Source organism: Microtus pennsylvanicus, chromosome 6 (genome assembly GCF_037038515.1).
Source record: "Microtus pennsylvanicus isolate mMicPen1 chromosome 6, mMicPen1.hap1, whole genome shotgun sequence".
Lineage (NCBI taxonomy): Eukaryota > Metazoa > Chordata > Mammalia > Rodentia > Cricetidae > Microtus > Microtus pennsylvanicus.
In genome coordinates, this window is record NC_134584.1 from 75,699,366 (window position 1) to 76,153,573 (window position 454,208).

Below are 454,208 nucleotides of genomic sequence, written 5' to 3' on the forward strand. Positions count from 1 at the left end.
TAATAAATAAATAAATAAATAAATAAATAAATAAATAAAAAAAGAAACCTATGCTCAATGGTTCTCATGGTGGAGACTGCTCACCAGCAGGTTGCCAAAAGGGGACACTTGTCCCTATGACACCTAAATCAACTTCTAAAGCACCCATCCCCTGTGCTTGCTTTCTCTATGATCAGACTAGAGAGTACTGTTGACGTTGGCCAGAGACTATGGAGGCTGTCACTGGTCCTGTAGGAGACAGAGCACATACTCAGGAAGGTCTCCTTGTATGCATACTAGGCTTTGATATTCTAACTAATGACCCATGGCACCCCAGATGGGAGATGAGGATCACCAGTGAACTTTACGTCTGGTAAATATTTATCATAGCTACCTGTCAGACACAATCAAAATAAAGAGGGTACCTATCACAGTTTCTCAAACTCTAGGTATAGGCATCTGGTAGAAGCTCCCCAATGGTCCTTACATTCCTAACATCACCCCTTTTAGACAATATTGATCGCACCTCCCTGTCACACCATCTCAGACCTTAACCTCTGCATGTGCTGGGACTAAAGGCATGTGCTACCACGCCTGTCAATGAGAGCCTTCTTGCTGCATCACTCCATGGTTGACAGAGAAAGAGAGAGGAGGGGGGGAGAGACTTCAGTGCCCAGCTCTTGCTGAATTAACAAGATCAGAAACAAAAAGGGGGACATAACCACAGGTGTCGAGGGAATCCAAAGAATCTTTAGGTCATATTTCAAAAGCCTGTACTCCACAAAATTGAAAAATCTAAAAGAAACAGACAATTTTCTCACTAGATACCACCTACCAAGTTAAATCAAGAGCAGAGAAACAATTTAAATAGACCAATATCACCTAAGGAAATAGAAACAGTTATTAAAAGGCTCCCAACCAAACCATCCCAGGACCAGGTAGTTTCAGTGCATAATTCTACCAGACTTTCAAATAAGAACTAATGCCAATACTCCTCAAATTATTTCACAAAATAGAAACAGAAAGAATATTGCCAAATTTATTTTATGAGGTCACAGACATCCTGATACCCAAACCACACAAAGACTCAACAAAGAAAGAGAATTACAAACCAATTTCCTGCATGAACATTGACACAAAAATACTCAATAAAACACTTGCAAACCAAATTCAAGAACACATCCAAAAGATCATCCTCCATGATCAAGTTGGCTTCATCCCAGAGATGTAGGAATGATTCAACACACAAAAATCTGTCAGTGTAATCTGCCATATAAACAAACTGAAAGAAAAAAGCCATATGATCATCTCATTAGATGCTGAGAAAGCCTTTTACAAAATCTAACACCCCTTCATGATAAAACTCTTGGGGAGAACAGGGTTTAAGGAATATACATAAGCCTAATAAAGGCTTTTTACCACAAGCCAAAAGCCAACATCAAATTAAAGGGAAACTAAAGCAATTCCATTAAAATCAGGGATAAAACAAGGCTGTCCACTCTCTCCATATCTATTCAATATAGTATTCAAAGTCCTAATTAGAGCAATAAGTCAACAAAAGGAGATCAGTGCTCTTGTACCCTGTAAAGATCTGTCACTTGTGTTGGTTTAATAAAACACTGATTGGCCAGTAGCTAGGCAGGAAGTATAGGCGGGGTGACCAGACTAGGAGAATTCTGGGAAGAAGAAAAGGTCAGTCTGCAGTCACTACCCAGACGCAGAAGAAGCAAGATGAAAATGCTCCACTGAGAAAAGGTACCAAGCTACGTGGATAACATAGACAAGAATTATGGGTTAATTTAAGTTGTAAAAGATAGCTAATTATAAGCCTAAGTTAATAGGCCAACCAGTTTATAATTAATATAAGCCTCTGTGTGTTTTGATGGGACTGAACAGCTGCAGGACCAGGCAGAACAGAAACTTCTATCTATAGATCAAGACAACACAAACTGGAAAGAAAGAAGTCAAGGTACCACTATTTGCAGATGTTATGATAGTATACATTAAGCAACCTCCAAAATTCTATGAGGGAACTCCTTCAATAAAGTGGCTGGACAAAAAAATAAAGTAAAAAAGAAAATCAGTAGTCCTCCTATATACAAAGGATAAATGGACTCAGAAAGAAACCAGGGAAACAACCCCTCCACAATAGCCACACATAATATAAAATAGCTTGGTGTAACTCTAACCAAGCAAGTGAAAGACTTTTATGACAACTTCAAGTCTTTGAAAAAATAAATTGTAGAAGACATCAGGAAATGGAAAGATCCCCCATGCTCATGGATCAGTAGGATTAACATAATAAAATTGGCCATCTTACCAAAAGCAATCTATACATTCAATGCAGATACCATTAAAATCCCAACATGATTCTTTACAGACCTTGAAAGAAAAAATGCTCAACTTTTTATGGAAAAACCAAAAAATCTAGGATAGCAAAAACAATCCTTGTACAATAAATGAACTTCCAGTTGTATCATCATCCATAATTTCAAGCTGTACTACAGAGCAATAGTAATAAAAACCACATGGTATTGGGGAAAAAAAGACAGGTTGATCAGTGGAACTGAATCGAAACACAGGTGTTAATTCACATACCTACGATCACCTGACTTTTGATAAAGAAACCAGAAATATACAATGGAAAAAATAAACTTTCTTCAACAAATGGTGCTGGTCTAACTGGATGTCTGCATGTAGAAGAATGCAAATAAATCCATATCTATAACTCTGCATGAAACACAAGTCCAAGTGGATCAAAGACTTCAGCATAAATCCACAAACACTGAACGTGATAGAAGAAAAAGCAGAGGATAGCCTTGAATGCATTGGCACAGGAGACAACTTTCTGAATAGAATACCAGTAGACCAGGCACTAAGATCAATAATTAATAAATAGGACCTTACAGAAGTTACTGTAAGGCAAAGACACCATCAATAGGACAAAACGGCAGCCTACAGAATGGGAAAATATTTTTGCCAACTCCACATCTGTCAGAGGACTGATTTCCAAAATATATAAAAAACTCAAAAAGCTAGACATCAACAAACCAACTAATCCAATTTAAAAATAGTGTACAGATCTAACCAGAAAATCCTCAACAGAGGAATCTCAATTGGCTGAGAAGCGCTTAAAGAAATGTCAACCTACCTCAGGATCCACCAATACCACTCTTGGGAATATACCCAAAAGATGCTCAATCATACTACAAAAGCATTTGTTCAACTATGTTCATAGCAACATTATTGGTGATAGTCAGAATCTGGAAACAACCTAGATGCCCCTCAATGGAAGAATGGATAAAGAAAGTATGGAATATATACACATTAGAGTACTACTCAGCGGGCAAAAAAAAAAAATGACATCTTGAATTTCGCATGCAAATGGATGGAATTAGAAAACACTACCCTGAGTAAGATAACTCAGACCCAAAAATAAGAATATGGTATGTACTCACTCATTAGTGGATACTAACCATAAACAAAGGACGTTGAGCCTATAGTTCATGCTCCTAGAGAAGCTAAGTAATAAGGTGAATCCAAAGAAAAACATATATAGATCCACCTGGAAATTTGAAGCAGACAAGATCACCTGACAAAATTTGGGAGCATGGGGCCGGGGGATAGAAGGAAGGGGAGAATGGGAAGAGGACTGGAGAAGGGGAGGGTTGGGAGAACTTGAGGGAGTGGGATAGTGGAGATGGAGGAAGGATAGATATGAGAGCAAGGAAAGAGATATCTTGATTGAGGGAGTCATTTGGGAGTTAGCAAGAAACCTGACTCTAGAAAAATTCCCAGGAATCCACAAGGATGACCCCAGCTAAGACCCTAAGAAAATAGAGGACAGGGTGCCTGAACTAGCCTTGCCCTGTAGTCAGACTGATGATTATCTTAAATATTACCATAGAACCTTCTTCCAAAAACAGATGGAAACAGAGACAGAGACCCACATCGGAACACTGGACTGAGCTCCCAAGGTCCAGTTGAAGAGTGGAAGGAGGGAGAGTATGAGCAAGGAATTCAAGACCATGAGGGGTTCATCCACTGAGACAGATTGCCTGAATTAATGGGAGCTCACCAACTACAACTGGACTGGAAGTGAATGAGCATGGGATCAAACTAGTCCCTCTGAATGTAGCTGACAGTTGGGGTAGACTGAGGGGCCAATGACAATGGCTCTGGGATCTATCTCTACTGCATGTACTGGCTTTTTGGGCTCCTATTCTCTTTGAATGTATACCTTGCTCAACCTGGATGTAGTGGGGAGGGCCTTGGACTCTCCACAGGGCAGGGTGCCTTGCCCTCTCTTAAGATTGGAGGGGGGGTGAGGGAAGGGTGTGTGGAGGGAATGGGAGGAGGGGAGGATGTGGGAATTTGGGTTGGTATTTTTTTTTAAGTAATGAAAAAAGAAATGTTCAATATCCTTAGTCATCAGGGAAATGCAAATCAAAATGACTCTGAGATTCCATCTTACACCTGTCAGAATGGCTAAGCTCAAAAACACAAGAGACAGCTCACGCTGGCGAGGATGTGGAGAAAGAGAAACACTCCTCTACTGGTAGTGAGAGTGCCAGCTTATACAACCAATTGGAAATCAATATGGCAATCTCTCAGAAAACTGAAAATTGGCCTACCTCAAGACACAGCTATACCACTCCTGGGCATACATTCAAAGGATGCTCCACCATACCACAAGGGTACTTGCTCAACTATGTTCATAACAGCTTCATTCATAATAGCAAGGAACTGAAACAACCTAGATGTCCATCAATCAAAAAATGGACAAAGAAAATGTGGTATATTTACACAATGGAGTATTACTTAGCTGTTAAAAACAATAACAACATGAAATCTTCTGGCAAATGGATTAAACTAGAAAGGATCATCCTAAGTGAGGTAACCTAGACCCAGAAAGACAAGCATGGTGTGCATTCACTTATAGGTGGATATTAGCCATGAAGTAGAGGATAATCATGCCACAATCCACAGACCCAAAGAAGTTAAGTAACAAGGAGGGCTGGGGTGGAGAGACCGTGGATCTCACTGGGAAGGGAAATAGAATAGATATCACAGATGGAGGGGGAAGGTCTGGATGGGTGGGTGGGCGTGGAAACAGGAGGGATCGTGTGGGGGGAGATGGAAGGAGAGAATACTGGAAAGGCAGCTGGAATCAGTGGGCATCTCTGGGATGAACTAGAAACCTAATGCAGTGGAAACTCTCAGGACTTTGTGAGGGTGACCCCAGCTAAGACTCCTAGCAATGGAGAGTACAGAGCCTGAATCAGCCATCTCCTGTAACCAGGAAAGACTTGCAGTGAAGGGGTTAGAACACCAACCCAGCCACATAACCTCCGACCTACAATTTGCCCTGCCTACAAGATGTGCTGGGGTAAAGATGGTGCAGAAATTATGGGAGTGACCAACCATGATTGGTCCAGCTTGAGACCCATGCCACGAGAGCGAGTCCACCCCTGTCACTGCCTGGAGGGCCAGGACCTAGAGGCTAGATAACCCAGAGACCTAAGATTCAAACATGCCTAGCAATTGCAAAAGAGTAAATAAAATGATTCCTAATGACATTCTACTATACTCATAGATTGCTGCCTAGCTAATTGCCTTCAGAGAGGTTCACCCAACAACTGATGGAAACAAATACAGAGACCCACAGCCAAACATTAGGTGAATCTCAGGGAAATCCTGCGGAAGAGCAGGAGGGAGGATTGTGGGAGCCGGAGGGGCCAAGGATATCACACAAAACAAAACAAAACAAAACAAAAACATAGCATCCACTAACCTGGGCTCATAGGAGCTCACAGAGTCTGAACCACCAACCAGAGATCTTGCACGTGACTGACCTATGGCCCTCTGCATATATGTTATAGTTGTGTAGCTTGGTCTTCTTATGGGACTCATAACAGTGGGAGAAAGGGGTAGCTCTGACCTGGTGCCAGCTTTTGGGACCTTTTCCTCCTGCTTAGTTGCTTCATCCAGCCTTAATAGAAGTGGGGATGCCTAGTCTTACTACAACTTGATATGCGTGGGAGGCTTGGCCTTTTCTGTAGAGAAAGAATGAGTAGATGGTGGAGCAAGCACAGGGGTTGGGGAAAGGACTGGGAGGAGAGGAGGGAAGGAGAGGAAACTGTGATAAAGTTGAAAATTAATTAATTTATTAATTAATTAAAAGATATGTACTAAAAATTTTTAAGAATAAAATTGACTTGTTTTGTTTTGTTTTTTGAAACAGCGTTTCTCTGTGTAGCCCTGTGCCCTGGCTTGTCCTGGAACTCACTCTGTAGACCAGGCTGGCCTCAAACTCATGGAAATCCACCTGTCTCTGCCTCCCAAGTGCTGGAATTAAAAGCGTACACCACCACCACTGACAAAAATTGACTGTTTAGCAGATGACCAGCAGGTAGGACCGTACCACAGTGCACAAGGGAGTTGCTGACAAGAGAAGTTTCTAGAAGGCCCTGGAAGCCCATTCTGTCCTTACGTTGTGACTTGACCATAACTTCCCACTGCTGCGCAGTGGTGGCAGGCTCAGTTCAGCCACTATGCAGCCAATATAACAACAACCTTGTCTCATGGGAGGGAGGGAGGGAGGGAGAGAGGGAGGGAGGGAGGGAGGGAGGGAGGGAGGGAGGGAGGGAGGGAAGGAGGGAGGAAAGAGAGACAAAAGAAAGAAAGAAAAAGAAAGGAAGGAAGAAGGGAAGGAGGGAGGGAGGAAAGGAGGGAGGGAGGCAAAGAGATCTAGATAGCAGTCATTTAGTACATGGAAAGCAAATTGTTACTAAATGAAGAAAAGCAGACCTTCCCGGTAATTCAGTAGAGCCAAGCACCCTAAGGATGTAATCCAGTCACCCCTCAGATGGATCAAAGGGGTGTCAACCCCAGGTTTAATGTTCCTGGCCAGCATAGGTTCTGTGACCAATCCCTCTAGTCCCAAGCAGGCAGACTGAGAACCAGTGTGAATCCCCTGGCAGGGAAACCTGCTAGTTCTTTTTTGTTGTTCACCATGTTGCTTGGGGAATTGATATCATTACCAGCTGTTAGATCCTCAGGAGACACCTTCCATGAGGGAAGCAGATAAATATAAACTCTCAGGTCCTCTGGGAGCCCAGAGGCTCTCTGTTCCTCTGGGCAGGACATTAGGAAGACCTAATCATCATTTGATGATAAGTAGAAGAGGCAGTTGCAGGACATACCTGCCCGGAGCTCAGTGCCCATGGATACAAAGAGCCTGTGGGTGGAAATATCACAGAGTGCATGGCAGAAGCCAGCCTGTTGCGGGGACGGTGCCTAGGGTGCCAGCTACTTAACAGGCTGAGGATTGCTTAAGGGGGAGGAAGGAGAGATGAAGAAACGGAAGAGAAGATAAAAGAGGAGGGGAGAGAGAAGGTGGAGGGGAGATGAGGAAAAGAGGAGGGAGAGAAGGAAGGAGGAGAGAAGAAAGGATAGAAAAAAGAGGGAGGAGAACAGAAAAGAAAAACCAATGTGGGCTTCATATAGACAGACGCTGTGGGAGTCAGGGGACAGAAGGACAGCTTCCCAGGTGTCTATCTCCTGCTCAGGGAGCCTGAGGAAGCTTCTTTCTGGTCCACCATGATATGAACAAGCTGCTCCCTCCTGCTGCCAGACACTGAGCTCAGCAGTCTTGTGGATTGTGTTTCCAGACCCCATGATCCCCAAATCCCTTCCATTGGGCATTTTGTCACAGACAGACAGACACACACACACAGCAACTAACCAATTTTATAGACAAACACTGAGGGCAGGCCTTCACATTGTGCACAAACCAAGCTTCTGGTGGACACCCCTCAGTCTATAAAACTTTCCTGCCCTGGTACGGGTGCACAACTTCCCTGACCCCGATCTGAGACTGAGAAACCGCCTGGAAGTTGCTTTGTTCAATAGACCTGTTGTTATTCTTTTTCAGTTCGACTTGATCTGGCTTCCTCCTGTGTCAGTGGAGAAACTTATTATGGGGAAGTAGAAAATCTATTAATAATCTCTAGTAATTGGGGATCTGCAAATGAAAACAACTTGGAGATTTTATCTTCCACCAGTCAGTATAACAAACTCAGCAGAACAACTGAACAGATGACGGAGGGGTGGGGGAAAAGGGAACTTTCCTCACTGTTGGTGGGACAGAAAACTGGTACAGCTACTATGGAAATCCGTGGGGGGAATTCCCCAAAAGCTAAAAATAATTCTACCACGTGATTCAGCCATGTCCCAAAGGATGCGACGTCCTACTCCACAGATGCACACTTGCTCAGCCGTGTCCATTGCTGCTCTGCTCACAATAGCTAGGAAATGGAAACAACCTGGATGTCCTGTGACTGAGGCAGGGATGATGAAAATGTGGTCCATGCGCACCATGGGATGCTCTCCGGCTGTAAGAAAAAGTGAGATCATGAACTTCCACAGGTAAGAGGACAGAACTAAGATCATATTGAGTGAGGTAACCCAGACCCAGAAACATATGGTGCTTGTTCTCTCTTACTGGGGACTCCTAGCTCCAAATCCTGAGATCTGAGTACATGGCCTGTAGTAACTACAGGAAAGTAAGACAGGATCATTGCCAGGATAGGAAGGTTAGGGAGCAATAGAGAAGGGAACAGCAGGGTACCAGTGATTTGATCAGGGAAACGGCAAAGGAGGTGCTTCTTAGGTAGGGAGAGGAAGGTAAACACAGAAGAAGGGAGGTGGGTAAAATAACAATAAAGGTGTCTGAAAAGGCCACAAAAAATTTTACTGTTAACTATTTACCTTAAAGACTATTAATACAAAAAATTCAGTGTATAAATATGCATATATAGTTTTAATGAACTTTTCTCATCTGGGCCAAGGACCCCCGATATTAAACATAAGAAGCCCTCTTCTCCCCCTTTATCCTTTTTGAGTTGCTGTCCAAGAGACTCCCAAAACATATAGCTTATTGTACGGCCCTGGTTCTCCCCCACTGAGAAGTGGAAGGTTAGTCACTGTTGCTGAGGATACCGTACTTCAGACACAGGGCCCAGAGGTCCCTGGGCAGAAACTAACCTGAGTGCCACCTGCCTGAGAGCTAGCCTCCCTGATACTATCTTTTCTGGTACCAGAGACACCATGCACGCTTCCCAAGTCCTACTCAGCCATGACACCATGAACCATGTCCGAGGATGAGACCTTGCCACGTGGATGGCTCTATAATTTGTGACCCAGCAAGAGACAATAAATATAAGAAACTCTGTGGGCCTGACAGGGATAACTTACAGACACAAGCTGGACTGGGGTGTGATTCAGAAGTAGAATACTTGCCTAGCATGCACAAGGTCATGGCTGGCCCACCACCAGTAACTAAGGCACAATGGATAGAATGTTAGTGTAAATTGTTATCTAGAAGACAGGCCTCTGTGCACACCTGGGGTGAGGGTGGGGTAACCTTTTATCTTGACTTTGTAATTGATGTTGAAAGACCCATCCTAGCTGCAAGTGAGCCCATTCTCAGGACAGGGGTCCTGCCCTGTGCCAGGCAGAGAAGATGAGCCAAGCCATAGGCTCATCCCTCTGTTTTCTGCCTGGATGGGAAGTAGCTAGTGTTTCATGCTCCTCCGCTCCTCTTTCATGATGCTGCCTCTTAGCTAGGAGCCGGAATAAACTGCCCCTCTTACGTTGCTTTTGCAGAGTGTTGTACCCCAGCAATGGAAAATAAACTAAAGCAATGGCGTGAGCCTGTTGCTCGGCACGCGGGAGAACAGGCTTGAGTCTGGCCAGGGCAATGTAACACAGTCCTTTGTGAGGCGTTCACCAGAGAAGTCTGCTTGGACACAGGTTTAAGCCAATAGAAAGTCTTTATTAGCTGGTCGGTGACCATACCTGGGTGTTCGCGATCCCAGTGTAGCACCCAGACTTTCTCAGGATGAACTTTCAAACATAAGAATCATGTTCTGGACTGACATACTGCAGTTGACAAGAACAGTTAGCCGGAAGCGGAAATACAGAAGCCAAAGTGCTACATCAGTTCATTTAGAGGCGTTCCCCAAACTATGGACTTTGATGGGTTAGGCCTCTGTGTTAGTTTTGGCAGGCAGTGCTGTCTACATGCTGAGTTCTGTGTCCTGGATGGTACTTCCATCATGGAGTCAGTTGTGCTAAGGATTGGGGGCCTCTTACATTCCCCACTAGTCTTAGGAAATGAGTCAGTTCATGGACTCATCCTGCTCTGAAGAGGTGTAGTTGGTCCTAAGGACTGTCAGTTTACCAAACTGATATATATTTGGCCATATAGTTTAAAATGCAGGGCCCCACTCTTAGTCCAATCAGAATGAGAAGTAAAGGCCCAGCCAGTGCTAATAGCACAGTAGCTAGTCAGGGGGACCAAGAGAACAACCGGTGTTTTTATCTCTTTATCTTTTGGGGGTTTCCCAATCTAATTACTCCTGTTCAGTTAGCATGGAAAGAGCAGGTTTCTCCCACCGCCATGCATAGCTTCCTTTATCTCACGAGAAGTCAGTCTAAGCCTTTTCAGTTTTGTAGGATCATTTCTGTAAGGGAATCTAATTGTTGTTACAATTCAGAAATGGAAATTTTTAATACCTCCAGGTCCTTGATCATCTGGTCTGCTTTGTTTGGAAAGCATCAGAAGAGGCACGTTTAGTCAAATCATTGGAACATGCCCACCAAGTAGTCTCCGCGGCTCGGTAATATAGCTGTTATCTAGATGAACTAACTATTTCAGAATGAACTATTACCCAGATGAACTAACTAACTAACTAACTATGAACTAACTATGGCCATCAGGCAGAATAGCAGGCATCAGAATAAGGGGAAGGGCCTAGGTTAAAGGCTTTGGATACTGGACAAGTTTCAGCCCCTTATGAGTCCTCTAGTGTTGATTGCTCTGCCCCCAGTCATGTGGATTTGTCAGTCAGTGGGCTGGCTGGTTAGTTCCTATCCCTACGTTGTACAGGGCTGGTGTCTAGGAATAACCAGCAATCCTAATCAATTTCTGGTTAGAAATGATTGGGCTCCTTATCAAGAGTGGAAAATGAGCACGGGGAACCCTCAGCTTCCTGGACATCAGGCGGTAACTCTGGACCTGGGTGTATTTAGGACACAAAGGTCTAGGGATGGGGTTGGGAGGGGTGAAGTTTCTAGTACCTCTATCCCCATGGTCCCTGTCTGTGGCATAGAGTCTGATTCCCCAGGTTTTCTCTGTTCCCAAAGGCCAGAATATTTTTTAAGGAATTTTCCAAAAAGCTTCAGTTTCATAACCCTATTTTTTTACAATAGAAATTCCCGTGTTTCTGGCAAGTAGGGGCCCAGCCACAGGAATTGTGAACTCTGTATTCCTATCAGAAAAGATAAACTCCCACGGCTTTCCTTCCTCCAGTACAACCAAACATTTAAAGTGGGTATCAGTGAGCCAAGTGGTATAGGAGGTTCTTCTGTCTATGTGTTGCTTTCATTGATTAAATAAAGAAACTGCCTTGGCCTTTTGATAGGGCAGAACTTAGATAGGTGGGAAACACAGAACTGGATTCTGGGAAGAAGGAAGTGTGGCAGATGCCATGAATCTCCTGCCTGAGACTGACACTGGTTAGAATCTTTTCCGGTAAGCCATGACCTCGTGGTGTTACACAGACTGGTAGAAATGGGTTAGATCAGGATGTGAGAGCTGGCCGAGAAGAGGCTAGATATAATGGGCTAGGCAGTAATTTAATTAATACAGTTTCTGTGTGGTTATTTCAGGGGTTAAGCTAGCTGGGTGGTGGGACGCAGGCCACTTCTCATACAACAGCCAAAGTCAAGATGAATACAAAGTCTCTTAATCCCACCAGAAGAGAAAAAGACCACCACCATGATTTTGAGCCAAATTGGAAGCAAACTTGATTCTACTGGGGTCCACCCAACAGCTGGCCAGTGGCTGCCTCCTACTTCAGGTAAAGAGAGCAGCCCCGAGTCCATCTCTGGGCCCCCTTTATGGATTAAAAGCACAAGCAGCTGCATAGCAGGTTTACAGAAGAGAGACGATGGGGCAATAAGGAAACACAGAAAAGTCTCCAAACAAACAAACAAACAAAACCCATGAGTATTCTCAAAAACAAGTCAGGGTCATGGGTAGGGCAGGTCAGGCTCCAGGAAACAGACTTAAAGACAGTGACAGCTCTTTCAGTAAATGGAAACTTGTTTTCAACAACACAGCAGAATGGGCTGGAAAGATGGCTCAGTGGCTAAGAACACTGACTGGCTGCTTTTCCAGCAGTCCTGAGTTTAGTTCCTAGCGACCACATGGTGGCTCACAATCTATGAGATCTGGTGCCCTCTTCTGGCATACAGGTGTACAAGCAGGTAGAACACTGTATACATAATAAATAAATCTTGAAAAAAAGAAAAAGAAAACAATACAGCATAATGGCTCCTGCTTTCAAAATGGAATCAGGCAGGCTCCTCTGACAGAGAAGGAGTTTTCTCCTTGACTTTTTAATGCTAGATGGATTCAGAGATTATTCCCATATTATTATTACACACAGGGTTATTCTAGGTATGTTAAGTTCAACTGAAGTGATTAATGAATCTTTCCTTCCCCTTCTTACTTTTGCAAGCTGTAATTTCCATGATCAGAGTAAGCCCCTGTGTTTATATATCTGTCCGCGAACGTGAGTTCTACATTGCAAAAGCAGAGCAGCTGTCTATGTGGATGTTCATTTTTTTCCCCTTCAGCTCACATTAAAGCCTGGGTCAGAGCAATTATTTCTGCTCTCTGAGTGGATGTGCCCCCAGGACAAGGCTTTGCCCAAACGACTTCCTTCTGGCCCGTGACCACCGCTACCACCTAGTTCCTTCTTGAATGCTGCTGCCATCTGTGTAGAAATCCGCATCTCTGGTGGCTAGAGGAACATCTGTCAGGTCAGGTTGCATACCTTGGATGATGTCCAGAATTTCCAGGAAGTCATGGGTGGGCTCCTCAGGGTCACGTCAGCCAGCCGCAGGGTGGTGGGATTGATGGCCAAGGAATTATCGAAGGTTAGTCTGTCCTTATCTAAAGACAGGGCTTGGTACTGAGTCAGATGGGCATTTAGCATCTGCCAGTTGGTGGCATCCCTCAGCAGGGTTTCCACAGTATGTGGAGCTGTTACAGTTCGTCTGCTCCAGTGTGAGCTTGCCAGCTCCTCTTATAAGAAGTGCAGTGGCTGCCATGCTCTTAAACAAGGCCGTCCTTCAGATGCTCCAGGATCTAGTCTCTCTGAGATGTCAACTATCTGTTGGCCTTTTCCGGGGACCCAGAGTCTAAGTCAGCACTCCCTTGGCAATGTCCTTTCTTTCATGGAGGTAAAGATGAGAGGGTTTGGAGACACCAGGGAGAGTTAAAGCAGAGGCTGTACCAGGGCCTCTTTTTAGCTCTGAAACACCTGTTCATGTCCCCTAGCCCATTCCAAATGGGCATTGCTCCTGGCCATAGTGGAGTACGAGGGTTTGGCAATTTCAGCAAACCCAGGTATCCAAAGGCGGCAATATCCAAGAGCTCTCGGACATTCCCTAACTTGTTTCCTGGCGGATGGATTTGGAGTTTGCAGTGTGGCTGCTATGCGGGCCTTGACAACAGTCTTTTCCCTTCTCTCAGTTCATATCCCAAATAGATAACCTGAGGTGAGCACATTGGGGCTTTCTTTTTAGAAACTCTGTAGGCTAACTGGGCTAAAGTTTCCAACAGGCCTCTGTGGCTCTCAAACAGTCCTCGGCATCTTTATCAGTCAATAATCAATCATCTACACATTGGAGCAAGGCCACCTCAGGACACCTACTACAGAAGAGACAAAAATCCTGCTTGAATGTTTTATCCGAGATGGTGGGAGAGTTTTTTGAACCCTTGAGGTAGTCTCGTCCAGGCTAGTTGTCCTGATAGCCTCAGTTCAGAGTCAGCCCTTCTAACCGGGAAGATGGGCTGGCTCAGTTTTGACAAAGGGTTGGAGAAGAATGCATCTTCTGAGTCCAGTTCAGTGTAAGCTTTATGCTCTGTTGGTAATGACCTGATCAATGCATAGGGATTTGGACAGTTGGGCAAATGGAGTCTACCCTCTTGTTTGCTTCCCTCAAGCCTTGTACTGGTCTACGGTCTCGAGTTCCAGGCTTCTGGATGGGCAACAAGGGGGTGCTCCAGGCTGACTGGAATAAGCACGAATAACAAGGAATAAGGATGCCTGCTTCAAGGAGGCGCCCCTGGCTTCGATGAGGGTACTGCTTGACTCGAATGAGCACTGCCCCAGATGTTGGTTGCACTGTGATGGTGGCACATATTTTGCCAAGCCAGGAGGATTGTCCTTTGCCTAAACTGTAGGACTTTTCTGGATCCGCAACTTTTCCATTACCCCTGCAGAGAATGGACTGGATTTTGGAGGAGCGGATGTTCCTCACTTTTTGGGTGGTTACAGTTAAAGCCTTAGCAGGGCTTTCCCAATCACAACCTAGAAGAGTCTTCTGAGAATGACACTGTTGCCTGGGGCTTGCTCAAGAGGTTCTGTCCCAGTAAAGGGTAGGGACATTCAGGGATTACAATAAAAGAATGAGTCACAGTCCCTAGTCCCAGGTTAGCAATCTGGTCAGTGGTCCATCTGTGTTCTTTGACGTCCCCTGATGTCCCCTGAACTTCCATTGTTTGGTTGGTAAAGGATCTGGGGACTCCCATGATACTGAATGAGTAGTCCCTGTTTCCACTAGAAATTTTACAGGTTGGCCTTCTATGGTGCCCAGTTTGAAAGAGCCTTGGCCTCACTAATACTCCATAACTAGGATTGGCTTAGTTTGGGGTGGGAGCTACCTACATCTGTTGTGGGTGTTCATTTTTCCAGAGACCCAATTCTTTGCAACTGGTTCTTTTGTAAAGTCTCTTCTTTTTATCATGGGGTTCATGGGGCTTATAATCATAGTGTCATGCCCCATCATCTTTATCAGAAGATCATCTTTGCTGTCTCTGCTGTCAAACACTTTCTGGGCTGTTTCTAGCTGTTCTGACCTGTTCTTTCCTGTAGCCCCACCCAGTTTTTAAATCTTTCTACACGTGTCAGGGGCTGACTGAGTAACAAAGTCCAGGCTAATCACCTTGAGATTTGCCAGGTCCTCTGGGTCTGTAGAAGTGTATAACTGATAGGTACCCAGGAGGTAAGCTGAAGGCGATTCATCTGGCCCTGTTTCACATCTGTGACCTAAATAAGTTAGTGGACTTCCAGACTGCCCGTTTCATCCCTTCTAGCAGAGCCTGGTGTTACTGAGTGACCTCCTACCTCTCTCTGGGTTGCGGTCCCATTGGAGTCTCCATCTTGGCAGAGCACGGTCAGTCATCTCTGCCCTCTGAACATCAGCCATTGAAGCTGCTCCAGGAGTGCTCCAGTTGCTTCCATGAGAATCCGTTCCCCTTCTTCAGAGTGACGAGGGCGAAGAGAATCTGCTGACGGTCATCCATGGGGAGATCATTGGAAAACAGAGTCAGGTAGAGAAATTAAGGAATCGGGGCTAAGGGCTGAAAGGGGAGGTTCTGGTTCTTCCAGTTGTAGAGCTATGTGGTAGAGAAAGGGCTGTACGGGTACCGATTGTCAGGAAATGACCATAAGGGAGCAAGGACTGAAGGAGGTGGCACCCAGAACCAGAATCGGAGGAGAAATTGGGACTCCCTGGTAAGTCTGGGGAGGAGAAAAGACAGGGGGAGGTAGGGAGGAGCTGTGGGGAGAAGATACACGGAGGTAGGGAGGAGCCGTGGGGAGAAGATACAAGGAGGTAGGGAGGAGCCGTGGGGAGAAGATACACGGAGGTGGGGAGGAGCCGTGGGGAGAAGATACACGGAGGTGGGGAGGAGCCGTGGGGAGAAGATACACGGAGGTGGGGAGGAGCCGTGGGGAGGAGATACACGGAGGTGGGGAGGAGCCGTGGGGAGGAGATACACGGAGGTGGGGAGGAGCCGTGGGGAGAAGACACACGGAGGTGGGGAGGAGCCGTGGGGAGAAGATACACGGAGGTGGGGAGGAGCCGTGGGGAGAAGATACACGGAGGTAGGGAGGAGCCGTGGGGAGAAGACGCACGGAGGTGGGGAGGAGCCGTGGGGAGAAGACACACGGAGGTAGGGAGGAGCTGTGGGGAGAAGATACACGGAGGTAAGGAGGAGCCGTGGGGAGAAGATACACGGAGGTGGGGAGGAGCCGTGGGGAAAAGATACACGGAGGTGGGGAGGAGCTAGATGGTTGGGTAGGGGAGGTGCAAATAGGACAGAGTGAGACCATGGTGGTGAGAATGGTGTGGCAAAGATGGGGGCTGAGGTAGCGGGTAAAGATGATTATACGGAGGAAGAAGGATTCTTCCTCCTGGGAGTCCTGTGGGATGGTTTTCAGAGGGGTCTCTTTGGTCCCTGCTCCAGGCTCTCGCAGGGTCCATCTGCTGACAACCAAGGCTTGGTCCCCTTGTCTGTTGCAGACCATATAGACCTTCATCTAGGAGATGGGTTAGAAGTTGCTTCAGCCCAAGGCACGATGTACCCAATCTGATCTGGGTGGCCGGGCTTACCGAGGGTATCTGAGAATCCAAAGCACCTCAGGAGGGCCAGTTAACCCCGATGTGGGTTCACAGAATGTGCATTCAGCTTCACGGAATGTTTGGAAGTGACTGTTGATGGCAGGGTATTCATAATCCTCCTTAGCTATAGGGGTAAGGTGCATCAAAACTCTGAGAACACAGACTAGAGGGCAGTTAGGCTTGCTCGTCCTATCACCCACACTGTCAATCAGTTTAGTCACCCTAAGTCCAAAAGAAGCCAATTAACACAGAAAGTACAAGAGACAGAAGGAGACAGTAAAAATGAAGCCAAAGACAGGATAATCGGGACATAAAACAAACCAAGAACCTGAGATGGGCGGTGTGACATCTCATTGTATGCCCTGGATGGGAGAATATTGGGTACCACCAAACGCCCTCACATCCCAGATGGGAATCCCACACAACAGAACCAGACTATGACTCCCCAGGAGGTCTCCACGGATGCTTGCTGCTTTTCCCAGCACAGTAGTGCTGAGGATTTTTACTCTTTTGATCTTTTGACTCTTTGGGGGGCCCACCACCCAACTCCCAAATAAATCACTTGGAGGCTTCTTCTTTCTTATAAATGCCCAGACTTAATTGGCTTGTTTCTAGTCAGCTTTTCTTTACTAACTATCTACCTTTTGCTTCCAGGCTTCTTCCTTTTCTTACTTCTGTATTTCTTTCTTCCACTCTTACTCTGTGGCTGGCTGTGTGGCTGGTTGACCCCCAGAGTCCTCCTCCTTCTTTTCTCTTTCCTTCTATTTATTCTCTCCACCTGCCATCCCCACCTATCCTGTCTCCTGCCTTGCTATTGGCCGTTCAGCTCTTTATTAGACCATCAGGTGTTTTAGACAGGCAAAGTAACACAGCTTCACAGAGTTAAAAAAATGTAACAAAAAGGAATGCAGCACATATTTGCATCATTACACGAATGTTCCACAATATAAGCAAATGTAACGCATCTTAAATTAATGTTCCACCACACAGCAGTTCACCTTGACAGTCTGCGAACAGAAGGAGCCTTGGGACCTGGGAGCATCTCAAGGCACATGCTCCTGAAGCCGCCCCGCAACCTCAGTGTGTGCTCTGAATCTCACTGGGGCCTCCAGAAAATATTAATCTCACTGGCCAAGAATAAGACCACCACCACAATTTTGAGCCAAATTTGAAGCAAGCTTGATTTTATTGGGGTGCACTGAACAGCTGCTCAATGACTGCCTCCTAAGTTGAATTAAAGAGAGCAGCCCCGAATCCATCTTTTGTGCCTCTTTAAAGGAGTAAAATCACAAGTAGCTGCAAAGCAGGACTGCAGAAGACAGACGATGGAACAATAAGGAAATGTAGAAAAATCTCCCCCAAAAAAACCCCACCATGTGATCGCCATGTGATTAGAAAGGTGACTAGGAAGGGCACACTCAAAAACAAGCTGAGGCCATCAGCTGGGGCAGGTGAGGATCCGGAAAACAGACTTAAAAACAGTAACTCAGCTCTTACAGTAAATGGAAACTTGTTTTTAACAATACAGCACAACGGCCCCTGCCTTCAAAATGGAGTCAGGCAGGTTCTTCAGCTGCTGGTCTGTAGTCACACAAGAATTCCTTCCCTGTGTCTGTCTTCCTCAGTTCCCACGTCCAGGCCTGAGGGCCATCAGGGTTGGACCATATCCTGTATTCACATCAAACACGAGTCTCAGGAGGAGGCAGAGAAGCAGGGAGTGGAAGGGCCTTAATTTCAAGGGTTCATAGTTCAGAGACAGTCCCCTTGGCAGCATCTGCGGCTCCCACTGTTTTGACCTGGGTGAGGTGGATCCACGGTGTAATGCCAGCTACCTTCCTAGCCTAGGAGTGGATGGAGTCACCAGGTAGGGTCCTTTCCAGGTTGCTTTAGGGCCTCTTTGACTAGGAGCCTGACTCAGTGTCCCTGGACTGGAACGTGGGGAAACTGGTGGGTCTCTCAGATAGTCCAGTGATTGGTCTTTGTGGAGGACTGGGGTGCCTATAGTGACCCGAGAAAGCAATGGTTATAGAGTTCTGCCAGCTGCTGCTCTCTGAGCCTCAGAAGCAGTGAGGAAGCCTTCCAAGCACAATCTCAGAGTGGAGCAAATCACTCCCTATAAGGGGTGTAGCAGACCAAAGCAAAGGAAGGAGGCCGATCCGTCCTTCTCTGGATGATGTGAAAGTTTTGTTAGAGTTTCTTTTAACACCATGTTTATTCTTCTTACCTGCCAGGAACTCTGAGGTCTATATGCACAATGCAGTTTTCAATCTATGCCTAAAGCACTGCCTTAGTTGAGAGATTTTAGCTATGAAAGCCAAGCCAATGTCAGACCCCATTGTTAGGGGGAGGCTAAATTAGAGGAGCAGTTCTTTTTTTGGTTTTTCAAGACACGGTTTCTCTGTAGCTTTGGAGCTTGTCCTGGAAACTAGTTCTTGTAGACTAGGCTGGCCTTGAACTCACAGAGATCTGCCTGCCTCTGCCTCTCGAGTGCTGGGATTAAAGGCATGTGCCACCACCGCCTGACAAGGACCAGTTCTTTAGAAGAGATTTTTATCTATTTGGGCAGTTTCAGTCCAGGTGAAGAATTTTTCTACCCACTCAGAGAAGGCATCCTTTTCTTTTATTACTATTATTATTTATTTATTTACTAAAGATTTCTGTCTCCTCACCGCCTCCCATTTCCCTTCCCCTCTCCTCACCAACTCCCCCTCTCTCGTCAGCCCTAAGAGCAGTCAGGGTTCCCTTCCCTGTGGGGAGTCCAAGGACCTCTCACTTCAAGAAGGCATCTTTTAAAACTAACAAGTACTTTTATCCTCCTGGAGCAAGCAGGGTCTCAGCTAGGTCAGTCCTCCCAGAGTTTGCTGGGGTGTTGACGTCTCTTTGGACACTGCCTACATAAGGGCTCTCTGTTTCGGATTTAATTGAGCACAAACCTGGCATCTGGCGGAGACATCCCATGCTAGTCCAATTAAAACACACAGAGCAGCTCGGAACTTTCTGTGGGCCCACCTGCGCAGTCTGGTGAAGGTCGGTCACCAGCCTTCCTGCCAGCTTTTCCTGGGACAATGACCTTTCCCTCTGGTGTCCGTCATCAGCCAGTGGCCTGAGCTGTCCACTTCTTCATTACTTTAGAGTACCAAGCAGCACCGGGTTGGGGTCCCTAGTCAGAATACCGATAGGCCCCACTAGTTTACAACTGTGTATTACTAGCCAGCTCAGTGGCTCAGCAGTGGAGGGCACTTCCTGCATTCTGCTTAGATGGCAGGAGGCCCTGGATGAGAGACCCAGCCCCTGGATTAAATAAAGTCATTCATAGGTCAAGAGGTGGAGGAAGCAACCAGTTGACAGGAAAAAAACCACAGAAAGACAGAGAGAGTCAGGAGGATGGATAGAGAGACACACAGGAAGTAGAAGTAGAAGGGCGGTTCTTTCTGTTTGAGGAGTTTTGTTTGAGATGGTGTAGGAAAAAGGTCTATTTCTGGGACATCAGGAGAGGAGGAAGGTCAGTCAGGTGTTTTTCTACCACTCTGAGCTAGCAGGTTTTCAAACCAGAATCTGGCTCTTGAGTCTTTATTGGTAAAATTGAATGATTGGAATTTTGTTTAAAACCACACCTAATATGAGTTCTGGGACCCAAAGTCCAGTCCTTGCTAGAGCAGTGTGCACTCTTGATTGCTGAGCCACCTGTGTGTGTGCAGACATCCATCAACACAACCACCCACCTACCTACCGATCCATCCCCCACCCATTCATCTAGCCATGTACTCATCCATCCACACAACCACCCACTACCCATCCATCCCCCACCCATTCATCTAGCCATGTACTCATCCATCCACACAACCACCCACCTACCTATCCATCCCCCACCCATTCATCTAGCCATGTACTCATCCATCCACACAACCACCTACCTACCCATCCATCCCCCACCCATTCATCTAGCCATGTACTCATCCATCCACACAACCACCCACTACCCATCCATCCCCCACCCATTCATCTAGCCATGTACTCATCCATCCACACAACCACCCACCTACCCATCCATCCCCCACCCATTCATCTAGCTATGCACACATCCATCCACACAACCGCCCACTACCCATCCATCCCCCACCCATTCATCTAGCTATGCACACATCCATCCACACAACCACCCACTACCCATCCATCCCCCACCCATTCATCTAGCCATGTACTCATCCATCCACACAACCACCCACTACCCATCCATCCCCCACCCATTCATCTAGCCATGTACTCATCCATCCACACAACCACCCACCTACCCATCCATCCCCCACCCATTCATCTAGCCATGCACACATCCATCCACACAACCACCCACCTACCCATCCATCCCCCACCCATTCATCTAGCCATGTACTCATCCATCCACACAACCACCCACCCACCTACCCATCCATCCCCCACACATTCATCTAGCCATGTACTCATCCATCCACACAACCACCCACCTACCCATCCATCCCCCACCCATTCATCTAGCCATGCACACATCCATCCACACAACCACCCACTACCCATCCATCCCCCACCCATTTATCTAGCCATGCACACATCCATCCACACAACCACCCACCTACCCACCAATGCATCTACCCATCAGTGCATTCATTCCTCCATCCATCCACTGATTCACTTGTCCATGGCTCTGCAGTCACCCATCTATCCACCTCCCAGCCACCTAACAGTACATCCACCCACTCCTTCATCCATTTACACACATGCACACACAGACACACACACAAACGCCACCCGACCAGCCAGCTGCTCTAAAATAACCGCATCCTAAAAATGAGCAAAAACACCTCAGGGTTTCCTTGTTCAGAAACACAAGAAAGCCATGTGTGCTGACACTGGTGTCATCAGCGGTGCAGGAACCGCTTCTGTTGTTCTTGTTTTTCCTCTGCTGGTTAAAGACTTAAGGGCAAGGAAGAAATGCACTGAGCATCTTAGGGAGCCCCGAAGACATGATGTGATGCTGGACAAATCAGGGCTCCTCTTGGTCTCATTAACAAAGTAATTTAATAACAGACACAACGAGAGGAGCAAAGACAACAGACTTCAGCCGGATCTTGGGGGCAATGTGTTGGGGTTTTAAAGGAAAGGAAGAGAGCTGCCTCTCTCACCTTCCTGGAAGGGAGGAGGAGAACAGAGAAGAGAAGAAGCAGAAGCCATGCAGCTGCAGATGAAGCTGGAGGTCAGAGGTCAGCCACCTGGTGACAAGCAGCCACATGGCAGAGAGGGGCGCTTCAGAAAGAGTTAGTGGGAGATTTAAAACATACTTGGACTCTGGTCAACAAAAGGAAGAAAAGGACAGAAAAGGAAAAATAAGTAGCTATGCTTTTCTGAGGCAAGGCAAGCACACTGAGCTGGACCTCATGGTAGCTGCTAGGGACCATGCCACAGGCTGAGGAATCTGGAGGGGAAGGCTGGTGAGCATCATCTTTAGGTGACTGCCTTCCTAGGGGTGGCCCCCCAGTCAGGTCCCTGACCTGCCCCGCTGCATTTACCCTTAGGGAGGAGGAGAGGAGGGCCTCTCTCCACTGGAGAAAGACCCCATTCTTTAGGTCACATCAGCAAGGGGAAGATGGAGGATGAGGATTGATGATTGAGACCCTAAGCAACAGAGTAGAGCCCTGTCAAGGGAAGGGTGGAACAAAGGAGGAGAAGTGGGTGTGTGGAGGGGACAGGTGAGGAAGGAGAGAGGAGAGTTCTAGACACTGACTGGAGGGTTTTGTGGGAAGTTACACGGATGCTAGTTTGTGGGACTTCCATTGTGGGGATGAGGAGAGTCACACTGCATGCTGATGCTCTCCGGCAAAACCATTATTGCATTGCTGACTGATGCTGTATGCAATCCCTTGCAGGTCTAATCAGGGCGATTAACGAAACAGGCTGTAGAGGAGTTTTGCATAGTGAGAATAAGTAGGCATATGGGGGGACATCTGAGAAGTAGTTCAGTACGTCATTTCCCCTGTGCTGGTCTTGCTGAATTAATGCGAACAGAGCACAGAACACTACCAAGTATCCAAAGATGACCTCTATTATCCTAGAAAAGGCAACTGAGCATCCAGCTTCTGGAACTCACATCCTGTCGGGGTGGTAGGGTGGTGCGGAGGAACAGAACAAGGTCAAAGGGGATGGAAAGAACTGGAGGGGCATGCCTTAGTGATAGCCCCTCCCTCCTTTTGTGGGTAAATCTCAGTTGGCATTCACTTCTTCTCTGTAGAGTGGACACTCTGTGTGACAGTGACTTAAGCAGAGTGAACGTTCCTCTCAGTGCTGGTGAAAACATTCACCCAGTCAGGGTGATGCCATCAAGGTCAGTGCTTTCTAACTCTCTGGGAGTCTGTGGTCCTTTACTTTGTTTCTAACTCTCTGGGAGTCTCTAGACCTTTGTTTTGTTTCTAACTCTCTGGGAGTCTCTAGATCTTTGTTTTGTTTCTAACTCTCTGGGGGTCTGTGGTCCTTTACTTTGTTTCTAACTCTCTGGGAGTCTTTAGACCTTTGTTTTGTTTCTAACTCTCTGGGTGTCTGTGATCCTTTACTTTGTTTCTAACTCTCTGGGAGTCTCTAGTCTTTGTTTTGTTTCTAACTCTCTGGGAGTCTCTAGTTTTTTGTTTTGTTTTGCATTTCATTCTGCCGGTCAGTTTTATTTTCAGACAAAATGCCTACGTTGTTCATCGTGCCTATATCTGCCTACTTATGCCAGCGATGCACAACTCTAGAGCCTGTGTATTTAACTTATATATAAATATATGATAGTGTCGAGTTTTCCAAATACCTTTGAAAGACCCTCAGAGAGGACCTTTTCCTCCAATGAAGTCCCCAGAACGAGGACACTCCGAGTCCAGACCACAGGATGCAATTAGCAAGAGGTTTATTGAGTAAACACAGGTACCTGTGGGCAGCAAAGTCTTTCGGAGGACTTGCACGCCTGCAGACTGGGGGGAGGTCTTTTTATAGGGAAGAGCAAAAAGCAAGTTTACAGAAGCAAAAGTGTGGTTATCAGTTGATCGGAATGAGGCGGGGGCATGAATGGTTTCCTCTCTCACCATGGATGCCTGGCCTATCTTATAGATATCCTGTTTTGCTGTCAACCTGCTTTGTTGATGCCCTATCTTATTGACACCCTGCCTTGCAGTCTTCCTGTCTCATAGACATCCTGCTCTCTCAAGCACATGGGATGTTCTTATGAGAGCAGGCTGGCTGCTGATCCCGAGAATTTTTTTTTTAAAGCAAACAGGACATTCCCCCGGGAGCATGCTAGCTGCGGGTTTTGAGGAGGGGGTCTGTAGGGTCTTTCACCTTTAGCAGATTAAGGAAAGGCTCACCTTGTGGGTTTGCACTGCTAAATTTCTTCCACTTTCATTTGTTGTTTTTAACTTTCTTCCAGCTGCATTTGCCGTGTCCTCCGAATGCTTCCTTAGATTAAATCTCCCAAAGTCAGGAAGGAGTGACATAAAGTAGCCCACAATGGTTGCTTTGGCTTGAAAGCTTCAGAATTGACGAGTGAACTGAAAAATGATCCCAAAACATTGAAGATGAGAGCTAGCATGGATCAAGAAAGTTCTCCAAGAAGGACAGTGATGGCTCCCTGAAGTACTTCTAGGTTGTAATGTTGCTGGCAATCCGGCTGACTTCTACCATTCATAAACTCCCAGGAAACGGAAGGAAAAACTGTTGTGGAAGACCTGCTGGCTGGATCCGTGAGTCTTGATTTCCACCTTCAAGTTTGCCACAAAGCCACAAAATAGCTGCTATAACCATCGTGTCCATGTTCCAGACAGTGGGAAGAGGAAAGGACTTAAAACACATCCCTCCGAACAGAATGTCACTGTTAAAGGACTTACTAGAAACTGTGGGGCCCAGGGCAGCCTGGACACACATGGCGCCCAGGCCGCACAGCTGCCATAGCAGGCAGCACCAGGTTCCAGGAAAAGCCAGAAGGTGGCACCACCAGGAACAGACCATCCCAAGGAAATTCCTAACATCCCAACCTTTGCAGATAGGATCACCCGCTAGCACACACCTATCACTTTTCACCAGGACACCTCTAGACAAATGTCAGCCAATCAGGGGTCCTGCACCTTAGAAGTCCCTCACCCCTACCTTTGCTACTCTAAAAACCAAACCCCAACTGAGCTCGGGGCTCTCAGATCACTCGGATACTTTGGACACATGGGGAGTCCGAGTCTGCAAACTTATGTAAGAATGAAGGCTCTTTGCTTTTACACACAGGACTCGGTCTCCTGGCTGGTTTTGGGGGGACTCTGTCGTCTGGGCATAACAGAAACTTCCTTCTGTCACCTCCCACATGTATTTCATTAGATACCAGGCATCTAGTGTTTTCTTTTTCTGTCTCAGACTTAATTTTATTATGTGTGTGTGTGTGTGTGTGTGTGCGCGCGCGCGCACATGTGTGTTTGGTGCCCTCATGGGTCAGAAGATGATGTCGGATCCCCTAGGAATAGAGTTATTTACAACCACGTGGGTTCTGGAAGCCAAACTCATGCCCTCTAGGAAGAGCAGGGAGAGCTCTTGGCTGCTGAGTCATCTCTCCAGCCTCCCCAGCTTGTTTACTGAGAGTTTCTCATTGGCTGAGAACTTGCCAAGTTGGTTAAACTGCCTGTTCAGAAAGCCCCAGGCACCCACCTGCCACAGCCCCCCCTCCACCCCACCCCAGCGCTTTAGGGCTGGCTTTTCATGTAAGTTCTGGGGGACTGAACTCAGGCCTCGCGTTTGCACAACTAGTGCTCTAAAGTCTGACCCCTCTCCTCTGCCCATCAGCACCATCTTTGACAGCCCATTGGCCAGAAGAGTCACATGGACCTTGAAAATGTAGAGGAGGATAAAGGTTTATTCTCACTCCGAACATGCCAGATGTCTTCTGATTTTGTAAATGTGGAGAGCTCTGGAAAATGTGAACTGAACACCGAGGCACTCATTGTCTGAACTGGAGAACAGGAAGAGAGAGACACTGAAATCTCAAAGTGCTGCCCCAGTGACACACTTCTCCCAACAAGGCCACACCCCTAAATTCTAAGTAGTGTCGCTCACTGATGACAAAACACTCAAATAAATGAGCCTATGGGAGCCATTCCTGTTCAAACTACCACATCTTGCGAATAAAATATTACAATCATTGCCTTATTTACAATGTGCAGGAGGATTTTATCATACAAACAGGAGATCCTACAGAGACTGGCTATAGAGGACAGTCTATATTTGGAGGGCTGCATGGTGATCGAGCGACCTGTTGTGAGGCCAACATAAAAAAAAATCTAGGATTAAACAAAAGAAGGGTACCGTTTCACATCTACATGGATCTCAATTTCTTATTACAAAAGACGGATATGTAGATTACCCTGATGGTGTTCATGCTGTGTTTGCAAGGTGACAGAGGCTTGGACATAGTTTAAAAAAACAGAGTTTCGATGACAGGGATTTTGTACCATATCAGAATAATTCATACAATGACTTTAGAGGATCAGTTTCATGGCCCTCCTGATTTATTAATTCATGATCAGCTGTCATAGACCTCACGTTACAGAAAATCAAAGAGAAGCCCACATAAAAAGGCCGGCTGAACTACAGCAAATACTCAAGTCCCAGCCTCAGAGAGTGTCTGCAGTTAGGCAAGGGCATGAATTGGTAAAGTATGGGATCCTGGGACTAGAGATGCGGATGTGTGGGAGGACTCTATTAGGGCTGAGAACTGTGAGCTCTCAGGTTCTCAAGGGTTAATCTCACCTGGGGGGTAATCACTCCACCCTCACCCCCTCCCCCTTGAAATGTTATCATAGTCACCTGTGACTGAGGAAGTTCATTCTTCATTGTCTTCTAAACCAGCTGTGGAGGAAATGCCAGGCAACACAATACTGATGCCCCTCAGGGCCACCAATAGCTGCCTCTAGACCTATAACCAGACTTAAGGCACAGTAGGCTGGTAAGGGGAGGTAGAAAGTGTAGTTCATGACAGTGGGCCCATGATCACGGAATCCACTGGTCTCACCCTGTTCTCTGCTATCCCGAAGGAGCTGACCTGATGAAAGATGGGATGGTCTTCTGAAGACATAGTTCCAGTGTCCATTAGATGGCAGCAGCGTGGAGGGCAGGGGCAGGGTTCTCCAGAAGGTGCTATATGCTTTGAATCAGCATCCAGTATATGGTACAGTTTCTCCCATAGCCAGGATCCGTGGGTCCAGGAGTCAAGGCAGGATGGAAAAGGCAATATGTACTCATTACACCCTAGTGACTCCCTAGAAAAAAATTTCCTTCCTGTTCCCACAACCTTAAGTTTTGCTGGCCTGGAAGTGTTGGCATCATATTGGGGAGCACTCCTGCCAGGAGCCACAGCAAACCTTCAATTGAGCTGGAAGATCAGGATTCCCCCGGCCACTATGGACTTCTACTGACCTTAAAACAACAGGCTATAACTGTTTTTTTGCCCAGAAAGGTGAGAACAGATGTGTTTAACAGCCTGGTGACCTTTGGGCTACCTATGTGGCCGAGACTACACCCAGACCCTCATCTCGAACTTGTTTTCTCAATTAATCTATAGAATCCATCTTTATAGAAGATGGCATTTGTACTTAACACAGAGTTTTGATGTGGTCATGTCTTTAGCTTTGCTGTGCACATGAGATTGAATTATCAGGAAACTTCACCAAATTGTGCTGTGCTTAAAAATGTCTCAAATAAACTACTTGGCATCAGACTTGAAGTTTGAACCACCATTGGACTGTTACCCTGCTGCCCGTGGTGTTTGCAGAGACCCACACAACTTGGCTGCATTTAAATCATATCAGGTAGATTAGGCCCAAAGACATACCAGACACTCCAGGTTGTGGAAAGGGCACAACTCCCTCACATGGGCTTCATAAAATGTTGTCTCCTCACACTGCAGTGGCAGGAGGAGGCACAGCTTAGTGGTGGAGCCCTCGCCTGGCATGTGTGAGAACTTGGGTTCGATTCCTCATGATCCAAAACAGTAAAACCCTTTGACAGCAAACAAAAACGCTGCCATGGCATGACTGCACACCACCCTACCATCTGATGCTGTGTGTGCAAGGACTGAGGACCCCTGTTCTGCTCTTTCCCTCACTACTGAGAGAGCTTACTTGATGGACCTGGACCTGACCCACTACTGTTCCATGCTCCTGACCCATTTCTTGCTGTGGACTTGGTTCAGACTTTTCATCTCACAGATGAATTCTGCATCTTCATTCTGAAACCTGATTCCAGGAGCAGTAACACCGTATTCCTTCCTGACATGGGCCTCGTTCCTTATCTCTGTGGATCACGTTCCCAGCACACCGTTGAAACCCGTGCACTCTGCAGTCAGTGGCTTTCTTTCCTTAACCTGCCTGTATGTGGAGAGATATGCAGCCACATTTACAGTGTGATGTCTGATGTGAATTAATATTAGCATTTCAAATGGAAATAAAGCCAGGTAGTGGGGTGCACACCTTTAATCCCAGCACTTGGGTGCCAGTGGCAGGCAGAGCTCTGGGAGTTTGAGTCCAGCCTGGTCCACATAGCTAGTTCCACAATAGCCAGGGCTGCATAGAGAGACTCTGTCTCAAAGTAAATAAATAAAAAAAAGCAAAAAGGTTTGGAATCAAGAACCAAAATTTGCCTTGGCCAAACTGCTAAGATAGGCAGACTTATACTAACAGCCATCATAAAAACTGCTCAGCCTTACAGCTTTAGTGTTAACACATTCTGACATGGAGGAAAGATGTGAGCATATTCTTCTGTGAGAGGTTACAGGCCAGGGGCTGATGGATCTCAGTGGATTCTCCTCTTGGCCAGTGCAAAGCCAAAATGAAAACACCTAGAGGGAAGCGAGGGAAGAAGGACCTATCAGCTGCAGCAGGAAGGAGAAGCGGGGCATCGTCTCTACAGCCGGGCTCTCCCAAACCAAAGAACAAGTGTGAATTTATAGGAAGGCCACACTTGTTCCTGTGGGGAGGGCGCATTCCTGCACATGCCCAGTGTGTGCTGCAAAGCTTTATCTGGAAATAAAAGATCACCTGTCATTGACACAAAGACTACCCTTGAAAGTGCAGCTCTGCGTGGCTACTAACAGTGTGAAGCCAGTGAAGCTACATGAGACCTTGTTTCCAAACCAAAATATAGGAGCTGGGGCTAAATCTCCATCTGGAGAGGACCTTTGCTTCCTGACTGTGGATGCATTGTGAGAGGCCGCCTTCAGCTCCCACGGCCACAGCAGACTCTACCCTCCAACCTCCTCAAGTCACTGTTGTCTCAGCAACAGGAAAAAAACCAACGCACCACATTACTGTGTTGAACACGGGGTTTCCGATGTTTCTGAAGATTTGGTGGCTGAGGCCAACGCCTTGTGTTATCGATCTCCCAGGTATAAAGAAATGCCAACATTAGCACCTCAGCTCTCATCCTAAAGGGAATAAGAGATGGTTTATTCTGGAGTCATTTAGAGTGAGCACGGCCCAGGAACACAAATTTAGGTTACCCCAAAATTCCATGTTCCAATGTGGAAGCCTTTCACAGGATTTGCACAGTTTTACACAACAAAGACAATTGTAAGTCAAGGCAGCTTTACCATACATTTGTGGGCACACCAGAGCAGCAGGTACATCGAGAAGCGGGGAGTGCTATTCTACAGGCGAACAGGCCATCTGATGACATTCTTAGAGCTCTCGGTTTGCAGAAGCTAACGTTCTGCTAAGTTAATAGCTTCAGGAGGTTTTTATTTATTATCATGAGGTGCTAGTTTCGATAGAGTGACAGCTGGGTGGTGGCACACACCTTTAATCCGAGCATTCAGGAAGCAGAGGAAGGTGGATCTACAGAGTTCCAGTCCAGCCTGGTCTACAGAGTGAATTCCATGACAGCCCAAACTAGACAACCAAACCCTGTGTGTGTTGAAATGTCAAAAAAAAAAAAAAAGAGGGAAGGAAGACAGGAAGAAACTCAGATACTGAGTGCGGCAAGGAGCTAGAACTAGCACAAGGTAAAGTAATTAGCCGCTGGACCTATCAAATTCAAACCTCTGCACAGTATTGAAATTCTGCCTAGTCTGTCTGTCTCCCTAGACACAACACAGACTCCTTCCAGGAGCTTTGTTATTGTTGTTGTTCACAGCCAGACAGCTTCTTTTCAGACAGTTTTGTTCACACAAACTAAGTAAACTATTTTTTTCATAATGCAAAGTTAATTAAACCAGGTATGGGGGAGTACCCTGGAATACCAACAGCACACAGGAGGTAGCGGCAGGAGGATTCCTATGAGTTTAGTGCCTGCTTTGGATATGATATATAGCAAGTACTTCTGATAGCCACATGCTGCGAATACATACACACATAGGAATTCACACACATACACATAGGAACACACACATACACATAGGAACAAACACCCATGCACATAGGAACACACATACACATAGGAACATACATACACTAGGAACACATGCAAAAAGAACTAAAAATAATAATTAAGAGAATTTTGAAAGCAGTGCCAGGCATGGAATCGTGCCTACAGTTCAAGGAGTTGGGAGACAAAGGCAGGAGGATCAAAGGTTCCAGGCTATTTTTGTCTACATAGTAAATCTGACGCCAGCCTGAGCTACATAAAACCCAGAACCCTACCATTTTGTGGGGAGCAGAGTCGATGTTGACCTTTTTCCATGACTCAGATTGCAACAAGGGGTCTATCTTCCACCTTCTGAGTTTTTGGACATAAGATGCTCTTCTTCCCCTGGGAGCGCCCAGGTCTGTCTGTTCCGGGTTCTCCCTTAACAGCCTTCTCTCACCTGGTGTGTGCTTATGCTGCTGGGATAAGAAAGCATTGCTGAATCCAAAGCTGTGAAAATGTATTAAAATGTTTTCATTTCCTTTTTTAGAAAGGGTCTCATGTAGCTCGTGTTGTTCTTAATAGTCTAGAGATGACCTTGAACTTCTGATCCTCCTGCCTTCACCCCCATATGGTAAGATTACCATGTGTGCCAACATGCCTGGCGTCCCATCCAAGGGCTAACTGGGCCCAGCCCTGCTGAGCTGATGGGATGAGGCTGTATGGTCAGAGTCCAGGATACCTGGAGTATGATAAAAGTTAGAGAGCAGAGCTCCCAGCTTATAGAAAAGATAAGTACCAAGCAGTCACATGATCTGCTTATTATATATTTCTCATTCTATATAGGAATGATGCAGAAGGTAAACCTAGGCCACCAGGCAACACAGTCAGCTCTCTGCCCTGCTGATTTGGCATAAACCCCCAGAAATGTCAGTCATTGATGTGACAGAAAACAAACTTTGAACTGTCACCCTCAGCAGTTTGAGCTTTTAGGGATCTTGACTCAGGAGAAACCGGGATTTGTGGTTTTGACACTGAAAAGAATTTTAGGAGTGGCCTAGATGGCAAGGATATTTCACTAGGCTTGAGGGTGAGGAGATGTCTATGCAGTGAAAGCCCTTGCCCGAGGCCCTGCTGCCAGTGCCACCAGCTGAGCCCACCACCGTGTTGGTCTGATCCTCTGCAAGCCTGAGCCAAATAACCTCTGTCTCCCTTACACTGAGTCTTGGTAGCAATGTGGGAGGAGCCATGAGCAAAGAACTCTAAAGCTATGCTGGCTTCTGGTCAACTGTGATTGGTGCATGGCTCCATGACCTCACAAGGAACCATTGTGATGAATGAGAGAGGCCCGCCTATATTAGGCACCAGCTGGGCCTAGACCTTGTTCTTAGGCTGCGGTGAAACCATTCGTTAACTGCGAAGAACTTGCTGTAGACTGTGATTTTTATAGATTTTGATTTTTAGTGTGCGTCTTAACATCTGTGATCGCAACTGACCTGAATATCGTGAGTGTGCTTCCCAGTGGGGTCGGGTTTGTGTCTGAATTTTGACTGATTTGGCTTAGATTAGGTTAGTTTGTGCCTTGCTTCAGTTAATTTTATCATCAACCATTTTCTATTATTCTCTACCCATTCATCTTTGACATTTCATACATTGGTTTATTTCTTTACCTTAACTTTTGTTAACACACATACACATAGGAACATACATACACTAGGAACACACGCAAAAAGAACTAAAAATAATAATTAAGAGAATTTTGAAGGCAGTGCCAGGCATGGAATCGTGCCTACAGTTCAAGGAGTTGGGAGACAAAGGCAGGAGGATCAAAGGTTCCAGGCTATTTTTGTCTACATAGTAAATCTGACGCCAGCCTGGGCTACATAAAACCCAGAACCCTACCATTTTGTGGGGAGCAGAGTCGATGTTGACCTTTTTCCATGACTCAGATTGCAACAAGGGGTCTATCTTCCACCTTCTGAGTTTTTGGACATAAGCTGCTCTTCTTCCCCTGGGAGCGCCCAGGTCTGTCTGTTCCGGGTTCTCCCTTAACAGCCTTCTCTCACCTGGTGTGTGCCTATGCTGCTGGGATAAGAAACCATAGCTGAATCCAAAGCTGTGAAAATGCATTAAAATGTTTTCATTTCCTTTTGTAGGAAAGGTCTCATGGAGCTCAGGTTGTTCTTAACACATGACCTTGAACTTATGACCCTCCTGCCTTCACCCCCATATCATAAGATTACCATGTGTGCCAACATGCCTGGCGTCCCATCCAAGGGCTAACTGGGCCCAGCCCTGCTGAGCTGATGGGATGAGGCTGTATGGTCAGAGTCCAGGATACCTGGAGTATGATAAAAGTCAGAGAGCAGAGCTCCCAGCTTATAGAAAAGATAAGTACCAAGCAGTCACATGATCTGCTTATTATATATTTCTCATTCTATATAGGAATGATGCAGAAGGTAAACCTAGGTCACCAGGCAACACAGTCAGCTCTCTGCCCTACTGATTTGGCATAAACCCCCAGAAATGTCAGTCATTGATGTGACAGAAAACAAACTTTGAACTGTCACCCTCAGCAGTTTGAGCTTTTAGGGATCTTGACTCAGGAGAAACCGGGATTTGTGGTTTTGACACTGAAAAGAATTTTAGGAGTGGCCTAGATGGCAAGGATATTTCACTAGGCTTGAGGGTGAGGAGATGTCTATGCAGTGAAAGCCCTTGCCCGAGGCCCTGCTGCCAGTGCCACCAGCTGAGCCCACCACCGTGTTGGTCTGATCCTCTGCAAGCCTGAGCCAAATAACCTCTGTCTCCCTTACACTGAGTCTTGGTAGCGATGTGGGAGGAGCCATGAGCAAAGAACTCTAAAGCTATGCTGGCTTCTGGTCAACTGTGATTGGTGCATGGCTCCATGACCTCACAAGGAACCATTGTGATGAATGAGAGAGGCCCGCCTATATTAGGCACCAGCTGGGCCTAGACCTTGTTCTTAGGCTGCGGTGAAACCATTCGTTAACTGCGAAGAACTTGCTGTAGACTGTGATTTTTATAGATTTTGATTTTTAGTGTGCGTCTTAACATCTGTGATCGCAACTGACCTGAATATCGTGAGTGTGCTTCCCAGTGGGGTCGGGTTTGTGTCTGAATTTTGACTGATTTGGCTTAAATTAGGTTAGTTTGTGCCTTGCTTCAGTTAATTTTATCATCAACCATTTTCTATTATTCTCTACCCATTCATCTTTGACATTTCATACATTGGTTTATTTCTTTACCTTAACTTTTGTTAAGTTACCTGTAAAAGATAAGGGATTTGATTTGGTTGTGCACTTGGAGCATACCCTTGTTACTTCCCCTGGCATTTCCCTGTGGTTATAAATCCCCTGACCACGTAGAGACTCTTCTCCTGGCCACCATGCCACTCACTAAACAGAACACGCTCTGGAAAGTCTTGAGGGACGACAGTTTCCTCGTGGCCTCGCAGTGTCACAGACAGGCCATCACCCTTTTGGTGCCCATAACTACGAGTTTAAGGGAAAGGAGCTGAGTGTCCTGAGGGTGGAGAGGAAGAGGGCTGCAGTAGTTGGAGTCATCACAGAGTTTGAGGGCCTGAGTGAAAAGGACTTTGAAGAAACCTGTGTGTTCACTGTCTAGTCCATAGCCCTGTCTCTAACCCAGGCTAGCCCAAAGCTGGCTGAGTCCATTCTTGTTGTTACTGCTGCTGTTATTAAAGTCCAAATGTCCTCAAGGTTGTGAGAGAGAGGTTTCACAGCATCTTAATTCTCTGGATTTCCGGTCTCTAACTGGGGGTGCTGTTCAGGACATTGTAATGCCCCGTGGTGGTGGAACCCAGCAGGGGGAATTGAGTCATTAGAGGCAACAGGACATGACAAAGCCATGTAAGCAGCTGCTTCAGACCCATCTTCTCAAGTCCCCAGACATGGATTCCCTGTCCTCTGAGAGTCTGAGACATAGCACAACCCATGGAACAAATGTTGCTGTTTCTCAGGGAATTGGTCATGACAGTAAGAAAACCAATGCAGTTTTAGGAGACAGAAGGTGAAGAGTTTTTATTTCTTGGTTGTGAATAGCTGTGATTGGTTCATTTCCTCCTATGACCTCACTGGAGTCATTGTGAGGAGTTGCAGACTCCGCCCACATGAGGCCCTGGCTGGGGCTTCTCTGCAGAGAAGCTGTAGCTTGGTTGTTTGCAGAGTTGTTGAGCTCAGACTTTGATTAACATAAACCTTGATATTACTGATGTACGAAAACAGACGCTGTTCATTTGCTTTGACATTTGCTTCCAAGGTTGTTGGTTTTGATTTATGTCTCTGAGGTGGTTCTTGACTTAATTTGTGCTTTTCATTCAGTTTCTTCTGACTAGTCCCATATTTCTATTCTTAAACATGGTTCCTTGATAGTTTTAAATTTAATTTTTCTGGTTTTCAAAGTTTATTAGTATGGACAAGCTGTAAAAAGCCATCTATTTCATCACCATGTGAATGTTTATCATATCTACCTGTGCCCTCTATTATCTCATAAATCCTTTGAAGCACTTAAATGTTCATCCACCCTGGTAACTATCTTCCACACTTGCTATGTTGCACCCCAATGCCCTGCAAAAAAGACCAAAAACTGTCATGTGTACCATGAGGTACAGTCCATTTCATTACAGCATCCCAGTGTCGGGGAAGGCTAGCATCCTTTAGATGACCATCTATATGAGTTTTAGATAAAGGAATGGAATATGCGAAATGTGGAGACAATGTCTGTAGTCGTCAGAATACTTAGAGAACTTTAGCATCCTAGTGCAAAGGGCGTTGGGACAGACCATGGGTTCATTCTCTAACTAGTCCATACCCGTGTCCCTAACAAAGGTCAGCACAGAGTTGCTGAGTCTGTCCACCTTGTTACTATGGCACTTGTTACCTTGTTACCATGTTACCTGCTTACTATGTTCTTAAAGTCAAAGTGTCCTGCTCATGTTCAATAGGAATGGTCTCACACCTTCTCATATGTCTGAATGCCTTGTCTAGCAGGAGGTGCATTTTGGGGAAATCATAAAAGCTCAGGGGCTCAGGAGAAATTGAGTGACTGGATGCACCATGGACCTGCCAAAGGCATGCACCCAACTGCTTCAGACTTATCTTCCCAAGTCCCCAGCTCCTCGTCTGCCATCCCTCCCTGTCCCCTGAGAGCCTGAGAGGAGGGTTACCCTTTGCTGTTTAAGCTATATCTTGTTGGGGATTTGCTCACAGCCTTGACAAAAGTTATGCAGTCCCTGGAGCAGGGTAGAGAATCATCTTTTGGGCTCTTTGCTGTTACTGGTCCATTCCTTACTATGACATCACAAAAAGCCTTTGTGAGAAGTTATTGAAATCTCTTCCTATAAGGCCCCACAACTGACTGCAGTTTGTCTTGATGCTGCAGAGAAACTCTTGTTGGATAGAGAGCACCGGACTTCTACACTTGACCTGATAAACTGGAATCTCCTAATCTCTTGGACCTTGACATTGGGAGATTTCCTCTTTGTTGGCTGGATTTTGTGTTCAGTTGTTCTTTTTGATACATACACTCAATGCTTTTTGTTGAGGCACAGATTTCTGCTTATGTGTTCATTTTATTTAATTGTTCCATTTAAATTTTTTTGCCATGTTTTACTTTGGTTTCATTTTTCTTATTTTAAACCATATCTGTATGAAATAAAAAATCCTTTGTAACACTTCTATAGATGTAAACAGTGACCTGGGATAATTTTCATCTGCTCTGTGACATTACAGCTGCCCCTTGTGTGTGCCCCAAAGTCCCCCATTTCAATTAAAGCCTGAGCTACTGATCCATAGCTCTAGTCACCATTTCTCTGGAACTGGGAGGGGGGAGGGCATTGCAGTACGAAGCTCATGTCTATTTCTTCTTCAGAGAATGACAAAAGTTGATGTTTTTATGGCCAAGTGTGGACCTCTTCACTTGATCTCCTTACATGCTTGTTAGTTTCCCCATAGAATTGTCCTAGGATTCCCTGTTGAACTCTCTGTGAACAGGAAACATCCTAGCTGTCATGTATTGTTTGAACTTGTGTGAAGAAGCAAGGAATCTGATAACAGATGTACAAGTGGATATTCCTCAAGAACATAGGAGTATACTCAAGCCTGTGTGTGTGTGTGTGTCTTGTGGTTGTTGTTGTTGTGATGGGTTAAGCCTCAGGGTTATACTGGTTTTCAAGACTGTGTTTGCAATGATCGTTCCTAGTATCTTTTTGAAGCTTCCTGAGGAACACTGGTCTCCGCTATACAGAAAGACCCATCATGCACTCTGTTGGTCCTGGGATGTCCTTGCTAGCAGAAGTTGTGTTTCTCTTTCCATATCATCCCTAAATTGATCACACTGTATGTTTTGTAACATCCGGAATTGATCCTCATGCCCAGGGTGGAGTATCTAGAAGGCAGCAAGTGCTATGTAGGTTTAATAACATCTTATCAATGTGAGTGTCTCTTTTATGACTCAAGAAATCTCTTGCTTACAGGGTTACCAACTCTGTAGAGTCAGTTCACACCACACACACGCAGGGCTCCCTAGGTCCTACTTGTCCTTTCATACTTCATGTCTTGTCTCACATTTCAAGAATTTGAATCTTCTCTCTGGGTGACGCAGGTCAAGGGTTTGTCAGACTTCATCCTTTCAAATCACCAGATCTTGGTTTCTTTGGTCTTTGATTCAAACTCTAAGGAACCACTTATTTCATCTCTAATATTTCTTATGCTTTCTCATCACTGCTTTGGGGTTTGGGTTGGTATTTATTTTCTTTTTAACCTCTGACCACAATATGTATCATAAGGAGGTTAGAGATAGCTAATTTTTTTTGATGGTTTTCATGATGTAGACATTGAGAGCCACAAACTTCTTTTCTAGACCTGGTTTTGTCTTTTACATTCTAGATTCGTGTGGTGGTCCCATCCCCCACCTGTCAGGGTGGGGGCCATGGAGGAGAAAACGGAAAACCTGTGGCATGAGAGCTGGCCAGGTTTTTCGGCCCCACAGATTCATTCTGAGGAGATGGAGAGTACTTCATCCTATGAAACTGTCCTTGACAGTGATTCTGAGGACTATTTCTCCTGCATAGAGGATTTAGATATGGAGGATGACAGCGGAGAGGCTGAGATCGAGGAGAAGTGCAACATCACCATCCACTCAGGCCTCCATCTACTGTGTGCCCTGAGCCCAATCCAAAGCACAGGCTTTGAATACACCATTGGTGCTCCCCTCAGCCAGACTACAGTCGCTGAGATCAGTACGGGCACTGGACCCAGCAGTGAGACTGAGTCCACCATAGGCCATGGCCCAGGCCACGACATAGAAATTGATAAAACCTATCGTGCTCCCGAGAGCCAGAAAACAGTCGCTGATGTCTTCATGGGCACTGGCACCAGCAGGGAGAGTGAGTCCACCATAGGCCATGGCCCAGGCGACGACATAGAAATTGATAAAACCTATTGTGCTCCCGAGAGCCAGAATAAAGTTGCTGAGTTCAGCACGGGCACTGGCCCCAGCAGCGATACTGAGTCTACCATAGGCCATGGCTCAGGCCACGACATAGAAATTGATAAAACCTATTGTGCTCCCGAGAGCCAGAATACAGTCGCTCATGTCAGCACGGGCACTGGCCCCAGCAGGGAGAGTGAGTCCACCATAGGCCATGACCCAGGCCCAGACATAGAAATTGATAAAACCTATTGTGCTCCTGAGAGCCAGAATACAATCGCTGATGTCAGCACGGGCACTGGCCCCAGCAGGGAGAGCGAGTCCACCATAGGCCATGGCCCAGGCCACGACATAGAAATTGATAAAACCTATTGTGCTCCCGAGAGCCAGAATACAATCGCTGATGTCAGCACGGGCACTGGCCCCAGCGAGGAGAGTGAGTCCGCCATAGGCCATGGCCCAGGCCACGACATAGAAATTGATAAAACCTATCATGTTCCCGAGAGCCAGAATAAAGTCGCTGATGTCTGCACGGGCACTGGCCCCAGCAGGGATACTGAGTATACCATAGGCCATGGCCCAGGCCACGACATAGAAATTGATAAAACCTATTGTGCTCCCGAGAGCCAGAATACAGTCGCTGATGTCAGCACGGGCACTGTCCCCAGCAGAGAGAGTGAGTCCACCATAGGCCATGGCCCAGGCCAAGACATAGAAATTGATGAACCCTCTTGTGCTCCCGAGAGCCAGAATACAGTCGCTCGTGTCAGCAAGGGCACTGGCCCCAGCAGGGAGAGTGAGTCCACCATAGGCCATGGCCCAGGCCACGACATAGAAATTGATAAAACCTATCATGCTCCCGAGAGCCAGAATAAAGTCGCTGATGTAAGCACGGGCAATGGCCCCAGCAGGGAGAGTGAGTCCACCATAGGCCATGCCCCAAGCCATGACATAGAAATTGATAAAACCTATTGTGCTTCCGAGAGCCAGAATACAATCGCTGCTGTCAGCACGGGCACTGGCCCCAGCAGGGAGAGTGAGTCCACCATAGGCCATGGCCCAGGCCACGACATAGAAATTGATGAAAACTATTGTGTTCCAGAGAGCCAGAATAAAGTAGCTGATGTCAGCACGCGCACTGGCCCCAGCAAGGAGAGTGAGTCCACCATAGGCCATGGCCCAGGCCACAACATAGAAATTGATAAAACCTATCATGCTCCCGAGAGCAAGAATAAAGTCACTGATGTCTGCACGGGCACTGGCCCCAGCAGGGATACTGAGTATACCATAGGCCATGGCCCAGGCCACGACATAGAAATTGATAAAACCTATTGTGCTCCCGAGAGCCAGAATAAAGTCGCTGATGTCTGCACGGACACTGGCCACAACAGGGATACTGAGTCTACCATATGCCATGGCCCAGGCCACGACATAGAAATTGATAAAACCTATCATGCTCCCGAGAGCCAGAATAAAGTCGCTGATGTCTGCACGGACACTGGCCACAACAGGGATACTGAGTCTACAATATGCCATGGCCCAGGCCACGACATAGAAATTGATAAAACCTATCATGCTCCCGAGAGCCAGAATACAATCGCTGATGTCTGCACGGGCACTGGCCCCAGCAGGGAGAGTGAGTCCACCATAGGCCAATGCCCAGGCCACAACATAAAAATTGATAAAACCTATCATGCTCCCGAGAGCCAGAATAAAGTCGCTGATGTCTGCATGGACACTGGCCCCAGCAGGGATACTGAGTATACCATAGGCCATGGCCCAGGCCACGACATAGAAATTGATAAAACCTATTGTGCTCCCGAGAGCCAGAATAAAATCGCTGATGTCAGCACGGGCAATGGCCCCAGTAGGGAGAGTGAGTCCACCATAGGCCATGGCCCAGGCCACGACATAGAAATTGATAAAACCTATCGTGCTCCCGAGAGCCAGAATACAGTCCTTGATGTCAGTACGGGCACTGGCCACAACAAGGATACTGAGTCTACCATAGGCAATGGTCCAGGCCACGACATAGAAATTGATAAAACCTATTGTGCTCCCGAGAGCCAGAATACAGTCGCTCATGTCAGCACGGGCACTGGCCCCAGCAGGGAGAGTGAGTCCACCATAGGCCATGGCCCAGGCCACGACATAGAAATTGATAAAAACAATTGTGCTCCCGAGAGCCAGAATAAAATCGCTGATGTCAGCACGGGCACTGGCGCCAGCAGGGAGAGTGAGTCCACCATAGGCCATGGCCCACCCCCAGACATAGAAATTGATAAAACCTATTGTGCTCCCGAGAGCCAGAACACAGTCCCTCATGTCAGCACGGGCACTGGCCCCAGCAGGGAGAGTGAGTCCACCATAGGCCATGGCCCAGGCCACGACATAGAAATTGATAAAACCTATTGTGCTCCCGAGAGCCAGAAAACAGTCGCTGATGTCTTCACGGGCACTGGCCCCAGCAGGGAGAGTGAGTCCACCATAGGCCATGGTCCAGGCCACGACATAGAAATTGATAAAACCTATTGTGCTCCCGAGAGCCAGAATACAGTCGCTCATGTCAGCACGGGCACTGGCCCCAGCACGGAGAGTGAGTCCACCATAGGCCATGGCCCAGGCCACGACATAGAAATTGATAAAAACAATTGTGCTCCCGAGAGCCAGAATAAAATCGCTGATGTCAGCACGGGCACTGGCGCCAGCAGGGAGAGTGAGTCCACCATAGGCCATGGCCCACGCCCAGACATAGAAATTGATAAAACCTATTGTGCTCCCGAGAGCCAGAACACAGTCCCTCATGTCAGCACGGGCACTGGCCCCAGCAGGGAGAGTGAGTCCACCATAGGCCATGGCCCAGGCCACGACATAGAAATTGATAAAACCTATTGTGCTCCCGAGAGCCAGAAAACAGTCGCTGATGTCTTCACGGGCACTGGCCCCAGCAGGGAGAGTGATTCCACCATAGGCCATGGTCCAGGCCACGACATAGAAATTGATAAAACCTATTGTGCTCCCGAGAGCCAGAATAAAGTAGCTGATGTCAGCACGGGCACTGGCCCCAGCGAGGAGAGTGAGTCCGCCATAGGCCATGGCCCAGGCCACGACATAGAAATTGATAAAACCTATTGTGCTCCCGAGAGCCAGAAAACAGTCGCTGATGTCTTCACGGGCACTGGCCCCAGCAGGGAGAGTGATTCCACCATAGGCCATGACCCAGGCCCAGACATAGAAATTGATAAAACCTATTGTGTTCCTGAGAGCCAGAATAAAGTAGCTGATGTCAGCACGGGCACTGGCCCCAGCAGGGAGAGTGAGTCCACCATAGGCCATGGCCCAGGCCACGACATAGAAATTGATAAAACCTATTGTGCTCCCGAGAGCCAGAAAACAGTCGCTGATGTCTTCACGGGCACTGGCCCCAGCAGGGAGAGTGATTCCACCATAGGCCATGACCCAGGCCCAGACATAGAAATTGATAAAACCTATTGTGTTCCTGAGAGCCAGAATAAAGTAGCTGATGTCAGCACGGGCACTGGCCCCAGCGAGGAGAGTGAGTCCGCCATAGGCCATGGCCCAGGCCACGACATAGAAATTGATAAAACCTATCATGTTCCCGAGAGCCAGAATAAAGTCGCTGATGTCTGCACGGGCAATGGCCCCAGCAGGGATACTGAGTATACCATAGGCCATGGCCCAGGCCACGACATAGAAATTGATAAAACCTATTGTGCTCCCGAGAGCCAGAATACAGTCGCTGATGTCAGCACGGGCACTGTCCCCAGCAGAGAGAGTGAGTCCACCATAGGCCATGGCACAGGCCAAGACATAGAAATTGATGAACCCTCTTTTGCTCCCGAGAGCCAGAATACAGTCGCTCGTGTCAGCAAGGGCACTGGCCCCAGTAGGGAGAGTGAGTCCACCATAGGCCATGGCCCAGGCCACGACATAGAAATTGATAAAACCTATTGTGCTCCCGAGAGCCAGAATAAAGTCGCTGATGTAAGCACGGGCAATGGCCCCAGCAGGGAGAGTGAGTCCACCATAGGCCATGCCCCAGGCCATGACATAGAAATTGATAAAACCTATTGTGCTCCGGAGAGCCAGAATACAATCGCTGATGTCTTCATGGGCACTGGCCCCAGCAGGGAGAGTGAGTCCACCATAGGCCATGGCCCAGGCCACGACATAGAAATTGATGAAAGCTATTGTGTTCCAGAGAGCCAGAATAAAGTCGCTGATGTCAGCACGCGCACTGGCCCCAGCAAAGAGAGTGAGTCCACCATAGGCCATGGCCCAGGCCACAACATAGAAATTGATAAAACCTATCATGCTCCCGAGAGCAAGAATAAAGTCGCTGATGTCTGCACGGGCACTGGCCCCAGCAGGGATACTGAGTATACTATAGGCCATGGCCCAGGCCACGACATAGAAATTGATAAAACCTATTGTGCTCCCGAGAGCCAGAATAAAGTCGCTGATGTCTGCACGGACACTGGCCACAACAGGGATACTGAGTCTACCATATGCCATGGCCCAGGCCACGACATAGAAATTGATAAAACCTATCATGCTCCCGACAGCCAGAATACAGTTGCTCATGTCAGCACGGGCACTGGCCCCAGCAGGGAGAGTGAGTCCACCATAGGCCATGGCCCAGGCCACAACATAGAAATTGATAAAACCTATCATGCTCCCGACAGCCAGAATACAGTTGCTCATGTCAGCACGGGCACTGGCCCCAGCAGGGAGAGTGAGTCCACCATAGGCCATGGCCCAGGCCACGACATAGAAATTGATAAAACCTATTGTGCTCCCGAGAGCAAGAATACAGTCGCTCATGTCAGCACGGGCACTGGCCCCAGCAGGGAGAGTGAGTCCACCATAGGCCATGGCCCAGGCCACGACATAGAAATTGATGAACCCTCTTGTGCTCCCGAGAGCCAGAATATAGTTGCTGATGTCAGCACGGGCACTGGCTCCAGCAGGGAGAGTGAGTCCACCATAGGCCATGGCCCAGGCCACGACATAGAAATTGATAAAACCTATCATGCTCCCGAGAGCCAGAATAAAGTCGCTGATGTCTGCACGGGCACTGGCCCCAGCAGGGAGAGTGAGTCCACCATAGGCCATGGCCCAGGCCACGACATAGAAATTGATAAAACCTATCATGCTCCCGAGAGCCAGAATAAAGTCGCTGATGTCTGCACGGGCACTGGCCCCAGCAGGGATACTGAGTACACCTTAGGCCATGGCCCAGGCCACGACATAGAAATTGATAAAACCTATCGTGCTCCCGAGAACCAGAATACAGTCCTTGATGTCAGTACGGGCACTGGCCACAACAAGGATACTGAGTCTACCATATGCCATGGCCCAGGCCACGATATAGAAATTGATAAAACCTATTGTGCTCCCGAGAGCCAGAATAGAGTCCTTGATGTCAGCACAGGCACTGGCGCCAGCAGGGATAGTGAGTCCACCATAGGCCATGGCCCAGGCCACGACATAGAAATTGATGAACCCTCTTGTGCTCCCGAGAGCCAGAATATAGTCGCTGATGTCTGCACCGGCACTGGCCCCAGCAGGGAGAGTGAGTCCACCATAGGCCAATGCCCAGGCCACAACATAAAAATTGATAAAACCTATCATGCTCCCGAGAGCCAGAATAAAATCGCTGATGTCAGCACGGGCAATGGCCCCAGCAGGGAGAGTGAGTCCACCATAGGCCATGGCCCAGGCCATGACATAGAAATTGATAAAACCTATCATGCTCCCGAGAGCCAGAATAAAATCGCTGATGTCAGCACGGGCACTGGCCCCAGCAGGGAGAGTGAGTCCACCATAGGCCATGGCCCAGGCCACGACATAGAAATTGATAAAACCTATTGTGCTCCCCAGAGCCAGAACACAGTCCCTCATGTCAGCACGGGCACTGGCCCCAGCAGGGAGAGTGAGTCCACCATAGGCCATGGCCCAGGCCATGACATAGAAATTGATAAAACCTATTGTGCTCCTGAGAGCCAGAATAAAGTCGCTGAAGTCAGCACGGGCACTGGCCCCAGCAGGGAGAGTGAGTCCACCATAGGCCATGGCCCAGGCCACGACATAGAAATTGATAAAACCTATTGTGCTCCCGAGAGCCAGAATAAAATCGCTGATGTCTGCACGGACACTGGTCCCAGCAGGGATACTGAGTATACCATAATCCATGGCCCAGGCCACGGCATAGAAATTGATAAAACCTATTGTGCTCCCAAGAGCCAGAATACAGTCGCTCATGTCAGCATGGGCACTGGCCCCAGCAGGGAGAGTGAGTCCACCATAGGCCATGGCCCAGGCCACGACATAGAAATTGATGAACCCTCTTGTGCTCCCGAGAGCCAGAATATAGTCGCTGATGTCTGCACGGGCACTGGCCCCAGCAGCGAGAGTGAGGGCACCATCGGTGATGGCCCAAGCCAGGACACAGAATGTGATGTAATCTTTGGTGGTCCTGTGCCTCCTTGTCTGTACCCTGAAGTCATCATTATCCCTGGCCCCCCCTGGGAGAGTGAGGAGTCCCTGAACGTTCTCCCGAGCTGGAGGGAAGAACGCGAAGAATCCGAGGGCGTTCTGCCCTGCCCAAATGAAGACAACTTGCATACTGAGAATAACCAGAACCCTGACAGGAGGAAGAAGAGATGGCGCCTTAAAGGGCTGCGGAGGCAAATACATCGCCTCTGCTGCTGTTTCTTCTGTTGCCTCCTCCCCCCAATGGAAGAAGCCCCAACCCCCAGGTGAGGGACAGGGAGAGGTGGGAAATGGAGTCCCAGTGAGACCAGGTAGACAAGCCCAGTGACTTTTTATGTATTTCATATTTGATTTTGCCATGGATACGCGGCACCATTTAGAGGACACGAACCCTAATGTCTGTAACCCTAGAAGGGGCTTTCCCATTCTGCCCGTTTATATGGATTCTGGGAAAGTTGAGCCTGAAGCAGACAAGCAGAGGATGCGACCAGGGGCAGTGGAGGAAAGGAGAGGGGTTTGGGCTTGGGGAAGGGAGATCAGGTTAGGCAAGAGGAATCACGTAGAGCGCTGTGGGACAACAGGCTAGCCCAGTGGTGAGTCCTGCCTATGTCAGAGTCACTAACAGAGTCCTTTGCTTGTGTCTCCTTTCAAGGTCTGAAGAACAGGCCTGGGGCCATGGTTATTAAACCATGGGTCTCGTTCGGCCTGGTGTGGCCTACCAGCCACAAGAGGGGGCCAGGCCAGAACATTTTAGAGCTATGTACCTGAAATCATCACGCCCTGTGACACGCTGTGACACATGAGGACAAGCTCTGTACCCCTCCTCTCCCTGCAGTGGGAGCTATTAGCTCCCGCAAGGTAAGCTGATACTTGTCCCAGCACTATGGCTGGACAGAAAAGTCGGACACACGGCCACCCCATTTTAAAGAAGCCTTCCAACTTCTGCAATCCACGTTATGCAACTTCATGTTCCACACAACATGGGGTCTTCACCAAGACGTCCCCTAATTTTTGAAGATCCTTATCGATGACCAGCTGTAAAGAAGTCCACGTACAGGGCAGAGGGGAGGAGAGGGGTGTGTGGAACAAGGCAAGAGAGAAGAAAATCAGTAAGACACTAGGGAAGGAGAGGAGTCTGCCCATAGGAAATTACAGTTCCAGCCAGGCAGCTGAGAAGAAAGAGATGAGCATGTAGGGCAGGGACAGGGGCCTTGGGCGAGCTGATCGGGAGAAACTCCCTGGAGAAGAGATATATAGGGTTCAGGGCATGGGTTCCCGGGAACAGAAGACCATGCCTCCCTAGGGGGTTCAAACCAACCCCTCCCCAGGATCCTCCTCCTCTTTCTGCTCTAACCAACCTCAGGCTGATCTGGAAGAATCTGCGTCCTTTTCTTCACAGCCTCCTGCCACCAGGGTCCACGCTGCCCTTCCCATGTTCCAGCAGTTCAGAAACTGTGGTAGTATTTTTATCCCAGTGAATGATTCTTTCACTTTGACAAAAATTACAGGACTTTTCTGGCTACTGTGAAAAGGTAACTAGGACTTGAGGGGGCTGTGGAACATCACCGCTGGACAAGGTGCTGGCATCCTTGGACGGCTTTGTGTCCAGTGGTGACATCCGGGGTCTAGATTGGGGGAACAGTCACTGTCATGGAGCTACAAGGTGTCAGCCAGTGTTATTGTGTACATTCTTGCTGAGTGAGGTGTCTGCAGAATCCTCATGGTCACCATGCAGGTTGTGAACAGCTCTCTGTGTCAGCGAGAGCTTCCCAGCTGTCAGGGAATCCAGGGTTCTTGTCTGAGGGGATTATTTGGATCAGTGGTTCTCAATATTCCTAATGCTGCAACCTTTTAATATGGTTCCTCATGTTGTGGAACCCCCCCAAAAAAAGAAACAGTTACCTTTGCTCCTGTTTCTGATCTTAGGTGAGCCTGTGAAAGGCTCTCGATCCCCAAAGAGGTTGAGACCCACAGGTTGAGAAGCACTGAAGTGATGAATTAGTTTGAGTCCTCTGAGTGTCTCTGTATGAAAGATGAGTTTCTGAAGCCTGGTCTTGATGGAATCCACCAATGAATTGGGCTTTCTTATGACTGCTGAGAATGCTGGCATTGGTCTTTCTGAATATGGGTGTTGTGTCAGCTTAGCAAATAGCAGTCTACTCCCTCGGCCACCGCTGAGCACAGCTTGCACACACAAGTCTCTGTGGCAGCCTACAGTGCCGAACTCTACTGGTATTGATGGCGCAATGGGTCAGCAGGTCATCCTGAGGAGGGCTTGACACGTGTCTCCCTGTGTCATGAATCTTTTGCCAGATACCCTAGGGCCTTTGAGATAGGAACTTGGTGCAGACAGATACCTATTCTAGCATTCACTTACTGAATTTGCCCATTCTGCTGACAAAACACTGTGGCCAAGGCCACTTAAGTGAGAAAGCATGTTACTTAGGGGTCCACAGTTGCAGAGGAGGACAGCACATAAACATCCTGATGGGAATCTAGCAATAGGTAGACAGTCATGGCATTGGAGCTGGCGGTGATAGCTGACACTGATTCTCAAGCAACAGGGAGAGAGAGAGAGAGAGAGAGAGAGAGAGAGAGAGAGAGAGAGAGAGATTAGAGATAATATATATGGAGTAGAGGAAGAGAGAGATTAGAGAGAGGGATATATATATGTATATACACATAAACAGACATATATATACATATATATATGTATATATATATATAGAAAGAAAGGGAGGGAGAAAGAGAGAGAGTTATTTGGAATGGGATTGGCTCTAGAATCCTTAAAGCTCTGTGACCCCCTACTGACACTTCCTCCTTCCAGGCCACACCTCCTGTTTCATATCCAAACATGTTCATCCATGGGGGCCATTCTCATTCAAACTAAGCCACATACTAACCAGGATGGGGAGAGGAAACTCTTGAGTAACATCGCCCTGAGCTCTGACTGCAGCTGTCCCCACCCTTCCGTTCTCCTTGCACTCTCAGAGAGCAGATGACACCACTGTCTCTCTTGAAACTTGCAAACCTGCACTTCCATTAAGATGTCTGGAAGACAGAAGAGACCCTTACACTCAGTTTTATCCACAACAAAGTTTCTTTTGTGGAACTCCTCGCCTAGAGGAGCCCTTTTTGCCTCTCTGCACCCAATTGGATGTTTGTGACCACCTCACACGGTCAGAATGGGCTAGATAGCCTCAGAAAAAGAACAAATAACAGGCACACCCCTCAATCCTCATTGGAAGACACAACATACAAAACCATCAGTGGTCTGCCTTATGTGACAATGGAAGCCTGACCACAGTGGCAGCCCGTCAACTAACCCATGCCACAGCCTCTCTGCCAACTTGCTGAAAGAGGTGGGGCATTCTGTGTTACTGTCTTCCTGCCCCTGACTATCAGACACAGTAGTCAATGTGAACATAAGTCCTGGACCAGCGCAGGGCACCATGGAGTTTAGGGAGTGCCCTGCCAATCAGCTCCTTGTGTTGGGAAAGCCATCTAAGCAAGCAAAGGGCGATTTTCTCGGTTTTCTCATGAGACTTTGGAAAGCAGGGGGATTAGTAAACTCTGTGTGACTCTGACATCATGATCTGTCTCCTGTCATGGAGAAGCTGAATGGGAGGCAGGTGGGCAGGTGGCCAGAGAATTCAGGCTGAGCACCATGGACGGTTAGAATGAGATACACATGTCTGGTCAGCTCTCCCCAAGCAAAGGCTGTCTAGCCAGGGCCAAGGTGAAAGAAATCTGTCCCTGACAGACAAGGTTACAGAATCCATTAGGGACACTATCCAGTAAAGCCAGGCCACTTCCTTTCAAAGACTTGAAGGAACCAGCCTCATGTGCCCTTCGGTCTTACCTCAGGAAAGCGTGTGGTCGCCTCTCTGCCCCTTTCAGACAGCAAATCCACACTGCTCATCTTCACACAAGTCGAGAAACCATGTGATTTGTTTGTTTTTTTTGGCCAAACTTCCTGATCCCCAGGCTGCTCACCATGGCAGGAAATGGACAACTTTTGTTGTCCTTAGCTTGCAGGTACTCATGAACACATTCAGCCACAAGCTTTTCTTGCTTCCCATCCAGAGCTCCAACAGGGGATTGACCACCACACAGGGTCAATTATTCATTTGTTCTGTTGACAACACTTGGCTTCTGAGAGATATCATAAGATGAGAATGTAGCCATGAAATTGCTCTCCTAGTGACAGGAGTAACTCACTCCAAGTGCTCGGTCTTCAAACGTGAGGGCGTGAGCTCAGAACCAGCTGCCACATAAAAGCCTTGAAGGCCAGTGTGAGCATATCATCCTACCTCTATGGAGGTGGAAGAGAGAAGTCCCCTTTTCATCCTTGTACAGGTGGTCTAGAGTTACTGACAAGTCACAGGTTTAAGGAGAGTGTCTCAGGAAGCAAGGTAAGTGCTCCAGAAGACACATATGAACCCACACACACACACACAAGTTGGGAGACATGAAGAAAAGGGAATAGAAAGAAACATGGGTGAAGGCTTCATCTTTCATAAATGATTGTTCTTATGTGCGGGATCTATTTCTCAACCTGCGTTAACTGTGATTTTGTCCACAGCATTCTAGTGAAAAGCCTTTTCCACGATGTCATGGTCATATGGAACCCACTGCTGTTTTTCATTTGATTTTGGCACATCAGGACTATGTTCTACTCTTAAAGAACATATGCCAGGCTCTTTCCATTCCCAGCGCAGCCATGGCTCCTGGTCCCAAGAAACATCTGAAGCGTGTAGCAGCTCCAAAGCATTGGATGCTGGATAAACTAACCGGCGTGTTTGCGCCTCGTCTACCCACTGGCCCTCACAAGCTGAGGGAATGTCTGCCTCTGATCATTTTCCTGAGGAACAGGCTTAAGTATGCCCTGACTGGCGATGAAGTGAAGAAGATCTGCATGCAGTGCTTCATTAAGATTGATGGCAAAGTCAGGACCGATATAACCTACCCTGATAGGTTTATAGATGTCATCAACATTGACAAGACTGGAGAGAACTTCCGTCTGATCTATAACACCAAGGGTCGCTTTGCCCTTCATCATATTACACCTGAGGAGGCCAAGTACAAGTTGTGCAAAGTGAGAAAGATCTTTGTGGGCACAAAAGGAATCCCACATCTGGTGACCCATGATGCTCGCACTATTCGCTACCCTGATCCCCTCATCAAGGTGAATGACACCATTCAGATTGATTTGGATACGGGTAAAATAACCGACTTCATCAAGTTTGACACTGGTAACCTGTGTATGGTGACTGGGGGTGCTAACTTGGGAAGAATTGGTGTGATCACCAACAGAGAGAGACATCCCGGCTCTTTTGATGTGGTCCATGTGAAAGATGCCAACGGCAACAGCTTTGCCACCCGGCTTTCCAACATTTTTGTTATTGGCAAGGGCAACAAACCATGGATTTCTCTTCCCCGAGGAAAAGGAATCCGCCTCACAGTTGCTGAAGAGAGAGACAAGAGGCTAGCGGCCACACAGAGCAGTGGGTGGACGGGTCTCTAAGAGACATGCTGGAGACGTTTTTGTACTCTTGAGAGACATGCTGGAGACGTATTTGTACTCTTGAGAGACATGCTGGAGACGTATTTGTACTCTTGAGAGACATGCTGGAGACGTATTTATACTCTTGTTAACAAGCCTTTCTAGGCAACGTGCTAGATTAAACAGCATGTATTTGTACTCTTGAGAGACATGCTGGAGACGTATTTGTACTCTTGAGAGACATGCTGGAGACGTATTTGTACTCTTGTTAACAAGCCTTTCTAGGCAACGTGCTAGATTAAACAGCATGTATTTGTACTCTTGAGAGACATGCTGGAGACGTATTTGTACTCTTGAGAGACACGCTGGAGACGTATTTGTACTCTAGAGAGACACGCTGAAGACGTATTTGTACTCTTGAGAGACACGCTGGAGACGTATTTGTACTCTTGAGAGACATGCTGGAGACGTATTTGTACTCTTGAGAGACATGCTGGAGACGTATTTTTACTCTTGAGAGATACGTTGGAGACGTATTTGTACTCTTGAGAGACATGCTGGAGACGAATTTGTACTCTTGAGAGACATGCTGGAGACGTATTTATACTCTTGAGAGACATGCTGGAGACATATTTATACTCTTGTTAACAAGCCTTTCTAGGCAACGTGCTAGATTAAACAGCATGTATTGTACTCTTGAGAGACATGCTGGAGACGTATTTGTACTCTTGAGAGACATGCTGGAGACGTATTTGTACTCTTGAGAGACATGCTGGAGACGTATTTGTACTCTTGAGAGACACGCTGGAGACGTATTTGTACTCTTGAGAGACACGCTGGAGACGTATTTGTACTCTTGAGAGACACGCTGGAGACGTATTTGTACTCTTGAGAGACACGCTGGAGACGTATTTGTACTCTTGAGAGACATGCTGGAGACGTATTTGTACTCTTGAGAGACATGCTGGAGACGTATTTGTACTCTTGAGAGACACGCTGGAGACGTATTTGTACTCTTGAGAGACATGCTGGAGACGTATTTGTACTCTTTTTAACAAGCCTTTCTAGGCAACGTGCTAGATTAAACAGCATGTATTTGTCCTCTTGAGAGACATGCTGGAGACGTATTTGTACTCTTGAGAGACATGCTGGAGACGTATTTGTACTCTTGAGAGACATGCTGGAGACGTATTTGTACTCCTGTTAACAAGCCTTTCTAGGCAACGTGCTAGATTAAACAGCATGTATTTGTACTCTTGAGAGACATGCTGGAGACGTATTTGTACTCTTGAGAGACATGCTGGAGACGTATTTGTACTCTTGTTAACAAGCCTTTCTAGGCAACGTGCTAGATTAAACAGCATGTATTTGTACTCTTGAGAGACACGCTGAAGACGTATTTGTACTCTTGAGAGACACGCTGGAGACGTATTTGTACTCTTGAGAGACATGCTGGAGACGTATTTGTACTCTTGAGAGACACGCTGGAGACGTATTTGTACTCTTGAGAGACACGCTGGAGACGTATTTGTACTCTTGAGAGACACGCTGGAGACGTATTTGTACTCTTGAGAGACATGCTGGAGACGTATTTGTAATCTTGAGAGACATGCTGGAGACGTATTTGTACTCTTGAGAGACATGCTGGAGACGTATTTGTACTCTTGAGAGACATGCTGGAGACGTATTTGTACTCTTGTTAACAAGCCTTTCTAGGCAACGTGATAGATTAAACAGCATGATGAAAACTAAAAAAAAAAAAAAATATGCCAGGCCTGAAAGAAAAATTTCTGTTTATTATTTCATTATTCAATAAAGAAATTCCTGTTTTTTACCTTATTAAATGTTGACTTGATTTTTATCCTGACCCGTGGGGCAATATTATACAAGCCCTACATTGTATGGCAGCCAAACTTATAGGCCAGCTCATACCTGGCCACACGGAAGGTGGTCACATGACTTCCAGACAGGATGTCGCCATCCTAAAAAGATTAGGATATGCTAATATTGTTCTGATTCTTTCTTTGCCATTATGGAGATCACCTGGAAAGTGTTAATCCAGCTACCTGACAGAGCAACCATACTTGTAGCAACTCGTGTGTCAAGATACCTATGTCTTATTGGTAGCTGTTTCTGACACCCACAGACATGTCAAGTCTACAGCATGGCCACAGGGACACCCGATGCCGGTTTTTTTGTTTTGTTTTGTTTTTATTGTGGTTGTTGTTGTAGTGGTGGTGGTTGTTGTTGTTTTGCGAGAGACAATATTTCTCTGTACCTTTAGAAACTTGCTCTGTAGAGCAGGCTGGCCTGCCTCTGCCTCACGAGTACTGCATTAAAGGCATGTGGCGCCACCACCACTCAGCAAACTGATGTTCTGATTGCATTGACATGAGCAGTCCAGGAAAAAGCTAGGAAGGCCTTCTGGGCTCAGGGTCACATGGTCACAGGGCTCTCATTTGTGGGAACAAAACAAACACTTTCTGTGATGGGCAAACAAAAAGAAGACATCAAGGGATGTAGAGCTGCCAACTACAGAGGAAAACATTTATAGGTCAATTAAACTAAAAGAGGCAGAGAACGTGCCTCAATTCAGATGCCCCTGCTCAGCTGTCCAGCCATCAGCATAGGTCTTGCCTTAGGAAATTCAGAGACACAAATGACATCAGAACAACTGGGGAAAACATAAAAACCAAAGCTAAGGAAGCACACTCAGGAGGCAGAGGCAGGAGGATCTCTGTGAGTTCACGATCAGCCATGTTCACAAAGGGAGTTCCAGGACATCAAAGCTGTTACATAGAGAAATCTTTTCTTGAAGAATCAGAACTCCCCCCTGCCCCCCGAAAAAGCAAAGGAAGCTTGAGTCTGTACACAGCTTGTTAGGCAAGCATGAGGCCTGACTTCCATGTCCCTCCGTGACAAACAGGAATGATGACATGTGCTTGGAATCCCACCACCGGCAAGGCAGCCATCTGCTGATTACTGGGTCTCACTGTCAAGTGACCCTGTATCAAAAAAACAAAACAAAACAAAAAAACCAGTGACTGTGTCTGAGGAACAAACACTGAGGTTCCCCTGTGGCTTCCACATGCACATACCCCAAATGAATGTATGTGTACACACAGACACAAGTGCATGCGTATATGTGTAAGAAGAAACACAGATACACACACATGGGGGGGAGAGGAGAGAGAGGAGAGAGAATAATAGATCAATTAAACTTTTGTGGACTGATTGGTGTGTCTCAAAGTATTTTGATTTTTGATTCTTTGAGACAGGGCTAGCGGCTCATTCTGCAGTTCAGTGAAGGCCCTATGTATCTCTAATGGTGACCTCAAACATCTGCGTGTTCTGCTCTACTGCCAAGTGTAGACATTACAGGTATTGGCCTCCCTCTTCATCTGTCCAGTGCTACAAATCTGTACCAGATACTGAAGCGTGCTGGAGCAACCTCTGTGACTAAGGTGATCCTGAAACCATTTTACAAATTTTATGGAGGGTTTGTAAACAGAGGTCTCTCTGGACTGAACCATCCAGCAGCGGCTTTGAAATAAATCCTCATTATATTCTTATATTGAGTACAGAATTTTGGCCTATAGTTCAGGCTTATTACTAAATATCTCTTACTTTTTTTTTTTTTGTTATTTTGAGACAGGGTTTCTCTGTGGTTTTGGAGCCTGTCCTGGAACTAGCTCTTGTAGACCAGGCTGGTCTCGAACTCACAGAGATCCGCCTGCCTCTGCCTCCCGAGTGCTGGGATTAAAGGCGTGTGCCACCACCGCCCGGCTCTCTCTTACATTTAAATTAATCTGTTTCTATTAATCTATGTACTGCCATGTGGCTGTGGCTTTACCAGTTCCCTGTTGTCTTGTTTCTCAGGCAGCTGGCTCCTGTCTTTGGACTCTGCCCTTTTTTCTCCCTGTACCTCTGTTTGGCTTTCCCAAATCTGTACCCTTATTCCGCCTTGCTGTAGGCAAAATCAGCTTTATTACCAACAAATGAAAAGAATACATATTCACAGTGTACAGAAGGGTTATTCCATGGAAAGACCTGGCGTCAGGAAATGGAAGAAGAAGGATCTCTGGACTCAGAATTAGTGTGGATTCTCTGAACTCATGTTGTATAGCTTGGGTCCCTCTTAGCAGATATTCACACCGAGAAAGGTGTCAGAAACTAAAGAACTGGTATCACAGGATGAGAAGTGTCAGTGGATACCATAGTCACTTCCCAAAGCTCAGAGAGACTAGGGACAGAGCCCCTGAAAGCCTCAGAAGAGACAGTCCCTGGTAGAAATGAGAAGGCTAGGAGATGGGCTGACTCTACACAGCCAAACCTCTAGGACCTGATGACAATTCTGACCAACAGGCAGAAAACTTCTTAGTGTTCTTCATCTTGGGTCACCATCTTTTGTCAGGGCACAGGCAAAAGTCACAACACAGATGAACAGATACCATATAACCTTTGTCCTGGGGAATGGGATATTGGCTTTCACATTCTGAGGAACATCTGGCTCGTGAGAGCCACACAGAGTGACACTCATGGTGAGCATGGGGACTAAGAAACCAGAACTAGGGATTGTGTTGGGGGGATTCCTTGGTTGGCAGAGTACTTGTCAGACAACAGTGGGGACCTACATTTGTGTCCCAGCACCCACATATAATGTCAGTGGCACTAGCACGCAGTGGTAATCCTTACTCTTGAGAGTACCCAAACCACACAAAGACACAACTAAGAAAGATAATTACAGACCAATCTTCCTCATGAACATTAATTCAAAAATAATCAAGTACTGGTAAACCAAATCCAAGAACACATCAGAAAAATCATCCACCATGACCAAGTAGGCTTCATCCCATAGATGCAGGCAGGGTGGTTCAACATACAAAAATGTGTCAATGTAATCCACCATGAAAACAAACTGAAAGAAAAAAGCCACATAATTATGTCATTAGATGCTGAAAAAGCCTCCAACAAAATACAACATCCCTTCATGATGAAGGTCTTGGAGAGAGCAGGGATACAAGGAACATACCTAAACATAATAAAGGCAATATACAGCAAGCCAACACTCAACCTCAAACTAAATGGAGAGTAACTCCCAGTGATTCCCCTGAAATCAGGAACAAGACAAGGCTGTCTACTCTCTCCATATCTATTCAATATAGTTCTTGAGGTCCTAGCTATAGCAATAAGACAACAAAAGGAGATCAAGGGGATACAAATCAGAAGTCAAACTCTCACTATATGTTGATGATATGGTAGTTTACATAAGCGGCCCCAAAAATTCTGGCATAGGCAGAAAGCTGGAGAACCGCTTAACAACTGTGGGGCCATATTATCTATGATTCTGTGCCCAACCCATTTTTGGGACCCCCAATCATTCTCCACCACCACCATCATCTAGCTCTGGTCCCTGCAGCCTGTGCCAGCTCTGGCTGAATAACCCAGTGGTAAGACAGTCTGAGCATGTCACTCACCAGCAGCTCTGGTGACCCAGGACTGAGTCCTTAAAGAATGATCTATCTGTGCTGGCATACAGAGGACCAGCTAGGGGGCAGAGAAAGGAGATGTCTCATTCAGCGTGGCCTGGGAAATGACACTTTCCTCCAATCCCTGGAGGTGGCTGTACCCCTGGGATAAAACCCGCTAGAAAGAAGCCATTTGTCAAATTTCCTGCAAGGTGTCTGGAGAAAAACCTGGGGTGACTGCTAAGGATGAGGAGACTGTCAGCATCACAGAAAGAAAAAGTTTCATATCCCATCACAGGACCTGCAGACAACCTGGATGCTGGTGCTACCAGATAAGGCCCCAGGGTATGGACAGGGAGTCTGAGGCCTCGACCAGGACCATATCTCCCTGAGTTAACCACTCTTTGGGACTCAGGATGTGTGCTGGCTATCACTGCCACCTCCTGGTTGTCAGTTTCCAACTCCTGCAGAATAAGGGGTGATTCAGTTGTCCTCTGATTCTATGGTTCTCAACTGCTCACCCAAATCGAAGGATTGTCTGCAGGGAGCAGCAGAGGGGCTAAATCAGGCCATCTGCTGCTCCTACCCAGCAGGAAGTGGCCTAGGATTCTTGGGAGAGCACAGGACTAGAATTCAGGCCTGAGCAGAGCCACAGAGTACATTTGTTCAAGTTCTGCACTGCACAAAAGTAGTCATCCAGAGACACGCTGCAGTCTCCATAAACAGGCTGATGCTCCTCTAATGTGCACTCAGGTGCCCCACGAGCAAGCGACAACTCTGAACTCACAGTCAAAACCACTTCTCATTCTGTGACTTCCAGCATCAGGGAGAACCTGTCCTTCAACATCTTCTTATCAGAAATGGGGCTCACCGTTGCTTCCCAGGAGAAATGATCCATGGCGTCACTGAGACAGTCCATTTCTGGGAGAGTGCAGAGATATAACTAACAGCAAGGTCCCGGCGAGAGTTTCCTCCCACCTCCCCCAGTCCAAGATTCATTGCTGAGCATGACCGCCTGTCACCCAGGAATTCTGCTCTTAAAACCATCTATGGGCTGGGCAGGAGCCTCCCACAGCCCCTAATGAGATGGCCACAGTATCACATTTTCACCATAGATTCCTCGTTCTGGGCAGGACTTTTGACCACCCATAGACTGAACAGTGAGGACCAGGTGAGAGTCTAGGTGAATAGTCACAGGATAGCTGCATGTGCGGGTTTTCACCTTTTTTATGTTTTCCTTCTTTATTCTTTTTTATTGTTTTTATTGAGAAATATATTTTTCTCTGCTCCCCTCCCTTTCTCCCACCCCCCCTTCTACCTTCTCCCATGATCTCCCCACTCCCAATTTATTCAGGAGATCTTGTCTTTTTTAATTCTCATGTAGATTAGATCCATGTATGTCTTTCTTAAGGTCTTCTTTGTTGTCTGTGTTCTCTTGGATTGTGAATTGAAGACTGATTCTTCTTTGCTTTATGTCTAAAAGCCACTTATGAGTGAGTACATATTGTATTTGTCTTTCTGGGTCTGGATTACATCACTCAATATGATGCTTTCTAGATCCATCCATTTGCCTGCAAATTTCAAGACCTTATTTTTTTTTCTTCTGTGTAGTACTTCATTGTGTAAATGTACTACATTTTCTTTATCTATTCTTCAGTTGACAGGCATTTAGGTTGTATCCAGGTTCTGGCTATGACAAATAATGCTGCTGTGAACATAGTTGAGCACATTTTGGATATATACCCAAAAGTGGTATTGCTGGGTCTTGAGGTAGGCTGTTTTCTAATTTTCTGAGAAATCACCATCCTGATTGCCAAAGCAGTGGTTGTACCAGTTTGCTCACCCACCAGCAATGCAGGAGTGTTCTCTTTACCCCACATCCTCTCCAGCATAAGTTGTCATCAGTGATTATTATTTTGGCCATTCTGACAAGTGTAAGGTGAAATCTCAGAGTTGTTTTTTTTTCTTGCATTTCTCTGATGTCTAAGGATGTTGAATAATTCCTTAAGTGTCTTTCAGCCATTTTAGATTCCTCTGTTGAGAGTTCTCGGTTTAAGTATATATACCATTTTTTATTAGATTATTTGTTCTTTTGATGACCAATTTCTTGAGTTCTTTGTATATTTTGGAGATTAGCCCTCTGTCCAATGTAGGCTTAGTGAAGATCTCTTCCCATTCTGTAAGCTGTTGTTTTGTCTTGTTGACCATGTCTTTTGCTTTACAGAAGCTTCTCAGTTTCAGGAGGCCCCATTTATTGATTGTTTCTCTCCATGTTTGTGCTACTGGGGTTATATTTAGGAAGTGGTCTCCTGTGCCAATGTGTTCAAATGGTACTTCCCACTTTCTCTTCTTTGAGGTTCAGTATGGTTGGTTTCATATTGAGGTCTTTGGTCCATTGAGTTTAGTGCATGGTGACAGATATGGATGTATTTTTATTCTTGTACATGTTGATATCCAGTTATGCCAGCACCATTTGTTGAATATGCTTTTTTTTCCATTTTATATCTTTTGCTTCTTTGTCAAAAAATCTGGTGTTTGTAGGTGTGTGGGTTGATACCCGGGTCTTAAATTTGGTTCCATTGGTCCTCCTGTCTGTTTTTATGCCAATACCAGGCTGTTTTCAGTACTATAGCTCTGTAGTAGTTTGTAGTCAGGGGTTCTGATGCCTCCAGAAGTTCCTTTGTTGTACGTGATATCTGGGTGTTTTGTTTTTCCATATGAAGTTGAGTATTGTTTTTTTTTTGAACAATGTGAAGAATTTGCTGGGATTATAATGGGCATTGCATTGAATCTGTAGATTGCTTTTGGTAAGATTGCCATTTTTCCTATGTTACTTCTACCGACCCAGGAGCGCAAGAGATCTTTCCACTTTCTGGTGTCTTCTTCAATTTCTTTCTTCAAAGATTTAACGTTCTTGTCATACAGGAATTCCACTTGTTTGGTTAGAGCTTCTCTGAGATATTTTATGCTATTTGTGGCTATTGTAAAGGGTGATGTTTCTCTGATTTTTTTCTCAGCCCAGTTATCATCTGTGTAAAGGAGGGCTATTGATTCTTTAGAGTTAATTTTGTATCCTGCTAGATTCCTGGAAGTGTTTATGAGTTGTAGAAGTTCATTGGTGTAATTTTTGGAATTGCTTATGTAAACTATCATATCATCAGCAAATGGTAAGAATTAGACTTCATCTTTTCTGATTTTTTTCTTGATCTCCTTTTGTTGTCTTATTGCTCTGGCTAGAACCTCAAATACTATATTGAATAGATATGGAGAGAGTGGACAACCTTGTCTTGTTCCTGATTTCAATGGGATCACTGGGAATTTCTCTCCATTTAGTTTGAGGTTGGCTGTTGGCTTTCTGTATATTGCTTTTGCTATGTTTAGGTATGTTCCTTGTATCCCTGCTGTCTCCAAGACCTTCATCATGAAGGGGTGTTGTATTTAGTCAAAGGCTTTTCAACATCTAATGAGATAATCATGTGGTGGTTTCTTTTTTCAGTTTGTTTATATGGTGGATTACATTGAGAGATCTTTCGCATGTGGAACCATTACTGCATCTCTGGAATGAAGCCTACTTGGTCATGGTGGATGATTTTTCTGATGTGTTCTTGGATTCGATTTGCCAGTATTTTATTGAGTATTTTTGCATCAATGTTCTTGAGTGAGATTTGTCTGTAATTCTCATTCTTAGTAATGTCTTTATGGGTATCAGAGTAATTGTAGCCTCATAAAGAGTTTGGCAGTGTTCCTTCTGTTTCTATTGTGTGAAACAATTTGAGGAGTATTGGTATTAGTTCTGATTTTCACTTGTGAACTCAGATCAACAGACTCCTGTCTGCTGGTCCACATTGTCTCTCTCTCCTTGGTTCTTCCATATCCTATTGAGAAACAACCTAACTAGAGAGTAAACAAGGGTCCTACATGATCTTCTTATCCCCCTACTTGCCATCAGGGATCAAATAAGCATTCTTCACATCCCTTTGAACCACGAGCTCTCTTGAACTCTCTGGTTGGGGCTGAGAATAGAGGATAGCAGCTTTCTCAATGAGGAAATCCATCTAGCATCGGGACTGGAGGCACTGAAAGCTAACAGGAGTCAGAGACACATAGGTAGCAGTACTGGATTTGAGTACACTCTTCTGGAATGCTCTGAGATGGTCTTTTGGTTGGTGGGTGGGTTAACTGGTTCGTTGAAACAGGATCTTATTCTCTGGTTCAAGCTATACTGAAACTTACCATGTAGTTCAAGCCGGCTTGAAACTTGTGACAATCCTCTTGCCTCAGCCTCCCAAATATAACTACAGGTGCAAGTCACCACACCCAGCTCAGTGAGTCTTTTTGTATTAGTCATTCCCGTGTTGCTTTCAAATTTTCACTATCACAAGCTTTTGCCCATGAGAATTTAGAAAATAGGAGTCATTCTAGAAACATCTGTGGCTGTTTTGTCTGGAAACTCCATGCCTCTCTATCTAGAAGACTAATTCACACTTTAACTGACAAGTTTCTATGTATTGTAGGACAGCGAGGTGAAAGATGGTGATCACCCTGTTGAGCAACTCAGGTTCTGCTCGGCAGTGACATGTGAGTATAGTGGAGGCTGAGGAGTAAGTCAGAAATAAATATAACAGCATCCAAAACCTGGGCAGCAAGGGGAATGAGCCTGGAGCTTAGAGCTGGAGGAAAATTTAGGCTGTCAGCTTATAGTTTAAATATGAAACTAGAAGGCTGGGGAGACAGCTCAATAGTGGTTGGCTTGCCTTGAGAGCAAGAAAACCTAAGTTTAAGCCCCAGAACCCACGTACTAAAACCAAGAGTGCGTGTAATCCCAACATAGGGGAAGTAGAGACAAGAGAATCCTCGGACCTATTGAACTGGCGAGCTCCACATGCATTGAAAGGCCTGCCTCAAAAATAGGGTGAAAATTGAATGAAGAAGGCCCCCAGTCGTTGACATATGGTACACACAAAAGCATGCATGCTTGCGCGCGCATACACACACACACACACACCTAGAGAGGGAGAATTCATGGTGACGGGATGGGAGGGGCAACCAATGACAACCAAAGCCCAGGCTGAGACTACAACAGTAGCAGGGACAGAGAAAACTGCCAGCAACAAACCAGAGTAGGCTCAAAAATTCTGGAACACAAGCTATTCTGTTGTGCCCTTCTGACAGCCAAGTGCCCACTTCCCTACAATCAACCTGGCAGCAAGGGATGAAGCCACCAACCTGATTGGAAACTTCCTCTTTGGCACCTCTCCTCTCTGGAGGTTTGCCATGTTGTCTTCCAATCATCTTCATTGTCTTCTCATTACACACTAGACTCATTGGACTCCCGTGGAGGAGCTCCACAGACTCACCTGAGACCCGCTGCTGGCACTTTGGGCGCACTCCTGCACTCTGAGACTCACAGGCTCTGTCACTCACATCAGCCGTCTGCTCCTGAACAACAGACTAGCTCTCCAGAAGACTGCTTTTGGCTCCCTGTCCCCCATAATGCAGCAAGGGGTCGTGGAGAAGGACAGTATTAGCCTGGGCTGAAAACACAGGTCTGGAGGTGTGAAGATGAGAATGGATGAGCAGAAGGCATAGAGGGGGCAGATGAATACAAGAAGAGGATGTTTCTCATGATCCCTGGCAAAGAAACTTAAGGGAGAAAGTGCCCCTTTGGATTCATAAACATTCCAGCGTGCCAGGAAAGGCATGGAGGCAAATGGGTCCGCTGTGGTATGAACGTAGGAAGCGGGGGACAGAAGCAGAACTGATAAGCACCTTAGAAAAGGTGAAAGCAAGGGCAATGGAAGGCTGCACAGGCCTTGAATCTCTGTACTTGGGAGGCTGTGGCAGATGGAGGCCCTATAGCGAGACCTTGGCAAAAAGAAGAAGAAAGGAAGAAAAGAAAAGGTGATTTGGCTGTCGAGTCAGCAGCTGCTGCGGCCGATCAGCGCATGCAGCACCGGAAGGGGAGGGGTTTTCAATCAGCCCAGGTCTTACTGGGGGAATCTCCCTGTGTACTCTGCAGCCCCCATGATCAACCCCTGGTCTTACTGGAGACATCATCCCCCCACCTCCCACCTCCCATGCATGCTGCATCCCCTGTGTAAGGCTTAGTTTTCTTATCTGCAGATAGAGTAGACCTGACTCAAATGCTGTGGGAGGGACCCAGCGGGGTGAGCAGTACCCAAGCAGCTGTGAGGCAGATAATGTGTCTCTGGGAACATTTCAGTGGCCAAACATCAAGGCCCACAACTCACAAATTCACTTCTGAACTGCCCCGACCGGCGAAGGGATCTTGTCACAAACTGCAGCGGGGGCTGCCAGGGCATGTGAGACCTGCAGCAGTGAGTGGACTTTCTCAAGCCATGGGCCTCGTTTTCTCCCTTTCTCAAGCTTAGCCCTGCCCCTCCACTCCTGCACATTCAGAGTACACATGAATTGAACTGCATTTATTGTTAAAGCACGTCACGCCCATAGAGCAGAGGAAGGAGGGGAAACTGTGACCGAGATGTAAAAAGATAATAATAAAGCATATCACATTGAGTCATGGATGTCTCTCCTTGGAGGCCCTGTGATTCTGGGAAATCGGCACTCACCCTCTTCAGACACTGTACCTTGAGTACTGGGGACATGGGGGAAAGTCAGTCACACTTCTGCCCCTATGAGCCCTGTGAGAATCCGAAGGGAAGAAGGCAGATAAGAGAGAAAACAGCCTGAAGCATGATCAACCCCAGAGCAGGATCTCCACGGTTCACAAACCACACTGAGACACAGAGAGGGTGGCAGGGCTCCTGAGTCAAATATTCAGAGGAGCAACAGCATCAGATAGGAAAAGTACATCTCAAGTGGGGGAGAGCCAGGGGCTGCCCACCACCCATGACATCATAGCCAGCTAGGCCTCGGGGTCAGCTTGGGTCCCTTGAGTCCCTTGAGTCCCTTGAGTCCAGGGGCCACATGGGTCAACCAGTTTCTCCCAACCCAACCCACTCACACCTGCCAATCAACCTGCCCTTCCTAGCAGGTGAGCCCAAGGGTCATCTCCCATGGAAAGTGCCTTGTGCTCTGGAAACAGAGCTCTATGGGATCCTGGGGTACACGTGTATGCACCTGTGAACTGTTCAAGGCAAACACTGCACATTAGAAGGTACATGACTCATAACAGTCACGTGACTAGAATGACAGTTATAGAGCATGTCCGAGTGCCGCACATCATGCTTAGGGGCAGACTGTAAGTAATCTCCATCACACTCATTAGGACGTAGAAGATCTGAAGGACCAGGCTAGCTGGTAGCTTTGCAAAGAGGGGACTAAGGAAAAGACAGAGGCTCTGTGAAGATGTCCCATGGAAGAGGAGACTTCAGGCTTCTCAGTCTGCTCACAGGTCCATGGAGCATGGTTTGGGGTGGATAAGCAAGACGTTCACCTGAGAGAATTGGAACTGAACCTCGTGGGGCCACTGCACTGATGGAAGCACAGAGTTCCCTCTGAACATTCCTTGCATTCTGGATGTAAAAATAAAAATAGGTAGGTAGATGATAGATAGATAGATAGATAGATAGATAGCCCATGTGACGGGCCCAGGACTACACTGGCGTAGTTTCATGATCACTGGTGTGTTATGAAGAGCTTTCTTCAGTCATTCTAAGCCCCACCCCAGGGTCCATGGCCAGCCAAAGCCACAGCAACGTCAGTCTGGAAGACCCACAAGGGCCACTGGCCCCTTCTTCCGTTTCAGGAGACTCTGATCTCCTCTCTCCTCCTGACACTCCTCCTCTGGTCCAGATGAGACTCGGTTCTGGACAGTAGAAGGTTCCTATGGGCCCAGGCAGCATTCCTTCCCCGAGGTGACCTGTGACTCGGCTGTCACGGTGCTGCCGGCATTCACTTAGGATCATAAGCTGTTCAGACGAGCATAGACTACAAATATCTGCCCCAGCTTCCAAATACCTTTGAAGCAGCCTGGGCACATACATAAATTTCTTATACTCGGAGGCAGGATGGAATGGGGAAAGAAGGCCCACATTCATCCAGTCACAGTTAGATGGGCGCAGGAAGCCCTGGCTTGTGGCGGCACAGGTGGGGATGGTGGGACCACAGTGTCCTCTAGGTTTCCAAACACTGTATGAATCTAGAGGGCATTCACAGAGAAGAAATTGTCAAAACAAATTGGAACCAGGAAGATGGCTCAGCAAGTAAAGTTGCTTGCTGCCTACCCTGAAGACCTGAGTTCCATCCCTAGAACCCACAAAGCAGAGGAAGAGAACCAACCCCCAACACAGACACACACACACACACACACACACACACACACACACTTCTCTGAGTTCTAAGTATATGTCATGACATGTATTTATTCATACTTGTACATATTAAATATATAAATAAATGTAAATTTAAAGAAAGTATCAATGTTCACGAAGACAAACATATTTAGCTGTGTTTTAACATTACAGTGTGTATATACATTAAGTACTCTACAACATGCAGTTTTATGCTTTTTGTGACAAAAATAAATTTAGGGGCTAGGGAAATGAAAGTGTTTGCCAGGATCCATCACCGAGAACTCACATAAAAATGTCCAGAAGAAGCTGCAACACTCAGAAAAGAAGTCCCGCGCCTCACCTGGGCAGAGCAATAGAGCCAACCCTGTTGGCAGAGATATGGGTGAGCAGCCCTGAAGTTGTGAGCATGGAAGAGCTGTCCCCACTACTCATTTGCCATGTGGCAGCATGGGTGGGGGAGAGATGTCCCCCACCCCTTCCCACCCCGCAAGGCCTAAAGCAGGTGGAAGAGAGGACCCTGAGGTCATAAGAGTGGGAGAGCTGTCCAATGCCCCTCATCTGCTGCAGCACTCCGGAGAGCGGCCCCAACACCTCGCCTGGGTAGCAGAGTAGAGCTGGCCCTGAAGTGTAGGTGGAAAAGAACTGATCCGAGGATGTGAAAGCAGGAAAACTGGTCCCATCCCTTGCTCATCATGTAAGGGTTGAAGTAGCCAGGGCAATGCTGGAGAGCTCACTCTGGTGGTGAAGACGGAAGAGCTGGCGGGCTGACCAACACTGCAACTACCCAGGCCCAGAACCAGGGTTATGTCTTGGCCCACCCCAATATCCATGCATCTGTGATCTGCTGGAGCATGGGAGGATGGGGGTCAGTTCTGTAGACCCATGGCTGCAGGATCTAAACGACACAGGTAGCAACAAGATGTCTAGGAGAAGTCCCAGTGAGGGCCCAGGGTCAGACCAAACCAATGATTCCTTGCAATGAACATCTGCCTATAAAAATGGACAGATAAAGGGTCACTGTGTGACTCACTGTGCCACACTGCAGCTTCCATGATGAGATTTTCCCTTTCTTCCTTTTTATCCCTTTTTTCTCTTAAATTCTATTTTATTTCATTTTAGGGGAAGGGAGATGGGGGGGCTGTCCAGCCTCTGGGTTCTGACCCTCCAGGCAGTGTCAGAGGTGGGCTTCCTCTCATGGTCTGGGTCTCAAACTGGACCAGTCATTGGCTGGCCACTCCCACTGACTCTGTTACCTGCTTCTGGGACCCTTTCCTCCTACTGGGTTACCTCATCCAGCCTTAATAGGAGAGGGGGAGACAAGGTTCCTGTAACTTGATATGTCATAGCTGGTTGATATTCATGGGAGGCCTGCCCTTTTCTGAAGGGGGAATGGGGGAGTGAGAAGATGGGGGCACAAACTGGGAAGAGGTGGGGAGGAGGATTGCAGTCTGGATGTAAAAGCAAAATAGGTAGGTAGATAGATAGATAGATAGATAGATAGATAGATAGATAGATAGATGATAGACAGATTGATAGATAACTTAAATAAATACAAATTAAAAAATACATTCTATGGCCTCACATGCACATATGGGAATCCATGATCATACACAGGCAAGCTTGATATAGACCCCTACAGCTACTTGGCACCTGTCTGAGCTGTAGGGTACCCCCCCAGAATGGTCCACCCCTGACAGTAATGACAAGGGAAGGGATGCTTGTGCTAGAAGTAGCCTCAATAGCACTTGACCAGAAAGTTCCAAGGTGCTCAGTAGCCCGAGCCTGACTAAATGAGAGGAATAGTGCTGGCGTTGTTCAGATTCCCTAGGAGAAGGAACACAACTGAAGGAGAACCAGAAAGACTCTTTCAAAGGTGGGCTTCTCTCACCAGGTTTCAGGGTGCTATTTCCTAGACACAGGGAAAAGCAGGTCCCAGGCTCCTGAGAGGAGTCTCTATTTCTCCTGCCTTCTAGGAGAGTTTGTGCTTCCCACCTGCACCAAGGCAGGTTAGGTAAAGGGTGTGGTATCTGCTTATCTAGCATCATAGGAGAGAGGCAGGACTTAGGACAGGTCAGTGCTCAGTGGTGACACGTTTGTCCAACAATCCAACGTTCTGTGCACTTTTTATCTAGGGGTCTATTGAGAGTGTAATTACTATGTCCACTGCAGTACCAACCAGAACCCTGTCCTTGATGATCCCATTTGGATCCAGGTAGGAAAAGATGACAGAACCATCTAGAGAAATTCCTGTCTGTCCTTCCATTCCCTCTTGCTGGCTGCAACTGATGCAGGTTCTGAATGAGGTGAAAAGTACACACGTCAGGAGAATGTCTGGTATTCACCACCCTTGAAGAGGACTCCGACACAGCCCAGTGGACAGAAGGGAGGGGCTTGAGAGAGCGGAGGGGGATTTTGTCTTGGTTTTGAGCTAAGCGCTTAGACGATATTATGATGTTGATAACGACAGTGCAAACAGGAGCTGGGAGGTTGTGTTGACTCTTGACAGAAAGAAACTCACTGTTGGACTATGGGGTTGGGGGCAGAGGGCTACTTGCTAAAGAAAAGAACAGCTGACACTCAGCACCTTCCAGTCCCTTCCTGTCCTCCATCTCCTGCTCTCAGCTTCATCTTCTCCCACTGCAGACCCCAGACACAAGCACCATACCCACATGCATATACACACCACACACATGTATATATATACGTATATACACATACACCAACACGTGCACAACACATGCACACACCACACACATGTACACATACACTACACATACACATTAACACACCACAAGCACACATGTACACACGCACATGCACACCCACATACATATCACAAATGCACACACATGACATACACACCACACATGCATACACACATATACACATGCACACAGATTGTACATGCACATCCAACACCATGCACAAACATGCGAGCTTGTACACACATGTACATAAACGCACATGCACACACTAGGTGCTCCTGAGTGTGGCCTTGTAACTAAGTGAAATATTCTGTAACACACCTGTCTAACGAGGATGGATTTTCCCCTGTAGAGGGGTTGTCACAAGCATAAAAGGTCGAAGGATAGGTGTGTGCTTACGGGTCAGCCCTGCTTCCCTGACAGTTCTTCACTGCCTGCACCACCCCACTCATGCCTGCCATGTCTGCCTGAGCCCATGAGAGAAGTAAGCCACTAAGCCTGAAGCTTCCTTTGCCTACTCTTCCGAGGCCTGCCGGGAATTGCTTTCTTATCAGTTTTAAGATGGAGCTGTCAGGTCAAAGGAGCTTAAATAACTCGGCTGTGAGAGGTCACCAGGGAAAATGGAGGCCAGTGCCATCTGAGCTGCTGCCTCTGCAGAGGGCTCGTTGAGGGCTTAGCCAATCACATCAGCTCAATGACCCTCCTCAGGGTCTCCCGAGGAAATGATGTTTGTGAATTTGGCACTCCGTCTAAGGGCGACAGCATCTGAAGGAGGGTAAGGACACTAAGCCCCATGGTTACCCTGCTATGTTTAACATGAAGTGTCCCGTTATGGTTTGAATCTAGAATATCCTTCACTGATTCATATTCTGGGCAATTGGTCTTCAGCTGGTGGTGCCATTTTAGAAGGCTGTGGAGCCTTTGGATGGGGCAGAGCGAGTACTGAAGGCAGGCCTTTCAGTGTTAGATCACAGCCTCTGCTTCCACCCACTCTCTGGTCCTCCTTGGTATGAAGACCCTCTGCTATACACTCTTGGCAGTATGAAATCTCTTTGAAACAATGATTCAAAACAGTGTCCTCTGCCCTAAGCTGGTCTGTTACACAGACGATTGCACCTGAGACATGCATTGGGGGCTTTGTACCCAGCGCTGATACTGTTTGGAGGATGTTCTAGAAACAGGAGGCAGGACCTAGCTGGAAGAAGTAGGTCACTGGGGTGGTCCAGGGGAATATCTGGTTCCTGGGCCCTTAGTCTATCACTCTGCTTCCTGGTGGCCACTCACTTCAAAATCTCCTCCATACATCCCCCTCTCCACACATCCCCCCCTCCACACATCCCCCCTCCACACATCCCCCTCCACACATGCCCCTCCACACATCCCCCTCCTCCACACATCTCCCTCCTCCACACATCCCCCTCCTCCACACATCTCCCTCCTCCACACATCCCCCCCTCCACACATCCCCCTCCTTCTCACATCCCCCTCCTCCACACATCCCCCTCCTCCACACATCCCCCTCCACACATCCCCCTCCTCCACACATCCCCCTCCTCCACACATCCCCCTCCTCCACACATCCCCCCTCCATACATTCCCCTCCTTCTCACATCCCCCTCCTACACACATCCCCCTCCACACATCCCCCTCCTCCACACATCCCCCTCACACATCCCCCTCCACACATCCCCCTCACACATCCCCCTCCACACATCCCCCTCACACATCCCCCTCACACATCCCCCCTCCACACATCCCCCTCCTACACACATCCCCCTCCACACATCCCCCTCCACACATCCCCCTCCTACACACATCCCCCTCCACACATCCCCCTCCACACATCCCCCTCACACATCCCCCTCCACACATCCCCCTCACACATCCCTCTCTACACATCCCCCTCCTCCACACATACCCCTCCTCCACACATCCCCCTCCACACATACCCCTCCTCCACACATACCCCTCCTCCACACATCTCCACACATCCTCCCCACAGTGTGCTGCCTCAGCACAGGCCCTGAACCTGAAGTCAGATGACCACAACTTAACTCTCTCAAACCCTGAGACAAAGAGATCTCTGCTTCCTTAAGTGGCTTTGTCTTCCAGAACAATCTGACCATTTAGCCAGTGTTTCCCTGACTTCTTTAAAGCAACTAAAGGTAAATACTTTTAGTCAATGTGTTAAATTGTCCAGACTCTAAACACAAATGGTGTCAGACCACACTGGTTTTCACAAAGACCACAACAAATGTGAACTCCAACAATGTCTTGGTAACCTCACATTCAAACTGGCAGAGCCTCAAGTACTTTCACCCTGTAGTAGTGTGAGAGACAGGTAGCCAGGGGTGCTGCCTACTAAGAAAGCCCTAAGAAAGCTGTGGAAGTGCCCATCACTGAAAGTGGTTTTCTTGGCATTGGTACTATGCAAATAGCTTTAGCCATTGAACTGTCCTAGAGATCTTTCTGATTAATACTTTTGATCAATTTTTTTCAAAATTATTATTTGTATGTTAGTGTGTTCATGTATGTATACATGCATGTGTGTATGATGTGTATCTATGAGTGTGTAGACCATGTGTATCTATGGGTATGTATCCATGTGAAATTCGGAGAACAGCTTTGTGGGATTGATTCTCTCCTTTTACTTTTACTTGGGTTCTGAGAATTGAGTTCAGGACATTAGATTTGTATCACTGGGCAAAAAGTGCTGTTGCCTGCTGAGCCATGTCACTGGCCCTCCATTGATTTTCTTACCTGTTGTATAGTATTCTGTATCATAGATTTCTATCATTAATCTAGCTATTTCCCTTTTGATGTGAATTTAGGTTGTTTCCACATTTTAATTTGTATAAACAATGTTACCTTAAACACTCCCATGCTGCATGCACTACTCTCTCATTAGATGCTCAGAATAACTATAAGATAGATGAGTATTGGCTAGCTCTTAAACTAGGAAACTGAGACCAGTCTAGTCATGAAGCCGGGCCAGGGGTGATAAAGAAGGCTCTGCATTAAAACACTAGCTGTGCAAGCAAGAGGATCAGAGTTCAGATCTCTGGTACCCATATAAATGGCATGTGGGTGTGGTATCCCACCTGCACTCCCAGTCCAGAAGGCAGACACAGGGGATCCCCAAAGCTAGCTGGCTAGCAAGAGCAACCATATGAGCAAGCTCTGAGTTTGACTGAGAGATCATGCGTCAAAGAATAAGGGGGAGAGTGACTGGGGAGACCCTTGACATCATCATCCAGCCTCTACGCATACACACATACATGTTCACATGCACCAAACCAACACTCATGTTCCCGCACACATGCATACCACAAACACACACACACACACACACAAGGAGAAGGAAAGGTACAGGTTATTATGCCCAGATCATGGAGTCCCCCCAAAACCAACTAGGAGACCAAGTCCTGTAAGTAAAAGCAAATAGCCTTATTTTTACACAAGTTTGCGAACTCGGTCTCTTCATGTGTCCAAAGTATTGGAGTAATCAGAGAGTCCCGAGGTCAGTTAGAGCTGGGCTTTTATCGTAGATGGGGGTGAGGGATTTCTAAGGTCCAGGACCCCTGATTGGCTGACATTTGTCTAGGGGTGTCCTGGTGAAAAACTACCAGTGTGTGCTGGAAGGTGCTCCTATCTACAATGATAGGAATTTCCTTTGGATGATCTGTTCCTGGGTGGTCTCAGTTTGTGGTCTTTTTTGGAACCAGGTAATGCCTTAGGGTAAACTACTGAGACTCAGGACTCTATTGAGCTTGTCGTGGCTGGTCCTACATGGGTATCACCTAACAAACTAAAAAGGAGACTAAATGAAGATAAAAGCAGGTGATGAAAAGGGTGAAGGGCAGCCAAAAGGACACACGACAAATGGAAAAGGGTGAGGCTGCAAAGGGTGGTGAGGTCACAAGGGAGCCCGCGGTAGCAGGGTTGGGGGAAAGGGAAGGAGGACCACTGATCACACTTTGCTCAAAAAATGCAGGGTGACATCTAAGACCCCCTATGCTGATGAAAGGGAAGGGGGGGGGGGGGGGAAGGGAGGAAAGGAGGGGGAGGGGAGGAGGAGTAGGGAGGAAGAGAAGAAAGGGACCAAGGACATTTTTAGGAAGAAATCAGGCTAGCGTGCAGCCAGGCTGGCCAGCCTTCAGAACTCATGTTCCCCCCTCCACCCATTTCCTCTCTCTCCAAAGGTCCTGACTTCTTAGCTCTTCCTCTACAATAGAGTATGAGTCTTCCCCATCATCTAGGCATGAACACAGCCTTGTGCCTTTCTTACCCTCTGCCTGCCTGTGGACTCCTTCCAAGGAGGGGAAGCTTCAGAAGGAGCAAGTCCTTCCACAGCCATGGATGTCACAATCTAGTATCCTGTTAACCCCTCCAGGGTCTGTTCTGGAATCCAGTCTGTCATTGAGAGGGAAGTCATGAGACCAGACATGTAAAGGCAATGGGGCCACTGTCATTCTCCAGGAACAGCAGGTCCAGGGAGTATGAGTAAGGGAACTGGATGAAGCCTCTAGAGGCCCCGGGACAACTCAGCAGCTTCCTAGGAGCTCTCTGGACCCCTGCCTCCATTGCCTGAAGCAAGGCCTCTGGGAAGGTGAACATCCTCAGTTGTCATGGCAGCTCTCCAACCTCTGACCCCCCAGGTCAGGTATCACAGGAAACCCTGCTTTGTATGAAACCTGGGTCACACACAGCTTTCTATGTCCCTGCAATCTGTGACCTACATAAAGTTTATGCCAAAAGAGAACAGTGGCTTTTACCTGGGTTATTTATAAAAAATGATGAAATGTCAGAAAGATTCCTTTATGTTCCATTAATTTCCCAAAGGGCTATCTAGAAATTAGGTGTGCACAGCGAAGTAGGGGCTGGGCTGTGGACACAGAGTCGAAAGTGACTTTGATGGCCTTCAGACTACTCTGTCCACAGCATTCACTTCGGTGACAGGAGAGAGACACAGCCTGGCTCTCCCTTAAAGCAGTTAAGGAAGATGAATTCTCCTAGGTCAGACAGAAAGGCTCCATCAGGGCTGTACCCTGAGCACAGCTACAACAGCAAGCCCGCATAAGCTGGCCAAAGCTGGGGGTGGGGTGGAGGGGAGCCCCCTCCGCACTACCACCACAGGGTGTGGGGCAGAGGCAGGTGCTGATCTCCATCATCCCCTCAGCAGGATAGCAGGAGCTTAAGAAACTGCACAAGTGCCAGGAGGCCCTTCCTTCATTAAGAATTACCAGATAATCCTGATCCTATCTGGGACTCATACCCCAGCTTTGAGGAAGGGGGAAAAAAAGCCCCATGAATAGAAAGCAAGGAGGGCACACAGGAAGCCCTGGCCACTGCTTCATTCCTAACAGCTGGAGCCTAGGGACAGATGTGGGGCTCTGCACACAGTCCTGCCCCCAATGGCAGAGGTGGACGGTGGCTGGAGAATGAAGAGGCTCAGAACACCCACCACGCTGGATGGCCTCTGTAAAGTCCATGCTGAGTTTGAATTACCATCGTGACAGTCTTAAGAGGTGGGACCCTGCTGGGTGCACACCTTTACTCCCAACACTTGAGGCAGAGGTAGGTATCTTTGAGTTTGAGGCCCACCTGATCTAAAGAGTGAATTTCAGGACAGCCAGGGCTACACAGAGAAACCCTGTTTCAAAAAGGAAAAAAAAAAAAGAGGCGGAACCTCTAAGAGGTGATTGACACCATTATTCTGGTGGTAATTACAGGAGTGAGTTACTGAGCCTGGATTGCTGGAGCAGCGAGCCCTCCCTTGAGTGTCTGCCTCTCTGTGCCCTTCTGTCCCTTTGTGACAAAGCACAGAGGCTTCATCAGACTAGCACCATGCCTTCAGACCTTCCAGCCTCCAGAGCTGTGGGCCAAACAATCTTCTTTTGTTTATAAAATTCCTAGACTGTGGCATTCTGTTACAGCAGAGAAAAGAATTAAATCCTCCCTCATCCGGGACTTGCAATGCACAGGCCAGATAGATCTTTTTATACCATTCTGTTGGCTCCCAGGCTGTAGTCTCTATCTGAGGCTAGTGGCAGATAGGACTGGACAGGACAGAGCAGCTTCCTGCAATAGAGCAGGTGGAGCTCCTGCTAGGCGCTCTGTCTCCCCCTCGTGGCAAGATCAGAGATATTTCCAGGATGATTGCTTAGCGTCAAAGAAGTGCCTAAAAAGGCCAAGGATCATCCCCAGAGGAGGAAGCATACAACCTCTTGGCCCACTTTCTATCCGCTAGAGTGGTAACAGAAAGTGCCTTCTGTTCCATTATGGACTCAATTGTGTCCCCATTAAAAATTTTTTCTGAAACCTCTAACATACTATGTGGAAGCCCTGACCCCTGTTTGTACATAGTTATCACAGAGACAATGGAGATTAAGCAAGGTTATTAGAGGAGCCCTTACAAGAGGTGAAGACACACACAGGCACAGGGGAAGACCTGGTGAAGCATAGGGCAAAGATGGCCACCTGGGAGCCAAGTAGGTTGGATCGGGAGACACTTCCCCTGCACCTCAGCCTCTAGAACAATGTGACAGTACGTTTTTGCTCTGAGCATGCTCCAACCCAAGGTAGTCCTTACACAGGCTGAGCTAGCAAAACAGGCTCCAGCCCTCCTCCATCTTCTGCCTCTACCCCGCTCCTCTGCTGTGCCCGAAAGATGGCTTCTTATGCGTTCATTCTATAAAACAGCACTGCACTGACCTAGCTCTTGTAGACACAGGAATGAGTCAGAGCATTTGGCCATCTGATATTTATTGAACAACTCCAGACTCTGTCCTCGGGCCAGGTTCTGATGAGGTATGAGACCAGCACGACCCTCAGGGCACACAGTCTAGTGACAAAGTAGTCAGTTAGAAGCTACTTTTAGGACCAGTAGAATGGCTCTGCCGGCTCTTCTCACCATCAAGTCTTAAGACCTGAGTTGGATCCTTGGAATCCACATGGTGGAAGTTCCCATGAGCTGCCCTCTGACCTCCATACATGTGTGGTGGCACTCATATGATTACATACGGGCCACATAGATAAGTAAATAATTCAATAGACTTTCAAAAAAAATCTTTTAAAACCTGCTTTTATGCCGGGTGGTAGTGCTGTACACCTTTAAACCCAGCACTTGGGAGGCAGAGGCAGGCGGATCTCTATGAGTTTAAGACCAGCCTGGTCTACAGAGCGAGTTCCAGGACTGACTCCATAGCTACTGAGAAACCCTGTCTCAAAAAACCAAAAAGAAAAGAAAAAAAACTGCTCTTACTAGAAAACATTGAGTCCTCCCTAGGGCCCACAGAGCAACTAAAACAAGATGGAAGTCCACACCTTCTAGTCTTCACTTGGACTGGCGGTAGAGATGTAAGTCACTGTCCTTAACTTTCCCTCCGGTGTCACCTGGTCCTGAGAATAGCAGATCCTCAAAGGACATCCTGTCCTCTCAGACAAGGGGAGTTAACCATGATGACGAGGCTGGTCCCTGGAGCAGAAGCAGTCACCTCCTAGGACCAATGGACTCCTTCATGCAGTAACAGTGAGAAGGATTTCTCTGGACCACTTGGTGGAACCAGAACAGTAATTGTGACAAACCAGACTTAAAGATGGAGATCTCTTATATGCCCTTTGCCCCAGTTCTATCTGTATTTAAAACTAAAGCTCATATCAGGACGCCAAAGACAGACTTGGGGTCACTGGACTCCTTTCCCTGTCCCTAGTTCTTTCTCTGATCACTATAGCTGGCCTTTTCTGCTGAAAATGAAATGAAATTCATGCCCTGCAATGCTGAAGCACACATGGGCAGTCCATATATAGCGGTTCTGCTCAACTGGTCCATATTGGGTTTTATGGTCTAAGTTGATGAGGATGACTAATCAGTTCTCTTCCTCAAGAGGGCACCAGATCTCATTACAGACTGTTGTGAATCACCATGTGGTTGCTCAGAATTGAACTCAGCACCTTTGGAAGAGCAGGCAGTGCTCTTAACCATTGAACCAAATGATATCCTATAAGGGGTACAAAGCCCAGATTTTTTTTTACGCTAAAAATGTCAGTCACAGGGTAGGGGAAGGGTACAAATATGCATATCTCCCATTTACACACACCTTCATGGCCTCCAGTAAGTGTGAGGTTCACCAGGTGCGCCCAGTTCCCACCAGAGAGGAGAAGAGAGGAAGAATCCCTAAGCCTGGAGCTGAGGTGACGCTGCAGTGACTCTGAAGGATGCACAGGGGTTCTCCCTCCCTCTCCCTCCCCATCACTAAGTGGTGCTCAATGAGACCCATCCCTAGAGGCTGCTCCTTTAGATAGCCAGAGTGTGCAGGGTGAACGAGTATCATGACGCTCAGAGGAGAGAAAGAAACTTGCCCCAGAGGTGTTGGACCTTCCGAGCTGACATCAGTTCTAATGCAAAAGTTAATTACAGCACTGGGAAGCTTTATTTTCTATCCTGTTCAACAATTATAACAGATCCCTGAGTGTGCAACAACATCACATCATATAAAATGGGATTTAATTATTCTCCCAGCTCAGAGCAGTTAACCAGCTTTGGAGGAAACGCAGGCTTTAATGTGGTCATTTGGCAGGTGTCGCCTTCCTACCGCCTCCAGTCCCTCTAGGTGGGCTATGAAGAGCTGGAGCAAAAGCACATGATCCAAACCGCATGTGGCATCGTGTGCCTGGAACCCTCCTTGGGGCTCCAGCATCAGCACTGCAGAGCTTTGTTCAGATGCTCACTGCCCAACAGAAACATATGGTGTACATACAACAAGGCTGGCGTGGCTCCTTCTAAACCGTGGGGAACAAGGTGAACTCAGAGGCAAGTGTCTCCTATGGATGCTGGCTTTACTCTAGCCAGGGAGACACCCTGCACTCTGGCAGCAGTCTGGAAAACAGATGGTGGTGAGACAGGAGAATTCACCACGCTTGAAAGACAGCTTATTGAGATACATGGCCAGGACAGACGTCAGATCCCAGAAAAGAGGGCACAGCCCTGAGAGGAAGTGGAGTTTTTTAATCAGTTGTGAAGAAGTCACTTGCTCTTATCCCACAGCGTCTTTATGGGCTATGTAGGGTGGATAGAAGGGTCAGGCAGCCCACTATCTTGTTTAGTAAGATTATAGGATAAACTGTCTTTCCAGAGACTGGCCACTTACACAGGGGACCATAGCAGTTAGGCTCCAGGTAACTGTACAGGGCCTCCTAAGTCATGGGGCAGGCTCCTAGGAGGCATAGTCTAGCTGCTAACTCTGACAGTTAGACATGGGGAGTGTGGCCGTTAGCTCTGGCTGTTAGACATGGGGGTTTGCTCTTGTGTTGCTCTTCTGTCTCTACACAAACGAGACTCACAGACAAGTGAGATGTCAGATAGTTCAAAGAGTGCTGTACAGGGAAGTTAATATACAGAGCTGTGCTACCAGAGGGCTTGATGGCTGCTAGACTGTCTCTGCCTCCCAAGTGCTGGGATTAAAGGCGTGCACTACCACGGCCTGGCAGGCCTCAAACTCACAGAGATCCGTCTGCCTCTGCTTCCCAAGTGCTGGGATTAAAGGCGTGTGCTACCACTGCCTGGCAGGCCTCAAACTCACAGAGATCCGCCTGCCCTTGCCTCCCAAGTGCTCCACCACTGCCCTGCCAAGTCACTTTGTGTCAGACCAAATCTGCCGCTGTGGCAGCTTTTGTTGCAAAACCGCAGGTACTTGAGCTTCCGCTAATTCAGGCAGTGGGGTTCCGCTGTAAAACTTAGCCAAGGCAGGCAGAATGGGCCTGTGTGGCCGAGTATGTCTCGGACTCGGCACTGGGGCCGGAGTCACGAACTGAAAAACAGCACCGGGGAGGGTGCTGTGTTAGCTAGCAGGCTACCCGCTTGAGTCGGGGGCAAAATAGCCCGACGTTGGACGCCAAAATGTAGCTGCGTAAACGAATGCAGACAGTTTGTAAAAATTTATATAGTTTTAATGTAGAAATAGACTCACAGAACCACCATTCCCGCGGAGACCAGGAAAGTAGAAGCAACAGCTCTGAGCACGCAGACTTAAACAGGCAGCCAGCCTCAGCAGGCAGACCAAGGCCACTCCTGCTCCTGGAGATTGTTTCCCTCCTGCACGCCATGAACTGTCCCTTACGGTAACACCCTGGAGTTAAGGATCCACGTTTTCCTTTCCCTTGCTGATGGTGACAGGTCCCACTGGCCAAGGATATTAAAGGAGCCAATAGGGCACTTGGCTCATTCTCCTGCTTCGAGTCTGACTTCAGCACTCTTACCTCTAACCAGCAGCTCCTAACACTCTCATTCCATGCTAAAACCCCAGGGGAAAAGAATCATGGAAAAACTGAGGGAGGGGGCATTTTATTTTATTTAAGCCTTTCCCTAACACCTCTTAAAAATATAGCTTCATTCCTTTTCTGAAAGATTTCCAGTATTCCCCACCTCTAAACTTGCCATAGCTAATGATGTCATAAGCAAACAAAGTGACAAAACAGTTAATTCCTCCAGATAGCAGAACCCTCTCAAAAAATTAAACTGGGTTCCAGAGGAGAACTGGGGGAGACTCCCCAGCCTCTCTGAACCTGCAGAAGGAGGGCAATGCCAAGGTAAGGTCACTACTTCAGGCAGGCTTAGGAGGCACTTGCGGTCCCTGTATCACATTTACCCACCAGACTTGCCCTGTTAAGAATATGAACTGTGGACTGGAGGGTGTCTCAGTGTTAAGAGCACAGGCTGCTTCTCCAGAAGGCCCAGGTTCAATTCTCAGTACTCACATGTCAGCTCACAACTGTGTAACTTCAGTTCCAGGGGGATCTGACGCCCTCATACAGACCCACATGCAAGTGAGATATCAATACAGATAAAATAAAATAAATAAATCTTTTTCTCTCTTCTTAAAAATATTTTATTTAATTTTTTAAATTTATTTTATATACCTGCCCGTTTCCCCTCCTCCAGTTCTTTCCTCCCACCTCGCGTCTACCCTCCCCCTATCCACTCCTCCTCCATCTCCACTCAGAAAGGGTAAGGCCCTCCATAGGAGTTAGCAAAGCATGGCCTATCAACTTGAGGTAGGACCAAGTTCCTTCCTCCTGTATCAAGGCTGAACAAGACATCCCACCATAGAAAATAAGTTCCAAAAAACCAGCTCATGTATCAGGGTCAGGTCCTGGTCCCACTGCTAGGAATCCTACAAACAGACAAAGCTATACTACTGTCACCCACATGCAGGGTATCTCGGTGGGTCCCATGCAGGCTTTCTAACTGTCAATCTAGAGTCTGTAAGCTCCCACGAGCTCAGGACAGCTGTCTTCATGGTTTTCCCAAAGATTATCTTGACTCTTGACCCCTGTTGCTCATATAATCCCTCTTCCCTCTTTTCAACTGGACTCATGGATCTCGGCCCAGGGCTTGACTGTGTGGATCTCCGCGTCTGCTTCTGTCAGTTACTGGATGAAGGTTCTATGGTGACAATTAGAGTGGTCTCCAATGTGATTACAGGAGGCACCCTCTCCACTATTGCTTAGTCTTAGCTGGGGTCATCCTTGTGGATTCCTAGGAGCTTCCCTAACTCCAGGTTTTTCCCTAACCCTATAATGGCCCCCTCTATCAAGATATCTCTTTCATTGTTCTCCCTCCCCATCCCTCCCCCAATTTGATCATCCTAATCTCTCATGTTCCCATTCCCCCATCCCCTCCCCTATAACCCCTTTATCCCCAATTTACCCAGGAGATTTCATCTATTTCCCCTTCCCAGGGAGACCCATGTGTCCCTCTTAGGTTCCTTCTTGCTACCTAGCTTCTCTGGGGCTGTGGATTGTAGCTTGGTTATCATTTGCTTTACATCTAATATCCACTTATGAGTGAGTATATATTGTATTTGTCTTTCTGGGTCTGGGTGACCTCCCTCAGGATGATTTTTTTTCTAGTTCCTTTCATTTGCCTGCAAATTTCATGATGTCATTTTTTATCACTGAGTAATATTCTGTTGTGTATATGTACCACATTTTCTTTATCCATTCTTTGGTTGAGGGACATCTAGGATGTTTCCAGGTTCTGGCTATGACAAATAATGCTGCTACGAGCAGGTATCCTTGTGGTATGATTGAGCACCCTTTTGATATATGCCCAAGAGTGGTATCACTGGGTCTTGAGGTAGATTGATTCCCAATTTTTTGAGACACCGCCATACTGATTTCCAAAGTGGTTATACAAGTTTTCACTCCCACCAGCAGTGGAGGAGTGTTTTCCTTACTCCACATCCTTCCAACATAGGCTGTCATTCGTGTTTTTGATCTTAGCCTTTCTGACAGGTGTAAGATGGTTATCACAGAGTCATTGTGATTTTCATTTTCCTGATAGTTAAGGATGTTGAATAATTCTTTAAGTTTATCTCAGCCATTTGAGATTCTTCTATTGAGAATTCTCCATTTAACCCTGTACCCCATTTTTTAATTGGATTATTTGATGTCAAGCTTTTTGAGTTCTTTATATATTTTGGAGATCAGACTTCTATCAGATGTGGAGTTGGTGATGATCTTTACCCATTCTATAGGCTGCTCTTTTGTCTCATTGAAGGTGTTCTTTGCCTTACAGAAGCAAAAATAAATAAATCTTAAAATAAACAAGAAAATTTTTAAAAAGACAGGTGTAATAGTGCACGTCTTTAATCTCAGATCTTGGGAGGCAGAAACAAGAGGATCTCTATGAGTTTGAGGCCAACCTGGTCTACAAAGGTGTTCCAAGACAGTTCCAGGACTATCCAGGGAAACCCTGTCTTGAAAAATAAATAAAAAGGAATATAAACTGTCCACTATAAAAATCAACATGGCAGTTACTCAGAAAATCGAGAATCTGTCTACCTCAAGACTCGGTTATACTATTCTTGGACATGTACCCAAAGGATACTCCATCATATCACAAGGACACTTGCACAACCATGTTCATTGCTGCTTTATTCATAATAGCCAGAAAGTGGAAACAATCTGGATATTCCTCAGCTGAAGAATTGATAAAGAAAATGTGGTACATTTATACAATAAAGTATTACTCAGTTGTAAAATTCAATGACAACATGAAATTTGCAGACAAATTGATTGAACTAGAAAAAAAAATTATCCTAAGTGAGGTAACCCAGGCCCAGAAAGACAAAGGTATGTGCTCACTCTTAAGTGGATATTAGCTGATAAGTAAAGGATAATCATGTTATGGTCCACAGGCTCAAAGAAGCTAAGTCACAAAGAGGGTTCGAGGGTGACACAAGGAACTCCCTGAGAAGATTCCACAGGTGGACTGGGGATGGGCAGGAATGTGAACAGGGGGAACCAGGTAGGGGTGAGGAGAGAGACTACTGGGAGAGACAACTGGAGTTGTGTTGGGGGTGTGAATTTGGGGGTAAGATAGGAACCTAGTGCAATGGAAACTCCCTAGAATTTATTAGGGTAAGCTTAGCTAAGAATCCTAGTAATGGAGGATCCAGAGACTGAACTGGCCATCTTCTATAACCAGGCAAATCTTCCAGTGGAGGGATTGGAAAAAAAAATTTTTTTGGCCCTTGGCTTTAGAAAATGAGAGAGAGGTCTGAAAAGTGCCAACTAGTGCAAGTGTTTGAATCTGAGTTCAACCCCCAGCACCTACTTGAAAGCCCAGCATGATAGAGCTCTCTATGATCCCAGTGCTTAGCAGAGTGAGTGGAGGCAGGTGGATTCCTGAAACTCATTGCCTGGCCAACGTAGCCAAATAGATGAATGCCAGGTTCAGTGAGAGATCCTGCCTCAAAAAATAAGTTGGAAAGAGATCAGGAAAAACACTTGATATTGACCTCTGTCTAAACCACACACACACACACACACACACACACACACACACACACATATATATACCACACACACATGTACATGTATACACACTATGCACACATACAGACACACCACACACATCCACACGAACATACAGCACACACATATATGCACATGTCCATACAGCACACACACATGTACATATACCACACACACGAAAACAAAAATAGGAGACCTGAACTAGCACACTTGCTCTGTCTTATTCCATGACTCTGGCTGGATCATGGGGAGGTAACGGGGGTCTCCACTGTTTACCATGTAGCTCTTCACAGATTGTTTGAACTTCCTCAGAACAAGGTCACTAGATTTCTCTGAAAGGATGACCCAAGAGAGCAAACAGTGCCTTCCATGTTCTGATTTCAGAAACCCACACCAGCTGTCCTACTGGTTTTGGGTCATTCTGCATGAACACACAGCAAATGGAAGGAGAATGAAATCCACGTTTTCAGGTGAAGAATACCAAAAACTTTGTATGTGTAGCATAGATATCCTAAAGACACCACAATCCACTTCCCAAGCACAAATTGTCCTTTCATCCCACACAATTCCATTCATGGAAAGTGAGTACAGGGACCCCAAACTTGTATCTAGGTACTGATGCCTCGGCACAGTCTCTATTGAACCGATGACCCCTGAACTAAGTAGTGAGTCACCTGCCCCTCTGTTCACCCCATCAGATAAGGCTGTTGTCACTGTGTTCTAAGTGGGGGAGACTTAGTTCTTAGTGGGGGAGACTCTGAGCCACCACAGCACTTACTTCACTGGGCCATAAGTCAAAGCCATCCTTTCCTTAATAAAAAACAAAACAGCCCTGGGGCTGGCTATCTGATTTGATTCTGCCCTCTGTGTCACTTCCACAAGGCTAATCTTGTTCTCACCCAATTCTACAGAAAAAAACACAAAGGGTTAGAGTACAACCATGGAAACCAAGTGCAATATACAAAGTAGATGTGGGGCCTTGACAGACAGAAGGCCTGGGTGGTTCACTGATATCAGGGACACTGGGAACAAGAAAGGTGAACCTAGGAAACCATCTTCTGGAAGGGAAAGCAGGGCATGCCTCTCCAAGCCAGGCCTGCATTGTCCCGCTAATTAAAGTCATTAAATGAAATGTATTATCAAAGCAACAAGTTTGGTAAGTATTCGACTGCTTACAACATGCCAGGTACCACTGTAAGTGCTGCTTCAAAACCAATCCAGAGACTGTGTAGGTAGTGTCTTAGTGTGATAGATTCCATACCATCCTCATCTCCAGTGTTTGATGCCAATGGGGAGACCAGATACTCCCTTCCCCTTCTCCAGGCTGTGATAGAAGTATATTTATTTATTTATTTATTTATTTATTTATTTATTTATTTATTATTTGTTTTTTTGAGACAGAGTTTCTCTATGTAGTACTGGTTGTCCTAAAACTCATTCTGTAGAAAAGGCTGGTCTCAAACTCAGAGATCTACTTGTCTCTGCCTCCAAGTGTTAGGATTAAAGGTATGCACTACCACCACTCAGAATGATAGAAGCTTTTTTTTTTTTGATAGAAGCATCTTAACCACTGTTATGAGCCAGTATCCTGGCAATCCCAGAAATAAGTTATTAGCAAGGGCCTTCAAATTTTGATGTTTGGCTACTATAGGAAAAGCAGCAGCATCTGGGTTTGGACCTAGGCCACCTGCAGTATGGGAGTGAGAAGCCAGGTCAGACCACTCTTAGCTGAGAGGGATAAATGTCACTTCAGCTACAGACTCTGTAAAGAGTAATTACAGGAAGCCTTTATGGAATGGGAGCTTCCCTGGAGGCTCTGGCAATGTTTCTGAGGCAGTAGCATAGCCTTGGTCCCAAGGGTGGCAAGTTCATGGCCATGTTTGGCTCCCATTCTACATAGTCTTGCAGCTCACAGTCAGTGTGGAAGACAGCCTTGTCACTTGTCCACTGTGGTGAAGTCTGGTTGGAGGAAGGGCTATCTCATGAAGCCAGGTGTCTTGGCCCACAGGGAAGCATGCCAGCTGCTGAATAATGGTCATTCTTGCTCTAGACCAAGAAATAGAGAAGGAAGCACAGTCTGTCCTTGGATGCATTGTGGGTAAATCTGAGTCTTTTCAACTTGGCTACTGAAAAAACAAATTAGAGAAAGTTCTTCTTGGACTGATAAAAGTTACCATGTCTAAGCAGTTGGGACCCCCAAAATCCAGCAGAATTAGAAAGTTTTTCAGTTGCTAATACACTGTCAGGAAGCCCCTAAGCAAAGAAGGCAAGAAGCCCAAGACCAAAATGCCCAAATCGGTATCTGTTACTCCAGGTTCCCTGCAACACAAATGCCAACATATTCTCTGAAGAAACAATGCACACACAAAGACAAGGAGGAGCTTGTGGAGTAGGTTAAACTTCAGGCCTAGAGACTGAAGGAAGCCAAATAAAAAAATGCCAGGAACAGATTGCCAAGGGATGTAGGCTGTATTCACTGAAAGTTTCTACTTCTGAGTCCAGTCAAAAATGAGTCTTGAATGGTAAGAAATAAATGACCAGACCTTGAAAAAGAAAGAATTGCATAGATCATCAGCATTTATCTTAACTGTAGACAGTATGCCCAGTCGCACATGCTGCTGCCTCTATGCCTACTCACCATGACAGGCTGTTTCCTTTCTGAAGTTGTGAACTAAAATAAACCCTACATTAAGTTGCTTCTTACCAGGAGTTTGGTCACAGAAGTAAAAGAAGTAATGAATACACGGCACTTTTACCTGTATCTCATAAAGACACATTTGTACTCCGTGTTGCAGAGAGGAATAGGCAGGCAGACATTGTACAATGGCATCAATGGCTTGCTTTGTCCTGAGTTAACACTTGCTCCACCCAGACTCCTAGAAGGATGCAGGAACAACAGTAGCAGCACCTAAGCATACTCAGTGTTCCTGGAAGTACCTGGAACTTAGCTGTCAGAGAGAAGATAATGAGGAAGAAGTACAGGAGATGCAAGGAAAGAGACACTGACACCATGAATACCAGGACCAAGACTGAACTCTGTGATGACTGTTGTAACTGGGTTGCCCTGCAGCCGGCTGGCTTGAGATGAGACTGAAGGCAGTTTTCTGCTTCCTTCCTCTTCTCCTGCTGCTAGCCTTCTGAGTGAAGTATAGCTTAAAGATTCAACCCTCTGCTACCCGAAGTTGTGAGTGACAGGTGACACCAGTGTTCCAGTAACACCACCAACCTCCCTCCTCTGCTCCAGGGCTGAATCCACTCCATGCAGCTCTCAGAGTGGTCCCTGATCTGGTCTCATGGTGTTTATTCGACCTCTGCGTGCCCGGTGGTTTGGCAGCACGCTGTCTGCTCAAGAGGAATGATAAATGAATGAGTCACTCACCGTAGAGAGCTAGGAGGAGCATAAAATAAGACACTGGAAAACATTAAGTTTTTGTTTAGTGTGGAAATGCCTCCTCATGACAAACCCAGGAAAAACAGAATTCAGCAGTTGTACAGCCAATAGCAAGAGAACTAAGGGAGATGGGGAATGGGGAGGTGGTTCACAGGGATGACCAGTCAGGAGCACTGAGTGCAGGCTTAGAGACACCTCATCTGCTGGGGAGAAGTCCCTGCTGGAGTGCTTCTGCCCTGCCTACACTCGAGAGGGTTGTGTAGTTCAGAGATAAAGCTTGGCTCTCACCCAGGAGTGCTGGAGACATCTTGCAGCCCTCTCCTATGCCTCACCTCTTGCAGAGAGAAATAGGTGCCCATTCCCACCCAAATCTCAACAAGAGGGAGGGGCAGTAATGTGACCGACCTTGCCTGCCACATGGCAAGAGCATCCTCAAGCCTCTAGCTGCCCTTCCAACACAGTTCATAGCCTTGGGCCTGCACCACTGATGCCAGGGGCGAAAAAGAGAGCATGGACTAGGGAACTGTGGTATAAAATGTGCGAGGATAAAGCTTCATCCTCCTGTACCCAGAAAATAAAGTGAAAAGAATAGTCAGCCTGTAACCTCAGCACATGGGAGGGAGAGGCAGGAGGATCATCAGGAGTTCAAGATCAAGGTCACCCTGGGTTATATAAAACCCTGTTGGAAAAAATACAAGACACAAAACTAATATGTAATAGCATCCATAGGTAAATATGTAATTTTAGAATGCATGGGTATACATGTAGAAGAGAACATGGAGGGAATCAAACTGCTAGTACAGGAAGCTGTGATCTTAGAAACACAACTGGGCATGATGGCACATGCCTGAATTCCAAACCTTGAAGCGGTAAGATCTTAAGGTCAATGACTGCCTTGGCTACATAATAAGACTCTGTCTAAATAAATAAATAAGATACAAAAGGTTGGAGCATCAAGATGGCTCAGCGAGTGGAAGAGCCTGTCCCAAGCCTGGGGACTTGAACTATATCCCGAAGGTGTCTGTGGTAGAAGAGAGAGCCACCTCTTGCAATCTGTCCTCTGAGAGATAGTGAGAGAGAGAGAGAGAGAGAGAGAGAGAGAGAGAATAAATAAATGTATTCATTCTGAGCATCTTTTTGTATAAAACTTGGAATACTTTGACAGTGGTCAGATTTCCTTTCCTTTTCAGGTACATAAGCTTTAAATTCCATTCTTGATAAATGCCTTAGTTAGGGTTTCTATTGCTGTCAAGAGACACTGTGACCACAGCAACTCTTATAAGGAAAATGTTTCTCTTTGGGACTGACTTGTTCGGAGATTTAGTCCATTATCACCCTGGTGGGGAGCATGATTGCACACAGGCAGACATGGTGCTGGACAAGGAGCAGAGAGTTCTACAATTGAATCAGCAGGCAGCAGGAAGAGAGAAAGCCACTGGGCCTGGCTTGGATATTTGAAACCCCAAAGCTCAACCCCAGAAATGCATTTCTTCCAGCAAGAACACACCTACTCCAACAAGGCCACATGGCCTAATTCTTTCAAATAATTCCACTGCCTATGAGCTTATGGAGGCTATTTTCATTCCAACCACCACAATAAATAAAACCCTGTAAGATTTTTTTTTAAACCTTCACTATTCATCCCACAAACACAGAGAATGTCTATAACCAAAATTATGGTAGATTTTAAGAATACATAAACGAGTAAGGGACCCTGACTCCAAAGACTTGTAGTCTGCTGGAAAACAAACACGTGTATTGATAATTGTGGTAGAATGTTGGTGTCCCACGTAAGATGGAGACAACTGCCCCCAAGAGTTGCAGAAATATTTTTTGGTAAGTATGGAGAAAGCAGGTCTCACATAACTGTGTCCCTGATGGCCCCACCAATATTCTTGTCCTACAATGGGGCTTCTCAGCACCACTGCGGACACAGTAGATAATTCCTCATTAGGATGGGGGAAGTGGCTTCCCTAGCCATTTCTCACAGCCGGAAAAGCCTCCAGAAATTAGCAACCCCTTAAAAGCAGTAAATTACCCTGGCAGAACCACTGCCCCAGTAGGTTAGGCCTTCTGCAGTCCAGCCCCTGCCTGGTCAAGGTTGAGCTCCTACCCTTGGAGCTGGTGTGAGAACATGAGCTTCATCCATCAAGTCACAAGTTAGTTCAACACAACACCTAACCCAGAGGAAGCAATTGATACATGCATCCACTGGCATCAGTGCCCACCTGGAGAGGAAATCAGCTCATGAAATAAAATACCTATGGTCACACAATAGGGATCCCTCCTTAGATCTGTATAATTCCAAAACCTCAGATCCAGGTCACATTGGATTCCATCATCCACCAAGCAATGTGCAGAGGACATCCAGTTCCACACCTACAGGATGGGCATCTCCTGCCTACCAGGATGATCCCAGACAGGACAGCCCAAGCACAAAAAATACAACCCATCAATCCATCATGGCCAAGTCCTAAAGTCAGGGTGGAGTGGCAATGAAGGGCTCCCATGACCAGAAGGAAAACCAGGGTCTCATCATCTCTGATTCTTCCATGGGGTGTACATCCTTGGGGTGCACATCCCTCTCTACAAGCCTGGAAAGGAGAGGACTTTATCTAAACTGATCTTTTTCAGGGCCTTGAGTGTGAGAAGTACTGAGAAACAGAGACTACAAAGAGAGGCTAATGGATGATAGACAAGCAGCTCGGGTTTACAGGAAGAACAATCTTGAAGAAGACAGAAACCCATGACTGAGACATAAAATTAGCACACCCACAGTAGACACAGAACGAGGATGTGACTTGGGATCCTGAATTTGTGCAATCCTGGAGAAAACTGGTCCCAGACAGAGAGCCTTCCAGTCAAGTGCCACAAGTGTGGCCAGCTGGCACAGAGCTGCGAGACGCATATCACAGCCACTGATGTCCCTGACTGCTGGGCCAGGCTCTGGTGCCTTTGAGGTCTCCTAAATGCAGCCAATGTCAGCAGCTTTAGTGAGTGGCATTTTGTTCTCTGGACCCACAAAGATTTGAGCACTGTGGCAGAAGGTGACTCCTTTTTCCTTCCCTCATGGCCCGTGAGGCTAATCATAAAATACTCTCTGTTTCAAGTCTATAGGAGAAAATGCTCCTAAATCCATTAAGTTGCTAATGCATGCATCCCAAGACCAGAAAAAAGGTGCAGGATTGATGGATGGACCTGTCATATTTATGGTTGATAGCTGAGTGACTAATGGGCTTTGCAGTTTATAACACAATGCTCACTTCACTCTCCTCGTCCAGCTTGGGGTGATGTATAGGCGTGGGTACGGGCACTGCACTGCGATGATGCGGCAGTGATGGCGCTCTATCACCCTAGATTATCAACGGGTTTCCTGTGAGAAAGAATGTGCCAGGTTCCATGTAAAAGCAGGGTAGAGGGAGAACATTTGTGCCCAGCCACCTGAAATTCACAGCCTTCTTTCCTGAGGCCATCCCCCTGTTCCTGCTAGGGGTGCAGGTGGTTAGAGACAAGAAAGCTGGGTATCTTCCACCCCCAGACTCTGGCTGCACCTTCCCTGAGCTATGCAATGGCTCCCCTTTGCTGTCTTTATTCATGCCCCATCTCTCTGATCCAGCTTCAACCAGCAGCCTCTCAATGGAGAAGGGAGGCACATAAGACATGGGAAGGATGTGAAGGAAACAAGGCTCAAAAAGTAGACTTTACAAGTGTACGGAAGCCCTGAAGGTCAGCCCGCTCTCTCTCTCTCTCTCTCTCTCTCTCTCTCTCTCTCTCTCTCTCTCTCGCTCTTGCCCCCCCTCTCTGTCTCTCTCTGTCTCTCTGTCTCTCTCTCTCTCTCTCGCCCTCTCCCTCTCCCTCTCTCTCTCGCCCGCCCCCCTCTCTCTGTCTCTCTCTCTCCCTCTCTCTGTCTCTCTCTGTCTCTCTCTCTCTGTCTCTCTGTCTCTCTCTCTCTCTCTCGCCCTCTCCCTCTCCCTCTCTCTCTCGCCCGCCCCCCCTCTCTGTCTCTCTCTCTCTCTCTCTCTCTCTCTCTGTCTCTCTCTGTCTCTCTCTCTCTCTCTGTCTCTCTCTTTCTCTCTCCTTTCTCTCTAGGTCAGAGAAACAGTGACTGCTGTAGGGAAGATGCCCTCAGACAGACAAGCTCCTGCAAGTCATGAAGAGAGCTCCAGGAATGTCATTTCCATTGCCTATGTTGGGAGTGAGCTTTGAGTCACCCACAACCTATTTTCCTGACATAACCCTAGCAAACTCTCTGGTTCATGAAGCCACACTCAAGTAAACTAGTTTCATTTGGTGCTCTATCAAGGGGGAATAGGCATTTGTTCCCATCTCTCTGGGGGAAAAAAAATCACACATTATCATATCAGTAATCATTTCAGCCACAATAAGGCTGATATTTCCGGGTTCTAGGAGCCATGCATGTGCAGACAAACCCTCAGGCAGAAGTGCCTGAATGTTAAAGAGCCCCACATGACATAAGTGCAGTATAGATTACGTCATCCACATATGACTCAGCTAAGCCCATGTGCACATGTGTGGTCACACATGGCTCAGCTAAGCCCTTGCACACATGTGTGAGCCCTGTCATCTGTGTATGACACAGTCATGTCAACCCCCTGTGCACATGTGCTAGGCAGCTTTTAAAATCTGGACTCCATCTCTCTCTCTCTGCACACTGACTTCCCAGGCCTGTACACGCGCCCTCTAATAAACTCCTAAGCGGGTTTGTTGCGTGATCCTCTGTGTTTCCTTCTCACTCACACCAGGTAATTTCAACATGGATTGAATGTAAAATGGCACCATAGGCTTAAGTGTATGAACTGTAGATGATACTATTATAGAAGACTGTGGATAACTGAATTTTTGGGAGAGGTAGGAAAAGGGGCCTGAATGGAGTAGATTCCCATCAATTAAGAGAAGAGAACATATGAGCAACCAAATAAATATTGCAGCCTCTAAAAAAAAAAGATTGCAATAAAGAGGAAGGGAGGGATGGGGGATCAAGGAGATTAGAATATGCTACCGTGCTGTGAGAGGGATCTAGGACTATTAAGAGAAAATTGGCATGAGATGAAAGCAAGTAGAGGGGATGGGTCTCACAGGTGGAGTGCACAGGGATGGCTCATCCATTGGCCAGGAAGGAAATAAAATAAGTAGACAGGTCCACCCCTCAATCAGTGGGATCTTCAGGATCCATGACATGACCCATGTGTCCCCTAAGTGGTTCTCATCTGTCCTTTTCCCCACCTCCCCAACCTGTGGGTGCCTGACCTGGTGCCTCTGCCTGCTTTTCCTCACTGCCTCTTTAAGGAAAGAAAGGAGAGGAGGTGGGTTCAAGAGCGAGGCTCTAAGACAAACTGTCATTCGGTGAGAGATTTATAAAAGAGTTATCAATGCAGCAGGCAGGCATCACCATTTGGCAGGACTCCAAAGCAAGACAGGCTTCTGTTCTACCCGACAAAGCTAGGTATCCAGTTTTAAAGGGTTTAGAGGGATGGGACTGGAGAGATGGCTTTGCAGTTAAGAGCACTGATTGCTCTTTCCAAAGACCCAGGTTCAACTCCCAGCACCCACATGGCAGCTCACAACTGTCTGTAACTCCAGTTTCAGGGGACTTGCCACTCACATAGACATACATGCAAGCAAACCAATGCACATGAAACAAAATAAGCAAATTAGGGACTGAGAGATGGCTCAGAGGTTAAGAGCACTGACTGTTCTTCCCAAGGTCCTGAGTTCAATTCCCAGCAACCACATGGTGGCTCACAACCATCTATGATAAAATCTAATGCCCTCTTCTGGCCTGCAGAGATACATGCATGCAGACGCTGTATACATAATTAATAAATAAATCTTTAAAAAAAATAAGCAAATTATTTTTAAAAGAAAATGGTTTTAGAGGGGAAGAGGGGTCCTATACCACACGGCAGCAGCTTGATTGATAAATAGTCTATGGTATGGAACATATGTGACTTAGATGCTAAGAATCATGGAGCTGCTGGATAGTGGAGAGAAACTGGTTAATGCATGGTTGCCTCAGACACAGATGGCAGGGGCCTGGGGATTCAGCCTGCAGTAACTTTATCTGTGTGAGGTCAGGCTTCCCTAGAAGGCCAGGTATCCTGGCCATGCCACTGTTGGTCTCCACCCTCAGTGCTTCCATCCATACAACACTCCATTAAATAGCCACCCGAAGGTTCCCTATGCTCTCAGCAACCCTGGTGGAGCCCCAGAAAGGCAGCAGCATGGAGCCTGGACTGTCTGCACAGCTGCAGTCAGACACTCCACTATCCAAGGAGAATTTGCTCTCTGTATCCTCTCCCACTGCAGCTACCTCAGCTAGGCTGGAAATGAAAGTCGCGTGTCCACCACAGGGCAGCCTTGATTGAGCAAGGAGGTTGGAGAACACTGGAAGTCTCTGAGTCCAAGTGAAGAAGAGACACTAAGTCTCTGAGGCCCTGGATCAGGGCATCCACCTGAGTAGAGCTAAGTAATGGGAACTGTGACCAAAAGGCAAAATGGTTGGCTAAGTGGAAGGTTGGACACGGGCTCCAAGTGCTTGGGCTCGTAGCCTGCTGCTCTTCATGAAATGGATGCATGCACACATCAAAGGGACATCAATGCTGGTCACTGCCATCATGATCCAATTGTCCACTGTGCTAGATGCTTTAAGTAGTAACACATTTCATACAATAACCCTGAACCTGAAGCACATACCACTGCACACATTAGGAACACACACATACACACTAAATAATTATTTGAAAGAACTGTATTGAAGGCCATAAAAACAGCTCAACAGATAAAGGTGTTTGCCATTCAAGCCTGGAAAACCTGAGTTTTGTCCCCAAAATCCACATAAAGTTCAAGGAGAGAACAGACTCCACAAAGCTGTCCCCTGACCACCAGACAGGCTCTGTGGCATATGTGCCCTCTGGCACACATTCACATCACATATACGGCAGCAATAAGGAAGTTCTAAAAAGAATTATAATAAATATTTTGCACAATGAATTTGAAGTAATAGGATTTTAAAGTATGAAAAAAATGACATCTGCTGTAATTTGGGGCCCAGAAGACATGGACACGCTACATTTTCTTCTCTGACAGCTTGCTTCATTCTCTGTAACCCATTATAGACAGCCTTGGAAAACATTTTCTCCCTGTGGATCCTCCAAATTTCTTCTCTTCAGATGCTTCAGTCAATGGAGTGTATTTCTAACTGAAATTGCAGGACAGCTGCCATTCTTTGCTCCTGGAAATTCCCAGTGGTGAACCTCTTAACCAACATATTTTGATTATTCACCATGAGTCTGAAGTGAAGGGTTCTCCAAAAGCTCACAGTCTGGGAGAAGAGATAAAGCCAAGCTATTAACTCTCAGCAAACGTAAGAATGTGCTGGAGTTTAGGATCGGAACAGGGGAGTACAACAATAGGAAGCTGGAGCAGCCAGACCCTAAAAGTCATCACGGGAGATGCATAGTAGGGGTGTCTGAGCACTTGCAGAGTCCTAGCCACCTGTGTCTCAGCAGCACTACTTGGAGCCCAAGCAGACTTGAGAACAGGCCTCACTTGCTGCTCTGAGGGTCTTCCACTACTGCTAGTGTCTGTGTGATCAGTCAATCCATACAAGGGAATTAGCCTCACCGAACATGAGAAGTGCTGGTGTACAAAAGAGTCGCACAACAGCCTGGAGTGGAGCATAACAAAGGTTTGTTTACCTGGGGATAAACTCACAGAAAGAGTAGTGATCTGCGGTCCTTTGCTTGCACTGGGAACTGGAACCAAATACAACAGCCAAGAGGTTCCCAAGAAACCCATGCATGCCTTTTGTCTGCATTTATAGTACATGAGACTATGCCCAAAGGGGGCTGGTACCTGAAACACTACTGACTGAAGGTATTCCCGCTGTAAAGAAGAATTTTTTTAATGTAGGTTTTTAAAATATTTTTATTTTGTTGTTTTTCAAGAACTCACTATGTAGTCAAGGCTGGCCTCAAACTTACAAAGATACGTCTCCCTCTACCTCTAAGTGCTAGAATTAAAAGTATGCACCATCGTGCTTGGCCAAATAAATTCATTTTCTAATTTGTTTATTTATTTATTTTGTTTGTTTGTAGATTATTAGCTGCTCAGAAGCCCAGTCTTCATTCAACCGTGGCTTATGAAGCTTTCCCTAGGTCTAAAACTCCCCATGTCATTCCACTGCGGTCCTGACCAACTCAGGAACTAGGCATTGATCTTCCAACTCTACTCCGAATCACTATTCTAGCCCGTATCTTTGTTCCAAGACATGCGTGTTCACAGAAAAGACACACAGGTGCATATGCAGGTGCACCCACATAAACATACACACTCACACACACAACAACAGTGTACTAAGTAACAGATACTGAATATTAACCTTCATCAGGCGATGAAAGGAGACAGAGACAGAGTCCCACATTGGAGCACCAGACTGAAATCCCAAGGTCCAAATCAGGAGCAGAAGGAGAGAAAGCACGAGCAAGGAACTCAGGACCGCTAGGGGCGCACCCACACACTGAGACAATGGGGATGTTCTATCGGGAACTCACCAAGGCCAGCTGCATTGGGTCTGAAAAAGCATGGGATAAAACCGGACTCGCTGAACATAGTGGACAATGAGAACTACTGAGAACTCAAGAACAATGGCACTGGGTTTTTGATCCTTCTGCACGTACTCGCTTTGTGGGAGCCTAGGCAGTTTGGATGCTCACCTTACTAGACCTGGATGGAGGTGGATGGTTCTTGGACTTCCCACAGGGCAGGGAACCTTGATTGCTCTTTGGGCTGACGAGTGAGGGAGACTTGATTGGGGAAGGGAGAGGAAAATGGGAAGCGGTGGCGGGGAGGAGGTAAAAATCTTTAATAAATAAATAAATAAACATATATAACATAAGGCAGTAGCTAAAGAGACTTTGGGGGGGTCGAGACAGGGTTCTTCTGTAGCTTTGGAGCTTGTCCTGGGACTAGCTCTTGTAGACCAGGTTGGCCTTGAACCTCACAGAGATCCATCTCTGCCTCCCAAGTGCTGGGATTAAAGGTATGCACCACCACCACCCCTGAAATAATTTTTGAAAAAAAATTTGAGCCCCCATCTTTGTTTCATAAACTATATCATATGATACAATTTACTGGAATTCATAGAACATTTTTGGTCATTTTTCTTTAAAATAGTTTATAATATCATTTCTACAGTTATCACGCATTAAAATAACATCATTTTAAGACATATTTTGAAGTACCTTCAGATTTATATAGTCATTTTCATTGCTAGAGTCTAGCTTCTTTAATGTTTGTCCAGCTTACCCTAATTTGGGGTGATTTGAACGGGAAAGAATCTGGTGTGCTTCGCTGGTGTAATTTTCACTGAAATACCTGAACAAGGAAGACAATGAAATGAAAATGTTACACTCATGAGTAGCGTGAAAACCTCAGCACAAGCAAATGCTACCATCTAAACAACAGCCTTGCTCCCACAGCCACCCCTCTTTCAGGCCCCCTCAATAGTTCACAGAGGTCTCAGAGTCCAAATTTAATCCTAAGGAATCAGGCCTCTCAATAAGGAACACAGGTAGATGGCAAGACTATCTTAACAGAGAACTCAGGTACAAAGGGATTTCCTATTTACTTACAAAAGAAAAAGTCCTCGTTTTGAAACTTGCTAATTTCCGGCCTGTACAATACTCAGAGGGTACCTGCGGGGCCGCCCATCTCTGTCTCTTCTCTGACACAGCTGGAGTGCGCATTTCTATCCCACTGCTCACAAGCAGACATCACAGTCCTGTGTGAGTCCTGGCCTTCTTCACATCAGCTCAGGGAAGAGCCCTGTACTCCATCTAGAGGTCTGAGACCCTCAACACAGTCAAGAGTCAGACTGCTAAATGACTAAAGCCCCAGGCTCAGGGGGGGGGTGGGGTGGGGAAGTTGCTCATCTTCCTTAAAGATTACTGTCTGATTTATCCTAAGGAAGAAGAATTATATAGAACTTTTAAGATTTTAGAAATTACCAAAGCATACATGCTTTTATAATTTAAAATAGCATACATCTTGAAGTCTCATTATGACATATCTTTCCCCCAATAGCTTTATCCATATTGGCCTAAATATTTTTTCTCAGTATTAACTTAGTTTAGTTCAATTTCAGATTTTTTTTCACAGTAAGAATTATCCAAAGAGCCAGGCAGTGGTGATGCATGCCTTAAATCCCAGCACTCTGGAGAGGCAGGCAGAACTCAGTGAGTTCGAGGCAAGCCTATTCTACAGAGCAAGTTCCAGGATAGCCAGGCCTATACAGAGAAACCATCTCTCAAAAGTAAAAAAAAAAAAAAAAACAAAGCAATTATTGGCTTCTCATTCTCTAAATGATTTATAGTGTATAAATCATAATTCACAGGTAAACTGAAAGACTGCAGTCTAAACACATGCATATTTATAAAAGAACTCTATCTCAACCTTCCTTATGTTGCAACCCTTTAACACAGTTCCTCATGTTGTGGTGACTCCAACCATAAAATTATTTTGTTGCTGCTTTATAGCAGTAACTTTGCTATTGTTATGAATCATGGAACTTTCCTCACGGGGCCGTGACCCACACGTTGAGAACCACTGGTAAAGAGCTGGGTCTTCCAGTGTACTAGAATAGTGCTGGCGATCGGCTGTGACGTATTTTAGGGTTCCATGCGCATGGCCCAAGTACTAAGGGAAAAGGCAAGTTGTTACAGCCATGATAAACAGACCTGGGTCCAGGTCAACTGCCAGACATAGTGAGGGGCATGTCACCTAACCTGATTGTTTTCCCAAATGCAGTCAGAGCCACACAGTGGAAACAGGAGGGCAGAAACAGAAAGGAGGAGGAAGGCACTGCAAACGCTGGTGAGTCATCACGGACACAGGTGCGCACAGGGGATGCGCGGATGCGCATGCGCGCACACTATGTTTCTGGTTGCTGTCAGCACCCTAGCAAACATGTGGACTATAGTTAAGAAAACTCAGAGTCAATATGAAACAACAGGTCCGCTCTCACTAGATTTGAAAGAGACGGGAAATAATAAGGAATTGCATTCACCCAAGGAAAGGAAACTTACTTCACTTACACAAGATTGATCAGTCCTAGTACGCCCATGCCTCTGAAGTCTGTTTTGAGATCATGACCTTGGAAACCAATGTCCACCCACTGCTTGGAGATCTGGGCCTTCAACTTTTTCGTAGGCATCAGAAGACTCCAAAGCCGTGCAAACATGCTTTTGTGTTACAAATGATAATGATGTTCCTGGTTTACTGGGACGTTTTCCTTTTCTTAGTTAAGTAACTCATAATTGAATATTTGAGCTCAACAACTTTTAGACAAATTCTAAGACCAACAAGAGTTGTATTAAAAACATGGTGTACTATTCCAACCAGAAAGACTGTTGTAAAGAATCATTTCCTTAAATCAAAATCACAGACATCTGGAGCAATGACCTGCCTATGTTTACATATATATAATTATTGGTTTCTTATTCTCTATATGATTTATAGTCTATAAGTCATAATTCACAATATATGGCAACATGAAATGCCAGGAAATCTCTAATGAGAGAAGGGAGGAGGGAGTGAAGCACAGAGGATGAGGGAGAGAAGAGAGGGGGAGAGAGAGAGGAAGGCCAAAAGTATGAAGGAAAGCAAGCATATGAAAAGCACCCCTTTAGCCCTCCTGAAGGCAGTGTGAACTGGAGCACAGATGAGCAGGAAGCAGCTCTCCCCAAGCTCTAGGACTTTAGCACCAGCAGCAGGCCAGCCCATCCCCCAGAGCCCTATAATCCCCTTCCCCACAGGAAGAGCCAGACTGGATGGGCTACAGCACTCTCTACCACAGCGGTGTCACTGCCTGCACACCAGGAGCAGGTGATAGGAAGCCAACCTTTCTTACAGTTGCAGTCTACTCTGCCAGTTTTGTTGACTGATGTCCCAATGCTGTTGTGCAAAGGGAGCATCTATTTTCATAGCTTCTGTGCTGCTGAGGGAAAGCCCAACCTCCACAAAAAAAAATTGGATAAACGGAAGCTCTGGGGCCCAGGCACCCCTGCCTAGAGGCAGAAGAAACCCCCTTTTATGAATGGATAACTTATCTTAGAAGCTCTATTTACTTGAATATATTCTAAAAAAATGCTTATCAAGTAAGAGTTATTGATCAGGGGGCTGGAGACATCGCTCAGTGGTTAAGAGCACTGGCTGTTCTTCCAAAGGACCTGGGTTCAATTCCCAGCATCCACTTGGCAGCTCACAACTGTATGTACCTCCTGTTCCAGGAGATCCAACAAACACACAAACACACATGCAAAACACCAATGTACATGAAATTTAAAAAAATATTTTTAAAAAGTTATTGATCTCCAGTCTTTCCCTATCAATGAAATCTATCACACATTCTCCAAGAGGCAAACAAATGGGTGGACTGAATGAGCTTCTAGAACCCACACAGTGCTCACAGTTGAAGCTGCCTGTCTGCTGGAACACTAAAGCCAGCGCTTGCCTTGAGGAGCAGTTTCTCATGCTGCGCATTGCCAGAATCGTAGGGTTTTTTCCTCACTTTTTCCACAGCCTGGTAGAGCTGCTTATAGCTGGATATCTGCAGTAAGCACGTCCTCATGCATATCTGAAAACTGAAAGGATAACATCGTTAGATTAACTCAAACCTCTTATCACAACAAAGCGAGGCCTGTTTTTCCTTCACACATCTCTGAGCACTCCACCACACAGCAACGAAACTCTGAAGTGTACACAGAACAACCCACAAGTTACCTGTTCCCTACCCCAGTCCACCCGAGCAGGGCTTTGCACAACACGCTACAGAGCCCCACGCTGTCACAGAGGGAACGGTGCACCTGGTGTCTTTCTCCGGACAGATGTTCTTCTCCTTCATTATGTCCGCTACACATCTGTCCAGCTCACTCTCGGCAACTCGTGTAGAGACACAGCTGAATGAGAGAAGTCCCTGAGAGTTGACGTAGAAGTCTGTTTTGAGACATTTAATCAGCTTTACCAAGAACATATTAAAATGCAAAAAGAAACCACACTTCCTTCAGATCTCTGAGAGCTGGAATTATGCAAACATTTACGGTTTTCTAAAAGCCTCCTAGTCACACTTATAAAAGAAACCCTAATTAAATTCAGTGGGTAAAAAAAAATAAGTCATGAAAATGGAAAGAATATGGTTATGAACTATTACATATTTATAAAAATTGTCAAAAAGATGCACAGTTTTAAAATCAATGTTAAAGAGGAGCAGCAATAGGCTCTAAGAGCTGTCTTACTGTCCGCAGCCTGGGCTCCCCACCCAGCACCCAGTTCTCTAGCACCTCTTGCTGGCAGCTTCTTTTCCCACGAAGTACTGTGTCAACATATTAAAAGGTAGCCATTCTGTGGGGTCTACATCTGGTCTGCCTGAAAACTTCCTTGTCTAGAAAGCCCTGGTAGGTCCTTTAATCTGGTCTCTTAGAGGACCATTTGAGCTACCCGGGCCCCTCCCTCTATTTCTGCATAAGTCTGCAGATGAGCATGTCAGTTTCTTCAAAACATACTCAATGAGATTCTAATTAAAATTTTGCAAACTCACCGGATGGTCGGGGCAGATGCCTTTAATCCCAGCACTTGGGAGGCTGGGGGAACTGTGAGTTCAAGGCCGCCTGATCTACACAGTGAGTTCTAGAACAGGCTCCAAAGCTACACACAGAAACCCTGTCTTGAAAAACAAAATAAAACAAAAAAATAACTTCACAAACTTATAGGTCAATTTGGAACTTATATTTTAACAATAATGAGTCTTATAATTGATGAATACCAGGCTTCGTTTTATTCTTTTTTTTCTGAACAATTTCTCCACAAGTTTTAGGGCTGAAGACAGTGTTTACTAAACTCCCCGGTTTGTGCTCTTCTGGCTGCTGTGGTAGGTAGCACTGCTCTCTCATGGTCCGGAAGCTCACTGCTAACACAGACAGCAGTGAGCTACCTGCTGCCAGACTGTTCAGTTTGCTTGTTAGTACATTTGGGGATTTGAACTCTGGTTCTCAGGATTGGACAGCAGGCACCATTACCACTAATGAATCTCCTAAACTCTGAAGGCATTTAATTTTAGTCCTAAAACTTTAATGTTTTATTGAGTTGACTTTGGCACCTCTCTGGACTTCAATAATTGTCACTGGTAAAATGTGTCATCTAGTAAAAGAAAAACAGCCTCTTTATCTTTGAGATTACATTTCTTCTATATATTTCTTATTGATATAGTGTATCTCTGTATACTGAAAGTACTATTTAAATCCATGCATGTATTGATATGCATATATTAAATCAAGGTCTTATTACGTAGGAAAGTATTTATTGAAGAGTCTTGTAATTTTTAAATGAAATAAGGCATAGATTTTTGAGACTGGTAAACCACAAGCCAAATTAAAATAGAATCATTCTCAATTTTTACCCACTAAACAGACCACATAACCAGTGTGCAAAATTTTACATTTTGAGCCAACATTTTCTGTAAGCTCAAAGCTGGCTGGTTAGCTTTGGTTTTCTTCTGAAAACACAACGTTTTCAAGCTACAGTGTTATCTTGTGTTTCCTTTGTTTTCTCGTTACTGGGTCAGACTCGTGGTTGACTAAGACTCCCCAAACATCTCACCATATTTCCAGACAGTCTAGTTCCAGTGGCATTTGAGGACAGCAGAGCTTCCTCTTGCCATCTTCTCATGAGTGTCTCTTCCTTTTTTTTTTTTGAGTTACTGTTGCTTTGGCACACAAAGATTAGCTTGCGCTGCTGTTGTGTCCAAGGGTTACCAAAACTGTTGGTCTGAAGAGGACAATGGTGATAGTATAAGCTGGTATCATTTTACTTTTTACCAGGAGGTTCAAGAACACCGTGAGCTTTTGAATACATTCCTATTAAATTTTAATCCCGTGCAAATGAAACTCTAAAGCGGTGACCCCTCCTATCATTTTTTAGTTATATCGTGCTTAGCAGTAGTGGAATTAATCTCTATCACTTCCTGATTCACAACATTTTTTCTTTGAAATTGTTATTAAAATTTATAATTCAAAGAAAATGAACTAAATGGGAAATTTCTTTGAATATTATAGTAAAACAGAAATGAATTTTGCATCACTTTGCTTTTCCTTAGCAAGTAGTTTAACTGTATGTTTTATCTCTAGAGTTCTTGACATGTTGTCTATATATGATGTTCAGGAGGCTAGGCTTTAGTTTCTGTGACTTCATCTCTTATCTTCCTTAACAATTGCTTTTCTCCAAGGCAATTCTTTCCCTGTCCTTGGGCTCCTAGCTGAGTCAAGTTAGTCATTCAACAAGCTCCTTTCCCACTGCCCTCGCCAGTCCTCTTCTGATGGTTTGGTTATCTCAGAAGCTCACCTACTTGGTTTTTATCTTCGTCTCTCCTTGGTTGCAAAAGCATTCATATTTATGTTTCTGTGGCTTTCTTTAAAAGATTTTTTTTTGAAAAGAAGTTCCCTCTGAACTGGGCTGGTCTCTTGGGATGCTATCTATTTCTTTCTATGTTCGTACCAGACTGGACTTTATAGGCTTAGGCATTGTTGCTGACACTGAAATTCTATAATTCTAATATGAAGCCAAGTCAATCAATATTGATTGCTTGACTCTCCAACCCTTGAAACCAGGCTAGCAGCCAGCAAGCCCCACCCACCCTCGCGTCTGGGCCTCTCCAAAGTATCTCAGCCACAGAACAAGCTGGCTGGGGGAATCTAACTTAAGCCCTGTTTTCATAGCTGCTCCATCTTGGGCACTGTAGAACCGTTGTTCAGACAGCATAAAGCAAGGTGGGAGGGGAAAAAATCAAATCAAATTGGGGTCAATGAGCACTCTCATGGCTTGGGGCAAAAGTCCCATGAGGGCAGAGCTAAACAAACTGCCAGACCAGATGGCAAAGGTTGAATGCCAGGCTGAGACCGACAGGTGGGCATCAGCCAAAGTGTGGGCCCTAGTGAGGAGAAACCTGGTCACCGCTGGTACACTTTCCATCCGTGCCCGTCCCCAGCCAGATGGCGTGATCTCAGTGTGCCTAGGACAGGCACACACATAGGTGGGCTCAGGGCATTGGCATGGACTTCAGGGCAGAGTGGGGGAGACCCCAGACTGTTGCCTAGTGGTCATGGGGCGTATGGTCCCTGAGTCCCAGCATACCACCAGCTCCGCTCTCCTCCCGCATCCGCCCAGCGGCCATGCATGCTGAGCACCCGCTGGGCGCTGGGCTGAAACTATCTCCTCATTCTCCTGCTTGGCACAAACCAGCCTTCACTTCCCTGAAGGTCCTCTCTCCTCTTCACCCTTCCATCTAGCTCGACATGCTTCCATTCCCCATGCTGCAGAAGATGCTGGCCACATCCCTGCCTGCCTGTGCATCTGCATCTCCCTTTCTGTGCCTCTTCTAAGCACAGACGCCAGGTCCAGTTGCAGGTCACAGGGCAGAGGAGATGAAGGAACACACACACCTGGGATAGCCTCAGCCTCTGGTGGGCAGAGCAGACAGATGATGTCTCCTTCCCAGAATGCCTGGGCGCCTTGCCAAAGTCTGCCACTCACTGCTGTGTGACTTTGGTAAACAATTGCACTTCTCTGAGCCTATTTTCTTATCAGTAGAGACAGAAATACTTTATAGAGTCACACACAAGAATGAAACACAGTCCCCTTTGTATCCTCGGGTTCCTCACTCAAGCATGGGTTAAAAATGCTTTCTTTAAAATTGCTTGTGAGGCTCAAAAGTACTTGCTGCACAGGCATGAAGACCAGAGTTCAGATACCCGTAACCCATGTCAAAGCTGTGCGGATGCAGAGGCCGCCTGCAACCCCAGCCCTGGGAGGTGGAACAGGGAGATGGTGAGCAAGTGGACAAGGAGAAGAGCTGAGCAGTGAGTTCCAGGTTCAGCAAGGAAGAGAGCAACCGAGGGCCTGCACATGCATGTAAACACATGTACATCCGCACCTTCACATGCCAAGACATGACCAGCGTGCACATATGCATGCACACCCCCATACAATAAATAAAAATAAACAGACAAACAATACATTTTAATTGCATTTGAGGACTGAGGAGACAGCATAGGAGTAAGTACCTGCCAGAAGGTCATTAGAACTTGCGTTTCATACCCAGCAACCACGGAAAAGCCAGGCCTAGTGGCACACACAGCCAGTGACATGGAGGTGGGGGGACACATGAGGGCCACTGACCTGCTGGCCTAGATGGGTGGGGGGCCTCTGATTTCAGTGACAGACTGTCCCATAAAACCAGGTGACGCTGTCTCAGGAACAACACCCACGGCCGGCATCTGGGCTCCTTACACACACACACACACACACACACACACACACACACACACACACGTGTGTGTGTCCCAAGCCAGGCACGATGACTGCACCTGTAAGCCCAGCTCTAGGCTGCAGCAAGGAGCCAGCTGGTCTACAGAGTCAGGTGTTTCTTCCTGTTCCTCCAGGAAGCTGCTGTCAGTCGCCCCAGGTAGCAGCAGGAGGCACCTTTGCTAATAGCATGTCTTTGTCTTTCAAATTCCTTCTGCTGGCTCTGCCTCTGAATCCTCGGAGTTTGGCATTGGCAGATGTCTGCCAACCGCTTCGCTCTTGCTGCCCCTTTGGCTAGATGGCATGGCGTCTCTGTGCCACTGAAGTGTTGATGAATCAACCTGCCAATTTGTTAAGGTGGCCACGAGGATTGGTGGCTCCTTTGTTGAACAAATATTGTTACGTTATCAATTTTAAGGTAGAGTCTCAGTATGTAGACCATGATGGCCTCGAATTCACAGCAATCCACCTGCCTCTACCTCCCAAGTGAGTAAACCTCGTGCATCACAGTGTCCAGCCTTGAGCAAGCATTTACTGATGGCTGCTATGGTTTGGATCTGAGTCATCTCCAAGAGTCATGTGTTGTAGGATTGGTCCCCAGTGAACTAAGAGCAGAGCTGGGCCTGGGGGGGGGTGTGTGCTTTGTGAGGCTATGATGTCATCAGTGAGTAATCCATTGGTAAGGGCTACTTAGAGGGGTAGGTTTAGTAAGAGGAAGTCAGGCCATTATGGGTGTACCCTTGAAACGGCTCCTAGAGCCCCAGTTCTTTCCCTTCTCCTCTCTGTTGCCAAAATTTGGGATCATATAACTTATATCAAGATGCAGTATACAGGGCTGGTGAGACGGCTCAGTGGATGAAGACATTTGCCACCAAAACTGATCATCTTGAAGTCCACCCTACAAACCCACACAGTAGAAGGAGAGAACTGACTCCCATAAATTGCCCTCTGACCTCCACAGCACATGGCAGCAGTTGCCTGTGACTGCGTGTACACAGGACATACAAGATAAAGATCAGAATTAAAAATATATAAATTAAAAGATATGTTGTATAAATTATCAAAGAATAAATTTAAGATATTTTTTTTAACCCAAGGCTTTTAAAAAGCTTTGACTTCTGATGAAAAGCTGCATTTGATCACTGGTTTACACACACATATGCACACACATGCACGTGAATACAAACACACAAATGGTCTTGGGGAGAATTAGGAGTGTGCATAGTCCAGCCACCCCTTCTTTTTCGTTGTTGTTCTATTGAGTCAGGGTCTCATGTAGCCCAGGCTGGCCTTGTAGCTAAGGCTTATATTCAACTCCCAATCCTCCTGCCTCCATTTCCTGAGTGCAAGGATAACAGGCATGCACCAAAGTGCCTGAGCCAGAACATGGTCCTGTTTTGAATGTCTGCCTTGGTCTGTGTAGGGAAAGGGGCAGTCACGAGAAAAGAGGAAGAAAGAAACGTGAGCTGTGAGATGAGTAAGAGCGTCTCCCATGCTTGTCCTGGCTTTAAGTCTGCTGTTAACAAAAGCAATGTACGGGAGAGAAGGTTCATTTCTAGCTCACAGCTGAGGACCAGTTCAGCACAGTAGGAGAGTCAAAGCAGGAACTTGAAGCAGCCAGTCACATAACAGTCCAGAGAGCATAAACGTGCCCACTCATGCTCAGCCTCCTCTAAGTATATACAGTCCAAGGTGCCCTGCTTAGGGAACAACGCCATCCATGGTGGGTTGGGTCTTCACACATCAATTAGTGTAATCCACAAAGAGGCTGACCAGATCCAGACAGCCTCCGACTGGGACTCTTCCCAGGTGATTCTAGATTGCAGGATGAAAACCACCATCAACCGCACAGCTCATGTGTGTGCAGTTAACACCCAAAATCTGTAAAGATGCATTTAGGAAGAAATCCATCAGAAGTGAGAGGATCCAGACACAAAGGCCACTCACTATGAGGTTCCATGTATGAAAACAGAGCGCACATGACTCCCAGGATCAATGGCAGACAGTGGTTGCTGCTGCAGCCGGGGTGGGGACAGGAGGGACCCAGATTGGTCTCTGCTTCCTGTCTGGGTGGTGGGAGATTCCCAAGGCTACGGAGACTGACAGCTGCAGCACCTCACGGGTGTCCTGAGTACTGTAACAAGTAGAAATCAAGGAGAAATCAAGCCAGGTGTAGTGGCTCAGAGGAAGGAAGGAGAGGGACGTCGGAGATGGTCCGACTGGTAAAGCGCTCGCCAAGCAAGCATGAGGAGCTGAGTCTAATTCCTCAGAATTTCTACAAAAGTAGTCAGGCACAGTGGCATCTGTAATCCCAACCTGAGCTGACAGAGACGCATGGATCCCTAGAACTCAGAGGCCACCAGCCTGGCAGAATCTGCAAGCTCTCAGCAAGAGGCCTTTCAAGAAACAAGGCAGACAGTGACTGAGGAAGCCTCTGGCCTCCACACGCATGGGCACACGTGTGCACATGCAGCTTCATACATTGCAAATACTCCTGCACTATGTGGAAAGAAGGAAGAGGAAGGAAGCCACATATTCTCCTGGGAGTAAATTCAAAAGTCGCCTGTGTTTATGGAGCTTGGGTAGCCCACCCCCAGCCTCCCAGGTGCCCTGTTACTGTCCCCAACAGAGAACCCTGACGCATAGGTGGGTGACTGTGAGGCCTCCAGGGTCCCCCATTCCAGCGAGACTACTCGGTATCTTAGCAATCCTGGCGGTTCTCACCCTGGCCTGGTAGAATCCAAGAATCCTCAAGAAACCCCACCCACCCACCAACAATCTCCCAGCCTGGGCTGCTGTCCAAGGTCTGCCTTCCAGGGCAGTGTTTGGGGACTGGGGGAGGGTGGCTCCACCCACTGGTTAGAGCAACCCTTTCACCACCAAGATGAACTTGGCATTGCCTGAGGGGTCAGAGTGAGCTGCCTGGCAGCTCTGAACTGCCTAGTACTGTGAGGACAGCCTGGATTGAAAGATCCCAGAATAGAACCTTCCTCTTTGGCCCTTCCTGGGGCCTCCTTGGAGCCTATAAGCTACCACCACCCCCACCACCAACAACGTAGCCAGGAGGACTAGCACACATCCACATCCTAACTCAGGAGGCTACACAGAAACCCAGTCTCAGAAAAAAAAAAATAAAAATAAATAAATAAATTAAGCAAAAAAAAACTAAATAATTCAACCCCTATGCTAGCGCCTAAAGTGGCCACAGACAATGCAGAACAGCCCTTTGCTGGACACTGCCCCATCATTTCTTTCAATGTCAAATTCACCCTCTTCCTCCTGCCCCCAAGGACCACTTATATGGACTCTCTGGGAGAAGATGACATTGAACTAACCCGTCTTACATGGAGGGAAAGTGGCGCCTGCTCAGGGTGGCATCTTTATGATCCTCTGTAGGTTCTTGCGTCTTAAGGGAAAACAGAACAACAGAGATAAATTCAAGCATTCCGGAAGGGGGGATCTCCCTGCAGCCATGGGTGAGGTGTTGAGGAGGGGAGAGACTTGAGGCCACATAATTAGGGAGCATAGATATCACAGCTAAGCATACCTAATGACCTGAGATCACCCTAGAAATAAGTTGCAAGGGACATAAGGAAGCCATGTGAAACCGCTAACCCCAAACCAGACCAGGTTCTGGGCAGGGTTTATTCAGATGTGCCCATGGCCTTGGGCTAAGAGCAGAGGGTTCAGGGTGTGCTGGCTATTCCTGCTCCCCCAAGCTGCTGTGCTCCAGTCCTATTCTGGTTTGGCTTCTTGGGCCAGGTCTCAGGGACACATCCCATGCCCCTACCCTGCAACAAAGACATGAGATTGCTGGGGGAATGTGCATCCCAGTCCCAAGGGGCCTAGCCCAGGGTCCTGCAGGGGATGTGTGTGAGGCTGTCAGCATGGAGAAACTCGGAGGAGAAAAAAATTCACAGGTAAAGAGAAAAGGAAAGAGAGGAGAATCAGAGACAGACAGGAGAGCTATAAAGAGAAAAAACAGAGGAGAGGGACAGAGAGGGAAAAAAAAGACAGAGTAAAGACCAGAAACAGAGAAACAGAGAGAGGGAGGGAAGGAAAGAAAGAGAGGAGAGAGGAGAGAGGAGAGAGGAGAGAGGAGAGAGGAGAGAGAGAGAGAGAGAGAGAGAGAGAGAGAGAGAGAGAGAGAGAGAGAAGGCCATTCAGAGTTGTTCTTGTCCAAAGTCCCAAGGACCTCCGACCCAGCAGCACCAGAGACCATGTGGAACCGGTGTGGTGAGGGCGCCTGAGCCGGGGACCCCCAAACCCCAACCACGGGGACGCCCTGGGAGCTACCAGGCTGAGAAAGGACAGGCTGCCTTCTGGACTTGGGCCAGTAACTCTCACAGCTCAGTCACGTGTGCCCAGCAGGTGGCAAAGACACTGGTCGCCAGGGGCTGCAGACCCAGAGCTGAGAATAGTTAGAAGAAAACGGATTTGGGGGCTGGGGATGCGACTGAATGGCAGAATTCTTTTCATGTGCGAGGCCCTGGGTCCCAACGCCCCCCCCCCATAAAACCATTTTAAAGAGAGAAATAAGTCTATTCACTTACACACACTTCAAGAGAAACTCTTCAGAGAAAGACGTGGTTTGGTTTGTTTTTCAGAGAATCAAATAAAATTTGGAAATCAACTCAAAAGAAAACTTATTCACAGAGAGGGCTGAAGATCTATTGCAATATAAAGGAAAACCGAGCTCCTAGTCGAACGCCAGGTCCTACCCCAGGCACCCCACTCTGAGGAGCCCTGCTCACCTGCATCGGATCTGGTGGGTGCCTAGGCCAGTTCTCCCGGAGTCGCGAGGATCCCACCTGGTCAAAGCCGAGGCTTGCAAGCAGCGTGTGGTACACCGACCCATGGACCAGTCCGAGGGGTGCATAAAAGAGCTGCGTGGGTCGCGGAGACCTGCGCAGCGAAGCCAGTGTGGAACAGGGCAGCTGCTCCAGCTGTGGCGCGAAGGAGAGGGAGGCTTCTCCGAAGCTAGGGGGAAGGCTGGACAGACCGAGCCCTGTGATCATTCGCAGCCAAGTGACCTTCCAACCAGAAGCTGAGAGCAAGCATCCCCCATCGCTCCTTGCAATGGGCTTTTCTTGGTTTTCTGTGTCCCTTAAGGTGACTTCTCAATGCGGAACAGAACTAAGGAAGGGAGGGCTTCGAGGGGCTGGCATTTTGAGAAGCAGAGCTGTGGAACCCCAGTTCCACCTACCTGTTCCTGCCGAGGCGGTAGGAAGGCAGGAGGCTGCCAGGAATTTCAGCCACGCCCCCTTTGCCGATGGCGACCTAAATAATTCATGCTCTTAGAAAAACAGTATTTAGGGTGCAACTGCTAATCCATGCTCTGGAAACTGGTTTCTTCTGCCCCCCCCCCCAAGAGCGACGTTGCCGCAGCAGGACAGAGAGAGGGGGAAGCGGCTCGGGGGCTCAGGGTCATGTACTGCGTGCATCGCGCTTGTCTGCAACTGAGCAGTGAGACTAAAGATCTTTTTCTCCTCTTTAAGGAATGGAACCCAGGATTTAGAAAATGCTTGGAAATGCTAGGCAAGGGGTGTACCACACCCCAACCAACGCTCCCTGCGATTTACTTTACTTACTCACTGAGTGGTTATTTGTTTGATTGATTGATTGATTGATTGATTGATTGATTGATTGATTGAGGCAGGATCTCACTACAGAACCCTGGCTGTGCTGGAACCCGACCAGACTGGCCTCGAACTCTCAATGATTCGCCTGCCTCTGCCTCCCGAGTGCTGGGATTAAAGGCGTGTGCTATCACTGCTAGATCCTACTTACCTCTTTTTGAGGCAGGGTCTCACTATGTAGTCCAGGCTAGCTTAGGATTCTACATCCTGCCTCAGCGCGCCGCAGTACTGGGATCACAGACTTCCGCTGCCACACTGGACACCTGCGTTTCTTTTTAGAGTTGATAGTGTTGTTTTTCCCATAAGAAGCAGCAAGGGGCCAGCAAGATGGCTCCCTGGGTAAAGGTGCCGGCTTCCAAGTCTAACAACTTCAACCCTGGGACCACATGGTAAATCTGTGACTAATATTTAACAGGGCCACCCCAGCCCTCGATTCTGTAAGACATTCTCTAACCTCTTCACATGCACGTGTGCACGCACACACACACACACACACACACACGCTGGTGCACACACACACTCACACGCGCACACACCCTTTAAGCGAATGCCAGTCTCTATAATTAAGAGCAAACACTGCTATCACAAAGGACCAGTGCTCACTTCCCAACAACCCAGCCAGGTGGTTCACAGCTTCTGTTAACTGTGGCTGCAGGGGATGTAACACCCTCTTCTGGCCTCTGAGGGCAGCTGCACTTGTGTGTGCATGCACATATATAGAAACAAAAGTGCACCTTTTTAAATAATATCCCACACACAAAAGAAGGGAGGGACAATCACAGACAAGGCAACAAAGCTCGCTGAAGATGTTGGGAACACCCCCACACCAGGGTTGTTGCACTCTTTGCTTCTGTTTGGGGGCCCTCAAGATGGTGCCAGATAAAGAGCTTGCTGCCAAGCCTGACACCTGAGTTCCATCCCTGAGACACTATGGTGGGAGGGAAGAAGCTTTTCTGACAGTTACAAAGGAAGGTCTCCTAAGATTGACCTGTGACCTCCATGCCCACCATGCAATGATGCACACAGTTACACACACACACACACACACACACACACACACACACACGTCTTTACCAACAACAAAAACTGTTTCTATCTGAAGAAGTGTGGAGGTCTGCGGAGTGAGAAGAGTACAGCCCCAGGCTGGTGGGCTCCGGCCAACTGCTGAGGGAGAGGGAAGGAGGGAAGGAGCCCCTCTGTGCCTTGGTCCAGGGCTGACTCAGCAGCAAAGTGAGAAGGTGGATGAGGTTGCTGAAGCAGAGGCAGCTTCTTCACTTCTACTCTTTTTGCCCCGTGGAAGCAGCCAGGGTCTGTGAATGAATAGGCATTGACTGTACAAAGCGATCTCTGGGTGTATGTGTGTATGTGTGTGGGGGGGGTGTCTTTCTGTGCACGCGCATGCTCCTAGAGCCCAAAGAACACCCCCAGTTATTGGCCTGGAGTTCACTGTTTAGCTTAGACTAGCTGGCCAATGCACCCCAAGGATCTACCTGCCTCCCCACCTCAGCCCAGGGTGGCAGGCTGTTGCTACCCCACCACCCCTCCAGTTTACACGCGGCTTCTGGGGTACTCAGGCCTGCATAGCAAGCGCTTTACCAACTGGGGAATACAAACATTTACACCCATCAAGTGTGTTACCTTGAACAAGTCCCTTCCGCCTGTGTTCCCTCCTGGGTTAAGACCTGAGAAGGGCTGTTTTGACTGTGAAGTCAGATGCTACGGTTGGAGGTGCTGTGAGCTGGAAAAGGCCAAACAACACAAGATGTTATTACTGTTAGGCAGGGAGCCCTGGGGCTGCACAATTAGCATTGAATTTTCCTATTTCATGCCATGTGACTCCTGTGAGTCACTCTGTGAACATAAATAGCCACCCCAGCTTCCTCAGAAGTCCTTTGGAAATGTCAAAAAGTTCTGATTTTCCTTCACACGAATGAGATCAGCCCCAGTCAGCTCTCTTCTAACTCCTGTGGCTTTTTAGGTTGAACAATTGTTCGGTTATTCTCTCCTTCCTGTTTACAGAGCCTTGCTGCATTTTCAGTGGGGCAACACTGCTCTCCCACCCCTTGGGCTTGGACATGGCCCTATGAATTGCTTTAGTTGATGGCACATAGCCAACCTGAAGTGTGGGTATGGCCTGTCCTCTTGCACTTACCCTCAGAACAAGTGTTCCCAGAAAAGAATGAAAGACACCTGAGTTGTCACCCAGCTAAGCTCCACCCAACTGGATATATGCCAAGCAACCAACACAGTCTCACTAAGAAACCCAGTCTCGCCTTGAACGGGTGATTCCCCCTGCCTCCGATTCCTGACTGCAGGGATGAACGGCACATGTGACCATGCCCAGCTCAAGTCACTGCATTCTGGAGTAGTTTAGAATATGGCTGTAATGGCTCATTCCAGGTGTCAGCTTGACTGGGCTTAGAGATACCCACATAGTTGGCAAGACCTGATTGTTAGGTGTGTCTGTGAAGGGATTTTTCAGAATAGCACCATGTCTCAGGTGGGATGTTGTGTTCCAAGGCCTTGGTTGGGTCGTTCAAAGGCATCATGAGAGATCATTTACTTGTATATTGCTGAGTTTTATTCAACCAGAGAGCTTCTGTGGGTCCTGTCCAAATGCAACACAGTCATCACTGTGTCTGCCACCACCACAACCACTATCAACACCACCACCACAGTCACTATCATCACCACTATCACTGCTACCACCATCGTCAGTATTACATCAGCACTTCAACCTTTACCACCACTATAACCACCACCATCGTCATCGCCACTATAATCACCATTATCACCACCATATCCACCACTGTAACCGCTACCACCATCATCACCATTATCATCAGCACTTCAACCTTTACCACCACTATAACCACCACCATCATCATCGCCACTATAACCACCATTATCACCACCATATCCACCACTGTAACTGCTACCACCATCATCACCATTATCATCAGCACTTCAACCTTTACCACCACTATAACCACCACCATCGTCATCGCCACTATAACCACCATTATCACCACCATATCCACCACTGTAACCGCTACCACCATCATCACCATTATCATCAGCACTTCAACCTTAACCACCATTATCACCACCACCATCGTCATCGCCACTATAATCACCATTATCACCACCACCTCCATCTTCGCCACCATCGCAATCACCATCACCATGGTCTTAGTTTGCTTCCTATTGCTGTGATAAAGACCATAACCAAGAATACCTTGAGAAGGGAAGAGTTTATTTCTCCTTACAGCTTAGTCCTTCACTGAGAGAAGCCAGAGCAGGAACCAGGAGTCAGGAACTGAAGCACGGGCCATGGAGGAATGCTGCTTACTGGCTTGTTCCCCCTGTTTTCTCAGCTGCTTCCTTTACACACTCCAGACCACCTGTGTAGGGATGGCACCATACATAGTGGGCTAGGCTCTCCCACATCAATCATTAATCAAGAAAATGCCCCACAGTCATGTCTACAGATCAGTCTTATGGAAGCATTTTCTCAAATTGAGAGTCCTTATCCCAAACAATTCTAGCTTGTGTTAAGTTGTGATAAAACTAACCAACTAACCAACACGACCATCATTACCACAACCATCATCTCCACCATGACCACCATCACTACATCAACACCATCCCTACCAGCATCACCATGGCCATCTTCTCCACCATGACCATCATCACTACATCAGCACCATCCCTACCAGCATCACCATGGCCATCTTCTCCACCATGACATCACTACCATGACAATCACCATCGTCACCTCTATCGCTACAGTCATCACCACCATGACCCTCATCTCACCATGGCCAACATTACCACATCACCATCACGGTGATCTTCATTGTCCCCATTATCTCCACCATCACCATTATTTCTTAGGAAAGTTCAGAGCAACAAGAATGGTTAAAGCCTGAACCCAGAAAACCTGCATTAGACACTTTGTGCCTATGTTTCTACCAGCTCTGAGACTTTCGGGAACCCACGAAGCTCTCCATGGCTCAGCTCTGCAGTCAGCAACATGTCCATGATAAAGCCCACATTTCCATCTCAGGCTTATGGAGAAGCAGCACACGTGTGTTTGCTGTGTATGCTGCTGTGCAGCCTTAGCCAGAGTGGGATCCTCTTTCCACCACAGTTCACAGAAAGCAGACCACACCCGAAAGTGATGATGCCTTCAAAGCACTTAAATTAACAACAAGCATAGTGCTAGCTGGGTGACGTGATGTCCACAGAAGGCAACTGCTGCAAAATTTGAAAGAGCAATGAGACATCTCCAGAACATGCAGACAGAAGGAGAAGGAGGCATGGCCCCCAGCAGAAGGATACATGAGGCTCTCGGCAACCAGGGCAGCAGGAGGAAGCACCTTAGATCTGCTCACCTTCTCTCTCTTTTTGTCTGTAAGAGACTCCTGTTGGATGAGCTGAATGGTAGGCAGGGAGCAACAGAGCCTGATTTGGCTTAGCTTTCCAGGAACTGAGCAAGTGAGGCACCAGGTCCAGGGAACAGCAACCTTTTTCTCCCCAGCTTCCTGATACTGCAGGTCAGGCAGGCTTTCTCACTAGCTGGCTATAGACTCATCTCATTATCTTACTCTCTTCTTGCTACCAAAGGATACAGGATGAGAAAAAAAGCAGATCCCGGAGAAGCCTGTGTGATGACTCTCCAGGAGAAACCCCTACGACACATCTCCATTCCTGGCACCATCATCCTGAGCTACCCACCAGAGAAAGGAGAGCATGCATGTTGTTTGGCCAAGGGACAGGGCAGCTGTGCTTATAACAGCCCGCACAGAGGGAGAGTGCTTGCTCCAAGTTTGACAGCTTCACACACAGGCCCTGGCTGGGAACTGTGCCACCTGGCAGCCATCACTCTGAGGACACCTTTTCTGTTTGTCCAGGTGAGCAAACAGCTACTTCCGCGTTCTGGACAGAGTTCACTTCATCACACGGCGATCATGACGATGAAAGGAAACAAAACTCGGACGCAGGAAAGCCAGGTAGAGTAGTACACATCTGCTATCCCAGCACTCAGGAGTCCAAGACACGGGGGTGGCCAGCCGGGGCTGCAGAATGAATTCTAGGGCAGTCTCAGAAGCCTTGTCTCAAATAAAATAAGTAAACTGGGCGGTGGTGGCGCACACCTTTAATTCCAGCACTCGGGAGTTAGAGGCAGGGGGATCTGTCTGAGTTCAAGGCCAGCCTGTTCTACAGAGTGAGTTCCAGGACAGCCAGAGCTACACAGAAACCCTATCTCAAAAATCAGAAAAAAGTAAACAAATAAATAGATAACTAAATTCTCCTTTGAACACGGTGGATCTGGTCGTTTTTGTGGTGAAGCAGATACAGCCCTCGCCATCTGTCCGCTTCGCATGCAGTGGGAGCACTGGCATCATAAGACTATACCACACTGACTAGCTGTTTCACTTGGGTTCTGGTACTTGGATTGAGGTTCTTGTGTTTCCAAAGCAGGCTCTTTAACCTCCTCTCCCAGTCCTAATTTGACTTTATGTATTTTATTTTTATACAACCCCCCCCAAGTGCTAAGATTAAAGGCATATGACACCATCCCCCTCTACTGAATCTTAAATGTTTAAAAATTACCTTTGTTTATTTATTTCTGCGGAGAAGTTGCTTATGCCACAATGTACATATGAGATCAGAGGAGAGCCGGCAGGAGTCAGCTCTCTGCAGCTACCATGCACCTCAGGCCATCAGGGCTGGCAGCTTAGCACAACCTACGCATACCTGGAAGAGGAAGCTCAGTTGAGATAGTTGCCTGTAGGTGGGTCTGTAGGACAATTTTTGATCAATGATTGATATGGAAAGGCCCAGATCAGCTTCTCTTCAGGGACCTTCCATTTCTCTGCTCTAGACCCCAAGGATGCCTTATTTTTCATACCTCTTGATCCCCAATCGCAAAATACCCCTTGCCTTAACTTGGACTGACCCGGATACTTATCTTCCCCTCAACTCTTCTGGACTGTCTTACCCCAGGGGTTCCGGAACATTCCACATCTCTTTGGCCAGCCCTATCTGCTGACTTACTCTTCCTAAATCCAAGATTATACAGTACATTACCAATCTTCTTCGTAGTCCATGCCTGAAAATTAGCCAGACAGACACCTCTGCCTTTTTAAACTTTCTGTCCAGCTGGGGATGTAAGGTCTCACCCTCTCGGGTCCAGCAGTCAACTCCCCAGGTGACTTATCTGGGGTTAACTATTGCTCTAACGCACAAGGCCTTTACCCTAGATAGAAAACACTTAATTCAGTCACTGACAGCCGCCACCACCAAGAATGAAATCCTGTCCTTCCGAGGGATGGCCTGCTTCTCGTGCTCTTGGATCCCTTCTCTCTTCTTGCCATATGCTTTCGAGGCGGCCCTTGGCCCCTTGCATGAACTCCTCTTGCACCCACTGCTAAGCCACTTCATAGGCTTCAGCAGGCCCCCTCCAGGCTCCAGCCTGGCATCTTCTGGACCTAACTTGCCCTTTGTCTCTCCAGGTTACAGGAAAGGAGGATATGCCCTCGGGTTCCTGGTCACTAACTGGGACACCTGTTGATTACTTATCAAAAACTTAGGACATGTTGTCCAAGGATGGCACCTTGCCTATGCGCTCTGGCCACAGCTGAACTTCTTATACGTGAATAAAAGGGTTACCCTTCGGGTCACCCACTACTGTCGTCATTTTCACCACTGTCCCATCCCCTAAATTATGGGGTCTCCAAGCACCACCCCCTTCCAGAGTTCCCTCTCTTTGGGTAGCACTGGCAGAAAATGCTACGTGGACCTTTCTGCCATGCCCTCGTCTCCACGTTTCAAACTGACTCAAGCTGCTGGGCTGACTCCCCCGAGGAATGTACAAATACTTCGCTTCTGCCGGCTCCTGCCAACCACCAAATTCGATTCTGGAGTCCGCCTCTTCAGCCACTTCTGTTCACCTTAACAACCATCCATCTCTCCCTTGCCTGCTCAGTAAGCGTCCTCTCTCCCTGCTGTGCCCTTTTGACCCTTGGGCTTCTCCAGCTGTTTCTCCCCTGCCTGCTCTAACCACTTGTCTCTCCCCTTCTACAGGATGGGTGTCACTATGGAGGTCTCCGCTTCGTCTACTTTTACTACAAAAGCCTCACCTGGGTGCCAGGAAGCTTCCTCTCCCCTACTGGGCCTCCATCCCGTGAAAAGGAATGACTCTTCTTTATGATTTAGGACATTTCTCTCTGACGAGTCCCTCAGTCTGCTTGGAGAGGCCCCAAATTGAAATTCTTGTAACCACGACACTAACCCCCTCTGCTCCCTCGTGGTTCCTCTCAGCTCTTTCTGGAACTTCCTCACTGTAGTGATATTTTGTGTTTTAACAAAAGCTCACCTGAAGATCAGAGTGCAGAGTTAAGCCCCTAGAGGTCAGAGTATGGTGGCTCACATCTTTAATTCCAGCACAGAGAGCACAGGAGTGATACGGCTGGGCAGAGAGAGGAATATAGGGCAGGACAAGTCTGAAGAGCAGTGCAGCCTGAGGTTTGCTGGAGACAGAGGGAGTCTGGAGATGCAGTCTGAGGACAGGATCGCCCCTTCAGTCTGGGCATTGGTAGAGGTAACTCCAGTGGCTGGCACTCTGCTTTTCTGACCTTCAGCATTAACCCCCATATCGACTCTGGTTTTTATTATTAAGACCAACTAGAATTTGTGCTACTTCTCCCCTCCCCCGAGGAGCTGCCTGCATGTCCCAGGTTCGGCGACTTTCCTTGCCCTCCTAGGCCTCTATGTTGTCATTTTCCTTGCCTCCCAGGAGCTACCTGCTAAGTTCCACAGCTTCCTTAAGCCCTCTGTGACCTTGTACCTCCTGTTTCTCCGCTGTGTCCTGGAAGTCTCACAGCTTCTCCATGCCCTCCCGGGCTTCCTTCTTGCTTCTCAACTCCCACTTGGAGCTTGCAGAAACTTTCTCCAGTGGAGTTCATTCCGTGACCCCTCCTCTCTCCTGCCACTGCCGTGAATTTTATGAAAGCCTCACCCTGTTGTTACAAACAGCATGGCCTCAGTACATTCCGATGGCCTAATTAGCATGCTCAGTTTTTAATGGTGGCAACTTCTGCGATTGCACAAATGATCTGAAAATCTTTAGAGCTAAACTAGCTCTCTCCCCCTGTTTCCAACCACAGCTGTCCAGGGTAGCGCTTACATATGGAGATCCCCAGCTCTAACAACAACCTGTCCAGGGTACCTGTTACATATGGAGACCCCACAGCTCTAACAACAGCCTGTCCAGGGTACCTGTTACAGATGGAGATCCCCAGCTCTAACAACAGCCTGTCCAGGGTACCTGTTACAGATGGAGACCCCCCACAAGCTCTAATAACAGCCTGTCCAGGGTACCTGTTACATATGGAGACCCCCCAGCTCTAACAACAGCCTGTCCAGGGTACCTGTTACATATGGAGACCCTCCATAAGCTCTAACAACAGCCTGTCCAGGGTACCTGTTACATATGGAGACACCCCAGCTCTAACAACAGCCTGTCCAGGGTACCTGTTACATAGGGAGACCCCCCCCAGCTCTAACATCAGCCTGTCCAGGGTACCTGTTACATATGGAGACCCTCCCCCAGCTCTAACAACAGCCTGTCCAGGGTACCTGTTACATATGGAGACCCCCCAGCTCTAACAACAGCCTGTCCAGGGTACCTGTTACATATGGAGACCCTCCACAAGCTCTAACAACAGCCTGTCCAGGGTACCTGTTACATTTGGAGACCCTCCACAAGCTCTAACCAACAGCTTGTCTGGGGGTACCTCTTACATATAGAGACCCCCCACCTCTAACCAGCAGCCTGTCCTAATAGAGTAAGGGAATTGTTCTACGTCAGGCTGTCAAAGGTCATTGTAGCTCTCTCTAACTCCCTTGTCCATCTCTCCTTCACTGGGCCTTACCCCATGCCAGTTTTTTCTTTTTTCTTTCTTTTTTTGGATTTTTCGAGACAGGGTTTCTCTGTAGCTTTTGGTTCTTGTCCTGGAACTAGCTCTTGTAGACCAGGCTGGCCTCGAACTCACAGAGATCCGCCTGCCTCTGCCTGCTGAATGCTGGGATTAAAGGTGTGTGCCACCACCACCTGGCCAGTTTTTTCTATTTTTGTAAGATAATTCCTGTCCTGAAAACAAAAACCATAAAGACAAGGTCGTGGTAAGATTTAAGAGAAACTGCATGTTTAACAAGGAATTAAAGCTGCACCCCCTTCCATGTGCTCATACAGGAAGTGCCTCGTGCTGGTAGCTGAACTTGGTAACATAAGGGACACATAGGTGGATTTGTTTTAAAGAGACACGAAGGGGTCATGGAGAGAAGCTGAGACTTGGCTCTGTGTGACAGGACTGACTTCCCTAGAGAGTCCAGGAGAGGCTATCGGTGAAAACGCAGCCCAGTGGCAATGGGGTCTGAGAATGTGAAAGCTTTAAGTTCTGAGGGTCCAAGAAAGTGGTGTGTGAATGAAGGTTCTGGAGGTAGAAGAGAGTGATTTGGGGTGATGAGAAACGTTCAGGTTGCTTTCCCCCTCTATGCTACTGTTATATTAGGATTTCAAAGATTCAAGAAACCTATGCTCAATGGTTCTCATGGTGGAGACTGCTCACCAGCAGGTTGCCAAAAGGGGACACTTGTCCCTATGACACCTAAATCAACTTCTAAAGCACCCATCCCCTGTGCTTGCTTTCTCTATGATCAGACTAGAGAGTACTGTTGACGTTGGCCAGAGACTATGGAGGCTGTCACTGGTCCTGTAGGAGACACGGCACATACTCAGGAAGGTCTCCTTGTATGCATACCAGGCTTTGATATTCTAACTAATGACCCATGGCACCCCAGATGGGAGATGAGGATCACCAGTGAACTTTACGTCTGGTAAATATTTATCATAGCTACCTGTCAGACACAATCAAAATAAAGAGGGTACCTATCACAGTTTCTCAAACTCTAGGTATAGGCATCTGGTAGAAGCTCCCCAATGGTCCTTACATTCCTAACATCACCCCTTTTAGACAATATTGATCGCACCTCCCTGTCACACCATCTCAGACCTTAACCTCTGCATGTGCTGGGACTAAAGGCATGTGCTACCACGCCTGTCAATGAGAGCCTTCTTGCTGCATCACTCCATGGTTGACAGAGAAAGAGAGAGGAGGGGGGGAGAGACTTCAGTGCCCAGCTCTTGCTGAATTAACAAGATCAGAAACAAAAAGGGGGACATAACCACAGGTGTCGAGGGAATCCAAAGAATCTTTAGGTCATATTTCAAAAGCCTGTACTCCACAAAATTGAAAAATCTAAAAGAAACAGACAATTTTCTCACTAGATACCACCTACCAAGTTAAATCAAGAGCAGAGAAACAATTTAAATAGACCAATATCACCTAAGGAAATAGAAACAGTTATTAAAAGGCTCCCAACCAAACCATCCCAGGACCAGGTAGTTTCAGTGCATAATTCTACCAGACTTTCAAATAAGAACTAACGCCAATACTCCTCAAATTATTTCACAAAATAGAAACAGAAAGAATATTGCCAAATTTATTTTATGAGGTCACAGACATCCTGATACCCAAACCACACAAAGACTCAACAAAGAAAGAGAATTACAAACCAATTTCCTGCATGAACATTGACACAAAAATACTCAATAAAACACTTGCAAACCAAATTCAAGAACACATCCAAAAGATCATCCTCCATGATCAAGTTGGCTTCATCCCAGAGATGTAGGAATGATTCAACATACAAAAATCTGTCAGTGTAATCTGCCATATAAACAAACTGAAAGAAAAAAGCCATATGATCATCTCATTAGATGCTGAGAAAGCCTTTTACAAAATCTAACACCCCTTCATGATAAAACTCTTGGGGAGAACAGGGTTTAAGGAATATACATAAGCCTAATAAAGGCTTTTTACCGCAAGCCAAAAGCCAACATCAAATTAAAGGGAAACTAAAGCAATTCCATTAAAATCAGGGATAAAACAAGGCTGTCCACTCTCTCCATATCTATTCAATATAGTATTCAAAGTCCTAATTAGAGCAATAAGTCAACAAAAGGAGATCAGTGCTCTTGTACCCTGTAAAGATCTGTCACTTGTGTTGGTTTAATAAAACACTGATTGGCCAGTAGCTAGGCAGGAAGTATAGGCGGGGTGACCAGACTAGGAGAATTCTGGGAAGAAGAAAAGGTCAGTCTGCAGTCACTACCCAGACGCAGAAGAAGCAAGATGAAAATGCTCCACTGAGAAAAGGTACCAAGCTACGTGGATAACATAGACAAGAATTATGGGTTAATTTAAGTTGTAAAAGATAGCTAATTATAAGCCTAAGTTAATAGGCCAACCAGTTTATAATTAATATAAGCCTCTGTGTGTTTTGATGGGACTGAACAGCTACAGGACCAGGCAGAACAGAAACTTCTATCTATAGATCAAGACAACACAAACTGGAAAGAAAGAAGTCAAGGTATCACTATTTGCAGATGTTATGATAGTATACATTAAGAAACCTCCAAAATTCTACAAGGGAACTCCTTCAATAAAGTGGCTGGACAAAAAAAAATAAAGTAAAAAAGAAAATCAGTAGTCCTCCTATATACAAATGATAAATGGACTCAGAAAGAAACCAGGGAAACAACCCCTCCACAATAGCCACACATAATATAAAATAGCTTGGTGTAACTCTAACCAAGCAAGTGAAAGACTTTTATGACAACTTCAAGTCTTTGAAAAAATAAATTGTAGAAGACATCAGGAGATGGAAAGATCCCCCATGCTCATGGATCAGTAGGATTAACATAATAAAATTGGCCATCTTACCAAAAGCAATCTATACATTCAATGCAGATACCATTAAAATCCCAACATGATTCTTTACAGACCTTGAAAGAAAAAATGCTCAACTTTTTATGGAAAAACCAAAAAATCTAGGATAGCAAAAACAATCCTTGTACAATAAACGAACTTCCAGTTGTATCATCATCCATAATTTCAAGCTGTACTACAGAGCAATAGTAATAAAAACCACATGGTATTAGGGAAAAAAAGACAGGTTGATCAGTGGAACTGAATCGAAACACAGGTGTTAATTCACATACCTACGATCACCTGACTTTTGATAAAGAAACCAGAAATATACAATGGAAAAAATAAACTTTCTTCAACAAATGGTGCTGGTCTAACTGGATGTCTGCATGTAGAAGAATGCAAATAAATCCATATCTATAACTCTGCATGAAACACAAGTCCAAGTGGATCAAAGAATTCACCATAAATCCACAAACACTGAACGTGATAGAAGAAAAAGCAGAGGATAGCCTTGAATGCATTGGCACAGGAGACAACTTTCTGAATAGAATACCAGTAGACCAGGCACTAAGATCAATAATTAATAAATAGGACCTTACAGAAGTTACTGTAAGGCAAAGACACCATCAATAGGACAAAACGGCAGCCTACAGAATGGGAAAATACTTTTGCCAACTCCACATCTGTCAGAGGACTGATTTCCAAAATATATAAAAAACTCAAAAAGCTAGACATCAACAAACCAACTAATCCAATTTAAAAATAGTGTACAGATCTAACCAGAAAATCCTCAACAGAGGAATCTCAATTGGCTGAGAAGCGCTTAAAGAAATGTCAACCTACCTCAGGATCCACCAATACCACTCTTGGGAATATACCCAAAAGATGCTCAATCATACTACAAAAGCATTTGTTCAACTATGTTCATAGCAACATTATTTGTGATAGTCAGAATCTGGAAACAACCTAGATGCCCCTCAATGGAAGAATGGATAAAGAAAGTATGGAATATCTACACATTAGAGTACTACTCAGCGGGCAAAAAAAAATGACATCTTGAATTTCGCATGCAAATGGATGGAATTAGAAAACACTACCCTGAGTAAGATAACTCAGACCCAAAAATAAGAATATGGTATGTACTCACACATTAGTGGATACTAACCATAAACAAAGGACGTTGAGCCTATAATTCATGCTCCTAGAGAAGCTAAGTAATAAGGTGAATCCAAAGAAAAACATATATAGATTCACCTGGAAATTTGAAGCAGACAAGATCACCTGACAAAATTTGGGAGCATGGGGCCGGGGGATAGAAGGAAGGGGAGAATGGGAAGAGGACTGGAGAAGGGGAGGGTTGGGAGAACTTGAGGGAGTGGGATAGTGGAGATGGAGGAAGGATAGATATGAGAGCAAGGAAAGAGATATCTTGATTGAGGGAGTCATTTGGGAGTTAGCAAGAAACCTGACTCTAGAAAAATTCCCAGGAATCCACAAGGATGACCCCAGCTAAGACCCTAAGAAAATAGAGGAGAGGGTGCCTGAACTAGCCTTGCCCTGTAGTCAGACTGATGATTATCTTAAATATCACCATAGAACCTTCTTCCAAAAACATATGGAAACAGAGACAGAGACCCACATCGGAACACTGGACTGAGCTCCCAAGGTCCAGTTGAAGAGTGGAAGGAGGGAGAGTATGAGCAAGGAATTCAAGACCATGAGGGGTTCATCCACTGAGACAGATTGCCTGAATTAATGGGAGCTCACCAACTACAACTGGACTGGAAGTGAATGAGCATGGGATCAAACTAGTCCCTCTGAATGTAGCTGACAGTTGGGGTAGACTGAGGGGCCAATGACAATGGCTCTGGGATCTATCTCTACTGCATGTACTGGCTTTTTGGGCTCCTATACTCTTTGAATGTATACCTTGCTCAACCTGGATGTAGTGGGGAGGGCCTTGGACTCTCCACAGGGCAGGGTGCCTTGCCCTCTCTTAAGATTGGAGGGGGGGTGAGGGAAGGGTGTGTGGAGGGAATGGGAGGAGGGGAGGATGTGGAAACTTGGATTGGTATTTTTTTTAAGTAATGAAAAAAGAAATGTTCAATATCCTTAGTCATCAGGGAAATGCAAATCAAAATGACTCTGAGATTCCATCTTACACCTGTCAGAATGGCTAAGCTCAAAAACACAAGAGACAGCTCACGCTGGCGAGGATGTGGAGAAAGAGAAACACTCCTCTACTGGTAGTGAGAGTGCCAGCTTATACAGCCAATTGGAAATCAATATGGCAATCTCTCAGAAAACTGAAAATTGGCCTACCTCAAGACACAGCTATACCACTCCTGGGCATACATTCAAAGGATGCTCCACCATACCACAAGGGTACTTGCTCAACTGTGTTCATAACAGCTTCATTCATAATAGCAAGGAACTGAAACAACCTAGATGTCCATCAATCAAAAAATGGACTAAGAAAATGTGGTATATTTACACAATGGAGTATTACTTAGCTGTTAAAAACAATAACAACATGAAATCTTCTGGCAAATGGATTAAACTAGAAAGGATCATCCTAAGTGAGGTAACCCAGACCCAGAAAGACAAGCATGGTGTGCATTCACTTATAAGTGGATATTAGCCATGAAGTAGAGGATAATCATGCCACAATCCACAGACCCAAAGAAGTTAAGTAACAAGGAGGGCTGGGGTGGAGAGACCGTGGATCTCACTGGGAGGGGAAATAGAATAGATATCACAGATGGAGGGGGAAGGTCTGGATGGGTGAGTGGGCGTGGAAACAGGAGGGATCGTGTGGGAGGAGATGGAAGGAGAGAATACTGGAAAGGCAGCTGGAATCAGTGGGCATCTCTGGGATGAACTAGAAACCTAATGCAGTGGAAACTCTCAGGACTCTGTGAGGGTGACCCCAGCTAAGACTCCTAGCAATGGGGAGTACAGAGCCTGAATCAGCCATCTCCTGTAACCAGGAAAGACTTGCAGTGAAGGGGTTGGAACACCAACCCAGCCACATAACCTCCGACCTACAATTTGCCCTGCCTACAAGATGTGCTGGGGTAAAGATGGTGCAGAAATTATGGGGGTGACCAACCATGATTGGTCCAGCTTGAGACCCATGCCACGAGAGCGAGTCCACCCCTGTCACTGCCTGGAGGGCCAGGACCTAGAGGCTAGATAACCCAGAGACCTAAGATTCAAACATGCCTAGCAATTGCAAAAGAGTAAATAAAATGATTCCTAATGACATTCTACTATACTCATAGATTGCTGCCTAGCTAATTGCCTTCAGAGAGGTTCACCCAACAACTGATGGAAACAAATACAGAGACCCACAGCCAAACATTAGGTGAATCTCAGGGAAATCCTGCGGAAGAGCAGGAGGGAGGATTGTGGGAGCCGGAGGGGCCAAGGATATCACACAAAACAAACAAAACAAAACAAAAACATAGCATCCACTAACCTGGGCTCATAGGAGCTCACAGAGTCTGAACCACCAACCAGAGATGTTGCACGTGACTGACCTATGGCCCTCTGCATATATGTTATAGTTGTGTAGCTTGGTCTTCTTATGGGACTCATAACAGTGGGAGAAAGGGGTAGCTCTGACCTGGTGCCAGCTTTTGGGACCTTTTCCTCCTGCTTAGTTGCTTCATCCAGCCTTAATAGAAGTGGGGATGCCTAGTCTTACTACAACTTGATATGCGTGGGAGGCTTGGCCTTTTCTGTAGAGAAAGAATGAGTAGATGGTGGAGCAAGCACAGGGGTTGGGGAAAGGACTGGGAGGAGAGGAGGGAAGGAGAGGAAACTGTGATAAAGTTGAAAATTAATTAATTTATTAATTAATTAAAAGATATGTACTAAAAATTTTTAAGAATAAAATTGACTTGTTTTGTTTTGTTTTTTGAAACAGCGTTTCTCTGTGTAGCCCTGTGCCCTGGCTTGTCCTGGAACTCACTCTGTAGACCAGGCTGGCCTCAAACTCATGGAAATCCACCTGTCTCTGCCTCCCAAGTGCTGGAATTAAAGGCGTACACCACCACCACTGACAAAAATTGACTGTTTAGCAGATGACCAGCAGGTAGGACCGTACCACAGTGCACAAGGGAGTTGCTGACAAGAGAAGTTTCTAGAAGGCCCTGGAAGCCCATTCTGTCCTTACGTTGTGACTTGACCATAACTTCCCACTGCTGCGCAGTGGTGGCAGGCTCAGTTTAGCCACTATGCAGCCAATATAACAACAACCTTGTCTCATGGGAGGGAGGGAGGGAGGGAGGGAGGGAGGGAGGGAGGGAGGGAGGGAGGGAGGGAGGGAAGGAGGGAGGAAAGAGAGACAAAAGAAAGAAAGAAAAAGAAAGGAAGGAAGGAAGAAGGGAAGGAGGGAGGGAGGAAAGGAGGGAGGGAGGCAAAGAGATCTAGATAGCAGTCATTTAGTACATGGAAAGCAAATTGTTACTAAATGAAGAAAAGCAGACCTTCCCGGTAATTCAGTAGAGCCAAGCACCCTAAAGATGTAATCCAGTCACCCCTCAGATGGATCAAAGGGGTGTCAACCCCAGGTTTAATGTTCCTGGCCAGCATAGGTTCTGTGACCAATCCCTCTAGTCCCAAGCAGGCAGACTGAGAACCAGTGTGAATCCCCTGGCAGGGAAACCTGCTAGTTCTTTTTTGTTGTTCACCATGTTGCTTGGGGAATTGATATCATTACCAGCTGTTAGATCCTCAGGAGACACCTTCCATGAGGGAAGCAGATAAATATAAACTCTCAGGTCCTCTGGGAGCCCAGAGGCTCTCTGTTCCTCTGGGCAGGACATTAGGAAGACCTAATCATCATTTGATGATAAGTAGAAGAGGCAGTTGCAGGACATACCTGCCCGGAGCTCAGTGCCCATGGATACAAAGAGACTGTGGGTGGAAATATCATAGAGTGCATGGCAGAAGCCAGCCTGTTGCGGGGACGGTGCCTAGGGTGCCAGCTACTTAACAGGCTGAGGATTGCTTAAGGGGGAGGAAGGAGAGATGAAGAAACGGAAGAGAAGATAAAAGAGGAGGGGAGAGAGAAGGTGGAGGGGAGATGAGGAAAAGAGGAGGGAGAGAAGGAAGGAGGAGAGAAGAAAGGATAGAAAAAAGAGGGAGGAGAACAGAAAAGAAAAACCAATGTGGGCTTCATATAGACAGACGCTGTGGGAGTCAGGGGACAGAAGGACAGCTTCCCAGGTGTCTATCTCCTGCTCAGGGAGCCTGAGAAAGCTTCTTTCTGGTCCACCATGATATGAACAAGCTGCTCCCTCCTGCTGCCAGACACTGAGCTCAGCAGTCTTGTGGATTGTGTTTCCAGACCCCATGATCCCCAAATCCCTTCCATTGGGCATTTTGTCACAGACAGACAGACACACACACACAGCAACTAACCAATTTTATAGACAAACACTGAGGGCAGGCCTTCACATTGTGCACAAACCAAGCTTCTGGTGGACACCCCTCAGTCTATAAAACTTTCCTGCCCTGGTACGGGTGCACAACTTCCCTGACCCCGATCTGAGACTGAGAAACCGCCTGGAAGTTGCTTTGTTCAATAGACCTGTTGTTATTCTTTTTCAGTTCGACTTGATCTGGCTTCCTCCTGTGTCAGTGGAGAAACTTATTACGGGGAAGTAGAAAATCTATTAATAATCTCTAGTAATTGGGGATCTGCAAATGAAAACAACTTGGAGATTTTATCTTCCACCAGTCAGTATAACAAACTCAGCAGAACAACTGAACAGATGACGGAGGGGTGGGGGAAAAGGGAACTTTCCTCACTGTTGGTGGGACAGAAAACTGGTACAGCTACTATGGAAATCCGTGGGGGGAATTCCCCAAAAGCTAAAAATAATTCTACCACGTGATTCAGCCATGTCCCAAAGGATGCGACGTCCTACTCCACAGATGCACACTTGCTCAGCCGTGTCCATTGCTGCTCTGCTCACAATAGCTAGGAAATGGAAACAACCTGGATGTCCTGTGACTGAGGCAGGGATGATGAACATGTGGTCCATGCGCACCATGGGATGCTCTCCGGCTGTAAGAAAAAGTGAGATCATGAACTTCCACAGGTAAGAGGACAGAACTAAGATCATATTGAGTGAGGTAACCCAGACCCAGAAACATATGGTGCTTGTTCTCTCTTACTGGGGACTCCTAGCTCCAAATCCTGAGATCTGAGTACATGGCCTGTAGTAACTACAGGAAAGTAAGACAGGATCATTGCCAGGATAGGAAGGTTAGGGAGCAATAGAGAAGGGAACAGCAGGGTACCAGTGATTTGATCAGGGAAACGGCAAAGGAGGTGCTTCTTAGGTAGGGAGAGGAAGGTAAACACAGAAGAAGGGAGGTGGGTAAAATAACAATAAAGGTGTCTGAAAAGGCCACAAAAAATTTTACTGTTAACTATTTACCTTAAAGACTATTAATACAAAAAATTCAGTGTATAAATATGCATATATAGTTTTAATGAACTTTTCTCATCTGGGCCAAGGACCCCCGATATTAAACATAAGAAGCCCTCTTCTCCCCCTTTATCCTTTTTGAGTTGCTGTCCAAGAGACTCCCAAAACATATAGCTTATTGTACGGCCCTGGTTCTCCCCCACTGAGAAGTGGAAGGTTAGTCACTGTTGCTGAGGATACCGTACTTCAGACACAGGGCCCAGAGGTCCCTGGGCAGAAACTAACCTGAGTGCCACCTGCCTGAGAGCTAGCCTCCCTGATACTATCTTTTCTGGTACCAGAGACACCATGCACGCTTCCCAAGTCCTACTCAGCCATGACACCATGAACCATGTCTGAGGATGAGACCTTGCCACGTGGATGGCTCTATAATTTGTGACCCAGCAAGAGACAATAAATATAAGAAACTCTGTGGGCCTGACAGGGATAACTTACAGACACAAGCTGGACTGGGGTGTGATTCAGAAGTAGAATACTTGCCTAGCATGCACAAGGTCATGGCTGGCCCACCACCAGTAACTAAGGCACAATGGATAGAATGTTAGTGTAAATTGTTATCTAGAAGACAGGCCTCTGTGCACACCTGGGGTGAGGGTGGGGTAACCTTTTATCTTGACTTTGTAATTGATGTTGAAAGACCCATCCTAGCTGCAAGTGAGCCCATTCTCAGGACAGGGGTCCTGCCCTGTGCAAGGCAGAGAAGATGAGCCAAGCCATAGGCTCATCCCTCTGTTTTCTGCCTGGATGGGAAGTAGCTAGTGTTTCATGCTCCTCCGCTCCTCTTTCATGATGCTGCCTCTTAGCTAGGAGCCGGAATAAACTGCCCCTCTTATGTTGCTTTTGCAGAGTGTTGTACCCCAGCAATGGAAAAGAAACTAAAGCAATGGCGTGAGCCTGTTGCTCGGCATGCGGGAGAACAGGCTTGAGTCTGGCCAGGGCAATGTAACACAGTCCTTTGTGAGGCGTTCACCAGAGAAGTCTGCTTGGACACAGGTTTAAGCCAATAGAAAGTCTTTATTAGCTGGTCGGTGACCATACCTGGGTGTTCGCGATCCCAGTGTAGCACCCAGACTTTCTCAGGATGAACTTTCAAACATAAGAATCATGTTCTGGACTGACATACTGCAGTTGACAAGAACAGTTAGCCGGAAGCGGAAATACAGAAGCCAAAGTGCTACATCAGTTCATTTAGAGGCGTTCCCCAAACTATGGACTTTGATGGGTTAGGCCTCTGTGTTAGTTTTGGCAGGCAGTGCTGTCTACATGCTGAGTTCTGTGTCCTGGATGGTACTTCCATCATGGAGTCAGTTGTGCTAAGGATTGGGGGCCTCTTACATTCCCCACTAGTCTTAGGAAATGAGTCAGTTCATGGACTCATCCTGCTCTGAAGAGGTGTAGTTGGTCCTAAGGACTGTCAGTTTACCAAACTGATATATATTTGGCCATATAGTTTAAAATGCAGGGCCCCACTCTTAGTCCAATCAGAATGAGAAGTAAAGGCCCAGCCAGTGCTAATAGCACAGTAGCTAGTCAGGGGGACCAAGAGAACAACCGGTGTTTTTATCTCTTTATCTTTTGGGGGTTTCCCAATCTAATTACTCCTGTTCAGTTAGCATGTAAAGAGCAGGTTTCTCCCACCGCCATGCATAGCTTCCTTTATCTCACGAGAAGTCAGTCTAAGCCTTTTCAGTTTTGTAGGATCATTTCTGTAAGGGAATCTAATTGTTGTTACAATTCAGAAATGGAAATTTTTAATACCTCCAGGTCCTTGATCATCTGGTCTGCTTAGTTTGGAAAGCATCAGAAGAGGCACGTTTAGTCAAATCATTGGAACATGCCCACCAAGTAGTCTCCGCGGCTCGGTAATATAGCTGTTATCTAGATGAACTAACTATTTCAGAATGAACTATTACCCAGATGAACTAACTAACTAACTAACTATGAACTAACTATGGCCATCAGGCAGAATAGCAGGCATCAGAATAAGGGGAAGGGCCTAGGTTAAAGGCTTTGGATACTGGACAAGTTTCAGCCCCTTATGAGTCCTCTAGTGTTGATTGCTCTGCCCCCAGTCATGTGGATTTGTCAGTCAGTGGGCTGGCTGGTTAGTTCCTATCCCTACGTTGTACAGGGCTGGTGTCTAGGAATAACCAGCAATCCTAATCAATTTCTGGTTAGAAATGATTGGGCTCCTTATCAAGAGTGGAAAATGAGCACGGGGAACCCTCAGCTTCCTGGACATCAGGCGGTGACTCTGGACCTGGGTGTATTTAGGACACAAAGGTCTAGGGATGGGGTTGGGAGGGGTGAAGTTTCTAGTACCTCTATCCCCATGGTCCCTGTCTGTGGCATAGAGTCTGATTCCCCAGGTTTTCTCTGTTCCCAAAGGCCAGAATATTTTTTAAGGAATTTTCCAAAAAGCTTCAGTTTCATAACCCTATTTTTTTACAATAGAAATTCCCGTGTTTCTGGCAAGTAGGGGCCCAGCCACAGGAATTGTGAACTCTGTATTCCTATCAGAAAAGATAAACTCCCACGGCTTTCCTTCCTCCAGTACAACCAGACATTTAAAGTGGGTATCAGTGAGCCAAGTGGTATAGGAGGTTCTTCTGTCTATGTGTTGCTTTCATTGATTAAATAAAGAAACTGCCTTGGCCTTTTGATAGGGCAGAACTTAGATAGGTGGGAAACACAGAACTGGATTCTGGGAAGAAGGAAGTGTGGCAGATGCCATGAATCTCCTGCCTGAGACTGACACTGGTTAGAATCTTTTCCGGTAAGCCATGACCTCGTGGTGTTACACAGACTGGTAGAAATGGGTTAGATCAGGATGTGAGAGCTGGCCGAGAAGAGGCTAGATATAATGGGCTAGGCAGTAATTTAATTAATACAGTTTCTGTGTGGTTATTTCAGGGGTTAAGCTAGCTGGGTGGTGGGACGCAGGCCACTTCTCATACAACAGCCAAAGTCAAGATGAATACAAAGTCTCTTAATCCCACCAGAAGAGAAAAAGACCACCACCATGATTTTGAGCCAAATTGGAAGCAAACTTGATTCTACTGGGGTGCACCCAACAGCTGGCCAGTGGCTGCCTCCTACTTCAGGTAAAGAGAGCAGCCCCGAGTCCATCTCTGGACCCCCTTTATGGAGTAAAAGCACAAGCAGCTGCATAGCAGGTTTACAGAAGAGAGACGATGGGGCAATAAGGAAACACAGAAAAGTCTCCAAACAAACAAAACCCATGTGGTTGCCATGAATAAGGAGGGTAAGAGTATTCTCAAAAACAAGTCAGGGTCATGGATCGGGCAGGTCAGGCTCCAGGAAACAGACTTAAAGACAGTGACAGCTCTTTCAGTAAATGGAAACTTGTTTTCAACAATACAGCAGAATGGGCTGGAAAGATGGCTCAGTGGCTAAGAACACTGACTGGCTGCTTTTCCAGCAGTCCTGAGTTTAGTTCCCAGCGACCACATGGTGGCTCACAATCTATGAGATCTGGTGCCCTCTTCTGGCATACAGGTGTACAAGCAGGCAGAACACTGTATACATAATAAATAAATCTTGAAAAAAAGAAAAAGAAAACAATACAGCATAATGGCTCCTGCTTTCAAAATGGAATCAGGCAGGCTCCTCTGACAGAGAAGGAGTTTTCTCCTTGACTTTTTAATGCTAGATGGATTCAGAGATTATTCCCAAATTATTATTACACACAGGGTTATTCTAGGTATGTTAAGTTCAACTGAAGTGATTAATGAATCTTTCCTTCCCCTTCTTACTTTTGCAAGCTGTAATTTCCATGATCAGAGTAAGCCCCTGTGTTTATATATCTGTCCGCGAACGTGAGTTGTACATTGCAAAAGCAGAGCAGCTGTCTATGTGGATGTTCATTTTTTTCCCCTTCAGCTCACATTAAAGCCTGGGTCAGAGCAATTATTTCTGCTCTCTGAGTGGATGTGCCCCCAGGACAAGGCTTTGCCCAAACGACCTCCTTCTGGCCCATGACCACCGCTACCACCTAGTTCCTTCTTGAATGCTGCTGCCATCTGTGTAGAAGTCCGCATCTCTGGTGGCTAGAGGAATATCTGTCAGGTCAGGTTGCATACCTTGGATGATGTCCAGAATTTCCAGGAAGTCATGGGTGAACTCCTCAGGGTCACGTCACCAGCCGCAGGGTGGTGGGATTGATGGCCAAGGAATTATCGAAGGTTAGTCTGTCCTCATCTAAAGACAGGGCTTGGTACTGAGTCAGATGGGCATTTAGCATCTCCAGTTGGTGGCATCCCTCAACAGGGTTTCCACAGTATGTGGAGCTGTTACAGTTAGTCTGCTCCAGGGTGAGCTTGCCAGCTCCTCTTATAAGAATTGCAGTGGCTGCCATGCTCTTAAACAAGGCCGTCCTTCAGATGCTCCAGGATCTAGTCTCTCTGAGATGTAAACTATCTGTTGGCCTTTTCCGGGGACCCAGAGTCTAAGTCAGCACTCCCTTGGCAATGTCCTTTCTTTCATGGAGGTAAAGATGAGAGCGTTTGGAGACACCAAGGAGAGTTAAAGCAGAGGCTGTACCAGGGCCTCTTTTTAGCTCTGAAACACCTGTTCATGTCCCCTAGCCCATTCCAAATGGGCATTGCTCCTGGCCATAGTGGAGTACGAGGGTTTGGCAATTTCAGCAAACCCAGGTATCCAAAGGCGGCAATATCCAAGAGCTCTTGGACATTCCCTAACTTGTTTCCTGGCGGATGGAGTTGGAGTTTGCAGTGTGGCTGCTATGCGGGCCTTGACAACAGTCTTTTCCCTTCTCTCAGTTCATATCCCAAGTAGATAACCTGGGGTGAGCACATTGGGGCTTTCTTTTTAGAAACTCTGTAGGCTAACTGGGCTAAAGTTTCCAACAGGCCTCTGTGGCTCTCAAACAGTCCTCAGCATCTTTATCAGTCAATAATCAATCATCTACACATTGGAGCAAGGCCACCTCAGGACACCTACTACAGAAGAGACAAAAATCCTGCTTGAATGTTTTATCCGAGATGGTGGGAGAGTTTTTTGAACCCTTGAGGTAGTCTCGTCCAGGCTAGTTGTCCTGATAGCCTCAGTTCAGAGTCAGCCCTTCTAACCGGGAAGATGGGCTGGCTCAGTTTTGACAAAGGGTTGGAAAAGAATGCATCTTCTGAGTCCAGTTCAGTGTAAGCTTTATGCTCTGTTGGTAATGACCTGATCAATGCATAGGGATTTGGACAGTTGGGCAAATGGAGTCTACCCTCTTGTTTGCTTCCCTCAAGCCTTGTACTGGTCTACGGTCTCGAGTTCCAGGCTTCTGGATGGGCAACAAGGGGGTGCTCCAGGCTGACTGGAATAAGCACGAATAACAAGGAATAAGGATGCCTGCTTCAAGGAGGCGCCCCTGGCTTCGATGAGGGTACTGCTTGACTCGAATGAGCACTGCCCCAGATGTTGGTTGCACTGTGATGGTGGCACATATTTTGCCAAGCCAGGAGGATTGTCCTTTGCCTAAACTGTAGGACTTTTCTGGATCAGCAACTTTTCCATTACCCCTGCAGAGAATGGACTGGATTTTGGAGGAGCGGATGTTCCTCACTTTTTGGGTGGTTACAGTTAAAGCCTTAGCAGGGCTTTCCCAATCACAACCTAGAAGAGTCTTCTGAGAATGACACTGTTGCCTGGGGCTTGCTCAAGAGGTTCTGTCCCAGTAAAGGGTAGGGACATTCAGGGATTTCAATTAAAGAATGAGTCACAGTCCCTAGTCCCAGGTTAGCAATCTGGTCAGTGGTCCATCTGTGTTCTTTGACGTCCCCTGATGTCCCCTGAACTTCCATTGTTTGGTTGGTAAAGGGTCTGGGGACTCCCATGATACTGAATGAGTAGTCCCTGTTTCCACTAGAAATTTTACAGGTTGGCCTTCTATGGTGCCCAGTTTGAAAGAGCCTTGGCCTCACTAATACTCCATAACTAGGATTGGCTTAGTTTGGGGTGGGAGCTACCTGCATCTGTTGTGGGTGTTCATTTTTCCAGAGACTCAATTCTTTGCAACTGGGTCTTTTGTAAAGTCTCTTCTTTTTATCGTGGGGTTCATGGGGCTTATAATCATAGTGTCATGCCCCATCTTCTTTATCGGAAGATCATCTTTGCTGTCTCTGCTGTCAAACACTTTCTGGGCTGTTTCTAACCATTCTGACCTGTTCTTTCCTGTAGCCTCACCCAGTTTTTAAATCTTTCTACACGTGTCAGGGGCTGACTGAGTAACAAAGTCCAGGCTAATCACCTTGAGATTTGCCAGGTCCTCTGGCTCTGTAGAAGTGTATAACTGATAGGTACCCAGGAGGTAAGCTGAAGGCGATTCATCTGGCCCTGTTTCACATCTGTGACCTTAGATAAGTTAGTGGACTTCCAGACTGCCCGTTTCATCCCTTCTAGCAGAGCCTGGTGTTACTGAGTGACCTCCTACCTCTCTCCGGGTTGCGGTCCCATTGGAGTCTCCATCTTGGCAGAGCACGGTCAGTCACCACTGCCCTCTGAACATCAGCCATTGAAGCTGCTCCAGGAGTGCTCCAGTTGCTTTCATGAGAATCCGTTCCCCTTCTTCAGAGTGACGAGGGCAAAGAGAATCTGCTGACGGTCATCCATGGGGAGATCATTGGAAAACAGAATCAGGTAGAGAAATTAAGGAATCGGGGCTAAGGGCTGAAAGGGGAGGTTCTGGTTCTTCCAGTTGTAGAGCTATGTGGTGGAGAAAGGGCTGTACGGGTACCGATTGTCAGGAAATGACCATAAGGGAGCAAGGACTGAAGGAGGTGGCACCCAGAACCAGAATCGGAGGAGAAATTGGGACTCCCTGGTAAGTCTGGGGAGGAGAAAAGACAGGGGGAGGTAGGGAGGAGCTGTGGGGAGAAGATACACGGAGGTAGGAAGGAGCCGTGGGGAGAAGATACACGGAGGTGGGGAGGAGCTGTTGGGAGAAGATACACGGAGGTAGGGAGGAGCCGTGGGGAGAAGATACACGGAGGTAGGGAGGAGCTGTTGGGAGAAGATATACGGAGGTGGGGAGGAGCCGTGGGGAGAAGATACACGGAGGTAGGGAGGAGCTGTGGGGAGAAGATACACGGAGGTAGGGAGGAGCCGTGGGGAGAAGATACACGGAGGTGGGGAGGAGCCGTGGGGAGAAGATACATGGAGGTAGGGAGGAGCTGTGGGGAGAAGATACAGGGAGTAGGGAGGAGCTGTGGGGAGAAGATACACGGAGGTGGGGAGGAGCCGTGGGGAGAAGATACACGGAGGTGGGGAGGAGCTGTGGGGAGAAGATACACGGAGGTGGGGAGGAGCTAGATGGTTGGGCAGGGGAGGTGCAAATAGGACAGAGTGAGACCATGGTGGTGAGAATGGTGTGGCAAAGATGGGGGCTGAGGTAGCGGGTAGAGATGATTATATGGAGGAAGAAGGATTCTTCCTCCTGGGAGTCCTGTGGGATGGTTTTCAGAGGGGTCTCTTTGGTCCCTGCTCCAGGCTCTCGCAGGGTCCATCTGCTGACAACCAAGGCTTGGTCCCCTTGTCTGTTGCAGACCATATAGACCTTCATCTAGGAGATGGGTTAGAAGTTGCTTCAGCCAAGGCACGATGTACCCAATCTGATCTGGGTGGCCGGGCTTACCGAGGGTATCTGAGAATCCAAAGCACCTCAGGAGGGCCAGTTAACCCCGATGTGGGTTCACAGAATGTGCATTCAGCTTCACGGAATGTTTGGAAGTGACTCTGGATGACAGGGTAATCATAATCCTGCTTAGCTATAGGGGTAAGGCGCATCAAAACTCTGAGAACACAGACTAGAGGGCGGTTAGGCTTGCTCGTCCTATCACCCACACTGTCAATCAGTTTAGTCACCCTAAGTCCAAAAGAAGCCAATTAACACAGAAAGTACAAGAGACAGAAGGAGACAGTAAAAATGAAGCCAAAGACAGGATAATCGGGACATAAAACAAACCAAGAACCTGAGATGGGCGGTGTGACATCTCATTGTATGCCCTGGATGGGAGAATATTGGGTACCACCAAACGCCCTCACATCCCAGATGGGAATCCCACACAACAGAACCAGACTATGACTCCCCAGGAGGTCTCCACGGATGCTTGCTGCTTTTCCCAGCACAGTAGTGCTGAGGATTTTTACTCTTTTGATCTTTTGACTCTTTGGGGGGCCCACCACCCAACTCCCAAATAAATCACTTGGAGGCTTCTTCTTTCTTATAAATGCCCAGACTTAATTGGCTTGTTTCTAGTCAGCTTTTCTTTACTAACTATCTGCCTTTTGCTTCCAGGCTTCTTCCTTTTCTTACTTCTGTATTTCTTTCTTCCACTCTTACTCTGTGGCTGGCTGTGTGGCTGGTTGACCCCCAGAGTCCTCCTCCTTCTTTTCTCTTTCCTTCTATTTATTCTCTCCACCTGCCATCCCCACCTATCCTGTCTCCTGCCTTGCTATTGGCCGTTCAGCTCTTTATTAGACCATCAGGTGTTTTAGACAGGCAAGGTAACACAGCTTCACAGAGTTAAAAAAAATGCAACAAAAAGGAATGCAGCACATATTTGCATCATTACACGAATGTTCCACAATATAAGCAAATGTAACGCATCTTAAATTAATGTTCCACCACACAGCAGTTCACCTTGACAGTCTGCGAACAGAAGGAGCCTTGGGACCTGGGAGCATCTCAAGGCACATGCTCGTGAAGCGGCCCCGCAACCTCAGTGTGTGCTCTGAATTTCACTGGGGCCTCCAGAAAATATTAATCTCACTGGCCAAGAATAAGACCACCACAACAATTTTGAGCCAAATTTGAAGCAAGCTTGATTTTATTGGGGTGCACTGAACAGCTGCTCAATGACTGCCTCCTAAGTTGAATTAAAGAGAGCAGCCCCGAATCCATCTTTTGTGCCTCTTTAAAGGAGTAAAATCACAAGTAGCTGCAAAGCAGGACTGCAGAAGACAGACGATGGAACAATAAGGAAATGTAGAAAAATCTCCCCCAAAAAAACCCCACCATGTGATCGCCATGTGATTAGAAAGGTGACTAGGAAGGGCACACTCAAAAACAAGCTGAGGCCATCAGCTGGGGCAGGTGAGGATCCAGGAAACAGACTTAAAAACAGTAACTCAGCTCTTACAGTAAATGGAAACTTGTTTTTAACAATACAGCACAACGGCCCCTGCCTTCAAAATGGAGTCAGGCAGGTTCTTCAGCTGCTGGTCTGTAGTCACACAAGAATTCCTTCCCTGTGTCTGTCTTCCTCAGTTCCCACGTCCAGGCCTGAGGGCCATCAGGGTTGGACCATATCCTGTATTCACATCAAACACGAGTCTCAGGATGAGGCAGAGAAGCAGGGAGTGGAAGGGCCTTAATTTCAAGGGTTCATAGTTTAGAGACAGTCCCCTTGGCAGCATCTGCGGCTCCCACTGTCTTGACCTGGGTGAGGTGGATCCACGGTGTAATGCCAGCTACCTTCCTAGCCTAGGAGTGGATGGAGTCACCAGGTAGGGTCCTTTCCAGGTTGCTTTAGGGCCTCTTTGACTAGGAGCCTGACTCAGTGTCCCTGGACTGGAACATGGGGAAACTGGTGGGTCTCTCAGATAGTCCAGTGATTGGTCTTTGTGGAGGACTGGGGTGCCTGTAGTGACCCGAGAAAGCAATGGTTATAGAGTTCTGCCAGCTGCTGCTCTCTGAGCCTCAGAAGCAGTGAGGAAGCCTTCCAAGCACAATCTCAGAGTGGAGCAAATCACTCCCTATAAGGGGTGTAGCAGACCAAAGCAAAGGAAGGAGGCCGATCCGTCCTTCTCTGGATGATGTGAAAGTTTTGTTAGAGTTTCTTTTAACACCATGTTTATTCTTCTTACCTGCCAGGAACTCTGAGGTCTATATGCACAATGCAGTTTTCAATCTATGCCTAAAGCACTGCCTCTTAGTGAGAGATTTTAGCTATGAAAGCCAAGCCAATGTCAGACCCCATTGTTAGGGGGAGGCTAAATTAGAGGAGCAGTTCTTTTTTTGGTTTTTCAAGACACGATTTCTCTGTAGCTTTGGAGCTTGTCCTGGAAACTAGTTCTTGTAGACTAGGCTGGCCTCGAACTCACAGAGATCTGCCTGCCTCTGCCTCTCGAGTGCTGGGATTAAAGGCATGTGCCACCACCGCCTGACAAGGACCAGTTCTTTAGAAGAGATTTTTATCTATTTGGGCAGTTTCAGTCCAGGTGAGGAATTTTTCTACCCACTCAGAGAAGGCATCCTTTTCTTTTATTACTATTATTATTTATTTATTTACTAAAGATTTCTGTCTCCTCACCACCTCCCATTTCCCTTCCCCTCTCCTCACCAACTCCCCCTCTCTCGTCAGCCCTAAGAGCAGTCAGGGTTCCCTTCCCTGTGGGGAGTCCAAGGACCTCTCACTTCAAGAAGGCATCTTTTAAAACTAACAAGTACTTTTATCCTCCTGGAGCAAGCAGGGTCTCAGCTAGGTCAGTCCTCCCAGAGTTTGCTGGGGTGTTGACGTCTCTTTGGACACTGCCTACATAAGGGCTCTCTGTTTCGGATTTAATTGAGCACAAACCTGGCATCTGGCGGAGACATCCCATGCTAGTCCAATTAAAACACACAGAGCAGCTCGGAACTTTCTGTGGGCCCACCTGCGCAGTCTGGTGAAGGTCGGTCACCAGCCTTCCTGCCAGCTTTTCCTGGGACAATGACCTTTCCCTCTGGTGTCCGTCATCAGCCAGTGGCCTGAGCTGTCCACTTCTTCATTACTTTAGAGTACCAAGCAGCACCGGGTTGGGGTCCCTAGTCAGAATACCGATAGGCCCCACTAGTTTACAACTGTGTATTACTAGCCAGCTCAGTGGCTCAGCAGTGGAGGGCACTTCCTGCATTCTGCTTAGATGGCAGGAGGCCCTGGATGACAGACCCAGCCCCTGGATTAAATAAAGTCATTCATAGGTCAAGAGGTGGAGGAAGCAACCAGTTGACAGGAAAAAAAACACAGAGAGACAGAGAGAGTCAGGAGGATGGATAGAGAGACACACAGGAAGTAGGAAGTAGAAGGGCGGTTCTTTCTGTTTGAGGAGTTTTGTTTGAGACGGTGTAGGAGAAAGGTCTATTTCTGGGACATCAGCAGAGGAGGAAGGTCAGTCAGGTGTTTTTCTACCACTCTGAGCTAGCAGGTTTTCAAACCAGAATCTGGCTCTTGAGTCTTTATTGGTAAAATTGAATGATTGGAATTTTGTTTAAAACCACACCTAATATGAGTTCTGGGACCCAAAGTCCAGTCCTTGCTAGAGCAGTGTGCACTCTTGATTGCTGAGCCACCTGTGTGTGTGCAGACATCCATCAACACAACCACCCACCTACCTACCCATCCATCCCCCACCCATTCATCTAGCCATGTACTCATCCATCCACACAACCACCCACTACCCATCCATCCCCCACCCATTCATCTAGCCATGTACTCATCCATCTTCACAACCACCCACCTACCCATCCATCCCCCACCCATTCATCTAGCCATGCACACATCCATCCACACAACCACCCACTACCCATCCATCCCCCACCCATTCATCTAGCCATGTACTCATCCATCCACACAACCACCCACCTACCCATCCATCACCCACCCATTCATCTAGCCATGCACACATCCATCCACACAACCACCCACCTACCCGTCCATCCCCCACCCATTCATCTAGCCATGTACACATCCATCCACACAACCACCCACTACCCATCCATCCCCCACCCATTCATCTAGCCATGTACTCATCCATCCACACAACCACCCACCTACCTACCCATCCATCCCCCACCTATTCATCTAGCCATGCACTCATCCATCCACACAACCACCCACCTACCCACCAATGCATCTACCCATCAGTGCATTCATTCCTCCATCCATCCACTGATTCACTTGTCCATGGCTCTGCAGTCACCCATCTATCCACCTCCCAGCCACCTAACAGTACATCCACCCACTCCACTCCTTCATCCATTTACACACATGCACACACAGACACACACAGACACACACGCCACCCGACCAGCCAGCTGCTCTAAAATAACCGCATCCTAAAAATGAGCAAAAACACCTCAGGGTTTCCTTGTTCAGAAACACAAGAAAGCCATGTGTGCTGACACTGGTGTCATCAGCGGTGCAGGAACCGCTTCTGTTGTTCTTGTTTTTCCTCTGCTGGTTAAAGACTTAAGGGCAAGGAAGAAATGCACTGAGCATCTTAGGGAGTCCCGAAGACATGATGTGATGCTGGACAAATCAGGGCTCCTCTTGGTCTCATTAACAAAGTAATTTAATAACAGACACAACGAGAGGAGCAAAGACAACAGACTTCAGCCGGATCTTGGGGGCAATGTGTTGGGGTTTTAAAGGAAAGGAAGAGAGCTGCCTCTCTCACCTTCCTGGAAGGGAGGAGGAGAACAGAGAAGAGAAGAAGCAGAAGCCATGCAGCTGCAGATGAAGCTGGAGGTCAGAGGTCAGCCACCTGGTGACAATCAGCCACATGGCAGAGAGGGGCGCTTCAGAAAGAGTTAGTGGGAGATTTAAAACATACTTGGACTCTGGTCAACAAAAGGAAGAAAAGGACAGAAAAGGAAAAATAAGTAGCTATGCTTTTCTGAGGCAAGGCAAGCACACTGAGCTGGACCTCATGGTAGCTGCTAGGGACCATGCCACAGGCTGAGGAATCTGGAGGGGAAGGCTGGTGAGCATCATCTTTAGGTGACTGCCTTCCTAGGGGTGGCCCCCCAGTCAGGTCCCTGACCTGCCCCGCTGCATTTACCCTTAGGGAGGAGGAGAGGAGGGCCTCTCTCCACTGGAGAAAGACCCCATTCTTTAGGTCACATCAGCAAGGGGAAGATGGAGGATGAGGATTGATGATTGAGACCCTAAGCAACAGAGTAGAGCCCTGTCAAGGGAAGGGTGGAACAAAGGAGGAGAAGTGGGTGTGTGGAGGGGACAGGTGAGGAAGGAGAGAGGAGAGTTCTAGACACTGACTGGAGGGTTTTGTGGGAAGTTACACGGATGCTAGTTTGTGGGACTTCCATTGTGGGGATGAGGAGAGTCACACTGCATGCTGATGCTCTCCGGCAAAACCATTATTGCATTGCTGACTGATGCTGTATGCAATCCCTTGCAGGTCTAATCAGGGCGATTAACGAAACAGGCTGTAGAGGAGTTTTGCATAGTGAGAATAAGTAGGCATATGCGGGGACATCTGAGTAGTGGTTCAGTATGTCATTTCCCCTCTGCTGGTCTTGCTGAATTAATGCAAACAGAGCACAGAACACTACCAAGTATCCACAGATGACCTCTATTATCCTAGAAAAGGCAACTGAGCATCCAGCTTCTGGAACTCACATCCTGTCGGGGTAGTAGGGTGGTGCGGAGGAACAGAACAAGGTCAAAGGGGATGGAAAGAACTGGAGGGGCATGCCTTAGTGATAGCCCCTCCCTCCTTTTGTGGGTAAATCTCAGTTGGCATTCACTTCTTCTCTGTAGAGTGGACACTCTGCGTGACAGTGACTTAAGCAGAGTGAACGTTCCTCTCAGTGCTGGTGAAAATATTCACCCAGTCAGGGTGATGCCATCAAGGTCAGTGCTTTCTAACTCTCTGGGAGTCTGTGGTCCTTTACTTTGTTTCTAACTCTCTGGGAGTCTCTAGACCTTTGTTTTGTTTCTAACTCTCTGGGAGTCTCTAGACCTTTGTTTTGTTTCTAACTCTCTGGGGGTCTTGGTCCTTTACTTTGTTTCTAACTCTCTGGGAGTCTTTAGACCTTTGTTTTGTTTCTAACTCTCTGGGTGTCTGTGATCCTTTACTTTGTTTCTAACTCTCTGGGAGTCTCTAGTCTTTGTTTTGTTTCTAACTCTCTGGGAGTCTCTAGTTTTTTGTTTTGTTTTGCATTTCATTCTGCCGGTCAGTTTTATTTTCAGACAAAATGCCTACGTTGTTCATCGTGCCTATATCTGCCTACTTATGCCAGCGATGCACAACTCTAGAGCCTGTGTATTTAACTTATATATAAATATATGATAGTGTCGAGTTTTCCAAATACCTTTGAAAGACCCTCAGAGAGGACCTTTTCCTCCAATGAAGTCCCCAGAACCAGGACACTCCGAGTCCAGACCACAGGATGCAATTAGCAAGAGGTTTATTGAGTAAACACAGGTACCTGTGGGCAGCAAAGTCTTTTGGAGGACTTGCACGCCTGCAGACTGGGGGGAGGTCTTTTTATAGGGAAGAGCAAAAAGCAAGTTTACAGAAGCAAAAGTGTGGTTATCAGTTGATCGGAATGAGGCAGGGGCATGAATGGTTTCCTCTCTCAGCATGGATGCCTGGCCTATCTTATAGACATCCTGTTTTGCAGTCAACCTGCTTTGTTGATGTCCTATCTTATTGATATCCTGCCTTGCAGTCTTCCTGTCTCATAGACATCCTGCTCTCTCAAGCACATGGGATGTTCTTATGAGAGCAGGCTGGCTGCTGATCCGGAGAATTTTTTTTTTAAAGCAAACAGGACATTCCCCCAGGAGCATGCTAGCTGCGGGTTTTGAGGAGGGGGTCTGTAGGGTCTTTCACCTTTAGCAGATTAAGGAAAGGCTCACCTTGTGGGTTTGCACTGCTAAATTTCTTCCCCTTTCATTTGTTGTTTTTAACTTTCTTCCAGCTGCATTTGCCGTGCCCTCCGAATGCTTCCTTAGATTAAATCTCCCAAAGTCAGGAAGGAGTGACATAAAGTAGCCCACAATGGTTGCTTTGGCTTGAAAGCTTCAGAATTGACGAGTGAACTGAAAAATGATCCCAAAACATTGAAGATGAGAGCTAGCATGGACCAAGAAAGTTCTCCAAGAAGGACAGTGATGGCTCCCTGAAGTACTTCTAGGTTGTAATGTTGCTGGCAATCCGGCTGACTTCTACCATTCATAAACTCCCAGGAAACGGAAGGAAAAACTGTTGTGGAAGACCTGCTGGCTGGATCCGTGAGTCTTGATTTCCACCTTCAAGTTTGCCACAAAGCCACAAAATAGCTGCTATAACCATCGTGTCCATGTTCCAGACAGTGGGAAGAGGAAAGGACTTAAAACACATCCCTCCGAACAGAATGTCACTGTTAAAGGACTTACTAGAAACTGTGGGGCCCAGGGCAGCCTGGACACACATGGCGCCCAGGCCGCACAGCTGCCATAGCAGGCAGCACCAGGTTCCAGGAAAAGCCAGAAGGTGGCACCACCAGGAACAGACCATCCCAAGGAAATTCCTAACATCCCAACCTTTGCAGATAGGATCACCCGCTAGCACACACCTATCACTTTTCACCAGGACACCTCTAGACAAATGTCAGCCAATCAGGGGTCCTGAACCTTAGAAGTCCCTCACCCCTACCTTTGCTACTCTAAAAACCAAACCCCAACTGAGCTCGGGGCTCTCAGATCACTCGGATACTTTGGACACATGGGGAGTCCGAGTCTGCAAACTTATGTAAGAACGAAGGCTCTTTGCTTTTACACACAGGACTCGGTCTCCTGGCTGGTTTTGGGGGGACTCTGTCGTCTGGGCATAACAGAAACTTCCTTCTGTCACCTCCCACATGTATTTCATTAGATCCCAGGCATCTAGTGTTTTCTTTTTCTGTCTCAGACTTAATTTTATTATGTGTGTGTGTGTGTGTGTGTGTGTGTGTGTGTGCGCGTGCGCGCACGCACATGTGTGTTTGGTGCCCTCATGGGTCAGAAGATGATGTCGGATCCCCTAGGAATAGAGTTATTTACAACCACGTGGGGTCTGGAAGTCAAACTCATGCCCTCTAGGAAGAGCAGGGAGAGCTCTTGGCTGCTGAGTCATCTCTCCAGCCTCCCCAGCTTGTTTACTGAGAGTTTCTCATTGGCTGAGAACTTGCCAAGTTGGTTAAACTGCCTGTTCAGAAAGCCCCAGGAACCTACCTGCCACAGCCCCCCCTCCACCCCACCCCAGCGCTTTAGGGCTGGCTTTTCATGTAAGTTCTGGGGGACTGAACTCAGGCCTTGCATTTGCACAACTAGTGCTCTAAAATCTGACCCCTCTCCTCTGCCCATCAGCACCATCTTTGACAGCCCATTGGCCAGAAGAGTCACATGGACCTTGAAAACGTAGAGGAGGATAAAGGTTTATTCTCACTCCGAACATGCCAGATGTCTTCTGATTTTGTAAATGTGGAGAACTCTGGAAAATGTGAACTGAACACCGAGGCACTCATTGTCTGAACTGGAGAACAGGAAGAGAGAGACACTGAAATCTCAAAGTGCTGCCCCAGTGACACACTTCTCCCAACAAGGCCACACCCCTAAATTCTAAGTAGTGTCGCTCACTGATGACAAAACACTCAAATAAATGAGCCTATGGGAGCCATTCCTGTTCAAACTACCACATCTTGTGAATAAAATATTACAATCATTGCCTTATTTACAATGTACAGGAGGATTTTATCATACAAACAGGAGATCCTACAGAGACTGGCTATAGAGGACAGTCTATATTTGGAGGGCTGCATGGTGATCGAGCGACCTGTTGTGAGGCCAACATAAAAAAAAATCTAGGATTAAACAAAAGAAGGGTACCGTTTCACATCTACATGGATCTCAATTGCTTATTACAAAAGACGGATATGTAGATTACCCTGATGGTGTTCATGCTGTGTTTGCAAGGTGACAGAGGCTTGGACATAGTTTTAAAAAACAGAGTTTCGATGACAGGGATTTTGTACCATATCAGAATAATTCATACAATGACTTTAGAGGATCAGTTTCGTGGCCCTCCTGATTTATTAATTCATGATCAGCTGTCATAGACCTCACGTTACAGAAAATCAAAGAGAAGCCCACATAAAAAGGCCGGCTGAACTACAGCAAATACTCAAGTCCCAGCCTCAGAGAGTGTCTGCAGTTAGGCAAGGGCATGAATTGGTAAAGTACGGGATCCTGGGACTAGAGATGGGGATGTGTGGGAGGACTCTATTAGGGCTGAGAACTGTGAGCTCTCAGGTTCTCAAGGGTTAATCTCACCTAAGGGGTAATCACTCCACCCTCATTCCCCCCCCCCTTGAAATGTTATCATTGTCACCTGTGACTGAGGAAGTTCATTCTTCATTGTCTTCTAAACCAGCTGTGGAGGAAATGCCAGGCAACACAATACTGATGCCCCTCAGGGCCACCAATAGTTGCCTCTAGACCTATAACCAGACTTAAGGCACAGTAGGCTGGTAAGGGGAGGTAGAAAGTGTAGTTCATGACAGTGGGCCCATGATCACGGAATCCACTGGTCTCACCCTGTTCTCTGCTATCCCGAAGGAGCTGATCTGATGAAAGATGGGATGGTCTTCTGAAGACATAGTTCCAGTGTCCACTAGATGGCAGCAGCGTGGAGGGCAGGGGCAGGGTTCTCCAGAAGGTGCTATATGCTTTGAATCAGCATCCAGTATATGGTACAGTTTCTCCCATAGCCAGGATCCGTGGGTCCAGGAGTCAAGGCAGGATGGAAAAGGCAATATGTACAATCATTACACCCTAGTGACTCCCTAGAAAAAAATTTCCTTCCTGTTCCCACAACCTTATGTTTTGCTGGCCTGGAAGTGTTGGCATCATATTGGGGAGCACTCCTGCCAGGAGCCACAGCAAACCTTCAATTGAGCTGGAAGATCAGGATTCCCCCAGCCACTATGGACTTCTACTGACCTTAAAACAACAGGCTATAACTGTTTGTTTGCCCAGAAAGGTGACAACAGATGTGTTTAACAGCCTGGTGACCTTTGGGCTACCTATGTGGCCGAGACTACACCCAGACCCTCATCTCGAACTTGTTTTCTCAATTAATCTATAGAATCCATCTTTATAGAAGATGGCATTTGTACTTAACACAGAGTTTTGATGTGGTCATGTCTTTAGCTTTGCTGTGCACATGAGATTGAATTATCAGGAAACTTCACCAAATTGTGCTGTGCTTAAAAATGTCTCAAATAAACTACTTGGCATCAGACTTGAAGTTTGAACCACCATTGGACTGTTACCCTGCTGCCCGTGGTGTTTGCAGAGACCCACACAACTTGGCTGCATTTAAATCATATCAGGTAGATTAGGCCCAAAGACATACCAGACACTCCAGGTTGTGGAAAGGGCACAACTCCCTCACATGGGCTTCATAAAATGCTGTCCCCTCACACTGCAGTGGCAGGAGGAGGCACAGCTTAGTGGTGGAGCCCTCGCCTGGCATGTGTGAGAACTTGGGTTCGATTCCTCATGATCCAAGACAGTAAAACCCTTTGACAGCAAACAAAAACGCTGCCATGGCATGACTGGACACCACCCTACCATCTGATGCTGTGTGTGCAAGGACTGAGGACACCTGTTCTTCTCTTTCCCTCACTACTGAGAGAGCTTACTTGATGGACCTGGACCTGACCCACTACTGTTCCATGCTCCTGACCCATTTCTTGCTGTGGACTTGGTTCAGACTTTTCATCTCACAGATGAATTCTGCATCTTCATTCTGAAACCTGATTCCAGGAGCAGTAACACCGTATTCCTTCCTGACATTGGGCCTCGTTCCTTATCTCTGTGGATCACGTTCCCAGCACACTGTTGAAACCCGTGCACTCTGCAGTGGCTTTCTTTCCTTAACCTGCCTGTATGTGGAGAGATATGCAGCCACATTTACAGTGTGATGTCTGATGTGAATTAATATTAGCATTTCAAATGGAAATAAAGCCAGGTAGTGGGGTGCACACCTTTAATCCCAGCACTTGGGTGCCAGTGGAAGGCAGAGCTCTGTGAGTTTGAGTCCAGCCTGGTCCACATAGCTAGTTCCACAATAGCCAGGGCTGCATAGAGAGACTCTGTCTCAAAGTAAATAAATAAAAAAAACCAAAAAGGTTTAGAATCAAGAACCAAAATTTGCCTTGGCCAAACTGCTAAGATAGGCAGACTTATACTAACAGCCATCATAAAAACTGCTCAGCCTTACAGCTTTAGTGTTAATACATTCTGACATGGAGGAAAGATGTGAGCATATTCTTCTGTGAGAGGTTACAGGCCAGTGGCTGATGGATCTCAGTGGATTCTCCTCTTGGCCAGTGCAAAGCCAAAATGAAAACACCTAGAGGGAAGCGAGGGAAGAAGGACCTATCAGCTGCAGCAGGAAGGAGAAGCGGGGCATCGTCCCTACAGCCGGGCTCTCCCAAACCAAAGAACAAGTGTGAATTTATAGGAAGGCCACACTTGTTCCTGTGGGGAGGGCGCATTCCTGCACATGCCCAGTGTGTGCTGCAAAGCTTTATCTGGAAATAAAAGATCACCTGTCATTGACACAGCGACTACCCTTGAAGGTGCAGCTCTGCGTGGCTACTAACAGTGTGAAGCCAGTGAAGCTACATGAGACCTTGTTTCCAAACCAAAATATAGGAGCTGGGGCTAAAGCTCCATCTGGAGAGGACCTCTGCTTCCTGACTGTGGATGCCATGTGAGAGGCCGCCTTCAGCTCCCACGGCCACAGCAGACTCTACCCTCCAACCTCCTCAAGTCACTGTTGTCTCAGCAACAGGAAAAAAACCAACACACCACCCTACTGTGTTGAACACGGGGTTTCCGATGTTTCTGAAGATTTGGTGGCTGAGGCCAACGCCTTGTGTTATCGATCTCCCAGGTATAAAGAAATGCCAACATTAGCACCTCAGCTCTCATCCTAAAGGGAATAAGAGATGGTTTATTCTGGAGTCATTTAGAGTGAGCACGGCCCAGGAACACAAATTTAGGTTACCCCAAAATTCCATGTTCCAATGTGGAAGCCTTTCACAGGATTTGCACAGTTTTACACAACAAAGACAATTGTAAGTCAAGGCAGCTTTACCATACATTTGTGGGCACACCAGAGCAGCAGGTACATCGAGAAGCGGGGAGTGCTATTCTACAGGCGAACAGGCCATCTGATGACATTCTTAGAGCTCTCGGTTTGCAGAAGCTAACGTTCTGCTAAGTTAATAGCTTCAGGAGGTTTTTATTTATTATCATGAGGTGCTAGTTTCGATAGAGTGACAGCTGGGTGGTGGCACACACCTTTAATCCGAGCATCCAGGAAGCAGAGGAAGGTGGATCTACAGAGTTCCAGTCCAGCCTGGTCTACAGAGTGAATTCCATGACAGCCCAAACTAGACAACCAAACCCTGTGTGTGTTGAAATGTCAAAAAAAAAAAAAAAAAGAGGGAAGGAAGACAGGAAGAAACTCAGATACTGAGTGCGGCAAGGAGCTAGAACTAGCACAAGGTAAAGTAATTAGCCGCTGGACCTATCAAATTCAAACCTCTGCACAGTATTGAAATTCTGCCTAGTCTGTCTGTCTCTCTAGACACAACACAGACTCCTTCCAGGAGCTTTGTTATTGTTGTTGTTCACAGCCAGACAGCGTCTTTTCAGACAGTTTTGTTCACACAAACTAAGTAAACTATTTTTTTCATAATGCAAAGTAAATTAAACCAGGTATGGGGGAGTACACCTGGAATACCAACAGCACACAGGAGGTAGATGCAGGAGGATTCCTATGAGTTTAGTGCCTGCTTTGGATATGATATATAGCAAGTACTTCTGATAGCCACATGCTGCGAATACATACACACATAGGAATTCACACACACATACACATAGGAACACACACATACACATAGGAACAAACACCCATGCACATAGGAACACACATACACATAGGAACATACATACACTAGGAACACACGCAAAAAGAACTAAAAATAATAATTAAGAGAATTTTGAAGGCAGTGCCAGGCATGGAATCGTGCCTACAGTTCAAGGAGTTGGGAGACAAAGGCAGGAGGATCAAAGGTTCCAGGCTATTTTTGTCTACATAGTAAATCTGACGCCAGCCTGAGCTACATAAAACCCAGAACCCTACCATTTTGTGGGGAGCAGAGTCGATGTTGACCTTTTTCCATGACTCAGATTGCAACAAGGGGTCTATCTTCCACCTTCTGAGTTTTTGGACATAAGCTGCTCTTCTTCCCCTGGGAGCGCCCAGGTCTGTCTGTTCCGGGTTCTCCCTTAACAGCCTTCTCTCACCTGGTGTGTGCTTATGCTGCTGGGATAAGAAAGCATTGCTGAATCCAAAGCTGTGAAAATGTATTAAAATGTTTTCATTTCCTTTTTTAGAAAGGGTCTCATGTAGCTCGTGTTGTTCTTAATAGTCTAGAGATGACCTTGAACTTCTGATCCTCCTGCCTTCACCCCCATATGGTAAGATTACCATGTGCCAACATGCCTGGCGTCCCATCCAAGGGCTAACTGGGCCCAGCCCTGCTGAGCTGATGGGATGAGGCTGTATGGTCAGAGTCCAGGATACCTGGAGTATGATAAAAGTTAGAGAGCACAGCTCCCAGCTTATAGAAAAGATAAGTACCAAGCAGTCACATTATCTGCTTATTATATATTTCTCATTCTATATAGGAATGATGCAGAAGGTAAACCTAGGCCACCAGGCAACACAGTCAGCTCTCTGCCCTGCTGATTTGGCATAAACCCCCAGAAATGTCAGTCATTGATGTGACAGAAAACAAACTTTGAACTGTCACCCTCAGCAGTTTGAGCTTTTAGGGATCTTGACTCAGGAGAAACCGGGATTTGTGGTTTTGACACTGAAAAGAATTTTAGGAGTGGCCTAGATGGCAAGGCTATTTCACTAGGCTTGAGGGTGAGGAGATGTCTATGCAGTGAAAGCCCTTGCCCGAGGCCCTGCTGCCAGTGCCACCAGCTGAGCCCACCACCGTGTTGGTCTGATCCTCTGCAAGCCTGAGCCAAATAACCTCTGTCTCCCTTACACTGAGTCTTGGTAGCGATGTGGGAGGAGCCATGAGCAAAGAACTCTAAAGCTATGCTGGCTTCTGGTCAACTGTGATTGGTGCATGGCTCCATGACCTCACAAGGAACCATTGTGATGAATGAGAGAGGCCCGCCTATATTAGGCACCAGCTGGGCCTAGACCTTGTTTTTAGGCTGTGGTGAAACCATTCGTTAACTGCGAAGAACTTGCTGTAGACTGTGATTTTTATAGATTTTGATTTTTAGTGTGCGTCTTAACATCTGTGATCGCAACTGACCTGAATATCGTGAGTGTGCTTCCCAGTGGGGTCGGGTTTGTGTCTGAATTTTGACTGATTTGGCTTAGATTAGGTTAGTTTGTGCCTTGCTTCAGTTAATTTTATCATCAACCATTTTCTATTATTCTCTACCCATTCATCTTTGACATTTCATACATTGGTTTATTTCTTTACCTTAACTTTTGTTAAGTTACCTGTAAAAGATAAGGGATTTGATTTGGTTGTGCACTTGGAGCATACCCTTGTTACTTCCCCTGGCATTTCCCTGTGGTTATAAATCCCCTGACCACGTAGAGACTCTTCTCCTGGCCACCATGCCACTCACTAAACAGAACACGCTCTGGAAAGTCTTGAGGGACGACAGTTTCCTCGTGGCCTCGCAGTGTCACAGACAGGCCATCACCCTTTTGGTGCCCATAACTATGAGTTTAAGGGAAAGGAGCTGAGTGTCCTGAGGGTGGAGAGGAAGAGGGCTGCAGTAGTTGGAGTCATCACAGAGTTTGAGGGCCTGAGTGAAAAGGACTTTGAAGAAACCTGTGTGTTCACTGTCTAGTCCATAGCCCTGTCTCTAACCCAGGCTAGCCCAAAGCTGGCTGAGTCCATTCTTGTTGTTACTGCTGCTGTTATTAAAGTCCAAATGTCCTCAAGGTTGTGAGAGAGAGGTTTCACAGCATCTTAATTCTCTGGATTTCCGGTCTCTAACTGGGGGTGCTGTTCAGGACATTGTAATGCCCCGTGGTGGTGGAACCCAGCAGGGGGAATTGAGTCATTAGAGGCAACAGGACATGACAAAGCCATGTAAGCAGCTGCTTCAGACCCATCCTCTCAAGTCCCCAGACATGGATTCCCTGTCCTCTGAGAGTCTGAGACATAGCATAACCCATGGAACAAATGTTGCTGTTTCTCAGGGAATTGGTCATGACAGTAAGAAAACCAATGCAGTTTGAGGAGACAGAAGGTGAAGGGTTTTTATTTCTTGGTTGTGAATAGCTGTGATTGGTTCATTTCCTCCTATGACCTCACTGGAGCCATTGTGAGGAGTTGCAGACTCCGCCCACATGAGGCCCTGGCTGGGGCTTCTCTGCAGAGAAGCTGTAGCTTGGTTGTTTGCAGAGTTGTTGAGCTCAGACTTTGATTAACATAAATCTTGATATTACTGATGTACGAAAACAGACGCTGTTCATTTGCTTTGACATTTGCTTCCCAGGTTGTTGGTTTTGATTTATGTCTCTGAGGTGGTTCTTGACTTAATTTGTGCTTTTCATTCAGTTTCTTCTGACTAGTCCCATATTTCTATTCTTAAACATGGTTCCTTGATAGTTTTAAATTTAATTTTTCTGGTTTTCAAAGTTTATTAGTATGGACAAGCTGTAAAAAGCCATCTATTTCATCACCATGTGAATGTTTATCACATCTACCTGTGCCCTCTATTATCTCATAAATCCTTTGAAGCACTTAAATGTTCATCCACCCTGGTAACTATCTTCCACACTTGCTATGTTGCACCCCAATGCCCTGCAAAAAAGACCAAAAACTGTCATGTGTACCATGAGGTACAGTCCATTTCATTACAGCATCCCAGTGTCGGGGAAGGCTAGCATCCTTTAGATGACCATCTATATGAGTTTTAGATAAAGGAATGGAATATGCGAAATGTGGAGACAATGTCTGTAGTCGTCAGAATACTTAGAGAACTTTAGCATCCTAGTGCAAAGGGCGTTGGGACAGACCATGGGTTCATTCTCTAACTAGTCCATACCCGTGTCCCTAACAAAGGTCAGCACAGAGTTGCTGAGTCTGTCCACCTTGTTACTATGGCACTTGTTACCTTGTTACCATGTTACCTGCTTACTATGTTCTTAAAGTCAAAGTGTCCTGCTCATGTTCAATAGAAATGGTCTCACACCTTCTCATATGTCTGAATGCCTTGTCTAGCAGGAGGTGCATTTTGGGGAAATCATAAAAGCTCAGGGGCTCAGGAGAAATTGAGTGACTGGATGCACCATGGACCTGCCAAAGGCATGCACCCAACTGCTTCAGACTTATCTTCCCAAGTCCCCAGCTCCTCGTCTGCCATCCCTCCCTGTCCCCTGAGAGCCTGAGAGGAGGGTTACCCTTTGCTGTTTAAGCTATATCTTGTTGGGGATTTGCTCACAGCCTTGACAAAAGTTATGCAGTCCCTGGAGCAGGGTAGAGAATCATCTTTTGGGCTCTTTGCTGTTACTGGTCCATTCCTTACTATGACATCACAAAAAGCCTTTGTGAGAAGTTATTGAAATCTCTTCCTATAAGGCCCCACAACTGACTGCAGTTTGTCTTGATGCTGCAGAGAAACTCTTGTTGGATAGAGAGCACCGGACTTCTACACTTGACCTGATAAACTGGAATCTCCTAATCTCTTGGACCTTGACATTGGGAGATTTCCTCTTTGTTGGCTGGATTTTGTGTTCAGTTGTTCTTTTTGATACATACACTCAATGCTTTTTGTTGAGGCACAGATTTCTGCTTATGTGTTCATTTTATTTAATTGTTCCATTTAAATTTTTTTGCCATGTTTTACTTTGGTTTCATTTTTCTTATTTTAAACCATATCTGTATGAAATAAAAAATCCTTTGTAACACTTCTATAGATGTAAACAGTGACCTGGGATCATTTTCATCTGCTCTGTGACATTACAGCTGCCCCTTGTGTGTGCCCCAAAGTCCCCCATTTCAATTAAAGCCTGAGCTACTGATCCATAGCTCTAGTCACCATTTCTCTGGAACTGGGAGGGGGGAGGGCATTGCAGTACGAAGCTCATGTCTATTTCTTCTTCAGAGAATGACAAAAGTTGATGTTTTTGTGGCCAAGTGTGGACCTCTTCACTTGATCTCCTTACATGCTTGTTAGTTTCCCCATAGAATTGTCCTAGGATTCCCTGTTGAACTCTCTGTGAACAGGAAACATCCTAGCTGTCATGTATTGTTTGAACTTGTGTGAAGAAGCAAGGAATCTGATAACAGATGTACAAGTGGATATTCCTCAAGAACATAGGAGTATACTCAAGCCTGTGTGTGTGTGTGTGTGTGTCTTGTGGTTGTTGTTGTTGTGATGGGTTAAGCCTCAGGGTTATACTGGTTTTCAAGACTGTGTTTGCAATGATCGTTCCTAGTATCTTTTTGAAGCTTCCTGAGGAACACTGGTCTCCGCTATACAGAAAGACCCATCATGCACTCTGTTGGTCCTGGGATGTCCTTGCTAGCAGAAGTTGTGTTTCTCTTTCCATATCATCCCTAAATTGATCACACTGTATGTTTTGTAACATTCGGAATTGATCCTCATGCCCAGGGTGGAGTATCTAGAAGGGAGCAAGTGCTATGTAGGTTTAATAACATCTTATCAATGTGAGTGTCTCTTTTATGACTCAAGAAATCTCTTGCTTACAGGGTTACCAACTCTGTAGAGTCAGTTCACACCACACACACGCAGGGCTCCCTAGGTCCTACTTGTCCTTTCATACTTCATGTCTTGTCTCACATTTCAAGAATTTGAATCTTCTCTCTGGGTGACGCAGGTCAAGGGTTTGTCAGACTTCATCCTTTCAAATCACCAGATCTTGGTTTCTTTGGTCTTTGATTCAAACTCTAAGGAACCACTTATTTCATCTTTAATATTTCTTATGCTTTCTCATAACTGCTTTGGGGTTTGGGTTGGTATTTATTTTCTTTTTAACCTCTGACCCCAATATGTATCATAAGGAGGTTAGAGATAGCTAATTTTTTTTGATAGTTTTCATGATCTAGACATTGAGAGCCACAAACTTCTTTTCTAGACCTGGTTTTGTCTTTTACATTCTAGATTTTGTGGTGGTCCCATCCCCCACCTGTCAGGGTGGGGGCCATGGAAGAGAAAACGGAAAACCTGTGGCATGAGAGCTGGCCAGGTTTTTCGGCCCCACAGATTCATTCTGAGGAGATGGAGAGTACTTCATCCTATGAAACTGTCCTTGACAGTGATTCTGAGGACTATTTCTCCTGCATGGAGGATTTAGATATGGAGGATGACAGCGGAGAGGCTGAGATCGAGGAGAAGGGCAACATCACCATCCACTCAGGCCTCCATCTACTGTGTGCCCTGAGCCCAATCCAAAGCACAGGCTTTGAATACACCATTGGTGCTCCCCTCAGCCAGACTACAGTCACTGAGATCAGTACAGGCACTGGACCCAGCAGGGAGACTGAGTCCACCATAGGCCATGGCCCAGGCCACGACATAGAAATTGATAAAACCTATTGTGCTCCCGAGAGCCAGAATACAGTCGCTCATGTCAGCACGGGCACTGGCCCCAGCAGGGAGAGTGAGTCCACCATAGGCCATGGCCCAGGCCACGACATAGAAATTGATAAAACCTATCATGCTCCCGAGAGCCAGAATAAAGTTGCTGAGTTCAGCACGGGCACTGGCGCCAGCAGCGATACTGAGTCTACCATAGGACATGGCTCAGGCCACGACATAGAAATTGGTAAAACCTATTGTGCTCCCGAGAGGGAGAATACAGTCGCTCATGTCAGCACGGGCACTGGCCCCAGCAGGGAGAGTGAGTCCACCATAGGCCATGGCCCAGGCCCCGACATAGAAATTGATAAAACCTATTGTGCTCCTGAGAGCCAGAATAAAGTCGCTGATGTCAGCACGGGCACTGGCCCCAGCAGGGAGAGTGAGTCCACCATAGGCCATGGCCCAGGCCATGACATAGAAATTGATAAAACCTATCATGCTCCCGAGAGCCAGAATAAAGTCGCTGATGTCTGCATGGACACTGGCCCCAGCAGGGATACTGAGTCTACCATATGCCATGGCCCAGGCCACGACATAGAAATTGATAAAACCTATTGTGCTCCCGAGAGCCAGAATAAAATCGCTGATGTCAGCACGGGCAATGGCCCCAGCAGGGAGAGTGAGTCCACCATAGTCCATGGCCCAGGCCACGACATAGAAATTGATAAAACCTATCATGCTCCCGAGAGCCAGAATACAGTCCTTGATGTCAGTACGGGCACAGGCCACAACAAGGATACTGAGTCTACCATAGGCAATGGCCCAGGCCACGACATAGAAATTGATAAAACCTATTGTGCTCCCGAGAGCCAGAATACAGTCGTTCATGTCAGCACGGGCACTGGCCCCAGCAGGGAGAGTGAGTCCACCATAGGCCATGGCCCAGGCCACGACATAGAAATTGATAAAACCTATTGTGCTCCCGAGAGCCAGAATACAATCGCTGATGTCAGCACGGGCACTGGCCCCAGCAGGGAGAGTGAGTCTACCATAGGCCATGGCCCAGGCCACGACATAGAAATTGATAAAACCTATTGTGCTCCCGAGAGCCAGAACACAGTCGCTCATGTCAGCACGGGCACTGGCCCCAGCAGGGAGAGTGAGTCCACCATAGGCCATGGCCCAGGCCACGACATAGAAATTGATAAAACCTATCATGCTCCCGAGAGCCAGAATACAGTCCTTGATGTCAGTACGGGCACTGGCCACAACAAGGATACTGAGTCTACCATAGGCAATGGCCCAGGCCACGACATAGAAATTGATAAAACCTATTGTGCTCCCGAGAGCCAGAATACAGTCGCTCATGTCAGCACGGGCACTGGCCCCAGCAGGGAGAGTGAGTCCACCATAGGCCATGGCCCAGGACACGACATAGAAATTGATAAAACCTACTGTGCTCCCGAGAGCCAGAATAAAATCGCTGATGTCAGCACGGGCAATGGCCACAGCAGCGAGAGTGAGTCCACCATAGGCCATGGCCCAGGCCACGACATAGAAATTGATAAAACCTATCGTGCTCCCGAGAGCCAGAATACAGTCCTTGATGTCAGTACGGGCACTGGCCACAACAAGGATACTGAGTCTACCATAGGCAATGGCCCAGGCCACGACATAGAAATTGATAAAACCTATTGTGCTCCCGAGAGCCAAAATAAAATCGCTGATGTCAGCACAGGCACTGGCGCCAGCAGGGAGAGTGAGTCCACCATAGGCCATGGCCCAGGCCACGACATAGAAATTGATAAAACCTATTGTGCTCCCGAGAGCCAGAATACAATCGCTGATGTCAGCACGGGCACTGGCCCCAGCAGGGAGAGTGAGTCCACCATAGGCCATGGCCCAGGCCACGACATAGAAATTGATAAAACCTATTGTGCTCCCGAGAGCCAGAACACAGTCCCTCATGTCAGCACGGGCACTGGCCCCAGCAGGGAGAGTGAGTCCACCATAGGCCATGGCCCAGGCCACGACATAGAAATTGATAAAACCTATCATGCTCCCGAGAGCCAGAATAAAGTCGCTGATGTCTGCACGGGCACTGGCCCCAGCAGGGATACTGAGTATACCATAGGCCATGGCCCAGGCCACGACATAGAAATTGATAAAACCTATTGTGCTCCCGAGAGCCAGAATAAAGTCGCTGATGTCTGCATGGACACTGGCCCCAGCAGGGATACTGAGTCTACCATAGGCCATGGCCCAGGCCACGACATAGAAATTGATAAAACCTATCATGCTCCCGAGAGCCAGAATACAATCGCTGATGTCAGCACGGACACTGGCCCCAGCAGGGAGAGTGACTCCACCATAGGCCATGGCCCAGGCCACGACATAGAAACTGATGAACCCTCTTGTGCTCCCGAGAGCCAGAATACAGTCGCTAATGTCAGCACGGGCACTGGCCCCAGCTGGGAGAGTGAGTCCACCATTGGCCAATGCCCAGGCCACAACATAAAAATTGATAAAACCTATCATGCTCCCGAGAGCCATAATAAAGTCGCTGATGTCTGCATGGACACTGGCCCCAGCAGGGATACTGAGTATACCATAGGCCATGGCCCAGGCCACGACATAGAAATTGATAAAACCTATCGTGCTCCCGAGAGCCAGAATACAGTCCTTGATGTCAGTACGGGCACTGGCCACAACAAGGATACTGAGTCTACCATAGGCAATGGCCCAGGCCACGACATAGAAATTGATAAAACCTATTGTGCTCCCGAGAGCCAGAATACAGTCGCTCATGTCAGCACGGGCACTGGCCCCAGCAGGGAGAGTGAGTCCACCATAGGCCATGGCCCAGGCCACGACATAGAAATTGATAAAACCTATTGTGCTCCCGAGAGCCAGAATAAAATCGCTGATGTAAGCACAGGCACTGGCGCCAGCAGGGAGAGTGAGTCCACCATAGGCCATGGCCCAGGCCACGACATAGAAATTGATAAAACCTATTGTGCTCCCGAGAGCCAGAATACAATCGCTGATGTCAGCATGGGCACTGGCCCCAGCAGGGAGAGTGAGTCCACCATAGGCCATGGCCCAGGCCACGACATAGAAATTGATAAAACCTATTGTGCTCCCGAGAGCCAGGACACAGTCCCTCATGTCAGCACGGGCACTGGCCCCAGCAGGGAGAGTGAGTCCACCATAGGCCATGGCCCAGGCCACGACATAGAAATTGATAAAACCTATCATGCTCCCGAGAGCCAGAATAAAGTCGCTGATGTCTGCACGGGCACTGGCCCCAGCAGGGATACTGAGTATACCATAGGCCATGGCCCAGGCCACGACATAGAAATTGATAAAACCTATTGTGCTCCCGAGAGCCAGAATAAAGTCGCAGATGTCTGCACGGACACTGGCCACAACAGGGATACTGAGTCTACCATATGCCATGGCCCAGGGCACGACATAGAAATTGATAAAACCTATCATGCTCCCGAGAGCCAGAATACAATCGCTGATGTCAGCACGGGCACTGGCCCCAGCTGGGAGAGTGAGTCCACCATAGGCCAATGCCCAGGCCACAACATAAAAATTGATAAAACCTATCATGCTCCCGAGAGCCAGAATAAAGTCGCTGATGTCTGCATGGACACTGGCCCCAGCAGGGATACAGAGTATACCATAGGCCATGGCCCAGGCCACGACATAGAAATTGATAAAACCTATTGTGCTCCCGAGAGCCAGAATAAAATCGCTGATGTCTGCACGGACACTGGTCCCAGCAGGGATACTGAGTATACCATAGGCCATGGCCCAGGCCACGGCATAGAAATTGATAAAACCTATCGTGCTCCCGAGAGCCAGAATACAGTCGCTCATGTCAGCATGGGCACTGGCCCCAACAGGGAGAGTGAGTCCACCATAGGCCATGGCCCAGGCCAAGACATAGAAATTGATGAACCCTCTTGTGCTCCCGAGAGCCAGAATATAGTCGCTGATGTCTGCACGGGCACTGGCCCCAGCAGCGAGAGTGAGGGCACCATCGGTGATGGCCCAAGCCAGGACACAGAATGTGATGTAATCTTTGGTGGTCCTGTGCCTCCTTGTCTGTACCCTGAAGTCATCATTATCCCTGGCCCCCCCTGGGAGAGTGAGGAGTCCCTGAACGTTCTCCCGAGCTGGAGGGAAGAACGCGAAGAATCCGAGGGCGTTCTGCCCTGCCCAAATGAAGACAACTTGCATACTGAGAATAACCAGAACCCTGACAGGAGGAAGAAGATATGGCGCCTTAAAGGGCTGCGGAGGCAAATACATCGCCTCTGCTGCTGTTTCTTCTGTTGCCTCCTCCCCCCAATGGAAGAAGCCCCAACCCCCAGGTGAGGGACAGGGAGAGGTGGGAAATGGAGTCCCAGTGAGACCAGGTAGACAAGCCCAGTGACTTTTTATGTATTTCATATTTGATTTTGCCATGGATACGCGGCACCATTTAGAGGACACGAACCCTAATGTCTGTAACCCTAGAAGGAGCTTTCCCATTCTGCCCCTTTATATGGATTCTGGGAAAGTTGAGCCCGAAGCAGACAAGCAGAGGATGCAACCAGGGGCATTGGAGGAAAGGAGAGGGGTTTGGGCTTGGGGAAGGGAGATCAGGTTAGGCAAGAGGAATCACGTAGAGCGCTGTGGGACAACAGGCTAGCCCAGTGGTGAGTCCTGCCTATGTCAGAGTCACTAACAGAGTCCTTTGCTTGTGTCTCCTTTCAAGGTCTGAAGAACAGGCCTGGGGCCATGGTTATTAAACCATGGGTCTCGTTCGGCCTGGTGTGGCCTACCAGCCACAAGAGGGGGCCAGGCCAGAACATTTTAGAGCTATGTACCTGAAATCATCACGCCCTGTGACACGCTGTGACACATGAGGACAAGCTCTGTACCCCTCCTCTCCCTGCAGTGGGAGCTATTAGCTCCCGCAAGGTAAGCTGATACTTGTCCCAGCACTATGGCTGGACAGAAAAGTCGGACACACGGCCACCCCATTTTAAAGAAGCCTTCCAACTTCTGCAATCCACGTTATGCAACTTCATGTTCCACACAACATGGGGTCTTCACCAAGTCGTCCCCTAATTTTTGAAGATCCTTATCGATGACCAGCTGTAAAGAAGTCCACGTACAGGGCAGAGGGGAGGAGAGGGGTGTGTGGAACAAGGCAAGAGAGAAGAAAATCAGTAAGACACTAGGGAAGGAGAGGAGTCTGCCCATAGGAAATTACAGTTCCAGCCAGGCAGCTGAGAAGAAAGAGATGAGCATGTAGGGCAGGGACAGGGGCCTTGGGCGGGCTGATCGGGAGAAACTCCCTAGAGAAGAGATATATAGGGTTCAGGGCATGGGTTCCCGGGAACAGAAGACCATGCCTCCCTAGGGGGTTCAAACCAACCCCTCCTCAGGATCCTCCTCCTCTTTCTGCTCTAACCAACCTCAGGCTGATCTGGAAGAATCTGCGTCCTTTTCTTCACAGCCTCCTGCCACCAGGGTCCACGCTGCCCTTCCCATGTTCCAGCAGTTCAGAAACTGTGGTAGTATTTTTATCCCAGTGAATGATTCTTTCACTTTGACAAAAATTACAGGACTTTTCTGGCTACTGTGAAAAGGTAACTAGGACTTGAGGGGGCTGTGGAACATCACCGCTGGACAAGGTGCTGGCATCCTTGGACGGCTTTGTGTCCAGTGGTGACATCCGGGGTCTAGATTGGGGGAACAGTCACTGTCATGGAGCTACAAGGTGTCAGCCAGTGTTATTGTGTACATTCTTGCTGAGTGAGGTGTCTGCAGAATCCTCATGGTCACCATGCAGGTTGTGAACAGCTCTCTGTGTCAGCGAGAGCTTCCCAGCTGTCAGGGAATCCAGGGTTCTTGTCTGAGGGGATTATTTGGATCAGTGGTTCTCAATATTCCTAATGCTGCAACCTTTTAATATGGTTCCTCATGTTGTGGAACCCCCCCAAAAAAAGAAACAGTTACCTTTGCTCCTGTTTCTGATCTTAGGTGAGCCTGTGAAAGGCTCATTCGATCCCCAAAGAGGTTGAGACCCACAGGTTGAGAAGCACTGAAGTGATGAATTAGTTTGAGTCCTCTGAGTGTCTCTGTATGAAAGATGAGTTTCTGAAGCCTGGTCTTGATGGAATCCACCAATGAATTGGGCTTTCTTATGACTGCTGAGAATGCTGGCATTGGTCTTTCTGAATATGGGTGTTGTGTCAGCTTAGCAAATAGCAGTCTACTCCCTCGGCCACCGCTGAGCACAGCTTGCACACACAAGTCTCTGTGGCAGCCTACAGTGCCGAACTCTACTGGTATTGATGGCGCAATGGGTCAGCAGGTCATCCTGAGGAGGGCTTGACACGTGTCTCCCTGTGTCATGAATCTTTTGCCAGATACCCTAGGGCCTTTGAGATAGGAACTTGGTGCAGACAGATACTTATTCTAGCATTCACTTACTGAATTTGCCCATTCTGCTGACAAAACACTGTGGCCAAGGCCACTTAAGTGAGAAAGCATGTTACTTAGGGGTCCACAGTTACAGAGGGGGACAGCACATAAACATCCTGATGGGAATCTAGCAATAGGTAGACAGTCATGGCATTGGAGCTGGCGGTGATAGCTGACACTGATTCTCAAGCAACAGGGAGAGAGAGAGAGAGAGAGAGATTAGAGATAATATATATGGAGTAGAGGGAGAGAGAGATTAGAGAGAGGGATATATATATGTATATACACATAAACAGACATATATATATATACATGTATATATATATAGAAAGAAAGGGAGGGAGAAAGAGAGAGAGTTATTTGGAATGGGATTGGCTCTAGAATCCTTAAAGCTCTGTGACCCCCTACTGACACTTCCTCCTTCCAGGCCACACGTCCTGTTTCATATCCAAACATGTTCATCCATGGGGGCCATTCTCATTCAAACTAAGCCACATACTAACCAGGATGGGGAGAGGAAACTCTTGAGTAACATCGCCCTGAGCTCTGACTGCAGCTGTCCCCACCCTTCCGTTCTCCTTGCACTCTCAGAGAGCAGATGACACCACTGTCTCTCTTGAAACTTGCAAACCTGCACTTCCATTAAGATGTCTGGAAGACAGAAGAGACCCTTACACTCAGTTTTATCCACAACAAAGTTTCTTTTGTGGAACTCCTCACCTAGAGGAGCCCTTTTTGCCTCTCTGCACCCAATTGGATGTTTGTGACCACCTCACACGGTCAGAATGGGCTAGATAGCCTCAGAAAAAGAACAAATAACAGGCACACCCCTCAATCCTCATTGGAAGACACAACATACAAAACCATCAGTGGTTTGCCTTATGTGACAATGGAAGCCTGACCACAGTGGCAGCCCGTCAACTAACCCATGCCACAGCTTCTCTGCCAACTTGCTGAAAGAGGTGGGGCATTCTGTGTTACTGTCTTCCTGCCCCTGACTATCAGACACAGTAGTCAACGTGAACATAAGTCCTGGACCAGCGCAGGGCACCATGGAGTTTAGGGAGTGCCCTGCCAATCAGCTCCTTGTGTTGGGAAAGCCATCTAAGCAAGCAAAGGGCGATTTTCTCGGTTTTCTCATGAGACTTTGGAAAGCAGGGGGATTAGTAAACTCTGTGTGACTCTGACATCATGATCTGTCTCCTGTCATGGAGAAGCTGAATGGGAGGCAGGTGGGCAGGTGGCCAGAGAATTCAGGCTGAGCACCATGGACGGTTAGAATGAGATACACATGTCTGGTCAGCTCTCCCCAAGCAAAGGCTGTCTAGCCAGGGCCAAGGTGAAAGAAATCTGTCCCTGACAGACAAGGTTACAGAATCCATTAGGGACACTATCCAGTAAAGCCAGGCCACTTCCTTTCAAAGACTTGAAGGCACCAGCCTCATGTGCCCTTCGGTCTTACCTCAGGAAAGCGTGTGGTCGCCTCTCTGCCCCTTTCAGACAGCAAATCCACACTGCTCATCTTCACACAAGTCGAGAAACCATGTGATTTGTTTGTTTTTTTTTGGCCAAACTTCCTGATCCCCAGGCTGCTCACCATGGCAGGAAATGGACAACTTTTGTTGTCCTTAGCTTGCAGGTACTCATGAACACATTCAGCCACAAGCTTTTCTTGCTTCCCATCCAGAGCTCCAACAGGGGATTGACCACCACACAGGGTCAATTATTCATTTGTTCTGTTGACAACACTTGGCTTCTGAGAGATATCATAAGATGAGAATGTAGCCATGAAATTGCTCTCCTAGTGACAGGAGTAACTCACTCCAAGTGCTCGGTCTTCAAACGTGAGGGCGTGAGCTCAGAACCAGCTGCCACATAAAAGCCTTGAAGGCCAGTGTGAGCATATCATCCTACCTCTATGGAGGTGGAAAAGAGAAGTCCCCTTTTCATCCTTGTACAGGTGGTCTAGAGTTACTGAAAGTCACAGGTTTAAGGAGCGTGTCTCAGGAAGCAAGGTAAGTGCTCCAGAAGACACATATGAACCCACACACACACACACAAGTTGGGAGACATGAAGAAAAGGGAATAGAAAGAAACATGGGTGAAGGCTTCATCTTTCATAAATGATTGTTCTTATGTGCGGGATCTATTTCTCAACCTGCGTTAACTGTGATTTTGTCCACAGCATTCTAGTGAAAAGCCTTTTCCACGATGTCATGGTCATATGGAACCCACTGCTGTTTTTCATTTGATTTTGGCACATCAGGACTATGTTCTACTCTTAAAGAACATATGCCAGGCTCTTTCCATTCCCAGCGCAGCCATGGCTCCTGGTCCCAAGAAACATCTGAAGCGTGTAGCAGCTCCAAAGCATTGGATGCTGGATAAACTAACCGGCGTGTTTGCGCCTCGTCCACCCACTGGCCCTCACAAGCTGAGGGAATGTCTGCCTCTGATCATTTTCCTGAGGAACAGGCTTAAGTATGCCCTGACTGGCGATGAAGTGAAGAAGATCTGCATGCAGCGCTTCATTAAGATTGATGGCAAAGTCAGGACCGATATAACCTACCCTGATAGGTTTATAGATGTCTTCAACATTGACAAGACTGGAGAGAACTTCCGTCTGATCTATGACACCAAGGGTCGCTTTGCCCTTCATCATATTACACCTGAGGAGGCCAAGTACAAGTTGTGCAAAGTGAGAAAGATCTTTGTGGGCACAAAAGGAATCCCACATCTGGTGACCCATGATGCTCGCACTATTCGCTACCCTGATCCCCTCATCAAGGTGAATGACACCATTCAGATTGATTTGGATACGGGTAAAATAACCGACTTCATCAAGTTTGACACTGGTAACCTATGTATGGTGACTGGGGGTGCTAACTTGGGAAGAATTGGTGTGATCACCAACAGAGAGAGACATCCCGGCTCTTTTGATGTGGTCCATGTGAAAGATGCCAATGGCAACAGATTTGCCACCCGGCTTTCCAACATTTTTGTTATTGGCAAGGGCAACAAACCATGGATTTCCCTTCCCCGAGGAAAAGGAATCCGCCTCACAGTTGCTGAAGAGAGAGACAAGAGGCTAGCGGCCACACAGAGCAGTGGGTGGACGGGTCTCTAAGAGACATGCTGGAGACGTATTTGTACTCTTGAGAGACATGCTGGAGACGTATTTGTACTCTTGAGAGACATGCTGGAGACGTATTTGTACTCTTGAGAGACATGCTGGAGACGTATTTGTACTCTTGAGAGACATGCTGGAGACGTATTTGTACTCTTGAGAGACATGCTGGAGACGTATTTGTACTCTTGAGAGACATGCTGGAGACGTATTTGTACTCTTGTTAAGACTTTCTAGGCAACGTGCTAGATTAAACAGCATGTATTTGTACTCTTGAGAGACATGCTGGAGACGTATTTGTACTCTTGAGAGACATGCTGGAGATGTATTTGTACTCTTGTTAACAAGCCTTTCTAGGCAACGTGCTAGATTAAACAGCATGTATTTGTACTCTTGAGAGACATGCTGGAGACGTATTTGTACTCTTGAGAGACACGCTGGAGACGTATTTGTACTCTTGAGAGACATGCTGGAGACGTATTTGTACTCTTGAGAGACACACTGGAGACGTATTTGTACTCTTGAGAGACATGCTGGAGACGTATTTGTACTCTTGAGAGACACGCTGGAGACGTATTTGTACTCTTGAGAGACACGCTGGAGACGTATTTGTACTCTTGAGAGACACGCTGGAGACGTATTTGTACTCTTGAGAGACACGCTGGAGATGTATTTGTACTCTTGAGAGACATGCTGGAGACGTATTTGTACTCTTGAGAGACATGCTGGAGACGTATTTGTACTCTTGTTAACAAGCCTTTCTAGGCAACGTGCTAGATTAAACAGCATGTATTTGTCCTCTTGAGAGACATGCTGGAGACGTATTTGTACTCTTGAGAGACATGCTGGAGACGTATTTGTACTCTTGAGAGACATGCTGGAGACGTATTTGTACTCTTGTTAACAAGCCTTTCTAGGCAACGTGCTAGATTAAACAGCATGTATTTGTACTCTTGAGAGACATGCTGGAGACGTATTTGTACTCTTGAGAGACATGCTGGAGACGTATTTGTACTCTTGTTAACAAGCCTTTCTAGGCAACGTGCTAGATTAAACAGCATGTATTTGTACTCTTGAGAGACACGCTGAAGACGTATTTGTACTCTTGAGAGACACGCTGGAGACGTATTTGTACTCTTGAGAGACACGCTGGAGACGTATTTGTACTCTTGAGAGACATGCTGGAGACGTATTTGTACTCTTGAGAGACATGCTGGAGACGTATTTGTACACTTGCTAACAAGCCTTTCTAGGCAACGTGCTAGATTAAACAGCATGTATTTGTACTCTTGAGAGACACGCTGGAGACGTATTTGTACTCTTGAGAGACACGCTGGAGACGTATTTGTACTCTTGAGAGACATGCTGGAGACGTATTTGTACTCTTGAGAGACATGCTGGAGACATATTTGTACTCTTGAGAGACATGCTGGAGACGTATTTGTACTCTTGAGAGACATGCTGGAGACGTATTTGTACTCTTGTTAACAAGCCTTTCTAGGCAACATGCTAGATTAAACAGCATGATGAAAACTAAAAAAAAAAAATATGCCAGGCCTGAAATAGAAATTTCTGTTTATTATTTCATTATTCAATAAAGAAATTCCTGTTTTTTACCTTATTAAATGTTGACTTGATTTTTATCCTGACCCGTGGGGCAATATTATTCAAGCCCTACATTGTATGGCAGCCAAACTTACAGGCCAGCTCATACCTGGCCACACGGAAGGTGGTCACATGACTTCCAGACAGGATGTCGCCATCCTAAAAAGATTAGGATATGCTAATATTGTTCTGATTCTTTCTTTGCCATTATGGAGATCACCTGGAAAGTGTTAATCCAGGCTACCTGACAGAGCAACCATACTTGTAGCAACTCGTGTGTCAAGATACCTATGTCTTATTGGTAGCTGTTTCTGACACCCACAGACATGTCAAGTCTACAGCATGGCCACAGGGACACCCGATGCCGGTTTTTTTGTTTTGTTTTTATTGTGGTTGTTGTTGTAGTGGTGGTGGTTGTTGTTGTTTTGGGAGAGACAATATTTCTCTGTACCTTTAGAAACTTGCTCTGTAGAGCAGGCTGGCCTGCCTCTGCCTCACGAGTACTGCATTAAAGGCATGTGGCGCCACCACCACTCAGCAAACTGATGTTCTGATTGCATTGACATGAGCAGTCCAGGAAAAAGCTAGGAAGGCCTTCTGGGCTCAGGGTCACATGGTCACAGGGCTCTCATTTGTGGGAACAAAACAAACACTTTCTGTGATGGGCAAACAAAAAGAAGACATCAAGGGATGTAGAGCTGCCAACTACAGAGGAAAACATTTATAGGTCAATTAAACTAAAAGAGGCAGAGAACGTGCCTCAATTCAGATGCCCCTGCTCAGCTGTCCAGCCATCAGCATAGGTCTTGCCTTAGGAAATTCAGAGACACAAATGACATCAGAACAACTGGGGAAAACATGAAAACCAAAGCTAAGGAAGCACACTCAGGAGGCAGAGGCAGGAGGATCTCTGTGAGTTCAAGATCAGCCATGTTCACAAAGGGAGTTCCAGGACATCAAAGCTGTTACATAGAGAAATCTTTTCTTGAAGAATCAGAACTCCCCCCTGCCCCCCGAAAAAGCAAAGGAAGCTTGAGTCTGTACACAGCTTGGTAGGCAAGCATGAGGCCTGACTTCCATGTCCCTCCGTGACAAACAGGAATGATGACATGTGCTTGGAATCCCACCACCGGCAAGGCAGCCATCTGCTGATTACTGGGTCTCACTGTCAAGTGACCCTGTATCAAAAAAACAAAACAAAACAAAAAAACCAGTGACTGTGTCTGAGCAACAAACACTGAGGTTCCCCTGTGGCTTCCACATGCACATACCCCAAATGAATGTATGTGTACACACAGACACAAGTGCATGCGTATATGTGTAAGAAGAAACACAGATACACACACATGGGGGGGGGAAGAGGAGAGAGAGGAGAGAGAATAATAGATCAATTAAACTTTTGTGGACTGATTGGTGTGTCTCAAAGTATTTTGATTTTTGATTCTTTGAGACAGGGCTAGCGGCTCATTCTACAGTTCAGTGAAGGCCCTATGTATCTCTAATGGTGACCTCAAACATCTGCTTGTTCTGCTCTACTGCCAAGTGTAGACATTACAGGTATTGGCCTCCCTCTTCATCTGTCCAGTGCTACAAATCTGTACCAGATACTGAAGCGTGCTGGAGCAACCTCTGTGACTAAGGTGATCCTGAAACCATTTTACAAATTTTATGGAGGGTTTGTAAACAGAGGTCTCTCTGGACTGAACCATCCAGCAGCGGCTTTGAAATAAATCCTCATTATATTGTTATATTGAGTACAGAATTTTGGCCTATAGTTCAGGCTTATTACTAAATATCTCTTACTTTTTTTTTTGTTTTTTTGAGACAGGGTTTTTCTGTGGTTTTGGAGCCTGTCCTGGAACTAGCTCTTGTAGACCAGGCTGGTCTCGAACTCACAGAGATCCGCCTGCCTCTGCCTCCCGAGTGCTGGGATTAAAGGCGTTTGCCACCACCGCCCGGCTCTCTCTTACATTTAAATTAATCTGTTTCTATTAATCTATGTATTGCCATGTGGCTGTGGCTTTACCAGTTCCCTGTTGTCTTGTTTCTCAGGCAGCTGGCTCCTGTCTTTGGACTCTGCCCTTTTTTCTCCCTGTACCTCTGTTTGGCTTTCCCAAATCTGTACCCTTATTCCGCCTTGCTGTAGGCCAAATCAGCTTTATTACCAACAAATGAAAAGAATACATATTCACAGTGTACAGAAGGGTTATTCCATGGAAAGACCTGGCGTCAGGAAATGGAAGAAGAAGGATCTCTGGACTCAGAATTAGTGTGGATTCTCTGAACTCATGTTGTATAGCTTGGGTCCCTCTTAGCAGATATTCACACCGAGAAAGGTGTCAGAAACTAAAGAACTGGTATCACAGGATGAGAAGTGTCAGTGGATACCATAGTCACTTCCCAAAGCTCAGAGAGACTAGGGACAGAGCCCCTGAAAGCCTCAGAAGAGACAGTCCCTGGTAGAAATGAGAAGGCTAGGAGATGGGCTGACTCTACACAGCTAAACCTCTAGGACCTGATGACAATTCTGACCAACAGGCAGAAAACTTCTTAGTGTTCTTCATCTTGGGTCACCATCTTTTGTCAGGGCACAGGCAAAAGTCACATCAACACAGATGAACAGACACCACATAACCTTTGTCCTGGGGAATGGGATATTGGCTTTCACATTCTGAGGAACATCCGGCTCGTGAGAGCTACACAGAGTGACACTCATGGTGAACATGGGGACTAAGAAACCAGAACTAGGGATTGTGTTGGGGGGATTCCTTGGTTGGCAGAGTACTTGTCAGACAACAGTGGGGACCTACATTTGTGTCCCAGCACCCACATATAATGTCAGTGACACTAGCACACAGTGGTAATCCTTACTCTTGAGAGTACCCAAACCACACAAAGACACAACTAAGAAAGATAATTACAGACCAATCTTCCTCATGAGCATTAATTCAAAAATACTCAATCAAGTACTGGTAAACCAAATCCAAGAACACATCAGAAAAACCATCCACCATGACCAAGTAGGCTTCATCCCATAGATGCAGGCAGGGATGGTTCAACATACAAAAATGTGTCAATGTAATCCACCATGAAAACAAACTGAAAGAAAAAAAACACATGATTATCTCATTAGATGCTGAAAAAGCCTCCAACAAAATACAACATCCCTTCATGATGAAGGTCTTGGAGAGAGCAGGGATACAAGGAACATACCTAAACATAATAAAGACAATATACAGCAAGCCAACACTCAACCTCAAACTAAATGGAGAGAAACTCCCAGTGATTCCCCTGAAATCAGGAACAAGACAAGGCTGTCTACTCTCTCCATATCTATTCAATATAGTTCTTGAGGTCCTAGCTATAGCAATAAGACAACAAAAGGAGATCAAGGGGATACAAATCAGAAGTCAAACTCTCACTATATGTTGATGATATGGTAGTTTACATAAGCGGCCCCAAAAATTCTACCAAGGAACTTCTAAAACTCATAAACACTTCAGTAATGTAACAGGATTACAACTCAAAAAATCCGTAGCCCTCCTGTACATAGATGTTAAATGGGCTAAGAAAGAAATCAGAGAAACATCACCCTTCACAATAGCCACAAATAACAAAATACCTTGGAGTAATTCTAAGCAAACAAGTGCAAGACCTGTATGACAGGAACTTTAAATCTTTGAAGAAAGCAATTGAAGACACCAGAAAGTGGAAAGATCTCCCATGCTCTTGGGTAGGTAGAATTAACATAATAAAAACGGCAATCTTTCCAAAATCAAATGCAATGCCCACCAAAATCCCAGCAAAATTCTTCACAGACCTTGAAAGAACAATACTCAATTTCATATGGAAAAGCAGAAAACCCAGGATAGTAAAAACAATCCTGTACAATAACGAAGCTTCTAGACGCATCACAATCCCTGACTTCAAACTCTACTATATATCTATAGTACTGAAAACAGCCTGCTACTGGCATAAAAACAGACAAGAGGACCAATGGAACCGAATTGAAGACCCAGATATCAATCCACACACCTATGAACACCTGATTTTAGAAAAAGAAGCAAAAAATATCAAATGGAAAAAGGAAAGTATATTCAACAAATGGTGTTGGCATAATTGAATATCAACATGTAAAAGAATGCAAATAGATCCATAGCTATCACTATGCACAAAACTCAATTCCAAATGGATCAAAGACCTCAACATAAAACCAAGCACACTGACCCTCATAGAAAAGAAAGTGGGAAGTACACGGAATGCAATGGCTCAAGAGATCACTCTCTAAATACAACCCCAGTAGCACAGACACTCAGCGAAACAATAAGTGGAACCTCCGGAAACTGAGAAACTTCTGTAAAGCAAAGGACACAGTCAACAAGACAAAATAGCAGCCTACTGAATAGGAAAAGATCTTCACTAACCCCACATCGGACAGAGGGTTGATCTCCAAAATATACAAAGAACTCAAGAAATTGGTCATCAAAAGAACAAATAATCCAATAAAAAAATGGAGTACAGACCTAGACAAAGAACTCTCAACAGAGAAATAAAATGACTGAAAGACACTTAAGGAAATGGTCAACATCCTTAGCCATCAGAGAAATGCAAATCAAAACAACTCTGAGATTACAATTTACATCCGTAAGAATGGCCAGGATCAAAACCACTGAGAACTTATGCTGGAGAGGATGTGGGGTAAAGGGAACACTCCTTCATTGCTGGTGGGAGTGCAAACTGGTAAAGTCTCTTTGAATATCAGTATGGCGATTTCTCAGAAAAATCAGGAAACAATCTACATCAAGACCCAGCAATACCACTTTTGGGTATATACCCAAAGGATGCTCAATCATACCACAAGGACATGTGCTCAACATGTTCAGAGCAGCACTGTTTGTCATAGCCAGAACCTGGAAACAATCTAAATAGCTCTTGACTGAAGAATGGATAAGGAAAATGTGGTACATTTATGTAATGGAGCACTACACAGCAGAAAAAAATCATGACATCTCTAAATTTGCAGGCAAATTGATGGAGCTAGAAAACATCATACTGAGTGAGGTAACCCAGACCCAGAAAGAGAAATATCATATGTACTCACTCCTAAATGGCTTTTAGACATAAAGCAAAGAAAACCAGCCTACAATTCACAATCTTGGAGAACCTAGACAACCTTGAAGACCCTAAGAGAGACATACATGGATCTAATCTACATGGGAAGTAAAAAAGACAAGATCTCCTAAGTAAATTGGGAGCATGGGGACTATGGGAGAGGGTAGAAAGGAAGGGGAAAGGAAGGGGAGCAGAAAAAAATACATCGCTCAATAAAAACAATTTAAAAAAAAGAAAAAAGAAAAGGCAGACAGGTTTGCCTTGCTAACAGGCTTCACAGTAAAGCCTAAACAGGCTGCAGGTGCAGCTTTCCATTAAAGAAACATACTCTGCTCTGACTGTTCCCATAATAACTATTCGTGTCTCTGCTAAATGATTAGAGGGAAAGAGTGTGTTCTAAGATATGGGAAGGTCTGAAGACATAAAAACTTAACTTAAAATTTGTAACTTCAAATTGGAGCTGTTCTGGGAAACAGCACATAGTTCACCATCATCTTAATGAAGTGCAGCCAGGTGGGAAGTCACTGTTTTGACTAGGGATGGAAGAGAGGAATGTCATGTAACTTTACCAGCATTTTGACCACCTAGGAGGAGCGAGCCTACCTAGGAGGTAACAATAGATTTCCAGGATTTTTTGGATTAGGATGGATTTTTGTATAATTCCTGTCTGTCCTGGAAACATGGTTTATGAAGAGAAAGGGTAATCCACTTGGTATAGGTTTTAGAGACAATGAACTGTTTACACTGTTGAAAATTGGTTTTGCCTTCTACAAATTGGTTGTGCCTTGTTATCATTCTTGTAATAAAAAGGTACTTTAGTTGCATATTAGCAGAACACACAGTTGAGAGATCTTAAACTTCTTAACAAGAAATTTTAAAGTTTTATAGAAAGTTTAAATAAACTGGATATTTTTAAGAAACAGTTTCTCAATTGTTTTTATTGAGCTATATATTTTTCTCCACTCCTCTCCTGCCTCTCTCCTCCCCTTCTACCCTCTCCCATGGTCCCCCCCAAAAACAGTTTTTTTAAAGCTTAAATTTTTAAAGCTATAGGACATTTTAAAATTTTTAAGATCTTTTATTATGATACCTTTGCTAATATATGATCTTAATAAATAGATAAATAAAAACTAAAACTTAGGACCACAGCTAAACCCAGAGACTGTGTTCCTAGCTTATGATGCAGTAAGATGTTGACCTATGCAGTCTGGCAAACGGTCTCTCCTTAACTAAGGTCTATTCAGCTAACAGAGATTGATTTAGGAATATAGTCTAACATCCTTGCTTTTACTAACATTGTTAAGCTGTAGCTAATTTGATAAACTAAGTCATAGAGAAAACTATTGTGTTCTATAACGGTGTACTATAAAAGGATCAGGAAATTTCACAGTCTCTTTGTAGACAGTGTTTATGAGTTAAAAGACTTATCTTGAGCCGATGGTGGTGGTGGTGGTGGCACGCGCCTTTAATCCCAGCACTCGGGAGGCAGAGGCGGGCGGATCTCTGTGAGTTCAAGGCCAGCCTGGTCTACAAGAGCTAGTTCCAGGACAGGCTCCAAAGCTACAGAGAAACCTGTCTTGAAAAACAAAACAACAACAACAACAACAAAAAAGACTTATCTTGATATTAAAGGACCTTCACTTTAGAAACTGCTATTTATTTTGGGCTGAAGAGATTGCTCAGCAGTTAAGAGTATTGACTGCTCTTCCGAGGACCTGGGTTCAATTCCCAACACCCACGAGGCAGCTCACAACTGTCTGGAAATTCAGTTCCAGGAGATCTGACACCTTCACACTCACATAAAGTTAAAATTAAACCATAATAAAAAGAAACTGGGCCGGGCTTTGGTGGCGCACGCCTTTAATCCCAGCACTCAGGAGGCAGAGGCAGGCGGATCTCTGTGAGTTCGAGACCAGCCTGGTCTACAGAGCTAGTTCCAGGACAGGCTCCAAAGCCACAGAGAAACCCTGTCTCGAAAAAAAAAAAAAAAAAAAAAAAAAAAGAAAAGAAACTGCTATTTTTTTACAGCTAAACCTAGCTGGGATAAGGCCTTAAAATCTCAGTCTTATAAGACATACAAGTTAATAGCCATATACTTCCGAAAGGATCAAATTTTTTGATATGTTCAGCTTTGTATGTTTTCAAAGTTAAGCCTAAAACAAATAACTAGAAACCAAGTTTCTCTAGTTTAGATAAACCTAACAGATAATGGTCCTCAAACACTTCAGAGATCTGAGAGTATGGCATTTAAAATGTTTGACAAAAGCTTTTTATGGTAGAGAGACACGCTAGCTCTCAACAGCTTCCCTATCTCCTCCAAAGAAGATGTTGGGTGCAGAAGTCCCTCCATGTCCATGTCCATGTGGCCATGGGGCAGAAACAGCTGCCAAGACACTGTCCAGACTGTGGACAAACAGGACACTGGGGAGTCGATTCCCCTGCTTTGCCTAGACAAGGTAGGCCAGTCCTTCCCAAGTTCCTACTGCACAGGAAAGTCTGTCAGATCTTCTGGGCCTGGCAGCCATAGACTGATGCTGCCCTGGGACCTCTTTCACCAATGACCATGGGGAAATTGGGGTAGCTGTCTAGGTAGCCAGACAGTTCCTGTCTTTTTTGTTTGTTTGTTTGTTTGTTTTGTTTTTTGAGACAGGGTTTCTCTGTAGCTTTGGAGCTTGTCCTGGAACTAGCCCTATAGACCAGGCTGGCCTTGAACTCACAAAGAACCACCTGCCTCGGAGTGCTGGGATTAAAGGTGTGCACCACCTTTGCCCAGCCCCTGTCATTTTTAATAGATTCGGAAACTGCTTGGTCCGGGCTTCTGCTTACTCAGGTAACATGTATCCTTCTCTGGCTAGAGGGATGGCTCAGAGGTTAAGAGCACCGCCTGTTCTTGCAGAGGTTCTGAGTTCAATTTCCAGCAACCACATTGAGCCTCATAAGCATCTGTAATGGGATCTGGCGCCTCTTCTGCCCTACAGGCATGCATGCAGACAGAACACTGTATACATAATAAATAAATAAATCTTTTAAAAAATGTATCCTTCTCAGATTTGATGGTGTTTGACAACTAGGCTAGCCTTTTGCTCTGAAACCAAGGTGTAACTCTGTTCAGCCGTTTCACAGACACCTGCACGTTCCTAGGGAGAGATTGCTGCCCTATATCAATGAATCTGGCCTACGGGAAACTGATATTGAGTCATTCCACAAATTATCTGAAGAACTTTGCCGCTATAGTCAGGACACATCTCCATTCCATTCTTTCTGGCAGTCTTCACTCTGCCCATGGCCACTTTCATTCAAAGGGCTGGTGGTAATAACTACAGCCCTGTGTCTACTCCATAGAGAAGTCTCCAGGATGGCAGACCTCCTGCTGAGCACAAGACCACTGGCTGTCCTCCTTGCCATCCCATGCCAACAGGTGTAGCACGAATAATAAAAAACCAGAGACAGAAATTGGGGTTCAGCCTGAAAACCAGAAAAGCAAAGCAACCAAGCCACTAGACAAGTTTTACCTCTACCGAGGCTGGGCGACCACAGACTAAGCCGACTGAGCAGACTAAGCATGCAGCCTCTGTCTTCCCATTGTATATTCCCTCTAGTGCTGGGGTTAAAGGTGTGTGACTCCCTAGTACTGGGATTAAAAGTATGAGGTATGGATCATACCACCTGGATTTGTTTCTGCATTAATCTTGTGTAACCCAGGGTAGCCTTGAACTCACAGAAGTTCACCTGCCTCTGTCTCCCAGCTCCTGGGATTAAAGCTGTGTGCCACCACTTCCTGACCTCTAGTGGCTTAGTTTTGCCCTTATGATCTTTAGGCAAGCTTTATTTACTAAAACATAAATAAAATATCATTATAAACAGGAAGTAGCCAGATTAGAACTGGTGCCAACATATCCCAAAAGCTCTGGGTGTTCCGTTGGAACCTTCAGCTTACTCCTGCATGATCTGAGAAGCCCATTCCTGTCTCTCCAAACAAAGGGAAGGCACCAGAAAGCCCAGTTCTGAATTCTGGGCAGCTGCAACAGCTTCCTCCCCTGAACCTGCTAGCCTCCCACCTAAAGCACTCAGCTTTTGACCATACTTGGGCACAAACTCAGCTTGTGGCAGACATGTCATCACCCCTGGCCTGCAACTTCTGTAATCTACCTGCTTCAGTTTGGGCGTGCTTCTCTAGCCTTGATCTCTGGGACTGGAGAATCTGCCCAGGAGCTGCTTTGCTCAAACAAACCTGTTGACATACTTTTTTTAGTTCGATTTGATCTGGCTTAGTGCATCGGTGGAGAAACCTATTACTGGGGGAACAGAAATCCTATTAAAGTATACTTGCATAGTGTACACCATACCTTGGCTTTGACTCCCAGCACCTCAAAAACTACATTGTAGTGGTACAAACCTATACACCCACCATTCAGGGGGTAGATGCAAAAGGATCTATTCAAGATCATAGTAAATTTTTATGTCACCCTGGGATACATGAGACCCTTTTTCAAAATAAATAAACATACTGACACAATGATTTTTGTTTCCTTTCCCCTTCATTCTTTTCTTCCTCTTCTTCCTTCCTTCCTTCTTTTCTTTCTCTCTCTCTCTCTTTATTTCTTTCTCAAGAATGTGGTGGAGCACGCCTTTAATCCCAGAACTTGGGAGGCAGATGGATCTCTGTGAGTTTGAGGTCAGCCTGGTCTACAGTGAGTTACAACCAAGAGTACACAGAGAAAATCTGTCTCAAAAACAAAAAAACAAAAGAAGGAGGAGTAGGAGAAGAAGGAGTGAAGAACAGGGACACATGCATGCTGACTGTTTTATGTCAACTTCACTGACATAGGCAACAATCACCTGAAGGGAGGGAACCTCAATTGAGAAAATGGCTCCATGAGATGAGGAAAGGGTCACTTCCTAGACTGGACCTCCAGGAAGGACCACCGTGGTCTGTGCTGCCACCAGAAGCCAGGTTGGTGTTTGTGGGTCTTGCTGCTGCCGCAGGCTATGATGAAGTTTGAGATCCATGTGGCTGTAAGTGGTCTGTGCCACTGACTGGTGACTTGGTGATGTCCTTGAGATTTCCTCCCCGAGGTGAGAGTGGAGCGTATGACTGTAAGCAGACCATAAGGAGGCCTGAGGTCTGTGTGGGCCTCTGCAGCCACTGAGGGCCACAAGTGGGTCAGTAGACCTGATACAGACAGAGGTTATGTTGGTATCTATGGCCTGTGTCACCATTAAAGATCATTAGGGGATGTCTGTGGTCTGTGGTGCTGCCCAAAGTCATGTTGATGCCATGTTGATGTTGGAGGGTGTAACATGAGGGCCGGCTTGTTGGGGTTTCTGTCCTGCCTGATACCCCACAGCCAGAAAGCCCCCAAAGAAAATCACACAGAGATCTCCATAAGTTATAAAACTGATTGGCCCATTAGCTCAGGCTAATTATTAGCTCTTATAGGATGAGCAGCAGGCTATATCCCGCCACCCAGCTAGCTTAGCCCTGAAATAATTACACAGAAATGGTATTCATTTAAACACTGCCTGGCCCATTAGTTCTAACCTTTTATTGGCTAACTCTTACATATTCGTTTAACCCATCTCCATTAATGTGTATTGCCACTTGACTGTGGCTTACCCATGTGAGTCTAACCAGCGTCCATCTCGGGCAGGAGAAGCATGGCATCTGCCACACTTCCCTTCTTCCCAGAATTCTGTTCTGTCTGCTCCGCCCACCTAAGGGCTACCCTATCAAAAGGCCAAGGCAGTTTTTTTTTTTCAACTAATGAAAGCAACACATAGAAAGAAGAACCTCCTATACCAGGAGGGCTCTGTTGAGCTGACCCCATGTATCATGGGTGCTGGAGAACTGTCCCTGTCCCTTGATGGCTGCCACACTAGCAGCATGGCCTGGCTACTACCCAGGCCCACCCCATATCTCCCGCATCTGTGACTTTCTGGAGCACCTGAAGGGAGTCATCCTGTGGAAGCACAGCTGCAGGATCTGCAGGACTCAGGGCGGCAGTGGGATGTCCAGGAGGAATCTAGGCAAGGGGGCAGTTTTGATGGTGTAGCAGAAGCCAGAGACTTGAACCAGACCAACAGCTCATTGCAATGAACCTTTGCAAGGAAAGCTGTTTGTACAAAAGGGTACCGTGTGTGACTCGCTGCAGCTTCCAGTGCCACTGCCACAAATGAGTATGTGACAGAGACGTGGGAAAGACAGAGGAGCAAAATGATTCATGAAAGGCAGAACTGGAGAGAAGCCGCAGCTGAGAGAGAAGCAGGCTGTTGCCCAGAGGGATTGGCAAGATTTTTATTATTGTTGTTAATTTTTATTTATACTTTTTTCTGGGGATGTTACAAGGGTGGAAGCAGATATGGAAGGACTGGGAAATGAGTGGGATTTGGGTACGTGATGTGAAATTCCCAAAAGAACCGACAAAAAATATTATGTTATAAAAAAGGAAAAGAAAGAAAACGCCTCCATAAGATCCGACTGTATGCAAGCCTGTAGGGCATTTTTTAAATTAATGATTTATGTGGGTGGTCCCAGCCTATTGTGGGTGGGGCCATCCCTGAACTGGTGGTCCTGGGTTCTATAAGAAAGTAGGCTGAGCAAGCCATGAAGAGCAAATCAGTAAGCAACACTCTTCCATGGCCTTTGCATCAGCTCCTGCCTCCAGATTCCTGCCCTGCTTGAGTTCCTGCCCTGACTTCCTTCAGTGATGAACATCAAGCTGAAGAGTAAGCCAAATAAATTCTTTCCTCCCCGACTTGTTTTGGCCATGCTGTTTCATCCCAGGACAGCAACCCTAACTAAGAGAGCATGCTTTGGCTCAGTTCTTTGTCCTTTTCTAAATCCAAAACCACAGCCAGGGAATGGTGACATCCACAGAGGGGATCTTTCCATCTCAAGGAAACCATGATGACCCCTATAGGTATGCCAGAGGCCCTTCTCCCAGGTGATTCTAGAGTCTGTCAGCTGACAAGTGAGACACCACCAAACCACTTCATCTCACAGTTTACTCTCTTGGCTTTAACAGAAAACCGCAAGTAATGGATTTGTATTTTTTTTCTATAGGATTTCATGTCTTCCCCCCAGAAATTGTAATTCCTATCAATAACATCATTTTCTTCTTTATAAAACTGAAAAATTGGAGACCAATAGAAAAAAAACATAAATTTTAAAATTTAGTGTTAGCATATACTTCAGTTAAAAAAGAAAACAGTTCAGTGGAAATAGGAGGGGGACAGGAAGATGTAACAAGAATTAAAATACATTATCTGCATTTATGAAATTGTCAAGAGTTAATTAAAAGAAATTCCAGATGACTCTTTGTAGCTAATGGAAACATAAAGAGAAATGCCATCAGCAGAGGTAGAAACATGCATGCATACAGCATATAAATAAACCTTTGTGATACTCCATTCTGGGCTATTGTGGAACTCTTTCATACGTCAACAGCCATTTGAGAGCAAAGCTTTGTCCTTTGGTGTTATGTGATAGATATTATACGACATCAGAAATTTTTCCTGTGTATTCAGACAGTAACTGAGTAAAATAATAAAATAATATAAACATACAATTAGAATTGTAAACTCGACGGTGGTGACGCATGCCTTTAATCCCAGCACTTGGCAGGCAGATTCTGAGTTTAATGCCAGCCTGATCTATAAGGAGAGTTCTAAGACAGCCAGGGCTACACAGAGAAACCCTTTCTCAAAAAGAAAAAAGACACCCTGATGGTTTGGTAATGCATCCTATCCCATTCTCCTCTAAAGTAAAATATTAACAAGTATGAGAAGTCATTTATTTGGTAACTTTTGTTCAAGATCAGCCTCAGACTCTGCGTGTAGCAGAGTATTTTATGTGTAGCTTGAGTTTTGCCACCTAGGGTATCAGAACAACGTGCACTAAAGACGCAGACAATAGAGGCAGCAACTTCTGTGCTTCTTTAGTGGCATCTGGAATGCTGTCCAGCCTTTATTCCCTGGCAGGTGTGTGCGGGTGACGAGCACAGCGCACAGCCGCCTGGATTCACACTAGCGCACCAGTCCAGATGTGAATCAGTGAAGACGTCAAATACTGCCCAATCTTGTAATTAAGATGGTGTTGACCTCAGCCTCTGAGATGCTTTCTAGGTCCTTCAGAAGCTGAAGGACCACACGTGAGAACTGACTCCTGGGACGTGAGCTCTCGGAGAACGGTGCTGCTTTCGCTTCGTCCATCTATGAACGCCACTGTTGTTCCTCTCACAAACGATCTGCGCTAGGTAGATCCAGGGCCATGGCGACTCAATCTCATCCCGTGGGCTTTTAGAAGAGAGCAAATAAGGCCTGGGACAGCACTGTACAGTAGCAAGGATGGGACCAGAGACTAGGAACACCCCAGGAGAGAAGAATGCTGCTGGGACTCTTGCCAGGATCCAGCCCAAGCCACTGGCATTTTTTATGGAAGTGTTCTGCATACAGGAGGCTGTTTACCACCACCCCTGTGCTCCAAAACGAAGGCCCTGCCATTTGACAACTGAAAATGTCTTGCATATCTTTCAGTGTCCACCAGAGGGCGCGTATTACCGCATCTCACACGTTTGCTAACAAGCACCTTCAGAGAAGTAGTGGAATTCAATACAGAGATCAGGATTGTGGAGTTTATGGTTAGACTCCCCTATCGAATATAGGCTAATAGAACCGGCTGGCTCTGGATAAGGGTGATAAGCCGAGAACAGATAACTGCATTTCTCAGTGAAATGCTACATTTGGAGTTTCTAATCACATGAATACTCTGTGACTCATTTGTACCCCACAAAAGAGGTGACTGCTTAAGCCGTCACTGTAGAACATTGCAGCAAGTGCACATTAGAATTTGCAACTGTGCTCTGAACACGTTACTAGCAAGTAGCCTGGCTCTTCTATGAGGGATCAGCCTTAAGGTATGTTACTTATGTGTGATTCCTACCTGGCAGCTGCTGTTTGTATTTCTAAGGGTTTCCTCTATCTATATAGATTTGACATTTGCAAAGTCAATCTTGTAGTGTACTTGCTATTTCTTGTTTTTTTCATTAATAGAGGCAGGTGGATCTCTATTAGTTCAAGGCCATCCTGGTCTACAGAGTTCCAGGACAACCAAGGCTACACAAAGAAGCCCTGTCTCAAAAAACCAAAGCCAAAACAAAACCAGTATGTAATTATTTAAAAAAAAAAATTTAACTTTGTAAACTTATACACAGTCTAGCTATAACATAATTTCTTAGTTTTTTTCTTACACATTGAGACTGTTTCCAATGTTTTGTTTTGATTCTTAAAGGATTTATTTCATCATCTTCATAATGGCCACCACCACCACCACCACCACCAGAATTGAGACAGAAGCTGACTCTATAACTGACAGCCCTAGAGCTGCTAGGTCAACCAAGCTTGCCTCATGAGCACATAGTTCTGTCTGCTCCTGACCCCTGAGTTCCGAGATCAAAGGTATGTGTCACCATGCCTGGCTCAGTTTATTTTATTTTCAATTATGTGTCTGTGTCTGTGTGTAGGTATGTGTTTATGAGTGCAGGAGCCCAAGGAGGCCAGAAGAGGGCATTAGATCCCCTGGAGCTGGAGTGACAGGTTGTTGTGAGCCACCTTTTGTGCATGCTAAGATCTTGGGTCCTCTGCAAGAACAGAATGCACTCGAATTCTCTTACCTGCAGAGTCACTTATTCAGTCCCTTGTTTTTGTTTTAAAAAAAACATTTATTTGCCTTTTGGGGACAGGGTTTTACTAGGTAGTTCTTCCATAATTTCTTGGGTCAAAAGTCAATCTTTTTAATCATGACTTGTAATAGTATCACTCTCAGGTAAGAGGAAACAATTAGGGGCTTGTTTTCACACCTTAAAATTTTTAGTATGTACATCTACGAATACATATCTATATAACTATTTAGAAAGTGTTTGCATGTTCTACGTTGTGGCATATGCCTGTAACTCCAGGATTCAATAGGCGGAATCTGAACTCGGTGTGTTCACAGCCAGCTTGGCCTGTGTCTATATAGTGATTTACAGGCCATCCACGTCTACGAATGAGATTGTCTCAAAACAAAACAAAAAACTATGGTACAAATGGGAGGCATATCAAAAAATTTTAAGCAAAGGAATGATAAGGTTTCCTACAGAATGCTCACACTGGCTTCTTTATTCTAAGATATAAAGAGGGAATCAAGAATCTATTTCAGTATCTAAGCTAGAGATAAATAGTGGCTCGAGGCAGGGGATTGCAGTGGAAGAAGTGGAAGCAGGGGCAGGAGGGAAATGAAGGTCAGATTCCTGCTCTATTTTCATAGGAAGACAATTGACTATGGAGTATGAGAGAAGGAGAAGACTGAAGATTAATTCCAAGTTGTGGAGACCTTCACAGTTGGAAAGTTAATGTTGACATTAGTAACAGGAAAGGGGCTGGATGTGGGACAGGCTTAGAACCAGGAGTGGGGATTGGGTCTGTAGAAGGCAACACTGCTAAGTATCCACTGAATGTGATTCCAGAGGTCTAGAGTACAGCAAAAATTTATTTGGGGTTATTAGCATATAAGTGGTCTTTACATCCAGGAGACTGTCTTACATTCCAACATGATGAACACTATGCACCAGGCATGTTCTGTGTGTTCTGTGTTACTTGTAGATTGACTCATTTAACCCTCAAAATATTTTGTCAAAGCAGGGCAATTTTGTTTTTGTTTTGTTTTTCAAGTCAGGACTTCTCTGTGTAGTCCTGGCTGTCTTAGAACTCATTTTGTAGACCAGACTGGCCTTGAACTCAGAGAGCCGCCTGCCTCTGACTCCTGAGTGCTAGGATTAAAGGCGTGCATCACCACTGTCCAGCCCTGGTAGTGTATAACTTTAATCCCAGCACTTGAGAGGCAGAGGTAGATAGATATCTATGAATTCAAGGTCAGCCAAGTCTATGTAAAGAGTTCCAGGTAGGCAGAACTCAAATAACCCTATCTCAAGAAAGAAATAAAGAAAGAAAGAAAGAAAGAAAGAAAGAAAGAAAGAAAGAAAGAAAGAAAGAAAGAAAGAAAGAATCAAAACTGTTTCAAAGGTACACCTCTTTTCCAACTAACAACATATTCTAGGAATATCAGGGAGATTGAAAAATATTTTCGTTCAAACCAAGAGAGCAGGGGAGTTCATTTCTAGTTACATATCCTCTTCTTCCTTTTCTTCTCTTTTTGGTGGCACTGGCTGCTCAGTCCTAGGCTTTACATGTGCTGGGCCAACACTCTGCCACTGAGATTCTTCCAGCATTGTTATTTGCTTTTGTGTGAGCCCTCCTGAAGAACAGGCACTGGGCCAGCACTAGGCTCAGCGGTAAAGCATGTGTGCAAGCCCAGCAACCTGAACTTGATCCTGTAGAAGGAGCTGTGGGCTGCGTTCCTGCTGCCCAGTTCCTGGCCACCTAGCTAGCTTATGCCCCAAAATAACAACACACAAATTGTGTTCATTTAAACACTGCTTGGCCCATTAGCTCTAGCCTCTTGCTGGCTAACTCTCATATCTTGCTTTAGCCCATATCTAATAATCTGTGTAGCACCACGAGGTGTTGTCTTACCAGGAAGATTCTAGTGTACGTCTATCTTGGGCTGGAGCTTCATCGTGTCTGGCCTGGAGAGGAGAGGCATGGTGTCTGGCTCACTTCCCTTCTTCCCAGCATTCTGTTCTGTCTACTCCATCCACCTATGTTCTGACCTATCAGACCAAACAGTTTCTTTATTAATTAACCAATGAAAGCAACAGATAGACATATGACCTTCCCACATCATGATCCCAGTGACCTACATGCTTGAAGTACATACCTGACCTCCACAGGTACCCTGGGACACATGTGTGTGCACGTATGCATAATAATAAAAATTAAAAATGTTATTTAGGAAAAGGAAGTTGTTACCACACTAAATGAAGAACTCAGTGGGATTGGTCCTAGGCCTGTGTACTACCCTTTACAGACATGCACGTGAGACAGTGAAGGACGGAAGGACCACGTGAACTACTCCTGAACGTGTCCAGAAAGAGAATTCAAACTGTCCTACTGGCACCAAGGGGTCTCAACAATAAGCTTGGGACAAAGATTCATATAAGCAGATACAGAGCGCCTTTCAGCCTCCTCTCTACTGTGGGGCGAAGATGATCCGAAAGAAGAGGGAGGAAGGAAGGAAGAATTGTCAAAACGCTTTTCCACGCTGATCAAGCTTTGAAGGAAGGAGCTGGAAACAGCATCACCCTTATCAACGGCGCTCCTTCCAGAGTTTCACAAGAGTTCTGGCAACTCCAGTCAATCATGGTTTCTTAAATAATCCCACCAGGGAAGGAAAAACAGGTGGGCATCTACATAAGCGAGGTGTGACTACGTAGGCTCTCCTCTACGGCACACAGGAGCCAGTCCCAGCTGCTTGCGCCACCTCAGGACCAGAGAGCAGCAAGGCCCTCAAGTGCTCAAGTGACAGCACAGGAAAGAGAATCCAGAAAATATCCCGTTAAGGTCACTTTCATAGCATGAAAAAAAATTTTTCTTTTGGGGGAAGATGAAGTAATGCTAAAACAAAACAAACAAACACTTAAAAGAAAGGAAAGACAGCCGTAACTAACCAAAAGCCCCTTTTAGCCTGTTTTTTTGTTTTGTTGTTTTTGAAGACAAGGTTACTCTATGTCGTCCTGGCTGGAACTTGGTATGTAAGTCAGGCTGGCCTGGAACCCACAGAGATTCTCCTGTCTCTGCCTCCCAAGTTCTAGGATTAAAGACATCGCGCTGGGTGGTGGTGTCACACATGTCTATGAGGCCAGCCTGGTCTACAAAGGGAGTTCAGGACAGCCAGAATTGTTACACAGAGAAATGCTTTCTCAAAAAATCAAAAAAAAAAAAAAAAGATGTGGAGGGGAGGCCACCATCCCTGCCCCTGGCTTCTCTTTAGCTATTCTTTTCTCGATAACCTTCTTTAAGTGGAAGAGGATCAAGAGAAATGGTCAGGAGGAAATTTAAATGCAAGAAATGTGAGAAATAGAAGATTTGTACTAAAAATAAAAATGGAGACATAAGAACAGCTTTGCTATTTTAATGAGTTTGATTCTGGACAGAGATAAATGGCACCTTAAAAATACTTAAAAGCTTGAGTAGCAGTCATAAAATAGTAATAATAATTTCAGGAAACATTTGTCTTTATTTCGGTTTTTCAAGACAGGGTTTCTCTGTGTAACAGGTCTGGCTGTCCTGGAACTCACTCTGTAGATCAGGCTGGCCTTGAACACACAGAGATCCAGCTGTGTGATCCACCTCCCTGAGCAATGGTATTAAAGACGTGAGCCACTACCACCCAGCTTCAGGAAACATTTTATGGGCAAAATGTCAGGCTGAATTGATCAAGAATTACTGCTGTCAAAGTAACCTTATATATATTTAAAAAAATTAATAAACTCAACACCTAAAAACCCAGCACTCAGCCTGGCTAAACTCCATGTCTTTTTCACTAGCATTATATTGAAACACTTCAATATCATTAAATATTCTTCTACACTGTAATTTTAAATACCTTCATAGCACTTGGTTATGTGAATATATAATAAATTACTTCACAAATCAGCTATGGTCAAGTTCAAACTTTAAAGCTTTGGCTTTTAAAAATCATACTAGAATTCAGGTGTGGCAACACACTCCTGGAATCTCACACTTCTGAGGCTGGAGCGGGATGGTTTCAAGTTGTAGGGCAGCCTTGATGTGAGCGACAGCTGTCTTTGAAACTAAGAGAAGCTGCAGAATGTTGAAGTCATGCTGGAACTATGGTCATTTTTACAAAATTTTTATTAGAAAATTCCCTAGAAGAGGAATAAAGAGTGCAATGTTGCACATCTTCAGATAAATGCCATCCAATTCTTTTCAGAAAGAAGTGGCTTATGTATGTTTTTGCAACATTCAACTGTTTTCTCAAGCTCTGAGTGCTACTGGATTTCATCAGAAAGCTTAGAAAATTATTATGATAAAGTAGGTGAAATACAACATGTATCAGTTTAAATACATCTTAGCACAGCTCATAGCTCTTAGAGGCATTAATAGAATCTCAATTCTGTGCAACCATCACCGTTTCTGCTTCTAGAACTGTTTCATTGTGCCACACAGGAACTCTAGTCCACAAAACAAAGAGAAAGATGAAATTTTTTTTCGAGTTTTTTCAAGCTCAACTCACCAGTTCTTTCTCTTTGGATTATTCTCTTTTTGTTGCCATGTTTTGTTTTTGAATGCTTTTAAAGACTTGTTTGTTTTTATTTATGTTATTTTTGTGTGTATTCATGTGTGTGTGTGTGTGTGTGTGTGTGTGTGTGTGTGTGTGTGTGTGTCAACAGGGGTCAAAGAAAGTCTTACAGGTAGTTATGAAACCATCTGTGTAAGAGAAGCAAGGGTTCTTAATTGCTGATCCATCTCTCTAGACCCTTGTTTTGGAATGTTTGAAACAGTGTTTCCTGTAGCTCAGGCTGGCCTGATCTTGCTATGTAGCTGAGGCTGGCCTTGAAATCCTTATCCTCCATCCACTCCTGGAGTGCTGTGATTGTAGACACGTGACACTTTGTGTGGCCTTTATGTTGTTCTTGGAAGTATGTGGTGTTCCCATTGGTTCTCAGAAGGGAGGCCATGCAGAGATGAGTCATTCTTGGTTATGTTTCTGGTCCTCTGTGCCAAAGAACTCTGTTCACTGTACTTGTATCTCATATACTACCAGACAAGTTGGAAATTCAGACTAGGGGTCAAGCAAACTCACCCAAGCCTATTCTTATTTTATTTCTGTTTATGCGTATGGGTGTTTTGCTTCCGTATACATCTGCTACACCACACATGCATGCAGTGCTTTTGGAGGCCAGAAGAGGGTGTTCGATGCCTGGGTCTGCAGTTCCAGTTGGTTGTGAGCCATCAAGTGGGTTCTGAGAATCAAACTTTGTTTCCTCTGGAAGAGCAGCCAGGGTTGTTGACTGCTGAGCCATCTCTCCAGTCTAGAAGTCTTTTCAAAACAACCGTTATGGTGACATTGATTTAAAATGAGAGTCCCATAGGAAAATGACAAAGAATACTGGTCTAAAGCAGGTCAGTTAGCTCCCAACAAAGAGGAATTAAGATCTGGTCGCTGGAATTAAGATCCAGGTTTAGCTGGAGCCTTGTTTCTACACTATACGCTAGAGATAACGAGGTTTCCCTTTTGCGATGTAGACAGAATGCTGCTGTATTTTACTCTATTTATGGCAAATAGCCAATTGTAAATACCCTAGGATTTTTCCTGAACGTACTGAATGTCTGCTAATATGCTTTGGTTGCAAGGATTCTGGCCACTAAAGCAGAAAGACATTTTATTTAGTGAGGTGTTAGAGAAGCTGGCAGAGCCTGCCTGGAAGAAGGCAGGTAGCCTGCGAAGAAGCAGGTCTTTCTATTTCCACATGCTTGGCTGGACTACGTGAACTTTGCCTCTCCCTGTCTGTGTTTATTAGGTTCAGAAGTCTAAGTCTTGAGGGCACAAGGCTTGTTCTTGAAGTTATGTCATATGCTTGGACCTTGACTGTGGCAGGATCCACGGGAAGGCTTACAGCCAAAGTCTCCAGAGGGCTTTTAGATCCTCTGGCTGGAAGAGGCTCAGGAGTTTTACCAAGAAGGCAAGGGCATGGTATCTGAGGAAGTGGATACCAGGTAGAAATCAGGCTGCTGTTGGAAAGTGGAAACGAAGTGGAGCCCAGCAAATGCCGGCATTCAGCACCTAAGAGCAAAGAACAGGAATTCAGTGGCATTCAGGCTCCTGAATCTTGTGTGTGTTGGTCAGTTGCTATATGGTGGTTTAGTATTTTTCAAATTCTTAAAATGGGAGCAGCCACTTCCTTCTGTCTTTTCCCCTTTTGCCCCCCTTTATTTCTCCCACCACAAATAATATTGCTTTGCAGAGATTGCATGTCTGAAGCCAATGATCAGAGTACACAAGCTCCTAACTTTTCACCTTGTATTGACTGGGGTGCCAACAGACTCTGTGAGCATGCCTCAGCTGCTGTTGGTTGACTTTCCAGTGGCTGGAACTTGGCCCAGCTGAAGGTCACGCTGTAGAAACTTCTCTAGGCCATACTGTGGGTAATCTGGGTGCTGGGAAAAGCATTCTTTGCAGGTGCTTTCTTTGTGCTGATATGCATATGTATATATTGTTACATATATATATTACTATCCGGATGAAACAAATTCCAAGGTCACTTATTAAGCTAGTTCATCCACATGTCACAGGAAAGAGGGCAGCGTTTGCCTGGGGGTGATCTGTGGGCATTGGGGAATACGGATTTATTTGGACAGACGTTTTCATGACCTGCTTAGCAAGTGCCCTCTCCTCTCTGCCATGTCTTTCTGGCTGGGGATGGGTGGAGCAGCAATAACTATACTAATGATAGAGGAGTCCGCCCGGGGAAGGTACTCGTGCGTGCCACAACCTACATCTCCTTAGCCAGGTTCCAGTTCTCCAGATTTGAATAGGACAGAGCCCCAGACTACTTCAGAGGCTATGAATTTAAATGTGGGTGGGGTACAAATCCGGGTCCCCTCAGACTCGTTTCCCCACATGTCCCCTGGCTTCAATAGAAGCGCTCACTTTGTAGCCAGGCTGCTGGGCTGGTAGAGCAAGCATCAGTGTGCTGCTTACCACATGTCAGCTTGCTCCTTCTGGCTCAAGGGGACCAGATGGCATCTCCAGACTGGGGACTTTGCAGTGCTATATAATGCCTTGCCTGCTCCATGTCCTTAGCATCTGCTGGCCTAGTGTCCCCAGATAAGTGCAATAGAAGTTTCTCAGGGTGTCAAGCTCTTGTAAGCTGTGATGTAGGAGTCCTGGGAAAGGCACCCTCCTGCTAGAGGCCCACGCTCCACATTCCCATGGGAAGCGACAAGCTTGATGCATAGCACGTGGATGGACCATTCCCTCTTTGTCCCACCTGAGTCCCCCGTGCTCCAGCCACACAGTCCTTTCCAAAGCTGATCCCCCTCGGTGAGTGTTTCTCTCCACACAACACCTGCATCTCTGCCCGCTAACCCTAACACTTAAGCCTCCCGAGACTCATCTGCCACATCCTGACATCTCAGTAGAGTCTAAGTCCCCTTGGCAGCACCATGTTGATTCCCAGTCCTGCTCAGAGGTTTCTCTTCAGGTTTGTGCTCATACGCACTCTTTGTGTCATGGAGGTGACAGGCATGCTTGCTTGGCTCACTGTTGTCACAGAGAACTCCCTCAGGATCTGCCAGGGACTGGGTTCTCAGTAACTTCTGGCAGCAAGAGTGGCAGAGCTGCCTGTCACTCACACCTGCCATCCCGGAAGGTGCAGAGTCGTAGGAGGGACTCGCAATAGCACTGACCCAGCACAATGCTCCCAGCACAATCGTTCTCAAGCTGAGGCCTCAAGTTCTAAGACTTCTAGAGGAAATGACGATGTAACGGGTGTATCAGACATGTGGAGAGTTATTCAGCGAGAAATTGTTTCTAAGGAAAGGCACGTGACGGACTGCTATCAGTCGTTATGAGTGGGGAAGAGGGAGGGGTCTCTCAGTCCCTTCACTGTGCTCTTCTTTATGGTGATGAGATACACCTAATAAAGCAGACCACTCCAATGGTTTTAGGTCTGCACTTGACCATAATGACATCCCTGTGGGAGCATCACCATTGTTCTTCTCATTGGATACTCTTAACAATTTGCTGACCCACCGGGAAGCTGCTTTACGTGTGTCTGAGTTATGCTGTCCTTTGGTCACTCAATGGCCTCTGAGTGATCTGGGATGCTTGACGTTACCCACCTGTTTCCATAGTAATTGAGTGAAGGGCAACCGTCTTCAGTGTAAGGGCGCGTTGTTCTCCAAACTGGTTTGATTAGAAATAGAATGAGTTGTAGCAGGATCATCCTTCTGGCTTAGGAATTGTATGGCTCATGGGTGTCTGGAAGTGATGAAGCCATTTTGGTTCTGTGAAGGAAGCTGGCTGGAGGTTGAAGTCAGCACAGCTGCTGGGTGGTGGTGAGAGCCGCAGGAGGAGGAAGCTGGGGAGCAACACTGGCATAGAGCCTGCGTGCTCAGCAGTATGGTCCACTCGCTCGCTCACGAAGCCACTTGGGCATTTTCTTCATTGCTGTCGTTTGCTTTGTGAGAAGCAAGCCTCAGGTAGTTTGAAAGATGCACGAAGATCACTCCTTCTTTTCTTCCCATTCTGGCACTTACTGGCATAGTTGTAGTTTAAATTCCTCACTCATAAAAGTGTTAGCCTGTAAGCTGGGCAGTGGTGGCGCACGCCTTTAAACCCAGCACTTGAGAGTCAGAGGCAGCGGATCTCTGTGAGTTCAAGGGCAGCCTGGCCTACAGAGTGAGTTCCACAACAGTCCGGGCTGTCTCAGAGAAAAACCCTGTCTCGAACCTCCCCCCCCAAACAACAACAACAACAAAAAGGTGTTAGCCTGTGATAGAGACTGTCTATCTTGGGATCACTTCAGGGGAAGGACTTCCTCCCAGTTAACCTATTTCATTTAGGCAGAAACTTGATCAGGACACACCGGGATTGCGTCCGTAACTAACCCAAAGCATAACAAGTGTGTTTCTGACATGCTGATATTCAGGAAAGTTCCCAGACACCTCCAATTCACAAATCACACTCTCAGACTGGCTCTGTCCGTCACAGTACAGCTTGGACTAGCACATTGGCTTCTTTCCATCCGCCTAGTTTACCATTATGCCAGGATCGTGGGTTCAACTATTTTTGAACTTTTATTGACTCTCTGAGGACTTCACATCGTGCTTGCTGACCCCACTCATCCCTGTCCCCTTCTATTCACCCTCTGCCCTTGCAACCTCTCCGCAAAACAAAACCAAACAAAACAGATAACCAAAACCAAGACAAGTCAAACCAAAACAAAAAAAAGAATCTTGCCATGGAAGCTGTAGTGTGGCCTGGTGAGTCACACAGTGCACCCTTTAGTCCACACAGCTTGAGTTGTAAGTGTTCACGCTGTGAGTCATTGGTCCGGTCCGAGGCCTCTGATTTCTGCTACACTATTGATTCTGGGCTCTCACGGGGCTCCTCTTGGAGACCCTGCTGTCCTGTGCATGGAGATCCTGCTGCTCTGGACCTTCACTTGCTCCAACAGTTCACAGATGGGGTGGATGTTGTGATGGGCTAACTCACAGCCCTGGTTCTGGGCCTGGGCAGCAAGTGGATTGGTCAGCTGCCTAGCTTTCCCTCCTGGTCACCACCCAGATGAGCTCTCCAGCACTGCAGCTAGCTCACCCAACACAGCCTACTTCAAGGAGCTGCAACAGCTGTCCTGCTTTGGGACCCTCAGACCCAGGTCGCGCTCACTCATATTGCCAGGGCCAGCTCTACTGTTTTGCCCAGGCAACCTGCAGGCCCTCTGTCCCAACTGCTGTATGGGGAATATAGGGGGAGTCGGAGGGTCAGTTCTGCTGCTCTCCTGCCCGCAGGGCTGGCTCACCTGCATCCCCACAGTAGGGTATGTGTGGCCCTTTCTCATGTACTGCAGCTGGTGAGTGTCTGAGCTAGCTCTCCTACACTTGTGACCCAGGGCCAGCTCTCTCACCTGCTGCAGATGGTAATGGGAGGAGTGGGGGGGGCGGGAGTCATCTTTCCCTCATCCATGCCACCACAAGATGGGAGGAGGCCGGTCAACTCTCCTGCATTCATGGCCTCAGGGATGGCTCACCTGTGTCCCTGATCACAGGTCCAGCTCTAGTGTGCTGCCCAGGTGAGGTCCACACGGATGTATGGTGGGGGGGGGTGAGCGCTCCCCTGAGGGGTAGGGCCAGTTTGCTTGCTGCAATATCCAGAGAAGGGCAGGGCCAGTGAGAGGTGGGCTGGCTCAGCACAGCATGATTCCAATGGTTCCTTGCAAACACCAACCATGGACATCATCACAGACCCCAGCTGCTGTTTGACCACAGACGCAAGTGTGGTCCTCAGCAGCAGATTGGGCCTAGACGTCATCATGGCCCTGGCAACTGCATGGTCCCAGGTGGTGGGCTAGACTCCGAGCATCCACAAAGCCCTTGGTGGCATCTAGACCCATGGAAACTTCCCCAGACCCTGGCCTCTACAGGGCCATGGACCCAGACATGGCCCTAGGCAGCGGCTGGTACCCGGAAATCTCCACGGCTCCAGGTGGCAGCACTGTCCGTGGTTTATTTGGACGCTTTTCTCATTTCCAATATTTAGACAATTTTGAAGTCCCAGGAACTTCCTGTAAGATACAGTTCTGTCTCCAGTGTCACCTTGAAGAATTAAGTTCTGCCATTTCCTTCCTAATAGCTTTCCTACAGGACTCTCATCCTCCAGACAGTTGCTCGACAGAAATCTCACACTAGATCATATTACGAACATACTTCAGAAGCCTGCAATAGTGTGGGGATGGCACCTACAATCCAAGCAGGGCCTACGAGGCTCTTTCCATCTGGGCCCTGTCCATTCCATAACCGCGAGCACACTTCCCATCTCTATGGACTCTCCTGCTCTGGTATCGCATGTGGCCTTCGTGTCTGTCCTCCTGGGAGCGTGAGTTCTGTAGCGCATGCTGGGCTGCGCCCTTTTTCATGGTGGATTAATTCTGCATTGTGTAGACACATGCCCTGTGTGTACTTCCCAACAGCTGGTGGCTGTCTGGGTTGACTCCACGTGGGACTGCCATAGGGAATGCTGCTAGGGACACTCATGCACACGCATGTCTGTGGATGGATATCCTCATCCCCTATTTACCTTCTCTCGGAAGTGCTCATCAGGTATCCGAATCATCTGTTGAACTCTTTGGCAAAGCCTCAGCGACCTCTATTTGGAGGGTGTGTTCAGTTGACTTTTATACTATTCAGTGTGAGTGTGCAAATAGGCATGAGTGTGCATGAAGGGTTGAGCACAACTTGCAGGAATGGTTTGCCTCTTTCTCCCTTGTGGGGCCTAGCTCATCAGGTTTGGAGGCAGACACTATTATCCACCAAGCAATCTAGCTGGTTTAGTTATGATTCCATTGCTGTGATACACTGACCAAGGCAACTTATAAAAGAACATTTACCTGGAGGCGTGTCTACAGGTTCAGAGGGTTAATCCATCATCACGGCATTTAGTATGGAGGCAGACAGGCAGGCAGGTGGGCAGGGCACTAGGGCAGGAGATGAGAGTTTACATCTCAATTCACAAACGTGTGTGTGTGTGTGTGTGTGTGTGTGTGTGTGTGTGTGTGAGAGAGAGAGAGAGAGAGAGAGAGAGAGAGAGAGAGAGAGAGAGAGAAAGAGAGAGAGAGAGACTGGGACTGGTTTGAGCTTTTGAAACCTCAAAGCCCACCTCCAGTAAGGCCTCGCCTCTTAATTCTTCCCACCCCACCCCCACCAGTTCCACACTAGTAACCAGGCATTCAAATATAGGAATATATGTAGAGGTCATTCTTATTCAAGTCAGTACACGGGCCTTGTTCTGCTTATGAGACAGGCTCTTGCTACCGCCTGGCCTCATATCATGTAATCCAGGTTGGCTTTAGACTCTCAATCCTCTTGCCTCAGTGTATGGGATTCGGGAATTCTGGGGCCTCCCACACTATGCCTGGCTAGGTTTAGTCTTTTTGTGCATTAGGCTCTTTTGCAGGGCCACAATTCACTCTCCGGACTTTCCTCCCCTTTGCCTCTTTCTCTTTGGCAGATTCCCTTGCTGATTTTGGTAGGAAATGAACCTTTCAAACTGTCTAGACATTATTTATAAAGTATTTTGGGCCAGGAGGATGGACATTGAAATAATGCTTATCTGTGGGCTAGGCTCTCAAAGGGCCCGTTTTTCTATCAGAAGTTATTGGATAGGCCTATTTAGCTGCTTGCAAAGGGTTAAGACTCCTACAGCTGCTGGCCAAACAGACTCTTAATTACTGCACTCAGGTTGAAGCTTTTAAAGAATCATTTTGAAGTTTCCTGGTACTATTACCACCATTACACACTCACATGGAAACGTGTTGTGAAAAGCCTATGTCATATGTGCACCTGGAACATTGCAATCCTTAAAGAACTGTTGGTTGATAAAGTGTCTCCAGTGAATGATTTGGTATACACATTTCTTGGAGGGGAGGTAGTGAGCTCTGTTTTACAAAGCACGCGATAGGAAGGGATTTTCGTGGGCGCACTGACACGAATTCGCACTTGTCTATGCTACCTCTCATCAGGTAAAAAACCAGAGTCAGGCATTTACTTTCGGCGGGCTATCTTTGGAATAAAGATCGCCTCTCCTACTCGTGTAAATTTAATCTGCCGAACAGGACAGAAAAAGTGTCAATGCGGTTTAGCCACACGCTCCCTCGCCCTGAGTCCTACGGAGTGGGCACGAATGCTGTAGAAGCTGCAAAGAGGACGCCAAGGTGGGGATGTTAAGCACTCCCGCGCAGGCTGCCGAGCGGAAGAAGAGAGCGAGCGCCCGCGGGCGAGCCCCTGCACACTGCCCGGGTATACAGATAATGAGCCAATCATTTCCGCCCTCTCGCGCGCGCCGAGATAAGTCGTCTGACCGCGGGGACCCAGGCCTGCTATTACGAAGACTCCACTTCGGGCGCCCACTTCGGGGATCTGCCTGAGTCACCTGAAGCGCGCGAGTCCAGACGAGGGAGGCTCAGGCGCCGGAGGGTGGAGGGCGCGGACTGCGAGCGCCACGGCAGCTGCCTGTGGAGGAAGAGGAGGGGCGACTGCGCGTGGGGAAGAAAAGGAAGAGGCGTCCGCGAAAGGGCAGGGAGGAGAGCCGAAGGCGCCGGGGAGGGAGAGCAGGGGCGTGGGGGCGGGGGCGGGGCGGGCACGCCCGGGGTAGGGCGGGGCGGGGCGGGGCGGGGCGCGGGCTGTGCAGCCGGGGGCTGCCGGGATTGGGGAGCCGAGCAGTTCGCTTGCCAGAGTAGCTGGGTTAGGCGGGACGTGAGGGCGCTGCGCTCCCTGCGCGCTCCAGCCTGCTAGCTCCAGCCTGCTAGCGCTCTCTCCCGTACCTGGCCGCCGCCGCCTCGGAGCCCAGCTGGGCCTGCGCTCGCCCGCCCGCCGGCTCGCACCGCTGCAGTCATGGGGCTGCAGCCCCTGGAGTTCAGCGACTGCTACCTCGACAGCCCGTGGTTCCGGGAGCGGATCCGCGCGCACGAAGCGGAGCTCGAGAGGACCAACAAGTTCATCAAAGAGCTCATCAAAGATGGGAAGAACCTCATCGCCGCCACCAAAAGTAAGTGGGGCCCGCTGGCGTTCGAGCTGCGGCGTGGCGTGGAAGGCGGGAGGAGCGTCTTCCCTCCCAAGTGCGATGGCTCTGTGCCCCTGAACAGGGCTGGAGGAATAGGCGATTCCTTAGGGGATAGGCTCCAGGACATTCTTCCAGGCGGTTCGGGCGCGTCTCCCGGCCCGCCCCAGCTCCTCCGTGGCGCGGGAGCTGCCCCGGGGCTCCCGCCTTTCCCAGCGGAGTTCGTCTCGGCTCCGGCCAGACGGAATCTAGACTCGGTCCCGCAGTCAGTCAGGTTTTACTGCGCCCTAACGCTCTTTCCAGTCTCCGGCAAAACACCGACTCGGTTAGACAGTTTTGTCTCTTAACCTTTCCAAGGAACTTTCTTGGAGATTCTTTGAGACCCTCCCTGTAGTTGAGTTCTTCAAAAGTCCCTTAAGTACGTATTTTTATTGATTAAGTAAGCATCTTTTGTGTATTTTTTTTTCTGTCTTCCGAGACAGTCGCGACCTACGTCTCTCATGTGCTAAACCAGAAAGTCTACCTGGCTTTGTGCTGCCTTCTGCACATTCCTGCTGACTTGTGCTGAGCTGAGACGGGTTCAAAGATTGGGGTTTGAAAGGGTCAGTGGGCAGACTGCCCCCTGGTTCTGGCCTGCAGTGCCAGTGTGTAGGGGCTTGTTGCCGTCCGCCTTGGTCCGATCCAGTATTCAAGCAAACAGCAGACAAACAAACAAACAAAGAAAGAAACAGTCAAACAATGCAACCCTCAAGCCACCTCTGAGGACGACAGAAAGAGAAGTGTATTGGAGCTGTAGTGAGTTAGGAGTAGAGGCGGGTTGAAATCTGTGCAGAAACAGTTGCAATGCTCTACAAATAGAACGAAGTTCTCCAGGGCCAGGGGCTGGCATCCAGGCCACACTGAAACCCCCAGTCCCTTCCCTGAGTTACCGTGAGCACCCCTTTCCCTCTTAAAAAGACTCGGCCGCGCAGGAACCAAACACAGGCTCAGTGCCCAGCCTCTTGGTTTGGTGTTTATTAGGTTCCCTGGCTTAATAATTGCCATCCCTGGGAGTTGATTCCATGTGTTTGTAGACCTCGCCTCTGGAGCAATATCCCGGATCCACTCTCACCCCATTGTTTTGCATCCAGGATGATTAAGACATCCTGCGCGTTCCTTCTCTACTTTCCGTCCAAGGCCTGGCCAGTTAATGTTCACTTAATGAATGAGTTGAAATAGTTTTTAATGGGAAGAATTTAGTGCTGCCATCCCTATAATTTGGGAAGCAAGACACTCAACTTCTCTGGACCATCTCCAAGGTTCCAGTGGTTCTCTGACCTCTTTGGTGTTGCAGAGTTGGGGTTGGGAATCATTTTGTGATGAGTGGGTTATCTGCTGGGTGGCTGTCCAGGCCTTTAGCTCTGAGCTTTTTGGCTAGGTGGAAAGCAGGGTCTGCAAATGTAGAGGAATGACCATGGGCAGTGAGAGGTGTGGGGAGCATGAGTGGCCCTGAAGTGTATGTGCTAGGGTTTTCACGGCCCAGCGTTAAGGAGCGTCAATCACGGATGGGACATGTGGGCACCTTCTCGTTGTGCATTACTCTCGTGCCACTGTGTAGAGGACGGCTTTGTGGAGTTGGATCTTTCTTTCCGTCTTTATGTGGGCTACGGGAATCCCAGTTGATGCTTCTCCAGCCTGTTTTGTTGGGAAGCTAGGGAGATGAGGAGGGGGCAGATGGCAAAGTCAGTCTGGCCATGGGTAGGAAGCTATTTCTGTGACTGCGTGCTGGTTGCTCTGCTGGCAGTGAGAACCCTCCTGTTCCTGAGGCAGCCAGTGTAGGGGGTGGGGAGGGGATGTAGTGGTTGCTAGCCTTCCTCCTCAGAAGGTAGTTTCTGGAATTTGTGATTAGGTGTCTTAATCCTTGTTTATCTGGTTAAAGATAAACACAGAATGGGTAATCTTACTTACGAGAGCAACTAGACGGTATCTTTTCTAGCCGCATCCTTAACTGTGGGCTTTCCACAATAATAAAGGCTTAGGCTATGTCCTTTTGGCAAGTTGGGTGGACATTGGCCATTTCCCACTTGGCCAGTTAAAGTTGTCTTCTAGTTTGTAGCAGAGATTAAGAGGGCTGGGCTTAACGACGGAGATGTGGGTTATTTCTGCTGTGGGGTCTGGCTTGGTTGGGCGGGCGGGGTGCGGAGATGTGGGTTATTTCTGCTGTGGGGTCTGGCTTGGTTGGGCGGGGTGCGCAGTTCTTACCATGTTTTGCCTGATGCACTTGTTGCCAGCATCTGTCAAGTCCCCAGCATTGGAAACAGGCTGATGAGGTCACCCAACCAGTTGTCTTTCCATAACTTTGGGTTCTAGAGATTCAAGAAAGGACGTTAGGGAAGTATTTGCAGAAAAAAACAATAACCAAGCTGGTCAGGTTGCCAAATTGCTTCTATTTCTTGGTATTTTATACTTTGGTTGGCAGAACAAGGCCTTTTGTGTTCCTTGGATTGTGTGTTTAAATGATTTCTGTTCTTTGTTGTCCTGCAAGACACCCCCTACTTGTTTGAATGTCTTGAAATGTTTTTGAATTCTTCATGAATGTCTACATAAGTCGGAGGCCCGTGGGGCCTGCAGGCTTGCTGCGGTGTTCTGTCCTGTGGCAGCGGTAAGTACCGACAGTCTGATGCTGTGCTGGCAGCAGAGAAGTCTTAGCCTTGCCGATGGTTTCTGCAGTGAATTCACTTCTATCTCATCACTGTTTTGAACTATCTGTACTATGCTAAGTTCTTGAAATAAAGGATGTGAAATGTATAATACACGTCAAGCCTGGCTCTATGGTGCACTGCTGTGAGCCTAGGAGTCTGGAGGCTGCTGCAGCAGCTGTGAGGTGCACTGCTGTGAGCTTGGGAGTCTGGAGGCTGCTGCAGCAGCTGTGAGGTGCACTGCTGTGAGCCTAGGAGTCTGGAGGCTGCTGCAGCAGCTGTGAGGTGCACTGCTGTGAGCCTAGGAGTCTGGAGGCTGCTGCAGCAGGATGCAAGTGTTACACAGTAAGAGCCTGTATTAAGAACCTAAACTGTGGGGGCTGGAGAGATGGCTCAGCAGTTAAGAGCACTGACTGTTCTTCCAGAGGACCTGGGTTTAATCCCCAGCACCCATATGGCAGCTCACAACTGTCTGCAGCTCCAGTTCTGACACCCTTACACAGACATACATGTGGGCCAAACACCAATGCACATACAATAAAAATAAATAAATTAAACAAAACAAAACAACAACAATAGTAACAATAAAAGAATCTAAACCGTGGAGGGGCTGGAGATCTGGGTCACCTCTTAAGCACATACTGCTCTCCCAGAGGATCAGAGTTCAATTCCTAGCACCCCTATCAGGTGGCCTCACAACCACCCATAATTCCAGCTTCACAGGGATCCGACCCTTTTGAATTTGCACAAACATACCCACACACACTACACACACATAATACAAATAATACACAGTACAAATATAAGTAATAAATACAAAAATAAAACAAAAAAAGGAAGCCAAAGGGAGTAAAAGACTCAGTGATAGTAAACCTTCGATTTGGGCGGGCGCGAGTTTGTCTAGAGTAGAGCAGCGAAAGATGGCTGGGAACTCTAGCACTCACTGGTGTTTTCTCTAAGGAAGGGAACCTTGTCAGATTGGAAACAGCTGAGATTGGAAACAGCTGCGAAGGACCTGGAGCACTTGAAGTGCTGGGGGAAGAAGGAGGTGACCAGTTTGCCTGGAAGGAAGATTTCACATCCTAGCACACTGCCAGGAATGGGAAGGTCAGCTTCAGATTATGGCTGTGTCCTAACCATGGGAACCACTCCTTGGTATAGGAGGGGCTCTGTAGTAAACTTGTGTTGTCTGGTTTTGTGTGAACCAAAGGCCTCGGAATGGCCCCTCCCTGCTCCCATCACGTACAAATAAAAAGTCTTTGCTTGTTCTAAGCCTGGTCTAGATCAGGTCTGCCCAAACTCAGTTTTGATATTTCCAGGCCTGTGTGATTTAGTGGCTTGTACTTTGTTTTGTAGGAAACAGTGAAAGACCCCTTTCTTCCAGTGTCCGGCTCAGAGGTGTTCTTTTGGGGAATTTTCTTAAGGTGCCCTCACGTTACACCAAGATCGGGAAGATTGACAGTGATTTCATTTCTCTGTAAACCTGAGTGGGAGTGTTCTTTCTGATAGCAGTGGATCAGTGCAGACCGACGGAAATGGCTCAGGAGGTTCCGAGACACCTGGAAGCAAGCGCTTTGCATCCACTCTCAAAGCCGGAGAGACTTCCCCCTTTCACTGATCCAGATTTTGTTCCGGTAACTCAGGGGGAAGCACGTAGGGGTAATTCTGATTGCTGTAACTTGCTTCTAGCTCAGTCCATACTGTGCCTGAGAAGACTTAAGAAAGATTTGATGGGCAGAGCTGAGGAACCCGTGAGCAAGCTAAGAATCACACATCACTAGACTTGAGCCCTATTTGAGTACATCCATTTTCTGGTCAGGCAGATTTATTTATTTATTAGTTTATTTATTATATATACTGTATTCTGTACCAGATCTCATTACAGATGGTTATGAGCCACCATGTGGTTGCTGGGAATTGAACTCAGGACCTTCTGAAGAACAGGCAGTGCTCCTAACCTCTGAGCCATCTCTCCAGCCCCGATTTTTTTTTTTTTTTTTTACCATTGAGGATTTCAAGGGTTTAGCTTGTGTGAGGTTTAATCCCAAAGAACCATAAACCATGCTTGGAATGGCATAGGCTGTAATCCCAGCACTCAAATGATACAGATGGGTGGATCAAAAGTTCTCAGTCATTCGCTGATACATAGCAGGTTTTAGGGCAGTCTAAGATGTGTGAAAATAATGAAGATTCCAGTACTGGTGAAACAGACTGACGGGAAACCTGCTGGAGACGTGGGGGTAAGGTTGCCTTTTGCTAAGGGGGACAGAGAAAAAGACCTTTGGTCTGGGTTGTGCTGTGTGATACTGCTCCCCACCGTTTTGGACCTTGAGTGGAGGGTGTTGTTCTTTTAAAAATGCTGCAACATCCCTGGCGGCAGTAGGCAGCAGAAGTGCTGTAGGTCCCAAATGGTGGTGGCGGGCCATGTGGTGGCAGGTAGCGGGCTCTGGGAGCAGCCAGTCCCAGACAGAGATGGCTGTTGGTCCCAGAGAGGTGGCCCGAGCCATGGTGGTGGGCCATGTGGCGGCAGGCAGTGGGCTCTAGGAGCAGCCAGAGATGGCTGCCGATCCATGAGCAGTGGCTGGTCCCAGGCAGGTAGACACATGGCAGGCGGTCAGGAAACAGAGACATGGATAGACATGACTTGCAGAGTGAGGTTGAATATTTATTCAGGGGGTAATGGAGGAGGAAGGGTGAAGGGGGGGGACAGAGAGAGAGGGAGAGAGAGAGAGAGAGAGAGAGAGAGAGAGAGAGAAGAGGAGAAAGAGACAGAGAAGGGGGGAAGCAGAGAAGTAGAGAGGCAGAAGCGAAGCTTCCTCTCCGAGAGGAAGATGGAAAAGAGAGCAAGCTCAGGCAGGAAGCTGAAGATCAGCCTGCCTCAGTGGATGGGGAGGGGAGTGGGTGTGGCTTGTCTCTTAAAGAGACAGAAAACCATAACAGAGGGTCTGAGAGTAATGAGCTAATTCATCTGTGTTCATGGTGCCGTGAGCCATGGATTGTTCTAGGCCTGAGGCCACATCTGAATATTTGTTACATCACATGCAGATGGTTTGGGTCAGTGTTCTCTTACTTCCTTTGTTGGAATAGGTGTTGTAGATTTGTGCCGATGTAGCTACTAAATGGGAATTAGAGCAGTATAGAAAATAAAATATCTGAAGAAGCTCACAAAATTATACATTAATATTTTCCTGAACAGAAAGAGGTGTATGCGTTCCCTTGTCCTGAAGAGCTCCCCAGGGACCCCCTTTGTTTGAGGGCTTGAAATGCTTTGCCCACCGCGGGTGATTCCTTTTAGAGTGGGTTGGGTATCAGAAGCCACCTGCAACACGGTGTTGCTCCTTTCTCTGTTCAGTGAGCTGATGTCCTTGGGTCTTTGGGAATCTCAGTGAGTCGTCCTCCCTCCTTCCCATCCCCTTAGCCTTTTGTTCGTCTGTTGTGAGACACAGGCCAAGCTGTGTAGCCCACCTGGCCTCTTACTGATGACCTTTCTTCTGTCTCATTGCTGGGTCCAACACAGCTGTCTCCTCATGGACTATTTTCTAAGTTCTTCAGGCTTTTGCAGGATGACTGTGATAGAGAGAATGCTTTGCACTTTGTGTTTGAAACAGCTGAGCGGCCAGGTGTGGTGGCCTGCGGTGCTTTTTAATCCCAGCACCCAGGAGGCAGGAGTAGGTGACTCTGAGTTTGAAGCCAGCCTGGTCTTCAAGGGAGTTCTGATCAGTCAGCCCCTGTCTCAGACAAAACAAAAAATGTAACCAAAGACTGATGAACGAAGATAAGAATGAACAGTCCCTGTTCAAATGAGTCTCTGTTCAAATGAAGCCACCTGGGTCCAGCTCAGTGACCTTTCTGTATCTGCTCGTAGTAGTAAACTGGAATTTATAGAATGTGCCTCATTAGGTCACTACATGAACCGAGTTGATCTATGCAAAGCCTTTCAAATAAACTCAAAGGCAATGATTATGATATATCATCTATAAGGCCCCTTTCTTGGGGGTAAAGAGGCTGTTGTGGCTTATAGACCAATATCTAACTTTTGGTACTCACTGCTCCTAAACAATGTGTCTGCCCAGAGTATCAAAAGTGAGTGAGAGAGAACAGACTTCTCAGACTCTAGAAAGAGCCATGTGGTGATATTTTGTTTGTGATCTAACAGATAAAGCTTGCCTGAAGATCAGAGTGCAGAGCTAAGCCACTAGTTAGCCACAGAGGCCGGGCAGTGTTGGCACTCACCTTTAATCCCCGGCACTTAGGAGATGGATCTCTGTGAGTTCAAGGCCATCCTGGACTATATGAGATTGAATCTGTCTAAAAGTGAAACAGAGCTCATATATGATCCCAGCACTTTGAATCCCAACATCAGGGAGGTGGAGACAGAAGTGATATGGCTGGGTGGAGGGAGAAATATAAGGCAGGAGGAGACAGGAGCTCAGTGTAGTCTGAGGATTCAGTCTGAGATGCAGTCTGAATTCGTAGGGATAGGAGGGCCCCTTTGGTCTGAGCACTGGTAGAGGTAAGAGCTCTAGTGGCTGCTGCTCTGCTTCTCTGATCTACAACTTTCACCCCGATAGCTGACTCTGAGTTTTTATTACTGAGATCGATTATAATTCGTACTGCAGAGCCACATTCTGGCAGTGCTGGCAAAGTTCTAGGAATAAAATTAAAAGGAAAGCTCGTTGATACCTTGGGGATCCTGATTGACAGAGATGTGAGTGTCAAGGACAAGATGTTACCAAGGCTGTTAGAACTCCTGTGGCCACGTGTGGGCACGCAGCCAGGCAGGGGCGTGTTCAGTTGCCCAAGGTTGAAATGGTGACACCAGTGACCAGAAATTTTAGACACTTAGCATCACTGGGATGTTCTTGGGGACATTAAATCATGCTGGAAAACCATAGTCTGTTAATGTCAGTGTTTGCTCTAATAAGTTCATAGTGAGAAAAGATGAAACTTCAGGGAGAGGTAGAGTCCTGAGAGCTTCTAGACAATCTGCCCTGTACCGGGGGTGCCCCAAGCCACTGTAAATTGTGTTTTGAATGAGTTTTGAGTACATGTGGCATTGTATGGATAAATAAACTACATCTGACCACATGGGATAGTGATGTCTTTTGTCATGTGTGAGGTCTGCTGTTAGAAATGAAGACTTTGTCTCCTGGTATTCAGTGTCCTCTAAAGACCTTTGATTTTCTAGAAGTATTTTTTAAAGACAACTTGTCAAATTAGCTTTATTTCCAATTTTGGAGGCGAGTGTTGAGCTTTGCAGGTTATTCTGTGTCTTGAATGTCTTACTAGATTCCTTAAAAGTTAAACCTCAGAGACAGGTTTATTTAAATGTGCATTTAAGTTATTTCTTAATAACTATTATATATAATAATATAATAATTATATGACTCAGTGTTTTAGAGTACATGATACTCATGCAGAGGACACAAGTTTGATTCCCCAGCACCCACATGGTATCTCACAACCATCTGAAACTCCAGTTCCAAGGGATCCAACACCCTTTTCTGACCTATGTGCACACCAGACATGCAGATTATACGCATAGACATGAAGACAAAACATATACATATTTAAAATCTATTTAAAAATCTAAAAAATTAAGCATTTCCTATTTAAAATGTATGTGATAGTAGTTAACTTTAGTTGGATTATCTGCTTTACTTGATGCTAAACTCATGACTGTCATATAGTAAGACTTACTTCATGGTGTTTTGTTTTTGTGCTTAAAGATTAGGTTTTCAGAGGTTTAATGCATGTCCAAATGACAGTTTGGTGGGGTTGGAACGCAAGCTTGGATTTGCCTGATTCCCCAGCCTGTAACCACAGTAACAAGCCATCCCAGAATAAGGGTGTACTGTGGTTTTCTGAGGGCTGTTACAGTGATAAATCCTGGTCATCTGAAGGTGTGTATTTGACGAGCTATAGAATATTTTTTTTCATCTCAGCACAGTGGCAGTGATGTACAATTTGAATTGTGACCATTGTGGTTATTGTTATAAGTAAAATTGGCAGTTTAAGTTTAAGATATTCAGAATTTATTTTTGCTTATGATCCAGTATAAGGCATAAACCTCCACTCAAAATTCTTTTTCCTTCATTCTTATCTGACTTTAACTGCGCCTTTCCCCTTTCCTTCTTCCCTTTTCTTATTTCTCCTCCTCCTCCTTTCTTCTTTCTTCTTGACAGAGTGTCTTAGGTAGCCCAGGCTGTCCTGGAATTCTCTGTAGACCAGGGCTGACCATAAACTCCCAGAGGTCTGCTTGCTTCTGCCTCCCAAGTGGTGGGACTAACAGTGTGTGCCACCATGATCAGCCCCTCCCCATTCCTTCTTTTACCTTTTACTTGAAAAAAATTTAGTAGACTTTTTTTTTTTAACTTTAAAATTTCAAACTAGGCCCAAGGATGTGGCTTATTGACAAAGCGCTCTGTAGTATGAATGAGATTCTGGGTTTTATCCCCAGCACTGGAAATAAAAGTTCAAAATATTTCAGAAATATAAAAAGACAAAGAACTTTATAATTACTATCATGTATTTCTTCTCCAGCTTCAAAAGAAATAAAAGCTGGTTGCTTCGCTCATTCTCCCTGAAAAGCGGAAACTATCCATGCCTTTTCTCATTGTTAACTAGACATTTGTTTGTTTGTTTGCCGTTTTTTCAGACAGGGACTCTGCAGGTCTGGATGGTCTGCAGACTAGGCTGGCATTGAACTCACAGACATCCTCCTGTTTCTTCTCCCGAGTGCTGGGAATACAAACGTATGCCACCATGCCAGCTACGTGCTAGACATTTAAAAGCTTGGCACATAGCAGTTTCTGTATGCTTCTAGACCGCATATGGTGGTTTATACATAGAGTCCCCCACCACATGGTATTTGTGAGATTTAGACTTACTGATAAATAGTTCTGCTGCCTTTTGTTCAGCCTTCATGAAATGAGTGACATTCATGCACTTTAATTGGTGTTTTTTGCACCTTATATCTGTGTTTATATTTGTACAACTAGTCCCCAGCTTTTATTTTGGTAGTGAACCTGTAAGTATAACTTGAGAATGTTCATTACCAGAGCCTGAATATGAGAAACCGAAATGACTGCCTTTGAAAATGATCTCCAGTTACTGAATCCAGGCGTCTCTGAAGACCTTCTGAGGTGCTGAGCCGAGCTCTGGGCCTGGGAGTGCAGCCCTTACTAGCTGTGTCCTCTCCCCAGCTCCGCGCCATAATCAGAGGAAGCCAGTGTACGTTTCAGACCTTCAAGAAATGAGTGACTGGTCTGATCAGCAATAAAAAACCTTGAGAGCTTTTAAAAATTTAATTGAAATCGGACTTTCAGTGTAAGGATGTAAAGGAAAAATGATAATTGTGTTTCTAAACACCACATACCTGAAAAGCTTTGCTAAGTGTGAGCTGCTCGGGCGGAAGACTCTTGAGTATGAGGCAGGGTTGTTTAGCGTCCCGTGATAAGTTGGAAATACAAGTGCAAGCGGAGGCCAGAGAGAAAGACAGGGAAATGGTGGGGACACAAGAAGGAAAAAGGAGCCCTTCACCTGGAATCCAGTCCGAGTCTCTTGCTAGCAGTGAGGCATGAAGTTCATGGAGCTGTCAGCCTGCAGGTGGTTTCTGCTTCAAGACACCCCTCATTTGCCCATTTATCAAAGAGGAAAGGGAGAAAAAGGTTTTCCTTTTGAGATGCAACTTGAGAGCCCCGACGTGGTACAGATCAGTGGCTACAGCTGAGAGAATTGATTGATTAATTGCCCCTTCTCCTGCCTGCAGCTCTGACTGGGCATGTCTTGTTTTCTGCAGTTCTCTTGGAGAAGCCCAGAGCCTTGCTTTTGGGTGTAACTTTCCTGAATATGTCTTAAAGTTTGCTCTCCATTAAGCTAGTTTTCTTAAATCTCACTTCTGCTTTATAAACTGTCGAGTCCTGAAATTCTTTTCTGTGTTGAAGTCATGAGTCAACGTCACTGACCGATTGGGGAAACTCCTCGTGCTGCAGGAGGTAGCTACTTGGAGCGCTGTCCCTTAGAGTTGACAGAACCATGGCCTGGTTTACTTAGTTCTCCAAATATGGAAGCATTCTTCCTAGACTGGCCGGAGGACCGCCTCTGCATTGACACCCTTCCTAAACAGCCAGACGGAACGTTCCCACGCCGACCTTCTGCGAGTAGGGAGGCAAACCATGTCAGCTGCCTCTGATCCAACTGGGCTGGCCTCTTGGTTCAACTAGAATGTCTTCTGTTTCCTGAGGAAGATGTTAAGCCTGTGCCACTTAATATTTCATCACTGAGGTGATTTCTCCTCACGTGTTGATTTGCTCACCCACAGGTACCTCTGCCCGTGGGTGCTGAGGCAGTGTGGCCAGGGAGCAAGTGGTGGTGAGGTACCCCATTAGCTGGAGCAGCGTCCCCTCAGGCCTGCATGTTGGATGTGTCATGGCTTCTAGACAACTCTCTGCTCCACTGACTGTAAAGTTGGCATCATCACATAGAGTCTGGATGATGTTGGGGAAGTTATTTAAGCCCTCAGTGCCTAAGGTTTCTTTATTTGTCAAAACTGTCGTTGAGTGATCTTACGTGCCCGCACACACACATATGTATATATACACACACATATACATACACACACATATACATGTATTTATTTTTTGAGTCAGAGTCACACTTTGTTTCCTTTGCTGCCCGGAACTCAATATGTAGACCTGGCTGGCCTCAAACTCTTAGAGATCCACCTGCCTTTGCTTCCCTCGTGTTTGTTGTTTTTTTTAAAAAAGAGGTAGTCTTTCTGTATTTAAGCTTACTGACTCCAAATTTCTGGGCTCAGTTGGTGCCCTTGCCTAGCCTCTTAGGTACCTCAGCTGCAGTTGAGGATTCTGACCCTGCTGGGTGGTAGCATCAGTACTCACATCAAAACATTTAAAACCATCAGAGAGCCGCTTATAATCGTTATTGAAAGCTCTGTCTGACCAAATGTGTGGTGCAGGCCTTAAATCCTAGTGGGAACTGCATAGTGAAGCGATGTCTCAGAAAACAAACAGTCTGTCCTAAATTTCTCTGGTTGAACAGTATTGCTAGCAATAAAGATAAAGGAATAGAGCCCAGCAGTGGTGGCGCACACCTTTAATCCTAGCACGCTGGAAGCTGAGTGAGTTCGAGACCAGCCTGATCAATAGGCAAGTCCAGAACAGCTACGGTTACACACAGAGACCCTGTCTTGAAAACAAAAGCAAAAGTAAACAAAACAACAACAAAAGAAACAGTCTTGGGATATGGGCTTGTTATCCTGTCTCTCTCTCTCTCTTCATGTGCCCACATGTATGTCTATGTGAGGGTGCTAGATCCCCTGAAACCTGACTTACAAACAGTTGTGAGCTGCCTTGTGGTTTCTGGGAAATGAACCCAGGTCCTCTGGAAGAGCAGCCAGTGCTCATTCTTTCAAGATGGCAGTATTTTAAGGGTTAGAGCTGAATACAGGCCTCTCATTGATTGACTAGGAAACTTGATCTGAAAGTGTTGAAATTCACAGCCCTCCTTCATAGGTGAAGGTTGTGTACTGAACCCCTGGTATAGCTAAGTACCTTCTGATTTTACCATCTCAGATCTTACGGTCGCCGCCCAAGGCATATCTAGCAGCCATTTCATAATTTCCTCTGTTGAAGGAGAGAGAGAGAGAGAGAGAGAGAGAGAGAGAGAGAGAGAGAGAGAGAGAGAGAGAACCTTGAAAAATTTGAGGATAAAGCCAAAAGTGCTTGGGATTGGGAGAGCCATTGACAAATTAATACAATTATTTGAGAATCTGATGGATAGTACTTCCGTCATTGTGACCGGCGAACCCTGCTTTGCTTCGTCAAATTCAGGTCAAAGGCAGCAGAGGTTTTAGGTCACGGTGATAAAGTTAGCTGTACTTACTGTGTGGCCTGAGGCGAGTTGCCTGTTTTCCTCCTCTGTACGGAAGCCAAACTGATTTAATCCTTGCAGCATTTTCGTTTTCCTGTTTTTCCTTTCAGGAAAGTAGTAAACGTAGCATGGGTTTGCTGGTGGAAAAAGTTTAGAGGCTTGTTCACACCCATTATACACCAGTCGTGTTTGTGTCTGTGGGGCAGAGGTCACCTGGCGTACCGAGAGGCTCCAGAGGAGACTGTGCGCTTGCGTCAGGTAGAGCTCCAGCGTGGGGAGCGTGAATTAATTAAGAGGCAGCTTCATGTCTGGCGGCCACTCTGCCATAGAATAGTCAACACTACTAACTGGTTTCAGCACGTGGAAGAAGACAGCAGTGAAGTTCACACTGAGCTTCCTAATCAGGAAAGAGACTCCAGATTCCAGAATAGTTTGAGTTCTGACAAGATACCACAGGTTAAAAATTCTATACCATGGAACTTTGTGTTGTAAGCAAAATTATTAAAAATACTGTGTCACATTGCCTTTTGCACACGTGTGATGAGTTCGGTGTTTAGAATTGGATTCCAACCCCCAAACCCTGAAACAAGCATGAAGAATGGCCACCCATCTTGTAGAACTGTGAGACCAAAGGAGGGTTAGGGGTTTCTGAGTGAAGGGAGGCCAGCACCATCAGGTCTGCATGGTGTTGGAGCAGTGATGCTGCAGACAGGGCAGGGCATCTGAGGGCTCGTGAAGGGGGCGGCTCGTCCTAAGGCTGAGCACTGACCCCAGCAGCGTGTTCCTCCTGACTCGGACACAGAGGACTGCGCACTTGGCCTGGAGGTCTTCCACCTGGACCACGGGTGCAGGAGGAGAGGCCCAGTTTAGAGCTGGTCTGGGTGTGGGGGTCAACGTTCCTTGCTGTGGGAGGTGAGTCTTGGCCACTGCGGAAGTTCAGCCAGAGAAACAGGCTTGGCAGGAAGGAGTCTGGGGACATGTTCATTTGGCTTGTATGGCTGTGTGTTTCAGGAAGAGAGAACTGGGCTCATGGTTGCAGAGATACTTCACGGAATTAAGAAAGGAAGCTGTGAGGCCTCCATGGAATCTGGGATAGCGGCAGCATTGGCTCAGGGCGACCTGAGACCTGGACTCGAGTCTTGTAGTTACTTTCCCATTTCGATGACAAAGTCCTGAGAGCTTAGGGAGACAGGTTTGTCTGGCTCAGTGCCAGCGGGATGCAGTCCATCTAGATGAGGAAGGGCATGGCAGTCTGGCAGGTACCAGGAGCAAGAGCAGGAGCTGGCTGCTCACATTGGATCCACACTTGGGAAGCAGAATGAATAGGAAGTGGGTGGGGCTGTCAAGTCTCAAGACTTATCCCATGACTTTCTTCAGCAAGACTCTTTTTTTTTTTAAAATAAATATTTTTATGGTTTATTTAACTTTTTTATTTTATGTGCATTGGTGTGAAGAGAAGATATCAGATCCCCTGCAATTGGATCTTCAGACAGTTGTGAGCTTCCCATGTGGGTGCTGGGAATTGAACCTGGGTCCTCTGGAAGGAGTCAATGCTCTTAACCACTGAGCCATCTCTCCAGCCCCTCAACAAGACTCTTAAAGGTCTTGCAGCCTTCTCAAATGGGGTCAGTAGTTTGGGACCAAGTATTGAAACATGTGATCCTATGGGAGAAGTTTTGCATTCAAACTACAAGGTTATAGAAGGAAGTTTCAGAAGTGTGGGAACGGGGTAGTGATGAGAGGAAATGGAGGGAAGTGTAAATGAGTGTGAATGAGTGTACAGAGGAATGTGGAGAGTCACAGACGCCAGGGCAGAACAGCCAAGGTCTGACTTCAGAGTTCAGGTGGCATTTCATTAGTAAGAGTCTCCGTGGCTGAGCAGGAGTGGGGAGCCTGACATAGCCCTCTTTGCCGGCTCCCTTAACGCAGGGTCTCTCTCTAAACCTTGAGCTAGGCTGACCTCCAGCGTGATCTTCCTGTGTCTGCTCCTCGTAGTCCTGGGATTGTCGGAGTTTTTACTACCGTACTGGGGATTCAAACTCAGGTCCTTTTGCTTGCTCAGCAAAGTGCGTTCCCCACTGAGTAGTCTCCACCTGAAAAGCAACCTTTAATCAGGAAAGGTTTTTTAGGTTTATGGCTTTAGTTAGTGGTCACTTGGTCCTATTGCTTTGGGCAGGTGGTGACAGTCCATCATGGTATGAGGTTACGTGACAGTCTTTGAGAATACCTCTTTGGGGTTGTGCTGAGTGCCCTATGTAGTAGCTGAAGTAAGGATTGGGAAGAGAGGATGGAGCGAGACAGCTGCTATGCAATCTCTTGCTCCTTTGAAGTCACCCTTGCCTTCGTTGGTGTGTAGAAAAGGCTGATGTGGCTATGCAGATGAGCCTTTTGGTGACCGAACACAAGCAAAGAATCCGGATGTACCCTCTGTCCACAGATCACAGGGTGTTGTGTGCTGTGACAAGGTTGAGTGCCTTTTTGGCAGGCACTCAGGCAGACTTGAGTGTCTGGTTGACTGGCTCTTTTAAAACAAAAAAGGGATTGAAAAAAGTGTTTTTTTTTTGTCTATAAAACAGGTGAATTTGTTAAAGAGTTTGGAATTTTTGTGGCTTTGAAATTTAAGTTTAAATCCTTAAGACCGAGGGTCATTTTGCGTGTTAACACCTGAGTTCACTGCGTGAGGCGAGGACAGAACAGGGAGAATGGCGCCTCCAAGGGAGCCTGCGCAGGCCTCTGAGAGCCTGTGACCTTTGGAACGGTAGAAGAGCCAGCAGCAGGGGAAGGGCACCCACTGGCTTTTCCAGCTGTGGCCGCCGTTTAATAAGTTACACAAACTCTCTGAGTTTATATTAGACTAACATGGAATCCGTGGGTGCTAAAGATGACCTTCAAGGGAAGACAACTTTCCTAGCACTTAGATTCTCCAGCACTCCATAAAAATAGGGTGGGCTGGAACCCGTCAGTAACTTCAGCGTTCGGAAGCTTCAGGGTCAGAGTGCTCTGCATACCTGGGCCGGGGTATTATTTTTTAAAGTCATGAGGCTATAATATCTGCAGTAATTATCTTAGGGAATCAAAAATGTTTTCAAGAAATTTCCTTTAAGCTGCTGTGGTGGTTTGACTGAGAATGGCTTCCGTAGGTTCATCTATTTGAAAGCTTAGTCACCAGAGAGGGGAACTGTTTGAAAGGATTAGAGGGGTTAGCAGGCTTAGAAGGTATGGCCTTGTTGGAGGAAGTGTGCCACTGGGGTAGGCTCTGAGGTTTTAAAATCCCTTGTGAGCCCCAGTCTCTTCCTGCCTCCTGCAGATCAGAATGTAAAACCCTCTTCTCCAGGGTTATGGCTCTCCATGTGTCCCCATGCTTTCCCCGTGCTGATAATGGACTCACCCTCTGAAACGGTAAACCAGCCCTCCAGTTAAATGCTGTCTTTAGTAAGTGTTGCCTTGTCCTGGTGCCCTCATAACAACGGACAGATGACTAAGACTTGCTAAGAGTCACAGGAAGGACAGTCATCCTCAGATGGTCTGAATTGGTGTCTGCCCTCTGTCCATCACAACAAGGGGCCGCTGTTTGTCTTTTCACCAAAACAAGATTTCAAAAGTAATGTTAGTGCTGATGATGTAGGGGACACACAGGCGCACTGACAGCTGATACTGACTTATCCTGGGAGTTGCCTCTGGCAGGCAAAGGCCTGTGTTAGTGTTCTCTGAAATCTTAAAGGTTTTGTTTTGTTGTCCCGCAGATGCACAGCACTCAGTTGGCAGAGTGCTCGCCAGGCTGTGAGGCACGGGGAAAGCATGGGGACACAGTGGTGGTGGCAGTGGTGAAGCCGTGCTCTCTTGAGGCGTCAGCAGCTGTGGTCACTAGCAAGAGATGAACAGGAGTTGCAGAATTGTGCCCTCATCGAGGATTTATAGACAGTTACAAGGGTCACTGAGGGCTCTAAGCGTCTCAGGCCCCAGGATTTACAGATATTTAACAGCTGCTGAGGGTCTGATCCCTCTCAACAGTTAGCAGTTGCAAGGAGGGAGTGCTTTTCTCTGTTGGGTCGCTTCCTGCTGTGCTGCTGTGAGGACACCTATTTAAACTCATAGGTCACCAAGCTTCAGCTGGGTGGGACCCTTTCTGGCTTCTGCCCTGGGCTGTGGAGTAAGGAGCAGCTCTTGCCTGAAGCCTTTTGTACCAAGTGTGCTGCTCCAGCCCTTTTCTCAAATTCCTGGGGTAAGCACGGGTGTGGGAACAGTCCGAATAAGAAAGACCAGGATGTCCCTGGTGGAGCCCGGTCACAGGGTGCCTTTGACCTTAGCTGAGTTGATGATTCTTGGGACTCTGAAGACAGACTTAGGACATGTTGATCATAGTTGGCATGTCTGCCTGTACCTCTCAACTCCCCACACTGACTTGCAAAGATCAGCTTAGCAGGGGCCAGCCGGATTTGTTTTTGAATTTCTGTTACCATTTCTAATGGCTTCTTATATTTAACATGCTGAAAGGTATCTACATTTTCAATTCTGTCATCAGATATAGATAATTTGGGTGAATTTTCTTTGTAATGTGAGGAGAGGCTGGTTGTTAGTTGTTTGTGTCACATAAAGAAAAGCTACAGAAAAGGAAAAAATAATAATTCCACACAGTGACCGTATATATGCTTTTGTTAGATTTATAATAGAACAAAGTCTCTTGAGAAACATGTGTTTCAAAAAGACAATTTAAAAATTCCCAGTGATATAATAAAAGTTAATTTATTATTTAGGCAAAGACGAAGCTATAACATTAGACTGTCTTATTTCTTTTCATTTAATTTTTACATGTATGGGTGTTTTATCTGCATGCATACCTATGCATTACTTTGCACCTGGTGCCTTTGGAGGCTGGAAGATGGGTTTGGTTCCTCGAGAAGTAGAGTTGCAGACAGTTGTAGGCTACTACGTGTGTGCTCTTCCAGAGGATCTGGAAGAGCATCTAGTGCTCTTAACCACTAAGCCATCTTCTCCAGCCCCCTCCCCCCATCTTGTTATTTTTAGAACAAAAATGACATTTGGTTTTCTCATGCTGTGTGATTTTGTTCTTAACTAAATTTTTTACTTACCAGGTTTATTTTACTTATTGAAACTTTGCCTTGTGTAACCAGTTCTGTGATAAACAGTCTGATATTCTTTGTTCATGGCATCTTGTTCCATTTAATTGCTTCCGTTCCCTCTCCCTGCGTGTGACCAGGAAGGAGCCCTGCTGTAAAACTTTATCAGTGTTGCCCAGGAGTCGGGCTTCTGAAGACGTTGACCTCATGGCTTCTCCTTAGCAAGCTGCTGCCAGGTTCACCTCTTTCCTGACCTTGCCCAGGTGTGGCTTCCTCTGTAGAAAATGGTCCATTGCTGGTGGTTAAGTTGTGTGGTTGCTGGGCCGTGCACTGGGAGCGAGTCTCCAGGACAGCTTGTCCCCACTTGCTGAGCCTGACGCCTGTGTGCGGCAGAAGAGCCAGTCTACAGGCTTTGACCCACTTGGCCATTTTTTTTCTTATGTAGTCACAATTAGGTTGGTGCTGGCTAATTGCCAAGGTTGAGGATTCTGAAATCAGTTGCCTTTTGCCTCATGCTTGCAGAGATGGTCTACACATCACACCGTTTTTTGGAAGGTTGAAAAAGAAGGAAAGGGTGGCCTCTGTCATTTCTAAGACTTGCCAGTGAACTCCTGCATAATCTTGTGGGCCACAGGCCCTCCCCACCTCCAGACAGGACTGCTCTGTGTCACCCTGGCTGTCCTGGCTGTGTAGACCAGGCTGGCCTTGAACTCACAGAGATCCACCTGCCGCTGCCTGTCAGAGTGCTGGGATTAAAAGCATGTACCACCGCTGCCTGACTTAGGCCACCGTTTTTTACAGGGTTTTCTTCGATTTAGAAGTAGGTATGGGAAGGGAGTCACAGCGGTTCAGCCCAAGGAAAGCCAGGAACAATAGATTTTAATGGCTGTTGACTGAGAAAGATTCTGCATCTTGCAGTAAACAGTCCTCGAGGGGAGGGTGTTAGTGTTTATTCTCCAGGCCTCTGCTGGGAGAGCGTGCTGTGAGCAAGGGGCACCTAGATGGTGTACCTAACTAGAAAGTCCTGTCTCGGACTAGGAGACAGAACAAAGGGGGCTGCGAAATTGAGCGCTGCGCTTTTTCATCAGGAGAGGGCATTCTTGGTGTCAGCTTTCTGCCGCTGTAGCAATAGCTGAGATAATCAGCACAAGATGAAAGGTCCACCTCACCCCACTCAGTCCCATTGCCTTTGCTGTGGTAAGCGTGCATGATGGTGAGTGGGCACCTAGGAACAGTAGAGGGGGAGGAGAGTCCCCTTAAAGACCTCTACTAGGTTCCATCCCTTCAAGGTTTGGCCTCTGTCCAGTAGTGCCAAGCTACGACAGTATTCAATGGAGGGGATTTTGGGGGTCATTTACAATCCAAACTGCAGCACCTGGGCATCTGGAGTAATGAAGGCTGTTTAAGGAGAGGGGCCTTGGTCTGGGTAGGGTGGGTGGTATAGTTGGCAGTGAGATAGGAAGAGGGGGAGGCCTTGAGGGTGGAAGAGAGGACTGTGTCTCGGGGAAATAATACTGTCTAAGGGGAAAGTTAGCGTGACATAGTGGCTTCTTTAGGTTTGTAGAAAAATCTGACGTTCTCAGCATGAAGGCAGAAAGTCACCGGGAAGCCAGTGTCGTCTCGTTTTTGTCCTGGTTGGTGTTTTCAGTCTTTGCTGTTCTGTGCAGCTCATCTTGATTTCTCCTCATCTGCTGTGGCGTCCATGGCTTCTCTCGAGGCATAGCTTCTGCTCCCTTGATTCTGCTCTCTGGTCTTCACTGCAAGGCTTCTCTCAGTCCTACCTGATGCTCTTTCTTCCCATGTTATTCCTTGCAGAGTTGGAGTGGCCCAGCACAGTTGCAGTGTCTGCGTTTGGAAAAGCTGGTCCAGCCTGGCTCTTGTTGGCCCTTGGCTAGCCTGTTTGCTGCCTCTGGAGTGTTGTAAACCTGTGATACTGAGCAGGTTTGTGTAGAGTTGCAACCTCAGCAGGGCTCAGAACAGGGCCAGGTGGATTGAGAGGCCAGGCGATTGACAGATAACACGCCTGACAGTTGTGCTGTAGTTTGCTATTTATTTAAAGCATACAATTTGGTGACTTTTGTTTGTTTGTTTTTTTGAGACTTTTTTTTTTTTTCTGTTCAACAGCCCTGGCTGCCCTGAGACAATGGTTCTGTATACCAGGCTGGCCTCGAACTCACAGAGATCCTCTGCCTCCCTCGTGCTGGGATTAAAGGTGTGCGCCACCACCGCCTAGCTGGTGGCTTTTCCTGAGTTAACAGATTTGTGCAGCTGTCATCATAGTTTTAGAATAGGTTTTTCACCCCCTAGGAAACTGCTGTTTTGATGGTGATAAATGTATAGGAGGAGTGTTGCGTTCCTGCTTTAGTGCCCTGCTCAGGGAGACTCTCCCCGTTCCTGCACTCTCTCCCCTTGCCTACCTGTTGCATCCTTAGTGTGTGTCTCCTGGTGTGATGAGTTTTGTGTCTGTTAGCGTCTGTTTTTCTAGGAATGTCAGCCTGGGGAGATGGGTACGGATTACAGTGTTGAGAGTGTGGTAGGTCTGTACTAAGATGTTTGTAGGATGGGCTGCAGACCTGGTGTCTGCAGCTGGTGAGGCGGCTCAGTGAGTAAGGTGTTTGCCACTTGAGCCTGGGGACCTGGGTTTGATCCCTGAAGCCATGTACAGGCGGTGGACAAAACCGATTCCACAGATTTGCCCTTTGACCTCCCGAATTTGTGCCACTACCCCTAGAGACTGTTAGTTTTAAAAACTAGAGAGCTAGTTTCCTCAGGCTTTTCAGATGGAAACGGAGCCTAAAAGGCAGAGCAGATCTGTGCCTCACAGCGTAGCTCATGCTTCCACTAGAGACAAAGCGAGCTGTGGCAGAAAATATTTCTTAGTAATCATTCGGAGGAAGGAGAAGGTAATGCAGCATGTTCACAGTGTGGGATCAGTGTAAAGTGATCAGGCACTTTGTGCCCCTCCCCCTCAGGTGGGATATGTGAGTCTCTGGTGTACGATACGTCTCCATTTAGAACAGTCAGGTTCCTCATGCTCACCAGACTGCTGGCTTCATTGGATAGCTGGAGTTAGTCTGACTTTTAATTCTCTTCTGTGTTCAAGCCATCTTCCCTTCCAGTTGGGTACGATAGTGAGCAGTGAGTAGCTGACCAGTTGCAGGGTGCTTGTAGCTTCTTTGAATTTTCCAGCAGTTGAGGGAAGTATTTTAGGCTTTGTTCAGATAGCTCGTGAATTTTCACAGATGTAGACATCAAGATCTAGAGACCTTGGATAAAGTGATAAATGTTCACAGTTTAATTGGCTGGGTGAGGAGTTGAATTCAGCTTGTACATCATGCATCTATCTGTGTGCGCACACTGAGAACTGGACGCAGGGTCCGTGTGTCCACACACGTCTTCCATGGAGCTGTGTTTCTAGGGTCACATGATGCATCTGTGCGCACACTGAGAACTGGACGCAGGGTCCTTGTGTCCGCACACGTCTTCCATGGAGCTGTGTTTCTGTGTTTCTAGGGTCACATGATGCATCTGTGCACACACTGAGAACTGGACGCAGGGTCCGTGTGTCTGCACACGTCTTCCATGGAGCTGTGTTTCTAGGGTCACATGATGCATCTGTGTGCACACTGAGAACTGGACGCAGGGTCCTTGTGTCCGCACACGTCTTCCCTGGAGCTGTGTTTCTAGGGTCACATGATGCATCTGTGCGCACACTGAGAACTGGACGCAGGGTCCGTGTGTCCACACACGTCTTCCATGGAGCTGTGTTTCTAGGGTCACATGATGCATCTGTGCGCACACTGAGAACTGGACGCAGGGTCCGTGTGTCCACACACGTCTTCCATGGAGCTGTGTTTCTAGGGTCACATGATGCATCTGTGCACACGCTGAGAACTGTATGATGCAGGGTGCGTGTGTCCGCACACGTCTTCCATGGAGCTGTTTCTAGGGTCACATGATGCATCTGTGTGCACACACTGAGAACTGGACGCAGGGTCCGTGTGTCTGCACACGTCTTCCCTGGAGCTGTGTTTCTAGGGTCACATGATGCATATGTGCGCACACGCTGAGAACTGTATGATGCAGGGTGCGTGTGTCTGCACACGTCTTCCATGGAGCTGTGTTTCTAGGGTCACATGATGCATATGTGCACACACGCTGAGAACTGTATGATGCAGGGTGCGTGTGTCCGCACACGTCTTCCACGGAGCTGTGTTTCTAGGATCACATGATGCATCTGTGCGCACACTGAGAACTGGACGCAGGGTCCGTGTGTCCGCACACGTCTTCCATGGAGCTGTTTCTAGGGTCACATGATGCATCTGTGTGCACACACTGAGAACTGGACGCAGGGTGCGTGTGTCTGCACACACCTACCATGGAGCTGTGTTTCTAGGGTCACATGATGCATCTGTGCGCACACACTGAGAACTGTATGATGCAGGGTGCGTGTGTCCACACGTCTTCCATGGAGCTGTGTTTCTGTGTTTCTAGGGTCACATCTTTATACTGAATTCTCTCATCAGTTACTTCTCTGTTGTTGAGAGATCAACTTAAACAGGAAAGCCTCCTCTCCCCCAGCTCATGGTTTTAGAGCAGTGGTTCTCAGCCTTCCTGGCGCTGAAGCCGTTAATACGGGTCTTCATCTTGTGATGACCCCACCATGACACTGGTTTGTTCTACTTCATAGCTGTAATTTTCCTATGCTTACAAATCTAATGCTCATATTTGTTTTCTGGTGGTCTTAGGTGACCCTGTGAAAGGGTGGTTGGCTTCCAAAGGGTGGCGGCCCACAGGTTGAGAACCACAGTTTTAGAGGGTTCTGTTCATGGCTGCTTGGGCAGATCATCATAGTGTACAGGAGCACGAGGGGCCAGGCCACTGCCTGTAACCACCCACCCCATGACTTACTCCAGCTAAGAATCACACCCTAAAGTTTCCAGGACCCCTGTACTAGGAGCCAGCTCCCAGCACATCACATACACTTAAGAGGAACACACCATAATACCGTATCTCCCTCCCCCCATTTCTTTGAGACTGGGTCTTTCACAGAAACTCCAGGTTAGCTTGAATTCATTATCTCCCCTTCCACCTCCTGTGCTGGAATTATAAGCTGCGTGTATCACCGTGCCTAGCAACAGCTCTTCTGAAGAAGTTATTTGCCTTGAAATTCCATCTCTTGTATAATAAGTGGTTTTTAAGAAGAACTTTTGACTTGCTGATTTAATTTCCTGAGGAACAGTTAATTAGGAGTTAGCTGGTCTGTCAGATGAGGTGAACTGACTTTTCTCCTCTGGGGCTGACGTCCTTGGTCACCCCTGGGCCTGCTGTGGTATGTGCTGTGGGCAATGCTTTTACCTCTGTGCAGCCGTGTGTTATTATGAAGTCTCTCTCCACTGAAAACCAGAGGAGATGCTGCTGGTACTATTTTCTGAGTGGGTGTTTTTGTAAGTCCACTTTAATGTCTTTATGATGCCTTGAAACTAAATGTATTTAACATAGGTGCCTTGGACCTAAACGTGTTTAACATTATCTTTTTATTGCATAGTGAATTCTTGGCGTACTTTGTGTTTCTTTGCTGGTATCTTCAGGGTGGGTGGGGCAGCAGTGTTCAGGCCAAACACAGAGCATCCAGAATTATTTCAGTGGTCCTCTGGTTCCACACTTGGTACTGGATGTACTTTTCATGGGAGCATGAATAGAAGGGAAGCTTTTATTGCCGAGTTGGGAAATCTTTCATTTGAGTATGGGGTTGCCTTTTCCTCTGGACTTCAGCTCTGGTCTTCAGATTTACATTGGCTGGTGCTAAATTTAGAAGTGGTCTCTAGAAGGCTCCAGAAGGAGAGAGAAAGCAGGCCAGTTGAACCCTGTACTTGACATGGATGCAGAATGGTAGTGTGTTAGGGGATAGGACAAGGCCAATGGGAGTTAAGGAAGGTAAGATAGCAACAATGATGAATCCTTTCTGTTGTCTTTCTTGAGGCAGTGGACTAGGTAGGGGTGTGACTAATCGAAGAACAGAGTCTTGTACTTGCTGGAAGTTAGGACAGGTTAGTGATTTTTACAGAATGAGACTTTGACAGGGCATAAACGAAGCAGTAAAATCAGAATGATTTGTTACACCTACATACACAACATAGAGGCCCTTGAAACAAGCGCGGCAGCTTTGTTTCTAGGTGGCCGGCACAGTGAGTTTTGAGTTAAATACGTGTAAACACAGATAAATAGGTGTTGTACACAGGTCATCTTTTAGTAGTGGACATGCTGAGACACGGTTGTGACAGTAGCTCCCAAAATTGTTAGGATCATTTGAGAAACCTGACAGAAACTGACTCCTGAATTTACCCCTTGGCTTTAGGATGAGGGCAGGTCTTGGCAGTTTTGAGGGCAGCCAGGCTGTGGAGTAAGTGCTGTAGGCTGTGAACCAACAGAACAGAGGTCTAGGTAGACAGTGACCTTGAAGTCTAGTGGTAGCGTAGGGTGTTCATGAACAACTTCCTATTGCTGTGGTGGGCACTTGAGAAACAGTTTATGGTGGGGGAGGTGGTCCATTCTGGCTCACTGTTTTCTCTGTGGTTGGCTCAGTTGATTTTGGATCTGCGGTGAGGCAGAGAATCAGGGAAGGGGCGAGTGGCAAAGGAGCTGGTCATTGTCCTCTAGGAGACAAAAGAAAAAGGGCCTGTGTCTTACTGTCCCCTTCAGGGCAGGGTCCCAGAGACTTAGCTTCCTTTCACTGGGCCCTGTGTTTCAAAGTTCCTGCTACCTTCGTGGAATGCCACAGGCTGGAGAACAAACCTTTACTTAGCATATCAGCCTTAGGGGACATATACCCAAACTGTGGTACTTCTCCAGTTCTATGGGTCTGCTGTAGTATATTGGACTACACATTATACCCAAACCACAGTAAGTACTTCTCCAGTTCTATGGGTCTGCTGTAGTATGTTGGACTATGTATGTGGGGACCAAAAGATTTGAAAAAATTCCATAGAATCTGGGACATGATTGGGTTTCTTTTTCTTAACTTTTCTGCATTGAAGAATACTTTTAGTTTCTGACACAAGGTCTCAGTGTTACCCAGACTGCCTTGAATTCTTGAGCTCAAATGACATGATCCCCCTGTCTCAGCCTTCCTCTTGGAGGGGACTACAGACACACATTTCTTATTAGTGGTTTTTGAGCTATTTTTCTCTAAATTAGAATAAATTCATCAAACAGATATTATATGTTTTTTATATGATTGTATTGCCAAGGTTATTTTTTCACTTTTGTGCTAGTCTATAGAGAATGTTTTAAAATAGATTTTGGGTCATGGAACCCTTTGTGTATCTAATAACTTCACAAGCACATATCATCTTTCTTTTAATCCAAGAACTTTGTGATCCGTGAAGCCATTTAACATTGCAGGACTGCAGACAGGTCCTTGGGTAGACAGGCTGGGGTCTGTGATGCTGTATTGTCACATTTCAGTCAGTGGAGACGTGTTGGTGTATGCTGTATTCCAACCTAACGGCTTATTTTGGCTCACTGTTTGAGGGGACGCAGTCCCTCAGAGTGGCACTGCCATGTGCATGACAGGAGTGTGAGGTGGCTGGTCACATGGTTTCCGCAGTCAGAAGCAGGGAGTTGAGCACTGGTGTTCCTCTGGCTTTCTGGACTTTCGTCCTCTTGGTTTCTCAGCCTGTAGAGTGGTGCCACTCACGCCTCCTCCCTCAGTTACACTGCTCTAAATACACTCTCATGGCCTGGGGTTTCCTAACTCCAGACCCAGCCACCATAATGAGCCTGCTGCTTTTTAAACATCACTTTAAGTGTTCCAAGTTATAGTTGGGGTATATGTATGTTTATCAGTGGGCCACGTCCATTTCCAGCCCTCACAGAATCCAGTGCGATGTATGTGTTGCACTGAGCTTTTTGAAGTAAAATATACTACATTGCGTGGCGTGGTGGTCCTCAGTGTCTCCTGCGGAAGGCTGCTGTTTGTAGGGAGGAAGTTGCATGCAAATAGTATTTGGAGTCAGGTGCAATTCAAGGCATGTTCTGTGCTTTTTTTTGGACACATACCATGCAATGATTATATTAAAGCAAGCCCAACAATAAATCTGTTCGGCTCTGTTTAAATCCACCAGTTTCTAAAGTTTATTTAACTAGGCCTTCTCTTCTCAAAACATTCTTTTACTTCCCAAAGGACAAAGATGGGTAAACATTGGTGTCAGTTCTGGCTGATGAGCTGGAAGTGAATCTGTGGCTGCAGAGACTGGAGAGTTGGCCCAGCAGTTAAGTGCACTGGCTGCCTTTCCAGAGGACCCTTGCTCAGTCCTCAGTACCCACATGGCAGTTCACACTCTGATTCCTGGGTTCTCCATAGGCAGCAGGCACGCATATGGTGCACATGCATACACTCCGGCAACACATACACACACACACACACACACACACACACACACACCCATTAATTAAATGAAAAACAAGCACACAGCCGGGTGGTGGTGGCACGGGCTTTTAATCCCAACACTTGGGAGGCAGAAGCAGGTGGATCTCTGAGTTTGAAACCAGTCTAGCCTAAAGAGCTAGTTCTAGGGCAGCCAGGGTTACACAGAGAAACCCTGTCTCAAAACAAACACACACATGAAAAAATTCTGTAGTCCTTCTGTGTCAGAATTTAGTACAACTGGGTGTGGTGGCATATATCATTAATCCCAGCACTCAGGATGCAGAGGCAGGAGAATCTCTGATTTTGAGACCCATCTGGTCTACAGAGCAAGTTCAAGGACAGCTAGGGTAATATAAAATAGAGACCCTGTCTCAATCAATGAACAAACAATAAAACCAAAGCAAAAAAAAACCAAAACAACAACAACAACAACAACAACAACAAAAAACAAGAACAAAACCCCTGTTGAAATAAGAGCGGCGGGGCTGCGTCCCCAGCATCCCGCCGCCCGCACGGCTAGCTTTACCCGAAATAATTACACAGAAACTGTATTCTTTTAAACACCGCTTGGCCCATTTCTATCTAGCCTCTTCTAGGCTAGCTCTCGCACCTGGACTAGCCCATTTCTAATAATCTGCTGTAGCCCATGAGCTGGCTTACCAGGAATGATCTTAACCTGTGTCTGCCTGGAGTGGGAGAATCATGGCGACTCCCTGACTCAGCTTCTTTCTCCCAGCCTTCTGTTCTGTTTACTCCTCCCACCTATGTTTTAGCCTATGAGGGCCAAGCAGTTTTTTTATTGCTTAACCAATGAAATCAACAGATTGATATATGACACTCCCACATCAAACCCCCAAAACCTTTAGTCCCCTTGTGAACTTAATGTCATGTTTTAAAAGGACTGCAGAAGAGCTGTCCTCTGCCTGTGAGTCTGTTTAAGAGAGTAGCTAGCCATTGAGGACAGCAAGATGGGACCAGGAACTTGGAAGCAGAAATACATCTTTTTAATAAACTTGTCTGTGGTGTTTGTTCAACTGGAGTCTTTTCCAGGAAATAGGCACATTTGAAAACAAAACAGTATGGAGAAGGAGGACCAGAGAGACAAGAAAGGACGGTGAGTTAGATCCTGAGCTGCATGTGTAGGTTTGTCCCCACAGTTCGTGTTAGAGGGTCCTACTATGTGGACTATGTGGTGCCTAGTCGGAGGCTTTAGTCATTGGGGTATCGCCTGGCCAGGGGCTGGGGGTGACACCCAGGCTTTCTGGCTCCTTTGCAGTGGTCCCGTGTCCCCTTTTGCACCCACTTAGACTGCCCACCCTAGACTTTCAGTCTTCAAAAGCATGAGCTGTATAAACCTTGGTAAGGTAACATGCTGTGGGTATTTCATTCTGGTCCTGAAAAGGACTAATGTAAACACTGGAGGAAGGGTACAGAGACAGTCACCAGAGTGGAGGGTGTGAATGTACTAGGGAGTGTCCCTTCCCTCGCACCGCTGGCCTGAGAAACTGGCTGTTTCAGAATGACTTTCAGACATTTCATTGATTCCGGTCATACATCAAATCCTGAATAAACAGTTGTGTTTGGCTGGCCTGTGTCCTGACTCTGGAATGTTCAGAAGACACAGTTAAGATTTCTGAGGCTGCTTTCCTAGAGTAGCTGTGCAGGGGTCTCCTCTGCAAACCCTCCCTGCCCTTTCCCACCTTCTCTTCTTCCTCATTTCAAGACGTAGGGATCTTGAAGCCAAGCCCTGCAACCCTTAGGTTGCTTTCTTATAATACATATTCTGATGAAGAACATGTGTCCTGTTGAGCAGAAAGCAGGTCAGCTTACTGTCTAAAAATCCTGAAGACCGCCATTAACTCCAGCTTGGTTCGCTGCCCGCTGCCGGATTGATGTTGCCCTTCCTTCCCAGAGCAGTTCCTTAAGAGCTCTATCTAGTGAGCTTGACTTCCTGACTCTTTTCAGAATTGAGGCTTCAGCATCTTCACCCCTACCCCTTATCCTGAAACCTCTTCAGCCAAGTTGTCTGTTTTTTCAGAGAATGTTGACAGCGTTGGGGATTTAGCTCAGTGGTAGAGAGCAAAAGTCCTTCTTTGAGTCCACAGCTTGGGGTGGGGTTGTGGATCAGGGGTGGGGCTGGACAAGACAAAATGATTATAAACAAACAAACAAACAAACAAACAACCCAACGTAAACAAGCAGGACACCCAGAAGGCAACCAAAGAATATGGTTGCTGTCTTAGAATAGAAATGGGTTATAGAAACTTTAGTCACCGAATGGATTTGGTGACAGCGTTCAGGGTTTTGAGGGTGTCGTATGCATGCACATGAAGCCAGAGCAGGATACTGCATGTCTTAGGGCTCCGCCTTACTATCTTAGACGGGTCTTTCACTGCACTGGTGAGCTCTTGGGATAGGCCTGCCCTACTCCTGTGACGTGAATGCTGGAGTCTTGAACTCAAGTCGTCATGTTTGTAGAGCAGGTGCTTTTACACAGAGCCATTTCCTCGGGCCTGTGGTTTTTATTTTTTAATTTTTGAAGTCAGGGTCTTACTTGGTTACCCTGGCTGGTCTAGAACTCACTGTGTAGACCAGCGTGGTCTCTAACACAACTCAGATGGGTCTGCCTTTGCCTCAGGTGCTGGGACCTGAGGTGTCCACTGCCATAGCAGGACCCAGTGCTGAGCCTTTGCTCCACTGTTTGCATCCTAACTGTTGTGTCCTTACTGCTCTTAGAATGGGGTGATATTTGAAGGAAGCCCTGATCTGTTTCACTGGGAGACAGTTGCTCAGCATACATACACAGTTCTGATCTGTAGGGACATACTGAGGAAGCAAGAGACGGAAGTGTCTATTATCGTTCATCATTGCGAATTTAAGGTTCTATATTTCTCTGTTGTTAACGAACATATGCCAAATTTACAAATGAATGGCACACCCGGGATTCCATTTCCAATCCATGCCCAGTACTGTCTACATTCATTTGGTGAAGTCCAGTTTGCTGCCACAGTCTCCCTTCAGTTGGAAGACTGACAGGTCCTTTCCACCGTGTGATTGACATTTAAAGTGATTGCCTTGGGGACACACAAGTCCTTGTGGGCCATCAATAGTGATGGTCTATTAGCCAGCTTTCCTGCCACATAGTTAATACCTTTTAATTGATTGGAAATTGGGTATCAGTTTGGGATCATGTTTTTGTTAGTTTGCTAAAATGCTCCTCCCCACCATCATTTCAGTTAGGAAGCTGTAGGAAGTCACCAAGGGACCTGTCTCATCTGTTGGCAGGCTGAGAGACCATGGCTGGAACCAAGGACGTGCTGGGAGTGCCTTAGGTGACTGCCAGCTTTTTCTAACATGGACTCAAGCAGGGCATTTTTGGGTGATGAATATTAAAATGTGTACTGAGAAATGATTCTTTTATGCACATGTTTCACATTGCATAATCGGTCCTGGCTTAAGCAAAGCAGAAGAAAAACGGGTTCTGACCCTCATCTCACTCGTTGTGTGCATATTTTCAGGCAGGCTCTGCTGTGTTGCTCAGGCTGCTCTCAAACCCTGGGTTCAAGTCCAGCATCCCATACAGCGGGAACCATAGGCATGCACCACGGCACCGGCTTTAGAGCTTGCTTCTCTAAGAATTTGGAGAGATAGCATGCTCACATACTCGCCAGCCCTCTGCGTTCTTGCTGTCACTGCCTCGGCTGCACGTCATTTGGGTTACAGCATGAATGGTCCGTCAGGGACCCCCATGTCTTGCTCTGAGCTTATTTCCAGTTTATCACATTGCCAATACAGTAGTATTTGTTTATCACAGCACATAGGCGGTCTAGCCTCTATCACAGTGATCTTACAGCACTAGTTATGACTGTGTCCTGCGATTAACCTCTGTCACATGGCATAATTAAACAATATAGCCAGTATTCACTGAGCACTTAATTTATGCCAGGCGGAGTACTTAAATTGGCTCCAGTCATTCATATTTTGGCCTGGATTCAATTCCAGTCGCCATTGCCAGCTCTGTTACTTTGCTCAGATTACTGTCTCTGAGCTGTGGCATGGAGCGCTTGTATTAGTCAAAGCAAAGCACTCTCGCCAGATTGGCTTGGCAGAACTTCATCGCCTCACCCTTCGGCTCCAGGAATCTGAGGTCCAATCGCTGGCAGAGCCCCTCCTCTTCTGTAGATGCAGATCTATAGAATCTCTGTGCTAGTTTCCCGTTGCTGTAACAAGTGCCTGTGCTATCAACTTATGAAGTGAAAAGATACATTTGGCTCAGAGGTTTGAAGACTTTAATCCATTACCAGTTGGTTTCATTGCTTTGGACTTGTGGTAGCACAGTGTGTCATGGTAGGGGGTAGCAGAATAAACTGTCCCATGTCTGGGATGGAAACAGAGGCCAAGGCCATGATCCCAGAGTCATCGTGGAGGACATAGACCAAATGATCCAAAGATCCCAATAGGCCCCACTGGTCTTTTACTCACAAGGGCCTCTGGGTAATATTTGAGATGTGCTCCCCAAGGCCAGTGTATTTGAGGTGACCTCAGTGTGACATTGTTGAGAAGGGCACCTCTAAGTAGGATGGAGTATAGGGGGTAGCAGTGGCTCCTGGGGAAAGGGTGAACTCTGTTGGTTGGCTCCACCCCTTTCCAGCTCTGTTGGTTTGCTCCATCCCCTTTCCTGTTCTTTGACCATGGGCTTCCAAGCCTCCTGAGCTGTGAACACAAATATTTGTTTGTTACCCAGAGTTGGGAAATCTATGAGAGCAGTGCTAGACGACCCACGTCTGGACCTGCTTTTATCATATCTAGGACACCTTGGTAAATTAGCATCCCCTCTAAAGAACACATTTTCACTTTTTCTCCTTAAAGTCTTGTGTCCAAATATGGCCACATTGAAGGGGGAGGGGGTTGGGAATTCAACATGAGATTTTTTTCCTCCCTCCCTCCCTCCCTCCCTCCCTCCCTCCCTCCCTCCCTCCTTCCTTCCTTCTTTCTCCTCTCTTCTTTGTTTTTTGAGTCAGGGTCTCATGTAGCCCAATAGTTCTCTGTGCTCCACCTAAGTACTGGGGTTTTGGCCTGTAACACCAACTTACGTGCTGCTGGAACTTGAGCCCAGGGTTCATATCTACTCAAGTACTCTGCCCACTGAGCTGCGTCCTCTGTGTCTAATTGAGCCTGCCGTCATTGCATGCATTGAGGCACATGACTGAACAGTGAAAACTGACACATGCTCAGACATGCTGCTGTGATGGTTAAAGGCCTGGCGTGTGAACTCAGTGCATGCTTAGTGCAAGCCAGTTCCTTGCTGGAGGTCAGGGGACACTGCTCTTCATTCTCCATCATGTATGTCGTCATGTATGTACAGTAGGTGTTGGTGGACTTGTACACGCCTCTCTACAACTTCCCTTGACTCCATCAGTGCCACTAATAAGTAGTTTCAGGCTAGGTCAAGGGTCTTTTCTGGGAAGTGTTTATGCTTCTGCTCCCTTCCCTTCTCTCCTTTGAAAATACGTCAGGTTTCTTCTTTAGCCTATGGGAATGCTGGAGCCCTCCCCAGGAATAGCAGTGACCTTCAGCTTCCTTCAACTTCTTTTGTTCTTCATTTTTCTGGTGTGGGATGTATCTGCCAAAGGACACTTCAGATTTTATGGTTTAAATCAGTCAGTCAACCTGTCTATCATCCTATCTATCTATCTATCTATCTATCTATCTATCTATCTATCTATCTATCCACCCAATCATCCACCCATCCACCCACCCATTCACCCACCCATCCACCCACCTATCTGGTTTTGTTTTCTTTTGATGTGCTGCTGTGGCTAGAACCCAGGACCTTGATGGTGAGAGGCAGACATTCCAGCACTGAGCTGTGCTTACAGCACTTTTGTATAGTTTGTGTGGCTTAGGTCTGCTCTGCATTTCTCCCCTCCCTCACTAAGTTTTGTTTTTGGTAGCACTGAACTCAGATCTTTGAATATGCTGAACTTTTTTAACCACTGAGTTATACTATATGCTATTTATCCCGTTTGTTTTCTGTTGGTGTGTGTTGTACTGTTAGTATGGGTCTGTGCAGGTGCACAGAGGCCTGAACTTGACATCAGATGTCCTTTGTAGCTTGCTCTCCACCCTTCCTTTGGGGGAAAAACATCCCCCTTAAAAATCACATTTATTGCCGGGCGGTGGTGGCGCACGCCTTTAATCCCAGCACTCAGGAGGCAGAGGCAGGCGGATCTCTGTGAGTTTGCGGCCAGCCTGGTCTACAAGAGCTAGCTCCAGGATAGGCTCCAAAGCTACAGAAAAACCCTGTCTCGAAAAACCAAAAAAAAAAAATCACATTTATTTATTTATTAGCCTCACCTTTATTACTTTGATCCTGAAATCTGTATTTAAACTGAGGTTTTTGTTTCTTAATTGTTGGTTTTTGGTTTTTTTTTTTTTTTTTTTTTTTTTTTTTTTGGTTTTTTCGAGACAGGGTTTCTCTGTGGCTTTGGAGCCTGTCCTGGAACTAGCTCTGTAGACCAGGCTGGTCTCGAACTCACAGAGATCCGCCTGCCTCTGCCTCCCGAGTGCTGGGATTAAAGGCATGCGCCACCACCGCCCGGCACCTTCATTACTTTGAGATAAGGATTACCACTTCAGCCAGGCTGGTTGTGATGGGGTTATAGGATTTGCTGCCATCCCTGGGTTCTCCATGGGCTCTGGGGATCCAAACTGTGGCCCTTCTGCTTGTTCAGAGGTCAGTTTAATTATTGAGCCATCTCTCTAGCTCTGCCTTTATTATGACTGGCTTTTTTAAACCATAGTTGTACGCATAGATTAGAAGTTGGGGGGCACGGTAGAAGCAGCCAGAAAGGAAAAAATGGGGACAGGCTTATGGACTTCCTGTCTGAGCGCAGGCAGGTACTACCTGGTGAGTGACTGATGCTAATCCCTCCAAGAATGCTTTTCTCAGTTGGTAACAAAGCTTTAGCGACCCTTCTTCACCCTGAGAACTCCAAGTAGAAATCAGCATGAATGCCTAGGGTGTAAATGGTCACAGCATGGTTTAACTTGTTACTTCTAGGAGAGGAGGTGTGTTCTGTGCAGGCCTTTTCTTTATTAACTAGGAGAACTTTCCCAGTGCTCTCTGCAGTTGAGCAGGGTTACTAAATGCAGTTTTCCAAAGGGAGCTTGGTTTCCTGAGAGCTATTTTGGTGTGGTGGATAAATGCAGCTGTTCATATCTCTTAATATTTTACTCTGAGTCATTGGGTGGGCGGAGCTGATTAGTAATCCCAAAGCAACGTGGAGGCAGTTAGGTGCGACTCTTGTATAATTGACTAGGAAAGGCTGAGACCGACCTACCTTGTAATTGTGTGGTTAAAAAAAAAGAGAATGCATCACGTGCAAGATCTGGGCAAGTGTCTTTGCCTTTGCTTTCCTCTGTTTGTTAGTGGAAGTGGTATGTTTTTCAGCATGAGATATGTATGCAGGTTAGTTGGTAAGGGACGTGGTTAGCATGCAGGAAGCCCTGGTTTCAGCCCCCAGTACCACAAAAACCAGATGTGATGGCTCTTGCCTATAATCCTAACACCCAGGAGGTAGAGGCAGGAGGGTCAGGAGTTCAAGGTCATCCTCAAGCTATTTAATGAGATCAGTCTGGCCATATGGGACCGCATCCTTAAATAGGAAGATAGGGTTCATTGAAACTGTTTAGGATAATGAGTCTGGGGACCACACAGACTAGTATGTGCTTTGTGGATGTTGAGGCCATAGCTTGATTTCTAGCACCAGACACACAAAGGCTGAAAGTATCCATGCTGATTGTGGACCGGGAATTATAGATTTGCAAAAGCCCCCTTCCCCCAACTTCATAGAGTTTCACAATGATTCCGCGTAGTTCACTGCAAGTTTGAATTTTGCTCTGTCCTCTATGTTCATGACTTGGGAAGAAAGAGATTTTTTTTTTTTTTAAACGAAACAGCTTTTGGCCAGGCTTGATCTGTTCCCCTGCATAGTAGAGTGGCCAGTGACAGGCTTCCTGTTGTAAGATCCCAGCTGCCCAGGGCTGGCATGGGCAGCAGTGTTAAGTTGTCCCGCTGTTCAGGTCCCTGTGTGGGCTGAAATGTTGCATTGTGAGTTCTGATGGAGCAAACTGACATGGCAGTAATTTTCTGGTATGTGGTTTCCAGGGTTACTGTGATCTTCCAAATAAGGATTTAAAAACAGTCATGTTTTCCTGGGTGAAGCTGAAAACAGTCTATTAAAAAGTATGTGCTGATGGAGGAGGCAGAGGCCGCGGCGCGTGGGGCCAAGCTGTGCGGCCCGAGTGGGGCCCAGCTGTGCGGGCCCGAGTGGGGCCCAGGGCCCCTGAACCGTTCCTGTAGTTATGGGCTGACTGGGACGAGGTGACTCCCTAATCCACTGTGGATGACTGGAAGCCTAGTCCCCTCATGAACTCCTTTGAGGCTAGGAAGAAACCGAGCTGGTATCTTACCTGGAAATACAAACTGACAAACCAGCCTGCCCTGCAGAGATTCTGTCAGACGGGGGCTGTGCTTTTCCTGCTGGTGATCCTAGACACTTAGGGAGAGTGATCAGTAAAGCCAGTGAAGACCCGGAATCAGAGCAAGACTATGATAAGGTCCTAGGACACTTGGAGTGCCCTCGGCGCAGAGACTGCAGTCCCCGATGTGTCCTGGACGGCACCGTGGTGTTAGAGGGTGAGGCCTGAGAGCAGGGCCCAGGCATCCATGTCACTGTCCTCAGCCATGCCACGGGTCATGTGATTGCAAAGTGTGTACTTGACACATACTCTCCTCATGAGGATGAGGCCACGGTGCTGTTCCTCAACATGCAGCACCTGGCTGTGTGTTGATCTGCACCGTTAAGCACGAGGCTCCTTCCACCTCACAGATACAGCAACGGCTCCACTGTGGAGCCTGAGAAGCCAGGCAGGCTCTGCCCTTGGCTGGAGGGATACTTGGGCCTTCCATGGGACGAAAAGGAGGTCCTGTACTTGGCGAGAAACATCCCGAGTCTCCTGTCCCCTCCTCTTGGGGTGACCCGGTCCTGCCGAAGTCCGATGTGCCCCTGAGCTTGGCTGAAGAAGCTGAGTGTCACTGGTCGGCACAGAACTGAACCGCCCCTGCAGGTGCTTCAGCAGCAAAGTTGAGGGCTATGGGAGTGTGTGCAGCTGCAAGGACCCAACACCTACTGAGTTCAGCCCTGACCACTTCCAGACTTATGGTCCTCAGTGTGCCTGTGGCTGTCATCGCAGGGAACTGGCCCAATTACCCATACAGAATGCTCTCAGACCGAGGGGTGTCTCCGCAGATGACAGCGGTTTTTATTGATGGCTACTGTGAGGAGCCCGTGGATGTGGTGGCGCTGTTCGGTCTGAGGGCAGCCAGCACACTCCTGTTAGCGTCAGGAACAACCGTGTGTCTCAGTGCTACAAGACCAGCCGCACTGCCACTTCCAGCCTGTTTCCGGAGGCTAAGTTTGCCTTGCTTCCGAAAGAGGACGTGGACATTGCTGTGGGTTTCTTCAGTTTCCGGAGCCAATCCATCCACCTGCTGGAGGAAGATATCAACCTGTACTGCATCTCTGCTTAGAATGACCAGGGGTGTGAACACATGGCTGAGGAGCCAGTACTACTGTGCCTGGGTTGGGATGGGTGCTTCAGAAATCTTCATCCAAGGAGGAGCTTGAGCCTAAGTGGCCCACACCAGAAAAGCTATGGGCCTGGGACATGTGGATGCGGATGCCAGAACAGTGCCGGGGCCGAGAGCGCATCATTCCAGATCATCCCAGTTCCATCACTTTGGCATCGAGGACTTCAACATGAACGGCTACTTCCACGAGGCCTACTTCAAGAAGCACAAGGTCAACCCGGTTCCAGGTGTCCAGCTCAGGAGTGTAGACAGTCTGAAGGAAGCTTCTGCAGTGGAAATTCACAGGCTGCTCAGTGAAGCCGAGGTTTTGGACCACAGCAAGGACCCTTGTGTTGTGTTAGGAGCGGCAGGCTGCTTCCCACCACCCCGGCTCACGGCCGCCTGGCTAGCTTATGCCCCGAAATAATTACACGGAAACTGTATTTTTTTAAACATTGCCTGGCCCATTAGTTCCAGCCTCTTATTGGCTAGCTCTTATATATTGAGCTAATCCATTTCTAATAATCTGTGTAGCCCACGAGGTGGCTTACCAGGAAAGATCTTAACCTGCGTCTGTCTGGAGTGGGAGAATCATGGCGACCGTCTGACTCAGCTTCTTTCTCCCAGCATTCTGTTCTGTTTACTCTGCCTACCTAATTTTATGTCCTATTAAAGGGCCAAGGGAGTTTCTTTATTTAACCAATGAAACAACAGATAGAAAGATGACCTCCTCCATCACCCTTGTGAAGACTCTTTCCTGCCAGACACAGAGGGCCGTACCTGTGTGGCCTTCGGAATGGAGAAAGATGAAGACTTCACCACCTGGACTCAGCTTGCCAAGTGCCTCCATATTTGGGACCTGGATTTTTGTGGCAACCATCAGGACCTGTGGAGATTATTTCAGAAGAAGAACCACTTTTGGTGGTGGGGGTCTTAGTCTCTCCCCTTACTCAGTGAAGAAGCCACCATCAGTCATCCCTAAGGAAGAAGGAGCCCCAGAGGCTCCAGGACCCTGCAGGGCTGGGTACTGTGTACCCCCAGGCAGGCTAGCCCCTTGCCCTCTCCTGTGTAGAATTTTGTAGATGCTGGTAGGGGTTAGGGCTAGTTTGTTTTTAACATGAGATTTAATTACTAACTCTGAGGGGGAAGGATTCCCTGTTCCAACACCCGTTCCTGAGGTTAAGGTCTATTTATTACTTCCTTGCTGGAGAAGGGCAGGTCTCAGGACCTCTTTGGGATCCCTGGGCCCTTTTTCACCCCATCCTCCCAGGCCTGGCTCAGAATTTAACTTATTTATTGACCGTCCTGAAGGATTGGGAATAGGCCCAACCTGGGGCCTTTATTCTTCTCTGGACCAGGACGCTGCCCTGAGGGTGGGACTGGCTCATGGTGAGGAAAGAGATGTGCCCAACTGATGACAGGCCCAGTTGGGACCATGTGCTGACAGACTCACTCAGAGACCCTTATACACTGGACCAGGCCTCCTCTCAGCCTTCTCTTTGTCCAGATTTCCAAGGCTGGATAAAGGTGGTCATTGACTAAAAAAGGAGAAAACTTAAAAAAAAAAGCATTTTCCGTGAATAATGAAAGCCTGGAGTTCAACTGGAATGATGGGCTATCCTCCCGCATGAAGAGAGGGCACAGTGTCTGTCCTAGGGGAAGGACCTCTGACCTGAGCTGTGAGTGAGCCCGCTGATCTGCTCTGAGAAGCAGATGCCGCGTGAGGCTGGTGAAGCCCTTGCTAGAATGGCTTTCTTTTTTCCATTGATTGGTTCTTGGTCAGCTCTAGAGCACAGCCTGGAACGTGGTTTGCAGTTGCTTGGGTAGTTTGTATCAGCTGAGAGTGTGGGCCTGAGAATCCCACTGCCTTGGTGACTCTCAGCTGGCTGTCTGCAGTGTGAGCTTGGGCAAGATCCTGGCCTGTCTGGGCCCCAGTTGCCTTAGCTGCCAGATGGAGGGAATAAGCATTCAGAGGTAACCACCTTTGGCTAGGAGATGAGTTACTGTCTCTAAGGCAGATGACGGAACTGACAGGAACGTAGTCCTGCATTGGTATAGACTGTTCTCATAATCCTGGTGTAAATTCTTCTGTCCGACTGAGTTGATATTCCATTCCTGATCACCATAGCTGATCTAATTTGTCCTGGGTTCTCTAGAGCAGATCATAAGTTCACCAGGCTAGGCAAGCAAGAGCTCTCAGTGGAGTCTGCAAGGCAAAGTTCCTTGCTTTAGAAAGCCCGGGACTTTGATGGCTGTGGCTTGCTTGTAAAAGTGTGTGGGAGGAGGACATGGCCTGGGGTTGTGCTTGCTTTGGGATGAGGGTCATTTGAGTGATTCTGAGATCACGGCTGTACTTACTTCCTCCTAGTTTTCTCTGTTCTGTTGCTTTCACATTACTTATTCTCAAACTTTTGTTTGTGTTGTACCATGAGAGGCCGCCTAGGAGATAGAACTTGTTTGGGAAGATTGTATAAACTTGCATGATGCTGGTGTGTGTGTGTGTGTGTGTGTGTGTGTGTGTGCGCGCGCGCGCACGCACGCGCTCGTGCACATGTGTGTGTTCTTTCTCCTCAGCTTACATGGAGCAGAGACGATAAACTCATTGTCATTACAGAGCACCTCAACAGCATGTACTTGGTTACATGCCCCTTACTTACCTATATGCCCCCTAATGAGTGGCCACAGCTGTTTCCTCCTTGATTGTGTATGTGGCGGGCACACAGAGGGTAGGGAGAGGAGGGAGAGGAGAGAGAGAGAGAGAGAGAGAGAGAGAGAGAGAGAGAGAGAGAGAGAGAGAGAGTATTTGTAGAGCTAGAGGTTGATGGCTCTCCACCTTAGATTTTGAGGCAGGATCTCTTACTGAACCTGGAGCTCCTGATTGGGCTAGATTGGATGACTGTAGTTCCAGGTCTCTGCCTGCACTGAAATCCTGGCTTTGTGGCTACAAATCAACCAAGCATTGAGCCTTAGTCTCCTTGTGGAACATGGGTGTCTGCTCTCTGCATACAGGGAAAGGCTGTAAAACACCATGTCAAATGCAGCACCTCCAGTCTCGAGAAGCTGTGGCATTGTTGACTCTAATAGAATGATTACTGTGTTGTGTATTGCTGTGTAATACGATCGTTAGGTCTATACTACTGCTACAATACCCTTCTTACTTATTAGGGAACCGATGTACGGAAAAGTTAATTGAACACAGAAGCATTGGACACAAGCCTCAGACTGGAATCTAGGCCCTGAATGTCAGTTTCTACAGTTTCCCCGATGGAGAACTTTTTGGCCATTTCTCATACTTTTGATCATGGAGAGCTGCCTTTTCCTGACCTTTTAGGTCTCTGCAAAGCACTTTACATGCTGTGGGTGCATTGCCGTCTGTAGGCATGCCCCGGCCAGATGCAAACTGCACAGAGAAAGCTGAATGTGCAGATGTCATTTTTGGAATGCTTACAGCTGTTCTGTTCCGTCACGAGGCCTGTTTCTCCTCTCAGGAATGCCTTTGGTGTTCCCAGACAGCCTGCAGCCTGGGAAGCCATGTTGTGGAGTCTTTGATAAATGGAGGAAGGGAGACTTTCCAGACCCTTTCCTCCCTTGCTTGTGCTTGTTTAAGCTAACTTGGAGCTACACTGCAGCTGCTAGTTTGGTAGGAAGCAGGAGCCCCACATTGGGGAGTTTAGGGGTATAGACTCTATTGAAAGAAACACCCACTCTTGCTGTTGTGGTGCTGAAAGCATACGTTGGGGTTGTTCTGATCCCCAAAGGCAGTGATACCAGACTGAACGTTTGGTGTGTGTTCTGTATGGTCAGGGGCTTGTCTTCATCCCTATGGACTACAGTCTCATTGTGATCTGGGTCTCTGTGTTAGGCTGTATCCATCACTGACCCGACCAGGGCTTGACGTGACCCAGAGTGTACGTGATACACTTAGAGCTGTCATGATCGGCCACCTTCTGAGTGTAAGTGCACAGTCCTGATGTCACACTGCTGACCGTGGATGTGCCAGACTTGTTTTGGTTATGTATTCATGTCTCCTTAATATTAGGAAATTGGGTCTCTTGCTTTGCCAGTTGAACTAAGAACTGTGTGACTGGATGGCATGTATTTCAAACTTGTCCTTAGGTTGACCCAAAGGCTTGGAGATGTAGCCTCTATCAGGCAGATGCCTGCCTGCCAATCACACTGGCAGGGCTGTCCTGGCTACTCCTTCACACACTAACCACCCGTTTCTCTCACTAGCAGGATGACTTGTGATGTGTCAGGGCAGTGTTCTCTGCCCTGAATTCCTTATAGTAGTGTATGGCCTTATTTGCCTTGGCTCTTATGGTCATTTGTGTTTTTAGCAAACCTGCTTTCTGAAAACAAGGCTTGTTTCCTCTATGCTAGGAAGAGTCTTGAGAAGCTGAAATCTTGAAACTTGAAAAGGAATTTGGGGACTGGTAAGACCCTCAGCAGTGAAGAAGGCCTGGAGTTCCTCCAGAGACCCAAGAGGAGCAAAATGACCTGAAATATGTGGACTTGTGTCCTTTGGGCCTGGCATAGGCATTTATAAAAATTGCATTTTCAGTTGTTTTGGTGAGATAGTGTGGGTGTGAATAGTTGCCCCAGAGAGTCTTGCCTCTAGAGCTTGCTTCCGGGCAGGGTGTTCAGAGTGTTGGGTCATTACACAAAGCCACCAATGGACTTGCCTAAATATGGATCTGTATTGTAACCCTTGCCCTAATGGCACTTAGTATTGTCGGCTTGCTCCATTGTCATTTTAATTATTGTCAACTGTGTGGAACTGGGAATTAGTTCAGGCAGAGTTCAGAAGATGATGGGGACCATTTAGAGATCTGGGGAGGTTTTCCAGAAAGGAAGGGAATGTTCCTCTGCTCTTTGAAGGGCAGGCTGGGAATAGGTAGCTGGAGGGAGGAGTGCTCTTTGAACAGGGAGATGGAAGAGGAAGTACGAGCTCTCTCAGCCCCGGAGCTCATCTGCAGGACATACATTCCTGTCTTCATGTCTCAGAACCTCTGCTAGCCTCTAGCTGTTTCTCTTGGTCTGTGGAAGGCACATTTCTAGCAAGTTCCCTGGTGATGTGAACTCTGCTGGTCTAGGGGCTGCTCTTAGAAATGCTGAAACTGAAGGACCAGAGCTGACACTGTTGGGGCAGAGTTGGTGTGACAGTGGACAGCCAGGATAGCCTAGTCTGGGGTCACCATACGCACGTGTTCTGTGTTACTCTGTTGTGTAAGCACGGACAAGCCCCAGGACTGAACACACCACCATGGGTAGGTAGCAGGAATCCACACACCCCACCATGGGTGGCAGAAATCCACACACTCCATCATGGTAGCAGGAATCCACGCACCCCACCACGGGTAGCAGGAATCCACGCACCCCACCACAGGTAGCAGGAATCCACGCACCCCACCACGGGTAGCAGGAATCCACGCACCCCACCACGGGTAGCAGGAATCCACGCACCCCACCACAGGTAGCAGGAATCCACGCACCCCACCACGGGTAGTAGGAAGCCTGGATGACTTGATAGGAGAGACTGTCACTTTCTGATAGAAGAAGTGGATTGGAATGCTAATACACTGTAGGGAAGAGACCATGGCTGTAGCTATGGTGGCTTGTGTTAGGACTGTATGCTGACGAGACCTGGATGCTGCCATGGGATAAGGACTGTGGAAAGAGGAAGCCTGTCCAGGCGTTCTCTTTCCTTCAGGTTGTAGCCTGGAGTTGGTGATCCTGTGGAAAAGAAACTGTTCTTGGGGAAGAACTCAGTTGTTAGATCAAATTCAAGTACTTTTCTTATGAAGAAGTTATTGTGTATACTATATTGTAAACAAAGCTCCATGTAATTTTTTATGCCTTTAAATTTTGGGGCTGCATTGTAGTGGGGTGGGATTTTGAGACAGGGTTTTTCTGTGTAACTATCCTGGAACTCACTCTGTAGACCAGGCTGGCCTCGAACACAGAGATCTGCCTGCCTGTGCCTCCCCAATTTTAAAGGTGCCCTTAAAAAATTTAATAGACACTGTAATGGTCTGCTTTGTCCCTTTAAGAGACAAGCCACGCCCATTTCGTCTAGCCTGAGTTTTTCCTTTTCCATCTCCTTCTTGAAGAGGCAGCTTCTGTCTCTCCCCACTTCTCCCCTTCTCCCCTTCAGTCTCCGTCCCTTCCTTCGTCCCTTTCCCCTCCCCTCCCCCCTGCCTTCTCCCCTTTCCTTCCATAACCCACTAAATAAATATCCAACCTCACTCTGCATGGTGTGCCTATCCATGTCTCTGTCTTTCGCCCACTGTGTGGCTCCCTGCCCTGAACCAGCCACCTTCTGACACCTGCGGAGTGGTCTCCTGGCATCCCCATCCGTGTGTCTTTTCTCGTGGGACTTGCTGCCCCTTGTGGCCCACTGCAGCCACTTGGGGAGCTGATCTGTCCCTGCCTGGGACTGGCTGCTCCTGGACCCGCTGCCTGCTGCCTGCCCCTACTCGGACACCTGCATCTGCAGCATGGTCTCATGGCCCACTCTCCGCTGCAGCCACTTGGGAACCTGCAGCATTTTGTTTTTACCATTACAGACACCCCACCGCTGGACTGAGTCTCATTGTACAGTTCTGCATTAGCTTGGACCACACTGTGTTGACCAGGCTGCCTCAGCCTCTCAAGTACTGGGATTAAAGGCAACTACTATGCTCAGCCTTTTAATTGCTTTGAATGTCTGAGCTTTACATGAGTCTTGTTTTTCCTAATTTAATCTCCTGTTACTCTGTAGTTTAAATGGCAGGATATAGGTGTATGTATTTAAAACAGCACTAGTCATTTCATCGTAATTCTCTGGGTTCCTACACCCTTGCAGTCTTCTTGCCTAACTAAAAGTGAGATAATATTGGTATAAGTTGCTTAGACTTTTAGTACTGTACCTCTAGGTGATATGGTTGCAATATATTGCCACAGTGTTCTATCCTCCTTAACATTTTGTAATGACTGGTCATAGATAACGCTTAGTTTTATTCAAAGTGATGCATGATCATTCAGACAGTTTGGAGCATAACTATAAGGTTGAAAGCTAAAACTTGTTGATAAAGTATGTATTTAGCATGTGTGAGACCTCATGTTCAGTCCCAGACCACATCTCATCTCACCACAAGATCTGTAGAGAGGGACCAGAGACGGGGAAGGCACTGTGTCCTTCACAGAGAAAGAAGTGCCTGAAGTTGTGACAGGTCAGCCTCTGGTGGCTGGCAGCAGCCACGGAGGAACATCACAGAAGACAGAAATTGGCTGATGCCCCAGAGAGTGCTGCTGCTGAGGGTCACTCTGTGAGGGAGTCCCATGGTGGCGGTGGCTTGCTGTGCTGCAGGAGTCTGAAGAGGCAGGCACAGCTGCATGGGTTGTGTATGTGGTCAGCCCTTCCTCTTCCACCTCAGGGAATTCTGAAGAACAGACAGGAACAGAGGGAGTGCTTCCATCTTAGATTTGATTCTGTTCCTGCAAGATTTTGGGGACAGTTGTTGGCCATCTTTGGACTTAGAACCAGGCTGGTACTTTACTCACTACTCTAGCCTCGTTTATTTTTTATTTCATTTCTTTCTTTCTTTCATTCATTCATTCATTCATTCATTCATTTATTTTTGAGACAGGGTTTCTCTGTAGCTTTGAAACCTGTCCTGAAACTCACCCTGTAGACCAGGCTGGCCTTGAACTCAGAGATCCCGTTGCCTCTGGAGTGCTAGGACTTGCCAGCACACCACATTATTTTTTAGACAGGGTTTTGTAGCTTATGCTAGCCTTAACCTCTTTTTGAAAGTTCTCATTTAATTTACTACTGTTCTTTGCGTGTGTACATGTGTTCGCATTGTATGTGCACACGCGCGTGTACGTGCACCTGCAAGCATGCACAGTGAATCACTTGTGTGGAGATCTTTGTGGCGTCTGTTCTCTCCATCTTTTCCAGGCCCAGGCCCAGGCTCAGGCTGTAACAGGCGTTTTCCCTGTGGAGCCGTCTTGACGGCCCAGGCTGTGGACTCTGGAGTCTCCTGATTCACCAGTGCTTAGTTTTTGTCCACACGGGGCTACTACTCATAGTGGACATGAAGTGGGCTCTCCCTGCGTACTGGGGGTGTTTGAGTATGTGTGTTAGGGACAGCGAGTGACTTCTACAACGTGAGAGCTCGTCTGTATTTCTACTATGGTCATTTCTTCTGCTATTTTACTGTTTCATCTTCTGGGTATACCAGAGATTTCTTTACCAGTTGGCATAAAATTACTACTCTAGATTTTCTATAAACCATCTGCTCATAAATGAGAGCAAAACAAATGATCTGAATATTTTGAGCTGAAGCCAAGTTCTTAGAAATAGAAAACTAGGTCAGATTTATATGGTTCCTCACTCATATTGCCAAATCCTAGGTGTCTGTTTTAAATGTAATTTCCGAGGCAGAAGCCAGGCTGTTGGTGATAGCAGTTTTGACACACACAGTAGATTTCCTTGCTTAATTTTTCTTTGCGACTTTTAAGTGTAGAGCGCTTAGATGCTGAAGCCAGACCTTCCAGTGCTGCCCGCCCTCCCTCTCTCCCTCTCTCCCTCTCTCCCTCTCTCCCTCTCTCCCTCTCTCCCTCTCTCCCTCTCTCCCTCTCTCCCTCCCTCCCTCCCTCCCTCCCTCCCTCCCTCCCTCCCTCCCTCCCTCCCTCCCAGTACTCTGCAAAAGTCCAAAGTGACTGGATTAGGAAGTGTGTTTTGTAGTTTGCTGGGCAGGTGTGGGCTTAGAAAGATTTGACTCTGAATGACTGTTCTCTGTGATGCTCTTGTAGTATAGTTAAAGGATCAAGTTTCGGGCGTGTTAATCCTGATCAGGAGGAGTGTGATTTTGTTATGATTTCACAGAGGCATGACATCATCTGAGAAGTTCTGGTGGTGTGGTGTTTTTTTTTTTTTGGTGTGGCCCATGGATTTTATCATCTGCATGGAATATGCATATTTCCAGGAGTATGTTCTATGTCTGCTCTGTGGCTAGTAGTACTCAGAGAATATTGCGGCAGTGGTTGTCAGGAAAAGCAGTTCTTACGTCACAAGGATTGAAACCGTGAAGTCTTCTATGGGAGAGACATGTGTAGATCTTGGGGTCAGATGACTGGGTGGACCCCGTGAAGCTGTGTGCTTGCTGGCTTCACCGCTGCTATCTGATGGCAGCATGCCTGCTCCGGCAGAGGTGCCCAGCATAGACTTTGTTATGACCTGCTCCAAGGGGTTAGAGTGTTTCCAAGCAAGAAAGAAACTTCTTGGAAATTCATGTCTAGAGAATTCCTGTTTTTTTTTTTTTTCCGCCCATTCTTCAGTTATGTAGACACAGAGGGGCTAATGGAAGATTTGTTACATAAGACACTGTAGTTGGTCCCTAGATAATAAAGTGTATCAATAATCCTTTTCTGATAGTTGGAAATAAATGCACCAGACTAGAGGAAAAGAGGATCATGACCTGTTTGAGTCCTAGAATTGTTAGGGTGAAGTCATAAGATTGAGGCATCGGAGCTGATGTCTTTTGAGGTATCACATAATGTAACAATGAAATCACAGACCTCAGTATCCCTCTTCAACTGTTGTTTGTAGATGGTAGTGTGTGGCCTTTGCCTTCCTTGTTTGGCATCTTTTGCTCTTTGGTCCCAGATACCAATAGAGTTCTGGTTGACTTTTGTTGCTATGTGTTGGTGCTGAGGACTGAACCAAAGGCGTCCAAGATATGTACTCTTTTGCTAAGCTAACTGTTTTCCAAAGGCTGGGGTCAGTGGTATATAACTTTCAGAATGGGAATATTGTAAACAGAGCGTTTATGATTAAGGTGCTCTTTGGCTATTCCTGAGAAGGATGCCTGCATATGACATCCAAGGAACAATGGCATGAAGTAAAAGCCATCTAAATATAATTTCTTTCCCACAAACTTAGTTGTATGAGGTTCCTCGCCCCCTTAATCCAAATGAAAATGCTCACGCTAGGAGGATAGGACTTTGATTTTCCTTCTGTCATCATTTACTGCATTTGCTCAGCGTGGACAGTCACCATTTCATGTGTAGATGGTCAGTGTGGAGAGGCGGTTGGCATTTCATACATAGATGGTTGTGCCTCATGACATCATCACAAAGGTTTGGCTCATAGGTGGCTATTAAATGATGATTGTTTCCTTAACCTCTAGCTATGCAAACCACTCCCTCTTTTCACAATTTATCAATGAATGAAAATTAAGTCTAGCTACTAGGAAGAAACTGTATGAACTCCTTTTACAGGACAAACTTGTCTTCTGGAATTTAGAAAATTGAGGTTATGGGCTGGGAGAGATTGCTCAGTAGTTAAGAGAACTTGTTCTTGCAGAGAACCCAGGTTCAATTTTTAGCACCCACGTAGAGGCTCGACAAGTGTCTCATTTCAGTTCTGGGGGATCTGATTCCCTCTTCGTGGGCACCAGGCACATAGGTGGTACACAGATGTACATATGAACAAAACACTTAAAACACATAAAATGAATCCTAAAAGAAAGAAAATTGAGGTTAATTTGTCCATATTTATTGGCAAGAATTTTTCAGGGGTGAATCATTCTTTTGTTCTTGTTTTTCCTGTTCAAAGTAGGGCAGAGAGACACCTGGGCTGTGGACAGAGCCAGGGAGCATGCCAGCAGCTTCCTTCTACCAGATAACCACTGTGCACTGGTGTTAGCTGGAGAAGAGGCCAGGTAGCTTCACTGATTGTTAAATTTCTTTTCCTCTGAGTCTGGAAACACTAGCATTCACATTACATCTGTAGCGGCCTACCTCTGAGGACTTGGGAACGAGCTGGGTCGTGGCAGTGGGGAAGGATTTCTTCTTCCTCTTTTCAGTTATTCTTTCTTCTCTGAATCAGGATACTTATGGTCCCATCTCTGGGAGCAGGAGTGGGGACATTCCATGAAACAGCAGTAGGGAAAAGGTTGTAGTATTTGAGGCTGGATTTCATCACATACTCCTGAGTCCTAGCTGCACCTCTGGCCAAGGTACAAGTATTTGAGGATTGAGTGTCAGTTTCAGCCATGTTAAGGAGAGCTACATTTCAAAAACAAAAACCAAGGCTGATCCTGGCGGTGCTGATCCTGCTGGATCAGCCTGTGCTTGCACTGGAGTTGAAAGGCTGCGGTTGGATGGTCATCAGTTCCGTCCGTCTGGTGCACATAGAGACAGTCCACGTCTGATTGCCTCCCTCTCTTTGTGGCCTCCAGATTCTGCTTTAGGCTCTCCCTACTCCAATGCTGTCCCCACTAAGGTCACACTCCTGACCTTCTTGGACTCAGTGCTGTGCACACTTGCTACTTGGCTTGAGTTCTTGGCAGCTCTGGCTATATTGTAAGTCACCCCTTTGTTATTGAGCACTCTTTCTATGTCCAGAAGGGCTTGCAGCCTTGATTCTGGTGCCTGGAAAGTTTAATGTTCTGCTCTCTAGACTAACCTCTTTAACCAGTAGCCAGGAGGGGAGCAGACTAGGTTCTAACAGAGTTCTGGAGTTGAGAGAGGTGTTTGAGGCTACAAGACCTGGTGGAGCACCTTTGGGGCGGGAGCACTACTAAAGGTTTTTTTCTTTTGCTAACTGGTTTCCTCAGAGACACTTGGAATGTTTCAGTGAGTAAAGATGGCTGTAAACAGGATTAAGAAGGAGTCCTTTCAGCACTGGAAACCTCCAGAGTAAAACATCTGCAGAGGGAGGAGCCAGAGCTCAAGGAGGTAAACAGGGATAATTCTTTGGCAAGGGTGGAGCGATGGAAGTAGGTGGGGCGGGAGCCGAGCCAGTGGCAGGCGGGGGTGGGGTGCAGTGAATACCAGCTAAGGAATTGGGGCTGTGCTCACTAAGCCGTGGATGAACCCTGGCTGTTGGAACCAGAAGGCTAATCTAGCAGTAGTTTGGTGGGTGGATTTGGAATGAGGTAAATCTCATTTTGGTCTCACCTCAGTACCGCCTCTAGGGCATTTTGTCTGAAGGGTTTCATGGCCAGACTTCCTCTTTGCTTCACTGGGATCAACTCTTAGGATCATTTTCTTCTTACCTCACTGGGGCTGTGACCAGGGACCTTTAAATCTTGTCACCTTGTGTACACCTAGGGTGGCAGTGAGTGACTGCCTTAACTGCTCTGATAACAGGCGCACTGATAATAGTAGAAGGAATGACCACAGTTTTTTCTGGGAAGCACAGCCTTGTCCTTGGGATCCTGTGAAGCACAGACCTCTGAGGGCACAGGAACTGTGCTTTGGGGTGAAGAAGAGCCTGCCTTTGATAGGGTCCGAAATAAAGGGCTCAGGCAAGTTCATTTAAGTTGTTTAAGTGGGAGTAAATTTAAACCCAATAGTTGCCTTCCTTAAAACTTCATGAGGATTTATTCAGAGTTTCCTGGCTGTTTAACGTGCTTCTCTTGTCTCCATGAATCTGAAATACCTCTAAGATCTCAAACCAGTGCCATCTTCTTGGGTTTTTTTGTTTTTTGTTTTTTGGTCTTAGATTCAGCACTTTGAAGCCTAGTACCCCAAACCATGCAAAAGCCTATAGAATGCTGCCAGTGCTGGTGTGTGCACATGGAGCCACAAAGGGCAGGCCCGCCCTTCACTTTCCGTGCCTGCTCCTTTGCTCTGTGTACACTCAGGAGTGTTCTGTGTGTCTAACCTGAGCCATAGCTAATAAATACAATACTCTGTACCATCTCAGCAAATGTTTTGGTACAAGTGGGAAAATGCACTCTGAGGTGCTTATTATGGGTTATAATTATCAGTACTATGATCTGTTCATACGGTATCAGGGAAGCCAGGTGATTTCACAGGCTTGGGAGATTGATGGTCCTTTATTCACTGAATCTCTACGTCTGGACAGTCCCGCACAAGGGATGATTGATCCGAGGTCGGGCTTATACTGTCCTTGAATACAGGACAGTGAGGGCGTAAGTCCTTAGCTGCTTTCTGCAGCTGCTGGCATTTTCCTGACCCAACTGCAGGACTCCAACTGCTGTTTGGAGGTGGCTCCCCTGCAGGGGGTTAGCCCCAAGAAAAGCAGAAATTGGTAGAACTGCCATCTTAAATTCAGCATAGTATAATTTTCTAAGCAGCTTTTGTGAATGTGTTTTTTACACATTTGAGTACCACCTGGCCATACTTTCCGTGTATTTTAAGTGAGAAGTGTCTACTCCTGGTGAGTATAGCATCTTATTCAGAAATAGGAAAAGGTCTTGGTTCCCTGGACCGGGCTTCTGTTTTCTGTTATGGTTTAGGCAAATAAACTGGCGATAATGTAGGGTCACATGTTAGATGATATCAGAACTCAGCCCTTTAGGTTTCTTTTCCCGTTGGAGACGTTCCTAAGTACATTATAGGTCAAATTCCTAAAACAGTGACACTTGCCCTGGAGACAGGTATCAAATGGTGTATTAGACGGGCTCTTCCTTGTTTCTTGGGTTTTACTGAGGCCGAGGCTGGTCCCTTGACTGAGTCTGCCGTGCTGGGATTAGAGGAGTGCGCTGCTACTCATGTGAGGAGCTCATCCTAGCACTTCAGAAAGACGAGGTGTTTATCAACAGGAAGCTCTGTTCCAATCCCCTTGTCTTAGTCAGATGTGGGTGCTGTGGCCACAGACTGAGTGGGGCATGCCATAAAAACAACAGGCTGGGAAAGTCGAGATCAGGGGCCCTAATATTCTGGGTTTGGGGTGGGAGCCATCCTTGTTCCCCGGATGAGGGCACCAATTCCATTACTGTGGTGCCCTTCTTCCCCTTTCATGGCATCATTGACTCTAGCCCCTCCCACAGTCTCCACCCCCAGTACCATCCCATGGGGACTGCCGTGCATGTTTAGGACTTCAGTTTAGGAATTTTGTGGGAACAAAGACATTTAGCCCATAACATCTAATAGCATTTATTTTCAAACCTGTCTAGTCATGTGTGGTTACATATGCTTGTACTCACAGCACTTAGTGGGCTGAGGCCAGCACGGACCACGTAGAAGGAGTCTGTCTGAACAACAACAGAAAGTCCAGTGCAAAGCTTATTTTCTGTTGAAGAGTCGACGTGGTGTATTATTGATAAATATGTATACAGATATTTAAACCCGTGACGATACATATTTGAAACTACATGGAGATGAATAGAAAAGTGAGTAATCTTCTCCTAACTGCTCGTCCAGTTCTCTAAGTGAATACTTGGGCATATATTGTGAGTGAGGCTGTAGAGCCCACATTCGCTTGCTAGTTCTAAAGCCACACACTAACAACTTTCTTTTAATCATTTTTTGAATAAGTTTTGAGTCAAGTTGCATTAGTTTTTTTATTTTGTTTAGATGGGACATTTTACAACTTTTATAGAGATTATAGTGAATTCCCAAGTCTGCACAGATCTAAATCTTTAAAGGACATGTGTGAAAATGAGCATCCCCCTAGACTGAAGACCCCTGGACATCCCTTCTCTTCCTGTCTCAGAGAAGGAGCCATTACCCTAGATTTGGGGGATGGCATCGCCATGCATATTTTTGTACGTTTGTCACATACAAATTTGTAAGGAACATAAATGTTTTAAAACTTTATGAACGTGATAGCAAACTATGTTGTAAGAGAAAAAAGCCGTGTTTTAGAAATTTTCTCATTTTGATTTATCACTTGGGTATTTTAAATTTATGTATTTCATTTTATTGCATGATTATTGGAGAGCGTGTTTGCCTGTGAAGACTTAGGATGTTTCCAGTTTCCACTAGGATTCATAGGATTCTTGTGGGTGCATCCACGTAGCTGCTGAAACCCGTGTGAGCTCTCTGGAGACGTGCAGCTGTGTACTCCAAAGTCTCTCTCAGTTTTACTCCATTCCCCACAGAGCAACAGTCTGTGATGTGTGACGTCACCGATGAGCTGCTTCTTTTACTCTTAATGGTAAATGTCTGGAGTCTGGACAGTTGCTGGGAGTGAGGTAATAGCTTATTGTTCTAACTTGAGTGTAAAATTTGACTGGGAGCAGCAGTAATTATCTTTTCACATATACATTGGCTTTTCAGTCGTGCGTGTGTGTGTGCTTATGTGTCTATGCCTGCATGTGGATTTAATTATTTCATGTGTTTGAATGTTTGACTTGCGTGTATATATGCATTGCATGCACGCCTGTTGTCTTTGGAGTTCAGAAAATGGCATCAGGTCCCTGGAGCTGAAATTATGGATCGGATGGCTATGAGCCATGTGGTTGCTGGCTTCCAGGAACTGAAGCTTGGTCCTCTGCAAGAACAGCACGAGCTCTTAACTGCTGTGCTGTCTCTCCAGCACCTTTCCCTCCTTCCCTGTGTGGGTCACAGATATGCAGGCTACGCCCACCCTTTCTTTGTATCATGGGGACCAGAGTTCCAACTCTCATGCTTGTGTGTGGGGTACTAGCTGACTGAGCTCTCTCCCCAGGCCCTGCCTCCCTCTGACTTGTCTGTCTGTAAACGTCCAGCATGGAGTGATTCCTGACGGAGGACTCAGGACCGTGGTCCTTGCTGGTTCTTCCCTTACATTTCTAATGCATTGAACTGGAGTGAACTCAGCAAAACCTCAAACGTTGCTAACAACCCATACTGCCTTGGCTGTTTATTATTCCTTGTTTGATTCGCTGTGGTTTTTGGATCTTACTTCAAAAAAAATTTTAATGTCTTGATTGTAGTTTCTTTACCCCAGTTCATTTACAAAACTATTTTATGATATGTGTGTATGTGTGACACAGAAATGACCTGCACTTCTTAAATACTAAAAAAACAAAACAAACCCAAAAACCCAACAACTTACCAGCATGATTACTCAGTGCACCAGCATAATAGATCTTTTTCCAACTCAAAGAATTTCCCCCATATGAGCTGCTATATATTTGGGTGTTTCGGTGTGTGTGTGTGTGTGTGTGTGTGTGTGTGTAAATATATTCCCTCAGCTGAGCCGCTGCTTCTTGGCTAGTTGTATTTCCAGAGGCAGAGTAGCTTACATGGGAGCAAATGACCTGATTTTTTACAGAATAAGCCACACAGAAGTCTATAAATACTAAAGGTGCTAAAGTCTGATTCTGTAGTGTTTCTTTCCGATCTTTTAAAAGCAGAAATATGTCTTCTGGGTGTGTGTGCATCAAGGTACTTTTCCCTGAGGCTGTTGGAGCTAATGGATGGGTTATTGCTCTTCCACAGAAGGCCTTGGGGTGCAAAGATCTAAGATAGACAGGTGAGTTGTGCATGGAGCTGTTTACACAGCCTCACTGAAGGAGTAGACTGGGTTATCTGAGTCCTGTGACCGCACATGTGGGTTGCTCCACCAGATGCTTCCCTTGTTTATGGCTGGTTCCTTCTTACGTTGTTTGTTCTATTATTTTTGTAATTGGGGCACAGTGGGAGGCCCAGCAGTCTAAGCAGACTTAACTATGACTTCACAACTATCTGAACTAAAGAGCTTTACTCTTTTGTCACACTCATTATTGTTATTACTGTTTTGTCACTGGAAAAGAGAAGCAGCGAGGGCCTTGGCCTATACTTTAGTTCACTGAGAGATGGAACGCCTCACTTTGGGAAACAGGTCACCACTCCTAGGCCAAGCCTGGACTTCGGCTTTGTAGTTTTTGACTTTGCCTAGTCTCAACTCCGGTCATGTGTGTGCAGTGTGTAAGCCAGGCGTGGGGTAAATTTTGGCAGCTCGCAGGCGTTTGAAATTGATGAGTGCAGGTTTTGTCTCTGATAGAGGGCTTCGTGTTTGCCATGTGGCTATGCTGCCCTGAGTGCCTTCCAAGTCTCAGAAATACATTGATTAGCCCTGAATTTTCTGGGAGCTCCTCCAGGAATGGATGAGGGACAGATGCCATCTAGATGTACAGACAGTAGCAACTCGGGTATCTGGCGATCTTCCATGTACAGGCTCGGGGGCCGTGTAAATGATCCACTTCTTACTTAGGCTTTGCATTTCTTTATTTTTCTGGATAAGTTGCTGTGTATATATGTGATACCCTTGCTGTGTATATGAGTGATACCCTTGCTGTGTATATGTGTGATACCTTTGCTGTGTATATGTGTGATACTCTTGCTGTGGTACTTGGGTGTAAGCTAAAAAATCAGTCTATGGACTTGGTTCTTTCTTCCACTCTGACGTGGGTTTCCGGTTGTTAGTCTCTGCTCTCCCTTCTCAACCTTTGTCACCCTGGCCTTGTGCTTCTCGTTGCCCACTGTTCAGTGTGATGAACCCAGTTGTCCCACTGATTTTCACTGGTGTGTACCATTCTCCCGTGTTAGCACTGCTCTGTGAGCCAACTGTTGGGTAACTCCGGGCTGTCTAAGGAGAAGGTATTTTATGAACATTCCTTTGAAGGACTCTGAGCACGTGTCCACCTGCATGCATGTGAGAGCAGGTGTTCACGTGCCGCATCACACCTGAAGAGATGAGAGGACAGCCTGAGGTGCTGTTCTTCACCCAGACCTCATCTGAGATGAGGTGTCTTGATGTTTAATATACTAGGCTAGCTGGCCTTTGACCTTCTGATGCATTGTCTTGTCTCTGCTTCCCATCTGGAACCCTGGAATTACAGACGTGTGCTACAGCGTTCAGCTTTACATGGGTTCTGGGGTCCAAACTCAGGTTCTTAGGCTTGTGTGGTGGGTGCCTTAAGCCATGGAACCATTGACCTAATCCTTGAACTTTAATATATAAATATACATATATTTTGTCTCTGTCTCTGTCTCTGTCTCTGTCTCTGTCTCTCTCTCTCTCTCTCTCACACACACACACACACACACACACACACACACACACACACACACACACACACAAATATTGCTGGCCATAAGCAGTATGGCCTTTCATATTACCAGGGCCTGCTCACTAAGGTATTTTGACCTGATGACTTTTCCTCCTTCCCCCTCTCTCCCCCACCACACTAATTTATAGTCCCATAAGCAGTGTAAAATTTCTTACCCATGAATACTTAAGTTTAGGTGTGTGCTCGTCTTAAGTTTAGGTGTGTGCTTGTCTTTAGTAAACATTTTGGTTTTGGTGGGTAAAGTGGTAATACCAGCCCGTGTGGTGAGGTGGCAAGGGTTGGTGTGAACCTATGGTGTGTACTGCTGGAGGCTGTCAGTGTTTATGGAAAGAGCTGGATGCTTATTGAATGTCCAAGCGAGCTGGTCTCTGTCTACAACATCCTCTTCTGATAAATAGTCCATCAGAATACAGATGAACCCATGTATTGATCCATCGATGAATTTAGAGTGCTCACGATCTGTTAATATCCAGAGACCCCAGATCTGAACATTGCTGCCTTCGTGTCCAAGCCTTCATTACCCGAGTCTTTTTGGAGACATGAGGTTTGAGCTCTAACACCACAGTTTCCCCCTCATGCTGCATGGTTTGTCTCCTACAGGGTTGTGCTCTGCAGTGTCTTTATGGTGTCATTTGCGTTGTCTTCCTTTTTTCTTTCATTGCCTTCTCGAGTGTGGGGAATGGACAGTGACAGACATCTTTGTGTTTTCAGCATCGAGCCTGGAGTCTGGCATACATACTGTGGGGTTCTGAGCTGCTTAACTGAGATGGACAGGATGAGCCCCTGAATTGGGAGGCCTGGCAGTAATGGCACTCTCCTTTATTCACACACTCAGTAGGCAGAGACAGGTGGATCTCTGAGTTGGAGGCTGGCCTGGTCTACAGATTGAGGTCCAGGACAGCCATGGTTACACAGAGAAGCGCCTCTCTCTCTCTCTCTCTCTCTCTCTCTTTCTCTCTCTCTCTCTCTCTCTCTCTCTCTCACACACACACACACACACACACACACACAAAACCAAAACAAGAAACCCCCAAACCAAAAAAACCTCCATTACCCTCTTTACTCTGCATTCTCCAGGAGTTTCCAGTTTGTCATACATCCTGATTAGGGTGTGTGTGTGTGTTTTTTAAATCTTTATCAACCTGACACAAGCCATGGTCATTTGGGAAGAAAGGACTTTGGTTGAAAAAATACATCTTTTAGATTGTCCTCTAGGGAAATCTGTAGGGCATGTTTTTGATTGACTGCTGTGGGAGGGTCCAACCCGCTGTTGGCAGTGCTGCCCTGATCCAGTTGATCACTGGGATTGAAAAGAAGGCAGGATGGTTAAGCTGGGAGGAAGAAGCCAGTAAAGCAGCATTCCTCCATGGTTCCTGCTTCACTTCTTCTCTCAGAGTTCCTGCCTCGAGTCTCTCCTGAATTCCCTTGATGATAGACTACAGCAGTCAGCTGGAATAAATCCCTTTCTCCCCAGCTTGCTTTTGGTCATGGTCTTTATCATAACAGTAGAAAACAAATTAAGACATCACACCATTAGCAGAAAAGGAAGTACAAGGTGCAAGACTTTAGACTCAACAAGATAGGATAGATATGGAGTATTTTCTCTAAATTTGTCAAATGCAAATGGGCTAGACATTGTGGATGTATTTATTGCCTGTATATTGTATATAGTTATTGTATTAATTGCATATAGTTTTTCTTATATTAGTATTTTAGACAAAACGGTGAAATGTAGTGGTATTTTATTTTTATTTTAATAAATAAGGCTTGCCTTCATCTTTGGAGGCACAAAGCAACTATCATTGTTATATTTCTGATATTTATGATTTCCCAGCAAGAATCTGCTGTATCTCCTCAGTTGTACAGTATCCGTCTTATTCTATCTTTTCCCGTCATGCTAGTGTGTGTGCACGCGCATACACATACTCGCGCATGTATTTTTCTCACAACGGGCCAACCTTTCGGCAGTTCTTCTCTGTGTTATTATCAAAGCCAGTTTAAGCATTGGTATGTGTCATGTCTATTTAGTAAGAGATCATCTTTGTAGGAAATTTTATTGAAATATGAAATTCTTTTTCTAATTCTGGTAGCAGCATTTCTAGTTTTCCCTCTTCTGAAAGTGTCTGTCTGTCCAGTGCTCTCAAAGGATAGTTTGGCTGGATATAGAATTTATGTTCATTACTTCTTGAAAACTCGGGCCCCCTGCAAGATCAGTGTATGTTCAGCCCCTGAGCCACCTGTAGCCCTTCTGAGTCTGTTCTACTTCTTTGCTGATAGTTTCCCCCCCTCCTTATTGCAACAGACTCTCTGTATTTGATTGTTGAAGCCATGTTGTGGTGGCTGTTTTACAGTATTTTAGATTTTCTCCAGGACTCGTATCTGCTGATTGGCTTTCCCTTCTGGTGCTGGCCCTCCTGGTTCTTCTCATGGTTGATTTTCAGTTGTATCTTGGTCACATTGCCTATCTTAATAACCAGGGAGCTGTGCAAATTTTGAGTTATAGCAGGCAATGGCTTAGTTTATTTTACTTCACAGATCCTGATTTGTGGGCGGTGTCTCCAGTGGTGGTTCAATTTTGCAGGAGCCTTTGTGAAAATACTTTAGTTTGATTGATCAGCTGTCCCTGGGGCTCTGGTCTCATTGCTTCCTCCTGGACTGGGTGTGAGGACTGAGGGAATTTCCCTAGACTGGATGATGAATCTGTTTCTCAGTAGGGAAAGGTAGCGTCATGCCTGTTGGGACTCAGGGACTTCACTTGCCTGGACTAGCCTGCGGGGAGCTTGTGAGTCATTGCTGAGATGATACGGGATCTCTGGTAGCATCTCGTTCTTTTCCTCATATTTTTGAGCAAAGTAAACGCGCTTCAGTTAGGCCCGTGGCACCCAGGAGGTTTCCTAGGTCAAGCTATGTATTGTGGCTCCACCAGCTCCTTAGGTCTGCCCGGTCATTGCAGGCACCTTGAACTTGAGTTGCTCAGGATTTGTGGGGTTCCATATCTATTCCTCTTTGGACTGTGTAGAACTTGGTCTGATGTTGCCAGGGGAGCTTGAGATCGAGATGGGCTAGAAGTAAACCTGCTTTCGATTTTCTCCTGCTGTTGGGGTGGGAAATAGTAGAGCTGGGCAGGCTTGCTGTGCTTGCTGCGCTGCGCTGTGCTTGCTGTGCTTTCTTTGCTGTGCTGTGCTTGCTATGCTTTGCTGTGCTTGCTGTGCTGTGCTTTGCTGTACTGCACTGTGCTGCGCTGTGCTGCGCTGCGGCTGCCGCTCTGGACCACACCTTTGTGTTCTGTTCGCTGTTCACAACTCCTTTGTTGCCTCACATTTCCCACAATTTATTGGGCTTGGGGAGGGGGAGGAGAGGGTTGCAGAAAAAGAAAGTCTGTGCATCTTGCACCTCCTTATTCAGTCCTAGATGTTGGGGGGGGGGGAGAGAGAGAGAGAGAGAGAGACTCTGCCTGCCTGCTGCCTGTCTCTATGTGTGGGTCCTTATAAGGCCAGAGAAATTCAGAGTGTGCTGCTCTGTGTCACTTTCCTTCTATTCTTTCAAGGCAGGGAACTGCATGTGGCTCAGCTGTACGGAAACCAGTGATCCTCTCGCTATCACTGCGGCCCTTGAATCTGGTGCTACAGGCATTTGTAGTGATACTCAGCTTGTTATGTGGGCCTGGGCTCAGTTTCCTATGATTACAGAACAAGCATTCTTAACTGCAGAGCTTTCTCCAGACCCATTAAATGCCGGAGCTTATAAAATTCCTCTCCCAACCCTCAACTCAATTATAATCAACCCATAAATGATGTCCCTAACCCGAGGACAAACTTTGCTGGGAGAGGGGACGTTGTCCTCTAGAATTACTTCCAGCTGTCATGGGGGTGATGTTCTTTCTAGGGGATCCTGTGAAAGTAAAATGATAGTTAAATTTCAAGATTAATGTCTGGTAAGATTGCAAATAGTCTCTGAGTATTCTGTGGAGGTCTGGCCAGAATGTTGTATAAGATGTGCGCCATTTCAGCTAACCAAGTCGGAATCGTCTTGTGCAGCTGGTACCCAAAACAGTTCTTGTAGTAGCGCTATCCATATCATGACATCATATTAACTGGGTGAAGTTGTTATTATGGGGCCCCATCTTTTTCCTGGAAACTTGAAAGATTACTGCAGGAAAATTCATCGCTCATTGTGGAAAACTTAAGCATTATTTATATAGACATATACAGACATATATATTCAATGAAAGGTATGATAAAGACAAAAATAGATATGAAGAAAAGTAAAGTTGTTTTCTAAATTCTTTTTCAGAGGCTTAGTATTAATTAGAAATGTTTGACTGATGGCTCAGGCTTATTACTAGTTAGCTCTTAACATTTAAATTTACCCATTTTTATTCATCTAAGTATTGCCACATGGCCATGGTGTTACCAGTTCCTTGGGTGACTGGGTGGTGTCTCTCAGATTCTGCCCTTTTTCTACTGTATCTCTGCTTGGATTTCCCTCCTGGCTCTATTCTTTCTTGCCATAGGCCAAAGAAGCTTTATTGCAACCAATGAGAGAAACACATGTTCACAGCATACAGAAAGACTTCCCACAGCTGAAGCTGGATTCCCCTCTGTGTGCTGTGAATGTTTTATTATGAAGATGCTGCTTTGGCTTTTGGCAGGGCAAAATAGAGCTATTCAGGGAAAACTAAACTGAATTCTGGGAGAAAGAAGGCAGAATCAGGAGATGCCATGTAGCTGCCAAAGGAGACAGATGCTGGACCCTACTGGCAGGCTACAGCCTCCTGGTGGTACACAGATTAATAGAAATGGGTTAATTGAAGATGTAAGAGCTAGCTAGAAGTATGTCTGAGTCATTGGCCGAGCAGTGTTGTATTTATTATAGTTTCTGTGGGGTTATCTGGGTCTGGGTGGCGGGGAAACAAATGAGCAGTCCCCATTTACACACAGCCACCCTTTGACCTAATTTCTTGTGTCAAAGGGTCCCTTTGACAGTCAGCACAGGGAGTGGGCACCCAACCCCTCCTTCCCATACCACCTGGTTCTGTCCAGCAAGCTGTCAGTTCCCAAGCCTCTGGCAGATTGAGGACTGTGAATGCTGCCACACTACAGAGGAAAGAAGCATCTTTGCCACACACTGAGGGCAAAACTTGGAGACTGAAATACGAGGAGCTGGGACTTGAGATGTGGGTTTGACGGCTGGCATTACTGTGTGATTAGTTTTGCTTTTCAAGGAGCCCCCCTCATTTCTGACAAGAAGATTGAGGAAAGCTGGTAGATTCTAAGAACTCTCTTCCTCCCTCGCTCCCTCCTTCCCTCTCTCCCTCCCTTCTTCCCTCCTTCCATACTCCTCTCTCTTCCTTTTGAGATAGGGTCTAACTGTGTAGCCCTGGCTGGCCTGGAACTTCCTGCTTAGACTAGGCTGAACACATAGAGCTCTGCCTGCCTCTGTTCCAAGTGCTGGGATTACAGGTGTTTGTGCTACCACCTCTGGCTGGAGAAGTTTTTAAAAATTTTTTTTGAATAAACTACCCAGTATAATAGTTTATCATAATTTAGAATTGTGAATTGATAATCAAAGAAAGTCATAGAAAAGAAAAATAGTATGATTGATTTTATTAGGTAATAAAAGTGTGATGATTAAACTGGTTGAGAATGTGTTTCATAAAGAAATGGTAATTCAAGAATCAGATACTTTTTAAAATCAAATTTTGGACAGAAAAATAGTTGGAATAGTTACAAGATACGGAATCTATACTGGAATGTTTTGGCGCGGATGATTTGTAATGCACTATCTATATTTGTAGGTTTGATAGAAAATAACTTTAAGTGCTTTCCCTCTAATGCTCTCGTTTGGGTCATAACTTTGAATTCTGTGTGTTTTTAGGTAATGAAGTTGTTTTCCTTATTGTAAAGATGACAGCTGTCTGTCATTTTCACACTTACAAACGCATCTCATTACAGTGGGGTTGGTGCTGTGCCAACAGCTGAGCCAGATGGGAGCCCCCCTCACAGTGCAGGAGGTGGGAGGAATCTAAGGCTAGTTACTGATTTACCAGAGAAAGCTTTCTTACCATGCTCACATCCTAAAAATAGTGTTTTATTATTACTATTTTTATTATTTTCCTTCTTTTGATTTTTTTTTATTCATTTTTATTTATTTAAGATTCCCTTTTTCTCCCCTCCTCCCGCCCCCTTTCCCCCATCCCATCCCCCAGCCACTCAGAAAGGGTAAGGCTTCCCATGGGGAGTCAGCAAAGCCTGGCGCATTCGGTTGAGGAGGGCCAAGTCCCTCCCCCTGCATCAAGGTTGAGCACCCCACCACATGGAATGGGCTCCAAAATGCCATCTTGTGCACCAAGGTAGATCCTGGTCCCACTGCTAGGGGACCCACAAATAAATCAGGCTACACAACTGTCTTCCAAATGCCGAGGGCCTAGTTTGCTCCCATGCAGGCTCCCGGCTTTCCCTCGTTCAGGCCAGCTGTCTCTATGGTTTGTCCCGTTATGATCTGGATCCTCCTTACTCATATAATCCTCCTTCCCCTGCTTGACTGGACTCCTGGAGCTCAGCCCGGTGCTTGGCTGTGGATCTCTGCATCTGCTTTCATCAGTTACTGGATGAAGTATCTTTTGGTCCAATTGGTGTAGGTGGTGTCTGTTTCCTTGTTTGTTTTTTGAGACAGGGTTTCTCTGTATATAACAGCCCTGGCTGTCCTGGAACTTGCTTTGTAGACCAGGCTGGCCTCGAACTCACAGAGACCCTCCTGCCTCTGCCTCCTGAGTGCTGAGGTTAAAGGCGTGCGCCACCACCGCCTTTAATTATTATTATTTTTAAGGCATCATGAGCTGTTTCAAGGCAACATCTGCCCGATGGTGCTTCCCCTGTCTGCTGTCTCTGCCGCTGTCTGTGTGCCCCCTTCACAGCTTACGTCTTCCTTTGTTCTCCTGTGAAATGTTGTTTGCATTTCATTCCAACTTCCTTTCTGCAGGTAACGGACAGTTAAACTCTCTCTGGCCATGACTTCATCCGCGGCTTCGTGCGGAATTGCTGTCCATTCTGCTCTTATGAAACAGCTAGCATGTAGTTCTTTTTTCTATACCTTAAATTGGTTTCCTGTCTTTACTTCCTACTTTTTTTTTTCTTCCCTCGTCATTCTCTTGTCATTGCCTGACAGGATAATTTAGTAATCCTTGATTTATTTTTGTTTTATTTTACTTCCTTACAAGTTGTTTTGGAAACTCCATCTTTACCCTCAAGTTGACAATGAAGAAATTAAGATTGAAAAGGACATCGTGTACTCAGAGGTGTATGGCCGGGTGCTGGTGATACAGGGGAGGGGCCATAGGCTAACCCAGAACCTACCCTCCATCACTGTGCTGTGTTCTAGGCCAAGCTGCTTTGTGATGCGGTCTTTCCTAAAGGCAAGTAGCCTTACTTGTATAAAACGTATGTCAGCCGGGCGGTGGTGGCGCACACCTTTAATCCCAGCACTCGGGAGGTAGAGGCAGGCGGATCTCTGTGAGTTCGAGACCAGCCTGGTCTATAAGAGCTAGTTCCAGGACAGGCTCCAAAACCACAGAGAAACCCTGTCTCGAAAAACCAAAAAAAAAGTATGTGAGATCCAGAGTTTAGACTCATGGTACGAATTGTCATGCTAGCGTGTCTTCTCTGCAAACACTGTACGAGACACCTTTTCCTGACACGAAAAGCCCCTCAAGTTGCCATCCCAGCTTCCTTGAATTGATCTCTAGATCTAGAGACCCTCGTAAAGAATTCACTAAAAGCTGCAATCAGATGCCTCTCCTTTGTGTTTTGTGAGCTTGTAAAGAACTGGTGTGACACTTGTTCTGACTTCTGCAGATTGTGAACAGCCCCCAGTTAGAGGAGAGAGCAGCTTAGTCTGAAGCCATGTTGGGCCTGAGGTGATGGTGCCCGGTGAGTGTGCTTGTGCAAACCCAAACCCACGTGCAACTATGTCATTGCTCCTAAGAGGTATCGGTAGTGTTTGCAGGCTGTGCATGACTTAGCCCTGAACTTAGGCCCTGGTCTTTAAGGACTTGGCTCTTTGAGGAAGAAGCTCAGGGTTTTGGTTTTCTCTACATTAATCTCCAGCGTCTTCTTGGGGCCATCTTTCGTAACAGATGCTGACTTTTATTTGTATTTACTTATTTAAAAAAGTTTGAAAATTATTATCTTATGTGTATGGGTATTTTGCCTGCATATATGTATGTGCATTGTTTATGTTTCTGGAGTCTTTCACGGTCAGGAGAGGGTGCTTGATAACCGTGGAATAGAGTTAGAGATGGTTGTGAGCAGCCACGTGGGTGCTGGGAATTCTTCCTTTGGAAGAACACAGCTCTCTTAACCACTGACCCATCTCTCTAGTCCCCCTGTCACAGTGACAACAACCAGTACCTACTCTATGTTCAGAGTCTTATTCTACACCTGTGGACAGAAGAAGTGGCCAAATTGAATAGGGTAGTTGCTGACCTTGCAGATTTACATTAGAGAGGCCGTTGGTCTGTTCAGGGGCACTGCATTCTGTCACCTCCTTTTGCTTCTTGGTTTATTGTCTGTGTCTACTCTTTGATGTGGTCCTTAGTTGGCTCTGGATTCATCTTCATGACCAGTGTTCTGTAAAGTTCAGTAGCTTCTTGGAGTCTGTGGTATCTTTTGTTGGTTTCAACATTTCCTAACTGTAGACCTAACGTCCTATGTCCTACGTCAGGTCTGGCTGAGAAGTGCTGGGCCCAGGCCTGGGGAAATCCTTCTTTCCCTCCCTCCCCCCGTCCCTCCCTCTCTCTCTCTTCTTCCTGTCTTGTCAAGGTAGATTTGTGTTGGAATTACTGGCCATTCCTTCAGTAACACTATAGCAGGTATGATGTCACCGTGTCATGGAGTTCCTGCTCCCTAGAGAATTTGGTCTAAATGAGTCACATAGCAATAAAGTAACTTGAAGTCAGTCTCAGCTGCGGGGGGTGGTGGGGGGTGTGCAGTCTGTCTGTGAGCCTGGCCACACTCCATCCTGCAGCTGTGCCTCCTGTTGGTCAGGTGGTAGCTGTCAGTACACACTCTCCTCCCTGCTCCCTCCCTTCCCGCACCCTTGTCGTTTCTTCTGATGCTCAGTATGGAGTATCTAGAAATAAAGAATATAACATATAAAGAGAGGATATAAAAGATTTCTGGCTAGGATTTGGGGGCTCTAGGCTCACTCTCTACAATATTTCAATGTCCATAGCCTTCTTCATGCTTGGATTGTTTTTTTCTGGCATCTTATCTATTTGATATACTCTTCCTCTCCCAACACCGTTCATTTTCAGGATTGCCGTCACCCTTTAGTGGGCTTCAGGTACCACCGGCTGTGCTGGCTGCTGTCTGTGAGCTTATGCTGACCTGGCCCTGGAGGAGGCCCTCACCGACCTCACTGTCACCAGCCTTCTTCCTTCCTTCTTCCTGCTGGCTTTGGCCTCAGCGTAAGCCTTGGAAAATGCTCCCTTCTTTTTGCTGTTCTACTTACCCCTTATTTGAAATATTCACACACACTTTATATACTGGCCTTGTAATAAAAGGGTCTCGTGGCTGAATGTGGGCTGAACGGTGTTCATTTATGCTCAGGTAGATGAAAATATGGGGTTAAGAATTGTAGCTGGTCCCAGAGCCTGTCCCTGACTTTCCCATTTGGCACAGTGTTCCTTGCCTGTGCCCTCCTGTCCTCCTTTGTAAAATGAAGTGGGAACTTACCTGTTTGTGTATGGTGAGCACCAGATGAACAAACCCGTGCAGCCCACTGGCTTGAGTGGCCCAGAGGGAATGCAAAAGAAATATGAGGTGGTTATTATACTCCATCCCTCTGGGAATGCTGTGTGAAATTTCTAGCTAATTGTGTTAAAATTTCTTCATTGTGATGGTTCATCCTAATTATCAATTTGACGGGACTGAGACGTGCTCAGGAGATTAGGAGAGTGCACAGGGAATGTGTCTGCGAGACGACTGTTTTCAGAGGGACTTGAGCAAGGGAAGAGGCCTCGTTTGAAAGTGGGCTGTACTGCCCCATAGGTGCCCTGTAGGCCACCAACCATACTCCCTCTTAGGTTGTGTTTCCTGGCCACCGGGATGTGGGGCATGAACTGATTTGTCCCTTGTGGAGTTGTAGTCATTTTCAGTTTCTAAAAGGTAAATCTGGGTTGAGCGTGGTGGCACACACCTTTAATCCAGCACCCAAGAGCAGAGGTAGGAGGATCTCTGTGAGTTCAAGGGTGGTAGGGTCTATATAGCGATTTCTGGGACAGCCAGGACTACACAGAGTGACCCTCCAAAAAAGGTCAATCTGTAAATGGCGAAGCTTGCGTCTTTCCCCAGATCTCTTCCCCTCTGATGCACAAGCAAGGATTTGGAGTGATCGAATGCCTTTCTCCTCTTCATAAGCCACACTGCCTCCAGTTTGCTGGCTTTGATTTCTCCCATGATGAAGTTTCACTACATTATGCTGCCTTTAAGATCAAATTCCCACCCCAAATCTTTTACATTAGGCCTGGACTTGAAAACCCGAACGCTGCCAGGCATTTGTGAGACCCTTGTATGAGAAGTATGATAGGGAACCAGACCATCTGAGAGAGTCAAGTGGAAATTTTAATGAAAGTAAGAAAATACATAATTCTGTAGGACCACCATTTTTTGAAGCCCGATTTAGTTACTACCCCAGAATTGCCAAGTAAAGCTAATTTTCATCAAACAGTTGTGCCATGATAAATGCTTGGGGTCTGTCTTAAGCCATCCTTGTTTATGTTGTGAAATTAAACTGGAGGCTGGGATTGAATTGGCCCCATGCATTCGCCTCCAAAGTCTGATCATGGCTCTTTACCTTCAAACACATACTGGTTTTTCAGGCATACATGCAAACACTTGAGTGCAAGGCCTGAGCTGCCTGTCTTTGGGGTGTGCTCTTTGTGGGACGTGTATTCTTCACACAGGAGAGCCTGCTCCTGCCGCTCTGTTCGTCCAGAGTTTATGCCAAAACCACAAACAGTTCTGACATGCCTGAGAAGAAGCAGTCCTAAATCCTGGTTAGAGTTCCCCTAGAATGGGTGTGTGACATTGAGTTGGTCACCCGGTGATGCCTTTGTTCCTTGGACAGTCAAGTACAGATGTAGCAGGTGTTTTCAGATTGGGCAAACATCTGACCTCATCAGGGCCCTCTGGGAGGTGGCTCCTTGTGGAGCGAGTTTCTCAGCCCCCTCCACCTGAGCAGCCTTTCTGATCTCTGTCACTTCTCTCGGGCTGTGTGATTTTGAGCAAGTTGACGAAGCTGTGTCTTCTCTCTCGGTTGTGTGTGTGTAGTCGCACATGCTGTGCGAGCTGTGTTAGCTGACTTGATAAATGCAGGGTGCCCAGGGGAGCTCCGCCCATTGTTAGGGCCTGTGGAGAGGGTAGTGGGCTTCCCTCTGAAAACTGAAGGAAGACCTTGCAGATGTGACTCGGTTATGGACCCTGAGAAGGAGGAGATGGTCCTGAATTGTTCCTGGGCTGAATATAGTTCTGGTGGGTCCGAAAAAGTCACAGAACATGTGATGACAGAAGCCAGAAGGAGGCAGTCGGTGGCTGTGGTCCGTGAGCTAAGGAATGTGGGTATTCTCTAGAAGCTGGGACCCCAGACCCTTCGGAGGGAAGAAAGCTCTGTTGTGCTCTGATGTTGGCCCTCTCACAGCCATTGAGATAGCTCATTGCTTCTCCAGTTGTCAGAGCACTGATTCGTGACCTCCATGAACTGAATGACGATAGAGCCACTGCACTTGTGGTCACTTCTTGTGATAGCAGTGATAGGAAACACACATTACCTGCCTTCTCTTTGTGTGTGTGCGTGTGTGCTTACTCTAGTGAGATTTTATTCAACAGAAGGACCTGTGCTCTGACAGTTGCAAAGCCAGTGGGTCTAGACGTTGCCAACATGCTTTTCCCTTGCAGTAGTTGGTTTTGGTGGGGGCTCTGTACTCTGCATTCAGTGATCCTTACTTCTGTGGGATGTGTGCAGTGCATCTGAATTGCCCTGGCTTAGGGAGGACTGAATGGTGCTGCTGAGTGTGGACCTTACAGTGGGATATCCAAAGAGTTCTTATAGTGAGGAGATTATTTTGTAGTTGATTGCTAAGTGGTGTATTAGGTTTCAAAGCTTCAGGTATATGTATTTGTTTTGGGACTTATGTTCACTCTCAGGTTCAGCCTGATGTATCTTTACCCTATCAGTGTGTTGTTTCTAATCATTCCAGGTTTGATTTAGTCTGTGAATAAGAAATTAGTTCATAGATCACCCACATGGCTCAGACTTGGAGAGTTAAGGCCAGGAACACTTTTAACTTGATATTACCAGGTACTGTTGGCCCGTGAGCTGCTCTTAGCACAGCGTTCTAGGTGGCCTTCAGGCCTAGACTAGCTCAAGAATGCTTTGTGGGCTCACGAGGGTGTTTGCACTGTTTTTTTTTTCTTAGCTTGCAGGATGAGTTATTTGCTTTCTTTTTGACTTATAGAAAGAAGCCACGGTGCTCTTTATGTGTGGTGGTGCTGCTGCTGGTGTTGTCAAATGGGAGGACATGGAGAAAGTTTGAAGGCAGTTCACTGTTCTAGAGCGATTTTGTTTGACATCCAAGTTACATGGATTAACATCAGCATTATTTTCTTGGCAAGAATCTGGCATGGAAATACTGAGTTCTTAGACTCTTCACCCTGTTCTTCTATAAATAAAGCTTGGGTTCTGGTTTGAAGGTGCAGGATAGGCAAACTGTTACACAGTCTGGTAGTTTAGGTCTCTATATGCCGAGAAACGCAAGCTTCTTCGTACAGTTCCTCTACTTAACAAAGGGCGTTGGACCCCAGTATGATTTGTGATATTTATGCAGTTTTTGGAGTGACCTAGTTAGGGTTGCTGTTGCTGTGATGAACACTACAGCCAGAGCACCCCGGGGAGAAAGGGCTGATTTGGCTTACACTTCCAGACCATTGTTCATCACCGGAGAAGTCAGCACAGGGGACTCAGGCAGGTAGGAACCTGGAGGCAGGAACTGATGCAGAGATCCTGGAGGGGAGCTGCTTACTGGCTTGCTTTCCCTGGCTTGCTCAGCCCACTTTCTTACGGAAGCCAGGACTACCAGCTCAGGGGTGGCTCCACCCACCACGGGTCCTTCTCCCACCCCACTAATTATAAAAATACCCTACAGGCTCTCCTTTGGCATGATCTTGTGGAGACATTTCTCAGTTGTTGTTCCCTCCTCTCAGATGGCTGTACCTTGTGTCAAGTTGACATAAAACTAGCCAGCACACTGAGAATGGCATGCTATACCCATTGTTCATTTTCAAGTTTAGGATGGTAGAACATGCCATAGTTCTTCAAGCATCTCACTGGTACTTCAGATGTTGGGGGTAGAAGCTATGGGAGATTTAGGGGTATGTGCTAGTCAGTTCTAGGTAGCTTCAGGTTGGCAAGAGAGAACCTTAGTTAAGGGATTTCCTCCATTTTCTTGGCCTGTGGGCACGTCTGGGCTCATTTCTTGATCGTTCATTGACAAGGGGGAGCCTGAGCCACTGTGGGCAGTCCTGCCCCTGGGTAGGTGGTCCTCTGCTGTATGTAACCGCCAGCCGAACAACCATGGAGAGCAAGCCAGTACACAGCGCTCCTGCCCTGGCTTTCCTTCATGAACTGGAAAGCCTTTCTTCCCCAAGTTGCTTTTGGTCAGTGGTTTACCACAGCAACAGAAACCCTAACTAGGTAGTCAGTTGTCTTGTGACCAGTGCCACGCTTGCCACGTCAGTGTTGCCCGAGAGAGCCTGATCAGGGTGTCATGTCAACCCCAGCTGGCATTTGCCTTTGCTCCTCCATGGTGAACTGAAGGTTGTTGAGAAGCGGATGGATCTGCTGTCAAGAGTCACTTTTCTCATTATAAAGTACCAGGGGCACGTGGAGGCCACTGTGCGGGGCGAGGGGCTTTCCCAAACCAGACTGTAAGCTGAGGCTGTGAAAGGATTCTTAGTAGTTGTTAAGAACAAATGCGTGTCAACAACTGTGGTAATGGAGGAGAAGTATGGACAGTCCTGGACACATGGACCTATCACGATGAAACCAGGAAGGAGGAACCTGAACAGACATGGTTAGCAGACAGCTCGGACACATGGACACTTCCTGCTGTAAGCTTCAGGAAATAGAAAACCCTTGAGCAGATCCGTGCGCAGCGTAAGACTGAGTCAGAAACTAAAAGCACTCATCAGAATGAATAACAAGGAGCTGGTGTGGTGACCCATTCCTGTAATCCCACTGTCAGGAAGTTGAGGCAGGAGGATCACTGTGAGTTTTAGGCTAACTTAGGTGGTAACAGTGATACTTGTTTCTAAAATCAAATGAATAAATTGTTGAGTCCTAGAACAAGGTAGTTTTACTGCTGATTTCTGTTGAACATTATAAAAACAGTGAAGACCACTTTGGTTATTCCAGGCCACAGTTGTCACTGTGCTCAGGACATGCTGACGGCTTTCTCAGTCTGCAGCAAGTCAAAGGTGTCTCCCTTCATCAGTTTTATTGCTGGAAGCTTTAGAGTCAACTGACAAGCAAAAGAAGGAAGATATTCAAATCACCAAAGAGGAAATCACATTGTCATGCTTACTACAGGGCTTTCTGTAGAAAACCTTAAAAGTGCTCTTGACCTTTTTAGACCAAATTCACCAATTAAGCACCATTGTAGGACAGGACAACACCTCACTGTCAGCAGTGCCCGGTGTGGCCTCAGAGGTGGAATCTGGGCAGAGGACCTGGGAGTAATGTGACATGCCTTGGGCGATAAAACGGTGTCAGGAAGGGACTTGTGGGGAGGTCTGAGATACTCCAAGCAGCCCAAAGCCTGGTTATCTGTGAATCTTAATATACCCCCTCATATCAGTACCAACCTGTCAACTCATTATAAGAAGTAAATGAAGTAATATATAGAAGTCTGCCCTCAGCCTGTGTCTGGCCTCCTGCCTGTCCTTCCCCAGCATAGGAATGGAGCTGGCCTTTGCATGTAGTCACCGGAAACTGGTTGAGTTTTATGTGTGACGTTGTTAGAAAGAAAAAGCTTTTGATGGGCTACATTAAATTTACTAAACTGAAACCACTTTCTGTTGTTTGGAGAAGAAGCGTATATCTGAAATTAGAAACGGTTTGGAAAAATACGTAAGTGTAACATGTCCTCAGTAGAGGTGGGTGCAGTGTGGATAAGCCTTGGCCCTCAGTAGAGGTGGGTGCAGTATGCATGAGCCCTGGCCCTCAGTAGAGGTGGGTGCAGTATGCATGAGCCCTGGCCCTCAGTAGAGGTGGGTGCAGTATGCATGAGCCCTGGCCCTTAGTAGAGGTGGGTGCAGTATGCATGAGCCCTGGCCCTCAGTAGAGGTGGGTGCAGTATGCATGAGCCCTGGCCGTCGGTAGAGGTGGGTGCAGTATGCATGAGCCCTGGCCGTCGGTAGAGGTGGGTGCAGTATGCATGAGCCCTGGCCGTCGGTAGAGGTGGGTGCAGTGTGGATAAGCCCTGCTGAAAGCAGAAGTCACAAAATAATCCCACACCAGTTCAGAATTATAATAAAGGGTTATTTATTTAAGGGAAACTTACAAATCAGTGTCCTAGATAACAGTCCTGTGCGGGAACAGGAAACAGAGTCTAGCATCTGGAAGTGAGAGCTGGAAGCAAGAGAGTGCATGCATGCTTAACAGCTGCATTTATAATATAAGAGACCACGCCCAAGTGGGCTGGTATCTTAAATGCTGCTGGCTGAAAGAGCGGAATGTGCTCCCACAGTTTCTACCCCTTTTGTTTAAATAAGAGAGTTCCAAACCCCATACAAAACTATATACACTAGGAACAGATATGAAGTATAATTAGAATTACAACCAGCATAAACAATATTAAGCAAGGAACATATGCTAAATGTTTTAATAAACATCCTATCCTAAGGAATCTAAGTCTTGTATAGGAAATGTCTTTGCTAGATCATGAGGACAGTAACTATGACTATCTAATCTTCAACCCTATCGAAGGCCCGAGCAGGGAGGTAATATTACTTGAGCAGGCAGGAATTACAACCAAGCAGCTTCCAAAGCGAGCAATATATGACAGAGACAGTTAGCTACTTGAGCATTCACCTAAAGTCTCATTTTCAGTGTTGAAACAACCAACTTTGGCTAAGACCTATCAGAACCGACAGACAATTTTCAGAGGCAGGAAATTTTTCAGAACTATCTTACCCTGTCTTGGCAAGATTTGGCAGTCTTTTTCCTTGTGTCCTGCGTATCCATTTCTGGATACCATGTACTTTGTCAGTGTTGGAGGTATGGGCAGTTCCTTGCCCAAAGGCCAATGGTGCCAAGAAGAAAACAGACTCTGAGTGGAGTGTCTTCATTGCTCACCATTCTCTTGGGAGTAGATTGGTGCTGTTAGGAGCAATCATGTCTCATGTCAATAGAACCCTAAGTTATTAGGGAAGGTAGCGCCCTGTCTTCCTTCTTCAGCTCAAACAGAAAACAGAAAGCTAAAACGTAAGTAAGCCATGGAGGAACAATTACATTTGTAATTATTAAAATAAGTGGATTTTGATATGGTCATGTTTAAATGGTACAAACATGAACTCTGCACTTAGAAGGAGATCAATCAAAATAGAATGTGAATATGTTAAAGGAAAGAAAAGCCTCAAAGAAAAGCATAGGAGGCATTCTGTGTGGGAGGAGTGATGTCAGATTAGCTCTGCAAATAGCACAGGGACCTAGAGAATTAATGCTCCAAAACTATTATTTAAAAAATATTCTAGAACATTTAATTCTGCCTACACATGCTGCCTTTAAGTGGAAGACGTTTGCTCTTCCCAGTGGTGATCTGGATATTGAGGAAACAGCTTTAAATATGCTAATATATACATGCTCAGATTCAAAGGAACATTTTTAACAATTTAAGTGCGTACATACAAATACGACTGGCTTGTGTGCGGCTCTTCTTTGTTGGGGGTTATGAGACAGCTTCTCTGGAGTTCCACTGTCCATGAACTTACCACAGTTCTCTTGTCCCTATCTCCTAAGCGCTGGAGTGGTAGCTGTGGCCCACCATATCTGCTCACTGTGTTGTCACAGGAGTTGTTAAAAGTGGGGCTGCAGTTCCCCAATGTTTAAAACAAATGCATGGCGTGAAGCAGAAGAGGAATCCTCCCTCACATCTACTTTAGAGTTAGCGCTCCTTTCTCTCTAAGGTGTGAGCGTTACCTCTCTCCATGTTTAGCTCTTCGTACTTCACATTGTATGGCTACAGGGGTTGGTTTTTGTGTTGTTTTGGTGCTGCTCGTGGATACTCCAAACTCCTTTTACAGGGATAAGTCTTGCTGAGTTTCTATTGCACATCTGCAAATATCCATGTGCAAGAGTTTTTTTTTTTCTTGGAAATTTACCAAAATTTCTGGGTTGTAGGATTTCATCAAATTTCCCTGAAATTGTCAAACTGCTAAAGTAATTATGCCAGTTTTGGCAGCGAGAGATTTCTTTCTCCATATACTTTTGGCCGTCTTGAGAATCAGCTGTCTTGAGGTTTTTGTTTTTAGGTTTCTGACCCTGAAGATGGAGCACCTTTTCATGTGGCTGCACTTTAATTTCTTTCACTTCCTCTTGTGGTGTTCATGTTTGCCCAATTAAAAATAGAAGTTCAGTTTTTAAAGCAGCTACTTATATTTTGTGGTCATATGCTACTTTTCCGTCCGCTTCAGAGTTGTAGCTTAATCAGCGTTATTAGTCTGGTATTAGTCAAAGTCTCCTATGTGAGGAACTCCGCCGAAACCTCATTCATAGGCACGTGTGCTCCATCGAGCTGTGCACTTGAGTTGGATAATTAGTCGTGGCGCTTCCTTGGCTGTAGTGACCTGTAGTGAAAAAGGAGCTGACAACATCTTATAGCTCTTTGGAGATTTATAAAGTTTTACTGTTATTATGATCATCTTTTTTTCATTTTCTTAAAATATTTATTTATTATGTATACAATATTCTGTCTGTGTGTATGCCTGCAGGCCAGAAGAGGGCACCAGACCCCATTACAGATGGTTGTGAGCCACCATGTGGTTGCTCACATGGTGAACTCAGGACCTTTGGAAGAGCAGGCTGAGCCATCTCTCTAGCCCTATGATCATCTTTTAAATGTGACCATTTAATGTTAGTCTTTAAGTTACCTCTGTAGTGCTGTTTTATTTTATTTTATTTTTTTTCAAATATTTATTTATTTATTATATTATGTGTATATTACATTCCTTCCACGTGTGCCTGCAAGCCAGGAGGGGGTGCCAGGTCTCATTATAGATGGCTGTAAGCCATCCATGTGGTTGCTGGGAATTGAACTCAGGACCTCTGGAAGAGCAGTCAGTGCTCTTAACCTCTGAGCCATCTCTCCAGCCCTGTAGTGCTGTTTTAAATGAACATTTTTATTTTGAATCTTCTTGTTTGCTTGGGCTAGTATCTTCTTCCTCCTTTTTTGGTGGTGGTGGTGATGGTGGTAGTGGTGGTGGTAGTGGTAGTGGAGTAGTTGGTAGTGGTGGTGGTGGTGGTGATAATGATGGTGGTGTTAGTGATGGTGGTGTTGGTGATGGTGGTGTTGGTGTTGGTGGTTGAGGGTGGTGGTAGTGGTGGTGATAATGGTGGTGGTAGTGGAGTAGGTGGTAGTGGTGGTGATGGTGATGGTGGTGTAGGTGTTGGTGATGATGGTGGTAGGGTGGTGGAGATGGTGATGGTGGTGGTGGTTGAGGGTGTTGTTGTTGTTGGTGGTGATGGTGATGGTGGTGGTGGTTGAGGGTGTTGTTGTTGGTGGTGGTGGTGGAGATGGTGGTGGTGGTTGAGGGTGTTGTTGTTGTTGGTTGTTGTTGTTGGTGATGGTGGTGGTGGTAGTGGTAGTGATGGTGGTAGTGGTGGTGGTGTCAGTTCAGAGGATACCACTAGCTGTCCAGATCTTCCCACGCCCTGATGAGTGCTTTCAGATGGACGCTAATTATTACCTTGTGAACTTAAGACTCAATCCTGCCCTGAGTGCTGGACGATGTGCAGTGATCAGCTCCAGGGAAGTGGGCAGGGGCAGGGGCAGGAGTAGGGTGTGGGAGGAGACAGACAGAAGATGACAGGCGGATTCTGCCTTTTCATACTGAGTGGAGCACTGTTCACCTGCTCTACCAACCCTAACAGAAATGCAGTTTGTGGTAGTCCTTGGTTTTATAGCAGGAACCCTGCTCACCACTATGCCTTTCTTTTAGGTCTTTCAGCAGCCCAGCGGAAGTTTGCTCATTCGCTCAGAGACTTCAAGTTTGAGTTCATTGGGGACGCTGAGACTGATGATGAGCGGTGCATAGGTAAGGAAGGCCGGAGGTATGGTTTGCTCTCCTTGGTCACGTCCAACACAACTCACGCCTTTCTCCTTTCGGATGCTTCCTTACGGGAGGTCTGGTTTGCTCTCCTCGGTCATATCCAACACAACTCACGCCTTTCTCCTTTCAGATGCTTCCTTACGGAAGGTCTGGTTTGCTCTCCTCGGTCACGTCCAACACAACTCACGCCTTTCTCCTTTCAGATGCTTCCTTACGGGAATTTTCCAACTTTCTGAAGAATCTGGAAGAACAGAGAGAGATCATGGTGAGTGTCAGGAATGTAAATGTATCAGTTAACAGTTTCTGGGAGGGGCGGTCTGGGCTGTGAAGCTGGGCTGGACAGAAGTTTGATCCATTTATCGCTTTGGATTGGGGTTTTCTGAGCTCTGATTTCTGGGTTCCTGATGGTTTTGACAGTGATGAGTTCTGGGGCGAGGTTCTGGACCTCTTGTCTGCGTCTTTCACCTGTGAAGTCAAAGGTTGATGCTGGTTTGTGCTTTGTTAGCAGAGCCTTTGATTTACATACCTGTCAGGCAGAGGCAGAATATACCTAAAGCAAAGGCAGACATGCCTGCTTGTACGTAGAAGGAGCCGAAGGATGATTTTGAGCCATAGCTCTGGATTCCTAGTGTGAGGGTGGACAGAGCTCTGGATTCCTAGTGTGAGGGTGGACAGAGCTCTGGATTCCTAGTGTGAGGGTGGACAGAGCTCTGGATTCCTAGTGTGAGGGTGGACAGAGCTCTGGATTCCTAGTGTGAGGGTGGACAGAGCTCTGGATTCCTAGTGTGAGGGTGGACAGAGCTCTGGATTCCTAGTGTGAGGGTGGACAGCGCTCTGGATTCCTAGTGTGAGGGTGGACAGCACTCTGGATTCCTAGTGTGAGGGTGGACAGAGCTCTGGATTCCTGGTGTGACGGTGGACAGACTGTGAAGTACGAGATGGAGCGCTGAGCTTCCAGCCTACCATGGAGCAGGTGCCCTCCCGCTTTCACTGCCCAGGTGGCTGCTGGGTTTCTATCAGATGCATTTGCCGTAGGGGAAAAACCCAAGCGCTGGAATTTTTTTTTGATTTTAAGGCTAACACAGACATGTTTTCTAAAATCTCCTAATTTGCATTTACCCTACTTTCTGAGAAATTTCCTAGATGTTAAAAATTTCATGGCGGGCCAGGCAGTGGTGAGGCATGCCTTTAAACTCGATCAGCCTGGTCTACAGAGCTGTTCCAGGACAGCCAGGACTACACAGAGAAACCCTGTCTCAACAAAACAAAACAAAATTCATGGAGGAGTCTGGGAAGATGTCTCATTTGGTAAAGTGCTTGGCACACAAGTGGAACGATTCAAGTTGGGATTCCCAGCACCCATGTAGGAAGTGTAGGGGTGCAGCAGTGTGCGCGCGTGATCTTAGTGCCAGAGAGGACACAGGAGGATCCCTGGGCTTGCAAGTTAGTGAGTGACTGAATTGGTGAGCTGCAGGTTCAGTGAGACCTGCCCTCAAAATGAAGGGAAGTAATTGAGAAAGACACCTGCTGTCAACGTACATATCTATGTAAACACATGTATCTGCAAACAGATGTGCACACATATGAACATGTATATATAACACACCTAGAATTTCCTGGCGTGCATGTGAAGGTAGTGTGATCACATGAGCTTTTCCTGACACACACTGGTAGGTTCAATTGTGTCACATTAAGGCCTGTCTGCTTGGGGTTTTCTGTCCTGCCCGGTTCCCACAGCTGTTTAGCCCCAAAGAAAATCACACAGAGGTCTCCATAAATTATAAGCTGATTGGCCCATTAGCTCAGGCTTTTTATTAGCTCTTGTATCTTATATTAACCCATTGTTCTTATCTATGCTAGTCACATGCTAGCCACATGGCTCAGTACCTTTCTCAGCCAGGCAGATTTCATCTTGCTTCTCGATTGTCTGGGCTGGACTGGGAGAAATCAACTTCCTTCTTTCTAGAATTCTCCTGTTGTCATTGCATCATTTCTACTTCCTGTCTGGTTTTCCCACCTATACTTCCTGCCTGGCCAATCAGCGTTTATTTAAAACATGATTGACGGAATGCAGACAATTCTCCCGCACCACAATTGGTGCTTATTTAATGTTATGGTCACTCATTTCTCAGCTGTTTAGTAAAGACTAAATGTGACATTAGATCAGAATAGTGCCATGATATCACCTTTCTGTAGCAGGTGTGAAGTTGAGGCACTGGGGTGGACTGGTAATTTAATGTTCTGGTTTATATTGCATAAGAGGTGTGTGTGCGCGTGTGCAGGTGTGTGCTTGTGTGCGTGCGTGTATGTGCGTGTGTGTGTACTTTCTTTGACATTTATGTAAAGTTTCTGCACCCTCCTAAGCCTCTCCACCAATTCAATAATCCAAATCAGATCAAATCAAACCAAATTAGAAAAAGCCCAGGTTTAATGGATACCAAGGCTCCCAGATGGCTTTCTAGCCCCCCAGAGAGAAACCAGGGAAGGAAGACAGGAAAACCATGTGTTTGTTCTCTGGGGAGGGCAGTTTAAATACTCTGAGGGAGTGATCTTGAGCATCTCTGGGTAGGGGCCATCGTTTGGCGGGCTTTCTCAGGGGTGGAGTCTGCACTGAGGCAACTCCCAGGGGAGAGGGCTTGGGATGGAACTTCCAGGCAAACATTCCTGACTCTTTGGATATATGGATGCCAGGACCTGGGGTGAAGCCTTAATCCAAACATTTTAGTCATTCTTTTCTGGGTTCCCGATCATGTGGTCAGCATTTATTGATCATTTATGTTGTTCTTATTGGTTGGAATCTGAGGGCTTGGAGCCAGCATTGCAGCATGCCTGCATCCAGTTTATATGCCAGCAAGGGAGGTGATGTGTAGACATACAAGGTGCTGTCAGGCCGTGCAGAGTGCTGCAGTTCACAGCAGAGGTGGATAAGGCGCCATGGGCGAGCCCGGCAGAGAGAGAGCTGGCAGTCAAGTGCTGAGGGCCTTTTTGGTAGAGGACTAGCCTGTGCAGGAAGGGGGTTCTCGGCAGAGAAATACCACGTGACCACTTTCTGCCCCGATGGTTGTTTTCTGTCATAGGTTTCTTGGAGTGAATTGATGAGGTCAAGAAACGGGAATGTGTTCTTAGACAGGGATGTAGATAGTGCGGTTCATAGAGATGCTGTTAGCTGAGTGCTGATTTAATCTCAGCTGACTGACTGTGTCTGAGGTAAGATGAGCCTCAGACATAAGAAGCTTGGGTTCCTGGGGCAGGGCAAATATGAGAGCAGGATTGTGTCTGTGGGGGGCTTTGGACCCCTGAGAGGAGAATGGTATAGCATGTTAAAACTGACATGTGGCCCGGGTGTTGTGGTGCACACCTTATTCCCAGAACTTGGGAGATAGAGGCTGGTGGATCTCTGATTTTGAGGACAGCATGGTCGATGGAGCGAGTTCTAGGAAAACCATGGCTACACAGAGAAACCCTGTTTTGAAAAACCAAACCAGACCCACAAAACCCCACAAAACTGCTTTGTGGGAACAGAAATCCTTGCCGGAGAGGAAGCAGTGGGGAACAGACACAGGCACCCCGAAGTTGTGAACATGATACTCCAGTTTAGTTTGGGAAATTGAAAGAGTTACAAGAATACAGTGTTAAATTACGTGTTCTCAGCACCCAGTGTCACATCTGATCCTGTTTCTCCAGTGTTCCTAATTCCCCTGCTGTCATTTTGACTGAAAGCTCAGCATTGAGTCATCTCCTGTACAAATGCATACTGTTTCAAGTACAGCTACCTCAGGGCCTGTCTGAGGAAGTGTCACTTTAATAACAATAAGAACAAAACACCTTTATTCCAGAAAACAGCTCAGTTTCAGATTCTTCTGTGTCTCTCAATAGCAGTTAATCTCTCTGCAGCGTCATTCAAATGAAGGACATTGATGGTAAATGTCCATGCCATTTGTTTGTAGGCCTTTTGGTTTTGCCCTTGACCAGAATTTATAGTTTATCTATTTTTGGAAGGGTGTAGGAGGGCCCGCTTGTGTGTCCTGTCTGCTCTGCTAGTTTAGCCACGAAATAATCACACAGAAACTGTATTATTTTAATTATTTAAATAATTTTAAATAATATTATTTATTTATATTAAATATAAATATATTAAATAATATTATTTAATAAACAGTGTTTATTAAAACCTGCTTGGCTCATTAGCTCTAGCTTCTTATTGGCTAACTCTTACATCTTAGTTTAACCCATTTCTATTAATCTGTGTATCACCACATGGCAGTGGCTCACCAGCAAAGATTCTGCATGTCTGATTCTGGTGGTTCCCTGACTCTGCCCTTCTTTCTCCCAGTGTTCCGTCCAGTCCTCCCTGCCTACCTGAGTTCTGCCCTATCAACAGGCCAAGGCAGTTTCTTTATTCATTAATGCTAATCACAGCACACAAAGGGGACTCCCACAACAGAAGGAGAACAAGGTCTCCTGTGTAGCCTAGTTCTCAAGCTTGTAGCCACCTACTTTTGCCTCTTGAGTGCTGGGGGTAGGCATGTGCCATCACATGAAGCCCCCTGAGTGCTGGCGGTAGGCACGCACTGTTGCATGCAGCCTCCTGAGGCTGGAGGTAGGTATGCAGAGTTGCATGCACCCCCTGAGTGCTGGGGGTAGGCATGCACCATCGCATGCTGCTCCTGAGTGTGGGAGGTAGGCATGCACCATCGCATGCAGCTCCCGAGTGCTGGGGGTAAGCATGCACCATGCAGGTCCCTGAGTGCTGAGGGTATATCACGTCTCTTAGAGCATGAAAACTGGGTGGAGTAATCATGGCTGCCTTTTGAAAGTTTACGAAGAAACAGTTGTGACATTAGAGTACAGGACAGCTGTAAACTTTGACTAGGAAACTTTCAGTGTGGTCCTGAAGAAGAGCTGGTAATTACAAGTTAATTAAAATAGACAAAGTATGAAGTGTGCTTGTCAGGGAGAGGGACAGGGAAGCTGTGCAGATCTGGGAGTCATGGGCCAGGCCAATGCACAAGGAGGTCTCTAGTGCTCTCCTTAGTTCCTTTCTTCTAAGTACAGCAGCAAAGAGGGGCTTGAGCAGTGGACTGAATGCAGGTGCATTCTGGGAACTCAGAACAAAATACAGTCAACAGGCCTCTTAAAATGAGTATAAGCTGGCAGCCTGCTAAAAGCCATGGGTTAGGAAAGGAAAGCAGAATGAGACAGCTGAAATAGTTTCTGAGAAGGTTGGTGTAGTTTTAGTGATTATTAAAACTTCAAAATTAATCAGTATTCTTCCATAGTCTGAAAGTAACAGTGAAGCATGATCATTGGATATTCATAGTTAAGACTTAATCAGTAGAAGGGGAAAATAAGTTAAAATAGTGGAAGACCAAGACCAATGCCAGATGTGAGATTTTATTTTATTATTATGTTTTTATTTTATTTTTTAATTGAATGTATGTTCTATAGGGTTTGGGGCTTTAAAGGTAAATTCATCTGTCTGGAAGTGCAGCAGTGGGCCTAGACTTTCCATCCGATGAAGCTTACAGCATTATGTGTATGTGCCTAGTCTATCCCTAGGTGGGGCCATATTTAGTTCAGCAAATCCCACTGTGTGCTTACTGCTTGCCACAGTTCTCTCTCCTGAGTAGGTGGATGTCCACTGGAGGAATGGTCAAGAACATGCACAGTCACAGAGGCACAGGAATTCTGGGAGGTCTGCAGAGGTGGGGGGTGAGCCGAGTGGAAATACCTCAGTTACTCAGTTAAGCCCAGATGATCTGAAATGCTGGCTCCTCCATGTTCTGTCTGGGGAAGAGGGAAGGCTGTTTGAGTCCCCCGTCCTCCATTGCTACCAAATACATTGCTAAGATTCTGGGTGTGGCCTAGTGGTGGAGCACTCAGTAGGAAGGTTCAGTCCCTGGTGTCAACAAAACTGCGAACTGGAATCCAGTGACTCACTGGGAAGGAAGTAGCCAGAGCACCAGTGTGAGAAGAGAAATCACTGTTTGCCTCCACACCCAAAGTCTGGTCTCTACAGGAAGATGAGCCCAGCCCTCCAGACAGGTTTCGCTGTGTGTTTCAGGACAGGGTTTCTAACCCTAACAGTGGATGTGAAGAACCTAAACTCAGGAGCTGGGCTAGACCCAGTAAGAGGCCAGACTGGGGGCTTGTGTCTGTGCAGGCTGTCCGAGGGAGCTGCCAGCATTCCTCTGATGCTCCATGGCCTGACAGGACATGGTGTACTTATCTGAGGTGGGCGGCTGTCCAGGCGTCTAGGGACTTTGAAAACATTGCTGCAGAATTTATGAGCATGAGAAGGCCCTTTATGCTGTATTTACTTATTTGAGTAAATCCTTTGAGCAGACTGATTGTGATTTTCTTGCCAGCCCTCAAGGGCGCAGTTTCTGAGGTTCTGGAAAATCAGAATAGGGGTGTAATAGAAGGTTAGAAAAGCTGCAAGGAACAGTACCTGCGGGAGATGGAAGGCAGAGCTTTCCAGGTGTGTCCAGAGGTGCCTTAGCCATCAGTGTTCAGTACCACCTTGTCAGACAACTTGTCTACCTCAGGGAAATCTTTAAAATATACATATGTATAAACATATATGTACATATACATACACACATATAATATATGTTCTGGAGCTGGAGAGATGGCTCAGTGATTAAGAACACTGGCTGCTGTTCCAGAGGTCCTGAGTTCAATTCCCAGGAACCACACAGTGGCTCACAACCATCCATAATGAGATCTGGTGTCCTCTTCTGGCCTGCTAGCAGAACACCGTATACTTAATAAAAATGTATTCTGAGCACTTCTATAGCAACTTTGGTTTTTGACATTTGAATTTTGTTCTCAGCTATTACTGGTTTTCTATAAAGATGTATGATGTCACTGAAGTAATATTGATTAAAGTACATGAATGTTTTTACTCTTCGGGAGAAAACATCTTAATGTTCCTTTTTCAGCATCACAGCAGGTGATCTCTAAGCATGTGTATGGACCAGCATCACCTCTATAGTGAGGGTTAGCTTCCATGTAAACTTTGAATCACCCGGGAGACCCAATGGTAGGCTTGTCTGTGGAGGTGTGTGCAGAGAGGATTAACTGAGGGGGCAGTGTCTACCCTCAATGGGAGCACTGTCCTACGGGCTGGGCTCCTTGACTGTGTGGGAAGGGAGAAAGGAGAGCTAGGTGAGAGCCGGCACTCATCCTCTCTGGTGTTTGGCTGGGGTGAGCTGTGTCCACTGCTTCATTTGCTACCCAGACTCTCCGTGCTGACGGTACACTCAAACTTCCAGCCACGATGAATTAAGCCACTTCTCTAAGATATTTTGTTACAGCCTCAAGGTAACTAATTTGTGGGAGGATATGTTAGAAATGCCCGTTCTCAGGCTGCATCCCAGATGCCATGAATTCTGAAATTTGGGGGGATGTGTTAGAAATGCCTGTTCTCAGGTTGTACTGCAGATGCTATGAGTTCTGAAATTGTGGGGTATTCTAGAAATACCCATTTTCATAGACTTGCTGAATTCTGAAATCTGAACCACTAGCCAATGGGATCTCTTTTGTCTCAGATTTAGGTCTCTCAGAAAGTTCAAACATTGTTTTTTATGACTTTACCAACCACGAGTGTTAAAAGGCTCAATGGGTGAAGTTTTTACCCGTCCTTTCCAGAGGCCTTGAAACTGTACCCATATCTGATATGTCTTAACGAAGCAGGGCTCTACTGCTAGTAGTTTTAGTGTTGCTCAATAATGGTTAATGTTGCTTATGCATGTGAATTTTTGTGACAAATGGCGGAACCTTGGGCGCTGTTGCCGTCTTTGCTGTCCGCTTACTCTCACAGTCATACTTATAATAACAAATGCGCAGTCAGCTCTTTCTGAAGAGAGAGTGGCACAGTTGTTGTGATACTTTTGGCTGGAACGTTGATGACAGAAATCCTAGCAGTCATTCCTGGAGACACTTCTTAGTTTGTTTTCAACGTTGTCCATGACAGTATCAGGCAGTGGAGCGCACCTTTAATCCAGCACTCAGGAGGCAGAGGCAACTGTAAACCTCTAAGTTTGAGGCCAGCCTGGTCTACAGAGCAAGTTCCAGGATAGCCAAGTCTGCACAGAGAAAGCCTGTTTCAAAAAAAACCAAACCAAACCAAATGAAACAAAACAAAAAAAACAAAAATAAAAACAAGAACAAAACCCCGAAGTTGTCTGTGACTTAATTTTACAGAGGCTTGCTTTCTCTCTTTGGAGATAATCTTTACCATCTGATGATATATTTTACCATTTTGTCCTGAAAGCACATTACAGTTTAGTCAGATATGCACACTGTGTTGTGAATTCTGCTGCAGGAATGCCCCAGTTGAGGCTTTATTTTTACGTGCTTAGAATACTTAAGGAATTACATCCATGATAAGCGCAGCTCAGCATTGCAGAGTGGGTGAGCGCTGCTGTGGCCTTGGGGCCCTGTTTGGGAGAAGCCTTCTTGTTCCCTGAGTCAGAATCCTCTCTGTTGGTGACTCATCATAGGCTGTGACCCTGCAGCCTGTCCTCATCAGATTCTGCTTCCCTGCTGGAGCTCATTTCCTCTCCTTCATATCCTTGGGGTCTGTTCTTCATTTCTAAGTAATACTTACTTTGTAGTCTACCAGCACACATGCACGTATGTATGCACGTGTGCGACACCCACACACACCCACATGCATATCCACACCTACTCACCCACCTCCGCATTCACCCACTCACCCAAAGAGACACCGGAATATTATCAGTTCATTCCTATAATTGCATAAACTAGGGATATTTTTATGAATCAGCCGTAGCTATTATTTTATGACATATGCTTTTTGATGAGCTAGGGCACCTAAGATCATGCATTAGTTATCGATATAAGAGAAAATTGGAGCCCATTGAAGTGAGTGATTTGTTCTGTATCAGTAAGTTGGGAACCACCTCCATCTTTAGGAGACCAGCATACAAGAGAAACATTCTGTTTCTTGGCTTCAGCTGTTTTTAACAGTGTCTCCCCCCCCCCTTTTGTGGGGGAACATGGGCTGGAGAGTGAATCCCTGGCCTTGTGCTCACCAAGGACACATTTTGTCAGCACTCTACACTTTCAACTCTTGCCCCCAACTTTGAAGCTGAGTGAAATGTGTATAATAAAGGCATCACGTGGCTGCCGTCCGCCAGGCAGCAGCACGGCAGATGTGAGTGCGGGTGTTGCTTCTTGCCTGTGTAAGCAACGGCAAGCTGTCGGTATTTTAGTTCAGTCATTAGCTAAGGGGCAGGTTACAGAGGGATGGCGCGTCTCTGTAGTTACTTGGAAACCTTGTTTAGAGAACGTGTTAAGGCGATCCCGCAACCACTGCCTTAGAAGTGGGTGCTGCCACCTTGGGAGTAAATCCTGGATTTTGAAGTGGGGCACCCTTTAAAGAAGTGATATGTCTCCAGTGTTCTTGGAGGCACAAAGGAAAAATGTTTGTGGGGGAACCGGATTTTGGTGACTAAGATGCCAAGTGAATCACAAGTGTTTGGGCTCTGAAGTTTTAGAAATATCTTCACACAAGTAGTTTGTTTCCTTTTCCATGTGTATACATGATGATAACAAACCGACTCTCAAGTAGCTCTTTCAATCAACTAGAATAGAAGTGCTAAAGTTCACAGATGATTAGACTTACTTCGCATGAGATCCTGGAGTGTTTTCCACGTTGCTCCATGCTATAGTCAGTAGAAGTGGTTTTACATTGATGGTGGGGTTTGTTTAATGTGGTAATGTAAAGGACTCTGGGAGTTTGGCCAGTCACAGGTCTCGTTGCTGTGGACTTTGTTGCATTAGCCTAAAGGCCAGGATTCCTTGGTCTGCCGATGACTGTGCACTGTGTAACCAGGGAAGGAGACAGTTCCTGACGGACTGCAGCCCCAAATGCATGATTCAGCCTTCCTCTCTCCCTCCCTTTCCCGGGGTCAGATCTGTGTCTATAACCTGCAGCTCTTCCGCCACCTCTCTGGGCTCTCTCCTCTCTCTTTCTCAAACCCTTCCCCTAATATATTTTCTGGGTTTCCCTTTGTGTTACAGAATTATGACTAGGAAAATGAACTTTTGTAACAGACACTTGTTTCCGGGCCCAGTTGTGTTTGTTATCAACATCAGCAGACACTTTGTGTTTGTATAAACTGTTCTTTTAATTGTCTAAGTTGATGAAATTTCAATCATAAAGCAAGTAGTTTTAAAAGCCTGCTCTATGCCTGGCCATGTTTTAGTGCTCGAGGATGCAGTGGGGAATTAGCTCCTTGTCCAGGTCAGATGCTTAGCTGGTGGCCACCCAGGAGAACGAATTACCAGGGCCCCCTTCCAGTCAGGTGACCCAAGCGTCACAGAGAGGCTGGAGATCCAGGTCCTGTTCGTCAATGACCAGATGCTCTTTTTGAACAGCACACCTCCCTTTCCCTCTCTCTTCTTTTTAAATTTAGCAATTTCTTGCCTTATTGAGTATGATATTTTACTTCTAGCTCTGTCCATAATATCACTGATTTACGAAACTGTTATTCTCTTTTTCCTACTTAAAACTGGAAAGCCAAATTCCAGTTCTGCCTGATGATGCTTTTGTAGTGTCTACAGACTAATCCCTCGCTTACTTCCATGGTTTTAACTTCCTTCTCATAGTGTTCTGCCCAAGTATTTATTTTGTTAAAAAAATAGAAGCAGGGTCCTTAATGTCCCACACTCAGAGAGGAAAGAGGGCCAAGGATAAACAAGGGTGGATGTTCCAAGTCCTTATTAGGTCAATGCCCTCCTGATGATGCACAGCAGATTTTGAGTTAGGGTTTTTATTATTTACTAAGCCTAAGTTATTTCATTGCTACCAACAAAGGGCGTACGATTTTGAAAATTATAGTCAAAGTACCATGTTTTTTCCTTCAGAGTTCATTATTATAGAAAGGAAGGTCTTAACTTTAACATAGTAAAATTACATATAACAAAACAGGTAGCCGGGCGATGGTGGCGCACACCTTTAATCCCAGCACTCGGGAGGCAGAGGCAGGCGGATCTCTGGGAGTTCGAGGCCAGCCTGGTCTATAAGAGCTAGTTCTGGGATAGGCACCAAAGCTACAGAGAAACCCTGTCTTGAAAAACCAAAAAAAAAAAAAAAAAAAACCAAAAAAAAAAAAACAAAACTCAAAAAACAAAATAGGTGTCAAGCAAAAATTACAGTTGGAATATCTATATCTACTTTATCTTTTATCATAACTAAGGAAAACTATAGTTCTAATTATCTATTATTCAGTCCAACAAAGACCCCAGAAGGATATAGTTACCTAAGTTAACAGGAAGTGCATTGTAAGCAACTTGTAAAACTCTAGAAATGACCTAGACATCTTGCTGCCTGGGCATCCACCTTCAGCCTATAGGTTCATAGTATCTGGCCACCTTTTCTGTGAAGCAAAAAATTGAAGATTTCTTATGCTTTGTATTGGCAAGGTTCATCAGTTGCTTTCCTCTGTGACCTACAGAAGGTCTGGTAGACTCAGGAAGCAGGAACCCCAAAGGACAGTCTGACCTTTAGGCAAGTTCGGCAGTCATTTTTCTGTGGTTCCTGCATGTCAAGCAGTCCAGGCAAGAGCAGTTTCTTGCCCAAATGACTAACAAACTCCATAAAGAACCTTTCCATGTCCATCATCCTCTTGAAGTAGATTGGTGCTGCTAGGAGCAGATGTGTCTCAATGTCATGAAAAGCCCTAAGTTCTTAAACATTTTAAATGCCATATTCTGTTAGTCTTTGAAATGTTTGAAGAATAACTATCCATCTGAAATATATCTCTGTACATCTAGAAAACCTAACTAGTTTTTATAGATGACTATTTATTAAGCTGTATTTCTTAATAATACATTACATTTCTAAACGAGCTGCACAAACACAATACCTTAATTAAGAACAGAAATACATATACATAGTCACCTTGAGCAGCTAGAGTGCCGTGGGCCGAGCAGGGGCTGTAGGGGAGTGGGAGTGCAGATTGAAAAATGCAGACCACCAAGGCACTGCTCATTACTCCAGTTCTGATCCGCTCCTGTACCAGGGGTCTAATCAGGCCTGTGTCTGCCTCCCTCTTGAGTAGACCAGAGGCCCCATCTAAACAGGTTAAACAGCCTTCCTGCAGCGGCTCCCCTCTCCAGGTGGCCAGATGGGAATTCCAGACCAGTGTTGTTTCCCAGGACACTGACACAGCTGCCAAGTTTATTGGTGCTGGGGCTGCCACAGTTGGTGTGGCTGGATCCGGGGCTGGCATTGGGGCAGTGTTTGGTAGCTTGATTATTGGCTATGCCAGGAACCCGTCTCTCAAGCAACAGCTCTTCTGAGGTCATGTCTGAGGCCATGAGGCTCTTCTGTTTGATTGTCGCCTTCCTCATCCTTTTCTCCATGTGAGGCTCCATAGGGTCACCCAGCTCCCCTGCTGCTTCGACTTCATGCCGGTCCTGGTGCTGGAGTGTGTTGAGCTCTCCCGTTAAACAACAACGTTTCTCTAAAAAAAAGAAAAAGAAAAAAGAAATACATATACATACTGTAACAAAATTGACCTTAAATTTTATCAATAGACCAAGATCCATAACAATGCAAAGTATTCATCTTTATATAGCATATCCCCCTTTAAATGTAAACAGACATTTATAAACAATCACTTAGGGAATTTGGGCATTGTTCTCTAGACTACTTCCTGCTGATTGGGGATGCTGTTAATCAGGTCTGTCATAGTCTCAGCCAACAGTCCTGAAGCTGTCATGGATGTTTAACCATCTCAGCCACTGAAGTCAAGACTCCTTTAAAGTATATATGTTGGTTTAGCTTAGCAGCCTGTACAATGAAATGTATCTCTGTACTTAGCTCATTCATAGTGAAAAATTTCGGAGAAAACACAATAATATACGTAATCCATACTCTCTGTGTATACTCCATTTTTTTTTTTGTGGCTTATTTTTCTTACTCTATTACTCTTTCTTCAAGTTTAGTATTTTATTATCTTTTCTCCTTTAATCTATGACTATCTTTACTCTTTTATATTATAACTGTTTATATTCTTTTTCCTCTCTTTCTCAAGCCTATATACATTTATCCAACACTGTGACTCATTTAGAGGTCTTTTCCATATGGATTTCTCTTTATTGCATGCATATCTGTTATTAGTTTTTGACCAGGAGCGCTTTTTTTTTCTTTTTTATGTTAAGCAGGCATGGCTAGGACCAACTTCGTGGTCCTGCCTGCTTGCTCTACCAAGTCCAATATGACTGAGGCATGTTTGCTGCCTCTGAGAGCCATTCTCCCCACCCCAGATCCAGGGCTGCATTACCATTAAGCAATCTATAACAAGCTGTTCACAGATCCCATTTAAGTGCTCAGCCTCTTGAAAGAGCCAGAGCTGTTTGTGCAACTAGCACCAACCAGGAAGCCTTCTTAAGAGAGATGCACAGTTTTTGGTGCTACCTTTGAGTCAGGAAGCCTTCTCTTGGAACAGCCACGCCTCTGCTTGCGGCCAGCAAACAGAGCCCATTGGGAAAAATGTATGGCTAACAAGATGCTGTGCTCGGCTCCCATTTTTTATGGGTCTAGAAGCCCCCCCTTTTTTTTCAAAGCTTTTTTAGGTCTTATGTGGATCTATGCCCCAGACAGTGGGTGCCATTTTTGTTGGTGGAGGCTGCTTGTTCATTTCCCTGCTGCTCAGACCCAAAATAATTATTCAGAAACTTTATTATTTGCAATACTGTTTGGCCAGTTGCATAAGCATATTTCTAACTAGCTCTTACATCTTAAATTCACCCATTTCTATTATTTTATATTTTACCATGAGGCTTGTGGCCTACTGGCAGGGTTCCATCTGACTTGTGTCTCTCTTTTTTGGCGGCTACATGGCTTCTCACTGACTCTGCCTACTTTCTCCCAGCATTCAGTTTAGTTTCCCCCCCCCCAGCTCTATTTTACCCTACCACAGACCAAAGCAGCTTATTAACCAATAAAAGCAACTCATACACAGAAGGACTTCCTGCACCAATTTTAATATTCTCATGAAAGCTTGGATGTACATTGATAGGAAGAGCTATGAGATAGGAGAGCACGCAGCAAAATGGAGAAAAGGGTCACTGCACGAGTGTGGATGGAGAGTAACTGAACTGTTTAATAGTGAGTTGGTTTAGCCGGGAAAATTTTTTTTGCAGCAATATTTTGCTGTATGGTTATGCACATGACAACTCTATTTGTGGGAAGAGGGCGGCTGATATATGGGGGCAGTGGAGAAAAGGGGAGGGGTGAAAATGAGCAAGTGCAATGATGCCTTGTGTATGAGAGATGCAGTCATGAAACCTAGTAGCTGTACACAGCTGAGGTTAATATGTAAGAACAATGTCTACCTTAGAAATAATTCCCACATTTGTTTAATAAAAAATTAACTTAGCTCTGAGTGATTAGATAGTAGGACACTATTGTGCCACAGACCACATAGTGTTTTTTTTTTTTTTTTTAGCACAGCTTTTGAGAGCACTGTGTGATAGCCACATCTGATGATTTGTGTTCTTTTTGTTTTAAGGTACCCCACTTTCTAAAATCTTTCTGATGCTTTCAGAGGGAGTATCTTCTCAAGCCACAAGGGCCAATGGACAGCGTAGGTGAATAGGCTCTTAAAAACTGAGCCCCGAGATGCAGTGCCACAAGTGTCTCAGTGTATCTGCTTCCACCTCTCCAGTAATGGAAAAAAATTTAATGATAATACCCGCACTCCTTGGGAAGATTTACAGAATAAAGTTTTTACACATAGCAATCCTTTTTTGGAAAAGTATTTCTCATTTTGGGAAAGCTGCTTTGTTCCGATTGATAAATCCTTGGCTTTCTTTCTTTAGGTTCTAGTTCAAGGGAAAATAAACACTGTGTCTCAACTCAGTGGTTTCTTTGCTGCTGTCTGTGACATTGAAGTTGAAAAGTAGAGTTTTCCCTCCAGTGCAATAAAATAGAAAGTGTCTGGAAGGTCGTGGGAGACGATAGTGGCGAGTCTCTTGCTCGCAGATTGTGCATTCCTTTAGAGGTCACAAGCACTTGGAATCCAGGCTTTAAATGAGGGCTGCGGGGAATGGACGTAATTCCGCCTGTTTCTTCTGTGCTCAGCCTGTCTTAGCTTTTAGCTCCTTATTTGAAAGGCATTGTTTGACGTGTCTCCCAGCTCCTTCTCTGTTTTACCTGGGTAGTCGCTTCAGAAAATTGTTAACTAATCTTGCCATGGTATGCTACTGTTCATGCTATTTTACAGTGTGTAGTCTTTGGCTAGAGGTCTTACCCTCTTACACTCTACAGCCCCAGAACTCAGCCTTGTATAGCCATGCTAGGAGAAATTACTGGCTGCTACAGGGGCTATTATGGGTGCTAGAACCCCATCCTGTGGTCTGTTACCATTAGCAGGTTTCTTAGCTCATCTTGAGCTGGAAGGTTGCCTAAGGTAAGTTTCCCTTTCCTTTTCTGTTTTTGACACAGTACTGGAGAGTTAATTTTGCCTGGCAGAGTTGCTCGGTCATGGAGCTATGTCCACAGCCATCTACTACTGCTATTACCACTAACTACTACCACTACTCCCTTTTCCTCCTCCTCCTCCTCCTCCTCGTCCTCGTCCTCCTCCTCCTCATTATTATTATTTTTGAGACAAAGTTTCTCTACGTAACAGCCTTATCTGTTTTGTAACTTGCTCTATAGACCAAACTGACCTCAAACTCAGAGATTTGCCTGCCTCTGCCTCCTGAGTGCTGGGATTAAAGGCGTGCGCCACCACTGACACTTCTTTGAGACTATTCAAGCTTTTTAGGGCCAGATATCTAATGAGTAGAAGACCAGCACCACCATTGGAAACACCATTGAAATGTTTACAGTCATTTTAATCTTTATCTTGTTATCATTCATGATGCAGGTGACATGAGGCCGGTCCCAAGAGGGGTGGTTGAGCAGGTCCCCTGGTGGATGGGAGACACATAGATAGGCCATGCAGAGAGAGCGTGGGTATAGAGTTTATTTAGTGGGTATGGGGAATGGCATAAGAGTAAGGGATTATGGAGGAGTGGGGCGAGAAAAGGTGGGGGGACAGAAGAGAGACAGAAAGAAAAACGGGGGAGGGGAGGAGAAGGGGAAGGGAGAGAGGCAGAAGCTGCCTCTCAAGAAGATGGACATACAGGAGGCAGGAGATCTTGCCTTGGCAGGGGAAGTGGGGGAGGAGTTGTTAAGGGGGTGGGATTGGAAGTGGGGGACAGGATGCCCAGGTGACAGGACAGGTCAGCAGATTTGTTACAGCACTTGTGCTGTGAGTCCCTGAGTCTTAATCCTGCAAAATAAAGTGAAAATACAGCTTGTGTTTTGCCTTTCCCCAACTCATCTAGAATCCCAGGATTAAGGATAAATTAGGACCTCAGGTTTCATGGGCTAACTTTCTGTGGAGAAGGATCCTGTGACAGACACGCCTGGACATTCAGTGCTAGCACCTCATGTTTATATAGACATAGTCATCTCTACCTTGGAAGGCAGCCAAGCTATAGCACTATAGCTCTTAATAAATTCCTCACAATAGTGAAACCAAACCCTGCTGCTCTGTGGTCTACCCATATATTTTGCTTCGCACACTTTGAGCAAACAAAATTTGTTTTCTCCCTTTTCTCTTATACTATCATTTAAATATTTAAAGACAGTCTTTGGGTCTTGCTAAATGTTCTCTTCCTCCCTGTTGCTATTAAACACTGCCTGTAGTTCTCTCTACCGACATTTAAATGGGATCTGGGGGTGAGGCTGTCAGGCTTGAGCAGCAGGCAGCTGCCTTTCCCCACTGAGACATCTCACAGGCTGGATCCTCGTTAGCATTCTAATTAGGAACATCTCTAGGAAATGGTTCGCTGTCCTGTTGAGATGGCTTCTTAGACGTTAACTGTAGAGTTGAGCACCATGTGTGTAACTGGTTCTTTATTTGCTCGTTCGTCTTGTTTTTAACACGTGGAAGACTTTCTCACTATCGTTAATTCAATTGGTTTTGAATCTGTCTCATCATTGCACTTCGCCTTGGAAGCCTCAGGGTAAGTGGGTTGGAGATTTAGTACTCACTTGGCTGGGAGGGGATAGTGTTTGGCAGTAGGAGGACCCATTTGTCTCTGGGGAGGATGGAGAGTATTTGGCAGTAGGAGGACCCATTTGTCTCTGGGGAGGATGGAGAGTGTTTGGCAGTAGGAGGACCCATTTGTCTCTGGGGAGGATGGACTGTGTTTGGCATTAGGAGGACTCATTTGTCTCTGGGGAGGATGGACTGTGTTTGGCATTAGGAGGACCCATTTGTCTCTGGAGAGAATGGACTGTGTTTGGCAGTAGGAGGACCCATTTGTCTCTGGGGAGGATGGACTGTGTTTGGCATTAGGAGGACCCATTTGTCTCTGGGGAGGATGGACTGTGTTTGGCATTAGGAGGATTCATTTGTCTCTGGGGAGGATGGAATAGCAACAACATTATATTTCTGTGAAATTATAAAGAGCATGCGATTCCATGGAGCCTCCAGTCTATTTTGAGAGAGAGAAGAAAACAGCCCTTGTTCTGTAACCAGAAGTACCTTGCGGAAATGGTTAGTGTCTGACCTTTCTTTGTTCTTAAGGAAAATAGTTTAGGCTCTGTTGTAGAGTTACAGACTGGACTTTCCAGGGACCGACAACAGAACAGTGGAGTTTAAGCTTGTTTACAAACCATTTTTAGTTTAAAAACCAAAACAAAGCAAAAACCACAGAAACCTAAATTTGTGTACACTGCTGTCTGTCACCATCCTCCTCTGCTTAGGAAGTTTGTTTATTGACTTCTAGCAAGAAGAGGCCCTCACACTCTTTCCAGCCTTCCGCTTTAGTCTGTATCCGATCAGTTCTCTAAATGAAGGAAAATTCCATGACCTGAAATTACTCTTGAGCTAGCTTTTTGGTCTCATCTTTTGGAGGGACTGTTTGCTGCAGTGTAAGGGATTTTAGGAGGTTGTCACATACCCATGTTATAGATGTCTTTGCCACTCTTTGTGTGTTCTCTCGGTACTGTTTTGATGTTAACAGATGCATTGGATGTCTCCAGCGTCCTTGCCTTCATTTCCGCCATCGGCATTGAACTGCTGCTTTCTCTTTCCACATGGAGGACCTTCCTGAGCCTTACCTTTGCCTGGAAAGCACCTGGTATCTGTTGCTCCAGGCTTGGGTCTGTGCCACTTGGCCTCACTGAAGGATTTGCTCCTCTATGACTTGGAGATTTCTGCAGCTCAGCTCAGCAGCATTCCAGATCCCACAGCTTAAGATGCTGTTGCATTGGTACCTCTAGAAAATGCTGCGTCTGGGATGAACCTCAGCTCTCACCCTCTCTCCACCATGAGAGAGAAATCCCACAGTAAGGCAGATGGAAACTCATGCTCACTTCTTCAGCGGGACTTTAGCCCTGTGCAGGCTGTTCCTGTTTCCATAGGCAGTGATCCTCATTTGAAGTCTCTTCTTCCCCTCTCCCTTCCTCCCCCTCGCTACTTCTTTTCTGCTATGTCTTTAAATTCTTCTCAGGCCTGAACTTTCTGTAAATGCCTTTCTCTTATACCTCAGAGACAATAACCATCTGGTTCCCTTAGCTTTTTCATGACATCTACAGGCATAGCGATATTGGCTCTTGTTAGAAGGGAAGGAAAGATCTCATGTCTCAGGATAGGGCAGCTTTTTGGTTTTTTGAGACAGGGTTTCTCTGTGGCTTTGGAGCCTGTCCTGGAACTAGCTCTTGTAGACCAGGCTGGTCTCGAACTCACAGAGATCCGCCTGCCTCTGCCTCCCAAGTGCTGGGATTAAAGGTGTGTATTACCACCGCCCGGCAGGGCAGCTTCTATGCAGTGTCGACATTCTCTGTCTTGCCATGTTCTGTAGCCTTTCAGCCTCTTTTATAGGCTCTTCACATGGACATTTGCCCATGCTCTCATCTCTTATGCACTGGTTCTGTCTTTAAAAACAAAACACCCCAGGAAAAATCCTATACGTTTTTCTCTGTGCACATCAGTCATCTGTGCTGTTCTTCACGGTTATCCCTCTGAAGAATGACTGTCCCCAAGAAGCTCACACCTTTCAGTTAGGATCACCTGCTGTCTGGTTTTTTCCATACATATTGCTAAGGTGACTGAGTTTACACAGTGTCCTATAAAATTAAGAAGTACTTATATGATACCTGTTCTGCTTCCAGCTCTTGTGTCTGGATCTATTCTATTACTGTATTTGAATGACCCTATAGATTATATATTTTCTGCAGAGGTTAGCATCCCAGGAGAGAAGTCAGCTCCCATTGCATGCTGGTATAACATAGTCTGGCATCCCAGGAGAGAAGTCAGCTCCCATTGCATGCTGGTAAAACATAGTCTGGCATCCCAGGAGAGAAGTCAGCTCCCATTGCATGCTGGTATAACATAGTCTGGCATCCCAGGAGAGAAGTCAGCTCCCATTCATGCTGGTATAACATAGGCTGGCATCCCAGGACAGAAGTCAGCTCCCATGACGTGCTGGCATAACATAGGCTGGCAGCTGTTCACGGTCACAGAAGATAAACGAGAAGATTCAAAGTCATAGACGTTTGAGCCCACATTTAACAGATATATCCGCTCACACAGCCACGCCTCCTCCTTCATTTCTCCACCACAGCTTATTCTGGCTCACACTTTCACAGGTTCCGGTTCGTGATTGCTCGTCTCCTTTGCTTCTGTGCTATGGTTAGGTGGAGTAAAGCTGCTCAATTTATGTCGAGCAGGAAACCCAGAAGAGAAGGGCTGAATACTAATGACCTCACAGTGACCTGCTGTCTTCCAGACACACCCCCTCTTAGCACCTCCATAGCAGTGCTCTTAGATAGCTGTTTGCATAAAACGTGGGAGCAGTTATAGATATTTCAGTTTTTTTCCACACTTAGTGCACTTAGCTTGCAGATGTGTCTCAGATCTGCCTGTTTCTTTGTGTCTACATTTGTGTGAACCACATCGTGTCTTGCCTCCTGGGGGAAACCTCCTGGGAAGAGTTTCTCCTTCCACTTTCCCCACCTCCAAATCCTTTGCTTGGAAGAGGCGGATCTTTAAAAGGAGCTTGAGATCGTCCAGTGGCATCCATCGCCAGGCGCCAGGCGTTGTGACTGCAGTATGCGCTGCCCTCTGCGGTCCCTCCGCTCTTTCTCTTCCCTCCAGCCACACTTCCCCTCTGACATTTGCTGGCATAGGCAATGTTTCTTTTTGCTGTATCCCGTCCCTCTGCTGGCTCCCGTTGCTCCTCATGTTCCTGATTTCTTCTCATCTTTCAGCACGTAGCATCACCCCTCTGAAGAAGCTCAGACTGAGCACATTCCCCCTCGTCATGAAGTCCTGCCACACTCGGCCCTCTCTTCTTCACGGGAAAGCACCACTAGAATTTCCACTTGCTCCTCCCTACAAATGAGCAGATTTCCTGAGGGCTCGGGGCTTCTTATTCTTGTATACATATCACAGCCCAGGTGCTCACACAAGAAACTTTGCTGAGCTACAGGCTCTGGTAAGATGACTTGGACTTTGACTGCAGGATTCTCTGGGGTTGTTAATCCCTGTGTCCCTCTTTTGTGACCATAGCTACTTGCCAGCCTCTGTTACACTGGCATGCTTTGCCAGAATAATTCCCGAGCATGTCAGCCTCTGCAGAGGATGTGTGTATTATGTATGGGTGTGTTCTGCATCAGCAGTAGGCGAGATCTGGAGAGAGGAGCTTTGAAAACGACACAAGTGCCTGTGCTGTGTTGGAGGGGTACACAGAGACCACTGTGCATGTGTAGAGGCCAGAGAACAATTTGGGGAGTGAATTCTCACCTACCATGTGCATCTTCGGGATCAAACTGGTTGTTAGACTTGGTGGCAGGTACCTTTGCAGGCCCAAGTATCTAACTTATGGAAATTGTCTGTAAATTGGATCACCTGCTTCCTGAGATACACATGGGCCACCTCAGACCTTGTTGGGTGGCTAGGATCCCTCCCCATGCCAGTTTGTGTGTCTGCTCCCGTCAGTGTGGTGCTGTCTAGCTTGTCTCTGTTTCCCGTCACATGGGACTAAATGTGGAACATTTGAAGTTAGCATTCAAAGTACTTAAATGGAAGCTGAGCCCATTCTCTTTGTGCAAACTGTTCTGTTCCTTTGGGTCTGTGTTACTTAGCGCTTCTGCAACTCAGCAGCAAACTTTTCAAGTCCCGGGTAGCTTTCAGGCGTCTTTGTGTTTGAAGAGACATTTACATGTTTTATATTTACCTTGTATTATGAGTGTTAACTTTAGAAGGATTTTAGTGAGTGAGTGCAGAGGAGCCCTTGGTGAAAGTAAGACTCCCAAGGCCAGGACGCATAGCTCCCTGGAAATACGTGTGCCTAGCACACAAAGAGGAGGGGAGGGAACTGTGTTTGATGTCTGATTGTTCCCTTTAAGAACTCACCGTCTTCCCCTTTAGTTTAAGCTTGAATTTTTCTTTTCCTTCCTTCCTTTTTTTTTGAGGAACTTTGTGAAAGGCAGATGACGTATTCTTGTGTGGTGTTCCATTTGTCCTTGAAATACTTCCGGATCTTAGGGTTGGGCTTTGAGAAAGCCACTGATGATTAACATATACTGCTACCAAGTATGCTTTCCTTAGGTAAATAATCCTTTTATTTGCATTTTCAGCATTTTGTGGCTGTGAATAAAAAGTCCAAGTGTGTAGGTGTAAGACGTGTGTGAGACGGCGGTCAGAGTGCGTGTGCCCTGTCATCTGGACCCTCCCCGAGGCCAAGCACTTGGTCTCACTTTTGCTTGAATCTCCATGATTTTGTCATGTTGCTTGAGAATGTACCTTCCGCCCTCACCAGAGTGAGGAATTGTCAGTGATGGAGCAGACTCCTTGTATTTAGAAGAATATGCACAGTTCTGAGTCCTTTCCTTAATGTGGGCTGATTAGCAGTGCAGGAATGGAATTGAATTTTAGATTTCTGAGGAGGAGGTGATCTCAAACGGAAGTGTTCTGCAGTGGGGTCCCGGAGCCCTTGGTTGGCTGCTAGCCTGCAAGCATGGAGAACTGTGGGCTGAGTTGCATTTCTCTGCCAGCTGCTTCAGCTCTCTTCCCTGAAGACAGTTCCAGACGTGTAGCTCTTTAATGTGCTATACAGCGCCTTTAGTTGATATATGGCAGGATGAGGAAAAACAGCTAACTATGTTGTTCATTTTACTTCTGGGTGGAGGGCAAGAGGCAGATGAAATAGTATGTTTCCCTAACTCTGTGTTCTTTTGTTATTACTCTTGTTCTCTAGGCATTAAGTGTCACCGAAACCCTGATTAAACCCTTGGAAAAATTCCGAAAAGAACAACTCGGAGCGGTAAAGGTTTGTGTCTACTTTGAGCACACTTGTAAACAGAGCATGCTGGCGCCTTTGCTGTTGCTGCTGTCTGTATTCACATTTGGCAGAGTGAAGGGCATGCTGGGATAGACCATCTGTTGTTTATGTTTTCAATGCTCTTTTCCCCTTTGGGGAGGTGGAATTGAAAATAAAACCAAATACCTGCATGGGTAGTAAAATACCTAGAAATCTTTGACCAAACTTTGCAGGGGGCTTAAATCTCTCAGGCAGAGCTCCCCGGTAGTGGCAGGTGTGTGTGTGTGCCCACGGCAGTCACAGGTGTTTGTCTGTGCCCACAGCAGTCGCTTGTGTGTGTCCGTGGCAGTCGCAGGTGTGTGTGTTTGTGTGTGTGTCTCCATGGCAGTCACACTTGTGTGTGTGTGTGTGTGTGTGTGTGTGTGTGTGTGTGTGTGTGCCCGTGACAGTCGCAGGGGTGTGTGTGAGGATTCTGACTGTGCCTAGGCATTGATTAGGGGCTCTTTTCCCACATGATGCTGTGGAAACCACGGAGAGTCATTGTTATTGGGATGTGATTTCCTTGACTATAGCAGAAATCGATCGAGCTTCTATTATGTGTAAGTATTTATTGTCATATTGACCTACAGCCTCTCATTCAAGGGTTTGGGATGTAGCCAAGACTTCCTGGAATCATACAGCAAGCCGCTTTACCACAGTGGGACCTGAATATGTTTAGCAACTTCTAAAGTTTGTGATCTCAGCCTTGAAGTTAACCCAGAGAAATAATTTCCACCACTCTCTTTCTTTTTCTTTTTTAACGTGAGGAAGGAGAAGTACCATTTGTGTGTTGTTGGCCGTTCTTGTTCTAGATCAAAGAGAAGAGAGTCATACATTTTAAGTAGGAAAGAGAACTTTCTCTCTCTCTCTCTCTCTCTCTCTCTCTCTCTCTCTCTCTCTCTCTCTCTCTCTCTTTGGGATGTGAGCCTAGCCTTTAATGGCTGAGTCATCCCTCCAACCCAGAAGGGAACTTTCGTGTTTGCCGACTTTTCATAGAAAAAAGTCGGAATTCTTCGGTACAAATGAATTTTGTGCCCAGTAGCTGTAACTGCACAGCTGGACCCGACCCGCTCCATCCAGTATTCCTCCTTTGAAGCAGTTTGTTGGATTAGTTGCTATTCCTCTTTGGTCCCCCGATACTTGACAGAGACACTGTAAGTTGAGGGTAGTGGTGTCTGTAAGGGTGCCCCGTTTCTTCTCCTGGCAGGTGAGCTGCAGCAGCAGGTGATCGGACGCCCCTTTCTGCTCAAGGACACATCCTTGCCTTATCCTTGATGCGAAGGACCTGATGTCCTTTGGTTTTTCTCCGATGTATCTTCTCTTGGGAAGCTTGATCATGCTTCTGTTTCATAGGCAGGCACTGCGTGAGACACATTCATTTCATGCTTCAGTCAGAAGGTGGGCGGGGGAGGGATAACTATATTGCCTTAGGGTGTGAGTGATTAGCTAATAAACAGCTTTATGTTTTCTTTGTCCACTTAGTTCTCTAGGTTTTGAACATCTTTCTCCTGTTGACCATTAACAGAATCTTCTCTCATTACCTTTCCTGGTCCCAGGTTTCCTTCATGTTCGCTGCTGTTTGTTCAGAAAAGTAATTTGCAAAATAAATGGCCCCTTAAAGGGGAGATTACTGCAGTAATATGTAGTGTGTGACTCAGGCTTGTATTGACCAAATGCTGTCCAGAAGGCCCGCGTCTCTGCAATTTCCCCGTGTTTCCTGCAGCAGGTTTGGGAGGATTTAGCTACATTCTTGGTGCACAGTATGTGGAGTTGCTGTCTTGTCTGTTGATGTCCCTGGAGAAACCATGTGGGACCCTGGGAGAACTTCCCCCTTTTTAACATAGTAAGTAGGAGTTGCTGCCTCTCTACTGTAGTAATAGAGAGGTGGCTCCTCTTGCATTACCTTGTTAAGTCTTTCAAAGACTGCTACCCTTCTCTAACCTCTAGAGTCCTCCGCCTTGCCTTACTGTAGAAGGTGTCTAGAAAAGAGCTTATCTGGTTAATAATAATTCTGTAATTACCAAAGAAGAACTTGGAGTTTAGATACTTGCACATATGCATGCGTGTGTGCCAGTGCGCTCGTGTGTGTCCCTGAGCGTGTGTACGTGTGTCCCTTTGTCTGTGTGTCTGCTATTGGACACCCAGCCCTGTTTTGACGAAGCACAAACTTGTGTTTATTTGATTAGTGTGCTCACATGCGATTTTAAAAAGATTTTCGCCTCTTAGTTGGAAGCCTTTTTGACAATCACCACCCAACAGTTTTCACGTGGAGATAAAATCAGCATATTTACAAGCTGACCACTTCAGAGTTTTCAGATGCCAGCATCAGCTTTGGCCTTTCTCTCCTGGCTCTTTTTCCCATGTGTTGATTTCGCCCTGTTGGCTCTTCTGTGGCGCTCTTGATTCTCTGTGTGCCAGCATCCTCTAGTTTCTAGAAGCCTAATTATATGTCTAACTGTGGTGGAAGTGTAATCTAAGTTGCTCGGTGGTTTTTGTAAATTGGGCTTTTAAAACCCTCCAAGGTACTCCTGATGATCTTGTTCTGTTTTGATGTGCCTGCCTTGAGTCATATCTGCTGGGTTTGGGCTTGTTTCTGTTTTGAAGATTCTTCTGTGTTTCCTTGTGTGCCTGCTGGAATCAGGACCTTGTGGGCTGGTGCTTTGGGCTGTGCCGCAGTACTGTTGGGAGTTTACGTCAAAGCTTGCTTCATTTCTTAGCTCGTTCTCATCCTCTTTCCTTTTTTCTGCACGATGTTGGCACTTATTTTGCAGTGTCTCCCAGCCCCGTTAAAGCCTTGCTCATTTGGGGCAAAAGCACATTGAGTAAAATGTGCAGGTCCCAGCGGGAGAATCTGAACTGCTTTCTCAGGCACCTTACCAGCCAGGTGATAGTGCGAGCCTGGGTCTAGAACATAGCAGCCATGTGTAAGTGTTACACAGATGCCACTAAACTGTCGTGACAGATTTTCAGATGACCTCAGAACAGAGTTTGATATTACCCAGTAGACCCAAACATTTCAACACAGTACTTGAAACAAATGTCTTTTTAAAATACATTATGACTTCTCCCTTCAGCCCAGGACCAAGCTGGGAGTCACATTTTAAAAACATTTCTTTCCTAGAATATGTCTAATGAGTAGTCTTAGTAACAGCCGACTGGCCCGGACTTTGTAAACAATGGCAGGACATGAGCAGAACCTAGCCTTCCCTGGCAGCTTACGCCAAGAAGTTTGGTAAAGCGAAGCGTTGCTTTGATTTAATCCTGGTACTTTCCCTTTAGTTATGGAGCACATACCTGTGCCTCTCACATGTGGGACATGTCACATGCCAGTCTGTGGCAGAGTAAGAAGTGGGGGGCCGGTGGGGATGAGCTGTGGAAAGTGGGCTGTGCTGAGCCGAGGTCTGGGAGCTACCCCCACTGGCTCTGAACATGGTCAGCCTGTCGAGAGACCGCTGAGTGCCATCAGAATTCTTTCAGTGCCCCTCCGTTTCCCGGTCGGTCTCCGAGGGTGGTTTAGAGAATCAGAGGATCCTGAGGTACCCACAAATGTCAGTTTGGGGCCTGATGTGTGTTTCAGTCATGCAGTCACCCTGCTTGGGGCTTGCTCCCCCTCAGCTTGCCAACAAAGAATCGCTCAGGTTTTTATCCTCTCTTCATTCTGGATTGACTGTGATTGGTCTGCCCCGCTGTGGCACGAGTTAGGCGATCTACAGCAAGTGTTTACGTGTTGTGTGTGGCTCTGGCCAGTGTTGGTGCCCTGTGATACCATCTGACTTACTCACTTGTCCTCAGATGCTGCCTTGTTCATGCTGGATGAGGAGCCAAGCATTGGACTGTGTGTGTGGGGGGGGGGGAAGCTGAATTCTCTTCTCTTTAGAAAGGCTAAAGGCAGAGGCAGTTGAAGAAGGATTGTAATTGGGCTGGATAGCTCATTGGGATGCCATGTTGAACACAGGGCAGGAGTTAAGGGCGGTGCCCCTCTCAGTGGGGAGGGAGTGCTTCCTGGAAATGGGTGTGTTGGGAAGTAGGTACACACACACACACACACACACACACCCCTCAGAGTGGGGAGGGGAGTGCTTCCTATAAATGGGTGTGACATGGAAGTAGGTTCACATGCACACACACACACACACACACACACACACACACACACACACACACACCTTAGAGTAGGGAGGGGAATGCTTTCTGGAAATGATTGTGACCAGGAAGTAGGTTCACATATACACACACACACACACACTCACACACACCTCAGAGTGGGGGAGGGGAGTGCTTCCTGGAAATGGGTCTGACTGGGCAGTAAGTTCACACACACACACACACACACACACACACACACACACTCACTCACACACACTTCAGTGTGGGGGGGAGGGGAGTGCTTCCTGGAAATGGGTGTGACATGGAAGTAGGTTCACACGCACGCACGAGCACACACACACACACCCCTCAGAGTGGGGAGAGGAATGCTTCCTGGAAATGGGTGTGACTGGGCAGTAGGTTCACACACACACACACACACACACACACACACACACACACACACACCCCTCAGAGTGGGGAGAGGAATGCTTCCTGGAAATGGGTGTGACTGGGCAGTAGGTTCACACACACACACACACACACACACACACACACACACACACTCACTCACACACACACACACTTCAGCGTGGGGAGGGGAGTGCTCCCTGGAAATGGGTCTGACTGGGCAGTAGGATCCTGGTGGAGCACAGAGCATGGGGACAGAGCCAGCAGGACTTCCTAGTGAGGGCCGGCCATGCGAAGGGTGTTGAGAGCCTTGGTGACTGCTGCCGTCTTCGGGGCCTTGTCTCCTGTGCAGAGTGTTAGTTCTCTTCCTCATTCAGATAAAAAGAGAAGAGGTGGGACCCCAAGGAGGCGTTAAATTCTCCAGACCACTCAGATGTTGAACATTATTTCATGCTTATGGCTGCAAAGGAAAACCTTTTTGTTTTCCAAGAAAAGTTGTAAAATGCAGATAACTACACAAAGATGGTCATGGTAAAGTAAAGTGTAATGATAGAAAAATCTTCCCTTTTCCAAAGCAAAACCATGCTACAGTTTACAAATACGTTCATATTTTTGTGATTCTTTTTCCTTTTTCATGGAAATGTAAAGTGATAAAATGAAGTGAGAATTTTTATTTCTTTCCAACCCTGGCTGCTGTTTCCCTTACTTGTGTTGTGTTGTGCACCCCTTCATCTGGAGGATTGTACAGTGTGTACCCCTTCAGCTGGAGGATTGTACATGTGTACCCCTTCATCTGGAGGATTGTATAGTATGTACCCCTTCATCTGGAGGATTGTACATGTGTACCCCTTCAGGTGGAGGATTGTACAGTGTGTACCCCTTCATCTGGAGGATTGTACATGTGTACCCTTCATCTGGAGGATTGTACATGTGTACCCCTTCATCTGGAGGATTGTACATGTGTACCCCTTCATCTGGAGTATTGTACAGGTGTACCCCTTCATCTGGAGGATTGTACAGTGTGTACCGCTTCAGCTCGAGCATTGTACAGTGTGTATACCCCTTCAGCTGGAGGATTGTATAGAGTTTTGAAATCTAGAGGATCTCCTTGGGCTTCTGCTACTTGTTTTGCTTAGATGATCTTTGTTTTACTTTGAGATCTGATGGCAATCTCTTTATTATAGCTTCATTTGTAACTCGTGACTCTTTCAGCACATCTGGAATTAATTTTGACATGGGTGGGGTTCTGTTTCCCAGATAAACAGTTGCACTAATCCCACTAGTTAAATAGTGCATTTTACAATGGTATGCTTTCTGCAGGGCACCTTTGTACATATTTTACTTTTTTATTTTTTCTGAGACAGGGTTTCTCTGTGTAGCCCTGCCTGTCTTGCCACTCATTCTGTAGACCAGGGTGGCCTCGAACTCTCAGAGATCCACCTGCCTCTGCCTCCTGAGTGCTGGGAATAAGGTGTACACCACCACTGCCTGGCTATAATTTACTTTTTAATGACATTTAAGAGTTCTGCTAATTTGAGTTGTGTGTCTTAGGTTCATGAATTTCCTCTTCTATTTCTACATTTATATTGTAGAAATACAATTTTCTTATTTTTTCCTTCACTACTATTTTAAGTCCTATCTTTACTTTTTTTACGTGTTCAATTTTATGACAGATTATCCTGTGAGCCATATTTAATCTGTAAACTGTTTACTTGGCTTAGTGAGTTTTATAAAAACATGTTGAGGTTTTCTTTTTTCAGCTGTTTGACAGAAGAGATGACATGTGGCTGGCTTGTGTCTCACACGGAGACAAGCTCAGGTCTGTTGCGATAGTCCCGTGAAGGGCGGTTTCGCTGCCAGTGCCCAGCCTTGAGGACTGTCTGGCCTGCTAAAGCCCAGCCAGTCACACCTACCGGCTGACCCAGTACTACCGACTGACCCAGACTCTCCTGAGTTCAGAAGGTCTGCTTGCTAAGAAGCAGTTGCTTCTCGCAGTTAATTTGAACTGCAGGACTGTGCTGCCCGTTTGTATATTTGTGTCCTATCTGCAGCTCCTGGCTGCAGTCCTTAAGGCTCAGAGAATTTTAGCTCAAGAAATGAAGTGAGCACAAAGGAACAAGTGTGCTACAGCCGCATGCAGAATGAACGCAGGGAGAAGTCACTGGTTCTCTCGTTGAGAGTCCTGAGTAGCGGCAGCGCCTGGGCAGGGCAAGGCACGCTGACAGCCTGAGTGGTTCAGAGATTCCCAGATAAGACAGTTAAGAAAGCTTTGTTCTGTCATATTCTTTCATCCCAGCTTTACCTCCATGTTAGTTCACATACCCACTGTTGCTGAGTGTGTGTGCTGGGGGTTTTGGCCGCTGAATCCAGTTCTGTGATTTGGATGGAATCATATAAGCAAATAAAACTTTTCTGAGTCTTCGTCTTCAGGCAGCTTCATTTGTTCAAACAAGATATTACCACCTTACCCCTTTTTTTGTCTAAAAATTAAAAAAGGCTATAACTAACATAAAATTATATACAGCAAGTACAATAGTTATATACCATATATACAGGCAATGAATACATCAACAGTGTCTAGTCCATTAATAATCCATAAATTCAGAGAAAATACTCCACATCTATCCTATTTTGGTGATTCCAAAAGTTGTACCTAATTCACTTCCTATTCTAACTTGCATATCTTTTATGTCTCTCAACCTTATACACTTTATACCTCTTAATTGAGTTTCTTTTCTGAATCTGTTAACAAGGAAAACTATAACTGTGAAGTTCTTAACTCCCTCGGAGACCCAAGATGGGAATAATATTACCCAACTAAGCAGGAAGTTCAAGCAAGTGACTTCCAAAAAAAAAAGTGAACTGACAAACAGCTGGTTGCCTGGACAGTCACCCAGGTTTCCCCTGGAACCCATTTTTGGCCTATAGGCCTAGCATATCTGACAGACTTTTCTGTGAAACAGGATATTCTAAAGGGCTGTCCTATCTTGTCTTGCCAAAGTTTGGCAGTCCTTTCTTTTGTGTCCTGCTTATCCAGTTTGTACAGTAGACTGTCAGCAGTTGAGGCAAGAGCATTTTCTTACCAGGGGCTAACCTTTGCCACAGAGAAAGTAAATTCCATGTGGAGTTTCTTTGATGCCCATCATCTTCTCTGCAGTAGATTGGTGCTGCCAGTAGCAAACCTGTCCCACTGTCATTAAAAAGAAAAGAACCTGTGTTATTAAATACCATATTCTGTAGATCTCTTATGTGTTTAGAGATGACCTGTCTGTCTAATATGTCTGTTTGACCTTGAAAACATACCTAATACCACTTCAAGTTCAGTTGTAATAGGTGACTAATTGCTAACCTGCATTTTCTTATTATCTTAATTAGTTGGTAATAATAACTTTCAGGGGCTAGAAGTTTCTAGCTAAATGATTTGCACAGGTACCATACCTTGAACAAAATTAGAAATGTACATAGAGTATGTTCTAACAAAAATAGTCTCAACTTCGTATCAGTATACAAAAAAGGTTACTCCTTATGATGGAGTTGTGTATGCTGGACGTGCCCTTGCTGTCTAAGTGGAGAGACGGGTCCTGAGAGAGTGGTATGACTGTCCTGCAGGTCTGCAACACACCGTGGACAGGACCCGTTCACGCCCTGATACACACTCCATACTGTCAGCTTTCTCAATGGGGGATGACGAGAAGGCAGTGATGTGGCTTGTGCTGTATTTCCTGCTGTTAAAATAGTTGAGAAGCATAGGAGAAGCAGAAAAGATGCTAACCATCTGTGACTGGACTCAGCACCTTGTACTTACAGAAAAGCTGTACACTGAGAAAAACTACTTAGGGCATAAAGACTGTTTCTGCTTCATCAGAGGAGTGACAAGTTCAAGATGCTAAAGGAAAGCCACCTGTCTCTTGCTTTTCCCTTACAACCCATGGACCATGGGTTCTCCACAGATGAGTCCCAGCAAAACATTCCCGGATCATTCTGAAGAATAGTTAGGCTCTCCTTGTCACACATTTGGGAAGGTTATTATTTTACTTTATACGCATGGGTGTTCTGTGTACATGTACGTCTGTGCTCCGTGTGTGTGCAGTGCTCACAAACTACAAAAGGGCACCAGATCCCCTGGGACTGGAGTTGCAGACTGCCGGGAGCCTCTGTTTGGATTCTAGGAAACAAACCTGGGTCCTTCTCTAGCCCTGACATTTTTGTTTTAAGGCTTCTCATGTTGGTAATTAGAATTGGGAAGAAACACCAATTCCCGAAACTCTTCTTCATCAGTGTGGGGATGAATTTGTGATCTTCAATGATGACACAGAGGCTGTGCTGTCCTAGGATTCCAAAACTCGACTTGTAGTTCTGTGCAGTAGGGATGTGCGTGGCAGGATGTAGAAATCCCTTCCTCCCTCCCTCCCTCCCTCCCTCCCTCCCTCCCTCCCTCCCTCCCTCCCTCCCTCCCTCCTTTCCTTCCCTAAGACAGAAAAGTCTAGGGTAGTTCACTATCTTTGGTTTAGAAAAAAGCAAAAAATAAGGATGGAGATGTGCCTGGGGTGTGGTGGGAGTTGAGGGACTCTAATGTGGATGGACAGACAGACTTTTCCCATCACAAAGGCATTTAAAATCGGCTTAAAATGTTTGGTAGAAGTGTATTGAGCTGAGCAGGGGCTGCTCTGCCGTCTTCACCCACAGAAACTGGGTTGCTTCTTTTTCCAAATGCCTGCATAGCAAAAGCCAAGTAAATTCTAACTCTAGGCAGTCCCTGAGAAGTGTGTGCAGCCAAGCAAATTGCTCTGAGTATATCAGTATTGTGTTGGGGTCTGTTGACCACTGATGCCGTGCTAAGAGGTTTGGGAAACTCAGTAGCAGTTCTGGGCCGAGCATCATTATATCCCAACTGGACTGTTGGTGACTTTCTTCCCCGAGACGTTCTAGATTATCATGAGTAAAAAATGTGTATAGAAAACTTACTCTGTCTAACGTGAGTTTCATCTCTGAGCAAAGTCCTGAGTAAGCTTGTTCTTGAAGCTCCACCTTTTGCGTGTTTTCCTTATTTGTGAGAGAAGAGGGAGATGACATGATTTAACTCAAGTGGGTATGCAGAGTTGAAAGTCTTGACGGGTTCGGAAGAAATCGTGAGAAGTGTCTTCGTGGTCCCAGTGCCGACTCTGATTGACAGCAGGGGCTTGGGACAGGAGGCCTTGCCTCACAGTGTCTTCACATCTCCTAGCTTTACTTGGATGCTTTCCTTTTAGCCATTTTTCATATTTTTAGCCTCCAGCAGATTTAACTGTGCATGTGATTTATGTGGTATGTATAATCACCATTGCCTGGTTTTTATTTGTAGGAAGAGAAGAAGAAGTTTGACAAAGAGACGGAAAAGAACTACAGTCTGATTGATAAACACTTGACTCTGTCTGCCAGGAAGAAGGACTCACATTTACAAGAGGTATTCTTTTCACGTTTCTCTTAATATGTGCATCTGAGATTGACAGACACGGGGAGTGCAGATACTGCAGTGAATTAAGAATAGAGTTCTGTGAAATGAGGCAACAGTGACTATACCTTATAGTATTGGTTAAGTATTGGTTCATAGTAGTAAATTTTAGACTCTGAGTTTTTCACAGGAGCAATGTTAGTCAGGATGATAAAGAATTTATACAGCCAGGCATTGTGGTGCACGCCTTTCATCCCAGCACCCAGGAAGGAGAGGAAGGTAGATCTCTGTGAGTTTGAAACCAGCCTTGTCTACAGAGTGAGTTCCAGGACAGCCAGGGCTACACAGAGAAACCCTGTTTCTAAAAACTAAAAAAACAAATGACCTCCGCAAACAAGCCCCCCACATACTTTTTTGCAGGGATAGCCCTGCTCTTGGGTTTCAGTCTCCTTGATGAGCGGAACTGAATGAGCTCATACACTGTTTTCTCTATGTGATAGCAGCATTAATCTAAGCGGACACTGAGAGCTTGGGAGGTTCTTGTTGGCTGAGTGGATCTGTTCTACTTATGTTATTAGACAGGTTGTTTTGAATGCAGTATGTAAGCAGAAAGGAATTTGTATCTTAACCTCTCATTTTCCCCATTTCTTTCTAAATTTCTCAATTTTTTTTCCTCCCTGTCCATAGGCTTGACTAGAAATTTCAGTTATTTACAATATGGAATATAGACTTACAAGATTTCTTTTAATTTTTAAAATAGTACATGTATAGTATTTTATGTATGGGGGGGTGATGTGTACACATGCGTGCAGGTGTCCACAGAGGCAGAAGAGAGCGACAGGTCCTCTGGGTTGGAGTGATAGGTGGTTGTGAGCTGCCTCAAGGAAGTGGCTCGGAACCGAACTTACCCAGGAACAGTATACACTTCCTTTTCAGATAAAATCGTTCTTTATCCTGGAGAACACATGTGCACACCCGCACACACAGACCCACCCCCACCTCACCATACACCCCTGACACCACACAGACACCGCCCCTCTCTCTCTCTCTCTCTCTCTCTCTCTCTCTCTCTCTCTCTCTCTCTCTCTTTCTCTCTCTCTCTCTCTCTCACACACACACACACACACACACACACACACACATCTACACTCTATCTTCACCCAGCTACCGAGGACCTCAGTACCTTCCCGTGAACACCCAGCGTCTCTTCAGCCCCACATCATGGAGTTTATTAGCAATGATGTGCTATGCAGTTGAGGACTGTGACTCACCAACAGAAGTATCAAACTGCCTTCCCTTCGTTTGTTTGTGTTTGAGCTCACGTGAGCCTGGGCATCATGTTCTACTATGTATGTACCTGCTGACTTGTCATCTAAATGATAACAGTGTAAAACCCCGCTTGTGTGCTTTACTTAGAGACTGTGTGTGCGTGCATTGTTGGTTTGACTCTACAAGTGACATTTTCTTTTGTGTTTCTTATACCTTTGACATTTGGTTGACATTTAATACTTATAAAGAGAAAATAGCCTTTATGTTACTTAATCCTCACTACAATGCTTGAGGCACAGGACTTTGCTCTCTCCTTGTTATGGTCGACATAGAAGCCCTGCAGCGGCTCCCCCACCCCCATCCCCTGAGTCTGTTCTGCAAGGACAGCAGCTGTTCTTTTTCACCCCTCTTCATTTCTCCACTTTCAATCATTTTAGAGATAATTTATATGCCTCCAGCCAGTTTCCACCTCCACGTCACTCTGAGTAGCCACCTGTTCCTAATGTCCTTATGTATGGTGTAGGAGGGCATCCTCGGCTCCCACACCCCACCCTCGTCTGTCAGAATGCCACCCCTTCTCATGCCCCCTTTCTTTTGAAAGCCCAGCTGATGGTGCCTCCAGAAGCCTGGGACCCAGGCCCCATGTGCTCTGCACTGCCCACTCAGGACCAGCAGTTTCTTGCTGGGGCTCTTTGCATTTCTTCTTCCTGCTGCTTAGAATGGAGTTTTTATTTTATTAATTTGGTGCATTGGTAATTGGAGTTAGGTCTGATACACACCAGACACACACTTTACTACTGAGCACACCCTAACTCCTGTCCACCGTGTTCCAACCCAGACCCACTTGTCTGCCTCCTTCAGATACTGTCCCTGAACCATGTACTCAGGCCTTGTGGTAGAAATCCTTCCGGCTGTCTGTTAAGATGCCCTTCTGCTGGCCGACTGTTATCTTTTTACTCCTCCTATGTATTGTTGCATGGCTTCTTTCAATGGTTGTGAGCCCTCTGAAGGGTGCAATCTTGCTTAAACTCAGTCCCTGTCTGCTGAGATTAGTACCTGTCAGCCTGAGTAGTTTGACAGTGTTCCTAATCCCAAAGACCATTAAACTGCGAGTCTTGAATTTGAAGAGGCCCCAAAGATGAGTGCATTCAATTCCATTTCAATTGAGCATTTTTTCTCTCTTGTTCTGTGCACTCTTCATAAACAATAGGTTCTCAACCTTCTTGCAAGCACGTACACATCAAAAGGAGGAGGCATCTAAAGAGGAAAAAGTTTGGTCTTGGATGCTCCTTGCTTTTCTCAGCTGCTCATATATGGCTGATCTTGAGTGAATTGTCTCAATTGTCTCAATTAAGAGATTAATTAAGGTTGCTAGGTATGACCCTGAGCAGAGGGACAGAAAAGATGTGGGTGTCATTCTCAGTTCTTGTTTAAAGAACAGAGTCTCGTAGTGTGTTCACACTGTGCTGACTACTATTGTTGTAGTGTGTTCACACCTTGCTGACCACTGTTGTTGTAGTGTGTTCACACCATGCTGACCACTGTTGTTGTAGTGTGTTCACACCATGCTGACCACTGTTGTTGTAGTGTGTTCACACCATGCTGACCACTGTTGTTGTAGTGTGTTCACACCATGCTGACCACTGTTGTTGTAGTGTGTTCACACCTTGCTGACCACTGTTGTTGTAGTGTGTTCACACCATGCTGACCACTGTTGTTGTAGTGTGTTCACACCATGCTGACCACTGTTGTTGTAGTGTGTTCACACCATGCTGACCACTGTTGTTGTAGTGTGTTCACACCATGCTGACCACTGTTGTTGTGGTGTGTTCACACCGTGCTGACTACTGTTGTTGTGGTGTGTTCACACCATGCTGACTACTGTTGTTGTGGTGTGTTCACACCGTGCTGACCACTGTTGTTGTAGTGTGTTCACACCTTGCTGACCACTGTTGTTGTAGTGTGTTCACACCATGCTGACCACTGTTGTTGTGGTGTTTCACACCATGCTGACCACTGTTGTTGTAGTGTGTTCACACCATGCTGACCACTGTTGTTGTAGTGTGTTCACACCATGCTGACCACTGTTGTTGTGGTGTGTTCACACCATGCTGACCACTGTTGTTGTAGTGTGTTCACACCATGCTGACCACTGTTGTTGTGGTGTTTCACACCATGCTGACCACTGTTGTTGTGGTGTTTCACACCATGCTGACCACTGTTGTTGTAGTGTGTTCACACCGTGCTGACCACTGTTGTTGTAGTGTGTTCACACCGTGCTGACCACTGTTGTTGTAGTGTGTTCACACCGTGCTGACCACTGTTGTTGTAGTGTGTTCACACCTTGCTGACCACTGTTGTTGTAGTATGTTCACACCATGCTGACCACTGTTGTAGTGTGTTCACACCGTGCTGACCACTGTTGTTGTAGTGTGTTCACACCATGCTGACCACTGTTGTAGTGTGTTCACACCGTGCTGACCACTGTTGTTGTAGTGTGTTCACACCATGCTGACCACTGTTGTTGTAGTGTGTTCACACCATGCTGACCACTGTTGTTGTGGTGTGTTCACACCATGCTGACCACTGTTGTTGTAGTGTGTTCACACCATGCTGACCACTGTTGTTGTGGTGTTTCACACCATGCTGACCACTGTTGTTGTGGTGTTTCACACCATGCTGACCACTGTTGTTGTAGTGTGTTCACACCGTGCTGACCACTGTTGTTGTAGTGTGTTCACACCGTGCTGACCACTGTTGTTGTAGTGTGTTCACACCGTGCTGACCACTGTTGTTGTAGTGTGTTCACACCGTGCTGACCACTGTTGTTGTAGTATGTTCACACCATGCTGACCACTGTTGTAGTGTGTTCACACTGTGCTGACCACTGTTGTTGTAGTGTGTTCACACCATGCTGACCACTGTTGTAGTGTGTTCACACCGTGCTGACCACTGTTGTTGTAGTGTGTTCACACCATGCTGACCACTGTTGTTGTAGTGTGTTCACACCATGCTGACCACTGCTGTAGTGTGTTCACACCATGCTGACCACTGTTGTTATAGTGTGTTCACACCGTGCTGACCACTGTTGTTGTAGTGTGTTCACACCGTGCTGACCACTGTTGTTGTAGTGTGTTCACACCGTGCTGACCACTGTTGTTGTGGTGTGTTCACACCGTGCTGACCACTGTTGTTGTAGTGTGTTCACGCCGTGCTGACCACTGTTGTTGTGGTGTGTTCACACCGTGCTGACCACTGTTGTAGTGTGTTCACACCGTGCTGACCACTGTTGTTGTGGTGTGTTCACACCGTGCTGACTACTGTTGTAGTGTGCTCACACCATGCTGACTACTTTTGTAAAAGCGTTCATTCTGTACCCCTAAGTATAACTGGAGTATTGTGGTATTGTAAGCTGTGAGCCAACTGTGACCTGGAGACTGGTGGCCCTGTAGTTTCTGCATTTCCAGTGGGCTAAAGTAGGTGGCGGAAGGCAGCCAACAATGTGAGCGGAGTAGCACAGGCAGAGCAACTGGAGGTCGAGCTGATCTGCATGTAGTAATCCCCAGTGATGGTAACATGCAGCAATCGCCCCTTTGCGCTCTGAAGTTTAACTGCTCAACACGATTTCAGGGTTTCAGCTGTGGCGTACACTGTTGGCTGTGGATAATCAGACTGATCACTGGAAACATACAGTCAAGAGTTTTTAGGTAGAAACTCTCATTTTGGTAACTTTACATTTACACTTTATGTAAAGTATTTTAACTAACTACTAGACAAACATTAAACGTGCTTTTAGAACCTTCTGAAGTCTGTTGTAGACTCCGTTTATCTTAGCCTCTTGAGCTGTACAAGGTCATTGACTCATTGCTTCACTTGGCTGCGCAGCCATTCCCCACCCCTCTCCAGAGTGTAAAGAAACCCTTTAGTGAAGCTGTAGGTCTCTCAAGGCTTCCTGCAGCATCACCGTTCTTTCTGGCACTCTGCCTGGCTAGTTTAGGTATTTCATATGTTTGGAGTTTCTGTTTTTGTGTCTTCATTGCATTACGAGACCTAACAGTTCACCCATGCTGGCAATATTGCCATGATTTGCCTCTCTCCCTCCTTCCATTCCTTCTTCCCAGCGTGGAGTTTAGTGGAGTCTCACAGCCTGCTGGTGGCAGGCCGACCTCATCCTTAGAGGGCTTGCTCATGTGAGTGTTGGTGGGACCTTTGACCCACTTCCATGAGGAAGTGGAATCCGTAATCTTCAGTCTTTGGGGGTCATGACACTTTAGGGTCCGGGGAGGATCATTTTTGACTTCCGTGTATGCTCCTGTGGCAGGAGAGTATCCGTGAGTGAGTCATGAGCGACCAGTCACATGTTCTAATACAAGTTTATGAACGCAGTGCCTGGGGGTTGGAGTTCATTGACCTGTGCTCTTGGGTTTGATGGCTCCCTGTCTTCTTGGCTCAGCTAACAGCGGCTGTTTTAATACAGGCAGATCTCCAAGTGGAGCAGACCCGGCAGCACTTCTACGAACTCTCTCTGGAATATGTGTGCAAGCTACAGGAGATTCAAGAAAGAAAGAAGTTTGAGTTTGTGGAACCTGTGAGTAGCAGAGCAAGCTTTGCTGTGGGTCCCTGTGAACAGTAGGAGACCGAGTGAGGCTTGGAGTGCGTGCACAGAGCTAGTCACAGTGTGTGTATATGATGGAGCAGGTGCACACAGCTAGTCACAGTGGGTCCGTATGAACAGTAGGAGATAGAGCGAGGCTTGGAGCAGGTACACACAGCTAGTCACAGTGTGTGTATATGATGGAGCACAGAGCTAGTCAACAGTGTGTCCGTGTGTACAGTGAGAGACAGAGCGAGGCTTGGAACGGGTGCACACAGCTAGTCACAGTGTGTGCATGTGAACAGTAAGAGACCGAGCGATGCTTGGAGCGGGTGCACAGAGCTTGTTACAGTGGGTCCGTGTGAACAGTGAGAGACAGAGCGAGGCATGGAGCGGGTGCACACAGCTAGTCACAGTGTGTGTATATGATGGAGCGGGTGCACACAGCTAGTCACAGTGTGTGTATATGATGGAGCACACAGCTAGTCACAGTGGGTCCGTGTGAACAGTGAGAGACAGAGCGAGACTTGGAGCAGGTGCACACAGCTAGTCACAGTGGGTCCGTGTGAACAGTAGGAGATAGAGCGAGGTTTGGAGCGGGTGCACAGAGCTAGTTGCAGTCTAGGCAAGCATCTAGAAGAGGGGGAGGCCTTGTCTTCACAGCCCCTGTGAGGGGCACTTGCTATGCGTGGTCTCCCGCACTGCAGCTGACACAGATTCTGTCGTCCTCCGCCGCTGCAGCAAATGTGACTGACAGAGCCAATGCTCATGCGATACCAGTTTTTAGTGTCTTTGAAATGAGCTCGCTTGTTTAAACGTGCTTTTGTTTCAAATATTTATCATGATTTCTAAGTCTTTCTGTAGCTTTTGAAGCAGTTTTGTGAACGGCTAACACTGGTTTTGAAATCTATTCTTAGCTTTATTTTCCGTACGTGTACTTGTGTGGGTTTGTGCCTGTGAGGACAGATGAGAGTGGAGGATGGAGGTGTCGGTCTCCCTGGAGCTGGGCTAGGAGGTGGGCTGCCATTCAACATGGGCGCTGGGAATGTAGCTTGATTCCTCTAGAAGAGCAGAATGTATTCACAGAGCCAGGTCTCCAGCCCCTAGAAACACCGGTTTTGTTATTATATAGGTGGCTTCTAATAAGTTCAGTTACTTACATATTAATATGCATATAGAGGGTGTGGCTGTAAACCTCTTGATCAAGTATAGATGCCATTCCATACAATAGGTTTTAGCAAAAGATTGTCTGATAATTTTAATATAGACTGCATTCTTCCTTACTTTATTGAACTATACTTCAAATACTATAGTGGGTCTATTATGTTCATGGTGAGAAACAAAATACTTAAAAAATAGGCAGTGGAATGATAGAATCAATGTGAATCAGTCAGAGAAAATTAAACCTTAAAGGGGTCCTTTCACGGTGAAATGGCTGTGGGGCACATCACTGTGGTTATGACGTCCACTCTGGGTTGACATCATTGTTCTAAGTGCTGCCCAGTTCCCCCTCGCTCCACACAGTGGCTCAGGCAGACACTCATGCCACCCCAGTGTAGCAGGCAGGCACGGAAGGAAGAACTCAGTGATTTTCCAGTGTCACCAAACAGTGACTGGCGGGTGTTGGTGCAGACTGACCGTTTGCACCAGCTCCTTCTTAGTGCGTATATCTTTCAGCACTCTGAAAAAAATCAGTTCAGAATTTTAAAATTCTGGGGCCTTCTGAGAAGGGGTAGGTCGGGGGCACTCCCTGAACACCTCTGCGACAGTATCTGGAAGCGGGAAGACGTTCGTGCTTGAACTGACTCGACCTTCCTCTGTGTTGGCTTTGCTACAGGGCTCAGGTTTCAGTTATCAGTGACCGTCAGGACTCTCTTGACTAAGGAGGTACAAGTGGATGACTTAGAACTGGTTGTTTTTGGAGAACGTTGCATAAAGATTGTTTACCGATGCTGGTGTTTGTGAGCACCAATGTTCTGCATTTTCAGGACAGAACCACGGATAGGTAATACACACTTGTAATTACTGAAGTTCTCATGACTTCTTGGAAACTACTTTATATCAGTGAAAGGACAGACAGGGAGATGGTTGGGAGTTACATATGCTTCTTATTTTCTCTATTATTTTTGTTTTGATGTGCACTAATGCTTCTTTCTCCTTTGTCTTAGATGCTGTCCTTTTTCCAGGGAATGTTCACTTTCTATCATCAGGGTCATGAACTTTCCAAAGACTTCAATCACTACAAAATGGAACTACAGATCAACATTCAGAATGTAAGGAAAGAAAGCTTTTGGCATTTAAAAGATGTTTGGGTTGTGCCTCTGTCTGTCCGCGGTCTGCCAAGCTCTAGGACCAGGCTGGTACTGAGAAAGTAGGGATTTGTTGCCACCTGGTGGTCAGATCTTGGTATAACAATCTTCTCTTTAGCAAATGGAGGCTAAAGAAATTCTCCCCTTTGGAGGCTCTTCCTGGGCTTTCTGGGGACAGGTCTCAAGGTGAACTTTGTTATGCTAACGCTGAATCATCTGTGTAAGAAACTGCTGTCCCAGCATTCCAGCTCGGCTCTGATGTTAATGTCAGTCATGTGTTTCCTTCCCAGACTGGCTTGTGGAATGGCGTCCCTACACTTGAGGCATGTTCACTAATGTGTTAGTGTACTCGGCTACCATTTGCTTTCGTTGCCATCCTTTGTGGAATGTGTGCTTTCCGTCTGATCTTGGGAAATGAGATTTAGAGATCCTAAGATTCTCTTATGCTGAGAAGATGGCTCTGTGACCCCGAGGAAGGACCTGAGTTTGAATCCCCAGAACCCACGTAGAGCCATGTTTGGTAGCTGTGTCTGTAATACCAGTGCTCTTTCAGCAGGGGGCGGTGGAGAGAAGAGGACCTTTGGTTATGGAATGGCTAGCCTGTGAATTCAGCACAAACAGCCAGGGATCTTGTCACCAGCGAGTTGGGGGCCAATACTAAGGTCTTTCTCCGACTGTTGTTCCCTACTCTGTGGTTTGCTAACCTCCACATGCATATGAACACATCCCCCCACCCCATCCTGTATGCTTCATTTATACATACACTCAGACCTCCACACTCATGAACACATCCCCCCACCCCATCCTGTATGCTTCATTTATACATACACTCAGACCTCCACACTCATGAACACATCCCCACCATCCTGTATGCTTCATTTATACACTCAGACCTCCACACGCATATGAACACACCCCCACCATCCTGTATGCTTCATTCATGTGTACACTCAGACCTCCACACTCATGAACACATCCCCACCATCCTGTATGCTTCATTCATGTGTACACTCAGACCTCCACACTCATGAACACACCCCCACCATCCTGTATGCTTCATTCATATGTACACTCAGACCTCCACACTCATGAACACCCCCCCACCATCCTGTATGCTTCATTTATACATACACTCAGACCTCCACACGCATATGAACACATCCCCCACCATCCTGTATGCTTCATTCATATGTACACTCAGACCTCCACACTCATGAACACACCCCCACCATCCTGTATGCTTCATTTATACATACACTCAGACCTCCACACTCATGAACACACCCCCACCATCCTGTATGCTTCATTCATATGTACACTCAGACCTCCACACTCATGAACACACCCCCACCATCCTATATGCTTCATTCATACATACACTCAGAAAGCTAAGGGGAAACGATTTTCTTTAGAAGACAAATGCTTTTTCTGGTTAAGATCTTTCTCATCAGTTGCGTTTTCACAGTAGAGCTAGTGAGAGTCTGTGAGGCCCGGTGTGATGCTGTGTGACACACAGCACACACGGAAGCACACACATGTGGGTGTCTGCGTGGTGTGGTTGTGTGCTTTAGAAGTTAGGTAGTAGAACTTGAAACAGACGTGCAAATTTGTGTGTGAAGGTGTGTCCTAGTCCCCTCGGATTGCTGGTGTAGGTAGCAGAACCACTTTCTCTCTGTGTGAGGCCGACACCTGTGTCTAACTCAGTCGCTGTCTGCCCTGGCTTCAGAGACAGGGTCTGTCATGGGGTGTGGAGCTCACTGGTGCTCTAAGGTGTCAGTCAGAGACCCCCCAGCTCCACTTCTCCTGTCAATACCGTGATCCCTGCTGCTGCTGCCTACAAACATGGCGTCCACCTTCATGTGGGTGCGATTAGATTCACAGCGGGCACTTCCCTGACTTAGCCATTTCTCCAGCCCACTAGAATTTTTAATGAAATAATTTATTTTTCAGAGTATCTTGCAGGCTGGAAAACAGTTTGTGGAAAGAGTACCAACTGAGAAGGTTAGATTATAAAATCACCCTTGCTCCCAAGTGGGTCTATGTCTGCAGAATTAACCTCTTCTTTCCAGACTTCATCCGTCAGCTTCAGGGCTGATGAAATGAGAATCCCTCGTTAGGTCTGGTGTGTGCTTTGTGGGGCTGATGTAAAATGGAAGCCTAGGAGCCCACGTTAGAAACAATGCGGACTTTTTTTCTCTGTCTGTAGGAACCCAAGGATATCCAGTCATCAGGGAATTGCCCCCATTCTCAGTCTCCAGTGTATTCCCCATGCCAGCTGGCTCTCTTGAATATCTCTCTCTGTTTTGTTCTGGTTGTTTCTGAGGCTTTCTGAGTCCACTTATTGGTATGAAGCTTTTTTATTGGTATAAAAATTATGGATTTTTACAGTACAGCGATAGTATTTCTCTTTGTGTGTGTTTATGGTAGTGCAAGAGAGTGTGAGTGGGTGTGTAGGAGGGAGGGAGTATGTGTGTGGTACTGTGTATGAGTGTCTGCGTGTGCGCATGTGTATTGCTTGTGTCTGCCTGCACAGAAGTCTTAGAAGGAGGCAGCTCTGAGCACACTGGACCAGGTTGTGGGTTTCAGATGCTGCCGTCCATTGAAAGAAGCAGGGTTCCTTAGAGAAGGAGTGGCTCCTGGGCAGAGATCAGAGGATAAGGAGCTGGAGGATCGCATGTCTAGTAGCCAGCTGGACACCTGTATGACATCTGGGGCATCAGCACAAATAATGGGAGTTTTGTGTGTGAAGTCCCAGAGGATGCATGCATGCACGCAGACTGTTTCTGTCCTACACATGTGTGGAGGAAGTGAGGGAAGGAATCTCACCGAAACAGTGAGTGAAATGAACTGGTGTGAAATCAGTACAGATAGACCCAGACATAGGAAATGCTGGAGGTGGGGAGAAAAAAAAGGAACATTTATTTATTTTTTTATTTTAATTTATTAAAAAAACCTATATTTTCTCATTTTACATGCCAAATCCAGTTTCCACTCCCTTCTCTCCTCCTGCTCCCTCCATCTTCCCCTCACCCCTTCCTCTTCTCCCCATCCCTCCCCCATCCACTCCTCAGAGAGGGTAAGGCTTCCCATGGGGAGTCACCAAAGTCTAGCACATTGCTTGGAGGCAGGACCAAGACTCTCCCCCACTATATCTAGGCTGTGCAAGGTATCCCTCCAAAGAGAATGGGTTCCAAAAAGCCAGAACAAGCAGTAGGGGTAAATCCTGGTCTCACTGCCAGTGACCCCACAGTCTGCCCCAGGCATATAACTGTCACCCATGTTCAGAGGACCTAATTTGGTTCTATGATGGTCCCCGGCTGTCAGGCCAGAGTCAGTGAGCTCATGCTAACTAGCTCAGGTCAGCTGTTGCAGTAGGTGTTCCCATCATGGTCTTGACCCCTTTGCGCATATTCTCACTCCTCCCACTCCTCGACTGACTTTGGGAGCTCAGCCCAATGCTCCACTGTGGTTCTCTGCCTCTGCTTCCATCAGTTGCTGGATGAAGGTTCTATGGTGACTTTTAAGATAGTCTTCAGTCTGACTACAGGGCAGAGCCAGTTCGGGCAGTTCTATTGCTTAGGGTCTTAGCTGGGGTCATCCTTGTGGATTCCTGGGAACTTCTCTAGTGCCATATTTTGCTAGCCCCATAATGACTCCTTCAATCAAGGTATCTCTTTCCTTGTTCTCCCTCTTTGTCCTTCCCCCATTTTGACCATCCTGTTCTCTCTAGTTCTCTTCCCTGCCTCCCCGCTCCCCCCTCTCCTTCCCTCTGCTCCCAATTTTCTAAGGAGGTCTTGTCTATTTCACCTTCCCAGGGGATCTATGTATGTTTCTTGTAGGGTTTTCCTTGTTACTTAGCTTCCTGGGGTTGGAACATTTATTTTTGACAGAGTTTCTCTGCAGCCCTAGTTGTCCTAGAACGGGCTCAGATTCAGAGATCTGCTTGTCTCTGTCTCACGAGTGCTGGGACTAAGGGTGTGCACTGCCGCCACTGCCCTGTCCAAGCCTGGCCTTGCTAGAGTGCAGACAAAGCTTTTTTCTTTTCATATTAGCTCATCATTTCTGGAAACAGTTTTTATTTCGCAGCCTTCCATTTCCCTAGGAGAAAATGTACCATTACACCGTGTTTTCTTTCTTTTTTTTCAGCCTTATGTCTTTGACAACCATTTTCATGGTAGGGAGGAGAGAGGGAAATTTCAATAATAATTTTCTGTCTGGCCCTTTGCAGTTTTACATCAGCAGTTCTGGGTGTTAGCGCCGTTTTTGAGTCTGGCTGAAGAAGTGTCTCTGAATTGGGTTGTGGTGACTCGTGCTCACACGATGTGTTCAGAGTGTTCACTTGGCAGATCTCGGCTGCCATGTCTCCTGGGATTCTGAAATGTGACTAGCCTCCTTAGATGCATGCGTGAACATTATTTGTTGGTGAGATCTTCCTCCTCCTCCGCTTCCTTGGGGAAGAAATGTCATTTCCTATTGTGGTTACCACAGTCTGGGAAAATGGACACTGAGTTTTTGTTAACTTGCAAAGAATAATTATTTTCAGAGTTGTAGTGCTCCGATTGCTACTGTAGTAGTACCTGCATGGACCAGGTTGCCTGTTGCCAGCACCTTTTAATTTTCCCAGGAAGATAGATATTTTATGGCTTGTTTGCTCTTTAAGATGTCACAGGTCCAGGGAGTTTTATGGTGGAGTGACTTGCTCTGGTGTTGAGCACTGAAGTAGCTGGCTTGTTTCATTAGCCTCTCTTCTATATTAGCAAGTTCACTATTCAATTTTGTTGTCTTTGAATATAAATCTCGGTAAGGAGACACACTGGAAAGAAGAGGCTTTTTTGAGTTCTGCAGATTTGATTTTGGTTACACTGAGTCATTAAAATATATGCACAAAAACATCGTAGAAGGTGGAATTTATCAGTATGTTTTCTGTTTCAGACACGGAATCGATTTGAGGGAACCAGGTCAGAAGTGGAAGAACTTATGAATAAAATCAGGCAAAATCCCAAGGACCACAAACGAGCAAGCCAGTTCACAGCGGAAGGCTACCTGTATGTCCAGGAGAAAAGTAAGACGTGTGTAAAACAGGCTGATTGGCTGGTTAAAGTCCGTGGTGCAGTCTGTGCTCTGTGCCTTCAGGAGAGCTTCCCGTGAGCGCAGCCAACACAGTGAGAAGATTTGAGCAGAATGATTAAAACCAAACCAAGGCACTGCATATGTGGGGTGCACACGCAAGCTCTCTTGACACTGAGATGTTTTACTGTGTAACTGAAGTGGTCTTAAATTCCCTGCATAGTCCAGGCTGGCTTCAACCCAAAGTGCGAAAATTTCAGACTTCTTTTCCTCTTCCTCTTCTGACCAGCGGTTTCTGTAGCACATGCATTGTGTTCTGTACTGTTGGTAGTAACTGGAGAGGATTAAGGCAGGCAGGAGGATGTGTGCAGACCCTGTGCTGCTCTGACTAAGACTGGAGAGGCCAGAGAATCAAATCCCCACTGACACCTGGCAAGTTTGAGTCCTAACAGTACTGTGATAGTTGGGAAATTACCCCCGTACTCTTTTTTGCCCTCTGTGGTCTTGAAGGTATATTTAAATATAAAACATATGTTTATTTTTTTTATATATATGGATGGGTGTGCTGAGTGTGTGACCCATATGAACAGGAGACTAAAGAGGTCAGAAGAGGGTGCTGAGTCCCCTGGATCTGGAGTTTTGGGTGGTTGTGAACCAAACTCAGGTCCTCTGCAAGAGCAGCAAGTGCTCTTAGCTGCGGAGCCATCTCTCCAGCCCCTTTGCCCACATTTCTGCCTTGGCTTCAGTGTGGTGCTTTTGGCCATGCTACCGTGCTGTTTAGGGGTTTGTTTCTGAGAGAGCTAAGGCTGCAAGCACAGCTCCAGGAGTGACCCTGACACCAGCACATTTCTGCTCTTTCCTCTTCTCAGTCCTGAGCAGTTCCGGCTAGTGCTGTGACTGCTCCTGCCGATATCTTCCTGCCTCCACATCTCTACATCCTCTCCTACCGCCTCATGACCCTACCACTCATATAAGTCAGCGGGGGCATCTTGTTCTTCCAGTTTATTCTGAGATAGGTTGTTTTCTACGAAGTTCTTAGGAAAGGGTTAGAGAGACGGCTCAGCGGTAAAAGCGCTTGCTCTTTCTGAGGTGCAGTGCCAGCTCCCATGCCTTGTGGCTCACAACTCTTCAAGGGAAATCTTATGTCGCTGGTTCTCCACTCACATATACCAATGCACATGATTAAAAATCTTAAAAGATATTTAGAAGACTGTAGATGGATATAGAAATACTGCTACATAGCAGTATTTGACCTATAGTCATTTTATGTTGTCTTGTCTGTTTTGTGTGTCTTATAACAAAGGACTTGAGGGCTGGTACTTTAGCCAAGTGGTTTATTTGGCTCATGATTTTGGTGGTTGGGAAGGGTCCTGTGGCTGTACCACAAAGTGGAAAAGCAAGCAGATTACTGCACATGTAAGGGATGCTTTGCTTTAAAATAAAGATTCTGGAGAGATGGCGTAGTTTGTAAAGTTCCTGCACCATAAGCCCGAGGATTTGAGTTAAGATCCCAGCACCCATCTAAAAAAGCTGTGTGTAGCCACGAGTGTCTAACCCTGGTACTGTACGGGGGTAGAGACGATAGAGACAGGTGGCTCCTCGGAGCTCACTGGCGGGCCAGTCCAGGCATTGGCGAGCTCTGGGTCTTCAGAAGAGACGGTGGACGTGATAGTGGAAGATACTTGGCCTCATGCATCCATGGACGTGGACATGCTCAGGTGCACACATATGTGCATGCACCACACACACTATTGCCTTGAGAACTAACCTGAGAGCTCTGTGGATGCCGTGTGGGGGTGGCGCCCATCACCGGGTCAGGACTGATGGTTGAGCAGTCACCAGTCATTGCACAGTTGCTGTGTCAGGCTCAGTCTAGAGGAGTTTCTAGCTGGGAAATTAAAGAAACAAAATCTCATCCAGTGTTCTGAGTTGAAGTCTTCAATTGATCAGACATATTGAATGTTTCATTTCTCACCCTTAGCTTTGCTCAGGGTGCTTCACAGTTTCCTTTCATTGGTTAAGTGTGGCCAGCTTCGCTGACGTTCACATTGGCCGGCTAGGGAGGAGAGGATTCAGGGAGTGCTAATGCCGCCTGCGCCCTGAGTCGAAGCTGGAGGCGCCAGGATGCTGTGTTTCTTCCATCTAACCTGGAATGCCCCGTGGCTCTTGGGTTTTCTAGCACACTGGAAGTTTATCATTTCCGAGGATGATAGTTATCGCGTGAGTGTGGATGAGGCCACGCAGTGGAGCGTGTGTGGAGGAGCTGGCTCTCCCTTCCTACTGGGGAATCACCCCGGTGTCATACCATGTGACATTAGCTCACAGTTATCTACTGAAAATGTCTTAAACTCAGGTCTCGCAGTGTCCTGAGGGGCTTCCTGTCTCTTGTAGTCCCCCTTCTGTTAGCCCCTGCATTTTTGTGCTCTGCTTGGCTGAACTGTGGAGTAATGTGCTCCCCTGGGGCATGTCTGCCTCCTCGTGAGGAAAAACATAAAGATCTGTGCTTTGTTGAAGGGCCGGCTCCATTTGGGTCCAGTTGGGTCAAACACTATTGCATGTATCGGAAAACAGCCAAGAAATTCAACATGATCCCGTTTGAGCACCGATCTGGGGGGAAACTGGTAAGTCCTTGATATTAGTTTTGTATTTTTATGAGAGTTACTTGTTGGGCCTGCCATTGTAATAATTTGATATTGACTATTGAGAAAGTTGGTTTTAGGATTAAAATCTTTGTTTTGTTTCTAAATCACAGGCCTGCATCTTTACAGTTAGATTTTAAAACAGAGCAGTAGAGTTCTTATCTCAGTGTTTCAGAAGAGAAGGGTGATTACTGCATTCAGTTTTGTGATTCAATTACGTAGGACTTATTTTTATAGATCTGGCCCGTTCACATATTGTGTATTCAGAGTCTGCAAAAATTGGAAGGTGTAGTGATCTCTAATGAATTCCTTCTCGTTAGGTAGGCACATAGAGTTCTCATGTGGTTATTTCCTGTTTAACTAGCTGCTCAATTCTAAGAGATGACTGATAAAGCCCAGCATGATAGTAAGATGTTAGGATCTGGCTGTGCAAGGTAGGTGACCTTCCTGTGGTGCTCAGAGCAAGCCCTGGCCCGCTAGCAGCGAGCCTGATTGGCCACACACTCTAAGAAAGCAGGTCAGTTTGCTGCTGGCGTGTGGTTAGGTTGACATTTTACTTATGTGAATTCAGAATTAATCTAAGCTGACATCTGTCCACACACCTTTGCTTCTTTCAGAAACAGACAGGCAGATGAGCAGGCATTAAAGCAGACTGTAAGAAGGAGCCTTCTGTAATGATGGACATATTACAGCTTGTAACAGCTGCCAAGAAGAGGCGGGAGCAAGGCAGTGGGACCCTTGTAGAAGGCGGGTGTTGTGGCCAGCGCAGCCTGGATAGCAGAGACTGGGGGAGGGGGAGCGGGGTGCTGGGATTGAGACACAGAGGCTTCTTTTCAAGTGGAAGAACAGCAGAACAACAACCTTTAGTTTGCCCAGCAACCTTTTATACCTCTACTCCTTCTGTGGAGACCCACCAGCCAGAACACAAACATCCTTGTCAATTACAGACCACAAGGAAGTTCCACTGTCAGTCAGGGGGAGTGAGGGCAGCTGGATCACAACAGGCGGGGGAGGGGGGGGGTTGCAGCATTGGCTTTGAGCCTGAGTTTGCAGTTTCTAAGGCATTTCTACCTAGCGACCATGTTCTGCTCTAGGTTCCAAACGATAAAGTGATGTGTTATAGGATGCAGCTGTGACCTTGGGTCTGTAAATATATTTATAGCTCCTCAGTTTCTGGACTTCGACTTCATAGTGTTGCTCTCTGCTAAGCCACCATGTTGCTTCTGTCTCTATCCCTGGTCTAAGCTCTTCGGGAGGCTGCTGACAAGAGACAAAGTGGGGAAAAAATTGTCCTGAAACCCAGGGTAGCTCATTCAGGAAGCAGGAGTACTGCTCAGACCGACTGGCTCCATGCTTAGTGGATACACACTTGTCTTAGCCCTGAGTGCTCTCAGGTCAGTCCTTATGCATTTGCAGTGTTTACAGGCTAATAGTGCTCATGCCAGTATTGATACAGGGTGTCATATAGTGTGATATTAAAACAAATTTTGACTCTTTACAAAAAGAGCGTGTCGACAGGCTCGTGTCGTCATTGAGTGCCTGGACCCTGCTGGTAATCATCCTGCAGTTAGCATTTGTGATATCTGCTACCAGTACTGCCGTCAGGAATAACTAGAGAACCTCAGGAAGGGACCAGAGTGGCTGCAGAGCTGAAGGGGTTAGCCTTGGCTCCTGCAGGGCCGCACAGTGCATTCTGTGCAGAGTGAAGGGGTTAGCCTTGGCTCCTGCAGGGCTGCACAGTGCATTCTGTGCAGAGTGAAGGGGTTAGCCTTGGCTCCTGCAGGGATGTACCAGTACATTCTGTGCAGAGTGAAGGGGTTAGCCTTGGCTCCTGCAGGGCTGCACCAGTACATTCTGTGCAGAGTGAAGGGGTTAGCCTTGGCTCCTGCAGGGCCGCACAGTGCATTCTGTGCAGAGTGAAGGGGTTAGCCTTGGCTCCTGCAGGGCCGCACTAGTGCATTCTGTGCAGAGTGAAGGGGTTAGCCTTGGCTCCTGCAGGGCCGCACAGTGCATTCTGTGCAGAGTGAAGGGGTTAGCCTTGGCTCCTGCAGGGCCGCACTAGTGCATTCTGTGCAGAGTGAAGGGGTTAGCCTTGGCTCCTGCAGGGCCGCACCAGTGTACAGAGATTTGAGCATTGTGCTTGTTTGCAGGGGGATGGAGAGGTGTTCTTTTTGAAAGAATGCACCAAAAGATACACCGACTCCATCGACAGAAGGTTTTGCTTCGACATTGAAGCTGCTGACAGGTAAGTTCATGGAATTAGTTAGATATGATATTAAAACTCTTTTGACAGTTTTATTTATTTATTTAAGATTTCTGTCTCTTCCCCATTCCCGCCTCCCATATCCCTCCCCCTCCCCCAATTGGGAGGTCCTTGACAGTATTTTTTTAAAAACAAGTTGAGGGAGTGATTCCTGTGAACTAGAAAAATGTTACCTTTTTATGTTTCCAGGTCACCTTCACTGTAAACTGTTGTTGGTCACTATCGTTGTAGGGTCAGAGCTTTAGCTTGGCCGAGGACTGGAATCTTCCTAACCTGTCCTGAAGGAGAAACATTGAACATTTCTTTGTTGAGGCCCTTCTGATTGGCAGCAGGAGGAGAACAGTGAAAGAGAGTGTGAATGGAGTGTGAAGTCAGAAGACAGTCTTGTCGTAGCAGTACAGAAAGCGGATTTCTTCGTGTGTGTGTGTGTGTGTGCGTGTGTGTGTGTGCGTGCGCGCACGTGCAATTCCAGCGTGCGTTCTCATTGTGGAGTAGGGCATCTAGGCTTTTGTTGTAGTCAAAGACTTTTCTTACCAAGTCACTTCCAAGCATTCAGCTTTACAAGCATCTTTGACAGGGAGGCAGAAATAATGATGCCTGGTGCTAATGTTTGTGTCCTATATGCACTCAGTGCTGAGGTGGCGAGTCCATGCCACCCTGCATGACTGTAGTAGTTTGTACACAAATCTGTTTGATGCCTGTGTAATACAAGTTTTCCAAAGGAGAGTAGTAAGGACAAACTTAATTGTTGCTGCTTTCGTCTTGTGATCTAGCTGAGAATGTGGAGTTTGTATAGAGGAAAAGACCCATGAGTGAATTCACTTAAGATCACTCACATAAAAACGCCCCCTTCGGCACCTGACAAATTTTGGCAGTACCGTGACAGGGACATATAAAGGAAGGTTTTGCCGAGATTGTAACAGAGAGTATTGCTTGAAAATGTGCTAAAATTTAAGTCACTTACAGAGTGCTTAGTAACCTGTAAGACTTTTGTGTGTTCTCAAGAAGACCATGTGTCCACAGCTGCCCTTGACCCCTCCTTTCTGGTTCCCAGGTATTTTATCTCATCAGTCCTCACGCTCTCCCATGTGAGAATGTGAGCTCCCAGTGCTGGAGTGAGGCCCTTGCCTGTATGTAAATGCTGAGTGGGAGAACTGAGGTCTGAACCTGGACTTTCCCCCGGGAAGGCCAGTCTCGTATCTGCTATGTTACAGGCCCCAGAAGACGGATGTGCAGTCAGGCTGCTCTTAGGTAATCAATACAGATGAATCGGAAGTCTAGTTTGCTAGGTGGTGCTATGGGAGCTTCTGTGCACTGTGAGTACAGTTTGTGTTGTACTTGCTGAAGCTCCTGGTTTTGGAGACATTGATGATGCCGAATGAAGTTTGCTGACTACAGTCTTTACGTGATTGTAAACTGTAACCTTTTTCTGCTGCTCAAAATGACAGATGAGAGATTATTACTGAGTCATTTTTATATAGAGATAAGATCTTGTGAGGTGGACGAGGCTAGTCCACAATCCCTCTTTCTCAGTCTCTCCAGTGTTGGGATAACTGGCTTATACTTCATGCCTGGCTAGGATAATAACTTTAAAATAGATGAAAAATTGGAATTTACAGGAAACCTGCCCTGGTGGTTTGTTAATTTTTATAAGACCGTCCCCTTTTGAAATACAGTTGACATTAACACATGAAAGCAGCACGGAAGAGAGTGTTCTAACTGACAACATGTCCTGTTCCTTGAACTGCTGTTCTCTGCTGGGTTCACATCAGTACCTAGTGTATGTTAAGACCAAGAACTCCTGTTCGCCCCCTCCCCTCCCTTCCTTCCTTCTTCCCCCCTCCTTCCTTTCCTCTCCTCCCCCTTTCTTCCTCCCTTCATGTAACCCCATTGGACTTTGACCTACTATTTTCTCTTGCCTCTGCTTCCTAAGAGCTTGGATTCCAGGCATGTGCGCCTGTGCCAGTTAGTTATGACCCTGGTCTTTACCAACTCCAGCCATTGCTCCCATCCTCCCGAACTCTGGTTGTCCTTCCCTGCGTTAGTCAAGGTTCTCTAGGATTTGTTGGAATGACTTTCAGGATGCACTCCCAGCTAATCCAACAGTGGCTTCTGTGAACGGAAAGTCCTAGAATGTAGTAGCTGCTCAGCCCACAAGGCTGGGTGTCTCCGCTGCCCTTCAGTGTGTGCTGGAACCCTGAAGAAGTCGACTCTGGTGCCAGTGAAGAAATGGATGTGTTAGCAAGGCAAAATCTGCCTTTTTCTGTGTCCTTATATAGACTTCCAGAAGAAGGTGTGGCCTAGATTAAAGGTGTGCCATCCCGCCTCCAGATCTGGATCAGATGTGTGTCTTCCTGTCCCAAAGCTCTGGACTAGAAGTGGATTCACCCACTTTCAAGTCAAGTAAAAAAATCTGACAGGTGTGCCCTCTATTTCTGGACTGTAGTTCATTCTAGATTGTAGCACGAGTCTTAATAATAAAAGCACAGGTCTTATTAATAATAAAAGCCTAGAGTCAGATGTAGGGTAACATGCGGAGAGATCAGAGCGCTGAAGGAGCCAGACCACAGCCATCTTACCTCTCAACTTTCCAGCCAAAAAGGGACTGAGTTTCTGTTTCCTCCTGCCTTATCACTTCCTTTCTCTGCCCAGCCATTTCACTTCCTGTCTGTAGTTCTGAAGTCCTCAAAGTATGACTTAGAATTTCAAATGTGATGGGCCTTGGTTTTGTTTATTCCCCTGATTTCTGGCCCAGGAGACGACTGGAAACCACAGGTAATTCACTTCCCTTTGTTAGACTATGCATTCCATGAGAGCGGGTCCTCTCTCACCTAGCAGAAACAGGCGGAGGACAGTCACCAGGTTTGCGCTGCAGGAGCTCACATTGTGTTGCTCTTCAGAGCAGACGGAACTGGGATTAGGTTCAGTGGAGCACCCGGCAGTCAGCAGCCTCTCTTCTCCACTGCTGCTGCTCCTCGAGCCAGGCGTAGCCCGTTTTAGAGTGAGTGGCCATTGTGAATGGGTTTCTACACGGTTCCTCCTGGGATCTTTTGAATAGCAACTTCATTGCTGATTGTTTGCTTTTAATCTAAATCTTGCCTTCTTTCCAAGTACCAGTTTTGCTGTTTTGTATTTTTAATGTTAAAGGAGGTGACATTGTGGGTGAGATTTAGGTGCCTGGGCAGACTTCTGCTCTTCTAGCCGAGGGGTCAAGGGCTTCCCTGTAACTTTGGTATTTAGTTCAGGTCAGGGTTGGTTAGGTTTGTTAAGTTTGCGAAGCATCGGCATGGCTCTAAGTAGTGTTAGCTTGTCTAGGCAGCCGGGTCAGAGCCGATGCTAACATTTTGTGTTAGATCCTGCTTCTTTGGGTCTGTCTCAGTTTCTCAGGTAGCTCAGGCTCGTGGTACCTCCTCCCATTTTCCTGACACTTACAAATATTGCCAGAGGTTTCTCACACTGGCCCATCAGCGTTCAGACAGTCACAGCTAGGCTTGTAGGGCACATTTGCATCTTGAGGTTGAATCATGTATTGATGCTCAGATGCCTTGCTACTGAGAACTAAGAGGGCAGTGAGCAGTAGGGAGCTGGGTAGATATCAACAGGCCATTCTTACTGTATCCTTTCTCTAGGCAGACATATATGTTTTTTTTCTCCCTCAATTCACAAAAAGGCAACTTTGGATATTTTCTTTGATAGAGGGAAACATTTAAGAGCATGTGCTAAAAGACCATTAAAAATACCAAAAAAAGTAGAAAATAATAGAATTCTTAGAACTCAGTAATTAACAACTTAACATTTGAAAGTGAGTAAAAGATGTTTTTGAGGAAAATACACATGTGCCATGTGCATATAAGCACAAAAAACATGATTAGTTACTAGGGAAATGCAAGTCGAAACCACAGTGAGGTAGCACTTGATACCCACTGGGACAGCTGTATTAACTTGGCAATAGCAAGTGCTGTTGGGGGTGTGGGCGATGGGAGCCTCATACTCCAAGATGGGAAACAGCTGGGCAGCTCCTCCAGAGGTAGAGTGTCATGTTGCTACCTTACTCAGAAGTTTTACATTTGTATTTGTATATGTACATGTAGTTACAGGTGTATATACATATATCTGAGTATAGTAAAAAATATATCCACACAAATCAATTGAATGGTTATTCATGAAAGCATTATTAATAGGATCACCAAAGTAGGAATTGCTTGAACGTTTATATGTTGATGAGTGGGCAAATAAACATGGTACATTCTTAACATGAGCAGTGGTGACAGATTAAAAATAAATATACATTGAGTACATGCTGGAATATTTGGAACAAACCTTGAAAGCGTTTTGAGTAAGAGAAGCCAGCCATAAAATAGCATATATCGTGTAATTCCATGTGGGCACATGTCTGGAGCATGTAAGTCTGTTTGGATACAGAGCAGAGGAGGAGCTGCCTAGGTCCAGGGGTTGCACAGAAATGGAAGTGATGGCTGCTAGAGTCAGACCTTCTCCTCATGCATGATCAGCATGTCTTAACATTGACATTGGTGATGTTTACACAAGTCTGAAGACCTTCACCTATAGCGAATCAGGTTTACAGCGTGAATTGTGTCACAGGAAATCTTCAAAGCACAAACAAACAGCTGCCAGAAAAAAAGGCGCCCATTGCCATAAGGGCTTTAAAATGACTCTAAACATGATCTTCCTCATGTCAGCCACATTTCAGATACCAAGGGCTGTGAAATGGTGGGGCCACTCATTTTTGGTTGTAGAAATAGACTTTAACTTAGTTGTTTGGTTCAGTAAGATATCAGGAGATGTAACTTTCTTCTGGAAGGGTACTTACCCTACCACCCTGCAACAGCATGTTGACTCTGTCCCTGCTTGCTTGCCATGTACTGTGTCGTGCTGGGCCGTCCCCACCCCTCACATCAGCCTGAGAGGTGATAACCCCTCTGACGGTTCCCGGCACATCACACCCACACATCCAGCTTCTGTTTCCAGACGCTTCTTGTGTTGCTTTGAATTTGGTGCTTGGTGCGATCGGTGTGGTGTTCTCCTGAGACTCTGAAGCAGTAGGTGGTAGGGAAGGCTTGCTCGCCAGCGGCTTGAGTCTGCATGGTGCAGCTGTGTTCTTTAGATCCAGAGTGTTCGAGCACGTCACTTCCAGAAGTCCGTGCGGTTGGCTTGGGCAGTAGTGAGAGTGCTCGTGTTATGTGTCCAGTGGAGTGGTAACTGTTAACTGATTCTGAGGGAGAAACGACGGGGCAGGAGTAAAACCCGATGAAAGCCCTGGACTGTTAGCAAATTGCAGGGTAGGAGGGAATGGAGACACTTAAATGGTTTAGGCTCGCTGGCTAGTCTTACTAGAGAAAAAGAATGCTCTGACCTTTGGTCAAGGCAGAACGAGTCCACATCTGTGGGCTCCAACATATTTCCCCTTTTAAAATTTATTTATCAAAACCTGCTTCTGCTGCAGGACAGATGACTGTTCCTGTCTTAGTTTTCTTCTTCCATCTTCCAGACTTACCCATCGTTGGTACATACGTTCTTTCATGCATGTCCTATCTTAGGTTGTCCAGACGGAAGAAGATCTTTTCCGTCATTGACTACCAGCCTTTGGTTACAAAGGGTTAGGGAAGAACACATAGCTAGGTGCCATGCACCTCTGAGCCACCTTTCCATTGAGAGTTCACAAATACCTAGATAATCATAGGCAAGCAGAAAATGCTTTGATACGCATGCTCCTGCTGTCACTGTCTTCTAACAAAGGAGTAAGGATGACCAGGATGGGATGGCCTATTTAAATTGGTCTAGGATGTCTTTAACAGTTTTTATCTGCATCATAATCTGTCTAATTTGTCTTATATTAAACATATCAAACTAAGGACTCATTGACATTATGTCAAATTTTTCTCAGATAAGCTCTGTTTTCTAACCAGTAATATCTTCATAGTGACCAAAGCAGTTACCAACATTAACAGGCTCTAGTATGAAAATTAACAATAAACACACAATTTGTCGAGCACAATTCTCATAACTTTGTTCTAATCAAAAAAACGAGAAGTTTCTGTGATGATAATGTGAGCTATGAGTCTTTTTCATCTTCTATTGTCTAATTGCATTGCTGCTATCAACTGCTAAAGATAATGCTTGAACTGTTCCAGCCCTTGAGTAGTGGCAAAAACTTTGATGCTACTTCTCTTCATATTCTGAAGAGGGACTTCAGTCATACGTGGCCTCCATAATAGTGTTCTGTTGCTTTATCAAGTCTCCCCCAGAGGGGAAATTTGAGGTCCCAGTTCCCAGGTCCTCTGTTTCAACAGCAGACTGAACACCATCCTGGCAAAGTTAACTTCTGCGTCCCATGATATTTGTAGACACATGGCCAGATATTCAGTCAGCTTCCTTGGGCCGGCTCCAGAGTAGATAGGACTATCGGGAAGGCAGGAATCATCAACCATCACCGTAATCTCCTTCCCCTCTGAGACTTCAGCATGACGACACCAGAGGAACATAGGCTCAGCAGTCTCCCATCACCGTGATCTCCTTCCCCTCTGAGACTACAGCAGAGGGTCAGGAACACAGGCTCAGCATTCTCCTATCACCGTGTTCTTATTCCCGTCTTAGACAACACCAGAGGATCAGGAACACAGGCCCAGCAGTCTCACCTCAGTTCTCCTGGGAAGGGAGCCTCAGCATCCAGGATGTCATCGGGGCTGGTCCTCCTTTGTTCCACACACCAGACCAAACATTCAGGGAACAATTGAGCTTCATTCCTCTCCTGTGGAAAAAACACAAACATGCCTTCGACCCATATTAAAACATGACTGGATCCTTTCCATAATCCAGTACAAGGGTTTTTCTCTTTTGCTTTGGTGAAGGTCGCTCTGGTGCCACCATGCCAAAATCTGTCAGTGGCACATAGTTCACGGACATCCACATTCAAGAAATTAAGAATTAGAAGGGCATGATGTGAAGACAGAGGGTATAACTCCCCCTTTTTATCTTTTGAAGTTGTGTTTTCAGGGAGCCATGGGCACGCTTCACAATTCCTTGTCCTTGAGGATTATAAGGAATTCCTGCTTTATGTTCAATACTCCACTAGGAACAAAATTGCTGAAATGTTTTACTAATATATCCAGAGCCATTATCCATCTTTATAATTTTAGGAATTCCCATATATGAGAAACAGTTTAAGCAGTGAGTTATCACGTGTTTGGTGGCTTCTCCAGTTTGTGCAGTAGCCGTCAAGAAACCTGAATACGTATCACAAGATATGTCATATGCACATATCTTAATTTCCCAAATTTTGCAATCTGGTTAACATTCCTTTGCCATAAATGATTAGGAGGCAGGCCTGGAGGATTTACTCCTAGATGACGGACAGGTAAATATTGTGGGCATATGTCACATTGCTTAATAATCTGATGAGCAATTTCTCTTGTCAAACCAAACTATTTTCTTAAACTTTTACTATTTTGATGATGTGATCGCTGTTCAAGCTCAACTTGAGATAAAGTGATCAGTTGAGTCAATTTATTAACTAAAACATTACCTTCAGCCAATAGACTAGGAAGATTTGAATGTGCTCTGATATGACCCACTAAGCTTGGCAGTTTTCTTAGATGAATGGCATCTTAAATTTGCTGGAACAATATTCTAACTTTACTATTACTAATTCCAATGCAGAGGACCATTTCTATGACCTACAGAGCTCTAAAAATGTAACGACTGCCGGTATATAAATTAAATGCACTGTTTGCAGAAAGCTGGAGCACCACAATAGCTCGCTGCTCAGCTGCTCACCACATACCCTTTACAGTCAGCAACACATGCTGCTCTTCCATTGGAGGAACCATCTAAAAATTAACACAGCATCCTTTAAGGGATCTTGCATTACAATTTTAGGAAAAATAAAGAAATGAATGCAGTTGCACAAATTGTGGCAATCAATCAGCTGGAAGATGATTATCAATTTGGCCTAGAAATTGAGCAAATGCAATTGCCCAAGAATCATTATTTTGAAATGAATGTACTGCTGGTTCTTTATTGCATAGTCCACCGGAGCTAGTACCCGTAAGATGTCAGGGGAATTGGGATCACTATTCCCCTTACAAATCTCACTGAGGGGCTTCACATCTCCCCTTAGGGAATTTTAAATAGGGTTTCAGTCATTTAATGCCTCCCAATAATTTCTGAAAATCACTCATAGTTTGTAAGCTCTCTTTGTAATCCAAACTGCAACACTCTTGTTACTTGCCATGTGATTCCTCCCCTGCCTTCCCAAGGGTCACCCAGGAGTTGCTTTACTTTTTTTTAAACCTGGATTTATTAATTCGATTTGATTTGGCTTATTGGCACCGGCAGCAGAGGAACCTAGCAGCCAGGGATCCAGTCCTTAACAGCTTGAGTTCTTCTTTTTAACCAGGGTTTTCCCATGTAGCCCTGGAACTCGCTTTGCAGACCAGGCTGGCCTCGAACTCAGAGATCCGCCTACCTCTACCTCCCGAGTGCTGGGATTAAAGGCGTGCACCACCAGGCCCAGCCCTGGGAATAGTGCTAGTAGTATTTAGTTCCCAACTCAGGCCAAGAATAGTAATCCTTCACAGGCATGTCCAGAGACTCTTTTCTTTGGTGTCTGTAGACCTTGTCAAATTATCAGTCCATATCACCATCACACAGTAAGACCTAGCTTTCTTAGACTACTTCTCACACCAGGGCCTGCAGGAGAGCCGATGCACACTTGTGTCGTACTGTTCTTATGGATGTGAGCAGGTCTCGGCTGCTGTGCAGGCTGCACACTCCTTGCTGATTGTGTGATGGGAATAGGTGGAGATGTTTAAGTGCAGGTACTTGTTCAAGTTGTGCGCGCATGTGTGTATGTGTGTGCGTGCGTGTGTGCGTGCGTGTGTGTCCTCACAGTTCCAACCTTGTTTTCCGTCACAGTGGGCAAAGTAGAGAATGAATAACGTCTTGACAGCGTGTTCTCTTTTAGCTGACTCATTTTCTCTTTTATGAAATTGGTTCTGTTGCCTCAGTATTTCCCAAGAATCAGTGTGACGGAGGAGCTCGGGTGCAGGGCGTGGTCATTGGAGAGAATTGTTCAGTAAGAGAGCAGTTGTGTCCTCAGGTCAGCCAGTAAACCAGCTCTGACCCACGATTGACCTTTGCTTCAGTCCTGACTCTTGACTCACACAGCCTCTGCGGAGCCTGCAGTGCTGTTTCCTTGGGCGATGTCTAGGGTGTGAACCTTGCTTTAATATTTTAATTTATTTAAATATCCTTATACTTGCCTTATTGTCCTATACAGCCACTAAACTTCATTTTTTTTCATTATTTGTGCTTTATTTCTAGAACTCACAGATTTTTGTAGTTCACAGGGTTGCTGCTGTGGGCTGAGAATTTGTTTTGTTTTTTGTTTTTTGAGACAGGGATTTTCTGTAGTTTTGGAGCCTGTCCTGGAACTAACTCTTGTAGACCAGACTGGCCTCGAGCTCACAGAGATCTGCTTGCCTCTCCCTTTCAAGTGCTGGGATTAAATGTGTGCACCACCACTGCCTGGCTCTGGGCTGAGAATTTGCTGTTGGCTTTTGCCAGTGACTCATCTCTCTTTGGAAGATCCCTGGAGCCGCAGGTTTCTCACTCGTGATGCTGTTGACCCTAGGGTGCGGAGACTCTTCTGGAGTTTTCTTTTCCTTTTCCCATCTTTTCCTTTGTGTGCTTCCGTTCTGTACTGCCCTCTAGTGTGTCTGGTGATGTTTTAATTGCTGCTGTAGTCCAGCCTTTTCCAGGTTTGATCTTGAAACTGCAAACCATGTGGTGCTCTCCTGTGGACTTCTGTCAGAAGTAATAATGAACTCGCTGCACCTTTTTGTGTCTTGATTGTGTGTTTCTCTTAGTACCGAGGAAGCCACTGTGTGGCTGTTACCCTAAGCCACTGAAGCATGTCTTGATGACTTCCCACGTGGAACAGATGTGAATAAATCTTGTGCAGGTTTTTATGGGACATAAATCTTGATAAGAATTGTCTGGCTGGGTCCTCATGGCAAGAGAGTGTTCCTATCTGTAGGAAGCCACCAAGCTGGCTTAGGTTGTTGCACCAGCTTCCGTCATTGTTAGTGCTGGGTAAGCGTTCCTTTGTTCCACATCCTCACCACTAGTTGGTGTTCGTAGTGCTTTCGACTCTGGCCGTTCTCCTAGGTGTGTTATGATTATGTATTAATTTATATATCCTTGATAAAAATTAGGGTTGGGAACATCATATGCAATATGTATAATAAAGTATGAACCTTAAAAAGGAAGAAGATTCGACTTACGTTGTGACTTGGATGACCCTTGTGTAAGTGAAAAAAAAAAAACTGGACAGAAACTATGAATAGGATGTGATTTCCTTTCCTGCAGCACTCAGATTAACCCGATTTATAGAGACAGATGTGTATGTATACTGTGGAAGTTGCCCCGGGGTGCGGAGCAGTAGGTAGGAAATCAGTGGTGGCATACAGAGACTTAGTTTTGCGAGATCAAAAGATCTTGTGGCCCGGCACAGCAGGGTCGCATATACCTGTAATCCCAGCACTCAGGTGGCAGGGATAGCAATATATTGAATTCAAGACCGGTTTGAACTCCATAGAAAGGACACCCCACCCTGTATTCTGGAGGGGAGTCATAGCAGTGGTTGTGCAATAATGTATTCATGTATAAAAATTGTCTAGATAACAGATTTTACATTTTTTTTATTGTAGTTGAAATTAATGAAAACATTTAAGCCCTGTGTCAAGTGTCTGGAAACAGAAGAGGGGGTTTTGTGTTGACGTCGGGTGCCCTGATGTTTTCCTGTTGTCTTCCAGGCCTGGCGTCCCCTTGACCATGCAGGCGTTTTCAGAGGAAGAAAGGAAACAGTGGCTGGAGGCCCTGGGTGGAAAAGAAGCTGTAAGAATATCAGAGCTTTATTTCAAATCCCGGACAGCCGACTTGGCTCATTTCTAAGCTATTTTTGTTTTATAGCATTTGAGAACAGCTCTTTGCTGGAACTGCTGTTTAAACTCATCTGGAAACCACGCAACTCTCTAGTAGATTAGCTTGGGGCAGCTGCAGAACACCCATGGCTGGGACATTGTTCGAATTCAGTTCTGACCTTCCTTAACTTTACCCTTCTTATTGACTTTGCTTTGAAGCCAGCAAAACTTTCAATTTCTGTTTTACCAGATGTTTTTTTGGGGGTGGCAAGTACATTAAATGCTTGCCGTGTATTTTAGACGGGATAGTAAGTACATGGCAGCATTAGTGACCACTCCCCACATGGGCCTGATACTTAATACGGTGGTTCTGCTTTGCAATATCGAGTAACCTTAGAGACTGGGCCTCTGTATGGCTATGGTTTCAAGGAATGGACTAAAGGGTGCGACATGGGTCCCAGGGAACCTGACCTCTATTGGCACTTGGTTCCAGCACTGCTTAATTTTCTGTGTGCTGCTGGCATTTGGGACTCAGAATTGACAGGTCATGTACTGAGTTGGGGGCTTAGCGGAGACAACTTTAGGAAAAAACCACAGATTGACATTCAGCATAACATGTAAAGTGTTAGGATTCAAAGTAAGCAGGAAGCACCAGACAATTTTGAAGATATAGGGTAGAGGGTGATTTGAAGATGGAAGAGGGGTTCAGTAAGGAAGAGGCTTCAGAACAGAGCCTCCTTAGGGGCTAACGCGGTACTGCTTAGGCTGACTGTGAGCCCAGCTGCAAATGTGTTCTCGGAAGTATAGGGAATGAGAGACCACTTGGTAGTGTGTCTGAGAGTGACAGCCTAGCTGCTGTGTTCTAAAGAGACTGTTTCACCCTGTCAGAATTACCATATCTGAGCCCGAGTCAGGCTCCATCTTTTTGTTTCTGACTTTTTTATTTTTGTACTAAGTCTGGAATTCAGGGTCTCACCGTGCTGAGCAAGTGTTCTTTCGTTGGACTGTCCACGCCTCTCGTTCTGTTCATACTTAATTAGTTCTTAGCGTTTTAGCTGGAGTTTTGATGGAGGCCCAGGCAGGTGCTTCAGTGGTTGAGAGTGCTCACTGCTCTGCAGCAGAGGTCCCAGCACTCATGCTGAGCTGCTGGTAACCACTGTAACTCCAGCTGCAGAGGGTCAAATGCGTCTGGCTTCCACAGACCGAGACTCTCTCACATACCTACACACAGATACATAATATATATATATATATATATATATATATATATATATATATATATGTATGTATGTTTTAAAAAGAGTTTTGAAGCCAGGCATGGTGGTACATTCCTTTAATCCCAATACTTGGGAGGCAGAGACAGGCAGATCTCTGAGTTCCAGGCCAGCCTGACTTATATAAATAGTTTTGGGACAGCTGGGGCTACAGAGAATGATCCTCTCTCCAAAATTAAAAGAGTTTTGGTAGTATTGGGATGTAGTTATGCTGTTCCTTTATCCTTTGTGGTAAAGACGCTTCATTAGCTGTGATGATTTTCCCACAAGTACTTTAGACAGTGAGCTTCCGTAGCACGAGTATCCATGGTTGAGTCTTTGAGATAAATGGGCTTCCAGTTTGATTTAGTCGGGAGCCCATGATCAGGTTGGCTTCCCCTACCAGACCACAGCAGGACTGTGGGAAGACTGTTCAATGATACATTGTATGGGGACTGTAATGTGTAGCATACATTTATGGGTGTTGTATGCCTTGCAAGTAGTTAGTGCTAGGACTCTGAGAAGCTGGATGACTGCCACGCTAGTGCAGATTTATTTGCTTAAACATAGGCATGGATTATCTCCTACTCTTGTGAAATTCAGGAGCAGTCAGGAAACGGTGAGCTAGATATCATTGGTTGGAATGTATCAGTTAGTCAACCTGTCTATAAGGTGGAGAGTTTCCCGTTTACACAGACTTGTAACAAGTCCCTTAAGGACTGCAGACCTTGTCGTCCTTTTTTTTTTTGGTCAGTCTGGCATGCTTCTTTAGAGAGAAGCAAACCGAGAAAAGTCCTGCATGCGTTGCTTCTGCATATGCATGCAGAGTAGCACGTCATTAGCCACGGACAGCACAGCGCCCCTACAGTCTCATGCAGACTCCACACAGGGCTTCCCCACACTGACTAGTTTTGACTTAAACTGGATGTCCTAACTTACTTCAACTCTGGCACAGCTGTCTGGAGTGTTGGTGGCAGATCTTACAAGTTGGGCATTTGCATCTAGGTCACCTCTGTTTCAGATCTGCCAGTGACAAGTCCTGGTCTTTGTAGCACACTGTGGTATAAATTGGGTGTGGTAATTGGTGAACACAACCCCAGAGAGGGCATGCTGAAGCCGTGCATAGGGCTGGGTGTGCAGTGCGGGTGGGTGGTGAAGAATGCCATGCCCCTGCAGGAGGGCCACCACCCCAGCGTGGGATGCACTCTCGGCGGGGGTGGGGCATCAAAGCTTGTTGCTCTTACAGAGTCAGGGAATGAGGCCCAATGTGAAGTTTTTTTCTCCCGTGGACTATCTAGTTCATCCTTATGCTACATAGGTTTCATTTCTCAAGCTGCTTAGTTAGCATAAATTTGGAGCTGTCCCAAAGGGCTCCTGAATAGCAAAACATTTCTGTCAGGAAGTTCCAGGCGTGAGGGAACTCGGTTCTGTAAAGCAGGGGTGGAGACCAAATGTGTATTTCATGTGCTACATTATCTAATATTAAGTTGGTAAAATTGAAAATTTGCATGTTCTTCCTTGACTTGATTTGCTGAAAGTGTTCTCTCTTTCTTTGTTTTACTAGCTCATCCATACTTGTAATAAAGCCATCATTCCAAGACCAGAAGGAGGTACGTGTTTATTTCTCCTGATAGTCACCAACCCCAAGCTGTTTCTGGGGCTCAGTCTGTACCTTTTTAAAGCTCACGGGCAGCCCTCATTGCCCACCCGAGCGTTACTGTGAGCTCCCCTCCGGTCTTTTCGTAGTTTAGGTCTACAGTCCTGAATGGCGTTGAGAAAGCTTCTGATGGAAGCTTCAGGAGCCTGTGGAAGAGTCTGCTCCTTGGCCCTCTGCTTCCAGGCCTCCTCATCCTGCCGCTTGTCACTCTCAGTAGAAATGATGGAGTCCTGGAACATGGTGATGTTTGGTTGAGAGGAGCTGGGTGCTGCAAAGGCCCTAATGCTGTAGCGCACGGCAGCCATGTTCAGTGAGCAAGAAAGAGGGAGAAAAATGTTAAGGTGAATGTAAGAAGAATTACTTCAGATATTTGAAACAGTAATCCTTGGCCACAGTAATACATAATAAGAGTGGCCCCAGCTGGATGGTGAACCCCTAGCTACTGGGCAGATTTTCTTATGTGAGCACTTATTATATACAGCAGTGTTTCTGTGCAGCCCGTGGTTCTGTGCAGGCTGTGGTTCTGTGCAACCCCTGGTTCCATGGAGCCCCTGATTCTGTGGAGCCCATGGTTCTGTGGAGCCCCTGATTTTGTGGAGCACATGGTTCTGTGCAACCCCTGGTTCCATGGAGCCCCTGATTCTGTGGAGCCCATGGTTCTGTGGAGCCCCTGATTTTGTGGAGCACATGGTTCTGTGGAGCCTGTGGTACTGTGGACTGTGGTTCTGTGCAGCCTGTGGTTCTGTGCAGCCCGTGGTTCTGTGCAGCCCGTGGTTCTGTGCAGCCCATGGTTCTGTGCAGCCCGTGGTTCTGTGCAGCCTGTGGTTCTGTGCAGCCCTTGGTTCTGTGGAGCCCGTGGTTCTGTGGAGCACATGGTTCTGTGGAGTCCGTGGTACTGTAGACTGTGGTTCTGTGGAGCCTGTGGTTCTTGGAGGCTGTGGTTCTGTGGAGCCCGTGGTTCTGTGGAGGCTGTTGTTCTGTGGACTGTGGTTCTGTGCCGGATGGCGTTTCTGGCAGTCTTGTGATTCTGGCAGGCAGTCAGGACTGAGAACTCTTCTTTCATAAACCTGTGGCTTTAATTTTCTTGCTTTGGTTTATTTTTGACAACCCAGGTATTCCTGTCAGCCCTTGACAGCTTCTAGTCTTGCAGCCTCTGAGTGTTTGCTATATACGGCATATACTCTTAAACTTTGGAAAATAGCAGTGGCAAGGACGTGCTGAGCTGTTCACGTACTGCATGGCAAGGATCCGCGCCAGGGAAAACAAAGTGTTCCCACCTCTGTACTCAGGGAGTACCGATAGGAGACAAAAATGGCACAGTGTGGCACACTCGCTTTGTACTCACTTTTGGTAGATTTGGTGGAATTAAGGCTGCACTTAGCAAAGCCATAGACTGTGTAACAGAAACAGTTGTGATCACTTCTGCTAATTCTCGATTCGAAGACTAGAGATCTATAGCCTGGTACTGGACGTTGGCAGGTGCTCCTGCAGGGGAGTGTGTTCTTCCTCTTTCTTATACTGATGTTCTCCAGCCCTTCTTCGTGTGTCCCTCCTTCTGGCCTTTCCCCTTTGTCTCTGTCCTTTCTTGTTTACCCTAAAAAACTGTAAATAAACCTCCTGGAAATGGTTTGCAAAGCAGGAAGAGATAACTTGTGTTTTATAAAGTGTTATCAGTAGTGGATTCTGGACACAGCTGTTCAAATTTAACCATTAAAATTCACTTGAAAGCTGGGCAGTGGTGCCTCATTCCTTTAATTCCAGCACCCAGGAGGCAGAGGCAGGTGGATCTCTGAGTTTGAGACAACCTGATCTCCAGAGAGAGTTCTAGAACAACCAGAGCTACAGAGAAAGTCTGTCTCGAAAAACAAAAACTAACAAACAAAAAATTCACTTTAAGTGTAGTGTTATAGATTATAAATCCCCAGGAAGCTGTGTTAACGCTGCGGTCCCTTAGGCCTGGCCGCAGGGGCTGGAGTGATGCTATTTTTCATTGATGTTTCAAAACAAAAGCAAAATCTACAAATATATGCCAGCTTGGTCATAAGCAAACATTTATACTAGGAAAAGAATAAAATTGCATTTTCAACTTGGCCTCTGAATAGATCACATGAATCATCTATTTTAAATTCAAATTATGAAAATAATATCATTAAAAAAGCTTGATGTCCAGTGAAAATTATCAGAACGCTCATTGCCCAGGAAGCATTTAACAGAAACTTTCCCTTGTTAATCAGAAGCTCAGATTCACATTGAAAAGCCTTCATTCGTATTTCGAGTTTTCTCTAACTGAGCTACTCCTAGGAGTTTTAGCAAAATATGGAGATTATTTCTATGTAGCCTCCTTTAGAGATTGGTATTATTTTGTTTTACTGTTTAAAATATTCTGTATTTATTAACTTAACATATTTTATATTGCAAGTTGAATTATAAAAATTGGACATCTTGATTTTCAGCATGGAGGCTCTCCTACAAACAAATACATTTTCCAGTGATGCCATTTCTGTGGGCAATGCATAGCCTTCAGCAGTTTTCAGACAATGAAGCAAAAGTGCCATTACCTTAAATTTGTTTTCTTTATTTTAAAAGGGGAAGAAGCAGTAACTACTCATTCTGTAACATTTTACACCTGTTCCTTTTAGGTGCACAGCTGGATACGATGGGATTCACGATTCTCAGAAAGTGCATCAGTGCTGTTGAGACACGAGGTAACAGTCATGCTCACCCGTAGCTTTAGTCCTGGAAACTGTGGGTGTGTAACACCGCAGACCACTGCAGCACTCGGCGCATGCTTACATGTTACAGCGTAAACAGTCTGGAAACTGTAGGTGTGTAACACCGCAGACCACGGCAGCACTCGGTTTGTAAACAGTCATCTCTCTAGCTAGCAGGGTCAGTTATTCCTTTGTTCTGGCAGTGTGGGTTCCTTCATTTTCCTCCCGTGCAAATATGGGAGAATGTCACATATTCCTTCTTTATGTTTAAACACGGCCATGGTTAAAATGTCACATATTTCTTCTTTATGTTTAAACACGGCCATGGTTAAAATGTCACATATTCCTTCTTTATGTTTAAACACGGCCATGGTTAAAATGGAATCACATTTGCTTGTTAGGTCCGCTATCACACAGAATACCACAGGGAAGATGACTGAGGTGGGGATGCATCCTCATAGTGTGGAGGCTGGAAGCCAAGCACAGGGGGAGACAGGACTAGTTTTGCTGAGGCCTGTGCCCTTGCTTGCAGATGGCATCTTCCCACCATGACTTTTCTTTGAGTATACATGTCCCTGTTGTCTGTGTATTTAGGTTTGCTCTTTTTTTTTTTTAAAAAAAATATTATTATATATAAGGATTTAAGTCATGATCACAACAGTGTGTGTGTGTGTGTGTGTGTGTGTGTGTGTGTGTCTGTCTGTCTGTGCACATGCCCAAGCCCAGTTTTAATAACCTCACCATCTCCTTCAAAACCTTTCATTTTTTTTAAGTGTTACATCCCATGGTTCCGGGTGTTAGAGCTTTTCAGGGACACAGTTCATTTCAGCTCATATAAACCTTTGGAAGAATCAGCAGTTGGAAAGCTAATTCTTACCACATTGGTTCAAGCACCTTAAAGATGGTTTTCTTACTCTTGTGGTATCTTATTACATGATCTTTGGGGCTGGGATTAGCTCAGTGGTAAAGGCTGGGACACACAAGGCTCTGGGTTGATCTTTAGCTCACATACAGATACACATATATCTTTATTGAAGTAAAATCTGAAATCTCTTAAAGTGTATTTTTATTCCTTGAGACTTTTATACATGCACACCGTATTGATCATGTTCATCCCACAGCCCTGAACTCTCTAGAACCATGCCTCCTCCTTCCAGCTTTATCTCCTCCCGTCTTTCAAGTAATCCACCGAGTTCAGTTTTGCTAACCCTATCCTCATGTTGTGGGACTGTGCTGGATAGTTTTATGTCAGCTTGACACAAAGTGAAGTCAACTGAGGGGGAGCCTCAATCAAGAAAATGCCTCCATGAGATAGGGCTGTAGCCAAACCTGGTGGGGGAGAGCCCAGCCTATGGCGGGTGGGGCCATTTCTGGACTGCTGGTCCTGGGTTCTGTAAGAAAGCAGGCTGAGCAAGCCATGGGAATAAGCCAGTAAGCAGCACCACTCCATGGCCTCTGAAGCCTCCAGGCCCCTGCCCTGATTGAGTTTCTTTTCTGACTTCCTTCAGTAGTGAACCCTGATTTTGAAGCTTCCTCCTCCGCTGGCTTGGGTCAGGGTGCACCATCACAGCCATAGTCACCTGACTAGGACAGAGGTCACCCACTGGGGTGTGCTGCACCCAACAGGGGACACACTTGAAAGCACTCCAGAAGTCACCTGCCCATAGCTGCCCAGTGAGTGGTGGGGTTCGGAAATGAAGTTTTGAATTTCATACAGCCTGTGTAGTTGCGTTACTACTGTTGCCATGGCCACAGACTTTTGATTGCCTCCATGATTCTTCCTACCCCTTTGCAGTCACTTGCTATTCCCTCCTTGGTCTTTGGTTTCCACGGACCTGATTCTTGTCCCTCTGGTTGTTGGAGGGAAATGCTAAATGCTTGCTGATGGAAGTTTCTAGTCTTTTCCAGGCTAGCTCTATTTAACATGCGGCTTTGAGGTTCCTTATGCTCTCTAGATAGTGAACTTCTTTTTTAAAATTGAACCAAGATCAGACAAATGCCAAATTTTTCTGTAGTCATCAGGACACCAAGAAGAGGTAACTTTTTTTTTTGAGTAACATTATTTTGAATTAAAAAAAAAAAGTCATGTGTCCGAAAGTAAATAATGTAGATACTAGCATATTCTATCTTGGGCTGGGCGGGGCTGTTTAGCAGGTTTGCTACCATCTCAGAATTAGTCAAACCACAGTTTGCTCATAAAATTACACTGTGCATGGGAGTCAGATCCATTTATCTACCCAATACCATCATGAGAAATTTATGGCTCGTGTCTACCAAGTTGAAGAATTTCATCAAACACTTGTTGCTAAATCTTGTTGCATGGTCACCACATTGAACTTGACTTCATTGCTAAAGACGTGAGCTGGAAAGTGGCTGTTTTAAGCTCGCCACGATTATAATGTCCAGTAACCAAGTCTGGGTAGCATTGTCCTAGTGAGAACTGCTTGTTTGGAAAAACAGAGTTCAGTTGTTACCTTCAGTGTTGCTAGTGTCTGCTGCTTGGGGATCTTTTTTATTAACTACTTTTCTTAATAAAAAACCAATCCATCTAAACCCCAGAAACAACAGAAAAGTTCTGAAGAAACAGCACAGTGTTCTCAGTAACGGATAACCCATCACAGGTCAGCTCTTGTGCCAGTCAGAAGCCAGGTGCTATCGGGTATTTATTGAGCAATCTCAAGGTGTACAGAGCCTTGCCACAGGCCTTTGGATGAGATAGTGAAGGTTGATTCCATGTAACCCTTAATCCAGTAATAGTAGACGGAGCAGAAAGATTTGTAAGCCGTTGAATTATTCTGGGTGATTACATAAAAATGTAGCAGGTTTGCACATTCAGAGAATCTTATGATGATGGGCTAGAAAAGACTGAAGGTTAAATGAAGACTGATTTAGGAATAGACTTTTAAGATTTAAAGGACGACTGTTATAGCTTGGCATTCAGAGAACTGTCATCAAAGATGCAGAGACGGGATTCAAACTTGATTGGAAACACAAGGGAACAGTAAGAACTTGTACTTAAGGAATTTGCACTTAATGATGGAAGTGCAGGCTCAGTACTAGAGGGTGCTAAGAGCAAGGGCGCCTAGAAAAGTTAGTAGAAAAGAAGTGGCCATATTTGGGGTGTGCAGACTGTGCAGAGGGTGCAGTGCTCCCTAAGTAAGCTGACTGCATTGGGACAGTAAATATGGCAGTGGTGCAGATAGTACAGAGTCACCTGAGTGACATCACTGGAGTCCTGTTGGTCACTTGGTGCTTAGCTATTCTCCAAGATTTCTGCGAGGAATTTGTTTGGGAAGTAAAGATTGTCAAAGCCACATAGACATTTGTGATAGGTCTGATGATGTATCCTAGGACATTGGTGTTCCTTCTCCATTTCACACCCTGGCTTTGTTAATTATGTTTTCTGTGTTTGTTTTGTTTCTGAGAATCTACTATTTATTTGGAATGGAGAAAATGTCTTTCTTATTCTTTGTGTGCTTCTTATTTCTGTCAGTAACCAGCGCCTTGTGTGTGTAGCCAGCATTTGAGAAGCAATAGCTTGGGCTTGGGCATTCAAGAGGTAGGGCCAACATGCCATATTGACTAATTGACAGATTGCAGATTATACAATTTTTGGAAGGGTTTGTCTGTCTATATGTAGTTAGAATGAATATTTTCATGTCGCATATACAAGATCTTTCCATTTGTTAGGAGTTTATGTAGGCATCTTTCTGTACTATGGTAATATAGAAGACAGAGAGATGAGTCCCATTGCATATGGAGGAGAGTAATGCTTTCAGCGAGTGAAGTGTGATTAGTTTCTCAAGTAAATAACTCCCCTTTCTTGAAAGGAAACATGCCCAGTTAGTTGTTAATTTTTTTTGTTCTTTTTTCCTTGATGGGCCTGCAGAACACTCAATTTTGAGTTTACGTTCAATATTGTAAGCAAAAACAGTAATTCCTTTGCTTAAAAACATCTTAGTTACTGTTTTTAAAATAGTCATTATGTTAAATCTAAACTTGTATGTCACTTTTGTTTATGAAGTTTCTCTTAAAAGTCTTCCCATATGTTCATAATTTGAATATTCACTGTAATTTTCTAGAGCATGGCATTAAAATGTTGATCGAGGCAAGCTGTGAGTTATCAAATCCAGTAATGTAAGAAGCTGTGAATTCATGGGTGGATAAGTCATGACAGACCTTGATTTGTCACATGTCACATCATTTGTTTCCCCTTGAACAGCGCAGGAAGGTTTAGAGGTTTGGAGAATTTTCCCGACACTGGCTGAGGATTATGCTGTTCCCGTATAGAGCTTCAGCTGGTGGGGCCAATGATGAGCTCTGGCCCTGGCCGAAGACAATGGCCAGTTTCACCGTTAGTCTTTGGCGATGACTTTGGGTAGGAAGGTGCCCAAGGGAAGTGGAAGGATAGTTTACCATGATTGCGCAATAGTCCTAAGTCACCAAGGGCAAATTCCAGGCAAAATGAAGAAAATAAAGAGCAGCTGTCCTAAGAAAACTTACCCGAGTAAACTGCTTCACTTATGGGCTGTTAGGCATCTCCTGTGGGAGGGAGCTGAAGAGCCCCTGGTCTGCAGAAATGAACAGTTGAAATACTGCAGCCAGGCGAGTTGGCTGCACATTCTTTTCCTCAGCCGACATTCATTTTAAGAAAATTCACTCCAAAAAGCTAGCAACGTTAGATGAATGATTGAGTTAAACTAGTGAGGGCAAATATTTGCAAAAGGATGGATGGATGACCCGTGTCCCTGCTCACCGCATGTCCATGTAGTTGATGGTTGGTGCTTGAGTTAATTCTTCTAGTGCAGTGTCTTCTCTTCTCAGCCAGGAATTCTCCAGCTTGGGCCTGGAGAAATGGCTCAGAGGTTAAGAGCATTGCCTGCTCTTTCAAAGGTCCTGAGTTCAATTCCCAGCAACCACATGGTGGCTTACAACCATCTGTAATGGGGTCTGGTGCCCTCTTCTGGCCTTCAGGCATACACACAGACAGAATATTGTATACATAACAAATAAATAAATATTAAAAAAAAACAGCAACAAAAAAAGAATTCTCCAGCTCTCTCATCTTTTGTTTATCTCTGACTTTGTTCACTTCCTCCTCCTTAGCCCCGAAACCCACACAACAGGAGTGAACTCTGTCTAGTGATTATGTGCGTGATCTAACTTCTGGGACTCTTTGGGCTTGGACGTTGCACAGGGTCCAGAAAACAACAGCGGTGCATTTACAAGTCATTGTGGATGTGTGGGCTCAGCTTGTGGGTTATCAGCATCTTCACGTCACAGTCCCTTTATCATCTGTGAAGGAGGCTGTGGCCTGCATCTCCTTCCTGTGTTGTTATGGTGATGGTACATGTGAGTGCTCCTGACTAGCATAGAGGTAAATTTAGCAACTGGTGCTCCTGATAATTAAGAAGTGCCATTAGTGTGTGGCTTAGGAACACAGATGGACTTTGAAGGCATTCTGCTTTCCCATCATGGCAGAATATATATATGGGAACATCTCCCCTGCATTCACATGATCTAGTCATTTTGTGTGGCTTCTGGAACAAGCAGCTGAATTAGTTGATTTCGCTTGTACCTTTTCTGTTTCCCATTCTGCTCTGGTCACTTGAGAAGTAGACCGTCTTGAGCGCTAAGAGGGATAGATGGTAAAGAAAGGAAGGTGCTCAAAAGAACACCGTGCCTAGAACATCCTCTCACGTTTCTGGAAAATTCACAGAAGGGAAAATGAGTGTGAGTGTGAGATTGATCCTGGTGACCTGGTTTGAGCTGTATATATCGATGATGAGTTTGAAGTACTTTTATTTGGCTGCCCCGCCCATCTCAGCTGACTTTAGTGCTTCTCTTTCCTGGCTACACGTGGGTTAGTGGATGTCGGACAGTGGTTCTTGGGTTGTTTCCTGTAGGGAGGGCACTGGAGGATACGGTGTCCGAGGGATGGTGCCGTAGATGAACTCCAGCTCAATTCTAAGATAGTTGATAGTCGCTTAAAGAAGGGAGGCTGAATTTGGCTCACAGTTCAGTATATCATGGTGAGGAAGTCAGGACAGCCAGAGCTTGAAACAGTTGCTCATGTGTCCTCCACGGTCAGGAAACGGAAGGAAGGATGAATGCTTGTGCTCGCTACTTTCTCCTGTTCACGCACTTGGGAACCCAAACCCATGCAAGGATGCCACCCACAGTGAGTCTGTCTTTCCATTTCAGTTAACCTAGTCAAGAATAAACCTCCCAGGCCTGCCCAGCGTCTAAGCCAACCCAGTGATTCCCTCACAGATGTGAGCAGAGGCATGCTCCATGAGTTATTCTAGGTCTTGTCCAGTTGACGGTCAGTGTTAACTGTCATAGACATAACTGAGTTTATGCCATGTTCCTGTTAGGAATGGTCCTCTGCAGTTTCTTGGAGACTGGTAGAAGGAAAAAGTTCTTGAAGTAGAGACAATGGCCCATATGTGAGTCTTGGGAGCTAGAGCCATGTACTGTGCTTCTTTGACCCTCAGTTACCAAGTACACCACATAGGTGACCGACACCCACCTGCCCGTTCCACATAGGTGACTATCATCCACCTGCCCATACCCGATATATAGGTGACTGATACGCACCTTCCCACAATGCATAGCTGACTGACATCCACCTGCCCGCTCCACATAGGTGACCGTCATACACTTGCCCGTTCCACATAGGTGACCGTCATACACCTGCCTGCGCCACATAGATAATCAACATCCACTTGCCCGCACCACATACATAGGTGACCGACAGATATCTGCCTTATGGTAAGAGTGGGCTGTATTGTGATCCAAATATAGTGTATATATTCTGTTCATGTATGGAATTCTCCGAGAACAAATATATTTTAAAAATGAGAATGTGAAGGCACACAATGCAAGTGACAGCAAGACTCCAAGGAAGAGAGAGCCAAGAAGTGACTGGTGAATGTTGGTTGTTGGTTGTGCTACTGGGGAATCAACTCAGGTCCTCATGCTTATACCATTCTACAACCATTGTAATGTCTTCCTCTTTTGACAAGATAGTTAGCATATAAGGGATGAAGTTGTAAATGTTATTGGTGAACAGCAAACATATACTTTCTTTTTTATATTTATTCATTTAATTTTGTGCCTGCACACATATGTCTCTTTTGTCTGTGTGTGTGCAGGTCACAGGACAACTTGTGAGATATGTCATAGCACCATGTGGCGTCTGGCTGCTGAACTCAGGTTGTCAGGCTTAGTGGCAAAGTGCCTTTAACCACTGACATCCTGACTGGGTGTACTGTCCGCCTGTACTACGTGTACTATGGTACTATGCCTGTTGTGGGCTCCTGCACTACGTGTACTATGGTACTATGCCTGTTGTGGGCTCCTGCACTACGTGTACTATAGTACTATGCCTGTTGTGGGCTCCTGCACTACGTGTACTATGGTACTATGCCTGCTGTGGGCTCCTGCACTACGTGTACTATGGTACTATGCCTGCTGTGGGCTCCTGCACTACGGGATGGTTCACATTCCCAAACCAGGCCCAGATTTAAACACATAAAGACACACAGACACAGATAGAGACCCGGGTCATCCTTGAAACAAGAATGCTCTCTTTATTGTACTTCAGGGAAGCTTATATAGGGATCCTTAACTGATAGCCACTCCCCAGCTCCTGGGATTTTCAGCTGTAAAACCCACCAGAAACCACTCCCCTGCCATCAGGAACTCCTGAGGGTGTCATGCTCAGAGCAGCTGCAGGCTGCTCAGAGCAGAGGAATACAAGTTGTTTACTGGAAATCCAGGGTCTGGTGGTCTGCAGTCCCCAACAACTGGGAGTCATTCCTATAAAGGAAATGTTGACTCTCTTCCTGGCCTGTGCTCTATTTTATAAATATGGGCTGTGAGCAGCATGTCTTTCATGTGTATTATACCTAGCTATTTTGAAATTGGGTTTAAATTTTATAGCTCAGTTAAAAGCTTTTAACGAGTGCCTAGCTCTTCTTGCGTTGTTAGCGTCTGTTATTTAGACAATGTAAAGGATCTCTGCAACAGGCTGTCCTGGACCACCAGCCCCCACATCATAACACAGAAATGTAGTATTGGTTGTGAATGCTCGGCATTAGCTTAGACTTGTCCCACTGGCTCCTTTTACTTAATGTAACCTGTTTCTATTCTCCTCAGGGCTTTTTACCTTTCTTTCAGTCTGTATGCCCCACATTTCTGCTTTCTCCTGTCTGTCTGTCTGTCTAGCCCCTGGTGTCTCCCTCCTTTTCTCCCTTGTTCTCTCTTCTCCTCCAGCCTAGGTTTCTCCTTCTACTTACTCTCTCTGCCCCTCAGCTCCACCGGTCCCTCATTTGCCTAGCTATTGGCCATTCAGCTTTTTATTAAATCTATCAGGTACCTTAGGCAGGCAAGGTGAAACAAATGTCACACATCTTTACATTGTTAAGCAAATACATCATAAACAAATGTAGCACACCCATACATAGTTAAAGTAATATTGCACAATAGTTTTTACCCTTCTTTTGCCTTGTATCTTAACCTCACCTGTCATTCCTCTTTAGTAGCACCCCTCTTGGTTTTGAAGTCTTTTTTTTTTTTTTGTAGGTGGAAGTTTCTTTCCAGCCAACCAATTCCCAAATAACTGGTGCAGAGACTCAATATTAATTTCAAAAGCTTGGCCAATAGTTCAGGGTTTTTACTAACTAGCTTTTACAACTTAAATTAGCCCGTTCCTGCTAATCTATGTCCTCCAGCATGTCTTGTTCCTTTGTGTCTCCTGGCAGCTTCACTGATTCCACCCTTCTCTCTCCTATACTTCCTGCCTATCAGGTGTAGTCAGTTCTCTATTAACCGATGAGAGTAATGCATATTCACAGTATACAAAAGGATTATTCCACAGCATTTCCCCCCTTTTGTCTAATTAAAAAGGAAGGTTCTAATTGTTGCATCGCAAAACTATATATAACAAAGCAGTTATTAAGTAAGAATTAGTTACAATATCCAGTTCATTTGTATTTGGCAAATCTATAGAAAATACTCCAGTATTTATCTTATCTTTATGACTCTGAAGTTTTATACCTAGTTTACCTTTTGTCGTAACTAAGGAGAAAACTCCCATGACTATCTAGTTTTAAATTCCATCAAAGACCCCAGAAGAGTGAAATGTTACCTAATGACAGGGACATCTGGCTGTCTGGACATCACCCTAGGTTTTTCTGTGATATTGTGGTGCCTATCTTTCGCCCATAGATCTAGTATATCTCACAGACATTTCTGAGAACCAGGGAAGCTTGAAGGACTGTCCTACCTTGTCTTGAAAAAGTTTGGCAGTCCTTTTTTTTTTTTTTGGTCCTGCTGGTTCAGTTTGTACATTATACTGTCAGCAGTTGAGGCAAGGGCAGTTTTTTGCCCAAGTGGCTAGCTTTGGTATAAGGAAATAAACTCTATATGGAGTTTCTTTGTTGCCCATCATTTTCTTTGAAGTAGATTGGTGCTGTTAGGAGCAGAGATGTCATACTGTCAGGACAAGCCTTAGGTTATTAAATATATCAAGTGACATCCATATTCTGTAGGTTGAAGTGTTCGAAGACTATAACTTTTTAAATATATCTGTGTCTGACCTTGAAAACATACCTAACATCACTACAAATTTCACTATTGTAGATGACTAATTATTAATGTGTATTTCTTAATTATACATTACATTTTAAATGAACTGCATAAGCACAATATCCCAAACTAGTAGAAATATAAAGACAGCATAATAGAAATAACTCTAAATTTGTATCAATAAATTAAAATCTATACCAATGTAAAATATTTTGAGATTAACGGTTGTGTTTTGGATTGAAGTAGATTCAATAATCTATCCTTTTCCCCATCATTTTTACAGCATACCCCCTTTCTTCTTTTAGAAAGAGGTCTCTGAATTTAACTTCTTTGTTAGAGCTTTTTTTTTCAATGACCCATAACAATTTGTAACTCACCCTCCTAAACAATGACAAACATTTATAATCCATTGAATAGTCAGTAAACAACCCCTCATATTCTATCTCTTGGGACTTCTTCTCTAAATTACTTCCTGTTGTCCATGGGCACTGGTATCTTGAGAAAATTAGGATAATTGTTAAGTCTTGACTGGAGTATTCTGTGAGGCTCCATCATCTCAGTCAACAGCCTTGAAACTGTTCTGGATGCTGGATCACCTGGACCATCCATTTTTATTGGTGTCTGGTCCCCTTGTTCTGAAAATACATAAACTTTTAAAGGTAACATACATATCCATTAAGTATAGACTTTACATTGTACACAAGTCAATGATTTCTTGTTTTATGTTTGAGCAGCTAATATATACATCATGTGCCTTGTAGTCCAAATAGGATCATTTCTTTTATGTCTGTTGTCATGATTTTAGGAAGTCATTCTTGATAAAATTAGATTTTTTTAATCCGGAATATTGAATCCACAGCTTCTCATTTCCCGTGGAAATAAAAGCGTAATGTCTCCCTTAAAGTAAAACCTCTTTTAACCAAAATTTGAAGTCAAGATATTTTTACAGTATATAGGTTGGTTGAATCTAGCAGTTTTTATAATCCAGTGTCTTTTAGCAGCCAAAAAATTCAAAGACAACATAATAACATACAGAATCTAGACTTCCTGTGTATTTTCCATCTTATCTGACTTATTTCTTTTATATTACTTTAAAGAACTTTATTTTAAAGCTATAGATAGATAGATAGATAGATAGATAGATAGATAGATAGATAGATATAGGTATAGATATTGTGAGTGTTTATACCTTTTTCCTCCTGAACCTATTAATGTTTTAAACACACTCTAACCCATTGAGAGGTTTTTCTATCTGAATCTGTCTTAACTTCACTATCTGTGATCTTCTCTGTCTGCATGAAGGAAACCCCAAACCCACCGTGCAGCTTGCTGGAGGGACTTGCACTGGTAGCTCAAGTCCTCAGGCAGTGGCTGGGAGATACACGAGGGGAACCCACCATACATCTTAGCTCATGGCGTGGTGGCAGCTGCCAGGAGACACGTCTCTGTCATGTGACCTGCATGAGAGACATGAGACTAGGCGCTGAGTGTAGCTCCCTTTGTGTGTGTCTAGAACACTTTTTAAGCTTTCTCAGTTTTTATCTGGATCTTCCACTCCCGATGGTGGGTACCACTCTTTGTTTCCCACTTTTCCCAGTTTAACATCAGAGAAAACGGAGACCCTTGTCTTCTTGAGTCAAGCTCTTTCAGTGTGATGATCTCTGGCTCCATCCATCTACTTGAAGAAAGCCGATTTCATTCTTTATTTCTGAGTAGAACTCCATATGTGAGGTTTGTTCCCGTGTTTTGCCAAGTGTTAAGTCATTCAGTTTCCACAACCCATTCTTCCAGTATCCCTGGCTTTTAGGTGAACAACTTGCCAGGCACACAGCAAGGAAGTGGCAGAATGTCAAGTTTCCAGGGTACTGGAGGCCACCTTAGCTTGTAAGGATTAACTACTCACGTTAACAAGTTACTAGTACCAGGATTTTGGTTTGTTTTAATGAGGCTGCCAAGGTCTTCCATGCTGTGTTGAGCTTCGCAGCTGCATCAGTGCTGAGAAGCGGCTACATTGTTCTTTGCACAGTTTAACATGCAAACATGTTTAGCGCTGGCTAGCTCCCCTCCAGAGGTTTAGAGTTAAGTAGATATTAACTCCTGACATTTACAGAGGTGAATCTGTGCCCTAGGAAATCATGGCAGCTCATGCGTGGTTCTGTCCGTTCATATTTAAGATGAGACGGAACGTGAGAATGCCATGCATTGCTGAGTTTCATGTATCAGCCTGTTTAGTTTTCTGTAACCCAATGAAGTAGATAGGTTGGAAGTGTGTACTGTGCAGTTATTGAGGATAAATATGTATTTATATGGAACATAACTTTACATTTTTTTGTTCCATGACATGAAATAATGTTTGTGAGCTTCTGACTTTTTCAAAAGCTATCTGCATAGCGTGCCATTTTTGGCCAAGCTGTGAGGATTTTCTCACAGTAGTTCTTACTGATTTTATGTATACTACCTTTTTTCTTTTGTTTTCAAGTCTTAGCATTTTGAAAATATAAATATGTGAATATGTAATTTGAATATGATAAACGTAATAGTTATTATTTATATGTGCGTGAAATTTTATGCTTTTTTTTCACCCTAGGACTTTTTCAGTGCTGGTGTGATCTATAGACTGTCTTTGTGTTTGTGTATGCATAGGTGTATGTGTGTATATACATACATGTATGAGCATATGTGTTCTAAAAATGAAACATTGCAGACTTCTGATGTTGGAGCCTGCTGCGTCAGAAATCAGCAAGGGGGTACCTGGGAGGAGGCACTTAGGCTAAAGAAACATTAGACTGAGAGAAATTGAGGCAGAAAACACAGGATAGATTCGAGGGACTACCAGCCTACTTTGGCCAGTCTTGATTTTATTTCAGAGCTTGCTTATGTACAAAAGCAGAAAGAAGCACAGTCAGTCAGTCAGTGCCTAACCACAGGACCATTCCTGGCCTGAGTGAGCAGTCTCACTTCTGTCTTGATGTTCCTGAGGTTTGCCGTCAGCAGTATTATTCCTACTAGATAGAGTCTTCTTTTCTTGTGGGCACAGTGCTCTTTCCCGTGGGCTAATCAGAAGTCTCTCATAGTCCTCAAGGTTATTGGGAAAAGCAGAGTAGGCAACTTTGAACACAAATGCCTTATAAGTCAGAATGGATTTCAGAGGGAAACCGAGTCACATATGGACTCCCACCTGATGTAAATTCTGTGAGTGTGAACGTTAATGACCTCTCCCCTGCTGTCATCACACACAAATGCAAATGCACGGTTCAGTCATTCCACAACGCTTCAGCACTTCATATACTTTATATACCAGGTGCTCCGCAGGTTGCTAGCTGAGAGCCGAGTGAATGTGGGTTTGTAGGCCAATAGAGTTTGAGCGTTTATTTCTGTAGACTCATACACCTGTAAAATACTTCAAAAATTGTCTTATGTCTGTTGGCACCTGAGTGCCTAGGCTCCCCTCGGGCTTGATACTGATACCGTTTTACATACACACATGTGAAAATGCGAATTTTCCTGCTTCTTGCCATATTCTTTTCACTATCCACCAGGTTCTTAGTCCATTACCCATCTCATTCATTGACTTACTGGCTTTATTTGTTACAGGGTAGCACACGACATGTGCAGATGGAGTTACTAAGCTGAGGGCCTCCTCCTGGACCCAAGGGGAAGATGACGTCATGGCTCAGTAGTCTCTGCTTGCTGGCCTTTAGTTTTCTAGTTGTCATACTGTATCTGTGCTGTTTTACCTGAGAATCAGTCCTCAGGAGATTGGGTTTTACATAGCCTGCTGGCTTGTCTGTCTGGTTTCTGTTCACTTTTTCGTATTTGGTCGTCGGCCTCTTCTTCCAGAAGCCGTCTTTGTTTTGGGTGTCTTCCCATCCCTTGCTGTTTTGTCTGACTCTCTCTACTTGTCGCTCACAGGTTTGAGTCTGACTCCTCAAGTCCACGGCTGGGAAACTCCGAGTTGGTCAAGAGGACTCTGCTCAGTGAGAGGCCTCTAGCCGTGGAGTGTGCACATAGTTCATCCACCTCTTCCCTCACACTCTCTTCTTCGCTCCCCGTTCTCCCACTTTCCTATGCTCAGCTGTCTGATTGCTGTGTTGCTGTGAACATGTATGTGCTCCTGGATGACAGGTGTGCTCTGTCTCATGTTTAGTTAGTCTGCAGCCTTTAAGAACAGCGTGAGAAGCAGAAAATGCCCTAAGACTTGGTTATTAACCTGCCATTTCCAACCTGCCTTTGTACAGGACTTATTTAAGTTTCATTAAAAAGAGGAAAAACTGTGTTAAGAGCTATAATTCTTCTTTCACCTTTTATTATACATTAGCAATTAACTCTAGTTCTCACCAGGTTGATGAATTTGAACTTGATCAATTATCTAATAGTAATTACAAGCATAGAGTGATTATCTTTGCTGAAGTGACATCCTTATTTCATCTCTGTATTTCTGGCACTTTTCATAAATGCTTGCATTTGTTTGACTTCAGAATATGACTTGCTCTCTTGACTCTGTCATTGAGGTCAAACTACTTAAACTGAGTGATGCTGAACAAATCCTGGGGTGTGAAAACCCTAAGGGTGAGCCTGCTGGGAGTAGGAAGGGAGCAGGCTCAGTCTTCCCGTTGTAGACGTGAATGTTCTAATTCTTGCTTCTTGGCAGATTCCTTTGTTTTTTGTCTAGTTCTTGGCACGGCTATGCTATCTCTACCCCCCCCCCCCGTCCTTAGTGTCTCTATTCCTTCTTAGGGAGGGGATCTCTGCTGCTGGGATTGGCACTGTCTTGATAAATGTGTCTAGACTTGGGCTAGTTCTGCCCTCCTGGCTCCAATGGGACATTGAGAGAGAAAGGGAATCAGTCTTTGTATTAAGGCTGTCATACTATGGGACCATACGGTGCAGGATTTATACACAGAAGTGATCTCCCCTACATCCCTGGGAGCTAGAACTCCAGTATAAAGTCACTGACATGGCTTATGTCTTCTGTGGGTTTTTCCTTGACTGTAGCTGACTTTCTCCTACTTGTATCTTGGTGTGGTCTGCTCCCCACAACTGTCTGTTTCCGGATACATTTCTTCTAATGATGTAAGCCATGTTACATCAGGGTCACCTGATAGACTGTTTCAAATTAATACCCTTTTTAAAGGCCTTCTGTGTTAACACGGGTGCGGGAGAAATGGCCTAGTGGTTAAGAGTGCTGGGTTTGATTCCTAGAACGCACATGGTGACTCGATGGTAACTCCAGTTCCAGAGAACCAGGTGTCCTTTTCTGGCCTCTTTGGCTACTGCATGCATATTGTATACACGTATATGTGTAGGCAAAACAGCCATAAAACATAAAAATAGCGGTAAAAAAATTAAACACAGTTAGGAATTAAAAGTTTAACATGTAAATGCTTGTTTTTCACATTTGATTTTGTTGCCAGTGCCCCCCCCCCCACCTTGTACACACAATTTGAGAATCTAGGAAAATGAGTAAGGGTTGGGCAGTGCACACTTTAATCCCACACTAGGGAGGCACAGGCAGACGGATCTCCATAAGTTTGAGGCCAGACTGGTCTATAGAGTGAGTTCAAGAAAAGCTAGGGCTGTTACACAGAGAAATCTTGTGTGGGGGAAAAAAAAATAAAAATAAAATGAGTTAGGAAGGGCTGGGGATACAGTTAGATGGCATAGCCCTTGCCTAGCATGCTTGGATGCTTACATTAAATTCTCAGTATTGCCAGGAAGAAAAAGAAGAAAAAAGGAAACCACTGGTGTGGGGGTAAGAGCTTAGTGATTAAAGTGCTTACTGTGTAGGCCTGGGACCTGAGTTCAGATCCTCTGCATCCATACCCGCATAGAATCAGAGTATGGTGCCATATGCCTGTGATCACAGTGCTGTGGGATGCCGACAGTCTGTGTAACTGGAGGTTTCTCTCCCACCAGTTTCTGAATTACAAACTATTTGACCTATTAGTTCAGGCTTATTGTTAACTAGCTCTTACAACTTAAATTAACCCATTTCTGTTATTCTATATTTTCCCACAAGACTCATGACTTGTTACCTCACATCTTGCCTCATTCTATTCTGCCCAGCTATTGGCCAAATCAACTTCTTCCTTTTTAAAAAATTACTAATGGTAATAAAATATATTCACAGCATACAGAAAGGCATCCCACATCATCTCCCCTTTGCTGTGTAGTTAAAAAGGAAGGTTTTAACTTTAACATTGTAAAATTATATATAACAAAACAGGTATCAAGCAAGAACTACAGTTATAATATTTAATCTGTTTGTATTTGGCAAAAAGTCTGTTCATAATGGTGAGATGTAGGTTCAGAGAAAACACTGGGGTAGAGAAGTAGTTGAGGCCAAGAAATCTTCATGTCAGCCTTTGGCTTCCATTCATGCTCACATGCACCTAAACCAAAGAAGAATAAATGGCAAAAGAAAAAAAAATACTGATTTTGACTATGAGTGTGAAAGCTTGTGTGTGTGGTGTGCTGCGATTTATAGGATGTGTTCACATCATCTCCTTCCCACCCTAGCATGACACAGGAGTGCTGCCCGTGTTCCCAGATAGACCACCCAGAAGCCAGAGTTTCTTGACTCGCTTGTGTCTAGGTAGCTCTGCACCCAGACCGTTAGATGCTGCACTGGCCGTCACGTGCAGGGAGGTTACAAGAGTAGTCCTTGTGGGCAGATCCCATGACCTTTGGTGATTGGATTTTTGTGTTCTGGAAGTTGGGGCGTTAGAGGCACTTCCTTGGCAGTCAGTGTGTTCTTGTTAGTGCCAGCATTTGTAGTGCAGTCAGAAAGCTGTGACTCTGTAAATAAGGAGACAAAGCCCCGTTCTTGCTGAGTGTTATTTGGTAGGAGGCTTTTCAAGCATAGATGTAGTAAGTTTGCTGTAGTGAGCTCCCTGCTCCAACTGTTACTTGAGTTTTGCAAGGCTTCATGTGTTATCCCTTTCTTCCTCTTAAAACAGCTTGTACACAAGGTACTCACAACTTTTAAAGTGTGCAGCTTTGAGATGGATATCTTACCCAACTTGATTGCCCATCGGAGTTTTCTGAGCACTTCCAAGTATAACTTAGCAATTGGTTTGTGCATGTGCAAATCCACATGAAGGACTTGCCCAACACATGCTCAACACATGGAGTTATGCTTGGGTAACTTTTGCCGTTGTCTCTTGTACTCACGGACGCATGGTTTTCCAGTTTCAATGGAGAATGAATGCATCAAGTTGAGTTATTTATTCATTTGGGTGGAGTATATGGCAGCTCTGTTGTTTAAAAACTGATTCAGGGTCATCTAAATACTTTCTTTATATGTACTAATCTCTGTATTAGTAAAAGGTCTGAAACATCCCAGGAAAAAGCATAGACAAGTAAATAAAGGAAAGCACGGAAGTGCATCTACAGAGACTTTACGGTGCTTCACTTCAGGGCTCTCTTAGTACTTGTGCTTGACACTGACTTTGGGCATTTTTATCCACGTGGAATTCTGCTTTATGAGCTGTTTTCCAGTCATAACTTACACATACAAAGCTGATATAACACTCTGATGAGCATTTGTTTTTGTCTGATATTTTTACAGTCTACATGAAGGAATGCTGCAATTGCGAGTTACCAGAGATTTTTGAATGCAGCTGTTTAAAATACCATGGTCTTATAACTTGCTAACATTTTGTCTCTCTCTCAATAGGTATAAATGACCAAGGATTGTACAGAGTTGTGGGGGTGAGTTCAAAGGTCCAGAGACTTCTGAGTATGTTGATGGGTATGCCTCTTTAATCATTTTTCCATGCATTAATTGTTTATGCTCACTCACTTTGCAATTTAATATTTCAGAGTTGTCTCTCCTTGTGTACTTATGAATACATTCTTCTCTTGTACCACTTAATTGGATGCATTGTGTCCTCAGCCAAGGCCGAGTGTTTGCATCAGCTGAGGTCATACGTATCCCTGTTACTTATTAAGCAATGAAGGCAGAAGAATGTAGCCTCTCACCATTGCCTTTCACAGTAGAGTAGCCGCCAGGCCTCTGCGATCTGCATGGCTTCCACTCTGCCAGTCTGTGATCTTGACAGACAGTAAGTTTGGTTAAGCAAGGCCACAGGGACTCGCATTGGCCAGGGAGGTCTGTGTCTCGGGATTCTTTGTTTGCAGTCCCCAGCAGGCTCTTCTCCATCTGTGCTGATGACACAATGTTCCTGGCATCACAGGCTGGAGGAAGCCAAAGTGAATTCATTTTGCTTGCCCAGACAGTCTGTGACTGATAAAGCTCTTCTGCATTATATGTGGCTGTCAGTTCAGTGCAACCTGTAAGATGCTTCCTGACTCCCCTACCCCAGAGCAGGCTGCCCTTGAGGGTGATCATAGCTCATCAGTTTGGAGGGCCTGGCTACCAAACCAATCTGCCATCTTGGCCTTGCTACATAAGTATTTATTTGATATTTTATTCTAATTGGTCAACACTAACAATGCCCTCAGGTGTGCTCAGGAATTTATTTAAATCTGTCTGTACCGAAAGCTCAGTTTTGAAGGTATAATATAAACTAAGATGAACAAAGCCAGCCGGCACATTACGGAGAGCGCAGCTTGCCGGGCTTTCTGTGAAGCAGGGGTTTCATGAGCAAGCACTTTTTCAAGCTGTGAACCACAGGGAAAATTGCCCACCTTCACTTGGAGAGCTTTGTTAAAATATATTCGCTTTCATGGGCTGTTTCCATCTTTTGCCTCTCTGGTTAAACTTGGGTGTGCAGTTTTGGCAGATACAGTTTCCTTTCTGCTGTTAGTGGGCTCCAGATTAAACAGCCAGGTTGCCAGTGGTGCAGTAGCAGCTGGAAGAATTTACTGGGCTTACAGCATCTGCTTTTACTTAATTTTAAAATTAGAAACACCAGCTTGGTGTTCCAGTGCTTAGGACTGGCCGATGATGCTGTTATCAGAATGCATTTAGGCCAGAGGGCACATTTTGATGGTGAATTGGCCGGAAGGATGCTGGCGTAATTTTGATGACTTCTTTGTTCGTGCTCAAGGAAACATTGAACAAGTTTGTTTCTGTGGTCACCCCAAGTTAAGTTGTCTTGAAGTTTGCTCTTAAGTCTCACAAGTCCTATACTTACAGTATTATAACTCTAACGTTAGTTTCTCTGCTCTTGGAAAAATCTCAAGACAGCCTTTATTACAGGTTATTTTAAAATTTTAAAGCCCTCAAAAATTCATGACCCGAGAGGTCTGCGAGATGGCCAAGAGGGTTAAGTGTATGCTGCCCCAGCGAGAAGACTTGAGTTTAGTTCCGAATGCCAACATAGACGTTATGTGGGCTGCAGACACTTGGAACTCCAGTGCTGCCTTGCAGGAGAGACGGGAAGGTCCCAGGGGCTTGCTGGCCAGTCCAGCCAAGCAGTGAGCTTGAGCTTCCGTGAGGAGACACTCAGTGTCAGCCTCTCACCCCCGAGTGTGCATACGTGTCCATCTCCATGCACGTGCCTCAGCATACTGATCAGTTTACCATTTTCTTGAGGTATTCTCTTCATTTTGATTAAATATTCAAAATTCAGTCATTTGATACCATTTAAAAAAGCATTTCAATAACCGTGTGTGCATATCCCACATGTTGTTTTATTTTTTGCTTTACATTGTGTTAAGTTTATATCCTAAAGGGAGAAGGACATGAGCCTGCCAAATGTTTAATTTCTTCTAAAAGTCAATCAATCTTAAAAGTAATAGGTTCATTTCAAATTTGAAAAATTTTCAGAGCACATTTTATTGGCAATGGAATTTTCTTCATGAAAAATGAGAACTAATTGAATTTTTAAACTTCCTGGAAGAAGTTCCAACCCATTTTATGTTTTTAGAAGAGGCCTGTGTTTACTTGATTGTCTAGTTCTTGAAACCTGTTTATATTTTTTTAAATAAAAATGATTGCCAGTTTTACATGAAATTTTATCATTTCAGTTTCAAATGTTTTAAGTATTCTTCAAATACTGAGATACAAACGTTTGAGGTTCTCAAGGCTTGCATATGTTTTGTCTCTTGTATGTTGTCCCCACTTGTTCCCTCATCTGGTATTCTTCCCTTTCCTGTTTCAGATTAATAGATAAAACTGTTCCCCCCCCACACTCCCTCACCTCCTTCCCCTCTCCCCACTACCTCCCCAACTTCTCCTCCTTCCCATCCTTTCCTCATGCTCTTTCCCCCTCCTCTTCTACCATCAGGAGATGTCAGCTGACAGAAACTTCTCAGGACATTTCCCCCTTTTCTCGGCCAGGTTCAGGAGGAGGCCTCTCTTCCTTTCTGGGAATTGTTTTTTTTTTCCTAGTCCTCCTTCCCCAGGGATCAGCAGGTGGTGTCTGCTGACTTTCCAGCTCTCCCCAGCCTTCCCTGGAGCCTGCTCAGTAACTCTTCTCCTGCATGGAAGCCACTTCCCTTCCCTGTCCCTTTGCTGTTTGTAGGCCAGGGCACATAGCGATCTGGGAGACAGTGTTTCTTCTTTTCTTTCTGTTTTTTAGTATTAGACACTTGTAGCTGATGAGGAAGGCAAGGAAAAATGACAGGTGCATCTTGGAGAATCAGTGCCAATTCTTAATGAGGCGGTCGTGTAAAGATGAATCACAATAGTTAGAGCAGAGTAGAACTGGGCCATGCTCATAATCTTCCTTCTTCCCCATTAGAATGAAGCAAGAACAAAGCCAGGGGGATTCTGGGAAAAACGTGCTTATGCATATGTGATCTGGTGGACTTTGGTATTTGTCAGCCCAGTGTACAAAAGTTTGGGTGGTTTTATTTCTTATCAGACACAGAACCATACCAAACAAACATAACAGAATATATAATTTAAAATATTTTCTTGTTTACTTTGTTGGGCAATTTTCTTACATAGATTGGGCAAAATGAGCAATGCCGCTGGAAACATGATTTTTGGTGATAAAGCATATTTATAAAAACTGTACGTTTTGCTTTTCAAGTATTAAAAAAAAGGGAATTGGCCCACGTCCATGTTGGTCTGTGTAAGGGATGCTTTGCGGTGAGCATGGGGTGCATCCTTCCAGCTTCACAGGAATGGCTAGTGCTTATGCAATAAGGAAACATTCATATAGTATCAGAGATGCCAGCTCTTCAAGTCTGTGCTTGCTAATTTAGGTTTTTAATTAATGAGTTAGGTTGCCCTCTGGTGAGGAAGGAAACACAAGTCCCCTTCACTTATGCTAGAACACACATTCTAAATGAAAATCCTAAACACATTTTAGGTGTGAATCCGAAGTAAATTAACAAATTCCACATAGCTCGCCGATTGCAAAGGACTGCCAGGTATGATTGAGTTATTTGAAAACAGTGAACATTTAATAGAGGATTAGTTATATAGACATGCAGTCATTAACTTCTGATATGACAGCTGTTTTTGTTCTGTGAATTTACAAGGATGGCTCAGTTTCCCATGGAAAGAATATGAATCTCAAAATACAGGCTGATAATTTGGTAGAAAGTAGAAAATAAAAGAGTTCCTTTAGAAGCCCCTTGGATCTTAAAATGGTGATTTGCTTGTAGCAAGTTTATTAAAAATGTTATCTGACTTGTGTATTAAAATGAGATTTAAATAATTGATTTAATGAGAAACAGAATATTCAGTTACAGAAGTAATTGGCTGGCAAAGCTGTTAGGACAGAATTATTTGGTCCTAGTTATAAAGGATTGCATCTTTAATCAGGGTGCTTAATTTGATTTCTCGAACATGTCTGTGGCTTGTCTGACAGGCTCAGTAACAAATGGGTTCTGGATCGCAGGGACTGATCAGAATGTAATCGGTGTCAGTTGTCATTGCTGGAGTTTATTGCATATTGCTGGCAGTTGCTGTAATCAAGACATGCTGGAGTACCTAAAAAGTCTCCAGACCTTTGAGTAATTGGCTTCGTATGTGTGACGTTGTGGCTGTAAAGTAGCCATCACTTCCTGTTTTACTTTCTGAAAGTTTGAGTCCAACATGAACAGTCATCCTTCTGTTGCATCCTGCCCATGCCTGCAGCTTTTCAGGCAGCATGCTCAGCTAGTGTGGTGGTCCCACTTTGACAGCCTTCCCCTTAGTGCTTTTAAAAAGGAACAACCAACAAGGTTGGTGTAAGGCAGGAGGAAATCTGGAGATGGCCAGTTCTTTGTTTTAGTTGACGCCTTATTCTGGAATGCGGGAGACAGAGTCTTCCAGAAGTTGCTGTCTTCTGACTTTAGGAGTTTGGGAAACAAAGTAGATTTCTAGTGGTGGTTTCACACCCTTCCTTAGATCCTGCTTTCTGCCTCCTTCCTTTTGGGAGAGTATCACCATGGGATGCCCTTGCTTTCAATGACTTGGCAGTGGCAGTGATCTGCTGCTTTTAATAATTCATGTAGCTCTGCCCATGTCCTTGATTTGTTAACATGCTCACCCTATTTTATTGGAAAGTTTACTGTGCTTAGATCTCCTTGGTGTAGATGAGGATTTGGGACTCCTTGCTTGAGATGGCTCAATGTTTCCTACTGGTGCAGCATTAGCGCTCAGCTGTGGAAGACCCAGGCTGCCTGCTGGGCTGGGAATGCTGGCCCAGGCAGGCAAGGGTGGCACTGTCCTCAGAATGTTTGCCTTTCCTGCTGTCCTGTCATTTTATTTTAACCTGGATTAAATACTGCAAACTTCTCCCTCCCTCCCTCCCTCCCTCCCTCCCTCCCTCCCTCCCTCCCTCCCTCCCTCTTTCCCTCCCTCCCTCTCTCCCTCTCTCCCTCTCTCCCTCCTGTACTTGTACACTTTTTCTTTAGAACACTAGTTTTTTCTAAAACAGAGCATTTGGAAATAAAATATTAGCAACACACTTTTAGGGCAAATAAAGCTAGTTTAATTGATAGCGAATGCTAAGTGCTACCAGAGGCAGCTATTGTTCCGAATGGGTAAATTGATTACAGTGCTGGAATGAAGGGTTACTGATGTAGAAATAGGAGCGGCGGGCTACATTCCCGCCCAGATCCCACACAGCTATCTTAGCCCGAGAATAATTACAAGGAAACTGTATTCTTTTAAACACTGCTTGGCCCATTAGCTCTAGTCTCTTACTGGCTAACTCTCACATCTTGATTAACCCATTTCTATTAATGTGTGTAGCACCACAAAGGTGGTATCTTACCAGGAAGATTTTAACCTGCATCCATCTCAGAGAGGAGAGCTATGGCGACTGGCTCACTTCCCTTCTTCCCAGCATTCTGTTCTGTCTACTCCGCCTATGTAAATTTTGCCCTATCAGGCCGAGCAGCTTTCTTTATTAATTAACCAATGAAAGCATCAGATAGACAGATGACCCTCCTCCATCATACTGACAGACATCCTTTTGCTTAAGGATTTAAGTGAAATCTTAAGTGATTTTGTTTTTACTTTATATCTTCATTGCAAATAATTTTTTAATTAATACAAAGAAATAAAAATTATATGTTAATGTACTAACATGGAATATTGACACATTTACATTTGAGCTTCTGTTGTGTTTCCATTTGGGTTGATCATATGTTGGAGGAATACAAATACTGGAATGTGAGACCAGACCGCTGCCTCGCCCACTGACATTCTGCCATTTTAATCATCATTTTACCTTCATGGTGACAGTGTTTCTTATGTGAGAGCACAGGGAATAGTATCAGTGCCATCGGAGACAAACCTTACCCCTTCTGCTCATGGCACCAAGTGCTCCAGGCTGTCACTGTCCGAATCCCCTTAGCTGGCTTGTTGGACTGCCATGCCTTGTTTCATTCATCTGCACCTGTGATCTATATTTTAGATCCTTTTGCTTTGATCTCTCCTGTAGACTTCTAAAGTTCTAGAAATTCCTGGTAATATGAGGTAGCTTATGCTATTATTGCGTAGAATACTTTCCCTGAGAAACTCCAGGGAGTTTTTAGCCACTTAAAGTAGGAAGTCTTGTGAGCTAGTCAGTACTTTGGGTGGCCAGATTTTTAATTTTTTTCATTTTTGTTTGTTCACCAGATGAAAAAACATGCAACGAGCTGGACCTGGAGAGTTCCGTAGATTGGGAAGTGAAGACAGTAACCAGTGCCTTGAAACAGTATCTGAGGTGAGGCCCTGTCCCTTGTCCCCAGGAGCAGCTGTGACTGTTGTCACCCACTGACAAGGAGAAAGTCTGTGAGATACACGATGACATCCCAGGAGATGAAGCCACCAGTAGTGATGAGCATTCTCTGTTGCTGTGCAGAGACACCATGGCCAGACACACACAGGGAGGGAGGGAGTGGGAACTGGGCCTGACATGATTTTTGACTCCTCACAGCCCATCCATCCCCAGTAACACACTTTCTCCAGCAAGGCCACGCCTCCTAATCCTTCCCAAACAGTTCCGTTCACTGGGGACCAAACGTTCAAATATATGAGCCTGTGGCATCATTCTCATTCAAACCACTGCAAACATCATTACCAAGTAAACTGCAGCGGAGGAGCTTGGACCCTGAAATACTTGGAGAACACTTCTATTTTATACATGTAGCAACAGGGAATCTTTTGTTTATGTTTTAAGTTAAAGTGAAGACTTTGCTTTAATTTAGCTATCTTGAATAGAATAGTATGTGATTGGACATAAAAGTATTTAAAAAGTCTACTTGAGGTTTTAAGAAAATTTAAGATTATAGAGAATAACGTAGGGCTGGAATCAGAGAAACATGCCATACTTTGGCTGTGGTTTCATTGTGAATAAAGGAGCTCAGTGATTGCAAAGCTGGGGTTCACTGACAGCAACAACAGAGAGCTACAGTTCCGGCTGGAAGTCTGTGCCCTGGCTCTTTGAGGTTTGGTGTTTCTGCAGCAGAAAGGGTGAGAGGTGTCTGTGCTTGCCCAGTGCAGGGCAGATGTAGGGTGCTGATACAGCTGTGGCCTGGTGTTCCTGTAGCATTACATTGGCTTCCATGAGCACAGGAGAATCTAGTTTGTGAGTTTTAAGATGGGGTATTTCAGATTCGGAGATCCAGAGAGGGGGTCTGATGAATCCCCATGACTCGCTGTGCTGCTTCAGGCCATGCTGCTTTCTTCCTGTTCTCTCAGTCAGCTTCTTGCCGCTGCCTGTTTGTCCCCCTTCTCAAGTCTTACTAAAATTTGGCGTGGGGTTCAGGGATTCAGTAAGCTTTTGAGCATTTCATATAAAGAAAGTTTTCCTTTTTAAATTTATTGTGTGCATTATTGTTACTCTTAGTTGTTACTGGAGCAAACACTAAAGCTGAACATCCATCCTTAGTATCCGATTGCATCGACCGTGACTGTGGTTTAGATGTGGATCGTATTGGAGAGCCCTTCTGGGCGGGTGGCTGTATGTTCCCTGGAGAGATGGTATTTCATGTGGTGCCCCGTCATGTCACTGAGGCATTCCAGCTGTGTTCTCACCTAGGGCTGGTCGGCCATCTAGAGGATTTTTGATGATATATGCATACTTTTTTGTGGTTTATTTATTTTTATTTTATGCGTATGGATGTTTTACCTGCACGTATGCCTATGTACCATGCATGTGCTGTGTCCACGGAGGCCAGATGAGGGCATCAGATCCCTTTGGAACTGGAGTTACATAGGATTCTTAGCTGTCGTGTGGGCTCTGGAAACTGAACCTGGGTCTTCTGGAAAAGCAGTCAGTCAGCTTAACTGCTAAGCTGTCTCTGGAAACTGGCACCCCCCTCCCCCCCATTGTCACAGTTACTGGAGGGAGTATTTCTGAAACCTGGTAGATGGAGGTCGGAAATGAGCTGCAATCATAGAACACCCTTCCCCCTCCTTCCCTAGAGAATTGTTTGATCCTGAATGGCAGTAGTGCTGAAGTTGAGAAAACCCCTGTTAGAGGGGCCAAGGAAAGAGTGGAAGGGATAAAAATAGGGTGAATTGTGCATGCTCCATTCTGGTAGCCTTGGATCCATTTACTGTTTGGTATATTATGCCTAGTACCGAAGAAGAAATTGACCAAAATGACAGTTAACATTGAACTCTTGGTAGTAAATTATGCTTTCTGATTCTTGTTCCATGGGGTCCCTTTCTTCTCCTTTGTAGGGAGTTAACTTGGTAACCAAGAGACTTCTTATGCACACTTAACTTTTGGGTCTTAATCCTCTCTGGAGCTAGTTCCTTCTGACTGCTGATCTTGTGTTGTGTTATTTGCCGTTTTCTCAGAACATTGCTGTATTCCATTGAATTCCACTTTAAATTAGGCATTGCATACAGAAAATATTCTGAGATGCTGTTATTATATGACTTAGTCCTAAATTTACTGAATCTAGGCATTCTGCCCGTGTTAATGGTTATCCCAGGACAGCAGAAGCTTTGGGAGATGCACAAGGTAGGCTGCCATCTTTGCTCCTGTGCTGTGCTCAGCCACCGCAGGTGCCTTAGTTAGGATTAGGTGATTGGTTTTTTCTTCTGGTTCTTGTTTTAAGTGGGAGAAAACTTGATTTTTTTTTTTACCTCCATATTTTTTCAGAGTTGTGGGCAGAACAGTTGCCCGTTGCTCTTGGATGGGGTAGAGGGTGTGAGGTCTGGAGCCAGCCAGCCGGCCGGCATTGAAACTCCAACTCTGTCACTTAGAGCACCAGGATATAGTACGGAACTTTAGAGGTTTTTTTCCTTCTTAACCATTTGCCTTTGAATACTCGCTGCAAATTGCGTGCCACAATATCGATGCTAAGCTGGAGACAGAGGAAGGGTCCCGTCAAAACACCAGGTAGACTCGGAAAGCAGGGGAGCAGCCTGGCTGTGTCTTGGAAAAAGAAAACAGTCATAATGAACCGACACATGGTACCTTTTTGTCTTCTGCTAACCTGGGGCAATGTTGTATTTCTCTGTGTGAGAGGCCCTAATCCTAGCCCCGCCCCCCACCAGGGATGTCCTATCCAGGCAGGCTGTGGTTTTGATGTGTTCCTTTGCCACAGTTAACCATTGTTAGGCAAAAAGTGAGCTGTTTGTGGTGTTTCTAGTCAAGGGAACCTTACCTGGAGGAAACCTCTTTTAAGTGTGGAAATTGGAATGGGTTTTTAAGGAAGGAAACATCAGCTTGAGTAAATATTATGATTTATATCCTCCAACAGATCCCAGCGGGTGGTGGAGAGGGTGGCTGAAATACATGTCTGGTGGGAGGCTGAGCCGTGCAGTGAGTCAGGCTAAAAGAATCTGGATGAGAACTTGTCATTTCTATTACTGCTTCCCTAACATTAATGATACTTATTTTTTTATGTAGTATTGCCAGCTAGACATATGGCAGTGATATAAGTAGCTGGCAGGAGATACTTAGACACAAATTCAGTCTTCCTGGAGGAGAAATGCTCTCCATGGTGTTGCTAAGTATGCTTCTTTCCTTTTGACCCAGCACCCGAACTTGCCTTCTGTGCAAATGGGTAGCCTTTCGTTTCCCTCAGGACTTTCTGCTTGTCTGTACTTTGAATGAAACCCCGAGAACTGACCTCTCAATGCCCATCTTCCTCCTGGTTGAGGCTGCGGAGTCATGGGGAATGCTTCTCTTTAGTTAGTGAGGGAAGGAGGGTGGAGAGAGAGCGCCGAGGCAATTAGCTCTCTCAATCTTCGGTTGCCCTTGTTGGCAAGTTCCGCTTTGTGTGTCTGGGTACACTGAAAAATATGTCCTCAAACATTTTTTATGTAGCTTTGATTTTTGAATAGCTTCTCTTGGTGAATCTCATGGGTATTTTTATTCTAAGTAGAAACACTCAGGTGTATGTACCTTTTACAGCTTTTTTTTTTTTTGAAGAATAACTATTTGGAGTGAGCTGCACATATTTATAGTATATATTCTCATAAACTTGGTGTCTCTATACACCCGTGAGCCATCACCACAATCAGGGAGCTGAGCCTGTCCATCACTCCTCTGAGCTTTTCTTCCGTTCTCCTTTCCTCCCTCATCATGGCCTCATCAGTAGGAGCATTTACCTGCCTTCTGTCTTTGTGTGTTAATTTTCCTGCCTTCTGTCTTTGTGTGTTAATTTACATGATTATGATCTTTATAAGTGCAGGTTTTCAGTATGTACTTCAAAGATGTCAGCTTCATTTATTGGAATTGTTGTGGCGGGCTGAAATCCATTGATCTATCGCTGTGCATTTGGGTGGTGTGTATTATTTTGATATTAATGTTTTAAAGATGCTTTCAAAACTGCATATATTTGGTTATATAAAATAGTTACATTAAAATATTAGTATATGAAACTTTTATTTGCAGATAGATGTTCAGACACGTTCCAAGATTAGATATGAAGCGTTGACCTGATAAGAACTTGTTATTGGTTAGGAGTTGGCAGCATCCAGGACAATCACCAGTTCGTGTTGTGGTTTCCTTATCTTTTGGTATTTAAAGGTTAACTCAGACACGTACAAGCAGTTTAATGTAATGTTATAAGTAACTTAGAGATGCCTGGTTGGATCATTTGGTAATTGAACTATTTCCTCCCCCACCCCAGGAGTCTTCCAGAACCTCTTATGACCTATGAGTTACACAGAGACTTCATTGTTCCAGCCAGTAAGTATGATGTGGATATACAAAGACTCAGATTTGTGGTTGATGGTGTGCACACATTAACAACTTCCACATGAAAATTTAACTTAATAGTGTTACCATCTGGGTTAAAAGGAGAGATCACTTTTAGGGGATGGCTGTTTTTCCTTCTATTAGGAAGTGAGCAGGGACTGGGGAGATGACTCAGCGGTTAAGGGTGCTGACTGCTCTTCCAAGGACTAGGTTCAATCCCCAGTACTCACATGATAGCTCACAACTGTCAGTAATTACAGTTCTGGGGGACCTGACACTTATGGCAAATACCAATGCACGTAAAATAAAAATAAATAAATTTAAAAAAGCAAGCAAGCAAAAAGATTTGGTAGCGGATCATGCATGGACATTAACAGTTATTCATTCCTTCTTTGCTTTGGCAGAAACTAAATGTGTAAGGCCACAGCAGATTCTTGACTCCAGGGCCAGTTCTGTCTTCATTACACTATGGATACCTGGTACTGGCACGAACAGAATACTGTAGAACAGGCTGATCAATATTCAGCTTTTAGGGGGTTGAATAGATAGATAATGGATTTGGAGACGGTATAATCTGGAGATAGTTTCAGTTATAAAGACATTTATATAGAAACACAGACAGAAGGATTATTATGAGATAATGCCAGAAGCACAAACTACTTGATAATGAATCATATAGGCGACATGTTGAGTGAAAAGGGCCAAGAGCTGGTGAATTTTAATGTGAGGTTAGGTAGTTTTTGACTCCTGTACCCATGAGTGTTTGTTCGTGCCCATTCTGTGTATCTGCAGTATGATGAGAGTGTGTGCTTGGTGCAGACAGAACTGGGTATGTTTTTGCCGTACAGCTCTGTTTTTATCCTCAGTACTGATCATTCTTCTGAAGGGTACTGCTGTTAGCTGATTCAGAGTTAAGGACATTGAGAGTGAGGCTTACATATAAAGTAACTCGATAGATTGTAGAGGCCATTACTTAAAATTAAAACTTACCTCCACTGGCTGGACTCTGCAGTATTGATTTTCATAGGCTCATTGACAGTAGCTGAAATTGTACCCCCCCCTCCCCCCCACACACACACTCCCTGGACTTTAATCTGTTAGAAAACTTACAGCAATCCCCTTGGGTCCTATGCCACTGCTGCCTGAACATGGCCTTTAATGTTACCTTCTTGTGAGGTCGCAGCTCCAGATTGTGAGATTTCTGATTTGTTGCAGAGTCACTGTGTTGGCTGTATTAAACTGCACACAGAGAAAGCTTTTGAGAAAGGGCAGAATACAGTTGTGTTGAGAATTATTTCAAAAAAGAGAATTTGTCTGATCAAGGAAGTGGGGGAAGGTTTTCTTGGCAAAAACACAAGCAAATGCTTAGTTGTTTTGATTTCTTCCCTGTGGCATTTTTGGCAAACAAGAAAGAAATTAAATTTAGCTAGAGGAAAGTTTCAGGTTGTTCATCATATATCCTGGAAGAGCTGAGGAGCGTCAGCCTGCATCTCTGAGTTTTTGCACTCTGGAGAAAGAGCAATTATGAAATGAGGTTTTACATTACACGAGTTAGTGCCGTGAGAATTATTACCATGTGTGACCAACAGTGGAGTGTTCAGAATCCTAATGCCAAATGGCTTTTATCAGGTGAGGAAGTTCCTACCCATTAGGAGGTAACAAGGCCCGAGATGGTGGGGTTTGCTGGTCTATTAAACTGTGTGTTGCAAAGAGTCAAGTAGACGCAATAGTTCTGTCACCTGTTGGGTCCGTACCCAGTGTTTAGTTTCCTGCCCGTGTGGTCTTGCTATCAGAGTTCTCATGCTGATTTGTATAACAGGGCTATTATAAAGGAATACTGTAGCTCCTGTAGTTGGCATGGATTCGTACCTCCGTGCAGTTGCAATTGAAAGGGACCCACACTAATCTGGTTTAATGAGGAAAGCTACACATGCTAGATGGGTTTACTCGGTCCAGTGTGTTTAGGGCAGAGTTTGACTTCTCCTTTCCCTCCTTTGTGAGTACCTGCCCTCTAGTACTCAGTGCTTCCTGGGAAGGGGCATGGGAGCAGATCCTCTTGCATTTTGCATATGTGCTTATGAGAATTGAGTGCAGTTACGGAAATCAGATGGCCAAAGTTACTCTCCTCTTTTTGAATACTGGTGGATTGGGATTGTGGTTAAACTCATTTTCCGTTGAAAGCGGTGCAGCTTACCTTGTTTTGCTACAAGTCTATGAGCTCAACTGGAGATTAAAATGACCCCACACAGCCAGCCTTTGTGGTTGCCCGTCATGCCAGCATGGGAACTAACTTTGATTCTTTCCCACTGTGTGGCGGTTTCTGTGTGTTCTGGATGCTGAGAGCATGCTCTCACCTTCACTGAAGGGGCGTCAGGCTTCGCTGGCCCCTTCTTTTCCTTTCATCGTTTTATTTATTTTATTCCTATCATTTCCTGTTGAGAATGTGAGCTTCTCAAGTTGATAACACGAAGATAAGAATTTATTTGTATTCTCGCTACAAAGTGTGTGTATCTTTTTGTTTCTTATTGTCAATGAAAAACTCAACTGTTCTGTACTGAATTCATCGGAAACATTTTTCAATCTTAGAAATTCGAAAGCCTTAACTGTTGACTGCACTTGTTGGGCTTTACTAAAAGAACCAGAAGCACCTATCTGCGAGATACTGTGCTCTGCTTTGGGGGCTAGAAATCCATAAGCTACAAGTGTTTTGAATTGAAAGGATTGTGTCTACTGTGCAAAGCTGGTAGCAGCTACCTGAAAGCCTTCCACTGTGAAGCCTATTGCTCTTGAGAATGATGTAGTCTGTGTTCTGTAGTCAGTGGTGAGCATGGACCATCCTGCTGGGTTGGACTCATGTTGGACTTAACATGAGGTAGATAGCTTAATCCTGGGTACCAGTCTGGTGTTGTGTCTTTAAAACCAGCTTCCAACTGTTGCCTTCCAACTGTTGCTCAAACTAGAATACTTGTATTTCTGTGTTGTATGTTTGCTTTTTATAGCTAGGTTACTTGTGCAGCACTGAATAACCAAAGCCATTTTTAATGAGAGACAGTGTAGGAACCTGTGCATGATATTTGCTTAACTAGAGCATTCCATTCGATTCTTGCTGGGAGGCACACACGAGGAAGAATGCGGACATGTGGGCATTACAGGGACTGAGTTTGTACTGTCTCTTGCTTCGCTTAGCTGGATGTGTTCACTTCACAGTAGGTGAGGACCACAGGAGGATAGGCTGAAGCTGGTGTGTCTCCTAGGAGCTACTTGGAAGGTTACTGCTTGTAGCTTCCTTACATTATGATATTATTGGCACACATCATTTACATATTAAAAGAATTTGATGGTTTGCCCATGTGTTTTGTTAAGCTCTCATAAGCTTGCTCATATCTATGGCCTCATCTGCTGCTGTGGTTGTTATGACATCATAAGCAAATAGACATTGAAATGTGGTGGATGCTGATGTGTGATTTTTCAGTTCTGATTCTTTTTTTTTTGTCACAGACAAACGGCTATGATTTCTAGTTAGGGGTAATATTTTTGATTCTAAGTACTCTTATTAACTCTTTTTCCTTTCCTTTTTAAAAAAAGAAAGTGGCAGCCCGGAGGCCCGTGTTAATGCCATCCATTTCTTGGTGCACAAACTGCCAGAGAAAAACAAGGAGATGTTGGATATCTTGGTGAAACACCTAACCAAGTGAGTGTTCTTCCCTCTGCCTGCTCAGAGGCTAGGTAATGATTGACACCGCTGCCAACAGCTAGTGAAAGGAGAGGGTATTATATATTGCCCCATCCCAGATTGTGGAAGTATGATTATAAATCTGTTAGCAGATTGAGCTTGGTTCTACACACACCCAGTGCTGTGGTTGAGCATGTCCTTTAAAAACTCCAGTCTAGTCGTGGGTCTGGCCCATTCATGTTTCCTATCTAAAAAGCAGAATGTATTAACTCAGTTGAGAAATTAACCTTTTCAAGTAAAAACGAACCCCAGATCCCTCTACCTATAAAATTTGAGTGAGGCGCAGTATTTGGAACTGTGGTTTCAGTGGCCACAGCAGGACACAATAAATGACGGCCCTGCTCTGTGATGTATGGAGTAGAGAGAATGCTGAAATGGTTTCAGCTTGGTGGCTCACAACCATCTGTAATGAGGTCTGCTGCCCTCTTCTGGTCTGCAGACATACACACAGACAGAATATTGTATACTGTATACATAATAAATAAATAAAAATATTAAAAAAAAAAAAAAGAAATGGTTTCAGCTCAGTTCAAAAGGGCAAGGTGTGCAAGACCTTGGAGAATGTGTGTCAGACTGAGCTGTCATGCTGGACGGTCTCTGGTGGGACGGCGTCCTGAATCAAGTTGTAGGACCACTGGGAGCACCTATGCAGGGTGCTCCTGGAGCTGCAGGACTGGGAGGAGTGGGTGATGCTGCTGTGATGGAGCACACTGATTGTCAGGAAGTGGGGCAAGGACCTAGACATCTGTGGAAGCAGGGGAATGATGATCTGGGGAAAGGGGGAGTGTCCAAGCTGCTGTTTTTTTATGTGCAGCTAATACATGATAAATGTGGATTTTGTGGAGGAAGACATGCTTGTTGAAATGACTAGCAATAGGACTTATTCTTGTGAAACAAATACGATTAATTTAGGAAATTCTATTTTTATTTTCAATCAGCGGCTCAAGACAACTGCACAGTTCTTTATAGCTGCATAAATCCGCTTATCTGTTTAATATTGAGCATGCACATATAAGTAGTGATAATGGACCTGTTGAGAGAATGGCTGCCTAGGAAGGAGCTGGCTATCATGGGGACTGCCAGTGGGAACAGCTTCATAAAACTTCACCTGGGCAAGGTCTTAGCTATGTTAGCCATCTTTCCATGCCCGTGACACACCCCGAGAGAGCACTGAGAGGAGGAAAGCCTTGTCCTGCCTCGCTCACTGTCTGAGCAGCTGCTGCCCTAGGTCAGCTGACTCTGTTGCTTTGGACAGGAAGTGAATCAGAATAACATGATGGAGGGAGCCTGGAGCTGAGGAGACTGGTTATTGTGGGGTGGTGGTGAGGGGAAGGTGGGGAGAGAACAGAAAGCCTGTGTGCCGCTGCTGCTCTTGGTCCAGCTGTCACAGGCGGACACTGAGGGCAACTTGAGTTAAGGAAATGCAGAGTTACAGAATATTGAATGCTCTCTCTAGATCACTACCAAACAACGATTCTTTTCCTTCTTCTTCAATATTAGTGTGTCAAATCACTCAAAGCAGAACCTAATGACCGTGGCAAATTTAGGAGTGGTCTTTGGCCCAACCCTGATGAGACCACAGGAAGAAACCGTTGCCGCCATCATGGACCTGAAGTTTCAGAATATCGTTGTAGAAATCTTAATTGAAAACCATGAGAAGGTACCGTTCTTTTCTTCTTCATTAGTAGTTATGAGTTTGGTTTGTTAGCGTGTGCATGGCCTTGTTATTAGTTTGTTTCTATTTCATCATGGCTGTGAATTTATTCCTAAGAAGTTAACATCCACCTCTGTCTTCTGGTGGAGTTCCGTGAACTTGATCCTTACCGGCCTCCTCTTACCTCACTGCTTTATTGAAGAAACACTGCAGCCAGATGCAGATGAATAGGCAGTGTCAATGTGATTGTGGATGTTTAGGCTTTTAAAAAAAATTACATTCCTGCCCTTGGATTGCCCCAATTTTATGTGTTAGTCGCACTCTGTGCTTTTGGTCAAGTGAAGACTTTTTAACTTAGAGAAAAAGCAAATGGAAGTCAGATGGAGCTGGAGATGACTTGAGGTGGACCCTTTCTGCCGCTGTGACAGAGTACCGCAGTCAGCTCACAAGGAGAGAGCCTTATCTTGGCTCACCGTTTCAGAGGTTCCTGGGAAGCATGGTTGTGTGGCCTTGCTGTTTGAGCCTGTGGAAGCATGGTAAATCCTGCAATACTGTGTGGAAGAGCAGGCTGATTTCTGGTTGGAACCATGGACAGAGAGAGACAGGAAGGGAAAAGGAGTAAGGGAGGAGAGAGGAAAGCGAACTTCTCTCTCATGAGAAGTACATGAGAATTTCCCTTTCATGAGCCAGCATTGCTCACCAAGAAGGATGTGTTGCTTTTGCCTCTGGTTAGAGCTTGAGAGCTTCAGTCTGGAGCATGGGGGGGAAGATTCCCTTCAGGTTCTGGAGGATTTGGTACCAAAGTTCAGTCCTGAGTGTGATTGTGGTTGGTGTGTAGTCTGCCCCATGACAGTGTGTGTTAGGATGCAGCTGACTTTTTTTTTTGGAGGCAACTCAGTGCAGGTGTGTGTGTGTGTGTGTGTGTGTGTTTGTGTGTGTGTGTGCACACATCCCGCACTGTGTGAGAGAGTGGCTTTGGATGCTCTGTTGTGTGTGTGTGTGTGTGTGTGTGTGTGTGCGCGCACATATCTTGCACTGGGTGCTCAGTGACACTTTCTTCTTCATCTCCACCCTCAAAATTAAGTTCCTTCCTGTTCAGAAAAACAAAGATAGGTGCTCAGGGCTGAACAAGGTGCACTTTCACCCTTAACAAAACATACACAGTTTAACAGAAGAGCACTTTTTGGGGGGGGGGTGGCCTAGCAAAGCTCTTAGCCTTTTTGGACCTCTCCTAATTTGAAGTATATAGTTCTACCCCTCTTCTTGTCCTAAAATTTTCAGCTTGTTACTGGCACTGCCAAATCTGTGGGTGCACTGGGTGAAGAATTTCTGGTTTAAAGTCAACTTTTAGATGGCTGTCATCTTGTTCAATACTTTGTGACCCAGGCAAGACATGACTTTAGAGTCTTTCAAGAACTCGTAGAGGGTCTCCCATTCTGCCAACTGTAGCTCATAACTCTACCTAATAACTCTTCTGTGACTGCCTCTGAGATAGGGGATGTGAAGGCCATAGAAACACTAGGGCTCATATTTGTGTGCTAAAAAGAGGGTTTTTCTCTTTTTTAAGTTAAGATCATATCGTGTGCCAAGCCTGTTGGACAGTCGGCGAGAACCATATTAGGTTCTTAGTCCTGTAACTTGTATCTCAGTCTAATGTGCTTTGAAGCTTTTTCCTTCGGTAGTGTCTGCTCTTTCTGCTGGACTGCTGAGGACAACGGTACTTGTATATACTTATCTGCCACCCATTAGAGACACCGGGAATGGCTACTGAATGAAGTAATGCATCCCGTACACCCTGAGGGAACAAGGCAGCAGGCGGAGACAGAGCCCCTTTGGATCAACTGTGAGGACAGCTCTTCTTGGGTCCCTGAGTTCCTGTTTGTTGGAGTAGTTTTGGTGGGTGCAAACGTAGATTTGTTCTGACAGGATAAACTCGGTACCTGATCTATCACTTCTGTGGTAAGGGCAGTTTGTTTGGGTAGAAGAATCCTCTTGTTTTGGTAGCTGCTGGTGGTGAATTTATGCCATCGTTTCTGATCCGGTCACACTGTTGTTAAGCCTCCTTGGCATGCACTGAGTCACTTGGGAAGGTGGCTACTGTTCGTTTTTAGAAGAACATATCATTAGACTACCATCTTCGGAAAGTCTCGGTAGCTCAGCTGTCGGTCTAGTAAATCTTTATTAGAGACCACTGGTGCAGAAGTTCATCTCTGAGACTGGGTAAGGTGGACTGCCAGCCCCCTGCTGGGAAACGTGCATGCGATGTTTCTGCAGGGACGTCGGGACGGCCTTTCACGTTGTTAGATCTTGTGGTAATTTCTGAGTACCCTGGTGAGCCAGTCCTTGTGTCCAGGCAGAAGAGGGCAGCCGTGCGCTCAACTCTCAGCCCAGCATAGGTTTGTGGTTCTTCTCTGACCTCTCCATAAATGAAACTTGCTGAGATTTCCTCTTTTCTAAAAAATATGTTTTTAATTGAAACAGAATTACATCACTTCCCTCCATTCTTTCCACCTTCCAGCCTCTCCCAGCTACCCTCTCTCCAACCCTCCATGTCCTTCCTCTACAGTGTTCTCTGTGCCGTAGATTCAGGGGGCTGTGATGGAGGTATACCCACTGGGGCTGGGTTTCCCACAGTCCACTGGTCTCTCAGTGTGTTCAGTTATGGTCTTCTGCAATTTTCCATTTGCTGGAAAGACAGGCTTCTTTGATGAAAGGTGACGGGGGCACCCCGAGATTTCCTCTCGTGGAAAGGGAGGTAGGCAGTTGGAAGCAAGGCTGAGGCTGGACATACAGGAGGATATGGCTGAGGGGGTGGCAGCTTGCTTTCATTCACACTCCCTCACTTCCTCCCCTTTCCAGTTTTCCTTGTGTATTTCAAAGTTCTTTGTTTCTGAACCGGTAACGGGGCTGCATGTCTGAGATAGGCCCTGCTGCATGGAAGAGTAATCCTGTTGTCACGGGTGGGTGTGAAAACTCCACGTGAGTCAACCCCCCCCCCCCCAGTGGACTGGACTGGAGGGAGGGAGGAGTAATTCCCCTGGTAGATGTTTAGGAAAGAGAGAGTGGGGGCAGGAGGGCTTAGAAAGGCTGCCTTACTGCAGTGAGTGGAGGGGAGTTCAGCCCAGCCTGAGGGAGTGTGCAGAAGAGGGACGTGTGGACGGTGCCCAGACATTGAGGCAGGGCACACAAGGACTTGACGGAGGTGCTTTTTTTTTCTTTTTTGTCATTGCTTATTTTCCTTCCTGGGATTGGGGAAATTGTCGAACGTTGGAAAGTCACCAAAGCAAAGAGGAATTGCCGGTGTTACTGAGGCAGAAGAGCTCCAGCTGGGTTTGGAGTGAGGAAAAGACCAAGTTCTCTGCTTTAGAGAGCATGGTTTCTCAGCCCCTTTGCTGTTTCTTATAAAATCCATATGTACTTGCTAGGAAACCCACTCCATATGTCTTGGTTTCTTTTGCACACTAAACATTAAGATGTTGTTTTAGAAGAGATGGTCCTGGGCCAAGACCATTATCAGGGTGGTGTGTGTGTTTTCTTTTCTTTGCAAGACTGAAAATTGTGTTTTCATTGTAAAATGGGCACTTTGAATTCCCACAGATTTTCCGACCGTGGTTATACCTATGGCTTTGCTGCTTTTATGTACTTGTAATACTTTAATTCAGAGTACTGTTTCCTGAGTGCCTGTTGTGAGTTAGGTGTGTGAGATTTGGGGAGAATACGTGAATCCTGTTATGGGGAGGAGAAGTGTTTAGAAGTAGCCGTAAGATACCCTGTGGGAAACTGGGAGGATGCTGAGGACTTCAGGGGAGAGACTATGTCATCTTTGGGGTGTGTGTATGTGTTGAGAAGTATTCCTGAGAAGCTAGTGAGAGTGGGCTGTAGAGTGGGGGTGTAGGGTAGGAGATGGCTGACGAGAGAAGCAAAAGCGGAAGTATGAGATGAGGTTAGAAAGGGAATTGGCAGGCTGAGAGCACCCAGGTACCTGGGTTGCTCAGGGTTGGGTGGGCAGGCTGAGAGCGCCCTGCAGGTATCTGGATAGCTCAGGGTTTTATGTAAACTTGCTTCAGGCCACTTAATTGACTGAGGTTATAACAGCAAGTAGAGGCACACAGAATGAGGAGGGAGGGTTTAGAAAGATTAAGGGTTGGTCAAGAAGTCAGGGCTTTCCAGGGTGAAGAACATCACTCAGCAGGATCCAGTGTCTCGTTTACGTGTGTCTCAGAGGAAAAAGGAACAGTTCAACCCTGGGAGAACTCGCAGGAAATGCAAATAGAAAGTATAATAGTTTAGGACATGAGACTGGCTTTGGTTCATTTAAATATTGCATTTGCATCTTAGGACGCTAATGGGGTTGGAGGTTTTTGTGTTTACAGACATTTAAATACTTGCTGAAAACATAAAGTTGAGCACTGTTGTGCATGTCTATAGTCCAAAAGACTGAGGTAGATGGACACCTAGTTCCAGGATGGCCTGCCCAGGGAGTTGACAAGACTAGTTCAGTGATAGCACAAATGGGGCACGCGCTTCAGTCTTCTATAGTGCATCCTGTCTAGACAACACCGCTTCAGTCTTCTATAGTGCATCCTGTCTAGACAACACCACCGCTTCAGTCTTCTATAGTGCATCCTGTCTAGACAACACCGCTTCAGTCTTCTATAGTGCATCCTGTCTAGACAACACCACTTCAGTCTTCTATAGTGCATCCTGTCTAGACAACACCACCGCTTCAGTCTTCTATAGTGCATCCTGTCTAGACAACACCGCTTCAGTCTTCTATAGTGCATCCTGTCTAGACAACACCACCGCTTCAGTCTTCTATAGTGCATCCTGTCTAGACAACACCGCTTCAGTCTTCTATAGTGCATCCTGTCTAGACAACACCGCTTCAGTCTTCTATAGTGCATCCTGTCTAGACAACACCACCGCTTCAGTCTTCTATAGTGCATCCTGTCTAGACAACACCGCTTCAGTCTTCTATAGTGCATCCTGTCTAGACAACACCACTGCTTCAGTCTTCTATAGTGCATCCTGTCTAGACAACACCACCGCTTCAGTCTTCTATAGTGCATCCTGTCTAGACAACACCACTTCAGTCTTCTATAGTGCATCCTGTCTAGACAACACCGCTTCAGTCTTCTATAGTGCATCCTGTCTAGACAACACCACTGCTTCAGTCTTCTATAGTGCATCCTGTCTAGACAACACCACCGCTTCAGTCTTCTATAGTGCATCCTGTCTAGACAACACCGCTTCAGTCTTCTATAGTGCATCCTGTCTAGACAACACCACCGCTTCAGTCTTCTATAGTGCATCCTGTCTAGACAACACCACCACCAACGGACACCCAAACTGTGTGCTCATTCGGGAACACATGGTGACCTGCCTGATCTCATCAATACATGCAATCATATCTACACAGGCACGAAATTTCTGTATATAAAACCCTGTGAGAAATGAGCTTGTTCATGGTGACACAGCCAGATGAGGGTGCTTGAGCTTACACTGGGAATGTTTGATGTCACTTGCTTTGATATTGCTAGAATCAAATCCTTGAGAAAATGTCAAGATTTTAGTATTGGTAATAAAAGAGGAGTCATAAGAGATGGTGTTTATGTCAGGGTTGCTGAGGAGTGTGGCTAAGCATGCTAGTGGTTGCCTAGGAAATGAGACACTGTAAGGCATGCCATCTGGGCAGTGTAGTTTCCCCACTGACTGCCTGGCCCCTTCTGTGTGTCATGGTCTCTCTCTCTCTTTTTACTTAATTGTTTACTGGGTTGGATGACCCTAAGTTGATCTTAGACAACAGATCTGAAATAGTTGTGGATCATACTACCTGTGATCTCACTACATGATGTCCTGAAATAGCTTTAGAAATTTGAAGTTACACTAAGCATTCTAAGTAGAACAAGATGAATATGAAATACCACAGCAGTAGAATGTAATGGAATGAGTTTTTAATTTTTTTGAGTTATGAGCAAGTCTTGAAAATAAGTCCCACACTTTTCATAGAGATGTTGGGATAGTAAAGGGTGCATCAGTGCACAGAGTAAACAGCTCTTACCGGAGAACTTAGAGTGAGGATATGTCTAGTGTCAGGGTTTAATTTTGTGGATAATGAAGTCCTTACTTCACCACTTCTAATCTGAAATCTAATCTGATTGAATCTGAAAGTACAAATTCAGAAATGCTTCAAAATGGGGAAGTATGGAGTGTTACATTGATGTGTCGCACTCATCGGTTCAAGTTTTCCATCCGAGGATGCTCACAGGCATGTACACTGTGGCAATCTAGAGACAGAACCTTTACCAGACTAGCATACTTGCAGAAGAAAAGGATTCCTTGCTACCTGTATATATGCAAAGCTTAGAGAAAACTTTTTGAACTCATAGTTATTTCCTCTATCTATCTATCTATCTATCTATCTATCTATCTATCTATCTATCTGTCATCTATCTATCATCTATGCATTCACCCACCCATCCATCCATCCACTTATTTATTCATTCATTCACTTGTTTGCATATTTGTTTGTTTATTCATTCATTCATTTATTTATTTTTACCTCTGAGTCCTGCCTCTCTGTGCCTTACTGGTCCTTCTGTATATGTGTTGCCTTTATTGGTTAATGAATAAAGAATCTGTCTTGGGCCTGGCTGGGCAGAATAGAGGTAGGCTGAGAAAACTAAACTAAATGCTGGGAGGAAGAAGGCGGAGTCAAGGAGATGCCAGGTAGCCGCCAGAGGGGAAAGACATGAGTTGTTAGCTGGAACCTTTCTGGTAGGCCACAAACCTCGTAGTAAAATATAAAATAATAGAAATGGATTAATTTAATATTTAAGACCTTGCTAGGAATATGCTATAGTGATTGACCAAGCAGTGATTTAATTAATACAGTTTCTGTGTTGTTATTTTGAGTCTGGGCAGCCGGGAACAAACAAGCAGGCTTCTACAACACCTTATAATAGTTTGGTACTTAGATTTCACTGCCCAGACCCTCTGAGGTCTACTCACTGTGAGCATGAGCTTCTCTGTCACTGTTTGAAAGTTTTGGTTCCCTCTTTTCTAAGTCTGCTAGTCACTACTGGGCTAAACATAGTACTGATCAAACAATGGAATCTGGGCTGAAAAGAATGACCTTTTCACCGGGATCACACGTCAGCTACGCTGCATATCAGATATTTATATTACAGTTCATGACAGTAGAAAAATTATGAAGAAGCCACGAAAATAATATGGTTGGGGGTCACCATACATGAGGAGCTGTATGAAAGGGTCGCAACATTAGGAAGATTGAGAACCACTGATCTAGAACCTTGGGATCAGGCTATAGAGAAACTGGGCTTGTTAGTATGGGGTTGTTCTTGGAGCTCAGCCTGAAGGATGGTCCAGACTGGATCTCAGATGGAGGCAGAATCAAGGAGCCCCAGCTGGCAGTCGTCTGGATGGGGATACGGGGGCTGTAAGTGGAAACCTGGCGGGGGGGCACAACACCTACAGTTTCGTTCATTCTCATAAACAGGTTCTTGCCGGTTTCGATTCGGCTTGACTGCATTCACATATTGCTGTCACTCTGGGTACCTCCTGTACTGCATCAAGGGTTGGCCACATGGCTGTAGGTGGAAACTGGTGCTTTGAAGCTTTCCAAACCCGAACCTTTTTCAAACCTGGTCCTGAGCCCCATAATTTTATGCCTAGAACATATGAGTACTCACTTTCAGGTCTTGTCTTTTCGGGTGCTAGCCGAGTTTTTAACAGCTGAACCCTCTCCAGCCCTTCCCTTTACTTCTTATCTTCTCAGTTGAAGATGTAAATTCAAATTACAACCATTTCCAGCATCTCTGTCTACCTTCCCACCAGCCCTCTCCTCTTCCCCTTCCCTTCCACCACTACTGTGCTATTTCACCAGCTCATGTGGAAGTTCTTTTACTGGGTAACGGTTGTCCAGGCTCTTGGGCTCTGTTCTGAGTCCTGTGCGCCCCCCTCCCATGTTACTCTGTACTTGGTTGGTCCTCTGGTCTGCCATGCGTGGCTCATCTGGCTGGTGAGCATTGAAATTTCATTTCTCACCCAAAAGGCCCCCCCTCCGGTCTTCTGCAGCTTTGTTATATCAGTAGTGACTCTGGAAATATAATGAAAACTTTGGCTCCTATTTCAGGAAGTTCTCTTTATGTTCAAGGATTGTATATGTTATTTCAGCAATCTGTAGGACTCTTAGGATAGCAGCCTAGGCCTGTGAAGAAACTGGGTACCTAATATCCAGGAATGGTTGAATTCATGGAACTTTCTCTAAACTCAGCCTTTTTTTTTGTCTTTTGCTCGCATTTATCATGGTTCCTCCAGAGCCTGGCAGGAGGGCATAAGAATGCCACTCATCTGATTCCTGTCTTCCCGATTGGGAACAGCAGCCATGGGGATCTCTCACTATGGTAATCCTTTTTACCTAGGGAAGGTAGAAACACACTGAAATAGACAATTCAGAAGTCATTTTAGGTTTACGTTAATGGGTAGAATAATGAGAAAACCTCTTTCTGTTCTTTGAGACACCCTGGCACCCAGTCTTCTGGGGATCTCGGGAAGGAGTAGGCAATGGGTTTGGCCTGGAGGGCTTGATAGATGGCTCAGTGGCTAAGAGCACTGACTACTTTTCCAGAGGACCTGGATTTGATTCCCAGGACTGATACAGTAGCTCATAAACATCTGTAATTGTTTTTTGGGGCATCCGGTGACCTTTTCTGGCCTTAATGAGCAATAGGCATACATATGGTACACAGGCATACATACAAACACATAAAAATAAATAAAAATTTAAAAGAAAAAGTCACTCTGGTCCCAATTAGATTTTTTGTTTGTTTTTCAAGACAGGGTTTCTTAGTAGCTACGGTGCCAATCCTGGAACTCGCTCCATAGACCAGGCTGGCCTCGAACTCACAGAGATCCGCCTGCCTCTGCCTCCCAGTGCTGGGATTAAAGGCGTGTGCCGCCACTGCCAGCGTTGTCAGTGTAATTTCATTATCTCATCTGAAGCCTGGATTTTCCTTTCCGTTCAGTGTTGCATTTATTTAGGAAGAACTGCTCGCTCAGCATATGTTATTATCTTAGCATTATAACGTCCATTTCCTAAAACAATTTTTTAAGTGTTGGGGATTGACTTCTGGTCCCCACTAAGTACATAGTGTTAAGAAAAAATCCTAAAAAGAGCAGCTCCACCAGCGCAAGAAAATCCAATTAAGTCAAATCAAACCGAATCAAAATGCCCGAAGTAAGATGCTCTCAGGTGGCTGAGCCCTTGGCGGGGATGCAGGAAGGCAGGGAGCCCATGCAAACCCGGAACCACGTGTTTCTCCTCTGTGGGCGTGGTCAGGACCTGGCATGCTGGAATTTGGAGTCCAGCCCTATACAACTCCCAGTCCAGGAAGGCTGGGATGGATGCCAGGGGCTGGGGCTATGCTCCCAACTCAACATACAGTGTCACCGAACCACATCCCAATAGTGATTATAGTGGCAGACACTACTGTCCTTGGTCAAATCTAAATGTTTAGACGAGTAAAGACAGTGGCTAACCTAAAGGCTGACAGTCTTTGCTCATGCATTCTGGTTCGGAAACATGCCAGTCTGGTTTTCCAGACTTCTGTTAATCTTCAAGCATCTGTTTCACTGAAGGTCAGAGTGAGCAGAACTTATGTGAAGGAGGTTCCTACACAGGCCTGTCCTTTAATTAGATACCTTCCCAGGAAAGCCTGGTGCCCTGCCTTCTCTGTGTCAGTCTTGGAGTTTTTGCTGGGGGAACCGACAGGGGCAGCAGGCAGTTGTCCTCACAGCTGAGTTTATTGGTACACACAGGTCACAGGGGTAAGCGGCACAGCTCAGGGTGGGAGTTCTTTGCAGCCTTCCTTGTGCTGTCTTTCACCCGCAGGGATCACAGGGCACTGTGGTAAAAATACAGCAGTGGATGCCGTGTTTCTAAAACTCTAGACCCAGGACTGCGTTACAGGTTGTTAGTGGGCACCTTTGCCTAGCAGGTACCAAACCCCAGAGTACTAGACGGCAGAAAGATCTTAAAGTGACATCTGGATAATTCTGTCCAGTCTGCACAGAGCGGGCCATCCTGGCCACGTAGGGGATGTCTTATGTCAGTTTAAAAATGGTTTACCTGAGCCGGGCAGTGGTGGCGCACGCCTTTAATCCCAGCACTCGGGAGGCAGAAGCAGGCGGATCTCTGGGAGTTCGAGGCCAGCCTGATCTACAAGAGCTAGTTCCAGGACAGGCACCAAAGCTACAGAGAAATCCTGTCTTGAAAAAAAAAATGGTTTACCTGCTGGCAGTCAGGCCTACCCTGATTGTGCTTTCCCACTTACTGGATGCCAGCTGACTGCTGCAGAGAGGAACTTCGGGGCGGGGCTGGGGATAAGGTTCTGTTTCTTCTTCAAGGATGCTGTCATTTCCTTTCCTCTTTGATAGGTGATGCATATGTCAGTTCCCAGCACAGAGATGAGAAACCTGGAGGTAGAAATGCCTGTCACCCTGATTTAATTACTGCACATTGTATGAGCACACTGATTAGACACAGCATGCAAATGTGTGCAGTTATATCAGTAAATGTAATCAGCTTCTAAAAGTCTGGGATGGACTTCACAGAGAAGTGTGGGAGTCTACAAGAGTGCTGAGAAGGAAGAGCTGAGTCAGTCACATGCCACATGGTCTTATGTCATTGGATCGACTTGGCCCTGGATGAAAAGTCCCTCAAAAGCACTCCTTGTTTTCACTTTCCAGTTGGCTGGCTTCCCTGAGAGTGACTGGAGGTCAGAGATCAGTGTGTTTATCCTGGTTTCTGCTTTCACCCCTAGTCCACTTCAGCAGACATTGGGCTCCATGCTCTCTGGAGAAGGTGCTGTCTTATGTGCCCTGCCTCTGCTGTGTCTGTGTTCCCCTCCATCCCTCAGTCTGGGCTTGGGGGTGTCTGCATCACAGTGAATCATCATAGTGACCCATCTAGATTTCTCCATCCTCTGTTTGTCTTCTGGATTACTTTTTACAGAAACGCTTTGTAGGAAGACATAAAGCACACTCTAGCTTGCAGCAGGTGAGCTGACTATGCAGTGTTCACACCTGCTTTATAGATTTCTGTGGAAGTAGTGTTGCTCTTTTTAAAATACCATAGCTAGTCCTACTGAAGAGAGATTCAAATTCAGTGATTCAGGTAAGAATTTAGCTTCATTTGATGACACAGCTCCTCACTGTGCCAGCACAACTTCCCTGTTAGACAGCAGCAAGTAGTTTTCATCATCACCCACTGAACACCTTGCCGAGAGCAGCTGATCACAAGTAGTTCTTGCTACTACTGTACAGATACAGGCAGCCTACAGTACTCCTACAGTAGAGTCACATCTAGTAACTTGATGATTCTAAAATATTTTGCTTTAGGTGGAATTTGCTAGAAGGGTTAGTCTTGGGGGTGTAATGTAGAGCCAGGATTGGTCATGAGTTAGTAATTGATGTAGCTAAGTGATGTGTTTAAGTTCATGATGAATTGATCATGTAACTTTTTATTCTTGCTAATAGTTAAAGGATCTGATAGTTGTAGTTGGCATTTTTATGCTGTCATTAATTCTGTGGACATTTATAAAACTGTATATTCCTTCTGTATTGATAGCCACATTTAATATATATATATATATATATATACATACACATATATTTACATGTATATACACATATTTACTATACATACATACACACACATATCAGCTTTTAGACTTGTAGTATTTTTGAGAAAGATAACATTATAAGTAAGTATAAGGTCTAACCAACACTGGAGACATGGCTTGAAGGTTGTGTATTAGATCTGTGACAGGCCTGCTTTTTTATTGTCCTAAACCAGGGTCACACTCTTGGTGTCTCAGAAGTCTCATTCTACTGAGCAGTCTTTCTAAATGATTCTGGTTGTTTTCTTGGAAAATGTATTTGTACTCACAGCAGTATGATCTAGACTGGGAAGGAAGGGGCAAGATGCTTTTCCCTATGTTTCAAGTCTGCACAGAGAAGTTAGGTGTCAATGGCTGTTGACAGAGGTTTCTATCTTGCCTGGTCCCACAGTCGTTCACATCCAAAGAAACACATAGAGGTCTACACTACTTTTAAACTGGTGGGCCTATTAGCTCAGGCTTTTTATTAACTCTTACACCTTAAATTAGCCCATAATTATTGTCGATGTCAGCCATGTGGCTTGGTACCTTTTATCAGTGAGTCATTCTCATCTTGCTTCCTCTGTGACAAACTACAGATTGAGCCTTTCCTCTTCCCAGAATTCTCCTGTTCTAGTTGCCCCACCTATACTTCCTGCCTGGCTACTGGCCAATCAGCATTTTATTAAACCACAACAACTGACAAACCTTTACAGGGTACAAGACCATTGTCCCACAGCACTTACCTCCTCCCCACCTTTTTTTCTTTTTTCAAAACAAGAACTCTGAATCGAATCTCCTTTGTTTAGCTTTTTTCTGACTGTTATCCATAACAACTTGTAACCAACATTCTAACAAAGAAAAATCCATTTTTGGGGAATGTGGGCATAGCTTTCCAGGCTGCTTCCTGCTGATTGGGGGTGCTGATAATCTTATAGGTACCTAAAAATAATTTAGAATTATAGTCAAGTCCTGACTGGATTATTCTTTTTTTCCCAATATTTATTTATTTATTATGTATACAATACTCTGTTGGCGTGTATGCCTGAAGGCCAGAAGTGGGTACCAGACCTCATTACAGATGGTTGTAAGCCACCATGTGGTTGCTGGGAATTGAACTCAGGACCTTTGGAAGAGCAGGCAACACTCTTAACCGCTGAGCCATCTCTCCAGCCCCTGGATTATTCTTGAGGGAGGCTTGATCATCCCAGCTAGCAGTCTTTAAACTGTTTTTGATGTAGAACTTAGAGGAAACTCCAACAGAGGTCCTCTGAGACATTGGATCATCTGGGCCATCCGCTCCTATTGGAGATTTCTCAAGGGGGGTTTTACTTGATAAAACCCGATTTTTCTTAGCCCCGAATGAATCCATAGCCTCCTATTTCCTGTGGAAACAAAAGCAAAACCTCTTCTCCAAAGTAACATATCTTTTGACTTAAAGTTTGAAGTCAAGGCATTTTCAAAATACATATGTTGGATTAATCCAGCAGCATTTATAACCAAATGTTTGTTAGCAGCTGTTGCTCCTTCAGCAGTCATACAATTCAAAGGTAACACAATAAATAATATACAGTATCCGGACTCTCTGTGTATTTTCCATCTTTTTGTGGCTTTATTTTAAATTATGTTTCCTTTATTTTTATTTTTATTTATTTATTTTTTGAGAGCAGGGTTTTTCTGTGTATCTTTGGCTGTCCTAGAACTCACTCTGTAGATCGGGCTGTCCTTGAACTCACAGAGGTCTGCCTGCCTCTGCCTCCCAAGTGCTGGGATTAAAGGTGTGTGCCATCATACCCAACTACTCTCTTTTTCTTTTCTTTTCTTTTCCTTCTTTGTTTCTTCTCTCCCTCCCTCCCTCCCTCCCTCCCTCCCTCCGTCCCTCCCTCCCTCCCTTTAAAGGACATTATCCTTTTACTTTTCTCTCCCAAGCCAACATATATTTTCAACAATGCTTTTTTTTAAAAAAAAATTCATTTATTTATTATATATACAATATTCTGTCCGTGTGTATGCCTGCAGGCCAGAAGAGGGCACCAGACCTCATTACAGATGAGCCACCATGTTGTTGCTGGGAATTAAACTCAGACCTTTGTAAACTCTAGTTTCTACAGAGAGTGAATCAACCAATTAACTCCAGAAGGATTTTGTGCAATTAGTAGGTAAATTCAAGATGCTAAAGCTTGGAGTGCTTAAATGAACTTACCCAAGGTCACACAGCTTTCTGTATTCCTTTAGTCTGCCTTGTTCCAGAAGGTCTTCGGCAGTTAAGCAACAAGTTATTGTGATCTTTCTTCTTTCCTAAGAAAAATAAGTCAACAGGTTTTTTTTTTTGTAAATTTAAATATTGGTCAGTATTACAATATGGAGGGCTCCTAGTTTAAATTGCACAAAAGTGCATATGTCAGCCTCTTTGGTAATGCTTTGGCATCAGGAAGGAGATCCCTGTATTTTGTTTTATAATGTCATGAGCTTTATGTAACTGTTGGAGCCACACCTGTCAGTGCCTGGTGGTGCCCCCAAGAACATTCACATTAATCTACACAACTCTGTGATTTTGTCATCGTTATTACTTATTCTTAATTAGCAAAAGCTCACATGGGCTTCAGATTGTAGATGGTGCCAAACCAAATCTCCAAAATGGTTGTGTTAATACATTATGAGGAAGATTTATAATCTTTTGTAAATGAGAGCGGTTCTGTATATGTTCACATAAAGAAACAGTATACACTAGAAACACACAGAATCTGGGCCACAGTCTCCTCTGTTATCCTTGGCCTCACCCTCCTGTTGTTCTTTGTTTTGTAATCAACTCAGCTTCCTCACAGATTGAAAATGGAATTCATTTACCTGCACCTGCCCTTTCTCCTTTGTGGTAGCCCCCTTTCCTGATCCCAGCGGGAACTGAGGACAGCTCAGCCACTTGGTCTCTATGGGATGCCAGCTCTATTTAGGAGGAGGTGTGGGGAAAGGGGAGATGACTACTGAGAGGATTAGACATCTTTGAAAGTTTAATGACGGAATCAGGTCATATGTGCTTAATGTGCTAATATGCACAAGTAAACTGCCCGCTTTGATGGATGGATGTGGAAGGGTCCTTCGCTGGGGGCTGGTTCTTGGATGTAGTCATTTTATTTCTGCTGGGTTGTGTTGTTTCCAAGGCTGCAGACGCATGCACAGTCTGACTTTTTGCAAGGCTGTCCTGCTTTTATCTCACTTCCATATTCCTTAAGGAAAATGTTTTTACATTATGCTCACCCATCCCTGACTGCCTTCCCTCCTGCTGCTCTTAGCTGGTGGTTCTCAAGGTAAAAGCCATACTTCCTAGGAAGCTTCTGGTGTCCTTTGTGCTGCACTGGTGTGCCTCCTAAGGCATGGCTGGATCTCAGAAGTCCATGCCTGGACCTTGCCCAGCAACTCTTGCTAGCAGTGAAATGGACACAGGTGATGGTGAAATAGTGAGCAAACTCATGTGTGGTGTGTGGGGGTTGTATGTGTTAAGTTGGGAGCGTCACCAAGACGCAGCAGCTGTAGCCCAGAAGCCAGTTTAAGCATGGCGTGGAGAACTCAGATTATAGACTAGGGGTCTTTCAACACATGGTCTGCCGCGTGGAAAGGGCCTGCCCTATCTCCGTGGGACCTCCAAGATGTTAGGAATATTTCCTAAGGGAAGCTCTCTGCCTACGCAAAATCCCAATCAAGCCAAATCAAAACAAGCCAAAGAGAGTTCTATGCTCTCAGGTGGCCCCAAGGGGCCTCGAACACGACCACGGGGGGGGGGGGGGGGCAAGGAAAAGAGACCATGTATTCCTCTTTTGGGAATTCATTTAAATACTCTTGGGAGTGGTCCTGACACCCCCCCCCCTCCCGGGAGGGGTCAGGACCTGGCCTGCTGGGATTTGGAGTCCAGACCAATTCAAAAACTCAGGCCTGGAGGCTGGGATATATGCAAAGGGCTGGGATCTACCCTCCAAACTTAACAGTATGGTGTGGCGGTGGGAGTGTGTGTAATATGTTTGTGTGGTGTGTGTGTGTGTGTCGTGTGGGGGTAGGAGTGTGTGTGTATGTGGTGTGTGTGTTTGGTGTGGTGTTTGGTGGGAGTGTGTATGGTGTAGTGTGTGTATGTGTGTGTGCGTGCACATGTCATGGGATCTTTACACTTAGGTATTTATATGGTACTACTGTCCACTTACCAAAGACATAATTCAAACATGTTTTAAAACACTTCGTTATTTTATTTGATATTTATGGGTGTTTTGCCAGCTTGTATGTCTATGTACCACATCTGTGTTCGGTGCCCATGTAGGCCAGAACAGGGCATCAGACCCCCTGGGACAGGAGTTACAGACTGTTGTGAGCTGCTATGTGGGTGCTGAAACCAAACCAGGGTCCTCTGGAAGAACAACAAGTGCTCTTAATTGCTAAGCCATCTTTTTAGTCCCCTCCCCCTCCAGCCCAAAGCATAGTGTAAGGGAAAAGCAGATTTCAAAATCTAATAAAAGAAAAATAGGTTAAGAGAGAAATAGGTTAAGACGAGCACCACGTGGTGACGTGGGGCTTAAACATACAGGCGCTAGAGGAAAAGGAATCATATAGATGCCGCATCTCAGAGCTCATGAACAAGTAAAAATAGAAGTGAACAGCATCAAAGTTAAAAAGAAATTACCGACATTGATGAAAGAGTCACACGCAGTGCAGGAGACAGCTAACAGGAGACAAACAGTAGTAGCCGTTTGATGACTGGGACAGAAATAAGGAGTCAGAATTGAAGTAGTTTTAGTTGAAGTCCAGTGCCTTTGTGGAGTAAGAACAGTTCACTGAGGGCTTGTATCCGGTTGCCTCATAGTTTTCTTCCATGATGGTGATACATCTTGAGGACCTGATTTTGGCTTTATTAAACAAACAAACAAACAAACAAACAAAACCAAACATCAAAATGCAAGAATTATACTGCTTCTTCTGACCACAATACTTTGACTTTAGAATATTAAAAGCATTAATGCTAATAGAAGAAAAACAAGTATTTCTCACCATATTGAAATTTAAAAGCTTATGGTGCATGAACTCTAAGTAGAAATTTAAAAAAGAACCTGAAACATACCTTAAAAAAAAAGCACAATACAACTTAGAGAAGGCCAAAATGAGCCAGAGAAATTCATGGCCAGAAGTTCCCCTGTGTGTTATTCAGACAGAGTGACGTAAGCACCGGAAGTGTCCATGTGTTGTCCAGACGGAATGACATAAGCACCAGAAGTGCCCATGTGTTATTCAGAGTGACGTAAGCACCGGAAGTGACCATGTGTTATCCAGACAAAATGACGTAAGCACCAGACATGTCCTTGTGTTACCCAGAGTGACGTAAGCACTGAAAGTGCCCGTGTGTGTTATTCAGACAGAATAACATAAGCACCAAAGTGCCCATGTGTTATCTAGACAGAGTGATGTAAGCACCGGAAGTGTCTGTGTGTTATCCAGACGGAAGGACATAAGCACTGGAAGTACCTGTGTGTTACCCAGAGTGACGTAAACATCAGAAGTGCCCGTGTGTGTTATCCAGACAGAGTGATATAAGCTCTACCTCCCCCAGCACCAGAGTAGGAAATAGTGGTTTTTCCAAGGGAGACCAAATGCATGTTCAAATGTGATTAACCATAGAGTAAACCCAAGCAGGGAAACCATGGGCTGTGCTAGCAGCGAAACAGAAGGGTGGGTGTGCACACAGATTGCAGACAGAGCCCTTGACTGAAGCTAGTGAAGAGATCTGAGGGAAACTGAGGGATTCCCAAAGGCAGCAGCCTGTTTCCCAAACACTGGTCGTTGACACATCTTACAGATGAATTCTGTTCTTATTCTTGTTTCCTCTTGAAACGGGGCTTCCTGTGGTCCAGGCTGGCCTGCATCTCACTATCCAGTTAGGGCTGATTTTGAACTCCTGATTCTCTTGCCTCCATCTCTTGGGTCCTAGGACTAGGGGATGATCCACCATGCTCAGCTCTGGAAAAAGCAGTTGTATTTGTTAGTGTTCCTCTGAAGGGAAGTTTCGTGTCGGCAGGCACTAGCTCTGATGCTTAGGACAGAAGGGTGCAGATCCATCTTACTTATGAACATTATGGAATGATACTAAGCAACACATGTGCAGATAGCAGCAGTACAGTAAGCTCTGCAGTATTTCAGTTTATTTCATCAGGAGAAAAACTACAATCTTAGCTCTGTACTTGGGAATATATTGATACATATTGCATTATTAAATCACACATATATGTATATATACATACACACACATATATATGTTTTCACCAGATTTTCAAAAACATTAGATAAAATTTATAGATTCCTAACAGTACAAAGTGACTTCTTTGTAAAACTTTAATATGTATTTGACCAACATATCATTTTTTAAAATTGTTAAAATGCTGAAAATACAACTGTTAACTATTGTTCTAGAAGAATGAGAAACTCGGAAGGCGATACGTCAAACCTGGAGCGGGGCCAGGTTCTATATAGATAGATAGCACTAGAGGATGGGGTGAAGAACATTACATGTTCACAGGTTCTATTCAGATAGCACTAGAGGATGGGGTGAAGAACATTACATGTTCACAGGTTCTATTCAGATAGCACTAGAGGATGGGGTGAAGAACATTACATGTTCACAGGTTCTATTCAGATAGCATTAGAAGATGGGGTGAAGAACATTACATGTTCACAGGTTCTATTCAGATAGCACTAGAGGATGGGGTGAAGAACATTACATGTTCACAGGTTCTATTCAGATAGCACTAGAGGATGGGGTGAAGAACATTACATATGCACAGTCATGGAAATTAGAAAATACAGTGGGATCATGGATCTCCCACAAAGATGGGTCATGTGAGTGGGAACCTTTACCAACAGATGAGGAACAGCCTTGTGAGGACTCCACCAACTGACCAGACAGGTCGGAAGGGTGATGTAGGTGGATCTTCTTTCAATGTGTTGCTTTCATTGGTTAATTAATAAAGAAAACTGCTTGGCCTGATAGGGCAGAATTTAGATAGGTGGAGTAGACCAAACAGAATGCTGGGAAGAAGGGAAGTGAAGCAGTCACCATGATTCTCCTCTCCGAGACAGACGCAGGTTAAGATCTTTCCTGGTAAGCCACCTCATGGTGCTACACAGATTACTAAGTATGGGTTAATCAAGATGTGAGAATTAGCCAGTAAGAGGCTAGAGCTAATGGGCCAAGCATTGTTTAAAAGAACACAATTTGTGTGTTGTTATTTCCAGGGCTAAGCTACCTGTGTATGATCCGGGCGGGAATGTAGCCCGCCACTCCTACTACAGAGGGGGAGGAAATGGCTGTGTGTAGTTTTGGCAAGAACACATTCCCATGATGGGTTGGCCTTGTCTTACATCATTTATAGTGTACACGAGTTTTGATGACACACGCCCTTACTTTCTTTTAGAATCTAAAACTCTAACCTTATGGAAATATGAAAGAATGATAACCACGGACTGGAAAGGACAGAGTGGTTGGCGATAGGCAGAACTTGGTAGAGCTACACAAAATTATAGTTTCATCACATAGGAATAGGTTTTGTATAGCATAATGCTATATTAGTAACATGAATCTCATGTAGGGATGATTCTCAATGTTCTTGAAACAGAGAATTACAGAGCTGAAAGTGATGGATATTCTGACTTAATATGTAGCAACTTGTATATTATATTTTGTACAGTAATGCCAACATATGTAGACATATGTAGGCATATATGTAGTAAAAAATAGAAGTTTTTCTCCTTAAACTTAAATTATTAACAGTAGTTGTCGTGTGAGAAAAAGAGATAGTATTAGGGAGAAGAGAGGTTTAAGTAAAGAAATTGCCTAATAATCTTGAGCGTGTCAAAACTAGTACTGTTGTTGGGATGGGGAAATGGTGGTCCATTTGTAAGTTTGTAATACTTTCTTAACCACTAGATATTTAAATTTATGCCAGGGAATAAACAAATATTTTTATATTTGGTTATATATCTGTCAATGTCTGTTTAATCCCTTGAGTGGAAATAGAAACCATGAGGGACCAGGTCTCAGGTAAATAAACGTAAGAATTAGTTCTTCTCCCCTATGTGTCCTTCTGTTCTTCTATGATTGAGTAACTGCTGGCAAGGGTGTCTTGCCCTTCAGTGTCAAACCTTGAAGTGACAGAGAAGGTTCTTGTATGTGATCTATTTAGCATGTTAGGTGTGAGGTTTTACATCTTGAGGCTGATGTGGGCTTGGCCATTTTGTCCATCACTCTTGTCTGGTTATGTGTGGCGTTGGATGGATGAGTGAAACACATGTGTCCTATTGTGGGAAAGATGAACACAAGTGCTTTCACATTTCCCCTTTAGACTTGAGGGTTCTACATCTTATGATGTTGACTGTGGCCTAAGCATCTTTTAGCTCTAACCGGAAGAGATTTGCAGCTTCTGTTCCTTTCTTTTTTGGACACTTCTTATGTAAAAAGTTAGCTGTTATGTAAGAAACACAGCTAGGCTATGGGTAGTTCTTGGGTGAAAGAGGGAGAGAAGAGAAGGGGGGAGGAATGGAAGAGAAAAGGAGAGGGATGGAGGGGAGAAGAATGGAGGAGAAGAGGAGAGGGATGCAGGAGAAGAGGAAACGGATGGAGGAGAAGAGGAGACGGATGGAGGAGAAGAGGAGACGGATGGAGGAGAAGAGGAGACGGATGGAGGAGAAGAGGAGACGGATGGAGGAGAAGAGGAGACGGATGGAGAAGAGGAGATGGATGGAGGAGAAGAGGAGATGGATGGAGGAGAAGAGGAGACGGATGGAGGAAAAGAGGGATTGTTTCCCTGCTCTCAGCATTTCAGGGAAATTGCGTTAGGGCTTCCTGGTTGACTTCCCAGGAAGTAGTCTTTTTTTCTTTTTTCAGATTAATGAACTTTATTATGATTGAGGGTGGAGGAGTTAAAAGGCTTGAGGCAAAAGTCATTCCCCCATTAACATTACTGTCTGTATTTTGTGAAGGTGAACTATTTCCTCTTTTCTAATTGGGATAGGAGAAATACGCTTGCCAAATCAACAGTTGCATACTTTGCATTTGTGGTAGTATTAGTATGCTTAAGCAGGAGTCTAGGCTAGAGGCTGGGATCTGGTTTCTACCTGGTTAAGTCAGTAATAGTCTACAGCCTTCTCTAAGACCATCAGAGAGCAGCCTGATAAGTTAACAGCATCCCACTGGAAGATCTCTCTTCTATCCTTAAGTCTTTTTTTTTCTTATTTATTTATTAATTAAAGATTTCTGCCTCCTCCCTGCCACCGCCTCCCATTTCCCTCCCCCTCCCCCAGTCAAGTCCCCCTCCCTTGTCAGCCCGAAGAGCAATCAGGGTTCCCTGCCCTGTGGTAAGTCCAAGGACCACCCACCTCCATCCAGGTCTAGTAAGGTGAGCATCCGAACTGCCTAGGCTCCCACAAAGCCAGTACGTGCAGTAGGATCAAAACCCAGTGCCATTGTTCTTGTGTTCTCAGTAGTCCTCATTGTCTGCTATGTTCAGCGAGTCCTGGATCTCAGAAGCCATTAATCATCCCCATGTGACTCTCAGCCTGGTAGCAGCAGTTAGAATGTTGGCCACTGGGCAGCCGTTTCCTGGTGTCATGCTCTTCTCTCTCGGCTTCCTGGGCTTGTGTACTTCTTTGTCCATTGAAATTTCTGGCCATTTCTAGACCCACTTAAGTAGTGCTGTATAGTACCTGATGGACTTTCTTGGTTTATGTGTTTTGTCATCAGTAGGTGTAGTGAAGTAAGATTTAAATGTCTATAGTAAAACTTCAAGAAGTTTAATCCTTAGGGTTTTGGTAAAAGACCTTTCAGTGCCCATGGGAAATGTAGAAGCTGAGTGTGAAGGAGGCAAGTGAGGATAGTCGGTGTGTGTGTGTGTGTGTGTGTGTGTGTGTGTGTGTGTGTGTGAGAGAGAGAGAGAGAGAGAGAGAGAGAGAGAGAGAGAGAGAGAGAGAGAGAACGAGAACTGGCAGGAGCTAGATAGTGCTGCCCTGTGGTGTGTGAGCACCTTAGCCTGTGACAGGTGAGGGAATGAGAGCTGGGGTGGCTGGTGCCACTGGCTGTTTGCCAGCGGTGAGGGGAAGGTCATCCCTAGAGCTGAAAAGAGACCTGTCACCTTCGTAGGATTGCAAGGCTGCGAGAAGAATGACTGACTGGGCACAGATAGCTTGGGGAAGAAATCTTTCTGGGACAGTTACATATTTTCTCGCTCATAGATTCATGAGTTAACTGTCTAAGCCATTTTACAACATCAACCACCCTTTCCTGTGAAATGCTGAAGACACAGAGTCTGAGCTTCTGAGTTAACCTTGCCTAAGAGTTGTGAAACTCGGACAGTTCAGCTCTTTCTCCTCTCATGCGGTGGACTGTGTCTTCCTATAATCCCAGCCCTTTAACCCTGCCTTTGCTCTCTGGTGCTTAATACAGCATGCTACCCCCTCTCCCCAAAGAGTAGCTTAGAAATTGAAATCGGAGAGTTGATTGTGAAGGCCTGCTTGCTGGATTGCTTTTCAGTTCCTTTAGTTGTGTTATTTCCTGGCTACATTCTTTGGAGGCTGTTGTTCCTGGTTGTCTTCTTGCAGAACTAAATGGAATGTCATCAATCCCTGGCATAGGTCTAGCTTCATTAAAATCAGCATCTTTCTTGTCGGCCACCTGTGAGGTCATCACCTACAAGTATGACGTGTACAGACTCATTCCTGGCATCCTTGTCCACACGGACTCCTCTGTTTCCTCCACGCTGTTCCTTAGGAGGCTGCTTTTGAAGACATCTTTCATTTCTATAGGGACTTAGATTGGTGGTTGCTTGTTTCCAACGCATTGAAAATATCTTGGACACACTTCTCACTTTGTGCTTTCTTTTGTTGTCTGCTCTTTGTGCCTTTTCACTCTTACCGTCATAGGCATAGAGTGAGCTTTTCTAGAGGTGATGTGGCAGGTTGAGTGTAGAAGCAGAGGGAACGTAGCTGGCCTATGAAGTCAAACTTGAGAGATTGCGAAGCAGAAGGTGGCAGTGTTTTCACTACATTGTTGTTTGGAAAGGAGCTGGTTTCCATAAAAACATGCTAATGTTTTATTTCTAGTCAACTAAAAGGCTTTAGAATTTAATGTTTAGTTTGGAATACTGTCAATCAGGAGATGTTATCCATACAACTCTTTATGACCTTCACTAACTTTTGGGCATATAATAAAAAGGTCATGGGATGGAAAAATAGTCATATCACCTGATGCTACGGTTTCCATCACCTGTGTAGGGTTTCTCACAACCACCTGTGACCCAGGGGGAGTGGACACCTCCTTAGGTAACTACACACTTGGAATAAGAAAGTAGAACTAAATAAAAGTAAAAACAAGGACAAATTCAGGAACTTTGTTAACACTGTTGCCAGGATATCATGAGTCTGTGTGACTAGTATCACGCAATAGTAGAAATTACCTGGGTATTTTCTGGAAATGAAGACGCATTAGACCTCGCTCTGTCTGCTGAACAAGAATCCATGTTTTAGCAATCCTTCTGGGTTGCTCGAGAGGGTCTGCTTTAGTAGGTAATATGTGCTCATGATAAATTGATGAAAATTCCTTTTGGTGCAAGACTCAGTCTGTGACTACTTGTCATGTCTCTTTAATATTTACAGTTTCAATTTTCTAGTGTTTACCATTTGTGATATGGACACTTGAAGTGTATGGGGAAATTGTTTCATTAAACATTACCTTTTATTTTGACTTTATGATTGGATTCAGCCTCTGTATTTTATGATGTTCCTCTTCTAAGTACATCATATCACAAGGCATTGGATACTGGTTCAGTTGTCAGTGAAACTACATTGATCGCTTGGCTAAGATGTTGTCTTAGCTACTTTCTTATACCTAACAAAGGCAACTAAAAGAAGGGTGAGTTTGTTTCAGCTCACAGTTTGAGAACACAGTCCAGGATGATGGGACGTGCAAGGCCGCAGGAGCAAGAGACGGCTGGTTTTGCAGTGTAGTGGCCACAGCCAGGAAACACAGAGAAATAAATGCTGGTTGTTAGTTCAGGTCCTCTTCTCTTCATTTCAAAACCTCATGTTTAGTATTTTCCCACTTCAGTTAACCCAATCTAGAAATCCCCTCATAGACACACTCAGAGGTTTGTCTCTCAGGTGATGATAGAGCAGACCAAGCTAACCGTCGGGACTGACGTCACAGTGGTGATCTGGAAGAACAAAGTGCTGCTGAGCTTCTCAGTGGCTCCTCTCATGTTTCAGATGGGCTATAGGGTGCAGGGGTCACAGTCACATAAAACCTCCACTGAATCAGTGGCTTCCATGTTCTTGTCTTGTGAATCTAAAGAATGTTATTTATGGCAGGGAGAGGCAGGGTTTGGGAAGGAGTTTATTACAGATCCGTAGGTAGGAACTTGAGAGAAAGAAGACAGAGCTCCTGTCGAGCAGGGAGTAGCACAGCTTTGAACCGTTAGGCAGTGGCTTTTCTAGAAGGTTAGACAGACCATGGGATGTGGTGCATGGAGGTGAGCTGCTCAGTCCAGTAGACCCAGCCCCGGTCTGTCCTCTTGCTTCCTGTTGGCTTTGGCATATCCCTAAGGACAAACTTCAGGCAGACCTGCTTGTGTAGGGGAAGAGAGAGAATGAGAAACCAGACTTCCCTTCTGGCATTCCTAGCCAGAACCAAAGACATTTTGGTTTAAACACTTTGGGTATCTGGCCTTTGTTAAGAACATTGCTTCCTACAGAGCAGTTTCTGCTTTCAGACAGCACTCCACCCTAACACTGCTTGGCCATTTCGACCTCATCTATGCTATCCAGTCACTTAGCATAGAGAAGCCACCCATCCCAGATCTAGTTCTGAAATAAACAGTCTTGTTTTTTTTTTTTTCATTAAACAGACAAGGGAAAGCAATACCTGGGCCTGAGTTAGGATGTTTTCAGACTCTTGAAGGGCTGTTGGGGACAGCCATCTGGAAGCCACATGCTCACATCTGGTGCTTGGGTTGGGTTGACTGGGTTCCTACCTACACATGGCTTCTGTACAAATTTGGCTACCTTGGAGCTGAAAGGAAATGTCTTACCAATAAGGCAGAAAAGAGTGTAGGACCTTTGAGGATCTAGCATCAGATAGCCCTTAGCTCATCCTAACGTATGCTGCTGATTGAAGCTGTTCTGGGCCTGCAAAGATGTGAACATTACTGTCCTCTCCTAATGAAGAGAATCAAAGAAATTGCCATTTTGAAATTGCACAGATGAGGACTACTGGGATTATTTGTTGTAAATGTGTCTCCTTTCTCTTTGCAACTAACAGTAGTCTATCAGGAAATACCATAAGAATATTCAAGAATCTGATTTCTTAGCAATCACTCTGGCTTCAGGATTAGTTGTTCTAAATATATTAGATGGGATTTAACTATAAGAAAATCTTAATGTGCTGATCGCTCTGGAAATAAATTCAAAGTGATGGCAGCCTGTGTTGGATTTTGGACCTCTTTGTTGTGACAAAGTGAGTTTACATGAGTAGGTTTGATAGGTTCTTAACCTTTTGTACCAGCGCAAATGCCAAACTCTTTATTAAGAGAGTGCCAACAGTAATTGGATGAAGTACTTTTGTTGTACTCTACATGTGGTTCGATGGTTGTTTAACTCGATTGAGTTTTCTCTTTACAATTAAGGGAATGTGTCCAGTAGTGCATGAACACACCCCTCCAGTGTGTGTGGGAACATGTGTGTCAAAGCCAGTCCTAGGTTTGGCCAGAGGAAGCTCCCTTGAGCAAAAGCTTCCCCTTTGCTCTTGAAGTATACAGATGTGATTGTGGGATGGACAGAGAGTTCTGAACTGATGAGGAATCCAGACTAGATCTTCCTCCTTTTAAGGTACAGGAAGTGGGGAAGGATGGAGACTCTGGTACTGTTACCTTTCAAGATGCATTGACATAAATGGTGCAGCTCACACCGAAGGAGAGGCTGGTGTTTGGCTATGGGATATGTGACTTCCCCCACAAACTCAGTTTAGTAGGAGGAAGAGTTGGAAAGTAGGCTGTTTGGATTGTTTTAAATATTCGTTTATGAATGTTCTTAACTTTCAGTGGTAAGGTATGGCCTATCTCTTTTCCTAATGTGTTTTTAAATAAAAATCTTGTCCCAAAGTTTAGTTTTGACAGCTGCACGAAGCAGAGGCTGATGTGTGTAACTAGGGACAGGACATTGGTAACCCCAGAAGCCAAGTTCCATGTCTCCACACGGAATGTGTTAGTTGCTTTCCTCTTTAAAACCAGACAGAACTGCAAGACTATAACCCCACAGACTAGTCCTCAGAGCTTCAGCAGAGCTGTCTGTCTCTGTGGGGCTGTGGATGTTCCATTGTTTGTACTGTTGCTGTGATAATTTACCCTGACAACGCTGAGACAGGGAGAAAGGGCTCAGGGTTGTGCTCACAGGCTCACCTCATGTAGATAATCTTATAGTTGTGCCCACAGGCTCACCTCATGTAGATAATCTTATAGTTGTGCCCACAGGCTCACCTCATGTAGATAATCTTATAGTTGTGCCCACAGGCTAACCTCATGTAGATAATCTTATAGTTGTGCCCACAGGCTAAGCTCATGTAGATAATCTTATAGTTGTACCCACGGGCTAAGCTCATGTAGATAATCTTATAGTTGTACCCACGGGCTAAGCTCATGTAGATAATCTTATAGTTGTACCCACAGGCTAAGCTCATGTAGATAATCTTATAGTTGTGCCCACAGGCTAAGCTCATGTAGATAATCTTATAGTTGTACCCACGGGCTAAGCTCATGTAGATAATCTTATAGTTGTACCCACGGGCTAAGCTCATGTAGATAATCTTATAGTTGTACCCACGGGCTAAGATCATGTAGATAATCTTATAGTTGTGCCCACAGGCTAAGATCATGTAGATAATCTTATAGTTGTGCCCATGGGATAACCTCATGTAGATAATCTTCACAGTTGTACCCACAGGCTAACCTCATGTAGATAATCTTTATAATTGTGCCCACGGGCTAACCTCATGTAGATAATCTTATAGTTGTACCCACGGGCTAACCTCATGTAGATAATCTTCATAGTTGTGGGTTAACCTCATGTAGATAATCTTCATAGTTGTACCTACAGGCTAACCTCATGTAGATAATCTTCATAGTTGTGCCCACGGGATAACCTCATGTAGATAATCTTCATAGTTGTTCCCACAGGCTTTTATCCCTTGATGATTCTAGATCTTGTTAAGTTGACAGCTCAGTGGTCATTTTTTTTTAAATCTTCTAGAGATTATTTTAAATATTGCAAACATTGCCACCTTTGTAAGGTGTATGAATTGTAATTTGAAAAGTTTTTTTAGTAAAGAAAGAAAAACTATTGCCATAAATTTTAGGAACAGTGGTTCCTAAAACAGGGATACCCACCGCCACGCCCACTGTAGCCCCTCAAAGTTCCGTTGCTGGGACTGGTGGCTCTTGGGCGGGGCTCCACTCTAAGGAGTTGTGGCAGGGCTAATATGGACAAACGGGTGCTCCCTGAGCTCTTAAAGAGGCGGGCCGCTGTGACAGGGTGTGTACTTGGAGAAGGTTTCAGATGATTGTGATTTTTTTTTCTTTGTGATTAAAATCCACATACTGAGTTTTGGAGACTTAAATGAATCCGTGCCTTATTCTCTCCCACTAGAAAACTAGTTACTCAACCTACCTGTTTCCAAAGAGGATACTGTTGAACTGGAAAATCTATGAGGTGATGCCAGCTACTTCCAGATTTGTTTTCTGGGATTTAAAGTTTCCAAGTGGCCCATGAGATAGGACTTTTTTTTATTTTAAAAACAAAACAAATCTTTTTTCATTATTCATACCAATCTAAGTATCCACTCCATCCACTTACCCCCACCCCAGCTTCCATCCACTCTTCAGAGAGGATAAGGCACATTGCTTTGGGGAAGGTCCAAGGCCCTCCCTACTATATCTATGCTGAGCAAGGTATCCATCCAAAGAGAATAGGTTCCCAAAAAGCCAGTACAAGCAATAGGGATAAATCCTGGTGCCACTGCCAGTGCCCCTCAGTCTGCCCCAGCCATGCAACTATCAACCACATTCAGAGGGACTAGTTTGGACCTATGCTTGTTCCTTTCCTGTACAGCTAGAGTTGGCAAGCTCCTATTAGCTCAGGTAAGCCATTTTAGTGGGTGTCCCTGTCATGGTCTTGACCTCTTTGTTCTAATTCTCACTCCTCCCACTCTTCGACTGGACTTTGGGAGCTCAGTCTAATGCTCCGCTGTGGTTCTCTTCCTCTGCTTCCATCAGTTGCTGGATGAAGGCTCTATAGTGACATTTAAGATATTCATCAGTCTAACTACGGGGCAAGGCCAGTTCAGGCACCCTCTCCTCTATTCCTTAGGTAATAGCTGGGGTCATCCTTGTGGATTCCTGGGAATTTCTCTTGAGCCAGGTCTTTTGCTAGCCCAATAATGACTCCCTCAATCAAGATATCTCTTTCCTTGCTGTCATGTTTGTCCTTCGTCCATCTTGACTGTCCCATTCTCAAGTTCTTACCCCCCTCTCCTTTTCCCCTGCTCTTCCCCTTACACCCTATTTTCTCCTCTTCTCCTTCCACCCCCATGCTCCCAATTTTGTCCGATGATCTTGTCTATTTCAACTTTCTAGGTGGATCTATATATGTTTTTCTTAGGGTTCACATTGTTGTTTAGCTTCTCTGGGATCATGAACTATAGGCTCAATATCTTTTGTTTATATCTGGTATCCATTTATGAGTGAGTACATACCATATTCAGGATGGTGTTTTCTAGTTCCATCCATTTGCATGCAAATTTCAAGATATCATTGGTTTTTAATGCTGAATAGTACTCTAATGTGTATATGTGCCACATTTTTTTTTTAAAGTCCATTCTTCCTTTGAGGGGCATCTAGGTTGTTTCCAGGTTCTGGTTACTACAAATAATGTTGTTATGAACATAGTTGAACAAATATCTTTGTAGTATGATTGAGCATCTTTTGGGTACATGCCCAAGAGTAGTATTGCTTAATCTTAAGTTAGATTCCCAATTTTCTTAGAAACCGCCATACTGATTTTCCAAAGTGGCTGTACAAGTTTGCATTCCCACCAGCAATGGATGAGTATTCTCCTTACTCCACATTTTCTCCAGCATAAGCTATCATTGGTGTTTTTGATCTTAGCCATTCTGACAGGTGCAAAATGGTATCTCAGAGTTGTTTTGATTTGAATTTCCCTGATGGCTAAGGATATTGAACATTTCCTAAAGTGTCTTTAAGCAATTTGAGATTCTTCTGTTGAGAATTCTCTGTTTAGTTCTGTACCCCATTTTGTAATTGGGTTATTTGGAATTTTGATGTCTAATTTCTAGAGTTCTTTATATATTTTAGAGATAAGACCTTTGTCTGATGTGGAGTTGGTGAAGATATTTCCCCATTCAGTAGGCTGCCTTTTTGTCTTATTGACATTGTCATTTGCTTTAACAGAAGCTTCTCAGTTTCAGGAGGTTCCATATTTATTGTTGCTCCTAGTGTGTGTGCTACTGGTGTTATATTTAAGAAATGGTCTCCTGTGCCCATGCATTGAAGGCTACTTCCCCCGTTCTCTTCTATCAGGTTCAGTGTGGTCAGATTTATATTGAGGTCTTTAATTCATTTGGACTTGAGTTCTGTGCATGGGGATAGATATGGATCTATTTTCTTCTACATATTGACATCCAGTTATGCCATCACCATTTGTTGAAGATGCTTTCTGTTTTCCATTGTATGATTTTAGCTTCTTTGTCAGGATCAGGTGTTTGTACGCGTGTGGATTAATATCCAGGCCTTCAATTCAATTCCATTAGTCAACCTCGTTGTTTTTATGCCACCATGATCAAGTAGGCTTCATTCCAGAGATGCAGGAATGGTTCAACATACGAATATCTATCAATGTAATCCATCATATAAATAAAATGAAAAAAAAACATAGGATCATCTCATTAGATGCTGAAAAAGCATTCAACAAAATCCAAATCCCCTTCACGATAAAGGTCTTGGAAAGATCAGGGATACAAGGAACATATCTAAACACAATAAAAGCAATATACAGCAGTCCAACAGCCAACATCAAATTAAATGGAGAAAAACTCAAAACTATTCCACTAAAATATGGACCAAGATAGGGCTGTCTACTCTCTCCATATCTATTCAACATAGTTCTTGAAGTTCTGGCTAGAGCAAAAGGAGATCAAGAGGGTTCAAATCGGAAAAGAAGAAGTCAAACTTTGGTTATTTGCAGATGATATGATTGTATATATAAGTGACCCCAAAAACTTTACCAAGGAACTCCTACAGCTGATAAATACCTTCAGTAATGTGGCTGGATACAAGATCAACTCAAAAAAAAAAATCAGTAGCCCTTCTATATACAAATGATAAAGAAGCTGAGAAAGAAATCAGAGAAATATCACTTTTCACAATAGCCACAAATAACATAAAATATCTTGGGGTAACATAACCAAAGAAGTGAAAGACCTATTCGAGACAAACTTTAAGTCTTTGAAGAAAGAAACTGAAGAAGATACCAGAAAATGGAAAGATCTCCCATGTTCTTGGAAAGGTAGGATCAAAATAATAAAAAAGGCAATCCTGCCAAAAGCAATCTATAGATTGCAGTATAGACCTTTATTGTGAGGTTTGCTATGCATGCTAGCAAAGGACATGCTGAAGAAAAGTTCTATTGGGGTGGTGGATTTTCCTAAGTGGAGAGTATGTGTAGCTGTTTGGGTTATGGAAGCCAGAGGTGCAGCTGTGTTTGGGAAAGTGCTTTCGTCTGACTGTGGAAACTCAGTTCTGGGTTTCCCAAATGTGTACAGGTGCAGGTGGGTAGCTTTGCACCTGGAGAGATTTTCTAAACTTTTGCAAACCGTAGAACAGCATTTTTAACTGGAAATGTATGTCGCACCATGGTAGGGGGGTGTGCACTTTTGCGTTGGGCCTCAGAGGCTTCCTCTGTATAGAGAGGAATCAGTGATCTGGGAGCATGTGGTGGCTTCCTGCTGCCTTTTGGTTCTGTAATGATATCAGAGTTTTAGTGTGCGTGGTCCCATTGTCTCTGCAGTCACTGGCAGGGCACTGCTGTTCTAGCCACTGTTGATTCCATGGAGCCTGCCTATGATTTGGAGTGTGTGGCTGGGACACGTTCCTTTCTGTGAAGGCTGATTGGAGAAGGTTCACCACCGAGACTGCTAAAGCAGAGACTGCAGCCGGCTAGGCGGTGCATTTTAGTCTATGATAGCTACAGAGATAGTGTCTGTTAGGTCTGGGGATGTGTCTGCACATGTCTCCCCAAACTTCAAATGTAGGACGAAAACAAGAATCCTATTAACTTCACATATCTGCAAACAAAATTTGGTTTTTTGGGTTTTTCGAACTTTTATTTTATTTTATTTTATTTTTTTTTAGTTTTTTTAACTTGTAAATGAAAATTGAAGGCTTTTTTCGGAGAGGACATGTAAAGTCAGGGCCACCATCAGAGCCTGAGCCTATGGGAAGAATGCACAGAAATAACAATGTCCTCTGCTCCTGTCTTCCTTTGAGTTAAGTCCCTCTCCAGTCTCTCACAATAGCAGGCAGGGTCTCATGCTGACAGGCGGCAGCCAGACCCATAACATGCTCCTGTTGTCCAGCGTCCTGGGCTGCATGAGGCGTCTGAGAGCTTTGAGGAACTGCAGCAGTGAACAGAATCCACCCAGAAAAGGAAGTGTGCTGTCCCTTGGAAGGTGTTAGAGATTGGCTCTAGGATACCATCTACTGCCCTCTGCTGCCACACAGCAGCAGGGTGCCCAAGTTCCTTCTATAAACATATATTTCTGTATAACTTTCACATGGCCTACTGTATACTTCAATCATCTCCCTATTATGTAACAATACCCAATAATACAATGCCATATGACTAGTGGTTGCATTGCATTTTTAGAGAATAACAAACAACGACAAGATAAAGTCTCTATATATTCACTACATATATATACTACTATATATTCCGAATATGTTTTCTCTTTTGACTGCACTCTGGGATATGGGGCTCAGGTTGGCAGGACACTAGTGTGCAAATCATACCTTGTTGGGGACAAAGGGTTGGGGCCAGTAGGATGCTAAGTAGCAGTTGACTCTGAGACCTTGTCTCTGGGCCATCGGGTTATCTGTAGTGCACAGGGATGGTAAACCGAGGGACGTCACCATGGGCCTTCGGGTCCCCTCAGAGCAGCTTCGTTGCACACTGTAGACTCTGAAGCTGAAAGGGACTTTGTTTGCCCTTTCTCCCCACTGCCCATGTTGGAAGTTGACTTGGGAAAGAGAATGCATTGATTTGCCGCTGTCTTCTGGAAATCTCTGTCTGCTTAAGAGAGACAACACTTGTAGGCTGCACATCACGGTGGAGGACGTCAGGTGATGGGACCACATAGGACACAGTGGAGTTCAGTGGCTGAGACTTGCATTCTGACATCAGGACATCTGGTCCAAATCTTTGTATATAAAGCACTTTGTATGATGTCAGGCATAATCACGTGCTAAATAATTGTACCTGCTGCTGGAGCCGCCTGAAGTACGCAGATGCAATGGACAGTCTTCCTTCCATGGTGAAAACCACTGGACTCCGGCAGAAGCATCTTTGAGAAGACGAATGACCACCCTCCTTCAGATGCTGCCTGTTCAAGTTGGGTACTGACGTGTAAATTTCGGAGGCGCTCCTTGTCTTCTGGCAGAGGTGACTCATACCCACATATGGCCCCTGGTGGCAGGAAGAGTTTACCAAGTCCCATGCTGGAGCATCTACTGCATTGCCCCTGAGGAGCCTGTGATTGTGAACAACAGTGACAGACTTGTGTGTGTGTTGGCGCTGTGGGGTGACCTGAGGTTGCAAACGCTTCCTTACCCGATAAGCTTTGTTTTGTTAGGATTGTCTGATCTGAGTTTTTCTTGTGTTGTAAATATGGAGGTGTGCGAAGAAGTTCTTAACACTAAAAGTGAAGTTTTGAATAAATACGATCTATCCTCAAACAAAGGCAGCAGGAGGTAGAATGCTAAACTAGGGGATTGAAAGTGAAGGGAGGCAAGTTACTGTGGTGAAGTCTCAGAAAGAGACTTGGGATGTGTATAGCGGTTCAAGAAGAATGTTTTGGTATTATAGAGAAAAACAAGATGAAGTGGAACATTCTAAAGTCAGATCACCAGAAAACAGCTCAACATTCAGTGTGAAGAGTTTTGCTTATTTCCTCTTGTAGACTTGGAAAGAATATAATACCATTCCTGCACATTGCAGAGAATCATAACAGGTAGCTTTGCAGCCTTCTGAGAGGAGAAAAGACCTTGGAATTGATGCTAATACATTGGGAAGCAAGGTGGATGTGTCTGAGGGGCAGAGTCGCTGGTGGGCTTATGTCCGTGGGCCCAGGCCTGCCTTGTCTAAACAGCAGGAAGTGATTTAAGTATAAAATTTTAGTGCTAAAGTAGAGAAATGAAGATGTTAAAAGCAGATGTTTGGTTCTAAGTTTTTCGAGAGTCCATTTGTAGCTTTCCCTTTAGCTCCTCGCTTGATGTCTTTCTCTGAAAGACTGGAAGAGCTGTTCCGAGTACCAGCTATGGTGATATTGGAGGTGGTGGAAAATGAGCGCTGTCTTGTGAAAGTGGCTGAGCAGCCTAATAGAGGCCTGGATTCATTTGCGTTGTTTATGTCTCGTGTCACAAATGCAGATTGGACCCATCTATTCTGAGTCCCGCGTGCCTGATGCTGCACTGGATGCTGCACTGTGTTAAGAGGTCTCCCGATGCACGAGCATCAGTTCCCAGCATCGACCTCAGCTCTCAGAGCTGGTGAGGTCCCAAAGCCCAGACAGTGCCGTCTATAGGGAATAGCTAGGTTTGCTAACAGCAGTGATGTGGAGGGTGGTTCAGCTGTCCGGATGCCGGTCCCCCAAAGAATTTATTAAGGCATTGGTCTTAATAAGAACCTTTGAGCCTTCATATGTATAAATGGGAGGTGGTGTGGTCTAAAAAATTCATGTGCATCTCTAGTGCCTTTACTTTTCTGAAATATTCTTTTGGTGTTGTGATTTTTGCCTTCAGTCCTTCCACAGTGAAGACACAGTTGTCCTAATTGTGGGATGATTTCCAAGTTGGTCTTTCTTTGCTTTGACTACACAAAAGAATGACCTGGGAGCTTTAAAATATAAACCAAAGAAAACAAAACAATTTGAAAGCACAAACCCAATGGTGCCTGAAGACCAGCTAATGTCTGGCCCCAGCTCTTGGTTGAGAACTGAAGTTAGGGGTGTGGTAGAGCCACAATGGGCTGACTCCGGATTGGCAAGCTCCCACACCTCCTGCTAGGTAGCCTTCTCCAGACATCTGACCCTCCAGTGGAGAGGGAGGTGCCTGAGCTGTCAGCACGTGTGCACGCTGTCTGTGCAGCATGCTTGGAAAACCACCACCCATGCAGTGCCAGTCCCGGGTTGCGGGGGGGCTAACTTCCCAGGGCTTGGTGTGCTTTGGACTTCCTGGCCTGATGACATCCCAGAGACATCTGCCATGTTTGTGGAAGTCAAGCATAGATAAGTTTGGGACTTTATAAAGTGTGGTCATGGTGCTGTTCCCTTTGACTGGGATTATGCTTCCCACTGTCCCTCCATCGCTGTTCTCATGTTGGTTTCCACCTCACTGTTCCTGTCCCTGTATGCCACAACCTTTTTAACTTGAACAGTGACGATGGCGGTACAGCAGCTGGGCCAGCAGATTCTCAAGACACACCTGTACAGTCTCCTCTTTGCCAGTGCCACATGGACCCAGATCCTGTGGAAAGACACTCTTAGTAGGGTTCCAGGTACAATAGCAGATGAGATTGTCACTGGCAAATACTTGGCCACAGCAACTTAAATAATTTCTTATTCTGTTTATACATGAGGGGGCAGTGTGACACTATAAAGCAAATACAGTGTTAAATAAGCTTATTTTTATTGGTATATAATAATTTTTAGGTGAGAATCTCTAGGGTTTTTAATTAAAACCCTTTCACTATCAGTCAGTTTTTCTGACTGACACACACACACACACACACACGCATGCATCATGTGCTTGATTCTGTTCAAATGAGTAAGTAATGAATTGCAATACCTTTTCTTGTGAGTTTACATTTGGGTTCTTTTTTCTCTGTTTTTTTTTTTCTCTGTTTTTTTTTTTTTTGAGACAAGATTTCTCTGTGTAGCTTGGAGCCTATCCTGAAACTCACTCTGTAGACCAGGCTGGCCTCGAACTCACAGAGATCCGCCTGCCTCTGCCTCCTGAGTCTGGGATTAAAGGCGTGCGCCACCACCACCTGGCTAGGTTTGTGGTTTTTTAATAGTAGGTGCTTGTTTCTTGTCTCCACTGGAGGAATGTGTCAGTCCTCTACAGGTATAGTGTCTTGTCAGGCTGATGCCTCTAATTTTTTATTTCATTGCTTCATTGAAGGCCAGAGTCACTTAGGCTGAGGGGAGCCTTTCACCTCAGGTCTTGGTGGCCAGGGGACATCTGTGATGAATCACTGCAGTGTGAAATGCTTCTCTGTGTGGCACACATATTACTTTTTCCCAAACAAATTGCTAGGCAAAAAAGCAGCACATTTTAATTAATGTTATCATTCCTGATATGTGAATGGCGCTGCAGATAAATCATGGTGGCGATGTTCTGGACCAGAAATAGGAGAGAAAAGTATTAAGAGGGTTGGAACATATTAAATGAATTGATGAAATCTATAAAACATTAAATAAGAGAATTATGAAGACTGTAAATCAGAATCCAGACAGGTGATTTCATAGACACAGGCTATTTTTTAAACCTATAAAAATGTTTGTAAATGGATGTTTCTGTTTATGTTGTTGGGAAAAAATTAGTCTGACAGTTTGGCATAAGAATAACCGTCTTTGAAACCTAAGGGGTTTTGGATGCCTTTATACTGATCCCGGCTCCTTTCCTGTGCATGAAGAACCATGATTGTCTGCCCCATGGTGGAAAACATGGTATTTGTTTACTTTAAGAAAAAGTTATTTGAAATATAATCATCTAGTGCTGTTTTAATTTTAGTGAGATGCTTTATTTTGAAATCTTGTGTTAAAAACTTTTTTTTTTTAATGTTAAATTCAGAGGACTGGATTTTGGCTCTGGTCTGTCATGAATGAACCCCAAATCTAGTGTGGGCAGGTTCTGGTTTGCTGTAACAATAACACGTTTCACTCACGGACACCCACTGTGCTTATGCCCAATGGCAGATATTTCGGACCTCGCCTGATGCTGCCCTCCCTGAGCCCACCTGCCTGTCGGCATCACCTCCAAATGCTCCACCGCGACAGTCCAAGAGACAGGGGCAGAGGACCAAGAGGCCGGTGGCTGTGTATAATCTTTGTCTTGAGCTGGAAGACGGTAAGATGCGGATTGTTCTGCTGGTGGCGTGCTGAGGGCGCAGCCTGTCACCCACCCTCGGTGCAGGCCCCAATGTTTCAGTCTCTTGTGCTCTTATTTCTGTCTCCCCTAAATTGTAATGTTTTAGATTAGCAAGGAGGTTGGCGTTTTCTGGTCAGAGAGAAAAATGCAAGTTTCTGTTTTGTGTTTGTTTCTGTTATGCATAGTTCTTTTTTTGTTTTAAGGCAGCTTAAATTTCTTTTTTGGGAGACTTGTGTGACCTCCTGTGAGGTTACATAACCCCGAGACACATGGAACTAAAATTAAAGCAGATCTTTGATGCGAGTGAGGAGCTGGTGGAGCCAATCCCTTGCTAATGCGTCTGGATTAAAGGCACAGGTTACTGTTGTGGGGCATGGGCTTCTGCGCAGTGGTGAACCCGGTGGACCGAAGCCCTCAAAGAGCAGAGTCCTCAGTCACCGCCACAGCCGGGGTGGCCAGTTGGCCTGCCTTTGAAGTAAGGCTGCACCAACTGGGGCCAGTGGTTGGGCAGATGGTGATTCTCATGCCCCGTCCAAACACTGTCGTTGCCAACTGGCTCTCACCTCATAGCCTTGTGTGAACTTTTAGGTCAGAGCCAAGACTGCGAGCTCCACAAGGGCTGATTGGTGATTTGTAGTCACGTGGTTCTCGCGAGGAAAACATGATGATGTGTCCAAGCTCCACAAGGGCTGATTGGTGATTTGTAGTCACGTGGTTCTCGCGAGGAAAACAAGGTGATGTGATGTCCAAGCTGCATTTTTGCCTGCGCATTTCCTCCTGTTGAGTCAGTTTTCCAAATTTAAGGTTATTCTTCACTTCTTTTGCCGCAAACCCTTAAGTCTTTGTTGTGGTTATGTTGACGGGGACCAAATTAGAATACCTTCATCATGAACACACATTCAAGAGAAAAGTGTCAGTCGGTTCATCCAGGGAAGTGGCAACTGTCCTCAAGTGACTGGAGGTGCATGCAGAAAGACCCACAATATTCCGGTAACAAAACTAGGGTGTGTTGTTCTTGTTTCTTTCTGAATTGCTTGCTATGTGCACACGTTTCAGAAATAAGGTCTGGTATTATTTTCCTGTTTCCCAGAGAAAATCATGAGCCACGAATATCAGTTTCTGATTGGAGTGTGTGTGTGTGAATGAGTGTGTGTGTGTGAGAGTGTGTGTGTGTGTTTAGGTCAGAGATCTCTAGAGCTTATCTTTTGGGGAGGCTCTTGTTGAACTCGGGACTCACTGGTTCTGCACAGTGCTAGGGTTACAGGCCTATATGAGCACGCTCAACTTGGTGATGTGGAAGGCACACTCCAGTCTCCCCTCCTGGCTTGCTCAGCAGGTATTTTACAGATGGGGCCATCTCTCCAGCTCCCAGAACTTCTCTTCAGACTTGTTTCCACTTGTGATCCCAGCTAACTTTTTTCTCTTCTCACTTTCTTTGTCAACGGAGCTGCTAATAAGGAGTAAAACTGCCTGGTTTGAGTCTCACCTTCTCCCCCAGCTCACCTGTCCTCTGCTAGAAGTGTTAATAAACAGTGAAACAAGCAAATGCCAGAAAGTAGGAGGGGAGAAAGAAATACACACAAGATGACTAGATGTCTGAAGGCCTGCAAGGGAACCAGAGCTAACTGTTTGACGGTGGAGGTGATCAAAGTCAGGCGTTTGTCTGGAAATCACAGCTGCATTCTGTTAGTCTTAGGAATAAAATTGGACCTTAACAAATCGATAGAGGTGCTACCTTTCTGTGCAAAGTTTCTAAATGATCATTAATGACTGAGAAGTGTCTTGTAGCAGTATTCTCATTTTCGATGGAAAACTCAAGATGGCATATGGAGTATATTGCTCCTAAGCTTTAGGAAATATTTTTGTCCTCAGTGTCAGGCAAATGCTCTGCTGTCGAACCGTGATCACTCCTGATGTTATACTTCTTAAATGTTACTTAATTTTGAGGGGAAATATCAATTATGCATTTCCTTTATTCTATCATATGTTTGTTGCTTCATGATTAATTGCATGTTATTTTACTGTTCTTTGTTTTATAACTCTGTTCTTTCTTTTTGGTGACATCCTTGACTTTCTTTTTTAAACCAGCCAACCTCTCTTCCTTCCTTCATTTATTGAAAATAGATTTTTTTAAATGTAATATATTCTCATTTCAGGTTCCTTTTCTATAAACGCCTCCCAGATCCTCCCCACTTCACATCCACCCAAATCCATACCCTTTCTTTCTCGCTCTGATTAGAATACACAAAGACCTCAAAAAAATAATACTAAAATAAAATAAGATGAAATAAAACCACACAGACCAGAATAGGACAAATGTGGGGAGAAAGAGCCAAAGATAGTACAAGAAATACACAGAAAACTAATAAAAACAAAATTGTAAACCATAACATATAAGCCCAAGCTGTGAGGTTAAAAAAAAAAAGCCCAGACAGCACTATGAAACAAAACCGACTCCCAAAACAGCATTGTGTTGGCCATTTCCTGCTGGGCTTGGGCCACCATGGAGGAAGCACCTGGGAGGGGGAGAGGGTGATGTATGGTGATAGCAGAATGCAGTCAGGACTCATCTTAGTGCTCTGCTCCTTTAGCAGAACAATATTTGGGTTTTCCTAGGTCCAAGGTCTGTCTAGTCTCAGTCTGATTTTTTGTTCCTTTGTTTTATTTTTTTTAACTTTTTTTTATTTTTATTTTTTTTAATTATTTATTTATTATGTATACAATATTCTGCCTACACGTATGCCTGCAGGCCAGAAGAGGGCACCAGACCTCATTACAGATGTGGTTGCTGGGAATTGAACTCAGGACCTTTGGAAGAACAGGCAATGCTCTTAACCGCTGAGCCATCTCTCCAGCCCCCTTTATTTTTATTTTTTATTAATTATTTATTAAAGATTTCTGCCTCCTCCCTGCCACCGCCTCCCATTTTCCTCCTCTTCCCCCGGTCAAGTCCCCCTCCCTCGTCAGCCCAAAGAGCAATCAGGGTTCCCTGCCCTGTGGGAAGTCCAAGGACCACCCACCTCCATCCAGGTCTAGTAAGGTGAGCATCCAAACTGCCTAGGCTCCCACAAAGCCAGTATGTGCAGTAGGATCAAAAACCCATTGCCATTGTTCTTGAGTTCTCAGTAGTCCTCATTGTCCGCTATGTTCAGAGAGTCCGGTTTTATCCCAGGCTTTTTCAGACCCAGGCCAGCTGGCCTTGGTTAGTTCCCGATAGAACATCCCCATTGTCTCAGTGTGTGGGTGCGCCCCTCGCGGTCCTGAGTTCCTTGCTCATGCTCTCTCTCCTTCTGCTCCTGACTTGGATCTTGAGATTTCAGTCTGGTGCTCCAATGTGGGTCTCTGACTCTGTCTCCTTTCATCATCTAATGAAGGTTAATATTCAGGAGGATGCCTATATGTTTTTCTTTGGGTTCACCTTCTTATTTAGCTTCTCTAGGATCAAGAATTATAGGCTCAATGTCCTTTATTTATGGCTAGAAACCAAATATGAGTGAGAACATCCCATGTTCCTCTTTTTGGGTCTGGCTTACCTCACTCAGGCTAGTGTTTTCTATTTCCGTCCATTTGTATGCAAATTCAAGAAGTCATTGTTTTTTACTGCTGAGTAGTACTCTAATATGTATATATTCCATACTTTCATCATCCATTCTTCCATTGAAGGGCATCTAGGTTGTTTCCAGGTTCTGGCTATTACAAACAATGCTGCCATGAACATAGTTGAGCAAATCCTTTTGTTGTATGATAGGGCATCTCTTGTGTGTATTCCCAAGAGTGGTATTGCTGGGTCCAGGGATAGGTTGATCCCGAATTTCCTGAGAAACCGCCACACTGCTTTCCAAAGTGATTGCACTAGTTTGCGTTCCCACTAGCAATGGATGAGTGTACCCCTTTCTCCACAACCTCTCCAGCAGAGGCTATCATTGGTGTTTTTTATTTTAGCCATTCTGACAGGTGTAAGATGGTATCTTAAAGTTGTCTTGATTTGCATTTCCCTGATCGCTAAGGAAGTTGAGCATGATCTTAAGTGTCTTTTGGCCATTTGAACTTCTTCTGTTGAGAATTCTCTGTTCAGCTCAGTGAGTGCCCCATTTTATAATTGGGTTGATTAGCCTTTTATGGTCTAGTTTCTTGAGTTCTTTATATATTTTGGAGATCAGACCTTTGTCAGTTGCGGGGTTGGTGAAGATCTTCTCCCAATCAGTGGGTTGCCTTTTTGTCTTAGTGACAGTGTCCTTTGCTTTACAGAAGCTTCTCAGTCTCAGGAGGTCCCATTTATTCAATGATGCCCTTAATGTCTATGCTGCTGGGGTTATACGTAGGAAGTGGTCTCCTGTGCCCATGTGTTGTAGAGTACTTCCCACTTTCTCTTCTGTTGGGTTCAGTGTGTTCAGACTGATATTGAGGTCTTTAATCCATTTGGACTTGATTTTTGTGCATGGTGATAGATATGGATCTATTTTCATTCTTCTACAGATTGACATCCAGCTTTGCCAGCACAATTTTTTGAAGATGCTCTCTTTTTTCCATTGTATACTTTTAGCTCCTTTATCGAAAATAAAGGTGCTCATGGGTTTGTGGGTTAAAGTCAGGGTCTTCTATTCAATTCCATTGGTCGACTTCTCTGTTTTATGCCAATACCAAGCTGTTTTCAATACTGTAGCTCTGTAATAGAGTTTGAAGTCAGGGATGGTAATGCCTCCAGAAGTTCCTTTATTGTATTAGATTGTTTTGGCTATCCTGGGTTTTTTGTTTTTCTATATAAAGTTGATTATTGTCTTCTCCAGGTTTGTGAAGAATTTTGATGGGATATTGATGGGGATTGCATTGAATCTATAGATTGCTTTTGGTAGAATTGCCATTTTTACTATGTTGATCCTCCAAATCCAAGAGCAAGGAAGATCCTTCCATTTTCTGGTGTCCTCTTCAATTTTCTTCTTCAAAGACTTAAAGTTCTTGTCAAATAGATCTTTCACTTCCTTGGTCAGAGTTACCCCCAAGATATTTTATGCTATTTGTGGCTATCGTGAAAGGTGATGCTTCTGATTTCCCTCTCTGCTTTCTTATCCTTAGTGTATAGGAAGGCAACTGATTTTTTGGAGTTGATCTGGTATCCTGCCACATTACCAAAGGTTTTTATCAGCTGTAGGAGTTCTTTGGTAGAGTTTTTGGGGTCGCTTATGTATACTATTATATCATCTGCAAATAACAAAAGCTTAACTTCTTCCTTTCCAATACGAATCCCCTTGATCCCTTATGTTGTCTTATTGCTATTGCTAGAACTTCAAGCACTATATTTGAAGAGGTATGGAGAGAGTGGACATCCTTGTCTTGTTCCTGATTTTAGTGGGATGGCTTTGAGTTTTTCTCCGTTTAATTTAATGTTAGCTGTCAGCTTGCTGTAAATAGCTTTTATTATATTTAGGTATGACCCTTGTATCTCTAATCTCTCCAAGACCTTTATCATAAAGGGGTGTTGAATTTTGTCGAATGCTTTTTCAGCATCTAATGAAATGATCATATGGTTATTTTCTTTCAGTTTATTTATATGGTGGATTACATTGATAGATTTTCGTATGTTGAACCAGCCCTGCATCTCTGGGATGAAACCTACTTGTTCATAATGGATAATTTTTCTAAAGTGTTCTTGGATTCGGTTTGCCAGTATTTTATTGAGAATTTTTGCGTCGATATTCATGAATGATATAGGCCTGTAATTCTCTTTCTTGGTTGGGTCTTTGTGTGGTTTTGGTATCAGGGTAACTGTAGCTCATAAAAGGAGTTTGGCAATGACTCTTCTGTTTCTATATTGTGAAATACATTAAGGAGTATAGGTATTAGCTCTTCTTGGAAGTTCTGGTAGAATTCTTCATTGAATCCATCTTGTCCTGGGCTTTTTTTGGAAGGGAGATTTTTGATAACAGTTTCTAATTCTTCGCGAATAACAGGTCTATTTAGATCGTTCACCTGGTCTTGGTTTAGCTTTGGTATATGGTACTCATCTAAAAAAATGTCCATTTCTTTTGTATTTTCCAGTTTTGTGGCATACAGACTTTTGTAGTAAGATCTAATGATTCTCTGAATTTCCTCTGTGTCTGTGGTTATGTCCCCCTTTTCATTTATTATCTTATTTATTTGATTGTTTTCTCTGTGTCGTTTAATTAATTTGAATAGGGGTTTGTTGATCTTGTTGATTTTCTCCAAGAACCAACTTTTTTTTTTTGATTCTTTGGACTGTTTTCTGTGTTTCTATTTTGTTGGTTTCCACCCTCAGTTTGATTATTTCCAGTCTTCTACTCCTTCTGGGCGCGTCTGCTTCTTTTTTTTTCTAGAGCTCTCAGGTGTGCTGTTAAGTCTTCAATGTATGCTTTCTCCGTTTTCTTTAAGTGGGCACTTAGTGCTATGAGCTTTCCTCTTATCACTGCTTTCATCATGTCCCATAGGTTTGAGTATGTTGTCTCTTTATTTTCATTAAATTCAAGGAAGACTCTGATTTCTTTCTTAATTTCTTCCTTGACCCAGGTGTTGTCCAGTTTCCATGAGTTTGTCGGCTCTGGGGGTAGCATTGTTGTTGTCTTCTAACTTTAATCCGTGGTGATCTGGTAAGACACAGGTGGACACTGATATTTTTTTGTAACTGTGGAGGTTTCCTTTGTTTCCGAGTATATGGTCAATTTTCGAGAAGATTCCATGAGCTGCAGAGAAGAAGGTATAGTCTTTCCTATTTGGGTGGAGTGTTCTATAGATGTCTGTTAAAAATTCATTTGCTTCATTACCTCCAACAATTCTCTTAATTCTCTATTAGGTTTCTGTCTGATTGACCTGTCCATTGGTGAGAGAGGTGTGTTGAAGTCTCCTACTACTAGTGTGTGGTTTGATGTCTGCCTTGAGTTTTAGTAATATTTCTTCTGCATAAGTGGGTGCTTTTATGTTAGGGGCGTAGATATTCAGGATTGAGACTTCATCCTGATGAATTGTTCCTGTTATGAGTATAAAGTGTCCATCTCGATCTCTTCTGATTGATTTTAGTTTGAAGTCATTTTTGTTAGAAATTAGTATGGCCATACCTGCTTTTTTCTTAGGACCATTTGCTTGAAAAACCTTTTCTCAACCCTTTACTCTGAGTAGATGCCTGTTCTTGTGGTTGAGATGTGTTTCTTGCAAACAGCAGAATGTTGGATCCTGTTTTCATATCCAATCTCTTAGTCTGTGCCTTTTTATAGGTGAATTGAGACCATTAATATTAAGTGATATTAATGACCAGTGATTGTTTACTCCGGTTATTCTCATTTATTTTGGTAGTAGAGTTTGTGTGTCTCCCTTCTTTGAGTTGTGCTGGTGAAGGGTCGCTAGATGCCTCAGTTATTGTAGGCAGTGTTGGCAATGTTGGATTCCTTGGGTTGTGATTTTCCTTCTATTACTTTCTGTAGGGCTGGATTTGTGGCTACGTATTGTTTAAATTTGTTCTTATCCTGGAATGTCTTGTTTTCTCCATTGATAGTAAATGATAGCTTGGCTGGGTATAGTAATTTGGGTTTGCATCCATGGTCTCTTAGTTTCTGCAGTACCTCTATCCAGGACCTTCTGGCTTTCATGGTTTCCATAGAGAAGTCAGGTGTAAGTCTGATCAGTTTACCTTTATAAGTTACTTTCCCTTTTTCCTTTGCAGCTCTTAATATTCTTTCTTTAATATGTATATTTTGAGTTTTCATTATTATATGGCGAGGGGATTTTTTTTTTGATCCGGTCTGTTTGGTTTTCTGTATGCTTCTTGAATATTAAAAGGAATATCTTTCTTTATGTTGGGAAAGTTTTCTTCCATAATTTTGTTAAAAATATTTTCTGGGCCTTTGAGTTGTGACTCTTCTCCTTCTTCTATTCCTATTATTCTTAGGTTTGGTCTTTTTATTGTGTCCCATATTTCCTGAATGTTTTGTGATGAGAATTTGTTTGCTTTGCTCTTTTCTTTGATCATTGTGTTTATTTTTTCTATGGTGTTTTCAGAATCTGAGATTCTTTGTTCTATCTCTTGTATTCTATTGATTATGCTTGTTTCTGTAGTCTCTGCTCGTTGACCTAGATTTTCCATATCCAGCTGGTCCTCAGTTTGTGTTTTCTTCCTTGCTTCCATTTCAGTTTTCAATCTTAAACTGTTTCCATTACCTGTTTGATTGTTTTTTCTTGGTTTCCCAGGGTATCATTTACGTATTTCCTCATTTCTTCAACCTTTTTGTTATACTTCTCATCCATTTCTATAAGGGTGTTTTTTACATGTTGTTTAAGGGACTCTATTGCTTTCATAAAGTCAATTTTTTCCTCTTCTGTGTTTGGGTGTTCAAGTCCTTCTGTTGTAAGATCATGGGGTTCTGGTGTTTTCATGTTGTTTTTCAGATTGTTGAGTGAATTCCTGCCTTGGCGTCTGCCCATCTTCCCCTATCAATGCTATCTAATGGGTCTTTTAAAACAGGATCAGGTTTCCTTGATGGCTAGGGGCCCCGCTTACAAAATGCCCTCGCTCCATTTCCTGGGTTCCCGCCATGGGCCAAGATCCCTCTCACCACTCAGAAGGGTCTTTAGGACCAGGACCAGGCTCCCCGTTTGCCAGGGACCTCGCCAACAAAAGGTCTACCACTCTGCAGGCCAGCCACCAAAACAGAGAAACTCCCGCTGCCCTCTGCCCCAAGCTGCGGACCCAGTGCCCAAACAGGCTAAACTGGGTGATCCTGCGGCCCCGTGGTAGGGAGGGGGAGTGAAGGAGGCCCCTGGGCGCAAGCTGGGATGGGCCAGGGAGAGAGAGGTCGCAGCAGAGGAGCAGCCCCAGCAGAGGGTACCAGCTCTCGCAGACTAACCAGGGGGTCAAGGGAGTCGGGGGGATGCCCCCGCTCCATTTCCTGTGTCCCACTGCTGGCCAAGAACACTCTCCCCACTCAGGAGGGTCTTCAGGGACACGACCAGGCTCCTCGTTCGCCCATGGACCTCTCCAATAAAAGGCCTACCACTCTGGAGGCCTGGCCCCAAAAAAACCTACTTGATTTAATTGTAGTGGGGTGATCTGCTCTCCGTGTGGGCTTCACTGTTTCATGCTTGGACTATCCCGCATCTGCCACGTCTGTGCGCCGGTGCCTCTGCCGCTTGGGCCTGCGCGCCAGTGCGCTCCGGTGTCTCCTGTTCCTTTGTTTTAAATTAAGCATGTATCAGTGTTTTGAGTGCGCATCCATGCCCCATATGTGTACAACGCCCATGGAGGCTAGAAGAGGGCATTGGGTCCCCTGGCGCTGCGGTTACAGATACTGTGAGCTGCCATGTGTGTCCTGGGAATTGAACCTGCGTCCTCTGAAAGTCACTGAACCACATTTTCTTTACCCATGCTTTGGTTGAGGGACATCTGGGTTGTTTCCAGGTTCTGGCTATTATGAATAATGCTGCTATGAATATAGTTGAGCAAATGTCCTTGTGGTATGGGTATGTGTCCTTTTGGTATATACTTAAAAGTGATATTGTTGGGTCTTGAGGTACGTTGATTCCCAATTTTCTGAGATTCCACCATCCTGATTTCCAGAGCAACTGTACGAGATTGCAGTATTATATCTTCTGAAATACTTGCCTTACAGAATGCTCACTGCTCTCTTTCCCATAGCTGTTAGTCATCTCTTGAACTTGTAAACTGCATCAGTTTGGCTGAGTCTGTTAATGAAGTAGCGGAGTCTGAAGCAGGCTGCTCCGTGCTTTGCTCCATGCTTCTCTCTGTGTTAGCTCTGTGTTTGCTTCAATTTCATTCTCGTTATCCCATATTTTTATTTCCTTAGAACTAGTAGTAAATTAACTAAGGCCCTATGGGGCATGGTTCACATTCTCCAGCTCCCCTGGGTTCGTGTCCATGCTTCCTCTTTTTGAAGAGGGCTGCTGGGTTTTCTGTAATTTTCTCTAATGTGGAGGGAAGTTTGTGGGCCTGCTAGAGATGACAGTGACCTCTCTTATTTTCCTCTCAAGGCAGGAAAAAACTAGAAGTAGTGATTTGAAGAAAGAGGAGAGGCTCACCGTCTGAGTCCTGACTGAACTCTTCTTCCCTTCACACAGTTTTAATTTTAAACAGAACTAGACGCTTATGAGACTAGTTGTTATGTGCATCTTCCTGAGTATAATTAGATATTCTGTGCCTGTTTTCTGTGCATGATATAGCAGTTTACTTCTTTAGGAAAGTTAAAAATATGATTTAATGCGGGTTGAAGATAGCATCATCTGGCAAGCCAATTGGCAGGATATAGTATTCTCTATTGTTGGGCTTCCTTGGGTACCATTGGCTTGGCACCTGTAACATTTGGATGAGATGCGTGTTAGCTGCAGCGCATGTTGTTGAACATGTGTTATTGTGGTCCTGCAGCAGGGTAGAAGGAAGCAAAGAGGATGAGTGTACACCGTTGAGGGAGAGGCAGATAGAAGGGGAGGCCATGTCGAGGTCCCTTCAGCCCCCACTCAGTGTCACATGCCAGCAATGGACACTTAAAGTGATGATGGGTATGGATTTATCCACCTTCAGTAGATTAAGAGAATTTATTTTGATTAGGAGGTATAAGCAAGAAAAGCAAAGATGTGAGAGTAGGTCTCTGTGTGGTCTTCTAAGTGTAGATTCTGCAGGGTGAACTCAGCCTTCAACATGGTTGGCAAATATTCTGTAATATCCTAGCATATGTAAAGTTTTTTAAATCCTAAAATAGCGAACCTTAATAACTGTCGAGTTTTCTGCCATTGCCCTTCGTTGGGGGTTAATGGCAATGGATGCTAGAATTGGAATTGTGCCACACTGCTGACGAAGAACTTCTTTCTATAGAGTCTTTGTCGTGCGTGCTTCCTACACGCCAGGCTGACTTCTCAGTTTGCACAGCTAAGGTACTGGTTTGTCTACTGCTGAGTATGACGGGCATGGTAGTGACTGCTCAGAGTGGCCTCACTGTTCCTCCTAAGTGGTGATCTTCGAGCCAGGGCTCTTCCAGCAGTTGTCAGCAGAGAGAGTGTGCCCCTGGAAGGCCGTGGAGGGAGAAGTGTCAAGAACCAAAGTGCTGCGTGTTCGTAGAGGAGGAGTAGCCTTCGTACTCACAAAGAAGACAAAACTCCTTTCTGAGTTCATTTTAACGTTTTAATTAAAACATAATTAATTATCTTACCCCTTGTATATATTCCCCTCCTCCCAAATTCATGGGACCCTCTACCCTTTAAGCATATTGTTCTGTATACATACGAGTGAATAAATATGAAAGGGTGACCTAGTAAGGCCATTCAGAGTTGCCTGCGTGTGTGTTTCTGAGGCCAGCCCCTTGGCACTGGATCACAGTGGGGGGCTTGTCACTAGAGGAGAGTAATCTTCCCTTTCTCAGCAATAGTGCATGTCGGGGTGAGGCCCGCTGGGATTTCCTCCACCTGTATTGTCTTGTCAGCTGGGACTGAACAGAACTCATTTTACTCTGCCTTTTACATGTCCACTTTGATCCATAGGTTCACCCCAGAGCAGGGAGGCCACCACCACACAAACAAGCCAGGGATACCTGGTTGATATTTGTGCTGGCTGTGTGCTCCCAAAACAATATGCTTAAAAAGCCTCCTTTTCTCTCCCCATCCTCTCATTCCCCCCCACACCTCCTCTCTGCCCCCTCATGAATCCAGCCCTCTTTCACCTCTGTTCAGGAAAGAGCAGGCCTCCCATAGGTGCCAACAAAGCGTGTCATATCAAGTCGGGGTAGGACTAAGCTCCTGTCCTTGTATTAAGGCTGGGCAAGACAACCCAGAATTAGGAACAGGTTTCCAAAAGCCAGACAAAGCACTGGGGACAGGCCCCACTCCACTGCCAGGAGTCCGACAAATAGACCAAGCCACACAATTGTCACACATATGCAGAGAGCCTAGACCTCTCCTATGCAAGCTTCCTAACCGTCAGTCTATGGTCTGTGAACTCCCATGAGCAGGCCAGTTATTCTGCGGGTTTCCTTGTAATGATCCCGACCCCCCCCCCCCCAGCTTGTACGATCCTTCCTCTCCTCAGCAGGACTCTGTGCACCAGCCCAGCACTTGGTAAAGTCTCCTAAGATGGGCTTTTGGGGAAGGCCTGTGACTACCCTAATTGTCACATAGAACCTACTTCCAGTAACTGATGGAAGCAGATGCAGTGACCCACAGCCGAGCACTGGGCTGAGCTCCTGGAGTACAGTTGAAGAGAGGGAGGAGGAACCATATGAGCAAGGGAGGTCAAGATCATGATGGGGGAAAACCACAGAGATAGCTAACTTGAGCTAGTGGGAGCTCATGGACTCTATACTGACAGCTGGGGTACCTGCATGGGACAAAACTAGATCCTCTGAATGTGGGTGACAGTTATGTGGCTTGATCTGTTGGGGGGGGGGGGGCTGACAGTGGAGCAGGACTTTTCCCAGATGCATGAACTGGCCTTTTGGAGCCCATTCCCTACGGTGGGACACCTTGCTCAACCTTGATACAGGGGGGAGGGGCTTGGTCCTGTCTCAGCTTGGTATGGTAGACTTTGTTGGCTCCCCCTCTGAGGAGTGGGTGGGGGAGGTTGGGGTGGGAGAAAGGGAGGGATGAGGAACTGGGGTTGGTATGTAAAATGAAAAAAGAAATTTCAGTAAATAAAAAGATGTGTTTTTGTTAGGGAGCTGTGGCCACGTTCCCACGGGTGTTAGCAGAGCACTTCCAACAGCGTGGGAAATGGAAGGGACACCATAAAACCACAGTTGCCACGCGTCATCGCCCAGGTTCTGCAGCTGCTGGCTTTCACTGTGGGCATATCTGCCCATCTTCACTTAGGATGTACCAGCCCAGCTAACTAGGTGGAAGCAGTTCTCCATCGTAGGGTTGGAGATGGCTCTTCTAACTGTTTTTGTAATTGTTCAACCTGATATTTCATCAGTGGATTCTGGGTAAAAACATCCTGAGCGTGGGTGCCTCTTCAGCACCCCTTCAGAGCTTATGGTGATTCCTTGATGTAGAATCACTGTGTTGTGATGCTGAGGCTGGGACTAGGCCCACAATGTGACAGTCTGTGTAGACCGATTATTTCTTAACTCAGTTTTACAGTGATAAGATCAATAGGTTAGAAAAGACAGCTAGAAGCTTCAAGCTATAATTGAGTTGTGGCGTGCCAATAAATCATGTGTGCTGCGGCCTCTCCGCCCTCCCAAAGCTAGCGAGAAAGTGAAAGGCAGTGTCTCCAACTTCCTGTGTAGCCTCCTCTGTGCTTCTGTGTGGGACGAACATTGTCCCCTTTCTTGGGAGAAGGAAAAAGGTTTATTTAACGTCTTTAAAGAACACTGGCTGCTGCTGTGGTGAAAATGAGTTCATGGCAGGTAACTAGACTCTGTAGAAGAGAAAATTCCTTTAACGCTTGTCTCCCTGTGGAGTGTGTTCTTTCTTCACTTCTAATAGCTTTTATTTTAATTTCTAGTTCTGAATTCAAGCAGCTGTCAGTCTCTTTTTAGTCCTCCTTGAGAGTCTTGCAGCGTAGGAGGTAGCTGGGCTGTCTAAGAAACATCTTTTCAAACCAGCCACAGTATTGTTTATCCTGAATGAAGTGGAATTTTTAAGACTGTCAAGAGTGAGTGATTTGAAGTGTTTTCTTTGGTAACCAGGATGATGAGCCGATATCGCAAAGTGGGGAGGGTATTATGCCAATGTGGCCAGTTCTGAATTGCTTATGTTATTCAGGGAACTCATGAAGATCCTGAAGAAACCTAGCAGAGGAAAAAAGGTGCCCCTACAACTAAGGCACAAGCAGCCCATGACCACTTCCTCAGTTCCTACCTACTTCTTGCTACTACAGAGGAAAAAGAGGATCAAGTCAGCAGAGAAAATGTCCTCACGTGCTGTTTTTCCTAGTGTCTGTTTGGCCTTTTGGTGGCACTTTTGGGGCTTGATTTGCTATGTGTTCGTGTTTGTGGAGGAGTAGAGTGCCACCTTTAGATGTTTTTTTAAAAAATCTTTGTGCCTGTTCTAATTAAGTTTTGATTTGCATATTGGAACTACGGATATTTTCTACGTTGCACAGCCTGTTCGGGTGTTAAGTGTGACTGCGGTCATGAGTTTCTGTTTCTCTTCGGGTCATAAAGGAACAGTAGTTATTTAATTCTGTTTATTACTTTGGTTCTTTTATAGAATCAATATTTATATTCTCTTCGTAAACATGTTAATAATATATGGAGGAATAGGCCACAAAGTTGAGGAGTACTAATCACTAATTATCATATACACGACAGATATGCTCTCACCAGTATTTACTGCGCTTAGGTATTCCTCAGGACATACTACAGGTGCTGTTCATAGACCCCACAGCTGGGCGGTGACAAGGCCTGGGCTACTAGGCAGTAGCTCTAGGACTCTGGGTGCTTCATCCCTGTGCTGAAGCACTAAACAGAAGCACAGGCATAGCCTGCAATAATGATAAAAATCTTCATACCCCTCCACCCCCAACAGCATGATTATGAATGAAAAGAAAAGGAAGAGCCTCTTCTTTAAAGGAAACACTGAATGTAGAATAAGCCTAGAAATCTAGGAAGGCAGTCTGCTCCGACAATGGCCATCTAAGGGCTTGAGGATTCTGTCATTGTGTTTATCTCTTTTCTATAGTGATCACTTGTCATATCACTTGTCATATACACATGGCATTTACACGTGTATACAAACAACGTGCAGACATTCATGTAAATAGATGTATGCCTTGTTCCTCCACCAGGGCAGATATAACTGTGTGTAGGCTACCTCTCCATTTGCTGCTCAACATGGCATTTTTATTAATGTTACCAAGTAGAGTAACATTTTGAGCTTGGGAACAGGAAATGTACAGTTGGGCATGTTATAGTTTATGCTAGTCCATGTAGCATTCGTTAGGTACTAGTTTTGGTAAAAATCTACCAACCCAGATCTTATTTTAACAAACTAGAAATTATGTCAACACATAAGAAATGAGTTCCTGATGCTAGATCCCGTAGCTCTTTCCAGTGTCCTCGTGTGTCATGGTGATATAAGAGGAAAGGCCACTACAGTGCAGTGTGGTAGCTCTTGTGAGTGACCCTCTGAACCGTGGGAAGTACAGGCTGCTGACATTATGGCAGGAGTTTGGTTCTTCCAACCACTGCTGGGGAAGTCCATTTCATTTGTACTGAAGCCACTTTCAGAAATAAAGTAGTTGATGTTGAGATTTGAATCTGTGTCTGTATGGGTAGAGGAAGTTGCTAGATGCCAGATCACCTGCAGACTGTTTGTCTCAGCAAGCTTTATATACTAATGAACAGTGAAAGTGATATTTAAGGATATTAACTTCTTACTTATGTAGAAGCTTGGGTTTATTTCTACAGTATGTGAATTCTATGATGACTGTCCTTTGTCTGTCAATATTTGGGAAGATTATCTGTTGGCATAAAATGCTTTTTTCCCTAATATTTTAAAGTTATACTGTTCTTTTTGGTATTATTTAAACTTTGCCTTAAAATTTTTAGTATGTGCCTTTAATCCCAGCACTCAGGAGGCAGAGGCAAGCGGACCTCTGTGGGCTCGAGACCAGCCTGGTCTACAAGAGCTTGTTCCAGACAGGCAGTTCTGTTACACAGAAGAACCCTGAATAGAAAAACCAAAGAGAAAAAAGTTTTAGTATGAAATACATTTTATTGTCATTGAGTTCTAAGTATTTTCTAATAGCTTTTTAGTGACTATATTTAGTTTGCTGGCATGGGAACTGTAAGGAACAGCATTTTGTTACAGTGTAGATGGTCTTGCAGATCTCCTTTGGTACTTGTGATTAGAATGAGGACAGACTCTATAGGCTTATGTGTTTGAATGTTGATCCCCAGTTGGTAGAACTGTTTTTTAAGTATTAGGAGGTGTGGCCTTGTTGGATGTATGTCACTGAGCATGTACTTTGAGGTTTCAAAGCCCATGCTATTCTCAGGGTCCCCCCCCCCCGCTTCTCTTCCTCCCTCTCTCCCTTTTTCTTGCCCTCTTCCCCCTCTCCCTCCCTTTCTCTCAGCATGTGAGCTCTCAGTATTGCTCCAGTGCCTTGCTTGCTTGCCTGCCTGCTCGCTGCCTTGCTCTGCCCCCTCCCCCCCGAAACTAAGCAAGCCCTGATGGAATGCTTTCTTTCCTAAGTTGCTTTGGTCATAGTGTCTCTTCACAGGAATAGAAAAATAACTAAGTATTTAAGATTTTAGGGCCTTCCTTCAAAAATACTTTATGTGACGTTGAGAATATTATCTTCTATTTGCTGCAAGTTGTGTGTATGTGTCTGTGACAAGGTGGTGGGACTATAGGAAGTCTCCTTGTACATTGATTCTAGGGCTTTTCTTTTTCTTGATACATGTTGGGGTCTGGGAGGAGCATGTAAAACCTGTCACTACAGTGTTGAGTTTTCTGTTTCTTCTGTAGCTTATGGTTGGTTGCTTGAGGTTGTGGTTTTATTTCCTTGTTTGATCACCACCTTGGTCTTCATTAAGTGACCTTTATGTACCTCCTGTCGTTACCTTTCTTTTGGGTCTTAATTACCTAGTATCTCCATCCTTTTTTCTTGTATTTTCAACTTGTCCTTTTTTCCCCTAAGCTTTCTTCTTTAAATCAACATATTGTATGATTTTTAAAATGTAATTGGAGAACCATTATCTTTTAATTGGCAAGTTTAATCCATTTTTATATAATTATCATGTTACAGTTTTGTCATTATGTATTTTTCATTTAATGCATTTGATACATTTTTCCTTTTCTTTAAGAAAGCAAATGGACTTCTACTGTTCCCGATGGTAATCTTCTGTGTCCCTGATGGTATTCTTCCGTGTCCCTGATGGTATTCTTCCGTGTTCCTGATGGTAGTCTTCCGTGTCCCTGATGGTAGTCTTTCGTGTTCCTGATGGTAGTCTTCCGTGTTCCTGATGTAGTCTTCCATGTTCCTGATGTAGTCTTCCGTGTCCCTGATGGTAGTCTTCCATGTTTCTGATGTAGCCTTCCATGTTCCTGATGGTAGTCTTCCGTGTTCCTGATGTAGTCTTCCGTGTCCCTGATGGTAGTCTTCCGTGTTCCTGATGTAGTCTTCCGTGTTCCTGATGGTAGTCTTCCGTGTCCCTGATGGTAGTCTTTCGTGTTCCTGATGTAGTCTTCCGTGTCCCTGATGGTAGTCTTCCGTGTCCCTGATGGTAGTCTTCCGTGTCCCTGATGGTAGTCTTTCGTGTTCCTGATGTAGTCTTCCGTGTCCCTGATGGTAGTCTTCCATGTTTCTGATGTAGCCTTCCGTGTTCCTGATGGTAGTCTTCCGTGTTCCTGATGTAGTCTTCTGTGTTCCTGATGGTAGTCTTCCGTGTTCCTGATGGTAGTCTTCTGTGTTCCTGATGTAGTCTTTTGTGTTCCTGATGTAGTCTTCCGTGTTCCTGATGTAGTCGTCCGTGTTCCTGATGGTAGTCTTCCGTGTTCCTGATGGTAGTCTTCCGTGTTCCTGATGGTAGTCTTCTTTGTTCCTGATGGTAGTCTTCCGTGTCCCTGATGGTAGTCTTCTTTGTTCCTGATGGTAGTCTTCCGTGTTCCTGATGGTAGTCTTTCGTGTTCCTGATGGTAGTCTTCCGTGTTCCTGATGGTAGTCTTCTTTGTTCCTGATGGTAGTCTTCCGTGTCCCTGATGGTAGTCTTCTTTGTTCCTGATGGTAGTCTTCCGTGTTCCTGATGGTAGTCTTTCGTGTTCCTGATGGTAGTCTTCCGTGTTCCTGATGGTAGTCTTCTTCCCTTTTGTTTCTAGAGTGGTTATCCTTTGAGTCGTATACTCTTATTTCTCTGTTGAGTTCTTAAACTACCGACATTTTGCCTCCGCCACCAGCATAACCTCTCATTTCCCTACCTTTGTTGTTATTTTCTGGAATCTTCTTTTTCCCTTTGGTTATTCTGTTGCCATTGCCTTTATTAATGGTAATAGTATAGACATTACCAAGTTAGTTGGACATCCCTCTGTTGCATTTCTTGATAAAAATCTTGAAGACTTTATGAGAATAGCCAATATAGTTTTTTGAGTGTTGGGCCTTTAGGGATTTGTACTGTCTGATGATAATTTTATGATGTCCTGACATGTTGAAATGCAGTTAGAATTCGTTTGCCCTCATTCTTTGAAGGCTTGGTGGATTCTGTTCTGATTCTGTTCTGTACTCGAGTGCTGTTGAGAAGTCTATGGTAGACTGACTTTTATATGCTGTGTTCCTTGTATTTATATAGGTTTGGGTTTACTTCTTGTATCTGGTGTTCTTGAATTATGCAGTAGTGTTTATGCATCCACGGTTTTCTTTATTCTCCAGTTTACTGTTCTTGAGTCCGTTGACTTGGGGTCCTCTGTAATTTCTTTAATTTTTAGCAGTGTGTCCTTACTTCTTTAAGCATCTTTTCCTCTCAGTTTGTTTCTTCTCCCAGAACTTGGATGTTGATGGTTCTCTTTCCACTCCTTGTATTATGTTTCTCGAAATCACTGGCTTTTCATATTTTCTGAGCCTGCTGACTGCAGTTACTCTTGCTCAGCTGTGTCTCAGTACCTGACAGGAGCAAAGGAGGGAGTACTTATTTGGGCTCATAATTTCGGAGGATTGATTGACCCTGTCCACCTGAGCAGAACATCATGATGGTAGCACCATGTGGCCAAGAACAGAACCTGATATTGTGGGGAGCCAGGAAGGAGGCAATGAAGAACAGGACCCCGAAGTCCTGCCCCAGTTACCTACTTCTTTCCTTTTGCAGCATTCCCAGAACCTCCCCAAAATAGTGCCACTCACTGGGTACCAAGTTTTCAAAACATTAGCCTGTGGGGGTATATTTTATATTGAAAACATTAACCATCTTAACTTCCTTATAAAGGAGGATGCCATGAGTGTGCTGCCAAGGGTAATTAGAGCCTCTCTCTCCCTCTCTCCTTCCTGTTTCCTTCCTCGCTCAGCTGTTGTTTCCAACAGTTTATCTAGGTGCTTCACTTACAGCCAAGTTTTGTTGTTAGCCCACAGCTAACAGAAGGAAAGGCGGACATTCAGGGAACTGAGTTTGCCCAGTTCCTTGGGGCAGTGAACACTTAGTTTGCATTTACTTTGGAGAGCTTCATACTGTCCAAGGCCTGGTAGATCACAGGTTCTGAGAAGCTACACGATCTGAGTATTGTCGCGTCTTCTGTGTCTGATGGGTACTGGTACCATTGACCTTTGACTTATCCTTCCATCGACCTCTGAGTATTTCCCTTCTGTCTCTGTTGATTGAGACAATGGACAGGTGTTTGAGGATATGCATGTCTTCTTTATTTTTTTAATGTTATTTTATCTTTCTGTTGTTTTTAGGTATATGTGGGAAGAGAGGAAGATTTTCATTTAAAAGTTTTTGAATAGAAAAGTCCATGATTGGGCTTTATCAGAAAAGTGCAACTGTGTCCTTGTGGGTACAGTTACTAAGTTCTTAGCTAGTCTGTCTGCGCCTAGAAATTAGCCATTTGATAAGTAGAAGTCTCTGAGGTTATGGACCCTCAAGTGGCAGCCTACAGTTGTCTTTGAACTAACCAAATATGTGATTGTGAGGTCTGTGTAAATTAAATCTAAATAATAAGTCAACATCCTCATTTCTTTCTTTCTTCTTCTGTCCTCTCCCTTTGGCTGTTTGTTAATGTACTACCATTCAGGTATTTAAGAGCGAGGACTGGGACATCAGCCCAGCCACAAACTATAGTCTGTCCTGCCTACAGGATGTTCTGGGGTTAAGAAATTGTGGTAGTGGCTGACCGATGACTGGTCCAGCCTGAGCCCCATGCCAGGAGAGTGAGCCCACCCATGACACTGCTGGAGCGCCAGGACCCAGATGCTGGATGGCTAAGAGACCTAGAACAGAACTAGATATGACTTGAGAGGGGAAAAAAAAGTCAATGCAATGATGCCTACCAGTATTCTGCTATTCCCATGGTTTAACTAGCCCCGTCAATAGTCATAGAACAGAACTAGATATGACTTGAGAGGGGAAAAAAAAGTCAATGCAATGATGCCTACCAGTATTCTGCTATTCCCATGGTTTAACTAGCCCCGTCAATAGTCATCAAGGAGGTTTCATCCAGCCACTGGTGGAAACAGCCAAACATTAGGCCAGCCTCAGGGAATCCTGGTCAAAAGAGGGAGAAAGGATTGTAGGAGTCAGAGAGGTCAAGTACGTGGCAAGAAAACACCAGATCAACTAATCTGAGCTCATTGGAACTCACAGACTGAACTGACAACCAGGGAGCCTGCATGGGACTGGCCTGTCTGCATGTATGACAGTGGGTTTTCTTGTGGGACTCCTAATAGTGGGAGCAGGGGCTGTCTCTGACTCTTTTACTAACTTTTGGGGCCTTATTCCTTATATTGAGTCACCTTACCCAGCCTTAATACAAGAGGAGACGCTTAGTCTTACTGCGACTTGATATACCATGTTTTTAGTTGATGTCCATGGGTGGCCCGCCTTTTTCTGAATAGAAAGGGAGGAGGTAGGATGGGAGGTAGGATGGGAGGTACTGGAAGGAGAGGAGGAGGGGAAACTACAGCTGGGGTATAAAATAAATAGAGGAAAAAGTGAGTGAGGGACATGGAAACGCTTGCTCCTACAGAGAGCCCTTTCCCAGCACTCATAGGACTGTGCAGGCTTTGTGGGAGTCTGTGTCACGGAGCCTAAGAAGGGACTCAGGGAGTGGTCTGATTTTTCTACTGCCAGGAAATACTTTGAGAGGAAGACAGTGAGAATAGAGGTCAGTGATGGGCAGTGGTGCGGAGAGGAACCGACCAGAAGAGGAATGGCCATCACTGGGACAGGAGAGTCAGCAGGAAGAAGAGCTGACAGAGGGTAAAGTTAACTCATGCCAGCAGTGGCTGTGGTAGAGCTGTGGTCCTCAAGAGCTTTCCTTCCTTTATCTAATCTTCTGCCAGTCTCCGTGTTTCATTGATTTGGAAAATAAAGTACGGATCATATTCTTAGCTCATTATCAAACACACTTGGGGCTGCCACTTGGGGTGCTGGCTAGTTTTATGTAAGCTTGACACACACAGGCTGAAGTCACCTTAGTGGAGAAAACGCCTTTGTAAGATCTGGCTATTGGCAAATGTGTAGGACAATTTCATAATTAATGATTGATAGGGAGGACCCAGTCATTGTGGGTGATGGCGGTCCTGGGTTCTATAAGAAAGCAGACTGAGCAAGCCTTGAGGAACAAGACAGTAAACAGCACCCCTCCATGGCTTCTTCGTCAGCTCCTGCCTCCGGGTTCCTGTCCTTTTTGAGCCCCTGCCCTGACATCCTCCAATGGTGAACGATGGCATTTAAATGTAAGCTGAATAACCCCTTTTCTCTCCAGCTCGAGTTTGGTCATGGCGTTTCATTGCAGCAACAGGAACCCTAAGACACTTGGTGCTTGAGCACTTACCCAGCATGTAAGACCTCATTCCTCAGCCCGGCAAGAAAAGGAAATCGGGCTAAAGAGTGCAACGCACGTTTCTCTGGCATGTCTTTCTAGTTTTTAGGGGAATGTGTGAGTCACCTTCTTTTTATCCTCGCTGTCTTTGCTGAGTTTTGCTGACTGCAGTGTCTGGATGTCTCCTGGATCCATTCTCTGCATCATGTCTCTCGCTGTGATTTCTGCAGGAACATCTCTCGAGCCGCAGGTGAATTCAGATGCCCTAGTATTGCACGCAGAGTCCTGTTTTCTGCCTCTGCCCCCAGACTCCAGCCAAATCCAGCTGCTTAACAGCTCTGAAAAGCTGCCATGCTCTCACCTGTCTTTCCACCTCATGTCTCTCTCTCAGAGCCTCTATTCTTTGAGAGTCTGGCAGTAATTTCTCCCTACTTCTGCTGCAGTCTCCCACATGTCTTCCAGCCCTCCCACTCGCAGGTTTTGAAACTTGTTATTCCCAAGTCTCAAGGCCCCTTAGAAAGTCTCATTATGCAAATGCCTCCTTTTACTGTTTGTCTCCTGTCCCCAGCTTCAACCTGTGAGCACCACTGTGCAGCCTCATCCCTGCTGCTCCTGGTGAGGAGTCAGAGGGGCAGGAGGTTTACAAGGGAGGAGCTGAGACGTGGAAGCCCCCAGCCAGTTTTGTTAGAGTACATTGAAGAATTTAGTTCCTCTGTTCTCAGCTCTGTCCTAGAGGCAGTGCCTTTGTTATCCCTATTTCTTGTAGCAGAACATCCATTGCGTTTCCTCAAATTTTGCCTGGCAACACGGAGCGCCTATAAAGGATTACCAAGCCTGAGACGCGGTTTCCACCCTCAAAACATACATGATGAAAGTTGGGTGGTGGACTAGATTAGGTCTTGAAGTCATATTCAGCAGCAAAATGCCAAATTGATGCTGCTTTAGTTGAGAGAGGCGAGTTCAGGCAGGTGTTGGCAAGTGTGTGGTAGAGGTCGTGCTTAAGCTGGATGTTGCCTGTTTGATTATGTGTTGTGATTGTTCAAAACGAAGGTCTTGTAGTACCATTTTTGCTCTTTTTATTCACAGGACTGCTTGTAGATGCTCATTAAAGGGTCACTTGCTACGAGATTCCCCTCTGTATGCTATGAATATGTTTTATTACCATTGGTTATTGAAGAAGCTGTTTCTGCCAATGACTTAAAGCCGGGTGGGAATTCCGAACAGAGATATAGAGAGAAAGCTGGCGGAGTCAGAGAGACTGCCATGTAGCTGCTGAAGGAGAATGACACCAGTTGCCAGCCAGAACCTTACCAGTAGGCCATAGCCTCATGGTGATACAAAGAATAATAAAAATGGGTTAATTTAAGATATAAGCATTAGCTAGAAATGTGCCTAAGCTATTGGCCAAGCAATATTAATATAATCATTATATTAGTTAATACAGTTTCTGTAACATGAACGGGGGCCTTTGTTGGGGTCTCTGTCCCACCTGGTACCCCACAACTGTTTAGCCCCAAAGAAAATCACACATAGGTCTCCATAAATTATAAGCTGTTTGGCCCATTAGCTCTAGCCTCTCACTGGCTAACTCTCACATCTTGATTAACCCATTTTTCTGATCCATGTTAGCATGTGGCTCAGCACCTTTTTTCAGTGGGGCAAATCACATCCTGCTACTTCGGTGGTCTGGGCAGGAGTAGGCAGGAGTGGAAGGAATCAACTTCCTCCTTCCCAGAATTCTCCTGGTCTCCTTGTATCATTTCTACTTCCTGTCTGGTTTTTCCACCTATACTTCCTGCCTGGCCAATCAGCGTTTATTTAAAACATGATTGACAGATTACAGACAATTCTCCCACACCAAGTTTTTGTGTTATTATTCCGGCCTGGGTGTCTCCGCCTATAGTGACTCGCACCTGAGGGTAGAGTTTGCTAAAAGAAGTGAGAGATGAAAATGACCACAGTGGGGCTGTGGCTGTGGCCCTTTGGTAGAGTGTGTATGCGGCATGCACTGGGCTCCAGGTTCTGCTCATAGTACTGCAAAATGAGTAAAAAAAGCATCTTATCCTAATTCTTAATTGTAGATTAATCTCAAGATTTCAAACACTTGCTCTAGACAGCATTGAGTACAGAGGTTTAGGAGATAACTAAACTACTCGCAAACTTTGTGGTCTGACTTTCATCCGAGAATACACATTGCAAACAAATCTGGGCATGGTGTCATGACTTGTGATTCCAGAACAGGGAGGGTGGAGACAGGGGCATTCCTGTAGCTTGCTGACTGATGTGGGAGTGTCATATCAATCTGTTGATTTCTTTGGCTAAGCAATAAAGAAACTGCTAGGCCCATTTGATAGGCCCACCCTTAGGTGGGTGGAGTAAACAGAACGGAACGCTGGGAGGAAGAGGAAGTGAGGTCAGACTCCACAGCTCTCCTCTCGGGAGCAGACGTCCGCCATGCTCCCGGCTCCTGGGCAGACACACGCGATGAAGCTCTGAAGCTCCGACCCAGGATGGACTTAGGCTAGAATCTTCCCGGTAAGACCGGTGCTACACAGATGATAAGAAATGGGCTAGTCCAGGTGCGAGAGTTAGCCTAGAAGAGGCTAGGTAGAGATGGGTCAAGCAGTGTTTAAAAGAATACAGTGTCTGTGTAATTATTTCAGGCCATAAGCTAGCCGAAGCCGAGCCAGGCGGCTGGGGATTTGGGGACGCAGCCCCGCTGCCGCCGCCCATATTACTACAGCTGACCAGCCAGCATAGACTACTTGTTGCATTTCAGGCCAGTGAGAGACCCCATATCAAAGGGAAAAAAGGTGTCTGAGCCTAACACCCAGAATTGACCTCTGTCTTCCACATGCAAATATATTGATGACCACGCTATTAGGAGAAGTTTGGGGAATGGTTATAAGCCTGACTATTGATGCACATAATGGATGTGATTGTTGGTCTTTCTTATAACAATGAGTTTTGTCCAGCAGACACAATCATTCCCGAATGGAGATGGGAATAGGAATTTTGTTTGTTGAGAAAGTAGCCAAAGGTGCCTTCCTTTGATCATTCTGCAGGCATAGTTCCACCCACCATGTTGCCCTCGCTGGAAGGCTTAGACTGCCACCGCTGGTGGACTGCCCATAGGGCTCTTAGTCGAGTACTGTATCTGTCTGTCTAGGGAAAGGATTAGAGGCACTGTAAATGCCCTGCTGTATCTGATTTTTAAAGTAACATTAGACCCTCGCTCCCAGGCTCCCCAAACTGGCCTCTTATCTACAGCCCTTCCTGGTAGGAATGCGTCGGGAGGGAAGCTGGTCCTAGCCGCTCCACAGTTGCCTTTGCTATGTTAGGCTCTGCCCCGAGTCAGTTGGTGAGCCTAGAATGCCAGTCTAGAATTCAGTCTCAGGGAGCCAGAAAACAACTGTGTATGTATGTCCCTCTCACAAGGAGCTGCCAAAGTGGGCTCGTATTGGAGCTTGAATTGCTTACCTGACAGTGTTTTTACAGTTGCTGCAGCCACATCCCTGGTAAGAAGCCACCTAAGGGGTGAGATGAGTTCTTTGGACTTACGGTTGAAGGGATACACAGTCCATCTAGGTGATATGAAGCACCAGGTGGTGGGAGCACCTGGTTAGGTTCTTGGCACCCCCGCTCCCACTCAGGAAGCATCAGGGGCAGGAAGTAGGACTAGACCATAAAACTCAAGAGTGGTCACTAGTGGGCCATTTTCTCTGGTGAGGTGCCCTCTTTTAAAAGCTCCATAACCTTTCATGACAGTTTCATACATGCAAACCTATCTGTGTGTGTGTGGGGGGGGTAATTTCACATTGAAGCCATAGAAAGTATATTTGAGCCCCTCTTTCTGGTCTTTTATTTGGTCTAAGCTTAAACTGACTATGTAGCCCGGGTTGGATATCTACATGAAACTCTGCAGCCTTCAGGCTCCTGGAGTTCCGAGCTCACCCGTGTGTGTACCACACCCAGCTGAGCTGCTCTCAGTCTCGTGGGGTGGTAGCTCGTAGTGACTGAGGGACACAGTTTGTACCTGTATGGAAAAGAACTGGAGTTGAGCTTTCCAGGCAAAGGAAGAGACGGTTGTGTTTTCAAAGGGAACTCCATTCTAAAAGGAATCGAAGCACTGTTTTAACAGTGGATTTAGTTCACTTGCCTTTAAGTTGGCGCTACTGTTAGGACTGAATTTCTCCAATGGCAAACATGTTTGTGCTGAAGGGCTCTCGACAAAGTGACTTAGCTGAAAGACAAGTGAAACAATCTTTCTAGAATGTGGCTGAGACAAGGACAGGACAAGACTTTACAGGGAGGCACGGTCCAGAGAGCACATCTACTCTAAGCTGGTCACTCAGTCCAGGCCGGCTTCACTTTCTATGCAGGACACTTCTCCATTCATGTGTCTCCCCAGGCATTCTCTGCCTTCCACCATTTCCAGTGCCCACTGCCCCAGTGAAGCTTTTCTGGACCTCATTTCTAAGACACTTAGCCTTAGTTCTGAGTTGGGTCAGGGGTCAGAAAGATTTGTTTTCTACACTCAGTTTTCAACACTAGCATGCCTAGGATGCTAGACTAGCCTAGGGTCCAGTCAAGTCAGGGCCTAGCATTTGTCTTCTGCTTCGTTCTGGGAGGAACGGGAAGTTTCCTGAAGCAGCTTTCTCAGCGTGAGCTCCATCTTACCCTGGCATTTGTGTGTGCTCTGCGCCAGGACCCAGGATACGGAGCTCTCACTTGCAGCTTTTGTTGGCCAAGGTTCTGGGCCTTCGTTTGCTGCTGGGGCAGCATTGGGCAGTTGTTCTGACCCATCACCTGGAAAATCAAGGCCAAGTTAGTGCCGTGTGCGTAGAACTGCTTCCTCTGCAGTTCCCCGGGGGGAGTTAAGACATAAGAAGTTCTTTGGGCAGAAAGAACAGCTCTGTTTTGGGGCATTCCGGTGTGTTTTATAGACCCTGGGCCATCATGAAAACTTGAAGGCCAGGTGAGAAAAAGCCGTCTGTGTCAGATGGGCTCTGTTTTTTCATTTCTACACAAGCTGATGACATAATAGTAAACATGTTTCCTAAAATGTGTAAATCACAGCCTCATGTAGGACCTCCTTCTTACTTGTGGCTTCCAGTCATCCCTTGTAAGGACTGCGGGGAACCAACACTGCTGTCCTCCAGTGTTCACGGTGTCCATCTGTGAATATTAATCTTGTCCATGGTAGAAGCTCAGAATGTGAATTCCTTTTTCCATGTACTCAGTGTGAAAGGATGAGCAGGTGACTAGAGCATACGGGTTGGGCTGTGCTTGGCCGTTGTGCTGCCCCGGGCTCCCCTGATGCTGTCATTGCTTTGTCTGGGTTCTTTGCAGGTTAAGCGTTTATCATGGCTGCACACAAGGTGCTTGTTTTCCATTCAGTCTTTTGGTTGATTTCTTTTCTTCACTCTTCATGGGATATAATCTATGTGTTAGTCAGCTTCCTGTTACCATAATAGATACCTGTGATATGCCAGCTTACACAGAGAGAAAGTTTACTTTGGGCCACAGTTTTAGGGACTAATTGAACCCATGTTTTTAGGCATGTGGGTGCCACGAAGGGGTTAGGATCTCAAAGTCCCCTTTAAGGACATACCCTCTGTGGCCAAGTAAACATTTTACAAAGTTGTGCTTCTTAAGGTTCCCACCACTATCTAGCAGTGCCATTAACTGGGAGCCAGGCTGTTCGCTGATCGGTCTTCAGGGACATTCTTTATCCAGACTGTAACAGTTCTGTTATTATAGGAAGGGAGGGAGGGAGGGAGGGAGGGAGGGAGGGAGGGAGGGAGGGAGGGAAGAAGGGAGGGAGGGAGGGAGAGAGGGAGGAAGGTTGGGAAGAAAATAAGCCCACAGGTACAAACCTTCAAAGGCTGGCTATCCACACACTCTCTGGCCAAATTATAAATGTAATTTTGAAAATACTATGACTGACTGGTAACTAATGCCATGTAATTATTAGTGAAGTTATTTTTTTCTTCTCTGTTCTTTCCCCTCTAGGTGACAGTCCCAGCCCTCTCAAGGAGGACACTCCCAGCAGTCAGGATTCTCTTTCCACTCCGTCTCCCACCACTTCAGCTGCCCATGGGCTCTCTGGCCCAGAGAGGAACCACCTCCCAGCAGATGGAGGGGCCACTGGAGACTGGACAGCTACTACGTAAGTCGCTGTGCTTCGGTGTGCTGCTAAAGAAAGAGAAGCCGCCACTGCCTTGGCCAGCAAGCATCTAAGCCATTAGATCTGAGGACGCTCGTTAACCAGTGGGGGTTCTCCAAGGGAGAAGGCAAAGCAAAATCTTTGTTGAATGATTTCTTTCCGTTTCCAGGCTGGCGGGGTAGGGTGTGGCTTCCAGTTTAATCGGAGTGCAGTTTGTGGTAGTCTGGGGTCATGGAAGGGAAGTTCAGTGTTCCTCCTCTCAGCATAGCCTCTCTAGTGCAGACAGCATGGTGAGGACATGTGCACTGTTCTGGTTGTTTCTGCAGACTGTCCTTGAGTGGCGTTTCGGGTAGGGCAGGCGAGTCTCTGGTTGTTACTAAGCTAATGTTATGTTTTACTGCATAGCAGCCTGTCTGGTACAGACGTAGTTACTGACGTCTGATTTTATCTCCTCTGCTGTATTGCTAAGCTCGTGTAGATCAGCTCAGGTCTACTGCAGCAAATGATACATGTACAAACAAAAAGCCTGGAGCTTGTTTGGATGCGTGGGGTTTTCTTGAACGGTGTGGATGGAACCCGAGGAACCACTGCAGAACAGAGTGGGTCTGAGCCTGCAGAGGGCGTCTGTGTGCTCAGAGAGGACACAGTGGATCTATGAATAATTGTAAGACCTTGATTACTCAATCAGTTATATCCAAAATATATTTATAATTCACCCAGAGAGCATTAAAAAATTTTAAGTTAAGATTCCTTAAGACAGAGTATAGATAATAATGTCTCTGACCCTAGCTGGGCATTCTTGGGGCTTTAAGTGGATTGGAAAGTGTTCTTCACAATACTTGGCTTTTTATAGCCTCAGCTGGATCCAAATGAAATCATTATGATCTTATTAAGTATTAAGAAAGACTTGGCATGCTGAAATTTTGGGGTAACTTGAAAATGTTGAAAACTGACCTGAGCCGGGAGGTGGTGGCTCACGCCTTTAATCCCAGCACTCGGGAGCAGAGGCAGGCGGATCTCTGTGAGTTCGAGGCCAGCCTTGTCTACAAGAGCTAGTTCCAGGACAGGAACCAAAAGCTATGGAGAAATCCTGTCTCGAAAATAAATTAAAAAAAAAAAAAACTGACCTGAAATCAGAGTGAAACTCCCAAGTTAGAGATTCATGTTCTAGAGGTGTGTGTGTGTGTGTGTGTGTGTGCGTGCGTGCGTGTGTGTGCACAAGCATGCATACGTACCCCATCCAAGGTTATTTTATTTTTCTGTGCAGAGATTATATATTCTGGTCTTAAATCATGGAGACTGAAATATGCTTGTCACCTTTAAGCATGTATCAGCATGAAAGTCCCTTTTGATGTTGCGTGGCATCCGCTGTCTATTCTGGCTGCACTCGAGTTAGAATTAGTCTGTATACTATTCAGTGAGATCCACATTCTCCCTCGTTTCCTTCAGTGAGTGCTTATCAGAGTCAGTGGAGAACAGTTTAGTTAGCCCTCATTCTTCCATGTAGTTAGGAGCCTTGGGATAGCTGTTGCTCAGTTCACGACACATTTGGGCCCAAGACAAAAAGAACTGGATGTGTCTGGTCATAAATCAAGTAAGGAATGCATCCCCCCCAGTTTCCTTCCATATGCACTGGAAACTGTCAGGAAAAGTACTCTAGCCTTGAGTGCCAAAGTGGGAGAGGTGGGAAGCTGTCGAGCTAGCAGGGGAAGATTTTCTTGTAATGGAAGCTTGCATCTACTCAAAGTCTTGATTTTTTTTATCTTCTTCCTATGTTGTACATGAATATGTTTCTCTTAAGTATGGGAGAACTTCCATTGTACTTTTGAAAGGATTTGTTTGATCTGGGTAGATGGCTCAGTTGAGGGTAAAGTATTTGCTGTAGAAGCATGAGGACCCTTGTTCAGTCCCTAGAATCCACATAAAAAAAGCCATGTTCTGCTTGCACAGACAGGAGGATACCTGGGCACACTGGCCGGTCAGCCTTGCTTCATCGGTTTGTTGGTTCCAGGTCAGTGAGAGAGTCTGAGAAAACAAGGAGGATGATTCCTGAGGAACAACAGCCAACTCTTCACTTTCACATGTACACACGTGCATGTGCAAACACACACACTGTGTTTATGCGTTTCTGTCAGTTCAGATTTTCTTTAATATACAGATGATGAATTCTCAAATGAGCACACCTCAGAAACACCGATGTTCCCAGGCTGGGGGTGTGGCTCAGTGGTAGAACTTGTACTTAGCAGACTCTGTTTGAGAAAGAAGTTTTTAAAAATGCCCCAACCGTCCTGGGCCCCACCCCCAGCTGATGTTGATTCAGTGGGCCTGCAAAGATGCGGGAAAGCTGGTGTTTCTAGTACATTCTCTGGTGATGGGTGGAAGCGGTGACCTGGACCCCTGGGCCTCTTTCCCTGCGTCTAGCCTGTGTTGCTTATAGGCTGTGTCTCTGGGGAAGAAGATCAAGGGAAATGGGTGGTCATATGTCTTTATTGTTTATTGCATGGCATTTCAGTATGTCTATAAAATGTTTCAGATCAACTCATTGGTATATTCATCACTTCATATATTAGCAATGGGGGTAGGGTTCCAACCGGTCTACACTGGCTGTTCTGGGATATGCAGCTGGGCTGTATGGTGGACAGAAGTTAGTCCTCTTGTCCACCTGCTAAACAGTCCTTGACGTTGCTCCCTCCCGTGTGTCCAGTCCTGTCCTTCTGTGTACCTGTGTGAGCACTGCTTGGGACATCCATGTATTCATGAGAATACCTTTTAAGTTCTTCTAGAGTGGCACAGTTGTTGGTCTCCCCATGGCCCGCATGCCTTCCGCACACTTGGCTTTCCTGCTTTAGGTACCTCTCTGCCTGTTTGCTCAGTACACCCTGCGCTGTCTTCAGTCCAACTTCAAATTCGCATCTAGGACATCAGAGCCTTGACCCTTTTTCTCTTGATCATCTTCATTTGGCAGTGGCACAGTGGTGCCTCTGAGTGTTAGCTAGTATCTGCCCTTTTGTTCTATTTCACATTTATGTGGTATGTGTGTGTCCAATCGTCGATCATAGACTCCTTGCTAACAGGAACTGGATCTTATACTCCATGGATCTTTTTTGTGCTGTTGGCATAGTTATTCATAAATAAAGGTCCTTTTAAAGACCCTGTTTCCTTCTGTACATCACCATATATCTCTTTGACTGTTGCGTCTGGTTTCTGTCCTTCCTTTTGGAGGAAGCCGAGACCCACACACTGCAGGCATTCCACAGCATCAGTCTGTTTCCTCCTCAGAGATTTCCTTGGCATTTGTACATTTAGTTTCCATTGTCATCTCTTATCTGTTGTTCTCCCTCCATTTCTTTTTTTTTTTATTCTTTTTTTTGTGGCATTTTATTTTATTTTATTTATTTATTTATTTATTTATTTATTAAAGATTTCTGTCTCTTCCCCGCCGCCGTCTCCCATTTCCCTCCCCCTCCCCCAATTAAGTCTCCCCCCAGCCCGAAAAGCAATCAGGGTTCCCTGTCCTGTGGGAAGTCCAAGGAACCCCCACCTCCATCCAGGTCTAGTAAGTTGAGCATCCAACCTGCCTAGGCTCCCACAAAGCCAGTGCGTGCAGTAGGATCAGAAACCCATTGCCATTGTTCTTGAGTTCTCAGTAGTCCTCATTGTCCGCTATGTTCAGAGAGTCTGGTTTTATCCCAGGCTTTTCCAGACCCAGGCATGGGATGTACTCACTCATATTTGGTTTCTAGCCATAAACCAAGGACATTGAGCTTATAATTAGTGATCCTAGAGAAGCTAAATAAGGAGAACCCAAAGAAAAACATATAGGCATCCTCCTGAATATGAACCTTCAGCAAGCGATGAAAGGAGACAGAGACAGAGACCCAAATTGGAGCACAGGACTGAAATCTCAAGGTCCAAATCAGGAGCAGAAGGAGAGAGAGCACGAGCATGGAACTCAGGACCGCGAGGGGTGCACCCACACACTGAAACAATGGGGATGTTCTATTGGGATCTCCCTCCATTTCTTCACACCAGCTTTGCAGCACCAACTATAGTAGGCTCACTACATGCTGACTAAGTGTCTTTTAAACCAGAGTTTCTGTGGGGCCATTAAAAACTCGGCACCAAGCTTTAAGAAGGAGTTTCCAGTTTAGGGTGTTGACTGTACCTTCCAGAACGAGCTCTGATCCAGGTCCTGAAGAATGCAGCCGCATGTAACCACACAGGACCCCATTGCAGTGTTACACAGAAATGCCTTACCTGCAGCCACTGGAAGGCAGATTGGCAGGAAAACCCACAGCAGCTGTGACTCTGACCTGGGCAGTGTGTAAATGCAGCCATGGCCTCTGGCAGGTGGAACACGATGCAGCAGAATTAGATTTCCTGGCTTTCTGCTGATGCGTCTGACTTGTGGGCATTATTCACTGAAGTCAATCAATCCAAAGCTATTACCTACCTGTATGCTTGTGAGGTGATGGTGACTTCATTGCCAATGAAGAGTTGCTGGCTCAGACTCCTTGGAGGACATGACATCATAGGTCAGGGCATTTCAAATGTCCCAAAGTCATTTCCCCCAGTAAACTAGTTTTCTCTAAACAGGTTTTCTTCTGTTATAATTGATGGAGCCAGAGCCTTGGCAAGTAACCCTTTTAGGTCCCTGCACAGAAAAAAACTCTAAGAATTTCCAGGTCTTACACTCTGCTTTCCCACTAGCTCGCTAACAGAGAGACGCGGCCTCCTATTCTGTTGAACTTCAGATGGTGGTGTCCCATGGTGGTTCTTTTCTGCCTACGTCTGTTGGCATCTGTGGTGCCTCTCACCCTGAGCACTAGCAAGTCTCCAGGGCAGGGACTGCTTCCTGCATGCTGAGACACTTGGTTTTGGCTGTTGGGGACAGTAAAATATTCTCAAAACATGCTTTTAACTCTTGAGCCATCTCTTCAGCTCACCGCTGAAAAATATTTTTATTCTTTGAGAATTTCCTGTAATGTAAATTGGTCATATATACCTCCTCCTCCAATCCTGCCGGATCTACTCTCATTCCTAACCACCCAACATTACATCCTCCTGAGACAAACAAACAAGAAGCCATCAAGTCTACTTGTGCTGTCATATTCTCTTAGGTGTGTGGCCATCCACTGGAATATGGTTGACTTATTAGGACCTACATACATCCTTCAAGCAAATTGACCCTCCTTATCCTAGCAGCTGCATGTTGTAGTAGTTCAGGTAAGGGTGGGACTTCATGCCCACCTCTCCCCTCTATGCCGGCATTTGTTTTGGCAGGGCCTTATATATGATGCTACAGTTGTGGGAGTTCATCTCCCAGCTGCCCTGTTGTGATAGAGAGGACACTATCTCTTCTCACACTCTGTGCACTCTGTCCTCCACAGTGACCTCTGAGCCTGGGAGGGGCAGTTTGATACAGTCTTATTCGGGCTAAACATCCCACAGTTCCTATTCTCTGCACCTTGACTAGCTGTGGGTTCAGCCTACCATTTTTATTATTAAAGAAATAATAAGATTTTTTCATTTTTATTCTTAATGAAATAATTAACTTCCATTAAATTGGGCAAATAGGGGTTTCTCAGAGAGAGCTACATGGCATTTCAAATTTTTTGACTTTTGGCCGGGACTGTATTTCATCAAAGTGAACAACTTTGTTGGCGATATCAAATTAACTCTTTAGGTTTAATATAACACAATAATCTACGAATGATGTATATGAAGTTCAGAAAAAAGAATCGGTTAGCAGATTTCTGAAAAATTGGTACAACCACAGAAGCTACCAAAGTCCCAGGCAGACTTTGTCCTCGCCTTCTCTCCTTTTGCCTTCCTGGCCTCCCTGAATGCCGGCCTCCACCGTACTTTCTGCTGACTTGGGCTTTGCTTTGTTTGAACTTTTTGTTTGCCTTGTTTTGTGTGGTGCTGAGGATTCCCCCCATTGCCTGGCACATGCCGAGAACACTGTCTACTGCTCAGTGACAGGCCCTGCCCCACCCGTATGTGCCCTAGTCCTTGATAGACCAGGGCAGTCAGTCAGTTGCTCCTACATGGTGCCATAATATATTTCCCATTGTGTTACGGTTATTGTTTAAAAAGAAAATAGATTTCTTTTTTACATTTGATTCTTGGTTACAGTTAAACCATTCATTGCTTTCATAAAAAGGGCAAGGATGTTTATAGATTTAGAAAGATGCCAGGGGAGAGTGATAGTCCTCATAGGCATTGAATTGCCCATTTCAAGATGTCCAGTGATCAGGCAGTGGTGGCACACACTTTTCACTTTAGCACTTGGGAGGGAGAGGCAGGTGGATCTCTGTGAGTTCGAGGCTAGCCTGGTCTACAGAGGGGATTCTAGGGTCGCCAGGGCTACAGAGAGAGATTCTGTCTCAAAAAAACAAAACTAAAAGAAAAACAAAAAGATGTCCAGCATCTTTTTTGTCTAGTGGGGAGATGGTTGCTCTTTTAAACATGGCAGTTTATCTGCGTTTGTCCCTTCCTTGGTCCTGATGATTGCAAAAGAGCAGCATCCGTAATCTTTTTCTAAGGAATGTGTAGCTTGTCTCCCATTAACTCAGTGAAGTTCCTGAAGCTAATCCCAGGGCCCTCATATGTGGCCATCGGTCACCCGTAAATGTCTACCCACAGCCCTTTGCATATGGTTTAGATAATTGCATTGTGTATGACTCTTAGGTCTACCTAACTCATGTCTTTGTGCAGTTCTGCCACTGCACACTCTAAAGCTTGGGGGGTTTCAGAATGTTGATAATTCATATAGCTTTAAATCCCATGATAGAAAATAAAGACACATATTTTGTAGTAGCATTTCTACTGTTTAAGACTCCAAGTAATTAATAATTCTTACATTAAATCTTGTTTGACTTTCATTTTCCTTTGAGTTTCATTGTTTTTTGTTGGCTAAGAGAAAAATTTTTTTGATGCCATTGTTGGATTGTTGTTATTTCCTGCCTGTGGGTTGGTTGGCTATGACTCCAGTAAATAGCGCTGAGGCTCACTGGCCTTCTCTATCAGCAGGGACACAGCTTCGCCTGGAAAAGCACGGATTCCAGTCGCACAGACCTGACTTTGTACCCCCTTTCTTCTTCTTCCAAAGGTCTTAGAAAAGATTATGTAGCTTATTCAAGCAAACTGAGCTTTACAAGATTACCCATAAAAGGCAAGGGAGAACACCTGCCTCCCCTACAGTGGCAAGCTTTGAGGGCACCAGTTACTAAGCCCAGGGACTGCTCTCCTGGGAGTTCTAGGCAGCCACCTGCTGGGAGTCTGCTAACCCTGAGAACCTGATATGATCTTCTTACACTTGGCTCCAAGTTCCTGTCGTGTTGGTTTCATAATCTGCCCACAAGCATCTTGGGGAGATGACCTCTGGCCTCTGAGTAGCTCTGGATCCTGACCTTTGGTTATATTGTTCAGCAGTCCCAGCCTAGATGTGTGGGGACCTCTGAAAAAACAGTCATGTGTCACATGACCAAGGCCTGGGACCCACCGAGTCCCAGCCTCACCTACTAGTTCTTTGGTGCAGTTGTCAGAGTGAGCTCGGTGAGTAAGCCCAGGGTGGTTACTATGCATGGCCTCCTGCTTCCTGCCGGTAGCTGCTATTTTCTACACAGGAATTGAGCTGGTGGAAGTATTCTCATCAAGAACCCTAATGGGCAGCAACCCCCAGCTTCCAATGGTCTGCAGTTTTCTGCAATGAAGCTTCTGTTCCTTTCTGTTCTGCTCCTTTACCCCTCAGGCTGATTCCACAGTGATCATTTGGAAGGAAGGAAATCATTCTCTAAGATCTGGTCAGAGATGTAACTCCAGAATAGTTCTCTGATGGTGAAACCAAGTGTGCTAGCTCTGGGAATGAACTTCGCATGACTCCATGTGAGGGGTGGGTGTGGCCTTTCTTGTTAAAGGAGCAAGTTTGTGAGGGATGCCCAGCATCCTCCAGCCTGAGAACTGTGTTAAATGGTTTCATCTTCTCTGAAGCTTCCCATGCCCTCCCCACTTCTCTGCCTACCTGCTGCAGGATGAGCAAGTTACTGTGTTTCCAGCTGGCTTTGATAATTGGCCACCACCCTTCTTCAAGAGAACCGATGGGAAATAGCCTCAGGGAACATTAGCTGTGCTATAGAAAGCGCTAAGTGTTTACAGGTCAGATCCAGGCTCCCACCTTGTGCTCAGCACTGAGCCCCACTCCAGTCTCTGTAGAGCAGTGGATCTTAGTGTTCCTAATGATGCAACCCCAACCATAAATTTATTTCATTGCTACTTAACTGTAATTTTGCTACTGTTATAAACTATAATGTAAATATCTGATATGTGACCTCTGTGAAAGGGTCATTAGATTACCCCCAAAGGGGTCATGGCGTATGGGATTGAGAACCACCACTGTAGAGGAGAAGCAGGAAAGGGATGTCTCTCAAACCTGGGAAGTCTGTGGTCTTTCATCTCCTTCACCCCTGATGAAACAGACTCACATGGTCCAGTCAATCCAGCATGAGTGGCTGTGGCCTGAGGTTAGCTAACTCTGTAGATAAGTTCTATTGTGACACAGTCATACCTGGTCCTTCCCTCATGATCTGTCTGGGCTGCTTTTTCTTCACAGTGATGTCAGACTTGAGTCAGAAAAGACTGAGTGGCCTGCAAGGTCCTTTCTGGAAGAATCATTGAATCAATGAATCTCATTAGTAAACCAGTATTTCTTGAAGGCCCATTTTCAGTGCAGGAGTTTATCACCACACGGACCATGTTGTCTGATGGGTGCTGTGGGTTACCACCACACGGACCACGTTGTCTGTCGGGTGCTGTGGGTTACCACCACATGAACCACGTTGTCTGACGGGTGCTGTGGGTTACCACCACACGGACCACGTTGTCTGACGGGTGCTGTGGGTTACCACCACACGGACCACGTTGTCTGACGGATGCTGTGGGTTACCACCACACGGACCACGTTGTCTGACGGGTGCTGTGGGTTACCACCACACGGACCACGTTGTCTGACGGGTGCTGTGGGTTACCACCACACGGACCACGTTGTCTGACGGATGCTGTGGGTTACCACTACACGGACCACGTTGTCTGACGGGTGCTGTGGGTTACCACCACACGGACCACGTTGTCTGATGGGTGCTGTGGGTTACCACCACACGGACCATGTTGTCTGATGGGTGCTGTGGGTTACCACCACATGGACCACGTTGTCTGATGGGTGCTGTGGGTTACCACCACATGGACCACGTTGTCTGATGGGTGCTGTGGGTTACCACCACATGGACCACGTTGTCTGATGGGTGCTGTGGGTTACCACCACATGGACCACGTTGTCTGATGGGTGCTGTGGGTTACCACCACATGGACCACGTTGTCTGATGGGTGCTGTGGGTTACCACCACATGGACCACGTTGTCTGATGGGTGCTCTGGGTTACCACCACATGGACCACGTTGTCTGACGGGTGCTGTGGGTTACCACCACACGGACCACGTTGTCTGACGGGTGCTGTGGGTTACCACCACATGGACCACGTTGTCTGATGGGTGCTGTGGGTTACCACATGGGTATAACCTTGGACATCTTTTCTTGCCTTTGAAAGAAGCAGAAGTTTTCATTTGGGTTTTGGATGCTTAAGTGTGTGACTGTAATTAAGTGTCTGTCTGTGTTTTTCATAACTGAAGATTAAGTATTTGTCTTGGAATAGTTTAGTATCTACAGAAAAGTTATAAAAACAGAAAGACCTTCCCTGGCTTTCCTCTCTTGCATACACCCTATGGAACTCTGATACCTTTGGTAAAAAATGAAATCAGCGTTTATACTGCATGGTTATTGGCTTTTGGTGAGAAAAGTGCACAGCTTTCCCAGAAGGGAGGTGTGGTCCAGAAACGCAGCAGCGTGTGTTACTGCTCCTGCAGGGCTCATCTCGCGTGTGTGCTTCCCACTGTTACCTCAGCCTGTTAACTGTCCGCACCTCTTTTGCTGAGGACCTCAGATCCCATGGATGACTTGGGCACAAATGAATGCACCCATGGTGCACTAGCCCTGGGGGTATGCAGCCATCCTGGGGTGTGCGGCCATGCTGGGGGTATACAGCCATGCACTTCTATCCTGTTCCTAAGAAGGTGACACCCCACACATGTCTATGGCCAACAAACATCAGCACTAGTCCTGGAATCCCTGTCTGCCTGAGGAGCGACCAGTGTCATGCATGTGGCCTGTATGTAATTATGATCCTTTGTCCTTGTCCTTAGCCCATGGTCTGCCTTGTGAGTCTTCTGAATTCACATCACAGGCCCTTCCTCCGCTGTTTTATTTCCACTCAGGACTGTGATCTCCAGTGTCTTGTCCAGACATGACCTCAAGCAAATCCCTGTACCTTTCTGAGATTGTCTTCCTGTATGTGTCATGGAACGTTAGGGTCATAGAGAGTCATATCTCACATGACCTGGGTGTGAAGATGATATGGAAGAAGGATCCCTTCACCCCTTTCTCCATGAAGCCTTCCTGATGTTCAAGAGATGTTTAATGCTTCCTTCTCTGTTCTGTGAGGGGTCGTGGGCAGACTGCCCCTTGGCCCCAGGCATGGCTTCTCTGACCTCTGCCCTGCCTGAACACTTCAGGAGAGCAGGCAGTGTTATAACCTTCCCGGTGTCCCCAGGACAGCATCTGATGGGTTCTTAGTAATGGGCAAATGTGGTCTGTTTCAGACTTTTCCCAATAGGCACTTCGTTAGGGTTTCTTTTGCTGTGAAGGGAAAACATTTAATTGGGGTGACTCACATGTTCAGAGGTTTAGCCCGCTATCATCATCTTGTAGCAAGGTGGTATGCAGGCAGGCATGGTGCTGGAAAAGTAGCTGTGAGTTCTTACATCTTGACCCACAGGCAACAGGAAGTGGTTTGACTGTCACACCGAGAGAAGCTAAAGCAAAGGAGACCCCAGAGCCCGCCCCCACAGTGACACACTTCCTCCAGCAAAGCTACACCTCCCAATGGTGCCATTTGCTTTGGGGGTTATTTTCTTTCAAGCCACCACATTCCTTTCAGACGACCCCTGCGTAACCCCACAGATCCTGGTGACCTCATCAGGGTCATCTGCGCTCCCATTCTGCGTCCTGGATGTGAACTTGGAAACAGCGAGCTTGCTCTGTTGTCACCCTTCTGAACACTTTATTTTAGAAAGGGATTTCTCAGAATCTGCAGCTATAGTATTTCATTCTGTCTTTATTAGTATTTCAAACACGTGGTCAGGACAGACGGATCTACAGGACTTAGGCTGTGCATTTCCCAGGTTGGTGGGAGATCATTTCACTAACATGTAAGCTTCTGCTCAAATGAGGTTCCTGTGTAGACTTTCAATTCGATTCCATTAATTATAGTCAAGTATCTGTAAACGCGGAGGACTTAGTCATTTCTAATAAGTGGTCATTTGTTGACACTATTGTCCCTACCATACTGCTTTTGTTTTAAATAAATTGCCCCTGTGTTCCACACCCTGGAATTGACCTTCTGTTGCCAGCAGTATGCAAAGCAGACCCATCTGCTCTGCTGCAGAAATGCTGTGGGGTTTCCCAGGGACCCTTGAAAGTCCAAAGGCTTCAGCCCGGTTTCACCTCTCAGAGATGTTTGTGCTCTTCTGACATGGGAACCTAAAGGCATGCAGAAAGTGCAGCCTACAGGAACCTGAAGGCATGCCGAAAGTGCAGCCTACGGGAACCTATTGAAAGTGCAGCCTCTGATACTGAGGTCAGTTGGGCCGGGTTGGAATCATGAGCAACCTGCTAACTTGTTACACTTTACAAATATGAGCTCTGAAAATAGATGTGTTGGGAACCAGAACCATTTTGGGTTTTTTTTTTTTTTTGTCACTGAGAAAATCTCTAGGATCTTTGCCTGATGTGCAAGCCTGTTTTTCCAAAGTAAGAATATCGATTCTTCCTATACCAGAGTTGATTCTTCCTATACAAGACTGTTTCCTTGTCACTAAGACTGATACACACACACACACACACACACACACACACACACACACACACTCTATCTGTCTGTCCATCCATCGTCCGTCCATCCATCCATCCATCCGTATCCTATCTCTTGCCTTTCTCCCCACCTCCATCACCACATCCCACCCACTCATGGAAACCAGTTGCCTCAGGAACGACCACACAGATGTTCACTGTGTGTATTTTCAGGAATACGCTTCTGATTTAGCAGTCTGAAATCTCCATGTGTTTTTAGTGAGGCCCTTGTATTTCCTTGTCCCTCACAGAAGGATGATGGTAGTGGCTCTTCCTTCGTCCACAGGAGAAGATGCAGTACGTGTGTTAACTGGGAAGTAGTTCTCTATAATTTATTCCTGTTTTGGTAAATGTGGTTTAGCTTTTCAGGAGGCTGTCCCCCCCCCCCCCCCAACCACAATGTTGCTTTCAAGAAACTTGTGGAACTCAGATACTTCATATAGTTGTTCAGCAGCTCCCCACTCCAGAGGGCTAGTGGTCTGTGTTTGCCCAGGGTAATAGTGGGAAGAAAGGCGCAAAGCTTCCAAGTTTATAGCTGAAAGGGCACTTAGAGCATCTCGTTTGACATTCTAGGACACACGAACTTTTTATTCTGATGTCACCAATCCTTTTTGCTATTTAGCCCAGAGACTCTTAGCCGGGTTCTCATGTGAACTATAAGATACCCAAAGATGATCAGGGTAGCCGTTTCTACAGCTTCCCAAAGACAACATGGCCAACACTGTGGAGGGACTGAAACCCTGTTGTACTCGTACACTGTTAAATTCGCCTGCAGGCTGTACATGTTCCGTCCAAAGATACAGACTCCCAGCCGAGAGCCACAAGCGGTAGTCAGAGTGTTGGTATTGTCTTGTCCCATTTTCACAGTGTGATAAGAAGGGTGCCTGTTGGAAACTGTGTGGGTAGGATAGGAAGGAATTCGGGTCATCTTATTTGGTCGTCCATGAGTCTTATTTGATGGATGAAGGCCACTCTTTTCTTCAGAGAGACACAGTTTCTATTGTCTGCAAGCCCATTTTCCCCACAGATATTTTCAAAAACTGTCCAAAAAGCACAGTGTCCAGAAGATTGGATGTGCAGAGGCGTAAAGAAGCCCAGGGAAAACTTTCTTCCCCCAGACACATGGGTTGGGGGGCAGAGAGTATTGAGATTTTAAGCCATATTACAAAAAACAGCCAAATTCTGGATGGTTACATAATGGATAGATGTATGCTTTTAGGCGGGTGGTCCTCTGAAAAGCCCGAGAAGCTGCCTTTGCGGACGGCTGTGGACCCTGTCTACTGCTCCTGGGTCCTGCTGTGAACCTGTGGTATTTGATTGTGTTCATTTGCCCATTTGTTGCCTTATCCCACTCTTCTGAGAGGACAGGATTCCAGCGTTTCTTCTGCCCAAGTGGCCACAGCACTTTATTTCAAACCATATTCTGCCACGCAGCTCTCCCCTCTGCAGCACTCCCGGTTCTCCAGGAGACAGGATATTTCCCAGACACTGTTTCTAGACTTTCATTTTGCTGTTATTTATGAACATTTCAACCCACAAAAGTCTGTGTTTGTGGAAGTTTAAATGAGAATGACCTGCATATACGTGAATGAGTAGTTCCCAGTTCGTAGCTATTTAGGAAGGATTAGGAGGTGTGGCCTGGTTGCAGGAGGCTTATCACAGGCGTGGATTTGAGGTTTCAGAAGCCCATACACATCAGTCTCATTCTCTCTGTGTTCCTCCATCTTGTAAATCAGGTATGAGCTCCTAGCTTCTGCTGCAGCTCCATGACTGTCGGCAGCCAAGCTCCCCGCCATGGTGGTCATGGACTCAGCCTCTGAAACTGGCAGCTAGCCTCCAATTAAACGTTTCCTTTTGTGATTGGCCGTGGTCATGGTATCTCTTCACAGCAATAGATCAGTGACTCATTCAGTGCCTGCATGTGTGTCGTGGGCCTGGAGAAACCCTGAACACAAATACAGAGACTGAAGTTGGAGTGAGTTAGCTCTCATGGTGAACTGGCTACCATGAGATGTTATAGCACACAGATGTTGAACAAACACAAGAAAATACAGAAAACAGGACACCTTTGAGAAGCAGACCCTAAACAGAGATTGCCAAGTGTGAGTTTCAGGTTCAGGATGAGCTAGGCTAAGGCGCAGCCCGTCCCTTCCTTGACTGTTACTCCAGGGGCTCTCTCACTTTCCCCTTCACGAGCACAGAGCATTATGTTTGTGACTTCAGTGTAGGGTCCGTGCTGCAGTCATGGCGCTGGTCTTCTCCTGTGGCTCTCCTCCTCCTCTTCCTCCACCGCCGATGGGTGGCACCCGCTCACCACCTCTGTCTAGGCAGATGTGATGGTGGTGGTGCAGTATCTCATCTTCCGCCACCACTGCACACCACTCAAGGCACCTTGAATACTTGCTGTGAGATTACATGGCAATTGTTGGCTGACTGCGGCCTTAAGTTTTCCATGAGACCCTCGCTGACCCACCCTTGTCCCTTCCTGATTAGTAAGAAGAGGTTCGTTTTCTTCTAAGAATTTAGTGTCTTTTGTAGCAAGGTGGTTCAGGTCACTAAGATTTATAAGTTTCTTGCGGTAGGGTGAAGCAGGTTTTTTGACTCCCCCAGTGGGCAGTTACACGTTTTGTAAATAGGTTCTCTTAGAATCTTATTTCTAGTGAAGCCAGTTATCAAGTATCTTTCGAGGCAGCAATGTTGCTGCGCATGTTGGAGTCGGTGCTAAAGTGCATTTGCTCTGTAGCTACATGGGTTCAGAATGTGGGTGGAAGCTTTGCGTGCCTGGCATCTTATCAGACTGATCCTGCTGTAAAGACAAGAGATATAGCTGACAGCATCATAAAGCTACTAATCCCAGCCTGCCCTCCTGTTTATTGTGGTGACAGGCCTTCAGAGATCTCTGGCCTCCCCTGCAGACTGAAGACAGGGAGGCTGCGGGCCGTGGAGAACAGCGCCTCTTCTCAGGAATGGCATAGGGCAGGTAGACGGCTCTCACCTAGTGTGACTGCCTGGGACAAAGGGCTGGGACAGTGTTCTCTTAGTGAAGGGAGAGTCGACAGAGGGGCAGCCAGGAGCTGTATGGAAGGGAAATGGCAGGAGGAGTTCTGATGTAGAAGAGTACGAGGCAGTAACCCAGTGTGGAAGGACAAGCGAGCAACCTGCCGGAAATAACATGTGTGCATGTGTGTGTAGTGGTCGGGGCTGCTTGCAGAGTACTTCCTGAGCATGTGCCACAGGCACCACAGAGAAAGATGGATGGGTGGATAGGAGTGCACTTTCCGGATGCTCATTGCTGGGGTGGTTGGTCTAGGCCAGCCAGGGAAACAGGGACCCTGTATTGGGGGGAGGGGAGGGAGGGGAGGGAGAGAAGAAGAAGTAGAAGGAGGAGGAAGAAGAAGAAAAGGAAAGAGCTGAAAAAAAAGACTTTATATACCATAGCTGCGAATCTCCAAATCTGAGGTAATTGAGGAGTAATTCAAGGGCCCACACTGATAAATTTTTATTACCTTGACATAGGCTAGGTCCACCTGGGAAGAGGGAACTTCAGCTGAGAATAGCTTCGTCAGATTGACCTGTGGGCAAGTCCCTGGGCAATTTCTTGATCAGCGATTTTTGTGGGAGGACGCAGCTCACTGTGGGCGATATCAGCACTGGTCAGATGGTCCTGGGTTGTGGAAAAAGCAAGCCAGTGAGCAGCTTCAGCTCCTGCCTCAGTTCCTGCCCTGACCACCCCCCCCACACACACACACATTGTTTTCGTTGTGGTGTTTGTCACGGTGATGGAAACAAGCTAAGATAAGCGCCGTCCAGGAGTCTACTAACTGGCCTCTTTTCAAGATTTTGATTTTATTTTTAATGCATGTGGGTGTTTTGCCTGCATGTGTGTCTGTGCACCGCATGTGTACCTGGGGAGACTAGAAGAGGGTGTTGGATCCCCAGTTATGGAGTGACAATTGATTGTGAGCCACCATGTGGATGCTGAGAATTGAACCCAGGTCCTCTGGAAGAGCGGCCAGTGCTCTTAACCTCTGAGCCTTCTCTTTAAATTTTAAATTCTAAGGAATGACTCAAACACCAAAGACTGATTGTGGTTCATTGATTTCTCCGTTACACTCTATTCTTTTGCTCTTTCTGGAGGAATCTTGACTGTTAGTAGCAAAGTTTTCTAGGTTTCTACATATAAAACCAGCAGAAGGACCTTTCTGCTTCAGAGTGCTGTGTGTTGGTCTCTGTCAGCTGCAGGCCGTGTGCTTGGTGTTTAAGTTTGTGTGACTTTCCCTATAAGTAGAAATGAGTTAGAGCACATTACCGACACACAGAGTCTCAACTTAGGAAGCTGTGGAATGGATAGGCGTTCAGTAGAAATAGGTTTTGCCTTCTCATCTTCTCTGGCCATAGGTGAATAGCAGTGAATAACAGGCCCAGGCAGGATGTGATCCCTCAGTTGCTTGCGTGCATTAGATGCAGTCTCAGTTTACAGTATTTCCAGCTTCCGTGGCTTTCTCAGAGGCTAAACTCATTCTCAGGCAAGGAGCACCTGCCTCTGAGAAGTCCACGTCACTACTTTGAGCATTAGTTTTCTAATTAGCGAACTGATTGGCTTAGATTCATCTTGGGAAGGAAAGGGTTTGTTCCAGATTCAGCTGGAGTACAGCATGGGATGGAAGTCAGGACAGAAACTCAAAGCGGGAACCTGAAGGCAGGAAGTGAAGCAAAGCCTGGTGGGTGGAAACCAGCCAGGACATTGGAAATGACCGTGGACTAGACAGGATCAGACTCGCCACAGACAGAACCAGGTGGGTGGAAACCAGCCAGGACACTGGAAATGACTGTGGACTAGACAGGATCAGACTCCCTACAGACAGAAGCCAGGTGGGTGGAAACCAGCCAGGACACTGGAAATGACCGTGGACTAGACAGGATCAGACTCGCCACAGACAGAAGCCAGGTGGGTGGAAACCAGCCAGGACACTGGAAGTGACAGTGGGCTAGACAGGATCAGACTCGCCACAGACAGAACCAGGTGGGTGGAAACCAGCCAGGACACTGGAAATGACCGTGGACTAGACAGGATCAGACTCGCCACAGACAGAACCAGGTGGGTGGAAACCAGCCAGGACACTGGAAATGACCGTGGACTAGACAGGATCAGACTCGCCACAGACAGAAGCCAGTTGGGTGGAAACCAGCCAGGACACTGGAAATGACCGTGGACTAGACAGGATCAGACTCCCCACAGACAGAAGCCAGGTGGGTGGAAACCAGCCAGGACACTGGAAATGACCGTGGACTAGACAGGATCAGACTCGCCACAGACAGAAGCCAGTTGGGTGGAAACCAGCCAGGACACTGGAAATGACCGTGGACTAGACAGGATCAGACTCGCCACAGACAGAAGCCAGGTGGGTGGAAACCAGCCAGGACACTGGAAGTGACAGTGGGCTAGACAGGATCAGCCTCCCCACAGACAGAAGCTCAGTGAAGTGTCTCAGTTTGAGATGTGGCTCCTTTTGGAGTGGCTTGTGTTATAGTCCTGGGAGGATACAGACAGGACTCTATCCCTGGTGGTATGAAGACACATGGGTGCTGGCATCTGGCCATTGGATTTGGACTGTTATCAGTGTTCACGGTATTAATCCTGTCCTTCACCTGTATCCTTAGGCCAAGCCAGCCCCAGTCGTCTATGGTGCAGTGGCTAAATCTGCAGTCTCCGACCACACCAAGCTCCAATGCAGCCGGTACACCTCCTTCAACAAGGATGTCCCATTTCCCCCTCTCTCCTGCTGCCTCCATTGTAGACAAGCTGCCTGAATGGTATGTGGTTGGAAGTGTGCTGTGGAATTAGGTGTGGTACAAAGAAGGGCTCTGACAGCCCTCTGTTAGAGAATTCCTGCCTGCACCCCTTGGCATTGTTAACTAAGCCCCCATCAGGGCTGGGCTGCATCTCAGAAGCAGGTGTAGTATTTACATCTGACCTACACTCATCTTCCTGTATATTTGAAGTCATCTGTAGATAAATTTTAATATCTAATGTTGTAAATACTGTGCAAACCTTTTCTTTTTTTAAAAATTTATTTATTTATTAAGGATTTCTGCCTCCTCCTCGCCACCGCCTCCCATTTCCTTTTCTAGACCGTTTTGTTTAGGAAAGGCATGAGAGGAAAGCCTGAATGTGATACACAATACAGATGCATGTTTTCTTTTTCTTTGTTTTTGGAAATACTTTCAGTCAGTGAATGGTTGAATCTGTAGAGATGGAACCTGTTGGCTATGCATGGCCAATTGCAGGTTCTTGAGAATAATTTATAATGGACGAGCCTTATTGGAACCTGCTCTGCCTTTTTGGTCCTTCTTATTGATTTATGAAGTTAGGTGCTTTGGGAGAATTTTTATTTGCAGATGTAAAGCACATTCTTTGTTACTTTCTCTGGGCATCTTATGACCAGTTTGCAGAAGACAGTAATGAGTCATTCTGCCTGGGCATCGCTGGCATAGTTCTTACCATCAGGGACTTCTGTCTGCAGGAAGATGTGGAATTTCTCTTCCTTCCTTGACTCGGATCTGACCAAGTATGGCTTCCATCATTCCCCGTTGTGCACGCCTCTCAGAAGGGCTCAGAACATGTTCTCACAAATTAGGAGAGGCTGAGCCTTATGTGCCTTTGGGGGACAGATGGCCTAAGTAAAGAAGACCTAAGCAGGGATGGCAGCTCATTCCAGTGTGCTGTGGGAACTGTAGGCAGCATACACGGACATGCTGGGAGCCAGCTTAATGGGTGTGTGCCTCTTTCCTGCACTTGGCTAGTGCACGGCTGACATACTCAGCGGTAACCACGCCTTGTGCAGCTACAATGCTGAGCACTGGGATGGGACATCCCACCAGGCAATGAGGGGAGTCTGGTGAAGTGGCTCACTGACATCTTCCCAGGGAGGCTTCCATGGAAAGGTTTGTAGCAGAAACCCATCATCTACTTGAAAGCCAAGTGCCACATCTCTGCCTGATGTTCACATCCCTGTCATCTCTTCAAAATATACTACCCCACTGTTGGGGTGTAAATGAGATGTGGGAAATGTGGAGGGGCTGTGAGGATTCTGTCTGCAGCTTTTCATTCAAGCCTTCTGTGTTCTCTCTGCAGTGTTAGCAATCGCAAGGCCCGCGCAGTGTACCCATGTGAGGCAGAACACAGCTCGGAATTGTCGTTTGAAATCGGAGCCATTTTTGAGGATGGTAAGTGCCGGCAAGAGCTTTGTGGCGGAGACATCTTTACAGTCTGCGCACAGAGTACCAGCCAATGTTGGTGGCCGCGCTCTGCCACTGGTCTGTAGAGATGACTTTGCCAACTCCAGGAGCTGTGTGATGCTGCTAGCTCTGAAAAGCTTCGGCTTCCAGCGAGGAGCTGGGAATCCAGACACTGTGACTTCTCTCTCTGTGCGGTTCTTGGGCTTCGCGGTCTCCTGCCAGCTGGAACAGTGTGCACATCTTTAGACTTTGCATTTTAAATAAGGGTGTGGATTTTAGTTGAATGTTTAATATTCATACACAGACATTTAGGAGCTATGCCTGTTTTAATATTTCAGAAATTTCTCTTCTGGTTCAGTGAATATATTTTCCTCCCTTGCTCTTGATTTCTTCCCTCCCTAGTCACACTCATTATGGAATTCATTGGTTGCTGTGGAAACAGTGATGTTGCGTGTGGGTGGAGCTCCCCAAAAGAGTTTCTAGGAAGCAGGGAAAACCTTGGATGTTAGGATGGCATGGCTGATTAGTCAGAATGTTTGGAGTTTACAGAACGTATCACCATAGTGCATTGTGGTAGTCAGAAGTGCAACATTTGGTGAGGATTGCGGTATAGAAAGCAAGTTGCTTCACTTAGAATAGATTCTGTGTGTGGTGTGTGCCCCTGGAGCCAGATTCCTGATAATACCAGAAAACAGCAGCAGTGCCCTCACACAGCACCATGACACACGCATACCCAGTCATCAGAGAGCGTGGCCACACAGCTGCCCTGTCGCGTGCTGGAGGCACATGACAGGAGGTACACGGTAGTAATGACATTGTGATGTCACCTAAGTGTGTGTAGGAGCCTCCGCGGTTCCTCGCATAGTTCCGCTGCCGAGAGAACTACTGCCGTGGAGGTGGGTCTGTGAGGATGCCCTCGGCTGTGAGTGAGAAGCAGAATGACTGGCTAAGTCCATCGAGCCCTGACTTACCTGCGGAGACTGTAAGCGGCTATTCAGGGTATGAAACGGTGTCATCAAGACCAGAGTATCCCTTTGTCTGCTGAGCATTCCGAGCTGAAGACTTGGGTCTTTGCCTGGTGTCCTTGTAGAGTGAGAAGCGGTCACAGGTCCAGGCCACACATAATTCTAGCTTTTTGCATTTCTTTTATGAGAACAGTTTTTCAGAACTTACTTCTGGGTTTAACTGCCTTTACATCTCTTTGGCCAAAATTGGGTCAAATATTCTCTCTAAAGTTATCACTCTGAGGACATAGGTCAGTGAGAACCAATTGGGTACATAGTGCTTCCTTTCGGCAGACAGCCATGAGACCTGTGTCTCTCTACGCCAAATCTGGATCTTCTAGTATGGATGGAGGACAGAAGAAAAGCCAGGAAGTAGACAACTCTGGCGGCCCAAGTTCTCTACCACCAAAGTCTCTTGATGACTTTTTTAAAAAAGTGCCATAAAATGTGTATATACACATACATATTACATAGAGATGAGCATTCCTAACACACACACAGGCTAACAGCAGGTTGCAGTGCCTTACTTACCCCTTCAGTGGAAACTGTGTTCTGTGTATCAGGTTTCTCATCCTAGTTTGCAAGTATGTATCAGGGTGATGCAGTGAGCTTCAGAAGGCTGAGCTCTGAATACTGTAGACACTTGGGGGACATTCTGATGCCTCTGTGCCCCACAGGGCCCATCACAGTGTGCTGCAGGTATGGTTGCATCTAGCCAGGTTATGTCTCCCTTGGGCATGGTGGCCAGCTCTGCCTGGCATGCTAACTGGACACCCAGGGCATCTCAGTAGTTCCTTAGCCCCTTCCATAAAAAGGTCTGCTCAGTATGCTGGCACTCTCCCTCCCGACATGTAGATGTGGATTTTCCATGAGCCCTATGTCTTCCAGGTGCCTCCCCAGTGCCCCATTGTGGTACACATGAGCTCAGTGGAAAGTTTTCAGAGTTGGCACAGCCGACTGGCTGTTCTTTAGGGGCAGGTCCAAAAGGGCATAAGAAGTTGGAGCCCTTAAGTAGGGTACAGCCCTACCATATAAATAAATACTATATAAACAATATTATATGCACTTTTATCTTCAGTAAATAGTTGATCTCTAAACTTTGTAGGGGAAACTCTGCCCAGTGGGGGGCGTGTTCACCTCGGGCTAATGTTTACGTATTGATCTAACCCATTTCTAATATTCTGTGTAGCACCACAAGCTGGCTTACCAGGAAAGATCTTAACCTGCGTCTGTCTGGAGTGGGAGAATCATGGCAACTCACTGACTCGGCTTCTTTATCCCAGCATTCTGTTCTGTTTACTCCGCCTATCTAAATTCTACCCTATCAGAGGGCCAAGCAGTTTCTTTATTAGTTAACCAATGAAAACAACAGATAAGATACAAGACCCACCTCCATCACAACTTGTTAAAAATCAGGTGTTTGCTCAGAATTTGTTCGTCTTTCGAATGGTAGTGGGGTCTTTCTGACAACCAGCATGAGACAGCTAGGCATGGGACCTGTCGAGCCAGCCAGCATTCCAAGTAGCCACTGTTCACAGCTCAACCTGCAGAATTGTCTTCAGGAACACTCTCTTGCTGAAGTCTAGCAATCACAAGGATCCTATAGTGTAATCCATTTTTGTAGTGTTTGCAAGGACAGAACCCAGTTTATGATTGTTAGTGGCCTGATATGACCCCTGGGCTTCACTATTCATAGAGCTTTGGAATAATAGGAACAGGAATCCCGACGGTGTGCGAAAGGGGAAGGGGAAGTATGCCATTCTCTAACAGCTCTCTTTCTCCTCCTACTCTGAGGCTGTGGACTTAGGTTATGAATTCCAGTCCTTGGCTGAAGATGTGTTTCTGTAGCTCTGGGAGATGTCTCTGTGCTCTACTAGGAAGGTCTGTGCTCGCTTATGTGGTCTCGGGGCAGCCAGTGTTCCTTTAAAAGCTAGAGGAAATGTCCCCCACAGATACACTTGTTGGTATCTCTGCTAGTCAGGTATGAAGCCTGGTTTCCCCTGTGTCTGTCTGCTCACAGGACCATAGGGCCCATGAACACAGGCTTTGCGGGAACTAGCCCACTCTTTGTGCTGAGGCCAGCAGCCCCACTGGGCCCATGTGTTGGTTAGATTCCACATGTAGAGCAGTGTCTCTATTGTTTGGGCAGCAGGTACAGAACAGATTAATCCTTCAAGGGCTGTAGGAATTAGACTTTTAAGGTTTAAGTACATAGATTAATCCTTGAAATGCTGTTTGGCATCCTCTGGGAGGCTGGTGGTTTGTGGACAGCATCACCCAGCAGGGCCTTCCAGATGTGTTCCTAACATGGGAATCTCAGAACGCTGTTCAGTGCCAGATGAGGACATGCAGGGTGACGCTGGCTAAACTCAGAAATGAGCAAGTTGGGATATCGACTTGTGGAGCAAAGGTATTTTAGTTAAAGCTTAGGAAGGAGACTGAGAAATGTGACATTTGAACCCATGGTCTCCCTGAAGAGGGAAGTGTGTTAGGTGGGAGACAGAGGGGAATCCTCAGACACAGCTTTCATGGGGCCTGTGTTTGCTTCCTAGGCTGAGGCTGAGCTCCTAGTATTTTCTTATGCAGAAACCTCAGTATTTTAATGTTTGCCACAGTATATAGTTCACCTTAGGGTGGCCTAGAAAGGCCCAAGACTTGATTCTGTAATGGATGTGGCTTTACGGAAAGCATTGGTGCTGGTTCTGCAGTCTGCCTCCTGGATGGTCAATGGTGGGATAGTAAAAGCGCAGTGATAAACCACTTCACACACGGTCCAGCACTGGAGGACGGAGACGGAAGGAATTTTTAGGTTATAGAGAAACGGGGGCTCTTACGCAGTTAGGAACGGGATCAGGATGATAGCGGTGTGGAAGATAATACTGTAGCTACTTAAAACATGAGTAGTGGTACCTGGGTGGTGGTGGCACATGCCTTTAATCCCAGCACTCGGGAGACAGATGCAGGCAGATCTCTGTGAGTTCGAGGCCAGCCTGGTATATAGGAGCTAGTCCCAGGACAGGCTCCAAAGCTACAGAGAAACCCTATCTCCAAAAAAACCCCCCAAAAAAACATGAGTAATGCAATCCAGTGTGACCCACAGTCCAAAATGAGGAAGGCGGGGAGTCTCGTATTTGCATACTGATGTTGATAGCATCATCCATGCTCACGAGGAGCCCACAGATGGAAAGAACTCAGTGCCCAAGAGCAGGTAAATGGACAAACAAAATGTGTGTACTTAGACGGGACTGTAAGCAAGCTGTTTACAGAAAGACTGGCCCGTGGGTGTGATTGAACCTGAAGAGATCCTCAGTGAAATAAGCCAATACCAAAGGGAGAAACAGATGACTGTGTTTATGGAGCATCCAGACTCGTAGAAGGATGGAGGTCACAAGAGAACATATATGCCCATAGGAAAGGGCAATAGAGAGCTAGAGGAGATGGCGCCACTGTGTCTCCTGCCATAAAAATGGAAGCACAGCTGCCTTGCAACGCAGCATTTAGTTTCCAGCGCAGGAGACCCTTTGGGATCTTCTGCCAGCTCCTTCTGACAGCCAGAGCAGCTGCAGTGTGGTCCCTGCCAATGCTAGCCCTGCCCTGAGGTGGTGACGGGATTAAAGAATGAACAGATCTTCTGAAGTTGTCACGGATGAGCCTTGGCAAGCTCTGGTACCTCAGCTTGAGTTTACACTGTTCCAGGACACCATAGTGCAGCAGGTGGCACATTCTGAGGAGCAGCTTTGGTGCTGAGTTCAGTCCTTTCTCCATATACTGGTGGCATTGCCAGTGTGCTGTATGGATGATGCCTTTCAACATAATGCCCTTAGTAACACGAATAGGGTAAAGGGGATAAAAGTGAATGGCTGCCTGCTGGTTCACCTTGAAAGCACACCTTAGATTCATTTGCTCATTTATTGCACAAATGATGGTGCGAGACACTGAGTCAGGTGCCAGGGAGCGTGAGTTCTCATGCGTATGTGCTGTGCTTTCAGCTGTAGCCTCAAATAGGAGTCTCACTCTCTCCTGGACTCTAAGGCACACGGAATGTGTACGCGTGAAGCCCCTCATCTGGTCTGGAATCGGGGCAAAGCCTCCACTGAAGTGTGAATCTGTCCTGCCCAGGCATGGTTGGGGTGTATTCAGGACCTAGGGAGAAGCCTAAAGCTGTTTGGCAGATGGAAGAAAGTATCAGAAGGCTGGACGATGCAGATAGCAGAATGCACAGCACCTCTTTCAAGGGGAAAAACAAATGGTGACCTCATTGAAAAGGACAGTTAGAACCGAACCACCAGTGTTCTCCACACATGAGTGGGTCGTGAATTGCTCGATTGCAGCTGGCAGTCTCAAAGCAATAGAATAAAGAGAGCGGCATGCACACAGGGGGAAACACCGCTTCACAGACGGCACAGTGTGTGTACCTACACTCGGTCTTTAGTAGAAGATAATTCCATTGGTTGTGATCCAAAGCTGCGTTTCAGAGCTGGTTTCTGGGTGGTTTTGTGGACAAGTACTGCCCCCTCCTCACAAGGTATGTGGCTACTGCCCCCAGCCATAATTGGTGCTTTAGCTTGGGTCCCTTGATACCAAAACGCTAGTGTCCTGGCTTGAGCCCTCTGTCATATCCAGTATGACCCTTGTCATGTGACTGTCACAAGCATGCATTGACACTTAGAGTGCGCTGGGCACTGTGCTCAGCTGTATAAGGTCCAGGCCTGCCAGCAGGTGCTCCCCATCCAGTGTGACTGCTTCTGTGGTGGCTGGAAAGGTTGGAGCAGAACTCACTTAAGGAGAAGCCGTCCTGAATCTGCAGTGGAAGAGCTACCCCTTGAAGAAGTGGGAAAGGTTCTGGGCATCAAGTACTGTAGGCACTAAGGCTGTGCAGCCCCTGTTGGTGAACCGGCTGATAGGGTACGGAGCTTGAGGCACTGCTGGACTGGTGGGAAGGGCCCTGTGAGCCCTGGATCAGTAAGCTTGATTTTGACGTGAAGTGGGGGAAAGTGTGCTCTGCTCTGTGTTCTCTGGTGTTTATCGAGCGACTTGGTGCACAGTGCACTAGAAGGAGCAAGACGGGAAGCTGGGGGACTAGATGGGTGAGCTTTGTGCCTACCAATTCTGGGCAAAAGTCATCAGTAACCCCACGGCAGCTTAGTTACCCAGGGCTCCAGGAGGATCCTGCTCTTCACCGGCTGCCCCATGGTTGAGCCAGCAGGAAGCACGGCAGCATGGTGAGTGTTGTAAATAATGGTGTATGTTCTTTTTCAGTTCAGACCTCAAGGGAACCTGGCTGGCTGGAAGGGACCCTGAACGGCAAGAGAGGGCTGATTCCACAGAATTACGTCAAGCTGCTGTAGCTCCTGGCCTCAGGAGGGCTCCCGCTGACCCTGGCACCCGTGCACTAGCCTGGGACAGCACCCAAATGCCACCGTCACGCTCAGGAACTGCAGATCACCAAGGGCACTCCAGGGCTGAGGACCCAGGACCGGGCAGACGTGAGCAGAAGGAGAGCAAGAGCAGCATTGGTAGAGTGGATGAATCAGGGGGGGCGAGTCCTATGGGTGACATCACTGCCAGGCATGGAAGGATCCCTCTCTCCATGCACTCACTGTTGCGTTTCCGTGGGAACTGTGCTGCTCTCGCATTGTGTGTGCAAGGCACGTGTGGCCTTGTGAGTGCAGGGGAGCCGGTCCCATCCCGGCAGGAAGCAAAGAGAAACTTTCAAGCCCATGTCTTCCTGTCTGCCTCTCCTGGCTCCCAAGCCCGCGGAGCAGCTGCACCAAGCTCATCTGTGTGCTTACCATGGCCTTTCCATGTGTTCACCTGGGTGCTATTGTCCCATGCAACCTTGTTGCCACAAGGCCCCTCTGTAAATGAAATAAAATGTTATTTACTATCTTGTGTCTGGTCTACTGTGGGGGGTGCATTCCCTCATTGGTGACTCATGGTTTGACGTTAGATGAGCAGACCCTAGGAACCGTGTAATTTGCAGCAGGGAGAGGGTAGTCCTTTCTGAGATCAAACCCCAGGGTTGGGAGCTCCGGTCTCCTGCATAGACACAGGGATGGGAACTGGTCTGTGGCAATCTGTGGGCGAGCTGCACCCACACTGACGGCCAGTTCTCCTGGCTTTTCCCTGAGACACAGGGATGGGAACTGGTCTGTGGCAATCTGTGGGCGAGCTGCACCCACACTGACGGCCAGTTCTCCTGGCTGGCTTCTTTGGACAGATCTCTCTTATACCACTCAATATGGCCTTGCCTCCCAAACATCAGCTTGAATTTTCCCATCTTGATGAGGGCAGGCTTTGGGAAGGGTGGGCTGACAGCTGTCCTAGCATGGGATGCCCTGCTCTTCC

The 454,208-nt window shown here is 45.8% G+C and overlaps 3 protein-coding genes, 1 long non-coding RNA gene and 2 pseudogenes across 6 annotated transcripts; 5 read left to right on the top strand and 1 right to left on the bottom strand.

The window, feature by feature from the left end:
* Positions 1-48,584: 48,584 nt before the first annotated feature.
* On the top strand, positions 48,585-49,422 carry LOC142852888 (small ribosomal subunit protein eS4, X isoform-like). The gene has a single exon (XM_075977880.1). The coding sequence runs from the start codon at positions 48,608-48,610 to the stop codon at positions 49,409-49,411; it is 804 nt and encodes a 267-aa protein (XP_075833995.1). The 5' UTR covers positions 48,585-48,607; the 3' UTR covers positions 49,412-49,422.
* A 46,164-nt stretch (positions 49,423-95,586) lies between these two features.
* LOC142852889 (uncharacterized) lies at positions 95,587-105,326 on the bottom strand. Its single transcript, XR_012911012.1, has 4 exons — positions 105,176-105,326; positions 96,664-96,789; positions 95,933-96,062; positions 95,587-95,710 (listed from the first exon to the last, which is right to left on the bottom strand). It is a non-coding gene; the product is annotated as an uncharacterized LOC142852889 (long non-coding RNA).
* A 54,314-nt stretch (positions 105,327-159,640) lies between these two features.
* LOC142852890 (small ribosomal subunit protein eS4, X isoform-like) lies at positions 159,641-160,483 on the top strand. Its single transcript, XM_075977881.1, has one exon. It carries the CDS (start codon positions 159,669-159,671, stop codon positions 160,470-160,472), a length of 804 nt encoding a protein of 267 aa, XP_075833996.1. The 5' UTR covers positions 159,641-159,668; the 3' UTR covers positions 160,473-160,483.
* A 29,602-nt stretch (positions 160,484-190,085) lies between these two features.
* On the top strand, positions 190,086-453,747 carry Arhgap10 (Rho GTPase activating protein 10). Of its 3 annotated transcripts, XM_075976491.1 has the most exons (23): positions 190,086-190,416; positions 263,192-263,287; positions 263,506-263,567; positions 285,608-285,679; positions 295,548-295,649; positions 301,384-301,494; positions 303,669-303,773; positions 308,742-308,871; positions 311,391-311,497; positions 313,666-313,760; positions 324,614-324,695; positions 327,539-327,584; positions 330,271-330,336; positions 347,615-347,689; positions 353,912-353,999; positions 358,372-358,430; positions 362,025-362,130; positions 363,673-363,832; positions 399,839-399,989; positions 427,443-427,599; positions 445,279-445,431; positions 446,753-446,844; positions 453,120-453,747. In XM_075976491.1, the coding sequence occupies exons 1-23, from the start codon at positions 190,263-190,265 to the stop codon at positions 453,206-453,208; spliced, it is 2,358 nt and encodes a 785-aa protein (XP_075832606.1). In that variant the 5' UTR covers positions 190,086-190,262; the 3' UTR covers positions 453,209-453,747. The 3 variants fall into 3 exon arrangements, 2 of the variants coding, with proteins under 2 accessions (XP_075832606.1, XP_075832607.1); XM_075976492.1 differs by lacking the exon at positions 445,279-445,431 and having other exon boundaries at positions 190,135-190,416; positions 453,120-453,355; XR_012910917.1 differs by lacking the exons at positions 363,673-363,832; positions 399,839-399,989; positions 427,443-427,599; ... (1 more) ...; positions 446,753-446,844; positions 453,120-453,747 and having other exon boundaries at positions 190,135-190,416; positions 347,615-347,649; positions 362,025-362,100.
* On the top strand, positions 224,908-227,682 carry LOC142852682 (protein O-linked-mannose beta-1,2-N-acetylglucosaminyltransferase 1-like; annotated as a pseudogene).
* On the top strand, positions 275,238-275,705 carry LOC142852891 (ATP synthase F(0) complex subunit C1, mitochondrial pseudogene; annotated as a pseudogene).
* Positions 453,748-454,208: the final 461 nt, after the last annotated feature.

Bases quoted from the DNA above. Each gene is read 5' to 3' on its own strand.
- LOC142852890 (XM_075977881.1), top strand. From the start codon at position 159,669: ATGGCTCCTGGTCCCAAGAAACATCTGAAGCGTGTAGCAGCTCCAAAG.
- Arhgap10 (XM_075976491.1), top strand. From the start codon at position 190,263: ATGGGGCTGCAGCCCCTGGAGTTCAGCGACTGCTACCTCGACAGCCCG. The intron at 285,680-295,547 runs GTTTGTGTCTAC...TTTTATTTGTAG, and splicing joins AACAACTCGGAGCGGTAAAG to GAAGAGAAGAAGAAGTTTGA. The intron at 330,337-347,614 runs GTAACAGTCATG...CTCTCTCAATAG, and splicing joins CAGTGCTGTTGAGACACGAG to GTATAAATGACCAAGGATTG.
- LOC142852888 (XM_075977880.1), top strand. From the start codon at position 48,608: ATGGCTCCTGGTCCCAAGAAACATCTGAAGCGTGTAGCAGCTCCAAAG.